Source organism: Phyllostomus discolor, chromosome 4 (genome assembly GCF_004126475.2).
Source record: "Phyllostomus discolor isolate MPI-MPIP mPhyDis1 chromosome 4, mPhyDis1.pri.v3, whole genome shotgun sequence".
In the NCBI taxonomy this organism is placed as follows: Eukaryota; Metazoa; Chordata; class Mammalia; order Chiroptera; family Phyllostomidae; genus Phyllostomus; species Phyllostomus discolor.
Window position 1 is genome coordinate 187,149,126 of NC_040906.2, and position 576,716 is coordinate 187,725,841.

General features: G+C 39.9%; 4 protein-coding genes, 4 long non-coding RNA genes and 2 other non-coding genes across 32 annotated transcripts in view; 3 read left to right on the top strand and 7 right to left on the bottom strand.

Annotated features, from left to right (window-relative positions):
* The first annotated feature begins 52,645 nt into the window (after nt 1–52,645).
* PDE7B (phosphodiesterase 7B) lies at nt 52,646–348,370 on the top strand. Of its 3 annotated transcripts, XM_028509574.2 has the most exons (13): nt 52,646–53,131; nt 151,455–151,512; nt 276,193–276,276; nt 308,740–308,891; nt 311,422–311,485; nt 312,885–312,980; nt 315,034–315,134; nt 316,499–316,630; nt 330,582–330,673; nt 334,076–334,220; nt 336,172–336,268; nt 340,689–340,769; nt 344,659–348,370. In XM_028509574.2, the coding sequence occupies exons 1-13, from the start codon at nt 53,111–53,113 to the stop codon at nt 344,898–344,900; spliced, it is 1,365 nt and encodes a 454-aa protein (XP_028365375.1). In that variant the 5' UTR covers nt 52,646–53,110; the 3' UTR covers nt 344,901–348,370. The 3 variants fall into 3 exon arrangements, with proteins under 3 accessions (XP_028365375.1, XP_028365373.1, XP_035880649.1); XM_028509572.2 differs by lacking the exons at nt 52,646–53,131; nt 151,455–151,512 and adding an exon at nt 215,749–216,704; XM_036024756.1 differs by lacking the exons at nt 52,646–53,131; nt 151,455–151,512 and adding an exon at nt 252,395–252,563.
* Nucleotides 260,417–276,195, bottom strand: LOC118500340. Its single transcript, XR_004902908.1, has 2 exons — nt 275,700–276,195; nt 260,417–266,823 (listed from the first exon to the last, which is right to left on the bottom strand). It is a non-coding gene; the product is annotated as an uncharacterized LOC118500340 (long non-coding RNA).
* A 29,186-nt stretch (nt 348,371–377,556) lies between the features above and the next one.
* Nucleotides 377,557–393,747, bottom strand: MTFR2 (mitochondrial fission regulator 2). 3 transcript variants are annotated; one of them, XM_036024759.1, is made up of 8 exons: nt 393,393–393,741; nt 392,525–392,642; nt 388,927–389,031; nt 388,360–388,472; nt 386,889–387,124; nt 384,978–385,332; nt 380,642–380,816; nt 377,557–378,670 (listed from the first exon to the last, which is right to left on the bottom strand). In XM_036024759.1, the coding sequence occupies exons 2-8, from the start codon at nt 392,585–392,587 to the stop codon at nt 378,665–378,667; spliced, it is 1,053 nt and encodes a 350-aa protein (XP_035880652.1). In that variant the 5' UTR covers nt 392,588–392,642; nt 393,393–393,741; the 3' UTR covers nt 377,557–378,664. The 3 variants fall into 3 exon arrangements, with proteins under 3 accessions (XP_035880652.1, XP_035880653.1, XP_035880650.1); XM_036024760.1 differs by having other exon boundaries at nt 378,435–378,669; nt 380,622–380,816; nt 393,393–393,747; XM_036024757.1 differs by having other exon boundaries at nt 378,435–378,670; nt 386,889–387,130.
* Nucleotides 388,027–388,162, top strand: LOC114495879. The gene has a single exon (XR_003684542.1). It is a non-coding gene; the product is annotated as a small nucleolar RNA SNORA48 (small nucleolar RNA).
* A 4,684-nt stretch (nt 393,748–398,431) lies between the features above and the next one.
* LOC118500342 lies at nt 398,432–401,525 on the bottom strand. Its single transcript, XR_004902910.1, has 2 exons — nt 398,675–401,525; nt 398,432–398,594 (listed from the first exon to the last, which is right to left on the bottom strand). It is a non-coding gene; the product is annotated as an uncharacterized LOC118500342 (long non-coding RNA).
* A 710-nt stretch (nt 401,526–402,235) lies between these two features.
* On the bottom strand, nt 402,236–429,854 carry BCLAF1 (BCL2 associated transcription factor 1). 9 transcript variants are annotated; one of them, XR_003684388.2, is made up of 14 exons: nt 429,617–429,757; nt 425,733–425,835; nt 423,888–424,000; nt 422,048–422,959; nt 420,176–420,841; nt 419,847–420,016; nt 417,449–417,554; nt 416,309–416,393; nt 413,629–413,804; nt 413,333–413,495; nt 412,294–412,474; nt 411,065–411,211; nt 404,948–405,160; nt 403,665–404,792 (listed from the first exon to the last, which is right to left on the bottom strand). XR_003684388.2 is itself a non-coding variant. In XM_028509154.2 (13 exons), exons 3-13 carry the CDS (start codon nt 423,989–423,991, stop codon nt 404,787–404,789), a joined length of 2,766 nt encoding a protein of 921 aa, XP_028364955.1. In that variant the 5' UTR covers nt 423,992–424,000; nt 425,733–425,835; nt 429,617–429,854; the 3' UTR covers nt 402,236–404,786. The 9 variants fall into 9 exon arrangements, 8 of the variants coding, with proteins under 8 accessions (XP_028364955.1, XP_035880657.1, XP_035880654.1 ...); XM_028509154.2 differs by lacking the exon at nt 413,333–413,495 and having other exon boundaries at nt 402,236–404,792; nt 429,617–429,854; XM_028509158.1 differs by lacking the exon at nt 413,333–413,495 and having other exon boundaries at nt 403,418–404,792; nt 420,176–420,322; nt 429,617–429,750.
* On the bottom strand, nt 407,378–407,511 carry LOC114495855. Its single transcript, XR_003684519.1, has one exon. It is a non-coding gene; the product is annotated as a small nucleolar RNA SNORA22 (small nucleolar RNA).
* Nucleotides 429,855–432,539: 2,685 nt separating the features above from the next.
* Nucleotides 432,540–450,937, bottom strand: LOC118500341. The gene is made up of 3 exons (XR_004902909.1): nt 450,506–450,937; nt 445,336–445,490; nt 432,540–433,212 (listed from the first exon to the last, which is right to left on the bottom strand). It is a non-coding gene; the product is annotated as an uncharacterized LOC118500341 (long non-coding RNA).
* A 7,983-nt stretch (nt 450,938–458,920) lies between these two features.
* MAP7 (microtubule associated protein 7) overlaps nt 458,921–576,716 on the bottom strand; it is a 159,532-nt gene continuing 41,736 nt past the window's right edge. For 4 of the 11 annotated variants that reach the window (XM_036024768.1, XM_036024774.1, XM_036024766.1 and 1 more), the window contains 18 exons: nt 516,501–516,602; nt 512,399–512,476; nt 496,936–497,099; nt 495,811–495,928; nt 495,040–495,126; nt 492,061–492,171; nt 486,151–486,264; nt 481,368–481,519; nt 474,981–475,096; nt 474,368–474,651; nt 472,091–472,373; nt 470,725–470,896; nt 470,383–470,484; nt 469,941–469,991; nt 469,773–469,830; nt 467,193–467,295; nt 461,859–462,082; nt 458,921–460,197 (listed from right to left, as the gene is read on the bottom strand). In XM_036024768.1, the coding sequence (XP_035880661.1) occupies nt 460,187–460,197; nt 461,859–462,082; nt 467,193–467,295; nt 469,773–469,830; nt 469,941–469,991; nt 470,383–470,484; nt 470,725–470,896; nt 472,091–472,373; nt 474,368–474,651; nt 474,981–475,096; nt 481,368–481,519; nt 486,151–486,264; nt 492,061–492,171; nt 495,040–495,126; nt 495,811–495,928; nt 496,936–497,099; nt 512,399–512,476; nt 516,501–516,602 (2,330 nt within the window). In that variant the 3' untranslated portion in view covers nt 458,921–460,186. Of the gene's footprint in view, nt 460,198–461,858; nt 462,083–467,192; nt 467,296–469,772; nt 469,831–469,940; nt 469,992–470,382; nt 470,485–470,724; nt 470,897–472,090; nt 472,374–474,367; nt 474,652–474,980; nt 475,097–481,367; nt 481,520–486,150; nt 486,265–492,060; nt 492,172–495,039; nt 495,127–495,810; nt 495,929–496,935; nt 497,100–512,398; nt 512,477–516,500; nt 516,603–553,750; nt 554,012–576,716 lie in introns of those variants that run through there. The other 7 variants (XM_028509293.2, XM_036024771.1, XM_036024770.1 and 4 more) reach the window with 6 other exon arrangements.
* LOC118500343 lies at nt 549,949–556,662 on the top strand. Its single transcript, XR_004902911.1, has 2 exons — nt 549,949–550,488; nt 556,382–556,662. It is a non-coding gene; the product is annotated as an uncharacterized LOC118500343 (long non-coding RNA).

A 576,716-nucleotide genomic window follows, 5' to 3' on the forward strand; every position in this document is an offset into this window, starting at 1 on the left:
TGACAGTTACAGAAAGTAGGAGTCATGGATGTGAGCCTTTTCACATTGATCTCTTATGTGGACACACTTCCCAGAAAATCACTTTGGCCAGCTTTGATCAGGAAACAATGCAGGGTCCTTGACTGCCAGGAATTTTGTCTCTTTTGTTCACTGTTGTGTGCCTGGTGCCTACAATACTGTTTCGAACCCAGTTGGTGTTCAAAACATATTTGTTAACTATGTGAATACATTATAATCATGTCTTCATGCATGGAGTTTTCCTAAAGATTTCAAAAGATATACTTACTTTTATAAATGTTAGGATTTTGATGGCTCTTTTTTTTTATTCCCACTAGATATAAACAAAAGTATTTTTGACCTCTCATTATTAAAAGTTTATAGAATACATGTTTAATCTCAATGTTATGTGGTGAAATCATTGTTTTTTAATGTTAGTGGAATTTGGAGAATCCAGGATTGCTTTTCATATAATTCTAGTTATTTCTACAGTAGCACAAACATTGCCATTTGCATGTGTGTTATATACAAACACATCTGTGAGGGAAGAAAATTATATCCAGAATGCGTTACTCATCTATAAAACTGGGCTAGCATTATCTATCCTGGTTCACTCAAAAGGCTGTGGTAAAATCAAGTGTAATTACATATTTTAAAACTCTTGAAAAATGTAAATGATCAAATGCTAGGCACTGCAGCATACATTTTTTTATATAATTTCACAGGGAGAAAGAGTGGCAAGTAATTAGTGTGTTTCATAAACCCCCTCATTTTCTTTATTTATTTAAATTTTATTTTTCAATTACAGTTTACATTCAATATTATTTTGTATTAGTTTCAAGTATACAAGTTAGTGAATCATATATTTTATACCCCCCTGATATTTCCAGTTTCCGACTGGTCCCGTACATCATTATTACAATGTTATTGACTATATTCACTATCCAGCACTTTACATCCCCATGACTGTTTTGCCAACTACCAATCTGTATTTCTCAGTCCCTTCACCCTTTGCACCTCGTCCCCCAATCCCCCTCCCCTCTGCAAATATCAGTCTGTTCTCTGTATCTATGAGTCTGTTTCTGTTTAGTTTATTTATATCGTTCTTTAGATTCCACATGTAAGTGAAATCATATGGTATTTGTCATTCTCTGCTTATTTCACTTAGCATAATACCTTCTACATCCATCAGCGCTGTCACAAATGGTAAGATTTCATGCTTTTTTATCAGCAAGTAATATTCCATTTTATATATGTACCACAGCATTTTTATTCACTCAGTTATTGATGGGCACTTGGGTTGCTTCCATAGCTTGGCTATTATAAATACCATTGCAGTGAACATAGGGGTACATGTATTCTTGTGACTAAGTATTTTGGGGTTTTTTGGCCATATACTCAGAAGTGGAATCACTCAGATGTAAGGCAGTTCCATTCTTATTTATCTGAGGGACCTTCATACTATTTCCCACAGTGGCTACACCAATCTGCATTCTCACCAACAGTGCACGAGGGTTCCCTTTTCTCCACATCCTCACCCAAACTTAGTTGTATGAGGTGATTATCTCATGGTGGTTTTAATTTGCAAGTCTCTGATGACTAGGGATGTTGAGCATTTTTTCTTATGTATTGGTCATCTGTATGTCCTCTTTGGAGAAGTGTCTGAGTCCTTTGAAAATCTCTTCATTTAAAAGATTAAGTGGATAAATTTAATCCTGGTGTTTTCAGCTTGCCTTTTGGTTCATTGTATGTTTTAAAAATTGACCTGTTTCAACTCCAGTTAAAGAAATAGAAGCTTAGTTATTTTTGACCACCCCAGTTTGAATCTTATCAAAAAACAGAGCTTACTCATAAAAGTCAGACCAATTCCACAGGTTGAAATAATGATATCCATAAGTCAGTTATGCCAATTTTGGAAGTACAGACTATGCACTGAAGCTTATGTATTCAAGGAGAATTATATATTTCACTAACAAATATGGATTTCTGGGCAATGCATTGTTATTACAGAGAAATTGAATTTATGATTAGCATACTTCTCCATTGTTAATAGGTTGTCTGGCTCATTAGGTCATATGCTGTAGTATTTGTTTCTATGTCTGGCTAGAAAAATGAACAAAATACTATAATTCTATTCCAGAAGACAGAAATTTAATTCAATCTATGGTAATTTTTTTCAAAATACACTCATATATATATATAGTTACTAAGATAACAAGTTTTAAAACTTAGTACTTTCTTATTTACATATAAGATTTATAGCTAGAAAGTTGAATTTTGGTTAGCTGTGCTTATCTCTGCTGAATTATAGTGACTAGAATCATAGTAAAATATTAGCTAGCATGTTTTTACATACTTATATATTCCCTTAAAATAACATTTTGAAGAACACCTATCATCTGCTAGCTAGTGCTCAGTTATTCATTAATGGAAAATTCTGTCTAACCCGAATTTTCGTATTTTCATTTTAAGGCAACAAAAATGTACTGCATAATAACTCAGGCTATGAAACTCCACCGAATATTTACATTAATATATCCTCATATTTCGGATGTAATAAAAACAGTGAATTCTAAAATCATGCCAGATGCTATAAACATTTGTTGAGCACGCGGAACAAGGACCGAGAGCCTCAGACGTCAGAAAGCACAACGACAGGAGAGGTTTGCTGGAGAAAGTCTGTCTTCTGTTTCTTTTTTCAACCAGAATCATGAGTATGGTAGGAAGACAAAGACTTTCTTTAGCTATCTGGTGATTTATTAGCTTTTTAAGTATTTCAAAACCATGTGGGACAATTTCCATGGTTTTAAAATGAATATAAATTAGTGAATATATGAAAATCTCTTTACATGCTTTGTTTTTTTCTTTCCGAGCATAATGCACAGCAGTTGAGTTTTTGGAATTGTTAAAGGTATATTATTCTTTTTAAAGCAGTATGAGAAAACATTGTGTATACCAAAATGGTTCTACTAAACCTTTTAAAAAATAGCATTACTTTTTTTTCTTAGGACTAATGAGCAAATAAAACTGGGCAAGGTTACAACTATTAGGTAAAAGTTCTGGTCTTGGAGGATTTGAAGACAAACGTGTTCCCAAAAGCACAGGGATTAGCACATCCCAATGCTTTCTTTCCAGATGAGAAGAATGAGATAAAGCTACATCCTAAAAACATAGGCATACAATGTGCCTCCTAAAAGGGTAGTGGGCATTTCAGGAAATAGTTTTTAAATAGTTTTTTTTATTATTTTGAAAAATCCACTTCCGTAAGTTAAATGTGTCTTTTTACTTGTTTATCAAACAGTCAGAGATTTAGGATTAATATTACCACAAATATTTAGCCAAGAATGCCAGATGCTGATATCAGGCCTATGACAGAAAATTTGGCATGTTTCCAATCAGATGCCTGTACTATATACCCAAAACAGAGCATGTAAAAAATACAGTGCTTCTCTGCTGGAGGATGTTAAATGCCCAAATGAGCATATTCAAGAATATGCAGTCCACACACTGATGTTAAACCACTGGACCAGGATGTCAGCATAACGGACATCTGTGAATGATGTATCCTCATCAAATGCCTCATTAAGGTTTTTTCCTAAATGCCAGAGAGACTGTAGTTGCACACGTGCAAACTCAGACACCCTTATGTACCAAATGGTAATAACAAACAATTCTGAGTTCTTATTCTGTGTAGGCTAAGTGATTTATACTCACTAGCTCATTTAATTCTCACAACCCCATAAATCTGGAATTATTTGTATGACCATTAAAAAAAAAAAGAATGTGGTGCACTAGATGTTACATTATATGCCTAAGGTTTCAAAGGCATTTTTGACTTCTGAGCCCATACTTCATTTTTTTTTTTACTTTTTTAATTGTTGTTCAAGTACAGTTGTCTCCATTTTTTCCCCACCACTCCCCTCAACCCCAGCCATCCCCACCTCCCACCCCTGATCCCGCCCCCCTTGGTTTTGTCCATCTGTCCTTCATAGATGTTCCTGAAAACCCTTCCCCCTTTTCCCACCGCCATCCCCTCTCACCTCCTCTCTGGTTACTGTCAGGTTGTTCTTAATTTCAGTGTTTCCGGTTATGTTTTGCTTGCTTGCTTGTTTTGTTGATTAGGTTCCACTTACAGGTGAGATCATATGATATTTGTCTTTTACCATCTGGCTTATTTCACTTAGCATAATGCTCTCCAGTTCCATCCATGCAGTCGCAAAGGGTGGCCCCTACTTTTACATCACTGTTAGAGAATAATCTCAGGTACACGCATGTTCTGAGGCAGAGAATAAAGTTTCCAACCAGATAATCCTAACGTTAAATCAGGCATACAGAGTGGGGCAAAAGTAGGTTACAGTTGTTCGTATGGAAGATAATGCAATAATTAACAACTAATAATACAAAAACAAACTCTGCGTTTTACGTACTTACAACTGTAAGCCAACCTGTGCCCCATCCTGTGTGTTACTCAGGGAGTGGCCCCTCCAGCAAGACGTCGTAAAGTGGATTGAGTGGCCTTAACACACGGAGCCTTTTGTCTTTCGCATAATCCTCCCTGCGCCTAGAGTTGGCATTTATTACATGGCTTCCTCAGTAAACAAAATCCAGAACTTCAAAGTGGGCTCTAGCAAGAGAACATCTAAGCAGGACCAGAAAGGCTGCCCACAGGATTCTTCCACCTCCACTGAGGTTGCTTTCTTCTTAAGGTTTTTGGCTGTTGGAAGCTGCCTCATCCACTGTAGTCTCAGGTTTTTACTTTACTTTTCACACCCTGTGTCCACAGTGACCTCAGATTATAACAACTATGATACCAATCACCATTTATGGAGCACTATTTGCATTATCTGCATTGTGCTGAGCATTTGACATGCATCGATTCATTTAATCTTAAATAAAAGTTGTCATTTTCATTGTTTCAAATAGAAAAAGAGTTCCATGAAAATTCATGAAGTTGCCCAAGGTGACTGAGCTAACTAGTGGTAGAACTGGGTACAAACAGCTATAATTTAACTCAATACCTGTGCCAGCTTTTTTCCTATTGTTTTTCAAGTACAGTTGTCTCCATTTTCACCCCACCATGGTCCCCTACCCCATCCATCCCCACCTCTCACCCTTGAACCCACACCCCCCCTCCGGTCTTGTCCATATGTCCTTTACACTTGAACTTTCTCTTCCCAGACTTCCCAAGGAATTCCACCCCAAAACAAATTTACTCAATATATTGATAATGTTCTATGTGCCAAGTAGTGTACTAGGATTTTAGGTGCTAAAAATATATCAATATCACTCTTTAAAGAAGTTTAGAGTTTGCCTGAGAAGAAGCACATACAACAAGTAATTTAAAATGTCACATGGTTTGACCGGATTAGGGCTGGTAGGGGAAGTAAAAGCAGGAAAACTATTTCAGGGCAGAGAGAACCAACCCATGATGCACTGGGCAAGGAAAGTGGAGGAGGCCGGGGGAGAGTGTGGTATCTCAGGTAAATCATAGGAAATGGATCTTAGGAAAAATGACATTTTCAAGAGACTATTTTTTAGTGTGTTCCACCGTTTATTCATGTTATCAAAAATAGTTGAGCTGTTCTTGCAAAACACAGACAAAATAGTACCTTCTAGACACACATACCACATTATCTTCTTATGGTTTAGCTGACTCCCAACTACCCAAAGGGTCCAAAAAAAAAACCAAAACTACCCAAAGGGTCCAAAAAAAAACAAAACAACTCTATCTGACCACATTTGCAGAAAATGACTTAAAAATATACTATAGAACAAAAGGAGGTATCATTGCTCTGTGTCCAAAGATTTCTTCTCCATTTCTTGTACTAGAATAACCAGCAATTGAACATGCTATGTGCCAAATCAAAACATAACTTCAACATGTCAGATCTCATTAGAGATTGTAAAATAGAAATTGGGTTTTCCAGCAATATTTTCTTTTAAGTAATGTTCAGAGCTGGATCACAGAATGAGAGGCAATAGTATAGTGAGCAAAGTCCACAGGCAAGCAGAGGCCAGACCATGCAGCACTGCGTAAATCATAGTAAGCATCTTCTGTAAAAACTGTCTGAAGAAAGTCACCATTTGGCAGCCTCTTGATGTGATGCACTTTTGTGCTGTTCCCACTAAAAATGTATAACCCGAATATAAAATGAGAAAACATCAGGCAAAACCAAATTAGAGGGTATTCTGTGCACTAAGTGAACCTGTATGGTTCAAAAGCATCAAGTCAGAGTCAAAAAAGACTAAAGAACTGTACCAGACTTGGGGAGATTAAAGACATAGAACAACTAAATGAAAATTGTGATTCGGGATTGGATCCTAGATCATATATAGTGATTATGTAAAAGAATGTGCTTGTTTTTAAGAAATAGCTGAAAGTATTTAAGGGCAAAGACTTATTATTTCTTTAAGTTATTCTAAAAGTAATCAGAAAAAGCATACATACACAGAGAAAATTACATATACACAGAAACCAAATATGATCAAATATTAATTTAGGGAGTCTGAATACTTTCAGTATAGAAGAATTCTTGGTATTACTTATATGGTATTTCTGTAAGTCTAAAATTATTTTAAGGTAATTTTAAAAAACAAAAATGGTAACTGGAAGATGTTTGGAAGCTCACACAATCAAAAAGCCTTTATTGAAGAGCATCAGGAAGAGAAATACCAAGGACACAGAGATATTTGAAATGGCACGTACAAGACAGAACGTTCTCATTCATTTCTCCCCGTCATAGAGAAGGCTCCTGTAACCACTTCCTGTCGCGCCCTTTGGATGTGTGTTCTTCACCGTCTAGGTTGGAAGGAAAATTACGACACAGCCCGTATCTATTTTCCTTCCTATCTGAGGCCTGCTGTCTCATTTCTAGTTTTCTGCCTGTAGATTTTTTTTTAATCTCTGGGTACTCTTTACACAAAGTGATTTCACTCCATCTTCTTCTCACAGGACTGAGTTGTCCTTGAAAGTTTCACAAGATAAATCAGAATGAAATCAAATAACTCTAATATCTAAGAAAGATGTGCAATAGAATTTACATTTCACATTGGGGCTAAAATTGAAATGGAATACATTATAGCCAAAATTATTGTAGAATAATCTTTAAATATCCCATGAGTAGGGGATTGTTGATTTGTATAGTCATTCTTACACACAATATTTTTGACAACCTCTGAGCTAAACAAAAGGAACAAAATAAAAATTTGCATGCAAATGACTGAGCATGTAAATGATTCTGCTCTTAAGATTCTCAAATCCTGAGTAGTCTAGGATAGGGCAGGGGGTGAGAGAAGAATTGTTAAGTGATTCTGCTTGCTGTAGAGTTTATTCCATTTGGTTTAATGTTAAACCTCTAAAAATATAATATATGTACATAGATTCATTTGTTGTCAGGTTTAAACAAAATAAAACAAATAAATTCTATTTTCAGCCACAACACAGGAACTGGTATCACAGTCAGCTTCCCATCATAAACAAGTATAAAATGGGGAAAAATATGAAATCTTTGTTTTTAGACATTGAACAAATACAGCACAAGACCAAAAAAATGAGCGGAGCCCTGCAAATTGTATCAGGTTTCTGCCGGATGCCACTTTGTAGACGGTGGCTCTGGGGGAGAGAGCCCAAACAGGGGACAGCCATCCCCCTGAGCTGAAGGGACAGAGGTCGGAATTCAGAGCCAGGGAGGTGGCTGGAATTGGTGTGGCAAGGTTTTGGAGGGAAGAGGGCTGTGCAGAGGAGCTGCAGACACCTGCAGAGGGATGTTTGGATCCTTGGCTGAAGAGTAAGCAGTTTACGTGCAGGTTGAAACTACCTGCAGTGGGACCAAGTATAGTACTAGGAAAGAACAGAAGAGCTGAGAATTGAACTCCCAGGACTAGACAGAAAAGGAAGGCACTTGTTTTCTGACCTGCAAAGTGAAAAAAATCTTATGAACAGTGCAAGTTCAGTAGAGACGCTAGGAAGGTCATACCTTAGGAGAAGAGCCGATCAAGTCCTACAGAATAGGTTACTCTTGACCTACCTCATATAAAGTCCTGAATAAATCAAGTTCTACTGCAAGCAAATTAGCTGCCTATGGGTGAAAAAACTCTAATAAGGAATATCATAAAGTCCTGATGGTCAACAGTAAAGCATTTATAATGTCTAGACTATAATTAAAAAAAATCATATACATGAGAAGAAGCAGGAAAATGTGACCCATAACCAGAATAAAAATTACTCATTCAAAACAGACCCCAAATTAGAAGAGCTGTCTTACAAGAACAATTATAGAAATACTCAAGGATTAAAGGAAAAAGATAAAAAATAATGAAAAATCTCAATAGAAAAATAAAAACTATAAAAAAGGAAATAGTAGAGATGAAAATACAATATCACAAATTAAAAACTCACTGAATGAATCTATAAGCAGACTAGATAGTGCAGAAGAAACTGTCAGTAAATTTGAACATAGAGCAATGGAAATTATCCAAATAGAAGTATAGGAAAAAAAGCAGATGGAAAAATAATAGTGAGTTTCAGTAATTTATGGCATAATTTCAAATAGATACATGAAGCTCTCCCCCTGTGCTGAAAAAATCCTAGGTTCACCTGTTCACCAAGCTAACCTGTCTCCTACCAGGCTGAATTTCTGACTTAGCAAAAAAGTTTATTTGCAGAAAGCTAAGCAAAGCTGGGAGAATTATGTAGCATTAATCCTTATCAGTAGTAGGACAGCTTTTATGTATGGTAAGATTCGTCTCGCCTGGTTGTGTGTGTTTGACACCCAGAAGCAGACTCAGAGCCGGCTTCCCGTGTTGCTCCTCTAGTCTGCAGTCAACATCCTGTGGTCCATGAGGGGCTGTTGGTGCTGTCGATCCTCATCACTGATGCTGCTCCCAGGGGCCTATAATGTCTGCTGAATGGCCTTGTCATTCTTAATCTATGATTGAATCAGTTCCTAGGACAATACACATAAACCAGAATGCTTCAGTAAAAGAGTTAGGGAAATAAATAAAACAAACACACAAAAAGCCAAAATTTTAAAAGAACAAATAAGAAAAAAGACAAAGAAAAACAAAAAAGTGAAAAACAAGATGAGAGCAAAAATACACACACATGCCTTGTGAAGCGCATGGTATCCCCTCAATCTGTTGTTACAGGATGTCTTTGAAGAGTTGAATTGAATTTTCTTGAACGAATACAACTCTATTATCTACACTGAAATGATTTAAATCTTTAAAACAGTACTTCCATTTTTGTAGTGTTTTCATTCAGAAAAAAATCTCTTAGTAACACAACTTTCTGCAAAGGATCAGGTTTCTTAATAATCTGGTGATTAAGAATATACTTAAATCATGGGTTTTTGTCTTCTAAATACACCCTGATTTTTGGTGGCTACAGCTGTGAGTTTTCAAAAATCCTTGATTCATCCCTGTAAATTAGTTTGGAATTTTTGTGTGTCCTGGAGCCACTCCATACAGTAAACATGGGTAATATTATTACAGAATGCCGCCTGACCAAACTTTATTGTGACTTTGCTATTGGCAATTTGAAAAACAGATTGAATTTTCTAGGTGAGAGTTTTCTTTTAGGAAATAGAACGGAGCATTTTTCAAAGGTTTTTTCCACTTTCAAATATCCGAAAGACCCTGAAGTGTGGTATTCTTTCTGTTTTGGTCTGCCATTCACTCTTACAACTTTGGTAGCATTGCATTCATTTATAGATTCACTCAGCTGTAATACTCACAGCTCCCATGTGGACACTCTCCGACAAACACTCACTGAGCGCTCACTGTGGTAAGTGTGGCGGCACAGCCGTGAGCAAGAACTGCAGCCCTGCCCCAGTGGAGTTTAGAGGGTCTCGTCACACAAGGAATTATACAAATGATTATGTAATTGCAAATATGATAAATGTCCTGAAGAAAAAGCAAAGTGTCTTACAGTATAAAATGACCCAGTTGGAGGTGGAAATGTCAATTAATCAAAGTCCCTTCTAATACCAGAAATTAGTTTAAATTTTATAGGTATCGCATTTCCATAATTTGAGACAGCTTTGTCATGCTTCAGTTAGTTTGGCTGTCATCCATCTGCTGGTGTTGAACAAGTGTTACATTGATTTGCTACTTTTGCCCAGTATGGAAGTGTTATAGTTTACATTGTTTGGATTATACTTACAACTTGATTTAAAATTTTATCTAGCATTTTTAGGTTTGTTTCTCCAATAATTAAATATTAAATTAATACATCTTTTCTGAATCAACAAATATCCACAGGTAAAACACATAATTACTAAAGTGTTAATTAGTTTTTGAAAGATAGTATTTATTTCATGACCTTATGAAAATTGTGTTTATTCATTTTTTGCTAATTTTTAAAATTTTAATTATAGTTGACTAAAATTTTAATTACAGTTCATTATAGTTGATATTGGATTAATTTCAGATGTATAGTAAGTGATTTGACATTTATATACCTTAAGAAGTGATCTGACCACAAGAAGTCTGTAACCATCCGTCACTAAGCATAGTTGTCACACTGTCATTGACTATATCCCCTATGCTGCACATTACATTCCCATACTTAATTTATAACTGGTAGTTTGTCCTTAATTCCATTTACATTTTTCTGTCCATCCTCTCCATCTCCCCTTGAGACCATCAGTTTGTTCTCTGTATGTATGAGTTTGTTTCTATGTTATTTTTTGCTTGTCTTGTCTTTTAGATTTCACATGTAAGTGAAATCATTTGGATTTTGTCTTTCTCTGACTTACTTAACTTAGCATAATATCCTCTAGGTCCATACATATTGTCACAAGTGGAAAGATTTCATTCTTTTTATGGTTGAGTAGTATTCCGTTATACAGCTATATTGATATCTCACGTCATCTTTATCAATTCCTTTATTGATGGACACCTAGGTTGTTTCCATATCTTGGCTATTGTAAATAATGCTTCAGTGAGCATGAGGTGCATATTTCTTTTTGAATGAGTGTTTTGTTTTCTTATAATAAATATTCAGAAGTGGAATTGCTGGTTTATTGTTGTGGTTCTGTTTTTAATTTTCTGAGGAACCTCCATACAGTTTCCCACAGAGGCTGCACCAGCTTCCAGCCCCACTGGCAGTGCACAAGGGCTCCCTGTGCTCCACGTCCTCGCCCGCACTTCCTCACTCCTCGCTGTCTTTTTGGCCGTCGCCATTCTGATGGGTTTAAGGTGCTATCTATCTTACTGTGGTTTGGATTTGCATTTCCCTGCTGACTAGTGATGCTGAGCATCTTTTCATGTGTCTGTTGGCCATCCTTATGTCTTATTTGGAGAAGTATCTATTCAGGTTCTCTGCCCACTGGGGGTTATGATTTTGGGGGGACATAAACATTTGGTACCTAATAGTCATGGAAATTTCAATTTGGTTTAGCTCCAAAATCAGGACATTGCTTTACTCAACAAGTGTGAACCAATCTCTGATTCTCAAGACGTGGTTTCTCATCAGCAACGCAGGCCATTAGATCAACAGAAATAATTTCATGTTTGAGGTGTTACCTAAAAATGATAAAAACGAGTATCAGGTAATCTAACATAAGCTTATTTCGTTAACAGAACTTATGAAAAGATATTTTAGTACCTGTTGTGCAATACACATATCCTAGGGATTATTAAAGGAGGTACATCGATGTGATAACAGTAAATCACAATGCTTCACTCACCATTCTGCCAGAAAAACAAGAAAGTGTAGCATTGTATAGAAAAAATTAGCATTTCAAAAATGATGTAGTGATTTGAAGCAATTGTATAGGTATAACAAAAGCAAGCCTTTTAAATGAGAAAATAAGTTTTGGTGTGAATTAGCCTCCTAATTACTTCAACTCTTACTTTAGCTACAGGGGCTGGCAGAGCTGACATAGGTTAGAGAACTGAAGAATCATAAGCCTCAAAAAGTTAGAATTCAGATGTCCAAACATAAAAGATAAAAACAAGCCTGAAAAATACTGTCCTCAGAGAAATTAGAACTACAAAGAGATGCTTTCCAAAGTTAAAATTTCTGTGGTGAAAAGAGCACCTCATTCTCATGAAAATGATAACTTCTTAGAATGGATACAAAAAAAAAGGAGCAACTGAGTACAGCTGGATCACCGCCTGGTTTTTAGTGCAAGAGTTCTGATGTTTTCTAACCATGAGGCCAGTTGTCCTTAGGTTTTACAGAGAAAGACTTCCCAGCCCTGGGGGACCCCTCACCCATTTGTATGTGTGCGCATTCTCTGTGTGGCTCTGTTCCGTATCTGGGCATTTCCCACGGAGCTCTGTCACTGTCCTGGGAAAGTGGGAACAAGAAAAGATGAAAGGGAAGAGAAGGAGAACACCGCCTGCCAAGTAGAGCATCAGTCAAGGCGCTGTGAAGTGGGTTGTACAGTGCGCACTGGCTCGGGACCAGATTAGCTGGGTGGGCCATTTAGGCATCAAAGGGACATAAATCATGAGGATAAAGGCATTGAAATTGAGTTTTAAAAATGAGATATTTGCTTGCTAATGAAATATCTTCTAACAGGTAAATGGTATGAAGATTTTTTTTTTTTAGTAAGACCTGTGATGAGTTGTTTCTATGACTTAGATGGCTAGTCTGGTGAAACTCTGGTGTCTGGCTTTTTGTTGTTGTTTTTTAAACAAAGCCGTGGTTAGGCAGAGCTGGAGGAATGGCAGCTGCAGAAAAGCCATTAGTGGTTTGATCCAGTATCAAGCAGCAGTTCTTGAATTAAAAAATAAAGTCCTATACTGTAATTATTAACCAAATTACAAGTTATAAGAATGTCATTATGTGTGAAAAAGTCTCATCTCCCCTGACAAAAAAAGTCATAAAAAGAAATGAAACTAATAAAGGACAGTCTTTAAAAATATTCGCTAGTACTGCTAGCGTGTCATTTAACACAATTTATTAGAATTTTATAATAGTTAGCCTGACCATAGGAAAGCTGCAAAGTTTCTAAGAGACTCTGTAGGAAAGGTCAGACTCATAAAGCAAGGCAGACACGAAACACCCTCGCCACACTCCCCAGCCCGTCACTTCTAGCTCTCTCCATCCCTGCGCCCTTCCTCCTTTGGTATTCCAGAAGTCCTGCCTTTGGCTAACAGACTCGTGAAAGATTGCATTGCTGATGCCCTTACATCCTTTGGCTGCCAGCCTTCTCTAATGTGTCTCTAGAGGTGGAACATTTGCAGTCTCCACCTCTGTGATTACTTTAAACATGGAAATTAGGTTAGTTGCCCATTCTGCAGGTTTCAGTTGCACCCTTACTATTGGGTAAGGCTCACATTTCCATCTCCAGTGGGTATGTGTAATGCTTTTTCCACGATTCAGAATATCTGCATGTGGAGTTTAAAGCTGCATGGTGGTGGAGCTGGAGTTCACGCCTAGGCAGCCTGCTCTGGAGTCCACTTGCTTGTTCTCAGGCTGCAGCGCTTCCCTCTGACGTGTGTGGATCAAGGGGCTGGAGAGTGGGAATGAAGCTAGAACGGGAGGTTAAAGTTGTATAGAGTCTTGAAAACTCAACCAAGGAATTAGAATCTTACCATGTAGGTAGTCAGAAATCAGAGATTAAAAAAAAGTAGTTTTTGAGGAAAATGATGGCAGAATGCAGAATTTAACATAAAGAGGGAGATATTAAAAGCTTAGATACTAATCTAGGGGTAACAGGATGAGAACTCAGCCTGGGAAGCAATATGGGAATCAGAAGGGACTGAGGGATGGGAGCTGTGGCCTGGCAGCTGACTGGAGTGGAAGGAAAACTGAGGACTCTGGGTTTTTGGATGGGTAATAAGGAGAACCAGCTCAAACAAACAAACAAACAAATAAGCAAACAGCAGCAAAATCCCCTTTGGTAACCAAGAAGTTATAATTAATAATTTAATGTAAGCCTAAATTTTATGCTCCTCGACTTCAACTTCCTCTCGTGTATTAAATTCAGCTTAAACGTTGCTGTTTTAATCCCTAGTAACTATTTACGCTTTAGACTAAATGATGCTGATGTTATTCTTCTCACCTCTCATTTCCCAAATACCTAGGCACATGTAACGTTACTAATGGGTGGAATTAGGGAGCTTGTATTCTCCGCCACCTCTCCGTAAGTGAAACCACAAAAAGGGATTCAGGAGATTTTTAAAAAAATGATTTTTTGAGTAAGAGCTCTCTTTTATTGAAGTCCTATTATGTACCTACCTCTGTGCCGAGCTTCTTATATATATTATCTGTGTAATGCCCACAACAACTCGATGAGTTAGACACCACTGTTACTCCATTTGCAAGGGAGAAAGCTGAGGCTTAGAGGAGTATATGACTTCCTCAAGGCCAAAGAGCCACAGATGGTGAGGCCAGTATGGTACCTCCTGTCTGTCTCCTGCAGGGCCCCCACTGTTAACCACTATTGATAATGAGATATGATCATTGATTATTAATTCATTTGGAAAACAATATAACTGAGAGGAGAAACAAGAAAAAATTAGACATTCTCTTTCATATAACGGTTTATTTATTGCTATAATTTACTGTCAGATAAGAATGTTGCTGTGGTTTAATTTGAGACTTGTATGTGAGGAAGATGATTGGCACATATTAATGCACTAGAATATGGATGTAACATACTTCCTGTGAAGGGGAATCATTTTTGATCATTTGATATGATTTAGAAAATCTTGAACCCCATCCAATAATTATTTTTTAAACTCAGGTGTGAACATAGAGTAGTTTCGAAGAGTATTCTCACGAACAGAATGGTCAGTGCTGTGACAACCCCAGAAAGAGGTCTGACTGTATACAACAATTATTATTTGCTCAAGTAAATGGAAAAGAGATTTAAAAACATGTCAATAAAAAATCAGAGTGTATAGAGGTCACTAATGTAAAGACACCATCTCAAAATATGGTGATTGCCTTGGTTAATGATTTTCATCCTATCATTAATCAATTCTTCATTTGAAAAACCCACACAAGGACACTGTTGGAAGAGTAGATATTCACATTTAATTTCTTCTAGAACGCCTTCCCTAGGTTCAGACACATCTTTTCAAATCTGGCATCCAAAGTTGCTGCGACTTTGGAATGGCATCAACAACAGGCCTATGAGGATTTTAAGTGGCAGTTAGTCTGCGGAGTAATTGGGAGCTGCAATGATTATGTAAATAAATGTCCCTCTGAGGGAAGAATGAGAGATTTGCCCTAAAACTGCAGCTGTGAAAAGCTAGTGATGAGTGGAAAAAAAGAGACTAGAAGACAGAGAGTGGGAATTAAGGTAGGAATAACAAAGGTGACACCGTGGTTGTCATGCTGTTTGGGGTGGACATTCAAGTTCTGGTGTACGTAACGAGCATCAATCTCGACCTGTAAAATAATGCGAGGATGCAATGTATTTCTGTTTTTCTTCCCAGTACCTTCTAGTATCTAGTATGAGCTCTCCTTCTCCCAAGACCGAGGCGTGGCCATGTGTCTGGTTGAGGAGAGCACCCCTGACACTGTACCTAGAAGTTCTGCAGGAGCTGGGGCGTATCGCTGGCCTCACTCTCACGGGGCAAGCAGCATTGCACCTCCTACCTCATTTATTGCACTTTTTATGTTTATACTTTGTTGTGTATTAGCACTTTTTGTAAGGTATTTTCAATAAGCAAACACACATTGAAGGAAATGGTTGATTCATGTGCAAGGTGGCGTCTATGGATTTCTTCTCACTGGTCCTCTTTGCATTTTTAGTGGAACAAACAGTGCAATTTTTATCCCTTCTGTTTTTAGAGCAGCAGCTGTAAAAGTAATTAATGGTTGAAGAAACTCTAGCACATCCCCTGCAGAAGGCCATTCTGCATTCAGCAGGAGCTGAGGAACCAGTGCCGCTGCCCTTACATGCTAAGGGACCTCAAGAAAACAGGCTCCTTTGTGATGGCTAACTCTGTATGTCAATTTGATTGGGCCATGGGTTGCCCTGATGTGTGGTCAGATATTATTCAGGGGTTTCTATGAGAGTGTTTTTGTGAGATTAACACTCAAGTGGTAGACTGAGCAAGGCAGTTTGCCCTGCCTAATGCAGATGGGCCTCATCCAATCAGCTGAAGGTCTGAATAGAACAAAAAGACTGTCCTCTAGTAAGAATGCCTACTGCCTGATGGCCTTCAGACTGGGCTATCAGTTTTTTTCCTGCCTTTGAACTTGAACTGAGACACTGGCTGATCTGCATCTCGAGCCTGACAGTCTTTGGGTGGGCATTGTACCATGAGCTCTCCGGAGTCTCCAGCTTGCTGACTCACTCTGCAGATCTTGGGACCTGCCCACCTGCATGATCACATAAGCCAATTCCTTATAATAAATCTCTTTATTTACTCTTTCTTTCTTTCTTTCTTTCTTTCTTTCTTTCTTTCTTTCTTTCACGATTTTATTTATTTATTTTTAGAGAGGGAAGGGAGGGAGAAAGAGAGAGAGAGAGAGAAACATCAATGTGTGGTTGCTGGGGGCCATGGCGTGCAACCCAGGCATGTGCGCTGGCTGGGAATCAAACCTGCAACACTTTGGTTTGCAGTCCATGCTCAATCCACTGAGCTACGCCAGCCAGGGCTTATATATTTTTTTTCTTAAAGACAATGAGGGTAAGAGAGAGCATGCTTGTAAATGCTGAAGGACCTCTGCGCCAATCTTGGAATCTCCTTTACACCCAGATTCATTTTGGCCACTGACACCCACAAAGAAAAACTGGAATCAACAGGTGTTTTTCTACTATTCCAAATGATGGCTCTGGAAGGAGACAAGGACGATCTCTGACTTTCTATGCATCGTTTGTAAAGAAATGACAGTCCCCATGAATATTATAAAAACGATGTATGTTTCCTCCTGATTATTTTTTCTCCTCCTTTCAATCTCCACTTTTGTCTTTTTGCCCCTCCACCTTCCTTCCCAGTACACTTGTGTGGAACACACCCTTGTGGTCAGGGAGTTTCAAGGTGACGAGGAAGCCTGTGATGTGTGCCATCCATGGAGTTACCGGGCCTGGGGCGCTGGCCAGGCTCTGCTGCCTGGGAGCCTCAGTAGACAACTGCTTGGCCTCAGGCCACTCGGTTTTCTGATGTATGGAATAAGGCTAACAATACCTGCCTGGTTTACCGCACAGTGTCCCTGCGAGATAACGAGTGTGAAAATGCTGTGTAGATGGTGACGTTCAATACAAATTAAGGAATGAAGGTGATGTGAATTTTGACATAACAAGACTGCACAAACAGTGGTGAACAAGAGGAGTCAGCCCAGGATTCCTTCATTTTTATCTCATTGATCCATCTAATAACACTGAGGGAACGACTCTGTTGCATTTCCCTTGGTGGACTGCGAGAACACACTTTTGCCAGATATGGAGGGGAGGATGAGCCTTCCGAACTCCCTCCCATGTCTGCCCTGGGGGTAAGCCAAGCTGTATCTCCAAAGGAGGTTACTGACGCAAGAAGAGCCAGGCTCACTTCAGTCTGCCTCAGCTTTTGCTGCTGCGGCTCCTCTGAAATGCTCAGCAAAGTGACATGAAGTTGTTATGGCCGTTGCCCCACCCTTGGGAGAATGCCCAGGGGATGTGGACCGCCCCCAGGCAGCCCACAGGAAGCTGGACCAAAAAGTGCAGAGTCACTGTGCACCCGAGCGCCAGCCTGCAGGTCTTTCCTCCACTGCATACATCTCCAGGGAGCTCTCTTATAGATGCCCACTGTGTGACATTTGAGACATTTGAGAAAATGTTTTGTTAGTCTTTTTGTCACCATTAGGGAGAAGGTAAGATGACATTTATCCAATTGGAATTGGATGAAATTGGTAGAAATTAGGAATGGAATATAGACCCAGGGCCTAAAATTATTCTGACTGTAGCCAAGTAAAAACATTAAAATATGAAAATAGTATTTAAGATATTTGTGGACAATATTTTAGGGTTTTGCCCCTCTCTCCTATGTAGATTCAAGTATGGGAAGAATTAAAGAGTTCTGTAAAAAGCTGTAAAGCAGGCTTCTGCCAAACTGGTAAATAACAGCATTCACTTCACAAAAATGTTTTAATTTTTGTCATGTCTCTAAAACATCGGTTCTCAGATTTCTTGGTCTCAAAACCTCTTTAAATTAATAAATTATTTAGGACCTCAAAGGGCTTTAGTTTATGAGAATTATATCAATAAATATTTACTGTATTAAAAATTAAACATGAGAAGTTTTAAAAATATTTACTTATTCATTCAAAGCTAACAAAAATAAACCCATTACCTGTCAACATCAGAGCAGTCTCATCACATCATGTAGCTGCTGAACACCTCAGCTGAGCACTCACGTGGGAATGAAAACGAGGAAGGCAAACAGCTTCCTAGTATTTGCTTTTTGACAACCACTGAAAACTTACACTCAGAATATTCTGATCTCCCTTAAAAAGTATCAGATCCATATAAGGAACTACAAAGTATTGTTTTGTTTTTAAAGTATATTTACATTGTTAAGACTGTGGGCAATGGAGTTTAAATCCTCATCCTGCTGCTTATTGAGTGAATGGTGTTGGACAAGTTATTTAAGCTTCCCAGATTCAGTCTTCTCATTTGTAAAATAAAAATGCTAAAAATACCTACCCCTTGGGGTTGCTGTAATGAACAAATGACTTTGTACATATGTTTTAATCACAATGCCTTACAGAAACAGAACTAATGGAATGTACATATATACATGTATGTAACATTTATATACATGTGTATACACACATGTGTGTATCAATAAAAAGAGAAAGGGAGACAGACAGAGAAGGGAGGGAGAGGGAGAAAGAAGTGAAAGATTTATTTTATTTTAAGGAATTGGTTCACACGATTATGGCAGCTGGAAAGGTTGAAATCAGTAGGGTGAGTCAGCAGGCTGGATACCCAAGGAAGAGCCCATGTGGCAGACCAAGTCCAAAGGCCATCTTATGGCTGGATTCAGTCTTACACAAGGGAGGTCGGTCTTTTGTTATAATGAGACCTTCAACTGATGGGATAGACACACCCACACTATGAAGGGAAATCTGCTTTACTCAAAGTTCCCAAGTTTAAATGTTAATGTCATCTAAAAACACCCTTACAGAAACATCCAGAGTAATGTTTGCTCACATACCTGGCCCCTATGTCCCAGTCAAGTTGGCATGAAATTAACCATTGCCTCATATAAAGTACCTTGAGTACTATCTGACATATGCAAACTCTCAACAAGTGTTAGTTATTATGGATTGTTAGTATTGTATTAAATTTGTTTGTTTTTAAATATTGCTTTATGACAAATCAAGTGATGTTGGGTTGACCAAGAAGTTCATTTAGTTTTTTTCCGTATGATGGCTCTAGCAGTGCTCAGTTGTCTGTTACTTTATTCAAAACAATTTTGTTAGATTGTATTGTGACAGCTGTCATGTCAGCATGCATTTTAAAAAACATCAAAATTGGTGGGCTTTTGTGCAGCCACTTTAATATTGAAGATGGGATAAAATGTGCAACATTTTCAGCATATTATGCTTATTATTTCAAGAAAGTTAACAATGCAACTGAAATGCAAAAAAAAGATTTGTGCAGTGTATGGAGAAGGTGCTGTAACTGACTGATCGAACAAGTCAAAAGTGGTTTGCAGTGTTTCTTGTTACTATTGGAATGCTTTGGCCAAACAATTCTTTGCTGTGGGCCTGTCTCATGCATTGGAAGATGTTTAGCAGCATCCCCGGCCTTTACCCACTGAGAGCCAATAGCAGGAGATAGCCGACATACTCAAAACATCCAAATCAATGAAGTTACTGGTGAAAATGAAAACTGTGTCTTTTATTTTATAGAAAAAAACTAAACAGACCTTTTGGCCCACCCCTACATAAAAATGTTATATTTGTAAAGATAAACTGAACCCATGCAAGTATATATATACATGACTTTATTATGAGAATATGCAGTAGGCCCTCAAATAATGTTTCGTTCAACACTGTTTCCTTATAAAGTTCATGAGATGCTATAGGAATTAACTATATTGTGTATATCAATTAGCCTATGGTAAAACTGGTTTCCTTATATGACATTTCACTTAAAGTCATAGAACCTATCAATGACACTGAGTGAGGGCTTACTATATGTATAAAGATATGTATGTATATATCTTTAAAGTTTTGGAAAAACTAATAAAGATTAACTTTGCTTCTCATACATAAAAATATTCATATTATGTCAGTATATAAGAAGTTTCAGGCAAATCAATGGAAAACTATATAGAGTCCCCCCAATAGATTTTAATATATATTGATAGGATATGATAAAAGTTGTCATCACAAATCATTGTACAAGTTGAGTAAATTACTCAATAAATACCATTAATAAAAGTTGTCTTAATCACTTTATATCATTACTGCAAATGCAAAGTAAATTCCAATAGGATTTCAGAATAAAATGTAAGAAAATGCACAAAATATACAAAGATAACCTGTAGATTTAGCTATAAAAATCTTTTGATAAATATTTAGCTTATCTCTGGGTAGAAAGGACTGTCTTAGCATTGGAGAATTTATAAAACATCACTATATTGGTTACATTAAAGTCATCAATGTTAAAAATAATTGAGAAAGAATATCCACACACATATAACATATAATGGTTAGTATATTTAAAATACAATGTGCTTGTACAAATTCATAAGAGCAATGTAAGACTCCAGTAGTAAAACATGATAAAGGTATCACACTGATCTCTCAGCATCCTTGGAGTCAGAAGGATGAAAGAGGTATAGGTTACTTGAGATAATGGAAACTTATGTGGGATTCCTGGAAATAGGAAGCTATGCAAAAGGAAAAATTTCAGTCAGCTGGATCTCCACCAATCACCTAAACCAGAATAGAGGGTTGACTTCAGGGCAATACTGAAAATTGTTTGGTTAGATGAGAAAGCTTCTTTGTTTACCCTGCATTTGTGCTTCATAAAAAACAAACATGATTAGATGGTTGTATAAGCCTGTATAAGAACAATGGCCTTGAAGGGTTAATTGGCAGTTTTTAAAGAGTGTTTAAAGAGGGAGCCAAATCTGCTGCTCCCCTTCCTCTGCCATTTTCCAGAAGAAGTATTCCACAGGGCAACTCTCGTCTCTGGTTCCCCAGACCAATGTAAAAGGTCTGGTTTGACTCATGGAGATTGGCTTGGGCAGCTGGGCAGAAGAACCAAGGCCCGAACCTGACCATTGCATAACAGCTTTCTGAGTGGTCTTGTGGAGGGCATACGCGGCCGGGAGTCAGGAAATCAGAGGTTTGCTTCAGGTTCAGTTCTGAGGGCGATGGGCAGGGCCCACATTGTTGGACTCCAGTGGGGCTTGTACACCCCCAGCCTTCAGATTTCTGGACTCCTTAAAAAAGCGAGGCCTGTGACTTCACCCGTCTTTTGGGTGAAATCTCTATCACTCACAAGCTTCAACTCTTCCATTTACTGCTCTGAATCTCAATTTTCTCATTTATAAAATGGAGAAACTACTTCCATCATGTCACTTACGTGAGGACTCAGTGAAATAACGTGTATAGCATAGTGCCATACACGTGGGTCATTGTGCCTGTCGGTAATAATCCCAGTGGGTGAACTCCTCTTCCCCTTCCCCTCGGAACTTCTCTCACCTTCTTGTTCCCTAACAAACCCATTTCGGACTACTTTTCAGAGAAGAAAAGATCATATAAACTCAGCCCGTGGATTATTGGTAAATAAGATGCAGTAAGTTCCTTCCCAAGAATATTGACATTTTAATGAGGAAAAGTGAAGAAGTATGGCTATAATGATCAAATTGAGGCGGCAAGGAGAAACCAACAGGAAATGTATCTGGATTTTAAAGAGAAGTCATCCAGGAATTCTTTGCATTATAGAATTGTTGATTCAAGCTTTTGATTTAAGCTTTCTAAAACTTAAATTGACAACAGTTTGAAATAAGTACGATATCAAGGTCGGTATCCATCAACTTTAGTGTGGTCTAGCTTTGTAGATCCCTTTTCAGAAGAGAAGATTTACTGTGTGTCTGTTGAGGGTAGTTTGATGAAATTCATACAACCTGGATGTTTGATGAGTTAAGGGAGAAAAGGAGGATGGGAAATATGAAAGAAATCCTTCACATAATTCACACTTGTGCTCAGAATTGTGAAAACAAACTTAAATTACTGGTATAAATAAGTACTTTTGCATAAAGTGGTTTAAAACGGTAATGTATGATATTTTTACTTATTACTCCTTATTTTAAAATTGTCCACACAAAGGTACACTTTGAGTTCCCTTAATCATCATCATGCTCCCCACTTATCGTAAATGCCCGCAGAAAGTCGCACATTTTCTTCCTGTTGAACTATTGCTCTACAAAGGGTAGTTATTTTCTTAGGTTTTGCTGTTTAAAGTTTCATTGCAATGTATGTGGCAAACTCTATTGTGTATGATGTTACATGACAACAACAATGCATAGTGCCTAAAAGCTATAATGATCAGCTATTCTGTGGTCAGTAAGAGGAAATTATATAACATTAGTTGCCAATATGCTGTTAAGGGAAAAGTCTTCACATTGCTCCATTCCACCCCCTGCCCCTGTCACTTGCCACTAATAGTAGGTTTTGAAAATAGGTTGAGGGTAAGTGGGCCCTGGAGTACTATTCTCTGTACCCCAAAACCATGTCCAACCCTTCCGCTTGGTTATTTCAAACCATTGGTGGGCAAGTTTTGGTGCATTTAACTCCCACACAACTTGACTCTGTTAGTTCTATCAGAAATGGTGTGTGTCTAGTATTCTCAATCTAGGCACTATCATCGTTATTTTATTTACATAAAATCTTCTCTAAAACAATAGTGTCACCAGAGACACAGGCCACCTTGGACTTTCTCATCACGTTTGTTCTGTTGGTGGTATTGTGCTGTATTTACTTTTTGGAGCATTTACTATTTAAAGGATGACAGTGGTGGTTGCTATTTCTATGTTCCTTTGAGCTTTACCCTTCACATCTGCTTCTCTTTCACAGATAAATGGCTTTCAAATAAAATCTCTATTAATCTGCGGAGTAGTGGGAGCCACTCCTCCAGGGAGGAAAAGGCCGGCTCTTCGTCAGCCAGTGCTGGCCGCATGCTTGCCTTGACCTTTGTCTGGCTTGTGTTGCCCATGATTATGGCTCTTGCTGGCAGCTCAGTGGCCCATGGGTCAGAAAAAAGAAAAGGAATTTCGAATTACAGGGAGAACTGGTGCTTAAAAAGGCAACAGTTTACTGATGTCTTTTTTTCTTTTTTCACTCTAAGATATTTTCATACAGTTTGTCCTTCATTTCGATCAAGTATAGTCTGTTGTACTTCTTAAGGAACTTCATTATGCAGTGAACCTTGATGAAATGATCCAGAAAGACACTACTGAAAAAAATATTGTGTATCCTCAGCTTCTTTTCACTGAACATATGATATGGTGGATACTTAGAATGCTAATTTTTTTAATGTGTTAAAATGTAAGGAATAACAGCTTGTGCTTAGTTAAAATGTATTAAGCATAATACCTTGTACCTTTTGTTCATATTAGTTAGTCATTTACATTCATTTTATATGCTGCTCTGTGCAGTGAATGAATCTCATTATGCATTTGATTCAGTGCTTGAAAGGCTTTAGGTACCTTGAAATGAAAGTTAATAGTGACTAAGTAATTATGCCATTCTTTTTATCACTACTTGATTTTTTAAAAACTGCTAGTAACTCTTTTTAGTTTAAAGAGTACTAAATTCAATGATTGGATTTAACATTTTCAGTGATAAAAAACTTTAAAACAGAAATTCTCTTATTGACATTCTTTGATTTAAATTCTTTATTACCTTCCCTCTCCTCAAACATCACGTTTTATCAGCACAGATGCACTTCCTGGTGTGTTCCTTCCCCCAGCACGCTTGACCCAGCCAGAGTCACACACCGGAGATAAACCCCAGCCCCTGGGAGCTATGACATTGCTCAGGAATGCAGATTTATAAGTAAGCAATTGAAGCAGGCTCTGGAGTCCTGCAAAGTGTGCAGCATTCAGACCAGGCAACATTCATCCATACCAGGACACATTTTCCATCCTTCCTCCCCCCCACCCCAGATACCTGCCTTCTCTCCAAATAGGCAATATGTTTGATTCTACCAAGTATATGTATATTACCTTTTCCTTTCTAGACATTTTAATAAAAGCAGGCAGAGAATAAACAATACATAAGAAATCAAAATTGCTCATTATATTCTGCCATTGATTGTGTGACTTTATAATAGAATTTCTATTTGGGCTCCTTTTGGCTGTGGATCCTGTGTTTCTCCTTTCCTTCTTCCTTCTAGGTTTTTTGATGACTATTTTCTCCAGCATGTTTTTTTCTGAGACTTTCACAGTATTTCTCAAAGTAGGGTCTTGATCAAAACTTGTGCATCAGAGCCACTTGTGTGCTTGTTCTAAATCTTCCTGGTTCCCACTCCCTCCCCACTGCCAACAGAATCACATTCTCTGGAAGAGAGACTTCCAAATGTGCATTTCACGTAAGTGCCCCGCCACTCCCCAGGGGCTTCTATGCCTGTGAAAGGGACAAAACCACGGAAGAAAGCAGACCTTCCTTACCAATTATGTACATTCTCTTGTGTGTGTGTTTCAATTCCTTCAAGTTCAAGAGGATTCGTGAGCTAGTACAAAAACAGTGTCGCAGGGTCCTGACCACCAAACCTGTGCCCAGACTCAGGCTGTACCGATGCCAGGAATGACGGACAGAGAAGTTCAGGCCTGTCCCTGGCCACGTCCCTAGAATCGTGTTGTGACATTAAAATGAACATACCTGAAATAACAAAGGCAAACAGAGCAACAATAACAGCAAAATAATTTCATACTTGGCTGAGTTTCTCTTTTTTATACCGATTTCCAAAAGTTTCAGGTCTTACAAGTACTCTAGGCTCTGTCTCATGGCTTCTTACCATGGAAGCTCTCCGACACCTTCTTCAGGCTCGTATTCATCTAGACGTGGAAAATGATTAAAGCATTGTCTCACGTGTATGATCTGTAACCTACAAATTTCAGTGGTCATCATTAGTATTCTTCAACACTACACTGAAGCAACACCTTCAGTAAAAGAGCATATGGTTATTTAATTAATTGATCAATAAGCTGGTTCCGTCTTCTGGAGCTCCCTGGGGACTCTAGCCCAGCCTCAACATCCTAGCGATTCTCAGTCTTCACAGCTTGAAGAGGGTTTCCCTGACCTTGTTCCACCCTCCTCACCCAAACCCGGAGGGCCACTGAAGAGAGAGGACCAAACATTGAATGACCTTGTGAGTGTTTTCAGTCTGACACTCTAACCTCCTTGAAATCATGAAAACACATTTTTTTCTTTGATTCATTTTATCTAAGTGTCTTGGACTGTTCCATAAATGGAATTGTTGATAGTTACTATGAACATGTTTTCTTTTAAACTGTCCTCTGATGTGTGTTATTTGGTGGCTTCAGAAAAAGCACTTTTTCCTATTATTAGCTTGGGGTGCTAAAACCTGAAGGTTGAATGGATGAGGCTGACTTTGAATGCCCTTACTAAAGCCACACCGTGTGAAAAAAAGTCTTACACTTTTAGAACGTTTCGTATTTGGCAGGGCCACAGAAAGGCTGTCACCACCCAGGGCTCGCTTTTGGAAGACACGGGCTTATATTTCCTTCCTGTCAATCCAAAGCAATAACCTTTCCAGATTTTCCAAAACGATATCCTAGGTTGGTTGAATAGGAGGAGGAGAAGGGTCAGGTTTATCTCTTCAGTTGGAAGTAAGCCTGTTTGGTATCTGACCTGATCAAAAATAATTTCTGAAGGGGACCTCTCTTTCCCATTTTTAAATTATTCCTTGTATTTTCCCCCTCAAACTGTCTTTAAACACGGCACTTTGCTGGCATCAAAGTGGGCTGCCAGTGTGGCGACCCCAGACCCTGAGCAGAATGATGGGCAGAAGACCCCAGAGGAACACAGGGAGCCCTTGATCTGAAAGAACTGGTGGAAGAATTGAGAGTTACAGGCAGAGCTCCTTCCTCCCCCAAAGGCTGGTCTGAGCTTGGTGATTAAGCCCTCCCAGAGCTCATCTGTAAGCACCATGCAGAATACCTGATCTTACTCAATGCATTAAAAATAAACAAACCAACGACTGCATGATAAATTTCATCTATTTTAAATCACAAATCTCTGACCAAGACGTAGGGCTCTATGCCTGGGTCAGACCTGGAGAGAAGGTTCTGGATCAACCAGTCAGCAACCTCCCACTGTTCAGGGTCTTCCAATATCTCTGTGAGTTTGACTAACAACTACAGGAAGTGACCACCAAAACTCCCTCCCACCCCGTACATTAACCGGATCAAGGCCAGTTTTGTGAAGCAGTTCATGACAGCCCGCAGCCTGGGCAGTCCGTGGAGACGCCGACACCTGAAGCCCGGGATGCAACTGAATGTGTGCTAAGACGCGGGCAGGGCTTTTCTGTCTCACCTATGAAAATACAGCCGAGACAACTTGGTCAGGAGTGCCGCCATTTGGGGTTAAGGAATCAAAGCTTTTCCTTAGTGAGAGGAAGGGCCAAGTGTTGAAGATAGGAGCCCACTCTTCTGGCTGGCGGGCCAGCCTTCTCAGGGCCATGCCCCTGCTGCACAACTGCTACGGATCTGCCTCAGGCTGTTTGGAGGAAGATCATCTCAGCAGAGGGTGATGAAAGAGGCCTTGAGCGGTTTCAAAGGTTCTAACAGGCAGCGTTGCTGAAGGTAAGACAAAGGAAATTGAAGAGCTAGATCTGTGGCCCCTGACCTTCTTCACGTGGACTTGCTCCTCCTATGCCAAGGACTAACCCATTGACATGGTGTCATGCAGTGGCTAAAAGTCACCTTTCTGAGGAGGTTGGGGACCTTCGGGCTATTTCTGCTATGTGTTACCGTTCCTCCCCTTTTAGTCTATTATTCCCAGGCTTACAGATCAGTGAACAGCTTTACTGTTTAAGAGTCTGGTTGAGGTGGGGGAAGGCAGGAATGTAACCTTGTGAGGGAGAAGGAAGAGCCATCAGCACCTTGAAGATCCCATGGGGATTGGCTGGAGCTGGACCACAGAATGAAGTGGGAAATGCAGAATGAAGTCCTGTCTGTCTGGTACACACCTGTTAGTCTGCAGAGGGAGCCAGGAAGTAGGCAGTGTGGCGGTGTGGGCTGTCCAAGGAGCCAGGTTTGCTGAGAAGACATGTTTAAGGGAGAACTATTGCTTCCCCAGAAACATCGACCAGAAATGGAAGCTGCAATGTCAATACAAAGTGGAACGAACCCACAGTAGCATTTGTGTGTGAGTGGAATCTTTGGAGAATCCGTAGAGAGGTCAGAATGAAAGAGGAGATGTTGGGAAGTTTGTTTGAGAGCTGGGAGTAAGAAAAGTTGTTCGAACGAATTGACAAAACAGAGATCCCTAAAAACAGCTGCCACCCATTTCAAGATTGACAAATAACTGTCCCAGAGGGGCAGTGTGTTTGAACCTGGCCATGACAAGAGCTGAAGAAAGTGTCCGTCCCAAAGTCAAATGTCTAAAGTAAATACAACTTTATAAAGAAAGTGTGAAGTATGTGGTGTGTGTGTTTGTTGCTTTGAAACTATTACTTATACAACTAGCACTGTTTGACTATTTAGAATTCAAAAGGAAATAGGTATATTGGTGTGTATTCTAAGTATTCCCTTCATCAACTGTACACATGACTAGTAACAGAATTATATTGTTTTGTAAAAGTTTGATACTCTACTTCTTGGAAGTCGGGTATTACCAGTTTGCTCATTGTCCCTTCTGGGAAATGTGGTCCCGTTGTCATTGATGAAAATAAGGGCAAAGTGTCTCTTCCATTGCTAACGGCCCAAGGGGGGGAATGTATTGTATGATTGACAAAAGATTAGAAGCAGTTCTTAAATGCTTGCTTGGGGGTTCAAATTAAAACTCAGAACATTGACCGTGTTGTTCTCATTTAAATATATTAACGTTAATGCCAACGTGACTGTGGGTATCCACACAGTGAGGCTCATCAAAAGAAAATATATGGACTCACATAAATGTTTTTTCTGTCACTATTTTGATTTTAAACAAGATTGGCAGAATCTAAACAAAAATAAAATGCTGTTTTTGACTTCAGCATTAATCCTTATCAGTAGAAGTACTTTTTCTAGAAACTCTGTAAAAGGCTCCTGCACTTGTCTCTTCATCACTCTCCCCACTACTTCCACCCAGTTCCTCCAGGGCACCTTTTCCTCTGAAAGCTGACCATTTGCTTCTGCACGGCGCCTGTGTGTTGGCCACAGAGACCACCAAGTTACAAGCTCCTACCCGGGCTCTTCTTTGGTGTAAGACCCACCCTCGTGGCAGAAGCTGTGGCATGTGATTTGGGAAGGTGTAGGTATCCATGCATGGAAATTTCTCTACAGTGAGAAAGATAGATATGGACACTCCAAGAAGAGTTCACACAGGGCCTGGCGGAGTGGTCCTGTTGGTGTCCCAGTCCTGGCTCTACCTGTTTCTCTGGGTCACTGCCTGTCCTGGGATTTGGTTATCCTTGGGTTGCCCAAGCTAATAAATGCCCACTTGTTCTAAGTGGATTTCCTGGGGATATTAGTTATTTAGTAAAGAATTCTAGACAGAGGACTTGTCAAAGTCCTAGGCATGGATATGGAAAGAATTCTTGAAGCAGATTCTTTCAGGAATTAGAAGTATTAATCCATAACCAGACGTATTCATTGCGTGAAGTACAGATGGGTTATGAGACAGTGGCCACAACTCACAAATGGTGGTTGTAGAAGATGTCAATTCTTTGACATGACTCCCTCTCTCTATAAGGTAGTATATAGTATTCTCTCTATTTGAATATGGATCTGACTCAGTGACTTTCTTCTAACAAAGAAAATATGGCAGAAGTAATATTACATGATTTCTGAAACTAGGTCTTCATATGGACAGTTTCCACCTCACTTTCTCTTCATGGATCCCTTCCTCTGGGACAGCAGTGTTCCACCGGTGTGCCACGAGAATTTTTAAAACATGCAGTACCTGGCTATTTAATCAGAGGCACTGACCTTCTTTCCCTCAGACTGTCAAATAAAAATATCACAACAACCAACACAACAGTAACTATCCAGTGTGAATGAATCAAAATTATATCTATTTTTGTCACATCAGCAAAAAAATAGATTTTTTGGTGTGCCACAGAATATTAGCACTCGGTTTCTGTGTGCCGTGAGATGAGAGGGGTGGGAAACCGCTGGTCTGGGGGAATCTAGCCTCCGTGTCGTGCAGACCCTCGGGCAGCCTTGGGAGAGGCCCCCAGGGAGAGGAACTGAGGCCTGCTGCCAACGGCCGGCACCAGCTTCCAGCCACAGAAGTGAGCCATCTTGGAAGTGGGACCTTCAGTCCCAGTTTAACCTTCAGATAACTGCAGTTCAGGTCAATATATTGACCGCAACCTTGTGGGAGACCCTGAGCTAGGACCACCCAGCCAAGCCACTCTTGAATTCCTGACCCACGGAGAGAATAGAATGTGTATTGTTATTTTAACCCACCACATACGTGGAAAACTTGTTACACAGTAATAGACAACTGAGACTATGTCCAAGGTTGTAGGGAATTATTCTGAGGAGTCTCGTAAATCAGCTTCAGTAGTAAGTGAAGGCAGGGGATCCCAAAAAAGTGTGAAAATAACTGGAGGTCATGATTTAGAAGTTTGGTTTCCTTGATTTAGAGTCACAGGTGGAAAACATAATTAGCAAAGAACAGGTGGTAATCGAATCACCTAGTACAAAGTCAGGGAGACAGAGCGATGTAGGTCAGAATGCAGGGCTTTCCGCTCAGACACATTTGGATTCAGATCTTGATTTTATTAATTTGAACTTACTACTTTTCCATTTTGGGGGGATTTTATTTCAGGGTAGTTTTAGGCTTATTAAAATGTAAAAATTACTGAAAGAGATCTGGTGTATCCTTAAATGTTAACATTTTAGCATTAGAAAACATAGCATAAGAACATAAATAAAATAAGAAAAAACACAAATGAGTCTTAATGCCATATCTATGAACAATTTTCTCATGAATTACTGGAATCTCAATTTGAGATTCGTTACATGACATTCATTTCATAAAAAGGTATTAGCTCAACTTACCCTGTTCTGTCTTTCTCTTTTCCCAAGTCCTACTCACTCCAGAGAATGGGTTCTCCCTTCCTGCCTGCTATGCCAAACGGTTTGTCCCCAATGCAAGGTAACGTGTCCAAGCTCAGTTCTCTCTCCAAAAGCTGCAGCCTTAAGCTAAGGAGCTAGTGTGAAGGGTCTCAGAATTTTAGCAGACAGACCTTCTAAAACGAATGATCCCCCTCCACCATGGCCCACACCAAGAAAATTTGAGAAATTGATCATGAATGTCTCAGAAAAAAAAAGATAATTCAAGAAATGTGCAGAATATAACAATATATCTTTTAAAGAAAACATTCTTTTGGTCTCATGCTATAATAAGGAATTTGTATTCAAAATGGGAACTTAAGGGCTATTCAGAACAGAAAAATGAATAAATCAGAGTTAAATCATGGATAAAGCCAGATACACACACACACAGAGATACTGACTGCTAACCCATCCCCTCATCTTGAATGTCAGCTTCTCGAGGGCAGAACTATGCATTATTCATTCCTTCATATCTAATATGGTGCCTAACACTGTATAAATGATATGTTGATTGATTCCAATATGGAAAAGAAGTTTCCACTCCTTCAACAATTTCCAACAATCGACTCAAAAGTTGAAGGTGCATTCTCTAAGGGATGTAGTTCAAAAGGGAAGCACATCTTCATAAATGGTCGTTTTGCACACTCACAAGTAAAGCTCAGCCGTCAGATGTACGGACAGACCTCTTTATGTGTGGAGCCCGATGTGAAGGCTGACCGACTGACTGTCTGCACATTTGGCTGCAAAATAGAATTTGGTCAGATCCCCGGCATTGCCGCTCTGAAGGCAGGTCAGTGTCTCTCTTTTTACTTTTTTAGAAAATGTTTTTAAAAATGAGGGGAAAGGAATGAGACGCAAACAACAGAGACACAAACATGGAGACATAATCACAGCCGTGGTCCAGATGCGGTTCCCCTAATGGTCCAGATGCGGTTCCCCTAATTTGTGACTGAGAAAGAGACCCCGCACTTCGCCAGGCACCCATTCCTGCGTGCACCACGCTCAGCTTGGTGTTTTCCTTTTAGGTTTGCAAGGTCTCTGCGCGCTTGCATCCACTAATGCTTCGTGGACAGTAGCATTAGGCAGTATTCGCAAGTGGTAGTTCTTCAATCAGTATAAGAATGAGTCATTATGACACATTTTTACCTGTCTGATGGGTGGGTGGATTCCGTAAAAAGTGCCAGAATGAAGGAGTTAAGCAGAGGGAGGACCCTGAAGGAATTAATGTAGCTGCGGGGGCAGTGGAGAAGGAGAGACACAAGGCCAGTCACTGCCACTGCAAATGCAAAACATTCTCTGTGGCAGTTTGATTTCCCTACATAGTAATTATGTGTCATATTGTGTACATGCTCTATAGCTTACTTCTCAAAACATATTTGTGGGCACATTTTCGCCAATGCTCCTTTCGTAAGACATGTTCCACATAAACAACCTGGAGCTGCCAGAAGTGAAACCCACCAAGTTCTGTTTGGTTTCTCTCTCTCTCTTTGCTAATGTAGGTAAGACAAGATAACTGAGCTAATATTTTTCCTACCTAGAATAGAATTATTTTGTAAGTTCTGCAGCTAGCCTGCAAGTAATTCACCTCGCTGTCTGTGGAGGTAAAAGCCAGGAGAACAGCTCTATTCTGTGTGTGTGTGGTTACCACTTTCTTGGCACCCAGTAAAAATATTTTTGACTCTCTCTTTGCTGACATGAGCGATAGAGCCCAGTCAAGAAAACCCTCTGAGTGAAAACAAACAAAAACTCCCCAGAACAAATTAGGGACAGGGGAACTTGGAAGCAGTGTAAGAGTTGTGAAACCATTGGAACATTAGGGTTGAGGATGCTCTTCTAAAGTTCTTTAGAATCTCTGAGAACATTCCTGGGGAAGTGCTTTATGTTTTCATGGGTAAGTTGTTCCATACCCAACAGCACAAAGAAGCACATGGAGACTGGAGACCGAACACATTTTTAGCAAAAGCTGGTCTGGTAGCAAAAGTCTAAAAATTGCATTTTCACTGCTCTGTCGGAATGTGCAAAAGTTTCTTGTCCTTATCTACTTTATGAAGTTAAAAATGATTTAAAGCGATTGATGCTTCTCTTTTCTCTAATGGAAAAGTGAGATTTTGCAGAGTGCTGGCATTTATCAGCTCGTAATTGTTTTGGAGCTTCGTTTCAGTTGAAGTATGCTGTTGTATCAAAGCTTACTTAATACACCTTTGTTCATGCTTTTAGCAAATCTTTATTAAGCTGTCACCAAAGTGGATAGCCATGGTTAACTGAAAGAGGCAGATCTAATATTTTTCATTGAGATATAATTGACTACTTTAAGGAGTACAACGTAATGATTTAATGTATGTATTTATTGCAAAATGATGACCACAATAAATTTAGTTAACATTACCACATGAGGTTACATGTTTTTGTGATGACAACCTTTAGGATCTACTTTCCTAGTAACTTTCAAAGATGCAACACAGTATTGTTAACTGTAGTTACTGTGCTGTACATTACACCCCCAGATTTAAATTTTGATCAAGTAACCATAGTGTGGAAACATAATGAAGCTACCCAGTTCTAACTCCACCATTGATCTGAATCTGAAAGAACAAACAGGATACATTTGATCATATCAGTTAGGTAACATCTAGGTTACCTAACATCTAGGTAACCTAGATGTTAGCCATCAAGGATCTGACGTAGGACTTAGGAAGATTACAAAGATTTTGAAGTAACAGAATGAAACAGTCAGACGTGGGAAAGAACATAGATCTCATCTTTCTGGCTTAGCTGCATTTTGACACATACGAGGTGAAATAGGAGGTGAAACTTTAAAGGAAAAGGAAAAGAATTTCAGCGATCAGGTTACATGAAGAGCAGGTTTCAGCCCAAGGAGCCCCAGCCAGGCTGGGCGAGAATGCCCTTAGATTTACTGGTACAGGGTCATTACCCCAAAGGGGACCTGTTAGAACAAGCCCATTTGTGCTACTGTACAGCATGACCTTTGGTGCTTTAACTGCCTTTCCCTCCTTGACAAGGCAAGAACCCCAAAGTAATGGGTGCGGGTGCACCCTATGGTTGGCCAGGCCTGCACTAGAGTCCTGCCCTGATGCTTGCCAGCCAGCCGTGTGTTTTGTGTGAGTTCATGGCCACTACACCTCTGGTGTCTGCTTCATAAAGTGGGCATGGTGGTGCTCACTTCACAGAATGGAGCGAGTTTACATAAAGTGCTTTGCAGCATAACAAGGATTTAATTCCTGCTAGCCAAGACCTCTTGCAGGGACATCAAGCCATTTCTCGTTAACCAACGTGAACCGGCTGCCATCATGGATTGGAAATCCCTCGGCAGCTGGTTAACATTAATTATGAGCTCTCTTAAAATTAGTACTATCAACATATAGTCAGGCAGTTACTACCCACTAATTCTTCCACAATTAAGTATTTCATAATGGTGGTCTGTTTACAGCAGTGCTTGGAAAACAAAAAGAACTTAAGATTTGTAAAGAAACTTTATGTTGTTTTGTTTTTTTCAGAAAAGGATGCTGAGTAATGTTCTAAGAAAAATGCAGGCATTTTTGAAAGTACCTATGTACAGGGAGTAGTGAAAGGGGGAAAGTCCGTCATTATTTTTAAACATTTTAAATCATGCTACAAGCCACAGCTAAGTTCTGTGGTGTTTTCACCGCTGAGTGACAGCCAGAGTCTGTCTTCTTACTTGGCCCACAGTAAGAGACCCCAGCACCTGCAGTCTCGGTGGTGTGGTGCGTGGAGCTCCCATCTGCTGGATTCATTCTCTCACTTAAAAGAGATTTCTGGTCTTAAAAATAAACTTACATAAATAACAGATCAAGTGTTTTGTAATTTGAAGTAACTCAGTGGAAATTTGGGAGGAACATAAATAAAACTGGAGAGCTCCTCATCTTCCCTGGCTGTTTTCCTCAGGCTATAAACATACTAAATCCATCCAAACCTGAAGTAACCTAATTATGACTTAGCATCCCCCTCAAGCTGCTCCTGCTCTCTCTCCTCGGCAGCCAAGGGTGTGTGGCCCCTCCGACTGTCCATCTCTTTCACTCCCATTAACCACTCAACCTTCTCTAATTCCTGCCACTCTCGCTCAGTGGATTGAGCTCGGGCTGCAAACCAAAGCATCGCAGGTTCGATTCCCAGTCAGGGCACATGCCTGGGTTGCAGGCCACGGCCCCCAGCAACTGCACATGGATGTTTCTCTCCCTTTCTCCCTCCCTTCCCTCTCTAAAAATAAATAAATAAAATCTTTTTAGAAAAGAATTGTTTAGACAAAAAAAAAACCCATTCATTTAATTCCTGCCACTCTCTTGAAATTGCTATCTACTTGGAGGTTACTGCATACCTGAGAGAGGGAAGCTTCCCACAGCTGCCGTAGTGTTCTGCCTTCTATGGGCTGATGTTAGAGGAACACGCTCTGCACGCCCAGCCAGTAGTCACACCATTACCATGCGCACCCCCCACCCGGCCCTGCGCTCAGAGGCAGGGAGCAGGGAGAGTTGGACTGAGCTCCAGGATGGGAGCAAGCATCGTCAGGACACAGGACACAGGACACAGGACACGTGCCAGGAAGTGACACAGGTACTGCTTGGAAGAAGACAGATCATATGTAATGAAAGCCTGTGTTCATTCTCTGAAAATTCGTTTGTATTTTGAATGACCTGAATCTCAAGTTATCTGAGTTTTTTAAAGTTACAATGAACATATTTGTTTAATTTCAATGAAGGAATTTTTTGCTTTAGAACGGTGCTTGGGTTTTCATTTGAAAAATTTACAAGGAAGAGCCCCTCTGTCTTTAGTCAATGTCCTAATTACACTAATTTTATTTGATTGATATATTAGGCTCCGAGGGAAAGGGAAAACAGGGTGGGAAGGCCACAATACAGGCCCTTATTCTCAGCTCCAGACAGCACAGGAAGTGCTCAATTAAATGGTACCACTTCCCTCAGCACACAGTGAAACACATGCATTATATTTAACATCTTTAAATTCATTTATAACAATGATTTTATGTGAAATTGTGAAGTAAATTTATTTCTTTTATGCGTCTTTTTCAGTATTGCAAAATAATGTATGTATGTGAAACATTAAGATTTAAGAATAAATCACGAAAAATTAAAGTTTCCTTTTGTTCCCCTTAGGTTTTCATGAGAAAACTTCCTGGAACAATTTCTTTCAGTTCCAGGAGGTAGACAACATCTTCTCACGCACAGCCAGGGAACAATGCTTTTAGTATTGGGCTGGGACTTTTTCTTGACAGGGCTGAGAGACATGTACGATTCCCCAGGTCCAGGGAGGACACAAACACAGCAATGCAGCATCTCAGACAAGGGAGAAAGTCTGGCCGCAGCTATGCCGGAGAATTCTCTCTTCCGAGGCGAGGTCTGCCTGAGAACAATGTCTGCCTTGTGCGAGCCCCGTCGGGAAGGGTGGCCGGGCCCTGACAATTAGTAGCTTGGCACGTAGCCTTCTGAGTTGGTGGCCCAGTGAGGGTCTGGAATGGATTTCCTCTCTACTTCTGCTCCCTAGGCTGGCCTGGGCCATCGCCTGGGTGGATATCACCCCGTCGGCTCCAGGAGGCACGTCCACTGCCCATTACCTGTGGCGAAGCAGCACACGACCCCGAGGCCGGGATGACCGCTGTGGTGAGGAGTGCCTCCCCTCTGTAGTGAGCACCTGTGAGTGCCATCCCGCCTCCAGGACCCGCGCAGCCCAGTGTGGCGGGATGACCCAGCCCTGCCTGTTCCCACTGTTCTCCGCCCTGACCTGTGTCTACGCATTGGGGGTGCATCCCTCGGCACTGTGATTGTCCGTCCCCTGCGTGGTCCTGTGTCCCCCACTGAGGTGAGTCGTGAGGATCTGTCATCAGCTAGAGCTCGGCTGCCAAACAGCCTGAAGCCTGTTCCCATCCAGGTGGAGGAGGGGGGACTTCAGGTTACCCTCAGGACAGAAAGGAAGCAAAGAGACAGAGACTCGGGGCAGAGTTCTTTTCCAGAACTGCTGTGCATTGAGATGAGTATTTTCTCTCTCAGAAGGACAGGGTTTTGAAAGGGTAGGATTCCTGACAAATATACCCCCTTCATACATATCAAAACATTCTTGGGGATTGTATTGTAAGAAATCATCCTGATTCTGTGATTTCCTCTCCTTCTGTGGCAATTCTGTGATCGAACTGGAACAAATAGCTGACAGGGCATCATTTCTCAAAATTCTGTCACCCTGACTTTCTCTAGTTGGATTCCAAGTAAGATGGGTGCTGATAAGCATCAGACCCAGGCATCTCTAGTGTCTGGGGAGACTTTTAGATGTCCAGCAAACTCTTAAAATCTTCTCAAAAAGGTTAATCAATTTTGATGACAAATGTAGCATGGAAAGATTATATGGGTCCAAATTAGCTTAATGATTATTATGCTTACAAAGATAATATTTTAGCACTAAATCTAATTTATACTAATGAGAGAAAATTACCATTAGCCTCAGTGTAGATTATTTTTCACTACTTTAACAGATGTTTGAAGTTCCTTAGTCATCTTTATAGTTTCTTGTACACTTAGAATGTTGTATTATCAGGGTCATTGACATCAGGACTCAGCTGCCCATCATAAAAGGGGGTAGAAATATATCTTCTTGTGCTCCTTTGTATTTGGACACAAAGAGTGCTCAATAAATAATTAATAATTTGGTAGGGACCAGTTAAAAGTGCCAAGAATTTGAAATAGCCTTACAGCCTGATTTGTTAGTGATTTAATCTTTATACCTTTGTGTTTAGAGAGGCAAAGATGTGCTATTTGGAGAAAGTAACACTTGAATTTGAATCGTATCTCCTATCCACATGAATTTGGACAGGTGAGTATTCTCTTTGGGGTGCTCTCTGCTGGTCTGTGAAAGGCATATAGTGACACTTTTTCACAGAGTCTTTGTGGGGTTTGACTGTGATCACATATGAAAATACCAGCCCAGCCCACATTCTGAGTGTGTGGTAAATGCCATTCCCTTCTTTTCATATTTATGTGGGCCAACTGACTTGCCCTCTACAGGTGTTAACAAATGAATTGTAGTAACCATTTAAACAATATATTCTTTCCCTTAAGCTGCAGGAGGAGGATAACATAAAGTTTTTTACCCACTCATGTATCCCTCAGCCTATCCAATCAACCTTTCAACAAATACTCTGTGAGTACCTAAATCTGCCAAACATGGTACAAAGCAATGGGTTTTGCAAAGAGATAGATGTAAGACATGACCCCTCCTCTGAGGAACTAATCCATCAATTCTCTTCTCTGCAGTCCATCTGCTTTCCAACCATGGAGAGAAGGGAGAAGTAGACCGAAGAGTTTTTGGGGTAGAAGGTGAAAGCAAAGGGAAAAAATGTGTTTTTATTACACTTTTTAAAAACTTATTGATATAAAAATAATTTGTTTTAAAATAATAATAATAGAGCAAATTAGGCTGTACTAGTACACCAGAGAAAAACTGTGGCGTTACCTTCTGCTTGTTAGAAGTCAAAGCAAAGCTAGGTTAACCTTTGGTTTGTGGAATGTACTCTGAAGTTTTCACTGAAGTGAATAATATTTTGCTGTTTGTCCCAGTCTATCTTTTTCTCCTGAGTGTTTCTTTGAATTGTTCTTGTTTGAGTTGACAGACATTTTCCAGGATATGATGACTGGATATCATCAAGTCATAAACTCTTCCTTTTCAAGACACGTTTCCCATCATCGCGGTGAGTAGCATTATGTTCTGTTACACTCACTGGGTGTGTGAATACTGAAGCCAGGATGTGCCCAGAGTGATGGTGTCTGCAGTTCCCTTTCTACATGTTTGATATCTTTTAAGAATACGTCTTTTCCCAGCTTAAAATTTCAGATCAGGAATGAAGCCTGTCTCTCTCTCAGGTGTATCTGATACTGACCTAGTCCTGAAAAAGAACTATTTGGACTTCTGTTTTTGCCTGACTTGGAAGGAAGGGGAAGGAGGTACTCATTAGGCTCGCCTCAGAATGTTGAAAGGAAAGTCATAAGCACTGTTTCCCAGAATTCCTTCCTGCTCTATTTACCATTTCTACAAAGTAGGAGGGAGCTTGGCTCTGACAGCTGTCTGCAGGGAGGAATATTTAGCTGTTCTCACCTGTAGTTATCTGTCACTGTTGGTAGCACGAGTTTTGAATATAGATATTTTCTTTAATGGGAAAAAAATTCTACATATCCTAAACTTAGCACGTGGAAAAGAAGGTCTGATAATTAAGGCTATCATTGGTGTTGAACCCTGATCTTGACTCTGGTATAGTCCCAACTGATGCCTAAAGAATATTCAGTCCCCAGCAGGTTGCCCTTCCTTCCTAGAAAGCCATTGGAGTCTTTGCAGCCACTGACTGCACTCTGGGAGCCGTGGGGGCTGAAGCATAGCCTTTATGCCCACAGCTGTGAACAGCCCCGTGACCCCTGTGGAGCACTCATAACCCTGCCATCTTCAGCTCTAGTCTCTTGGGTACCCATGCTCCAACACCTTGATGTCTTGCCATAGGGTCTTTGAACAAGGGCAGTTGTATCTGACTCCTGCCCTAACAGTCTGAGATTCACTTTCCCTTCTTAAGTTCAGAACAAGCAAATGGCCAAGATGAAAACATGTCAGAAATTAAACTTCAGGTGGCTTCTACTCTTAAGGAAGTTTAGGCATTAAAACAGAACATACAGTGTAAACTGTAATTGAAAAAAAATTAATGGAACATGCAAAACAACAGAGAAGCAATGCATTAGGTAGAACAGTTATTCTCATTTTTTGAATCATCAAAGATTATTTCTGTTTGTTAGCTTATGGGTACTACAAGTTTCATAGGTTTCATCTCCAAACAGACTGCATACTTGATTAAGTTTGATTTCCTAGTCAGGTTTCTCCTCATATTACATAGATAGATATCCTTTTACTATAGTAATAAATATGTCTTCCATTTTTATTTATTTAAGCACAAAAGTAACAATCCACCAGAGCCTTAAGCAGCTCAAGGTGGTGTGGAGGATTTTCTACTTACGTTAATAAGGTTCCAACCAAAAATGAACTTGGATGACTGTGTTGGGCTGTGATTTAACCTTTCAAAGATGTAAAAACTGCTCCAATGTTCCCATCCCTTTGCATCACTGTTCTTACTGACCCCTAGCTTCCTGGGATCCTCAAGTTGGGGACCCCTGGTTAGAGTTTGTCAAAAACACTTAGGCTTTTACTATCCCATTTCCTGAAGCAAATTCCCACAGGTTTCTACAGGTAGATAGATGCTCATGGAGCTCTCAGAAAGACACAAACGTGATTCCCTATGATCCTAACACAAGGTTATCTATTGTATGAAATGTGCTAAGGATCCTTACCATACATAGCCTGGGATGGAAAATGCAGGACATAAAGGGGTCAGGAAGAAAAAGACCTGAACTGAAAGATTGTGCAAAATTTAGCTTCTCCCCCATAGATTTTTTTCCCTCTTAAGTGCCATTCACAGAAATTTGGTATCCATGGAGACGACTGCAGTGCACGCTAAGGTTACATATTCTCTGCAGATACAGCAGGCTAGCTATCCAATCTGATGCTACATTCAGGAGTAGCAGAGGGAAGGCATTTGAAAATGTGTTAAATTATTAATTGAGTACCTATCAAGTGTAGGGAACCATAATTGCATAATGAAGTTACAAAATATACAACAAATGATGATAAATACGGAGCCATTTATTTCTGTGTAGGAATCTTGGCAACATTTAGCATTCTGGCTTTTCCTAAATCCATAATATTACCTATGAAAATATGAGAAAATGTTCCTGTCATGAATTTACATTTTATTCCCTGTTTTGGGAGAAGGCAAAATGCTGTCAAATATCAGATGAAATATTTGTGAGGCTTATTCTATAATTGAATGATAAACAAGAAAACAAGATTTCCTAAAATTGAATAAGATCATAACAGCCTGCCAGGCTGGTGACCAGAAAGGAGGCAAATCCGGGGAAAGGGAAATAACAGGGAGGCGAACGTTCCACAGCACAATGATTTAATCAGGGGTGAAAGAGCCATTGCTGCAAGAAGAAAAGAGAGCGTTCAGAGGAAGAGAGCGTAGGGAACAGCTGGAAACAAGAACCCATTCAAGGAAGCTGACGTAGGTTATGACCAGGAACAGGAAGTTCGTGGAGATTTCTGTGAGAGTCAGGGGAGAAGCACCCCTTGAGATAACAGGAATTCACTGGGCTGCAATTCTGCCTGCACTAGAGCAGATCCTAGCCAGACCAGCTACGGAGAACTTTGCTTTCTTAGCCATCGGTGGAATTGGGTGAGAGGGTTTTGTCACAGCCGCAGGGAATAGGCCTGGGTGTCTACAGAATGATGAAAATCGAAGAATGAAAAGCTTAACATTGTTTGAATTGGGCTCAGGGGGAATGATATATTCAGATCAGTTTGACAGCTTTATAAGAGACTAGAAAGTTACTGGCCCTTGCTGCTTATTCATTCGTCAGTCATGTGATATGGGTGTTCCTTGAACCGCCAGCAAACAGAGACAGTGGTCAAGGCAGCACTGATTGGAGATCACGCAGCACAGGACATGTGGGGTCGGCACGTGCAGGTGTGGGAGATGACAGGGACAGATACCACCCTGGAGAAACATGCATCTGTGCTTCCACTGTCTTGCTGACACATGTCCCCAGCCACTCTTTAATCTGAGAATCAGAAATATTTTCTTGTTGACATGTCTCCCTCAATGAATAAGGTAAAAGTGCCATCCTAGGCCCTTAAAATGCTGTACACAGGGTGGGGAAAAACTAAATTTACAGTTGTGAGTAAATGAAACAGTGTATTCTTGTATTGTATTTATTAATTATTGTATTATTTCCACATGAACTGTAAACCTACTTTTGCCCCACCCTATATATATACACCAACATGCCTGTATCTGTATATTTACATACTAAGCATTTAAAGTCATTTTCATATTACAAAATTAATTTTACATGTGATTTATTTAACATAATTTGATGTAACAGATTTTTAAAAAATGTATGCAATGGTTGCAGACCACAGAGCAGATCCATGCCCTATTCAGACGTCTCCACTGCCCCTCCTTTCAGATGAGTGTTCAGCGTCACCACAGTGGGACTGTCCGTCTGAAGAAGAAAGTCCTCGCATGTCCCTGGGGTCTTTAATAGAGGAATTCTGTAGTATATGTGGGATAGACTTAACCACGTCTAGGAGGCTCCGAAAACATTAGAAGTTGGTCATCTCCCCGTCATGATGCTCCGAGGCATTCACTTGTTCTACTCCTTAAGCGACTGGTTGAAGCCATTTAATGACGTTGAGACGAGAAACCTGATGTGAATGAATTGGCCTCTCCTTTAAGACAAGGATCTGCTTCTCAGGGTATGTCTGGTTTGGTACCATTAGGAGACCTACTTCTCACTCTACTGTGGGTACCCACACGATTCCAGTTTTGCATATTTTTCTGTTGTCATTCTGAGGTCCCCAAAATAAATGTAAAGGTGGAGTTTCATGCTGCTTGCAACCCTCCTTGGGACATAATTTCCTACCTGTAGCTCTTCTTTACTGCTAGGGGGAATGCGGATTCTACTGCACCTGCCCACCAAAATCTTTGCTTTCCTACAAAATAAGAGCCCCATGTCTGTATCATTCAGTGAAGTGTTCGTTTCTTTTTCCTAGGTTCACAGGGTCTGGGCTGTTAAACTGCTCCTGGCTTACTGGGTGAGCTCTTGTAAGGACTTCCTTTCAATCTCTTTGAATTATATCCTCTGTTTTCTATACAATTTCTCCATCCACTCTCACTTGTTCATCAGTTCAGTTATTAAACAGCTATGTACTGATGGCATATTGAATGTCAGGTTCTGTGCTCAGGGCTGGGCTCACATGGCACAACTAGTTAGACTTGACCGATGACCTCAGAAAGCTTACTACCTAGTGGGGGTTTGCTATGAGACATTTCAGAAAGGCATGTGTGTGCTATCCTAAAATACAGCTAAAGTGATTTTCTATTCACTAGAAGGCTCCTAAAGAGACATGTGAGTTGAGTTTTTGGGAGGGAATTAACTGCCCTCATGCAGCTTGCTGTTTTGGGGAATCCTGTCAAGTTCATAACCAAAATTTAATTTTTATTATGAACTTGAACTTTGGCAATGATAATTTTCTTAATGTTGATTACCTTTCTAAGAGCTCAAAAATTCAAACCTTTTTAAAAATGCACAAAATGTAAACCTATGGGATCTCTATTTTAAATGAACTCAGGGTAATTTCTATTTAAAGGAATTCTGATATAACATTACAAAGAAAGTAATTAACTATTCATTGATGCTTAAAAAATTAGGATTTAAATTTCTAGCTTGTGAAAAGTGAAACTTCTAGCAATATAAAAGTTTAACTGGTAAGAAAAACAAAATGTAAAATATGGGAAAATATATGTTAATACAAGGAAGAGAAACATAAGCAGTTTAACTAATACTCAGGAGGCTTTACCTCGTATATTCTGGAGAAGCAACCTTCCCCAAAGTCTTGGCTTTAGGACCTATGTTCTGGCATGTATTAGTTTGCTAGGGCTGCTGTAACAAAACACCACAGCCTCCTCTCAGTTCTGGAGGCTGGGAGTCCAAGATCAACATGTCAGCAGGGTTAGTTCTATTCTGAAGCCTCTCTTTTTGGCTCATAGATGGTTGTCTCCTCCCTTTGTTCACATTTTCTTCTTTCTGTATTTGTCTGTGTCCTACTCTTCTCTTTTTATGAGGACACTAGTCTTACTGGATTAGGGACCCATTCTCATGACTTCATTTTAACTTAATCACCTTTTGTAAAGGCCCCATCTCCAAATACAGTCACATTCTGACATACTGGGGGTTCAGGCTTCAATATATAGACTTGGGGACACAATTCAGCCCATAACATGTCTCTAGATTAAAAAAATTCTATTTTGAAACTAAATAGCTACAAGAGTCATGATGCAATCTTGTTTTTTTCCTTCTCCTATAAAAACTTTAGTGTGGATTAGTTTATCAGATAACTGCTTCCTAAAGATCTGTTGATAATGTGATAATAGCTCCTACCTTGGAGAGCAGATTGCAGAGGGATGGAAAATGGACCCAGAAAATGGGCGGAAGCAAGTGGAAGGAAATGCTGTAAAGGGGCTGCCTTGGCAAAGGTGTGCTCACAGGTAGCTGATGAAGTTGGGAGGGTGGGGTCTGCAGGAAGTGACTCCTGATGCCTTCAGGCTGAGAGGGTGTCCCAGTACCCCTGAAGAAGGGCTTAACCAAAGCTGCATTGTGACTTACAAATTTGCCCTCATGGTGAATGGCTGATAAACATTAAATGGTAGAGTTTAGAAGTTTATTGCCTCTTGCTTTCCTATTGTCCTTTCTGGTTGATATTTTTGCTTTGTTTCTGAGCTAAATTAGCACTTTCTCCAAAGATAGTCTGTGGATTTAGGAAACAGCTTTCATAAAAGAACAGTAGTGGTAGAAGGAAAGAGAAAATAATTTAAAATGCAAAGCATTTTAAATGCATAGAAGGAAAATTTGGAAGGCATTTCAACATTTTTTTCCAATCAAATTTTAAGTAATTCATTCTTAATGTATTTTGTTGCTGATGATATAACTTCTGGCTCATAGTAGGCTCAATTAGCAATTTTAAATATTACTTACTTTATGCTTACTAATAACTTTCCTGTACAGGAGTAAAAATTCCATTTGCAAAGGCGTGTGCTTTCATTGTATCTCGCTATTGAGGAAGGAGGGTTCAGATTGGCAGGTAGAGTCATAGTGAAACAGAAAGGAGAAACTGATATAAAAGCATAGCATCAATTGACAGAAACTTCAAGTGGACGAAGAGATTTGGAAGGGTGGCCTGCTCCAGGAGGGGTGGGTCCAGGACCAGGGTGAGGTGAGCAATAAGCTTGTGGGCTCCACTCCAGTAGAGAGGGGCACAGAGAGAGGGCGATGAGCTAGCTGCCCTGACCGCCCTGAGGGTGTTAGAGGTTATACCTGTCTTACCTTTAAAAAGTGTGAAAATTTCTCGGTTTTGAAACCCTGGCTGTTTTGCCTTTTTCAAAAGACGATTTCCTTGGGTTCTATGACACAACAGTCTTCTTTCCTTCTTCTGTGGAATACCACTTCCCCTCCATATTTGTATAGGCTTCTCTTCCTTTGCCTTGCCCTTAAATATCGGTGCCCCTTTTGGTGTTTCACCAGACCTTCTTCTCTTGTTTATATATCTGATAGAGATTTATTAATGTATAATAATGTCTATTATCTGTTTATTTATTATAATATGTGTTCTATGTTTTATATAGGCTAAAAATACCTTGCCATCTGTTCCTGGTCTTTTTATTTTATTTACTGTGTCTTTGATCACACAGAAGACTTCAATTTTGGTGTAAGATACTTTATCAACTTTCTCCGTGGCCTTTGCTTCCGTGTCCTCTTTTAGGAAGTTCTCTATTTTGGGATCACATATACTCAATCAGGTGCTTTTGAACAATTTTGTCATTCTGGTTTTTCATGTTTAAAGCTCTTACATCACTGCAGTTTGTTTGTTTGCTTTTTAAGATTTTATTTATTTATTTTTAGAGAGGGAGGGAGAAAGAGAGAGAAACATCAATGTGAGGTTGCTGGGGGTCATGGCCTGCAACCCAGGAATGTACCCTGGCTGGGAATCGAACCTGCGACACTTTGGTTCGCAGCCCACGCTCAATCCACTGAGCTACACCAGCCAGGGCTGCAGTTTTTATTTGTATATGGACTTTGGCATGAATCTAAGTTTAATTTGTTTGGATGTTGTATTCTGCGAACGGCTGGCCCCGCGTCGGCATCATTCACGAAGCTGTCCCTTTTTCTCCATTCATTCAATACATCAGCTTTATCGTATACTAAGTTTTGGTATATACATTGATTCACTTTTAAAATTTAGTCCATTCTATTGACTTATTTTTCTGTTTATTTATGCCTACAGCAACACCATAATGTTTTAGTTTTATAGCTACTTCCAAGCTATAAAAGATGTTCTGTTTCCCTCTCAGCAAATTTTACATTACTGGCTACATTGTACCTCTTGAAACATGATTTTCCTTAAGGTTCTGTGACACCATACTCACTTTTTCACTTCTTAGGTTGCCACTCTGTGTCCATATTTTATAAGCTTCTCTTCCTTTGCCTGGTCCTTAAATATTGGGGTTTCTTTTATTTTTTTTCCCCCAGACTGTCTGCTATTCTCATGCCAGGTACACTTCCTGACTTCCCGAGTGATCTCATAGCTCATCTGGCTCATTTCACCAGAATAGTGGTACTCACAACTGTTATCCTAGGTTTTTCTGCTCAGTTTCATAACAACACATCCATCTCCACTTTGATGTTAAATTCAAAACCGAACCCGTCATCTTCCCTGCCAGACTTAATTCGGTAAGTGGCGTGCATTTGTCATGCCTGAAAACTGTGTCTTCCTCGACCGTCCACTCTTTGTTATGACCTCACAGTAACCCTCTCGTTTTTGCCTTCGGTATACCATCAGCTCCCACTGACATGTCCTGAACAACTGCCCAGTCTGCCCAGACCTCTCTTTACATTGTCCCCACCTTACTCCAAGCCACCACACTTTTCCTGGTCTTTCTGACTCTAGACTTTCTTCATCTGGTTTCCACACAACTGCAAAGTAATATTTCAAAATACAAATTCGATCATGATCTTCATTATTAAAAACCTTTTAATGCATTTCCACTTCTCTTGGAACAAAGTCTCAATTTTTTAATATGATGAGAAGGCCCTGTATGGTCATCACTCTTTATCACTCCAGACCAGCTTGCTTTGTCCCTGGAACAACTGATGCTCGTTTTCACCTGTCTGTCTTCATAAGTGTTAGCATCTTGGCAGGCTACATTTTCGAGTGCCCTGTACTCCCCGTTTATTGGCATATCTCCTGCTCATCTTAGGTGCCCCTCCTTTTTATCAGAGTACCTCTTATTCTTAATGTCTCATCTCAGATGTAATTATCTTCAGAGGGGAGTCTTTATTAAGTTAAAAATCTGGTGTTGATTTCTCTCCTGTCTACTCCCAACTTGCCCTGAATTTTCTGTCACATTACTTGATCCATAGTATTGTAATCATATTTTAAATTGTTTCTATTCAGTGCCAGACCATGTTGCTAATAAAAATACACTACTGCTATTTTAATTTCCTACTCACAAACCTGTAATAATCCCTCATTCCTTAATAAGTAAAGTTCAAATTCCAGATTTATTTTTTTTTAATTTTACAGTAATCTACTATGTTGGGTTCATGATATAGTGTTCCTTTCCCATAGTCTTTACTCCCATTGCACTTAAACCACAGGTTAGTGCCTCCACATGTGTCTTCCTGGTTTAGGCTGACAAATGAAACCTCAGACTTCATGCAAAGTCCTCCCAAATTTCCCCTTGTGGAAATAGTCTTACCTTTCTTTGAATATCCATTGCCTGTTTTTCATCTTTAGAGATCTTGATGCATCTTTCCTCTTACTACTATCATAAGAACTTGGGTCTTATGCTTGAAACGAGTATATAACTTTTCAAGAAAGAGATCATATCTAATTGATCTCTGTCAACCCCAGGAATATGTTGAGCATATACTACTGGATTCTGCCAGTAATATATACTCAGTAAGTATTTCTTCAATAAATGTACTATCCGTAAGGTCACTGAAAAGTTTATCTTCCTAGAGATGCAGGAGAAAAGAATCATATTTCTATCCCATTAAGAGAGAAAATAGTTGAATAGTAAAGGAAATAAAATGACTTAAGAGTGGTCATTTCTGTGAGTCATGGGCTATTTAAGAAGAAGATTTGGGAAGAAAATGAAGAGTCTGAAATAAGGTGGTTCCTTTTAGATTATTTTTATAACTAATATATTACAGAAAATGTGGTCACTTCAAATGTTCTGTTTCAAAGAACACTCCAAAGAATGCATTAAATAATGGTGCCCCAGAAAACCAGTTAGTATTTTAAAGTCATCTTAGATGAAAATTACTGAGTTTTGTGGCAGTGATAGCATAGATATAGATGTAGATGTAGATAGATCCTTAAAGGTCTGTCAAGCTGCAAGTGGTGAGGTTTTATATCAGAGAGAGGAGAGCTGACAGTCACGTCCAGGAAACACTGACACTGTGTATTGAATTTGTTAAGACTTTTATAAATAACAGAAAGCCAACTTAAATGGCCACGCAATAGAGATAATTCATTGACTCATTTAACTGACTGTTCACTTGGGTTGCATAACAAAATGTCATAGTCTGGGTACTTAGACAGTAGAGATTATTTTCTCACACTTCTGGAGACAGGAAGTCCATGATCAAAGTTTCAGCAGACCAGGTGTCTGGTGAGAGCTCTCTTCCTGGCTTGCCACAGCCACCTTTTGGCTGTGTCCTCACCTGGCGGAGTGAGCTCTGGTGTCTCTTCTTCTTCTTGGAAGAGCACAAGACCTGTCGGGTTAGGGTACTATCTTTAAGACCTTGTTTCACCTGAATCACCTCATTACGGACCCCTACACCAACTACAATCCCATGGGGCACTGGGGCTTCAACATACGAATTGGGGAAACACAATTCGGTTCATAGCACTGACTACTGGAACTTGACTTCTGAGAGACTACCATCCTGGTTCTGCATCTGCCTCTGCGGCTACTCCTTTTTGGTCTTCTTTGCTGGATTATCCTGTATTTCTTAATATCTAAACATCGGAGGATTCCAGAGTTTAAACCTCACACTTATTCTCATTCTCCAAGTGATTTCATGCCTTCCCCATGGTTTTCAATGCCATTTCACCTGCCCTTGGTTCTCTGGAGTTGTATTCAAACTACCCAGGTGATATTTCTATTTGGATGTCTCATAAATATTGTAGCGGGAACATGCTGCCTGACATCTTTAATTCATGACGACTAAACTCGGATAGGTCTTTAGTGCTCTTGGCTGTCCTGTTATACTTCTCTGATAATCCCTGCTCTTTACTGTCCTGGATAACTATTTCACATCTTCTCTCTTCGTACCTCCACTACTTCTCCTATCCTCTCTTGTAGCCCCTACTCCTAATTTTTATTTCACTGAGAAATTAGAAGCCACAGAGAACTTTCACCATCCTGCACCACCATCACAACCCGCCTAACAGTATCTTTATCACTTATTCTACCTTCTCTTCTGTTTCCATGGGTGAATCATCCACGCTGCATTCTACAGCCAATCACTATGTACAGAGTCCGGCAGAAGTAAGGCCTGCTTAAGTATGTTTGGTAGGGTAATAATATGGGTGTAAAAAATTATAGTTTTAATTTAAACATTTCACCTAAAATGTTATATGGTGTGCATGAGTGTGAGATTATGTTACAGAATGAGATGCTTAGGATTTTGTAATAAACGATTTTGTAATTAAGGAGGGGCGTTATTTGTGCCAGACCCTGTAATGCTGCTCCATCACTGCTGTAACAAATTGACACAAACTCAATGGATCTTAGTTCATGGATCTGTAGATGAGCTAGGCTAGGTACTCTGCCTGGAGTCTCACAAGACTGAAAATAAGTTGTTGGCAGGGCTGTGTTCCTTTGTTGAGGCTTGGGGAAGAATCCATTTCCAAGTTCATTTAGGTTGTTAGCAGAATCCAATACCTTGCCCCTGTAGGACCAAGGTGCCTGTTTCTTTCCTGGCTGGGGGCAGCTGTTAGCTACTGGAGGCCTCTCTCAGGTCCTTGTGCATGGGCCCTGCATCTCAGAGAGACACCGTGTGTTGCATACTTCTGATATTCGGAATTTCTCCAACTTTTGCTGCTGCTGCATCTCTGTTCTGCTTCCCACTAGAGAAAGTTCTCTGCTTTTAAAGGCTCATATGATTAGATTGAGCACACTGAGATAATCCAGGACAATCTCACTCACTTAAGATACGTAACCTCAATTATATCTGCCAATTCCCTTTTGCCCTGCCATCTAATGAATTCATAGAGTTCACAGGTTCCCGAGATTTAGAGCATGGGCATCTCTGGAGGGTCATTCTGCCTATCGCACATCCCGTTTGTGCTCCAGCAATCTTCCCCTCTCCCGTCTGCACCACTAATTATTCCTCTAACCGTCAGAGCACAAAATGCTGCTGCTATTTCTCCCATGTTAACAATGCTCCCTCGACTCCACTCTCCTTCCCATTAGTGTCCCATTTTCCTCTCTCTGTGGGGGAAACACCTTGGAAGAATTGCCTGCACTACCTGTTCCCAATTCTCCTCCTTTCATGTAGTTGAGTTTTCACCCTTTTTTACTGTACCGAACCCGGTTTTGACAAGGGCATGAATGATTGTACATTCCAAAGTCAAGGGTCAATTATCAGTCTCCATCTGACTTCCATGTTACAAAGCTGATCATTGAACATTTTATTTGGCTTCCAATATATCACCCACTTTGGTTTTTTCTTACCTCTCGGAGGCTGTTTCTCAGTCACCTTCACTGGTTTTTCCTCATATTTGTGACAATTTAATCTTGGCCTGCCTGGGGCTTTCCAGCTGTTCTCATTCCTTTGATCATCTCATTCAGTCTCATGGCTTTAAATGCCATGGATATACAGTGACTTCCACATTTGTATCCACAGTCCAGAACTATCCCTCGAACTCCAGGCTTGTGTATTCAACTACCTACTAAACATCTCCCTGTAGATATTCTATAGGCATAGGTGACATGTCCACTGTCAAACTCTTTATCTTCCCCATAAAACCTGTTCTTCCCACTGTCTCTTGGTCCATGCCAGCTCCATTCCTCTGTTTGATGGAACCAAAAATGTTGGAAATGTTATTGGCTCCTCTTAGTAATCTCCCTCCCTTGTACCTAGCATCCAATCTATTTAACAAATCCTATTGTTTCTAACACTACAATAGAATCAGAAGCCAATCACTTCTAGCCACCTCCACCAAAACCATCCTTGTCAACACTACCATGATCTCTGGCTTGTTTAACTGCAGTATACCCTTTATTAGTCCCACTTCTTCCACTCTGACCTCCACACAGTGATCTTGTTAAAATGGGAGTCAGATCACCTCACTTCTCTGCTTTAAAACCCTACTCCTTTCAGAGTAAAAGTCCCACGTGTTCTGCCTCTCTAGACCCATTGCCATCTCCTGCTACTTACCAGCCACCCACCTCAGAACTTTGTACTTGATGTTCTCGATAATCAGCCTGTGAAGTTCTTCCCTACTTCCTTCCTCATCAGCTTCTAGTCCTGTTCCCACATCACCTTTGCAGTGAGACTTTCTCTAGATACTCAGTTTCAAACTGCAAACTCCAGTCTGACCCGTAACCCTTCCCTGTGTTTTTTGTCCACTATATATAATTATTAAATATTCTGTATAATTTTTAATTTATTCTTATGGCCTTACTCTCCTCAGAAGCATCATAATTTCACAAGGGCATGGGCATATGGTATATGTCTTTTTCATTGCTTTGTCTCCTGCACTTAGACCAGCACCTGGTACAGAGTAGGCAATCAGTAAGTGTTTGTTGCTGTTGAATGGAGGTCCAGATTCACCCATTATTTCACCTCAGGAGACTGGGTTCTTCTCACAATCTTCTGCGTAGCAATAAGTGGCAAGTCTATTCTAGCTGACTCAAGCCAGGACCCTGGGAATTACTTTTGATTCCTGTCTTTCTTGCAAACCTTGCACTGAAATCCTGCCCATTCTGTATGTATATACACACACCTCCGGAATCTGGCCCTCTTACCTTCGCCATTGCTTTCACTCAGGTTCAAGTCATTATTGCAATGGCCTCATTATTGGTCCCCCTGCTTCTACTCTTGCTGCCCTAGAGTCTATTTTCCACACTGAAGAGAAAGGAAATCCCTTTAGAATTTATGACAGACCATAGGCACTCCTTAGTTCAAAATACTCTGATGGATTTTTCATCTCAGAATAAAGTCTACAGCCTTTATGTGGCAGTTAAGATACTTCCTGATATTGTGCCAGATGTAGCTCCTTGAATCCATTTCTTCCCTTTGCTCATTCTCTTCCAGCTTCTTTATTTCTCTTATTGCTCCTTGAATATGCCAAACACTCGCCTGTCTTCGGCCTTTACGCCACTGCCTCCGTATGGAATTCAGAGACACACCCAACTTGCTTCTTCACTTCTTTCGGGCCCCGCTCCGAGTCCCTTTGTCAGAGGCTTCTCGCATCATCATATCCCAAGAAGCACGCGTGCGCGCGCACACACACACACACACACACACACACATACACACATGCTCTCTCACTCACTCTACTCTGTGCCCTCGTTTATTTTGAAGCCCTTATTACTGACCAACATTATATATTTACTTACTTTTATTGCCTGTCTTCCCCTTACTGAAAATATAAAGTACATGAAAGCAGATACTATCTGTTTTGTTCACTGCTATATCTTCACCATCAAAGATGAACTCCCACAACTATAGGTTTGCTTAACCCTAGCACATCAGATCTTAGAGAAATATAAATGCCTTCTTTCTCCAAGAATCAGTATTAATATTTGAAAAAGGACTCTGGCTTTTCTGAGTTTTGTGTCTACCCCTAAAATATTTTCTGTGTCTATGGCAATGGGAAAGTCCAATTGGCCAGTCTGGGTCACATGCCCCTTACAGTTCTACTGTGGGAGGTGGGGGTTATAAAGAAGGCTATGCAATCCATAGATCGAGGAAGGAAAGTTGCCAGAAGGGGAAAAAAAAGAGGTTCTGTTAGCAGAATGGGGGGAGAAAGGAGAGACTATGGGGGAGGCAGAAACAACAGATGGCCATCACTGAGCCTTTCCAGAGTGGGAAGGAAAAGACAGGGATAAGCTAGGGCCCCTGGTAGAGAAAGTATCCTTAAATAACTGTACCTTCACACCCTTTGGGAGAACATGCTGACACCCCAGGCATGCCTGTATGGCATTATTGTGCCCTGCTTCTTGAATGACTCCCTGTGGGGAGTGCAGGAGGGATCTCCCTAGCATGAATAATCCTGCCGCTTCACCACACAAGCTGGAGGGAAGATAGAAAGGCAGGGATCAGCAGCAGCATAAGCATGGTTCCTAGTTTTCACTGCATATAATATCGTTCATCAGTTCGCCTGTGCAGTGCTGCACCCATGGCTGTAAGGATTAGGCAACAACTCATTTTTAGGTAAAGGGAAAATGAATTAGTTCAAAAATAAGCAACAGTGTGAAGTGGGCATATGTACATCCTCTCACATTTGGGAAAAAAAGGTAAATCTTACTGCTATTGTTTGGCTCTGGGGGGGTATCTATGTTTTGGTTTTATTTTTGTGTTTTTGATACCCCTTATCACAAGGTATTTTAAATTTTTAAAATCTATTCCTGAGTATAGAAAATGTTTCTTGGGTTCTCCTGTGAGTGGGGTGCCCAGCTAACCACGGGCACACACACATTCTTCCCATAGTACAGTACTTTAAAATTAATAGCACATGCAGAGGAAAAACTAAACCCTTTGACGTCACTCTTGAAATGAGGAAACATAAACAGAAAAGGCTCCACTCCAGTGAGCTGCCAGAGTGGAAGCCGATTGGTCTCTGCTTTTCCTAGCCTGTGGCAACTGACAGCACCTCCCAGCGCTGCAGGCCGGCTGCCTGCTCCCCCAGCCAGTCGGTGGGTCTGGGCACTGCAGCAGGCTCGGCTGTGTCCCAGCACTTGCCTGGGAGAAAAGTGTGTGCTCACCCAGAGAGAATCTCTCTTTCTACCTTCCCTCTCGATCTCTCTCTGTGTGTTTCTTTTCTTTTCTTTCTTTCTTTTTTTTTTTTTTTTTTACTTAATTATATTCCTAATCCTGGATGAAGTTGCTGGATTCTGCAGCACAAGTCTTCATGAACAAACAGCACCGCTCAGAGATTTCACGGCATTCAAAGGTCACAGAACTGCCACTATGGTTAAATGTCTTGTTTAATGGTTGAGGTAGGTACAACAAATTTAAGCGGCAAGCTCATTTTTCTTTGAGAGGACAGAATCACAGAGAGATGGCAGGAGTTTTATTTAAAGTGAACCTGTACATATATATATATATATTTTTTTTTTTTTGGTCTGTGATTGTTACTACAGTAATCAGCTTTTGAATTTCCTTCCTTTTTCTAGCCGAACTGACTAAACATTATCACTTACCCTGAATTAACTGTTTCATTCCAAAGAGCCTAATGACAGACTCAGGCGTTTTCACTGTACTTGGAGTCCCCACTGAGGAGGGCTGCTTCCTTTTCTTTTCTTTCTTTTCTTTTTGTTTCTTTTTTCTTTATGGATGCAATATTTCTTTTCCAGTGTAAATCTTAGAGTTGGGCCATTTTTCTTTTTGGTGGGACAGGATTGGAAAATATTGGTAAAGAGATTAGTGGGGTTTGTGGAGCAGGAAAAAAGCAAATCAGTGTTTTTCTTGAGTTTGTCGTGTTGGTGGGTAGCAGACTTGAAGATGAAATTAGTAGGAAGAGAGGAAGAAGCTGGTAATGAGACTGAAGGTAGAAAAACCTATAGAAGGTGTGTCAGAAAAATGAATTCTTAAGGGAAATGCACTTTACCACCTTGTTGCATTTTAAAAAATGTTCTGGGAGTAGAAGTCAATAGTGGAGATGCAGGCACTGAGTTATATGATCAATGTTTCAGAGCTTATTATTTACAAAGGAAAATAAAAACTTTATTAGCACAGCAAATTTGTTGATTCTCTTTTTCTTTACAGTAGTTGAAATCAGAGTGAGATATTTAATGAGGGACTTAAGTGATTGAGCCTGGGGACTTTTTAATCATCTATAGATTCATGTACTGTAGCCAGACTAACTATTAAAACATTCGAGTAAATCTCTGTGTACCGGAAGGCAGGCATATGCATTCATATACAGTAAACACACTAAATGCTACAGAAAGCAGGGCAATGAAACATAGAGCTAATGTTGTTTTCAATGGCACATTATTATTATGTGTCAAGGGGGACCCCTGCTAAAAACATTCCTATCCAGAGTCAATTTTTGCAAAAGCAATTCAAGTAATAATATGGTTACCATGGATTTCCTTATCACCCTTCTCAAAGTTATGCAATAGCAAGTAAGACAGGATTATGTGAAACCATTACTCTGTTTCCAAAATTTGTCACTTGATTTTTTTTAAAGGCTCCTGTTTTCAACATTGAGAAACAGAAATTTTAAAAACTGGGTTATGTTAGCAGTCATACTAAGCAAGCTATCAAATGCACAGTGCATTTCAGAGGGTTAACAAAATTAACTGCATAAGACTGTAATGTACCAAATTAAGAACTGCAAAAATATTAGCTCTGAAATGCAGAGGATGTGCTGTGAATGGACAATTGCTTTTTTGCAGCGCCCAGTGAGAAAACAAGGACTTTGTGTGTTGCAAATGCCTAACTGCAGCTCCTCCATTTCCTCTGCTTTATCTTTTATTACTGGCTGGTGAAACAAAGACGGGTGTCAGTAGTCAAGTCTTGATTGACATTTTCTCTAATAAAATGAAGTTGCTTTTTGTCTCAAGTGGAAGCCCAGAGTTAACCAGTTACAATTCCAAAGGCTGTATCCTCTTGACAAGGATATTTACCTGACACTGTAAGCTGTCCCATTTCAGAGTGTACTGACTCAGTTGAACAGCATGAGACAAAAATCACCAGTGACTACAGGCCAGCCAATTGGCTGACAGAAACTCTTTTTTGAATTAAATTACTTAGGGCAAGGGTAGAAAATCCAAGCTGTATCAGGAACAGACATCAATTTGGGGAAAATAATTGCACCAGTATTTCTTTTGATGCCTTAAGTGGTGCTCAGCACAAAGCTACCCATTGTCAGTTCTCAATAAATACCTAGTTACAATGTTTGCTAAGATTTACTACCCCTCATATACTATAAGTTATTGCAATGATTTTCAAATATGGCATTTTCAACTGTCTTTGAAAAATGTGTTTAGGGTTAGTCCAGCCTAAAATATAATCTAGAAATCCACACATCAATGGTACAGAGGGGAGGGGCAATCACAGTGTTGACTCGTGTTATTTTCAGCCAAAAGACATCTTACTCAAAACAGATGCAAAAGTGCAACGACCAAGTTTTCTCAAAGTGGGCATGTACCATCTGAAAGATGCTTCTGCCCAGTAATTAATTTTCCAAAGTCTGACTTGTTCTTAGCCAGGCTCAAATCACAGGGGAAGTTGCTTGTTAACTCACAGAACATAGTGTTGGAAGAAATTTATTAAGTTGGTAAATTAATCCCAAACAAGACTGAAAAGGCTTTATTATATTAAAGATAACTCTCAAAATTAATCAGAATAGACTTCAGAACATCTAAATGTAGAAGCTAACAGGTATGCTAAGTCACAATGACTTTTGGGGAGGAACTTATTGGGAGACCCTCAGAACAGAAATTATTTTCTGCAGAATCTACCATCCTATGGATTTGGCTTGTGTATCCCAAGAGGTCTACAGACAAGTAGGAGTCTGTCTTCTAGGAGGCACATTGATCTGGGGAAGGAGGGATTTGGCTTTTGGAGATGTGATGAGACCCTCTCTCTCATGGATGAGACCCATGGTGGTGCCCCCGTTTCACCTAAGAACGCGCCTTGGAGAGCACTTCCATCATTCATATGGGAACAGCCTTGGGTCAGCACCAATCGCTTCTATGAGCTTCCCAGACGGCTTTCTCAACACGCCAGCTTTGATTCTTGAGATGTTGTCTGCTTGGTAGATTAGCCATCTTTACAGTGCTCCATATGGAAATTTGGGGGAGAGAAGGGAAAAATGGATGAGAAACCCAAACTGACTGACTTAATACCTACTATGCACCAAGCACTGTTAGAGATTTAAGTGTAGAGAGTGAGACGTGTCAAATTCTAGTGTATCATCAAGCCATTTGTGCTTTCCCCTGAGTTGTGTAGGTAACTGAATGGTTTCATGTTCACTGCATGGAGTGCTCTGGTGAGGGCAGCAGTCAGAGACCGGGGCGGGGCAAGGTAGGCCTTTTCATTCAGGCTCTCACTGGTGGGATGACTGAGCCACTTGCTTCCTCCTGACCTCAGTTTCATCATCCGTAGAAGAAGCTGGTTGTATTGGGTCATTTCCAACAATCCTCTTCAGATGAAACTTTTTATAGCATTCTTGGTTTCAACTTGGAGTTCTTTAAAAATTCCATGTATAAGTAAATGTGGAAGTGTCAAACTTTTATCCAAAGAACGTTACTGCATGCTTTCACCATGTCAAGGGCTGTGCCTATTGAGGTGAAATGAATTAAATAGAGAGGTAAACAATGATTTGCATCTTTAATAAATTCAGGTTGTACATATAAACAAATAGTGGAATCTGTACAGAGAAACAGAGGAACAAAAAAGAATTTGGGGGATGGTAGTGATGAAAAAAAAGTGAAACAGAAGGGATGACTTTATGCAAATTAAAATTCAAGAAAAATACATTTTCTATATGCACAGGTATTTATTTCTATTATGGTGATCTTTAATATCAGTAAAAACACTTAGTTTTCTGAAATAATGTACTTGTAATGGTGTCCTTAATAAATATAAGGGTAAAGAGAGAACGTTTTCTCGGTTGATTAAGACACTGTACAGACATGGTGAATTAAAACAGTGCACTTGAAACCATTAGGCATTGTAGAAGCAGGAGTCCTTCAAGAACTTTGACAGCAGCCCCATATGCAAGCAGCCATCAGGTACAAGCTAGCAAGGTTCACAGGCTGTGGTGGCCTTGAACGCTGATTCAATGTGGTGTCCTGGGAAATACCCTCAAAATCAGGAAACCTCACAAATGGCTCAGAACTTGCAGAGATGGTCTGTGTGAATTAAGGCAAACTTCTTAAACTTTGGAGCCCTCAGTTCCCTTATCTTTAATGTAAATACTGTTTGAATACTTCTAGGATGCCTTTCTCCTTTCCAGTTTTTGTGCTTTACATTGGCAAGACTGATGTTGACATACTACGTTAATTTGTTTTTATTCTGCCACCTCTCCCGTCCTTTATTTCCACTACTTTCCTTTATACTTTGCTTTTACTCACCTGTCCAAATTTATATCATTTCACCTCCAAAATACTCTCATTTCCAAACAAAACCAAAAGAAGGCCCTGGGTTTCGGACAATTGCCCCCAGGAGAAGTGTTGCTGCCCAGCACAGGTCACCTGTTCTTGCCCCATTTCTCTCCTGGGGGGCTGCCTGGCTCCTCCATGGTGGCGGCACTTCCTTCAGGCAGCAAAAGGACATCTCTGTGTTCATTGTTGCTGCAGACTTGAATGTTGTTACACAAGTGTCTTCTTCCTACGTGCCACTCACTGTCCTAGACTGTCTATATTATTTCACTTATCTCCTCAACTCCGATTCTGGTGTCTTTAGAGAATAACTGAAAATAGGATGATAAGTGAGTTGGAGGAATCGTGAGAAGAAAAAAAAAATTTGGTGCATTGGTCATCCATTGAATGTCTGCTCTGAGAACTTTTCCTGATGGTACAGAGTTGCCGCCTTGTCCTAGCAGTGGGATTTGATGCAATTCAGTTACTGGAATCCAGACACTGGTGGGACCCCGCACAGGCCAGAGCATTCCTGCTGGTATCTCCTCTGGGTGAGGCTTTATACGGAACAGTTCAAACGTGGAGAATAGAGAGCAGGGTTTGTAGTTTCCAGTAGACCTAAAAATGACACGACACAAAACACACAGAAATCAATTAAGCAATATGTGATTCTTAATATGCTCCTGCATAGATACCCCAATATTTGAAAATTTAAATCCTTTCATGGATGCTTTATACATTTATTAGCATCCATTAACATTATTTATGTAGTACAGATGTATGGAAATAATAGCCTCAGACAATATGCCAGTAAAGAAGGTTCCCCTTCCCTCCTTCCCTCCCTCTATTTATTTATTTTTTATTTTGGTGAGAAGATGAAAATATTAAGTTAGATAATGAGATTCTGATGGCATTTCATTTTATGAAATTTTGAGTAATGTTTTTGTTTTTTTTTTGGTTTTGTGTGTGTGTGTTTTTTTTTTAGTTTTTCCTTAGTGGTTGGTGAATTTGCATACATTTTCTAAGTTGAAACTCCTCCTCAAATTGTATTCTTATTAATACCTTTGTGTTTTACATTGTCATAACATATAAGAATACATGACATATCTTTTCTACATGATGAAAGTTATTCTTACCTGCCCACTGCTTCAGACACACAAAAAATAGGATTTGGTTGAAAAGAGGAGTGTCTACATGACTTAAATATACTGAAGGGTGAGCAGTGGAGTCCAGAGCTAGTCTGGGATGATGGGTATTTCCGTGGAACCAGGTATAGACATAGGAAGTTAACATATGCCTGAATGGGTCAAATTTGATATCTAAAGATACCAAATAGTTAATGTTTTACATTCTGTTTGACCCTAGGAAGATTTATTTTAAGAACATATCAAATTATGTTTACTTTCACATTGTTTGCAACATAAAAAATCAGAAACTACCTGAACCCAACAATAGGTGAATTGTTGAATACATTATTTTAAATCCATACAATAGAATCCCATGTAGTTATTTAAGAGAATCAGGTAGATCTGTATGCGCAAATCTGGAATGATATTCAAGATGTATTAAGTAAAAAGAAAAGCTACATTAAAATTTGTATACACATATTTGCATATACACATTCACATATACTGAGAAAATTTCTGAAAATTTAAATAAAAACAACAACTCTGGATGGAAAACTTTTAAGAATGGGATGGGAAAAGACTTCCTTTACATGTAGAACTTCAGAATTGTTCAACTTTTCTCCCCATGAAATTATTACATATACAATTGAAACATTACAGGTATTTATTTTGTGTGTGTGTGCTATTTAAAATGGAGAGAAACATTAGAACGTAGAAGAAGAAAGAGTTCTAGTTTGGTTTCAGATTGCTTCATGAGCTTCTTCCTCTGACACAGCGGGGGTGGGGGGGTCACAGCTTGACCTGGACGTAAGGATCCGGGAAGTGAGGAGACAGACAGCCCATGACTCCTTCTTGAGTAACTCCTCCAGGCCAGCCATCGCCCTGGGGGCCAGTCTTTTCACGCACAAAGTGACGGACTTAGTCAAGCTCAAAGTTCCTTCCACCTTTCATGTGTCTAAGGTAACTTGGAGCCTGTTTTATGCCCAACTAGTTGAGACCTTTTTCCATAAACTGAGTGTAGGTATCTTATTGGTTAGAACATTATAACTAAATTACTGTTTAAGCATTGGTCAGTTAGATTTAATTTTTACTTAATTAAATATGCAAAACTTAAAATTATCCAAATAGTGTTCAGGGAAACCACACCTCATAGATGGACTTTCAGGATTAAGATGTACTATGGTATCAGTTATTCACAAAACAGTAGGAAACACTATTTGTATCAAGATATGTAGTTGTGTGGAAATACAAGCAAGTAGTGCTTCATTTTGATATGATTTATTCAGTTCTTGGTTTTCCAGGAGGGGAAAAAAAGACTTTGATTTCCCCTTCTCATTATGCCACTTGCCAGCTGTGTCCAGTCAGATGAAAGACCTCAGTCATTCACAGAAGTGTAGCCGCGTTTTCATAAAAGGGGATGCTGCAGTGATACAGAGGTCTAAAGAATGCCTTGATTTAGGAAAGGTCATTCATTACATTAAACAAAAAAGTGTTTTCCATGTAATCGAAATGGAGTATAATTCTGTGTCTTTGAGACTAGTATTCTTGCTTTTTCAATTAAATGAAAACTGTGCAGTTTGGTTTTTAGTTTTATTTGGAAAACGTAAGTATTAGTCATTTTTTTTACTTATCTACTAAGTTTTACTTTCCATTTTTTTAGACTTTTATTACTGTGATTTGAGCAAAGAATCATTTTTAAGTTAAAAGAAAAGGGATAAACATAAAACGGAGGAACCTGTGTGATAGCCATTCTGAATGACCGGAACTAACATGTAGTTTTCTTTATTAATCTCTTTTAATTATTAGAAAATCACTAGTCATTTACAAATACTGCAGTGGCTTATAAATAAAGTAATTGAGAAATATTATCCTCTTTTTCATTAATACATCGCCCTCAGCCTCCCATGTGTGGGTTCGTGAGACAGAGACCGAGGGCGAGGTCCTTCTTCAACTTGAAGACTAGTGTATGTGCAAGCTTGTTACGTGATATTCACGTCAAAAAAAAAAAAGACGGTTCGAGAACATAGCCTATTTAAAATGCTTCCTGAATGTAAATCTTTTAAAAAGTAATAAATCAAATGCATTCTTGAATTAAATGTTGACAATACTATATAATTTTTTTAAATTCACGTATATATAAAATGGAGGAAAGCACAAGAAAACAGGAAAACATGAGGATCAAACACTCTTTTTTTAAAAAAAAGATTTTCTTTCTTTATTTTTAGACAGAGGGGAAGGGAGGGAGAGAGGGAGAGAAACATCAATGTGTGGCTGCTTCACGCACGTGCCACCTGCTGGGCACCTGGCCCTCAGCTCAGGCATGTGCCCTAGAGTGGGAGTCGAACCAGCGGCCCCTTGATTCTCAGGCAGGCAATCAATCCACTGAGCCACACCAGCCAGGGTCAAATGCTGTTCAAGAAATACTGAACTTGTAACCCCGAATTCAAATTCTGGATGTTTCTTACTGAGAGGAATACTTTCACCAAGTTATGTAGCATTTTTTACTTTCAAGTCTCTAAAATGTATGTTTAGTGAGGTATCTTTCTCAAGTTTCTAGGATTTACTTCCTGCACAGATGGACTGATTTTCAGACATAATTAAATACTTAATTTGCATAGTGCAAATGTCAAGTCACTTCATTCTCAGAACTTTCCCAACTGGAAAGGATAAGTTATGCCCATTTGAATGGCAAAGAAATTGAGGTTTATAGAAGTTAATAGAATTGGTATTCAACCCCAGATTTTTAACATTTTTGTGTTTTTATATGTTTAAAGTGCATTGTTTTTAGAATTCATATTTAAGTGCTCTAAACATGAGTTAGAAAAATATGTTTTAAATTTTTTATATAAAATATACGAAATACCAATTTCACAATGTTTAAGCCATCTGCTTGATACATATACACAGGAGGTTCCAATATAGAGAGGATCAACATTACTTTATTTTAAATGCATTTACAGTGGGTGAATCTGACCATTTAAACTTAAGTTTTGCTCTTAGAGGCAATACAGCGTAATGGTGAACAGTGTAGAATCTAGACTCTTCACTGTGGTTCACTAAACAGCTCTGTGCTCCTGAGCAAGTTGCTTAATCTTTCTGGGGCTCACTCTACTTATTTATAAGATGAAGGTGCTTATAGTGTCTGCGTCATCAGATTGTTGAGAAGATCAAATGAATTTTATCTGTGAAGTGCTTAGAGGTGTACATGAAGGATAGTGAGCGCCATGTGTGTACCAACTGTGCTATTTGCTTACAAGTTATAAAAATTATTTCATAGATTTGTAACTATTTTGTGTATGGGGTGCTGGTGGGTGCTTTAAACATTTAAGTGAAATACAGTTTTTAATTTATTTTAACTTTATATGTTATACTATAGCACACATACAGAAAAATATCCAACATACAAATGTACAGAATGGTTCACTTATTGCAAATGACTCTCTATGTAGCTGTTACCCAAGCCAAGAAAATAGACGATTTATGCATTATCGCCACCTCTGAAATCCCAGCATTCCTCCTCCATTCCTTCATTCACCATTACATCACTAGACTCATTAGGCTGTTGCGCGTGGCTATACAGAGATACCTGGTGCTCGCCGTTAATTGGTTCAGGACTTTGTGACAAGTGCCTTAACCAATGAGTCCTGAAGGATGAAGCATTTTTCTCCTGAGGGCGGTGTCTTGACTCACACAAGTTCTAGCCAGCGCGACCAGTCCAGAGCAAGCACCAGGTGCTGGAACATTTTTTCTCGTCAAGCGCTCTGAGCACAGGGTTTGAGAACTTCTGGAGGCAATGAGTTCCGAGGTATGACTGGATTTTGTTTATTTTTATTATTACTTACTGTTTGTTTAGATATATAACAATTTTATTTGGCCATTCTACTATGGAAAAACATTTGAATTGTGTCTAATTTTTAATATAATGAATAATGCTTACCTGAGTGTTCCTGTGTCTGTCTTTTGGTGCATCTGTAGGTATATTTCAGTTGAGGGTTTACTCTGGAATAAACTTCTGGGGCACAGGGAATGTTTATATTCAACTTTAGTAGAAAATTAAAAAATGCTCAAAGTGGTTAAAATAATTTACAATCCACCAATAGTATATGATAGTTCACTTCCTCACTAACCTTACATGTTAGCATTTCTGGTAGGTGTATAGTGATAGCTTATTGTGCTTTATACTAGGTCTTTGTTACTTTCTCTCACTAATAACTTCTAGCTTGCCTTGTCATCTTACATTTTTTGCTAGATATAGTACTAAGCGGTCAGTATTTTTTTTTTTTTTTTTTGCTATTCTAAGGGGTATCTGGTTTAAATCTCACTTGATCATGGTGTGTGCTCTTTTATTACTGGATTCAGTGTGCTAATATTTTGTTGAGAATTTTAACATCTATATTTATCAGGGCTATTGGCCTATAATTTTCTTTGTAGTGTCTTTATCTGGTTTTGAAATTAGGACAATGCTGGCCTTGTAAAATGAGTTTGGAAATCTTCCTCTTGAATTTTTTGGAATAGTTTAAAAAGGAGAGGTGTTAGCTCTTCTTTGAATGTTTGGTAAAATTCATCTGTGAAGCCATCCAGTCCAAAACTTTTGTCTGTTGGAAGTGTTTTGATTACTGCTTCAATTTCATTAGTTGTAGTCATCTGCTCAGATTTCCTGTTTCTTCTTGATTTGGTTTTGGGAGATTGCATGTTTATCAAAACTTATACATTTTTTCCAGATTTTCTAATTTGTTGGCATGTATTTTTCATAATATTGCCTCATAATCCTTTGTTTTCTGTGGTGTAAACTGTTACTTCTCCTCTTTCATTCTGATTTTATTTACTTGGATATTCTCTCTCTCTTTTTAATCCCCACCTGAGGATATGTTTATTGATTTTAGAGTTGGAGGAAGGGAAAGAGACAGAAAGAAAGAGAGAGAGGGAGAGAGAGAGAGAGACATTGATTCATTGCCTCCTGTATGTGCCCCAATCAGGGATTGAACCTGCAACCTAGGTAAACATGTATATGTGCCCTGACTGGGACTCAAACATGCAACCTTTTGCCATACAGAACAATGCTCACACCAGCTGAGCAAGCTGACCAGAGCTCTCTTTTTTCTTGATGAATCTGGTTAAAGGTTTCTCTTGGTTTCACTGATCTTTTGTATTGTTTTTTTTTTTATTTCATTTATATTATTTAATTCACTGCTCTGGTCTTTATTATTTCCCATCTTATACTTAATTTGAGCTCTTTGTTGTTCTCTTTATACTTCCTTTAAATGTAGAGTTAGATTGTTTATTTGAGATATTTTGTTTGTTTGTTTCTTGAGATAGGCCTATAATGCTATGAATTTCCCTGTTAGGACTGCTTATGCTATGTCCCATAGATTTTGAGTTGTTGTGTTCTAATTTTCATCTGTTTCAAGATATCTTTATCTTTTGATTTCTTTCTTGATGTCATTGTTAACCCATTCATTATTTAGTAACATGTTATTTAGCTTCACGTGTTTGTACATTTTTTTCTCATGACACCTGGTTACTTTTTTTTTTTTTTTTTAGTTTGGTTTTTTTTTAGAGAGGGGAAGGGAGGGAGGGAGAGAAATATCAATGTGTGGTTGGCTCTCGAACGCCCCCTACTGGGGACCTGGCTTACAACGCAGGCATTTGTTCTGACTGAGAATTGAACTGACAACCCTATGGTTCACAGGCCAGCACTCAGTCCACTGAGCCACACCATCCAGGGTGACACCTGGTTACTTTTGATGGAACAATGGACATTGTACATAAAAAATATGGAACTAACTTGAAGCTTAGTATGATATTGTCTTTCTGCAGACAGGATTTACATTTATATCTGCCATGTTACCAGTGGTAATAATAATACTGATTGTCTTAGTCTGATTTTGTCAACACAAAATATGAATATATGATGTGCTTAAAACAGTGCCTAGCACATAATAAGTACTATTTTAGTATCTTTTTTCCCTTTCATTGCATTCTTTAAGGAGTGTGGAAAGAGAGAAAGGGAAGAAAATATTGAGAATAACATAAATGGCATTAAAAGACTCCAGTATGCACCAAGGGTAAATTCTCATTTTTTTCACTGTGTCTTTTATATCTGAAATGAACTTAAAAATGGGAAGTGGTATTCATCAAAATCATGTGCTAAGTAGATAAAAATAAGTATATGTTTACCTTTCATATTTCATTATGACCATTATAACCATTATGTAAAATTTAAAAAACAATTACAATGTCACCAGTATAATTACTTATTTTATAATTATTAGCCAGTGGCACTTTGACAATATCATATTGGAGACTGCTAATACCTAAAGAGATCTTGAATCAAAAACTACTTGAAATAAGCAAATTTTCATTTGTACCTCACATTTCCAAACAAGGATACCTACCAAAATATATAATTTAATTAGTGATTCATAGCTTTTTTGCATGGAAGCCAATATTGTCTTATACAGTAGCTAATATATATTAACTACAATGAGCTATTAGCAACTTTCTTGATTATCCACATTACTTCACAGTTTATAGTTCCCTACAAGCACATCCAGTGTCCCTGAATGAAAATGGTAGTCTCTGTGTGCGGTAGACACTCAAAGATATTTCATTTTCAGTATAGTAGCTCTGCTCTGTGGCATGAGAAATGTCCTGTATTTATGTTGGTGTAAACAAAATACACCTGGTCATAAGCTGAGCTCTTCTATAGTCAAATTCTGGTCTAGTTATGTAAAAGCAGATTTTTGGTCTTCTGTATTTATCTTTGCCTCTGGCAGTTGTTGGATTTTTCTTGGGTTTTTTTGTTTTCCTAATACATTATTCAGGTTTTTTAGTGCTGGGGTACCTTTGGAGCACAGATGAACCTGAAGTGATAGCTAATAAATGGAAAATATCCTGTCTTTAACCTAGAGTCTGATTACTACTTAATTAGCAGTAATATAAAATGAGCAATATAAAAAAGCTTCAGTGCTCATTGGATTGAGTGCCGGCCTGTGAACCAAAGGGTTGCCGGTTCTATTCCCAGTCTAGAGCACAGGCCTGGATTGAGGGCCAGGTCCCCAGTAGGGGGCGCATGAGAGGAAACCACACCTCGATGTTTCTCTCCCTCTCTTTCTCCCTCCCTTGCCCTCTCTAAAAAGAAAAAATAAATAAAAGTTTTAAAAAGCTTCAACATATATTTTAGAGGAGAAATATTAAATAAGAAAAATGTATTTGATATATACTGTGCTACTGATTTTTTAAAAGATGTAGATTTTTAGTGTTCATATAGTGATCTGTTTTCAAATTAAAAATTAAAAAATTAAAATTTAAAAAGAATCAGTGTTCAATAATGTTCAAATATATTACTGAATGTATGCTAAAGCATATTAGCTTAAAAACATTATTAAGTGGTTTTATAAAATATTACTGTTTTCAATTGATAAAATACCTTATAGGTATTAAAAAATAAGGTTGGCTTAATATTTAAGACAAAACAATGTTTTATGTCTTACTCCAGGCATTTTTAAACTGAGAAAACATTTTAGCTTTAGGACATTATAGAGTAATAACAAAGAGTTTTTACAAACTGTTGAGTAACTAAATAGCAGTTATGCAGTTTTTAATTGCCACTTCCTCAAATTCTTACGAAATGGTACATGAGTTGTATTTGTTCTGTTTTTAACACAACAAATATTTAGTGTTTCCTCCTTTAAAAAATGCCCAAGGGAATCCACAAATGAATTTTAAAGCTGATTTAATATGCTGTATTTAAATTTTTAAAAATTTATAAACCTGGTAATTTTGCTCCACCTTTAATTCAGTCATGAAGTCTAAAGTAAGCAGGATGACTTCAATTATTTTCTTACCTTGAAATGGGCCTAAAATTATGTCATCTATCTCCAAAGAAATCTGACGTCATAGCCTGAGTTAGGGTTTCAGGCCAAGAGAAGTTTTTCGGTGTGGCCAAGATGAGTTTCAAATTCCACATAGCTGAGGGCTCTCTGAGTCTTTGACCTTGTCCTGGGCCGCTGTTCCACTGCCTGATGCCAGCGTGCCCGTACCAATCATTTGCCTCTGGTTGAGCCAGTGGTTAAATATTTTGATTTTCACCCCTTTTGGTGCTCATATTTGATCAAGACAATGGTCTGACAATTCAATATATGGAAACAGTTTAAAAAGAATGTTGCTGGTAGGCACTGTTGTTGACCCCCAGAACGGTGTGGCTTCTTTGGGTCTCTCCACACGCCCCAGGCAGTATCGCAGCTGTGCCCGGTATGTAACCCAAGTGAATTCTTACACAGGCTTAACTGAAATTTAATTTTGGGCCCAATGTTTTACATTGTTTCTTATTTAATGTAGCCTCAATACCTTAAGTATGCCGGCTCAATTTGTTCTTAGTAAGAAGGCCTCAGAAAAATAGTCAGATGATTCTGTTTTTCCTGCCTCACAAGATTGAATACATATGTGTATCCTCACAAATAGATATAGGGAGATAGGAGTAAATATAGATACAGATACATGAGTAGGTAGCTATAAATGTTAAGTCAAGCCAAGTCCTGAAGTGACCATTTTTTAGCCTCAAACAGTCAAGTAGTAGTAATTTCGTGTGGTTCAACCATGCACATGAGGTCTATCCAGAAGGTATCTGGCCATATCATATGAAAAATAGAGACATTTATTGAAGAAAGATACAAGATACAAGAAACACTGTACATAGGACAGTGATGCCTCAGTCCCCTTCAAAGTAGGCACCTTGGGGACCTCACACAGGTCTCCCAATTGCCTTCAGCTGCCCTGTCATATTTTCCTGAATCTCATTGGTGGTCTGAAATCTCTTCTCTTTCAACATGATTTTAGTTTTGGGAAAAGCCCGAAGTTGCAGGGCACCAAATCTGGGCTGTAGGAGGCACTGAGTGACCTGGGTGATTCGATGTTTCACCAGAAAACTCTGCACATAATGCCTGAGCAGGCACATTGTCATGATGAAGCTGCCAATCGCCTGTCACCCATAGCTGCAGCCTTCTGAATTGAATCATCTGAGTAGTTTCCATGGAGGGATGTTCAAACTTAATGCAAAATCTGTTGCAGATTCATTGTTCTACTCGCTCAGTCATTTTGAATGTGATGGCCACACAGTACACACGCTCACCCAGCGGTGTCTACCACCCCCACTGACTAGTACAGTGAAGCTGTCATGGTTCACACACACCCATTTCAGTCCACTCTCCTTGGCCACCAGGTTACATGGATGTCATTCTCGTTATAAACCATTCTCGTTATATTAACAATGGTTGGACTTTTTGTGGACGGCCCTTGTATACATATACGATATATGTACAAATACATATGTGGGAATATATAGGCAGGTAATAAATAAATCATAAAGCTACAGTGCTTTAGAAGGCACAGGTAAAGTGTTATTTAAAAGATGTCCTCATGCTGAGATCATCACTGGAGTCTGTCACCTCCAGAGAGATACAGATAAATGCTAGCTACATCTGGCTTTTTTTTTTTTTTTTTTTTACTCTGTGTGTGTGTGTACACTTAGGATTAGGTTTAGTCGTGTATTGTGTACATCTTGGTTGAATAAAATAAATTTGAGAAAGTTGATGAATTCCAGAGTTTTGGTTCTCATCCCTGCAGGTTATCACTGGTGTTATGGGGAAGACGGAGGAAGGATGATGTAGGAGAAGGGAGATGCAGGAAGAAGTCAGGGTTCCGTTTAGAACACATTAATTTTGGGAGGCAGGGTTCAGGGAGGACATCAGAACTGAACTTAGATTTATCAGCACATGTGCTATTTAAAGCTTTGGCACCAGATGAGATCACCTAGGAAGACGACATAAATAGGAAGAAGGTGGAGGGGAGGACTGAGCCTTCCACCAGCTTCCAGAGGTTGGGAGAGGAAGACAAGCCAGGAAATGATTCACATGCATATGCATCTGGTTTGTACCTGGTGCTGCCTATACGGCTGGAGTCTTGCCAGAGCTCATGCTCCAGAAGACTCCGTAGACGTGAAAGCCTTTTTATACATTCCTGGTGGTGAGGGGCTCAGGCTTCCGCTAGGATCCTGAGGACAGGGATTTTCCATGTGTACTTGAGGAGTAACACCGAGAAGGTGTGGTGTAAACATACAGCTCCACGTTTACTCTTTGATGTTTTTAGCACAATCATAGTTATTTGTGGCCCCTAATGAGCACTCAGTTGTTTTAAATTGTGCCATTGTTATGTATTTTCCTTAACTTGAAAATACGGGCATCTTCAATTGACACAGACACAATTTAGAAAAACTTTTGTTTTGGTACAAAGTCTAGAACTGGACAAGAGTTGTTCCATAGACACTGTATTATTGTGACAGTTTGTTTTACAGTCATTCCCAAAGCCTACATAACCCAGGATGTGAAACCCAAGAGGCAAGAATACATAGACCCTAAACAGCATAAGGAACCAGGTTTATGGAAATATTTGCTTCCACCTCTTAAGATACCAGGAACTGTCTTGGGCCTGGCAAAGCAAGGATAGAGAATTGCCTATTGGGTAGGATGACAGGGGGCAGAGAAAGGTGCTCTTGAGGTCATGGTCACTTGCATACAAGATAGTCAGTGATTGCAGAAAATGTAAGCATATGAATTGAGGAAAAGAATCCTGAGGAAAGATAGGAAACTAGAAATACAGTCAGCTTTCACATTCCCCTAGGCTGCAATCCCAGCAAAGCTACTACTGTTCTGCGGCTCGGTGACTACCTATTTTATATTGGCTATAATAATTCCCCTCAGTGTTACTGTAAGAAAAGGTTGGTCATACACATACATATGTACATATATACCTCGATATATGTGTGTGCAAAACACATGTTCATGTGTGGCAGTGTGGATGATGGAGAACGCTAAGTAACTTAACTATTGTTCATCATTAATGTTGTCTCATAGCCTCATGCCATCTCTTTGTTTTTTATTTTAGTTAACAATCCTTAGGAAAATGTGAATGGCTAGAATTTAATAATGCGGGGCAGTAATAACAGAAATGAAATTTGAAAGAGAACAACTAATTCAAACAATTCAGAATAAGTTCTATTCATAACATTGTGATTATGCCACTTCGTTAGCTCTTCATATTTTTCCCAAAGATGCCTCAGTGAGTTGTCAAAATGACCTAATTCCAGCTTTTTTAAGGGCTTAAGTGCTTGCACAGAAGAGTTCAGTTGCCATAAGTTTCATCGTGTGTAAATACGATCAATAGCATTGTTGCAAGTTACCATCAGAAAGTAGTTTAGAATTTTGTTACAAATTGTTATTATCTATTTTAGTGCTGCTCTGTAGGCTAAGTCAGAATGAATTCCTGTTTAAGATTTTGTAATTTTTTCAATGACTTCCCAACAATGACATCACTTAAGTTTTTTCTCATGCAGTATTGTCCATGTCATACAAACACTGATGACTTTTTAAGAATATTTCTGATGTCACATGAGAAATTGCCCAATGAAAATCATACAGAAAAAAATATGCCATACGACTCGTATGGCTTCTCTGATATATGCAATCTTTCAAGTCCATAGAATATTAAAACTGGTTAGAATGAGAGGTTTTCCTTGTGTTCTGCCTGATTAAAGCTCTTTGCTTCAGAATAACACAAGGAAGGAAACCCAGCTTTGCGGAGGCTGTCTAACAAAGCCTCACCAGGCAAATTCATTCGGCGTCTGAAGTGGGTCGGTGACATCAAGACTGCCGGAAATGGTGGAAACACATTAATTAAATCTATCACAGTAGATTCATGTGGAATTTCACTTTTCCACCCTCTTGATCGATTTTTTCATTAGTTAATACATAATAAATTGCATTCAGTATACACACGAACTTTGGAAAACAGAACTTGAATTAATACCATACATTTATACACTGTTATTAAGTGAATGTGTTATATTTCTCATTCTTCATATACAAATCTTTCATTTAAATTCCATTTTTTGAAAGCCTTATCACCATCATTTTACAATTATCTTAGACTTAGGGTTTTCTCAGTTTATATTTTATTCCATCAGTAGATAGAATTTGTGTAACAGAACGGGCTTTGTGTCTTAGTATTTTGTGTAGTGCATTTGTGTTTTGATCATCTGACTTCAACTAATTTTCTATAAAATTACTCTTGTACTAATGACTTAATTTTACAAGCAAGAAAGATATTTATCGCTGTGACAGGCATGTACACGATCGCTTCCTGAAAGGAAGGTATGTGGTTATGGAAGACAGGGAGACAGAGCCGAGAGCAAAACCGCTATGGTGATCTATCCGTACGTGGCAGCCATCGCTGCACTTCCTCCACCCTTCTCTACCGCCAATTTCTGACCCTCCCCTGTGTGAGGCATGCCTGACGCCCTAGACCACCCACAGACACAGAATGACAGGGCGGATGACACACCTGAGAATGGGGGTGAAGGTGCCTTCCCTGTACCTTCAAGTCCCCTTTGTGTCCAGGTTTTTAGACTCAGCATTCAAATCCAAGAATAATCTCATTTTTTTTTTCACTGAAATAATACAGTGTCCTGTGAGTATTTTTTTATTATGAAGGGTTTTTTTTCTCCCAAATTGTTTTTGAGGGATTCTTTAATGATTTTTAGTATGATATAATTCTTGGAATTTTCCCCCAAGTTCTAGAAAAGAATGAATGCTTTAAAACAATAATAGAATTTACTGAATATATGAACTAGGTATATGTGATTTATTTTGGTGAGCATTATTCTTGTCTTTTTTATTATTATAAAAGCAATATAAACATGTTTTTCACTATTGGAAAATATAAAAATGGTTATAACACTTGGGTTTGTATTCATAGCCATAAACAGTTTCCTTTTATTAAAGATTCACATTTTTAATTGCAAATATTTCAAATATATAGAAAACTAGAGAAAATATCTCAGACTTTGTGTACCCCATGCCTAGATAGCTATAAAATTGTTTATTCAACACACATTTGCAAACGGCTAAGCTAGACATTGTTCCAGGCACCTCAGCAGTGAGCAAAAGAGGTAACGGGGTGGGCGACAGTACGTTAGATGCACGTATAAAAGATGATGGTGATAATTGCTATGCACTAAGGGAAAGCAGAGAAGATGATTAGGGAACATTGTGGGGGCAGGCAGGAAATTTTAAACAAGGTGCTTGGGAGGCCTCCCCGAGCAGGTGACTCCCTGAAGGAGCTGATAGAGAGAACCATGCAGATACCTGGGACAATAATGTCCAAGGCCAAGGGCACAGCAAGTGCAAATGCCCAGAGGTGGGAGTGTGTCTGGTGGGCGGAGCCTCTCTTTTACCTCTTTTTTCTGCTCATTAGTTTTTCCTCTTAATCCCATGGCTTGCTTTTTCCTACCAACTTTTGGGTTACATTCACACTGAGTTTTAATTTTTTCCTTTCTGGTTTATATATTTCAAACTATAAATTTCCAACTATAAATTTCCCTCACAGTACCTTTTTATCGGAACATAATCTTTGAAACATGGTATATCATTGTGATTCACTTCTCAATATTTTGTAAATTCCATGCTTTTTATTCAGTAATTACTCAGAAGTAGTTATTTTAAATTTCTAAGTGTGGGAGGTGAAAAGGAGATTGTACTCTTTTCTTATTGATTTCTAAATTTGATGCATTGTGTTCAGGGAATGCTGCTTATGTAAAATGATTCTTAGATATTTTTAAGACCTGCTCTATAGCTTAATTTTTTCCTGATCTTAGGGAAATGCTTCAAGTTTTTACCCACTGGGTATGATGTTGTCTGTAGTTTTGTCATATATGGCCTTCATTATGTTGAGGTATGTTTCCCTTATTTCCACTTTGCTGAGTAATTTTTTTTCACAAGTGGGTGCTGGATTTTGTCAAAAGCTTTTTCTGCATCCATATGATTTTTATCTTTCATTTTGTTCATGGGGTGTATTACGTTAATTGATTGGCAGATATTGTACCAACCTTGCAAATATCCAGAATAAAGCCCACTTGATCATGGTATGTGATCTTTTTACTGTATTGCTGGATCCAATGTGCTGACATTTTATTGAAGATTCTAGCATTTGTGTTCATCAGGGATATTGGCTTATAATTTTCTTTCTTTGTGGTATCTTTTTCTGGTTTTGGAATTTGGATAATGCTGGCCTTGTAATATGACCTTGGGAGTTTTTCCTCCTCTTGAATTTTTTGGAATAGTTTGAGAAGGATAAGTGTTAATTCTTCTTTGAAATATGGTAAAATTCACCCATGAAGCCATCGGGTCCAGGATTTTGTTTGTTGCGATTCTTTTTTGACTACTACTTCAATTTTATTAGCTGTAATCAGTCTATTCAGGTTTTCTGATTCTTCCTGATTCAGTTTTAGAAGATTGTATGTTTCTAGGAATTCATCCATTCATGCAGATTGTTTAATAATTTTGCATATACTTGTTTGCAATATTTTCTTACAATCCCTTGTATTTCTGTGGAGTCAGTTGTTACTTTTCCATCTTCATTTCTGACTTTTTTTATTTTATTCTCTTCTTTTCTTGATGAGTAGGTTAAACATTTGTTAGTTTTGTTTATCTTTCCAAAGAATCAGCTCTTGGTTTCATTGATTTATTTGTATTTTTTGAGACTGTATTTTATTTATTTCTGCTCTGATTTTAATTATTTCTTTTCTTCTAGTCATGTTGGGCTTTGTTTGTTGTTCTTTTTCAAGTTCTTTTAAGTATAAGTTATATTGTTTATTTGAGATTATTCTTCTTGATTGAGATAGACCTGTAATGCTGTGAATTTTCCTCTCAGGACTGATTTCTCTGTATGTCATAGAGTTGGGGTTATTGTGTGCTTATTTTCATTTGTTTCAAGGTACCTTTTGATTTCTTCCTTAGTCTCATTATTAACCTAATTATTGTTTAGTAACATTTTATTTAGCTTCTATGTCTTTGTGCATTTTTCAGTTTTTCTTTTGTGATTGATTTCTAGTTACATGCCATTATGGTCAAAGAAGATATTTGATATCTTTTCAATCTTCTTAAATTTATTGAGACTTGATTTGTGCCATAACATGTGGTCTAGTCTAGAAAATGTCCTCTGTGCACTGAAAAAGAATATATTCTGATTCTTTGGGGTGAAATGCTCTGAAGATATCAATTAAATCTATCTGATCTAATGTGTCATTCAAGGCCCCTGTCTCCTTGTTTATTTTCTGTTTGGAAGATCTATACATTGATGTCAATGGGTGTTAAAATTTTCTAGTATGACTGCGTTACTACGGTTGATCTCTCCCTTTATGTCCATCAAGATTTGCTTTATATATTTCAGTGCTCCTATGTTGGGTACATCAATGTTTACAAGGGTTATATCTTCTTATTTGATTGTTCCCATTATCTTTATGTAGTGATCTTCTACATAAAGATAAAAGCTATAGTGTCTCAACTATAGCTTTTCTCTTAAAGTCTGTTTTGTCAGGTATAATAAGTATTGCTACCCCAGCTTTTTGTTGTTTCCATTTGCATGAAATATCTTTTTCTATCCCTTTACTTTTAGTCTGTGTGTATCTTTCATTCTGAGGTGTAAACAGCATGTATATGGGCTTTGTTTTCTCATCCATTCAGCTGCCCTGTGTCTTTTGATTGGAACATTTGAGCCATTTACATTTGTAGTGGAGCACCAGCACTTTGGGGGCGGGTGGGGGGTGCGGTCTGCTTGTGTCTCTAACAGACTCCTGTCTCTCCCTGGCATGCAGAGTCCCCACTGATTTCACAACCAGATATTATGTGGGCGCCTCTTCACAGCTCAGTTGCACTGGGCTAAGAGCCCAGCTTGGGGTTGAGACCCCACACCCCTCAGGAGGAATCTTTGCAGCTGAGATATCCCTCTGGAATTTCAGCCACCACTCTTGGGAGTGGGGCCAGCTCCTTTCGCATCTTCACCCTTCCTCCCAGTCTCAGTGTGGTTTCTTCTGTATGTCCTTGGTTATCAGACTTCGTTCAGCTAATCCTCTGTTGGTTATTCAGTTGATTTTCTGATATTTTAGTTGTAAATCCGGTTTGGTCCTGGGAGGAGGTGAGTGTAACCCACCTGCCCAGTCCACCACCTGACATCTGCCCAGTCCACCAGCACCTTGGATCTTCTATTCCATCATCTCCCTTTACTAGTTTTTTAACTATTGGATCAAAGACTGCAATTATATGTAAAAATCTCCTGCTGTAACTATGGATTTATGAATTTCTTTTTGTAATTCTGTCAGTTTTTGCTTGTATGCTTCTAGGTTTGCCTGGTAAATAAATGCAAGTTCAGAATCATTATCTTCCTGGTAATTGTTACAATTGTTGGTAATATTAAAATGACATTTTAATATTGAAAGCCACTATTCTAGGAGTTTTTTGGTTACTATTTACCTGACATATATATTTTTCATCCTCTTGCTCTCAGCATTCCTACAAGTACATATTTTGGTGTGTTTTTTTTAGATAGCATATAGCTGAATTTTATTTTTTAACTCAATCATTCAGTCTTGGTCATCTAGCTAAATTTATATATACGTTAAGATTTATTTATTCAGTTTTACCTTTGGTTTTCTATTAATCATGTCTGTTTGTAACTTATTCTTTCCTCTCCTTTCTACTTGGATGGATTTGAGTTTTCAGATTTGTTTTCTATCAGTTGGAGATTATATATTTCATTTTTTATGGTTGTGGTGATTACTCTTAAAATTTTAACATTCATACTAGAGTTAAACTATGAATAATTTTATATGTATTTAATATTTCTATCATGCCCCAGAATAATATAAGAAACCTAACTAAATCATATTATGTCCATCCTACAAACTATATTATTATTGTCTATATTTGAGTTCTACCTTATTTTTAACCCTGAACCATTTTTTTAATTTTTTATAGTAAATACTTATTTAAATTTACCTATAGCTTTCAGCATTACTCAGCATTTTTCTTATATCTCTCTCTTTTTTTTAGGTTCACATTCTTTCTTTGAGGGTCTGTAAGTGGTGAACACTTTCACTGTTTAGACTAAAAAACATCTTTTTAGCCCTCCTAAATGATGATTTAATAGGATACAGAATTCTCTGTTTTGTCTTTTTTCTCTCAACACTTTGAGGATAATACTCAGCTTTACTTCAGTCTCTATTACTGCTGATAAAATTTTTTTCTGAGAGTCTAGTTGCTTTTACTTTGTGGTATGCTATCCTTTTGCTGCTTTTAAGGTTTTTCTCAGGTTTCCTCTGCTAAGCACACTCCAAGACCAAATTAGAAATACAAAGGATTTCTGTGGGAAGCGGCCTGCGAAGGGTACAGTGCAAAAGGAGTGTGCGGGGAGAGCTTTCAGACCACAGTGCAGGTCTTATAATTAAAATACACTTGAAATTTCTTCCATAACCAGACATGTGGGTAGGTCTCCTTCATTCTTTTAAATGTATTTCTCCAATTTCTTATAGGTAGATATTTGTTTACAGGGTGCCACTATTGCAAAAAATGTAATAAACATTATTTCACCTATATTCCTAAATATGTAACATTTAAGTATATCTCTGGAATAAATTTCTAATATTAGAACTTATGTATCAAGATTTTTAGCACAGTTAAATTTTAAAATATATTACCTAATTCACCTAAAATTTTTTAAACATTTTTTTCTCACCCATAGCAAATGAGGGTATCTTTTCCCCTTATCCTTACCAGAATGTGTAAGAGCAATCATTTGATTACCTGATGATCTGGTGAGTGAAAAGTGATAGGTTGCTTAATTTGTTTTACTTTCATTATTAGTGAAGATAAATACTTTTATATCCCCTGGTCATTGATATTTACTGATACGACTTTTGCTATTTTTATTGGCCTGCTTATTTTTTAAATTTGATTAATAAGAGCTTTTTTTATGTTATGAACAGTAGCCCTTTGTCATATATCTTGAATATATTTTTGAAGTTTATATTTCTTATTTTGAATTTGTTTATTCTATTTTATTACCCATGTAAAATTTTATGTAACCAATTTTATCCATTTTTGACTTTGCGGTTTCTCATTTTCATATCATGCTTTAAAAAAGCCTTCTATAATTATTAATTATAGAAAAATTTAAGCAGTTATTGAATGCTTACTATGACCTGGGTATACCAAAGCATGAGGGAAAGGGACAGAGATGAATAAGAAGCCTTTTATTGCTTCAACACGTATCATATTAAATATAAAATATTTTGTTCTGTAGAAGGAATGAAGTAAATAGACCTTTCCCTCTACAAACAAACAAGGGAACAGATAACAATTCTCCAAACTTGTGTATCTTTTTTTAAAGAAAAACTTAAACCAGTCAAAACATCAACACATATAGTAAATAATAATATTTAGAACTGATCAGCACGAAAACCAGGCCTAGAACTCAAGGTCTGTTTACACGCTGATACTGGGAGACTGTCAAACAGTGCCACTTCTTTATGAGCTGAGGTAAATCCTGCATGGTCTACAAAATGAGGGTTTTTTTTAATGTACTTTTAAAATATTTAACTAAAACTCATCTCAGCAGCATTTTTTAAACAACTGCTATAATGACCAGGTTTTGCAAAATGTTAATTCAAGAGAATACTGTTTAAGACACAATCCCTCCCCTTAAATACCAATGGAGAGGCAAAATATGCATAAATGAAACAAGGAATGATGTGACAGCAGATCGTGTGGGACAGACCCTGTCTGTACACGTGCAGTGACAGCTTAGGGACAGAGCCCTCGGTGGTCCTGGAACAATCAATTATGTCTTCACACTAACTCAATGGAGAGATGCCTCGTGCTGTAACCTTGCAGGTCATATGGACATCTACTGACATGAAGGACTTTCGGAAAGTGGGAGAGATATAAATACAAATAATATTTTAGAAATAAGGACAAAATTAAAGAAGTAAGGACAACCCAAAAGTCTTGATTTTTTAATATTAATGTGGTTGTGCAGAACAGTGAGAAAGTCATGAAGGCAGACGCTTTAGACAAGTCACTTACCTTGGTTTTCACACACAGAGTGAAACTTCACCCCACAATTCACATACTAACGTTGCTGACACTCACCCTTCCTATACATGCCAGGCTTGACCCTCTTTGGCTTGAGTTGCCTGTTGCCAAAATCAGATTCAGAGGAAAGATAAAAAGGAGAAAACAATGAATTACAGATAATCCATCAAACAAAAATCTACTCAGGGAAGCCTCTGTTCTGGGCCACATAATTTAGAAGCAGAAATGTTGGTGTATAAGTTAAGGTCTGATGAGTTAATTCATCTAAGAAACACTTACTGGATGCATACTATGAGGTAAGCACCATATGTTCAGATGGATGGAGTTGAGTCATTTTTTTAACCAGTTAAGAAAGGAAAATCTCAGGCAAGAATGGGATAAATTGGGGTAATGAGTTGAATGTCAAACCAAGAAAAACACTGCAGACATACATGGTCTGGTTGCTAGGAAGAGGTTTCAGATTGGCAGTGGGAAAAAATGAAAGTAAAACAGGATTGAAGGCAGTGTTTGAGAGCACCATGATGAGTGTGAAGATGTAAGTTTGTCTTTATTCTTCTGTCCTGGAACTTAAGGAAAGGAATATGGAGCGGATCTTCCACTGGGCCCTCAAGGTGAGGAAGGCAGAGGGCGTTAAAGGCAAGACTCCTACAGAAAAGAAATCCTTCGGCAAAGGGATTTCAAAGATTTTAGCTGAATAATTTCCATTTGGGGCTGATGAAGAAGAGCAGGAGAGTTGCATTCAGGGAAAGGGGCAGGCGGTGAGAAGGCGGTTGTCTGGAAGCTTTCTCTGAATCTGCATAATGTGAGAGCTCAGCACATGAATAAATAAAACTATATAAATTGCTGATAGTTCCAATCTGAGAGATACTGAAAAATAAATTTTTTTTTATTAGGCAAGAGTCATCTCAGGGTAAATCTCGGACCTGGTTTGCTGTTTGTGTATTTTCCTCAATGTATTTCAGAGGCCCCAGAGGGGTAGTATGCATCTTTGCTTTCACTGCATTCAAGTTTTGGAACATGCAAGTGGCCTGTGCTGCTTTGTCAGGCTACATGGGAGGCATTATCTTCCAGAGAGTCTGTGTTGGAATCACAGTGTCATATAAAAGATAAAGTTAAGTTGAGTACTGGAGTCTGCATGCTAATATCCTGCAATATGTTTTTATGACAAATGCCTATTACAATGACCTGTAAATCTCCAGCAGCCACGGGCCTAAAACTGCAAGGGGTTATGAACTAATAAAGCCAAAGTTCGCTGTAAGTAAGACAACTTGTGCAGACAATGAAATCAAATCTGTTTGCAAGTCACTGTTTTCCTTCTCTTTCTCTGTATTATAAGGGATTCTACTTTAGAGGAACTCAAAATATTCTCCGAGAATGCAGTTGTAATAATTGCATTGTGTTCCTCTTGTTTAACATAGTTTAAAAAGTTTGAAAAATTGTTGAAAAACGAACTTAAGGAAGACTTGTCTAAACCTCTCCCATCCTCCCATGTGCTTTAATTTTAGATCAGGTTTAGAATAAGTGTACTCTTTGTTAATGTAGAGGTAAAATTGTTTTGCTATGTTTTTAATTATATGCTTTGGTACCATTCCTCAAGTCAAATTTAAATTTGCAAGTGATTAGATTTGGGCTGAGAAGGAAAGCCAGCAGGCGCAGCTGGCCTGATTTGTCTAGGGAAATTGCTCAAAAGCCTGTTAAGTGTAAGATTTGTGGCTAGTTCTGCTATTGAGTAGGCACAGCACACCAAGTTCTTGTTGATTAGCATGCAGTGTGACCACCTGGAAACGAATACTTCTGTTAAATTATCTTCTACTTCCTCGAGTTCCTCGGTACTAAAATGTTCTATGTATTTCATGTAAAACAAAAAAGTCTTCAACTGAGAAAAGATTATTTGAAACTGTATTTCCCTCTCTGTTTCTCTGGCTTCCCGGCCCCTTTTTTCATTTGTTAGTTTCCCTTCAATATCAAATCATGTTCCACACTGTGTCTTTCCATTTGAATATTCTCAGTTTCTCCCTTTTCATTCATCAGTCCTCTACCACTTTTCCTTAAGTATTTCCTCAATTTAAACCTTATTCAATAATAAATATACTTCACAGACTGAACAGATGGATTACAGGATTTTTTCCTTAAGATTTCCTTAGGCAGCAAGTTTCAATTCTCAAACAAAATAATAGTGATGATGATAATGATGATAAAAATGTTCAATTTTTGCATTGTCTGTGCAGGTTTTCAAAGCGGTTTTTGCATTGTGTGTACCACGCAACTTCAAGAGGGAGGCTTTTTACCACTGTTGATTTTTGTTTTGTAACTTAGATCTGCTCCATAGTGAGAATGAAGAGTACCCCGTAGCCCTATTTGAAACTCCAATGAGTGATGGAGACCCCGATATGGCACAAGATGCCCAGTACTTTAATTTCTAATCAGTATAAAGTTTTCTGATACTGAACTGAAATCCCTGTCTATGTTTCACTGTTAGCACAACAGATAACAAGTGCATCCTCCCTTTCACAGACAGATATTCAAACATTGGAAGACGAATCTCCCACAACTCATCCTCAGTGACTCCAGGCATTCCTCAAATGTCATGGAGTCCAGGCCCCTGCGCTCACGGTTTCCTTTAACCGATGCGCTCTCATCTGTCAAGTGTCCTCCTTAAATCTTGTCATTGATTTGTCTCCCAATGTAGGAATGAATTGGTCATACAAAGTTCATGACCATCATTAAAATATTAATATGCCCTAAAAATGTCACATTGTCCCCCAATAACCTGTTATACGCATGGCCTAAGAACATGGGTCACTGTTGACAAAAGAGACGGCTGCTTCCACTGCACAAACACCAGGCATCGTAACAGCTCTGCTGAAGGGTGGCACTCGGCCCTCACGAGGAGGCCTCGAAGGCTACCCAGCCTGCATATACGTGTGTTTTCTATCGTTCAAATAATGGTAATTCAGCAAAGCTAAGTGAGACAATGTCTCTTCATATGTATCTTTATTTAATAAGCTGTAATAATACGCCTAAGCCATCACATCATCAGAAAATCAAATTTCTCTGAATAGTGATTTCTAATTGTGTCTGCAAAATCCGATGGTGTTTACTGCTTGAAATATGAGCTTGTAATACACAATGCTTTAGTCAGTGGGGCAGTTATCAATGAGAACCGTCATCAAAGTGCCCACATGTGTCAGCCATTGAGCTCAGTTGAGTTCTTGGTCCTTGGTCCAAACTCCTTTAGGGCTTTAAATACGGGTCCAAATCAACAAGGAAAGTCCACATAGTCCCAAGTCACTAAATGTTCTCCACCAAAACCCAGAGCGGTTGCTTCAGGGCGTCACTGGCAGTGCTGAGGCCCCTCCCACGGGAGTCCTGCACCCTGATGTGCTCAGATCACCAATGGAGGGAGCTGGTTTCTCAGCAGGTTCTGCTTGGACTCATTAAGTCGAGTGGGCATGACTGGATTTTTCCATCGACAACATGGTTTGGGTTTTGGCTCTGCTTTGTATTTGGTAGGAACAAGTCATTTAATATACAGAATATTACTTTATTTTATAAACGTGTTAGGTAAAATAATACCTGGTCACAGTACATGTGAATAAATTCTCACCCATTTTGAATCTTAGTAGCTCACATTCCACCTCTTTGCAGAGCTCAGGTGCCAATGCTGTCCATGTGAAATAAACACAGGAGTATCTGTACATAGTTCATGGGTCCACACTAGCCTCCTAGTCTACTTAAACAATAGATGTAATAAATATATTCAAATTCACTATGGAAATTTGATCCTTCAAGTAACTACTTAGTGCGTATGTATTGACTTTTCATAATTTTCAGAATTTCTCTGATTCCATATCACACAAAAATTTCCCAGTTTCCCTGGGCCCTCATACCCAAATTGGATCCTTCTCATAACTTTCCTTAACCATGGCTCTTAGATTTCATGTCAAAATCTACACCCTGATCCTGGTACTTCCTAAGGTCATTAGCATCCTACACACCAAATTCAGAAGCCCTCGTTGGGGCTTATTCTCTTTTACTGACTGTGGTGTTTAATACGTTGACGGCCAGAAGTATTTCTGGAACCCTTTCTTCCCTGGTTCTTGGGGACACTATATTTCTAATCTTATTGATTAGTCAATAGATATTTATTGAACACTGAAATTCTGTTTATTCATCTCTTTCTCATTGTCTTCTTCCACTCTTCTTCTCATGATCCCTAAACTCAAATCCATCCTTTGTCTTTCACTGTCTTCCTCTGAGCTGTTTGCCTAAGAGTCAAATTAGTAAAATTATAGAAACTTTGAGTTACATAGCACCGTAATGACCAGTTATTCCAAGTAGTATTCTACAGATGGGTAAATTATACCCAGTTAATTATAGATCTTCCCTAACATCTTGCAGCCAGTCAGTGGCAGAGCCCACATCAGCTCTTGTAAAAGCCAGAGGGATTTCCATGCCACCTCTTTAATTTATAAAGAACCTAATTTAAGATCTTCTGAAGCCCCATACCCAACTCTCCTCTTGATTTCTAATTCAGTCATCATACATGTATTCTTCTCTACTTTAGAGCTTAGATGTTAGTCCTGTTTGACATCTTCTAGTTTCTCACTTCTCCCTCTCCTTGGACTCAAATATTCACAAGGTATAACAGAGAATCTGCCTTTTTTATTTTTTCCACTGCTACCACCTTAGCTCAGAGCTGAACCTGTGTACTGGTGAACACCTTTTTAAAGGTCTTCCAGGCTTTGGTCTCTTCGTCATCAGTTCATTCCACATTCCAATATTTAAAATATCACTTTCCCCACATCAGCCTGTCAGAAAACCAGTGCTTATATCCATTTATAAACAGTTCTCTTTAACTATTTATAAGTATTCAGAAAAGTAAAAAGGCCATGAGAGAGGCAACATCTGTGACAAATAGAAAATATATTATCTTGCTGTTAGGTATAAAGGACCTTGTTTCAAGAAATGAGGATTTGAAGGTGGTGGAGGGGGGAGGTCAGTTAGAGAATTAGTTAGCTGCTAGAAAGATTATTTGAAAAGAGAACAAGACAGAATTTTAATAATCCTATGTAATGACTAAAACTAAAAGACAGAATCTACATTCTGCCCACATCATGATACCAAATAATGGGTTTGGAGAGAACTTGTAAACTAGGAAAACAGAACTGAATCAAATCAGTTGTTGCTCATAACTGTTATGACAGCATACTCTCTCTGTTAATATATACAACGGACCTCTTGATTCACTGACATGAGGCCACATTTGATGATGTGTGAAAATTGAGCCCATAATGGAGAATGCTTGCTACTGTGGAGAGTTCTGTCACCTTCAAGTGAGCCACACAACTTGACCCAGTTTAGTTTACTACCTACCCTAACGTCACCCCTGGACAGTTTATGGAAATGGAGCTTTACTTCAATCAGGAAAGTCAACAACTCCAATGACATGACAACTGGCTCCTAGTGTCTGTTTTGAGCTAGCTTTTCTGAGAGTTTCAGAAGACATAGTAGTGAAAATAAACAGAATTCTTACTTTTATGGTATTGAGAATCTGAGGAATAAGCATTATACCAATAACCATGCAAATAACCATTTGCTTGCAACTTGGTGAAGTGCTCTGAAGAGAAGTATACATGTTATGATTGGCATGGTGACGTGGGAGAACAAACAGTAAGTAGGCCAAAAAGTCTGTCTTAATGAAGAGACACTTATTTAAGTAGGGATGCCAAAGATATGTAGGAGTTGATCAGCAGAAGCAGGTCGGGAGATGCGTTGCTGACAGAAGAACAGCACAGCCCTAACCTCAGAAGAGAAAGGAATGGCGAAGGTCCTAGGGTGGTGCTAGACAAGACTCGAGTGATGGCTTTCTAGATCATGTTATGTTCTCAAGATTGTAGTGTAAAAGAAATGGGAAGCAACTAAGGGATTTTAAGTGTATGTGTGACAAAGGCAACATGATCATAGTTTTATTTTAAAAATATTTTTCTGACTATAGGTGGAGAAAGAATTCATAGGAAGGTTCTTGTAGTCTACTCAGAAATTACAGCTATATTAGGTTACAAAGAAAGAAAGATGAAAAATAATTGACATATTTAATACATACTTAGAAGGGAGAATTAGCAGGGAATGAGGAATGTTTAAATGTGGAATATGACAAAGAAAAGATGTAAAGGATGACTCTGAGGTTTCTGACTGGACCAGCTGAGCGTATGGGTACCATTTACTTGATAGAGAATAATGGAAGAGAATGAGGGAGAGGAGGAAACGTAGAGAAAGGGAGGGTGAGAAGGAGACTGGAAGGAAGGAATGAAGGAAGGAAGGATTTACAGGGAAAATTGTTCCGTCTGGCGCATGTTTAGGAATTTAGGCTATCTCTGAGCTACTCGAGTGAAGTCAACATACAGTCAGTATGTTGATTACAGCTCTGAAAAGAAGAAAGGGCAACAGATACAAATTTGGAAATTACTATCATGACTATGACTTTTGAAGTAAAATAACATGAATGAGAAGACAATAAAATGAGAAGTGAAGAGAATTTAAAAACTCAACTTTGAGAAACACCAATTTTAAAAGTCAAGTGGAGAAAGCGGTGCCAACAAAGGTTGATAACAAGTGGCCGGAGAGAGAGAAAGAGGATGAGAAACCTCAGTGCATGGTATCCCAGAAGGTAAAGGATGGGAACATTTCCAGGAGGAGGAGATGGGTGGGACTTCTGGCTCAGGTGATGTAATGAGGTAGGTAAATTCTCTCTCCAAAACACAAGGTATGCAAATAGCTAATAAACACATGAAAAGACAATCAACATCATTAGTCACCAGAGAACTGAAATTGCAGTGAGGTTGCATTGCATACCTGCTGGAAATGACTGTATTCTGAAAATCTGACAATACCAAACATGGCTGGAGACACAGAGAAACAGAGAAAATGTCATACATTTCTTTTGGGAATATAAAATGTTACAGCCACAGTAGAAAAACAGTTTGGCAGTTTCTTAAAAAAGTAAATCATGTTTTCTTCCTATGCAACCCAGCAATTCCACTCCTTTGTGTCTATACAAGAAAAACTGAAGTGTATATTCATACAAGACTTGTATATAAATGTCCATATAAGCTTTATCCACAATAGCCAATAACTAGAAACAATTCAAATGTTTATTAACTAGTGAATGGATAAGCAAAATGTGGAATATCCATACAATAGAATACAATTCATCAATTGGATGAACCTCCAAAACATTTTGCTAAGTGAAATAAGCCAGACAAAAGACCACATATCGCATTATTCCATTTATATGAAATGCCTTTTAAAAGGCAAGTTTATGGAGACAGAGAGGAGATGAATGGTTGCTGAGGCTGGGGGTTGGGGTGGGGACTCACTGCAGAGTGGACCATGGGAAATTTAGAGATGATGGACATTTTCTAAACCTGAACTCTGGAGATAGATGGTTGCACACTGGATAAACTATCAGTGAACAGTTAGTGGGTGGATTTTATGCTATATAAATTATGCTTCAATAGAGCTTTTTTAAAAAGAGGACAGGGTACTCCTTCTTGAGTAGCCTACAGTGATGTAGTCCCTAAATCCCATGCCTTTCTTCCAGCCCAGTTAATTTAACCATTTGTTTAAATCTTTCTGTACTATGGTAGCAATATAGTGTACTTGTGTTTTAGCCCAACTTCAATTTGGAGCAGAACTTTCTTTCTGGAGTTTGCCTGAGAAAATAACTGGAATCTCTTCGCTCAGAAGTTTGATCGTCCGTAGGTCATGCCAGTCTGTAGATTCTCAAGGACACCTTTAAGTCCTATTAAGGAAATTGGTTCACTCTAGAGGAGTCCTGAGTTTTGGATATATGATCCATTAACAGAGGCCCCATGGCTACATCAGGGCATAGGTCTAACCTGATTCAGGCTTTGCCGAACTACTGCCAAATTCACCTGGGAGGACGCTGGCTCTGGGCCCCGGGCCCCCATCCAGCTTGCCGCGGCTGGAGAAGAGCTTGCTTCTTTTTCATACCTACCTCAGAATGTGAATAGGACAGTGACATGAGGGTACCAGTTATATTCTTTTAATACTTTGTACTGTATATAATTTGCAAGAATTTATAAACTTGCTCTGATAAAACAATTATGTTTTTAAAAATGGAGTTCTATTGTCAGAGATTTCTGAAGAAACAATGTTGGGATGTGGTAGACTAGTCAAGAGTTTCTTAAAAAGCTGTTCTTTCATCTCTGGTTTGTTAACACAGTAAGTTTACTGGGCTCTAGGCATTCCCTGTGGAGCTGTGGGTCTCTTGTGTGTTCACACAGGCCAAGGTAGCAGATCAGAGCACTGCTATTGATTGGCTTCACCGTGTTGAATGCAAATGACTCCTGTTCGGCGGGACTTGTCCTACTGGAGACGAAAACAAAACGAAGACAATATGCACAGCTCTGAAGGTGCAGCCCGACTCCACCAGCAATGTTGTGCTATGTTAGAGAAACTAGATTTCAAAGGATTATAATTTCAAGAGGAAACCCCAAGAGTAATTTTAAAAAATGATAGATGAAGAGAATCTGAAAGAGTAACACTCATTAAAATGAAAGTAAGTCTTTATGGAGATGAGTGTTTATCAAGTCTTAGGTCATTCATACCAAAGGAAGAAGGTGCCCGCCAGACCTTGAAATGGCCAGTTAGTTTTATCTCTTCTTATTGTGGGTTAAGAATTCTGTCTACATATCTTGCCAATAATGCTGGGGAAAACAAGGCAACCTTCAGAGAGTTATGAATGTTATGAATGCATTCTAATGGGGTCAGAGCAAAACAGGCAAACAATCCAAAAAACTTCCAATAGGAGGTCTTAACCAGAGAGGTCCATGCCAGTACTGTCAGGAGAGAACTTTTCAAAATGTTCATTCCAAGGGTTCTGCTGTCTGTCATTTTTATTCATTTAAGACTTCATGAAACTCATCCATATGAATTTTGAAAAATTCGGCCAAGTGGTATTGGTGATAATCTTGATTGAGGAAAGAAATGATTTTCTACCTTGTAATTTATAGATCTTCCATCTTACCCACTAGATTGCAAACTCCTTTGAAAGGGTCCTGCCGTCTTTATCTTGCCTTTTGCTATGCTTAGCACAGCGAGACTGTAAGCTCCAGAAGGAAAGTGTGCATGCTAGTTTTGTTCACTATCGTAAGTCTTCCTGCCCTCTATGCCCTCTCACTGCTGCTTTAGCCAGAGGAGGACATAGTCTATGGTTGGTGCCCAAGAAATAGAATTAAAAAAATGAAAGCTAGATATTTAATTATATGCATATGAATGTCAATTGATTTTCCTCTTTCTGTTGTTATTGTTTATTATCTAGCTAGTGTTCAGTGAACACACTGTGTTTTGAAGGTTAAACAAGTTATTTTAAGGGGCTTTTGAGTGGTATTTGTAGAAGTCATTCTCATTACCTTATATTCACATTCTCTTTGGGGGGCTCCTGTAAAATACTTCTTTGGTTTATACAAGACCTGGTGAGAACACCTCAATTGTACTGGTTGAGAGAAACATGGGAAATTACTACAGAGGTGACAAAACAAGCAGATGCCATTGTTACCATGATTTCAAGCACCGTCCAAAACAGCACTGTTAAAGGATCTTGCCTCACAGGACTAGCATAACACTTTATTTTTATAACTGATGCATCAAAAAAACTATTTGACCTATATGACTTCTAAGATCCTGTAATCCTAATTCTGTTACGAGGAGATTCTTCTTATATGTTCAAATAAGTACATGAAAGGAAATAAAAGCATTTCTGGTCATTGGCATAGTATCAGGTAAGAGAATATATTACATGACAGTCAATACTGATATAGTATCAGGTAAGAGAATATAATATCCCACTTCTTCCATGTTATTTGAATACCATTCACTGATAACAAAAAAAACCCCCAGGAATGATAAAATTGATTGGTATCAAACATGGGCTGTTATTATAGGCCATCACCCAAGCTGATATATAGAAGATATATTTGACTTGAAATGTTCAGCTGGCCACCTTTGTATGAGTTACAATGAGCTGTACATTTTTCAAAATCTTTATTAAAGATGCCTGTGCTTTAGGTACGATATATCTCTAAGTGGAATGTGTGCTTTGTCTCCAGCTTTACTACCGAACCTTGTTCCATAAAGTCTTTCCTATTCCCCCTCCACCTATGATCTTGCTTCTCTCAAATCCACATGAATTTATTCTGTAGCTCACTTATGCTCTACTTACCTTCTGTTTTCTTTTAGACTTTTTACCAAATTGCAAATTCCTGTAGGGATAGGTGTCACTCTTACCCATCTTGTGTCTCCTGCTATAACAAGCACATAAGAGGTGCATGATTATAGACTTTTTGAATTAATTATCTGTTATCCAGAATTTAATAATGATACTATCTTCTTAATCCCCAAAACAATAACACCACTGTCACTGAAGTAAAATGAAAACATTTAATTTCAAATACTGAAGTCTTTTAAAAATCGATGTTATAAGCTGATTTAAAATGGATCTTTCAAAGCATTTATTCTAGTTAAAAAACTGATTCATTTATATATTCATGCATAATTTATTCTACCTATTTCCAAAAATTAATTGAAGACACCATTAAGATTATGCAGTTATGGAAACTACTGAAATATCATTAATAAAATCAATCACCAAAAGTTTTATTCCCAAACTCACCTTGGTATTTTTTCAAATTAGTCTTTATTATATTTTTTCCATTATGATTTAGTTCCCTTATACCCTCCTCTCCCCCAGCAATCACCACACTGCACTCTTTGTCCATGAGTTCTTTTTCCTTTTTGTGCAATCCTTCACCCCCTAACTTCTCCCTCCCTTAGCTGTCATCTGCTCTCCATCTATGAATCTGTCTCTGTTCTGCTTGCTAGTTGGGTTTGTTTATTAGAATCCACATATCAGTAAAATCATCTGGTATCTGTCTTTCTCTGACCAACTTATTTCACTCAGCATAATGTTCTCCAAGTCCATCCATACTGTTGCACAGGGTAAGATTTTCTTCTTTTTTATGACTGAGTAGTATTCCACTGTGTAATGTCCCATAGTTGTTCATCCACTCATCTACTGATGCACATTTGGGCTGCTTCCATATCCTGGCAATTGTAAATAACGCTGCAATGAACACAGGGGGGCTTGTGTTCTTTCAAAGTATTTTTAAGTGTTTATAAGTCAAAAATATTATCTACACTAAATAGAGTTTGGGGAGGTTTATTTGTCACATATTTTAAGCTGGTTACTATCTTATCATATGATTCTATGTCAACTATAGTATTTTATATTATTTTTTAAATCCACATCATTAATTTATAGTTAAATGTTATGAACTATAGAGGGAATAAAATACATTATGCAGATGAAAAATACCTTAACTCCTGGCTCCAAATAAGTTTAAATACAGTTCAAATTCCAAGGACCTGGGGAACCAGTTGAACACTCCAAGGTCTCAGCAAGGCACAATGATGAGAATTATAGTCTCTTCCCGTTTTCCTTAAAAGTTGATTCAAGGTGAGGACCCCAAGGGAACAAGACAGTTCTATTCTAGGAGAGGAGTGTGAGGCACATGGAGGCACAGGGAGTGAGGAGACCCCAAGGACCCACCCCACCCACATTCCCTTTGTCCACAGTGCACTTACCTGTGATGCCAATGAGCTCAGACAAAGGTGTTGTGTGGCAGACCTTGAACTTCCCACCCAGCTATGTTAGAATGGGCAGTATGACTTAAACTTGTCATGGAAATTGAAAAATGAAACATTTGGAAACACCAGTAGATAATGGACCCCACTGAATGTGTGAACACGTTTATCCAGGTGGGCTCTCATAATTCCTGCCCTGTGAAAAATTTCAGTCAAGCTGGCGAAACTAACAATTGATGTTAGAGGGTTTTTTTTTAAGGAAATGTTCTCAGAGAAAGAATTATAGCTCAATTTTGAATATTGGATAATTTGATTTAATGTCTTTCTATTTGAGATAGGATTATAATAAAAATATATTACTGAATTCTTATTAAAATACATGTAAGCAGTCAAATCAGATAAAGCACACAAACCCTCCTTGTTCAATAAAGGGGATCATTTGGTGAAATGAAAATAAAGGAATTACGTAAATGTTTTTTGGACAGTTAGGCTCTTAGTCACATGAAGGTTGCCCTCAGCTTTTAGAAACCACACATGCAATAAAAAACTTTATATCTTACAGAAAGAAACTAATAAATGATTAGAAATCCCTTAATAATGATAATGAGCAGTATAAGCTGAGGACTTCGTGTCCAAAGTCTATGCTGTTTAATCAAGCCCTGGAAGATAAACTCATGTTTAATTCTAACACACAAGATGAAGTCACTGCCAACTGAGAGATGCTGTGACAGCCTGAAACAGGGAGAGAAAGACCTGCCTGTGGACGAGAGAGAGAGACCTGGCATCCTGTGACCTTCCTCTGATAGCTGCCAGCGCTGTTGGGCCTATGGGCAATTCAAGTAATTCATTTGAATTAGTACGGCCATTCTTGACCCAGAAATAAGTCTTTTATCCAATGTACCTCAAGTTCAGAGCTGGTCTGCCTGCAAGAGTTTTAACAAAGATCAGAATTAAATGTGGTTGTAGGCTCCTCCAGGGCTGTTATGGGAAAGAACAGATTGGGAATATTGGCTAGAAAGTGCTCATTGTGATTGGGAGGGAAAACAAAGCAGTATGAAAGCCCTGAAAGCCCTAGGACCAGGCAGGGCTTTCTACTTGTCTATAAAGGCTCCTGTTGCCTGCTGACAGAGCTTGCTGAGCCATGAGCTTCAGCACTCCTGGAGGGGCCAAGCTACAAGGGAAAAGGTAGAAAGCAAAAAGAATACAGGTGGGATTTAGGCAGAGAAGACAAAGCTGTTTATTTCGTTCTCCATTCAAGGAGCTGTTGCTCCACCACATTTGGTATCTCCCCCCAGGGCTCCTGAGCCTGCCCCATGTGCTCCTTCTAGAATCAGTTGCCCCTATCTTCTTATTTCCTTTGAAATAGATATCTTGAGAATGCCCCACCCCTTTCCATGCTTCTTTCCCTGCATCTGATATATTTCTCTGTGACTAGACTCAAAATTTAGTGGCACTGACAAGTTTAACAGTTGAACAAATGGAGGACAATTTCTAGGGGGGCTGGGCCTTGAATGTGCCGAGTGAAAGTTATGTGAGGAGGTGAGGAGAGGACAGCTCACCATTTCACAATGAGGAATGCATGCACGGTTGGGTGAAGAACACAGGTCGTGGGTAGATAAGAGCTGGAGGAAGAGCTAACACATGCGAGTCTTGGTTCATGCAAACCTGTTTGTAACATGAATAGATGTGCTCAGCCCTCTGGGTCATTGCCAGAAAAACTTCCATTGGACTCCAAGATAGCTACTCTAAGCCACTGCTCCCTAGGATTGGCCCAACCAGTGGCACTCTAAGTACTTTGTTTAGCCCTCCTAACTTTAGCACTCACATCCATAGCCCTAACCTCTTATTGTGTGTTTGTTTCTATCTCAAAAAGTCAATCTGCTTAAAATCTTCAGTGATGATCATTGCTCCCTTTTTTTTTTGCATGCCCACTATTTGCCTGGTAATGTGTTAAATGCTTTACAAATATCTACTATAATCCTTGCAACATATCTATTATGATCAAAGTGATTATAAAGTATATATTGCTATCCTCATTTTACAGATGAAGAAAAGAAGACATGGAGAGATGGCAGAATATGCTTGAGTGCAAAAATGGTGATGTAGCTGAGAATCAAACCAAAATAAGTCTGGCTCCAGAGTCAGTGCTCATTGCACCAGAGCTCATACTATTCATCAGTTTCTCAGCATGTTTCCCAACTCTCTCCCCGCCCCCCACACACACTGTGTTGCTGCCTACCAGCCAGCTCCCTCCTGCCTTCCACTTCATACTGTAGCAATAGGTAAATACTGATGGTATCCGCCACTCTCTCCCCTTTAGAACACATTCATGCTCCTTCCTCTGCTTGGAATACTGGTCTCTAATCTAGCTTAGTACCCCTTAGTTTTCTAGGTGTGGGTTCCCTTAAGGACTCCTCCTGGTACCCTCTCATGTATACAGCAGCCTGTGCCTCTCCCTTTGAGAACACTTGCAATAAAGCACTATTACAATAATCTTTTTAAGTGTGTTCTCACCTATGCAGTAAGCCTCATGAAGTAAGAAAAGTATCCTTCTTGCCTTCACATCTCCAAAACCCAGCACAGAGCTCGGCACAGGCAGAAACTCTGAGAGGACTTGTAGAATGAATGTATTTGAAATTTTAGAAGTGCTTTCCCTTAAGGGTGTGTGTGTAAGAGACTGTAGGAGAGACAGAGAGACAGAGAGAGAAAGGAATGGAAGAATTGCGAGTTTTAATCTTTCCAATTTGATTTTATGTTTTGCAAGAGGAGGGACAGTGCTTCTACTTTAACTACTGTTTTCTTTCAAAACGCCTTGCCTATCAAAGACATCAGAATGAATGGCCCTGTTTTCACGTCAGTGTTGAATAGATCCATGAAGGTGAACTATACAGAAGAGAAAGGCAGTGGTGGGGGGGGGGGGGAAGATGGCAACTGAAAAAATGAGCGTTTACTAAGTATGTGTATCTCACCTACTTGCTAAAGGACCCAAGATTCCCACCAAATTAAACCATAGAAAGCTAGGTAATTAAGAATAAATATTGAACTATTTACTTCAATTTGGGCACTTACTTTAGCAATGCCTCCTGGCAACTAAAACAAAATCAGAAACCATCCAGTACCATGGCTTATGTATTCATTTGCCTACAAACAATAGAAAACCTGGCTTGCACAAAGGGAATTTATTCCTCTCACGGAGGTCTGAAGTGGCTGCCAGCCTTGGTTCAATAGCTGAATTGTGTCAGGACCAGCATTCTGCAAGACTCTCGGTCTTCCCCTCACCTGTAGTGGTTGCAGGGTTTCTGCTGCTGTTACAGAGCTCACACCCAGGTTTAAGGCAGGAGGACGGGAGGGAGACCTAGCAAACTTTACCTTTGCTTGTATCAAGAAAAGCACAAGCCTTTAAGACTCCTTCTTAGCTTTTACTGGTTGGGAACTGTGTCAAATGGTCCCTTTTAGCAGGAAGAGAGTTTTAAAAGCTTGTGTTCTAATGTGACAGACACATTGTTAGCCAGGGCAAGATGGGCGTTTTTTTTTTTTCTACAAGGAAGAAAAAAAGCAATATTATTGGCTGGGCAGCTCACACTGGTTGCAGATGGCAGTTTTCATTGCCGACATATAGAAACTCCAGGAGAAATACATCATATACATCAATAATTACTCAATGAATTAATAAACACATATTTGGTCTCCTAACTGAACTATGCAATTCATAAAACATAGATCAATTGGGCCATTTTGAAGAGACAGAAAATAACTTTTTAACAACCTTGAAATTTAACCATATATCTTGACTAAAAATTCCTACAAAACATCATTTGTCATGGCCAGAAATATTGTATTTATTTATTTATTCTCCTGTTATTGGACAGTTAGGTTATCTCCATGATAAAGAGAGAATTACTATTATTATAAATATATTTGGGAGTATATTATTATTTCCTTAGGGGAAAATCATAGAAGTAAAATTCAAGTGACAAATGTTATAAACATTTTCAAGTTTTCTGCTACATATTGCCAAATCACCCTTTAGAAGAATTCTACAACCTACAGCTCACCAGTACTAAAGTAAATAAGAAGGCCATGTTTATGCATCCTTGCCAACATATAAAACCTGCTTTGTAACTGAATAAGTTAAAAACTGATATTTAATAGTTTTGCTTTGAAATACTTGTATGAGTAAACATAGTCTAAAATGGCTGATTAGACTGTGTGTGTCTTTCCGTTCATGTTTCCTTTCTATAATGCTTGCCCATCCTCCATTGGGATATTAATATTTTTATATTGATGTATAAAAGTTCTTTCTTCATTATAAATAGTCGTTCTTATTTATGAAATAAGAATATTCTTATGAGCAAGAATATCTGTGATCATATTTGGACTTTGAATGTTGTTTATAGTGACCTTAGATTTCCCCCTTTTCCATTTTAAGGAAAGGCCTGTTACAAATTTTAAAGAATTATTCCTGGGATGGGTAGTATATTTTTTAAATCATTTGCATGAAAACGACAAAGTTCTTCTGTCTGAAATAACTGCCCTCTGGGTCTCTGGAGCTTTGTTAACATCCTTTTCTTCTCAGAACCAGCCGTTCCTTACGTGACTTCTGTAACTTAATGCTGTGTACAATTCTGTGTTAACACACTTTTAAATCTCCACTTCTAGCTGCTTCCCTATTGACTTGGAGAATTTAATGTTGCCCACAAGCTGTCTAAAGTTATTCTAAGATTGTTCTTTTGTAGCTAACTGTTCCCTCATGTTTCCTGGATTGTATAAAAATATTTTATTTAGTGTTTAATAAGGGGAAAACCTCTGCCAGGTAGTTTGTTAGCAAAATGCTTCTCTAATTTTTTAAATTTAACTTCTGAAGGCATTGTAAGCATGTTCAATCTGAATGGATCTTTTAGGGACAAAAATATTGATTCAGCTATGTCCCTATGTATTAGGGACATCAGTAAACTTGAGGTTGGGTTTTTATGATGTTGCCCTCCATGTCTATATATTTGCCATCTTTGTTCTCAAACATCTTTGGTTGTTTCATGTTCTACAACATTAATTCTGGTCTTTATTCTTTCCCATGAGAATTAAGATATTTCAATAAAATTTGCAGTTTCTTTTCAATTCTACCCCATTTCACCTAGTTCTCTCTAATCCAGCTTATTGTCTTGGGTTTTCATCCTGATCTTCTTCAACCTTTTCTGTTTCCTCATATCTTTCTGCTCCTACTCCATGGAAGGCATCTCCACTTGTTACCTGTTTTGAGCCAAATTTTTTAATATTTTCCTTGAGTTGTAACAATAATTATTTTTATTATGTATCTTTAGGATAGTTAACCTTGTTCTGTAATTTTTTTCAAAGTCCTTTATATAGAATAGCCTTCTGTACTCAATATTTCCAACTGATAGGATATTTGATTGACCTTAGACCTTCTCACAGTTTTCAGCGTTGGTGATAGCGGCAGGTTTCTTCCTTAGCTCCATTTCCATATCTAAGTAGCATTCAACTCGAGTATTTTTATTAGATTGATGCAATATCCTCTATCCTCAATATCTGGTTCTTTGACACCATGAATCCGAATGCCCTTGGCCTTTCTAAAAGCTTTACTAAGTTTTTTATCTCCAAGACTTGTGGATGCCTTAGTTTGTACAGCACCAATGGCTACAGTGGGAAAAATAAGACCTTGGACATCCACTTACAGGACTGCTAGGAAATTGATCACCGCAGACATTTATCAAAGAAAATAAAGTGGCAATCACTGCTGGGGTCTTCAAACCAGGTGGCCACAGAGGAGATGACCTGCTTCCAGTGAAGAATTAATTCTTCTCTTTAGGAAGTAGCAGCATGAGGCAAAGCAGAAATGGGAAAAAAATCTACATTCATACAGAGCTTCTCCTACGAATTTAAATGTACAAGACTCACTAAATAATAAGTAATAATCCACACTCAGAGGCAAACTAACATATCTGTAAATTCTCCTGTGTATGTGAGATAGATGATGGCTGAAATTGTGGTTTATATAATATCTTTTATTTGGTGGGAAGACTAGTAATTATACATTTTAATCACGTGATTCTTTAAAGCTCAAATTTGAAAATGTTTTCAGTAGCTGAAAGTTCACAGCATGGCTCATAGTAGATGTTCAACAAGTCATTTTCAGCAAATGGGTGAATGAGTAGAGACCATGTCTTGGGAAGAACAAACCTGAAAGGGGTGGGGAGTTGAGCTGGGGCTGGGGCTGCTCCCTGCTTCTCGTCCCCAGCAGGCAGCTTCTCTGAGCTGTGGAACCAGGACCCGTGGAACTGAGAAGGCCACGGGTGAAAGGCTTATGCTCCAAACTGATATCCAGCAACACACCCGGGGAGCAGCTGTACCCAGCAGCATTTTACGAGCCTTCAATTTTCTCCACAACCCATTCGATTCCAGCAGACCGTGCTCAGTTTATTGTATTTCACCAGCTGGTAACTTCTGCAGCACACAAAACCCCACGCTGTCAAGGACAGTCAGTTCAGGGTTTGGGATTTATGTAATAAGGGATATGTGTGGAGAAGTATTGATTATTACTCATCAAATTGTCCTGAAATGAGCAGGACACTAGAAAGCAGACTGATGGGGTTTTAATCCTGTGTCCTGGACCCTGTCTGACCTTGGAAACGTTTCTGAGTCTCCCTGAGTTTCAGTTTTCATATATGAAAAATGGAGGAACCGAAGAACACCGGCTCTAAAGACACTGTGGCTCTAACATTGTTCCCTTTATTCTAAGGATATTTATTCTGAGAATGTGGCTCTCGGAGCCCTATAAGTGTTTGTTTGGATGTAAACAGGAAAATTGCTTATAATGCTGCTCTCCCTACTGTAGTTTGAGATTAAAAGGGCGCATTTTTTTCACTATGTTCAGTTTTCAAAAGACATGCTGGAGGAAGTCAGCCAATTTCTGCCCACACAACTTCCAAGTGACGTCAATGGAAGCAGAGCACACAGATCTCTAGGCAAGTTTTGGCTCATTATGTGAGGGCTTTTTTTTTTTCTCTTTTTAAAGAACAACTGCAAAAAATGATTTCTCTCAACTCAAATTACACAATTTGTTCTTCTTGGTGCCCTGAGTCAGCAGTAGACACACTGTGGAAAATAAAGCACTCTCTCCTTTTTCACACATCAAGTAAAGCAGGACACAGTGAGGTGAAGCAGGGGGTGTTTAAGATTCTGGAGCACTCGCTAAGCAATGTTGCTCCTGCCATGGCTGCCTCGTCATTTCAGCATACAAGGCTGATAAAGAATCATGTGGAGAGAAGAGAGAATTTCAGGGGACAATGGGAAGGGTTTACAGGAACAAATTTAAAGGACACATGGACAAAAACTAGGGGGAGGGTGGTAATGGGAGGAAGTGGGGAGGGTTGGGTGGGTGGGCTGGATTGGGAGTAAAAGGGAGAAAACTGTACTTAAACAAAGATTAAAATTAAAAAAAAATTTAATGATAAAAAAAGAATCATGTGATGGAAAACTGGGAAAACATACCTAATTATTTTTACTTTGATCTTAGATTTGATTTCCAGACTTGCTGTTGATGTTGTGTATTGTGGGTTTACGGCTTAACCCTCAGAAATATTTTAAAGGACTTCTCTGACACAAAAATATACTGTGTGTTTTGCTCTCAGCCCAGCTTCACATGGTAATTGTATTCTACTCAACGTAAATATGATTATAAGAGTAATAATAGGTAATATTCCGGTAGCTCTTAACATGTCAGTGTTCACAGAAATCCCGTAAGGCTGGTGTTACTCTCCTGGTTTTACTGATTAGCAAACAAGATCCGAGCTGTTAGGTAATCTGCCCAAGGTCACACAGCTGAGCAAGTGGCATTTTAATTCCAAACCAGGCAGTTTGGCTTCAAAATCTAACCACTATATTATCCAGACAATACATGTTTATTTTTTCATTCAAAAACCTCTAATGATACCGAACTATTCTAGACTCTGAGCATAGCTTGTTACTAACTAATGTGGAGGGAGGAGGTAGAAACTCAGTGAAAAGAAGGGGGTGGGGGATTCCCATTTCTGTTGCCCCTACACCCTGGACCAGACACTGTATCTGAGAACTCACATCTATTCAGTCTTTGCAAATGTGGTATGAGCAAAGCCGAGTCAGTGTTTGTGATTGGCCATGGATCACGTGGCTGGTAAAGGCCTGAATTCTACCCAAGTCTGTGTTTCCCCCACCTGCACTTTCTGGGCAAGAACATGCTGCCTCCCTGAGCATGCGCCAACAAAATGCCTACAGCACAGGACGTTAGCCAGACCAGGGGACACGAAAACCGGCCCCCATATTTGGGTAGGTCTCACAGTGTTTTTAGAGGAGATGATGACCAAAGGGAGTTTCTAGATTTGAGAACTTCTGTTACTATACTCTGCTTTAGTCTGTATGCCCGAAACAGTGTTGGGGGGTCCAAAGAGGTTCATGGACAGAAAAACCCAGAATTTGATTATTGGTGTATGCATGACCTAAAATAGCATCAAAACATAAAATTTCATTTTAAGGCACTCTTAAGTGAAGTCGAGGTTTTATGTATAAACTCTGGTATTTTTAGAGTGATTAAGAGAAAAATTTTTAATGAAAATGAAGCTTTTTTATGAGTATGTGTAGAAATGAAAATTGGCATCCTGTATATGATATCCTAGAAGGGCTATTCTATAAATATTAAAAAGGTGAAATATATGAGAAATATGTAAGAAAGTACTTTAAGTTTTTCAAAATGGAAGTGTAGTATAAATTGAAAGTTATTTTACTGTGTCCTTCTTTATTTGCATAGAACACTTCTCCTCAAAAATACTACCAATTAAAAGAGGCAGTTTGGGTTTAAATTGTCCTCCTTTCAGAGTTTGTTCACCTCACACCAAATGTCTTATTTATATTTAAATACCACAGGGAATGGGCAAGAAATTGTATGTTTAAACTGGCCTTTTTCAAGGCTGTTAAGGCCAGAATATTTGCTTTGCCAAATACCAAATTATTGCAAAGTGGAGCAAGCACCTGATCTTGTGGTGAGGCCGAATAAGTAAATGTCTCCGCCTGGAAATGGAAACAAATGCTCTCAGGACCCCAGAGCACCATCCGTTACCCGGGTGACAGCTGTTGGCCTGCTGGTGGCTCAGCTAGCTACATTCTACAAACCGAGGGGGCGGGTCTCACGGGGACTCTCACTCCCTACACACAGCCCACATCACTTTTGTACTTGCTGTTGCAAATCTCAGTACCTTCCAGGCCTCCACAAAAGTTCTCGAAAACCTAGAAACACTTATAGACCACAGATCACCTCAGTCAATACTTTCTCCATGTTGGAATGGACATTCTGATAAGAGAGAACATTTCTAATCACCTTCATCCAAAGAGTCTCCATAAACATTCTTCCCAACCATGTCATGATATTCTAATAATAATAATACATCAAACACTGTGATGTAAAGTAACTTTGACATGTGTAGGGATGTATTACTTTGAATCACAGCTTTGATGCATGCCTTAACTTCTCTGTCTTTCCTGGAAAGAGATCTGTGTGTACACCAAAGATCAGAGACCAGCCGTTCTCATCCATCCCGTGTAACCAAAGATATGACTCACTCCGGTTCATTGACCTTACAGAGTTCATTTATCTTCTGTGGATGCAAAACTTATTCGCTCTTCCTAAATCTGGGTGGCCACACTTTTTGCCTCCTGAAAGTCACTTTCAGAGCTGGTTCATGAGCACATGACCTGTGCAGTTGTCCAGGGCCCTGTCCTCCAAAGTGCCCACACTCAGTTTAATGCTCTGCTGTTGTTATCTTGAAATCCTTAATCCGTAAACGCCTTAATAAACAAGGTGCTTTACCCCTTCATTTTACACTAGGATCTGCAAACTATGTAGCCCATCCTGGCTACATGGTAATATTAATTATGCAACAAATGTAAAAAGTTGATTTAAAGTATAAGTACTAAAATTAAAAATTGACCTAAGTGCCACTAACACACTTGAAAGTTTTCTCCAAGTTAGATGTTTTAGTTAGTAAATATACTTGGGGTTTTTTCCTAAAAAATAATGCTAATTTTTACACTGATCTAATTCCCTAATATATTATGTGATACATGTACCCATGTATATGTCTATTTGTATATACAGTCTTTGAGAAATGAATACTTTATTAGTAGTTGACAAGTAAATACAGCAGGAGAGAAGTGAGAAAAGAAAAATCTTTTTAAATAGTTGTGACTAACCACTTAAAACATTCAACATTGTCTCCTTTCACCACTATACTCATTACATCGCCTCCTCTCTCAGAGAAGTCATAATCCTCCCTTATTTATTTTTGAATTATTGTTGTTTATAAAAATATTGCAGATGTGCAAAATGTCACCAGAGTTGATATTGAACATGGCCAGACAAACGGCTTGGAAGGCCGGGCCGGGGTGCCTTTGTAACAGCCAGTGAGCACAGCCGGTCTGACCATGTTTCCCTTTCTCTGTGTGGGTGCGAGGGCGTGGGGAGTGGGTCAACATGACGCTAAGTGCACTATGCAGAGACCAGCATGAATCCAGGCCTTTCTGTGCACAGAAAGGACTGATTGTGTGGCGAGCAGCTGGAATGCACGTCGGTCACTTTTTGGAGTGGTGGTAGCAGGCATCATTTTGCTGGATTGTTCGAGCAGTGGCAGAACAAGGGCAGAAGGCAAGGCTCCTTCTCAGGACTTCTGTTGCCCTGTAATTTTCCTCCTCTTCTTTGTTTAGATTTGGAAGAGGAATCCCATACATTCAGAATTCTTCAGCCCTGTTTTCTCAATTGGATGCTGTTGTTTCAAAGTGCACCCTCCCTTTCAGGTTGCCTGGAAATGGGCTGTTGAGAGAAGTGTGTTCAGAAAGACATGAGTTAGGGCCCCAGCAGAGCAGGCTGGTGCTGGAGACTCAGAGGACGTTTTAGGAAGGGTCTATGGGGAAGGCCTCAAGGGGCACAGTAGAAAGATTGTAACAAATAGCACTTTAGGGAACTTCTTGTATAGAATGGTAAGAGAAAAAGGAATAATGATTTTCAAGATATCTTAAAGTTTATCAAAGGACTTTTCAAAATTCTTTACAATATAGTAACCAAAATATTTAACTGTGGAACTATTTACAGATCTATTGGCTACAATTTTACAAACTTGGGGGGGAAAACCCACCTAACACCAAATCTTAGAGCTCCTGCTCATTCCTCTCCTCTACTGAGAAGACATATTATATATAAAACCTTACAAGAGGAGGAATGACTTCCCTATTTTGCTGTATCTGTTGGACTTTATTCTTCAGCTTAAAAGAGAGACCAGCTTCTGGATTATGTGTAATTTCTTTGCAAGTATATACTGGAATAAATGGCACGAACATGGTCCTCACACACAAATATTTTCAATAGCATGAATACTTACATTTCTTATTTTGACTTAGACTTAACTAGGGCTTTTAAAAAACTTGTAGTCTTTTTCCAGGATGTCATTTTGGAAGTGTGGTTAATGAGATTTCACTTGTGCATTTTAAACTTGGATGTTATACTTGGTAAAGTAATCCAGCTGAACTCAATCAATTGACTCTTAATTGCTCACCCCACCTGCTCTTTCGAGCTCATGCAAAGCTCTGGAATGACTCGGTAAAATAAGAGGAAAATAACCAAAGTAGCCTCCTTGTACTTGGTGAATTACAGACTCTCTCCATACCAGGAAATCTCAGCTGGAATCTCTGCTCAGTTGTAATTTAGCTCCTGCCTTTCTGCTTCTGCAGGATTCTTGGAGACCTTACCTGAACATGCATCATTTGGGAGGAAGTCAATAATTTAAGAGAAACTTGTGCAGAGATTTTAGGATTCTTCCTTTGTGGATTCTCCTCTTTGGAGCTGCTTTCTATTTTCAGCTCTTCATGCAGCCCTGAACTCTGGTTCCTGGTTCCTTAAGCCAATAAAAGTGCGCCTTTCCCCTGAGCCCTGTTCCCTGACACCCCAGAGAAACGTGGAGCTCCCCTTTCTTTCAAGGATTGTTCACCATCCATTTTCTGTTTGGGTTGGTTGCTAGATGGTGTGTTCAGTCAGGTGTTTGTTTAGGTTTTACCCAGCATGCAATCTGGAGCGTTTGTCCAATACAAGCTACTCTGCCATGCTCAGGCCTAGAGTCATGAATTACTATGATTAATAAGGCAGTATTAAAACATGCTGGTTAAGAATTGAACACACAAATACAACTGCATTTTTATGCGCCCAGAAAAATCAGTTAGACAATGTAAGTTGAATTTAGTTTATGTTTTTAATTTCATAGAAGGGTATAAAGCACTAAATCCTCCAAAATATGTGTAAGACTTTTATACAGATAATTATAAAAGTTACTGAATAGAAATTTTTTTGAACATTCTTTTTATTATCTTCATAAATATATATGTGTCATATTCTCAGACTCTATATGAAAAAAAATTATTGCTGCCCCCATAGGGGGAAAATGGGCAAGAGATTGAAAAGGCATGTCACAGCAAAGGAAATAGAAAATGGCCCATTAACCTTGGAAAAGATACTCAATCTCACTGGAAATTCGGGATATGCAAAATTAATGCCTAGGAGACATTATTTTATACTTACCAAATTGGCAAAACTTTAAGTCATATATCAACTCTCATAGAGAAACAAGAAAGACTGTCAACTGCTTATAGGAGTGTAAGTTGGTCCAACTTCCTTAGAAAATATTGAGTCATCATCTATTTCACATGCCAGCCATTCTACTCCTAGATATTTACCTGGAGAAACTTTTACACTCTGTGTATAGAAACATTCATGAACCAATCATTATTAACAGTAAAAACAAATAAACAAAACCTGACGCAAAGCAAATGTCTATCAACAGCAGAAAGGATGAATACATTATAACATTAGACAACCACACCACAGTAAAAATGAATAAAATAAAGCTCCATCTCTTCACATTGTGGAGGCTTGTAAATACAAGTTTGAAAGAAGGAAGAAAAAGTATCCCATTTGTTTCCATTTTCATTAAGTTCAAACCCAGGCAACATGAGGTAATGCATTATTTGGGGGTACCTATGTAGGTGAGTCAGGTGAAGAAAAAAAAGAAGAGAATGATTCTATGAATTTCAGAATGGGTGTTTCCTCTGGATGGGTGGAAGGGGGTGTGTGTGCGGAAAGAGACAAGGTGTCTCAAAGGTGCTGTGCTGTGCTGTTCTCTTTCCTATGCTGATGATGGATGGATGAGCACTCCATTTCCATTTTTTAAATTGCATACAAATATTTATACATTCTTCTCTGTGTATGATACTTCACAATAACATATGTTATTTTTACACATTCGTGTTTTGATTTTATCTGTATAGATTGTTTAAAAACTGCTCTCGAGAGTTATATGGAAGCGTCTGGGAAAAGGGCCCAGTGATAGGGTGGAGGCCAGAGACCAGGAGGTGCAGCATTGAAAGAGCAACAAAAGCAGCACTGGTGTCCACAGCGAACATGAAGATGTGGTCTTTGGGGTGGGTCTAGGCTGAATAGCCCGAATCGAGCCCTCTGGTACCCAGAGTGTATTGCTTTTCAGGTGTCTTGGGAAAAAGTGAGGATGCTTAAAATGGCCACTAAAAATGTGAATTTGAGATTTGGGAATGATGCCTGAGCTTGATGCATAGATATTACCAACATATAGTCAGACTGTGACTGCAGATGAGGCCACCAGGGAGGATGTGAAGCAGACACCCTGAAGGAGGCCTCCTGCACCATCCATTAGGAATCGAGCTTCTCATCTGCTGTTACCTCGTTCAGAGAGGATGTTGGGGCAGTCTTGGCAGCCACGGGTCCCACTCCTCTATTAACCAGTATCACAGTCACGACTTAAGAAGCATGGGCACCACCTGTGGATCCACCTGAATACTCACTAACTGGACTTTTACAGTTTAATTACATGACTTCCACACAGCGAAGGATGTTATTTCATGATATGAACATACTTTCTCGAAGAGTGACCCCATACTCTTAAAACATATCGGAGCGTTGCTTTGTGTAGTTAACCTACATCCTGGTGTCAGAAGCATGACCAAGAAAGAATTAAAAATAGGTTTTTAACTGATAGGTTATTTTATAATTACATGATAGTAATTATATAGTTGATAACACAAGGCTCTACCCCGTATATATAAATCTCTAAGGGGAGGAAAATATTTGCAATGTTAAAATAAAAGGAAAAAACAAAAACATTTGACTATGAAAAAGGATTCAGTAATTACAATGAACATTTCATTAAACATACTCTATGTACAAGAAGGCTGGTTAACTCTAATTAAGTCATAAGCTGTCCCTATGAGTAATTAACTGTGACAAGAAAATTCTAGGTGGCCCATTAAATCTCCACACCCACAGCTGTTCAGGGAAACATGTGAGCACACCTAGCCTGTGCCCTGATTTTCCCTGGGTGGTGAATGTTCTCCAGGGGCTGATTAGATGACCTTGTCTGCCGTAGGTCATGCATATCAAGAGTTGGTATTTTTTAAAAAATAAAATAGTTCATAAAAAATGTTATATCAATTTTATGTTGATATAGCCAAATACTTGGCTACTGGAAATTTTAAAATTTCCTATGTGGGCTCACATTGGTAATCTATGTAATATTTATGTTGAATGGTGTAAGTGGCCCTTGGATTTGTGGGCCAGAAGCACACCTGGGAATATTTTGAAAAGAAATTGGGGACCCAGAGCTACAGAATTTCCTTGCTAGAAGAGATTTCCAAAAGCGAATGATGGAAAAGTGCTTATATGTTCCCACATAACCCCACGTCCCACCACACACAATGATGCTAGCAGATACCCAATATCTAAAGCTGTGATTGGTGTAAGTGAAGAGCTGTTATAAAGGAGCTAGACATCACTGAAAGAATCTCTAGCTAGTATTTCTAATGTTCTATGAGTTTGTAACTGGGGTTTAAGAGAAAGAATATAAATGAAAAAAAAAAACAACCCTGAGAGAACAGGGAGGAGAGGTCATTGGCAGAGAATGGAAGGGAAATTAGAGGGCATTCTGGAAAAGAAAAATAAATGAGTGAAAGCGGAAAGGAAAACAACCATGGGCGTGTAGAATAGTTTCAAATGTGCTACTGATAACGATAATTAACACTTTTAAGTAGCTTTCAGTTTACAAAGATCTCTTCTAGGCATTGTTTCATTTTAGCATCATAGAAATATATTCATATCATTCCCGTTTTACAGATAAGGAAGCGAGGCCCAAATTTAAGAAATGTCCTCAAGATCACTGTTAAGTCATTCATGGGGCCAGAACTTGGGAGACCAATGGCCCAGTTTGCCCAGGACTGGGGTTTCCCAGCAGCACACAGGACCTGGGGTGCCAGAAGCAGGAACACCCTAGGCAAATCAGAACTGCTGGTCACCCTGCACTTGAATTCATATCTTCTGACTCTAAATCCCTTTCTCTTTGCATGAATAACTGTGATAAACATTTGCTGAATAGTTTCTATGTGCCTGGAACTATATAATAAGGCCCTTGCATGATTATCTTTTAAAACCGCAAAACAACCCTATGAGTTGTTCATTTTTATCTCCATATAGTCCAAATTTAAAGAAAAGTTGAAAGTCTTTTAGGTCATTAATAACTTACCCAAAGTTACACAGCTGACAAGGGTCTGGATTCCAACCGGCCATCCCAGTCCTGAGCCCATGCCGCCACCCGCCACCAAGTGGCCCCCTCTGAACTGCCCACTCACACAGCTGCTCATCACCATCGTTCCTGTGGGGTCTTCTGCCCCACTCATTTGTTCTTCAGTCATGCCAGCATGAAAATGCAGCATAACGGGAATCCGTGGGCTGTACCTCCAACCCAACTTCTACTGCAGCTGCTCTGCTTCACAAAACACTCTCCTGGCAGTATCCCAGCAGTCTCCCTTGAAATAACCTCTCTCACTGAAATCCTGTTCTGCCTTCTAGTAGGTATCTTGATTCAAGAAGAGTTCTTAGAAATTAAAAACAAAACTTAAAACGTTCCTTTTCTCATTTGGCATGTACCAGACAATCAACGGTTGCCAGACAACTTGTCTTTAAAATGAACAGCAATTGCATTTGCTTTAGTAAACTCCTAATCTGTTACAGTTTGCTTTTTTAAAAATGTGTTCCTTGAGAGAATATGAAGTCTGTCCAGAAGGTATCCAGCCATGCAATACGGAAAATAGATTTATTAAAGAAGATACAAGATGCAAGCAGTATTGTACATGGGACAATGACACCTCAGTCCCCTTCAAAGTAGGCATCTTGGGACCTCACACAGTTGTCCCAGTCTCCATTAGCTGCTCCATTGTATTTTCCTGAATCTCATCAACAGTCTGAAATCCCTTCCCTTTCAAAGGTGATTTTAGTTTTGGGAAAAGCCAGAAGTCAAAGGGCATCAAATGTGAGCTGAGTAGGGGGGTTGAGTCACCTGGGTGATTTGATGTTTCACCAAAAAACTCTGCATGAGACAAGATGCATCAGCAGTTGTGTTCTTGTGATGAAGTTGCCTATCACCAGTTGCCCATAGCTGTGGCCATCTGAATCATCAGAATAGTTTCTGCAGAGGAATGTTCAAAATTTGACACGGATTCATTGCTCCCCTCACTCAGTCATTTTGAATGCAATGGCCACACAGTACAAGTGCTCCTTCAACAGTGTCTACTGCCCCCACTTACTAGTACAGTGAAGTCATCATTGTTCACACATGCGCATTCCAGTCCACTCTCCTTGGCTGCCAGTTTATGTGGATTCCCCATTCTAGTTATCTTAACAATGGCTGCATTTTTTTCAACAGACCTCATATATTTACATATAACAAAACTTCAAGAATTTAAGGCATGAAAACAGATATGCAAGTTTACTTCATGATTCTATTCTCATTATGTGAGTAAAAGCTTGTCAACTTCCTATGACTGTAAACTCCTAGGTGACAATGATAGTGTCACTTTCTTTTCTCTGTAACCCACCCATTGTTGGCCCAGTGACTGACATAAAGAAGTTTTCCAGAAATGTAGAATTTAGTGGAATATAGTATTAGCAAGGGATCTTACTGGCCAGGGCTAAGGTCAGAGGATTTATTTGATTTTCTTATCGCCTCTGGGTTTAAGCATGTTGCTTCTTCTCGTATCTCAACTTTCCACAGTTACACATTCGAAGCAGTGTTGGTATATAGGTGCCACTTCAGAAGGGAAAACTGATGTTGGCTATTTGAATTATTTACCTTTTCGTTGAGGCATAATTTACATAACCTAAAATTCACCCTTTTGAATTTGTTGGGTTTTGAAAATGCATACAGCAGCTCATAGAACACAATCAGAATACAGAACACTTTTCATCACTCCAGAAACTTCCTATGCTCCTTTGTTGTCAATCCCACTACCCACTCGGAGCCCCTGGCACCGATGATAGGCTTTCTGTCCCTGTAGACCTGCTTTTCTGAGACACAGAATCATGCAGTCGGTAGCTTTTTGGATTGGCTTCTTTCAGTTTGTATAATGCTTTTAAGGTTCATCCCTCTTGTTGCATAAATCAGCAGTTGCTCCTTTTGTTGCTGATTATTATTCCACCTTTTAATTGTCCATTCCCTTATTCATGGGCATTTGGGATTTTGTCTGTTATGAAGAAAGCTGCTATAAACAGCATATAGATTTTGGTGTGAATGTATGTTTTCATTTCTCTTGGGTAAATACCTAGGAGTGACCATAGGGTAGGTGTGTTTACCTTTATAATAAATCATCAAACTATTTTTCAAAGTCATTATAGCACTTTGCATTCCTATCAACAACATCTGAGAATTCTTGGTGCTTCACATACTTGCCCAAACTTGGTATCATCAGTCTTTTTTATTTTAGCCATTCTTGTAGGTGTGTCTAGTGGGTGTATCTCATTGTGGGTTTAATTTCCATTTCCCTGGAAATGCCACAAATAGATCTTTTGTTCTGGTGTAATTTGTATTCTGTACGACGACCTTACTTGTTAGAGTTGGATGAGTGTGACAAATGCACCCCGCTTATGGAACCCACAGCAGACCAAGGTGTAGGCCATTGCCCATCTCCCACAAATCCCCCTGTGCCCTCTGTCCAGTCTCCTCCCACTGCAAACAGCTGCTGTTGTGATTTTTTCCACCATAGATTATTTTTCCTATTGTAGAATTTCATTCATATGGAATTACATGGAATGTACTTTTTTGAGACTGGCTTCTTTCCTCCAGCTTATGTGTTTCGAAGGTCATCCAAGTCAAGCACCTATGTATTGGGCAAATCCTTTTACTGCTGAGTAGTGTTCCACTGTATGGATAAGCCACAGTCTGTTTATTCATTCTCCTAATAGACGTTTTAGTCGTCCCCAGTTTTTTCTACTATGAATGAAGCTCCTATAAATATATTTGTTCATGCGCTGTTTTGTGAAGAAGTGTTTTTATTTCTCTTGAGTGAATAGCTAGGAATGGAATTGTCAGGTCACAGAGTACATATGTGATTACCTCTATAAGAAGTTACCAAGCTGTTTTCCAAAGTGGTTTGCCATTTTGCATTTCCACTTGCACACTATGAGTTCCAGTTGTTTCATATCCCTGCCAAAGGCTCCCAGTTTGGCCGTTCCAATAGGTGTGTGGTGATACCCCATCGTGTTTCTGTCTCCTGCGGTGATACGGTGTTTCCCTGCTGACTAATCATGTCATTATTGCCCGTTTGTATATCTTCCTTTGTGATGTGTCTGCTCTAGTCTTTTGCCCCTTTTTATTGGGTTATCCATTTATTACCGAACTGTAGTCAACTAATAGAGTTTTTAATATATTTTGCATACAATTCTTTTGTCAGATATATGTTTATCTCTGTGTGTAGCTTGGGGGAAATATAATAAATATATACTTAATATAATGCTACACTATATATTACACATATCTTCATTATGTATTTATAGTATATATTAATTTATAATACATTTTAATAAATGCATTTTATACAATACACATACATTTAATGAGCAAATGTTTTAATTTGATGAAGTCTAATTTATAAAAAAGTTTATATTTTTAGTTCTTTCTGCATTTTAACATTTTTTATTGTTGTTCAAGTACAGTTTTCTGCCTTCCCCCCAGGACTTCCCCCACCCCAGCCCTACCCACCTCCCTCCCCTGTTTCCACCCCCTTGTTATTGTCCATGTGTCTTTCATAATTGTTCCTGTAAACCCTTTGCCCTTTTCCCCATTATCCCCTCCTTTCTCCCCTTCTTCTTTCTGTATTTTGTGTAAGAAATCTTTTCCTACCCCAAGGATGCAAAAGTGTTTTATGTTCTCTTCCAGAAACTTTGCCGTTTTCACTTTCATATTTAGGTCTAAGGTGATTCTGTTGTGTGTCTGATACGATGATATTGCAGCACCATGATTACCACAGCTTTATAGTGAATCTCAAAATCACATGACTCTCCAGCACTGTTCTTTTTTAAGATTGTTTTGACTATTTTAGTCTCTGCATTTTCATATACATCTTAGAATTAACTAGTACATTTTTACAAAAGTCTGCAGGGATGTTTTTAACCTCTTTCTTGTTCTGCTTCATTTTTGGATAGTGTTTATTTTCCAGTTTTCAATGACACTTGTTATTTTCTTCTGTGTCAAATCTGTTGTTAAGCCGGACCCAACAGATTTTTAATTTTGGATATTGTGTTTTCTATTTCTATAAATTTCATTTGGTGGTTGCTTACAATTTCCAGTTTCCCATTGAGATGGGTTATCTGTTTACTCATTACGTTGATCTTGTTCTTTTGAATCCTTAAATGTGTTGTTAATAGCTATTTTATTCTTTTCTTTTTTTTAACATGGTAAACTTTTATGCTGCAGAGGCTTGCCCCTGGGCTCTTGATGCCTTCTGCTGAACAGGCTCCTGGAGATAGATTGTCTTCTTTCTGCTGAAGAGAGTTTTGGGCCCTGCATATAAAAGCTTACTGTTTATTTAAGTGGATAAAACTACTGTACCCAAATGAAAGGTTCGTTGTGCAAACCACCTCTTCAAAGCCAAAGCCTGCAAAGCTGAGTAAAATGTAGCTATTCAAAAGAGCAGGGTCAGGATATTAGCTTGTCTGCTAATTCTAACACCTGTGTCAGTTCGGGTCTCCCTCTTCTTCTCTGGTTGCAGGTTAAATTTTTTACTCCTTTGAACGTCTAGTAAAAAGTTTTGGTATGCTGGATATTGTGAATCCTAATAGGTTGAGAGTCAGGGTTGTCTTCTTTTCACAATGGTTAAATTTTGTTCTGGGAAAAAGTGAATTTACTTATGAACCCATTGATTCTTTCAAGGCTTGTTATTAAGATTTGTTAGGGCAGGTTTTGTGTAGTCCTCACTCTACATCCAGACTGGCCTTCCCCTATAGTGTTGGGGTGATTGTCAAATCTCAGTTGCATGCCCAGCCTGTCAGGAAGGCTTCTCCACTCTGGCCGGTCAGAGTTCCAATTACTCCCAGCTCTCTGCACTCTCATTTCTTCTTTCCATTCTCAGCTTCCTAGTCTCTCTGCTCTACTGTACCTTGTAGAGTCTTGCCCGGGGCACGAACAAGTTAGTATTTGAACAAGTGTCGAAGGGACCTTTATGCAGATTTCTGTAGTTTCTTCTCTGTGCAGTTTCCAGTTCTCTCTAGGAGGCTGCTCCAAAATTCTAGCCACTCCACCTGCCTCAAACTTGAACATCTGCCTCAGCTCAGCGAGATCACTGTGCACTGCTGTGGCCCCACCTCCCTGTGGCTGGGCAGAGATCTGGGGTAATCAGGCAGCTCTTCTCAAGTGATTTCTCTCTTTCAGAGTCCATGATACTGTGCTACGTGTCCTCCAATATCTGACAGCAGTTGTGGCAAATATTTTGCCATTTTTCAATGGTTTATGGCTGGATAAGGCCATCATTACCAGTTACTGCTGTGGCTGGAAATGGAAGCTACCCATATCATTTTTTTATCAATATGGAAAAAAGTACATTAAGCCTTAAGCTTCAGGAAATTTCTTTATCTTTCACATTTCTTGTCATCCCTTAAACTAGAATTCTAGTTTTATTTCCTTAATGCTAGTAACTTATGTGCTGCTATGAAGCAGAGTGGAAGTATCTGCGAAGGACCACATAGGTCTTACTAAAGTATTACATGTCCCTAAGATGCACTTCTATGTTCAGGTGTATTTTATAAGGGAACTTTGAATAATATTTCAAATTTCAATTTTATTTAAAGGAAATTTACTTTTTTATCATAATTCCTGTGTAGGATTTATAGAGTTGCCATATTGTATTTGTTTAAGATAGAAATACAGTATCTGTGTCATTTAAGGCATTCCATTTCTGCTTGGGCAGAGAGTGAGTACAGATTCCTATCATGTTTGAAATATAACATCTAACATCTTACAATGAATGAAACCTCCTGAATCAGATCATTTCTATAAGTCTGCTGGTATGTTTTAACATGGGGTTTGTTTGGCATTGTGTTTATTTCCTCTGTGGGAATTTGTTAAAGCTAACCACCTTGTGTGCTAGGTTTAAAAACTCCCCAAATTATTATTCTTAATAGAGTGACGCGTGAAAGCATCGAGACACACGTCATTTGTTCAGGTCAGCCGCATGTGGTGGTCATTCTCCTGGGTGAGTGTATGTTTAGCTTGTGGAAAGAATCACAAATAAAAGTAAAACAACTTCTCAAAAGAAAAGAACTCTTCTGGCTATAATATGAGAGGATAACAATCCAAGCCAGTCTTTCCACTTGTGCTACTGAACACGTCCCTTTTTGAAAGTCTCTTACTTCAGTTTCAATAGAAAATTAAGGGCAACAGATAATGAACACTTTGTTCATTTTGACCTAACAAGGAGCCGTTTAGGAGACTCACCTGAGGATCCAGTCTTCCAGATGTTACATCTGTAACTCTCTGCTTATTGTGACGTTCTGAATCTTACTAAGAAAAAGAAAGCAAAACAAATAAACATAAAAAACTGAAATATAACCACATAATAAAATGCCATTAAAACTTACATAATTTATGCATTTAAGTAATGATGTCCTTGCTGTGAGTTACTCTGTCACTACCTTCAACAATTTATAGATTTATTTTCTTCACAGCTTGACAACAGCACATATTACATAGGTGGTCTTTAGGCAAAACACACTGTATTGTTTTTCGTAATGTTTCAGTATGCGCTTTACAGTAGGAAGTAACTCCAGAAACAGAAGACCCAAATGACCTGGAACAAGTTATTTAACCTTTCCATGACTCATATTATATGTTAAATGGTTATGAGGATAGTACTGGCTTCACAAGAGAGTTATGAAAATTAAAAGGAGCTAATGAAGATCGGAATAGTGTCTGGCACACTGCATGCACTCGGTGAGCCTCACCTGCTGTCGTCATCATCGTTGTTATTACAGTTTGCAAAGCTCTTTAAAATTAGTTAGCTCATCCAGTCTTCACAACAAATCTTGAAAGTAAATGTTCTTATTCCAACTTTATAAAAAAGAAACCAAACTTAGGTATAGGTCTTGTAACTCTAAAAGCTGTATTTTTGTCTTAATTTTTTTAGTAACATTAAAACATTCAGCTTTTTAAAATGTTGATTATGAGAATTTGCTAACTTTGGCTTGGTCATCTGCTTAAATTAAATAATAATTTCATAAGAATACTTTTAGTTCATCCAAAAGTTTCATGGACGAAAGAGTTCAAGATTATGATGTCTTTCTACTAACAGAAAATGTGGCTGTATCTGTTTAATCCCTTATAACATAGTTTACAATTAGAATACTGACCTGTTTACTACAATAGATGAGAAACAGGTTTAAGCTATGGTACCTTGGCTGGCACATATAACGTCACTTCCCCTCCACATTCCCTTTTTCCTTCTAAAGCAATGTATTCTAATTTTTTATCTCTTAACCTTTTAGGAAGTTGTTTCTTTGATACCAGTGTTTGACCCTCAGGTACACACAATCCCCTCTACCAATGTGGACAAGTTGCTTTCAAACCGTTTGGAGATTGACCTCTTGAAGGACTAGTCAGTCTGTCTAGGACTATTTTTTTGTATTATCCATATAATAGACTCCTCAATTTTTTTTTAATATTCCCATAGCAAGCCCTCATTGGTCTAACCATAAGAAGGAGGTTCACCTAAATATCAGTAATTATAGTTAACTTATCAACCCGTAGGAAAATAATCACAGCACATGTTCTTCTGGAATCCGTTTAAGTACTGTTTTAGACTGAGTCTGTGATTTCGGTTACTTTCCACTTCTTCTAAGAGCTAAACACAACCTAGTAAAGGGAAGGCCTTTGAAGTGAGAGCTGGTTGACCATTTCCTGCAAACAGTATCCAATCCAGTTAAAAATGTCTTGGAACTGTCTCCAGCTTCATCAGCAAGTGCTGGGGGATGATGTCACTGTGGGATTTCTACCGAACTTTATGTTCTGATAAACAATGCGGTGCTGGTCGTTGCCACTGGCGAATTCTTTTCCTCTTGGGAGGAGGCGGCAAGGCTCTTTATTCATTTCCATGCTTTGTTTAAAGAGCAGCAGAAGGTAAGGCAGAAAAAGCTTGGGAATGGTCCAATGCCAAGGAGGACCACCTACTAAAACCAGTGAGTGCTGAGGACCACACTTTGGTTTAGTTCCACTCCTCTCTGAGTGCATCATAAGTAAATAAATAGGAGTTTCTTGGAAAATAAGCCAATTCCAACTAACCACCAGTTGTCTCCCATTTCAACCCCCACCCTAACCCTCTGTGGTAGAGTCCAGATGGCAAAGGTTATCTTGGAATTAATGCTCTTCTTGGATGAATGGATGTGTCTGGGAGGCTGGCAGGGTGACAGAGTGGTGGTGGAAGCTCCCCCAGTGGCGGCAGTAACAATGAAGGAACCCAACTGGCGGTTTTGCAAGCTCTACCCCTGAACGAAGGCCAAGAGAACATATTGCTTGTCACCAAGCTAGGAATAAAAATACACTAGAGATTTTACAGAAATGAGCCCCCAAAATCCCCTGGTTGTTAAGTTATTTTCATTACGCTATGTTCCCTTACATTAACATTTTCATAGCAGAACGCATCTCATCACCTGGGCACTCTGGGAGTTTTTATTTTTATTTTTTTTTCAAGGAAAACTACTTAAGTAACTCTTGTTTATAGAAAGCAATATTCATTTTCTTCAAGAATCAAGACTACATGCCAGTATAAATAAATAAATAAATAAATAAATAAATAAATAAATAAATAAAATATAGTTCACAATTGTATTCTAACGCCTTCAGAGAATGATAAATTAGGATCCAAAGCTGTACTTATGGGTGTGTTGTGAGGGTTTCAGAATTTGCAAGAATATTATCCCTGGCTGGCATAGCTCAGTGGATTGAGGGTGGGCTGGGAACCAAAGTGTCCCAGGTTCGATTCCCAGCCAGGGTACATTCCTGGGTTGCAGGCCATAACCCCCAGCAACCGCACATTGATGTTTCTCTCTCTCTCTCTCTCTCCCTCCCTCCCTCTCCCTCCCTCCCTTCCCTCCCTAGAAATAAATAAATAAAATCTTTAAAAAAAGTGTTTAAAAAAAAGAATATTATCAAACCCCAAATAACAATGACCAGAGTCTCTTTCTAACCTGTTCTCTGTAGCCCTTCCTGCTAAAAATTAATAATAATAATATCCTTCTTGTAATCCCATCCCAACCTCTATTTTCAGTACTTATTCCCTGTCCTGCATTTCTAAAAGCATCCCCAAGGCCATGAAAACAAAATTTACTGAGTCAGACTGAGCATAGTTAATGTAGAGCCCTCTCCTAATTCAACATCCATGAAATCAACATTAGCGTTAGAATCCACTTCATGAGGATTATTGTCACTATAGTTTACGTAAGTTATATTTTGAATCCAAATTTTTACTGATTAACATTGGTCATTCTATTTCTGTTGGTTTTCTCTTCTGCAACCTGCCACTCTCAAGATCTCCCAAAGCAGAAATCTGTTTCCTTACATACAACTCTGGATAGTGTGAGAGAAAACACAAGCCCACAGTGGTGTTTCACACGAGTCAGTAAGGTACTCCTTTGTCCCGAATGGCATAGGAACCAGGGAATCTTTCTGAGTTGCAAGGTTCAATAGTGAAACTCTATAGCTTTCTTGGCCCTTAAAAAACCAGGTCACAGCTGCCTGGCTTCCTAATTTGGTTTGATATACTGTGAATTCCTAAGGGGATCAGTCACTCTCGTATTCATATGTAAGTACAGGAACCATTCCAAAACAAAAATCAGTCAGAGTTCATCGGTACTTTTAAATGAGCTCTACCACCCCACTATGTAGATCATCTAGATTTGACTCTCAGTAATTATTTACCACGTTGGACAGGAAGTATATGGCATTTTTCATCTTTTGAGTTATATAACTTCATTTCTAAGATAATAGTCCCAGGGGATTTCTTTTTCCTCTTTAGGAATGTTTCTCAGCAGATGGCTATCTAATAAAACACTGAATGTGAAGCCAATCACATAGAAAATTAAAGGGAAAATTAATTACAAAATATCTTAACAGAGTCTTATGTCAAGTCTATGAAAGAGCATTATTATGTATTTCTCTTGTTATCTGCTAAGCTAATGAGGACATCATAAATCACCTTGCTTCATAAGATTTGATGAGGCAGAAAGATCTTCCCTGTTGGTCATCAAATTAATATGCGGTATGATTTTACACGTTGTTCCATCTCAGAACTTGGCTGTGTTCTACGGCTGTGGTTTCCCAGAGCCAACCACTTCAGGGGGTTTGGGTCCCTGCCAGTGGCTATGACACAGATGCTTTTAATAAAGAGATGCAACCACCTTCTGGAAAAGCTCCTTGCTTTACTAGAACTTTTAAGAGCTATCAATCCTGTTTTATTAGTGTTTATTTTTAAAAGAAAGAAAAGAAACGAGAAAAGGAAACAGTCTGTGTAGCCTGCTTTGTGTTCCTTCTGCTGTTGCACAAGTTACATTTCTCATGAAAAGGGTCTGTGCAATTCCACAACTGTATGCTGAGTGCCTACTGTGTGCCAAATTCTGTACTAGGCATGGGAGACACCAAGAAGATGTTTACCTGCTCTGGAGGACCTATGCAATATTACTTTATTAAAAAATGAATCACATAATTGAAAGTAATATGTAAGATATGTGGAAATATTTGTATATCATATTTGGCAGAATACTTAAAAGTATATAAAATCGAACCTAGGTGACTTTATAACAGATGAAATATATAATATGTGATAAGCAAAGGAAAAGTGATGGCTCATTCGGCAAGTTCTGTATGGAAAACTGACGCTTTAGGAGAAAAAAATGTAAGTTATACCAAGCTCAAATAGCACACCAAAAGAAAGTAGATTATTAGTTAATTTATTAAAAACCATATAAAGTAGAAGGAAATGTTATTGTATATAAGTAATGGTCCTAGGATAAGGAAGGAAGGTCTAGGTACATGTCATAGAGGAGAGAACAAATGTCAAATTTAACAGCATAAGAATATAGAAGTTATGTATAGAAATTCTGTAAAATTAAAACACAAGTGACAAACTTGATAAAAATACTTGAAAAACATGACAACAAATTAATATCCTTAATAATCAAAGAACCAATAGGAACTAACTAATATTACTAACCATATAGCAGAAAAATAGCAGGTGAGATGGTTAGAAATACTCAGTGAAAGTAATGCAAAGTGTGATGGATATGAACGCATGTTAAATACCATTAGTAATAAAAAATCTAATAAAAACAACAATAAATAAAATTTTACCAATCAAATTAACAAATATTTTATTATAATAATGATTAATGCTACAAAGGTACACAAGCAACCTTATTCAATATGGTTGATACTATAACAAATTTTCCAAAAACCCTTTGACAGTAAGCATTAAGAAAAAAGTTAAATGATACTATTTTTTGATCCAATCTTGACAATTCTAAAAAGCATCCAACTAGTAATATTATAAAATATTTATGTGAAAATATATTAATCACAGTGCGCTTGTTTTAAAAATTTGAAACAACTTGTCTTGTTATAAAGAAATAAACATACTGTAATCTATTCAAAACATAGAATTATATTTTAAAAATCATGCTTGTAGGAAATGCTCTTAAGATATTGATTGGTAAGTAAAAATATTAGATACTAAAATATTTTTAAATGCATGTTTTCATTCAACAATTAAAATTAATTAAACATTTAGTACATTATAGGCAGTGTTTTAAGGGTTTTATGCACTTTGTCTCTTTATTTTGATTTAATCTTCATTGTATTTTTTCCATTTCCATTAGCCCTCTTGTACCTCTCTTATACCTGCAATCACCCCTCTGTTGTCCATGAGTCCTTTTTTCTTGTTGCTCAATCCCTCGATCCCCTGACATCCCCCACCCTAGCTGTCATCTGCTCTCCATCTAGTGTCTGTCTCCATTTTCCTTGTTAGTTCAGTCTGTTCACTAGATTCCACAAATTCCATCATATGGTATTTGTCTTTCTTTGGCTGGCTTATTTCACTCAGCATAATGTTCTCCAGGTCCATCCATACTGTTGCAAAAGGTGAAATTTTCTTCTTTTATACAGCTAGGTGGTATTTCATTGTGTAAATGTCCCATAGTTGTTTCATCCACTCATCTAATGATGGACACTTGGACTACTTCCATATCTTGGCAATTGTAAATAATGCTGCAATGAACATAGGGGTGCTTATGTTCTTTTGAATTAGTGTTTTGACTTCCTTTGGATTTATTCCCATAAGATTTATTCCCATAAGCCAAGTCAAAAGGCAGATTCATTTTTAATTTTTGAGGTATCTCCATACTGCTTTCCATAGTGGCTGCACCAATCTGCATTCCCACCAACAGTGCAAAAGGGTTGCCTTTTCTTCACATCCTCGCCAGCACTTGTAGTGTGTTGATTTATTGATGATAGCCATTCTGACATGTGTGAGATGATGTCTCATTGTGGTTTTAATTTCCTTTTCTGATGATTTGTGACATTGAGCATCTTTTCATATGTCTATTGGCCATCTGTATGTCCTCCTTGGAGAAGTGTCTATTCACTTCCTTTGCCGATTTTTTAATTGGGTTGTTGGATTTTTGGGTATTGAGTTTTGTAAGTTCTTCATAAATTTTATATTAACCCCTTATCAGATGTATTGATGAATATGTTCTCCCATTCTATGGGTTGTTTTTTAATTTTGTTGATGATTTTCTTTGCTGTGCAAAAAATTTTAGTTTGGTGTAGTCCCATTTATTTATGTTTTCTTTTGTTTTTCTTGCCTGGGCAGATATATCCAATAAAAAATTGGTGCAAGCAATGTCTGAGATTTTACTGCCTATGTTTTCTTCTGGGATTTTTATGGTTTTGGGTCTAACATTTAAGTCTTTGCTCCATTTTAAAGTTACTCTTGTGTGTGTTGTAAGAAGGTGGTCTAGTTTCATTTTTCTGCACATGTCTGTCCAATTTTCCCAATACCATTTATTGAATAAACTGTCTTAACCCATTGTATGTGCTTGCTTCCTCTGTCAAAGAGGAATTGGCTATAAAGGTGTGGGTTTATTTCTGTGCTCTCTGTTCTGTTCCATTGATCTATGTGTCTGTTTTTATGCCAGTATCATACTGTTTTGATTACTATGGCCTTGTAGTATAGTTTGATATTAGGTAGCGTGATTCCTCCAATTTTGTTCTTCTTTCTCAGGATTGTTGTTGCTATGCAGGGTCTTTTGCAGTTCCATATAAATTTTTGAAATATTTGTTCTAGTTCTGTGAAATATGTTATTGGGATTTTGATGGGAGTTGTGTTGAATCTATAGGTTGCTTTCAGTAGTATGGACATTTTAATGATGTTAATTCTTCCTATTAATGAACACGGTATGTGCTTCCACTTACTTCTATCTTCTATTTCTTTCTTGGGTGTCTTATAATTTTCCAAGGTTTTTTAAATCTTTAGTTAGGTTTAGTCCTAGGTATTTTACTCTTTTTGAAGCAATTGTAAATGGGATTGTTTTCTTAACTCCCTTTCTTTTCGTTTGTTATTGACATATAAAAATGCAGTTGGTTTCTGGATACTAATTTTGTATCTGCTACTTTGCTGAATTCATTTATCAGTTCTAGTAGTTTCCTGGTGGAATCTTTAGGGTTGTCTATGTACAGTGTCACATCATCTGGAAATAATGACAGTTTTACTTCTCCCTTTCCAGTTTGGATGCCTTTTATTTCTTCTCATCTGATTGCTGTGGCTAGGATTTCCAGTACTATGTTGAATAAGAGATGTGAAAGCAGACATTCCTCTCTTGTTCCCAATCTTAAGGGGAATGCTTGTAGTTTTTGCCCATTGAGTATGATGCTAGCAGTGGGTTTGTCATATATGGCCTTTATTATGTGTAGGTATGTTCTCTCTATTCCCACTTTGCTGAGTGTTTTGATAATAAATGGGTACTGGATTTTATCAAATGCTTTTTCTGTGTCTATTGATAAAATCATGGTTTTTTATCCTTCATTTTGTTTATGTGGTGAATCATATTTATTGATTTAGACCCATAAGGTATAGGTCCATTCTAGAGGGATTGACCCATAAGGTATAGGTCTATTCTAGAGGGATTGACCTAGTTTGAGAGAAGGAATCATTGCTTCAAGTGACAGTGATTAAGCTAATTATTTTAAGCATTAGTAGGAGTTAACTGAAAATATAAGAGAAGAATATATCAGGAGGAGGGAATAGCATGTGCAAAAGCCTTCTAGTAGGAAGGTTGAATTGCATGCTGGGAGAACTGATGAAGCCACAATAGAGCTGGAGCAGACAGAAAGTAGGACAGAATGTGATGTGAGACAACCTTTAGAGCATTTCTGTGTGGTCCAAAGATGCTTTGTATGTGAGCAATATGAAAACCTGAGAAGTCAGGTGACTTGTCCAAAGTCACACTATATACTCGGGGTGATCTGAAATCAAACTGAAGTCTTCTGGTTGCAGGACCAGGAGTTGTTCCACCACATTATGTGTGCTTATAACAATGGTTTTCAAACATTTTGAGTGACAAAACCTTATGCAAAATTTCCAATAAATGAAAGAGATCAAAACATTGTAGTAATATAGATATAGTTTGTTAATTCAAAGTGTAACTTTTAATTATAAAGTCAATCAGTGAAAAGAATGAAGCTGCTTAAATAATAAAAATTTGAAGTCTGGGTGATTGATGGTATTTATAGTTTTATGTCAAACTCAACATACAATCTTCTTTCTGTATTTGTTTTTTCTATAATATGGGGAATGTCCAGTTCCAATTGAATAAGTAACTGCAAATGGTAACAGTTTTAATAGTCTAAATGACAATCTTAGGTTAGTTTCAATTAAATTGAAATGGAAACTGAAAGAATAATAGAAAATCTATCTAAAAATAAGTAAGTCATTAAAACTACCTAACAAATACTATATTTATTAATTGTTGACTTCAACTTAGAGAGTGTCAATGACAGACTCCTTGCTCAATTCAGATCTTCAGTGGACCCTGGTGAATGTTGTCTTAGCCTGTCTGGGTTTCTATAACAAAAATGCCATAACTGGGTAGCTTAAACAACAGAAATTTATATCTCAATTCTGGTAGCTAGAAAGTCCAAGATTGGACTCCCACAGATTTGAAATATGGTAAGAGCCCACTTCCTGGATCATGGCCACTATTTTCTTGCTGTATCCTCAAATGGCAGAAGGGCACACAAGAATTCTTGGGATCTCTTTAATAAGGGCACTAATCCCGTTCATGAAGGTGTCACCCTTGTGCACTACACACCCCCCAAAGTCTCACCTCTCATTACCATAAACTTTGTGGTGAAATTTCAACATACGAATTTTGGGGGTACACAAACAGTCAGTCTACAGAAAAGGTTATATATAACATTCTGAAAAGTTCAGTATGTTATTTTTAAAAACCTCAGATTATCCAGTAAGGTAAAAATATCTCACTCTCTGTCTCAGCTGAATATTTACATGAGTTTTCAACCAAATTTATTTTACTGATGACACTTTCTCTGTAGTTTTAGGCATAACTATGATGTGATCTTGCATTGCCAAATTGAGCTTGTTCTGTTTACAAAAAACAATCAGCAAAGTATGAAAACCAGTGAAACTAATTTTTTGAGAGATATCTTACTAGAAGAAAATTTTTAAAAATGAATTCTTACCAGCACCTTGTTGCAAAACACCTGAGGAACTTCAGTATGAAAAAATCAGTTCTGAAACTAACAATGAATATATTGAGCCCCCACAAAAAACCTTGCAATTTATAAGCAATGTTTTAATAACATTTACAATTAGAATGATCTTAAAGCATTGCTTTGAAAGATCTTCCTAGCAGTTTATGTTCTCATCTGACACATAAATAGCTATGCAGAAATAGCTTTTATGAAAGGGACTGGACTGGCATTTCTTTCTTTTACCATTACCATTTTCTTTTACCAAAAATGCAGGATATATCATCCTGCATTTTGTCGTAAAAATTTTGTATAAAAATTTATTATTTTACTTTTTTGCTATTTTGTTTGTTAGTATGTTGAAAAACAGTCTAACTACTCAAACTAAACATTTCACTGCATGACAAGTGTTTAATAAAATCTCATCGTATTTTTTCTCCACGAACCTACTGAATAAGGGAGGAAAATGAAAATCAGCAGAAGTGATAAAAAGTACACATAATCTTAGTCTTTAAATGAATCTATCACTTCTGTTGAATTTGTGTTCTTAGATTATTCTCTGTGTTATAACATCATGATTCAAATTTTTTTTTCCGTAGCAGTTTACTCATCTAACACTTGTTAGCACACAGTTTAATGAACTTTTTCTGGAGAAAAAAGTGTTTCTTCACACATACAGTATAATACTTTCTGTCATTACTCTAATTTTCCTGTAATATTTATGCTAATTTAGGCTGAATCTTATTTTTATGCTCACAATGTTTGTCTTAAAATAACATTGTAAGTTGGCAGAAAGTATAGAACTATGGGGGAAATTTTCACAGCCTGAAATACCATGAGGACTTGGGTAATTTTTATCACTGTTAAAAGTGAATCCTTTAACTAGCAACACTCAATGCAATTTCCAGGTGGCTCTCTGAGAGATTCTTCTACACATTGCTTTTATTTTGCTCACCCAAGGGTGGACAGTGGATGAGAGAATCCACTGATACCAATATATCAAGTTACTGTTTTATCTCTGTGTTCTTTCCAATCCTTTGTCATTTCCTTCCCACGTTTCTGACTTCAAAAAGGGATCTATTTCTAAGGTAGGTGTTCTTGTTCCATTATATTTTTAGAATCATAAATATAAAGGTTGATTCAAGAGTACTTAAAACTTACAATAGGATTATGAAAAATATAAATTAAGACAAAAAAAAGCACACCTGGTAGTTCATAAGAAGTTTATCCGTAATTACGCCATCCACATGTGACTGTTGAGCACTTGAAAAGTAGCTATTCCAAATTGAGATTTGCTGTGAGTGTACAATATGAAGTGGAGTTTGAAGATTTAGTCCAAAAAAGTAAAATACCTCATTATAATTTAATGCTGAAATAACATTTGAGATATTGTGGGTTAAATGAAATATATTAATAAATTAACTTCATTTTATTTTTTATTTTAGTTTTTGTTTTTTTCCTGTTTTTTTCCTTCTTATAAAGTGGCTATTAGAAACTTTAAAATTATGTATGTGGTTCACACTATACTTCTCATAGACAACCCTTGTTTCTGATACATAATTAATATTCACTTATCTATTCTCTGACACCAAGAGCATGTTTTGTACAAATTGGCTTGAATTTGCCTGGCGTTCGACTGAGTGAGGGACACAGAAGCTGGAGTGACATGCCTGCTGTGTTAATTTCCTGAGCACAGACACACATGGACCTACAGAATTGGAATTCTTCCCGTCAGGGACACACTCATGAGAAGGTCAAACACAAGGCCCAAGACAGCAGGAGTCACTCCATTCCTGACCTCTCAAGCAGCTTTACAGTGGTTGATGCTTAATCAAAATTGTTAAAAATCCATTTCATTATGCATGATATTTCTATTACATTTTTTAAGTACTTAAAATATTTTAATAAATTTTGGTACCATATTTTCATCAAATATTTGGTACCCTCCCAGAAAATACATCTGAAAGTCCACATGGTTCCACAAAACCTGTTTGAAAATGACTGCTTTTGAGACAATCTTCCAAAGAGAAGCATATTTCTATTTGCAACGAGCAAACTGTTAGTAAGATGATTTTTGAAATAGTGAATTGAATGTCAACATTGGGTATTTCTTAATAAACTAACAGAAGGTCCCCATAGGGCAGTGAAATATCACATAAAACACACAAAAATACAAACCCAGAGCAAGATTTTGTTATCATTCCATTGGATTATATTACAGCCAGATGGAAAAACTGGCCTCACTTAGACTTTTCTTGACTTCAGTGGTTTGTGTATGTCTATCCATTTTAAATAGAGTATAGTTTTGAAAAGTTCCTATCTTGATAGGTAGAATGAGGTTTTAATTCTAGACTCTTTCTCTAGGCTACAATCTGTGACACAGTGTGCTATTAGGGGTCACATTATATTTTTAAACAACTCCTTTCAGCACATTTATGAAGTGCAGTAAGCCCTGTGCTCCATATGATTGGTTATGTTTATTTATACTGATCTTGTGAGGAGATATTTTAGTTGGTAATATATTTTGACTATTTTTCTGAAGTGTGAAAGCTGGCAAGATGAGTAATATTTCATAGAATACTGGGAAATTTCCTTTTTGTTAAAGATGTATGAACTCTGCAGATTATTGAGTAAGCTCAGTGTATTATTCATATTCATTTTCTTAACTAAATTATTTTTCTTGAGTAAAGAATTATTCTTTTGAAACAAAATCAGAATATGTAGTCACTAATGGTTTATGCCTTAGAGAATAATATCCTTCTAGTCTGACTGACTTTATGGTATGAGGTCTGTCCAGAAGGTATCCAGCCATGTAATATGAAAAATAGAGACATTTATTGAAGAAGATACAAGATACAAGAAACACTATATGTAGGACAATGACACCTCAGTCCCTTTCAAAGTAGGCACCTTGGGACCTCAGACAGTTCTCCCAATTGCCTTCAGCTGCCCCATCATATTTTACTGAATCTCATTGATAGTCTGAAATCTCTTCGTCATCAAAGGTGATTTTAGTTTGGTGAAAAGCTGGAAGTTGCATGGTGCCAAATATGGGCAGTGGGAAGCTGAATCACCTCGGTGATTCGATGTTTCACCAAAACACTCTACATGAGATGCGATGCATGAGAGGGCATGTTGTCATGATGAAGCTGCCAATTACCTGTTGCAGCCTTCTGAATGATCTGAATAGTTCCTGCAGAAGAGTGTTCAACTTAATGCAAAATTCAATGCAGATTCATTGCTGTACTTGCTAAGTCATTTTGAATGCGACAGCCAAACAGTGCACGTGCTCACTCAACAGTGTCTACTGGCCCCACTGACTAGTACAGTGAAGTCATCATTGTTCACATGTGTGCATTCCAGTCCACTCTCCTTGGCAGCCAGGTTACATGGATGCCACATAAACCATTCTCATTACATTAACAATGACTGGACTTTTTCCAGACAGACCTCGTACCTGATTTATCTTGCTTGTGACTAAGTCTATAAAATGAAGCAAACAAGAATTTTTTAATAAATTCAAGTAATTTTTGAGTTTGAGAAATCATGAGTGGCAAGAAACCCGTCTAAGGCCATGGAGCTGGACCTGAGACTCAGGTTTCCTGTGTCCCTGGGACTTGGGGCAGTTTCAAGGTAATCCTTTGATCATTACTAGACTATGTTCAAAAGAAACCACAGAAGAAAAGAACATCAGTATCACAGGGAGTTTAGAAGCATCTAGACCAATTCTCTCATTCTCCCAGTAAGGAAACAGTCTCACAGAAGCTAAGGAATTTGCTCAAAATCAGAGCTGGTTGGAGAACCCAGATCTCCTCACTCTCAGTAAATGTGTCCTTGCCAGCATTTCCCAAGGTACCGTCGAAGGACACTAGCATCAGAATCACCAGGGCACTTCTTAAATGCTTAAGTTTCTGGGTCCTGTTCTTTTCCTCTCTCATTGTAGGGCCCAGGAGCACCTATTTTAGAAAACACATCACATAACTTTAATGCCAACAAGGGTATAAGAATCAATACATCTTATAGATCACATTTTTAAAGAAAAATGCAAAATTGTATCTTTATACACAAAAAGTACATAAAATAAGATATATTGACACAAGCAATTTGTAAAACTGATAACAAGAGAAATTAATTATAAGAGCCTTCTTGGAGGAGGGTAGGTGAGGCAGTGAAATGTGTGATGGCCTGCATTACTGAGGTTATATGATGTAGAAGTGTATCTTGGATGAATGCACAGAAGTGGACGTGAATAAGTCACATACACACGTGCAGAACATTGTATCAGTGGGATCTAGGAATTATTCTGGGAATTGAAGAAAAAAATAAGATCGCATGGAAAGGGATTCTCAGGAGATAAATGATGTATAACTGCCAAGTTTTCACGGTACTAGAAGCCTTGGAATTTTACAAGTGTTATTGGTAATGAGATGAAAAACAAAATAGCAAAAACAAATGCATGTTTGTTATTTCTGTTTGTCGGAGATATAATTCAACAATTAATTGTGTTATCTAGGTTGTGCTGAGGATCCAAAGAGGAGAAATAATGTCCATTCTTTAAAGAACCTAGACTCTAAATTGGAGTAATGAATCCTAACATAAAAATATTGTTTCTGAGACAGACCATGCAGACCATGGAAAGATGAAAAGTGTCATTAGATTTGGAGAGGGGTAAAAACACATATGGCCAACACAGCAGTGCAACACAAGGAGTGAAAATGACTAGCAGTGGTCTTCAAGCTGGATCTCAGTGTGCAGTGGAATTTATTCACACGCAATGATCTGGTCACCTAAAAAGGCTGCCGTCACTGCTTAAAATTGCCTTTGAGTATTAAATTTCAGCCCTTTTAAATGAAGTTGCCTCAAATAGAAAGTGTATGTTTTTCTTAATTTAATTTATTTTTCATATAATGATAAAATTTTATCTCTTTTGGGAGTAAGCAAAAAAAAAAATAGACTTTAGCTCAAAAACTAAAAGTGGAAAAAAACATAAAATTAACATTATAATAAATAAGCATTAAGAAACTTGGCAATGATCAGATCTTTGCCTGTCATAAACATTTTAAATTACTTGTGCTATCCTATTTTTTAGTTGTCTGTTTACTCATATATAATATTGGCCCCAAAATATATTAGTGTGGGCTGATACAGAGAAAGAAGTTACTGTCTTATAATTGCTAATCATAAGTTTCTTTTTAAAAATAAATCTAAATTTCAAAATGCCAACAGACCATGCATGTTATGTCTTTGTATTTATTACATGATAAGTAGGAGTCCAAGACTAAAACCAATCCCCCACATTAGATGCTGATCTTTTCCAATGATGCTTTTCGGTGCTAATAACAAACCATCAGTATGTGATGTACCTGGCTTACTTTACTCTCTTAATCCCAGAAGCCTTTGCTCTCTGGCAAGACAAAAACTCTGGTCCCAGAAGAGTGTCAGAGATTTTAGTGTTTGTTTGGCTGTTATTTTGAATCCAGCACTTTGGACACACAGCACTGTGGACACACACCACTGTTTGGCTACTCTTGAATCACTAGGTAGGCCTTTGTGAATGTTCCCTTTTGTATGTTAGTATCATATACCCTCTACACCTCCTTCCTTCCTACCTTCCTTCATTTAACAGCCATTTATTGCCAGTTGAGTATGAGACACTGTGTAAGGCACCAGGACTGAAAATAAATTAGGGGCCTTGTCTAATTTTTACCCTAGGAAATTATATCTTTGTGATTAAAGGTTCCATGAATGTCTATCCTGGGTGCTCCCACGGTATCCAGAATCTGCACTTGACAGAACTTGGAGGGTTGAAGAAGGCCTCCAAGCTTCTTGGTGGAGATGTGGGGGCCTGCAGGTGAGGTGGAATAGTGAGGGTTTGGAAAGGTAGTTCAATGAGCCTGGAGCAGTGTACAACCGAGGTGCAAGAACCAGGGAATGAAGGGCTTTGTGAGCCAGACTAAACATTTTGGGTTATTCTGAGGAGAAAGGTAGCCATTGAAGGCTTTGGAGCAGGGAAGTGACCGACTCAGATGGTAGAAGACTGTTCCAGTGGCTATATGACAGAGTGGAGGGGACGATCAGAGGAAAAGGGGATCTGTTAGCTTGACAAAAGTCCTCTAAGCACAGGATGAGACTGCCAAGGGAGCTGAGATGCTGGCAGTGGGGTAGGGAAAGGTAGATACATTTGAGAAGTAGAAGCAAAAAGACTTGACAATTCATTAGTTCGTTTGGGGGGCTGAGGGAGGTAAGTGTGAGAGGCAGCAAAATAAAGGAAAAATATGAAGTATCACACCTAGAATTCTTACTTAAGCAACTGAGCTACAAAATAAGAGAGAAATAAAAACTGTTATAAAATTATTCTCAAGAGATTCATCTACTAGATATTTTAGTAGTGTACATTTTACCAAAACTTCTTTGTAAATATATAATCTTCATTGTATTTTTCCATTGCATTTAGTCCCCTTATATCCCCCTACCCCAGCCATCACCACACTGTTGCCCATGTCCATGAGCCCTTTTTCCTTTTTGTTCAATCCCTCCACCCCCTAAACTACCCCCCATCACTAGCCGTCATCTGTTCACCATCTATGAGTCTGTCTCTGATTTGCTTGTTAGTTCAGTTTGTTCATTAGATTCCACATATGAGTGAAATCATATGGTATTTGTCCTTCTCTGACTGGCGTATTTCACTTAGCATAATGTTCTCCTGGTTCGTCCATACTTTTGCAAATAATAAAAATTTTCTTCTTTTTTTATAGTTGAGTAGAATTCCATTGTGTAAACATCCCATAGTTGTTTTATCCACTCATCTGCTGATGGACACACGGGCTTCTTCCATACCATGGTGATTATAAAAAATGCTGCAATGAACATAGGGGTGCTAATGTTCTTTCAAACAAGTGTTTTGGGTTCCTTTGGATATGTTTCCAGAAGTGGGACTGCTGGGTCAAACCACAGAACCATTTTCAATGTTTTGAGGTATCTCCCTATAACTTTCCACAGTGGCTGCCCCAGTCTGCATTCCCACCAACAGTTCAAAAGGGTACCCCTTTCTCCACATCCTAACCAGCACTTGTTGTTTATTGATTTATTACTGATAAACATTCTGACAGGTGTGAGATGTTACCTCATTGTGATTTTAATTTCCATTTCTCTAATGATTAGTGATGTTGAGCATCTTTTCATATGTCTGTTGGCCATCAGTATGCCCTCTTTGGAGAAGTATCTATTGAGGTCCTTTGCCCATTTTTTAATTGGGTTGTCTGGGGGGGGGTTGGTATTGACTTTTGTTAAGTATTTTATAAATTTTGAATATTAACGCCTTATCAGATGTATTGGCAAATATGTTCTCCCATTCTGTGGGTTGTCTTTTTATTTTGTTGATGATTTCTTTTGCTATGCAAAAACCTTTTGGTTTGATGATGTCCCATTTATTTTTTTCTTTTGTTTCCCTTGCCTGAAGAGTTAAATATTGCTACAAGCAATGTCCAAAATGTTGCTGCCTATGTTTTCTTCTGGAATTTTATGGTTTGGGGTTTCAATTTTAAGTCTTTGATCTATTTTGAATTTACTCTTGTGTGTGTTGTAAGAAGGTGGTCTAGTTTCATTTTTCTACACATGTCTGTCCAATTTTCCCAACACCATTTATTGAATAAATTATTTTTAGCCCATTGTATGTGTTTGCTTCCTCTGTCAAAGAGGAATTAACTACAAAGATGTGGGTTTACTTCTGGGCTTTCTATTGTGTTCCATTGGTCTATGTGTCTTTTTATGCCAATATCATACTGTTTTGATTACTGTGGCCTTATTTAGAGTATAGTTTGATATTAGGTAGCATGATTCTTCCAATTGTTCTTCTTTCTCAGGATCACTGTTGCTATGAGGTGTGTTTTGTGATTCCATATATGGTTTTGAAATTTTTGTTGTAGTTCTGTGAAATATGTCATTGGAACCTTGATAGGAATTGCACTGAATCTACAGATTGATTTGGGTAGTACGGGCATTTTAATGATGTTAATTCTTCTTATCCATGAACACGGTGTGTGCTTCCATTTATTTGTATCTCCTTCAATTTTTTTCAGAGTGCTGGTCTTTTATACCTTTGGTTAGGTTTATTCGTAGGTATTTTATTCTTTTTGAAGCAATTGTAAATGGAATTGTTTTCTTAATTTCCCTTTCTGTCAGTTTGCTATTGGCATATAAAAATGCAACTGGTGTCTGGATATTAATTTTGTATCCTGCTAATTTGCTGAATTCATTTATCAGTTCTAGTAGTTTTTTGATGGAATCTTTGGGGTTGTCTATGTACAGTATCATCCCATCTGCAAATACAGACAGTTTTGCTTCTTCCTTGCCAATTTGGATGCCTTGTATTTCTTCTTCTTGTCTGATTGCTGTGGCTAGGACTTGCTGTACTGTGTTGAATAAGAGGTGAAAGTGGACATCCTGTCTTGTTCTCGATCTTAAGGAGATTTGCTTATTGAGTATGATGTAGGCAGTGGGTTTGTCATATATGGCTTTTATTATATTTAGGCACATTTCCTCCATTCCCATTTTGCTGAGCGTTTTTGTCATAAATGGGTACTGGATTTTATTAAAAGCTTTTTCTGCATCTATTGTTATAATCATGTGGTTTTATATCCTTCATTTTGTTTATGTGGTGAATCATATTTATTGATTTGTGCATGCTGTACCGTCATTGCATTCCCAGAATAAATCTCACTTGATCATGGTGTATAATCTTTTTGATGCACTGCTGTATTTGGTTTGCTAATATATTGTTAGGGATTTTAGCATCCATATTTATCAGCGATATTGGCCTATAATTTTCTTTCCGTGTAGTGTCTTTATCTGGTTTTGGAATTATGATAATGCTGGCCTCATAAAATGAGTTAGGAGCCTTCCTTCTGCTTGAATTTTATGAAATAGTTTGCAGAGAGGAGTTAGTTCTTCTGGAAATGTTTGGTAAAATTCACCTGTGAAGCCATCCAGTCCAGGGCTGTGGTTTGTTGGGAGTTTTTTTTTTATTACTGCTTCAACTTCACTAGGTGTAAACCGTCTATTCAGATTCTCTCATCAGAAGGTGCCCTCTTAGTGCAGTAGGCAGTGAGTCAGTCTCATAATCAGATTCTCTCATTAGTTTTGGAAAATTGTATATTTCTAGTTCATCCATCTCGTCCAGGTTGTCTAGTTTGTTGACAGATAGTTGTTCATAATATTTTCTTATAATCCTTCATATTTCTTTTGTGTCAGTTGTTATTTGTCCTCTTTCATTTCTGGTTTTATCTGTGACCTCTTTCTCTTTTTATTAATGAATCTGGTTAAATGTCTGTCAATCTGGTTTATCTTTTCAGAGAACCAGCTCTTGGATTCATTGATTTTTTAATTGATTTTAATAGACTCTATTTTGTTTATTTCTGCCGGGATCTTTATTATTTCCTTCCTTCTGCTCACTGTGGGTCTTGTTTGTTGTTCTTTTTTCAAGTTCCTTTAAGTGTAACATTAGATTGTTTACTTGAGCTTTTCTTGTTTTTTGAGATAAACCTGAAAGGCTATGAATTTCCTTCTTAGGAATGCTTTCCTAGTGTCCACAGATTTTGGATTGTTGTGTCATTTTCAGTTGTTTCTGTGTAACTTTTGATTTCTTCCTCAACCTCATTGTTGACCCATTAGTTGTTTAATAACACGTTAATTAGCTCCCATGTTTCTGTGGGTTTTTTTTTTTCAGTGTTCTTCTTGTGATCGATTTCTAGTTTTATCACATTGTGGACAGAGAAGATGCTTGATATGATTTCAATGTTCTTAAATTTATTGAGACTTTTTTTGTTTCTGAATATGTGGTCTATCCTAGAAAACATTCCATATGCACTTGAAAAGTATGTATTTTCTGTTGTATATAAGGACTGCAGCCCCAACTATTCTTTTGTTTCCATTTGCATGAAATATCTTTTTCCATCCCTTTACTTTTAGTCTGTGTTCATCTTTCTCTCTGAGATGGGTATCTTGGAGGCTATATATATATATATATATGTCTTGTTTTCTTATACATTCAGCTACCCTCTGTCTTTTGGCTAGAGTATGTAAGCCAAATCATTTAGGTGATTATTGATAGATACGTATATAGTGCTATTTTATTGTTAGACTATTTTCTTCATTTTTTCCTTTCTTTTCTTTTTCCTTTTCTTCTTAAAGCAAGCCCTTTAATATTTGTTGCAGTACTAGTTTGTTGTTAACAAACTCCTGTAGCTTTTCTTGTCTGGTAAGTTCCTTATTTCTCCTTGCATTTTAAAATGATAGCCTTGCTGGTCAAAGTAGCCTTAGTTCTATGCCCTTGCTTTTCAGCACCTTGACTATTTCCCGCCACTCCCGTCTGGCCTAATATTTCTGATGTATAATCAGATAACAGTCTAATTGGTGTTCCCTTGTAGGTAACTACCTGTTTTTATCTTGAGACAGTTAGGATTCTCTCCTTATCTTTAAACTTTGTCATTTTAATTATGATGTGTCTTGGTGTAGGCCTCTTTGGGTCCAGCTTTTCTAGGACTTTCTGAGCTTCCTGGATTTCTGTGACTTTTTCCTTTACCAGATTAGGGAAGTTTTCAGTCATTGTTTCTTGAAATAGGTTCAATCCCTTGCTCACTCTCTTCTCCTTCTGGTATTCCCATAATGCGTGTGTTGTTACCCATCATGCTGTCCAAGATGTTTCTTAAGCTCTCCTCATTTTTGTTTTAATTCTTGTTTCTTTTTGTTGCTCTGCCTGATTATTTTTTCTACCTTGTCTTCCAAAACATTAATTTGATCCTCTGCCTCATCTAATCTACTGTTTATTCCTTCCAGTATATTATTTATCTCATATTGTATTCTTTATTTCTGACTGATACTTTTTTGTGATTTCTATGTTTTTCTTCATGCTGTTGAGTATCTTTATAATCATTACTCTAAACTCTCTATTTGATAAATTGCTTACTTCCATTTCATCTTATTCTTCTGGAAAATTCCCTTTTTCTTTCATTTGGGGTCTGTTTCTTTGTCTTCCTATTTTGGCTGCTTCTTTGTATTTTCCACCTCAGTTGTTAAACTAATCGGCCATTAAACTGATTAGTCATTTATCTAATCAGTCTGTAATCCACAGTTAGGTTTCAGCACCACAGGGTGGAGCAGAGTAATTCCTGCAGGCAGTGCTATTGCTTCTCCTCAGGCTGATGCCATTCAGAGTGGAATGCTCTGCCTGGGTGAGATGGCTCCTGCAGTATAGCAGTATAGGACTCAGCACATGGATCCTGGTAGCTATTCCCTCAGTTCTCTCCCCAGAGCTACTAACCCCAGACTCTCCTCAACCATTTCTAGTTCTCTGTGCCCTCCCTTTGCTGTCACCTATTGTAAGTGGCAATGAAATGCACAAAATGAAATTTTGTGCTTTGGCCTTCAAAAGGCTCTCTGCATCTCCAGCTGTCTCCCTCTGGCCAACAGAACCCCTGTAGCTCTTCACAGCTGGATATTATCTGGATGCCTTCTAGCTCTGGTGCTTAGGCTAGGGAACCCAGCTTGGAGTTTAGACCCCACATATTGCAGGGAGAGGCCCCCAACCACTGACATATCCCTCTGGCACTTCAGCTGCCACCCATGGGAGCCCAGCCAGCCCTCTCACATCTCCTCTGCACTCTCTACCAGTCACATTATGTTAAAATGCTTTCTTCTCTCTGTCTGTGGCTGTAAAGCTTCTCTCCAACTAGTGTTCAGTTAGTTATTCAAGATGATTTTTCTATAATTTGGTTGTAATTCCAGACTGGCCCTGGGTGAAGGTTAGTATAGATTCCACTACTCCTATGTCATCTTGAATGTCCAATTGTGTTGTTCTTTATTCATCCATTCACTTTTGCATTTCTTCCCTCATTTATTCAACAAATACTTATTATGCATCTATTATGTGTCAGGCAATGTTCAAGGTCCAGGAGACAAAATAATGAATAAGATAAATTCCCTGACATTAAGGAGCTTGTGCTTCAGAGAGGAATGTAGATAGGAAACAAGGTGTTCCTATTACAAACTGGGAAACTACTCCTAGCCTGGAGTGGTGAGACTAGAATTCAATAACTGAATAAGAGCAAAGCAATGGTGTTGGGGAGAAGCTTGCATGCCCTCACTGAATCACATGAGCCCATCTGCTATTTCAGGGACTCCTCAAATCATTGGTTTATTATAAAAGGATATAACTCAGGAACAGCAAGATGGAAGAGGTGTATAGGGTGAGATGTGAGAAAAGGGCACAGAGCGTCTATGCTCACTGCACCACTCTCCTGGAACCTCCATGTGTCCACCAACCCGGAAGCTCCATGACCAACACTTTAATATGCATTTACCTTATTATTCACCGTAAGATTTCTGAGGCTACTTGGAGTTATGTAGGTAACTGAAAGTTTGTGTTATATTTTATTTAATAAATAATAAAGCCACTTGGCTTTATTATTCTTATCATCAAGATATATTTGCTTTATGAGGAAGCATTTTTGCCAACTCTGCTAACCACATATTTGAAACATCAATTATTAATAGTTTGGCTGATATTTTATCTTCCTTAAAATATGCCTGACATTGAAATTTAAAGGTCACATTACTCTGTCATAGGGAGTAAAAGCCAATTGCATATCTAAAATTTTTCAATGAAACAAATATTAATAATTGACATAACTAACACATATGCCCAGTGCATGACTAACTTAAAGATACTCAAGGACAGATTTTGATTTTAGAACTTCATTTTGAACCAAATTCCATAATTTCACTCCTTTACTTATAAATTTCAGCCTGGTGATCTTAAAAGAATACCCTCTGACTGATTATCTGATGTGGGTGATAGCATACAAAGTACTGGTGACCTGTTTATAGAAGTGACATTGTGGATGTTATCCAACAGCAAGATCACTAGTTTTAAAAACAGAAGAAAATTACTCTTGGAGTTTAGATGAAGAAATTTTTCAATAACAAAAGGTTCTAAAAGAATGTTGGCAATAATAAGTGAAAAATATGAATAATGGCAGATGAAGATAGCAACTATTATTTCCTTGATTCCAAAGGTTTAATATCTTCATTTGTAATAAATAATAGATGCATAGTAGTGGTTAAATTTTTTCCTGGAATAATGTTAACAAAATGTTATGGGAAGTGTTATAAGATAATGCTCCTTAATAACTTCAAAATAAATAGATTTCATGATATATATTATCTATGATATACATATATGGCTTATATATGTACCTGTATATGTGGGGCTGATCTGTATATAAACATGCACTGCACATATGCACACAAAGGGAAATGTACACCTACCTCAAAATCTTTGTAGAATAAGGCAGAGTAATAACAAGATGTTTAAAAACAGATGGTTGTTAAATGTTTTCCATTACACTACACATGCATACACACACACATTTCTATACTATTCTGGAGGCTGAATGGGATTAGAAGTAGAGTAGATCTGGATTCAGGCCTTAAAGACCTCATGGTCTAATAGGCAGAGTAATGAAGATGTGAAGTAGAAAGTGGCTACAAGAACTATAGTAAATTCAGGAAAGAAAAAGCTTAACTTAAGCTAAAAAAATCAGGAAAGCTTCATAAAGAATCAATATTTTATCTGGGCCTTAAATAATAGGGATAATTTGAACATACAGAGAAGGGAATATAGACACTGAAGTTAAAAAACAGAGAAAAAAATAGATAACTACACAGATGCATACAAACATATCCTACTACTGAGCCAGGAACTTGACTGGCCACATCTCATCCTCAGGACAGCCCTGTGAAGTCGAGAGGTTTTATCACGTTTAAGAGAGGATGAAGCAACTTCAGAACTTTCCCTGGGGTCACATGGCTGGTAAATTCCCCCCACATTGAACTACAAAGCCTAAGCTTTCTGTCACCACTTCTTTACACTTCCTCAAAGATTTGTCCACACACACTTGTGGGACAAACAGGGCACAGCAAAGATTCACTTTTTAATTGGAGGGCAGGAATTACAACAACCAGAATGAAATGTAAAGCTTTTCTTTGTTTATCTGACTGAATGAGGGCCAGCGTGTAAGGGTATAGTAGTCATAGATACGGGGTACTGTGCTAAGAACCTTATGTGCATTCTCTCATAACAACTCCGTATTGTCTTGATTTTTATTAGATAAGGAAACAGAGACTTAGGTAGAAGAAACAAGCCAATTTCCAAGGTCAAAAAGCTAGAAAATGGTGGAGTTGGGGTTCAAACTCACTGTTATTAGATACCAGACAAGAGCCGGGACTATTAGCCACTAAAGTAAAGCACATCACTAACCACAGTGAGGTGATATACATCATGTGTGTGTGCGGATATGATCTATATGGATGTAGATGTATGTACGTATATGCACACACACATTTCATACTAAGTAGTAATATCCAGAAATGCTTGTGTTGACATGTCTGTGTTGAATAGAATTTAAATGATGATTGCATTCCTTGACATATGATATTTTCTTCACTTGGCCATGCATTTAAGAACACTGTGAGGCACTTGTTTTATGCCAAACATTCTGCTGGATACCATCATTCAAAGCTTAGATGCAGTCCCTATCCTTAAATAGCTTAGCTTTTGAAATTTAAGGCTGGTAAATTAATACAATTAATCTATATGCAATACTTTATTTTTAAGGTTGTTATTATTATGTTCAATTTCTTTCTTGGTTTTCTAAGAATACATAGAGATAATAGTTTTATATCATTAGGTTAAAAAACTCAATACAAACAAAAACTTGCTAGTTCACTGATTATCTGGTAATTAATGAGAATTATTAGTTGACGAACACGTGTCATATTGCAATGTCAGTGTCACAGACAGATTTACTAGGAAGCTAATAAAGCATGACCTTCAGGACTCCTCAGTTTCACTGACACTAATAAGAATTAAATCTCAAATCTATTTCTAAGAAAGCTGCAGGGGGTCTTGAGGAAATAGAGTGATTAGAACAAGAATTATAGACACCATGGACAACACACAGTACCTACTACCCTCAAGGAATCCCCCAGTGCCCCTTTATACAATTTTTGTTAATCATCTGAAACACTTCGCTGGTTGAATCCTTTAATCATATACTAATGAAACAGAGTATAGATATTGCCTCTATTTTCCTGGCATGGACTTTGACCAAGAAAATTTAAAACAAATTTTGTTTATCTCTTTCTTTGCTTAACATCAGTGGTATTTGACCATGGAAAGAGCTGCTGATTTCTTGCTTTCCAGGGAAAATTATCTTTCCAAACTGTAATACCTGGAGAAATCTTGGCCTTTGGGTTGGACTCAGTGCATAAATTCGCCATAGATTCACTGCACAACTTCAGATGCCAAGTTCTTATGAAAGTTAATGGCTATAAAACTGGTGATTTCAGCTAATTTAAATTTAAGTATAATTTTATTCTCTTGGATTTCTCTTTTACTTTGGGTTTTCACCATCTCAGATTTTTAACTTGACTGCCATAATGAATTAATTGGACATATTTTTGTCCCAAATCATTCATTCATTCTTTGTTTCAAGCAGTATTTATTAAGAGCCTGTGATGGGACGATGTTGATCTGGGTGCTGGGAACAGCAGTGAACCAGACAAGAAGGTTTCTACTTTCATGAAATGAGAGAGGCCAAGAGGAGGTGACTTTCAAATTTAGCTCTTGTCAAAATATGTCATGGTGTTCAGTAAGCTACACCAAAATAGAATATAACTACTAGCAAAATATACACTTGTTTTCATGGATTTTCATTTTCACTTGCAGCTTATGAAACCTGTCAGTCATTTCTCTAAAATATTGAATTTTCCAATTCTCACCCGGGGTCACTATTGACTGCCAGCAAAATTTACAGAAACCTCCTTTTTGAGGCCAAGTCCATGTCTCAGAGCTGGCCATATGGAGGTGGTCAATACAATCTGACCAGTAATAGTTTTTTGATTGTCTATGGGAACATCTGGATCTTTGACCTCACAAGTAGTAATACAACAACAAGCCCTCATCCCTGTGGAAAAGTGTTTGTTCTTTTGTGGCTCAGAGGCCCTGTGTTTGCATGTAAGGCTCGATGTTCTGGAAGTCATTTTCTCTAGCACTGGGGTTATTTAATTCCAAGGACTGGTTTGAATTTCTTTTAAAACTATAAGTGTATAGGATTACATTTAATTGTTGGTTTATGTACAGAAGCATTACTGCAGTGAGCTGGAAGGAGCGCATTATAAGTGCTCCTTTGTCCTAAGTAAATATTCATTCAGTTACAGGCTGGATGAGGTCCCACGAATCTTTGAATTGTGACATCTATATAATGATTTGGAGATATTACTGATATTATCTATTAAGCTTTTTCTCTCTAAAGGGTCACATAAAGTAGCTTGGATATTGCAGTGTAAATCGAGAAAACCAATGTCTAAAGCTTGGACACTTCGATCAGATGGTTGGAGTTTAGTAATTGTTGGCAACACACAGGTCAGACCAAAAAAAAAAAAAGCAGCTGCTCCAGGCACTCACAGTGTCTGTCTCCCAGGGACAGTGGGGGGACAGGCTGAGGCATTGCTGTATGGTATGTCAGGCTAAGGGGTGGATTCAAATTTCACTCTGACAGTGACAGTCGCCTAAAGGAACGTTTTTACCGAAGTACAGCATGCCCTCCCAATAGTTTCTGAGATCCCTTTTCAGGTGTTAGGGAAGGCCTTTTGTTCAGACCCCCAGTGCCTCCCGGGACTTCACTGGAACCCAGGGACTCCACTGCTAGTCACCCCTTTCAGTGTGTCCTCGGGCCTCACTCCATGCATGATTGGAAAAGCTATGTTCTGCAGAATATATTCTTGCTAGACGTAAGAAGTTAACAAGCCACTGCTACTCCTAAATGTCATATGGATTACACTGAATTCAAAGAAATCTATCTAATGGTCAACACCCTGTGTGAAGCAATAAACCCTGGAGAGTCTAGATGGTTGAACATTCTGATGGTATTCCCTAACATCTGATTGTCAAAACTATGAGTATCAGGGAAAATATGGGAAGTATCATTAATCCCTGAATCATAAGGTAGTGTGGCCTCACATAGCAGAATCCTTTTCCCATCTGAAGATACTGCCAGGTGTGGTGAGAAGCTACGTGAGTTAGCAAATGTGGCTGTTGCACGGTATTCCCCTTATGAAAGCTTCCTGAACACTTCTGGGATTTTCCTACCATCTTGAACAGATGGCCTGTGACCTGCAGTGACTTCGTTGAGATGCATGGTCTGTGGAATCCAGGCTCATGTCCAATCACTAAATGGAACCCCATAAAGCCATGAATGACCCGGTCCCTGCCAGCTTTCCCAACCTAGTATCTCTCCACTCCCCAGTTCTCGGATTATCTGAACCCCATCTCCTTCTAGTCATTCTTAACTTCCTTTCTCAGGTACATTTAGGCTTTTACATCTCCAGTTACCATACCCAGAACAAATACCTTAATCTCGTGTCTTCAGCTCCCATTGAGGACTTGCTAGTTCCTCTCTCCCATAGCCAATCAGCATACATTATCCAGAAACTCTTCCACACCCATCAAGGATATGGTCAGTATTTGTGACCAGCTATGAGAAACCTCTGTTTCCCAAGCCCATTTAGGTTCTCTCTCCTTCCTTAATGCCAAGCATAATTGTGCAGCAGGCGGGGTTAGACAGTCCCGGGGCTTCAGTTCGGTAACGAAATGGTCTATAGGAACCTCCTAGGGCAGGGGTGTCAAACTCATTTTCACTGGAGGTCACATCAGCCTTGCAGTTGCCTTCAAAGGGCCCAATGTGATTTTAGGGCTGTATAAATGTAACTACTCCTTAACTAGGGGCAAGGAGCTTGGCGCTGCTGTGGGGTAGCAACAAGGGACCCTGCCGGATAAAACAATGTAGAGGACTGGATTCGCCCTGTGGGCCTTGTGTTTGCCACCTGTGTCTAGGGTCTACATTTCCACTAGACAAAAGTCAGCTTAATCCTCCCTGATTAGTATTTACGACACACAAAGATGACTTGAGAATAATGTAATCAAAATAGAGATAGGTTCTGCTTAGTTTAATCAATAAATTCACACAAAGAGCTAATCGCAGATATGTCAGCACTTTTGCTGACATCTGCATTGAAGGTTTGCAGAATGAATACTTTGAATGAAATATTCAACAAAAGTGAGACTTTTTTTAGACCTTCAAGCCGTTCCCTTGCAGGAAGTGAACATACTTGCCTAGTAAAAACTGGTCCAGTTTTCAATCTGCTCTTTGCCTTCTCATTTACATTCATTCATTAAACAAATGTTTGTTGGGCACTTCCATCTAACAGGTACTGCAGACTTCTGTCCCTTGGGGCTTGAGGCTGCCCAGGGCAATGGCTCAACGTCTAGATTAAGGAGATAACGTGGAATAACCCTGGGTGCAGCTGAAAAAGTCATGGTTTTCATGGTTTCTCTTTTTCCAAATAATTGTATATTCTTAAAAATAATAACTAACTGAATACTTAGTGCTTTACATATTTTAGCCTTCATTTAATCCTCGTGATAAACCCATGATGTATGCAGTCGTATTATCTTCAGTTACAGATGAAGAAATAGAGGCAATAAATTATTGGGTAACTTGCCCAAGGTGAGAAATCTAGTAAATGCAAGAGTCTTGATTCAAACTCAAGGGCCCATGTTGGGATTACCATAAAACCCTGGAATGGAAACAGGGGCTTGTCAGTTATATCTGCAAATGGCTTAGTTGGCCACAGTGGTCTCCGAGATCCCTCCCAGATTAACAGTGTGTGTCTCTGGTGCTGGAGTTGCCCTGTCCAAGCTGCAAATCCTCATGCAGTCCCCCTTCCGTTTCCTGTATTCTTTTGGATCTGCACCTGGCATTAGACTCTGCTCTCTCTCTCCCTTTTAAAGGCTGGCTACTGCTCTACCCAACTCTGAGCTCATTGCCCGAACCTGCCCTGCCAACCTCTGCTCTTTAGACCTTTGGTTTTGCAGGTTGCCCTCCGAGAGACTGGTGCTCTCCAACATGAGAGGAGCAAAAATTTTCCCCTCATAAAATGCCGTGACTTACACAGTGGAGCTGTGTTTTCTATCTTGTACGTAGTTCTGCCAGATGGCCTCTCCTACTTCCACCTCCTTCCTTCCACAAAACAGCGCACACAGCAGGTCCCATTGTGGGTTTCAGAGTACACACGATGCTTTCATATATATTGCATTATGTCACTGGGGGAGTGAACATTGTTACTCCCTTTATTCTACAAGTGAATTCAAAAAGACAAGTAATAATGTGCCTGAGATCACACAGCTAGTGAGGGGTCGGAACCCAGATAGTCTAAGCTCTTTCCATTCTATGCACCATTCTTGTGTCTTTCTGTATTGCTTCCTGCTTTCGCTAACAAAAAGTGGCTATGGACTTCCTCTTTAAAAATTCACTCTGTGTAAGCTAAATGCTTATGGCTGAAGTTATTTGCTTTTACAGAAGTGTCTCTTTCTCTTTGAAAACTAGCTAGAGCTAATTATCAACACTTGGGGCTCTGAGAAGGTAAATAAGGAATGATTGTTTTGCAAAATTTTGACATATTTTTTTCTCTGTTTATGCCTGATAAAAGGGAGGGCTCAGAACCCATACCAGAATTATTCCCAAAGTGCTTTGGACCAACATGCCTACTCAGTTCCAATAACTGAGCACAGTGGGGAGATACCCCAGTTGTATTCCACACGCTCTTAGCCTCCGCAGGCACGGATTCTACTAAAATTGTGTTTTCCCAGAGGCTGTAGTCATTGTTTTGCACAATGAAAAATGTGATTTTCAATGTGTGAATGAAAGTCAAATTGTTGCATGAAGAGTTGCTTTATGAACTGGAAAATGCAACACAGGCCAGTGCCTCTGAACCTGTGGGACACCTGACCCCAGCATCTCCCTGAGGGGGTCCAACCAGAGCACATAGATAGTACTGTGGCCTTTCTAGTGCCCTCTACTGTCCAGGCCTGAAATGACAGAAAACCAAGCTCTGCATTCTGATTGTTTGCTTAGTAACTTAAAAAAAAAAATTCACACTTGGGCTGAAACCAGGTTTTCCAAGTTTTGGTTCATAATAAGTAGTTTTTAAACATTTAAAAATAGGGGTGTGTAACAAAATGCCGAGAGGCTCTCTGGAGATTGCTGCTGCTGGCACTTCCCTAATAGAAAGCATACGCCATTGAGCTAACATTTTGTTCTTTGACTGAAGAAGAAAACAAAGCTGTTAAAAGCTGGTAGGCTCATTTCCAGTAGCAATAGCATTAATATCTTTCAAGTCACTCCTAGCCCTCGCTAATTAGAGGTTTATGAGGGATGGCCCTTCCTGCAGGGTCACCTCAGGTTATTTAGCCCAAATTTGTGCTGCTGACTGTTGGCGACAATGGATTTGTTAAGAATTTCAGCTCGAGGTGATTATCTATTTTTTTTTCTTTTGCCGGTGTGTCTCTTATTTTGCCTGGCCGAGGTTGGGTTGGACAAAGAGGCCCCAATGCAAAGACAGTGCCAGGTTGTTGCCGGAGATCTACAGTGACAGGTTGTTGAAAACTTATTAGCCTGACGTTTTAACAGCCTGCAATGGGATGGAAATCTGCTCTTTCACTGGAAAATCTTAGAAAGGAAAACATGAGCTCGCGCCGAAATCAGCCCCGGTTCCAAATTTGCCATCCTCTTGCACCAGAATGCCCAGGGCCGCCACAGTGTTTGGAGATGGAGGCCTCGCTGTGCCACCCACACAGCAGACCGCCTCGGGCCACTGTAGATAGAGTAGGGAGCCCTGGAAACGCACCTTCCGGGAGCTTGGGGACATTGTGATGTGCTGAACACTGGGTGCTAATGGCTTCTGCAGGAGCCCAAGTCGGCCCCCATGAGGTTTCAACAGTGTGGTTAGGAGTGGTTCATTTGCTCGTAGCACTTCTATATAATAATCCAAGAATGAGGAATAAGAGAACACCTCAGGCTTGCTACCTATTCAAAGGTAGAAAAGGACAAAAAGACTGTGGCCAACAATGTCGATGAAAGCTATCAGGTACCACCACATTGTACTTACCTGTTACAATGCTAAAGGAATTCATTAAGCGTCTCCACTCTTCAAAAGCAAACCCAACCTCTCCAGCCCAGTCTGGTTTTTTTTTTTTTTTTTATTAATCACTACTAGCCTCTAGTTTCCTCCAGTCTCACCTGTGACTATGGCTTTGATTAAGCCCTGAGCTCCTGCAGCTTTGCTCCCAGACCCAGTGGCTACCTGAAGGATCCTAAACAGGCTTCTGAGCTTGCATAGGGAGCTGCCTCTACCTGGATGGGCCCCATCTTTTGCCAGGCAGCTCTTTCCTGTCCTTCAGACAGGCCTATGGTCCTCTCTCTAGAAGCCACCTCTGATAGCTGTAGGCAGCATCGGGCGCCCACCACTGGGAATGCCCATAGCATTCTACGTTCCAACCCCAGGCCAGGCTGTAAACTTCTTGAGACGGTGTCTAGCCCAAATCAATTTGATTTTGTGTCTGTACTCACAGTACAGTGCCTGCACCAAGTAGGTACTCAACAATGATGTAATTTTGAATGATTTTTTATTCATTCACTCATTTGACAGACATTAATGGAATTGCAAACTTCCAGGCCCTTTAGGGAGTTTGGTCTCTTAACAGAAGCTATCTTTTTATGATCTACAGTCCTAAACCATTTTCTCACTAGGCCTATCTTCTGGGGGTCTGGCTTTGATTAGTATCATGTAATTCTTTGTTGGGGACAATGTGGGATGGGAGGTGACTCAGATGTTTTAAAATGTCTTCTGAATACCACTGCAGCTCCATATTACATGGCTGCTTCTAATGGCAGTATTTACTGGTGTTCATATGTAAATCTCCAGAAGAAGAAATCTCTTCTCATCCTTCCCCAGATAATCTTAAATCTCAAGTGTATCCCCCAGAATTACAGTAAAGAATTATTTATTCATTTATTTAATTAACATTGCGAGTACCCATTATGCATTAGTAATTATGCTAGATACTTAGGAGTTCAAGGGTGTTCAAATGAAACAGCTACATCATCAGACAGGCATTTGTCTTGTTTACTGAAATCACTCTAGAGAAGTTCGAATGTGGCCAGTTCTCAGGACTGAAGTACTTAGAGGTGGAGTGCGGGTGGGCATGAAGGCAGCCTATGTTGAGTGAAGCCTTGCCCACTCCAGGTTGTCTCTGTTGCTCCTGGCGCAGATGAAAGGTACTTCATTTTCCACCAAATAATGACCATGGTTAGCACCTCTTCAGCTGAGCAAACTCCGTTTTTTTTTTCCAAAGTGAGTCTATATGTCAGGGGCTCTTTTTGTTTGGTTTTGCTTTAATGATCTTTCAAGCACAGCCATGGAGGTGTCGGGGGTTTTTCTGCATTTCTGCAGTAACATCCAGCATTTAGTCACTAGCAACAAGGGTGTCAAGAGGCAACTGTGCCAATAGCTTCTAGCCCTGGACGGCTGCCATGGGGGCGTATCCTTGACGTCAACAACTTCAGCGATGCCTCCTGCTCCTCCACTTCCCCGACTGCGGCCGCCACAGCCTCCGGCATCAGCCAGCTGTGCATTTTTTCTGAGAGTCATTCCTGGAGGCCCCTCCGTTAGCCTGCCCCTCAATGATTTTGTAAGCATCTAATTCCATGCATTAAATTCCTTTCAGCTTCAAAAGAAAAGTATGAGGGTAGGAAGGAAATAAAGAATCATGCTCTATTCCTTATTTGCGGATAACATTTGACATTACCTACTTGCAGAAAGCAGTTATTGCCTCAGCCGACACTGGGGGAAACCTCCAAGCAACAGGATTTCTGCCTGGGGTTTTGTTTGCTAATGCTTCTTCCCATCCAAATATACCAAGACACCTGCCCTAAAAAGATTAGCTGCTGGAGGCCTCCTGAGAGGCTAATACATGCAAGTGATAGCAAGTATTCAAAATAAAACCTATGGAAGCTTTTTTGAAGCAGAAAAAACGTTAACTGGTTTAAGAAAGCTGGAAGTACTGCCAACTGAACAATGTATGAACATCTCACTGTCCTGGATGCTTTAAATTCTTTCAAGTAGTACAGCTACTATTATTAATATCTGAATATTATTTTCCTTTAAGATATAATTTTTAAGAAAAAGAGGTTTGCTGAATATTTAGTGTTATCTTAAAAATTACCCTAATACCAATTTTTCATGATGAAAGCAATGAAAGCAATGAAATTTATGATGAAAGCAATGAAAAAACACAGTTCATTTAAGAGAAATTTATTTTATTGCATGTTTTGCTGGAACATATGACTTAGTTCATGGAAATTAAATATTTTAATGAAAATGCTAAGATAGAGGCAGTATTTTATAAAATTCATTTTGTTCTTCCTAAAAGGCAAATTTTAGATTTAATATAGAAAATTCTTCATAAATAAGAATTAGCAACCAATTGTAAAATGTTCTGACTTTTAAAATCAGAAGTATTTCTTCACTTTTAATCCTAAATAATAGAATGAAAATTAAAATAAAATTTTAACAGATGAGTTAGATTTATTTATTTGTGTTTTTGTGTTACAATCTTCTCTACAGTAATTTAAATCAGTACATTCTTGCTCTTCATGAGTTAAAAACTAACCTTACAATGATACTGTCATTCAAATAATATTACCTTGTATTACGAGTGAAGAAGCAAGTTTTGCAAAACTAAATAAATTGCCCATGGTAGTATAATAGGTAAGTGGAGGCAGCAACAGGATAGGATTTGAACCTGGATCAGTCTAATCCAAAGCCTATACTCTCATAGGTGGCAACTCATTCAAATAGCTCCTGGCTAATGAATGAGAGTAGGAGGTGTAAATAGACATTGTCTGCTTGGCCAAGGCAATGAGGAAGCCAACAGTAGCCAATATTTGGGAATCTGGGGGTAGTGGTCAAGCATTAGGTAAGCTGTCAGCTGTCGTTCTCTCACTCACTGGAGGAAAATATATGCTGTAGTGAGGGGTACTCTCTGTGCCTCAATTTTCCACTCTCTTAAAAGCATATATGAGAACATGAGATAGTAGATGTACAGCACTTACAACTGCTTTGCCCATAGTATAGGTGAAATAAATGTTAGCTAGTTCTACAAGTATTTATTGAGGGACTGGTATTTATAAGGCACCAGAGTTGCAATAATGAGGCACATTAGCAACACTGACAACTGAAGTGGTTTCTTCTTTATGGTCCAAGAGGGTGATAGGCATTATACACATGAGTTCATGTGCAGCATATCCTATTTGCTGTGGGAGGAGGGCATGATCCAGGAAGATCTGTCCCGGGCAGGGCTCTAGCCCCTTGGATGGGGATTTTGATAACTATGCCCTACTATTTGAGGACAGTGTTGGCTGGGAGAAACGGGCATAAACAAGGAGAGCTCGTCTCAGTATTTCAGGCACAGAAGACAAAACAAAGATGGTGATCCTATGGAGAGCTTAGAACCTGAGAATTAGGTAGAAGCCTGGTGATCAGAACCAGACTAAAGTCAGGGTCATTGCAACGGGGTGCTGGGATGGGGGTCTGCATGCCCAGGCAAAGCTGCAAGGGAGAAAGGCTGTGGCCCCTGAGAACCCAGCTGGGCATGAGACCTTCCCCTATGGCAGATCCTGCAGTTTTCTGAGACTCAGACTGCATGGCTTAACCCAATTAATCTAAACTGGGTTATCACCCTTGGTTGCACAGCAAGCCAACACCTGGCAGGCAAAGTCCCTTAAACACTAGTAACAACAAGAAAAAAAACACTGGAAAAAATAGGGTGTTTTTTCTTCCCAAATCATGGGATGATCAGCTTCCCTTCTGGGTATTGCTTTAAAATCTGTCACCATTACTAGGTACCTTTACAAAGCAGTGCAATTGAAGAACCAGTTAGAAATGCCTTGGGTATTTCGCAGATAGCCTGAGAAATGAACACAGGAAGGGGACTGCCTCAGGGTCGCCAGAAGGACCACCATGCCTGCCTTGCCTCTTGGTCATTAGTTTGCATGGTCAGAGAACCCTGGCAGACCATGACTGGTAAGGAATGTATGCTTCATAGGAGTTTCAGAAACTTCTCCTGGTTTTGTTTGTGTCCAGGAAAGAGAGCAAGACCCCCACAGCATCCCCCCGCAACCAGACCCATCTGCCTCTTGAGGGACATATATTAATAAGGTTGCCCTTGGGTTTGGGGTGGCTGTGGGAAGTTATGTAAACTCCACACAGATTTTGCTGCAAGTCCCTGTAACTGAAAGAAGGAAAGCGCCTCAGTCCTAGCACACGTGTGGGCTTTGTCATTAACAAGGGGTAAGAGAACACTCCAGAGTTACTTCCTTGTAGGACCCAGAATATGAATTGATAGAGCGTGCTAGTTAGCACTTTGTTTTGCCAAGAAGTTGAAAACATTTTAGAAATCTCTAATCTTTCACTTAAAAATAGCTATTAACTCTTTCAGATCATAAAAATACCACTTTAAGAAGCAGGTAATGCAGGCCAAAACACTGGCAAAACAAGGACCAACAGTCAAATCAGACTTCATGGCCATGAATCCTCACATCTGCTTACTGAGCTGACTTTGCGGTGTACAGTAGCACCCCATGTGACTTACAAAGAAATGAAGCATGCAGAGATTAAATGACATGATAAATATCGCCTGATACTTAGGTCAGCAGAGTAATGGGGAAAAGAGCTCACAATACTCTTCGTTCAGTGTTTAATACCTTCTTGCCACCTTTGCACTCACCCATTCTTCCTCTTCTGCAGTCCATTGTCTTCACTCACCCAAGCAGTGTGTGCCCCCTTTCCATGGCCCAGAGGCAATTCCCCATCTATTTGTGCACCATGCAGGTCATTCCAGAAAAATGGGTTGGTTTGAATGTAATTGAGTCATCCTTCACCTGCTCAACCTTCCCCTCTTTGTACCAGAGCATTTTTCTTAGTTATGGGTGAAGAGTGTGGAGTCTCACATCCAAAAATTGTTTTCTCCAGAAATTACTTTGCCTTATGATATATGAAGTGTAGGTATCGTTGACCCCTGACCAAGTAGGGATTAGGGGTGCTGATGCCCCACCCAGTTGAAAATCTGCATGTAACTTAAGTCTGAGCAAACATATCTGAGCAAACAAGTTATGAGCAGTGAAAAAGGAGAGTGGGCCAAGTAGCATGTCCTCAGGTTTCCTAGGTAATAAGTAGTAAAAATAAGTTCAGCCTGGTGCTCAGTGGCCTCTATAAGTCCAAGGGAGACAGATATGAGTGCCAAGAAGCAGTTTGCAAAGGGCCATTTTTATATTCAGAGTGTTGCTTGTGGGGGCAACTCTTTCTTGTTATGAAATGTTTCAAGCATAGACCACAGTTTGGAGAATAATTGAAGGAACGAACCATTTCAGGAGTTCTTCCCCTCTCCCACCCATCTGCAATTTTACTTTCTATGCTTTCAGTTACCCACCATCACCTGTGGTCTGAAAATATTAAATGGAAAATTCTAAAAATAAACTATAAGTTTTATTTTTTAATTATAGCTTATTGATTATGCTGTTAGAGTTGTCCCAATTTTTCCCCCTTTGCTACCCTCCTCCCAGCACCCCCACTCCCTCAGGCAATCCCCACAACATTGTACCTGTCTGCCAGTAGTGCATATAACTTCCTTGGCTACGCCATTTCCTACACTGTACTTTACATCCCCATGGCTATTTTGTAACTACCTATCTGTACTTCTTAATCCCCTCACCTCTTCACCCATTCCCCCACACCTCCCTCCCATCTGGAAACCATCAAAGTGCTCTCCATATCCATGATTCTGTCTCTGTTCTTGTTTGCTTAGTTGGTTTTTCAGATTCAATTTTTGATAGGTATGTATTTTGCCATTTTATTATTCATAGTTTTGCTCTTCTTTTTCTTAAATAAGTCTCTTTAACATCTCATATAATAAGGGTTTGGTGATGATGAACTCCTTTAGTTTTTTCTTGTCTGGAAAGCTCTTTATCTGCCCTTTGATTCTAAATAATAGCTTTTCTGGGTAGAACAATCTTGGCTGTAAGTCCCTGCTTTTTGTGACTTTTAATATTTCTTGCCAATCCTTTCTAGTCTGCAAAGTTGCTTTTGAGAAATCAGCTGACAGTCTTGTGGGAATTCCCCTGTAGGTAACTCACTTCTTTTCTCTTGCTGCTTTTAAGATTCCCTCTTTATCTTTAACCTTTGGCATATTAATTATGATGTGTCTTAGAGTGGGCCTATTATCATCCATCTTGTTTGGGACTCTGTGCTTCCTGGACTTGCATGTCTGTTTTCTTCACCAAATTAGGGAAGTTTTCTTTCTTTATTTTTCAAATAGATTTCTAATTTCTTGCTCTTTCTCATCTTCTTCTGGCACCACTATTGTGAAAATGTTGGATCTCTTGAAGTTGTCCCAGAGGCTGCTTACACTATCCCCATTTTCTTGAATTTTTTTCTTCTTGTTATTCCGATTGGTTGTTTTTTTTTTCTTCCTTGTGTTCCATGTTGTTGATTTGCTTCTCAGCTTCATCTACTCTTCTGTTGTTTCCCTAGAAATTGTTCTTTAATTCCATAAGAGTATCCTGTTTCTGACTGGATCTTTTCTATGCTGTTGAGGTCCTCACTAAGTTTCTTGGGCATCTTTAAACCAGTTGAACTCTGCATCTGAAAGGTTGCTTATCTCCAGGTCATTTAGCTTTTTTCTAGAGTTTTGATCTGTTCCTTCATTTGGGCCATGTTTCTTTGTCTCCTCGTTTTCACAGCCTCCCTGTATTTGTTTCTATGTATTAGGTAGAGCTGCTTTGACTCTGTGTCTTGGTAGCATGGCCTCATGTATTGGTGTCTTGTGAGGTTCAGTGGCACAGCCTTCCTTTTCACCCAAGCTGGGTACTCAAGGCGTGCTCTTCATGTGGACTCGCTCCTCTTGCAGTTGAGCCTTGGTTGCTGTTGGAAGATCAATGGGAGGGATTTACCCAGGCCAGTCAGCTGCAAGGACTGGCTGTGACCAGTTACCACCAACCTCTGCCCTCTGTAGAGGATTAGCTGTGCAGGGGCAGGGTGGTGGTGCTCCAGTCTGGTCTGTAGCTGTCCACTGGGTGTGCTGGCCATGGAGTTTCCTGGGTGGTGCAGGCCAAGGTCATTCCCCACCTGTGTTTTGCCCAGTGCCACCCTACTTGAATTATAAAGCAATCTGAGATGGCTGCTACTTGTGCTGGGCTTGGAGATTCCCAGGTGAAGCCAAGCTGTGAATCTAGGCTGATTGCTGCTAGTACTGGTCCTGAGGCTCACGGAGGCTGGCTGGTGGTTATTTGAGAGGATTTAGGAAGTTGTGAAGCATGAGCCAAGATCAGCCATTCATACGGAAAAGCAGTTTGTGTGGGCCTGTAAATTGGGTGGTGTGCAGTCTCTGGGAATCTCCAAGGCAGACCAAACAGTGTTAGCCAGGTTGATGGGGTCTCAGATATGGCACCAGCTTGCCAGCTCTGTGGCTTTGTGGGTGGAGTGTTTAGAAAAGGGACAATGGCTTCTGCTCACCTTGATGGAAGATATTTCAGTTTTTCCCAATATGCCACTGATGCCTTTTATGCTGCTGCCCAGGTGCTGGAGCTCAGGGGAGTGAGTCTGAGTAGGTGACTCTGTGTGTAAGTTCTTTAAGAGGAACTGCTTGAGCCTCCAGAAGTTTCTTCTACCCACTCAATCCCTGGTTTTTGTAGCTAGAGTCATGGGGACTTATCTTCCTGGAACCAGAACCCTGGGCAGGGGGGCCTGGTATGGGGCTAGGACTCCTCGCTCCTGAGATAGCCCTCCTGAATTTTTATCCACCATGCATGAGTGTGGGACCAGTCCTTTCCACATCTGTGCCCCTCCTACCAGTCTGGATGAATGTGGTTTCTTTAATTCTGTACTTGTCAGACTTCTATTCAACTGGATTTCTGATGGTTCTGAGTGGTGGTTGTGCTATATTTTAGATGTAATTTTGATGTGGTTGTGCAAAGAGGCAGGCCATGTCTGCCTCCACTGCCATCTTGACCAGAAGTCAAAATAACCATGAGTTTTAAATTGCCTGTCACTCTGAGTAAGCATAACGAAATTGTGTGCCCTCTCTCCAGGGATGTGAATCATTCCATGGTCCAACATGTTCATGCTTTATCCACTCCCCGCCACTCAGTTACTTAGTAGGCATCTTGATGATTAGAGGGCTGTTGTGGTGTCTCATACTTGTGTTCAACTAACCCTTATTTTACTTAATAATGGCCCCAAATTGCAAAAGCAATGATGCTGGCAATTTAGATATGCCAAAGAGAAGCCATAAAATGTTTTCCTTAAGTAAAAGGTGAAAATTTTCTACTTAAGGAAAGAAAAAAAATTGTATGAGGTTGCTAAAATGTACCGTAGGAATGAATCTTCTTTCTGTGAAACTGTGAAGAAGGAAAAAGAAATTAGTGCTAGTCTGCTGAGACAGAGACAGAGAGAGACCACATTCACATAACTTTCACTACAGTATATTATTTTAATTGTTCTACTTTATTAGTTATTGTTATTCTCCTACGGTGTCTAATTTATAAATTAAACTTCATTATAGGTAAGTATGTATAGAAAAAATATAATATACTCGTATATTGGGTTCAGTATTACCTATGGTTTCAGGTAGCCCGTGGGGGTCTTTAAAGGCAGCCCCATGCATAAGGGAAGACCACTCTGTAGGACAGTGGCTAAGCCCTGAGTGCCCATCAGCATTCATTACAGCATTCATTATATCTTCCTTCTCCCTTAATTTGATGTTCACTATTCATTGTCTGTTCTTATGTTGCTTCTGTAAATTAATTTATCCATAAAAATACATGCTATGTTTTAGATATGTTAATAAAATAAAAAATGAAGGTAGCTTTGTTGAACATTATATTTTATAGGGTTTAAATATTAGCTATGTTTTATATAATTTTAACATTATATATTCTATAAGATTTGAATATTAAACAATTTGAATATTTATATATGCCATGTGTGTACATATATATGTGTGTGTGTATATATATATATATATATATATATATATCTTTACAGTATTTGTAGTCCTAATTCATTCCTTTTAACCATCATGTAGTATTCCAAGGTATGAATGACATATTATTTATCTATTTTGTAGCTGGACATTAAAGTTGTATGTGAAAATTTTTTTGGTTATCAGTTTAGAAGACAATTTTCTATGTCATGGGGTATGCACATTTCAACTTAGATTGAAATCTAGTAATTAGTAAGTAGAAACCTAATAAAATTTTGCCAATTTTTCTCCAAAATGATTCTGTCATTTCATATTCTATCCTACAATATGTGAGAGTATTCACTGTTGTACATTTATTATAACACTTGTTATTTCCAAATGTCTAAGTTTTGCCACAGTGATGAGTTCAAAATAGGCCTCATTTTATCTTAATTTGCTGGTTCCTAATCATTACTATAAATGATTGAATATATTCTGTTTATTGACCATTCAGATTTCCTCTTGCACAAATTGCTTGTTCATATCCTTTATCTTTTTCTACTTGTTATTTTCTTATTTATTTGGAGGATTTAAAAAATATATCTATATACAAACCATTTGTCAATCATATAGATAAATGTGGTCTATTCTTACATAACTGATGTCTCTCTGAAGTTTGCCTTTATGTAGCCTACTAATACTTTTAATAAGCATGTTAAAACTAAGACATAGACAAGAAAGTTGTATTTCCGTGAGTTTCTGGGCTCAGGAGAAGCACCTATGAGTGCCACTTTTCTTTTGAAAAGAAAATGAGCGTCATTTTCTTTTTGTTTTCCACCCCAAGTTCTGAGAGTTAAGTATAAGGCCACCAACTTTGTGCGTGATCGTATCTGTGATGATTGCAGAGTAGGTGGTTTAGAATGATTTTGGAGCTATTCAAGGGTCAGTTTTGGGAAGGATTGCCCTCATATTATTAGGTCTAACAGACTGCATGTCTTCCCAGTGAAACAAGAACCATCAGACACCTAGCGCATCTCTGGCCTTGACTCTTCATGGGAGCGCATGAAATCGTTTCCAGGCTGGGGCATGAGGCATGTGGGAAAATCTTACCTCTCAGATTTTTTACTACCAGGGAAGTCTCTGCTCATGACCCGAGTGCCTAGACCCAGATAAGCCAGGAAGACACAAAGGTAGAATAATGTCATGGTAATGTCAGGTTGCTTGAACATGTTGCCTTTGAAATCCTGGTATGACATCTTCAAATAATGATGGTTTTTTATTTTTTTTTTCTTTCAGAGGTGTGGCGAATTCTTTGAAAGCCCCGAACAGGCTGCCAAATGTGTTCGCATGCTAGGTAAGAAGGCTTTTCATTTTAGATATATGAAGCATGTTGGTGTCATGGGACTTATTGTTGTTCTGTTGCCTTATTGACTATCTCCTGGTTCATATTGCAGAGGCTTATTGGTTTTTTCTAGGGTTAAAGATATCTATTCCACATTTATACATGGAACACTTGGTGAGAAAAGGTTTTGATTTGCGTAACTGTCAGTAAGTTATGAACCTTGCTTTTTAGTCTTTCCCAGTTTTTCTTGGATCATTAGCATAACATAAAATGGGTGCTTTGTGTTCAGGAGACTGTGATGAAAAAAGGAAAGAGAATTACACTGTAATTCTTAAACTAGGGATGATAAGAATTTAGATCACAACACAAAGTCCTTGCAATGCCTGGAAGAAGTACATATTCAAGCCAGTCTGAACAGCACAATTATCCACAATGCACTTGTAATAAAATTGCAGCACTGTACTGAGAAATTATTTGTACTTGTGGGACAATATGTCACTAATGCCTTCCACAAACTCTGTTAAGTTATACTATTCTCTTTAGAAATGAACTTCATATTATTTCCTCATTATGTAAGTTAGAAAACTAATACAGGAAATATACATGATGCACTAAACCTCAAAGTGAGAAACAGTCCAGATCAAGGTATGAAGGCTTCTGAACTATAAAATTTTAGGCCTAGCATTTAAATGTTATTGAAGCCACTAAATTATGTCCAATGCACTTTCAATTAATGATAGTAATAGAACAAAATAGTGGTGTGGATACATAGAAATAATCTTTAAGTTTAACTTTAACCAAAAATGTACCCACATCCATTCCAGCCTTGAGCCATGCTCATAAGCAGAGAACAAAATGATTCACTTTAGCGTCTTCTGTTTTCTCGGGCTACCTCTAAATGGAGGCAGTCATATGTTGAGCCGTGTCAGTGAAATGACTCTGAAGCGGACAGCAAGATGGCTAGAGGCAAGAGAAGGGTACCATATTTTCTTAGCTTTCTGATCTTTCTTATTTTCTTGTACTACTATTTTCAACCTCTCAGGTACAGTTCTTATATGTTTTAGTCTTAATTAACACATTGGCTGTAACATATTCATTGGAAAATGAGCATTAAATTGGAAGATCCTGAACAATGAGCATAGCATCCACACACCCATTTCAAATATGCAGGATTCTCTTCCCTTTAGTGTGAAATACCACAAACATGCTAATATTTCAGGGTATGAACTAGATTGGTAGATAAATGGATATATGGATAGATTATAGATAGATAGATAGATAGATAGATAGACAGACAGACAGACAGATAGAGAGAAAGAAAAGCAGAAAAATTCCTTTGTCTAGCCACACATCCCCACCTTGAATCTGGGACGCTGTCTCACAGCCACATGAGATCTATTCGTTAATTCATTCATTTAATGTTCACAATAGCAAAATAAGACTGGTGCTATTATTATCTTCATTTCCAGATCACAAAATTGAGGCAAATGATTGGATATTATGGGTACCTTAATATCACTAAAATATTACTTGATTATAGCTTCTACTCGATCTAGTAATTAAATCGATTTTTAACTCAGGATGATTTTTAAGCACATGAGCACATCATTTATTCTGCCTGAATTCTTCCTTTCCTTGCTCCAGTGTGAGTCGACTGATTAGTTTACGCTAGGACAAGGACAGCACTAAACTGTTTAGTGCTACCTTTACTAGACTTGACTTCACTTAAAGTAAGATCAGTCATCTTTTTCCCTCTTCTGTATTATATGGCAAGGGTTATATAGCTGTCAGAAGACATCTCTGGCCACCAAATGCATCCCCAGTGAATCTACAAGGTTCCACAACATTCCAAAATTGAACATACTGGTATATTTTATATAAATCAGTTTTGTACTACTGTTACTGTGATACTGGCTAAAATTCATTGAGCACTTAAATATGCAACAAATGAAGTCCATCCGAAGCATCTTATATAGTTAGATAATTTATTCCATGTAAATAAAGGCGTGACCTCTGTTGTAAAATATAGACATCCTGGAAAGTGGCAGTATATTATTAAGCTTGTAGATTTCATTAGTTGTTTTTTTCTTTTTGGGGATTTCTAATTTTTTAGTTTAAGGACATGGGGGAAGTTAAGATGAAATAGGAAGAACAACTGTACATTTTATCTTTAAAAATAAGTAAATATTTATCAGGTGTCAAAGATTATCTATGTGTAGTGAGTTTAAGTTAACTCATACAATGAAAATCGTGCCCTCACGAAGCTTACACCTAGGAGGCTTAGACTTTCTCCTACTTATCTCTTTTAGAAGATTGCCACACAATTTAATGGAATCATTTACAAAGTCCCTTTAAAGCTCAGAGGAAAGAGAATACCAAAATAAAATTAAGTATATCGACGCGCTTGGATCGACCTGCCGTTAGCAGGCGTCCGCCTAGAGCCCAAGGACTCCTGTTGCACAGCCACACGCGCTGTGCCAGACAACGAGAGCAGAAGTGAAGTTGAGTGGTTTCGTTCCTTGAAAGAAACAAGAGAAACTCAAGGTGTGAACTGTGACTCGTTAGAACTGAGACCACATCCTGAATGTCATCAACAAAGGGCATCTGTGTTAGAGCAACGAAAAAGCACCACTTCCCCAGTGTCTGAGGTGCTAGTTCGCTGCTCCCGGCGAGAGGAGCCTATGGTCATGCCTTTGTGACTTCCTGAAGGGTTTCTTGGGAAAAACTTTCTATCTCCAACAGCAGAGGACAGGGATTCTCTGGTATTTTTTAGTGATTATTAAGTTTTCTAAGTATTATTGCCGCTCATAAGTATGGTTTTCACTTTTGCAGGTAATGTTCTAATGTTGAATAAATCAAAATTCCCGAGCAGGAAAACCAAATATGTCCAGTCTGCATTTCCAAAACCTCACCTCTGGTTTATATGCCACCCTAGTAGTGAGATCCCTGTGGAGGCCAATCTGAGACACCCACAGTTTTAAGTCGTCAAGCTCTCGGGTCAGCCCCCCGCCCACACCTTTCGAGGTCCCCATCTCTGCCCACGTGCACTTCGGGTCTGGCTGTCTGCCTGGATCCCAGCTGTGCTCTGGTTTTGGCAGTTGACATGGAATAGGAGAGAAAGGTCACTAGCCGGAGCCATCTGCAGGTTTTTTCTCTCCCACAGCTGTGTACCCAGATATATCTGGAAAATAAGATTTTTATTCATGACTTCCATGAATAAGCCACCCTCACCGAAGTCATGCTTCTGGCTCATTATAGTAAATAAGACGTAAGTGTAAAGTTTACCTTGAGTTATTCTAAAGCTCTGAATTCAATACAGTTTTAAGTGGATGAAAATTACTGTCGTATGTGAGTCTTATGGGGAATCATCCTGGGCTCAGGGGAACAGTTTGTGTCGGATCTCAAGGTAAATAAAGATGGACTGCGGAGCCGGCTGCACTGAGTATCGGCTATTACTAAAAATTCCCTCAAAGAGGGTGAACGTGGACAATCAAGTTAAACACAAAATTGTAATAAACAATGCTTTTATCTTTCCATTGCCTTCAGGGCTTATGATCAAAACTTCCACTTCCCCAGGTCTCTCCTCTTTGTAAACTTAGCTATAAGATTTCTCTCAATCTCAACTTGACCTCAGAAGTGTGTATAACTCTGTCAAAGGGTATATACGTGTACAGCGAGGCTTGTCCCTTAACTAGGTGTAATGAACTCATGGGGGCGGGGGGGATAGAAATTATCTCTCATCGCACAATTAATGTATGAAGTCTGGCAAGCCGCTAACAGAATCCTACTTTTCAAGTATAATGAAACTGTTGGATACAAAGAGCCAAGAGTATAAAGAAATCACCTAAAATGATCAATATTGATTCACTTCTTAGTTAATTTGCCAACCTCCTCTATGAAACAATAAATCCTGAGACAAGAAACTTAACAAAAAATTTCCAGTTAGACTTGGTGCTTCTTATAACTCCTTTCTTCTCAGTCTTAGGGTGAAGTTCTTACAAGCAGTAAGCCTTAATTTGCCTAATTTATGACATTTTGCTGGCTCAGTTTCTTCATATTCTTTATCAAGATTCAATTTTTTTCCAAGTTGAAATTTTCAGTGGCCCTGCTTTTGTTTCATGTATAATTCCTTTCGTGCTAATTGGTATATCATTTGAATGTAAAGTACAAACTTTCCTACCTGCTGTGACTCAGAAGGGGTTGCTTATATTGTCAAGCTTCTGGCTGCAGTTTATATAAATCACTTAATAGGATTGCCAGTTTTCAAAGCAATAGAATACCAAAAATTTGATAATTTATTAGTGTCCAATATGAGCATAGCGAGACTTCTTTTCTACCTCTGAAAAATGAACTGTGTGCTCTTAGAAGTTACTTTGTCTTTTGGACTCCAATCTATAGTTTTTCTGCAAAATGGGAGTAAAAACACCTATCCTTCCTAACCCAGGGATTGTTATGGAGGCAGAGTGAGGTGTTGCCTGTTATAATACCTGACATATAGTTTATGCATCAATAAATTGATGAGTAAATAATAAACAATGAAAATAAACAAATTGATGATAAACAATAAAAACAATAAATTATTTATTGATTACATTAGTAGTGTTTTACAAAGCAACAGGAAAGCCAAAGCATTTTATAAATGTGAAGGCAATTTTTTAAAGAATTATATGCATTCTTCACAGTTGTGTAATGTCCCCAAGGCATTCATCCAACATGCATTCAACAGATATCCATTGAACACCCGCCATGTGCCAGGCACGCACACACATGCAAAGACCAGCAGGCACACATCCTGCCCTCAGAGGCTTTATCAGACAGAAGAGGTTGAAGCCCTGAACCCCCAAATCTGTAACACCGGCTTGAGAGTGACAAATCCTAACAGAGACATAAAGTGTGTGGGGACTTGTAAAGAGGCAGAGTGCACAGAGTGGTCTATGAAGGGCATGCAAGCACAGTGGTGGGTTTGGACGTGGGAAACGCTGAGAAAATGGCAGCATCCCAGGTGGACGCATGACTATCAAAAACCCAGACACAAGAAAGCTGGGAGTGGGCAGCAGCAGGAAGGTTATCAGGCCCTAATGATGATGAAAAGACATGTTGGAAGATAACTTGGGGCCTTTTCATAGACAGTGTGACTGTTATCACTGGCTCTAAAAAAAGAAGTATCAGAGAAAAGAAAGTTCTGGTCTCTTACTTAGTTAGAGAGTATGTTTTTAGTTCTAATGTATTGGAAAATATAAAACAATCTCCACTGGGCAGTACTAAATGCAGCTGTTCACCAGGTACTTATGAAGTTAGATAGTTTTTAACTCAATGTATATTTGAACCCAGGGACCTGAGTCCTAGGCTTAATGTTTTTGGAAAAAAAAAGTGTTAATTTTATCTTTTTTCTTTGATATCAATTATTATAGTATTTTATTTAAGAAGTGAAATAGTAATGTCAATTTTTATACTAGAGAAAATTGATATTTTTTCACTTTTTAGAACTCTGTCATCTAATAAAATTGGGAGCTTTAATATTAATATTTTGCTCTTATTGCTAGCATTGACTTGTGGCTTCTGTATGTGAACCATTTTGAAGTCTATAAATTTTTTCTTTAAAATTAATACAATGTGTTGTAAAGCAAAATAATATCTGGTATCAAAGTAGGCCACTGTGCATTATAGAAAGAACAGGACATTTAAAGACCTGGCGCCAGCTAAACTATGTGGCTACAGGCAAGCCACCTAAGGATGGTAGACTGTTTACTCTTCCCTAAAATAGAATAATAATAATAATATTATTATCTACTTATTAGGTTTATTAAGGATCTAATAACATGATAAATATTAAAACATCCTGTAAACTTTTAGAAGTACTAGAAATATAAGTATTATTTGTATTAACACTAATAACTTATTTGTTCTATCTCCTTCCATTTCATTTTATATTAGTAATATTTTTATATGCAAACTGACAAGTTTGGTGTATTTTGAAGATTAAAATATCTCAATTTGGATCAAGAGAATAGGTATTTTCAAGTGTACGTTTGCAATCTAGAAAAAAAGCATATTATCCTCATAGGTTACTAAAGATTATTGTAAGAACTATTTTATGTGTACTTGTCTTAAGGTTAAGGGCTATGTTTAAAGAAAAAAGTTTTTGAGTTGCTTAACTTTGACTTAACAAGATTAAATTACCACAGGAATTTTAATTAATTTTAACTTTACAAAGGACTTTATTCACATCATATGTCTCCATAATTCACTCTTCTTCAGTGCATGGCCGTGATGCGTGGGTCACCGGCCAGCAGTGATCACAGAACTCTGCGGATGGCTCGACGAAAACACGCGAGATAAAACATGCACAGAGACAGACTAGTTTCTGTGGAGAAGTAGGGACGAAATGGCCACCCCCTCTAGTGAGGAGCACACCAATTTACCATCCATACCTGCTTTTATTGGGCTCATTTTGCATAATAATTCAGGTAAAGTACAGTACTCATTAGGGGGAAGTAAGGAACCATAGAAAACAAGGAACTCTGCGGGTCTATTTTGAGTCGGGGTCAAAGAGCTGTAAGATTTTGAGGAACAAACTTCCTCCTTGGACCCTTCTCATTCAACTGAGAGCATTCTAAACAAAGAAGGTTTCACAGTAATTTACATGTTCTTTCTTAGGCCTGATCACGCAGGGAATCTGCCCTTTTCAGCCCAGAGCTGAACCACCCTGTCATTGTTTCAGGCTTAGTTTGGGAGGCCCACGATCAGTTGGGCCTCCCAAAGTGATCGTGCCTGTCTTAGGTCGTTCCCCCCTTGGGGAATCTTACCCGTCTTTGGCTAACCGACCAAGCTTTTTGGGGTTCAGTTATGAATAAAGCAGCAGAAGCAGCATTCCTGCCAGGGAGATAAGCTTTTGTCTCCTTGCTGGCTTACGGTTCCAAGGGCATTCCCTTAGCCTTAGCCTAGGCGGGGGTTTCAGCTCCTGATACCTACCAGTCAGGGCAGTTCCCAACGTGGCCATGGGTGATCTTTTCTACCTCTCAAAAGAGAGCAAATTAAAATCTAGTTATTCCCAAGGGAGGGCAGTGGGGACATTACCCCCATTATTTACCCAGGGCCCTACCTTGTTTTATACTTAAAATACTTTTTTGAGATTTTATTAATTTATTTGTAGAGACAGGGGAAGGGAAGGAGAAACAGAGGGAGAGAAACATCAGTGTGTGGTTGCCTCTCACACACGCCCCAGATGGGGATCAGGCCCGCAACCCAGCCATGGGCCCTGACCGGGAATCAAACTGGCAACCTTTTGCTTTGGGGGATGATGTCTGACCAACTGAGCCACACTGGCCAGGGTGGCCTTGTTCCAATTTTCATTGTACTTATCACCAAATGCATATTTTATATTTGTTTGTTCATTGCTGTGTCCCAGCCTCAACCCACCACGTATCTGTAGACACAGAATGTAAATACGACAAGGCAAGGACTTAGTTCTATTCACTGCTGAGTGTCTAGCATCTGAAACAGCGTCCAGGCCCCGGGGCCCTAACAGGAACTCAATATTTGCTGAATGTATACATGCTGACCTATTTTTGAGAGCAACACAATCACTGTAGGGCATGGCCCAGATGTGCCAAAGACTGGTTAGGATAGCATTTAAAACCATCTGCTAACTCAGCCAAGGGATAGGTTCGCTCCTATGGGAATTCTTTGGCAGTTTCCCAAGTGTATCACTCTAGGTTACAGGATGAGAAATATGTAATTCTCTACAAATAAGCTTTTAGAATCTATCCTCAGAATCAGGTGATTGACATATATTTTGGGGGCACTAATGTATCTCCAACCCTCCGAAAGTTGATATAATAATGAGCAAGATAGAGTCTTTATTGCCACAGAGTTTATTCTTCTGCACAGGGGACATTTTCCTGAGAAATCAGGAGGAGGCCCATTGTTTTGTCTTCTCTGTTTATAGAAATATACCAAAAATTATTTCACCCTGAGCTTTATGATTTGAAAGACCTTCTACATTATCTTGACTGCCTTTAAATTTTTTATTTGGAAGTAAATATTACTTTGCATAAGGAATATGTTTCCTAGTTTTATGGTCACTTTCATGGAATGTTGCAGCATTTCCACGGCAACAAAATGTCACACTTTTTTATAAAGATTTTATTTATTTATTTTTAGAGAGGGAAGGGAGGGAGAAAGAGAGAGAGAGAGAGAAACATCAATGTGCGGTTGCTGGGGGTTATGGCCTGCAACCCAGGCATGTGCCCTGACTGGGAATCTAACCTGCAACACTTTGGTTCGCAGCCCATGCTCAATCCACTGAGCTACGCCAGCCAGGGCAAAATGTCACACTTTTGAATGCAGCTGGGGTGCAGAGCTCAGATAAGAGTTAGTTGCAGAATAACAATACAAGCAAAAGCCAACTATCAGAACTGAAGTTGTCAAACCCAAAAGTGATAGAACATATCAGTCTTGTATTAGCTTCATTTTCTGTCTGAAGGCATCACCCTGTATATAATGCTACATTTCAGAAAATGTGTTCAGTCAGCAAAGAGTTACAGGTGTGTATTGTGTACCAGGGTAGGGATGCAAAGGCATCAGAGCTCTGCTTCCTGCCCACAAGGATCTCCCAGTCTAGAGGGGGATGAACTACTGCTCAGATAATGCCAATGCAGCATGATAAGCCATGATTAGGAGGGCCCAGAGTCTTATAGGAAGGGGACGAGTGGAGAGGTGTCAGGAAAGGCCTGTGCAAGTGGTGATAAGGAGCTGAGTGTCAAAGAGCGTCAGCAGACAGCCCTGTGAGCCTGGGGCAGGACAGCCGATTGGAAAAGGCTTTGACATTTTTAGGCAAGAGAAGCTGCAGGTACAGGAAGTTTATGTGACCGATTAAAGAACTGTAAATCATTATGTCTGGAGACTAGAATAAGAGGAAAGAAATGATAAGATAATCAGTATAGAGAGGAAGGTGAGTCAGATTATAAAGGGCCTCATAAGAGGACAAAGTACATTTAAGGATATGTAAGCAAAGGAGCTACAATGTGAGCCATGCATTTTAGACCAAATAGAGCATGCCCCAGAGGAGGACAAGGATGGAGAAAGAAAGACCAGTTAGGGCATGGCAGCAATTAGGTGAGAAATGATGAGCCCTGCCCAAAGTGAAACAGTGTTAGAAAAAAAAAAAAAAAAAAAAACTGAAGTCCTGAAATTCAGGGGATTTTGAGAGACACTGACAGAACTTTACAACAGAGCAAGTGTAGGAAATGTATGTAAATAGAGACTAGAAATGCTGTTTCCTCTCACACGCTCACCCTCAATGAATAGTACAAGAGAATCAGATTTGCAACTAGGAAAAATGATGAGTTACATTTTAAACACAAGAAAGTTGAAATTCCCAAGGAACTCTCAGATATTGCAGGGAGTCTGACGCTTGGAAAGGTGACCTGCAAATAGGTCATGGGGACGAGCTATTGGCAATTATATCACCCAGGGAAAGGTGAGGAATGGGATGGGGGTGCACCGTGGAACACTTGGAAATGTCACACTGAAAGGTTGGCACATTCAGGAAGGATCTGAAGATGCCTGAATGGGTGGGAGATTAAGAATGAGTGGACAGAGAAACAGAAGAAAAACAAGAGAGCATGGTTTCATTCTAGCCAACAGGAGAGAGTCTCAAAAGGAAGATCATGATGGAGATGTGAAATACCATAGAGGCCAGGGATATCAAGTCTAAAAGGCATTCTCTGGACCTAGCAACCTAAAAATGACATCAGCAAGCACACAACTAGTAGAAAGGTGAAGTGAGGAGGGCAACGTGGAGCCAAATAGTAGAGAACCAAGGAGGGGCATTTTATCAAGAAAGTTGTCTGAGCCCTGGCTGGCGTAGCTCAGTGGATTGAGCGCAGGCTGGGAACCAAAGTGTTGCAGGTTCAATTCCCAGCCAGGGTACATTCCTGGGTTGCAGGCCATAACCCCCAGCAACCGCACATTGATGTCTGTCTCTCTCTCTCTCTCTCTGTCTCTCTCTCTCTCTCTCTCTCTCTCCCCCTTCCCTCCCTAAAAATTAAATAAATAAATAAATAAGAAAGAAAGTTGTCTGAGAAAGGAAGGTGGGTAATTATATCAATGACTGGAAAACGTTCTTAACATAGGGAAGATTTGAGGATGATGCAGGTATGTTAATGATGCAGAAAAGAAAGAGAAAGTGGAGGAAGTGGTTGATCTTTCTGAAAACTAAGGAGGGAGTACTTGTGAGCCTTAGACCGCCTCTCACTGTGACTGAGAGAAGATGGTGACCATGGGCAAGGAAGAGGGAGGACAGAGACACATCCAAGTCCATGCGGGTGGGGGCGGGCAGAAACTGAGAGGTTCCCATCTCATTGCTTCCCTTCTTTGGAGAAGAAAACATGATATTTTCATGAGAGTGAGGAGTCATGGAGGCAAAAGTAAATAAGTAGGTAAAGGTTTGAAACTCATGTAGGAAATAAGAAAGGTAATGGGGTATTATTGTGAAGCAGTTCTGTAGTTAGAACCTATGAACTAAAATGTCAATGCCCATTTGTTCAAATGAGAATACTTAAAACACAAGCTTTGTTCTAAATGCACATTTCAGAGAATTAACTGCTCCCTGTTCATGGACATTCTTCCCTCCCCTTTTCTCCTTATCTACTTCTCCTTCTCCAGTTGTCCGTCGAGGTACCAGGATGTAGCTGCCTTCCTTGACCCTTCTTCAAAATCTCCTCTCTCTCAAACTATGAATGTTGAAGTATTTTTCCATTTGCCCATCTAACCTGCATTTTCCACTGGAGTAGGTCTCCATTTATTTATCTTTGTATCTTTAGCATGAAGTATTGGCCTATAACTCCAAAGGAACACACACACAAAAAAAACTCCTAATGCAAGTATAAGAAAAGCATAAGGTTATATATTTTGCCTGTAACCTTCCTTTCTGACCTCATGGTGTCTCCCAGGGGCTCTTTTCTGACCTGTCTTGATCTAAAAGGGGATGCCTCCACATCCACCTCCCAGTTGTCAAGGATACCAAAGATGCTAAGTCACTTCGGCTCTGAGAGTGCCAGTGTCCTCTGAGCTGGGCCCACCCCTCACCAATCACATCTGACCACCTCTTCCTCCTCAGCTGCTCCCCCTCTGGTTCATGTTCCCTTCTTACAAATTTAATCCAAAGACTTTTTGCTCTCAGGATGTGTCCACCTAGAAATCCTTGTATGCGTCACACTGTATTTTTTTATAACATTCCAGAGACTATGCCATTTCTGTTGTGACCACAAAGTAATATTGGGCTCTTTATTGGAAAAAATACAGATTGTAACTGTCTTTCATTATAAATTTGTGTCTTTTAACAGACACAGTTTTCCTGTAGGCTAGCTATTCAGGGTGACTTAAGAGGTCTCCATCTGTCAATCTCAAGCCTTGCCAACTATAAGTATATAATGTTTTCTAATGAGTATGGATTATAAACATTCACAAAATACAGACATTTTCAAAGGATGAGGCAAAGTTTTGTATATGATAAAAGATACACAAAAAGAATTTTAAAGTATTTAAAAATAAATATTTGTTCTCATTATATCAATTGCTGTCTGTGAACTATAATATTTTTTTCATATCTAAATGCAAAAACATATTTTATTAACTTGCCAGATCAGTTCAGAAGAGACAGCCAACTGGTTGGATAGAAAGCTTCATTTCTGGCTTGGGGTGGTGAACACACAATACAGCGTTCAGGTGTGTTGTAGAGTAGTACACAGAACCTGCACAACTCTGTTAACTAGTGTCACCCCAATAAATTCAGTAAGAAAGAAAAAATATATAAAAATAAATTTAAAAAAGAAAGTTCAGTTTCCATAACCCAAAATTTTCACATATGACTGATTAATTCAAATTTTCAACTTCTGTGAAGCAAGCTTGGATACTATAAAAATTACCAGTCTTTAAGGTAAGTTTTTAAGTAGGTTAAACATAAGAATAAGCAAATACAAAAACTTTGCTTTTGCCTACTTTAAGGTAGTCAACCACATATGAGTTTAATACATTGATTCACGGTCAATATTTTTTAACTTTAATGACTTGCAACTTTAGCTAGCCAACATTAGTGCAGTTTATCTTTACCTAAATTTTAAAGAAGACTACTTTTCCTAAATGTAAAAAAAAATACAGCCAGAAATACTAATAAAATACAGAATTTTATAAGCTTAGTGAACATCAGCATTTTCATTGTTCAGGTTTTAAATCTAAGAGATTTTACAATATGTAAACATGAAAAGAGTCACCACGCCAAGCTGCTTTCTTAAATTTATATTGCAATGTCAGGAAAATGCATTTCAATCTTTTATCTTCTTTTAGAAAATCAAATATTTGGAGAAAGTAATTAAGCATTTTGGAAGTACATGTTGAATTTAAAAATATATTTTCCACATTTCTCAGGGGAAGTTTAACATCTTATTCCTGAATTGCTACATTCTTTACAGAATGGGTTTGTTAATAACTAAGTCCACTTGGCAGTCTGAGTGAAAGATTTCTTATTCTGTCTGCTCTTTTGCTTTTTGTATAAGGGAGGTCTTCTTTCACAAATCATGTTTACAAGGTGGATGACTGATGAAATACCAAGATGACTCTGGGTGCAGAAAAATGAATGACCATGCTCCTGTTTAGGATCATTTAGCAGACAGACATTTGGAACTTGATTATCACAGAGTCTTAAGAAAATCTCTCAATATTTGAGAGTGCTTAGTCCTTCCGCATGTTGCTTTCATAAGATTTCATGGTGGAAAGAAGTTTTGAGGGTCAAGAAAGAGGAGACAGTAACTTCTCCCAGTCTAGGCTACCTGCCCTAACTGTGGAAGTTCAGGGTCAGGTTGCAGGCATGTGACCACACAAAGCTGTGTAAATTTTTAGGCCATTACAAAAATAAAGGATTTTTTCCTGTAGCAATTGTACTGTTGAAAATGGAGAAATATCCCATTGAAAAAACAGCAATGTGACTGCGCATGTCTATTTTCTTTAATTTTCTGTAGGGAAAGTTGCTTGGAAGATCAGTTTTAAAGGTTGCATCTTTAAAAAAACAAATTTTCAATTCGCGACTTAACATTAGTAAATGTAAACTAATAGGTGAATGTGTCCAAGCTTATATTTATCGACAGCCCAGTATCCTTCAACAACTGACATTGTGCTTTGCGTGTTTAGGGACAGATCTGATTCTCCTGCTATTAGACTAATTAGGTAGACATTTTTTTCTTACTTTTTTATTGAAATATAGCTTAGATTCTGATGTGTCCAATTTTTATGTGTACAGCTCAATGAATTCTTACAAAGTTAGCATATCAGTGTGAAACCACAGAGATCAATACAGACAGTTTCCCTCACACTGTTTCCCAGAGGTCACCTCCCAAAGATTCTGTCCTGGCTCACTGACTTACATTGCCATCCCCTAATTTGGAAATTTATATAAATGGAATCACAGAGTGTATTCTTTTTTCTGCCTCCCTTCTTCACCTCTCTGTGAGATTTACCCATGCTGCTGCATGTAACTATAACTTGTTGTTTATTCATTCCTTTCGCTGTAGAAGAGAGGTCAGCAAATCACAGCCTGTAGGCTACATCTCCTGTCTCCAGGTTTCATAAATAAAGCCGTATTAGAACATGTATATTATTAGAGTATATGTGCCAATTTGCATATATGTACTCAATGCCTGTTTCACGCCACACTGGCAGAGTCATGAGCTGTGACAGAGACAACACGATACCCCACACCGAGCACATCACAGAGGAGAGCTGCTGACCGTTGCCATAGACTACAGGGTGTCCCAGTGGCTGTGTGTGTGTGTCAACTTATTTATTGATTCTAGTGGTAATCAACATTTGGCTCTTTAGTTTTGAACTGTTACAAATCATACTGCTATGAACATTCTTGTACATCTTTTTGTGCACAAAATCACGTATTTTCTCTTGAGTATTTACACAGAATTGCAACTGATGGGTCACAGGGTGTGTGTATATGCACCTTCAGCTGACTCTGTCAAATCGTGTTCCAAAGGGGCTACATCAGTTTACCTTCTCCCCAGCTGTGTGTGTAAGTCCCATAAATCATTTCCCACAGTAATTATCTTTGAGTAAAAGTGAGAATGTGTAATTCATCCTTTAACTCAATACAAACAACATTCTGTATAATAGCCTCTAATGAAGACCATGATTATAATTTATGTTAACAAATCATTAGGTTGATAATGGCAGTAATAAAACAGGTGTGTAATATTTGTTGATCAACAATGAACATTAGTGAGTTGATGGAGTTTGTTGCATAATCCAAATTAATAGTTGTTCTTTGTTGAATACTTGGTAATAAATGTCTTATGAACGATCCAATCTTTGCTTCCCCGCCTTACAGTGGAGCTATGAATAAAACACTGGTCCACAAATTAAAGCTCTTTACTTTTGAGAGAATTAATTTCTGTTTTTCTTTTACTACAAAATATACAATTTACTAATTTTTAAAAAACTTTATTTGTTTATTTTTAGAGAGAGATGAAGGGAGGGAGAAAGAGAGGGAGAGAAACATCAATGTGTGGTTGCCTCTTGCACGTCCCATACTGGGGACCTGGCCTGCAACCCAGGCATGTGCCCTGACTGGGAATCAAACTGGCAACCCTTTGATTCACAGACTGCACTCAGTCCACTGAGCCACATTAGCCAGGGCACAATTTACTAATTTTTACATAGCTGAAGTTACATGTATACATTTATAATATGAAAATTATAGTTAAGACATCTAGTTCTAAAAATCAACAATCTAGTCCCTTACTCTAATATAACATGGCATAGGGATTCTAAGTTTAAGCCTCATGTGTTCTTTTTGTGAATTTTATTCATACTTGCTCTAGGAATGAAGCAGCAAAGTATTTTCATTTCCCTTTTTATCAGTTTCTTTCAGTATTGGGCATGTCCAGGTGGAGATAAAAAGGTCACCATTAGCCAATACCAAAATTAAATCTAGTGAGAAGATTATAATTTTCCAACCTCAAAAAGAGTTGTGGGCTCTTTGGAAGGAGAAATCATGAATGATTTTTATTTCCTTTTTTTTGCTTGTTTATATTTTTCAAGTGTCCAAGAAAGAGTAATTTTTCATAATAAGAGAGAATTTAGGTTGTTTTATGATATCTGAGGGTACAAAGGTTGTTTCTTATTGTTTGCTTGCATTACTAAAACCTACTCCTGACACGGGCCAAAACGTGGGTAACTTATTCGGGGGTGAAGTAGATACAGTTAAAGAAGTGGAGGAGCATTTGTAGTGCACACTGCACTTTGGGGTAATCGCTGCTCTGGTCACTACGTGTTGGGAATCAGGACTTGTACTGAATTTTCTGTCACAACATCACCTTCCCCCAAACACATGGACTTCCTGAGACTGGACATGCCCTTTGCAGAGCACACATGACCCCAGCAATCCTGGGTATAGAAAAAAGCGCAACCCATTGGCAAATACACTAGGAAATCACACAAATGCTATGACACAATATAAAACAAAACACTGAAAAACTTCCTTAGGTTTTCAAAACTGGTAACATGTAACACATGTGTGCAACCACAGACATACATGTGCACCCACGCAGGCATGCATGCATATGTACACACATAACAATGCATGTTTATAAGTTCAAGATCTCTATTGTGTTCTATTCTTCTTAACTAGGATCTAAAAAGCATAGAATTTTTGTCAATGGACTGAGGCATGTATGCAATTATTGTGCACAGCCAGTTAGTTTACTTTCAGTATTCAGAGAACAAAGAAGTAAACACATTTAATGGTTCTTAAAGTCTGTCTCAAATATAGGGAGATAGTGCTGATATAAATCTATATGAATAGCTAACTATGTGGATACTGTGCTTCTGCAAATATGTAAGTTTGTATATATGTGTATATATGTATATAATTTTTAGCAATAGAACAAAATGAACCTTGCTTGCGTCATCATATTTTTTCTGCAGGTTAAAGCTTTCCTCCCATGAGCATGTGTTACTTTTACAGTAGAAGAGTAAACATGAAAAAGAAAGGACCTTAGGGCAGTGCAGCTATACTCAGTATGACACCATAATGATAAACACATGTCCTTATAAATTTGTCCAGACTCGTGGAATGGGCAACACCATGAGTCAATACTAATACAAACTCAAATTTGGGTGATAACATTGAGTCAGTGTGGGTTCATCCACTGTAACAAATGTGCCTCTCCAGTGGGGGGTGTTGGGAACAAGCAGACAGAGCCTAGGTCCTGGCAGGGGGTATAAAGGAATTCTCTGTGCATTCTGCTCAATTTTGCTGTGAACCTAACACTGCTCTAAAAAAAAAAAAAAAAACCCGAAGTCAATTTGTTTAAAAATAAAAAAAGTCCTGCTGGTAACAACCACAGAAAATGAAAGGGAGGGAGAAAGAGATGAGGGAAAGGCTGAAGGCAGTGTGCCGTGTGGTCCTGTCAGTTCTGGAGGAGCTCCGAGAGGTTGTTCGGGGACAGGACCCGGTTGTAGAACTTTTCTGAGAACCAAGAGACAGACAAGCCTTTGTTCGGGCTCTATCATCTAGTTTATTGTTTTCTCACAGGAAAATTAAAATGTGCTGTGACCCTTTTAGCAATCCATCTGTTTTTCAAATAAAAATGTTTTTCCTGGGTCCATTTTTAAAGTAAACCACCCGCTGGAAGGAAATTCAGTGGCTTCCCCAAAATATCTAGCTTTTAAATTACACCCACTGCCGTTGTCATTGCAAAGAGCAGTGTTGAATCGTAGTGTTCTCCTAAGATTTCCAATCTGCAATTATAAATAAATAATAAGGGGGAAAATACTGTTTTATATGACATTTTGTGCATAGTCTGAGCCTGGTTAATCCAGAGCTCATATCACACAATATTCTACAGCTGCATTACTTAATGATGGTGGTTTGTCCAACAAAAAAAAGTGTTGGGTTCTAACAACTATACACACTCTTGTAGGCACCAGAATTCCTGCCCTAGTGAAGCTTAGATTCAAATCATTCGTGAGGGTGGGGAAATGGGTGGTAAACAATATAAATCATATACTACATTATTTTAAAAATGAGAATAGAAGAAATTCTGTGGAAGAAACAAGGCAGGAAGAGGTAAGGTAATGGCAGGAGCGGGGGAGGTGTTGCTGCAGAGTTTTACTAGAGCGGCCAGAGTTCTCCCCGAGAAGGTGAGCACGGAGTGTCCTAGGTGGAAAGGTCAGCACTTACCAAAGACCTGAGCAGAGGAAGCCTGGAGAACACAAGGAGTGGAGGGCCACAGTGTGACAGTGCCCGGGAGTGAGGGCCAGGACCTGGGACATCCTGGGAGCCAGATCCCACGAGTCATTGGGAGGACTCTGGATTTATTCTGCTGGAGATGAGGAGCCATCAGGAATTTTTGAGTACTGGTGTCCCATGATCTAACTTTCATTTCAAAATACTGGCTATATTATGTAGATATTAAAAGTTAACAAAGTAAGGAAAAAGTACTTGCAGTATGGCTTTGGAGAAGCGTTGCCATTGCTTTTAAAGGAGTACTAAAGGGACGTAACAAGAAGCAGACTTAGTGCCATATGTTACGTATGTATGTTCCACATAAATTATATGGTTAATGCTCACCCAACTGAAAAAGTTCAACTACAGGAAGTACAATTTCCAAGTGCTGGAGATTTAGAAAAGAAAGTTGATTGGCAAACTTATCTCTAGAAAACTTTCCCTCCTTAGGGAGTTCTTTCTTCACTTGATTCATCTTTACAGCAGCCTTTTTTTTTTTTTTTTTCATTTTTTTATGAAGGGGCTTATCTCTATTTCTGTGTTTCCCTCTTAGACTCTTTCCTAAATAGTAGCTTTGAATTGTAGTAAATGACCTACTAATTTCACTAAAAAACAAAGGAAGAAAAATCTGTCCTTTTTTTTATCTTTAAAAGTATTTGCAAATGTTAACAGAATTAAGCAGGACCAGAGAGTCTCTTTCTGGCACAGAGCAGGGACACTGGATTCTGTAAGCTTGTGTACCCCCACCCCCACCGTGCCATTGACCTAGCCTAGAATAGCTCCCCCTGGAGTTGCAGCATGGGCCCCTGGAGGACTGGGGTGCAGTACGTTTGGCTTTTCTGAAGCTCATTTGGTCTGATAGCCATGGACTGATCCTAATGCCCCCCTTTTTTCTGACTTAGAAAATGAGAATACCAGCATTTTCCTTCTCCCATCCTCCTTCATTTTACCTCAGAGGAAAACAATGTGAGAATTTCTTAAGAAAGACAACTCTACATAGAATTTAAAAGGTAACTCAGTGGAAAAGAGTCCCAAGACACAATATAGAATTATCCATTCAGTTTCACCAACAATTATGAGCATCTACTGTAATCCTAGAACTAGTCCATGGCACTAGAAATAGAAAAAAATAGTGATAACCCGTCCCTCAGGGTTCTCATTTCTAGCATTACACAGCCAGCCCCTTCAGCTCTATAAGCCAAAGGCTGTGGTGCCAGAGAACGGGACATGGCTGGTCCCTTCCCTACAGTAGCATTTCTTTTAAAAATGCGTGGATATTCACAGACACACACCAACCTGGGACCTGGCCATCCCCTCTGACTTGTTTCATGCTGATCAGGCTGGAAACACTGATAGGACCAGAAAACTCTGTAACAGGTAGATTCCACTGAGCCTCCGCGGGCCTGCTTTCATGTCCTGCCTCTTCCTTTAACCCCTATGGCACAGTCCCTCTCCATCTGCCGTGCTTCATCCCTCAACCGTCCCCAACAGCCCCCTAACGAACTCCTCCTCCAACGGCACTGCTTACGTGTTTGAAGACAAAAATTAGGCAGTATAGGTAAAGTACATGGGACTAAAAACAATTGTTTAGGCCAAGGTAAGGTGAGTGAGGAGTTTGTTCTCTTTTCATCTGGAAACCGTAGAAGCTGAGTGAACTAACTTGTACTTTAGTTTGCCTTTAGTGAAAGATCACTAATTGAACAAAATGGTCATCACCAAAATTTCAACATCCAAAACGCTGAGATAATGCTCCGATGGAGTCTTGAAACCTGTGACCTAAGATCCGACACAACTACCTGCCTCCTGTCAGGTGCCAAGAGAAGTCTGTTTTCTGTGTAAGCACAGAAAATATCCCTGGAATAAGTTTCCTGAATTACTTTTTAGGGTCTGTGTCCATATTTTTCTTTTTAAAAAAATCAGTGATGCTTAATTTTATATTAGACTGAATGGTTTGGCTTACCTGCATCCCCCAAACCGCATACTGACCTTGTAGGAAAGCTTGTGTGGATATGAAGACTGAGATAAAAGGGAGGCAGCAAGAGGTCGTGGGAGAAAGGACGAAACTGGTAACTAAATGGGAGCCAATGTCACTTGGCCCATAGAGACTGCAAATCCCCAAACTAAGGGGGTTGAGAAGGAGAAGTCAGTGACTTCTGGGGAAGTATTCTCTTCGGAAAGCTTGGCAGGGATACTGCGCTTTTGAAGAAAGGCCTACTTTTTGACCATACTGAAATGGATTTAAATTCATGTCGAAGCGAATGACTCATTATCTCAATGTACAATAGCTCCTTACTATATACATTATATATGTATGCATGCATGTGTGTATTTTTCCAGGAATACTTTGAATAGAAACTTCTATTTAATGGAGAACTCATCAGAGCTCATTGTCACTTAGTCATATTACAGAATCTTCCTTGGTTCATTAAAGAGCAAAAGGGTGTCACAAAGGAAGAGACACGTTTCCTAGTTTGTAAGCAAAGTGTGAAATGTTGCTGCCATGTAGGCAGAGCTTCCTGCCAAGAATTTACAGTAAGGTTGGACAGTCTTAAGTTTTTCTTTGACCTCAGAAACTTCAAGTCCAGGAACTGCCATCCAATAAAGTTGTTATTAAGCCTATATTATTTTACGCAGCTTTGCAGAGTTTAGAGTTTAGTAAGAGCTGCCTGTTACATCACTCCCAACCATTCTTAATGTCAGTACAATGGAAAAGATCCCCAAGGCTGTTCCCGTGAGAAAGGAAAGAAATGGGATGAGAAGGGAAGGAAAAGCAACCCAAATGGGGAAACTGTAAAAGTTGGTGAAGTATTAAAATACCATGAGATCATCAACAGTGGCCTAAGGGTATTTTACTACAGAAGATATATAATTGAATCAGCACAAAAAATGACCTATCTTGTACCAAAACTCCAGACATTTCTTGTTTCAGCAAATATTTATTGAGCATCTATGTCACTCTTTTCTGCCTAGGAGGAAATAACAGTGAATAAGATCTCTGAGCTCATGACCTTTGTATATTATTGGTAGCGACAAATAAAAATTAGATAATTTCAGGTGGTAATAAGGACTCTGCAGAACACAAAGCTGAATAAGGTGGATGCGAGTGACATGGCGGAAGGGGTGGTGTTCGTAGGTTGAGTGGTCTCTGAGAAGGCGTCCCAGGCAGAGAGAGAGCCACAGAGTAGCAGGAACAGCAACAAGGCCAGAGTGTGGAATGAGATGAACAAGAGTAAGAGTGGTAAGAAGGGGATGAATTCAAAGACACAAGGGGAAGGAGACACTACAGGGCTCTAATTTTGATTGAAGAATTCTGCAGTGGGGCCCAAGATTCTGTATGTCTAACAAGTTTCCACAGGATGCGGATACTGCTGACTCCTAAAATACATGTTAAATATTAAGTTTTTAATCCATGCTAAAAAGGACAGATTTTACTCTGAAGGTAGTATTTTGAACAGGGGGTGGCATGGCATAACTTTTATATTTTTAAGAGCTCACACTTACTTCTGTGCAAAAAAGATTATACAAGGGCAGTGGACATGAGCAATGACTTTAGTCCGGGCAGTGGATTAGTGGTTTGGGCCAGAAAGGCTGCAGTGGGATAGTGAGAAGTTTAAAACTGGGCAATGTTTCCAAGGTGAGGCTGAAAAAACTTCCCAATGAATTTGATTTAGTAACAGAAGAAAAGAGAGAATCGTGAATAGGTAGAATAAATGGCAGTTCCATCAACTGAGATGGGGAAGAGGGGGATATGGGGTCCAGAGTGACATGGCTTTGAAGCAGCAAATGTTAAAAATTGAATTGTATCTCCCCGAAATCCAAAGATGAAAATCCTAACCCCCCATATTTCAGAATGTGATCTTACTTGGAGATAAAGTCTCTGTAGAAGTAATCAAGTTAAAGTGAGATCATTAGAGTGGGCCTTAGTCCACTATGACTGGACTCGTTGAAAAAAAAGAAAAGAAATTTGGGCACACTGACACACACACACAGAGAATGCCCTGTGGGTATGAAGATGGCCTTCTGGGAAATAAGGGGGAAAATCTGAAACAGGTCCTTCCCTCCTAGCACTCAAACGAACCAACTCCACCAACCCATTGATTCGGGGCTTTTAGCCTCCTCGAAGTGTGAGACAATAAATCTGTCATGTAAGCCTCTCAATTTGTGGCATTTTGTTACAGCAGCCCTAGCAAACTAATAAATACAGTGGAGGAGGGGCTCTTTTAGACAGAGCCTCTTTTTGGAGTCAGCAAATGAGCTGGGGAAGGAGCCTTCCGGAAGGAGAAAACAGCGTGTGAGCCTGTGTAAAAACCCTGATATGGGACCAGGTGGTGTCAAAATCAAAATTTTATTTTGGACCTGGGAAAGCAGTGGCATTATTGAGTGAGAGTGTCAGAGTAAAAAGATACTGGATTAGAATTCAAAAGACATTGGTGTGAGTCCTAACCCTGCCAATTATTAGCCACCTGAGTTGAGCAAGACCCTTCAACTCTCTGAGCCTTAGTTCCCTCAACAGAAATGGAAATAAGTCTGTTTCTATATGGGGCCAGGTGGGTACTGGAAATATGGCGAAGCGGGGGGGACACTGTAAAGGATATGATTGTCTAACCACTATGTTGTACACTTGAATACAAAATAAGATGGGATGTAAACTAATCAAAATAAAAATTTAAAATAAAATAAAACAGAATCCAAATAAATAAATAAACAAACAGAAATAAGAATACCCATGGCACCTACCCTAACCAGGCTGCTGTGAGATCCAAATCAAGTGAAAATACAAGTGAAAGTTGTCTACAAAACACAGAACATCATGGGAGCATTAGTTGTGGTAGTGGTTTTGTTGCTTCAGCTGCTGCTGCTGCTGTTCCTGCCCTAATAGAGAGTGTGCTTGAATGCCGCAGTGAATGGACATAATCACACCCAGACCTGCAACTGCAGGACCATGAGCCTTGACATTGTCACAGGGATGCTTGAGAGTCTCTCTTGCCAACCATCAAGTCATCCATCTCATTTTCTGAAAACTAAAAAATACAAGTTCATGTGATTTTAATTACAACCATATTTTTATTTAAAGTGGGAAGCAATGGAACATCACAGTAGCATAAATCACAAGTAGCATAGTCTCACTTAGGTTATGTGAAAACAAGATGGAAATCTCTGAATTCAGTGTGTTTATCGATGTTTGTTAATCCGCCCCCAAAACAAAACAAAACAATCACGTTATGTTTCTCAGAAATGTTTGGATTGGAAATACGTCTTGCAGGAATTTTTATTTTAAAAATAATAAGTCCTGTGTCTAGGCTGTATAAATCAGTGCTCCATTAGTTGAGAGACAGCCCCTACCACTGTTGCATCCAATTGTGCGGCTCACTGCAGCAAACTGAGAGGCCTTCCTGAGCAGCTGTGGTGGGCTGCTTAGAAAGGAACCCCAGAGAGACAGACACCAGCATGGTGTTCTTGGCACAGTTAAGGTGGGTGGGAGTGTCCGTGGGGAGAGGAAGGTGCAGAAATTACCTTTAAAATAATCTTCCGCTCAACCCCCAACAGTCCTGGGGCTTATTTTAATCCATTGAGTACTGCCCTCCATTTTCCACAGTAAATATGTCTTATTGGAAGGTGTCCAGTTTAGTTGCCTCTTGGAAAACAATCAGCACTCTGAGGCAGCACCAGCTATTGGTGCAGCCCTGGCTGGTTGGGCCCCACTAGCAGGAAGATCATTTGGTCTGCATGTCCCAGGCGTCCTTGGCCCCTGTGCTGGGACCCAGAACTGCAAACTGGAGAGTGGCACTAATCAATTGACAAGACTAAGTCACCCTAACATCTTATTAATATAGAATTCAATTATGTTCTTTTCAGCTACTTAGAGCAAAGCTACTCACCTGCTATCCACTACCTATTAACTGAGTGTCTGTAACTAATAGTGGACAGTTACTGGACACTTTTAATTGGCAGACTGTGCTCTGTGATTTCCATTCATTATTTCATTGACCCTCAAAAGAACCCTACAACATTTTAAATGCTATCAATTTCATCCCATAAAATTTAACCAAGTATACATATATTTCATTTCATCCTTTTAATCTTCAATATGCTAGGCTGTTCTTATTTACATTGTATGGATGTCTGCTATGTTCCCTAAGGCACTGACTCTGAGATTACCAGGCAATCACAGCTGAGAATTTTAGTGGCTTATATTCATAGATGAAATGTGATTATATGTAGCAGGTTAAGATGAAAGGAAAGAAAGTAGACAATTTCTTCCCAAATGGCTCATGCTGAACAAACCAGGAAATAGTCAACACTGTGTATGTAATTCTCGGGCTCTATCCTACAGACTGGGTGACTGTGAAACGTGTCATTTCTTAACAGCATACCTGATAGAATAGATAAGCACTTAAATCCCATAAAGTGTATTCTGAATATGTCAGGAAAGTGTGACAGACACTTCTTGTACTCGAACAAAATCAAGGTTTATAGCTGTCTTTGCAATCACTGTTATCATACAAGGCTAGAGACCTGATGTAACCTTTTCGCATCTGAAGACTATAAATCACATCAATTCAATAAGCATATGTCAAGTTCTTGTTGTTTCCAAGATGTGGTTCTGGTGATTCTATGAATGCACCTGCAAACCTTCAAAGGTCCCTCTCCAGGGATTCTCCTGCAGATCACACACTCAGATGCCCACAGGAACCAGGCAGTTCATGTGTAAGAGGGAAGCTAACTGGATTCAATACAAAGTACAGTGGTGGCGCTGAGGGCGACTGGGGAGCAGGTGCCCCACTTAAAGCATGCAGCTGCTGTTCAGCTCCCGCCACACCTGCTGTGAGGAGATGCAGGCTCCATGCAGCCAACACCACAATTTTTCCAAGAAAATCAGGAAATCTCAGTTATCCAGGCAAATAGCTGCTTTGTAAATGTTGACAGCTGATGTAATTTTTTTCTTTAAAATGCAATGCAGCCATGTTCACTGGGCCATGGTTTTGCAGCCTCAGTGGGAAAGAGGGGTGTGCCAGAATGTCCCTACCCCTTTCCTCTCAGCAGCTTGTCCTCTCTCACCCAGAGGGACGTCACAAGCAGCACCTCCCTTCTACAGGGGAGGATATGAACTCTGGGGGATATGAAAATTATGTCCTTCAAAGAAAAGCTTGCATGCTCAAATTCAGCCCCTTTCCACCTGCCTTTGGACAGAGCCATGTGTAATGTAACACCATTGCAGATGAGAATACGTGCACGTTTGAATTTCTACAAGGAAGGAGAGCCTGACAGTGTTTGCATGCCTCACAGCCCATCAAGGGGCCTGTCACTGAGACAGCAGTGTCAGCAGAGTGAGAAGAGGTCTCTAACTTCAGTGTGTCGGGTCTGAAGGAACAGCAAGACTTCCAAACTAAAAGAGCTTCAGAGATTTGGGGTAGATTTTAAACGAGATGCAGACCTAAAATTTATAGATTTAAGAGCTATGAGAAGAGAGAGAACAATTAAAGCACAAGAACAGATATAATTCCCAATGTGCTTACCAAATATGGCACCATGATCAAGATCAAGAGGGTTAAGAAATGGACCTGCATTAGACCTACCCAACAGTGGTGAGATAATACAGTGAGCTACAGAGGATGTTTCCAACCAGGCCAAAGAATGAATTACAACAGAAAGAAGGATTTGGTAACTCTGGCAATTCTTATATAGGTTACAGAAAAAGCACAGCTGAAGGAAGCCAGAAATGGTGGTGTTCCAGTAGCCAGACCTGAGCAGGTAGCAGAGAAATCGATTTATAGTGGGCCCCTGAAAACAGACTTTTTGTTAGATCCTAGATAATCAACCTGATTAAAAATGAGTTTGGCATACTGGTAGAAGGAAGGGAATGACTTAATCCCTTAGACTGACTTGTGTTAAGAAGGATTAAACTTAAAATGAATTCCTCCTGAACTTGATTCCTCAGTGAGTATTCTCCACAGTTCACCTGTTGCTTTTCTGGGCCACGTGGGGGAGAAGAAGGAGCGGAGGGAGCTAGGAGGGTCCTCTCGTCGTCACAGTAGGCTCTCACGTCTTCACGGCCCTCAGGAGCCAATTTCACTGTTTCCCCAGTGACCGCTTCTGGGAGTTTGTTCCACACCTGTCACGGGGGAGGCGCTGCAGTGAAAGCCACCTGTTAGCAGGACCGGGGTGAGGGGAGCAAGAGCAGCAGAACTCAAAGATGCAGGAACACTTTTCTTTCTTTTTGGGGAGGGTCTCTAGAAATCATTTTTTAAACATGTTTCTGTCTCATTCTATGAAAAAGCATCTACAGCATTTACATAGTGAAACATGGACCATCCTGTCTTTTCCATAACAGCAAATGCCAAGAATGTTTGAGAGGTCCTATATGATTTCTTTATCTGGAGTTCCCTCTAGGGTTATTTTCTCTGAGATATATATATATATATATTTGTTTGTTTATGCTTTGGCAGTCAAATTCCTTATGACCCCCAGTAGTCTATGACATCCAAAGTATATGGTAATGACTTTAGAGATTTCAGCCTTGATATTCCATTGGTTTGTCCTTGCTGGTTCGCCCAGACTATTTCAGGTCCTGAAATCATATACTTTCTACCCACCCATTACCTAGAGGTCCCCACATATAAGCACTAGAGAAACAATGGACTTTTCTTAGCATTGGCTCTCTATTTTCCACATATGGAGAAAGAAAATCCACCCTCTGAAATCTGTGTATTCCAAGAGAGATTAAGGCCAACTTGTCACAACTACCAATATTATAATTAACATAGTGATCTGACACTTGGTGGAGCAGAAAAGCAGGCTCCTTATACGAAGAAGTCAACAGTCTACATCATTTGGACCAAAAAGATAGACCCATCTGCTTTCTGGCTAATTCAGTGACAATAGCCGACCCACTGGAGCAAATGAAGAGTCTGGATTATGGGAGAGGGACTTCTGAGAAGCTCATAGGTTCAGGGATGTCATTGGGATTGTAGGTCTGGGGATCCAGCCCTGATCATGTGAAGACAGATGGACACACCACCCCACTCCAAAGAAGTGGGCTTGAAGGAACTTGATGTGGGGTCAGGATCCTTTTGCCATCAGCTGGAATTCAGATTGGGCACCATCTCCACCCAAAAACTTGAACAGGATCAGAAATCCAAAGACCAGCAGCAACATTGTCCAATAGGCTGGCTTCTCTTGTCATTAAGGACACTGCCTCCATTCACCCAGACCCTAAAGTTATGATCTTCCTTGTCTTACCAAAAAGAAGGTAGCAGCAGAGTAGCTACCAGGCCCTAGTCAAAGGTGTAAATGGGTCTTCTAACCTGACAGACTTAGCTCTCATTTGGGCCTAGGTAAGAACAGAGACCAATTGATAATCGCTGAGAGATGCTGAGGCCAGGAACAATGACATAGGATGAGGTAGGAAAGGCAGGAGACAAAGGGAGGTGGTGAGTAGTATAGAAAACGCTGGCCAGCTCAGATAAACATCTCCCAAGTGCTTCCATTTTGAAGTGGGATCGCGTGAGACTAGCGTAAAAGTGCACTTTAAATGATTGAGAACAATGTCAAGGCTCATTAGTTCAGAAGGTCTGTGGAGTGTTCACGCATAATCAGTCTGTTGTCCCTTGTTCCTACCTGGGCTAAATCAGACAAACCTGTCATGTACTTTTGGCCCCTACCTGCCTTCCTTTTCTAGACCCATCTCAGATCGTGGCACCCATTTGTTTAGGACTCTTGGTCCCAAACTGGCTTAAGCACAAAGTGGGGAGGGGTGTTTATAAGGACCCAGGGGTGCTTTGTAGAACTTGGGTTTCGTAAACATCTTGCCCAGACTTGGGAAGAAACTGGTAGTAGGAACTAGAGAGTCTGTGTCTGCTTCTCTGAACACCTGCTTCATTTTTTCTCTCCGTAGACAGGGTTTTTCTGACTCCGAGGTTCATATATTTCTCTCTGTCCCTCTCTCTCCCTCACTTTCCCTGTCTCTCTCACTGCCCCTCTTTCTGTCTCTCCCTCACTCCCTGTCTGTCATTTTCTTCTCTCTGACTCAACTTACAAATACAGAGACAGACTCTCATTAGCCCAACTTGGAGCCTGCACACAGCTCTTGTCCAATCAGAAGCCTCTAGTTGGTGCTTCTTGGATTACACCCTTAATCAGAGGAATCCAGTCTTAGAGACCTGTGCTTTTCAATGTGCATACGAATCACATGACCACCTTGTTTAAATTCTGATTAAGTCTGAAATGGGGCCTGAGATTCTGCAATTTTAACAGGCCCCCAATGACAGTGCCGCTGCTAGTCTGTGAATCACGTGTAAAAAGTTATAGAAGATGGTCTGGGGTGATTCCCAACACAGTTAGGCCATTATCTTTTTTTCTGTGCAAAATACAGCACATACCTCTTCATGCCCTTCTTCTGGCATCTGGATGCTCATCACCCCTTATGTCCTCTGGATACTTTTTCTCCCACTCCCCTAACAACGAACCTTATTAAAACTCCTCACCCCTAAGTGTTTGTTCTCAGCTCGTTTTCAGAAAGCAAAGCGACCTGATGAGCAAATCCACATCATCCGTGGTAGTTTAATTGACAAGTACTTATTAACTCCAAAAAATTTATGAAATATTTATGTATTTGCCTTTTCTCTAAGAAAATATGATATATTTTTAAAGGAATGAATATCTAATGGAGGAATTTCAATCACTTGTGGCAAGTAAATAAAGAAAAATTTTAAGACAGGACAGGCACAATGCTACCCATTGTCTTAAAATATTAGCGATAAGAGTGTGCACGCCTCAGCTGGAGGCTACATAGCCGCAGGGCCGACCGCATGCCGGGCCGTTGCTGGCTCAGCAATACCTGTGGTGGTCTGAACTGGCTTCGGAACAGTTGGTGGCGGCCAGAGACCTGGCTACCTCCCAGCTAAAATTATCCAGCTAATTCATGCGGGATCTGTCTTCTACATTCAGAATTACATTTCAGTGTGCCTAGTACCAGATGAGCGTTTTCATTAAGGAGAACTACCTGCGTTACATAAACATCCCACCAGCAGAAGAGTAAGGAGGGGCAACGCTGTGCTGGGAACTCTGAGTCAGGGCCGGCTTTAGGGAGTGTCCTCACCAATCACTGAATGTTTCTTAACCTCTTCAAGCTTTTTTAAGAATCCAAGCTTAGTAAGTGGCTCGTGGCACTAAAGTTTTCTAGCTAGACACTGCTTTCTATTTTTTTGCCCTCATATCTGATTATTTGAATGAAAATACTTCTCAAATACCCTATGGGCATTTCTCTAAGACTTCCCAAGCAAGACATTCTCTGAAGACTGTGTAACATTTTATTGATTCCTAAAGATAAAACTGTTCTGATCTTTTCTATTAATCCATTGCAGAATTCTGCAGGAGCTTTTACTTCTTGCACCCAGGGGCCCGAAAATCTTGGAAGATGTTAGTTGCTGCCAGCAAGTCTCTATGTTTATTCAGATTTCTCCCTTTCCCATAAGTGTGTGCCCGCACACCAGGCCAGGAACATTTGCTCCCACTAATAGTAACCTCTTGCAAAATAGACTTTCTCAATATACGACACACTCCGAAGGAATAAGGGATGAAGCAATAAGCTTGGTGTAATTTTCTTCAGACGCAAAGGCTCCTACAGTGTGTTTTTGGCAGTTCGTTTCTCCACCTATCAGACCAGCTGGAATGGGTGAGAGAGGCACATTTTGAGTAAAAATACAACTGCAGGAACGTTTTTTATCAGCCAGGGTTGTTGATAAAGCAGTCAGCTTGAGGTAAGGAGTGACGCACATTGGAACCCCTGCAGAAAACATCAAAGTTATTCATCGGAGGACCTGAGAGTGAACTGCAGTCTCTGAATCTTTTTTAAAAAGGGGAGCGGGCTCAGGGGGCCAATGTCATTTAGATGCTAACACACCTTTGGGAATGATGGCTCCTGGCTACTGCTAACTTGGAACCTCTCAGACCATATATTTATTCACCTTTCAAAGTATTTTTAGCTAATCTGAGAGAGACATTTTCAGCTCAAGCAGTTAATCTCCCTAATTACAGAAATTGATTGACAAATGCTTATATTAATTTGCCAATTAAAGGGGTCAGTTGGGTAACCCACCAGTGGAGTCTCACATGGCGTGTAGTGGTTTTCATACAGACCCAACCCAGGGCTATTCCAGGCCAAAACAAAATTGACTTTTCATGCAGAGAATAAGATTTTGACTGGGATTTCATATGATAAAAATGAAAAGACTGAAGATGATTTCTTATTGTGGGAGTTACAAGCCCGGTCCTGGAATCAGGCATGAACTTGAACTCTGATAACAAAAGCTCTTTACTCGACACATTCTGGGTTCCTCAGCTGTGGTGGTGGAGCATCGCTGGCTGGGTGCTCTGAACTCATGTGTGTGACACCCACAGAGTCTGCCCTGGCAGGGAGCCCAGAGCCTCCAAGGCTGGTGCGGCCCATCTCTGATCCCACCTGCCCAGCTCCCCCCAGTCTTCATTCGTCATAAGGAAAAGAGAAGAGAAACAAACAAACGAAATGCAAAGATTACATGGGAGGAGCTTTGGAGAACTTTCTAGAGCCATTGCCATCCCCTTAAAAGTAACAAAATGAAAATAAAGCCTTATATAAGTCAACTGGGCGCCACCTCCCTTTCTCCTACCCTTCTTCCACCAGGCCAACCCTGTCCAACCATCAGACGGGACACTTTGATTATTTGCATTCCTCTCTTTGTGACTGTTCTCAAAAGGAAAGCAAGTATCGTGTTACTGTGTTTCCCACAAAAAAAAAAAAACCCACCAGGGAAAGAACAAACTCTCCAAATAGCTCACTTTCCTCTTTTCAGCCATACTTGTCCTGTAGTGTCACCGGCCCTCATCGGTGAGCTGAGCCGCGCTGTTGGGAGCCCCGGAGCTCCTTGGGCTGCAGCTTATGTGGTTGGATAGGGTGAGATGACTGGCAGCCTTCAGACCATCCCAGAAGTGGTACCTGTCTGGGAGTCCAAAGTTTCCTACCATTATTTCTAGGTAGATGGAGAAACGAAAATGGGTGGAAACGGGCTGGGAAGGCACAGGAAGATTAGGCCAAAGATTATCTTTCTCATCTTAAAAGGGAATAGTTTCTTTGGACACAAACTTCACTTTGGCACAGTTGCTGCATCAAAATCAACACTAAAGCTGCTGTGGACAACTTTAGTTCATCTAAGTATATTTCTTGCACATGGACAAAAGCTAAGACAGATAAACCTAGCTTGGAGTACACAAAAGTATTTCTGTCTCCTGGAAGGATTTGGAATATAGGAAAAATAGAACCAGTTACCTTCTAGCTAGCTCAAGCCTGGTGTGCTTTCAAGCATGTTATATTCACAGACACCGGAACCTTTCTTGGTGCACTCACAAGTTTATGGCTTAGGCAAGCACTAGCTTTGAGAGTCTGAGCAGGGTGGCAGCATGCAAGGGCCACTGAGCCCTGGAGAACAGTGTTTCCATCTCCAGATCTCGTATAGCAGGGTGTTTGTATGACTCGTTGCTTAGGCACCCAGAGGATGCTCGCAACTCTCCTCCCGTCCCACTGCTAATAAAACCCCTGGGATCCAATTATAACAGTTACCACTCTAGTGGAGATCTCAGCCCTGTGTTTTGTAGAAGGTACCCACGATGCTCACCAGAGACTCTAGAATCAAAGCTCTGTTGAGCAGCTACTCATATTCACTGGAGCGTTCATATCATTCAATCTGTAAAGAACACAAACCTAGCCTTTTGAAATCTGTGCAGCTAAGTGTGGTTGATGGCCTTGTGAGCTGCCTTAACTTGTTTACCAAACTATCCTTGCAATGGAGGAATTTCAGTAACCGAGGTAATGACATTTTCCTTTTAGTCCTGTCCTTTGAGTGTATTGTGTGAAAATGTCTCAACACCCAAAAATGTTCTTCCCTAAGCTTGCAAGATGGTGGACACCACAGCTTATTAAAATTCTTTATTTAAAGGAAAGCATTTAGAAATGTGTAATAGCCACCTAGTTAAGCAAGTTGTTTATAAACTGGATGCTAAGGAACAGGAATAGGCTAGTGGTTAGAAAGTTAAAAAAATGGCCATGTGTTGTGCGTTGATACCCTAACTTGATGGCTCACTGCAAGACGACACAGGGACTCTGTTCACATTTTGATGCTAAATATGTCCTGGGCAGCTCTATTTGTTAGACCTGGAGAAGACAGGAATGAGAAAAGAGAACTTGACAATCACAATTCTTTACCTGCTTTCTTTTTCTCAGTCTCTTTTGTGTGATGAAACAATATTAGTACCACATTCCGTAAGAAGCTTCTTTCTGAGAGGGATATTATAGAAACAAATTCTGATTGTTGATATTCCAGTAAATTATTTATGTTATATATTATTTGTACAAGTTTAAATTACTAGGATAATCTCTTGTTTCCTCCCAAAGTTTCAATCTGTCCTAGAGCAAGAATCTGATGAGGTTAATCACACTGTTTTAGGGAGAAGAGACTAAAATGTTCCCATTATGCAACTGGCTCCACCTTAGGTACAGTCTTGTCACGTGTGGAGTGGAAGGAGTGAGAAGAGGAAACATGACTATTGTCAGTACATTTACCTCCAAGTACCCTTGACCTCTCCTTAGGACAGGGCAATGACAATCCTGTAAACTTTCTGCCCGAGGTTATTAAAGGAGGGTGTGTGTAGACCTTATATCTTTGTAGTAGTATATTTATCCAGAATAAATTCACAAGTAACTGAAATTTCCCCCATAGAACACAGTGATCCTTAACCTTGTAACAGATCTATAATGGATGAGCATCTAGAGGAACAGACAATAATGAGTAGAATTTAAACAACTCAGGATCATAGGGTCAGCTCAGATGGAAGTTGGTCAGAATTGTAGAGAGTGCTCTGAGCTGACAGCAAGAATAATGTGGTGCCAGTTTACAGGAATTTGGGACATGACCCTCCTGCAGCCTCTGTTGAGTGTGAGCGCTCCTCTGCTCCCAGGCCTCTGACTTGTGAGAGAGCGGTGTGGCTCCTGGATTTAATTAACAGGGGACTCCCTGCCTGGTACAGCTAATATTAGACTCAAACTCTGCATGTGGGTGCGCTCTGTCCGTGACTGTGGGGAATGGAATGGACGGGAACCTGCTTTCCTTGATCGCCCTTCTGATAGTGGTAGTTGAATTAACTTGCATAAGGCAGAGCCTACTTACTACTAGAGATGTTCATCTGCTCCAAAAATAGAGTGTTTGTGGTCACACGGATGAGAACTAGTAGCCTGGTTGTAAAATCCACTCCCACTTCTCTCTCCCAAAGAAGAAAGAATAAGACACTTTTACTAAACAGGGTAAATTTTTCCAAAAGTATACCTTATCTTTCTACTTTGATTCACTAATAAATAAGTAGGTAAACATTTGCTAAGGGAACAAATAATAAAGATATATATATATATATATATATACACACACATATATATGTATATATATGTGTGTGTATATATGAAGATATTTATTATGTAAATGATAAAAGAGAAGGAAATACTATATACCAAAACTGCCTATTTTCATAGTAATAGCATTTCTTGCTTTACTAAGATAGTGATTTTTTCGCAGAAAATTCCAATTTTGTCTTAGAATCTTAAAAAGTAAAAATTACAAATCATAAAGCAAGTAGATCTTAAAGATATTTTTATATTTTAAAATTCAAATAATCTGTTGACTAAGTCATAGCAATTTTACTGAACATTCAAAATTATATTCCTGCCCCCCCTTTCTTTAACTGTACGTATGTCATCTCAGTCTGTCTGGGCAGCCATAACAAAATACCAGGGACTGGGCGGCTCAGACAACAGAGGTTTATTTTCTCATTGTTCTGGACACTGGGAGTCAGAGATCACAGTGCCAGCACGGTCAGGTTCTGGTGAGAGCCGGCTGCAGACAGTTCTCCTGCTTGTAGAAGGCCACCTTCTTCTGTGCCCCCTTCCGGCTGTGAAGGAGAGGAGGAAAGCAAGCTCTGTGGTGACTGTCCTAAGAAGGACAGTCATCCCATCATGGAGACCCCAACCTCAGGACCACATCTAACCCAATTACCTCCCAAAGGCCCCGTCTCGAAACACCGTCACACTGGGGTTAGAGCTGCAGCATGTGAATTGGATTGGGGACTGAAAACAATCCGTCCGGAAGGCGTACCCATCACATTTGTGAATTACGCAAAGTCTCGAGGGATGCTATTTTCCTGTGACATTATGTCCAGTCTCAGCACTAGAGATTGTGGGGGATAATGAAAAGAGGAACTAGAGAAAAGAAACTAACGGGCCAAAGTCTTGGAAACCCTGTTATCAGAGGTACTGAAGTTAAAGGCACCAGAGCTCTTTGAAATTAAGAAGAAAGAACTAAGAGAGGACACAACCCACAAATATCTTTTTCAGATATTTAAAGACTTGCATTTTGAAGAAGGACTTAACTTTTTTGTAGTTCTAGAGTGAGAAATAAATGGACATTAGAAGGAGGTGTATTTGGGGAAAATATAAGGTAGAACCTCCTAATAAGACTTGCCTCCACACTATAGAGTAGTAACGTCTTTACCACTGAACTCATTCAGACCAAAAATCCTCCTCCAGAGTGGCCTAATGAAAAGGTTCGAAACAGGCAAAAATTGGGACCCGATCTGTCCATACTCCATTCTGAGTCTAAGATCTATGTTTAGAGAGCTCACTCTCGAATGATAATTAGTCTTTGAACTATTCATGAGAGAAAGAATATAAGGATAAAAGTAATATCAATACAATATGTTTTGTGTTAAATGAAGGGCAGGAAGGAGATGCAAAGTATATTGTTCTTTCTTAAGGATGCTCTTAGGACATTCAAAGGAAATATAATCTCCTGATTAAGTGAATAAAAAGAAATATAAACCTAAGAATTTGTTAACAATTAGGAAAATCTCATCTCAAGCGAATCATGAAAAAAAGAGTTTTGTTGTTATTGTTGCTTTGTTTACTTTAAGTGTATGCACTTTTCCTATTTTATGAATTGTGTATTTTTTATGGAAAGGACAGGCTGATGGATGTTATTGGCATTATGAATAGTATTAAGCTTGCTGCAAGAAAAATTAATCTCAGTTCATCTAAAACAAGATTGATCTGTCTTGCCAGTTATCTGGCATTACTAAGGAAATTTACCCCTTATATAGCCTTGCCTACTTTTTATATAGTCAGAGTTCTAGAATAAAGTGCTCTCTTTTTTTTTATATTAGAAATATGTAAGAATTTACTTTCTTCTAATAAAGAGACATGTTTCAAATTAATTTGTTCTCCCTTCTGGAAAATTCAGTCCTGTTTAATTAAACCAACTAAAAATCCAACCAATATAATAGATCTCAATTAGAAAAACTTGGTAAAATGCATGTGTGCATGTGTTCCAATGATGAACTAAACTTGCTAGAACCGGAGATAATAAAGGCAGGACAGTGCCTATTTTATCCATCACCACATTCCTTCTTGCCCTCCTTGCCGTTCCTTCAGTGCCTGACATCAGGAGGTCCTCAATCAAAATTGATCAAATTAATGAAAAATCACTTTTGGAGATCTAATGATTCAACTGATAAGATATATGAAAACATATCAATTAACTTCATACTGGAGAGTTGCTTCAGTTACAGTGGTCCATGTTGGATTTCAAGAGCTGTCTGCCCGCTTGCCGCATCCTCCAGGGCCTCTGGTTCCTCCCTACTCCCCTCTTCTTGTTTGCTGCTTTGTTGTTGCATGAGCAACAGATGTTTAAGGAGATGTGAAACTTAAATTAGACTTCAATGTTGGTTATGCCTCTTCTAAAAAGTCCAGTTAGAAAAAAGTAAATAACTCAGTAAGGTTTTAGATTTGGGAAGAGATTTATACTAATAGATCCCATTAATAGAAAGTTTGCTTCAATGAAACCCTTGTGGGTCAGGGGAAAAAAGGTTGTCCAAAGCAAAAGTATGGAAAATATGGGTTATACAGGGAATGCATTGTTGTAGACTATGGTCACAGTTAGAGAAAAAATTGAAACAAAATAATGTATATTTGGATGTCTTGAGGTGAGAGACATGTACAGTTTCATTATACAAAGGTTGAGAATCCAATCAGAAAAACGCACTTACCTGGGAATTAGTAACCATAGATGTCCATCAGGGCACTTGGCATCCTTTAGCATCCCGGACCGCAGGTAGCTCATCAATAAAACAGAAGATGAGGCTTAGTCACAGAATGTAAGTCTAATGCAATGGTTCTCAAAGTGTTTTCCTTCTGCATCACTTGAGAAGCTGTTAGAAATGAAAATTCTTTGACCCAAGGCAGGTCCTACTAAATCAGAAACTCTGGAATTATGGCCCAGTAATCTGTTTTGACAATGTTCCTCGTGGTTCTGACACACTCAGCTCTGAGAACCGTAAGCTTTGGGTTCTCCTGGAATCCCATGGTGAGGGCTTCAGAAGCCTGTTCCTCTCTTCTCCCAACAGTTCTGGGACAAGGCCTCCCACAACCTGGTGGCAGCATCCAGCTGGCCAGGAGTTGAGGTCAAACATGAAGAAATTAAGGGGTTTTCTTCTCTTCTCCGGTCAATTTTTTTTCTTCTCTTCTCTGATCAATGCCCCACATTCCAACTCCCTACACTCTCCTCCATTGATGAAAGCAATTTGCCCCCAGTGACTACTTACTTCCTGCTTGCTGACACCTGAACTTCCTTCAGCCAGGAGAAAAGCCTTTGTATCCACAGTTGGATTAATATTGTCATGTTAATACATTAACAATAATAATAATATCATGCATTGTAATAATTAAACAACTCTTGGTTGAGGTCATATTTTCTGTGAATATTTTTTGGTCATGCATAACACACAGTTTCTAAGTGCGGTAACAGACAACAGAACACTAGCTAAAGGCAGAAAGGGCCGGGTTCTGGTGCTGGGGGTGATCAGGGAGCTGTGTGAGAAAGGGGGCTGTGAACTTTCAAGACCACCACCGTGCCTTGAGTCGCCTTCAACACACATATTCATTGAGGAGATACTCGTGAAGATAGAGTTTTTCCCCTTTCACTATGAAATCAAACTGTTCTGTCTCCTGTGATTCTTGAAGATTTATTTTGGTTTTGGTTTTGTTGTTTAACCCACAAAAGAGCTTCCTTGTCAGATAATGTGTTAATCCAAGTGTCACTACCGTGCATGGCGTATGCATCTTCCTCACCACAGTGGTAAGTCAACGCAAAGATCGGCGGAGGCTGCTCCGCATTTCCTTCCCACGTACATCAGACTAAAAATTTTCACGATAGCTGTCTCATAGAACGACTCCACCTCACGGGACTCTGTTTTTGGTGACAGTTCTGATTCATTTTGGCTTTCAAATATGTGCCATTCATTTTCCTATTTCAAATTGTTTTTAGTTTAAAATCTCTTCGAGTTCAAATTAAGCCTGCATTGCACAATAAACATTTAATGACATTTGTAATGATCTAGATTTTCTCTTTTCTAGCTTGGAAATATTAGAATAAACAAATCAGCTTTCCTTTTTACATAATTGTTCCTTGTAGCTAAATTTTGTGGACGGTTTACTATCAGGATAAATAATAACACATTAAAGGAAAATATGATGCAAAATATGAACTACATTTCTACTTACATTTTCATCTGCAGATATTAAAATATTATTTCCCAGTGTTTGGACCATGGAAAGAACACACTTAAAACACTTCGAAGTAACTGTGTTACACAAGTGGGAATAGTCTCTTCTTTGAAGTGAGAAACGTTAAAACTCACAAAGTGCTTTCAAATACACAATCTCTTGAGATGCTCCCAACAGCCCTGTGAAGTCAGCCTGAGGTTATTGCCGTGTATTTACTTGGCTGGGAAAAAGGTGTCTAGGAACATTCAGTGATTTGCCCAATGTCACGCAGTGAGTTATGAAACTGTTTCTGGATCCAGATGCTCCCATCGCCCGTGCTCAGTTATCTCTTCCCTCAGCCTCATGAGCTGAGCTTCTCCTGGCTCCCTCTCCCTCCAAACTGGTCATCCTGTGCTACATTGGGCCAGGTCACCTTTCAGTAGCCGGCACCAAAGGAAAGGAGAGAGCTCTCTGATACGTGGACTGTTGGTTGGAGGGAGGTAGACGCTACCCTGCATCTGACTGTAAAAGTAGACATACAAGGTCTGTCTTAGTCAACAGCTCAGCCCCACACAGTAGAGCTGCAAGTACCACTGTGTCTCGTTTCAGAGGAGTGTGTCATCTTGGGCCTGAGCTCAGTGGTTTTCAATCCTGGCTAACCCATAGAATCCTGATTTTTTAAAACTCAGGTGCTTTAGCTTCACTCCCTGTGAATCTAAGGTGGGACTCAAGAATTGATGATCTTGAAAGGTCCCCAGGTGGCTAACTCTTGGCCAGGACTGAGATCCACGGATATGGCTGAAATGGAAGCAAGACTGTTATAAACTGGCACAGAAGCAGCCTTTTTTTTCCTGCTCAAACCGGGTAAAAAGAGCTGTTGACAGTCCCCACCATTTCTATGTGGAGGCCTTGTATAATTTCCAAACAAGCCAAAAAGTTGTGTCTACCAGGGAATTCCTGTGGGCTATTATTAAAGGGCTTATGGTTAACTGATGGGCTGAATTAATGGTGAGCATTAAGGCAGATTAAACCTCAAAATGTGGGCAGATTAACAAAGTGACCAATGTGAAGGGACAGATTTCAGGCCTAACTTTGAGTTTCCTATCTCTAGCAAGACAAGCACCAGTGGTAATAAAAAGGATGCTTTCTTCCCTTTCCCAGTCAAGTGTGCATGGACCAAGCCTTGTAAAAACTTGGGTCGACCCAGATAGACACAGGGGCAGTGCTATAATTAACTTGAGTAAGCAAAGTAACAAACAGCAGGCTGAAAAACAGCGTCCAGAAATCTAAGAAGGACCTAGGGTCTGTCCTTAAACTACCCCTTCCCTCAACAATCTCCTGCACAAGGAAAGTCCTAGAAATTACATCAATAGCTAAAGATTCCTCTCCTGGTTTCGGATTTGATTGTGTGTGTGTGTGTGTGTGTGTGTTGTGTGTGTGTGACTAGCATTAAGGAAACACTTCAGAATTAATAAATTTGGTGAAGTGGAGGAGTTAGTAATATATAATGGATTTTGTGTAAAAGTGAGATGGTGGTGCCGTATAAAGTTACACTAGAGAAAAAATTAGACAGTGCTCCTTAACAGGGTTGAATATTCAATTCGCATCTGAAGTTTCTATTTCAACAAAGGTATATTAAGCCCATCTTACCTGGAGTGAGGGGATATCTCATTATTAATTAGCCTTTTGTAGCTACACATGTGTAGAGTCAGAAAACCATTAAGTCACTCTAAGCCAATTGAAATGTCTCCACAATTTATAAAAATCATGGGTATAAATAAACCCACAATACACCAAAAACAGGCAATTGGATGCAACTTTTTGAGGTCGTGAACTTGCCTTTATTATATTAGAAGGGTAAAGAATCTCTTTTATTCCATTTTATTCAACAAGTACTGCTTTCGAATCTCTAATGAGTTTGGCATTGTGAGTAAAAAATAACATAGTGTCTCTTCATAACCACAAGACACACACTAAAGGAGTAGAGAATGTCACTCGATATGGTAGAGTTATATAAAACACTGTATAATAAAGTATTCATTAAATATAGCTACTACTAAAAAAATTAAAATAAAGAAAATGTGAACTAGAAACAAGAAGTATTGTCAACAGTTGGAAGGGTATAAAACAAAGTTGGTCAGAGCCAGGGGGTTCAGTTTCACTCTTTACTTATTCTAAAAAATGTGCATAAAGCACCACTTCATCAGTAGTAAATGGTGGCCGTCTGTTGCCCTCAAATCAGGTCTAGCTTCCTCACCCCAGAGCCAGAGATCATTCAGAATTAGACACCCATGCATCCCCATTTTCCGTGCTCCCACCCTCCACCCCAGCTCTGTATTCCGTAGTTAGTCAGACCAAGTCCCTTCCCACTGTTCCGCAGCCTTTCCGCCCCGACCCTGATCACACTGGTCCTTCAGGCCTCCCAGTCCCCTGGCTGCCCTGTTGCACGTCCAGAATGCTAACCCTTTTCCCTGCCGCCCCCTCCCTCCCTCCCGTACACACCCACGTCTACTCAGTTCCTACTTTCCTTCAAAATGCAGCCAAACACATGAAACTTTCTCTGACAAATCCAGGCAAAGGAAGCAGTTGGTATCAACAGAAATGTGTATTAAAGATTCTAAAGATTTTTTTCAAGGTTCGCTTCTGAAAGAGATACAAATAGGTTTTTGATTATTTGTTTGTTGTTGGGTTTTTTGGGTTGGGTTTTGTTTTGTTTTGTTTTTTGTCAGAACTAATCCCTAACTCTTGCTTAATCAGCCATAAAAGATATTGCTAATGAGTGAATTCACGGGTGACTATGGAAAACGAAAGCTATGTGTACAAATGGAAATTCAATGTTTTCTGAGGAACATAGAAAATTATTCCTGGCTATTAGAAAAAGATAGCCACAGTGCAGTTCTTAAAGGTAACTAACATGCCTATAATCTCTGTTATGTACAAAACAAGTACCTTCTCTTCCCATTAGCTGATTGGCCTGAGATAGATAATTTCATCAGCCTAGGGACACCAGTTTTAAAGCCATGGCCACGTATAATGAATGTAAAAGCTTTTCACTATGAACCAGTTTTAGTGAGTTATAAAGAAATAGTCTAGTTAACATAATTGTCAGGGGTATGATTGAGAATACAAAAAAGTAAAAATTAGTGAAAAGGCAATTAAAGTAAACCTAAAAGTATGTTTTGTTTAAGAGCCTATTATATAGGAATTTTTAAAATTTACTTGTTAATAATTAACACGTAATTTCTCAGCTTGCTTTAAATAAAGAGATACATGCATATACAGAGAGAGATTTTTTTAAATGTTCCTCCAAGTTAAATAAATCTGATTTAAAGTTCAGCCTTAACTGAGAAAAGTATCTACTTGATGGGATAAATGCTTAGATACAGAACCTTTCCAAGAGGACATAGATTATATGAAAATCTAAATAAATAAGTTGAAAATAATAGCATAGAATTTTCCAGTTTCAAAACCATGACTTTACATTTTGGCATAATTATTGGCTCATTTAAAACAAACATTTTTCAACTGGTTTTTCTCAACTTATTTATTCAGATAAATCAAGCAATGCTACTTGCTCTTATTGAGGTCATAAATATTTTTGAGCAAAAAATGATCTGAGCTCAGGCGCCCCTTGATTTATCAAATGGCCCAGCAAACAGCTACTTTACTATTTATACTTTCTTTATATTGTGTATTATGTAGACTCCCCAAAACCAAGAGAGAAAGTCATATCATATTAGTTTTCTACCACTACAAAGGGCAGGGAAATGATAGAGACAAAAGTGCAGATTTTTATCAATATAGGACAAGGAGGAGTGTTTTGAAACTTTGTCAATTTAACCCATTTAAACAATCTAGCTTTGTTGCTGAAAGGAGAAGAGTCCTCTCCTCTCTTTAACTCATTCTCTGTCCCATTGTGGAATGTTAAGCAGCAGAAATATACCCATTTGACCTGAAATGTAGCCTTTATCTTGGCCTGGTTGTTTTGATCCAATACGGGAGAAAAAACCCCATCTACTTACCCTACCTAATTCTCTCCCTGCACAGCACTTGGGTGAGTAAATCTGAAGGGCCCAGGGCAGAGCACAGTAAATATATTGTTTGGTGTTTTCTCTCTCTGTGAAGTAACAATCCCCACTTAGGACACAAGGGTGTTATGAGGATTTGTTACATTAAATTCCAATTACAGTTCTTTGGAAATAAGAGACTGTGGCCAACTCTTAAGGCCAATAAACACTCGGGCCTTCACCCACTCCTCTGAGCTGGCACTCTAACCGCCCAGTCCAGAAGGAAGCCGAAGTCATCGTGCCTTCAAGCGCATGCGTTTATTTCTGAGCTCGTCCGTGTTGTTGCTTACTGACCACGTGAAACTTTCACTAAGATAAGAAAGTCATTCGTGTGGTAAAGATAACATGAAGAAATTTGTTCTTCCTCTGTAATTCCACTGCTAAGAATCTATCCTAAGAAAGTAATCTAAAATACAGAAAAAAGCTTCTCTGTACAGAGCTGTTTCTGCAGCGTTATTTATGAGAACTAAAAATCTTAATAACAATCTACATGTCTAAGAATAAAGAGATGAACTTAATTATCATAAAAGCATCTTTGAAATATCATGCAGCCATTAAACATTATGTTTGCAAAGCTTTCATGACAAGAACTGTTTTACTTACAATATTAAGTGAGAGAAGCAAAATGATATAAATGGTATATCAACTATTATATATGCACCATACAGAGTGTATGCAACATATGCATCGGAATAAGACTAGAAGGGTAAGAGTAAAGGTTAACAATAGTGAGTGGATAGGGAATTATATGGATTATTTCCTTTTTAATACTGTCTTTTTATTCCCCACTTACTATGGGGGGCATTTATCATATTTTACAGAAAAAAGAACAAATGCAAACCCCTGGAAATGGAGTCAGAAAACTTATTTTCTGGGCTGCTTTAGTATTGTAAGTTGTGTGACATTAGGCAAGTCTCTAATCTATGCTTTATTTATGGACTATGGCAATTTTACTTCATAAGACTGTGCTAGAGTTAAATGATATCATATATTTAAAATCACTTTTTAATAGGAACATCCCATGTAATTATGTACCAATATTATTCAGAGGTGGAGGAAGAGGACTTTTCATAGCTTTTCCAGGTCAGCCTACATAGTGAAGACAGTTTTGCCTTTATTCCTCCTGCCGTCAGTTGGCATTCTGACCAATAGGAAGGAATCTGTGTAGACTGTGGAAAACCTGGTTCCTGCAGGCTAAGTAAACAAATATAGAATGCAAATTCTTTATCTTACTAAACAGTGTGTGATGTGTTTTGTACATTATGTTTCAATCTTGCCTTAAAATTAACAGCCATTGATTTTTTAAAATTGTAAATGACACTAAGATATTACAATTCTCATTCCTTTTCTATCACTGACCCGAACAGTAAAAGAAAGGGAGGAAGGGAGGAGGAAGTAGAAAGGACTCAGAAATATGGCTCTCAAATGTACTGCAAGGCAGGTTGGGAAATATAATTTTCCTGTGTGCTGAGGAAGAGGAAACAGAAGGGTGAACCTATCACTGTTTTTTCTACCACAGATTCCTAAGTGAAGAGTGGAGTAATGACTTCTCAGACCAAGAAGAATCAGGTGATTTGGCTGACAAGTCGCCTGTGATTCAGTCTAGTTTGAGAAGGGTGTAGATGATGCACGTCCTGAGAGACAGTTCTGTGGACTTTCAGAAACCACCCGATGATATTTTTTTAAAAAGCGCCGGGGTCATAAGCTATAAAAACTTTGTTTGCCTTATGATATCAACACTTCAACAGTTTAGGCCAGAGTTTAGGGATTTTTAACCCACAGGGGCATGGCTAGGCTTTGTAGCAACCCCATTCCTAGATGCTGGCATTCTTTCAATTCAGTCTAGCTTTTTTCTTATCTCCTAGAAGAAACATTTTAGGCTTAGCAGATACTTTGACAAAGTTAATAAGATTTGGTGGCAGTTTCTAGTTTGTAAGCCAAATCAAAGAGAGCAAAAAGCTGTTAGAGTAAAATAAGGTCATAAACACGGGGATGAGAATTAGATTCCATAACTCGGATCACAGAAACAGGAGGTCAGGGTCAGGACTGGCAGAAAGCCATCACAGTCCTGGCTCCAGGGCTGAAACAAGGTCAGGCTCCAGAGAAACACGTCTGAGAGGGGAGACCTAATGGCCCGGTGAGCTCCCGCAAGGCAGATGCATTCTCCAGAATTCTAATCCGTGCCATGTTCTGAACAGCCCACCTTCCAATCAGATGTTAACATTACCAAGACACTTAACCTTGGAGATTTATGACCTAATCACAAGCTGGGGCTTGTGTACTTGTTTTGTTTTACTTTCTCAGATGGTTGATGGAGACAAAGATTCATCCTAATAATGATTTTTCATTTCTAACAGCCCCTCCCCCCAAAAGATCACACAACCAAAAGGTTTTTATTTTCCTTTCTTTTCTTTACAGTAGAACTGTGTACAGAATTTTCCCTAGAGTGTCAGGCTGCTTTGGTATCCAGATGGCAATACTCAGTGGCTCCCAGTATTTAGTCACCTCCCTTCTCGAGTGAATATTGAATATGGAGCATCTTGCTTTTAGAGTAAGACTGACTCTGGATGGTGGCAACTTGATGACAGGGCGTCAGTTAGGTCCTCATGATCCAGGGCAGCTGGGCTGGGAATCACAGGATGTGCGGGCATGTGTCAGCAGAGTCTTACTTTAAAAAAAAAAAAAGAAAAGAAAAAAAAGAGCATAGGTTTTATTGGATTGGGGTAATTAACACTACTTCTTGGAAAATGACGATTTATGACAATTTAGAATATAGTTATGTGTCTCCCTTCAATGAGACTTTAGGGTCTTTGTTTTGTGTATGTCTCTCTCATGATGTGGCCGATCCAGTTCCAAGCCAATGACACATTTGTGACAATTTGATAAAGAAAAAGGAAACCAGAAAAAAAAATTTGACAATTATTTTGACTTCAGTTTCACCAATCTTTACTTAAAAATTGCCACTTCCTCGTGATTTACATTTCATTTCTAGAACTTATTTATTTTATAACTGGAAGCTTGTCTATGGGAGTTGACGGGTGTTAACTATACTTATTAAGGTAACCATTTGCACAATATATACATATAGCAAATTGTTATGTTGTATACCTTCAACTTAGATGATGTTATATGTCAATTATATCTCAATAAAATTAGAAAATAAAGCAAATATTCCACTTTCCATGTCTCTCTTAAATCCCCTCCTGCCACAGGCTGCTCACTTCCTTTCCAGCCCACAGGTTCCTTCCCACCTCCTGATTGCTCAGGAGTGACCACTGTCAGCAAAATGAGGCCTCTGGGCCTCACTTATTCCTAGAACTCTCTTTGCTTTTTCTTCTTGGTTCTGGTCACGGCCTTCACAGTTCAAGCCTTAACGCCTACTCATTATCAGCAATGTCTAGATAAGGGGAGAAATCAAGATTCTTTCAGAGATCAACGTGCAGGCTGAGCCTAGAGTGATGGGTCCTGGCTGGTTCAAGTAACTGCTTGCTTTATTCTAACTTACACAGCTCCTTAATATGCCTACCCATACATAGTTGTGATGGGGAAAGTCAGGGAGTGAGGAATGTGTGTTTAATGTGTTCCATTTTCTTATACTTTCGGGAGCCTCCTTTCAACAATACCATGGTTTTCAGCAATTGATCAATAAAGCTGGAAATTGAGGAGACAGAGTGCAAAAGTCCATATAGAGAAAGATGTAGTTAAGATACGATAAAGATATGTCTTCTTCTTAAAGAGAATACTCTGACAATAACATATGAAATGAAACTATTTTTTTTTCACTTTAATAGCTACTAACGTCTGTATTCTAGCATGGACTTTTTCCCAACATCAGCTTTCACTGTGGAGAGTAAAATTAGCCCCATTCTACAGTTAGAAAAGTGGAGACATAAAACATCCAATACAGCAAAAGAGCCAGATGAAAGCCAATGACTTACAGATGTAGAAGATTTTTCAAAGAAGCAGCACAAATCATATTATCTTTGATGTAACATGTGTTGAACTGACACCAATGCTTGCCTTTGAGACCCACAATAGTCAGAGGGGAAAAATATTTTTCATCTTTTTTAGTTTAAAATTCCTCTTTGTATGTAGTCACTCTTCTTATAACAGACCAACATATTTTTTATGAATAACAAATTTGCTAAATAAATTATACAATAAATTATAAGTTAAAATTTCCTCATAATAAATCCTAAAAATTTTCTTCCTCTTTTTATCAGTTCTTTTCTGGGATGGAAACACAGTGATAGTGACAATGGCCATGGCTGAGGTCTTTCTCTTTCTTCCCAAATCCAGGAGACTGAAGTAGTTGTTGAATTGGGCAAGTCAGAGCTGTCCTTATCTAGCAAGTCACACTTACTGTGTGTCAGGCACAAGGGATTCTGCCTTCAAGTGGCTTTCAGGTCAGAGGGGGTAGATAAGAAAAGTGTGTTCCTCGCAGTGAATGGGGACAGTCCCAGGAGCACACAGAGAGCCATCAGACTTGGCCTGGGACACAAGATGTGGTTTACGGAAGAGCTGAGACCCAAACAGTTATCTAGAACAGGTGGAGAAATTAGCCTGGCGAAGGAGCATGGGTAATATTCCAGAGAGAAGGAACAGGATGTGAGAAGACCTGGAGGTGAGACAGCTTGCAACATGTTAGAAGAACCCAACAGTGTCCAGCGTGACAGAGTGATGGGGAGTGAGGATAACTTACCTGCTGGGATCTTCCTTCTGTCTTTTGTTACATTAAAGCAATGGACACTGAGCAGTGTGCTAGGTTGAATGGCTAAGACTAGGTCTCACAACTAACACACCATACAAACTTGTGCATAAACAGAAAGACTTTGGATATGGACAAAGATTTGGAATATTTTCCTTAAATAATAGGTTTTCTCTTGAGTTCTTCCTATTGTTAACTGTATTTAAATTCAACTACTATAGGACTGGTGTGAAATTTAACCAACTCATTTATTTCATTCATGTCTGATCCAAACTCACTCTTTAAGAGTTCAAAGAAATTTTTTAAGCTCTAACATTTGCATTCTATCTGAATTATTTACCCTTGTTCTATTAGTTTTTATAAAAATATTTAGTGAGATTATTTTCCTTGTTATGGAAGAACTACACAGTCATTTGAGGAAACTTGGAAATACATAGGAAGGCTATGTAGAAGAATATAAAATCACCCACAATACCACCAATTCTGATAACCATTGTCAATACAGGTATTAACTTATATAGAGTAATCATTATATTTTTTCTGATCTTTTCTATAAAAGCATTTCATAATAAATCTTTAACAGTTTGTGTGCACATCTTTTCATGTACTCATATACATGTGATATATATTGTATTCATTTTTAATTAATTTTAATTACATAATTTATTATTATATTCTTAGTTTGGGAGTTTTTATAAGACTCTACCTGGCTTAACTGGACCTAGTGTAACTTTTAGCCCTGCTGAAAATAATTTGCAGGCCTGTGTTCATTAGTTTTAAAACACTGCTGTGAAATGACAAAGGTGGCAAATATTATTATCGCTCTCTTGCAGAGGGGGCACCCAAGGCAGACAGCACTTGCATAACCCAAGCAGGGCTAGAAATAAATCGAGGTTATGAAATTAAAAATTGGTGATTTCTTTTTCTATTCAAAGGCCTCATCTCTTTGCAGTGATAATGCATAAAACATGCCAGCCCTCTGTTATTTGCCATGAGTTGAGAACCAAATCTGACCTTGGGGAGTCTGCATGCATGTCAATGGAAAGTTAAACCAGCTGCATATGAAGAGCTGCTGCCAGAATCTTGCCTGGAAGCTTAACCACTATTTTAGAGCTATAAGGAACTCTAAAAGATTAAGTTGAATATGGATGTTGAAGTTAAGATACACATAAATGAGTGCATGTGCAAACACACAGACCCACACACAGAATTTTAAGACCAAAAGTAGCACCAGAGCCAATTCCACAATATTTTTATTAGTAACCCTTACTCGGGCACAATTTCACTTGAAGCTGATGGGATTCTTTTCCCTGAGTCAAGCCTGCAGAATCAAGCCTGCTGGGAGCCAGCAAACCACAACAGAAGTTGTCAGATCTTTGGTACCTCAGGATACACACACTGGTCCCTGCAGGGGTCAGGGATTTTTCTTTTCTTTTCTTTTCTTTTTTTTTTTTGGCTTGTGCAGGAAGTGTGAGCTATCAAAAAATAAAAAAGAAGGGAGCGTTTTCTGATTCAAGGTGACAGACCAGACCATTGCCTCAATGGTTTCTTCTTTTTAAAGATAGAAATAGAATTACACTTTCACTATACCTGATTTTCACCTTCTGTTGAAAAAAGTTGGAGACCCCCCAGAAATTTTCTCAAGTGCCTTCCCTCTTGAAAAACAGTAACAAAATTGAAACTGAGTGAAAGGTATGTAGGATGCTGGCCACACCATACATGAAGTGAGCAAGAGAATGAGGGGGAATTGTCCCCTATGCAACAGTGACAAAAGCTGAGTCCGTGGCATGCGGATTGCCCCTACTCTTCTTGTGACCATACATTCCTGATTCCCAGATTCCTTCCATTCTGGGTACAGTACTCGAAAAAAAATTTGACGAGGTTTTTGGCATTTTCATCTTTTCTGGGAATACTTCTAAATGACCTGGGGGAAATTTTCTAAACCAAAGAACAGTTTTGGCAGCAAAAACAAGCCTCAGTATGTATTATGATGGAAACAAAGTAATTTAGCATTTTATTCATGCAAGGATCTGCAAGAACATCTATGTTAAGCAGAATAAAATGCATTTGATATCTCTATCCCTTGCTATGTGAAAAAGATCATTTATACAATATTATTTTAACTCTATAAAAGAAATACATGACTGATAATTTCCTAATAAATAAGAAGGAATTAATTTGATTATTAATGTCAGTGTTGCAGTCTACTGTTGTAGAATTAAGTTCTCAATTGTCCTATATTTGTTCTATTTATATTTCTGCTTTTTCTAATACTATGTAGAAAAGTAGAGAACAAACTCACTGGGCTTTTATTTTCTCATCCGTGCAATGAGGAAAGGAGGTCCTATTTCAAAGGTCTGCTGAGAAGATTAGATGATGTGAGTAAAATGAACTGGTGGCTGCATATTGTTGGATTCTTCCTGATTCATTCCTTTCTACCTTGTTATTTTCTGTGACATTTGAAATAAGTGTGTGAGGACTTCAGTGAATTAATTGTATAAAGTCCAGCTAATAAGGGCACAAAGCCAGATATGTCTAAATGAGTGACCAGTTATGAATGCTAACTACATACCTGGCACATAATAAATGCTCTATAAATATTAGCTGCTGTTATACCACACACTTCATTTTATCCTCACAATAACTATAAAGAATGTTTACATTCGTTCTCTTTTTGTTGGTGGTGAAACTGAGTTTGGGGAGGTGAAGTAACTTGCCCAATGTCACACACCAGGACAAGGACAGAGCAGGATTCCAACCGACATAGCTCCACAGCTCCTGGTCTCACCACTGCACCACGTCACAGCCCCCGAAGTACTGGGCAGACAAGCCTTGGGGGAATTCAGTCCTCTAGAACACAACTGGGAAACCAGAAGTAAGCTGAGAGGACCTCTGAAAATAAAAGACCAAGTAGCTGGCATTCTCATTTGTGCAGCCTGAGAGAAATTCCCCATAGCTAACTCTAAACCTACAAGAACTTCCAGGACATTGAACCAGCTTGGTTGTATGGTCCACAGCCTCTAGATGACTCGAAGCAGTAGAAGTGAAGGCTGGGACAGGTTGCTACAGCCAATTGCCTCAAAAACAATAAAAATGCCTTCTGAAAACCAGCATGACGCTGCCCCAAAACTTTTAAAAGCCTGTGTTCCCTGGAACCATTTAGCATAGGAGTACATAACCTGAAAACACCCAAATATTCCTTGAAGTATAATTGATATTCATCATAAAGTCGTTTAAATTGTGAAGTTGTTTAAACAGCCATGTATCACACATTTCATAACTTCACACAAATGTTACTTTTTTTAAACTCAGGGGCTTATATAGGAAGTATCGTTGAAAGAGAAAAATAGCTTAAATACTATTCCTCTGTTGATAGTATTAGCTAGTGGGTTATGACAAAATTAATTTTTTTATTAATAATCCTAAAAGCTTAATCACATAAACGTTAATCTTTGGCTTTGATGGACTTTGTTCTGCCATATATAAAATTTTGATGAGGTCATCAATGTTGTAACAAAAGCAAGTCTAACATCAGGCAGTATTCAAACAGCTGCCTAGTATCAGAAATGGGTTCTTTCCTGGTTTAGAGAGAAGTTGGCAAATTTGAATTTACCACAGAAATTTTAACAAAAGGTGTGATCAGGAAGAAAATGAACATATTTTCTGGAAGCACACAAACTCCTGAGTATTCTTATCTTACGCTGTTTGACTAAATATGTTATATTTCAATATACCATTACAACAGTTTTATAGCCCTAGGAAATTAGGGACTATGATGGTGGTGGGAAACTTTTGACTATGAAATAGTGACTTAGGATTTTAAGAGGCATAGCTGTCATCTGACTTTTATCTGTAGCTTTTCATGTATCTTGGAACAAATCATTTGATCCCCAGAAGAATCCCAATCTCAGTGTGATTGGCAGGACAGAATATATTCAACCCCGTGCTGATGATTACTGAATCCAACATAATGCAGGAAAACACACCCCATAATCCTTGGGAAGTCCATAAATGAAAGCCAGATGCACCACATCTGATTTTCGTTTTGCCTATTTCTTTCTCCAGAGTGTTACTCTGACACATTTCCAATTGGTCTCAGACTTAATTATACATCCTAATTTCATGGTAGCTCCATGGAGATTAAATCAATACATGATCACTCTGTGACTATATTCTTCACTTGAAGACTGCTTGTCCTTCTACATGGCCGTGGGTAGACACGGAAATATCATATAGTGGATTTAGCGCTTGAGTATGATGACCAAACTGATTCAAAGCAATCAGCTCCACAGCAACACAAAAACTAATAAACCAAACCCAGTCAAGAAAAAGGAGGGCAACACTTGGCATGTATCTAGACCATAACACTGTTTAAGGCCCAGTGAAAGCCTTTTGAAAACTCTAAGCAAAGAACATGGCACCTCCTCACCATAAGTAATCTCAAGCTAAACAATGCCAAATCTTAAATTACCTTAAAGAAGTCCAACATAGTTTTGGTATTTCTTGAAATTTATTTCAATACTTTAAAATGTACATATTAAAAAAATGCTCATTTGTTTTAATATAAAATAAAAAAATTGTAACTCTGCCTTTTTCAGCTCTTAAATATAGACTTAGCTTATGTATTAAGCTAAGTTTTTGTGGCCAAGTCTTCAGTTGTATATGCCTGTGCCCCACCCCCGAACCCCCATAGGCCCGGGAATATCACATGGCCACCCACCCAGCTTAGCCTCTATTTTTATAAAATGTGGTCTCTGCTTGCAACCACTTCATGGAGTCAGTATGGACATTACTAAGTGGATTCTTTAAAATACAAAACTGAAAATAAATCCTACAGAAAGGTAAAATACTGTTCTTAAAACTGACCTAGTTCTGATGTTATTAAATTTCTCTGGGAATAAATGGTTCAATGAAGAAAGATGAATAAAGTTAAGGACATTCCAGGACTATTTAACCATTGTTCTTCTAGTAAATTACAGGGTGACTTACAAGAATTGCATTGTTTCATATGATAAATTTCATAGGAAATTAATTTCCAGGAAACACACTTTTAAAATTTTACAACAAGTGAATAAAATATAAGTGATAAAGAAGTTGAACAGCTAAGGTGGCCAACAAAAGAAAAGAAAAAACCATCAACTTGTATAAGCAGACTTGTTAGAGCTGACACCAATCCTATTACTCATCCAGCAGAAATGCACAAAATATATACCACCAAATACACTTCTTATCATTTTCTCTAACATACACCATGGTTTGAAATAATTTATCTAAGAATTTGCATTCATTTGCCAATAATTGCTCTGTTTTTCCTTGCTTTATTAACCATAATCAATTAGCATGTGTGGTCAACAGTCATTAACAGCTTTACCTCATTAAGCTGATATAACTAAAGTTAAAACTAGGAATTTGACATTTTTGACAGTCTACATAATCTTATCAAGGCTAAATATTTTATTTTTTTCTACTAGCCTTTTATATATGTATTTATGCTTATAAATATATGGATAAATTCAGCTACTTTGTATATTGAAATATCTATGATAATATAATATAGCCTATAGATATACTGAAAAATAAATTGTGGTCCTTGATTCCCTATCTTACCTTTTCTCTGAGGCAGGAAACTACTGATCAGACTCAATCTGCTCTTTTCACAGAAAAAAGTGTCATGTGGAATTTTTCTTTGCCCATACCAAACTTTTGTAATCAATCCCATCTACTTTATTAGACTCTAAATAAGTAAGCACCCATATTAAAAGCAAGAAACTCCAAGAAAATTGTTCCTATCAAATGACCATTTTTCAGTTCACCTCTTGTCTCTGCTGTCCCTGATCATTCCAGGCATAATTACTTATTCCATAATATAGTTTTTTCTAAAAAATATTTGTACCTACCTTCATTTTACCATTGCACTCAAACAACAGTATTTTGGTCTGCCTCTCCCTCTGGGACTTTCTGATTTCTTCATCCTTATCAGCTCTTGCTCTACTCAGTTCCCTAAGTGATGATTTGGGACACATGCAATTGAACTGAGCCAGACACAACATTCGTTTTCTTTTGTTTAAATACCTCTATATGCCAATAATTCTCAAATTACTGTCCAAAGACTGGCTTTTCCCCATCCTATATTCAGACTACCTACTTGACATCTACTTGGATATCAGAAAGGCATCCGAAACTTCAATGTCCAAATGAATGCTTGGTTAGCACCACATCTAAATACATAATTGGGATGCTAGAACCCAGCTTCTCTCTTTTTTTCACATGCCAATCCATGGGTGTGTTCTAGAGATCCTACCTCCAAAATATTTTCTAAGACTGTTTTTTTTTTTTTCCTTCAGTCTCACTGCGACTGCCCCAGCCAAGTCATCATTATTTTCTTGAATTTTATTAGCCTGCTAGCTAATTTCTGCTTCTGTTCTTGCTCCCATACAACCCCTTCCCTGCAGAGCTACCGGCGTGATCTTATGAAAACTACATTAGGTCATGTCACTCTTCTGAAGACCTTCTACTGGCTTACTATCACACTTGGAACGCATCCAAAATCGTCTCTGGTCCACACAGGAGCCCAACATTGTCCGCCCAGAATCTCATCTCATGCCACACTCTTTCTTGTTCACTGAATCCATCACTCTGCTCCTGCATTTCTCAGACACATCAAACTAGTTCTTGCTTTAGGGCCTTTCCCTCTCTTGTTCCTTCTGCCTAAAATCCTCTTCCCCGATCTCTGCCCAGCTGGCTTCTTTCATCATTAATTTTCAGTTTGAACGTTGCTTAGTTCAAGAGGCCTCTCCTGACCATCTAATTAAAATAGCCCCGTGGCCACAATTGTATTAATTATTTACTTACTTTTGTTTATTTTAGCACTTAGAACTGCTGAGTATTTTCCTGTCGATGTGCTTGTGTGCTTACTCATATGTTTGCGTCGTGGCTCTCCTCACTGGAATGTAAATTCTGCCTTGTTCAAAATTTTGCCTCATGCCTAGACCAGTGCCTGGCTCACAGAAGATGCTTACCACGTGTTGTTTTGTGCTGCTAAATCCATTGTCCTGCCTTGGCTGTTGACAAGCGCAAGGAGAATAAAGTCCTGTGTCTCTGAGTCTACCCAAAAAAGATTTGTCATCTAGAGTCAAGAGATCTCATCTCTCTTTCATGCTCAGGCATCTGCTACTGTTTCTGCAAAGACCAGTTATTAATGTGTAGTAACTTTTGTCCCCAGCAGTTCCATCCTTTGGGTCCTGTTGTTGATTTTCCTCATCTTGGCACCTAAAGGGGCAGAGTGATCCCTTTTGCCCCATTGCCTTGACCATGTGCAGTGATACCCTCAGTGCAGGAGGTGGAAGCCACCGCTCTTCAGGTATCACAGGGGGTGACCTGCCTGCCCTGCCCCAGCAATGTGGTGGGGGCTGCCTACAAAAAGGTGACCCTTCCCTCAGAGTTGGCCCAGGGCCTTGGGTGGGTGCGCGTGACTGAGCTCCTCCTGGGATCCGATTTACTTGCCCTGTGAGGAAGCACTGGCAGAGAGCGTGAGAGAAACTGCAAGGCACTATTTCTACTAAGTTTCTAATAACCAAGTTCTTAGAGATGGAAACCAGAGAGAGGACAAAAAGGAGAGAGAGAGAGACAGGGTGGTAACATAAACAAATGAGCTCACTCACCCATTTCACCCCTCTGCCAAGGGACCCTGAAACTTTTTGATCCAACCGGCTACTTGCCAGTCCAGTGCCACGCTGGCTTAGCTTCCCTCAGGCCACTATAAGGCTCCTGCGTCTTTTTTCCTAATGGATCTGCTTCTACATGCCTATGACACCACTCGAGGGGTGCATGGTCATTCGCTCATTGCCTGGCTCGATGAATAATCTGCTCTAAGCAATGGTGTAGTAGTCATGACACTCTTGGTCCAGGCTCATCTCCCAGTGCCAAAGATACCAGCATGAGCAGGGTCTTGCCAGGTCTGACAAACTCAGGGGCATTTTACAACTCCCAACCTGGAATCTTGCCTGTTTGTACTAAGCAGAGTCCTAGAGAGAGGAGTCAATGCCTAGAACCATTGTGTCTAAGCCCTTAATATAAGATGGTGGCCACCAAATCTCCTGAGTTGTACCCCAGTCCCACACCTCACCAACGTCACCAGTGCCCCTTCTCCACTCTTCAACAGAGGGGCTCAGACCGGCTCCATAAGAATGGCTTCCAGCTGCCCCTTGAGCAGAACACCTTTCCTTCCCCATCCCGGTCCCCTGTTGGTGGAGAAGAAAGCCATTCTCTCCCGTGGCCCCACTTCAGCTTCTATAGTCCCTTTCCATACAGCAATCAGCTCACAGGCTCACAAGAAACCTCTGAGTTCTTTCACTATAGGAACCATCCCATGGCCCAAAAACAGAAGACTTTTGGAAGTTGCTTTGCTTTTTTTAGGTTATGGGGATATTATTCAGAAAATTGTTGTTTTAATGCCCTAAAGGATGTTTCTAAACCTGAAGAGGTACAGGAGTTTCCCAGAGTATTTTATTTACCAGCCAGGAGCAGGCTTCCTGCAATGTCCTAAGGGACTGCCTTGCAGGTGACACACATTTGCTAATTCAGGAACGACACCCCTTGATGGAATGGGAAGAAAGAATGGCATTTGGAAAAAATTCTCATATAGGAATAACTGTGCTACAATGTGTTGCTAGAGATTTAGGGAGAAACTAGTGGAATATTCAATGTTTACAGCTACCTATTTAGATCAAACTAGAAAAAAAACACTTTTTTTCTAGAATTGGATCTGAGGAATCTTCCAGTTGATCTGAAACTCATTAGAAATTAGAACTCAAGGAACAGAGCGGGCAGTGGGCCGGTACTGAGGTAGAGGCCCGTGGATGGCCTGCAGGGTCTTGGAATAGCCTTGAGGATCACTGTTGGTGAAAATCTGTACTTTTCTTTTCTCTTTAGTTTTTTTTTTTAACTTTGTCTACCTTTTTTCTTGTCTCCTTGACCATTCCACACTAAACCCACACCCCTTTTTTTTTCACTGTTACATCTTTCATCAGTTCCCCTCCATACGTCACTTCCTGGTTCTGCTGATGGCACCCAGGGCTATAGGGGTTATCGGTGCCAGCTCCGTGGAGAAGAGAGCGATGATTCGGATGAGATGATAGCCCCTGGCTGTTACTGAATGCCTATTCTGTGCTGGCCTTTTTCTGAATACTTTCCATGAATGCTCTCGTTTAATCCTCTTGTTTGTCCCAAGCACTTAGTCAAGTTTTTCTAACACCCTGGTTCTATTGGAGAATACACGTTGTTTTGTTTTGGGGTTTTTTTGTGTTTTTATTTGTTTGTTTTGCTTCTGAAAACCATGTCTCCAAAACTTCTGAAGGGACCTCCCTCCCCGAAGAAATGCCCACGTGAAGAAAACAGATGCTAGGGAGGCACACTTGGCCAATAGGTGAGAGGTAGGAAATATGCAACAGCTGGGTGAATCCCAAGTGAGACCTCAGGTGGGCTTCCATCACCAACCTCTTACTCGCACATTTGTACTCTTGGGGGGAAATGTGACTTTACCAACTATGGTAATGGGGGGAAAGTTCTAACCCTTCCGTAATTTGAACAAAACCAGTATATGGTTTAGGTCAAAAGGAGGACTTGATTTTGCAATGCCAACTATCCCTTCTGCGGTTTCCCAAAAATGCTGTGGCCGTCCCACACGGAGCCCGCTCCATATTTTACCGCAGAAAGAAGAGTGCCACTTCAGCATTCGATGCAACCTAGACCATGTTGGGGGGTGCTCTAAGAAAGCTGTCAAAGAAACAAGTACCTGTATTCTCATGACCTAATACTATAAAAATGAAATATAGAATTTACATGCACAATGAACTTAAAGACGAATGCTAAATGAAACAAGGCACCAATTACGTGTCTAATATGTGTGGAGGAACAAATGGAATAATTAGACTTAATTGGATTTAGTCAGGCAGAGATTTAGAGTAGTTACTGTTATTTCGAATAAGTGAATGAATTCATTAGTAAGTTCTCACTGGGGACAGGAATTGGGGAATACCACAAGTGGTTGGTTGAGCTGCTGTCAGAATGATTCTCCCAGGGTTTGTACTTTCCTTTCCTTAAGGATGTTTCTGAAGAGCAAAGCCCTTCTATCCCTTTGTAACACCTTTATTTAAAAAGGTGCTAAATAAAGACGATGTGAAATGTATATGTTTACATTTCTCTAGTAGAAGGACTGTGAATATAAATGACCAGGTAACCAAATTTACCTTGAGGAGGTAAAACCAAAGAAAGGAAATAGAGGCAGAAAGCAGAAGATATCCAGGCCCTGGAGATGTGGCTGTCCTCAGCTTCATCTCTGAACTGCTACCCCAGGACAGAAGTCAGCTGGGGGCCAGATTTCAATTTCCCACATGTACTGTCAATGCAAACAGTGACCCAAGTTATTTACTTAACACTCAGAAACACTCAAGACTCTTTTCTTTATTTCCATTTCTGGCCAGGCTGTTTAGAAAACACAGATGCAGCTGGCATTGTGATATTGTAATCAGCCTTGCCGAATGGTTCCAAAAGGAAAATATCTGTCCAATGTCTTGAATAAATCTTGTGGACTCCATTCACCAATTCCATGTCATCATTCTCTGGTTCTTCAGGCCCAAAAATTTAGGTCAAAGCCAGCAGATTGCTGCTGCAAGTCTGTTTAAATAACGTAGAAACTACTGTGATGATCTGCCATCGTCACCCTGAATAGCTCTACTCACAAGTGATGCTATGGGTCAGTTAAGTCACTTTTCATAAGGAATAGAATTATTTTAGGAATGTAGAGTCCAATTGGAAGAAGTCAACCCACTACTGAAGGGATACCAGACATTCATCTATTTTTTTTACAAAATGTCTATGTTCTATGTTCTTTCTCTATGGTCATGTGGGGAGAGCAAGACTCTCTTCAGCACTTCCTAGGTGAAGGTTGTGGCAAAGATCTGAAGTCCAATCACGGTAGCAACAGTCATGACCACAGTGGCAGCGAATCTGACCTGAAGAATAGCTATAAAAATAGGTGCTGTGGGTTCATAATTATTCTTTCTTTCCTTTTGATTTGTCCTGCATAAATATTTATGACATGGCCAGGTATAGTTACAATCTGTGAATCAAGCAAAGTTGCTCCTGCTTTTTACAACAGCCTAACCACACAGGTAGAACAGCATGTAAGAGGGTGTGCTCTAGAACCAGGTGTGCCATTATTCTTCTAACAACACTCTGTATCAGAAACATGGGGGGAGGGCTTTGGCGGGAATCCGTGTGCTGCACTGTACTGAAAGTGTCTTGTATATTGTTTACACACTAGTATCTATTAAATGGCCTCCCCTTTACTTTTCATCCTTGATTCTCTTGTCATCACAGAGGAAAATGGTCTCTAAAATTATCTAAAGTAATAACCATGAGTTATATTAGTTTTGAATCTAATAGTTCCCAGATTTCTTATCTTTATCTTTTTAGTTACTCCAGAGGATGACAAGAAATATAGGTGTCTGTAACCAGAGCAAAGCACTTAGCCTTAGAAAGAACCAGGAAACACAACAGGGGAAAAAAACTCAGCAATCTGTGTTTCCAATTACCAGCAGATGCTTCCATTTATTCTAAGTGTTCCTATTTAGTTAACTGTACAAATTTTTAATCATATAAATATGGTACTGTTCTAGCCTCATGCTCTTGATTACACTTGTCTTCCAGTTGATGGCACATGCCTCTTGCTTCTGACAGCACTTTCCCCCAAATACTGTGGAGCTGCGTGGATCCCAGGGAATACCTGACAGCAGCTCATGGCAGAGTTTATTTTATCTATCGTTTGTGTTTTGTTTTGTGTTTCGCTGAGGTGGCGACATTGCAGTACACTTCTCTGAGTCAGCAGCCTCATGGCTAGAGCATCGTGAGGGCCTATATTCTTTTTTCCATCTTTGGTTTGCTCAGTCATCTGGCCACCATCCCTCCATGCCTGGAATAGTACAGTGGGAAAGCTCATACCAGGCTCCATCCAAAACCTTTTTTACATAGAGCCGCAGTAAATCAAGTGAAGGAGCAGGTCTTGGTGAGAGCATCCCCGACGATGGAGATCAAAGGCTCAGAGCCCTGCCTGTATTCCAGTCATTCTGACAATAGCAAAAGGAGCACCACAAAATGCCAGAAAGATGGAGGAATGGAAAAATTGGCTTAAGTAAATTTTGTTTGACATTTGGTGAGATAAGACTTTCAAAGATAGACATTTGGTTTTGAAGTGAAGACTCTATCCTATACATGTATATTATTTATCACAGTGGCTTATATTTGATACTCAACCTTATCTTGAAGTTAATGCACAAGGGAAGAGAAACGGATGAAACAAAATTCAAAAACTAGCCATGGTTCAAATGACACAGCCCATGCTCTTACCTTATGATTTTGATTGATTATTTCCAGTGGAGAGTATTGGACCCGAACCAATGTTGACTGTCCTAATATTTGTACCCATAAAGAATAGGACTTCTGGAGCATTTTATTTCATAAATAACTGATGTCGAAGGGCAGAAAATATCTGCCACATGGCAGTCCTCTCGCTTCACTACTCAGAGCATGGTCCGTCACCAGCAGCCTCGTCAGGCCCAGGGAGCTTGATAGAAATGCAGAGTCTCAGGTCCCCACCCAGATCTGCCTGACCGGACCCTGCGGATCTCCAGGTGGTTTGTATGCCCGCTAACATTCGAGAAGCATCGTTCTAGAATAGCATCTGAGAGACACCTTTAGGCATAGATATGTAATTTGCCATCACCAGAAGGTCATAAGTGAAAGAAAGAAGGGAAAATAAAGAATATTTTGAAGAGGCAGTAGGATATACTCCCTACACATGTACCAGTTAAAATTTCCCTCTTCCAACTTGAATTTGAAATCCATAAACATAAACAAAATGAATGCCAAGGGGAACAAAAGATCCTTTTAGAAGGCTTCACTCCTTACCATCTTCCCACTTTTCTTTTATGTTGTTTGTATTGATAATCTTTCTATCTAAATTAGTTGTCGAGTTCGTGTTCATTGTAGTGAGAGGAAAGCAGCATCACTCAGGCATGTCCCAGCGCTTGTTGAGGATGCCTGGGTAATCTCCCCTCCAGCCTCCATGAGAGCTTCCGGAATTCATACATCCCACTTGTAAAAACAGTAGAAACATACTTCAGACCTTGTTTAAACCACTTTTTAAACATTATAATTGGTTTTACACACTATACTTCTTTTTCTTTTTTTTAAGATTTTATTTATCCATTTTTAGAGAGGGAAGGGAGGGAGAAAGAGAGAGAGAGAGAAACATCATTGTGCGGTTGCTGGGGGTCATGGCCTGCAACCCAGGCATGTGCCCTGGCTGGGAATCGAACCTGCGACACTTTGGTTCTGTACTTCTTTTTCAAACACATCAAGTAAAGGGAAATCACCTAGGAGCACTCAAACTTGTAAGAATGTTTGAGGAATACAGATCCTCCAAAGCAAAAAAAGTGAGGCCCACGTAAGTTTGTCTAAGGAATTAGTCCAGTGGGAAGCCTGAAGATACACACGTGTTCTCTACCACAGCATGGGACACAGCGCTGTTTGGCTCCTGAACACCAAACGTAACCCGTTAGTCACTGTGGACAGAGGTTGAAATTCCCAATCAAGACAACTTACCCAGTATTAAGCAAAGCACTAAATAACCCATGGCAAAGATCAGCAAACTCACTCCCCAGATACAATTCACAGGCTGTTTCCACACCTCCAAAACACAGCTACGATGAATGTTTATCCTATTGAACCACTTCTTTAGCACATACTTTGTTCTTATTTATCTATTTTCATTCACACTTTAATGATTTTTTCTACTTTACCTACCCCAACTTTGTACGATCAAATCTCTCATTATCTGTCCCACTGGGCCACTCTTCAATACTCTCTCACTCCCTAATACCCTTGTCGCTGATTTTTTCTACTCGTGTATCTTTATGAGGACCACAGATTTTAAAGGTTCAGGGGTCTGACTTTTCAGCTTTCTAATAGATCCTAGGAAAGTATAGCCAAAATTTAAGTTTAGATAAGTTGTTGATTATGATTTCTTATAGCTTAGAAGTAGTCATTTAAAAGTTTTAAAGCACATTACGGTTTTACAAATAACTCACATTTTAATTTTATTTTATTCTTACAAGATCCCAGCGTGATGGATAAGGTAGTTATTGCCACCATGCCCATTAGTAGACAAGTCGCCAAGTTTGAGGCAAAGCTCAGTGGTGAGTTCATAGTTCTTGTAACCTTAAAATAAGTAGCTTTCAGGGGCTACTTTGGAGATTTCATTGTTGTAGCTATTTTTTCTGAAGCTGACACACCCGCATAGGAGATTATGAAAAGTGTGGTCTACCACCACTCAGTCTTACACATTCAGGAGTAAGTTATGAAATCTTAGAAAAGTTTTTGCCGAAGAATGCCACCATCACACAGCAAAAGCATTAGGAGTTCGGTAATGGAGGGAATAGAGGTTAGGGGAAGGGCAGGTTGGTGGGTTGGCTGATTTTGTTTTGTTTCACCATGCAACAGTATCTCCTTTTATGTGTGGGTTTTCCCCAGCAGGAAGAAGGGGCACAGGGGAGAAAATTCACCCATCCATTCTTCCAGCTGTTTTTTCCTTAACCCCTGTCTTATCAGACTTGTTGTTGCAGGTGAACTGTCAGAGACAGTAAACTTAGCATTAGTCAAGATATGTGAGAGCCAGGATAGAGGTCTCATGCCAACCAAAACCCTGATCTCTGTCTCTCTTTAAATGCACAAAGAAAAGTAAAACAAGAAGTGGTAACTCACAATGAAAACCAGATTATAGGTGGGGGAAGCCAGGCAGGTCCCAGTGCCTGAAAAAGCACCCAGGGGCTGACCCAAGATGCTCTTCTCCCTTTGCTGCTGGTCTCGCTGTTCATACATATTTACAGAGTGAATAAGAGGATGATTGGTTACACTTGAGACACCTGTAGTAAAATCAAACTATGAATCTGTCAGAACAGCCCCTTCTTCTTCCCCCACCTCATCTTCCCTGGTCTTGCCCCACCCCCTCTGCTCCCTTACCACACGACAGTGGAGACATGTGCTGCCTTGTATGGTCAGCCTGAGGACCAAGTGCTTTCTCTACTTGCTGGCATTCTTCCCTGAGACTAGTTAAGGTGAAAGTTATTACATTTCTATTTCTCCTGAAGGACACTGTAAATCGTTGGAGCTTCTTCTACTTAGACCACATTAAACAAAGTTGAAAGGCCTGTTTTTCCTTTCTTCCTCATTTTGCATTTCATTTGCATTGCATTTGTGAAGCTAGAGTGGTCATGAGTGTGTGTGTGTGTGTGTGTGAGTGTGTGCGTGTTTACACATCCATATTTGAATTGATGGAGAGGAAAGGCCAGGACAAAATAAATAAAATCCCTTGATAGTTTCAAATTTTTCTTTAAAGAAAGAGAGGGGGTGGGAGTTAATAAGAGTATAAAGTACTTTCAAAATATTTGTGAGACTTTCATTAAAATGAAGTTTTGTAAGAATCTATTGATAGGCTCAAAGTAATAGGAAATTGAAATGAGTATATGTTTTTAAGGTTATATTTTTTAAGTATACATTCTCTAGAATGATTGGAAGTATTTAGTGTTTTAAGTACTTTATTTTTAAGTCACATATGATAAGGTTTTATCATAACAAAAATTACAAATAACACAGCAAAATTACATATAACAGAACAAATTTTACCATATGCTAATTGATATAAACAAGAGTTTATGGGGATCTTAGGGAATCTCATAATCTCATCAACGTTGAACGTGACATTGGGCTAATGACATTATTTAAGGAAGTACTGTATGTATGTCTTTGACTATTTTTTCTTGACCATTTACTGCATATTGTGGTTATCAGTTCTTTCCTTTATGGCTGCAAACACACAGCAAAGTATTTTTGATTCAATGAGGTATCCATTGGAACAAACTGTTTTGACTTTGTTAGTTCTCATTACGTTTCTTTCACACAAGAACTAATCTATTTCCTTTTAATGGGATGTTAGGTTGACTCACAATGCCTGGGGGAAAATGAGGTTACTTTGAAAGTCTGTATTAAAATGTCCTATCTGTAGCACATTAATTGTGGATATTATGATTTGTGAGAACCGTTACATGCCACATAGATGAGTCCTCTTTGCTCCTGACCTCTCTGGGTACAGAACCTCCTCCCCAGCCCCAGTGGCTCAGACTTCGGGCTACAGATAGATACTTCCCCAAGGTGAATGATGCCCAGTGAGTAAGGTTAAAAATCATAGGCTTACAGGCATGCTCTTCTAAAGTAACTCTCTGAAAGACAAAAGAGCTCACAGGCTGTGAGATGCTAGCTGCAAAATGTAATAAAATTGCCTTTTAGAGAATTTGTGTGGTTCAGTGATTTTAGTCCAACAAATGCTAGCATCTTGTCAGCTTGTCCCAATCTCCTGAGCCTGCAGTTGAGCCAAAAATCTCCTGAGCCAAGCTTTCTCGCAAGATTTCCTGTACTTCCTGTTTCTATGTGAGCCAGAAATACCATGAGAATGACCTTTCTTGTGGTATTTTTGCACTTCTACCCTTGGATAAAGAGAATCCCATATTGAGGAGATTTTTTTTAATTGTACAACATTTTCAGTTTTCAAACCTTCAAATTAAGTAACTTCCTCCTTGGGAATGAAACTTTGAAATGGTGTTTCCTTGGCCCTAACTCATCTCCAGTAGGAAGTATGCACATTCAGAGATCCAACAGTTTGCAACTTCTCTAAGATATTTTTTACAAGGAAACATGTAAAACAATATAGAGACTACGGTGGAAACATATGCTTGGATTTTTAAAAAAATGTACACTTGAAGCAATGAGCAATGATGAGTTGTATGCTTAATATGTTAGTATATGTGACATATTATATCATATATTTGTTTTCTTTGTTCTTAACCCCTTTGTTCCAAGGGTCAGGATATCCTGATGCTAAGTACTATTGCAAAAAAAAAAAAGAAAGAAAAGAAACTGAACAAAAATAAAAATAGTCAAACACTTAGGAAACTCTTCAGTTGTTATGTCAAGGAAGTTTGTGACTGAGGAGTGAGTTTAAGACATTATTCAGGAAATATGCTAATAGAGTACAACAGCCTACATGTGCCTATTAAATAAAACAGTCTGGATTCTAGAGAGGCGTAATGCTCCCTCTCTGATAGAAAGGTAAGATAAGGACTGGACAGGTTGTCCAAAGTGGTAGGAGTACCAGACAGATGCTTAACTCCTTGCGTCTCTTCACAAAGAGGGACATTTTGAAAGGCACACCTTTCCCATAAGTGGATCAGTGATTGTTCTCTAATTGGGTAATATGAATATCCAGTTGTGATAGGAAGACCTGTCTGATTAATATTTTAATAAATAAATTCATAAGCAGTAGTGTCTTCAAGGTCACCACTGTTGTAATCTATTATTGTTTTACACCCTCACAGGACATCAGCCCTTCTTTGTCTGTTAGTAGGTTTGCTGGTGTACTTTTCCATCTGGAGAAAAAAGAAAAGCCACTTAATTCTGTGTGGAAAACTAGACTTATTAACCCTAGTTTTAGAGGTATAATAATGACAACAAAATTACAGTAGCCTTTTCTGGTTTCGACTTTTAAAAACCGAGTCGAGGGTAGTGAATATAAAATACACCCTACAATGGCCTTCCTCCTCCCCCCCAAGTCTCCTGCTCCCTCCTCTAAAGAAACATCAAATGGTTGTATGACAAACCAACCCCGACAGAAATATAGAGCAGGAACGACAGATTGTACATCAGCAAAATACCATCAGCAAAATAAACTGCCAAGCAAAATAAAGCACTTTGCAATGCAGAGAAAGACGGGATTGTTGCGATGGCCCCCAAGAAAACAGGAGCTGTCCGCGTGAATGTTCAAGTTCGAATTGTTCCCACAAACCCAATTTGCTGGCAAAAGTGCCAAATACAATACTACCCCACTTTCATTTATGTCCAGGGCTTTTCACACAAGCTCCAGGAGGCATCCCCTTTATTGTATGGAGTCTGACTCCCAAGGTCAGAGCCTCCAGCTCTGAGCGGAGGGACCCAAGACGCGTGACCCATGATTGTCCCCAACTGAACCACTCTCAGTGGGGACACAGCAGTTAGTGACCCAAATATTGAGTCCACATGCTCTGTCTCTGGAAAGTGAGTCTTCAACACTCTCTTTTCTTTTCACTGCCACTTATGCCCCCTATGAATATCCTTTAAAATTGTCATTATTACTTTCTTCTATAATGGGTCTTTAACAATTCTAACTATGCATTCAGAAGATGCCACCTTACGGCACGTTTGCATGAGAATCTTGATGCTTCCCTAGTTTCCTTCTTTTGGAGTTAGCTTTGGAATGTGATTCAATGTTATTTCCCTTCCAACTGAGGGCAGCTGAGGTTACAAACGGATTTGACTAATAGGCCAAAACCCAGTTAGCCTTGCTGAGAACCAAATGACAGCAAAGGGGGAGGGGTGTGGAGAAGGGCGGCCTGTGAACTGTGGCGCAGAGGATCAACCCAAGAGCCTTCTGAAAAACCTCATCCCTGCAGACCGTAGTGGACGGGCAGGTGGCCCCCAGCCAGACCTTCCAGAGAGAAGCAGCTGCAAATTGGTTCTGCGGGTGCTCAGTTTTGTGAGAGCTCCTTGAAGTTTGCAGGGCTGGAGCCAGGGAAGCTTCGCTGCTTCCTGCACCCGCGGGGGTGACTCCTTACCTGACACCCCACATAACTGGCCTCTGGGGGACCCCTCTGAGAAGCTGGGAAAGGATAACCCACTTCTTTGCCTGAAGTCCTTAACGCTAAACAAGCCACTCAGCAAACTTTGACAAGCACCAAAAGAGAATTGAGAACAAATAAATCAGAAGAAGAGGAAAAGCAAATGCTAAAACCTTGATGGCTTTTTCCCCTGCTGTCGTTCCAGCTGTAGCCTGGGATTAATTAAATGCTGTGAAGTCAGTGCCGGGGAGAGAAGGGGAAAAAAAATGCATTCTATCTCTAAGGAAGGAGTACAATATCAGTTCTCACCAGTGAGAAACCTTGGGAAGTGAATCGCTGTCGCCGTCAGTGTTTGTGGAGGGACTGGAGGGACAGGGTGGCTGTGCCAGGCTGGCGGAGGCTTGCCTTTCCAAAGCTGGAGAGGATTTCACGGGGGTTCTCCTTCCCGTGCCTGGGAAGAATTTCCCCTCTGGTAGCTGCAGCCGCCGCGGCAGCAGCCCTACCTCCTGTTCGGGGGAACAGGGCAGAATGCCTGTGCTCGAGCGCTATTTCCACTCGGCAGAGCTAGGCAGAAGGTGGACAGCCCCAGAAGGTGCGCTGCCCTCCTCCCTGGGCAGCCGGCCGGGGTGCCAGCAGGGGCCGCTGCCCTGGGACTTGCCCGAGATGATCAGGATGGTCAAGCTGGTTTGGAAATCCAAAAGTGAGCTGCAGGCGACCAAACAGAGAGGCATTCTGGAGAATGAAGATGCTCTCCACAGCTTCCCAGGTAACTGTGAGATGTGAAAGGTAGCAGAGCGGGATCTGATTACTTTCAGTCCCTTCCTTGGAGAGCCCAAGTCTTAAAAATGGGAAAAGGCAGGCAGACAGACTGTACGGCAGAGGGTTCGAGGGCTGTGACTAATGAATGTTTGCTCTATTATAGAAATGCATCTTAAAGTTGAGTGATGTGGTAGGAGGAGCGTTGATAGCCTGAAGATTAAGGAACCTGGGCCCTAGGCTCAGCTCACCACTTGCTTGCCCCATGGCTAAAACAAGTGAAATTTCCTGAGCTTCAGTCCCTGAAAGGTGGGGCTGGAATTAGATGCTCTTTAATGTCCATTTTTGCCTCTGCAATTTCACAAATTGACAAGTCAGAGTTATCTTCAAAAAAGTATTCTTCTTGGGTTGCTTTTTGTAAAGCTTTATGTAAAGTAAAATATATTTTCCAATGTTTAACTATAAAACTGCAGCATGTATGAGTGATTCCAGGACTGAGTTTGGCCTGGAAGCTTTTTATGTCATGAGAAAGTTGGTAAACTTCCTTGCCTCAGTTTCCCCTTTCCACAAATGGCAGTAACACAAATTCCCTCTTGGATGCTAGGAAAAACTGTCACTCACAAACGTGAAAGTGATTCACTGGGGCTTTGTCATGGTCTAAGGATGTGCTGTGTTTGGGACAGTTGTGGAGGACTTTGCTGTGTTTCTAATGGTGGGCGCTGCAACCGCAAAGCTACCTGGGAGCCCTGTGAAGGATCCCAAGGGGCTATGGCCACGCTATAAACCAAGAATGTACGCAGGGTGCCATCTCCTTCGGGAATATGTTGGCAGACATTTGGAAAGTGGTGGTTCACTTTAGAAGAACGAATAGGAGGATGTGTTTATGCCTTCAAAGTCTTGGCTAGCCCTGACATACCATTGCTTGGGAAAGATGGGCAACTAGATGAAAAAGACAGACTGAAAATTACCTCTCTCTTTCTCATGGAAAGAGACTAGGAAATCAAAACTTGGCAAATTTTGTTTGTGATCATTTACAAAGAAATTTTTTTTAAGTGGTCTAATAATCTAAAAAATAATATTGTTTAAAAAATAATGCTCTGGGGGGAAAAAGATTTTGAAGGAAGAAAAACATGAGAGAGTTAGTCATTAGCAAACAAGGAGCACTTAGGGAAGAGAAGGAAACCAATAGGACTGAGGTCCATGTGGCAACAAGGAGATGGGTGCCCAGAGAAATGGGTCTTGGTCACAAGGAATTAGGTAATGCTAAAGGAATTCCAAATTTCATGTGAGTAGTACACGAAACATGGAAAAGCCCACCTGGGCAGGAAAGTTAACTATAACACTTGAACTATTACCACTCTTGGTTTGTTTCACTATGGTAAATGATTAAGATGCAAATTTTAAATTACATCTTTGATGAAACTATCGAACTTGGCGGTGGGGCTAGGTGTATATTATTATTTTGTTGTATACTAGTGGGTGTCTACTTCCTGAAAAAGCAATACGACAGAGTACTCCTGTAACTTTTTATCACCTAAAGGTACATTTTTCTGGATGTTAAAAAAATTGAGCTAGTTGAGTCTCAATATGCCCTGCACTCACTTTAAATGTAATATGTCTCAGTGACCATGCTGGCTTCTGGGAAGGCTCCATTTCAGCACCTCCCCAGAGAATGCCTGCTTGCCTCCTCTTCCTCCCCTGCCTTCCCACACTCCAGGCTCACACTCCCTATCATGAACATAAAGCCTTATCATCCATATTAGCAGCATGGGGCCATATGATAAAGCCCTCAAAGACAAGTGGCTTCACCTTCCAATGTTGTCTCCTACGTCCTGTCATCTTGTTCCTGATGCTGCGTTCTCTCCTCCCAGCAGATACCCTTCAGCTGAGCCATTGTCACCACGGTAGCCCGCCAGTGAGGGACACAGGGACACTTGTAAGATAGTCCCACAAATCTGGCATTTTTCATTTTTAGAAAGTGATGGTTTAAGCTGTTTTTCATTCTTGTGTAGAGGTTTATGGTAGAAAGCACCTCAAAAAAAAAAAACAACACACCAAACCAAATGGTAACTCAACCTCTCTCTCTCTCTCTCTCTCTCTCTCTCTCCCTCTCTTTCTCTCTCTCTCTTTCACACACACACACCCCCCTGACCCTTACTTCAGAACTCTCAGACAACTTTTCCCCCAACAATACTAAACAACTTGCTCTTCCTCAAATGCATCATGTGGTACCCTGCCTCTGAGACTTGCCTTGTGCCTGGGATGTCTTTCTTCGACTCAGCCAACTGAAAATGTTCTGTTCAAACCACAAAGTCCAGTTCACACAGTTCGAGCATGCTTTTCTTTGTAGTGACTTTCCTTTCTCCACTCCTGCTCCCTCTTTCCCCCACAGTCACTTATTCCCTTTTCTTTACTATCTTTACCTGTGGGAACTTAACATGTTACATTTATAACACACAGTATTTTTGCCATTTTAGTAACCAAAAACAGGAAAGTTAAACCATGCAGCATTCTATGCATATTTTGACTGCTATCTGTAATGGATAAATAGGTCGACATTTTAAAAATCCATGAAATTACAGAAATTCTGAATAGAATCAACAATGTATAAAGGACTTTAGAGACATGTCTCTGTTTCTTAATAATATGGACTTAACCTTAAATTTTTTCACCTTTCTTTAGTGAAGGGCATTGTTATTTTTGCTCAAACTTCCTAGGCAAGACTGGAACGTAGTTTCTCCCAAATGAAACAGGAGAGTATTCTGAGGTTTTGCTTAGGTAATAAAGGGGGGAGAGTAAAAGGATTTGCAGGAAAATAAATATGTAAATACGTGTTTGTGAGAGATTTTAAGATGTAATACACTGAACTGTGAGTGACAGGAAGTGGAAGGGAGCCATGTCCCCTGAAGAGAGTGAGAAAGTGCTAGAGAGGAGGTGGCCAATGTGAACTGTCCTACCATCTTCATATGGGCGTTTACTGGAGACTGTTGCTTGACAATTCAAAGCACAAGGTTGGAGGAGGACACCGTGTGACAGGAGGAAGAGAGGCTCACCATTTTCACATGTCAGGGGCAGGCATCTTGGTGTGCCCTCAGAGCCGGGCTTTGGCTGAGACACTCTTCACTCTGGAGAGAGACTTTGGAGGTTGTCAGTTGGCATGCCCAAAGTCGGAGCATCCATTGGGCTCACTGAATCGTGCCTGATTACTTCATTTCATTAATAGCCACATCATTTTCCCTTTATGAAGAAAATGAACGATTATGTCTAATTATCTAATTAACACTAGATCCAGTGAGCAGTTCAGAGAGATGGAACAACTCGTCCAGGGTCACACACCGGCACTGTGACAGAACTGGATTCGGATCTCAATTTCCCCATATCTAGTCCACAAAACTAACACAATGAGGGCACGTTCTAGGTTCTATACTTAAGCCAAGATCTGGCTTTATTGATTATATGTAGAAGGGCAAACATGGGAACTCATAAATCTTGGCCAAACCAGAAAAAGAATATTACCATGCAAAATAAGTCAAAAGGATTGTACTTCCTCTAGATTTTTCTACTTATTTTGCAGGCTTTAGTTTTAGATCCATGCTTCAAGGTCTGGGAAGGTCCAGAGAAAGATCCCCATTTACTATCGATAGAAAGTAAGCCGCAGGAGTGTCCAACCTGTGGCCCGTGGGCTGCATGCAGCCCAGGATGCCTGTGGATGTAGCCCAACACAAAATTGTACGTTTGCTTAAAACATTATGAAATTTTTTTGTCATTACATGTTGCATTGTATTTAAAGTGTGGCCCAAGACAACTCTGCTTCTTCTTCCAGTGTGGTGCAGAAATGCCAAAGGGTTGGACACCCCTGAAAAGTTTAGAGCATAGTGGTGAGAGCTTGCCCAGAAATTGGAGAGTGGAAAGAGGGAAGATGGATGGGAAATAAATACATGGTTTCTCAAATGCTCTGAGTGCAAATATTATTCTAATTGTGATTCTAGTCAGCAATCTGTGTGAGACTAGACATCCCCTAACAGACTTGTTCTTAGTTGAAAAAATAATTTGATTTTGGAATTCAACCAAATAACTGTAAACTCTGCAGCTATGGGACCTACCTTTCATTTTGGTGTCCCTGGTTTAAATTTTGCATTGCATTTTACTTATTTATTAAGCTTGTTCCCATTTCAATAGCCTTTGATTTCGGAGAAATATAAAAATACACATCTCCCTCAAACAAATAATTTATTTTCCCCATAGCTATTTTACTTGTCCTGCCTTTCAAAAATACAAATATCAGAAATTTGCTTTATACTCAGCCCTTAAAATCAAACAACTTCAGATAAGAGACTCACCAAAAGTGCACTCTGATTCCAGCACTATACAATTCAATTTGACATTTAAAGAACTATGTTAAAATATCTCAAGTATCAAGCATAGTATAAATTAAACATGTTGAAGACAGAACACTTATCATTATAATTCAAAGAGCACTTATTGGATGCTTAGTGTATACAAGGGATTCGGAGATGAATCAAAGGCTTACTAAGAGAAGAACAATTATGAAATTTATGAATAAGAATTCCATCTACAACCTCAGCGTGAAAACAAATGCTTGTTAGTTTAAACCTCTATGGCAACTAAAAGTACTTGCTATACTGGTAAAATACAAAAACACTTGGAAAAATTCAAACACACTTTCAAATACTCATCTATATTAATGATTTCATTCAAAGCAGGACAAATGCTATGCTTAAAGAATCAGTCTTAACAGCAGGTAAGCTGGCATTAATTCATAACATTTGTCTAAAACTACTTCTTATAGATGTTAGCCTGCATTCAATCTGTAGCTATACTGGATAATAATCATTAATGATTTTGTCATTCCTTAAAGTATGAACATAAAATTCAGTCAAAACTGTAACACATCATCTCCCCTTGAACCAAACCTGTTCCTTTACCTGACTTTCTTGTCTCCATAAATGACATCATGCCTGCAAAAGCCCAGTCCACAACTGTTCTATCATAGAACCAATAACAACTGGTTCTAAATACATAAGACTGGTTAAGAGTATCAGAGTGTTGTTGCAGTGTTGAGATTTTTTTTAATTTAACATTTTTTTATTGTTGTTCAGTTACAGTTGTCCCCATTTTTCCCTTCATTGCTTTCACCTGCCCCATCCAGCCCCAACTTCCAAAGACAACGCCCTTCCTATTGTCCTTGTCCATGGGTCCTTTGTATATGTCCCCTTCTTTCCCCATTAGCCCCCTCCCCCTACCCTCTGGTCCCTGTCATTTTGTTCTTTATTTCCATGTCTCTGCTTCTTTATTGCTCATTTGTTTGTTTTGTGGATTAGGTTCCTTTTATAGATGAGATCATTTTTCTTTACTGCCTGGCTTATTTCACTTAACATAATGCTCTTCAGTTCTATCTCTGCTGTCGCAAAGGGTAGGAGCTCCTTCTTTCTTTCTGCTGCATAGTATTCCATTGTGTAAATGTACCACAGTGTTTTGATCCACTCATTTACTAATGGACACTTAGGTTGCTTCCAGCATTTGACTATTGTAAATAATGCTGCTATGAACATTAGTGTATACAGGTTCTTTTGAATTGTTGTTTTGGGATTCTTAGGGTATAATCCCAGCAGTGGAATTGCCAGGTCAAAAGGCACTGCCATTTTTAGTTTTCTGAGGAAATTCCATACTGTTTTCCACAGTGGCTGCGCCAGTCTGCATTCTCACCAACAGTGTACTGGGGTTCCCTTTTCTCCACATCCTCGCCAGCACTTGTTATTTGTTGATTCGTTTATGATGGCCATTCTTACCAGCGTGAAATGATATCTAATTGTGGGTTTAATTTGCATCTCTCTGATGGCTAGTGATATTGGGCATCCTTTCGTATGTCTCTGGGCCCTGTGTACGTCCTCCTTGGAGAAGTGTCTGTTCAGGTCCTTTGCCCATTTTCTAATTGGATTGTTTGTCTTCCTGATGTGGAGTCATGTGAGTCTTTTATATATTTTGGAGATCAAACCCTTGTCTGAGGTATCATCAGCAAATATGATTTCCCATATGATTGGTTCCATTTTATTTTGCTGATGTTTTCTTTAGCCATACAGAAGCTTTTTAATTTGATATAGTCCCATTTGTTTATTCTTTCCTTTATATTCCTTGCCCTAGGGGACATATTGGTGAAAATATTGCTGCATGGGATATTGCTGAAATTTTCCTGCCTATGTTCTCCTCTAGGAATTGTATGGTGTCATGATTTATATTTAATCCATCTTGAGTATATTTTTGTATATGGTGTAGGTTGGTGGTCTAGTCCCCCTTTGTCAAATATTAATTGACCAAAGAGACTTAGGTTTATTTCTGGGCTCTGTTCTATTCCATTGATCTATGCATCTGTTCTTATGCCAGTACCAGACTATTTTGATTTGTGACAGTGATGAGATTTTAAAATTTTTGTTTTATTTATTTATTTACTTACTTATTTATTATTGTTGTTCAGTTTTAAATCCTGCCTCTCTATTACTGAACTGTGTGAACCTGAGCAAATCACTTCATCTCTCTCTGCCTCAGTTTCCTCTTGTGTGAAAAGGAGATAACAATAACACCTTCACAAAAGGTGAGGATTAAATGAGATCATGCAAAAAATAAGTGCTAGAAAAGAGCCTCAGCCCTACTACCCTCCCAGTAAATGTTAACTGTCATAGCTGTTGATATCAGAGCTGTGTTTTCGTAGCTTATCTCACACTTGTGCCTTCTCTCTATTCAATTACCTGGCCCTTGGTCAAACCTCATGGTGTTTTGTCTATAATTTTGCAGTACCCTCCAACTACAGTACGCTCTCTACCCCTCTTCTTTCTACTCTGTGATTCATATCGATAACATCAAAAGAAAAATCAAGACATCTCACCCCTCTTCAAAATCCTTCAGTGATTGTTCATTGTATGCAAAGAAAATCTAAGTTCTCGTATCCTGCATTCAAAGCCCTCCCCTCTTGGGATGGAACAAGCTCATTTTCCTGCCTTATTTGTCACTCCTGCCCTCTACGCACTTCGCATCCCACCCAGACAGGACGAGCACCCCACAGCTTCCTGCTTGCTATCTGCTCATTGTTCCCAGCGCCTAGCTTCACTTCCCCCCACGTCCCCAACTTCTGTTATGCCTAAGACCCCAATCCTATGCCCTTCCCTGCACAGAGCCTTCCTGAGATTACAGAGGAAAAGTATGTCTTTCTCTTCCGAGGGCTCACCGAACTTTCTTTGTACTTATTTCACTGGCAAATCACTTGAGTATAATTAATGTACATTTTCTTCCTTCCCTCCTGTATGTATTTTCAGCTTTTTGAGAATCTGGAGAACATTCTATTCTCTTCGTGTTCTCCCTAGACTCTTTTCACATGACAGCTACTCAACGCACTTCGATAAGTGAAAAAGGGAAATTATCAAAAAGAATAAAGTAGCTTACAAGTTATCATTAAATGCATGAATGGAATTTTTTCTAGGCACAAGTTACTCAAGAAATATGAGTCCTAGTTCTTCCTTTTAATGGAATCATTTTTAAACTTACATTATGCCAGAACATCAGGATTAGTCATTATAGCTTTTAAAATAGAAGAAAAAATACACAAGAGTGAATTTCAGAACTATTAAAAATATTTAAAGTGTGTGCAAAACTAATATGAGACAGTTCTCTCTTCAAATAAAATATTGCAATTTACTAATAATTATAAAAATTTAAAGCAAATCAAATATAAATTATGCCTTCTTTTATATATTTTAAAATAATTGCTCTGTCCATGCATCTTGAGATATTTTCTATCAACCAAAATTTCAAAAGTTGCTTCTTTTACAGATAACAGTCTGTATATTTCTCAATGTAATTTCAAAAATAGAATGCGGAAGGTGTGTGTTTACCCAGTCTTACAAGTGAGCTTTTGAGGGGATGGAGCTGAATGGAGGATGTTATTCCCATGTCCTTTGCTCTTTGCCTGGAAACAGTTTCTTTTTCCTTTTTTTTTTTTTAATAAGACTGGTTTAACTGGACAGCAAAGCACTGACTTTTGCATCTGATTAATTTCTAAAAGGAGAACATTAGAATTTTTATTGTAAAAAGACCAGAAGCTCCAAGTTATTTTTAACTCGTAGAAGCAACTGCAAGTATGTGCTCTTTTCTACTCTCTGATTATCCTCACTCTTTAATTATCAATACACGTCATAGTACGTCGTAGGCACTTACACTATGTCAAAATAGGGAGCAAAGCTCAAAGGACTAGTGATTCATACAGTGCTCTGGACTAGATGACACAGAGCATAGACCTAATATTTTTCTTTTTTTTATTTATCTCTCTCTGCATTACCATATATTTCTTTTTAAAATCAAATTCAATTTCTAAAATGCCAAGAGACCACCCCAGGAGATCAGTTTTATACCTTTACATTTGTCTTAAATTTCCTCAAATTACAAAATGATCAGATCCCCTTTCTTGGAGTACTTCTTTTCACATAAAAAAACATGACATGATGTTTTATAGATTATACATCAAGCCCCTGTTCTGAATGTTTTATTATTTCCCCAGCTCTCTCACACAAGCCTTGAAGGAGTACTAAAAAAGAGCCTGAAGATCATGGTTCTCATTAGTAAGCACAAGATAAACCTTAAAAACTAGCCTTGTGTGCAATTAGAAGGCATAGGTGACAAAGCAGGGATTTGTTGTGTATAGCCTTAAAAGTAAGTCCAAAAAATGAAGCATAATGCAGAAAAATAAAGCCCCTAGAGAGCAAAAGACAGCTTTCAAAAGAGATTGAGTAGCAGTTATGTGTACTTGGTAGTAGAAATTGAAATGTAAAAAAAGCCAGAAAATCAAGGTGAGACATATGAGAACGAATGTAAACTTTAATAAAGATATCGATAAGGAAATTAAATAACTAAGGCTAATGAATCACATATAATGCAATAATTAGAACCTTTCCCTTGAATTCTCAGGTGTTCCCCAAACTTCTGTCCAAGATTCTCTTTTTTGCTTCCATCTCCATCTCTTTTTGGATGGCACCCAAATATCTCACATAAATCTATAGACTTGAAGAGAACTTCTGAAAACTCAAAGACATTCATTGAAAGGGTCTGTAACAAAAAATTGTTCAAAAAAGTAGATAGAATTTGCTGAGGAAAGTGATTCAGAGAAAGAAGAGAAAGGGACAGGTAGAGAGCTGAGTGTACAGCAGCAAGGGGAAAAGGAGGTGAGGTCACTACAAAGAACCCTAATTCAAGTGTAAGAAGTGCAATCAAAAACACATACAGAAATGCAGACCAGACAGTCACTGTTGAAAACATTTGTAACAGATCACAAATTTCCATACTCAAATGTACAATAAAATGTAGCCTGTTTCTCTTCTTCAACTAATCAAACCTTCCTCTTGAGCCATCCTAACAGGAGGATAAGAAAATTTATATTTACTGATTAACAAGTTGGTGGTCAGTATCTTCCAGGTTAAATTTCTTCTTTTGGATACTTTTCTACCCTTGCTTCTCTTCTCTCCAAGGTGGTATCTGGGTGAATGTGTGTCTTGGGCTCCATACATGTTTTTTCCACACGCAACACAAGGGCCAACCACAGACAAGGAAGCAAAGTCATGTTCATCTGGCCATTAGGTTCTGCCTTGTACTCTCTTCCCCATAACCCCCTAGGGTGTCAGGAGCAGCTGAGTAGATGGACTTACCCCGTGCCATATCCTTCTTCCCAGAAGAAGAAAGCTTCAATGTAGAAGGAGCAGAAAACTACATCTGTAGGCCTAACTCTCTATGTTAATGGCATCTAATAAAAAATGTAGAGTTTCTTTATCTTTCCACAAAGACCAGTTCTCAAATTTATTGTTCTGTTGCAAACTCACACACAAAAACCAAGAAACAAACCAAACAAGCAAAAAACCCTCTTACTATGCAGATTAAATGATGAATATTAACTCTCTCTCTCATCCTCTTTTCATTCTTGCTATAGCATTCCTAATCGTCCACAATGGATGCCTCTGGTGGGTAGAAGGGGAAGATATGCACAGAATACAAAAGTAAAAAGCACATGGATATAATTCAAAAAATTATCTCCGTTACACACTGGTTGAGCTACCAGGTGCTGGGCCCTGTACTTGAGCATTGCATACTCAATAATATTTTAGTTACATTGCTATACATATGCCGAGTCCAATTATTCTACCCTCTCTGTTACTTCTCCCTCTTTCTCTTAAAATATACACATGCATTTCAGCAACCATGTCAGAACTTGGACGCTGAAAAGTATGACAGAGTGACTGTGTGAAACAGGATGTGGACAAGTCACACCTTTCTGGCCAGTTTCCCATTGAAAGCTGAGGTTTTACGTCTAATGCAAATTGGAATTGTCATAATCATGCAGTGTATTGTACTGTGATCAGGTCCAATACATTTTTGTTGCCTGAATGTGCTAATTAGAATTCTTTGAGCATTCTTATGCCCCTTCATCTCTGACCCCTCAGGAGAAGATGGGGCGGTAGACATTGGGAGAAACAAGGACACCAGCATTGTTCACAAGGGTCACTATTTTCTGCTGGTGTTTTCCCAGGAATCATTATTGCCCCTTCCATGGTAGCTGATACCCAGAGACTGCTGCCTCCCTCCCTGTCCTTCTCTCCATAACTCAATTGAAGTTTAGGTCCACCTGTCTTTTACTCTCATTGTCTTCTTTAAATATTAGTTGGATTCCACACCAGTTTCCTTGGAGCAGCCCCTAATTCTATAGAACAAAAGAAAGATTTTTCTTGTCAATTAAATTGGCATATAAAATAAGAATTGTGAATTCACCAGATTTACAAACTCTAAAGCAAATTATTCTACCCTCTTTAGTCCTGATTATCCTATTGTTTGTTCTGGTGAATAGTTGTACTGTAGAATATAAATAGACAAAATTAGACTACTGCAAATTTTGTTTGGAAAACAAAATTTTAAGTGTCTCAAACACTCCAAAATTAATTCGAAACACTCTAGGAAGTCATAAATGGGAAATGATGTTTTAATGTTACATTTAAATATTTGGCATCTTCTGTGACACAATATATATTAATTGAATAGGAATTTATTCCCAACTTAGAAATATAAGAAATTTAGACCTATATCAACTGGTTATTTATTCAAGATATTAAAAAATGGAAATAAATACCATAATTTAAATTGTTCGGTTTCTCTTCCAAAACAATTCAATTGAATAATTATCTTTTGAGTGTCTATTCAGAGCATAGCATTACGCCATGTGCCTGGGAGGAAAACAGAAGGAAAAGAGGTTATGAGCTGTTGGAAGAGACTTCCTGATATCAAGGCGGAATGAATGGCATCTGTTTTAAGATACAATAGAAATAATGCTCAATGGGAACATTGAGGAAGGACCCTGACTGCTTCTTCAGCTAAGCTTATGCAATAATTATCATGTGCCAGACACTGTCTGGTTCCTTAGAAAATAAAAATTTATAAACCAAGAAAGTTGAGGCAGATGAATAGAGATAGGTAAGTAGATAGATAGAGTCACCAAGCTAGGTAGCTGACGTGTTACACTAGAGGTGTGTACGCAAAGTCTCTGCCAAAGGGCAAGGGAGTGGCTAATTCTGTCTGCATGGTGGGTGTTTAAGGAGTCGTCAGAGAGCAGGGGATGTTTGACATACATTTCAAGGTATGTTGCATTTCTCCAGATGAAAAAGAGATGGAGGACACAGTAAGAATAAGAAACTGTGGGGCAATATTCAAGAAATCCGAGGGAATGCCAGGTCACAGGATAGGGAGTATGTTGGGAGGAAGGCTAGAGTTGAGACCAGAAAGGGAGGCTGGGGCCAGATTACACTAGGGCCTCGTGTACCTTTGCAAGGAGTGTATCCTCCAAGCAATGGGAAGGCTTCAGTAATTCCACTGGGAAGTGACTTGATAAATTTTACATTGTAGAAAGTTCATTCTCTAGCAACAGTGGCTGGTAGAGTGTGGGACTTGGGGTGAAGGTGCTAATGGATTTGTAACCATCAGTACGGTGTTTATTGGTCATATTTAGTAGATACTATGAATTTTGAGATGATGAATATTTTTCCTTTAACTTACAAGCCAACTTTTCCCAAGTGCATAGCATTATTTTACACAGAACCAAGAGAAATAATACACACAAATCATCAAGCCAGAGCACTTTACCACTCGACACCACTCTGTCCTGAAGGATTTATACTCTGGATGTTCTTGCATCCAGAACTCCCATTCCAGCCGAGCTCATCTCTTCCCCAGATTCAAGACCCGACACAATTTATCCTCTGTCTCAGAGCAGTCTCTCTTTGCCAAGTCATATTTTTTCCTGTCTTCAAGTTGCCATGTTTATTTAACCAAACAATTCTTTCAAGGCTAGGCCACAGGATGGATGAGAAAATGTATAAGAAAAACACAATATTTTATATAGTTTATAATATAATAAGTTAGATAAAACCACACACTCAGATACGAACCAAGTGTCACAGATACCCCATGGGGGCTGGGCGTTAACTCACCCCTCTCTAGAGTGACCAAGGAAGGCTTTTTGTGAACTGGTCGTTACAGCTACATGTTTAAGACGGTTAAGATCTCATCAAGATGTGACAAGGTACACTTCTTGGTGAAGGAATTAACGTGAATATAGGGACCAAGCCAGAAAAACACAAGAAATGATTGAGAAATGGAAATTAGTCAAGTTAGCTTATTATGATGTTTGGCATTAAGAACAGTGGGAAACAGAGAGAAAGACATTAATGGGACCAGGTTGCACGTGGACAAGAAATCTTAACTTTTGTTAAACCACTGAAAAACTTTAAGTGGAGAAGTAGAGGTCTTTGCATTTTATAATGAAAAGTTGATCATCTCATGGAACCACTCCATTTTTTAGATGAGAAAACTGAGGACCCCCCTCCCCCAGAGAGATTACACAACATCCTTGGTGCCAGTCTGAAGGCCCTGGATGCCCAGCCATGCTGCCGACCATGGTCAAGCCCTTCATCTCCACAACTCCAGAAATTCCTCTCTACACGATGACCTCTCTACATCTAATTTTCTGTCTTTTCACTCCCAAACACCAGCATCTCTGATTGTGTTCTATGAATGTGTGATGTCCGTCTCACACAAGTAAGAATTATAATGTGTACCCACAAATGCATATGCGTGTATGTATACACTTATTTCTCTTATTTTCAGACTTAGATTAGGACTTGCTCTGGGCAAATCCCAAATCTGCTCTTTGTGAATTTCCCTTTCTAGAGTGCATGCAATGCACAGAAGTGAGAATTTAAACAAGATTATGAGGTTAAAGGAAGTCGAGCACCAGGCAAATGGAGAGCATAGCTGCTGGTCGCTGTGGCCATCGTAAATGAAACGTTACTGTGATCCTGTTCAATAGCTCTGTTTCTATCTGCATTGCTGCGGGGAGGTAGAGTTTCAGGGGAGTTGGCCAGGCAGAGCCAGTGCCTGTGACTGTTAGAAGCTTGGGTCTTAGTACTTTTGCCCATAAACCATTAAGGATTAATTAACCTCTCAATCCTTCAGGCTCTTTTTGCAAACAGGGCCAAGCTCAGAAAGCAAGTTGAAGATTTAGCAACAGTTAGGCAAAATTTTATAAAGCTCATCCGCACCCACTTTTTTTTCAATATTTTGCTTCTATAAGGTTTTCGTGTCCCCAAAGGAAAAGTGTAACCTGGGTGGTTATTTTTCCTCCAAAACTATTTCTCAGAAGCCTTCTTGGCTGCCTACACGATGCCATTCACAGCCTGCCTGCTCCTTACCACCCAAATAAGGTAACAGTTAGAAATACAATCGAAGTGGCTTCTTCGTTTTAATGAACAATAGACCTTGTTCCATTAAAAATAACACCCTACCCTGAACCATTACAGAAACATTTTTTGATGTTTAAAAAGAAATGTCAGCAACTGTGAGGGGGGATAGGGTTGGACAGAGCTTTCTGATGTTGTTCTTAATTATTTTTACTTCATGTTCCCTGTACCTCTGGCTCGAGCTGAGGCAGAAACAGTGAAATGCCATAAAATAACCCTCCCTCAAAGTATATTTGGCCTGACAGGAAACAGGAAATACCAGAAAAGATCACAAGAAAAGCTGTAATCATAAGATTTCTAGCCTAATTCTTTTGACGTCAGCAGTTTAGATAAGTCAGATAAGCAATCACAAGCATCCGCGAGCGCCAGGCTGCCAATCCAAATACCCCCCAGTGCATCTTCAACCCTTTTGAACTCTCACATTGTTATTTCACCCCTGCCCTCCTCTCTTCCCCCAAGAAGCATATCCTGAAATTGTGAATTATGGATTTCATGTCAACATTAAGGTATTCAAAGACATTACACAGAGCTTCTAAATTGGTCCAATAGCCAATCCAGCTTGCTTGCTGCATTATAAACCATGGACAAAACTGACAGTTAATAAGACAAAGAAAACTAACTCTGGTTTGTCTCCAAAGGAGTTTGCTCCCTAAAATTTATTCCAGTCTTGACAACTAAACTATAGCCATGACATGTCTTTGATAATATGCAAAAAGATACATTAACATAGCAAAGTATGCCTCAGTCTTCAGTAAATCCAATCACCATTATTATCTCCTTTGCTTGGCCACCACAGCCATTGCCCACCACAATTGAATATTTATGGGTTGATTAAATATCAGTGACATGGGGAATACACTGCCCTCTGGGAAGCTCCGTGATTTCGGAGCCAGGGCGGTGGAACTCCACCATCGATGATAAGCAAAGGCACTTGTATGGGCTGTTCAGAGGATGAGGTAAAAGTTTAAATCAAGAATTATATTAATATTATATTACATGTAAATTTAAAATTTTCGTAAAAGTTGAGGATGAAAACTTTAAACAATATCTACCTATTTCCAAAAAGCTTTGTAAGCTTATAAAGTTACAATAAAACATACATACTCAAAGACAAAACCATGCCGCATTTTAGCCCTATCACTGGGGAGACTTCTCTTTAATTCCTTATTGCGTTTAAAAGATGGGCTTTGGAGCCGGACTGCTTTGCCTCTTTCCTAAACAATTTGGACCTCAGCTTTCCCACCTGCAAAATGAAAATAGCTTAGAAATTGTGTCATGATGCTGCTGTGAGGACTACGTCAGATAATCCACATAAAGAACCTAACATACTGCTGGTATGTAGTAAGCACCCTCTAGAGCACTTTTAAGTGCTGGTGATTATTATCCCACCTCTTTTTCACTTTTAATAACTGCCCAGAAATATTGTTGCCTTTTTAGCTTATCCTTGAACAGCAGGAAATACTTACTCAATTCACATTCACTCTTCCAAGGTCTGTGGCTCTGAATCATAAATAAAGCAAGAAGAAAAGTCATAAATAGAATTTTGGCTTAATAATATTAATTATTTTGCAATTCCGGTGGTACAATTTTGAAAGTATTCTTTCGTCAAACTTTCACTCATTATCCGTCAGTGTGTGCAGTGAGAGCCTGGTAGCTCTAATCATACCATTGGCGAAATGTTCTGACTGGTTTGGGTGGATAAGGAGTTTACATTTGGGTTGGGTCAAAATTCATGTAAAAGTATGTTGCGTTTGTCAGTATTCGGTTGTTAGCTAAAACCTTATGTAAAATAAGCTAAAATATAACACCCTTGTGTTCTCATTTTTGAATAGTCAATCATTTATGGTATGGATGGTCCATTAATGTCAAAAACCTATGTAATTACAAAGTGTTTTATTTGAATCTAGTCTCTAGATTACCATTTTGTTGGGGCAGTATCTGCTCCAGCCATTAATGCAAAAAGCCAATTCACAGCACATTGCCATTAGAATTCCAGCCACAGCTTTTTAGGAATCGAGACTGATCACTCTTGACAAGCAGGAGAACTTTCCAAAGCACCACAGAGAGAGAAACTTTTCAGAGAACCAGGGGTTTTGTAAGGAGACCAACAGAATAGTTTATTTCTTAATGAAACTGGCAGGGGTCGATGTCTCCTAGTTTTGTTTGGGGAAAACCATTAGGTTTCCTCGTGAGATTTCAGAGTCTGGATGATCTTCAATAGTAGACAAAGGACACCCTGAGAACATATAACATCTGCTCGTGCCAAAATCTCCAAAGAAATCCTGAAAATACTCGGAACAACCACTGTGTTTGTTGAACAAAGACTGTCTATTCCACCCCTTAGCTCCATCAGTCTTCCGAGGTCCATCTCCCGGGAACTCACCAGAAAGGTAGAAATAGTGATCAAAAGGAAATAAGAAAGAGAAAATCTGGTTAATTGATTTTACAGGAATAGGACTAGTAAAAATTATCCCACTGTGGGATGCACTGGTCATTGACAGCCCTAGCACATGGTATTCGAACGTTTTAAGCAATGGTAGATTCAGGAAGCTTACATAGGTCGATTCGTATCAACTCCAGTGTTGACTGGTATCCTCTCGTGCTGTTAAACATGGATTTGGGAAAGATGAAAGGGAGGGCCACGGGAGGGTTGGTTTTCATAGGTGGTGTTTTACAGAATTCAGGGAAAAACAACTATACCGTGTTTATTTACTTGTGCTACTGGACTACAGAAATTCCAACGAGGGCACTGATGTGAAAAGAAAAAAAAAGTAATTTATATAAGAAATAGCCTAATATAATGTAAGGCTTTTTGGGTCTGCTATGAAAATATCAGAAATAGGATTGGGAAGTCAGCAACCTAGAAAACACATAATCCACTTTTCAGATGCATGAATTATGAATGAGCCGCTCTGAGCAGGTGTTCAACTGGGCAGCGCTGACACATGAAGTCGACCTGTGCTCCGGGCCAAGGGTGGCCTAGTAGCAACTTTCCAGAGTGGGAATAAGTGGCTAATTTCTTAGGCTGGGACAGGTGGAAGAATAATGCAGACTCCATCCCTGGCTCTGAGCTCTCCATAGCCCCTCATTGCCATTATACAAAATTAATCAAATCCCCGGACATAGAACCAAAAGACACATTCCAACTTGCTATGCAGATGTAAACTTTCCTCTCTCTGCACCAGCCAAAGTGCGAGCCGCGGAAATCGGAGCTGTGGTGGAGCCACGCCAGGAGGGCACAGTCACTTGAAACAGAGCCCACGTTTGATTTAAGCTCAGAATGACAACTTTGGCAAGGGTGGGTGGTGGCTTTCCTGCATTTGAGCAGGAAAAGCCTAGATGTTGGGCATAAATTTCAAAGTTTTAATTATGCAGACTCCAAGAACATAGTGGCTGTTTGAATCCTATCTGAAAGTTCACTTGATTAATCTCCCCAAACTCATGCCGTTCAGGTTTCATAATTATTTCACATTTAAGTCTTTAGCTCTCACTTCCTCACAGTTGAAATAAACTGCTTCCATAAGTAAAAGGCTAATAATCCTACTTTTTAATTAAGAAGATAGTGATGATGACTTTAGGAACAGTGAACATCACTCTATGAAAAGTCCTTGCCATAAATTGATCATTCCCCCTTCCACCAGAACTCAGACCTCTGCCAGGCTTGGAGACAGATACGAATCACACCCCCTCCTCTTGAGAATTTACAACCCAGTTTGGAATCAAGAAATCAAGCATGAAACATTAAGTAACAATTCAAGCCCTTGTGTTCTGATGTAGAATATTAGTCTGAGAAATTAGGATACAACGGAATCAAAATGGGTAATTATTTTAAATCTGGTTGATAAAAGTGAGTGCCTGATTTATCCTTCCTTCCTTCTTCCTTAGCCGAACTTCATTTTGCAGAGCTTTTCTTCTGAATAAGTGTTATTTCCACATGTGGCTCCTAATCCCAGACCTTCACCCTGTCCCTGACTTTGAAGAAGAAGGGGACCAATTCTTCTTGCTTCCATTCCATTTATGTCATTTTTCCTCTCCCAATGTTTTCTTCCCCAACTCGGTTTCCTCTGCCCTCTTTTCTTAGCTACCCACTTCAAGAAAACTTACTATGTCAAAAATCACTTTTATAAATAGCCAATAGTATAGATACTGGGTTTGCCAAAGAAGCATACAAACAAGAGCTTAAAATTATTTTATTAACAGAATAAAAAATGTAATAAATTAGAGAAAAAGTATAAGTTACAGGAAAATCTAAGTTGTGACCATAGAAATAAGTTTATTGTAAGGAGCTTTCACATTCACATTCCCCCCTTTTAATTCTCACAACCATCCAGTGAGAGAAACAGACACAGCATTATTACTCCACCTCCCAGATGGGAAACCAGGGCTTGGGTTGCATAAAAGACTTGTCCCAGATAACATAGCTAATAAACAATGAAATGAGAAGAAGGCTTTGAATTTGGAAATAACTGAAAACGTCCATTGACAAATAGATGGATCTACGAGTACACATCTATGTACATATACATGAAAACATTCAGCCTTGTAAAAGCCTGCCATTCGCAACAGCAGGGGTGACACCGAAGGACATTATACTAAATGAAACAAGCATGACACAAAAAGAGAAATGCTGCATGATCTCACATATGCAGAATTCAAAATAGGCAAGTTCATAAAAGCGGAGAGTGGGATGGTGATTGCCTGGGGCTAGGGGAAGACGGAAATGGATTGATGTTGGTCAGGGTACAGAGTGGCAGTTCTGTAGATCTGGTGCACAGTATGGCGATGATAGTTAGAGATACTGTACAGTGTACTTGTAATTTGCTAAGAGGATAGATAGTAAATCTCCCTAACACACACACACACACACAATGATAACTGTGTAGACGTCATGAATGTGTTCATTAATTTGATTGTGGTAATCACTCTATAGGGTATACAGATATCAAAACATCATGTACACATTAAATACATACAATTGTTATATGTCAGTGAAATCTTCATAAAGATTTTTAAATAATGATAAGAATAAACAAGAAGGCCTTGCACAATACCTGCCACTGAGAATGTGCTCGGCAAACTCCAGGTGTCAGCACTACGTGATGGCTGAGACTGTAATCCTGGCTTCTGACTTCAGGTCTAGGTTTCTTATCCATTCATGCACATCCTTTGATACACTGCACTTCTTTATATATATTTTTAAAAAGTCTTTCGCATTGTTTTGGTTGCTCTTTCAGGGCAAAACCCGGCAGGAGGATTGTCATACCATTTCCCAGAGCACTAGCCTGTTCTGGTGGCTGCTGTGTGGTCACTGCGCAATAATGATTTCTTAAATGCATGAATGGAAGTGAAAGAGACAAATGCTTGAAGTTGACTGCCACCCTCTGTTTTATTTTACTCAAATTCAGTTATTATCTGGTAGCATAACAAGCAGCTTTATTTCCAAATGAATCAATACTGGTATTAAAAGCATTCTTTATGGAGGAGACTAATAAAAGATTTTAAGAAATTCTGCCCCAATTCAAGGATAGTTGTTTGGGGTAGAGGCACCTGAGAACTAGTCTGGGATCAGGAATTCTTGGGCAATTAACTTAACCTTCAATGACTCATCTTTCTCTCTCCCTCTCCCATGTAAAAACAAAGGGCAGCATTACTTGCCAAATCTAAAAGTCAAAAAGATGTTGTAACAATTGGGACAACGGGATCTCTCAGTGCTTTCAATTACTCGACACTACCCCACACAGGTCTTGTGAGAGGTGTTCAAACTTCAACCACCCATAGGGTAAAATACACCAAACCCATTCCTCAAGTATTATATGAGTCTCTAATCCCATGCTGGGCATTGCATCAGGCCCAGGGGGTACAAAGATAACTAAGACTAAGATGCTGCAGTGCAGTGATTGAGAATGCAAGTAACACACCCAGCAAGTAACACAACCCTGGTCTGCTGCTTTACTGCATGTGTGATTCTCAGTAAATTAACCTCTCACACCTCAGTCTTCTCGTTTGTAAGTTAACACACGGTTCTAATACATTGTCAGATTGCAAACGTAGGACACTTAGCATTACTGTTTCAGCCCTAAAAAAACTCATAGTCTCGTGACAAGACAAAAAAATGGAAACAATAAAATACTGTGTGGTACCTGCTAGGACAGAGCAGGGTCACGGTCTGGAGAGCACGGTGGAGAGGATGCCTACCTCATCTGCAGGTGAACAGTGGGTGTGGACTGAACCGTGTTCTAATGCTTCTCATGCAATCCCTCATCATCCTCACGGGGGAAACCCTCTTATCCTATTTTCTGTGTAGGAAAATTAAGGTACTTAAAGGTTACAATAGTTGTCTAGGATCACACAGGTACTGGGACAGAATTTGAACTCACATTTGGGGAGCTCCAGAACCCACACTATTAACTAGGATAACCCACAACCTCTTTCCATGGAGGTTTTTCAGAAGATCAGAGAGTTGCCAAGTAAACAAAATGGAAGAAGAACATTTCAGGCCTGAGGCCAGAAGCTCTGGGGTCCTAAAGTTTCCCTTGCCCCCTACCACCACATCTTCTCCACTTCTAGTGCCCAGCTAGTCTGTGGCCCAACCTACAAATCCAAATCCTTCTCTAGAGTAGATCTGAAGTTCTTCCCAAGGCACCAGATTGAACTGAATGGCCCCAAGATTGTCCTAGGAATGCACTGGAGTATATTAGTTGACTCTAGGCCATCGTGAATTCTTGTGGCACAGGTAGGATGGGGGTGCGGGAAGCAGGAAGCAGGGAGAGCAGAAACCAATCACAGCGACCTGAGTCTGGATTAGATTTTCTCTGACCACTCTAGATTATCAAGACCTTAGTATGAATTTACACCCTTAAAACTGAGGCACATTGAGAGACAATATGTAACAGTTAAAAGAACCTATAATCAAATATTTGTTATAATCTTGGGCAGGTTTGCAGTAAAATGACACTAATATGAATAACACTGCCTGGAATAGCAAAGTTCTATATAGGGCAATATACATGAAAATGAATTTCAGGTAGAAATTCATGGGGAAATAATGCAAACAAGGACTTGCAAATCTGTAGCCAGTGGCCTGGAAGAGCAAGCAGAGGTTGAGTTTACAGCATATGATTAACCTAGATATGTGGAGAACCTGGCTCAGTAGCTGATGAATCTCATAGATACCACTTTAAAAACATCATTGGATAGTTTGAGATTAAAAACAAACCAGAAATCCCTCGCAAAATCAAAGGAACTCTATACGCCCATTAATATCCTCCCCATCCATATCCTCCTGCCTGCTTCTCCCCCCACCCTGGGGAACCAGGGCCTCCTTATTGCATACCTAGCCTGCTGCGGTCATTCCCTGAGTTCCCTGCTTCCACCACGACCTAGAGACGGAGCCACCCCGAACACAAGTTACTCTTTCCAAAGCATAGCTCTGCTTACGCCATTCTCCTCAAATGAGTGGCTCCCCACTAATCTGGTGTCCGAGGCAAACCATGAGCCGGCCCCACTTCTCCCTTTCCATTTCTCTGCCTCGCTTGCCCTGGGTGCCCGCAGAACATGGCAGCCCTTGTTTCACTTACTCACTGGCACTTCCTGTCTCTGGACATTTACTCTCGTCTCACCTGGACATTTGTGCCTGGCCTCCAACCCTCTAGTTGCCAAATTCCCTCATCCCTCAATAAGCACCCCAGTCACTACCCTTACCTAGCCTTTCCTAATATCTCAGTAACACCCCACAACTGTACCCTACAGCATCCTTTTCATCTTCTAGCTTGTGCTCTAGTTATTATTATATGTTTCATATCTCCTTGGATACATAATAAATTTCCCTCTAGTACATACCCATTTGCCCATGGCAGGGTAGACATTCATTCAAGTTCACTTAGTAATGTTGAATGAAGAATAAAATTTTTAATACAATGTGTGGAGTAGCATCTGGTTTAGGATTCTGTTAACATATGATAAAGCTATCAAAATATTCCCAGTTTCTTAATTGTACATCTTTCACTCTGGTATTCATTTTTGTGTGAAACAGAAGACTATTAGTAGCTAAAATTTTTCTGAGAGTGCAGCTGTATTAACATTCCAGCTGTAAAGAAAAAGCACAAACAGGTCAAACAAATGTTTGAAAAGAAGAAAAACAAACCAAATTGCTCAAAATTATTTTCTGTCTGTGCATGAGGAGCCAAAAATCACCAAACAGCAGGCAAATAAAAACTTCAGCTTTCTATCACGTTAATGTAAAAGCTCCTCACCTGCCTCCCTGTCGGTGGCAAGCTCATTGAGTACTAGGCTAGGGACAAGGGACTCCGAAGAGGGAAACCACCACAGACCACCCTTTCCCTTGAACATGGGGCCCTAATGGAGACCATTCTCCTCTTGTAGCTCTGGGCTCCACAAGTCAAGTTCCGTTTCCTTCCCTTGCCTGGACTGACCCCTTTCTCAGCTACCTCACATAGTTATTCCCACCTTCACATCTGGAACCTTCACCAAAAACTTTAGAATGGAGGTGGAATGATCAGCTCCATTCGTTTCCCTTCCTTCTTAAAGGGAGTCAGCCTCGTGGCCCCTAGAGCATTGTTTTTATTGTCTTGAGTCTATCCTGCTGCCTCTGATAGGTTAGGCCCCCCAGTGCACGCTCCTGTTGCCTCTTTTGCACTCCTTCATGACACTTGTGATTATCCGCTTAATTTCCACCTTCCCCCCAAACACTGTAAGCCCCTTAGGAGCAGAAACAGTATTTGTCACTGCTTTATGCCTGGCACATATCAATAGATATGTTGTGAATAAATGGATAAACAAATGCAAGAAACAGAATCCAAGGATTTGTAGGCTTATGAGGGTGGCATGTGTTGTGTGCAACCTGTAGCCCAAGTACTACAGAACATATATGTGCCTAAAAGCCAGTGGAGGAGACACCCACTTGGACTTACCTGAATACAGGGGACTTTGACAACACCTACCTGAGAATGCTGCTAAAACCTGGACTTGCAGGGTTTTCTTACTTTATGTTGGAGATGTTATGTAATCATGTTCATAACCATTCCCTGCCCTGGCTGGTGTGGCTCTGTGGATCGAGTGCCGACCTGTGAACCAAAGGGTCACCAGTTCAGTTCCCAGTAGGGGCATGTGCCTGGGTTGCAGGCCACATCCCCAGTGTGGGGCACATGAGAGGCAACCACACATTGATGTTTCTCTCCCTCTTTTTCTCCCTTCTACTCCCACTCTCTAAAAATGAAATCTTTTTTAAAATAAACATTTTCTCTATACAATTATTCACAAATAAGCCTATCAAATTAAATATTTGCTTCACAATATCACCTTTGAGGCTAAGTCATCTTTTTACTCTTGTATGAGAAGTCATGTTCATGCTTATGAGTGTCGTGCTAATTTAAAAAGAGACGTTGGGCTTCGCTTGACAATTCCTTAAGTCCATTGCTTCTACTATAGTTAACGGTACTCAGGTGGGATTGCTCCTTGAACTCCAGCTGAGGAAGCCTTGCAGGGTTCTGTTCAGATTCTTCCCACCCCTCCTACATACCCTGTGGCCAGAGTGCTGCCTTCCAAAAGGACCAGACCAAACCCAAACAGCACACAAGGAAGGCGGGTTGCACAGTTGTAGTCAGTAATGTTACGAAATGGTAAAATTCAGTGTATCTGATTAGGAATGGTGGTTATGAGATGTTTTATGTAAACATTGTGTCCCGGATTTTTAAAAATGTCTGATTAGACATAAATTTCAGAAAGATCAGTTTTCTAGCATAGCAGCTGTCATTGAACAGTTCATTCAGATTTTAAGCACTAAGTTATACTTTTTACTTTATCAGTTCTCAATAACAGCATTTTCCCCAATGATTGTCAGAGATCTAACCAGTGGTTTACGACCAGGTCATCAATTTCAACACCGCCACAGGACTCCTCAAAGCTTCTCACGTTCCAATGGTTCCCGTATACTTTTGTTTGTTTGTTTTTGGTTTTGTTTTGTTTTGTTTACATTTTGTCCAGGCATGTCCACCTGTGGCTTATTTTCAGTCGGTCCTAGGTGCAATCCAGAAGGCAGTACCCTCAAGGCAATGCAGTGAATCATCCCTGGCCCCACTGCACCACCGTGTGCGCGCTGTGGCCACGAGGCAGGGAAACTGGCCTCACCCAGGAAGACACAGTGAGCCCTGAGAGCAAGGGTGCACCCCACCCCAGATTCCTTGTGGGCCATTTGGGTTTGGTTTGGTGCTTCCAGAAGGCAACAGTATGGTCAGAGCATGGTGGGATGATTCAGAGCTAAATCCTGAACAGAAATGAAAATTCGTTTCTGCTCATTTACAAAACCATTGTTTTCTTATCAGAGCATCCATAAATTAAGAGAAATGCAAAACCCTTACAGAATGTGACTTTTTGGACAAATTAATGGAGTAGGCATGGCCTGGGTAACAGACAAAGAGCTGCTCAGCTCTGTCATTATGCAGATGCAAACCAGTTATGGGAACAGATATCTGAAGTAAAAGGGAGGAGTTTTTTTTAAAGGGTCAGTTATGCAGTATATTCCATTTCATAAAGTACCAGGATATATATAATTTTAAAAAGAAACAAGTGTTAGACAACATCATTTAGCAGCTAAGCAGAAGAGAGGGAGAAATAGAGCACAGCTCCACAGACAGAGAAATATGAATTTTAGTTGCGTCTTTGTCAATGACTCCTTGAGTATTTCTCTGAACAACCACTTCTTATCTCTGTGGGAATTCCTCCCTACAATGGAAATACGTAATTTGTCTTTCGTCCTCATTCATATAAACACTCTAGATAAGATGAAATATGCATATAAAAAAATTCAGCTTCAAATATCTTCTCAGTAACTAAATAATCTACTCAGACTAAATAATCCCAATTTTAAGTACAACTGTCTTAAGTTTATTTCTCTTTCTCAACTCAACCATCTACATGTGTTTCCTCCTGTCAGCTTTCCCCACCACCTGCACTAGACTGCATGCTCTGTGAAGGACCGCACACCCAAAGCTCAGCATAAATATTTTTGATTGAAGTGAATGAAAACAGTATTTAGTATGAAGTGGAAAGTAAACAGTATTTAAATTATAAAAACTAAACTATATAGGACATTCTAATTGAGACTTGAATAGCAAGAGGTAAGAACTATGCACGAACCATAACTAAAATTAAGGTGTTTTACTTTTCTGTTTGGCTGTGTTTTATTTTCCATTTCAACTATTGTCAATGTGACTTTGACCAGTATTTCATGTTGATATAGATGTGGCTTCACATCTAAGCAAGGAAGGTGTTTTTCAAGTTGCTGGAAGTGAGCCGCCCAGCATTTCCCACACATTGGACCCTGTTTTTCCAACACCTTGTGGATCACTAATTGGAATTTGCAGAACTACCGCCAAATTACAAGCATTCCTCTGAAATGAGTATGACACACTTCCCTTTCAGTCAATGAAAAGAGAAGGTCAGGAAGAGGAAAAGCAGCAAACAATGATCTTCCAATTAATGTAGAAGGAACTGAATTTCTGGTTCTTGATTTTCTTCAGGAGAAGACAAAGTGGAAATGCAATCTAAAAGAATTTGTTCTTTTATGTTTTAATCCTAAACACAGTTCAATAGCGAGCTGCCCACATCGCAATGATCTGCATAGCAAAGGAAAAGCAATTTTGAAATCCCATGAAAATGTCCTCTTTATGAAACTTCAAAGGCAGAGGAGCTGGAAGCAGTAGGTAGGCGGGGACAGATCATGAGAGAGGAAATGTTGCCTGCGTGCAGCGAGTCGATCTTTAAACCACTTGAAAGACTGCGTGTGACTGCGTTCGCGCGTGTAAACATGGACGTGTGAGGTCATGCTGGATCGCCCTGGCCGAGGAGTTAGAAAATAATTATCAGGGAACATGTCCTCAGGCAGAAAGTCATGAGTTTTGTCCCTCAAACTTAGCCTTTGAAATAGTACAGTTTCAAATTGTCTTAGAAATGCAAGACTGGTAGTTTGAAAAGCATTTGATTATATAAATATGTAGAGTTTTGAAGGCATTCAAGAATGCAATTAGTAATAAGTAATAGACTATTTGAAATGTTTTAAATTACTGTCTAGCCAATTAAAATAAACTGAGTCTTTTCAATGAGTCATTTCCAGCATTTTTGAAAATTTAGTTCTATGATATATAATTATAAAATATTAAAAAATGATCTTAAAATTTTTTTGCTTTTTTTGTTTTTGTTACTTTGTTAAAGTCACAATATCTCCATCAGAAGTAACTCAGAGGTGACTTGCCTTATGAAAATATCACAAAACTAAATGTTAAAAAAGTATATTCAACATGATATGCTTAAAGATTCAGTTCAACAGGGAGCCTATGTCTCTCTCTCTCTCTTTCTCTCTCTCTCTTCTGTTGCCATTAAACAATGAGTGTTATTCAAACAGCAAATCTGAGCTAAAGTGATCACCAAAAAATCCCAACATTTAAAGAATATTAAACTGATAAATATCAAAAATTTAAAATCCCCCACTGTTCAACTCTTTCTCAGCATAGCTAGTAAGTCGCAGAGAATTGAGCTAAGCAGCTGAATATACTGCATTGTATTTTAAGGAATCAAAGCATAAAAAAAAGCAGAAGCAATATTTAAAACCAGTTTTAAGAAATTGCTACTCAAGCTCAAAAAATAGTTGATAATATATTTTGATGTAACATCAAGAAAAATTTAATTGGAAGTGAAATGAGTCTTTAAATTCAATTTAGCAGGAGAAAAAGCCTATGATATTTCAGTACCTTTGGATTAGGATCAATAGATTAAGGCAAATTTTTATAACTTCACAATGGTACCCAAGTAGAATATTTATTAAGTTCGATGAATACCTACTCAATTTGCCTTAAGCCCTATATTTTTCACAATTTATATGATAATGTGGCTCTCAAAACATTAATATTGGCACACTCAGGCCTCATAAATGACAATATTGTTCAAAGAAAATAATCTGTGTACTCTAATTTACTTTTTTATTTTAAAAAGTCAGTAATTGATTCAGACAGTATCATTTTAAACATTCATATATGCCATAATTAATTTAATTTAAAAAACACTACTTATATATAGTTTAAAATTTAAAAAGAAAACGTCCACTCTCATCAGTTAGAATGGCACTCCTTGGCTATTTTTTTCTAATTTGCAACACATTGACATCTTATTATCAACAATCTAAAGTACTATAATGGATTGATTTTTCCTACATGATCATATTACTTGAATACCTACAATTCAAATCAAAAAGCTAAAGTCAGTAGAAAATAAGTTATTTGGGCTTACATAGAAATCAAACCCAAACTCTTGCCCAAAATGAACAATTGAAATTCCCATTGAGGTTTGCAAAAGTCTCCACAACCCCCTCCCTCAAACACACTGCTTTTCATGGGGCTCAGCACTTCGCAGCCGAGCCAGAATGAGGAGTGCTGAGATCCCTGTGGTCAGCTATTTCCCAAGTATTTCAAACCCACGCCTGGGCCGAGAAGCTCCAGGAATCTCATCAGAAGCCTTGACCCCAGGAGGTTTCTAGTTAGATTTCCAAACCAGAGAGGTTTGGAAAAGATCACGTTGAACCTTCGACCCACTCATGACTTGCCCATCAGTATTTCGGTTTTAGGCATTCACCTAAGAGTACTGACTCCTTCCACTATGGCTCCATAGTTAATGTGCCGTTTGCCCTGTAAGGAACTTGGCTGGAGACAGTCAATATGGTTCAATTTAACAGCCTAATAAATATATTGAAAATAACCAGTGAAAACAAAATTACAGAGACTGTCTTGTAGCTGAGCTGCCGTGGTCTCGGCAGCCAGCGTTCACCTCAGCTTTGCTCTGGGTCTGGAACCACTGAAGCACCAGAGAGGCTGGACACGAGGAAAAGCAAAATATATAAAAGTTGAATGCCAGAATATTGGGAATTTTATTTTCCAAGTGCTAAAGAAGAGAAGAAAGAGATTGTTCATTCCCACTATAATTACAAAAACACCAAAAAATGATACTTCTCTGGACTTCAGTGTTTTCATTTAAAAAGTGTGTTCAGAGTACATCATCTAATATCTTAAGAATTAAATGAGATGAACCTATGACATTACCTTATAAGGTGCACAGCACAATTGAAACTATATAGATGTTAGCTTCTTTCTCTGGTTCCCATTGGCATTTTTCATCAAGTTGGTCATTGAACAAATATTTATTGAACAGCTATTATATGGCAAGCATTTTAATCAGTAGTGAATTTACCTTGGTACATATTACAAATGTAGTTCGTGCCCTCAGAGAGGCTACAATCTAATGGGAAAAATAGAAAATATGTAAGCAGGGAAGGAAGGAGGGTAGAAGAAAGTCAGGGAGGGATGTAGACATACAGAAACTGTCACCAGTGCTAAGAAGGAACCCAACAAATTTCATTGACAGGAAGGAGTGGGAGAGGAGGCACCCAACTAGAGAGATGCTTCAATTTTGTTTCTTCATTTTTCTATTGTTCTTAGGAAAGAAAAAATATCTTCTGGTAACTTTATTTTACCTTATTCAGTTTCGTCATAAGTTTCACCATGCCATGTGACCCTCGTAAGACAGTATTTCAGACCAAGGCTGTACCACTGGAGACTGTTCTGAACATCGATAGTCTGGCTCACTTTTATCTTGTCATTATATTTCCTTTTCCGGGAAAGGTCACAGGAGAGGTTTTGACAGAGTGATGCTGTTGATATTTAGAATCCTGACTCTCTTGATCCTTTTTAATTGAGCTGTACACCAGCATGTATGATGGAAACTGTCCTGGTTGCCATGGTGGATAATGTCTTGACAACAGACAGGGGTCAGGTGTCCATTTTGGATCTTTCAGGCTTGTCAGCAGCTCTTGAAAAAGCTGGTCATGTGGTTTTTGTTGGCTCACCTGTACCTCTGGTAGGAACAGCTAAGAGCCACTCAGCGCGCCCTTCTCTTTTTGGAGAAGCCCCAGCGCGTCGTGTTGCTTGTGGCCGGTCTGCTCTGAGAACACGGTTGGTCTTTGCGTCGTTTGGCCCACTCTGCTGGTTAAAGTGTGTTGATGGAATATCTGAGGTGGCAATGTCAACAGGGGTGGCTGCACTTAAATCTGCCTTCTGTTTCACAGGCCAGGTCACGGTTGCCCCGTTTCCGTACCACAGGGTCACACAACCAGGGCCGCAACCGAGGCCTCCATCTGAGTGACATGAAGGCGAGTCCTCTGTGTGCCAGGCACTGAGCTATGTTTGGGGCAACAGGTATTCAAGACTCCCACCTTTTTCTGTAGAAAATGTGACGGGTTAAAATGAAATTTTTCTTTCCTGAGTAACAAAAGTCAGGGCAACTCTATTAATTTGCTAGGGCTGCCGTAACCAAGTACCTCAGACTGGGTGGCTTAAGCCACAGGAGTTTATTTTCTCACAGTTCTGGAGGTGGAAAGTCCAAGATCAAGGTGTTGGCAGAGTTGGGTTTTTTCCTGAGGCCTCTCTCCTTGGTGTACAGATAACCATCTTCTCCCTGTGGCTTCTCATGGTCTTCCTTCTGTGCCTATCTATGTCCGAATTTTCTCTTCCTATAAGGACAGCAGTCATGTTGGATAAGGGCCCACAGTAATGGCCCCACTTTAACTAATTACCTTGTTAAAGACCCTGTCCCCAAACACAGCCACACACTTAGTGGGGGTTAGGACTCTAACATATGAGTGTAGGGGTTGGGTGGGACACAATTTAGCCTGTGGAGCACCTTGATAGTCACATATAGTGTAAATCTGGAACCATATCACCAAAGTGGATCAGAAAATAAGTGGTCATGGATGATGGTAATTTGTATGTTTGAGAATCTCAGCATACTTTATAAAACTTGTTATGAGGGTAAAATGAAAACACCAAAAAAATGAAATTTCACCAAAGTCCCATATCTGAATCAAATGGAAACTTTTATTCCCACAGCTACTTTTTAGGAACAAAATCAAATTCCTTGTTGGAGAATTCATTCCCACCCCGTTCCTATGGCAAAAAGGAATTTGGGAGAACTAGATTTTTCTCCTTTACATAAGAGCATTCAGTTGTTAACTGGGATAAAGGAAAAGTTCTGAAGCAACTTCACAAGATCAAAGACTGGTCGACAGTTTTGTTAATGAATAAAATGTTTTCAAGCCACAGTCTTACTCTGTGTCTTTAACTCTTTCGCTCCTGAGTATTTCTCTTTAGCCATAACAGTATATTTTAAACTCTTTTAAACCTGAATTTTTCAAAACTTTAAAGGAGAGAAGGAATCAGAAAAGTTTCTTGGTGTTCTGAGACAGTTGTAATATCACATAAATTATTACTAATGTACTAAGAGTACAAAGAGTCAGAAAGCTTTAAGGGAATAGATATAAACAAAGAAAGAGAAAAAGAAAAAGGGGAGAAATGGAGAATTCAACCCAGGAGAGAAAGGAAGAAACTGTCTAGGCGGACTGTGACCAGCAGCTACAGGGAGGAGGTCTCCAAGCAGAATGGACAAGAGAAGAACAGTCCGACACCTGTTGTGCTGAACAATATTAGTGTGTTTTACCATTATTTTGGATTAAAAGAATACTAAGCAAATTTTTTAAAATGGTATGCAATAAAGGAAACATAAACACAGTACCCAGTGTGGCTCAGCTGTGAAATAGTAAAACTATAATCATGGATGCTATTGAACCTGAATTGGAATAATAGGGAATGGAGAGTGTGGTGGTGAGGGAAGGGACAAAAGGAGGATGTATAAGAGTGCGAATTCCTCATCATCTCTCAATGTCTAAGACTGAAAGTTAAGTTATAGCAATATAAATATATTATTTAAAATATGGAGGAAAAATACTATAATAAAAAATATGACGCTGTTGAAAATAACTACCAGTGGGGTATATGGGGCTGGGGTGGTGCTTTTGGGTATTGTGAGCTACATAGTATTAGCTGACATTTTAAACTTATATGCCACTACTTATACAAAAGTTAAAATTAATTTAAAATATTAGCTTACTTAATCTAATTACTTAATCTACTTAGCCCACATGAAATGTGTATCTCCATGTGTATTTTTAAATGAAAGAGTATTTTAATGAACATTAATCTTAAAGGATTTTTAGAAATCTTTCAAAAAGCAGAATTTTATAAGTGTAAATATGGTTATTGTACTGTATAATATTCCTACAATTATGCTTGTGAAACCTGTTTCATCAATCCTGGATTTTTTTATTTTTCAAACATCTGGCATACTTTCTTTTGTTGTCTATTGAAAGGCTGAGCTACTTGATAATGCACACAAATGTGTTTGGAGGTCTAGTCTGTTTTCCATGATTATTTGAAATCCTATGGAGTCATCCATTGCTAATTCAAACCTGGCCGGACTTCCTGATTCTAATCTCATTCCAGGGTGAACTGAGGTTAGCCATTGGATAGAATGTTCAGTTCAGTTGAATGTGAGCCCACTGCCAAGCTCCATGCGAGCTGAGTGCTCCAGGGTGCCAGGTGATAAATCGAGGAAAGAGAGATCACATGAGAATGATGTTTTTGCACAGGCACATGGTCCTCTTCTACAAGAATACTGAGCAGAGTTGTAAGTCAGGTACAAAGAGAGTATGGCTTTGCATTTTAAAAGGCAGCCTTCAAAAGACTAACTCATCTGGGGAGAAAAAAATCTGTGCCAGTGACAGCTGAGTATAAGTTACTAGTCTTTGGATAGGTGTTTGATGAATAACTGTATTCTTGGAGTGCCTTTCCAACAGTTAGCTAAGCATTCATCCTTCACAACACAGCTGACTTGAGAAAAATGGATGAGTGCCCACCTTCCACTGTAATGATCAGACATTGCCCCTTTCCCACCTTCTCCTGCAAGATCCATTCTAGTCCATGCCCAGTTGAGCCCCTGAAAAACTTCAATGTTATAGTAACTGTGGATATCTGGACACCCTAGGTCCAGATGAGTGATGATACCACTAGAGTATTTCCGAATGCCAAGGCTGACAAAACACTTTAAATGCCCTGGAAAAAAAAAAAAAAAGAAGAAGTACTGGTATCTAAAGAAAACAAAAGAAAAAGAATTTCTTTGGATTCTTTTGTTAGCAAAAGATATACACAACTTTGTATACAGTCTCCAAAGATTCTTCTTTTGAGCAGTGTAGACTATATCGTAAGAGGTAGCTGAACTTATTTTTAAAAAGTACATATACACTTTAGCCCTGGATAGTGTGGCTCAAGGGAATGAGCACCAGTCTGCAAACTGAAAGGTCACTGGTTTGATTCCCGGTGAGGGCACATGCCTGGGTTACTGGCCAGGTCCCCAGCTGGAGACATGTGAGAGGCAGCCGACCGACTGCCTCTCCCCCATCTTTCTCCCTCCCTCACTGCTCTCTCTAAAACTAACTAAATAACTTAACATCTTTTAAAAAATGAAAATGAAAAGTACATATACACTTTAAACTAAGTAATGTTGAAAGATATCCACTGTACACTCTCATAAAAGGGCCTTATAATTTTTTTAAAAAATCTATACATGTTTATTGCAAATTTAAAAAACAAACAGAAAAGCACCAAGTAAAAAGTAGCCCAAAGCTTGTCACCCAGGGAAAACCTATTTTGTTAATACCCTTCCAGACATCTCTGTATGGCTACACATGCAATACTATGTACCTGGGATACGCCCTTTGCAGTGGTGTCCAACATAGAGACCTGTGTGCTCCTAATAAGTAGATAAACTTTCATCAGGCATAGCAGTACTCTGGCTTTTTCTCCGTTTTTAAAACCGTTACTATATCTGTTCAGTATGTTTGTGTTACACACTAAGACTGGATCTTAAAGTGCTGTCCAATACAATAGTCACTAACCATGTGTGACTATTTAAATTTAAATTAATGAAAATAGAAAAAAATAAACATTCATTCCCAAGTTTCACCAAGCACATTTCAGGACTCGGTAGCTGCATATGGCTGGTGGCTACCCTGTTGGACGGGACAGAGTAGTTTCATCACCGCAGGAAGTTCTGCTGGACTTTCTGTGTGGGAAGAAGATGTTCTTCAGACACAGACCACTTAAGGGCTGGGGTTTTTATTTATACACCTGAATTTTCCAAACACTTTGACTTTTGACTCTTGCCAGAATAATTTAGGGTTCAATCCCAACTTTAGAAGCCAGAAGTCACATCTCAGAGACCAGCCATTTGGCTAAAGGCAAAGAGAAAGATTTTTCCACTACTTCCCATGATTTCTCAAAGATTATGGCTCCCAGCTATTCTGGTGACACTCTTCATAACACTCTGTTCCACTGCGACATCATGGCTCTTGGTTACTCAGAATGAGTGTGAGATTTTGAGGGTAGGTGCCCCCTGGTAGATTGGGTTCCATCCTACTCAGCGTGGGAAAAAATCACTCCAAATATCAGACTAAAAATAAAACAAGGACAATTAATGAGCAGTAGGGTCTGGGAACTGGATTCAAACCAAGCACCCACCTGCAGTTCCTCTAGATCATATGCTATAATGATGAGAAAGAGAATGGGAAAAAAATGTGTTCAATATCATGTTCTCAAGCTGAGCAAATAACCCCTCCCCCTTTTTTGGTCCTTGTGTCTCTAGAGAACATAACACAAAATTAAATTCCAGGCTTGTTCCAATAAGTTGAGATCAACTTTCTAGTTTTCAGAATTTATGCTCAGTCTGAATAAACACCTAAAGTTACGTGCTCTGCAATCTCACACAGAACACCTCCCCCAGCTCACCCCTTAAATCTCTGGAGACTGAAAGTTTGGCAGTCAAAACAAACATTCTCACAGAAGATTTCTTATCTTTCCTCTTTCCACTTATATTTTAACTTCTTAAAAATGGCCTTCAGGGTTTCCTTTCAACATGTCTTCCCCCAGTCCTAGCAGGAGTATAGAAATATGAGAAGAAAATAACAGCATGAAAAGAAATTTCCAGTTTCTACAAGCTCCCAAAGTGGGTCAGTTTGGCGTCTGTAGGAAGCCTTGTGGCCATTTGATATGAACTGTCTTATCTATGCTTATGAGTCTTTTTTTTTTTCCAGTGGATAGCCATATGATGAGAAATTCTTTCTCAATCCTAAGGAACAGCCTTTGGAAGGGCTATTGTCTTTACTTATTAATTTATTCATTCCTTTGCTTAGAAAACATTTATTGAGGCACTTCTACATACTAAGGAAAGAGCCAAGTGTTATTTTTACAAACATTAATAACAAATGGCCCCTGTCCTTAAGAAGCTCTTTGGAGAAGAAGAAGCAAGATGTGATGAATGCTGGGACGAAGAGCTACACAGAGGAGAGGTACCCACGGCAAAATGCGTGAGAGAGATGTGGTCTGAGAAAACTTCCTCCAGGGGGTGATACCAGAACTGAGTCTTAAAAGAGAGCTGCAGATCAGCCACCCAGGAAGCTGGGTAGGAATATTCCAGAACAAGGGAAGGGGAGAATGAATGGCACAGTGTCTGCAGAAGGACAAGTCAGTTGGTGAGGTTGGTGCAGTAAATCAGGCAGGCAATGAAGCCTGGAGGATTACTCAGGCTCAGAAGATGAGAGGCCCTCTCATTCCGAGGTGATATAAAGCCACTGAAGGATTTTAAGCATGGCAGTGACAAGAGAAGTTCATAATTTCAGAGAGATTAGTGTGGCATATTTGCAGAGGATGGGCTAAAGGGGGACATACATGAGAAGAGAGAGACGCCAAATGGATGGTGACTGCAGTCCCTCTGATGAGAAACTACTGACTAGTCTAAGGGAGTACTGAAGATCTGGAAAGTACTCCATGAGATGAACCAATAAGTATTAGGGAGTAATATTTTGAGGATCTAATAACCAGTTGGATAAGTGGGAGGGAACCTGAATGGTTTAAAAGACAATTTAGTAATGAAAAATAAACTAGCCTTTTAAGATTTGTTTTCAGAAAGGGCTGGTTATTATCAGAACGTGTATCCTGACCTCTGAAATATGAACTATATGAGACAATCCGAAGACAGGAAAAGAAAGAAGAGCACCTGTGGGCCGGCTTATGGCCCTCACAGCTGATTCCCATGACCCTAGAAAACCTGGCCTCTCAGATTAGTGTTCTATTTTCTAGATTTCAACGACTTCTCTAGAAAACAAACCAGCAAAAAAATCTAAAACATCACTTGCTATGTGGAATATTTAGAATTTTGGCATCAACCTAATAAGACCCTTCTCGTCATTTAGTCAACAATGTTTACTGAGATTTATTCTGTGCTAAGTATTGCATGTACAAGAAGAGAGAGGCCCTCTATTCAGATTGCACTTTATACCATTTTTATTTGCATATTTATGTACTTTCTATTGTTCGTTTGTATCTAGTTATTATCCCCATAAATTAGAGCAATGGTCCTCAAACTGTTTTGTGAATAAGCATCATGCCGAGAGTTTGTTAAGCTAGTATCCTGGGCCTTCATCCCACAGATAGTGATTCTGTGGGTCAGTTAGGGTAGGATCCATGAATTTACATTCCCAGCAATAGTACAGTTGCTGCTAATATTTCTGGTCTGAGAGCCAGATGCTGAGAACTACTAGTGTACAGCTTTGTGTGAAAGTAGTGTTGATCTGTGAAGCAATGTAAGGTTCTTTCCTCTGGTCCTAAAGCACCCATAACACGGAATTGACGTCAATGGGAATTACGCAGGTAACAAAGGTATCACACTGAGGCCTTAAGTGTTTATGACCGAGCCTCCGCTACCCAGCTCTCGCCTCCTGTTTTCCTGCTGCATTTCCCATTGGGCATTGCTGTTGCTATTGGTCTGTGTGTTGCTGCAGTTACAGCTCTTGATGAGGTCAAACAGTCCCAGAGGGAAAGACTTGAGAAACGGGAGCAAACTTTCTTTTGTCTGAACTTCCTTTACACTACCTGAACTGAAAAGTCAAAGATGAATAAGCTGATCGCCTCATCACCTTGAGAAGGTGGAGAGATTTGCCAAATGTTACCAGGCACCAGAAAGGCTGTGGTGGTCAGCTCAGGGCCAGTCATGCAGTTAGCCTGGACCACAAAAAAGATAAATGGGTAAGAACCTCTCTCTCATAGGTAATTTAATGGTGTGCCAGTCACGTCAGCTATAAATTTGTTTTCCTGTGAACGATTATAGATTGTGGGTTCTTTCTAGGTGAAGTTCAGTCCCTTCTGTCTATTTATAATATACTATTCAGGAGTTGTTTCTGTCTTTGCCTTCAGGTGTACATTTTTAGTCTCCCATTCAGGAAAACCAAGTAGGAAACTAGTGAAAAATTCAGGTGCTGAGTGAAGAGAGCAACAGGAGTGAAAAGAAGGGACAGATTTAAAGAACAGCATAAAGCAAATGGTAAAAGGCTTGGCTTCCTCGACAGGGAGGAGAACAGGTAGTTGGAAAAACTCCTGGGTTTGTAACTCTTTTGACCATAGAAGGATGGCATGGATTACATAAATCTGGTTAGGAAAAATGTTGAGTTTTGTTTTGCACATCCAGGTGATCATAGGGCAGCAAAGTGAGGGTTTTGAAATAGTTGGAAATCCCTGACTGGAGTCCAGATGGAGAAGAGTGGCTCGGAGGATCGCACCGGGACACCCTCCTTAGCCGTGAAAACCGAAGTGCTGTCCATGAGGAGCTCACTGAGAGAGGGTCCGTGAAGGAACAGTCAGAAGTTTAAGGACTGAACCCTAATAGTCCTTCCAGAAGGGTTCCAAACAAGTTCTTCTTGGACTTGATACTTTTGTGTATGATTTCAGTTAATCATTTGGTTAAAAGGCAAATAGTATCACCGGAACACGGCGTGGGGGCACCATGAAAGACATGCCCTGTGTGCCTGAGGGTGGTGCACAGATCCATATGCTGCTGGACAGAAAATATGACTTCACTTGCATGGCATAGAAGTTGAACTTGGGGCATTTTTAGTTCTCTCAGAAAGGCCTAAGAAAATAGCCTGAAATGTCAAGCTAACTACTGTTAAAACGTCTGTGACTTTTCTCCCTTTTTTCCATATCATTCATGCCATGTGATACTGGCGTGGGATCCTTTCCAGCCACATTTGAAAAGCCTCCCCTGAAGTCGCAAACCCAATGGTTTGGAAGAGAGATTTCAAATAACTCAAAATATACAGTGTAAACAAACTGGCCTTTTAGTATGAAGTGTACTAAATTAAAGAAACCAGATGCTTTGGTTGGCTTGGAACAGCTGGATTATGATTGGCTCTCCTTCACTAACCATTTTCTTTGGAGCCTCCTCACCTCCTTCTCCTTTCTTCCTCCTTCCCCTTTTCCTGTCTCTCACTCTCTGCTCCCCCCTCCCTCCAGCTCTATCTGATTTTTATTTTCAGACAGCCATAAGCTCATCAGATACGGGACACATAGCTCCCAAATATCAAGTGGTTTCTGAAAATAGAGTTGTTAATTTAAATTGTTTGCCTGTACTCACAAAAATGTGCTTACTGGAAACCTGGTGTGAGAGCCTGAATCACACCTTCAATCATAGTTCTTCATGTGAAGGACTTTTCTATGCAATAATTTTATTTGACTTAAAAACTAAATATGAAAGTATTCCTCTTTCAAAACTACTAACTGGGAAGTTTTATAGGGTCTTAGGAAATTACTCACATCTATACATGCCCACATTGTTTATTCATATAAAATCACGAAGCCTCACAACCATCTGCAAAAGAGGTCCAAACCCCAATATCCAAATTCTTTAAAAGTTAGATGAAACCTCAGTGAAATGGAGTGGTTTTCCCTAACACAGAAGCATTTACTGGCCAAATCTGTGCTATCTCAAATCAGTCAATACTGTAAGAAACCATTTAGTTAATATGGATTGAAATCTACTTGCATCTGAAGTATCTAGACAATTGTACCACAAATGTATTTCACCTTGAACTCTAGAGATAGGCTGTCAAAAAAGAATGGAAAGAAGGAAAGGGGAAAAAAAGAACAGGGAAGAGAAACTTCACACAGGCTGAAAGCATTAAAGACAGATCAATACTTCATCGATAAATAGACCATGTATTTGGGGGCAATTTCATGTTTCTGTGATTTAAGATAAGTACCAGTAGACTCTGAGAGAAAGGTTAATTATGGCTTAGTTAATAAACATTTTGTAAGTATAAGGTGTGCTATAGGGATTAGGTGTAAAAAGTAATTGCCAGACACTACCTCACAACTGTGAAGTAATATTGTATTTCAACCGGATAAGGGAAACTCGCTGTAGGCTGAGCCATCTAAAATACACAAGTACTTGTGTTCTCCCTTTAGGGAGAAGTTTTTGTTGTGCTTCAATAAATAAATCACAGCTTAGCAGTGGCACTGGTCCCAAGTAAGTGTGTGGGGGAGGGGGATTTTTTTTTTCATTTCATGGAGATGGAAAAACACTTCACAAATCCTCCACAACTTCTTTTTTCTACAAAACACTCATCACCACCACCCTTTCTCCTCATCCGCCTCCCTCTCCCGGGTCTCAGCTCCGGGCCCAGGCTGGCCCCGTGGCTCAATTCCGGCACTCACAGTAAAGCCGGGTGGGCCGGGCAGGGCACATCCTGGAGATGAACGTTCCAGTGTTTTTCCCACCCCAGTTGAGTCCAACAATAAATCTTCTCCTAACGTGTACTCTTACACAGACACATTTTAGAGCAGTAACTGATGCACCAAAGATACAAGACTTTTTTCGTTAGATAGTCTTTTGTTTCACAGGCTGTCTTAGCTTCCCGGTTCTGAAACAGGAAACGAAAAAGAGGGTTAGCACTCTTTTATGCCGCCTCACTCACTGCTCAGAAGCAGGAGAGAAAAAAGGAGTTCTTCTTTTCAGAAACTCCTGTGTAGAAACTACACATACAGAATGGGTCAGGAAATCGTTTTTTGTGCATGTGTCTTGACTTTGAATACTTAGGCCAAAAGTGCTGTCCTGGTACCGGATTGTTTTGAAATTTATGGGGATTTGTAAAAAGCAAAGACAAAAGCTTCTGAGCTGGTAGCCCAGTTTGTCTTGCTTTTGTAATGCACTGGCAGGCTGGGTGTTCAAAGAAACAGTTCCCTGCCTGGCTGACTTTTGGCTGATTGGATCAGTTAACATCTCTAGGCAGGTATGGAAATCTTGACGTTCATCAGTAGGATGCTGGCTATCCCGGGGATGCAGCGGTTGAAGCAAAATAGTGGAAAGAAAAGTCAATATTAAAAAGTAAAAGGAATTTATGAAGCTCTCAGCTCACCCTTTTCCGAGAACAGCTCCACTTGTGTTACTGGGAAGTAAATGTTAGGTGTTGGATTTACTGTGTGTCCTTTCCCCACTTTAATCCCTGGCTCCGCAGCCCTCCACCTCACTGGGCGACGCTGAGATGACAGGGGATGATTGAGCTGTAGAGGCCACGCTGGGGACTCGGTACTATTTCATATTTCACGCCACCTTCAGGTGATTATTAAGCTCTCAGCTTTGTGAGTTTTTTGGATTACTCGTCCTCAGAATGTTTGCCTAGCGTACCCTTACGGTTTTGCTCTATCAGCCAAGTTTTACACTCTTCTGTCCAGCTGTGCTTGCTTCTTTCTTCCATGGGTATTTTTCACGTTTGTCCAGCAGATAGTTATTCTGCATCATGTACTAATAGGCCCCACTGAAATACATCTTTCTCAAACGAGAAATTTTCCCATTATTTTGTTTACTATGTTTGGCTTGTGAATCTGGGTGACTGGAGTTATAACTCCCATGCTTGGGGAATATTCTAGTACATTGCACTAGTCTGAATACTAGTCTGTACCTTTCTTTGGCGTCTATTCTTATGTTAGTATTCCTTTCCAGCTTTCATATGATACTGCTAATGCTTTCAGTATTCTCATTCATTTCTTAAAGGCTTTTAAATATTCCCATATGCTACCTGCTTTTTTTCCTTCACTCTCCTTCTTTTATTCCATATTGGTCCCATATGGAAACTTTTCAAAAAGGCATGTATTAAAATATTGGTATACACGGGAATCCAGTTTCTCTTTTTCCCCAACCAGCACATCACAGTCATTTCCAAAACCTCGACACCAGTCGGACTCTGAGTGTGCCTTCCAGCCTAGGGTGAATTTTCATTGCATCTCCTTCGACAAAGGATTAAAGATGCTGATATTTTACTCAGAATTAAAACCCGTAAAGAGGAAAGTCCTGGTATTAGAGACACTCAACAACAGCTTGAGAATGTCAGCAACTAAAGCTGTGAGCAAACAGCGCCAAGGTGGATGGAGCAGCTGCTTGGGAAGAACACTGAGAAGCCAGCTGTTATTCCCATTGGCACGGGAATGTGCCAATCACCACCCAAACTGCAGGAAGCCTGGGCCAGATTCTGGGGGAAAGAGTGCCTTCCCATGCCAACTAGAAAAGGGCCTCTTGTTTCTATGTGTCCAAACTATGTCCACAGTTCCTTATGTACTTTTCTCTCTTTAACCACCCCTTCTCCCTTCATAGGTTGGAATGGGAAAGAAAGGATATAGAGGAGGGAAACCTATTTCTCTCTCCTTTTGCATTGTTCTAGCAAATAATTTTATAGTTTACATGTGGGTTATATCATGGCTGGGCATCTTCTGTTGATTAATGATGCAGACATAAACAAATGCAAGTGAATTTCAGAGGGTGACTAATGCACCATCCCATATGGGTCTGTCTACTTTCTCAAGCTCCTTAACTGGGAACCAGAAATTTTGCTTTCCAAAAAGCAGTACTTCAAAATTTCCCTAAGAGAAATTTTTACCTCCAAGCAGAGAGAGAAAATACATTTTCCTCTAAGTTTGTTTACCACAAAGTAGGAAGAGCAGAACACATTTCCCCCCAGAATTTATTCTGACTTGGACTTTAAGTCAACTCTGGAAAAGTGAGGCCTGGCTAAGCGTCACTCTGGCTGAATGTAAACAGCTTTTTTCAGATCCTCACACGTCAACTTCGACAATTTGAAAGCAGTCATTTCATGTCCCTCCTTTTCAATGTCTATAGCATGCAACGCTTCCTAGTTAAACACCATGGTCTTTGCCAAAAGGGAGTATAAAAGAATCCTGCTGATGTATACCTACTCCTAGCTGGAGGGCAATTTGCTTTCATATGCTTGTTTAGGGGTTATAATGCAATGTAGATATGTAGCAAGCACAGTGATGTTTTATATGTGAAATTGGTAAATCTTTTGCTCTTAGAACTATCCCAGAAATTTAAGTAAATAAATAAGTAAAAATGATTAGTCTTTCCATGGTTTCAACAAGTCAGTCCTGGTGGGAGAAAGTCTTTTCTCTAAATTGCATAAGGAAGAGTAGACAGTCGGTGGCAACTCTTTGGGGCAAGCCAGAACACTGCCACTGTACCAGTGCCCACGAGGCAATGGAGGTCTGATTTCTTTTACCACCAAGCAAGGAGGCTGCTAAGGAGCATTCCTGAAAATCGGACAGGATAGAGATGGGAGCAGATGGAGAGAAATGTGGTAAAGACTCAGTGCAGGAAAGGAAGACCTGAGTTTCTAACATGTTATAGCACTGGCTGCACGTGTGCCATATATGTTATAACATGTTGTCATACTGATGGGGAGAGAGAGAAAAGGCTATCCCATAGTACGGGGGTGAAGCAGTGTGATCCTGTACAGAGAAACATGACAGGCAACTTCTGTTGGTAGGAGGAGAGAAAACCAGAAATTGGTTCAAAACTTCACAAACGCTAATTGAGGCTAGGCTGGGTGTCCACAACTCAGGGAGAGTACCAGCCCTGTGAGGAGAAAAGGCAGCACAGTGCAAGACAACGTTATCAAAAATGTCTTAAGGCAAAGTGGGATTAAAAGCCGAGTGAACAAAAGTCCACATATTCTATGATTCTGTTTATATGAAATGTCCAGATAAGGAGATCTCTGGGGACAGGATGCAGTTTAGTGGCGGCATAGGGCCCAGGAGCACAGGAATGGCGGCCTAGAAGGGTTATAACTAAAGGGCACTGGGTTTCTTTCTGAGGTGATGAAAACGTCCTCAAGTTGACTGTGGTGATGGTCGCACATGTCTATGAATATGCTAAAAACTAGTGAATTATGCATTTTAAATGGGTATATTGTGTGGTAAAGCTGTTATTTAAAAACTGTAAGATAACCAGAAATCCCTTTGGTAAAAGAAAAGCCAAGTAAATGGAAGGAGCAATAAATATTTCAAGAAGGGGTTCTGCTTCCACAGGCCCCCCACTCCCCAGCCTCTACCCCTTTTCCCCCTACCCACAGGACACGCAGAGGGAGCTGTGACATATTCTTACTAACCTAGAAACAGTGAGACAGAAGAAAAACTCTTCAGAAAACACAGGTGCCTCATTCTCCACCACATTTGAAGCCCACTTAAATGGGAGGCTTGATGAATCCCAATTTAGTCCTAGGAGAATGGCAAGTTTGTGAATTATTGTTCAGCTTCTTTTCCAGACAAAAGGGCTTTACTTAACAACAAATGAACTCTTGGATAGAAAGAGGAGACATTCAAGCTGTCTGAGTCCCTCTCATAAATAACAAAAAAGATTGGCACCAGGTAGGTCTTACCAGAGACTACGGCATTTACAAAGTTCTTCTATTTGAATTTATTTCAAGCAGTCAATAAATAAATGGTTCCATGCTATTAAAAATGGAGAAAGGGGAAGACTACAAACATGTGCTTCTACCTCCTGCAATTTGGTCCATTTCCCCAGCTCCCGCCGCAGAGAAAGATGCAATTGTTCACTTGATGACCCTGGTACTCGGCATATTTTCTTTGGGACCATTTTTTGAATATTATTTTTGTATAAAGCCAAGTAAATGAATGGGGAAGTTGAAAAACATAATCAGAATGTTATATTGACACCGTTGTAGATTTTCCGAATGCCGAAAAACAAGAAATGAATGGAAATGAGTTTGCCAAAGTGAACATTTTATGCATCTTTATATAGGGCATATTCCCAAGTAGAAAAAAAAATGTACTTGGATAAAATAAAATAGCAAAGTATTTCTTGACCATTTTAGATTTATGACATATATTTGTCACATTTACATAGAACTCTTACACTCAAAGACTTATATTCTAAACATTTACTTCTTTGTGTGTGCCTTTTTCTCTTTTCCTTATTTTCTATCTCTGGCGCTCAGAAGGCTCTGTTAGCTGTTGGGTAGGAGGTACAGGTAGGTATTCTGCCCAACCACTGGCATAGAATCCCCCCGGAACCATTCATCTCTGCAAACTCTCTGTCTTAGTGGTACACACAGTGATTGTTAGCGACGGTGCAGGCTCTCTGAGATGCTGTAAGACACCAAATGAGATTTTTAAACTAGCCCAAAGAGTCCTATAATAACGTTAAACTTGAACAACTCAGAAATGACTGTGCATTTATATCACCAAAGATGATATCTTCCCATTGGCAGGTAATGTGGGTCTCTTCCTACAGTTGTGAGAAAGTCGGAACACATGTGGGGCATCAAGGTCTGGAGAAAAAAGCTATGATGCCAACCATAGAAAAGACCCAGAAATAAATTTCCAGTAAAGTTGGTGATAATTTATCACTAAAAGTATGCAACAAACCTAAAGGTCCTTGTTCAGGAATTTGGAGACTTGCGCTTCCAGTTTAAGGGGTTACAAGGATAAGAGGTGGCTTCACAGATGCCACATCATAAAACAGGCCTTGTATTTTTCTTCAGAATTAGAACTGTGAGTTCTACATACTAAATAATAGAAAATGTGCCTGTATCTTATTATGCTCTTAGTCTTGTCAGTGAAGAGTTTTCAAGGGTACTACAGTGTATTATTTTTGTTATAATTTTGCTTTGATATGTGAGTACAAATTGTTGGTGACAAACATCTTCCTCAGCTCTGATTGCCCACTCAAAGAAAGAAAATGTGCCAATGACCCTTCTAAGTTTGAGCCAGCCCTGTACAGAGTACTCTGATTTTTCCTCAATGACCAAGTTTCTCACTGAGCCCAGAGTCTGTATCTCTCCTTCCTTTGCTCCCCGCCACCCTGCCCCCCCCTTGCCACACACACAGTCCTCTCTCCCCAACAAATGACTCCTCCATCTATTTCTCCACTTGCTGCTCTGGCCCTTCTTTCTTGCTGATTTATGAATTCACACTTCATAATTTTTACTACCTTTTCCTTTTTGAAATGTTTTACAAGTTGATTTGTTCTACAAAGCTTCTTCTATCTCACCAGAGCAGTAATAAGCCACTCTCCTAACAGAAGTGTCCAAATCCCAACAAGACACAGAGATGCCCAAAGATGATGCATGATACAAATGTTTGCTTTCTGTACTCTCTGCTTTTACCTCCTGTCTCCTCTCTACTTTGAACGATTGTGGTTCAGGGTGTGTCCTTTCACAGATGTGCTCAGTTTCAAAATTCCCATTATCCCACTGATACCCATCAGTGGTTCTCAACAATTCTGCCCACTGAAATCACTGAGAATATTTGTAAAAATACCTAAGCCCAGACTCACTCCAGATATATTAAATCAGAATATCTGATTGAAAACAACTGATCTTTGATAGTTGTAAAAGAGAGTGGAATATTAGTCTAATTTCATTTTCCTCCCAAACCTGGGGTGAAGAGGGAAAATCCAGACCGGTCTGGAAATACAGTGGAAAAAATAAGAGAAAATGTCACGCTGAATCATGACTGGAAGGTTAAAGGTGAGCAAGAGCTTATCTTTTTCCAGGACATCACCATGTCAGTCCAGAGAAATAAAACCATTTGCTTTAAATGATTGTCCCCTTCCTATACTCCAAATTTCCATGGCCCACACTCCACCCTGCCCAGCCCCTTCTGAAGAGTCTGTTGATTCTGTGACCTCCAACATATGCTGAGCTATGTTTGAGGATTGTTTTCAGGGAGTATCATCTTAATCCTATTGATCAGTTTCCCAACCAATGTGCTATGAATGGGTTTTCAGTGCGTTGGGACACTGGTCCTCTCAACCCCCAGGGTGGCCAGGCAGGCCTGGGACAACCGAGATCCCAGTCCAAAATACTCTGGCCGGGAGCAACCAGATATATTTAGCCCAACGGGAATCAAATGTTATTTTTCTATGTGTGTTATGAAGTGAAAAAGCAGCGAACTCCTGGAAAAATACAGGTGGTAGAATCTTGAGTGTTTAAAATGATAAGCAATACAAAGCATAAAGTTTGTACTAACTATAAAAGAAATTACAGAGTACACATAAATCCATCAGTTACAATAATACGTAGCAAAGTAAAGCAGTAAGTAGCATACTAGATGTGAAAAAGTAAGCAACTTGTACTAAAAGAAATTGTCCCCCTGATATCACCTGGTCGCATAAAAGTTATTGTCATTATGTTATATTGCACAATGATAGTAATACTTCATATAATAATACATGAGTGTAATAGACTTATAATTGGTACTCAGTGAACACTGAGAAGGAAGATTATTGTTTGTTTATTAGGTCCAAAAGAATCATTTCGATACAGTTGGATGGGTTTTCCAGTCCCAGTTCTCAGACTGAAGCCACGTAATTGGGTTTGGACACAAAGAACTCCTTTGCTGGGTTTAATTATTACAAGAGGAAAGTGGTATAGGAAAGTGCAATTCACTGAAAAGGGAATTCTGGACTGGGTAGACTTTAATTTCAAAAAGTGAGATATTTCTGTTGATGACAAAATAGATTCTTAAAGGCTGTAAGACTTCATAAAAACAGAAAACTCAAAAAGATAAGTTTCTTATAAGGTGTACTCATTCCGTTAATTCAGGCATTGTCTTCTCAGTAATGGCTAAGACATATTCTTGGACTTTTGGGTTTGTAGATGGGAAACACAGAAATTGCACTATATTATATTAAGATCACAAAATATCTCAGTCATCAAGGATAGAGAGGTTTACCTACAGAAGCCAATGAAAGTGCACAGAAAGTTCTGTGTCAGGTTCAAATATTTTAAAAATATTAATAGCATACACAAAAGACAGAGGAGCATTTATCTAACCAAAGGCAAACACAAGTGTGTGAGGCAAACCAGTAATAAAGAGAATTTTTAATGGATTTATTAAAATGTTCTTTAAAGAACAGGGATGGGAAAGGACCAGGCCATGGTCTAGGAAAGCAGCAAAACGTTAAGAGCAGCAGAAGACTAAGAGAAAGCAGCAAGTGTTGACTACCCATTTTTTGTCTTTCTTCTCGTCAACAAGAATGCATTCGAAAGAAGAGTTACTATGGCTTTGTTTTTAAAAAGGTTCAGGGTGAAGCATTAGAATGGAAGCTAAAGAAAGTGAGAAACCAACAGGCAAAATAAAAACAAGGGCAATTTTGCAAAAATTCAAGATTCTGGGTCTAGTGAGTTATAATCCCAACTATTTGCAGATGTATTTGCTAAACTCCTGGCAATAATCCTGGTAGGATCATGGAGAACAGGAATATCAGAAAACTAGAAAAAGGCAAAAGTTGTCTGAATTTTATTTGGTTTAAAAAAAACATCAGACGACCTCTGTTGATAAAGTAGCTCCTCTTTAGTTCGGTCACCAAGTTTAGTTACGATGGCTGTGCAAACAAGCATGGGAGGAGTGTGCTCCGGGCGCAGCCAAGTTCCGATTGGGAAAACCAGTGTATGGTCCAGTGGGCCCCATCATGAGTCAGGTCCAGTCACAGAAGTGCAGGTTTCAGGTACTGTGTCTACTGTAACCAACGCATCTTGAGTTTCATACTTTGTTTCCTAAATAGTCCTCTTCAATGTCAATATTCTGCAAGCTCTTTCCTCCAAGCACGTATCCTGCAAAAATCAGTTTAATTGATATTACAGATGAAATTAAATACTCCAAAATGCACCTCTCCCCAAAATACATGTCTTTGTATCATATATACTCATTAACTTGATGTTGACTTGGAGACTAAAGTAGCCATATGGCTGTGTGCCATGATCCATTTTCTGTCTTCTCTGTGAAGCCAGGAGAATACTTAGTGTGGCTCAGCGCCCTTTCCTAGAGAGGGCCGCACACTCAGGCCCTAAGGGAGTGGCTATCCTGCAGGGTGATAAAACCACCTGTCTGCTGTGAGGTGAGGGGGCTGCACAGTAACAGGCCTTGGTGACTGACCAGGACACAAGACAGGACCTGGGTTACGGGAAAAAAACACTCGCCCTACATTCTCTCTCTCATTCTCCCTACACTCTCTCTGCTCCAGCGGGCTGGCCCCCCTGCTGTTTCTAGAACATACCCACATGTTCTTGTGGCCATGTGCTTGCTGTTCCCTGAGCCTGAAATGCCCCTCCCAGATGGTCTCAGGGCACCTCCCACATTTCACTCCCATCTGTTCCATGTCACCTTAGATCCATCTTTAAATAAATAGACCCTCCTCTATTTAAACTGCAGTCCCACGCCCATCCAGGCCACCCAGCCCTCCCTGGCTCCTTCCCTGCTTTATTTCAGCCCGCAGCACCCACATTGTGTCATCGCGTCCCTCTAGGCAATTTACTTGTTGATTTTCTCTATCATCTCTCTCCCCCCACCAGAACCTGAGCCTCACCAGAGCAGTCACATCTTGTCTGTTTTGTTCACCACTATATTCCCAGGACCAAGAACAGGGCCTGGCACATAGTAGGTATTCAAACACATCTCTAAGTAATAAGTGGATAAATATCCAGTCGGTCTGTAGCCCAAAAATGAAACTCAAACCAGAACTGTAGACTTAGTCGAATACGAAAAGAGCGTAAGGAGTGATGGTACCAGAGGCGGGAAGGCAGAGGGCCTCTCAGCTCCCCCCCCACCCCCGCCCCGGTGTAAGATTTTAACCCATGCATTGCACGTACACGCACACTCTTCCTCACCCACTCACACAAATTCTCCATGTAGTGCAGTGTATATTCCATCATTTTCCCTAAACACTCACCTTAGAAAATACTTGAAAACTGTGTTTTGTGGACAACTGTGTTTGGGAAAGGCTGGATGATCTCACCTCCTTGGATGTTCACAGTGAACATTAATATATTAAGGATCTGAAAAATGCCACATGTATCAGTCAGGGTCCTCCAAATGAACAGCTGACTAACACAGAGATTTTGGCACAAAGAATGGTGCTAGAGGAACAGAATCTTAAGGATGAGTTTTCTGAATAAGTTTCAGATTTTCCAGAATTGACTCTCTAATCTGATTAGATTTAAGGATGCTAATTACTCCATTTCCCATAGTCAAGAGAGGGCCGGTAGCCTACGGTATGATGTGGCAATAGAGATACACAAAATATCAACACTGGGTCCTCCTGATCAAACACATGTAAGAAGCATGTATGTGTTTGAACACTTCAGTCAAACTAACAAGTATAACGAGTTCAGTCGATGGTTCCTGATGTTACTGACGAAAGTGGGGAAAGAACAGGATGAGCTAAGGGATTCTCGTTTCTACCTCAAGTGCTGCGCAAATGACCTGGAAGCCTCTCCATGTGCCCTGAGAGAGATTCACTTTCTAGAGCTGCAGAGCAGAAATTCTTGAAAACCAAGCCCAGATTCTCATCCTGCTAGTGGCTGAATTACAATACATGGCAAGATGTCTACTGTGAAAGGGAAGGCACCAAACGGAAGGAACGGGATCCTGAAAACCGGAATGAGTACATGTAGGAAGTCCCTTTTAGAGCTTGGAACACCAGAACCCACAATTCTGTTGAGCCTTCATTGCCAGTAGAAGCAGCCTCTTCATCTATTACAAGAAAATACCATAGACTGGGGGTGTTTTAAACATCAGAAATGTGTTTTCTCACTGCTCTAGAGGTTAGAAGTCCAAGGTCAAGGTATCAACACATTTGGTTTCTTCTGAGGCCTCTCTCCTTGGCTTGCAGATGGCCACCTTCTTGCTGTGTCTTCATGTGGTCTTTCCTGGATGCTTGTGCACCTCTGGCATCAATTCATGTGTCCAAATTTTCTCTTCTTATAAAAACACCAGCCACACTGGATTAGGACCCATGCCAGCAGCCTCATTTTACTTAATCAGCTCTTTAGAGGAACTATCTCTAAACAGAGTCACATTCGGAAGTGCTGAGGATCAGGGCTTCAACATATGAATTTGGGCAGGGGATGGGGGTTGGAAAAATACAGTTTAGCTGATAACTTGCAATTTTTTTAAGTTTAATTTTGTTAAACCTCTATGTTTCCCAGGAACTTTAGACTGCAATACCCTTAATTCACATGTCTAATAGCATATCAATAAATAATGTTCCTCTCTTTGAATACACTTCAACACTAACCTAGATTTATGTGGCAATATCAATGTTATTTATATAATATATAAGGATAATACAATGTAGAATTTATATAATATATAATATATTTAACACTTATATAGCAATATCAGTAAGGATATTCTTGATAATAAAACTTTATTACAAAGTGATTGTCAAAGCACTTTTATCCATGTGATTTCTTTGGTTCCTACTTTCTGTGAGGTATGCAGGGCAGATATCATTACTCCTACTTAGCAAAACAGACGATTGAATAAAGCCCAGAATGGAGGTAGGAAATGGCTTCTCGGGCTATTGATTTCTTCACTTGGTGAAGCAGTTTTGTTTTGCCTTGTTTTCCCATTACCATTTAGTCCCCTTATACCCTCTTTGGCCATCCCCACCCCGTGATCACCACACTGCTGTCCATGTCCATGAGTCCCTTTTCCTATTTGCTCAATCCCTCCACCCCCTAGCTTCCTCCACCCTCTATATAACAACTACCCTCCCTTACCAATATGCTGTGGCTCTCGCTTCAGATCCAGACATATTATAACTGAGATTGTACCATATAAGCTAAGAGCACAGGCTGTGGAGCCAGCCCCTCTTGTTTCAAATCTGCCTTCATGCTCACCTGCCACGCCTTCTTGAAAAAGTAATGCAACACCCCTGTCTCTCAGGTATGATATTGACAGCAGTACTTCTGTCCAAGGGACTTAATGAGAGGACTGAGTTAATTCATGAAAAGTGCTTCCAACAATACCTAGCACATGCTAAAAGTTTAATAAATCTTAGCTATTACAGTAGAAATGAATAGATTGACATAATATAATCAATTCAACCATTTCCCTACTGAGTCCAGTTTTTGCCATCTGTTTCCCTTCTGAAAAACAAACAAAAAAACAAACAACACTTAGAGCTTAAAAGAATCCCAAGTACCACGTTGGCACAAACTCCTGGAATGAGGAGCTCCCAAATACCTCCTGGCCCTGAGCAGGCTCCAGCCTTGAGTCTGGTGGCCTGATGCTCCTTCTGAGGTCAGCAGACTTGGTGTGGAAGTCTCCTGAGAACAGGCTATATCTCGTGGGACTTGGAGTATTTCCTGCCCGTGATCAGCAACATATTTTTTTGCAGTATTTTGGCAGGTTTGTCCTTGTTCCCAGCCAGAATCAGGAAGTTCAGAAGCACATGAAAACAAACAATACATTAAAACACTTCTCTCAGATTATTCAAAGTTCAAAAAACACAAAAATTATTCAGCAATTTTGGGACTTTTTTATCTTATTAATTATACTTGTGCTCATTGATGAGACCATCCATTTTTTTCCAGACAAAAACTTTTCTTGGGCAATAATTTCCACTAGACTTTTTTCCTTGGAGTATTACTGTATTTAAGTACAGGAAGTGATTAGACAGGACATCACTACATTTTGCAAAAGTGTGTGGATATTTTCATGTCCTAGACTGCTGTATTCTCTCTGCAATTTTTAAATTATGTTTTATTATGAATATCATTCTTAGAGATTACTGTTGACCTTAAGATCAGCATACTTTTTTTTCCTAAAAACCCCTTCCCTTCATTTCAATGACCATAGTTGAATCAATGGGAAGCTGACAGTATAAAGCACTGCTTTTCAAAAATGTGCTTGTCTCTTAAGAGCCTTCTAAATATCAGCTCCTTCCCAGTTCCCCAGCTCTACATGATGTCCACAGGACTCTGCTTCTACTTCCCACTACAGTTGCTTGACTAAATCCAAAAGACTTTTTTCAGTTATTGCCCTTACCCTTTCAGGAAGCTCTGCATGAAAACCCTTCCCTCTCTCTTGAATTACTCTCTTCCACGACACAGGGAGATTCTGAGTTTCCTCCCACTTCCGTGGCTGCCCTTTCTCCTTCACAGACCCCTCTCCTCCAGCAAGACATTGAATGTTTCAGTAGTTCAGGGAAGGAGGTCAGGCCCTTATGCACGTCTCCGTTTCCTCCGCAACTGCATACATGCTCATAGTTTGATTTCATTTACAAATTTGTATCTCCATCTCAGGCAGTCCCTCTGAGTCCCAGATCCATTTGTCCAACTGCCTACAGGACATTTGTGCTTTGAAATCTCATTAACACTTAAACTCAGTGTGGGCCAAGTTGAGTGCATGCACTTCTCCCCAAAATCTGGTTCTTCTAGGCTTTCCTTTTCTATAATTAGCATAATCAATTATCCAGTTATGCAAGCCAGAAATCTGGAAATTATCTTTGATACTTCCTCTCCCTCAGCCCTCATACGCAGTTCCTCACCACAGGTTAATTCTACCTACTAAGTATGTCTAAAATCTATTCACTTCTTTACCAGTACCAGCTCCCTTCCCAAGCTACCACCTTTTCTCGCCTAGACTATCAGAATGATCTCCTAACGTGGCCCCCTCCAATGCATTCGCCATAGCACACCCAAAGTTTTTTTTCAATATGGAAATCTGATATCATCTTCCCCTTAAAATCATCTGGTGGCTTCCAAATTCACATGGAATAAAGTCAAATTTTTCGGCCTGTCCTACAATCTTGATATCTCCCCAACTTCATTATACTCCATGGTCCACTTTGTTCTCTTTTATGATGCACTTGGTCTTATTGTGGTGCCTCATATATGCCACCCTCCTCCCACAGGGCCTTCAGCCTTGAACTTCTGCCTGGATTGCTGTACTCAGGGTGACCATGAAATGTATGATCCAACCAGAATACTTCTGAGTATGAAAGGACACTATTGCTAATTAAAGCAGCAAGAAAACAGGCAGAAATCAAGGCTTTTCAGGGCAAATTGGGGCATATATTCACTTCGGATTAACTCCTGTTCATTCACCAGACCTAAAATGAAATGCCACTTCCTCAGTAAAACAACCTCTCTGGCAAAGTGAAGTCCATTATAAGTTTGTGTCTATTATAAGTTTATTAACACAATATACATCTCTTTTGTTCCACTATCCAAAGTTGCACCTTGACAGGTATGCATACAGTTGTTCTGTACTGTTCCCTCTGGTGGCCTGTAAGCTCCATGAGGCTAAAACTTGTCCAAAGATTTCACACCATTGTATTGCCTACTAAAAATATCATGTTATCATCAATATTATTTATACTACATGCCATTTATCAGATGAAGGACGTAAAATAATGTCTCTTTGAGATTTCCCTTTTTCTTGATTGTCACAGCTAACCATCCAGTCATGCAAGACAGAAATCTAAGAATTATCCCTGACACCTTCCTCTTCCTCAGCCCCACTGCTCAATGCCTCCCCATTTTCTCTGTAGCCTCCTGTCTCTCCTCTCCCTGCTCCTCCCCTCCCTTCTCTCTTTTCACCTTCCTTTTCTCTCTTTCTCCTCCCCTTCCTCTCCCACCGAATATATTATTTTTCAAAAAAACTAACACGCTCATCAGATACAAAGGACATCTCTTCCTAATAGAAAGTGGTTTCCAAAAAGAGCCTCATTAAATCACCTGACCATACCTACGGAAATTTACTTACTGGATACCTGATGTGAGAGCCTAAATCTCACCTTCAACCACGGTTCTAAAATGTGAATTTATATTAAATTTGTAAATTGAACATTAAAAGATTCTTTTTGAAATTTCACTAAATGAAACATTTTATTTTTTAAATCTATTTTATTGAGGTGACATCAGTTACTAAAATTACATAGGTTTCAGGTGTGCAATACTAAGAGAAACACTTTAAGGGATTGCTAGGAAGCCATCTGAGATCCAGAGATCTCCAAGCTACTCACCCAAATAAAATCATAAAGCCCCACAACGCTTCAGAGAGAGAGAGAGCCAAACACAAATGCCTCAGTATCGTTAAAACTTAGACTCCTTCCAGCTTGTACTGTATTTGCTCATTTCTATGATGCTCTTCTAGATCATTAACTCTCTGAGTGTCAACACATCTTATGGACTTTTTATTTCCCTTTTCCCCATCTACTTTCCAACACTTTGTATAATGTTTTCCATGAGCGTTATTTAAATGAACTGGATTAATGTAGGCTCTACTCTGAGCCTGCCCTAGACTTGGCCCCTGTGCTGACCCACTTACCTAAAAGTTGTACTGACCTGCAAGATACGTATATCTTAGTGGAGTCTAGACTAGACCAGAAGTGGTGGGCTAACCCGCACCATCAGGACCTCATTCATTCCTGAGTCACGGTCCACTGCACCCCTGTTCACTGGACTTGTAATGCTGCTGTGAAGAAGCCCTTGGATATACAGTCAGCTTTCCTCAGGACATAGTTGTGGTACTCACTTTCACTAAGCCAGGGTTTCCCAGCAGAGAGAGGAGTGTGGGCTGATGGAGGAAATGATGAATGACAACATGGGTGATCCCTCCCCGTCACTGCTGCGGAGCATGGAGACAGTGGCCCAGGGCAGCAATGGTTTGGAGAGCAGGGGCTCCCGCGGCCACCTGGCTTCTCATCCCACTTTAGTCACTGACAAGCTCTGTGTGCTCCTCGGTACAATGGGGAGGATCCACACACCTGCCTCGGGCAGATTTTTGTGGGGACTAAACCAGCTTAAACGTATACAGTCCGTATACAGTCCGTCAAACAGCTCCTGACTTAGAACCCTCCTAAATAGCGACAACTATCACAGGGGAGGGAGGTTGAAGAGAAGCAGGAATCTCAGAGGAACAGTAACAAAATGTGAATAACAGTGACTATTTTTTTGAGTGCCTACAATGTACCAGCATTATATGTTTCAGTATGTGTGTGTGATGCATTTATAAAAAAACAACAGACTTTGCTTTGGTGAAATTCTGGTGAAAAAAAGCACTGTCCCAGAAATAAGTGAAGAGCGCACAAGCTTACAGGGCTGTTCGCATTACTTGAGGCAGACCCAGACCGCATGTTCCCTGAAATGACTCCCCAGAGTGTTCCCCTTCTTCTCTGTCTTATTGTTCCCCTTCTTCTCCGTCTTTGTAAAAGGACATGTTCTTTGTGTTAAGGTGACAGCTTCCTGGAATTCTCTTTAGGCATTCCTGCTGCTTCTTGTTCAATATCTTCTTCTTATTGGACTCCTGTCTTCATGGGGGTTAAAACTTTTTTTTCTCATTTTCCCTCTGTGAAACCACCAGTCTGAAGACTGTCTTGTCTGAGTTAAAACTTTCTTTACCTGCTTTAAAAAATAACAGCACTGCTATCTAATACTCACTTTTACAGCATTCAAGTCCCAAAATGCACATTTGTTACGAGTATTTAATAATTCTAAGCTGCAGCTGCAACGTAGTACAGTCTTGTTTAGAGACTCGACTCTGACTTGATGAAATTTCCTTTTTCTCTAACTGTAATAGAAGGATCAAGGATTTTACCAAAAAGAGAAAGAAATAACTGTATTTCACACGCACGGAAAACTTTGTTTTGTCTCGCTTGCCAAGAGCGTGGTTTCTGGACAACTGACTCCTGGTCTCTCCTCCTCCAGGCAGAGCTCTCTCAGGGACAGCCCGGGAATACACAATCAGCGCAAAAGATCAATAGGCAGGAAGCCTCCTACTCAGCCAGCTCAGCACACAGCCCCTAGTGACCAGACAGGCCCAGACTCACTCAAGAAAGTACAGCAGGTCTGAACCTCCAGATGAGCAATTTGGTTCTAATCAGCCCTCCTGGATCTCATGTGAGCTCACAGTGCCCGAAACAGTCATCTGCGCCTGAGTTATCACAACAGGCTGCCCTTACTATCCCATAAATCTAAGGAGTGATTCAATTGCATAAACTTCCTCCTCTTTGTTAGACTAGATAAACATCTCCGGAGAAATAATTCACTTTGCTAATTGAGAGTAGTCATCTGCAGTGTTCAAAGCTGCCGGCTGAGGCAGTGCATGCAGCATGGGGAAAGTTCTTGTCTGGGATCTGAGGATCTGGGTTCTCTCTGCCTCCGTTTCGCAAGTTTGCTGCAGTGACATAAGTTAGTGATGCCTAAGAAGTTCAAAGGGATACCTTTCGTGAGAGCCTCTTCTCTCCCACAATACATCCTGGGGCTGCCCCAGGATTGCGTCTTTCTCACTGGACCACGGTCTCTTCCTCCTCCGGACACCTCCACTATGAATGTCTGTGCCGTGTTCTCTGCAGCCTTTACCCTCACCCTCTTCATTCGTCTCAGATGCAATAGGAGCATGGAAACTACTGCTCCGTCCCTTCCCTCTCCCCCTTGCCCACCCAGAAGTGACCTTGGCACTGCGATTGGGACCAAGGTCTGGCTCTTGTCATGTGGCCCATGTTTCAGCCACTGTAAGTTGTCATCGCCATCAGAACCTCCACACTCTTTGCCAGTTACATAAGAGGCCGCATAATGTCTGCTCCCTAGCACAAGCTTTTATTAAACAGAGACAGCCCGAGAGGCCAAGTGGGCAAGAGGTCCATTCCGGAACCATGTCCCCCGGGAGGGTGAGTGGCTTTCTCCAGGTCTTGGCTCCTTGGAGTCAAAATGCTCAGCTCTCTGCCCGTGTTTGCAGCCTTAAATACTCAAGGACGACATGTTGTGTTTGCAGCCTCAAGGGGCAAACGAGGAGCAGCCCTTTCAAAATAAGAATTCCCCTGCCGTTTGTTTCATTTTGGAACACAATAAGAACAGACTAGGGACACGACTGAGCTGTCAACGCTCCCTACCCCGCTTCCACAGCACCTTTCATTTGCCAGAAAGAAAGTTGCTGAAGTTAAACAAGGGCCTAATGAATAGTCAAAATAATTGTTTAGCTTGGATATAAGGCCTTAGGTAAACAGATGATTACCCGAGGCCACGGCCAGTAAAAGCAGTTCAGCAGGACGCCACTTGCTCTGTTCTTCGGACATCAGCCAGGGGCCTCTGCTCCTCCAGGGACTGTTGTTTCTGAATTATTTCTCTCTTCCCGCAAGCATCTTGAAGCAATTTAGTATCAGACGCAAGGAGAAGGAACAAGATCTTTCTATATTATAAATATATGCTTAAAACAGAAATTACCGTATTAAAGCTTCAATTAGATAGAATGCTCGACATATGCAATGTTTGGTCTCTTGGGAAGTTTCTCAGATGCATTGTTAGCCCACTGACAATTGTCCTGCCTCCTGCTTTACTATTTTTTCACACGATTTAATCCTTTTCTAAAACAGCTATCTACTACATCTGAAGGCTATTATTAGGTCTATGAGCAATTTGCTTCAAGACTGTAATTGTAGTTATGACAGAATGAGCACTGAAGGGAAACTCTCGGGGATGGGTTTTGTAGCTGTTGCTGCTGTTTGTTTGTTTGTTTGTTTGTTTTGCCTTGCTTGTTAATTTAGATATTTTTGCTATCCACTTGCTTCATTGTTATTTGTCTCTTTTTCCCAAAATTGAGGTTGCGTCAGGAAAACTCTACTTAATTAAGAGCTTGAATAAATGAGTTGCCAGGTAGCTTCAGTTTTGCTGAATAATAGTTTTAATAATTGCCTTCCATTTCTTATTTGAAAATAATAGATGCCTTGCTGATCCAGAAAAGATCTGGTTGTCTTATTCTAAAGCCCATTTCCACTGGACTTCTATTTAAATGAACAGTATCTATATGATTGAATCTCATATTCATCAAGGGGGTAGATTCTCCTAACATTCAGTTTCCAGGAATCATGATGAATATATATTCGGTTTATTGGCACATAGCAACCAAAGGATACATTTGGCTAATAAAAAGTTAACACTAAACTAGTTGTATAAGTTTTTTTATCCTGATAATATAGGAGAATGGGTAAGAACATGGAGTTTGGAGCCAATACTGAGTTTGAGCTCAAACCCCATACTTACTAGCTCTGCGATCTCAGACAAATTATCAAATTTCCACTGGCTTCAGTTTCCTCATCTGTAAAACAGTCCAGTAATGAAACCTCCTTCACTGGGTGGCTGGGTAGGCAATGGGAGAAAACGCTTGTGAAATGCTGGGCACAATGTAAATGTCCAATCAAAGTTAACTAGCATGTTGTTTTCATGCACCTTATAACCTCCTCTCAACAACCCCTCAGAGTGGGCAAAACTGCTATAATTATGCTAATCTAAATGTTAGAAAACTGGGCCTCCAAATGGTGTATTAATTTCCCCAGGGTCACCCAAGACGGTAAAATACTGGCCCCCTCAGTAACAGGAGTCCCTGATTCCCAGCTTATCACTCTCGTTCTCTCCATTCTGCTGCGTGGTGCCGTCCCCTCTCCGTTTCTCTAAATCAGAAGTCTTCCGTGATGATGGGCTTCCTCTGCCTTAGACTCTCAGATGGACAAATGGAATAAATTCTGGCAGAGGCTTTAAGCCCTGCATTGATATTATACAGAAATTTTCTGGGACTGTAGTGCCCTCCGGGCTACAAAACCAGGAGGAACTCCTTGGTAATGCTGAGAAAAAAAATGATTCCCAGTTGGTGAGCCTGAAAGCCCTTGGAGAAGCCCGAAAGGATGACACAACAGGTCAGCAAATCCACAAGTCCAGCAGGCTTTGTAAACCGAATTACCATGGTCTCATCTACACACAGTTTTTCAAGTGTATGTCTAGCTTACTGTCATTTATAAAATATAAATTCACTTAAGGGCAGTGCTGAATTTATTGTAGCATTTTAACATGCTTCTCATTGCCTATGGAAAGTTCATCTTCTATCACGTGTGGTCTGTGATTTTTGTTTTCATTTTAAAAACCATCTGTGCATGCTTTATAAGGTTAGAAACCAATGGTATTGAGGAGAGAGCTCTTCCTATGAAGTTTAACAACCTAGATTTAAGGACTAGCTCTGCTAATTATAAGTTTAAAGCACCATAAACTCAGGCCATCCGTTAAAGGCAGTAGACCATCTACCGAATGCCTTTAAAGGACCTGAGCCCTGAGCTGGGGCTAGGAGGGCGACCAGCCGTCTTCACTGCTATTTCTTCTCTGAGCCTCTATTTTCTCATCTATCCAGTAAGGAGAATAATAGTGACTCTCTTCACAAGGCTATTGGGAGGATCTAATGAGACAAACAAGAAAATAAATATATTGTGAGGTTTGTGCTTTGTAAACTCTTTAGAGATTTATACACAGAGGGTACTCAGAACAACTGTTGACGAGAGGTCACCCATCGGCTCCTCCCAGGGGCCTTCCTCAGTTGACTGTCCACCCCCAGAAACCTCCCGAATGCTGACAGCATTCCCCTCTTTGATGTCAGAAATATACCATTCCATCTCTTCCCTCGTCCTCCCACTTTACTATAGTCCATAAACTATAACGTTCTTTAATATCAGTAAGTCACTGCAATATCTGATGCACTAAATAAGGCACGGATATAAAATTCAAAGTCGAGAATAGCCCAAGGGCTCAGTGCTTGCGGTTTATAAGCCCAAGTCCCCACGAGGCCCGTCTACGAGAGATATTTCCAACACTGTTGATTGCAGGGGTGCCCGCTGACGGGGCTCTCTCCCAGGCTCTGGTTAACTCAGGAGTCAGGAAGAAGACTTGTTCCTTCTCCCCTCTCTCTGACTCAGGCCCCAGGGTCACCCCGTGTCTAGAGTGGACCCATTACTCATGGAAGAGACATTTCCTGATTCAGTTGTTCCAGAAATGCATTAGTGCTTATGTATTTTTACCTCTCTTCTGATTTCATGTTGTATGTACTGACTGGGAATTTGGTCTTTCTATTTGTTTTTGTCCACAGAGGACATTCACTTAGAAATTGCTAAGTACCAGGCAACACACAAAGCACTCTGGAGAAATGCAGAGCATGTAATATGCGTGATTCCTGCGCTGCAGGAGTGTGGGAGGAAGGAAATGCAGCATTTATTGTCAGCCATCAAAGGTTATTTTATATTCTCCAACCAATGACACCTTGAGGCGAGGCAACTGAGGCTCAGAACCTGCCATCCAAGGTCTACATTACTCTAAATTCCGGGCTCCCTCAACCGTACTTCATTACCTCCCTTAATCTGGAAGGCAGGCCACACTCCAAAGAGGAACATGAACACAGACATTAAAATAACCTACAAATAAGTATTAGAATCTCTGCCAACTATGTCCAGGGGAGGCTAAGTGTCTGCAGCACCTGGAGCTGGGCTGGCCTTCCTCTGCACAGAGTCTGAAGCAGACCAGTGGTACAACCTGGGGAACAAAGAAAGTGGACACCAGTCAGAAAACAATCGTGCTAGATCTAAGAGAAACGGCGCTGTGGGTGATTAAACTCCTAATAAGAATAAAAACTATAATCCCAGCACACTGTTCATCCTTCCAGATTTAGATGTTTCATCTTTATGGCCCTTAGGAGTATAAAAAGGCTATGGAAACTTTGTAATTACTAAAATTTTCACAGACGCATCTTTCAGGCAAATATAATAGAGAATGCTGCTTCATTTCTTCGAGCTTGGCCAAGTTCATTACGCTCCTATGTGGCACTTTCTTGAGGAAGGTGAATGGAAATCATTTTCCCCTGGTATTTGGTGTTGGTTCCAGCGACGTCAGTGGGAAGGAGGATTCGCGGAGGGAAAGTGAATGCTCTTGGCGACGTTTGCAAACATTTGTCTGGATCTTCTGTTTTCTAGGAGATGCACGACTGAGAGGTCAGACGGGGGTTCCTGCAGAGCGCCGCGGCTCCTACCCATTCCTTGACTTCCGCCTACTCAACAGTGAGTAATCAAGTGTACCTGGGAAGGAACAAACGTTTTCTTTAAAAAAAAAAGTCTCACTTCCCTCTGAACTTCAAAACCCTCCGAGGTCTGCCTTCCTTCCTCCATCTCTCCCCTCCCAAGTGGAACTTAACCCTTTGTCTTGAGATTTCCTCACTAGTGAGGTCATTGTGGCCCTGCCCTCTCAGAGATTGGGGGGTGGGGGGGTCAGATGAGATCATGTCAGTTTTAAAACCATAAATCTTCAAACTGAAGCCCTATACAAGGAAAGTCTTGTTTTCATTATCCAGCACATGCTCTTCACCTCTAGCCGTTAGCCTAGAAAAATTCTATTTTATTTTAAAACCCCACAGAGAAACCTATTCAAGAGCTGCCCTTAGTAACCTACCCATTACTGAATTCTCCCTTCTTTGTCTAACTTAAATCCCTGATGTCCGTTCTTGCATTCCTGGTACAAACTCTTCACCACAGACGGTCCTTTCAGTCTGAGCTTGCTGCTTCCCCCATTACTGGACTATCACTACTTCGAAAGTTCATTGATTTCCATCTTTCCCCTTCATGTATCAATCCTCATTTGGAGTTTTGTTGAACCTCTGGTTCATAATTCTCTTAATCTCAAATTCCTTTGGAAATCCAAACCAGCAACCAGTCAGCCCTCCAGATTTCATATCTCCTATCATAATCCTGCTTCACTTTGGACTTGGGGGTGGGGGTAGAAAGTGGGTAAATCTCACAATTTGCTCCAAGGTTCTCCGTATTTGGTTCTCATATCACTTCCAATCTGTAAGTTTCAAAGCGCTGGGCCGCACCCACAGAGTATTACTTTCCTTTGGCATAAACAAGTTCAAGCTAAAGAGGTAATTTGATTTACTTCAACCCCTGGAAATTACTAGGAGAAATTAGAACTGGCTGTTTCTGATCCTTAGATCCTCTTGAAAGGCCAACAGGAGACGGACACGTTTGTGTCTCCAGCTCGTTCACTTCCCACATCAGTGCGCAGTATCTGTTTCCTCAGCCCTTTCAGGGACGCAGAGCCTGGGAGTAACTCTTTCCCTGCTAGAGGACCTGCAAAGCCCAGACCTGGGTCACTGACCAATGCAGTGTTGAATCCAGCCTGTGGGGAGCACAAACAGTTCCTTCTTCCTTCTTCTCTGACCCCAAATGGGTCGTACCTGCTACGTGCGCAAGTTACCCCCTTGAGAGTCTCCCAGGGGAGTCCAACCTGTGGCCCTGGGGCCGCATGCAGCCCAGGATGGCTGTGAATGTGGCCCAATACCAAATTGTAAATTTACTTAAAACATTATGAGATTTTTTTGTGTGTGATTACATGTCACAATGTATTTAATGTGTGGCCCAAGACAACTCTTCTTCCAGTGTGGCCCAGAGATGCCAATAGGCTAGATAGCCCTGCTCTACTGTATGAATTTGTAGGCTCTAGGAGTATGGTTTCACCAAGGAGGGTGGGAATGACTAAGGGGTCCTGTTCACTGCCTTCTATAGACCCGAATTCTCAATGGCATCACACAGTGAATGTCAGGGAGAGAAAATAACCAAAAAGCCTCTTTCTATAGATGAGATATTATATCATGTTTTGTAATGTAAGGTGTAAACAAATTAGGAAAATAGGAGATGTTTCTTTTTACAATTCCAAGGTCCCAAATGATAAAAGTCTTTTTTATTTATCTATTTTAGTGTTCATGAGCAATTGCTAATTGTGTTTACGTTTGTCAATGGGATTATGGAATATTTCACTTCTACGTCATAGGTTTCTATAACTTTGGGGTTTTTTTTACATTAGCTTAATTTTGTAGGCTGAAAAGTGATAGAAAATGTAAACAGAAACTCAATGCGGATATTTCACGGTTATTCATCATGTAAGACATCATGTAATACACGCAGATGCCATCTGGGCACCTCTCTGCCATAGATTGTTCTCAAAGTGCCTGGTTAGAGCCTGAACTCAGCCCCAGCCTCCTTGCCCGCCCAGGGGGCGCTGTGCCTGCCCCCCACATCCACCACACCTGTTGCTCATGCCCCTGAACCCACTGAGGGACAGTGTTGTCTTCCCATCCTGAAATCCCCTTTCTCCTCTGCTCAGTGCTCCACCCTGAGTAGCTCTTTCACTCAAGTCTCTTTACCCACAGTATATGCAAAGGAATATTAATTTTCTTTTATTGCATTTTGCTTTATAAATGGTCTCAATTTTTTCTCCCTCAGTGTATAAAAAACATTCCTAAAGAGACTTCAAGATCCTAAAGGACCTTCTCTTTAGAGTAACTAAGTTCCCAGTAACTATTGTTAACTTACCAATTATATGAAAGGGTCCCCTCAAAAAGATTATATTAAATAATTATGAATGTCAATCACCCTTCATGTGTAGCTGGACAGCTCAGATAAGACTGAAGCCCTCTGAGATTCTTCCTCTCTGTGGTATTATCCATTTTATTGGCTAATGCCCCAAATACTGTGTTAGTGAGACTAGAACCAGCAACATTACTGCAGTCACCCTCCACAATTTCCTAACTTAGCCTGCAGCTGAACAGCTCATCACTGGGCAGCAGAAGGTATGTGGGTATCTGTGTCCTATACAGTCATGTAAGGAGATGAGAATATATGTCATATCCCCCACCACCTAGTGTACACCTCATTTAATTCTCATTCATGTTCTCGTTGTGGCTCGCCTGAGTGGTCAGCATGTGCTTCCTGCCTAAAGAGAAACATTCCATACAGAACTTTATAAAAATTTAAAAATAAATCCCTGAGGAACATTTTCTCCTAAAATCTTTCTTTATTAACAAAACGTGATTCCAATCCTACACTAGTACCAAACTCTTTAAAGTGAGTTTTTAAATATAATTTACCATAATTTTCAGTCATTTTTTCCCCAAATATAGGCAGAGACCCAAGACTTCATTCTCCTCAGGTGCTTTCAGTTTTGCTAGCATTTGTGGGCCTTATTTTCTAAACCATTTGTGAGAAAAACGGAACCACCACAGCCTCCATTCCCTGTGCCTGTCTCCCTGCAGCCCGCCTTCTGACATGCTCGGCTGCCATCCCCTGTCCGCAGTGTCCCTGGGTGCTCACCCTCTGTCGTCCCCCTCAGCACATCCCTTGAACACTTGGAATGTGCGCAGTGAAAATGTATGTTCAATAGTGAGGTGCATTGCACATTTCCATGGGTCCCAAGAGCCGCGGCCCCACCTTGTCACAGCAGATCAGGAGACATCAGAATTAATATCTAAAATGACTTTCCTTCTATCAGAACAAAGTTTCTAAATATTAAAACAGACAGCTAGGTCCAGGGGGAGCAAATGGCAGCTCATGCACCAAACCTGCGCCCCCACCCCTACCTGTTCTGTGAATAAGATTTCTCACTGCAGTGTTATTTACAATAGCAAAGATGTGGAAGCAACCCAAGTGCTCACCAGCAGATGAGCAGATAAAAAACTGATACATTTACACAGTGGAATACTACTTGGCCATTAAAAGAAGGAGAAGAAGGAAATCTTACCTTTCATGTCAGCATGGATGAATCTGGAGACAGTTAGGCTAAGTGAAATAAGCCAGTCAGAGAAAGACAGGTACCATATGACTTCACTCATGTAGACTCTAATGAACAAAATAAGCTAATAAGCATAATAGAAACAGACTCATAGATACATAGAACAGACTGACAGCTGTCAGAGGGGAAGGGACTGGAGGGCTGGGTAAAAAAGGTGAAAGGATTAAGCAAAAACAAATGAATGAACACAGATAGCAATGTGGTGATTGCCAGAGGAAAAGAGGAGCAGGGTGCGGGGAGGCTAGAAGAGGGTAAAGGGGGATAAATGGTAATGGAAGGAGACTGGACTTCGGGTGATGAATGCACGATGCAATATACAGATGATATGAAAGCTGTATGGTTTTATTAACCGATGTCACCCCAATAAACTCAACAAAAAAATTTTCAAAAACCTGGGGAAGAAAGATTCTCTTGGAACACCACCTTGCCCATTCATTTGCAGAGTATCCACAGCTCCTTTCGCCCTGCAGTGGCAGAGTAGTTACAACGAAGACCGCATGGCTGACAAAGCCCAACTTACTTATTCTGTGGCCCTGTACAGCAAAAAGCTGCCAACCCCTAACTTGGATTTTTAAGAAGAACTAAAAAGTTTTATAACATGTCCATAGGCACATTCAGTCCAATCTACTTCCTTTCGTTAACATCATTTTCTTTTTTTTTTCAATCCTAGTACCATCACTTTACTTTCAGGAATGAACTCACAATGACTAAATTTAAATGAGAAAGAAGTGTAAACAGAAAGGACACCTATCTTGCTGCTCCAGATTTTAGGTTCCACGATTATAATTTCTAATTGCACAATTTTTTTTCGGGAAGAGGTGTCCCTTTCCCTATATTTTTGAGACTTAGTACCACCATGCCCGTGTACTTATTGTCTGCATAACAGGGTACAATGTGTACCTGGTTTGCTTGGCATAGTCCTCGTGTGCACCCATGTCCAGGCATACTTATTAATAAAGCCACCTCACTCCCAAAATATCCTGGCTTGAACAATAAATTAGAAGGCCAATGGATAACATCGTCTTTTTTCCTCAAAAGAGTATTTCCAGAAAATACCTCGCAAATATCACCTGCATTCTAGAAATGAAGGTGAGAATCTTCCTAATAAGAGATCCATCCAAACCCTCCATTTGTCTATTGTTAACAGGCAAGATAAAGTTACTTGTTAACAGCCAGTTGCATTTCCTGTTTATATTTCAAACAATTTAGAATAGGGCATGTATATAAATTTTCAGAAGCTTCTGTAGATAAGTAGCAGGAAACTGTGGCTTCAGCACCGTTGTGTGGGACACAGGAACCATAGACCTTTAAAGAAGACACTTACCACTACACCTAAGCATGGAGGGGCAGGACAGAGGGAGAGAAAAGGGGTGACGGGTGACAATTCTTTTTATTCCACCTGAGCGAACTGGAGGCAGGCAGGAGAAACGGAAGTACAGTGGCTCTGGTAAACCAGTGCCAACTCCCTACTGATGTATTTCATTCACTCACTCTGTTGGGGGAAAGCGGTGACAGCAGAGGAGAACATGTAGAGAAGAGTGTCCAGAGAGACATGTGGCCACAGAGGTGAATGTGGCAAAAGCAATTTCAATTCTCTGCAGAACAGGTGCCTACAGCGGCCCCTGCTACATCCTTGTCTCCTGGTTTGATATAATCAGTCGCCTGAGTAGATAATGACTAGGTGGAGATGTTCCCTTGGCAACCATTTCAGGCCAACACAATGTGATTTCCACACTCGCTCAGCTAGGGGAGTGACATACAAAGCCGATAGTCCCAGTGACTGTGGGGCCAGAGGAAAAAAGTCAGCTTCAGCTAGAGGTTTCAGAGTCCCAGTGTCCGCTGCCACAGAGAGCCAGAAGCTCCAGACCAGCCCGGCTTTGCAGCAGTAGGTTAATTAGCTATTTGACTTTTCCTGTGGGTTAATTTGCTAATCTTGATTTTTATAGTTCCAGTCCTCCAGATCTGCCTGTCCCGGCAGGGCCACTTAGCAACACAAGCATGAGGTAATTTTAGTGTACCCACACAAATATTTTCCTTTGCTCATTATTTCTGAAACAGAACTAATATTTACAAACACACATGCACATATTTGAGTCTCTGGGTCACTTCTCCTTCATAAAAGGTATAAGTGACCCAGAGACTCAAATGCTTTGGAAAAGGCTGCCACTTAAAACATATTACACTCTGCAGAAATATAAAATACATTTGCAGAAAGACTGTCAATGAAAAACCACCCAGTACGTTACCATCTCATGTGACGTGAGAGTCCCATCTTAAAGATGAAATGGCAACTTGCTTACAAACTTTGTTTTCTAAGAAAGAATTCTATGCAGATGGCGATGGCCTTTCAGTAACCTTCTTAAAGATAACTTTTCACATGACCTATGGGAACCACACAAAACGTAAAGCACCCAAATCAAAATGCTATAAGATGAGACATTGTTTAAGGATACAAACTTGCAACTAGTAGAAAAATCATTTCTGGAGACCTAGTGCACTGCTTAGTGATTACAGTCAATGATACCATATTATGAACTTCAAAGGTGCTAAGAGGTCTTGATTGTTCTTACCGCAAAAATGAAGTGATAATTATATGACCTGAGAGAGGTGTTAGCTGATGCTACAGTGGTAATCATACTGCAGTATATAAATGTGTATATAAATGTATCAACTCAACATGCCCTATACCTGAAATTTACACAATGTTTTATATCAGCTATGTCTCAATAAAAAGGAAAAGAGAAGGTAAAATAAAAACATTCTTTCAAAACATAGTACAGGGTGATTTGAAAGAACTTGTCCTGAGGTGATCGCATCCCACCTCCCTCAACAGCCCTGGCCCCCAGTTCTGTGCGCCCCAAGCAGGCAAGGCAGGTGCCAGTTGGGACTGACACTTCTCAGGAGTGCCAAGTTAGTGCCCCACCATTTCAAAGTTCAATATTTGCCTTCCTCTAAAAGAAAGGCCGAGCGTTGGTTGTGGCTGTGGTGCCTTCTGGCTCGCCTGGACCGTGTTCCATGATGTGCACTCAGGGCTTCTGGCTGCAAGCTCCCTAGCGCTTCCGATGGGGAAGTGCCAGACCAGTAGGAGGGTTAGCCACCAAAACGCCACTGCATTGCAGAAGACAGATGGACGGGTCCTTACGGTTTCACTCATTCCTTGTCATACTACTCATCAGTGACCATCCGTTGAGCACAGCCTGGGGTAGGCAGTGTTCCAGGAGGTACAAAGATGAATGAGACTTGGCCACAGCCTTTGAGGAATTTACAGAGACCTAAGCAACTATATTTTAATGTGATGTGATACATCTAATAATATGTGCATGTATAACAAGAGTATACAGAATATGAGAAACACAAATATGTATACAGGATTCAGAGTGGGAAGTCATTAACTTTGGGAGCATTGAGGAAGGGAATAATCAATTTTGATTTGGAAATTAGGAGAGGCCTTCTGGAGGCACAAAATATGAGTAGTTTCTGAAACAACGACAAAGTGAAAGACAGCTGCATGCTAGAGCCAACTTCTAGGGCCATTCGAAAACATGCTTCAAGACCTAAGGAGCCAGGAAAGAGCTGTCCATAAGTCTATTCAACTGCATGTAAATCTGCTGGAAGATGAGGTTTTCAAGTTAGGCCAGAGAAGTCAGGAGAGGTCATTCCATATATCCAATGTACTTAACTGTCTGGGGAAGATGATATGCACACACATACACACAAAAGTTTTAACCTTCTAAAGCTAGAGCTGAAAACAACCATTGTCTTCTGTTAACCTGGCTGACATCATTCAACAGATTTATTTTTTTTATCTGAGTGATAAAAAATAAAAAATTGAATCAGGGAGTCCAGTATTTCCTCTGGGTTATCAATCACTCATTCAACAAACGGAACACCTACTCCATTCCAAGCAGGCCATGAGGAGGCCAAGGGCCCCTGAGCCACATCAATAACCACTGAACTGAGATAACTTTTCATAGGATGGCTAGCTCCTCTCTCAAACAGCAGTGTTACTGCCATCTTCCAGAGACACCAAATGCAAATATCTGAACAATTTCTAAGTCAACAAAGATTAGGAGTAGCAAGGCGGTACCTACTATGTGCTGTCCCTGGGCTGAGGATTCTGAGTGCTCAAAAGGAAACTTTCAGATATTCCTCTAGCCTCAAAAACCTAACAACCTCATTACCTCGATAAACATACCCTAAACTGGGAACCATACAAGAGCATAAATCGTCTAGTTCTAACATAAGTGACACCAACAGTGAATCAGAGACCAGAGAAGGCACAGAGGACTGAGGTAGCCTGAGCAGAGGAGGGCTTGATGGTCTCTTGCTGAACTCTGAAAGACAAGGCAGGGTGTTGACTGGTTAGCAAAGTGACAAATGGGAAACAAAGTAAAGTAGGTTGACTGGAGAGAAAATGAAAGTCTTGGAGGGCACAGATAAAGAGTTCGAATTTGATTCATCAAACAAAAAAGATCACTAGAGAATTCTGAGAAAAAGATGGTCAGAATAAAATAGTGTTTAAGAACATTAACAGACACCCAGATGTAGGAAGGACAGACTCAATAAATCAAGAGAAATGTAAGACTATGGGGGCAGTAGAAATAGAGGTGTAAATCCAGAGATAGTGTGGGAAAGAAGAAATAAAACTCAGTGATACTGGAAGTTCCAAGGGTTGGTCTGGCAATCCAAAAAACTCGAGATGAGGCCAATGATGGGAAAGGCTGAAGATTGAATTGGGAGAAGGCTGGTGAGCTCAGTGGCAACAATGTGTTTGCAGTGGGTGGAGTCAAGGGAAAATATCCAAGAGACAGCTGGAAATAGGGGACTGCAGTGCAAGCAAGACAGGCCTGATTCCACAGTTTAACTTGGGAATGACAGTCATCCATGAGCCATGGCCAGAGCAGGTATCCCAAAATCAACTACTTTGTTCAAGGGCCCCTTTACTTTTACTTTATAATGAGCTTGATTTAGCAAAGCACAAAACTACTGATGACAAAGCCCACAAGAATTAAATTTCACCAGAAATTTATTTTCCTCTGTGAGAAGCTATTCAGATACCACCCTGACTCCCCACCACCACCACCACCGACATGGGTTCTATCTGGTACAAACATAGCTGTTTGCGTTGTGGCCCAGTGGGTTTGCTAACTCCCTGAGTGCAGCACAGGTAAGTGGCAGTTTTCCATCACAGCACTTCCTTGAGTAAAACCCTAATCCAATAGTTTTTCTAGTGGCTTCATTTCATATTGACTTCTTTGGATTTCTGGAGACCATAAAATGTAGAGAGAAGCAGGAGTAAATGCTCTTTTGACTAAAGTTACCCTATGAGTCACTAAGTTAGAAGAACTTGTTTGTTAAATAAAATTAAAGTAGCATCGTACCAAAAGCACACACAGCCTATCTCTTAACGACTTCATTAGGAAACAAAGTGAGGGGTTATGTCCTCTTGTTGCCATCCTACCTTCAAAGTTTCAGAAGGTCTAAAAGACTCTCATATATATGTTTATATTTTATATACTATATTTATATTATATATAAAATATGTGTTATATATTTTATCTGTTAAATGTTAAATACATATATAAATAAAATAGAGAAAAGACGGTTCCCTCCTTAGAACCTTTTGTGTGTTTCCAAACTGAGATCTCAGGGTGAACACGGAAGATCAAGACCTTGTTTTCTCTCTAACTAAGAAACCAAATTGCTTTGGGGCTCCTCAGTGGTTGATTACTTATAAGTAACCTTAGGAGTAGAACAGATGCCTGCAGAAAGTGGCAGCAATTAGGGAGGAAGGTCCCAAGGGGAAGGTGGCCCGTGTCACTGCACCTGACAACGGCCACCACAACAGTACAAAGATGGGAGATGCTTAATCCCGGGTACAAGATGCAGGAGCCCAGGTGTGGTTTCCTCTTAGGCAATGCTCCCCAAGGCTGTCAGTTCCTGAAGGTCTGGGAGCTTCTGTGAACGCTGGAAATAACAGAGGACGTTGCCACCCAACCACTCGCTCCTTCTCTGCCTCGTCTACTGTGGCGGCCCCACCCCGCACTCTGTGCACAATGAACTCCTGCTGCCCAATCACTCCCTAGAACATGGTCAACAGAGAAAGCTGACAGAAAGATGATGAGCTTTGAAGTCAGTCTGGGGTTGCACGAGCTTGGGAAAGGCATGCAAACCATTCATGTCCAAACATGTGGAAGGAGAATGTAACACCAGCATTGCTGGGTCGAGGTGGTGAGAAGTAAATGAGATCAATGTGTCCAGCAGCCTGTCTTGTGCACAGTAGGTCTTCAGTAAATGTAGTGGAACTTCAGAGGCACCTTCTTCCTCTGCTGAGTACATCCTCCCAAGCCACCTCTTCTCTTAGGAAGCCCTGGCCCCACATTAGACCTTTGTGAAGCCTTCCTCCACCCTCCCAGGGGACTACTTCCTGCTACATTCTCTCCTCTGTGCTCCCACCCCAACTCCAAGAAAGCATCCATCACAGTGTAACTGCAAACTCACTGAACCCGAGCCTCTGGAGAGCTACTTTTTCAGTGTCCTGAGGCAAACTGATGCAGCAAGCCAGGCTCTGGACTTCCCATGAGTATTTGGGAAGCATGAGTACTTGGAAATCACTCATATAGGTCAGTGATGCCATATACATATCATGTCACACAGTAATAATAATAGCTAGTATGTGTGGGCCTCTTGGGTTCTAGACTCTGCTTCATGTGCTTTGCACAGATCCACTCCTTTAATCCCCACAAGATCCCTGTGAAGTAGTTACTGCTATTTAAACTGAGGCCCAAAGAGAAATACCCCCCAAAACTTGTTAACCAGAATTCAAACCCCAAAATTACAATGTTAGAGCATAAGCTGTTCCCCATAATAAACTATCATTCTTTGTCATACATGAAGTTAAAGTGCAAAGTCAATACATGTATGCAGTATATTCTTTTTGTGTGACACATATATGACAATTACATACATTAAATATTTTTCTAACATTATAGTAGTCATTTTCCTTTTATAGTACATTTGGTCAATTTCCTTTCAGATATAAAAATGGTTCAATATCATTGAACAAATAGTTCTATGATTAATTAGAAAATATGTAATTATACAGCTATGTAAATGCTAGATTTTATGACTTTTCAAAGACTTCTCCTGCTCCAGAAGAAGGTGCCAAATGACAAATTGCTCACTTCATCACCGGCCTTGTGTTCTTTGACAAGAAAGAGAAGGGTGTGGTGGTGACAACCCAGGACACTTGTCAGCTGTCTCTGAAAAAGGAGGAAATGGCATCGCTATTGTGACAAATTAAAGTCAGATTTGGGGTTGCCACTGGTTGCTTTAATTTTCTTCAGCGGGAGTCGGTTATTTCCTGTCGTGCAAACTGTGCTTCACTGAAAGACAGTTTCTCAAAATGTTTATAATACCGGGTGGGACAAAAGTAGGCTTACAGTGGTCAGTATGAAAAACACAAGAGTTTTTTTAATTATTATATTATTTTCCATACAAACAACAGTAAACCTACTTTTGCCCCACCCTGTATATTAAGTAAAAAGAAGCAGAACATAAAATTGTATATCTTAAGAAGGATCTCAACTATATTTTTAAAAATATACCAGGGATACTTTAACAGGGATTTTTTTTCTAGATGATTATTTCCTTCTTTCTATTTTTCTGTTTTCTTCTTACAATCACACAAAAATAAGATGATATTAAAAAGGAAAAACTCAGTGTTGACTAGAAATAGAATCTTTTTTTTTCCTAAAGAAAGTAATTTCAAGATGCAGAAAATGAAGTTGCAGTCATGGTGAAAAAACCCACTACTTACTCGGCCAACTTGGGAAAGCGTTTGGAAACTGTGAAGCTGAGTGCTTATCAAAGCCCTGTACGGGACTTCACAATGATGGCTTGTCATTGAAAGATGAAATTTATTCCAAAGAGCATGAAATCAAAGTTGCAATTCACAATCAAACAACACTTTACATGGCAAAGCTTTGAAATGAAGGCCCTCCAAGAGATCTTTCGGCCCCATTTCTCAATCTTACAAGGGAAAAAAAAGAAACAAACAAACTAAAAACAAGCAAACAAAAAACCCGAGAGGCCAAGTGACTCTCTTCAAGGTTTTGAAAGAAGTGAGATCCAGGATTCAGGTCTTTTGACATTTTGTTCTTCGACTTAAGGACATGGCCTTCCTTATTTAAACTGCACCTTAACTCTAGGAAGCAAATTTAGCACTTGCAGTGAGAGGAAATCTAAGACAAGGACCCCCGGGGCCGGGCCTGGAGCACTGCGGCCTGGACTTGGATTCTGGCAGCAGAGGCCTCCCAGGCCTGGGCTCCAGGTTCTCGGGCTGGAGAAGGATGGAAGAGAATGAGGATGAGGATTCTCACAGGGTTGTTGTGAGAGGGAGTGAGTAAGTGTGTGGGAGGTGCTAGCACAGGACCTGTCACAGTGTAAGTTCTCAATGAACGTGGACTTCTATTATTACTGTCACCTGCATCCCTGTCTCCCTGTGACGGTACATAGAAGTGCCGTGAGAAGAGTGTATCGTACATAACAGTACAGCGCACTTGACTTATACTGAGGAAGACAGTGTTTCATTACCCCTCTTCAGCCTCCCGTTCTTTTATTAGTCGTTCTTTCAACATGGTGCTTATTGATCTCTGCCTCAGACATAGCTCTTTCTGAAGTATGGTTATAAATAAAATGGGAAGGAAACACAATAGCTAGGAACGTGGGATGAAGGAAGGTGTCTCTGCAAGACATTTAAGCAAGCTGCAGTTATGGTGAGAACGATCTAATTGATATAGCGCAATGGACTATGTGGCAGAGAAAGTCATACCTGAGAGTAACGTGTCCTGAACAGGTGGGGAGGAGACCGGCCTTCACCGTGGAGGCAGCTCTTCTGATAGAACAGGTGCAAAGGGAAGAATGACCGCAGAGTAGGGAGTTTTGTAGGTTTTGTAACAGCAAAGTGGGGACTTTCCCATCCAGTGACTTCTGGGCTCTCCATGAAGCAGGAAGCAAGTGCGGAGTAGTGAAGGAGGGGCTCTGCAGCACCCTCTGAGCTTGCTGCTCACGCATTCGTGACCCGGAGAGCCAGTCCTGTGCTCCACCTGGCCCCCAGCCCTCTGCATCAGACATCTCACAGCTGTGGCACCACTGAAAGGGACATCCCAGCAATGACATGGTGGCCTGGCCCCACCTTTGTCAGCTGAGTCTACGCCATTGCTTTCTCTTTTTCTCACAGTGTGGTCCATTATGAATAAGCCCGTCACTGCATGCCCTCCCCCCACAGTCCCCCTCTCCCCAGCAACACAAGAGACACTGATAGCCTCATGTCAAAGACTCCTCGCTCGCGCTTACTTGTGCTTCGTGGGTAATGTAATCTATATGGAATGCCCAGCCATAAACACAAGTTTTACTTCTGTCTCTGGTGTTTCTGCCCTGCACATTCACCCCACTACCACCCACAGGGGCCAATCAATCACGCAAAGACAGCTGTGGCTATGGCTGGTTTATGTCCAGGCTTGGGCTGGGGCATGTTCCCTCCTTGCTCTCCTGCCCCCAATGGTTCTGGATGCTATGGCAATGTGAAGATTTCTAGCATCTTTTCTCCCAAGAGTTGTCAGAATTCAGTCAAGTGCAATGTACTTGTACAATGAAGTGAGTACTACTCACTTCAGCATACACTACAAGTCCCAGTATCCCCTTTCCCTCTCCCACCCACCATTTTTAACAATCCTTGCCCCGTGGGGAAAGAAAATCCCCTATCTCCTCTCTTCTTTTCCCAGTCTTTTATTTTGCACCTTCCCATATTCCATTTATTTTATATTTTGGAGACAATACTTAGTAAATACCAGAAGCTAAAAATCTACCCCCCCAAAAAAAAATCTCCCTGGAAAATCTTGAATAAATTCCCCCTTTTTTAGGGAGAAAAAGTAAACTAGATTAAATGATTTACATTTATTGAACAACTACTGTGCGCCAGCAGCTGTGGAAGGTAAAGGATGAACAAAACGTTTCAAGAAAGCCTGGTGCACAACTCAGATAAACACCCGGTGATCTGATGACACCAGATAAACTGATGGGCGCTGAGGAGGCTCCAATGGAGAGAATACAGGACAGTCTAACAAGGAACCTTGTGCAGTGGTTGGCATTGAAGTTCAACCATGATTGGGGTTTACTTTGTAAGTGAAGATTTTTTTTTAAGTGCACTCAAAATCAAAACCAGACGTGAAGAAACGCAGGGTTCGTTCAAAGGGTGAGCTTGTTGGGATCCCAGAGTAAATGGGTAGTGTTGAGAGGTGGGATTTGTGTCATTGGAGAGAAGGTAATGAGAACTGATGTAAAACTAGGCTGAGATTTTACTGAACGATGCGGATTGGCTGGAATCAGGCCAGGGTCTGTCCTGATTGCCAATGTCATTTAGTCTGTAAAAAATCAAGTGGAGAATCACTGAAGGCTAGTAGGTAAAGAACAACACATTTTTTTCTCCCTTCTATCACGCATAGCAAGTGGTTTTTCCCTAAATATTAAAACAAACTGCAAAGAAATGGCCAGTTATTCCCGGATGTACAATGAAAATGCATTCTGTATCACTTCAACACCTTTAGTCCAAGCTTTTATACCTAAGATCAAGACTTCTCCATCAACATACTTTATAAAAACAACATATCCTAGTCTCAGTGTTCAGTTCTTGTCCACATGTGTTACACAGAGAGTCAAAGATTTCAATCTAATATCAATATATGACCTATAACGGTAGCTCTAAAATTAGCTGATATTTATTGAAAATGTTTTATGTGCTAAACACTTTATACTTGTAACATACTGATTCCTCTCAACAGTGTGGTAGGTTCTGTTCATTATTCTTACCCCCATGGACACAAGACATGTCTGAGGCACCAAGAGGATGGGGAAAGCCCCCTGGGACACAGTCGGATTGCAAAGCCACACGGTGGTTCACAGAGCATCCTCGATACCCTTCTGCCGGAAGACATCCTGCCCCGCTCCTGCAGCTTATGCATTCTTCCCAGGAAGGCCTCTGGGCACACTAAGGCTGCTGAGATACTCTTTTTCATCCATTTATTCACTCAATAGATACTTATTGAGCACCTACTATATGCAAGGCACTGTCCCAATCATTTAGCTCCAGCAGTGGAAAGGAAACAAATAAGTGAAATTCCTTCATCTGGAAGATCTCTTCCCTTAGTGTTTTCTGCGGCACATTTATCCCTTAGATCATGACAATAATTATTCTTTAAGGGGTAATATTAGGTCTACAAAGTGTCAACATTATTCTTGATTCCACTGCCAAAGTATCTCAATACTCATGTAAACATAATTTTTGTAGGAAAATAGATTATAACAACTCAGAGAGAGATGTCTCAAAAGATAATATATTGAAAGACAAGCATGTTCCAGGTATACAAGCATTCTCTTAATTGGGAATTGCCAAATATGGATGACCTGTTTTGAAAAAATTATAATAAACCAGAAACTCCTAACCCAAAAGCTATTTGGGGCATACCTTAGTTTTTCTTCAGCAACTCATGATTTCTCAGAACCTTAGAATGCTTCAGAATCATTCATTTTAAATGGTAATTATTTACTGGAACTTCAAAAGAAGAGTTTAACTTTTTTATTTTTTAAATTTCCATTTGCTGAACCTATAAAGGTCGGTGATGCCCCCCAATACTTTGAAAATAATCTAAAGCAATGGGTTTTTCTTTTAGTTGCTTGAAAATGACTAATGGAGTAATAAAACTGATGAATTTCATCTAACATTAATAGCTAGATAAGTAAAAAACACCCACTTCATGGAAATTAATGTCATGTCTCCTTACTCCTGTGACAGGACGTTCTCTTGAAGTATTTTCGAACTCCCTGTTTAACAGCTCTCACCCTTTGGTATTATTTTTAACCAACTTTAATGAGGAAGATTAAGAGAAGAAACACTTATACTCCTTTCAATGATCATTAAGAAGCTCTGGCAACCATTTTCCAATGACATCAATGGCATGAATAATACAAAAGGGTGACTCAAGGTGATTTAAGGACAATTTAAGTTACATATGAAAAATGAAAACTTGGGCTGAAGTATTAGAAAATTCTCAAATTCCACTCCTTAAACTGTGGAGTGGAATTTTAAATGGGGCTGAGAAATATGTGCAAAGCATCAACAAAATATGATGCTGTTAGGAAAGCTACACAGAGAAAAGAATGTCAAAATCCCTGTACAGAAGGACAGCATCGTGTGAACAAACCCTGATGCCAAGCGCAGGCCTTCGGATTGGCATGGAGTGCGCTGTGTCCCCATCTATTTCCTCCTTGGGTCTAATGTAAATCAGTGTTGCTTGTAGTCTCAGTTTATGCTAACGAACTATAAGCTCCACAAGCAGAGGGACTTCCTTTTGCTCACTGCTATATCCTAGCGCCCAGGGCAGTGATTTTCACGTCCTAGGGACTTGACAGTGCTTGCTAAATGAATTATCTAAGGTGTTTGTTCAAAAAGACGTGTCACTGCAGAGGGCACGTTTTACATTTTCTGAAGTTAGACTGTTCATAGCATACTGACGACAGGGGCTGCAGAGCTTGCCCTGCTTACCAAAAGCTTCCACATTAGAGTTCACTAAGGGACGTCTTCCTGAGGATGATCAGTGACGTGGGACAGGTACCTTATCACATGTATTCCATGCTACTTTTAAATTATCTGTATTTATGATCAAGAGTAATTGAAATCAATATTTAGGACCTGTTTTAGGAAAAGGAGGATGTGTTGTAAGGAACAAAGAAAATTGAAGCATGAGACTGGACCATCCTTTGCCCTTAAACTGTGTTTTCCAAGCCTGAAACTTTTGTTGGTATATAGCATCATTTCCCAGAATGTGATATGCACAGTAAAGGGGACACAAGATGATCTGGTTCTTACAGGAGCAGCCTTTTTGCTTTCACTTCGTGTTGCACACTTACTTCAGTGTGTACTAGGGGAAATGTAACTAACACATCAAATCTGTCTTTTTATTCATATCAAATTTACATAAGATGTATTTTAATAAAAATTGATTTATTTTATTTTTAAAAAGACACGAAGTAAATAGTGGTGTGCACAGATGTGCTGAGCACCATAATAACTGCATGCGAATGACTGAAATTGGAGAAAGTCTGAACTTGGTCCTGCTTGAGCCGTGAGGCAAATGCCATGCTCTCATTCCCGTGCTGCAGACTGGAGTCTGTACTTCACCACCCTCACCAGCGAGTTTCTGCCTAGGGAAATGGCTTTTAACCCTCTCAGGCTCAATGCTTCCTTTTACAGCACATGTTTTTAATGTCCTCCTTTGCTACCTTGAAAGGAAATCCACGGCCTATTTTTTTCACATAGGCTCAAAAAATTATTATAGGTTTCTAGCTGTATTATAAAGCAGAACTACAAGAAAAGCTATATGTGACTTAAATAGGTAACTGCTTGGGCATGACCACCCTGGAAGGCATAATGATGTAGTCAGTCATACACTGCAGCTGCATGCAGAATCACTGTGAATGCTGCAGCAACTAATGCAGACAGACACAGGGCCGTAGTGTTAGTGACACAAGCCGGTGTCGTGAGCAGTCTTGCCACCAGTGATTTCCGAAGGTGGAGGACAACTCCTGATAAAGTTGGCTCCACTGCCACTGCCCCCCACCTGCCTGCCAAAATTACATCCCTCCCTTCATTTGCACAGGAGTTGCGTTCCTGAAGAAAAGAGTATTAAAATGGTGCAAAAGAATACAGTGTGTTTACATGTAAAACCAGGAAACAGGGTTAGGTTCCAGGTTTGTGTAAACAGGGTTTTCACCGATATGAATGCCTGAACATCACTGAAAAGTTGAAGGAGATACAGACAACTGTTAGACATGTAGAATTGTCCCAAACACTTCGGGACATCTAGCATCTCTGACTTTCTTCCACTGAATTCCATTCAGGCCCTTTCCATCATTGTGACAACATTTGATCTCATAAATCCAACAGCACTCTCAGCCTTGTCTGTTTCTTAAGTCCCTCATTACTAATGCGTCGTTATTAACCCGCTGTGGGCTCTGTGCTTATCAGTGGCAGCTCTGGGTTCTAAAGAATCTTAAAGAGAAAAGACTATTCACTCTAGGGCTTCTAAAGCTATGATAATAATATTCTATTTGATTACTATTATAGAAGTTGTATTGCTTACAGCTTGTTAACTGTGAAGTTTCTCTGTTGGGTTCAAATTGGTAGTAATAATAATAGTAGTTGTAGTTGTAGTCGTCGTAGTAGTAGTAGTAATAATAATAATAATAATGAAAGAATCCTTACAGTAAATTTAAGAACATGTTATTGCTTATAAGAAAAATATTTCAGAGTTGAGCTTCCTGAAAGAATCCGAAGTTTGATATCACTAGAAATCTGGTGACTGAAAATCAGATACTTTTTGAATTACCTAAGCCTCCCAAGGCTGCACATTTTGACAGCATAGCTTTAGAGGCAGATTCTTGGCCCTAAATTTCAGTGGGTTTTGACCAAATCATGCTGACAAATTTGCAACTGCAGTACTTATTAGGGTATACAAGAAAAAGAAAGAAAATTCATGCACCTTTCCAGGGTAAGGGACCTTAAACTTGGGAACTTCTGAACTTCATGCCCTGTTGAAGTTCACTTTGACACTTTGAAGAATAGTTCTGGAGACTCTCCAAAGAGAACACTCCTCACTGTTCATTCTTACACAGTGCGAAATCTGTCAGCCCAACCGGGTCATCAAGGGGGCAGACTGTGATTTGTCGTTACCGAGAGGGATATTCTCCAAGACACTGAAGAAGCTGGCCCGATTTTGCTTTTCACCAAGAGCTGGGGCCTGGCATTTTGAGAGTCGGATTTCTATTCTTTTGGAAAGCTGGCTTAGCATGTATGCTCAAGTCGAATATGCCCTGCACAGGTTACCAGAGTGACGATGTGACATCTGTCCCCTTAATCCGTATCACAAAGCTGATTATTGAAAATAACTAACAGAGCTTTATTTTCAAAAATGAAAAGTTGGAAACACCTGTCTCAGCTCCAGAGAGAACCTGATTTGTTTAAATTAGTAATTCTAGTGTGTACAACAAAGAATATCACTACCAGGGATTTAAAAAAGGTAAATAAGGCAAACTAGCAGTTTAGTGGGTAAGAAAGACAAATAAATGTGACAGTTCTGATATGCATGAATAGCTGCTTTGTTGAATGTAAGCTGGGATAGGGGTGTGATTGGAGCCCAGCACAGAGTACCAGCCACCACTGGGAGATGCACGAAACACTGGGGGGAGTGGCAGCACTATCATGGTGCCCTAGCTGCTCTTGAGAATCCAAACCCCATGAGGGCACTGCTTGGTTACCCAGCCACATAGCTGTCTGCTGGAAGGGCAGTGGAAGTCCCAAGAAAGTTTAGACATCCCACCCCCAACCCCGGACAGCTATTTTCAGCTATGACTGCCATCGAGGAACAGGAGTGAGCTCCCTTCTTGACAGAGGACTCTGAGGGAAGAGGCTGTGTCTCCATTATCTTTGTGTTCCAAGCATTGCCCAGTGCCTGGACCAAAGTAAACCCTTAGTTAATATTTCGAAAAGGAAAGAAATGGAAGAAGGAGGAAAGAAAAGAGAAGAGAAAAGGGATAAGCTACTGAAATAATAGAGGACAATTATCTTTGGTTGTTCACAAGTCCTTAGCTGAATTGATTCTATAGCCACCAAGTCTCTGCCTTCCTTCTTCTCTGCCACTTGCTTCAGACACAGCAACTAAACTCTTCATTCTGAGAAATTCAGTGCTAGCGAGCTAGGATAAAGAAGGCAAGAGAAAGCTCAACTCAAACACTTTACACACCCTTAGTGTCTATGCTACGTGCTTCCCCTCCCTTTCATTGGCATCTCCACGGCTCCTACTAGAGCAGGCCTCTCCACAGCATTAGCAGGTCATGTGTGCATTCGTATTATTTCCAGTGCGGGCCTCCATAAGCTTGTTTTTACTGATCTATGCTCTCCATAGTCCTAAGAATAGGAACAGATTCCCAACTGGCCGCTCTACCCCTGACGTAGCTAGGCTTCACCTCATCTGGAAGGACATGTAGAACCCGGTTCATTACCAGAAAAACAACCTCACTGGTGGCAAATCTCAAACCCACGTGGGATTCAGAGGGTGGCACAAAAAATTTCTTACACTTCTTTTCAGATTGGTTTTCATTGGTACAGAGATCACCTCTGATGGATGCTTGTATGTCCTTTCTCTTTGGATTTCCCTTCTACATTCCTTTCTCCTACCTCGCTCTCACCCCCTCCACTCTGCCACATCCTCTGCAGACACACCAGGCACCATCAAGGGCAAAAGGCAAAGTGAATCACCACATTTTTGAGTGTAGAGCCCACCAGACAAATGATCTTCCTCTTGCTCACATTTTCCACTTTGCATGATAATTTCTAGGCATCTTTGTACTAAAATATCCCTTACCCATCAGAGCCGAAGTAGAATGAAAAGTAGTAAAAACAGTCAAGAGCCCATTTCACCACCTTCCTCTAGATGGCTGAGGGCAGAAACGCTGCCTTAAAACTTCTGTGTATTCAAGCACACAGAGAGCAGACATCTAACGTGGCTGAGCACCTTGCACAGAGTAGGTACTCAATGAGCATTTCCAGGTGGGGCCTTCCTGGTATTTACCACACTGCTTAGATCTAAGCACCAAGAGAGAGTCGGAAAGAACAAATAGCCATCAGGCCAAAGGGCTTCAGTTTCATTCCTTTAGAGCTACCAAATAATATTTCATATTTATTAGATAACCACCCCTGATTAGAATGTCATTTAACCTTATAAAAATAATTAGAAGTTCTATTTACAGAAGAGAGAGAGAAAAAAGAAGGAAAAGAATGTGGGCCAGACAGCAGGATTATGTGCTCAGGCCGCATCTCAATCAGCAGTCACCCTTCAGGTAAAACCTTATGTGACTTGCAATCTTGGCTTCAAAATGGTTAAACACAAGGCCTGTGTGCATCCTGTAGCAGTTTTATTTTGAGCAGCCTGTTTGCCCAAGTACCTCCCACTCTTTTCCTTCCCCAGAAACTTCTGCTCTGCTCTGTGTACACAACAAAAATGTTTGTCTTTTCCAGAGCTTGAGGTACTAACCAACGTCTGCGACTGTCTCTGTGCAATAACATAATAATCAAATCACATTAAGTCAGTGTCAGTAATACATGTGGTTTCAATTCTAAAACCCACAAGCGATTTATTATTCACCTCCTAATATTCCATGTGTACGTTTAGTAAGAGAAACAGGAAAGTTACATACATGGAATCACTTCCAAATTTTACTATAAAGTTATTTCACTGGACTCTGTTCTAGTTAAATCTTTACTTTGTTGATTTTTAAAATACTCTATTAATCAATGATATTAAAATTTCTTTTTATTGTTTTAGGTATACCATACTTTTTTAAAGGAAAGGAATCTGAGATTCCTTACTTACTGATTTATCACTGTAGCCCAGGGAAAATGCGGTTCAAAATTCTCTTTTGAACTTCCCACCTGTCCCCTACTCTTTGTCCTTTCCTGTAAAGAGCAGGATGTCATGAACAGAGCATCATCTTCAAGATCAGATAGACCTGGGTCCTATACCCTGCTCTGCTACTTACTGGTTGTGTAATTTTGGGTAAATTACTAAACCTTTCCAATTCATTTCTTCATCTGTAAAATGCACCTATTAATACCAACTTCCTAAATTCTACTTTTATGACAATTAAATGGGATGACAAATGTAGACATACATAGTAGGTCCTCGATATTTCTTAGTTCCATCACCCTAGTTCCAAGCCCTATTCTTGCTATAGATGGAATAAGTAGATGGAGAGGCCACTTATTTTTGTTCTAGATTAAGTAGGTCAGTTACCTCTTTAGGAGCAGTTCAAGTACCCATTCAGGTGGACAGTGCAGTAGTCATTAAAACAATTCTTTCCTCTCTGTGATCTAACTTAACATGGAAATATATAGCTTTCCATGGCCTGTTAATGATATGAGTTTTAATGGGGGCTTGTTCCTTAGGAGTGGCCTCTACCAAGAATTGTAGATATGATTACAGCTAAGGCGCCACTATAACCCACAGAGAAACATAGGCCATAAGAGACAAACCTTAATGTATGATTAAACATCTCAAGTTCTCTGATGAACTTGGGTGGAAGTAGTGTACTCCAACCGCTTGTTCCAATCCATAAAATCAGAGGATTCACTCAGGTGAAATATAATTCAAGCAGCCTTTGTAACCTACACAGAGAAAGGCATTCACTTACAATGTACTTCCTTTCCAAAAACTAGAACATAAAGGATGCTTTCTGAATGTTTTTGGAGATACATGTTTTTACCCATGACTCTTCCAAGGGATACACTTTGTATTAATCTATCCCATGCTAAAGATACACTTATAATCACTTTAGAAAATCCATCAGATTTAGAAAAGACATGAGAATTCAAACTATTCTCCCTAGGGGCTCATGCTCTTCTTATCTATTGTATTAGATGAATGAATCTTCCCCTGTTCTGGACAATTCATTCAATTCAAAAATTCCATGGTAGTTCCCACCAGGAGGAAAGTAATGTGCTGCGGTTGGCAGGAAAAATAAAAAGCCTATATCTCATTCAGTAATCACCTCATACCTTCACTCCTGAATTCAATAAACATCTTTTAAAACAGGCACTATACTTGTATAAAAGTGGTCCTACTCCAACACGGTATACAATAGTGTGCTGCGTAGTAGGAGAGCTGGGAACACCAGCTACTGTGGTACTGATCACGAAGTGTTAGAAGGACTCCCAGAAGGATCTGACTGGGAGGTGAGGAGGAAATACTTGAGGTGAGCTATTGAAGGGTGGATGGCATTTCAACAGGTAGAGACAATATCCGATTGAAAAGGAATGTGGGAATCAGTACAGAAGAAGAAAAACATGCAGGACGCGGGGAGAAAAACCAGCAAGAACAGAGACTTATTCATCTGCAAGGGAACTGGTAGGAGAAAAAATAATGGAAAAATAAGTTGGCATCACATTGTGGAGGGCCATGAATATCAGAATTAATAATATAAATGGAACTAAGTAGACATTGGGGAGCCATTGAGGAATTTGGAGCAGAGGGCTGACATGATGGAAGTTGTGTTTGAGGAATAAATCTGTCAATGATAGGTGAGAGAGAGTGGAGGGGACAACTGGAGGCAATCAAAGGGTTAGTCCATTATCCTGGGGTGGGGGAGTGCGGAACTGGGAGACGGAGTGAAAGGGGATCGTGTATATTACAACACACATCTGGAATTTTGTAGTGAACTATAGCAATCCACACATATCTCCAGATAAAAGACCACACTTATTTTAAATATATGCTGAGAACTAGGGAGTTAATGCAGCAGTTTTTAACCTCTGGAGACTTAGAATCAACTGAAGGTTTGGTCATCTCAATTTGCTCACCACAAACCATTGCCCTCAAAACTCGGGATTTGCTAAACATTTCAAACTCTGAAAAGCGGAGGGTTCAATAAAACCACACTGTGCCTGGCATACATTTCTTCTTTAGGACTGAGGAAATTTGATCTGCTTCTCACTAATTCATTTAAATTTCATTCAAACTGGGATTTTGAAAAACCTCTCTGTTGCCCAGGAAAGTCTTAAGAGCTTATTTTTAAAGCCTTTTCCCCTCCTTACAAAGAGGAAATAGTTTTTCAACCATCCCCGAACACCAGAATTTAGAGATTCATAATCCATGGGTAGGAATAGGTTTTATATCAGGCAAAACAATAGGCTAAAAACAGCACGTTTTCCAAAAAGCAGTGCTTTGGGTGGTCGAGGACAAAGATTTTGACCCTCTTCGCCTCTGGGGCGCGTTTCCCAGCGCTGATGCAGCAGGTGCGCACGCAGTGAGCTAGGAAGGAGTCCGTTCTGTTCTATGACTCATATCAGCCATGCTGGTTTTCTCTCCGCTGTCAAGAACATAAAAGAGAAATGTCAGCTGAAGAACTACCTATGTTAAAAAGTAGAACTAGAGAAACAACTTACCCTGCCTTAAAGACTTGCCTTTTCAGCCTCGTCCTCCCACTCCATGGCAGTGTTGAAGCAAAACTCCGCTTCCAGTGACAGCCATCAAGAAGTCATGAGTATTTACATAGAAGAGCTAATGACATGGGGAGTTAACACATCTTTATTCAATGCCTGAATTTAGAGAACTTAACTTCTTAGCTCCTTTTAACTCATCACAAGTCTGGTTTGCAAATATTTTCTCTTCAGTAGGTTGCCTTTTCATTTTATTGATAGTTGCCTTTGCTCTGGAGAAGCGTTTTAGTTTGATATAGTCTTACTTGTTTTTATGTTTGTCTCTGTTGCTTTTGTTTTTGGTGTCAGATTCAGAAAATCATCCCTAAGATCTGTATAAAGGAACTTACCACCTATGTTTTTGTCTAAGAGTTTTTATGGTTTCAGGTTTTATGTTTAAGTCTTTAATCCATTTTGAATTAAGTTGTGTGTGTGGTGTAAGATAGTGGTCCAGTTTTATTCTTTTTCATGTGTCTGTCCAGGGTTCTACACCACTTATTGAAGAGGCTGTCCTTCCTCCATTGTATATTCTTGGCTCCTTTTTCATAAGTTAATTGATCATATATGTGTGGGTTTATTTCTAGGCTCTTTATTCTATGTCTGTTTTTATGCCAATACTACACTATTTTAATTACTATAGCTTTGGGATATAGTTTGAAATCAGGGAATATAATGTCTCCATCTTTGTTCTCACTTCTCAAGGGCACTTTGGCTATGTAGGATCTTTTGTGGATCCATACAAATTTTAGGATTGTTTGTTCTATTTCTATGAAAAATCCCATCAGAATTTTGATAGAGATTGCATTGAATCTGTAGATCGCTTTAGGTAGTATAGACATTTTAACAATATTATTTCTTCCAGTCCATGAACACAGACTGTATTTCCACACAGGTTTTTCACCTCCTTGATTAAATGTATTCCTAGGTATTTTATTCTTTTTAATGCAATTGTAAATGAGATTTTTTTTACTTCTCTTGCTGATACTTCATTATTATCATATAGAAATGCAACAGACTTTTGTGTATTGATTTTGTATCCTGCAATTTTATTTAATTTATTAGTTCTAACAGTTTTGTGATAGAGTCGATAGGATTTTCTATATTTAATATCACTTATTGCCTTGATTGGTGCAGCTCTGTTGGTTGGGAATCATCCTGCTAGGTAAAGGTCGCTGGTTCAATTCCCATTCAGGGCATATGCCTGGGTTGCAGATTCAGTCCTGGGTGGTAATGTGTGTGATGGGCAACTGATTAATGTTTCTCTCTGTCTCTCTGTCTCTCTCTTCCTCCTTCTTTTCCCCTCTCTCTAAAAATAAATAAATAAAATCTTTTTTAAAAAGAAAGAAACTTGGTCAAGCCAAAAAAAAAGAAAAAGTAAATAACATCGTGTATCAATATCATAATACCATTCCTATATTTTAAATGGCTTTTTAGCAGCTGGTTAATTTTATGAATAAAAGGAGACTTTAATGCCAAGAGAGATTTAACTGTGTGAAAGGTGAGCTCTGAGCACTGGAATCATTACACCTAAAATCAAACTAATTAATTTTTATCATCTTTTTAAAGATTGCATCTTTAAAACTAGAATTTCATCCTGATTTCTCCAGGATTCATCATTCTTGAACTTAGAACTGGAGCACACACATAGGAAAGTTATTTAATTCTGCCATCATGCATTTAACACCTCTAACTTGCAGGATATTGTGGAAATTCAAAGAAAACTAGCAGGAATCTGGCCTCCAAGAACTTACAGCCTAATAGGAGAGTCAGACGTGTAAATAAGAGTGAATTTGCAATCACACAGGCACAGCTGAGTGTTATCAGGGCTGGGAGGGTCAGTCATAGCAAACAGTGGTGGCAGGAGGACCTGTGCCCTGGAACTCCATTTGGGAGTTTGAGAAAATGATTTCAAAACTACTGTATAAGTTTAACCATCTCGTACTTTATAAATTGGCTTATTATTTTAAAATGACATTTGGTTATCATATTTCTGTAAACTAATTGAGAGAATTTATTCAAATTAAATCAACTATTTCATGTGAAGTTCTCATTATGTATAAAAGTAGGCACTAGACATAGGGGTTACAAAGTGGGATGAGATGGTTTCTGACCTCAGGGAGTAACAAGTTACTTATACCAACACCTATAGCACAAGACATGAAAAATTTTGTGAAAATAAACAAAGCATATGAATAACCATGAACCCAAACAAGGAATTTTATAATTATCATATAATTATTATAACACACAATAATGTATTATAATAATTATTAATGCAATAATTATCAGGGTAGGGCATTTATTAATAACATATTATTTTAAAGATTCAGTTGCATTAATGCTCTGAATGTATTCACATTGGGTTTATACAGTTGGGTCATCATGTTTATTTGAGGTAAATTCTGCTCCCTTAAATATAGAGGTTTTCTTTATTCTTGGTATCACCTGAGCTAGTTCTGTGCCAATCACTAACGATTCAAATTCTGGAAACAATGGCTACAGACCTTGCTGAAGGAGCCAGATACACAGTTGACAGAAATTGCCTCATCATATACAAGTGCTTACAGCTTTTTTTATCCCAGGTATTTATTCTACATTTAAGGTTTCTCCTGGTGCCAGAGTTTATTAGCCCTTGTAAAGAGAATATGTCATAAAGAAGGTTCTCAAAATGAAAATAATTTTTATTAGCATTTTTTGCATTTAAGCCAACCCCAACTTGTGAATTTTTAAGTTACCATACTGGTCATGCCAATATAAACTTTATAACCTTAAAATTAGTGTCTAAATAGCACAGAAATGTGTTAATATGCACATATTTGTGAAAATCATAAAAGAACAAGTAAGCAGAAGAATTTTACTGTTAGGGTCAATGCACACATAGATTAGGCAACAAAACATTCTGAAGCACCATTTTGTAACTATTCCAAATGAGAATTCGGAGATCCACAGCCCATAGGACAATAAAATCCAAATAAAAAGCACCATTAGGATAATTTTGAATGCCTTTAAATATGATTTTTAATTATATAAAGTCATTAAATAAACTCAGTATTTTATTATTAGTCACATTGTTACGACTAAATTTTCACAAGCTGAATTTAGGTGAGCTATCTATAAAATTTAGCTTAGCTAATCATTTAAATTTGCATTCAGAAATATATATTATGATATATCTAATTATAAACGTAAATATACTAGCTATTCACTAAAAGTTCTTTGGAAACAAATGTGTCAGATCTTATTCAGTAATTTTATAACACATTGTAACACTTCAAAAAGCAGTGTTTATGACTATGATTCACAGATTGCTTCTTATATGGATTTTTTCTCCCAAATGTGCCTTCACCTTCTTATCAGCTAGTTTTTCATTTTTTCATATAGCACATAGTACACCCTAAATTACAGTTGATAAAAAAGTTATTAATGTTGCTTTAAATAAATTTGGTTTTGCATTATAGAATGTTCTTCCCCTATAGAGCGCTACCTTGAGGAATTTTTTTCATTTTTTATATATGTCCACAAATAGGAAAATTAAGCCCTGTTTTATCATACATGGCTATCAAGCATCACTTAAGAATTACTTTCTGTCTATTAAAGAATACCCAGATAGAGCCCTGGCTGGCATAGCTCAGTGTATTGAGCACAGGCTGCAAACCAAAGTGTCGCAGGTTCTATTCCCAGTCAGGACACATGCCTGGGTTGCAGGCCATGGCCGCCAGCAACCACACATTGATGTTTCTCTCTCTTTCCTCCTCCTTTCCCTCTCTAAAAATAAATAAATAAAATCTTAAAAAAAAAAGAATACCCAGATAGATGTGCTATATAGCATTGCCATGGTCTGCTTTAGTAGCTTAGGAAATATTGGTATAAATAATATAATATATGCTACGTTTTTAAAATTATATTTCATTGATTATGTTATAGTTGTCCTGATTTTTCTCCCTTTGCCTCCTTCCACCCAGTACCCTCCACTCCCCCAGGCAATTCCTCTCCATTTTTCATGTTCATGGGTCATGCGTATAACTTCTTTGGCTACATCATTTCCTACACTGTACTTTACATCCCAATGGCTACTCTGTAACTTCTTATTTGTACTTCTTAATCCCCTTGCCTCTTCACCCATTCTCCCATACCCCCCTCCCATCTGGCAACCATCGAAACACTCTCTGTATCCATGATTCCGTCCCTGTTCTTCTTGTTTGCTTAATTTGTTTTTTTGATTCAACTGTTGATAGATTTGTATTTTTTGGTATTTTATTGTTCATAGTTTGGATCTTCTTCTTTTTTGTAAGTCCCCTTAACATTGCATGTAATAATGGTTTGGTGATGATGAACTCCTTTAGTTTTTTCATGTCTGGGAAGCTCTTCATCTGCCCTTTGATTCTAAATGATAGCTTTGCTGGGTAGAGCAATCTTGGCTGTAGGTTCCCTACTTTTTGTGACTTGGAATATTTCTTGCCAATCCCTTCTAGCCTGCAAAGTTGATTTTGAGAAATCAGCTGATAGTATTATGGGAGCTCTCCTGTAGGTAACTCACGTCTTCTCGCTGCTTTTAAGATTCTCTCTTTATCTTTAACCTTCGGCATTTTAATTATGATGTGCCTTGGAATGGGCCTCTTTGCATCCATCTTGTTTGGGACTCTCTGTGCTTCCTGGACTTGCATGTCTATTTCCTTCACCAAATCAAGGAAGTTTTTTTTTCATTTTTTTTTTCAAATAGATTTCCAATTTCTTGCTCTTTCTCTTCTCTTTCTGGTACCCTTATGAAGCAAATGTTGGAATGCTTAAAGTTGTCCCAGAGGCTGCTTATATTATCCTCATTTTGGGGGGATTATTTTTTATTCTTGTTGCTCTGAGTGGTTGTTTTTTGCTTCTTTATGTTCCATATCATTGATTTGATTCTCAGCTTCATCCACTCAACTGTTGTTTTTCTGTAAACTGTTCTTTATTTCAATTAGTGTATCCTTCATTTCTGACTAGATTTTTTTATGCTGTCAAGGTCCTTATTAAGTTTCTTTGTAACCAGTGTTTTGCATTTTTATAAACCAGTGTTTTGAACTCTGCTTCTGATAGATGGCTTATCTTCATTTCCTTAAGCTCCTCTTCTATAGTTTTGATCTGTTCTTTCCTTGGGGCCATGTTTCTTTGTCTCCTCGTTTTGGCAGCCTCCCTGTGTTTATTTCTATGTATTAGGTATAGTTGATTTGATTCTGTTTCTTAACAGTGTGGCCTAATGTAGTAGGTGTCCCATAAGGTCCAGTGGCACAGCATCCCCTATCACCCAAGCTGGGTACTTGAGGTGCACCCTTCGTGTGGGCTGAGTGATCCTCCTCTTGTAGTTGAGACTTGGTTGCTGTTGACAGATCTATAGGAGGGATTTACCCAGGCCAGTCAGCTGTAAGAACTGGCTGTGACCACTTACCACTATCCTCCACCCTCCATGGAGTATCAGCTGTGCAGGGGCAGGGTGGTGGTGCTCCGCCATGGTCTATAGCTGCCCCCTGGGTGCTCAGGCTCTGGGATTTCCTAAATGGTGCAGGAAAAGGCCAGCTTCCACCTGTGTTTTGCCCAGGGCCACCCTGCCTCAGCTATAAAGCAATCTGAGATGGCTGCTACTTTTTATTCTTTCTAATGAATATGTCATCTGGAGGGGAAGATATTTCAATGCAATAAAATTTCTTGTTGCTTTTTAAACTCTTACTTAATAATTTTAATGCCCATTGATGATTCTGATTTGAATCAGTTATTATTATGAAATTTGAAAAATGGTAATTTTCTAAGTCTATGAATTTCATTTACGTAACTGGTTGGTACTCTCTGAAAGAAAGAACTTTCCTTTCTCATTATTTACTTACTTACTTGCTTGCTTACTAACATTATGGACTTGTGGACTCTTTCAGTCAATGGTTTATAATCCATGCTTCCATTTGGATGTTCCAATTTTCCCATATTTCCTCAGAAGAACCCATTCAAGTTGTCTCCTCTATCACTTTTAAATGAGATCTCATCATTATTTGAGCTCTCCCTTATTTCCTGGCATAACAAGAAGTCACAGTTCATCTTGCTCTTTGTCTGCCCCAGCCCCAGATTCAGCTGTTTTTCTAAGACGGTGGTTTCATTTAGTGAGAAATTGTATTTTAAAAAACAAAATCTGAGTGCTAGATATGCTTATCTACTAGGGCGCTGTTACTTCTAGGCATACAACAAAATGTGTTCTTTTAAATGCATAGTTCAATGAATTTTGACAGATTTATATGCCAATGATCAATGCTCAGTCTTCACTGTACTTGACCTATTAGTAGCACTTGAGACAGAGGGCCACATGTTCCTCCTCACAACATTGTCTTCACTAGGCTTCCAAGTAATGATACTCTCTGGGTTGTTCTCCATTCCCCTGGGTACTCCTCAGTCTCTTGATCTTTCCTACTCTTTCCACACCCTTTACAGCTGAAGCACTGCCGAATTCAGACTTGGGCGCTTTTCTCGTCTGTGTCTGCACTCATTCCCTAGCTAATCTCATCTGACAACTCCTAAATTTGTGTTTCTAACCCAGTCTTCTTCCCCAGGCTCTGGATTTTACAGCCACTTATTTCTACTTGACAGCTTTACCACATTTTCCAATAGACTTCTAAATTCACCATATGCAAAACTGAAATCCATTCCACACCTGCTCCACCTGCAGCCTTTCCTGTCTCTGGTGATGGCAGCTCCATTATCCCGGTCACTCAGGCCAAAAAACTTGGAGGCACCCAGAATGTATTCAGGATCCCCTTCCTACCCCCTTCACAACTCCCCCATAGTGTGAGCAGCCATAACCTCTCACCTGGATTATTTCAGTGGCCTCATAACAGGTCTTACTACATCAAAACTTGCTCTCAACACAGAAGCCAAGATGACCCATTTTAAAAGTGTGTGTGATCATATCACCCTTTTGCTCAAAACTTTGCAGTTGTTCCACGTTTTACTCAGAGCACAGCCCAGGCTCTTCCAGTGGCCTACAGGGCCCTGTATAATTCTCATGCCCCTGCCTTTGCTCTAAGACCTCATCCCTTACTCCCCCATTTTCCTCCCATCCCCATCCCCATGGACTCCTGCCGCCCCTCCCTCCTTCGTGCCAGTTCACTGGGGATGCTTCCCACTGTAGAGTTAATGGTGCTGGTCCCTGTGTGTGGAAGACCCCTTCCCAGATGCCTGCTTGGCCAGCTCCCTCATCTACTTCAAGTTTTGATTAATTATACCCTTTAATTAGGCCCCCCATAACTACCCTAACTCAGAACTTCTGATCCCTCATTCCCTGCTTTCCTTTTTTTTTACCCATTGCACTTACCACCTTCTAACACATTTTTATAAATTACTTCTTCTTTACATTTATTCTTATTGTCTCTCCATGCTAGAATGTTAACTTCACGAGGACAAGGATTTTTGTTTTGCTCACTGGGGGATCTAGAACTGAAGGATCTCATCAAGTATCTAGAACAGTGCCTGTCCCTTAGTAACATTCAAGATATATTTTTAAATAACTGAATCGATCCCTTTATCCTGCACTTTTGACTTGATACACTGATACAAAGGAGTGAGAACCCACTAGTAGAACTGAGTCCATGTATGCCGTTTTTAATACGGATATGTGCCTGGGCACCCAGCTTCCATTATACTCCTCTTATTTCCACATGGACTTGTCTGTCTCTTTCCATACAGGAAATCTAGATTCATTTTTTAAAAAGTAAATCCGGCAGCATGTCAAGAGAACAGGAGGTTTTGTCTGCCCTGAATTATGCCTCTGCATGCATAACGCAACCTAAGTAAAGAACTGATGTTGGTCACACACTCACTGGCAGGGGGGACTGCCTGCCACATGGCTGAGGAGGCCCCCGACCACTGTTTCCTCTGCCTCTGGCATCCACTCTGACTTTGAGTTCAGAGGACAAGGGGAGATGGGGAGAGGCAGGAGAGACACCAATATTTCTTTATATATAAATAGTACGCTTTCCTACTAGACTGTTCAATTGACTCCAGATCCAAAATTGGCAGCAGATGTCATTTACGTGGCCCTACAGTGATTCACAGAATTTCAGCTGAGACAAGACATCCCTTGACAGGCATTCAAATAATGTGCTTGGGGTATTTCGGGACAGCCTCCACGATGTCAACAGTCAAGTTATGAAAGGTACCTGTGACATGAGTATCAAAATACCTCCACTGACAGGGTCAGACTTTTTTGGCCACTAGCAAAGGAGAATATACTCCATTAGAAAGTAAACACCCTGTCTGCTTCACGTCAGGGGAATGTGGGTCACTTTTAGGCTGAGATTATGGGTTCCTTTGCCACTGATGTTCTCGGAACATTAGGTAATATTCCCTCATGCCTAAGCTAGTGTATTCTCAGCTCTTCTAATTCAGGTGAAGGATTTGCTCAGACTAGAGGGAGTGTAGGATGAGAAGCTGATCTAAATTTTGGACCATTGGTTCCCATAGAGCAGAAAAAAGCTTAATTGTTCCTTCAAGTGCCTGCAGAAGCATGTGGATTTCACTTACTAAATATATCAGCACCCTTAAAAGAAAATGTAGTTTTAATTCATATACTTTGTCTTCCAAAATTACATTAAAAAATATCTCAATATTTTAATAAATATAGTGTAGAAGAAATACTATGTTTTGTTCTAGAAGAATTTCAAATGTAGAATTAAATAGACTATATTTAAGAATGCATTGAGAGCATCTTTAAAATTTCTCTTATACTACATTGTATTTTTACATAATGGAGAAAATAGAGATTTTTACATTTGTAATTTCTGGATTTGATTCTTTTCCACAGATACAGCAAACTCAGGGGAATTTGGCACCAAGAAAAAGGTGAAAAGACTGCTAAGCTTTCAGAGATACTTCCATGCATCGAGGCTGCCTCGTGGAATTATACCACAAGCCTCTCTCCACCTGCTGGATGAAGACTATCTTGGACAAGCAAGGGTAAGCCAGCTGCCCCTCTGCACCTCCCGGAGGCCAGTGGCCAAGAGCATGTGCTTCCACTGGTAGTAGGATTGAGTCCTACTTCTGATCCTGAGATGCTCTGTGACTCTGGCTAGTTACTCAACATGTCTGGACCTTTTCCACAAGTACAAAATGCAGTTATTAGAACTACATACCTCATAGGGGTGATGCAGAGTTTAAACGAGATAAAGCATGTTTACATGCTTAATATATTCATACCTAGCTATTTTCATTTTTATGTACCAAACATATTTGCAGAACAGTATGAAGAGTAAAATTTTTGACTGATTGATTAATAATGAGAAAATAACTGAATTTTTAACCCACTGAATTATCTCATTGTAATAGCTACAGTAAAATTAATGCAGTAATTATCCACCTTTCCATTTAAAGCTAGCAATGTGATGCATTATCCTTTTTATAATTTTTAATTCATTTAAGTAATTTTTACTAAGTTTACAGTGATGTTTGCAATTCGTTGGTCTAAGAGGGTAGAAATTAATGTGCAGTGATCTAAAAATATTAATTCACAGGCTATCTCTAAACCAAATTGCCAAAGGAATTTAAATTTCAGAATTAAATTGCAACTTCCATTCACGATGGCAGCGTAGGCAGACATGGCCTGCCTCTTTGCACAACCACATTAAAATTACAATGGAAATATAGAACAACCATCACACAGAACCATTGAGTTGAATGGAAGTCTGACAATTTACGGATTTAAGAAACCACATCCATCCAGACTCGTAGGAGGGGTGCAGACGTGGAACAGGCTTGTCCCTCAATCATGTGTGGTGGATAAAAATTCAGGAGAGATAGCTCAGGAGTGAGAAGTCCCAGCCCAGCACCAGGTACCCCAGCCCAGGGTTCCAGGGCCAAGAAGGAAAGTCCCCACAACTTCTGGCTGCAAAAACCAATGGGGATTAAGTCAGTGGAAGAAACTTCTGGAGCCCCACGCAGTTCCCCTTAAAGAACCCACTCATGGACTCACCTACTCAGACCACCCCTTCTGAGCTCCAGCACCTGGGTAGTAGCTTGAAAGGCATCAGTGGCATACTGGGAAAAACTGAAGTATTTGGCATCAAGGCGAGCAGAGGCCATTGCCCCTTTTCTAAATCCTCCCCCCATAGAGCCACAGAGCTGGCAAGCTGGTGCCATATCTGAGATCCCATCAACCTGGCTAACACTGTTTAGTCTGCCTGGGAGATTCCCAGAGACTGCACACCATCCAATTTATGGGCCCATCCAACCTGCTTTACCATATGAACGGCTGGTCTTGGCTCATGCTTCACAACTTCCCAAATCCTCTCAAATGACTAACAGCCAGCCTCAATGAGCCTCAGGAGCAGCACTAGCAGCAATCAGCCTAGATTCACAGCTCGCATTCTCCTCCATCACAGGTTGCTTTATGGCTCAGGCAGGACGGCCCTGGGCAAAACACAGGCTGAGGCTGACCTTGGCCTGCACCATCCAGGAAACTCCAGGGCCAGTGCACCTAGTGGATAGCTACAGACCACATTAGAGCACCTCCACCCTGCCCCTGCTCAGCTGATCCTCCATGGAGGGTGGAGGATGGTGGTCAGTGGTCACAGCCAGTCCTTGCAGCTGACTGGCCTGGGTAAATCCTTCCCATAGATATGTCAACAGTAGCCAAGGCTCAACTACAAGAGGAAGGTGTACTCAAGCCCACCCAGAAGGCAACCCCAAGTACCCAGCTTAGGTGATGGGGGAGGCTGTGCCACTGGACCTTACAGGACACCTACTACATTAGGCTACTGCCAAGATATGAAATCAAAGCAGTTCTACCTAATACATAGAAACAAACACAGGGAGGCTGCCAAAATGAGGAGACAAAAAAACATGGCCCAAATGAAAGAACAGATCAAAACTCCAGAAAAAGAGCTAAACAACATGGAGATAAGCCATCTGTTGGGGGCAGAGTTCACCTTTAGTCCCACATTGACCCAAATAATGTACTCAGCAATCATTTTGACTTCATTTAATTAAAATTTGTTGTAAACCTGCCTTAAGTGAACAATAGTTTATGACGTAGAGACTTTACTAAACTATAATTTTAACAGATATCTAACATGTGTGTTCTTATGTACAAGCACTGTTCTAAGCACTTGTATTGCATACATTTATGTTTACATACACTCTATTACCTTATGTAATCCTCACAACAACCCTCTGAAGTATTAATATCACCCACATTTTTCAAATCAGGAGACTGAGTTACAGAGAGGTTAAGGAACTTGCCCAAAGTACCACAGCCAGTAAGGGGTGTGGTTGACATCAGACCAGGCAGTCTGATCCCTGAGTCTGTCCCTTCAACACTATTTTTATTAGTCAGCAGAGTAAGACTTCTTTTACTACACACCAGTTGTACATAGATAATGGAATGCTACTGTATTTTCAGCTTTTTAATTGTTTAATTCACTCTGTCTCAAAGTGAATGTCGGAGTCTCTGATATGATTCATTTGAGCAGTTTTTTGTTTGCCTTTCCAGCATATGCTCTCCAAAGTGGGAACGTGGGATTTTGACATTTTCTTGTTTGATCGCTTGACAAATGGTAAGTCACCCAAAAGAATTCACACTAAAATATGCACCATGAAAAGGGATTAATTTCATGAAAACAACATTTATTTTTAAACATTGTCATTCCTCTTTCCTTCTTTCCCCACTTTCATTAGTCTACAGCCATGCAAGAAGGATCAGGGCAACGGAAAATTAGTTGACATGAAAAATAAAGACAGAATTCAGCCTTAAAATCCTAAGGCCGTTTCCTTCTGGCCTTGGTGATCCCAAAGGAACTTGAAAACCACAGATTAGATTCTGTCCTTGCAGAGTAATTTGGCCACATACAAAAGGAGGAAGTTCATTGTCAGTCAATGAAAATTAGAAACACAAAAGTTCATCTGATTAGTCCTGACTCTTGCAGGGCAGGTGTGTGTGCACTTTTATTAAGTGAGTCAAATGTGCCCTGTTGTGGGTATTGATCAGATATGTTTGGCATCATCAGCAGAAAACAATTGCTGAGGATGAAGTATAAAAGCTTAGGCTGCAGCTGAAAGGAAAGAAGATATTCTCATTAGTTGCACTTTTAAATTTTTTTGTTCAATGATATTTGTTCAAAAGGGAGTATAATCATGATTCTCACAGAAATATAAAATGAGCATATGTCAAAGATTTATTTAACTCAATTAATTAGAGATTCAGTAAGATGCTACAACTCTTTCAAAGGAGAATACAAAGAACCCCACACATATCAGCAGTAAGAAACACTTACATGAATATATAAATAGCTGTAAAGCTGGGAGAAGGAAATCAATTGTATTTCCATCTGAGTAATTTTGGTTGCGTGCATTTGGACAAGAGTCACTTGAAATACTATCAGTTAGCTACAACTTCGTTGTGAAATAGCTCAGACAATGAAAGCTGCAGAAACAGAATCAGGCACCCTGGGAGGTATGCTTAGGCAACACTTTGTCTTTCGGTTAATACATACAGTTTTCTTGGTCGATTCTGCAGTCTTTCATAAACTCTGTAATGCTTTTAAAATTTGAAATCATTTTCCTTTAATAAACAGTATTCCTTCAATGTTTACATGTTACTGTAGCTTCAATTTTGCTGTCTACCAGCTTGAGTTATAAAATCTCATGGTCAAGCTAATCTTGGTTGATACTAAAATAAGCAAATTCCTTATAATTTCTTATAACTCTTAGTGTTGCTAATAACTCATTGCCTCTGGTGTAGGGAGAAGATCTGAACTAATTTTACTCGTACAATAAGAGAAAACTTGGGATCAGATCATAGTAATATCTTTTATACTTTAATAATTTCAAATTTAAAGGAGAAAATAAATGATCCTACCAGAGACCTTTCATTACAGAAACTTTTGATCCTATTGTCAATCTTGATAATTTTATGGTCCTAAAAACGAGTCACAATTGGCGACTGTCTCCCACCAGGAAACAGCCTGGTAACACTGCTCTGCCACCTCTTCAACATCCATGGACTCATTCAGCATTTCAAGTTAGACATGGTGACCTTACACAGGTTTTTAGGTAAGTCTTTTTCATTATTGCAGTTCACCTTCCTACCTCCTTTCCCCTAAGTAATGGCAGTCCATAATATTCTTTAATATAAACTGGCAGGAGTCAGAGCATGGTAGAGGAAGACTTCGTATTAATCTTAAATTATCTCATCCTAATTTTAATCTACAGTTTACCCATTTAAATCACTGACAGGTCATTTCTTAATTAGTTGTGCTTGCAGTAGATAAAGACTATACAAAGAAAATCGACAAGAGCATGTAGTCAGAGAAGTTACTGATCTATTCACATATCAACAAAATTCCAGTAAGATATGTATGCCTCAAATAATCCTAATACAGACATGAATTGCTGCATATCTTCAATAGATTTTTTAAATAATAAAAACTACCATTTATGTAGCACCCACTATAGGCTGGATGCTGTTGGTATGTCATTTCTAATCATTTCAACAATCCTGCAAGTTGGGCATTATAACCACCATTTGGTCCACAGTGAAGAAGGAGTACAAAGAGATTCCGTATCTTGCTCACAGTCAGCAACCTACAATTGTCAGAGCCCAGGTGTCCCTGATTTGGAAGACCACCCTCTTTCCACTTATCGCCACCATCACTCTATGAAAAGCAGCCCGGTTCTCATCTGACTTTGTGTACATTCTTACTCATCTGCCAGTGAATGAACTATCCAGGGCGCGTTTTTAATCACATGACTTTCTGTTGTCACTTAGCGTGTTTCTGGCATCTTTGACTTACCCCATGGCTGTGTGTTGAATTCAGAAGCTAGCTTGATGCCATCCAGAGTAGAATGATAGTGACAATGACAACAGCAACAGTAGCAACAACCAGGCTTTTCGGTGCTGGGAACTCTTCTAAGGACTTGCATACGTTAACACATTCAATCCTTACTGTAGCCCTTTGAGATCGGAGCTATTGTTACCCTCATTTTATAGAAAAGGAAACTGAGGATCCTTGGGGTTAACTAACTTGATTGATACAAATAATAACTGAAGAAGCCAGAATTCAAATTGTAAAATAAACCTGCTGAATAAAGGGTATACAAAGCACGATAGCAATTTTTGAAACCAGCCACAACATGGCTCAGTTTCAGAAACACAAATAACCTCAAGCTAATTGAATTTAGATTGCTTGAGCAAAGTAATGGCCGTGACTAAGGCCAACAGTGCTGATTTGCCTAAAGAAGAAGAATGCAGATACTTTGGAAATGTGCATGCACCCAGAACACATGTGAAAAATGCAAAAATTTGATGACAAAAATAACACCAGAATCCAGAGCCAGACACACAGCCTATGCTGACAAAATATGGCCAGACTTGCAAATCTGGACATTCTATACACACTGATTATATTGCATTCTAAGCATCACCTTGGTTATTAGCTGAAGCAAGCTAGTGGCTTCTGTAAATACCAAACCAAAATTGCCTTGCTTATGTCTCTACTTCTTTCCAAGAGCACTCTGGGCCTTAGATTAGAAGGGCATGAAAGATGGTAACTTAATCTGAATTAGATGGAAATACAGCCACGGAGTCCTCAGTTGGATCAACATAGTAAACTGAAATCTGCCTGAAGGAGCCCCAGATTTGCTCTGGCTGGTGGACCCATCTTGGGGCATCAGGAGTCTGATGCTACCTACTAGCACTGCTTAAAAGGAAGCTTCTTTTATGGCACAGTATTCATACATGGTAGCAAACTTAAATAATTAAACTATAGTGTGAAATAAAGTTGTCCTTTTCCTACATATTTATTTTGCCTATGAATGAAAGCCTTCATGAATGCCAGAAAGGGGTGATTTATGAAGGTGGTGAGGATTCCCAAGGGTCTCACAAATCCCTTTAACCTTTTTCCCATCTGCCCTCCCCCTCCTCTCCACTAAAAACAGCTCAGTAGAACTGCCAAGCTACTGAGCCATGTTCATTTTTAAAGAATCCCCAGGGTGCGCATTTTGGAGACACTAATATTTTTAAGCAGAAGGGACCCTCAGTAAATCGGAGATCATGCGACCTTCCTGTTTGGGTTTTAGCCGATTGAGTTATCTGTTTGCCTCCTAGTCATGGTTCAAGAAGATTACCACAGCCAAAACCCGTATCACAATGCCGTCCATGCTGCCGATGTCACCCAGGCCATGCACTGCTACCTGAAGGAGCCAAAGGTAAGTCCAGACCCAGCTGCTGCCTCAGCTACCTGGAAATGGGAAGTCAACTACCTGCTGAGTCCCAAACCTCCCCGCATATCAGAATAGGCGTTATGGGTCGTTCACAATGTGAACACAGTGCTTTATGTTGAAGTTCCAGCATCAGCTCTGAAAACTGCAACACCCATGAAAGAGGATGCAAATTTTCTGAGGCTCCTTTTCATAATTTGTATGAAAGCCTACATTAGGACAAAAATAACCCTCCCCATGACAGTCTACATCTTAGATATATTCAACAGTCCCAGGAGCTAGCGATTTTGTCTTGAATCTTTGCTATACTAGCACCAGCACTGAAATTTTTGGGGAAGATTCTCTCACCTCATGGTTTTTGATTGACAAATCTTAAGGCTCAAGCTCCATTTTCTCCTAAAGCAACTGGACATCCTGATTCAGGCCCAAGAAAACTTGTGAACGTCGACAACTTCTTAGCAAGCATGCTCTGATGTGATAAACCAATCCCCAGTTAAAAACATGGTAACAGTTCTCATTACTGACAACCGAGGCATTTCTTAGCCATATAACATATAGGGTGAGTTTTTCTTAAGGTTTTTGAAAACAGCATTCCAGTCCAAGACCGTTTAGTTCAATTAGCTTAACACCAACCACTGACTATCGAGACGGCAGACAAGCATTCCCAAGACAAAACTGGGTAAATGCCTCATCCATTTAAAATAGCCCAGAGACATTCAAGGTTTTGGGGTTTTGTTTTTATCTCTAGGTAGCCTGAAAGTTGCATATTTAAAGTTAGTACTGGATTCCCATTCCCTTGCCTGTTTTCCTAGCTAACCAAAAAAAAAGATTCTCACACATCCCCCCACCATTTACTACACATTGAAGAAACATGCAAATTTTGCAACTCAACCCACTCTCGACTTCATAATCAAAGAAGTGACAATGATATGGTGGATGGTTGAGATACACATATGATTTTTTAATGTGTCCATCACTTTGGTCTTAACCTTTTACTCCATTTATAGCTTTCTCTAGGAACAAGACTGATTTCAGGCTCTGCCTTCTCCCTACCCGCCAACAGGCAACAACACAACAGCAACCACAACAGCAAACAGTGCCAGTAGGAAAGGGAGGGTAGCAGAATGGTCGACCCAGTTTGATTTGCTCAATTACTTTTCACACGGTCCTTTCTTTTTTCTTGAGATTGCACGTGACTGTTGCCTCAGGGACTGCTTCAGAGGGTAAACGTCTGGGAGATGAAAGGCCTGGACAATATTGTGATACTCCATTTGATTTGGTGTAGGCAAAACAAATGCTAACTTATTTGTGAAAACACAGTCCTTAACGCCCCAGTTTGACTCTTTCAACAGCTGGCCAGCTTCCTCACACCTCTGGACAAAATGCTGGGACTGCTGGCCGCAGCGGCACACGACGTTGACCACCCAGGGGTGAACCAGCCATTTTTGATCAAAACTAACCACCACCTTGCCAACCTGTATCAGGTAAGGGAACTCCACCTTGAGCCTGGCATGGGACAGCCAGCTGCCTTACACCCGGTCCTGGAGCCTGAATCTCACTCAGTCTTGGGGACCGCTTCATTCAGGGTCAGCCTCAATGATGACCACAGCCAAAGAGCACGGGTTTGAAATAGGTCCAGGGCGACCCCCAAGAAAGATTGAATTGGTTTACAAGGATATCCAAGGAATTTCATGTGCTCTGAAAAAGGTTTGAAATTGTTTGAAGTCAAGTAGCATCTCTGAGACTACTCTCTGGTGGTCTGAGAGTTTCTGTCTCCCTGGAAATGATCTCACATGTAATGGCCTGTTGAAGCCGGTCCCTGTTGGACTTCTACAAATGATAGTACTCAGGCACAGTCCTAATTTAGGCTTACGTCTCTAGGGCCATTTCTGAACCTTATGGGTCTCTGAGTCACAGGTCACAGGTATGTTATCAAAGACAGTAGACATTATTGTTTGAAAAGATAGTCCAGCAGCATGAATAGACTGGCCAGGAGAACTTTCCCCCAGGATATGGTTTCAGATATTAAACTCTATATCATAAATGAGTTACTCCCAGAACTTTCAACAGGATTCTTTGGAGACCTTTGGTTGTCATTCACAAAATCTTTACATACAAGGAAATTATTGACCTCAATTTTAGTAGAGCTTTTGAGAAAATTCAGTGCTGAAAGGTTTTTTGACAAATCCCCATAAAGCAGCTGTGTTACACAAGATGCTGCAGCTTAAAGATGCATTTACTTCCAATAAAGCACAATTAGAACATTTTCAAAAGCCTTTCTCCATCAGTTGATTAGCTTTTGGCATAGGTGGAAACTGGTGTTCCAGGGTTTATGGCTGCACCTGGTATGTATTTCAGCACTGGGCCCCCCAGGCTGTCGGCCAGCACCCAGAGCTGGGATAGTTACGGCCATGCAGTGGGGACAGAATGACAGAACTAAGAAAGCTTTTGGGGGAGTGGGCTAAAAAGGAAAAACTGAAAAGCAAACTTGCTAATCCATCTCAGAGGCAAAATTTATTGCTTGGGGAAAACAGAGACATGTGACCAGGGGAAAGCAAATTGAGTGACTGCACCCAGAGCCCCCAAGGAAATCCTCTACTCCTCTCAACTCTGACTTTTTCAAAAGTCTGTTATTATATAAAGGAAATCAATCAACACAATTGGCTACTTAATTTACTCCCAAATAATGTAAGGGCTTACATAATTCTAATTTCTCATCATCGAATAAATCACATCCGTGGAGTTTCAGAGTATCTACTGCTGCTGGGTGATGTGCACATAAAAATGAGGGTCATGCAGCTGTCCTGTGACATGTAGTATGTATAAAACACACAATAAACTCACACTGAGACAGAAGTCAGAAAGAAATATGCCAGATGTTACAGACATAAATAATGAAATTAAGCACTCACTGCCAATTAACAAAAATTGATTCTCAAAAGCACGATACTCCCATTTATCTTCTTTAGATACTAAGTGTTCTCAAAAATTAATTCTTTACTCAAACTTTTCAAGTACAAATATTCTTTAACAATTTTTGCTTTAATCTGTATGTTTAAAATAAATATTCCAACAGAAACAAATTCTACAGCCTTTTCAATGCAACATATAATTTTGTATATTTTTAATCAGCAACTACTTATTGCATCTATTGGATGATATACTAGGATCTAGAAGTACAAACTAGAATAAAATATCATTTCTACCTTCAGACATTTGTTCAAACTCAGATGTGCAAAATCCAGGATAACTTCATCCCAGTTTAAAAAAGGTTTAAGGAGCCAGCTAAAGATATGCATATAGCTAAAACATTTTAAAGGAGAGTTTGTGGTTTTTCTTTATTTTTATTATTGACACTATTACAGATGTCCCCATTCCTCCCTCCCCCTGTCCCCACCTCCCCACCAGCCCCAGCCCCAGCCCCCTCTGGCCATCCCCACACTGTGGTCTGTGTACACCGGTTATACACATGTGCTCTTTGGAGAATCCCTTCCCTTTCTTGCTTTTTTTAAAATTTTTGACACTATTACAGATGTCCCCCTTCTCCCCCACCATTTTCCCCCTTTGTGTATCCAAAGATATTACTATAATAAAGCGAGCCATTAATTTTTCTAGCAGTGAATGTATCAGCATCTGATCTGCATGGCTACTTTGAGAGGGAAGAAAAAGACCCTTTGATAATGACTGGAGAGAATCTAGGATACAGGACGCAAACACCACATTTACGATACTGTCTTTGCCAGTGCCCTCCTCGACTGGTCTTAGATCTCTCCCAGGCTGGAGATCCATGTCTTTCTGTTCCAGAAACAATGCTGAAGGCAAACCAATATCACACAGTGTCATCAAGTTACTTCCAAAACCCTAGAACTGGCTAGGATGAAAAATGAAACTTTTATCAGGCAAATGAGATTTCAATTCTGCCCCCAAATTTATTCTGCCTTTACTATTTGGCTATATACTGCTATTGGCTTTCTGAAGGAACTCCCAAAAGGTAAATTCCCTGTAAAATTTAGTTTAACAAATTATGTAACTAACCTTTATTCAACATTCACTATGATTCAAATGCTGTGCTAAATGCTTTTAATGTATTTTATTATTTAATCTTTACAATAGCTCAGTTAGGTGGGTATGATTATTGTGCCTATTTGCAGAAAGAAGAAAATTGATACTTAGGAAGTTGAAGTGTCTTTTTGAAAACTAAACAGCTAATTAGTGGCAAAGCTGGGATTGAAAGTCAAGTCTCTTGTCTCCAGAGCTGCAGGACCCAAGCACTGTACATACTGCCTCTAAAACTCATATTAACCACCTACTGTATGCAGGAGACTAAGAGTGCCCTGCCAGGTCATCCTGTTGCTTTGAGGGAGACAAGAGGACTAGGGACAAGTTACTGCAAGCAGGAGAGACTTTGCTCAGCACTCCACAGTGGAGCTGGTGTACAAACAAACGTGGTGGGAAGACAGTAAGTGATTCTGCAAATGGTTTCTGAAAGGAAAAAACTCGTGGAGGAAGAATGGAGTAGACTAGGCCGTGAAGTGTGAGTAACATTTTGAGTAACATTTTGGAGAGCACTAGAGGCGGCACAAGATGGTGTGCTTTGGGATTAAACCCACAGGTCCATAGTAGCTGAAAGTGGGCTGTCCCTGTGAACTTCAGCTGGGCGGAGTCCTGCCGCGAGCAAACCTCGCTCTCGGGTCCGTGTCTCTGACATAGTGGATGTTATGATTAAGTGTACATTCTGTCTTTAGTGGAAACTGTGGATTAGCTGTAGGACCTGTGTCAGAAAATCCCCACTCTGCAGATGAGGCTGTAGATGAGGACCTGGCATAACTCCTCGGGTTTTCAATTTCAAGGGGAAAATCCACGGTACGTAGCATATGAGCTGAACAAAACCATTAACAACACATGATGTTTTTAAAATTTTTGGAAATGCAGCCTTTTAGCCCACCAAGGGCCTGTTGGATGAGACATAAATGAGCTTTCAGTAAATTCAGTGCTGGTTTTGAGTATGTGCCTACACGCATCTTTGTAGAGGGAGGATCCATCACTTAGACTCATATTTTAAAATGAGTTATAACATAGTTCAGAAAATATTAAGAACCGTGATAATGAGTGAAAATATATACACATTATATATATTATGAATATATATACACAAAAATTATACAGGAACACGCACACACATTTGGGTAACGAGAACAAAATAGAGAAGATGTGCCGGGAATCACGTGGCTTTGAAAACAACTGTGCGTGACTGCTACAATCCAGACTTACTATGAATGAGATGAAATGGAAGAGGGCTTCCTCTCCCTCCTTTGGCTGGCTGTGTTCTTTTAGTTTGGATAAATAAGCTCATTGTGTAATGCCCAGCCTGTGCTTCTGCCCTGATATAAAGAGAGAGCCAGGGCAGCTGGAGTGAAGGCCGGGTCAGGGGGCTCTCTCCCCTCGTTGGCTGTCTGAGCCGGACTTACTAGCTGAACTGCCAACCCAAGCTCAACATGAAGGTGATCAAGGCACTTCCACCTGGCACGTCTCTCATCAGACCAGAAACAACCCAGGTGTCCGTGGCGGACTGAGAGGGAAAAGAGCATGTGAAGGACAGAAGCCCACATTTACCTTCTGTCCCTCTATCCTCTAACCCACCCCCCACATGGGCTCAGCAGCAGGGCAGGGTAAGCATCACATCAGATACCACACTGGTTGTTACAATTGCAAAAGAAATAATTTTCAGTTCAGTTTAAAATTTAATTCCTTTTGATAGAGTCCAACTATATTTAACCAGCAGCAGAGCAACTTAATGAATAAAATAATTAATGGCTCTATAAGACATTACATTTATTACATTTTATACCATCTTGCAGAAGTTTATAATCTCTTTTTTTAGCCACTTATCACAAACACTTAGAGGAAGGACAGTATTTTTAATCACTTTTTATTCTAATGACTCAGAACCATAAATATGAAGTTGACAGAACCCGGAGAAATGTTCTTTCCACATGGTCCTATGACCTCTACTCAAGCAAACAACTGCAGAGATTGTACACAACCTCATGGTTTCTGCAGTGGGAAAGCTGTTAGGGGCAAGTAGCGTGAAAGTTGTAAAAAGGAGGCTCAAATTTGACTTTCTTCTTTTTAAAGTGTCTGCTATTGATGGTGAGGTGGCTGGTATGTGGCATGTCCGTGGCCCTCATCTGAACGCAGCCCTGCCCCTCGGGCAGCGATGGATGCCCAGGCTCCTTATTCTCGGAGCAGTGACGTGGGCAGGTGTAGATCAGACAAAAGAGAGGTGTCCTCAAACAGGCAGCAAACGTGGCAGTGCTGTCGTTTCTTCAAAGGTCAAGGTCTTGTTTAGGACTTAAGGAGCTTGACTTCATCTGAGACCTCCTGGGCTGGGACTCCTGCAGCATAGCCAGAGAGACCACTTGGCTTGCTAGGGAAGAACTCAGCCCCTGCAGTATCTCCTAGGGTCTTGCTTCTCTCTTTTGTGAGCAATTAAAAATGAAAACACAGATCACGTTCTTGGTGTTTTTCTTCCTGTATCCTCTGGTTTAAAAGACTAATTAACTCTGACTCCGGTTGTACACCGGACTCAGTTTATCAAATATCACCCTGAGTATTTTAATCAAAGAAAGTGTCCACTATGGGGGAGAAGGGAACCAACAGTTTAAAGCTGCCTCGTATGACAGCAAATCTGCTCTGCCAGATTTTCTTTGACAAATAGACTCTTGATTTAATTTGAAACCCTGTGTTGATAGTTTATTGAATGCCAGATGTGTTGTTATTTAGAACAAAAGTGTTGTTTTGTTCTTAGGGTGGATAATACTTCATAATTCAGACACAAAGGAAAATAAAGGTTTTGCTGTAGGAGTTTTAAGGATTTCATTTTTTCCAAATTAAAATGCTAATAGGGATTTTTGGACACACAGGTAGATATATACTCTTTCAACTTCAAGATAAAGATTTTTTTAAACTGAAGGTCTGAAGAGGTGACAACCCTAGAACAAATGTCATCAGGATAACGGGAAATTGCTGAGCCGATGCTCTTAAAGGGAAACAGATGTGGTACCCAGAGTGGGATTCCAAAACAGTGCTGGATGTCAATGGATAGTAAAACGTATCATCTCAACCTGTGTTTGGATATCCATGGGCATTTCTGATGATTTTCTTCTTTATTTCATATCTGCCTTTTACTGATATTGTTCTTTGAGCTACTGTGAAAGCCAGATGGGCCTGGAGCAGCAAAGCCGCCCCCCTGTGAGTGGGGCTCAGTTAACACTGGCCGTTCCCTATGAGACGCCAGTAGGTCCCAGCCTGGGTGCAGGGGCCCAACATCTTTCTTGCCTTGTCTACATTCAGGCTGGCCCAGCTCCTACCTTTCCTCTGCAGAAACTCAAATCTGACCCATAGATGCCTGCTCAAAAACCCATTGTCCTCAGGATTAAGTCCAAATGTCTTAACACTGTACAAGTCCTGCTATGATCTGAGCCTGCTACACTTCCCAGTTTCACTTCCCATCATTACTCAGTGAGGCATCTCTGCATCATCCAGTCTGAACTACTTTCTGAGTCCCAAATCAATCACTCATTCCTTTATTCATTCAACAAATGCTCATTGAGTGCTTAATACATGCCAGGTGCTGGAAATGAAGGAGATGAACAAAACAAGTAAAAATCCCCATTTTCTACCAGGGGAAACAGAAAGTAATTAAGTAAAATGTGTAATATATTAGAAAGTGATCCTTTTCAATGATTAAAAATCAGGAAGGAAGATATAATGTCCCTCTTGCTTACAGGCCTTCAACACATGTCTGTTTTAATGAAATCTATTCCCTCTACATTGCCTGAACTCTCTGACATCTCAAACTCACCCTTTTCATCTCGTCTTGGACATATCTTTGTCCTAAAAGTCTTCTTTTTCTTTAAATGATCATTACATTCTTGCTACCCTACACCATGAAGAATGAGAAGTGTTAATTGAAAAATGCCTTGTAATGACTTACTTTTTATCTTGTAATTGACAAATTCTACCTGATGCATGTTGGTACTAGAGTCATTGACCTGATCCTGTCTGTGGTTGAGTAGAAGAGAGCTTTTTGCTGTAATTATTTCCCAACAAAAGATCCCACGTCTGGCTTCTGTCGGCTATTAACCAGAACTTTAGCAGGATTCTTTTGCTGTTAGCTGTTACTTAAACTTTTGCAGCTACTGAACCTTTAGGTTTCAGAAATTAATTATTCAGTATCCACTCAAGAAATATTTACTTATTAAGTGGCACTGTGCCACATGCTGGGGCACAAAGATGAATAAGATATGCTCTGTGTTCTCAGTGGCAGTCATGCATGGCAGCTGTTTTCAGATGAGGCGTGTGTGCCCGTGGGGCTACACCGAGACTTTCCCAGGGGCACATGGGAGTGCATAGTGCTAACGAATCCGTTTTCAGGTCCTTAAACTGACCTGCCTCCCAAGTGCTTGCAGGGCAGTCAAGCCAGGTCTGCTTTTCCACCCCTCTTTCACAGTCACCCTGTTCCCACTTCACAAAACAATAACAGAGCTCATACCCGCCACATGTATTGCATATCACTCCAATTGTGGTAGGCCAATGTTGTGGACTACCTCAGTGTGAGAAAATACTGAAGGAACAGCAGAAAATATTAAAGGAAGTCTCCTGTAACTGAGGAACTATAACTTTTCCAGACGTCTCATAAATACATGTGTGTCCAATAAATTTTTATCGTTAAGCAAATTATTTTTTTCAAATCTGTAATACACATGTATTTTGATCAGTTGCTAATAACCATTGCATTGTAAACTCAAGCTTGAAAACATTTACTACTTAGAAAATGATGTTAGGAAAATTTGTTAAGTTAAAATTTCAATGTATATACTTATTTTTGTTGTAAAGAAATGGGAAAGGGTGACAATAAAAGAATTGTACGCACATAAAATATGTTAAATAAAATTCTATGGAGAAATAGAATGGAAATTTAAGTTCTAGAGAGAAAAGAATCAATTTTAAATTTCTGACTTAAAATATAAACTTTTCATGTTTTTCCAATGGGTAGTAAATGGGCATTAAATGCCATCAGATACATGTAACACATCAAAGAGTGTTGTGATGACTTTATATTAAAATACGATATTCACAAATGCGCCAGACATCACATCTTTTGTTGCCATTGAAATCTGTGATTTTACATATCAATTCTAAAAGTACGGAGAGAGCATAGTTTTTCAAAACTGTTTTCGAGACTAAGTGAACACACCTGTGGAGATGACTGACACAACAGCAAAGCCAGCGAACAAAGTTATTACACAGTGTTTGAGGGGCCCGAGAAGAGGCTTGAGTTGGGGGTATGGAGCTAGAAGAGGAAGCTGTCAGTTCTGTCTGGAGCCTCAGGAAAGGCTTTCCTACCAGCAGTTAATGGTTTATCTCAGAAAAAAGAAGTGTGTGCACATGTGTGCGCGTGTGTGTTCTGAGTGAGCTTGCACTCACACCTCTGTTTTTGACTTTAAGGTTATTTCTCCTCACTCTTTTTTGAAATTATAAATTATTATCATTCTTATAAAAAAACTAAGTGCGCCCTGGCTGGCGTAGCTCAGTGGATTGAGCGCCGGCTGGGAACTAAAGTGTCCCAGGTTCAATTCCCAGCCAGGGTACATTCCTGGGTTGCAGGCCAGAACCCCCAGCAACCGCACATTGATGTGTCTCTCTCTTTCTCTCTCTCTCTCTCTCTCTCTCTCTCTCTCTCCCTTCCTTTCCTCTCTAAAAATAAATAAATAAAATCTTAAAAAAAAAAAAACTAAGTGCTATTACAGATCAAGACATTAAGTTTTTCTCATTAACTTTTTCAGAATGATATGGAAGACAAAATAACTTTAAATAACCGACCCAGTGTGTTAGTGACTTAAACAGGGAGGGAAATTTATTTCTATCCTTCATAAAACAGGTTTGGAGGTTGGTAGTCCAGAGGAGGCATGGCAGCCTCACAAAATTAAGGATGAGGGACCAGGGATCCTTCGAGTTCTGCCACCTGTCATCTCTAGAGTGTGACACTTGTCTTCATTGCCCAAGACAGCTGCTGGTGCTCTAGCCATTCCTGCTGAGTTCCAAACAGTGGGGCCCTACGGGGGGTTGGGGGGGGGTTGGGGGGAAGCGCCGGTGGGGGGCTCTCCCAGATGAGTCAGGTCCTTTTCAACAATCTCCCTGGAAATCCCACACAACATTTCTACTTTCATCTAATGGCTCAGAATTTAGCCAAAGGATTGCACCTAATTTGTAAAGGAGGCTGGGAAATGTTCTCTTTATACTAGACAGCCATGAGACCATCAAAAAATGAGGTTCTGTGAATAAGTAGGAACAGAAAATGGATTTAGGGGATGAACACACAGGATGCTTGATCTTAAACCTGAGACTTTCAAAATGATTAATCGGCTCAGTCTTTCCCTTTATGTTACATTTTCCCTCTAAACCATGATCACTACCACGCTTGTGTGACTGTTCCGTTTTCCTTTTCTTGTTGTTACTACTTTGGTTATTTCATGTCCATGTGCCTAATCGGTATCGCAACATGGCCAGCACTGAAGTCCTCTAACCCCGCTCCATCCGCAGCCTTCCCATCACAGGCGGTGGTCCTGCCACCCTGCCACTTGCTCAGTCCAGACACTTTGAAGTCTTACAGATCCAGAAACCAACCACTCTCACCACCGCCACCGCCCTGTCCAAGCCTCTGTCACCTCGTGCCTGGTTGGCTGCTGTCAGCCCCAAACAGCCTTCTACGCCTGCTTCAACCTTTACCCCTACCAAAGTCTGTTTTCAATGTAGAAGCAAAGTTGACCTTATTTAAACTCTAAGTCGTGTGATTTCATTCTTCTCAAACTCCTGCAGTGGTTCCTTATCTCTCTCAGAATAAAAATCAAAATCGTTAAAATGGCCAGAAGGCCATATATGACCTGGTCTCTCACTGACTCTCTAACTTCCTGTCCTAATACTTCCCCTCTCACTCTGTACATTGACCTCAGGGCTGTTGCCCAACACCCCGCCCCGCCCAACCCCCACCCCAGGGCCTTGACTCCAGCTGTCTCCTCTGAAACACTCTTCCCCAGACAGCATCATAGCTAGCTCCCTCCTGCCTTCAAGTCATTTCAAATCATACCTCTTCCCCCAACTACCTTACCAAAGTCTCTCCAATTCCCCCTATTCTGCTCTTCTTTTCCTTTGGTCTGTGCATTTACTGTCTTCCGAGATGCTATACAACTTTTCCCCAGAATTAAAGTATTTATTATGCTTATTGTTTATTATCTGCCTCTCCCCATCCCTGCCACCACCAGTTCCTTGTCTGTTTTTGCTCACTGATGTATTTCAAGCACATGTTACGGTGCCTGGAACATACACAATATGTTTATTGAATGAAATCAAGTCATTTGTTCAGCAACTTAATTTGCAACTTAAAAGAAAGAAAGAAGGTGTTTTCTCTGTGCAAGACCTCAAGTTCAGTGGACACAAAGGAACAAGGCAGGCTTCCTACTCACATGTAGCTTATGATTTAGTAAGAAGAAAGGGAAGTACATAAACACCTCTTATACACATCAGTGGGACTGAGTCCGGCAGGGATCGGGCCTTGAGCCGCGCCAAAAGAAAGCTACAGAACTCGGAGGACAGCAAGTTTGGCTCTGACTGGAATGATTTCCAGATGGCTTTATGGATGGCATATTTGAAGTGGACTTTGAAAAACAGGTGGTAGTTTAACAAGTAAACATAGAGAAAGAGATTTTTTTAAGATTAAAAAAAAAAACCCACCTTGGGAGGCCAGAACTGGCCAAAGGCCATTCACATTGATTCACATTTATCAATAATAAATTATAGTCTTATTAATATGGTGTCACTTATCTGGACTGTAAGAGCTACATAGGAAAAGAAAGGTAAAGGTCTTGAATTTTTTTCAAATATATGGGAACAGAATGGTAGTTGGGACAATTTTCAGAGAGCCCTGAATGCTGAGCTCAGGAGCTGGGCTTCACTTATCTGATAGAGGACTGCTGTGGCTCTTGGAGCAGAAACTACTGTGGCGCTTGGAGCAGAAATGCAGAAGAGCCAATGGTGTGGCAGGGTGGAGTTGGGAGAACTCCTCCAGGGCAGCAGCTTTGCCTTACTAGCCTGTGGATCCTCCATGCCCGCTGTAGCACCTGGTGTAACATTAGCACTCAGAATATATTAGTTTATATTTCAACCATTGATTAGGGAGATGGTAGGAAATCCTGTCAAATCAACAAGTCACATTCTGGCAGCTTTAGGGAGGATGGATTGAAGGAAGGAGCATTAAGGAGGACGATAAAGCACTGCAATCAGATCATGGCAGTGAAAGGAAGGGATGGGTATAAGTGATGTCATGGTGGAGGAACCAACAAGCCTCAGAGACTGATTGGAGGTGAGGGCTGAGAGGGGCTGTGGGATGACTTCTCCCCCAACACGGCCTAAAGCTACTCAACTCATTACCTTCAGACCACAGGGTTTTCGCAATGAAACCAAATTTGGAGGGAAAGATTCCAGGGAGTGTGCGGAAGCTAACATCTGATGAGAGCAATCCACCATAGATAGGCTTTTAAAGCAGCAACTATACATAATCTTTGGAAGAATGAACGTCACTATAAGCATTATCAGTGTGTAAATTTCAGGCTTCTGAAGGCTCCAATGTGGCTGCACAGGGGAAATTCTTGGGAGGCAGCAAGGGCCGTGTGCAAAGCTTCAGTCCCGACAACTGGCAGACCTGGGTTTAAGTCCTCCCTCAGCCACTCACTAGCCATGTGACCTCCCAGAGAAACCTGAAACTTTATTACCTGTGAGTTAATGATAAAAATAGTGGAGAGTTATATAAAGATTAAATGAGACCATGTAAACTGGGTGCTTCGTAAATGTTAGTTCCTTCTCCCCATGCGACCCTTTCTTGTTCTCTAGAATCCAGTGAGGTACCCCTACTTCCAACCCAGTTCCAGCCAAAACAAGCTTTTATTTATAGAGACTGCTCCCAGAGAGGCTGTGTTTATAATCGTGTCTTCTATTGTCGTTCATTCTGTGCCAGCTTCCGGGCCCACTCAATTTCATGCCATTTCCCTGGTATTCATCTCCAAATATGGCTCTACCAGCAAATTTCCCAAGTATCCTTTTATTCTGTCTTTGGGAAGATGATTAATGAAGATCTTAAATCAGGCTGGCATAAATAACAATGCTTAAAGCAATCTTCCAGACACTTTTGTTCCACTCATCAGAGAGATGGTGTCATTTATCATTACGGCTTGTTACCATTTTCCAGCCCCTTGAAAAACTCACATGAAGACACTCATTTCCATATCTACTTGAATTAGCCTTGCAAGTGAACACTCATGAGTTACGAATTAAATGTCACCACAAGATAGAACATCTGTTACATCACACTGACCTACCACTCTCTGCTCTCATAAATCTTTATGGTCAAAACAAATTAGTCTAGGATGTTACTTCTAATAAACATTCTCTTTTGTTGTGTGTGGCTCATGCCCAAAAAGAGGTAATAGACCAGTTGATAAAAATAGCAAAATCTCATCACTGGTTCCAACACAGTCGGGTGATAAGTAACACATAATGACTCCTTGGCAAGGAGAGAAATGAATAGCAGTAAAACAGCCTATACAGAGGGTCACTATAAGTATCTTGCCTCGTGAAACTCAATTCTACAAAGTCCTAGACAGAAATTGCTGTCTGGGTTTAGAACCAAAAATAGTGGTAGTGTTCTTGAACCTCATTGTTCCCTGGTAGATCCTTGATTGTGTTACTCACAGAGGTTCTCGTTTCTCGTTTCCTGAAGAAGTGGAGCATTATGTGGCGGCTCAGCTTAGATGGGGTGCATAATGAGGGAATATTTTTCAGTCTTTCTCCAGGCTCTATGTAGTTTCCACATTGTTCTCTTTGCCTCTTTCCCCTCACCTTTTCATTTCATTGTGGCCCAATAACAATAAACTTTGCCATCTTCACCATTTTCAGTGTACATTTACGTTGCTGTGCAATCACCACCGCCATCCCTCTCTAGGACCCTTTTTATCTTGCAGGACAGCAGCTCTGTGCCCATTAAATAATAACCCCTGCAGCCCCGGCAATCGCCATCCTTTCTGTCTCCGTGAATCTGACTACTCTAGGTGCTCATGTAAGCAGAATTGTGTATTCTCGCCTCACTTTTAATGAATGCTATCTTCCTGTATTTTTCCTAAGTTTATAACCCCTCTTGAAACAAAATAGAGGAGTAATACACAAATAAGAAAATAGAGCAAAACATTTTCCAGGGCGTTGGAAGCATTCCATTCTACATGTATCAAGTCAGAGCTAAGGCCATGATGTTTGCTAATTAGAAAAAACACTGGATTGTAGGAACTAATCATTATCTAAATAGCTAATGTTCAGATTAGCAGCATATTTAAGATAACAGTAAGGTCAAAGCAGAGACTGAACATAGTAGAGGTTCCTACAAGGAAAGAAATATCAAGATAATTGAACAAGGAAGCAATTGTAGATTCAAACTGAGACCCACTGGGCTAAATGCCAATGTGCCAGGTCACAAAGGTTACCAGCAGAGCTGCCGCCATGGCAGTGGCTCTCAAACTTCAGTGTACATAAAAATTAATCAGCACAAACCCACCAAATCAAAACTGTATTTATGGACTGGGACTCAGAAGTCTGAGGGCATCACCAGCTGCCCAGGGGTTTACAGAGAAAGTTTCTTATGAGTGTTGGAAAACAACGGTCAGTGCCATAGATCAGACTAGAGGCTGTGAGGCCTGCCTCTGCTTGCTCGACTAGTATAATCTTGGCTTCTTTGATGCACATAGCCCCATGGTATCCATTAGTGCCTATTTGTATCTGCTTCTCTTTCTTCCTTCTACATTGATTGTTGCCTGACCAAGCTATTAAAAACAGGGGTCAAGCCCCAACCAGAGTGGCTCAGTTGGTTGGGCATAGTCCCATAAAACAAAGGGTCACCGGTTCGATTCCCAGTCAGGGCACATGCCTTGGTTGCAGGTTTGGTCTCTGGTCAGGGCATATACAGGAGGCAACCAATTGAAGTTTCTCACTCACATCGATGTTTCTTTCCCTCTCTTTCTCCTGCCCTTCCTCTCTCTTTGAAAATAAATAAACACAATTTTTTTAAACACGCACACAAAAAGGCTGAGGCAGGAGTGAATGACATTAGAAGTAGATCCTCATTCAGTCCTCCACTGTAGGGTCAGCAAGGGCCGCTCTCCCTTCATCATTGCGGCCTTGAAAAATGGGCCCTGTGGTGGTTTTATTTTGTGTTTCTTTTCCAGTCTGCCTGTTTGTCATCAAAGAGAGGAAATACTGGCCTTAGTGAAGCTGTGTTCAGCATGAAAGATCAGTATCTAGCTTCTCTCTCACTTACTTTCATTTTCTTTCTAGAACATGTCAGTGCTGGAGAATCACCACTGGCGCTCTACAATCGGCATGCTCCGGGAATCAAGGCTTCTCGCTCACTTGCCAAAGGAAATGACGTAAGTAGTGTAGAGATGAAACATACTGATGTCCGCACATTAGAGATAAGCCGCCTTCTCTAGGGCACGCTTGAGACCCCCCGGGTTAATGGTAGTGAGCCAGCTCGCTGCGCTTCCTGCCTATGCTCCGTATTGTCTATCAGAGGAGAGTCGGTGTCAGTTACTGCAACCCAGAAACCAGACTCTCTCTGCGAGTTTTGAAAGGGCCTTGGATCGTCTATGACCTAACGTCAGGAAAAAGAGAATAAACAGTTCTCCGCTTTCACACTCTTCAGCATCAACGCCCTGCTTTGCCAAATTCCTGTCTTTTATGTTAACAAAATTGTCCTCCTGTGTAGACCCAAATAATAAACATTTATCAAAAAGGAACACAGGAGTTCTCAAGCTCGTTTTAAGACTAGTTCAATGAAGTTTGTATCATAATTGCCAGTCTCAGTGGAGATAGAAGTTGGGAAGTTTTTTCTAAAATGTCTTTTGTTAAGTAACTGAATTGGCCCCAGCGATTTTTTCACCATTAATTTACCCATGTCTCTTGTATTTTAAACAGAATGGGAAATACTGGTTTCCTGATCTGCTGTTTGTTAGCCCAGGGATTTAGGCAGAATCCTACTAAATCCAAGGCCATTGCCTCATTGTCCACAGAGCCCCAAGTTAGCAGCTGTACCATCTACCAAGGCCAACACAAATTCTGATCTGTTTAATTAAAATGCACAGAACCCACGGTAGCTAGAAGAGAAGAAAATAAATAGATCTCTGTACCCTTCTTTCTGAAGAACACATATGTCAAGGTCACTGACCAAGTTACGTCTCTCCATAGAACAGGCACTATGCTCTGGGCCCTTCATTTCTTCCTGGCCCTCTGACACTATCCCATGCTCTTTCCTAGCACCCAGAGGACTGTTAAATTTGCAGGAAGAACTTCATTCAGTTCCAATCACTTTTTCCTCTCAGGAACTAAAAACCAATCCCCATACATGGAATAAAAACTCATGCCTTTCACTAAAACAATAAATTGCAAAGATAAAAAGAAATGCAAGAAGAACTACAAACTAGAACAAGAAGTCATGTAAGGAGAAGAAAAGAGGAGGTTGGTGGCAGGGTCAGCTAAAGAACAAAAGGAGAAGGGAAGGAAGGAGAATGAGGACGGGGGGTGGGGGAGGAAAAACAGAGGACTTGTCCCTATAACAGCTGCATTAATTCTACTTGTTGCTCAGTTAGTATTTGTTTCCTGATATAGTCCTGCTCATCCCTATGGATTCCATATAAAAGTACTGTATTTTTCATGTCTTTGTGGGTTACAGTGTTATAAACTGCTTTTGCTAATAGAATAATTGTTATGCAATAATAATATGTGAAAGGACTATAATGAAGGTTATCATCATCATAATCATGATTATTCCTTCTATCCTCATGTAAATGCTATAAAATAATTTTTCTGATTTTAAAAGTAAAGGTTAAGCCTTGGCCAGGTAGCTCATTTGGTTAGAGCATCATCCTGATACGCCAAGATTGCAAGTTCAATCTCTGGTCAGGTAACATACAAGAAGCAACCAATGAATGCCTAAGTAAGTGGAACTATGAATCAGTGCTTCTCTCTTTCTCTTTCTCTCTCTCCATCTCTCTGTTTCTCCCTCCTCATCTCTCTCTCTCTCAAACCAATAAATTTAAAAAAAAATTAAGTAAAGGTTTAAAATGGTTAACTATATAAACTAAGGAAAATTCAGAAAAGAATTAGCTTAACTATAAATTTTAAAAATTATAGATTAGGCTATACTAAATATTAAGACTTCCTTTTATCAAAAGACATTATTAAAAAAGCAGAAAGACAAGCCACATTATGGAAAAATATGTTTGCAACACATAATTAGCAAAGAACCACTATTGAAAAATATATATGTAAACCCCTTAAAATCAGTAAGCAAAAGAGAGACAACCCAAGAGAATAATAGGTAAAGACTAGAATAGACACTTCACAAAAGACAATATATCATTGACCAATAAATGCATGAAATATGTCCAACCTCATCAGTAATCAAGATAATTTATATTAAAACCAAAAAGAGTTGCATGGCAGACTCTTCAAATTGACAAAAAGATGTAGAGAGTAAGAATATAAAGCAATGACAATCTTACTCTATTACTACAATTGTTTGAGAGAAACTTTTTTTGCATGTGTACGACTGGAGGTATGTAAGGGTGTTTACTGTGGCATTTTTTTCTTCGTAGTTAAGAATTAGAAACAACTCAAGTGACCGTCAAAAGTAAAATGGATAAAAACCTTGTAGAATATTACTACATTGGAATACAATATAAGAAACAATGGAAATGGATGAATGATTGCTCACCCATCAACACGGATGACTTTCAAAAGCATAATGTTAAGCTAAAGAACCAAGTCACAAGTTACTGCGTAACTTGAAGTTCAAAAGCAGTTAAAATTAAACCATATTATTTAGATATGTGTGTATAGGTGGTAAATTTATTAAAAGTAGCAAGGAAATGATTAAAACAGAGATTAAGAGAGTGATTGCTTCAGCAGTTGGGAGAAGAAGGCTGTGACAGGAGACACAGTGGGGACCATTGGGCTGTAGGTGTCGCTCTTGACCTGGGGGACAGATACAAAATGTTCACTTTATCGTGATTCACTAAACTGTCTATGTATGTTGTCTGCATGCTACTTAAATATTTTCATTTTTAAAGGTGAACTTTAGAAACAGTTATGAATCTTTCCTTTCACTGATTATTTTTATATGTGAAGTAAAGCTCTAATCTCTTTTATTTTCTCCAAATATCCCTTTTCTCTATACCATTTTTTTACTGATATATTGCCTTTTTTGCCGTTTTGTAATGGTGCTCAAATCAAACACTCTGCGCTTTAAGTCCCAGTACCTCTTTCCAGCCTGGTTTTTTTTTTTTCCATTGATGGGTCTTTCTGTCCCACAGTATCACTCACTACTGTGGTCTTCACTATCATTCCTGTTACTATGCTCTTTCCCTTTCCCATACACATCTTAATGTTTGTGCCGGTTTGAGCACTATGAAAGCACAACCCAAACTCCTGTGCTCATCTTCTTTTGTCCTCCTTAAAGCATACATTTCTAGTTGGCTTTCAGTTGTTCCACCCATAGGAACCGTGGGAATGTGTAAACTACTACATCTTTGCTTACCTGAGGGTTTGATCCTCCTCTACAGTTCTCGGTGTACCTTCTGTCCGAGGGCAGAAGTGGCGGTGGGGTGGGGGAAGAATCACTCTTGTGCTGTGAGGGCCTGGGACTCTGTGTAATCAACAGTATCAAAGGCAGAAACAAGATGACAAGCCACCCGACGATGGCAGAATCACTCACTCTCCTCAGAGGGATTTGCTTTGTGTGTGTGTTTTCTCTTTCATTCTGGCGGATGCAGAGAGGATATTGAACAGCAGCTGGGCTCCTTGATCTTGGCAACAGACATCAACAGACAGAATGAATTTTTGACCCAATTGAAAACTCACCTGCAAAATAAAGACTTAAGACTGGAGGATGAACAGGACAGGCACTTTGTGCTACAGGTAAACAACGGCAACAAAGCCGCTCTCCGTGCTGGGCGAAAACACACGGGGACGTGATCGATCATTTTAGCGCTTTTGAGGAGTTATCTCCCGTGGTATAAGTCAGAGCGGTGACCTACTTTATTAAAAGCTTTGAGACACATGACATTTTTAAGTGGTTTCCAAGCAAGAAAAATCTGGGTTTGGGGTCAATAAGTTGATAACATCGCATTTTTCTTTTGTTGGTAACTGCTTCACCACAAAGTAGCCCCACTGGGCAGACGCGTGTGGTAAAATCTAGTGTATTTTGTGCCTTGATGTAAAATTGAAACCTGTGCAATTCTAAAAGGCTGTTTCTATGGCACAACAGTATATTATGTTAACTATGGTGCAGATAAAAAATTAAGAAGCAGTGCCTTCCTTTACCTAAAACATATTTAATCAAACCCTGCTTTATTTCTTTTCGCTACCTAAACTTAAATTTTCCTCTGAGGCTCAAACATGTTCACCTAGTCTTAGCATTTTTAGGCACCAATAAACAAATTGTTTTAACTGCCTGATTTGAATCATATCAAGCCCAACCCTTTCTGCGTCATTCCATGGTAAGAAGCCATTTGCGGCATGAAAACAAGAGGAGTGGACCCCAGGAGTAGAACTCTGACTTGGTATACAAAGCAGAGCCTTCTTCTTGATCCTCCATTTTCTCTTGTCTTCCTTTTGGCACAAACGACTGAATGGATGGACCCTAGGCTCATCTAAATAGACCAACTTTAACCAGGGGACAGAGCTGCATGGCCAACTGAACTGGGCCGTCTTTTCCTCTCCATGCCTCCATGCTGCCCTCTAGCCGTCCAAAGTGCCACCTGCTTCCCAGGAAATGCTCCCCTCCCAGCTGCAGCCCTGTGTAGCCCTCCTTCTTTCTTCCCAAATCAGTCTTCTCTTCCCTGACCGCCACAAAGATCAACCTGGTGTCTGATTTTAGAGACTCGGGCCAAGTAATGAGTAGCTGAAAGATTTGCCCTAAACACTTCATTTCAAAAGGAGAGCTTGCTGGCACAAATGAATGCCCAAAGCGCAGAATTTAGAGGGGACTTCTGCCCCTTACCCATTCCAGCATGTATTGGTGCCCCCATTAACCAGGAAATAAAGAAACAACCAAATTAGCAACTTCATATGACACAGGCTCTCCCAGACCCCAGCACTGTTAGTGATTCTGTGATCCCAGGGAAACCAGGTCAGAACAAAGAGACTGTGCTGGTGGGCAGGGCACAGCAGCGCAGAAGCCCACGTGGGCAGCAGTCTCCCTGCAGCTAGTGGTAAAGGGCAGAATCTACTTCTCTGGGAATTCAAGCTAACCCTCCTAGGATCAAGATGACAGAGAAAGCAGGCATCCCAGACCCAGACGAGTGTGAGGCAAGCCAGGAGGCCTTGCTTTGGCTCTGCAAACAAAACACTCCTCGATTTGATAGGACCCAGCTCCCTGGCTGGCAGTCACAGCCTGCTTACACACGGAGACACAGGCACGTAAAGGCAAACACACATAATTTAAGCAATGTATGTAGTTGGTCATTTCGGCCACTGTGAGAGTGAGGTCTAGATGATCTCACTTGAGCCTGGCTGGGGTCCCTGCGGCCTCCCTGCCTGTAAGAGGTGGGGCAGCCAAAGGAACCAGGCCATGGCTTTGCTTGGCTGGCCCATCTCAAGTCTCCTCCAGAAAGCTCCGTGTCCTTGGACGGTGGCTCTTCTCTCCTTCTCACTGCTATAAAATGGGAGTTCTGAATGAAGGGTTTGTGCGGCGCTGAAGAAGTGCTGTTTCCTGAAGAGACATATCAGTGGGGCCCTGTGTGAATACAGGCCTGGTACCAGGAGGCACACTGGTGGGAGGAGGAGGGGAAGTCCCTTGGGCTTGGGGTACATTTGCTGCTGAAGATTTCACCCTGTGACAGTCTCTCCCTGCCCTGTTACTTTTCAGATTGCCTTGAAGTGTGCTGACATTTGCAATCCTTGCAGAGTCTGGGAGATGAGCAAGCAGTGGAGTGAGAAGGTCTGTGAAGAGTTCTACAGGCAAGGTCAGTTGTGACCGGCAGAGGCATCTGCGCTGCCCCGCCTCCTCTCGGGCATTTATCCTAACAAAACAGGAAATGGCTAATCTATTATGGCACTTGTTCTTTCATCGGCTCTTACTGTCCTAACCTTTCTCTTTGACTCTCTTGCAAACCATCCATCCCTTCTTTGGAAATAATTTTAAAACAAATAGCATTGACTTATTATGGAAACAGGTAGTAATGAGGTGCAATAAAAGTGAGTGAATACGGGATATATGTATATATTTTTTTAATGGTTTTCCTCTGTGGATATAAAAACTTGAGGAACAGTTTGATTTTTACCCTGGCCTTCATTTTAATGAGCTGACCACAGCCTACAGGCCAAATGCCATTTGTGGTCAATGTTTTCCACTCTGACAGAAGGACTTAACTCCTTTTGTGTTTCTTCCCCTCGCTCTCTTAAATAAAGCTAATAATGACATAGAACACAGCTGACCAAGAATTGAGTTCATCCTTTCAAATAGACAAGGGAAAAGTCAAACGGCCCCCAGGTAGGGTGTAACTTTTAAGAGATTAACCTCATTCAGGAAAAAGGCGATGGCTGTGAGCGGGATCTTGACGTTGGGTGGGATATCGGCCTTCAAACACAGCCTTGTTTCTCCAGGCCCGGTGTCAGAGCTCAGGATGTTTGTTCAGGCGCAACTGGGCCCTGATGCTAGCGGCGGGATCAGGTTTGAGAGGCTGAAGACAAATAAAGCCTGAAGTGTCCCACATACCAGCTCTGTGGGGAGGTCAAGTAGCAACAGTGAGCCATTTGGAGAAGCCTCCATCTGAAGATGTGTCGGTGACATTGTAATGGTCCCAAAGGCAGAAGACAAAGCAGAGTGGATTGGGTTCATGTGGGGACAAAAGGCTTTGCTCACCATCTCTTCCGCTCAGAGGAAAAAGCACTCGTGTGGCTCCCACAACTCTGTGGGGCTTCACTTCAACTGGGTGTAAGTGGTTACAAATCAGAAGATCGGTTCCAGTTGCCCACGACATAAAGTATCCGCTGAGAGGAAAACAGAGGAAAATAGGATGAAATTGGAGTAGAGAGGTTTCAGGCTAGATAAGATAAATACTTTCTTTACTATGTGATACAGAAAATATTGAAAAAACACAGTGAGAGAAGGGCTAGGTTCTTCATCCTTGGAAATCAAACAAGGCGGAGGGAAAATTCTACTCAGTCCCTCTTGGTTTTGACTCAGTCACGTGCTCCTGTTGGCATTGATTGTAGCTTAACCCTTTCAATCTTATCTTGCACCCTTATTTGGACCGTGAGCACCTTGACATTCAGGTCACATGGTCAGATTATAATGTCCATACAGTTGGTGAATCAAAGTTGCTAACTAAGTGGAGTAAATGGGATCAACCAAGAAAAATAATCGGTAAGATCTCTTTGCAAAAAAAGGGTTGTTGTCCTAAGAATATATGCATATATAGCATCATAACATGGAACAACCTGGAACATTTGTAATTCTGATCACTAACAGTGAGTTTCCAGGCCTTGTGCCCTGGCATGTCTCCTGGCAGAGAAAGAAGACTAGAGTGAGGGTGTTGGGTCCCTATTTTTTTTTTTAAGATTTTATTTATTTTTATTTTTAGAGAGGGAAGAGAAGGAGAAAGAGAGAGAGAGAGAAACATCAATGTGCGGTTGCTGGGGGTAATGGCCTGCAACCCAGGCATGTACCCTGACTGGGAATCGAACCTGCAACACTTTGGTTCGCAGCCCGTGCTCAATCCACTAAGCTATGCCAGCCAGGGCGGGTCCTTGTTTTTTAATTGTATTACGGTCTAGTAGAAGTTCAGCCTGTTTAAGAGGAGAAGACTAAACTCTCCAGCCATCCAAACTGCATGTCCTCCATATTGAGTGAATATTTTAAAAATTCTATATGCAGGACTTTTATCATTTTGATTAATCTTATTCTGGCTTTCAGTTTAGAATTTGAGCCTCCACACACTGCTAACAGCCCAAAGTTTCTTTAGTGATTTGTGATGTTGAGCAACGGAAACCCCCTAGGAACAAGGTTGAGGACAAAGGGAGAAAGAAAATGAGATCCCATAATTAGGAAAACAGTGTTAAACTTTGAGGATTGAATGGGGATTAGGATTCTACCCTTCCTCTTGATGGTTTAAGGAAGTAGGATGTCTGTCCTGTTGTAACTACAGATTGGTATCTTCTCAGTCAACCAAGATCCCAGAAGTTTTTATTGAACATCTGCTTCCAGCCTTGTCTAATCCTCAGTAAAACTGTGATTGTCCCCATATACCAAGCCCCACTGGGGATGTCACGAATGATACAGAGAAGTATATTTAATCTTTCTTAACCTCAAAATAGCAAGCAGTAAAGTTCCTAGAGGAAAGAAATTATGTAATTTTCCTCTTGATTCTCTACATTGATTCACAAGGTATCTAAAATATATAGTGCTCTATAAATTTGTGTTGAATAAATAAATGAATGAATGATCTAACTGGAAGACCCCTGATGGTTGAGGTCAGGAGAAGACCTAGTGCTGAGGAAGCTGGAACCTGAGCTGGGTATTGGAGGGTGAGCAGTATACTCTACTTTCCAGTGAGATAGTCACAAGGCAAAAGTTAGTTAAATTTAAATTAATTAAAACTACATAAATTTAAAAAATTGGTTCCTCAGTATTTTTAATTATATTTCAAGAGGCTACTGCAGTGCCCAGTGCAGACAGCATTTCCATCATGGCAGACAATCCCACTGGACAGCACTGGTCTACACAGAGAGGAGTGTAGACAGACAAAGGCACTGAGGTGGGACCGTATCCCCGCCTCCCAGACCAGCGTGTACCAAAGAGGGTGAGAGGGCGTGTGGACATACACCAGGCAATAGACTGTGGCACTTTCTCATAGAAATTGCATTTAGGGCAACATGCGTAATTGAAGTAGAAGAAATAAGGAAGAAAGAAAACTAGCTAAGGAGCAAAAATAAAGAATAAGTTATCAAGAAACCAAATTAGATTAGGCAGAGCGAAAATAAGGAAGGAAACATATTCCAGGAGAGGAATAAATGGGATTTGATGCCTCGGTGTGGAGGGGAAGGAAAGGGAAAAAATCAAAGACAATTCCTCTGAAGTGTCCAGATCGATGGAAAAAAACACAATTAATAAAAGCATGAAGGTGAGGAGTAGAACTGGCTTTAGGGGAATTCATTTTAGTATTAAACAGTGTCATGCCCTGTCCTCAGAAGGCTATTGTTATCTGGCTTCCCTGAAGTCCTCAAGTGAGGCCAGAATGATTTCCTCACATCATTCTTGAGAATCACCCGAGCACAAGATGCCATGGGGGGCATGGCTTCAGTCTTAGAGAAAATGGTGGACATGCGACATCTCTAAGGTTCTGCATCAGGAGCTAAGTGCAGACACTGGGGAGCCTGACATTCTAGGTTGGGACCCAGGCTCCCCTCTGTACTAACTTCCTTTCTGTTCATCTCAATTTCCGTATCTGTAAAATGGGAATTATAATGAGGCTGTTATGAGGATTTAAATAACTAATAAACTACATAGATAAAAATAATTAAATTAATTACATAAGTAAAATGTTTAGAACAGTGCCTGGCACACAGTGAGCATGATATAAATGTTATATTTTTATCTCCTCTAGTTTAGAGAAATCCATTCACAACTGTAAACCCTGCTAATGTCTCTGAGGACCAGATTATCTCCTAAATAACCAGACTGTTTTTCCCAAAGTAATTTTTCACCCTCAGGAAGAATCAGTAAAAGTATTTTGATAAAGTTTTGTTTGGTGCCTTTCTCCTTTGGTTTTCTAGCTGATATGGGTATTAAAAAATATACACCATTCTGACCTTTATACTTTTTAAACCTTCAGTTACGTCAGGTAAAATTCTAAGGAGACAGAATGAAAGATATCAGACGTTTATTTCTGATTAGTTCTGTAGCTGCCGACCAGGTAGCTTTGGATGAGATCTCCTGGTCCCTCCCTTCATTTCCTACCTGCTTATTATTTCCGGTTGTTCAGGTGAAACCAGACAAGGGTCAGGAAGAGTGAAAGGGGGGGAAGAAGCATAAAATCTGTGTTTTTAACCTATAACTTAAAGCCAGAACTTGCATTTTATGTTAGGAAATTGCCCATTAGTTGTGCCCTTGTTTTTATAAAGCATGTTCAAAAGTTTATTTTAGCCCCAGAGCACAGCTATTTACAATGAGCCTATTATAAATGGCCATTGACACTCTGATATTTTAAATTTTCACAGAAGCTGCCAGAACAAGGCAGAGCAAGTCAAACCTAAAAGCTTCTAAGGATAACGAGGCAGAGAACAATTCCCAGAACAACTTCTTCCAACTACGCGGTTAAAACTATCAACACTCATTTTCATGAGTTCTAGATTATCAACGTGTGTCTTCTTCTTCCTTCTTAGGTGACCTTGAAAAGAAATTCCAACTGGAAGTCAGTCCTCTTTGTAATCAACAGAAAGATTCAATAGCTAGTATACAAATCGGTGAGTTGAATTCAATTTTAACTTTAAAGGAATGTTTCGGCACCTCTGCCAAGAGTCAGAAAGAAAAAGAGATCCACACACAGCTTCTGGAAGACCCAAACTGGAGATTTAGTCAATGCCCCTCTGAAAGACTGAACCCAAATGAGCGCTCTAATCGTGACTAATCTGCTAGGTAATTACCAACAGAGGAGTTATGAAAAATAGGGTGAAGGTTTCGTTATAGACTCTTAACTAACCTTTATTAACATTGTCTTTCAGAATTAAATCAAAATCACATAGAGTAGAAGAAAAATAATAAGAAACAACTATTTGCTGCTGAAGAGCAGATTAGTTCCCATTCTCTTTAGGACTTAGGGGGCGGGCAGTCAGCAGAATCGGCCTTTAAAACCCTTCCAATTTGGATGACTACGCCTCCTCCCCAATATTCAATCTCAATAGCCCAGCCAGCCATGCTATTCCCTGCGGCCTGGGATCCATGCTCCTCTGCTCTCCTTCAAAACTTGCCTTCAGTCTCACTCTCTTATGACCGCACACTAAAGTGTCAAGTGCACTAAAGGGTGATGTCAATGAATCTAAAATAATTTTTACTTTAATAAGTTATATAGCAAATCAAACTGGAAATTGTAAGCATTTTAGTGGGGGAAATATTTTTGACCCAGTAAGAATGTCTATCACTCCTTAAACACTCTATCGATTCCATCTACATATAAAGCACGTCTTTCTTCTCCTTGTAGTTCCCTCCAGTTAAAACCACTCAGAACTTGACTCTTTTACTTATAAGCTATGGTCCTGACATGTACCAGTTTATGTTTTTCACCAGTTTCCACAGAGCTCAAACAACTTAATGCATTCAGAGTGTTACAGACCTCCACAGGGTTCAACGTTTAATGTCTTGGCATTGACAGGGAAGGGGGCACCCAAAAAGATAAGCTTAAAATTAAGAAAACCAGAACAAGTCAAAATGATATGCTTACTGTCACTGAGGGTCAAATCTAATCCACAGTCCCACAAAGTATGATGAAATCATCCTAAGAAGCAGGGACCAAATTCATCTAGTTACAAAAATTAAAATGGAATCCACAAACTTTTTATAAAATGGGTATGTTGCAATTAGGAGATGATTGGTTGTCTTTTTACTTTTCCAAATCGCCCTTAATATTGTTCTGTTGTTTTTACGCTTAAAGTGAATCCTCTACCTGAAAAAGAGAAAGGGGATTTATGTTTTTAAAAATTGAACCCAGGAAGAATCCAGGGCAGATGAAGCTACAGAACGCTGGGAGAGGGGCAGCATTCACTGAAGCGCGGCCTCACCTCACTGGGTCCAGCCCCTCCTGTCGGCCACTTTAGTTACGGAGGGCCTGCAAGTGTGATAGATATAAAAGGAAGAGACCCTGACCAAAAAAGCCTAATTCCTGGGCGCACTTGATTAAGCTCTGGCTAGAAAGAAATTTGCCAGGCACCTGTTAAAGATATCCTGAGCCGCCAAAGAAAAACATTCACATTGTTAAGCACACGACCTGAATTTTCACAACGAACCTGATTTCAGAGATTCTATCCTGTTGTCATGAGAACACACTTATTTTGTCAGATCATATGTCCTGATTTTCAGCTCAGGAAGGGTGGTTACCATAGATACCTGCTTTTAAGATGGGATAGGGACTGACTAGGAAAATCTCATGGATGCTACACCAGCACACCAGTCACAAAGAGGAAAAAAATGATTAGAAAACAACCCTCAGCACATAAATCTTCGTCTCAGCTCCACATCTCCCAGCTGTGTGGGGTCAGGCTGGGAGGAGGTGTGGTGCACGGGGCTAGATCAGGCCGAGCAGGAGAAACCCAAACAGATAAACAGAGTGCAACGGGGGCTGCGGGGTTTGCCTCCCAGACAAAGATTTTTCCAGTGGGTCCTAAGTAATACTGCAATTTCCTCTGTCTTGATTCCCCTGGGACTGAAAATGTCCCCTCTCTTTTCCCTGTCCCAGTCCACAGTGGGAATTTCCTGAGTGCCATCTCAGATGTAGACCAGATTGTCTCATGAAGTAATTCATATTCCCCCGAGTGGAACGGGGACTTCATCTCTCCCCGCCCTACCCCAACCCGTGGCTCCTCTCTTTCCCTCAAACTCTATATTTTAAAAAGATGTACAAGACATGAATCTCTGATTGGTGAAGTCTACAGGGAGATGAGGAGAAAGCGGCTTTCCTTCCATCCTTGTTTACTCTGAGGCTACCCGTCTCTCCCTTCCCCCATTCCCACCCCTCAGGAGGGTGACGTCCTGGCAAAGTCACTACAGCTTTCGAGTAGCAGAGGAGTGTCCGAACCTGATCGTGCAGATTTAGAACGAAAGCCTTCCTTCATTTGAAAAACTGCTTCTAGTGTCTGTTCAGACTTTAAAATGGCTTTTCCATCTACTATAAGAGGTCCTTATTTATGACAAGGAGACATGCAGAGGTGTTATTCCAAAGTGACTTCAGAAAGAAAATGAGTTGACTTTTAAGTACTGGATTTTAAAATGTTGGATTCGTAACTTTTTTATATTTAAGGTAAACTTGATAAATATTTATATCTTCAACTTTGTAGTTTTGCATACTATCTTTTAGATACCTAATATCTAATCTCTCTTAAGATGAAAGATATTAGAAACTAGATATGGAGATTATGAAGGAGGTAAAGATAATTCAAGAATAGGAAGCAAGAAAATTCAAAAATGAAATCCTTACTTGCCAACTCCCTGTATAACCTTATCAAATTACAGACATAAAGTCGCTGGCTTAACTTTCCCCCTCAGGTTAGGGTTATCTAACATGATCTCATAACATTTAAATTATATTTCACATAAGATGACATAATGCAGAAAAGAACAGTAACATTCTGCATTGCGGCATCCTCTTCCCATAGCTGTAGCATCCTCAAAGGCCAAGTACCTACTGTCTGTCCAAAGAAAAGATAATGAAATGAAGCCTTATAACTCACATGCCTGCACACACACGGAGTGAGCCGATGGAAGACTGTAATGCTGAAAAACACTTGCCTCTTCTCTCCACCACTACATTTCAAGGAAATACAATAAAACCTAAATATGTCTAAGTTTGTGATAAGCCTAACAATTCAGCCTAGACTGCAAGTTATCTTTGCTTTAATAAATCATGTTTAATATGAAATATACATTAAGGGTGAAATATCATTTGAAAGCAAAAAGTCTAAAATAAATTAAGAGAACAGACACACAAACATAGAAGTCTAATATCAAATCATCTTACCTCACTGATAAAGCAAGACTTTTATGCAGGTAAAAACCTACTTTGAAGATGAAGGAACTTTTATTTGCTTACACTTAGTTGTTTAACATATTTGAAAGTCAGACAAAATTATGAAATGATAATTCTGAAAAAATATTCTATAGGCTAAATGTACGAATATTCTAGGTCTAAATCAATGACATGCCCCTTCCAGATATGATTTGCCCTTTCCTGTCCTTCCCCACCCATCCTCCTTAGTTCCAGCACAGATGCTCTTCTACTCGTTTGTTTATATGTATTTATCCCTCTGCAAGGAATAACAGCCAATATTCATTGAGTGTTTACCAAATACCAGGAGCTTCCTAAGCATTTCACACGTGTTAAGTCATTTCATTGCCATAACAACCCAGTGGGTTTAGTACCCTTCTTAGTTCATTTCGGCAAATGAGAAAACTGAGACACAGAGAAGTCAGGGGTCAAGCCCAAGGTGACACATTTTATGCTCCTCAGCTGAGGGTAAGGACCACATCTTGTTTTCCTTTCCATGCCTGGGCCAAGGACATAGTGGGCTCCCACCGTGCTTGTGAGAAAGGAAGAAGCAGGTTTCACTGCCCTCATGGTGACACATTTGGTCTGGCCTATTTCAGGTTTCATGACCTACATTGTGGAGCCACTCTTCCAGGAATGGGCCCGCTTCACCGGAAACAGCAGCCTGTCTGAGAACATGCTAAGCCATCTTGCGTACAACAAAGCCCACTGGAAAATGCTGCTGCTCAAGCAAACCAGAAGCAGTGCTGGTGGCAGTGGCAGAAGCAGCGGCAGCCCGGACCACGCAGACCGCGGAGCTGAGAGTGAGGAGCAGACGGTGACTGAAGGCGTGGCCCCGTAGTGCCCACCAGGCCTGTCCCCGGCTCTGTACACTGAGAGAGTGAGAACCGCCTTGAGCAGAGGCCTCCTGAGAGGGCAGAAGCTCCGAGTGGTTCTTGCTCATCAACCCAGCCACTCTCTTGGTTTCATCCCGGGGCTCTTCAGAATGCCACCTTCCTCCTATTCACCTGCCCCCTCTCCTTTCTCCAAGTGTACAGAAGCCATTCTTCACCTCAACATTAGCTGCCGAGATGAACGACTCCATCCAGTAATACGGAAGCTAAATCCAAGCACAGGCCTACCCCTCAAGAAGGAGACTGAAGAGAAAGAAAGAGGTGCTTCTGCCATGTCTCCTACGGGCCGTGGGTCACACTGTGACAGGCAGCAGTTCCTAAGTCCAGCGCATTTTAGCATTTGCCATCTGACTGCCGATCTGCATGACAAAAACACCAGCATATTTGGAACTCCAAGGATACTGGTCTTAAGTGAGAGCACAAAAGGGAACGTGAGAGAAAGGACCTTCTATTTTAATAATAATTATTATTATAAATAATAATAAATCTTTTTAACTTTTATATGTTATGCACTAGCCAAGGGATCTAAAACTTGGGACTGTGATTACTCGGTGTACCCAAACTTGAACGGGGGTTCATTGTTTTGTTACTGACTTTACACCACTTTGGGTCAAAGATTTGGCATCTTCTCAATTTAAGAAATCACATTTCCTATCCGATCTGAGGGGAAGGTGCTGTACAGTTCATTCCTTTGCACCATTAACCAATCTATCTGTCTTTTATCAATAACTCAGTTTCAATGACCTTTGTATTCACACATATACACTTTCTGTAAATACCAAGCGCTACTGATTCCCATGCCAAAATACATGAGTATTATGGGATTGCTACCTGTATAAACAATGGCACTGTGAACAGAATCCTGTTAGTTTTAATACAAGAGAATGCATATGTAAATATGGTATAGAGTTTATTAATATACTGTTGTTTGCAGATAAAGGCCTTAACTTTAAACATCTTTCATCTTCTGAAAGCTGCCCAACATAAATCCTCAGAGATGTCTTTCTGAACTGCTTCCCCACGTCCATCTCTATGCTTTCCAGCTAAGGTCCCCAACCAAAACTGAACCAAGTCTTTGAGGGAATACTTTGGGAACTTCACGTGCATTCCACTTGAGACCATAGTGTTTCATCTATGGCACTGAGCGTCGTTTCCTCAGAGTAACGAGACCCTTCAACAAGCCTGAAGTCACTTTTCAACGCAGCGATGTTGCACATTCTGTTTCAACAAGCCAGCTAATAAGCTTGTATTTATGTGACTCTTGTCATGGACCATGGCAGTGTGTCAACCACAGAAGGTCTCACAAGCCTTCTATGACCCTGTCATCCAACCATCAGGGAACTCCCTGCTCCCCGTCCACACTTCCGTCTGTTACGACTACAGTACCAAAGCACTTTGGTTTTATGGTTGGCGTGCACTTCTTTGGTGTTAATAGTAACTGGATTTTTCTTTTTCTTTAATTTCATGTGAACAACTACCCGCCTGTTTAGCTAAATTTAACATTATTTAAGTAAAGAAAATATTTTCGTTTTCTGATGGAGTTTACCTTCCTGGCAGGTCATTATGCTTACTCATGACTATAGCTAGCAGAATCGCCTAGGTATTGTGTTGCCGTTTGTTTCTGCAGACACCGCCATCAATTAGTTTGCCACAGCACTCTTCTCCAGCCGGCTTAACTTTGCGCATTGAACCTTCTCTTTAGAAGTTCTGGCATAGCTAATGTTAGATGAAAATTGGCAATGCCCCTTTCTTTTAACCTTCAACAGCACAGTAGTGGAAGGTGATGGGATGCTCGTTTCTGCCACTGCCAAGCTGTTTCGCAAGCTGATGAAATGACAGCTGACTCACTTCCTAAGTGCAACTTTTTTTTCCTCCTAACATAGAAATGAAATGTTAGAAACTTTGACTGGATTGTAATAAGTTCCTGTAGAGAGAATGAGGCTTGCAGAGCTAAGGATTAAGGGACATTTTGGAACATGGGTTATAGGTTCATTAAATATGGAGAGGTTGTCAGATGGTACTAACGAAAGTATGAAACCTTCATGAAATGGATGGATAAGTTGACATTGTTGGTAGGGGTAAGAAGGGAAGTTGTGAAAACTTAACACTAACTTTATTTTTTTCTATAATAACCATGAACTGTCAGATCACCTTTCATTGCTTTAATACTCTGAAGCTCTCAGCTTGGTAGGGCCCCAAAAGAGATTATGTTGAATGTATTCCTGCTTCCAAACCTCACTCATCTTGGCTTGGAGATGCAGAAAGGGCTTTTGAGTAGTCTATTTTTAATGTACATGAGATCAAATCAAGGAAAGCAAATACTGGGGGCGATATAGTAGAGACAAGAAAGAAAATGCTATTTTAGCTCTACCATGACTTTAGGAAATAGACTTTGTTTAAATTATATTTATATTATAACTTAAATAAATAATATTGGGGGTGTTTTTAGTAGTTCCAAGTTTATAGTGCAAAAGTGTTTAAGTTACAGTTAGGCCTTAAAGAAGAACTCACAGAGAAAACTACCAAATATTCTATCCAATGGTTAAGCCTATGAAGCAGCTACTAGTGCAATGAAAATATGAAGCAAATGAGACATGATGCATAAACTAGATGTATTTGTGGCCTCTGTTCAACCATCTGGAGACTTTTTGAGTTCCCTATTTCTGGGCAAAAAGAGAGAGAGAGAGAGAAGGAGGAAGGGAAGAGAGAGAGAGAATGTGAAAATGTTTTTTCTTGCCTACTAGTGGCTCTCTTGCAATATTTTAATAGAAGGAGACCAGTTCCTAGTTGAAAAACCCAGCTGGTAGATCATCCATGGACTTTGTCTTCACATTCTTCTTCTCCCAGTCCATGGACCATCAATAGCTGACTTACTGAGTTTAATTCTTTCAGAGCTTGAGAAGAAAGGAATCCAAGGGCTATTTTTAGTAAGCAAGGTAAAGTTAAAATCAAATTGGAGAAAGAGAATATATAACACTGCCAGACCTGATAGGCAAAGCCTGCTTTTCCTTTTAACAGCATCCGTGAGTAGTCAGAAACTACCCATAACTCCCTGCGAGGCCGAGTAGAATCCCACTCTGTTTCTGCCCGCTTCAGACTTCCTGCGAAAGGACCTGGAGTGCATCCCACAACACTGTCTCCGTATAGCGCTTCCTACAAGACAGGCTTGTTTTGTCACCTTTTCTTATGTAGAACCGGATCTGCTCATTGATTTGAAAATTGGTTATGAGCTTGTATCTCACTGTGTTTCCTATGCTTTGTTCTTTTAAGAAAACCCTTAAAATTGTGTTGTTTTGTGTACACATGTGAGGTTTGGAAAAAAAAAAAAAACACCTTGTGAGTTTCTGCTCAAAATGTGGCCTAAATATCCATTGGCATGTCTAGATAAACAATTAAAATAAAGGCAATTTCTTTAAAATATAATATTGTGAAAATGTCCTGATTCTCACCACATAGCATGTTATCAGCCATCCAGTTGGATTCAACAAGAAGCAGATGAAACTTTCCGAAAACAGAGCACAGGTGCAGGCAGGAGCCATGTGGCTCCTCCCACCAGGTGCTGCGGGAATGGACATGTCCCTAACGGCACCGCTTTCCAGTTTATCCCAAGTTAGGGGAAGGGGGCCACCATTCAGTTCTACCTTCCCACAATACTTTTCTAATGCACATTTATAAAACTCATGTATGAAAGAGAATGAGGTCCAACGTTTTAGGCTGTGAAAACAGAACAGACTCAATTTGAGAATTACATGTTCAAAATATGGTACAATGTTTTAGGTTGTGAAAACAAAACAGACTCACTTCAAGAATTACATGTTCAAAATATGGCCTTGCATATCAGGATGGGAAGCCACCAAGAACAATAGAACAGTTCAAACAAGACAACTGAATGGCCTAAATTTATCTAGAAATAGAGGAGAAAAAACAAAATACCCACCTTGTTTCCCAGAAATACCCTTGTCTCTTTATAACCCCATATCCATTGCATTAAGATTGGTATTCAGAATTTCACCAATTTCTTAATGCCTGTTATGTCTGAAGGCAACAACCCTTTTCCTTTATGCACATTCTGTATCACAGAGTCAAAATCAAAAGTAAGATCCCAGTGCTATTCAAGTAAAGGTCAAACATGACTTTCAAATGTACCAGGGAACTTAGCTGAAATATTTTCAAACAGGCCATATCTATTTGAGCAGTAAGAATATGCAATAAACATTGGTTGAGGATCAACTTTGTGCCAGAGATTGTGCTACATACTTGGAATATAAAAAGACCTGGCCCTGTCCCCCCAGTGGAGGGGGGAGGGCATGCGAGAGGCAACCACACACTGATGTTTCTCTCCCTCTCTTCCTCTCCCTTCCTTCCCTGCTCTAAAAATGAATAAAATCTTTTTAAAAATAAAAATAAAAAAGGTAAAAATTAAAAGGCCTGGCCCCTCCAGCAGCATTCGGACTTATTCAGAGACTAGTGTGACCAGTCAACACTTCTTACAAGGTTCATAGAACATCTCCAAGGGCTCACTCGGAAGCTCTCCTGCAGGACAACCTAACGGGACACAGGTAAGCTTTGGAGATGAAGTGGATCTCCATCTTGACTCCATCTTAACTTATTCTGTGACTTCGGGCATGTTACCCTCTACAAAATTATTTCCAGACAATAATATCTGTATCATATTGTTGTGGCAAACAATAGAGACTGTGTACAAGAAGCACCAAGCACTTTGGTACATGGTAGGCTTTTAAGAGATGCAAGTCCTATCCTTTCCAGTTACAAGAAGCTTAGCAAATAGCTATGGATGGGAACGTGGAGAATATCTGGGGGGAAATGCAGTAAAGAAATGCTGGCAATTTTACATTAGGAAACCAAATTCATTTTTACATTTTTTCAACAGATTGGTTAATTTACACACTTATTTCTTGCCAAGGCCAGGTAAAAGAATTAGCCTGTCATATCATCAAATGAAAGCTTTCCCTCAGCTACAGCCTGCTTTTCTGTTTAGTCCTCTATATTCTAGTAAAAGATAGTGTGTCTTTTGCTTGCAGTTTTGTTAGGAATTTCTGGGAAGGAAACAGTGCCTTAAAAAAAAAATGAAAATCGTTTCTTCCCTTTGCATCTATGCCACCGAAGCCCCAGTTCTGGCTCTAGTTCTGGCTCTTGATGATGACTCTGGTCCTCGGTGTCAGGCCTGGCAACTTGTCTGGGCTTCCACAGGCGCCACGCGAGCAGGCTGGACTGGTGCCTCCAGGATGCACGTGGCTCACGCCACAAGTTTCAAGCATGTTCCCAGCTACTGCTTCCTGTCTGTCCTCGGCCAGGACTGAACACGGAGGCACTTCTTCACATCATGTTGGAGAAGACGGAAGACTCAGTCCCGCCTCCATGGGCCTGCAATGGGCAAACATTTGAGTAATGACTAAACAAGGAGCTATGAAACAGTCCATGATGGGCTTTCTCTCTTTCTTTTTTTATGTTCAGTTAAGCCAGAGAGATTATTGGAAAAGCTTTGTCTTAGCTGATATAGTTTGAAGATAGATGATTGCCTTGTCTTAATCATCTAAGCAACGATGTGTCTTTGATTCACTTGCCTGAAATGCTTAAATTCTAGTATTTCAAGGGCTTGATTTATTCTTCAGTAATTCTTTCCCTTTTAAGGAAGCAATGTGCTAGAGTTTTAAAAATGTGGGCTTTGAAGTCAGATTGAGCAGAACTCAAAGCACTGTTATCACTTGCTGCTTAACCCTGGGCAGTGAATTTAATCTTTCTGAGCCTCCATATATAAAATGAGAATGACACCTACTTCCTGGAGTGGTTATGTGGTCAACATTCGAGCACATACATAAAACATAGAGCACATGCATAAAATATACATGTTTCAAGCAGAAAGGAGGTACTCAACAAATGTAAATGCCTATATATTTTAAAGAAAAAAACCTAAAACTGGGAGTTGAGACATGTCTTTTGCTATCTCTGAGTTGTATAATTCCTGTGCAAAAGGAAAAACAAGCCATTAATAGACATTAAGCATGGTTATACCTACAGGCAGCCAGCTTGACCATAAAACAACCCTTATATGAAGAAAATGAACAAAATATTATAAACATTTATTATAGAAGAAGACAGTGTTCCTGTGGAACTAAAGATACATGGATGAAACCAGAGAAAATAAGGAACCATCTCTCTCTTTTTTTTAAAGTAAATACTCCTCAGCCAGAGTGAAACAACTTGTTTAACCTAAGCCTTTCCTAGAGTTCAGGATAATACAACCCTGGCTACAGAGAAGGCTTACTTAATAAATAAAACTTGATGATCGTGGATCATACGTTCCACTCGTATCCTACAAACCCCATCCACAGAAGTTTCCAGTGGCCCTTCCTCTCGTAACCCTCCTGTCTGCTGATGGCAGAGGCAGAGAAGTGCGGGGTAGTCCCTGTAAATAGATGACCTTAGACTCTATTTCAGTCTTCGAAACTAACATTTTCAGAAGTGCTTAAACATGTTTGTGCCAAAAGATATTTAAGTATTCCCTGAAAAAAAATGGCTCCCTACCCAAAGAGCTTGAGAAACTATAGATCGAGCCACAGTTTTTCTCCTGCACGCATCTCAGAACCTGTATGTGCTCAGGGACAGCACCAACAAGATGGTGCAGGCGACACGGTTTGTCTGGATCCAATTGTGGGTTTTTGTCACAAAGGCTTCCCCGACCATGCCAGCCCAGAATGATTTCCCCTTTCCCATTCATTGTATTATCTCCCTATTTATCATTTGCATTAGTTACTATTAGTGTTGTCAGTGATCGTTACTGTGTTCTACCCCATGTGAGATGTATGTAACAACTGTGGTTAATTTGCCTGAGTTTGTGGCTTGATTTTACCACTTACTAGGTATCTGACCTTGGGCAAGTTTCCAAACATATTGTGCCTCAGTTTCCTTATTGGTAAAATGATGATAAAAAGATCACCTATTCCATAGAGTTGCTGAAAAGTAAGAGAGTCTGTGCATGTAAAGAACTTTGGTTGGTGCCTGACACCAAGAAGTCATTCAGTAAATGTTGGCAAAAGCCATCTTCTCCTCGCCTGCGCGTGCATAGCCATCTCAGCCTGATCTGTAAGCTCCTTGATAGCAAAAAGAACCATCGTTTTAGATATAGTCTCCAAAGTGTAACACAGAGGGCGCTAAATAAATACTGAAATGAAAGAATATATTTTTGCTTGATAAATTGAAAATCATATCAGAATAATATGTTAGCATTTAAATCCAAACAAGTAAGCTCCAATTGTAACAATAAAAGTCCCAAGAATTTGAATGCAGATTTTTTTTTCAAGGTCACTAATTTCTCTCTGGTGGCCTTCTGTTGTTTCCAGGAACATGGTTTAGGAAGACTGAAGGTTTTCTCCTCCCAGCTTATTGGCCTGTTCTGCTGAGTGGTGAGGACAAAGATAATTCCCTCAAGGACTTGATGTCCAAAGACCTCTAGGTTTTCCACCCAACTGGAAAGGAAGCTTACAGAAGGACATTAAATGCTTTCTTTTACAGGGCAAATAAAAATCCCATTTTAGTACACAATCCAAGAAAAGGCAGAAATTCCAATCCTCATCTTTAAAAAGAAACATGGTCATAGCAGATGAGCCTCCTATTTTATTCCATTCATAAGAACCTGGGATTCCATTTACAAGAGCCGCTCCCGCTCTTCTTCCCAGGAAGCAACTGTGTGTGTATTTTTAAAGCTGTTTGCAAAGTAAGCCCAAAGGACCAAACTGCAAAGCCAGTTGATGGTGGTGGGGGGTTATTTATATTTTCCTGTTTCATAACATAACAAACACTGTTATGTTTTTGTCTGGCCCTTTCTAGCAGGGGAGTCAGACTTTACGTGTCACTGGACTTTCAGCCCCATTTGCAGAAAAGTAACTGATAAGTGAAAACAGAATACTGATAGTGTCATATACGAGCCAGAGTGAAAAAGATATTCTATAACTGCAGGCAAATTTTGAAGTGTCGACCTGACTGATGTGTTCAGTCGATCGCTGCACAGACAGTGAGGTCTGGGGACACCAGTGCCAACCTCGGAGCAGAACAAGGTGAGAGGGACTTTCAGCGGCGCAGGTGGACCATTGCATAACGGCCCTGTACCTGGGCCCCATTCTCTGGGCGTCTGGGGACATACGAGTGCCATGGGAAAGTGCGGTGGGACTGAGGGGGGAGGGAGAAAACCTGCACTGAACAGCTAAAATGACTACCGCATGTTAATAAAGTTTTATTGAGGTCAGCAAACAAACCGTGGAGCAAGCAGTTACTGGGCATGGTTGTTTCTGCTTTGTCACGTGCAAAGCTAAGTATGTTAGGGACTCAAATTTTCCCATGCACAGTTGGGAAAGGCTCTGACCAATGTCAAGCATGTCATTACACTGTCCATATAAAACAAATCACTTGTAGAGAGTGATCTCTCAAGCTGAACTTCATTTCAGAAGCAGTAACACTACAGCCTATTTTGCAAATTAGTGGTGAGGATTAGAGCTAATAATGTGTGCAGAGTGCTTTGCAGTGTTTTGCACATTATTGACACTTAGTAAATAGTTGGTCTGATTGACCAGAATCAATGGTGATATTGTCTATGTTCCATTTGCTGAAAGAGATTATTCAATTCTTCCTCTAACTCCCATGAGACTGTCCATGGAGATAGGAGGCAAGGAAGAGAAATGACAGGGAGAGTAATGATTTTCCTTAATGTGCAGGGGAAATAAGCATTTAAGGGAGAATAACCAAGATAAAACCAAATCACCACCCCCTTGTGTATCAGTTTCCAAAGGCTGCTGTAACAAATTACAGACTGGGTGGCTGTAAACAACAAAAATTGATTCTCCTACAGTTCAGAGGTCAAAAGCCAGACACCAGTGTGTCAGCAGGACCACACTCCCTCTGAAGGCTCTCAGGAAAAACCCTTTCTGGCCACTTCCAGCCTCTGGCAGTTGCCAGTCATCTTTGAGGTTCCTTGGGTTGTGGCAGCACAACTCCCATCTCTACCTATGTCTTCACATGGCCTCTTCCCTGTGTCTCTGTCTCTGTTTTCTCTTCTTACCAATAAACCAGCCGTGGGATTAGGGTCTACCCTAATCCAGTCCAATCTCATTTTAACGAATAACCTCTGCACAGGCCTTATTTTCAAATAAGGTCACATTCTGAAGTTCTGGGTGGACATGAATGTTGGGGTGGGAGGCACACATTATTCACTCTTCATTTATCCACCCCACACTTCACCTCCCATCCTCCCCACCATGCACACGACCACACCCTCCGCCCTCACATCTTTCAGATTTCTCTGAGTGAGGCTATTGGGATGGATTGCTTTGGGTGTGAGATACGGTTGATTGTGCATATGTGGAGGTGAAGCCTCAAGAAGTCTCATAGGAGGGAGGATTAAAAGCACTTCATTGTTTCTTTCTTCTATATTCTTTCCTTACTAATTCAGATCTACCTCAGAGAAAAAGAATCTTCAGAACCCCATTGGCCTCAGCCATCTGGAGATGACGGGAATCTTTTTCCACATTGCAACTTCCTCACTATCTCATCCTCGTTACTGTTCCAGATGTTTCAACCCATTCATTCATTATTTCAAAAGCAAAGCAGTTGGATATGAGGACAGGTCCCAGAAGTTTGGCCAGGGCAGTGGGTAGCTTCAGAAGCGTGGAGAACAAAGTTATTGTAGATAAGGAACAAAAAGGACCTGGTGGCAGACGAGCTATCTACTTCATTGCCAAAGTCACATCATGCAGGACGATGGCCGAGCTGGGGCGAGAGGCCTGGAGCCCCTCCAGTCACCGGAGTAGAGAATGTGGGAGGTCAAATGATGACACAGACAAGGAGGTGGTGGTGCTCATGGCGAGAACCCCGAGAAGAAGAGTTCTAGCATTTTTGATCCTTCGGTGAGGGTGGAGGACTGAGGGTGAATGACAGTAAGACCTCAGGGGATACTGACCCCATTTCCTAACATTGGCATGAAGCACAGTTGGTAATAAGCAGCGCCAGCTGAGAGGCTGCCAGAAAGTAGAGTCCATAAGGGACAGTGTTTGATTGAAGCATCAAGGAGAAAGCAACGTCTGGTGTAGAAAGAAGAGACGTAAAGTGTGTTTATCCTGGTCTGGGAGCGTCAGAGCATGTAATAGAGGGTCAGAAGGCAGGACTCTGGCAACAGAAGGTTGAATCAGAATCACATGGGAGAAGGCAAATGAATGAAGCATTATTCTCAGGTGCTGAATCAGGTGAGGGAGGTAGGGATGACTAACTTGACCATTAGGTTACCCAGAGAATTAGTCCCAACATTCCCTCTGTGGCTGGAAGGAGACAGGAATTTACAGAATCCTCCCAGATCCATTTCCAAGCCTTAGGGGATACCGGGGAAGTTCTGGGCTCTTGGAAGATGTGACCTGTGGTCTGGATTGATTGTGATGGTTCCAGGGAGACACCAGTCACGTGCAACTGTTACTGAACCGCAGGTGGGTCCTGCTGTCCATCGCCACCATCCAGGCAAAACTCTGGAGGCAAAGGTTTGGTGATAAAGGAAAAGAGTCTTTATTCAAAAGCTACACAATTTTGAGGTAACAGAGTTCCAGTCACAGTTACTTAGCCTATCAATGAAGTCTAAACTCTTTAATTTTGTAGTTACAGCTTTAATCACTTAAGCCTATCAATTAAAGCTAAACTCTTTAACTCAGAGTTCCCCTATCAGCTCCCCAACCCCCATAGTCTTTAATTATCTTATTTCTATAGAATTAGTTTACAAACTAGAACAATGTAAGATACAAAAGCTATACAATTCGGGAAGAATGGTAAGCTTCCGCCTCAGAGCCCGACCCCTCTAGAACACCCAAAGAAAAATAACCCTGCCGCCCTCTGCCAGGCCAGCCCGACCCTAGGCCGTGCCTGGAGCTCCTTCTCCCATCAAAAATACCGTCCTTTGGGAAACTCAGACAGCTGCAGCATAATCATCCAGGCATCCTTGAGGGAGACAGATCCAGAGCCAGTCTCTGCCCTTTCATTTTAACTCTTCCGGCCCATAATTCTGTGCACTCTGGAGACATTAAGCTGCTCAGCCCCTCCTGTCCTAGGCTGTGTACCATTGCCTCAGGCAACCTCCTCCCAAGGCCTCTCCCTTCTCCTCCCCAGTGATCTGATCAGATCTCCCTGTATCACAGCTGGCACACAGGTACCCAGAGAGTGGTTACAGCACTGAACCCGAAGAGCCTGGGTTGGGAGGTGGTACTGGGTACGGGCTCTTTAAGGGAGCAGTAATGACCAGGAGATATGGGCATACAACAGGCTCTGCTTTTCCCTTTGGGACTCTCAGCCCAGTAATAGCACTGTTATAGATTCTGTGTACAGTCTGGGGCAGTAATAGGTCTTCAGCGAACACTTCTCAAATCTCCTTTGTATTGTGTCCCCAGAGGTCAGCTGAGAGCCCAAGCAGATTACTGTGGCAGAAAGGGTCATCAGACCTGCCAGTTTTCTGGATGAAATGAAGAGGCATAATAAATTTGGAAAATGGAAAGGAATCTATCCCTGATCAAACCAAATAGGCCACTCTTTAAAGATGGAGAACACCATGTAGCAGCAAAGACCAAAAATGGGCACTAAAAGGTAAATTACTTTTTGAAGATTTTTTTTTATTTTTAGAAAGAGGGGAAGAGAGGGGAAAAAGAGAGGTAGAGAAACATCAATGTGTAGCTGCCTCTCACATGCCCCCACTGGGGACCTGGCCCACAACCCAGGCATGTGCCCTGGCTGGGAATCTAACCAGCAACCCTTTGTTTCACAGCCCATGCTCAATCCACTGAGCTACACCAGCCAGGGCAAGATCAATTATTTTTTATCATTACTTCCAATTATACATTGGAAATGAATGTAATTCCTTTGTAAGGTATAAATTAAGCAACAGCAAGATTTTAATCTCAGTTCAGAGTCCTGTGCCCGGACACACTTAGTTCAAGGAGAAAATGAGGCCAAGAAAACAGCTAGAAAAAGAGGCCTCACTTGAGCCCTCTACATGAGATCGGAGTTGGCTCTCAGAAAGCCAGAGGACATGCAGTAAAGAGGTCAGGTAAAACAGCGCCCCGCTGCACAGCTATTTCTTATGAACACTTCATCTAAGAAAGAGACCGTTCTTAGAATTTGAGAACTTGCTAGAAAAATATCTCTTTTTCCCTGAAAGTGACCATGCTGTCCAGAAGCCTCCAAGCCCCCTGGGATTTTTATTTAGAACTGCAGAGAGTCTGGTAAAGATTTCTGAATGCAACCACTTCTGCCCTGACATTGCATGCAGAGGCCCTTCTACTTCTAGAATCACAAGATGTATCATCCAATATTCTCTTGAAATAAAAGGGGTATGTGGTAACCCTGCTGCCAAACAACAAGAGCCCCAGTCCCAACCAGAGCATAATTTGCAAATTGAGACCCAAGTCATCATCATGATATGGAAACACAATGCATTGAAGTTACACTAGTCCATTGGATTAGTCCGAGTGGGATTTGGAAGAAAAATAGATTTTGGCTTTGTTTAGATGGTTACTAAAGCTTCTCAAAGACTTTTAACCACAAGCATTCAACATTTGAGATGTTACTCTTCCCCCACCCCCACGCCCCCGCCGCCACTCCCAACTCTAATATGCTTAACCAGCAGCTGTCTATCAAGCCAATGATTTCCATGGAGAGGCAGCGGAGAGGAGTGGTTACAGCCACACTGCCTGAATTGGAATTCTGGCTCAGTGACTTACTAGCTGCTTATCCCTTGGCTGGTTTCTTAATCTCTTTATGACACTGTTACATCAATGGAGTAATAGCAGTATTGCTCATGGGGGGATGTTATGAGGATCAAATGAATTAGAACAATGCTAATCACATACTAAGAGCTTGAAAAGTTTTTAAATATTTAAATGGTCATATGAACAGAAAACATAAAAGCATGCTCTCCTGAACTCACCTCGCTCAGAGCTGAAGGAAGGAGGGTCACCGTATGCATATTTTCAGTCGGATTTCAGCCTGGGCCCATGTGTGCTCAGAAATGTCTTTGCTTCCATGGCAGGCGTTGCAAGATTACTTACTGTCTTAACTTTGGAGTTGCTGGTCCCGAGACACGGTCTTCTCTGGGACTGTCTGATTCATCTCTTCCAGTCCAGAATATATCACAATGTCTAAATAGTAGGTCTTCCAAAAATGATTGTTCAAATAAATGGAACCTCAGACAAAATAGTTCAAGAAACCTGAAGTTAAGGCTATCAAAAGGGGACAGAGCGCAAAGAACGGGACCATTCAACAGTGACAGACCAAGGGATGGGCAGAGTGGCCTGTAAACCAATGTCTGGGAACAGGAAAGTAACCCCAACACCTCTTTCAAGTATCTCCTCCTCAGTCATGCGGCCTCAATCATAACGTGTCCACGCTGGCAAAGCACGCCAGTAACTAAGCTGCTTAGAGCGGAGCCACAAAAGTTACTAGAAATAAATAGGGCAAACTTCCCATGTCTTGGTGAGATGCGAGCAAACGCACAATATTTGGGAAAATCCCCAACACAACACGGAAGGCGGTGAAGACGCCTTGGCAACCTCTCTGCTGCCAGCGGCCTCCTTCCTCCCCTGCAGCTCCAAGTCCAGCCCCCGGTCTCTTCTCGGGTCTCACCTCGTTCTCCTCTCTGCTTTTTATTCTCCATCTCCTAGCATGTTAAATGCCTATTATTTTCATCTAAAGAATTCTGACATCTCAGCACTGCAATTATTTATGTTCCCGTGATGGGAAAAACAGGCCGAGGGAGACGGTCAGAGGACTGCACAGTTTGTGGAAGGGAGAATGAGAAACAATTACTCCCTAAACCGGGTTCAATGGGATTCAAGGCCCAGGTCATCTGCAGTCTTAATAGGTCAAATAATTTTTTAAATGTTTGCCTAGGGAATCATAGTATCTTACCAAAACAAAAACAGATATAATTTGTTTTATATCAGAAATAGCAGAAAACTTCCCTTTCCCTCACACAGGAAACTGAGATATTTTCTCTTTTTGTGTACATTTTCAGATAGTTGGCACAGCCTAATCAAGGCTGAAAAAAACCCTAGAATCTCATTATATAAAACCCTCCACCTAAAGAGCCTGCATTTCTGTCTGTACTTCTCATGAACGCCATTCTGTAACTTAACTTCCACCTTAAATCGCCCCGGAAATCTCATCTTCCCATGTTCGGGTGACACTTCTATGCTTACCTGCAACTTTTGTCATGTGGGGCCACTGTTTCTTCCTTTGAGCACTCTTATTTACATCATAGTCTCCTAATTTTTCCCCTGTATCTCTAGCCATTCCCTTCTAGGTGACCATGCTGGTTTGTCTGGGACTGTCCCAGTTGCACCACTAAAAGTGCCACATCCCAAGAAGGCCCTCCTCCAGAGTAAGCTGGGATGATGGCCACCCACATCTTAAGTCTCCCCTGAAGGTTCTGTGTCTTCCACCCACTACTCACTGTCAGTGTCCCAAAGGCTCCATCCTTGGCCCTGTGACCCTTTCACCCTACAAAGTGTCCTTGGTGACCTCATCCAATGTGAGACTTCAAAAACTATTGAGGTATTTGTATGATGGTTATCAAACCTATGTCTTCTCCAAAGCCAAACTACCAATATGGCTTAATGTATCAAAACAGAACACACTTTCTCCACAAAATCAACTTCTGATTTTCTATCTTAGTAAATAACCAATGACATCCATCCACCTAGTCAACCAAACAAAAATAAATCTGGAAACTCTCCCTAATTCCCCCTCCTCTCTCACCCCTATTGATTCTACCTTCTAGATACTCACTCCACCCATTTCCACTTCTCATATCCAGCTTTTCAGATGGGAAAGCTTCATAATTCCCATCTGAAATACTACAATACAATTCACTCTGCCAACCTAGAAGTCTTTCTAGATTGTTAACCTAATTAACATTTTTGTATCATTTAATAGATCCCCCTGTGGATTTTCAGTGTGAAATTCAACTCCTTCATTTAGACTACTAAGGTCCTCATTATCTGAACCCTTCCAACCCCTATGACCTTCTCTCATTCACTATCCCACCCTCCCCCCGCCACCTCTTCCCCCATTCTTGGGTCTGATCCTTCCAAACACCTGCAGGTCTCTGAAGCCCACATGCTATTTCCCACCCGTGAGCCTTCCCTCGTGCAGGCCCCTCCACTAGGAATTCTCATTCCCAATGCACCCTGCCCAGACTTCTCTAATTCACATAACAACACCTTCTGTGTGATCTGGCTGTACTGCATTGGACAACCGTACCACCTTCTCATAGCACCTATTACTCAGCATTCTCACCACTGGTTTTGTGTATATCTTCTGAATGGGCTTTCAGCAACTTGAGAATATAATCCCTGTGTTATTTGTTGCTGAAAACCTCACACTTAAAACAACACGTTTCTTGAATGAAATAAGTGAATAAATGAACAAATGATTTAATACCTGAAAACCAGATAGGATAGCTGTGAATGGTTTCATGAGTTTTATTTCTTAAAGTTGATGTTTCTACATGTTCCCACATTTTAGAAACTAGAGAAGTTTCTGAGAAGTGAGAATAAAAACAAGACTCCCATGATTAAGGTTTGTGAGGGGACTTCCTTTAAAATACCTATGAATTTATAAATGTGTTATGAGAAGGATTTTTACCAAAAACTGTGTAATAAATAAGTAAAGCAATCATTGTAAGACTGTCTTTCAGCCTTGTTTTCTGAGCAAGTGAGCACACACCAAAAAGTGTTCTGTAGACAAAGAGGAATAAGAACAATCCTTGGCCTCCAGGAGCTCAGCACCTAGTTGGGAGACAAGACATGCAAGACGGCATTTGATCTGGGCCCCACAGAAAAGAGACTTCTTGCCGTGGTCTGTGTCAGAAAAGACTTCACAAAGGATGAGGGTCTTGGAATTGACCGTGAGGGAGAAGCTAAATGAGACTGACAATGAGAAAGAATTAGAAATATGCACAAAAGTGTGGAAAATGGCCTTACCATAAGTAAGGGCCAGATTTGCCATCCTGTTCAGCTGACAGGCCATCAGCCAGATGAAGCTAAAAATAAGAATAAGCAGGACTTTAGGGTCAGCCAAAAGGTCACAGCAGTCTCAACTGTGCTATACCTTGAATGTCCAGCGATGGTCAAAGGACAAAAATCCCCCTGGAGTGGTCAGGTGATGAGGAAAATGGTGCTGATGAAGTCACTGGTCACTGGCCCTACTGATAGATAGACAGCAAGATTATCTTTGTTATTGTAGTCATGTAAGAACTGACAGGGAAACTCAAACACTGGCCTTCTAAGAGATCCCCTTGACTGGGAAGTCTGAGACACAGGACATGACGGAGCCAGGTTAGAATCGGAGAGTCCAGAACAGAGACCAGAAAGACAGAGGACAGGACAGCAGGCAAGAAAAAATAGCCAAGCAGAAAACATTCAAATTCTCTGTGAGGAAAGTTTCTATTAATGAATACATTCTTATAAAAGAAATAATGCATTACCACATAATCAAGAAAAGCAGACCTAGTTAGTAATGAGATTACAGATATTGTACCAGGATGGATACAGAGCTGAGCTCTCTGGATAGAAATGACTGCTTCACTGCCATGGCCGGGGCAGGGTTGGGGCGGAGGGGCTAGCAGATGGCTAATCCCCGGGGCAGGACTAGCTCACAGGGTAGCCAGTGAATGGAAAAGGCCTGAGAGGCATGAAAGCAAAGCCACAGAGACAGGGATGAGACTGGAAAGCTCAGGCGGGTGCCCTAAGTTCAATGATGCAGAAAGTTTCATCCAAAGCGTGAATGAGTAAGTTCATATTTCTTCATATGTTTGCTTTCACATATATTATTTCATTGGAGACTCAGAGTGACCCTGTCACGTACAATAATAAGAATTATTGTCCCTATCTTATAACCAAGGACAGTGGGACTCGACATTAATAAATTATTTGCCCTAAGTGCCACAGACAGTAAAATATGGAGCTGGCTCTAGACCTCTGATTTTGAGTTCAGTGCTCTTTCTCCCATAACAGGGGCCTCTCTGACTTGAGCCTGACCCTTGAAAAGGAGAAAACAGGAACCATTAAGGGGACAGGAGGCCTTGAAAGGCTTGGACTCAGTGCCCACATGAGAAGATGTGGTCAGGAAGGCCTTGCAATCAACAGAGAGCCTGCAAGAAGACCAGCAACCTCAGGCACCAGGTGTCCCTTGGGTGACAGGGAATGGAAAGGTCACTAACTCATCCTGGTTGGCCCAGATGTCTCCTCATATTACAATGGAAAGTCCCTGGTCCTGGGAGCCTGCTCATTCTCAGAGGGACCTCGATGGTTGGCAGCCTGTGGAAGAGCAGAGACTCTGGCATCAGAAGGCCTGGCGTTCAGACTGGGCTCCAGTCACTTAACGGCCTGCTTGGCCTTGGGGCGTCATTCAACTTGCTGTGTTGCAGGGTGGAAATGGAGTTGGGCATTTGTACCTGCCTCTTCTGTTCAGCTCAGCCTTTTGAAATTGCCCCCCTTTTTGTTAATCAAAAAAGGCCACATATTATTGTGGTTCCACCTAATACTTCATAGTGCAATTAGTAGGACAAAGGAGATGTGGCTGTGAGAATGCTTCACAAACAGTAGAGAGCTTATAAATATAAATTATTATTAGTAGTAGTATTATAAAAGGACCCTTTATTGTCAACAGCAAAGTGGACACAAGCCTGGTGTGACAAAAGCCCTCACTCAGTTCTGTAATATTATTTAAACTTCCAGGAAAACCAGTAGTCTTTTAAGTTTTCTCATGTAAAACTTTCTCCTGCCCAAGATTAATGGTCATTCTGATGTTCATCAAATAATCAAAAAGCAAACCAACAAAGCTAAAGGGTTTGGACATCTAGTTCTCTCTTAAAACCAGAACACATTTCTAAAATTGCATTTTAGATATGTATTACAGTGGAAATAAATAAGTGCATTCACGAAGACTCGTGAAACCAGAAGCAAACCACAGAAATGACCATGCTTAGGTCACTGAGAAATATAAGAAACGGCACCCACATATGAGCTTTGTGCCACCCAGAAATATCCGTGTAACTCACTGAGGAGGAAGTGTGCTGCTTCAAGCTCATACACCTCTCAGAGGTGAGCACAAAGGAGACCGAGCTCCGGTCCTTAGAAGAGAAGGGGAACGGAAGGTGTGGGAAATGAAAGCTCTGCAGAAAGGGCCCACTCTGCCCTCCCCCGCCGGCCAGACATGAGCTCAGACAGGGAGAGTGATCCAGAGCCGCTGAAATAGGCCCCTTGGGCTAAAGGCAGCCCTGTGAACCTTCTCGACTTCATGGAATGTGCACGGGGTATCTGTAACAAGTACGCAGTTTCCAGAAAATCTGACTGCTTCGAACACCAGCACTGACTTTGCAAAAAGGACATAAACAATACCACCAAGCGAAGCCCGGGGCTCTGAGAGAGCCGGGTTGCCAGCCGCACCATAATGAGAACGCAGGGAGCTCAGCCACAGTGTCCACGTGGGAAAAGGGCTGACCACACGCTTGCCGTTGGTCCCTGCTATTTACATTGTATTTATAGGACTTGGGACCATGTGTTAATTTGCAAATAGTGCTTTTGCTTCCTTTGTAATCCTGAAAATTGGTATCCCCCTTAGGAAAAATTTTTCTCAAGTCCTGACGGCAGCAAACAGTTTCACACACAGGCAGCATTCAACCAACTTTGGGACTTATTACCGCTGCCAAAACCCTTTCAGAACATGGAAAGTGAGGTCTAGAGCCAGGCCAATTAGTCAGTTGGTGGGGACACCTGCTCCTCCCTTCCCACCACTTGCGTGCGGGTGGCAGTTCACTGGCAAGTTCTCTGCAACTGGAACTTAGCGACGGACAGTGCGGAGAACTAGGCAGACAACTGCAATCTACCCAGGCCCGACTGCGCATGTGCTTGTGCTCACTCGTCTGGAACTGTCGGTACTGCTGGGATCTCACTAAGACACAGAGAAGGGCGCCAGCCCTGAGAGAGGAAACAGCATAAGCCCAAGCAAGTCTCAAATGTTGGCGGCTCATCAGTGCAACTTAGAAGGGGAAAAAGAGGAGAATTCATCAGAAATGTCAGTCCTAACTGCAATCCAGTAACCTGAGATGCTACCCAAACCCAAAGGACCCGCCAGGTCACAGAGCCTGCCCCAAAATCCAGTAATGTGAGATGATGATGATGATGATGGTGATGATGATGATGATGATGATGGTGATGATGTTGATAGTGAGAACTGCTCACATTTATTAAGCACTTATCCAGGTGTGGTTTCAAGAGCTTTGTATGAGTTAATTCACAACAACTCTAGGAAGTGAGGCCTGTGATTTCTTTCAGTTTCCCCGTGAGCAAACTGAGAGCCAACATGTTAAATCACTGCCCGGGGTCAGCGAAAGCAGGCCAGTTGGCTCTAGATCCGAACGGTGTTGGACAGCCCTTCACATGCTCAGTGAAGAGTCCCCTCTGCCTGCACACCACCAAAGCAGGCAGCTCATGACATCACCAGCCAGCTCTGGTCATTGAGTTCATCAGTGTGAATGTGTAACATTGCACATGACCGTTTTATCAGCAGTATCACTTCAGGACTTTAATACACAAATGTGCATGGAGACAGTCATTTATAGTGTGCATGGTCGTCATTTGTACAGGAAATAACGTGAATTTCAATCGGGAGATAGTTAACTAAGTACATGACGTACGCTATAGCGCCCCGTGGCTGTCGTCCATAAAGTTGGCTCCTCGGCTCTGTGCTGCCTGCAGCTCTGTAGACACGTGGCTTAGCAGGCGGATGGCTCCTTGTGGGAAGTAAATCGGGCCCTTTCTCTAAGTGGAAGCAGCCACAGGGCAAGACACTTGCACAAACCAGGCACTGCGTGCACGGCTCTGGAGCCTCCCAGTGAATTGCCACACAGCCGTAAGGAAAAAGGCACACACAGATGCACAGAGAGAGCATGCTTCCACCCTCCATTGGGGCAATGGTGGGGCCTGATGACCATGGCCGCGTCCGAGGAGGGGGTGGGGAGAGGCGCTTTTCATTTGTAAGTCTTTTGGTCATGTTTGCATCTGTACATGTGCGTGTGAACCAAGCATTACTTCAAAATAACAAAGTTTAAAAATAAACGAATATAAAATATTCATTTTTGATCAACAAACAACAGGTAAGAGAAAACAAACTAAATGTTCAACAATTTAGGGAATAAGTACATGAGAGGATTCATCTTCCATGAAATATGACATAATTATTAAAACTTGAGGGTGTGGAAGTCCTATAACAGAAAGGAAGAATGTGCAGATGACGATGATGAAAGAGCAAAATGGCACACTGTACGTGCAGTGTGATGGCAATCACGACGTGAAGAAAAATGTCTTAGCTGGAAGGAGCATTGCTCCCCATGGTGGGGATGGGAACCTGCCTTTGTTGGGAAGATGGTTCAACAAGCCCTTTGGGGAAGAAGCTGAGGCCTTGGAACTTCTCCTCCAAAACCCCAGGGAAAGTGTCGGTGATTTTACTTTGCTCCCCAACAACACTTGAAAGTGAAGGGATTCTTCTCCCGAAGACACCGGGAGAAGCAGAAGGCAGCCAACCCCAGGCTACCCTGCTAAGTACAGGAGGGGAAAGAAGGGCTGAAATAAACTACGATGAACTGCTGAGCAGTCACGTCAGCAAGGGACTCCCCCATGTTTTTATTTTCTAATTTAGATAATATGACTTTATCACCTCTAAGCTTTAAAAAAATCAGTGTTAAGATGTCTAGAGTGTTAAGAAAAAGAGTGATGAGAAGCCACTCAGCCCTAAAAGGCAGTTGGAAGTCTTGCAGAAGAGACTGATGGGAAGCTCGGTGATGGACCCCCGTCTTTCCCAGGTCACCAGAGCTTTAGGCAGTTCCTGCCCTTGTGTTCAGAAGGGAGTCAGAGTTGAGGGGGGTGAGGGACTGTTGGCAAGCAGGAGAGGGAAGGAGCACCCTAGAGGCAAAAACAACTGGTATTTCTCTACATTTGTAACAACACCCTACCCTAAGAATGCATCTCAGAGAGATAACCGATGCTGATAGAGGAAATAAGGTTGATTACAGCAGAAACTGTCAGACAGACAAACAGATGGGTCCTAGAGCGAACGAAACTTAAACCGTGTCTAAAGGCAAAAATGACACAATTGAAGCTGTCCTCCTGCCGGCACATCGTGAGAAGGCAGGGCTCTTTGGAAAAGGCCACAGTGCTGGGAGAACAGGAGGCGGCAGGAAAAAAGAAAGACCAAATACGAGATGGACTGACTCCACAGAAGAAGCCGTAGGCGGGAGTCTGCAGAGCTGAGCAGGGCTGCTGCGGACGGGACACCGCGGACATCACTCACTTAAGGGGGTGGCCGGGAGTCCGAGCCAGCTCAGCAGCATGTAACACACACACACACACACACACACACACACACACAGAAAACGACAGGATTCCCCCATCATATCTGTTCCTGAGAGTACATAACTACGCAGTCTTGAGGCTGGTTCACCAAGAACACACTGTATGGTCACATTTGACATCTAAGTAGGTGGATAACTAAGAGCTGATAATATTTTAGAGACCCTGTTTTGAATCCTCTTAGTGCTGGTGTTCTCTTCAGCCCACAGGACAGGGGATTGGCAGTTGACAAGGGAGCCCCAACCCTGCTTCTGGAGCATTTTTCTAGATAAAAATATTCTAAGCTCATGTTTCTTTTTCATCGTATTGAATACAAGTACACTCATGATAGTAAGTGATGAACTGCGGTATCATTAGTATCATTACTACAAATAAATGCATCAACCAATTGAAAGTGAATATTCCAAATGACACGGAACCTAAAGTCAAAACCGGGTCACAGGGCCATCAGGCGGCAGCCTGTCGGGGAGGCCCAGGGCCCCACGGCATAGCTGAGTCCGACAGGGGCAGCGCTCAGGGCTACATGGCTCTTCCTGACCCAGAGCCTCCATCTGTGTCCCTCTGCCTCCCCCACTGTGGGCCTGGCGCTTCCATCTGGGGTATCACGTCAGATCAGCCCCTCTCCTCATGAAGAGAACCACTACCCCTGCCATCAATCTCCTCTCCCGAATTCAAAGCACCTGGCTCTGTGACCGCCTCCTTCTAAGATGGCACATTCCGACTCCCTTGCTGCCTTCCTCAGACTTCTCTGACTGGACCACAGGGCGGAAACGATCTCCCAGCATCTTCTAACTGTACCATGTACAATATCTCCCCTGTGAGCAGATATCACACCTATTACCTGTAACTTAAATTTACACATCTCTTAGTGTGTGCTTGTTTATTGATTTATTTTGGAAAACGGATTTATTTAGGAGTCTTCATCTCATCCCAGGTGTATTCCCTTATAGCGTATTCCCTTACAGTTGGAATTTTTGTGATAATATGAGTAAATTTCCCTTTAAATTTTTCAGAACCAAAAATCTTAACATCTTTATTTAAGTACAGCATCTCGAATATTCTAGGACTAGGTCAAAGGGAAAAGAGCTACATGTATCTAACTCTTACGTATTTTCAAAAAGCGAACTGCACACGTCTGCAGAGAGCGGGAGGCCTCTGAGAAACGCGATGACCCCAAAGCTAGAGTGGTTTTTGATCCTCAGAATAGATTGACTGAGTGCTGTGTCAACCTACAGCCTTAAACTCTTATCTTTAAGTTATATCTTAAAGATAACTCTTTTGGCTAAACTTTCGATAATTTAAAGTTAATCTAAGGAAAAGTCATCATTGGGGTGAGATTTGAAGTCTTTTATTATATCCCAAGGACCTAGCATGACATCTGGAACACAGTAGGCACTTTAGGGTCAGACTCTATTCTAGATGCCAGGGATGCACCCGTGAACAGAGCAGACACAATTCCCTTCCTTCACACAGCTTGCATCTGCACAAACACTCGTAGGCATGTGTTCGGTGCCAGTGTATATCAATGAATTAATAAAAGCAAAAACGCAGAACTTCAAGCTCGCATCCTGACCTTCCACCCAGAACAAACCAGTGTGATTCTGACCTGAGAGGAGTGACTGTGAAACAGAAATGTGTCTTGTTTCGTTGCCCTGAAGGGATCACTGATGTGCAATGAATTAACTGAGCAAGAGAAAATATTTCAGGTCTTTAAATAAAATAAAGAATGGAGATGTCCTCTTGGACTTGTCTACTTAACAAATTAGGGTCAACACACTTAGCCATTTGCTCTGCTACAACAACAGATTGAGTGATATGGCCTTTAAAAATACGCATCTCAGCCCTGGCTGGTGTAGCTCAGTGGATTGAGCATGGGCCTGAGAACCAGAGGGTCACCAGTTCAATTCCCAGTCAGGGCACATGCCTGGGTTGCAGGCTGTGGTCCCAGTGGGGGGCACGTGAGAGGTAACCACACATTGATGTTTCTCTCCCTCTCATTCTCCTTCCCTTCCTCTCTCTCTAAAAATAAATAAATTTAAAAACTTATTTTTAAAAAATTCATGTTTCAGCAGTCTCTGCTGGAGTTGCCCACCCACTACACCCCTGAGGATGTATATTTCCCTCCACCACAATGTATCCTACCCCTACATTAAAACATCTAAAAAAATAAAATATAAAAATATGTATTTTAGCCTCTAAATAGTGTCATTTTTTTCTTCCAGTCTTCATTTTATAGAGAAGTAAATTGCAGCTTGAATATGTTAAATGACTTGGCTAATATTACGCACTAAATTAGAATCACAGCAGTGACAAGCTCTCCAGTCTCCAGTGCCCGGTCTGGGCTCTTTCTCTTCACCATGACTTCCCCTGTCACTCTGGACAATTTAACAGAATGCACAAGAGTCCATTTTCATATGCTTTTCTAAAACTCTGCATCTGAAATCAAGTTGGAATTCTTACAAAATAAAACTCAAAACTACGAAACGAATGCTCAGCACAGCATATGCTAGGGAAAATGCTCAAAGAGTGGTAGAATTCAGCAAAATACTGTTTCTGTTCACTTCAAACTGACTATCCCAGCGTCAGCAATTTGTGAAGTCAGGGGTTCCTAGCAGCGGACGTACACCATGAAAGGAAAAGGAATTAACACCTGTGCTGTTTTGCTTTCATCTACTTTTTTAATGATGAAATTTGGTCATAATAGTTCGAGTAGGAAATAACAAATGGGTATAATAGCCCCATATGTCTTTAAAAATATATAGGAAAACACGTATTTATGATACAAGAATTCAGTAGTTTTGGTCAAAGCCGACCTGCTTTTGACCTAGACAAGAATATTTTTATCTGTATCCAAAATTTTACTCTCCCATCTGTTAAAACTTTTTAAATCTTGGCTCCAAACACCTAACCAGGCAATATCAATCATAAAACATATTGATGATTTAAAGTTCTATGACTGATTTACCAGAAATTCTATACTTCAGTGAGTACTGTCCTTCCCAGAGTCGTCCTGGGTAGTGCACCCGAGGTAGCCGTTGCTCAGACTATTTTTGGAACCAGAAACGCCTTTGGAGCCGTATTACGATCCTGGCAAGGAAGCCACGTGAACTGCTTACAAGTCACACTTCATTTGTGACCCATCGTGATATCACCCAGCTTGATCATCCCCTCATTCATCAGGCTTGGCACTTATTTGGCTATTTCTAGAAGTCCAATTTATCTTCAAAGGAGAGATCGTTACTCTTGAAGTCCTTTTCCACGTGCTGGAACCCAGAGCGAGCAGAAAGGAGGGAAAATCCAGACAAGGCGGAGACCTGCTCACTGGGGCCCATAGTGTGGTCAGGGGTTTGAACTGCAGTGGAAGACCTCACCACTCCCCAGAGAGCTTAGGCAGGCGGTCACAGTCAGCCTAACAGACCTGGCCAAGGAGGCCTGGCCCTGGGGAGGTCTCTGTCCCCAAACACAGGCCTCAACAGCCCTGGTTTAAATCCCAGCTCTTCTAGCTATATACATTTGGGCGATTAACTCGCATTATTTTTTATGCTTTTGGAAAAAGTCTGTTACTAAACAATAAATGTAGTTTTAACTGCATGGATTTATATCGAGTCTGTTTTCTATCACATTTGTCAGCAAAGAACACAGACGTTAACAGCCACACACGCATGCTCTGAAGTCAGACGATGTGGGTTCAATTTCAGCTCTTTCACTTGGAAGCAACTGACCTTAGACAAGGTACTGGAGTTCTGTGAGCTCCATTGTGCTCATCTGTAAAATGGAGATGAAAATCTCTCTCTTGGATGGTTGTGATTAAATGAGATAGCCTATAGAGTCAACCCTCCATGTCCACGGATTTCAAATCCTCAAACTCAACCAATGGCAGATCAAAAAAATGCAGAGAAAACAAATCCCAGAAAGTTCCTAAAACCACAGGTTTACTTGTCACGTGCCCAGGACATGTAGGCATACCCTGCTGTGGTATCAGCTACCTATAGTCAATCACAGTCTAAAAATATTAGCAGAAAATTCCAGAAATAAATGGTTCTTCAGTTTTAAATTGTTACCTATTCCAATATGCCAAGGAGAAGCCATAAATTGCTTCCTTTAAGTGAAAAAGTGAAAGTTGCTGAGCTAAGGTATTTTATCACCTCACACCATCACAAGAAGGGTAAGTACAGCGTATAGCACAGTAAGATATTGTGAGAGAGAGACGACATTCACATAACTTCATTACACTATTTGCTAAAATTGTCCCATTTTATTATTAGTTATTGCTTAATCTCTTACCTAATTTGTAAATTAAACTGCATCGTAGGTATGCATGCACAGCAAAATACATGGTATATGCAGAATTTGGTACTATCTGTGGTTTCAGACATCCACTGTGGGTCTTACAGACAAGGGGGGTGGGGCTAATGTACTTAGTTTAGCACCATTCTTAACACATCAAAGTGCTCACGAGGTCTATGATTGCTGTTTGCATATAGGACGAAATAAGTTTCTACCCTCATGCTGTTCAAAACAGCCCAATAGCCTGGGGAGAGACAGACAGGAAGGCAATTGCGCCTGCGATAAACGCAGCAGCAGAGAAGTGCCCTGTTCCACGGGAAGCAAAGTGGGAAATGGTCATACGTCCTGGAGGGATTGGGCAGGGAGGGAGGATCAGAAAGGGCTTCTGAAGAAAAAGCTCTTTTAACCCTGCCCTGAAGGAAGAGTAGGAGTTGCTGTGTGGTGGCAACAGCACGTGCCGAGGTACAGAGCTGGGCCACCATGGCACATTGGGGGCCAGAAATTGTATGTTGCCTTTGGAAGTCGACGAGGTTTTAGTGGCGTCCTTCGGAAAGAGCTGGCTTATCAGTCAAGAACTCGGATTCTGGAACCCAGAGTTTGAATCCTGGCTTAGGTACCTAACCTCTCTCCCTCAGTTTCCTCATCAGGAAAAAAAAGGAGCATGACTTAACAAACTAATGTTTGTAAAGTGCCTAGAGCAGAGGCTAGCACTAATTAAATGCTCAATGAATTTAGCTATTAATAACTATCATCATCATTGACCATGGGCAGCAGGACCACAAAGAAGACATTGTGTGGTGTCCAGGGAAGAGGGTTGGTAAAAACATAGGCCTCCTCGCTAGCAGCTGTTGAGGTCAAGGCTAAAAACCCAGCCATGAGGGGTGAACTCAAGGGTCTTTAGTGACGGTAACCAGGCAGATATCTAGTGAAAGCCAGAACATCGTGGACCAGAGAGCACTGTCCCACTCCGGGGACCCTTCTGGGGCACAGCAGGTGGCCCCTCTACTATCTCTCTCTGAATGACTTGCAACAGGGCTTATCTCAGCTACGGGAAGATGTTGGGCTAGTGTAAAAAGAAGAAAAATGAAGGGACAATGACCTTTTAAACAACTGCAACACCTTTAAAAACAGATATTTACATGTAGGGGTTACGGTACACCTAACAAAAAAACCCCCACTTTACTTAGCAATCTTCACTGGGATAGACGCAAACACTGTGGTCCTGTTATTCACTGCGAGACTGTGCTTTTCCCTGCTAGTGAAATAAATGGCCGCATTCAAACTGCAGAATTCATGGGAGCCTCACTGCAATCTTTAAGTTTAGCGATTAAGCAACACTATCTGTTGCTTTTATCTTTGAATTTTATGAAATATTTAGTATTTGTTGGGAAAAGGATTGAACTAGTCTGACATGAGTAATCTGAGATCTGTCAAGGATAGGGCCATTTATAATCCATAATGTCATTAGAAACTAGGCTTCTTTTGCAAGTCATACTAAATCTAACTCCATTTTGTCTGTAACTTCTAAAAACTTGGTATCCAAAAGTGATAGATCAACAGGTTAGCCATTTTTATCAGCCTAGGCTCTCTCTAATGCTATACTGCTCCCTTGTGGCCAATATGGAAAACTGCAGCCTGGAGGTTTTTCTTTTGGTTTGGTTTTGGTTTTGGTATTTTGGATTTTTTTTCCCCCTCTTTCAGTTGCCTGTTACTTTACAAGGCTTTACATACATACCCTTGTGTACTGCCTTAAATACTTTCTGGAAGTAAGCAAAGCCTACACAAGTAAAACATACTATGGGCAGTGTTACCTAAGGTTAAAAAGAAGAGTTTGATCCCTGGCTGGCATGGCTCACTGGATTGAGTGCGGGTTTACAAGCAGAAGGGTTGCCAGTTCGATTCCCTATCAGGGCACATACCTAGGTTGTGAACCAGGTCCCCAGTAGGGGGAGCATGAGAGGCAACCGCACACTGATGTCCTCTCCTTCTCTCTCTCCCCTCCCCTCTGTCTAAAAATAAATATTCTTTTAAAAATAAGAGTTTGAAAATCCTGGGTTCAAATCCCAGCTCTTCCACTTACAGCTGTGAGAACTTCAGAGAGTTACTTAGGCTTCCCATACCCCGTACCTCATCTATAGAATGAAGATAACAGTAGCACTTTGGGTTATGAGGACTAAGTGAGACAATGTGTGGAAAGGACTGAGAACAGGAGCTGACACATAATAAGTGCCATTAAAAATGAGAGGCTGGGGTGGGGGAGTGGTGAGGGGAAAATGGAGACAACTGTACTTGCACAACAATTTTCTTAAATGTGAAAAAAAAAATGAGAGCTAAAAGGTAAGTTACAGCCCATTCCCAAGTACTACAGCAGAAGTTCTCAGCTGCCCACAGACCGCGGCCGGGACCGCAGCGGGGAACATCTGGTGCAAGCAAAGACATAGAAATGACCACCAAAGTGCCCTAGGATGACGTCTCCTTCCCCAGCTCGTAAGCCACAGAATATTAATGCTGTACGTGGGACCTCGCGGCACACTCCATTTGGTCTCCCCATTTTACTGTTGAAGAGCTTGGGCCCAGAGAAGTCACTCTGTTCTTCAGGCACATTTCCAGAACTTCTTCCCTTCATCCCCAAAGCCGCCAAGATGTGATAACTGTTTAATGCTTCCAAGCCCTTGTGAGCATAAGCCATGTCAATGAAGAAAAAGGTCAAGGCTGTGACCCACCAACCATAGGTCACCCACACAGAAACCTGGGGGGCGGGGGGGTCACACTGGAGGGGGCAGATGTTTGGAGATATAAATGCTTTCCTACCTTTCCCTACTCCCAGTTTTTTTAATGCAATTTTTTTCAAGAAAATAAGTATAAAAACTAGCCTGGGCAATGACAGGAAAATGAGTACTAAGAATTCTGAGCTACTCCAGCTAACTGGAATGTAAGGTGGGCCAGGCCCTGCCACGTTTTGGGTACCCGTGTCCTTTGTCATGAAATGGGCTATGATGCTACACCCGACCTGCCTTTGGAACTGACAAATCTCTATGAATGTAACAGGGTGCAGCCAAGAGGAGGGCCCCAAATAGGGCTTTGAAATGGGGACAAGAACTCAAGGTGTCCAGGAAATATCAGAAACCCCCCACCCCCTGCCCCAGGTGTGGGTTGGGGAAATGGACACATGGAGCAGGGCCATTGACAGCTGTTTTGCATAGCAACAGCTTTGCAGCTAACTTCTGGTGTGGTCATTTAACATATCTATGACCTTTAACTGGCTACATAGATACATTAAATAACTGTGGCCTACTCTGAGCCAGGAGAGTGACGGTAACTACCTCACCAAGACGGAACTGGGGGCAAGTCCCCTGAGTTACAGTGCCTACGTGGGAGCTTGGAGATGATTGGCTCCACACCATGGGGCCACGCCTTCCCAGACTCAGGATGGCAGCCCAGTAAAGCTGGAAGCACTCATAGAGTGCTGGCAAGTGTAGCCAATTGTGGGCGGAGTCGGAAATGGGGCTGCAGAGGAAGATTGGCGCGGGGATTTAAATGGAGACGTAGCAGCCATTGGAGGGAGAACCACGCAGCTTTGCCAGAGTGGGGACCCCCACCACCCAGCTTTAGCAGAGACCCCAGCGACACAGCTGATGGTACCAGGAACCGAGGGAGGCCTACCAGCTAAGACGGATTACTGGGAAGAACTGGGGGCTGCCTGAGCCACAGACTTCTATTTCTTTTCCTGAGATACGGTACCCCAGACTGGGCAAAAGGGGAAGGAAGGACTGTGTGTGTTTGTGGGTGTTTTAAGGGACTTTGGGATTTTGATGAAGACATTAGGTCACTACTTTAAGTCTGTAGAGCATTAGATAAACATTTCCTTTCCTTTTCACGAATCTCTGGCATTGAGAGATGTCTTTCCTATAAGGCGGCGGACATAACGAACCTGGGGAGTTCCTTTCGATAATAGTCTATCGCCCAAGGCCCCTCTTTTGTTCTGTAACATGAACACTGCTCAGGGCCGAAGAAGGCCGCCTTGTTCAAGACCATGCCCCCTTCCCCAGTGTTGGGTGGATGTGAAGGAATGAGAGTCAGCACCTTTGGAGCACTGGGGGACAATCCCAGCTTTAGAGCTCCCTGTGGGACCCACTGGGGCCCTTGTGGAGTGGGTGCCACAGCCCACCCTCTCCCTCACTCAGTCCTGCTTCACTCCCTCCTGGGAATTATCCCGCTTTTATCCTGTGGGAAAACCCAGCAGACTTCCTGCACATTAATCTCCATCTCAGCACCTGCTTCCCAGAAGGCCCCACCAGCAACAGCTCTTTTCCGGTAGAAAAGTCTCACACCTCACTCTTCCTGACCTGTTTTTGGTGTGTTTGTTGGTTGGTTGGTTTTTATTAAAACAAATCTAATGGCATACTTAACCTCTGCAACCTAAGCAGAGTCTGAGCTTAATATCCAGCAAAATCTAGCTCAAATTCTTTCTCCATTGTTACTGTATAAATGGCTGCTTCCTCCCCAACCTGATTTCCATTTGGATTTCATAATTGAAGCACTATGTATTCTCTCGGTAAAGCAAGGCCTTTGGATCCCCACTCCCCGTAGCAGTCCCAGGCCCTCCCCGGAAGTCACAGCTCTGTTGCTGCTTTGACAACCACTGCGGGTCTCGACCAGTCAAGTCTCTGAACAGCCTTCATTTCCCACAGTCTATTTTATTAACCACTTGTTTTTCATTTTCCGAATATAAAGTGGTACTAGAGTGCTTTGTCAAATGCCTTTGCTCAAACCCCTTAGTTTATGAGGATTAGCAACAGCCCATGGGGAAGGAGAATGTAACAAAGTTTAAGGTACCCAATGAAGAGGCAGGAGAGGAGCACTTCTAGGCAAGTGGGAGAATTAATGTTTTAAGGTCGGGAAAATCAGCTACTGTTTCTATAACCTGCAAGAGGAGAAACCATTTCAGCATTCATAGTATAGTTAGATAGGTTTAAAGAGCAATCAAATATGACTTTATAAATAATGAGGTATTGGCTAATTTGCATACAGGTTTACAGTGAAGGCCTCCCTGAATCCCTAATGCTGAGGAACTCGGCAGCAAACATGCATCACCCAAGTTTGGGCCATTCAGAAATTTCAAGGCCTGTGCTCCCGTGTCCAGGTCATACTTCTCAACAGAGGGGAGCCCGTGGTCAGCTCAGTGCTGTTGGCATCACGGTGTTAAAATGGGCTTTTGCACGAGCAGGAAATTCATTCAGAAGTAGAACAGAAAAGGCTCCTTCTCCCATAAAAAGTCAACCTGAGCACTGTCAGGAAACACACTTTACTTGGCAGAGGGCGGTATCTTCAAAAATATCTGCTGGGTGTTGGGAAGGGTTGTTCATTATACATTTTTTATTTTTTAAATTTTTTAATAATTATTTTATTGTTGTTTAATTACAGTTGTCTGTTTTCTCCCAACCACTTCCCGCCCCACCCCAGCCAAACCCACCTCCCTCCCTTGCTTCCACCCCCTCACCCCGCCACATTTTTGTCCATGTGTCCCTCATAGTAGTTCCTGAAAACCCTTCCCATCATTATTCCCTCCCACCTCCCCTCTGGTTAGTCAAATTGTTCTTAATTTCTGTATCTCTGGTTATATTTTGCTTTTTTCTTTTGTTGATTATGTTCCAGTTAAAGGTGAGATCATGTGGTATTTGTCTTTCACTGCCTGGCTCACTTCATTTAGCGTAATGCTCTCCAGCTGCATCCATGCTGTCGCAAATGGTAGGAGCTATTTCTTTCTCTCTGCTGTGTGGAATTTCATTGTGTAAATGTACCACAGTTTTTTGATCCATTCATTTACTGATGGGCATTTAGGTTGCTTATTATACATTTTTGAATAGGCAAACTATAAAACTGAAAATGCAAGCTACCTTGGGAGATAAAAAAAGCAGTTATTTTGGGGGGAAAGCTCTAATTACAAGGACAATGGAAGAGGACAAAAGGCAGAGTGGGGACATGTATAGGAGGGACAGAACAGTCACAAAGGACACAGAAGGAAGAGCAGGCGGGCATCAGAGCTACACTGCTGTACCTGCTGTATCATTACCACTGCTTTTGGCTGCAATTAACAGAAAACCCACAAGGCACATTTTTCTTGTTACTCTTTCTCATGTCACAAAAAATTGAAGATAGCTCTTGCTGGTGTTGTTTCAACAGCTCAGCGATATCAGGGTTCACATCTCTGTAATCTGAAGCCTGTTCCTTATGGTCGTAAGATAGCTGCTGCCTGGCCACCTCTAGCTAGAAGGAGGCCAGGGAGAAAGGGGCTGCAGAGGGAGAGCTAAGCCATCAACTCCCTGCCACAGCCACAAGACCACCATGGGAAGGCCGGGCTTTTCTGAAGGGAGAGCTTGGCAAGAGGATGGGTGCTGGGGCCATTTGAATGGAACCGCGGCCCCAGCTGGTGCACAGGCTGGAGGGGCCAGGGACACATGTAAATTTCCACATCACACTAGTAAATGGGCAGAAAGACCAAATAGCTACTCCAAACTTAGATTTTATTTGTATTACCCAAGACACTACCTACAGAACTCTCAAAAAAAAAAAAAAGTTCAGACTGCCCTGGCTGGTGTGGCTCATTCACTTGAGTGCCAACCTGAAAACCAATGGTCAATGGTTCAGTTCCTGGTTGGGGCACATGCCCGGGTTGCAGGCCAGATCAGGCCCCTGGTGGGGGACGTGTGAGAGCAACTAACTGCACACTGATGTTTCTCTCCCTCTCTTTCTCCCTCTGTCTAAAATAAATAAAATCTTAAAAAAAAAAAAGTTCAGACTTTATAAATGAAGTAATAAGAAGGAAAAAGTGCATTTGAATTGCTATAAAATACAATCAAATTACAAAACATGTATTTTTACACTTTATTTACAAAGAAACAGTGTAATTGTAATAAGGAACAAAGGAAATAAAATAGCAGGCATACATATTTACACAGCAAGTATAGGCAAAACTTAGGAAGGAGATCCTTTAAATACTAGTATTTATCAAATCAGCTTCTAAGAATAATTTTTATCACCTTCAGAAAGAATTTTTAGGACTCAAGCTATGACTGTCTTAATGAAAAAATTATATTCTTTCAACATCTCCAAGGTCTTGCAGGCTCAGTAAACCAGATCACTACCCATTTTTAAAAGAAATGAAGGCTCTTAAATTAGGATATCATAACTGCTTTAAGAAACTGTTTTTAAAAAACTCATACTATCATTTGCTGAGTAGTACCATATAAACTTAGCTTACATTAATTTCTTAATCCATTAAAATGGTTTCTGTTACCTTATGGTGAGACTCCACTGCTAACGATGAGAAACACAGTCATTTACTATTTAGCTCTCGGGAAATCATTCAAAGTGTGAATTCGGCCATTAATAACATTAACATACATGACAAAAATTAAAATACCTATCTATCCCCAGCAACCAGTTAACTGCTACATCCTCCAAAACCAGAGATGGATATTTTTAACAGTCAAGATTTTTCACCCCTGGCCAGGGAGGCTCAGTGGGCTGGAGGGTTGTCCTACACACAGAAAGGCGGCGGGTTTGATTCCAGGTCAGAGCACACACCCAGCTTCCGAGTTTGTGGTGCCCAGTTGGGGTGTGTATGAGGAGCAATTGACTGATGTCTCTCTCCCACGTCCATTGTTTTTCTGCCTCTTTCTCCCCCTCTCTAAAATCAATAAGCGTGTCCTAGGGTGAGAATAAATATATACATATGTTTTTTTATAAGAGTCAGGACTTTTCTAAGCTCTGCACCAATACACCCTGGTGTACAGGCTTCACTGAGTTCACCAGCAGAAGAGGGGCGCGTCGTGAGACCCACGCCGGCACATCTCTGGGACCCTCCCTGGAGAGTGTGGACACAGCTGGTGCCGTCCACACCTTGGGCACAACACCTTCTGCGTTTGCCAGTTCTTCCTTTAGTTCACTGTCCTTCCAGCCGTAAAAATGTGATGTCAAAACTGAAATAAAGCAAATATTTAACACAGAAATTATTCTAATGTAAGAAAAAATGGAAACACAAGCACCAAATGATCCCTTGAGGTTTAATTCATTCAACAATAAAATTTAAGAGTGGGCTATATGTCAGGCACTGTGCCTGAAAGTAGACAAAAAAAAAGACATTCTTTCTCTAAAATGCTTGTCGTTGACTGGAGAGAAGACGCTAAGAGCAGGGAACAGCACGAGACAACTCTGTAAATACCTCACCGTCCCACTACCACTGGGGATAGTACATTCAGGATATTCAGTTACCCAGGTGAATTTCTGAGGTAATGAAAGATTTCAAACATCCTATAATTTTAATAAACCAAGTTCTAGTCACTGTTCTGCCAATCAGATGTGGGGGTAAGAGCAGATTACTTAAGCACGGTCAGGTAACACTGGCCAGGAGGTTTTCTGTGTATTTATTTTAGGGTATTGCTGTGAAGATCAAATGAGTAAAATAGCACTCTGCAAGTCCTAAGTATCTACACAACTGTTAAGCATTTATGCTTAGGCACCTTTGCCTTTTCATCATAATAGTTCTAAACTATATACTTTTGTCTTCTTAGAGTTAAGGTCATACATTTCTGAGGCAACATGATAAACATCAGATATGGTACGCACCCACACCAGTTGCTTGGAGACGACTCACGCTAGAACGTGGGCAGGACAATTTCCCCCACTCTGCTGTGCTCTGAGCTGCTACCTGCCCCTTAGTCTTCCACCCCCTCCCCTACTGATGGCTACCTCTCCTGAATGCAATCGCCCCACTTCAGACTCTTCCCTCTCCCACAGTCCCCTCGCTCCCATCTCAGCTCCATTAGGAGATGGGAAAAACGCTCCCGAATTAGAATTATGCCTAAATTTTAAAAAGAGACTTCAGGTAAGGAGCTATCTTAAGGATCAAGTCTTTGAAATATAGTGGATGTCCTTTTAAGCAGGCATTGTCACGGAAGGTAATTATGATCCAATATGCGTTTTTAAAAGGGCAGTTACCATCCTGATCCAAAGTCTGTATCTGCCTGAAAAACGATGGAGCATTCACAGGTATGGTCAGCGTGAAGCTACCGCACCACCTGGTGCTGGTCCCCTGCAAGTTCCAGAGACCCAGTGAGTGGTGCTGACAGTGACATCCGCAAATGCCTGTCCTGGGTGAGCCATTATAAACTCATGCACAGTATTTTCCAAGCCAAGTGTTTTATTTCAAAAAACTTCATAGAAGGCTAAAAGCTAAAATGAGCACAGAAAAGTTAATAAATGTAAATGTATACATTAATATACATAAATGTATAGCTCATTCTGCATAAATAATTACTTTAAGAAAGCTTTCAGGCAAAGATATATCATAAATACTGAGTTGGCCAAAAAGTTCATTCCATTTTTTTCTGTAAAACAAAAGACACATTTTTCATTTTCACCAATAACTTTATTGATTTGGATATTTTGAGTATGCTGTCTATCTCCCACAAGGTATAAAGTTGATTGTTCCCAATTAATGTCTCGATTTTATCACTATCAACTTCAACTGGTCTACCTTACCGTGGACCACTGTCCAGCGAGAAGTGTCCAGCATGAAACTTCACAAACCACTTTGGATACGTTCGATCAGTCACAGCACCTTCTCTGTACACCGCACAAATCTCTTTGTGTTTCAGTTACATTTTTACCTTTTTGAAATAATAAAGCATTAAATGCCAAAAATGTTGCTTATTTTCTCCCATCTTCAATATTAAAATGGCCACACAAAAATTCACCAATTTTGATGTTGTTTTTTTAAAGTGATATGACAGCTGTCACAATACAATCTAACAAAATTGTTTCAAATGAAGTTAAAGACAACTAAGAGCTACTAGAGCCAGCTTACAGAAAAAGCCGAATGAACTTTTTGGCCAACCCAATAATATACTTTAGAAAAACTAAAAAATTATCTTTACATTATTAGAGCTCACCCTTGATGTTTCTGGACTTGAAAATGGAGAAGGCTCCCAAGATCTGTTTTCTTTGTCAAAGGAATCATCTTCTTGGAATGCAAATTTCTGCTTGAGTGCCTGGGATATTACAGCCACTGGGTCCCACTGTGAACTGTGTCTCTTCCTCTTATGAATGGGTCTGCCTCCAGGTGACCTATATTTTTTAATTATATAAGTTAAAATTTTGTGTAATTTAAGCTCCTTGTTAACAAACATAGCAGAAATAGAAGCATAATGTATCACAATCTAATTAGTCTTCGAGATGGAATTTTTTGCCATGAGTGAAACGGGAGTCAGAAGACCAAGAAACCAGGCAGGCTCTACCACAACCTTATTGTGACCTAGGATTTATCAACTATCTCTGTGCTGAAGATCTTTATTTTAAATCACCTATTTCTGCAGTGGAATTTTCTTTTTAATATTTAAGAACTTTTAAAAGGAGTATAGAGTTTATTAAAAAAACTATTAGGCTAATTGTTCACTCAATCTTCACTTAATCCCTACTATTACCCCAGTTTCCATTTTACACTTTGAGGGTAGAACAGGATCCTGCGCCCCTGGAACATTCTGGTGGCAGGTGACCGATGCACCAGTAAGCAAGTGCAGTAAATGCCACGAATAAAATAAAATAGGGTACTGTGACAATGACCAGGACGAAAGCACTGTAGATAGGATGAGCAGGAAAAGCCTCTCTAATGACATGACATCCTCTTTAAGGAAATGACCAGGGGTCAGTTTAGTGTGAACATCGGTGCATGCATCAGGAAGGAGCTTGGCATGTGTGAGAAAACAAATGCAAAACCAGAAATTGTTGGCGTGCAGTTAGTGTGGGAAGCAAGACGTGAGGTCAGAGAGAGAAGGGCTAAATCCTGGAGGGTCTTACAGGCCACAGCAAAGTGTCTGTATTTTATCCTAGGCATATGGAAAATCACCAGAGGTTTTAAACAGGGAATGGCATGATCTGACTTCAATTTTTAAAGGATCACTCTGGTTACTATACAGAGAGAAGGAGGTAAGAATGAAAACAGAGGGACCAGTGAGGAGGCCACTGTATCAGTCCAGACTAGATGAGATCACCGGTGGCTTAGAAGGGGGGTGGCGGTTGGATCACGAGGGCACACAAATTCGAGTTACACGCTGATGAAAAAAATATGGGACAAAAAGGAAGAGAAAAAACAAGGGATTCCTAGATGTTCGGACTGAGCAACTGGGTGATGGTGCTGACATTTACTGATACGCAAAAGACTCTGGGGAGAACAGGTTTTCGAGGTGAGGGAAGGGAGCAGATAGGAAGAGAGAGCTCTGCTCTGGACATGTGAAGCCTGAGAGACCTGTGAGACAGACAAGGAAGATGTCATGGAGGCGCCCTGCCATGAAGGCGTGGGGCTCAGAGGAGAGCTCAGGGACAGAAAAGTAAATGTGACTCACCTGCACACAGCCGGTGTGCAAAGCTACAGGACCAGATGGATGACCAAAGAAAATGAACAGTGTGGATGGAGAAGAGAAGGGGGCTGAGGTCTGAGCCTTAGACACGCCAACATTTAGAGACCAAGCTCAGAGGCAGAGTAAGCAAGGGAGTAAGGAGTGAATGGTAAGATAAGGGGAAAACCGAGTCCGATTCCCTTGAAGCCGAGTAAAGAGTGTTGTAAGGTGGAGGGAACCACCAACTGTATTAAATGCCGCCAAGAGGGCAAGAGGCGCAGTAAGACCTGACCACTGAAGGTGGCGACAAGGAGTCACTGGTGGCCTGAACAAAAGCAGCTTTCCCTGGAGCGATGGGAACAGACACCATGTTACAGTGGTTGGAGGAAGGCAGTGAGAAATAGAAACACACTACAGATGGTACCAAGAACTTGTACCAGAAAGGGGAACAGGAAAAGTAATAACAGGGTACATGTATTTCGAAGACAGAAATGCTCAGGGCAGGAGAAGAATAAATTAAAGAAGAAAAACTCGGTAACGCAGAAGACGGAAGGAATCTCAAGTGAAACCCTTGAGAAGAGAAGGGGAACCGGCGACCACAAGGAGAGCCCGGCATGAACAAGCACACTTCCCCACAGAAACGGGCTGGAAGGCAGGGAACACGGGCAGCACGTCTGTCAAGGTCCAGACGTGGGAAGTCTCCTCCGATTTCGCAGTAATGTGTCCTACTTACAAGGTTAGTAGTGGAAACCTGAGAGGAAGGGGCTGGAAGGTAGTCTCCTGGCCTCCCATGGTTTCCCCAGTGATGTTCACAGTCGCCGTCTCACGCCGACTGGGCCCAGGGACACCGGCAGGTGATCTGGTTGGCATCAAGCATGTACACGCAGACAGGAGAGCTTTTCTCTGTACTAGCTGTCTCATACAAGGATCAAGTCATAACCTCGTTCAGAATGAAATGACTTCTCTGCCCTAACACTGTGATATAGAAAATACATTCATTTTTTTCATCAGACACCTCACTGAGGGATTTCCAGGTGAGCACGCCAGACCTCTGTGAAATCCCACCAAAAGGAGAGCAGACACAAAAGTCATGTATACCCCAAAAGATAAAAGATTACCAGGTGAGAGAGTAAATAAGAATTGCAATGAAGTGTTAAATGCTGGAAGGCTGCTGGAAATGAAGAGTGGGGGGTGAGCTGCCATCCCAAAAGGATTAACAGTCTACAAACTGAATGGTAAGCTGCTTCCTTGTTCTCTTTCCCTGCTCAGCTCTCAACCACCTGGCTTGCACTCCCTGTGTACTTCCCATCTCTCCCGACCAAGAAGGAGACTGAAGAACCTTCTAGAAAGACACTCTAGCCCAAAAGAAAGGACAAACAGCTACCGAAACATGGGGTCTGGCCAACAAAACGGCCAGGCCCTCCGCTCATTCACTGAATTATGACGCCCCCCAGTTGACAGTCCGCCTCACACAAAGTACCTTCAGTTAGCTTTTCGTCGTCTCTCTGTTCACTATGGATGTAGAGCCAACAATCACCAGATACTTAAGGCTCCAAAACTAGAGCAAGAAACCAAAATTGACAAGTGGAAAAATGGAACTCAGGAACAGAGATGATTCAAGAGCAAAGACCTTACAACTTACAACCATAGTTAGTATCTTCAGTGGAGTAAGACAAACAAAAGGAGGAAGACACAGAAAAGAAAGGAGCACTGACAGAAAAGGAAATGGCTCGTACAAATTAAAAATATGACAGCAGGTAAAAGTCCAATAGAAGAGCTGAAAGGTCAATTAAAGAATTTTTCTTAAGAAGTATGATAAAAAAGTAAAGGAAAGGAAAATAGTAAAGGAAAAGATATGAAGCAGAATAATTCTGCCATCAAATTTCTAATGGAGTCCCAAGAAAAGAATGGGAGAATATTAGCAGAGAAATAGCTATAAGAGATTTCCAAAAATGAGGAATCTAACATGCTAGACTGAGTCCACAGGTGCCCAGTGTAATGAATAAGAAAGGACATTCCAGGGCACGTTATCGTGAAAGTTCAGAATACCAGGACTAAAGAGAATATCTTAAATGCCTCAGGAATAAAAAAGCAGATCTCATACCAGGATTCAGAATGGCATTAACTTCTCAACAGAACTGGGAGCAAGTAATCAATGGAATGATATCTTCAAATTTCTGAGAAAATGATTTGTCTGCCAATTATACCAATTAAGTGTGAGAATCAAATAACAACACTTGCAGATTGCAAGATCTTAAAATAATTTACCTGGTCTATTCTTTCTCAGGAAGCTACAGAAAAATATGACACCCACAAAATGGGTGCCACCACACAGGAAAGAGGGTGAGAGAACGCCCAGGATGCCAGTGAAGGGAGCCCTCAGAAAGACAGCAGTGCGGCAGCTAGAGAGCAGCAGGTGCTGCGAGAGGACAGACAGAGGGCTCCGGAAGGGGAATCTAAACAAAAAGAAAGGACCTCAGAGAGGCAATTAACTCCAATAAAAGATAAAATCTTTCAATAAAATATAATCATATATAAGCATATAAAATGGCTTACCTGTAAATGTATACTGTTGTAAGAATGCACATTAAGGACTGTGATTTAACACTATCGGGAAGATACAGTAAGTATACGTGTACCTGTGTGTGAGAGGGTAGACTGTCTTGTGAGCATGTATTCCTAATCTTTAAATAGCAGGAAGCAAATATAATTAAAATATCAATAAATAGCAAAAGAAGTATGTTGTTTCAAAAATACGGAGATAATATACTAGAAGAAGAGTCAAAAACTGAAAATGATTCTCTGGGAAGGGCATTTGGGAAGAGAAAATGGGTATATGTTTACTTTGACGAATATAAAATTTTGGTTCATTTCTCAGATTATGACAACATACCGTTCAATAGCACGAAGTTTGATCTTATTCATATCTTTAAGGACATCCAACATGTTTGGAACATCTTTGTTTTTCTGGGGTTTGGAATGACGACTGTAGCCGGCCTTACTAGCACCTGGGTGCTGTTTTTTCATTTCAGTTGCTGAATTAGCTGAGTCACAAGTTGTAGGATATCCTGGCTGCACAGGAGAACGTGGAGGCTGGAGAGGAGAAAACTGAGGAGGCAGTGGGGGTGGAGGAGGAGGAGCGGGAAGCACTGAACTTGAAAATGGATCTGGTTGGACACTCAGGTGAGCAGTCCCCGATGACGGCACTTGTCCCAAACCACCAGGCCCGTCAGTAGAGGCAAAGGAGCCTAAAAACAGAGTAGTCTGTTGAAAAACCATGCAAAAGTCTCCTTAACACTAATTAAAACCAAATCAGAAACAATTTCTGTAATGCTACTAAAATAATGTGGCCAGGAAAGAGAAGCAATCCCATCTGCTTAGTAATTTTAATGAGTCAATAGGAAATTTACTTTTAATCCAGTTAGGATTCTCTGTGTAAGCCCTTAAAAGTGGGAAGGAGGAGAAACATTTTAAAGAGAAAATAAAAAGTGCTTTTTCAGTAATTCACATGCAATCTAACTTTCATCCTCTATTTGAAAGAGCTAAAACACGATCAATAACTTGTAGTTAGAAACACTCAAAATGCTACACTCTACGAGAGCATCGTAGTAACATCTAAGCAAGTATTTTTTAGGCAACAGCCTAAAGATGAGTGGAGAGGGCAGCAGTCCCCCCTTATCCATGGTTTCCCATTCCATGCTTTCACTTACCCGCAGTCAGCCCCAGACCAAAAATATAAAATGGAAATTCCAGAAATAAACAGTTCGTAAGTTTTAAATTGCATGCCTTTGAGAGAAGCAAGATGAAATCCCAAGTTGTCCCACCCCACCCCACCCAGGACAAGAACCATCACCCCACCCATCAGCATTTAGGGGCTGTCTGGGTGATCGGACTGACCGTAGCAGCGTCACAGTGATTGTGTTCAAGTAACCCTTCATTTACTTAATAATGGCCCCAAGGTGAAACAGTAATGATGCTGGCAATTTAGCTAGGGCAAAGAGGAGCTATGAAGTGCTTTCTTTAAGTGAAAAGGTACATCTGTATAGGAGAAGCATCGTATCTATGGGTCAGTGCTATCCGTGGTTGCAGGCACCCACGGGGGGCGTTGGACCGCATTCCCCACGGCAGGGACTACTGCAGCTAACTGTTTCACGACAGATTTGCTCCTAAAAGGCTGTGTGTCACAAGGCTGCTAAAAAAATGTGTATTTGTATCTCATTTTTATTATTACACATTATATATCTATATATTATTTATATATTTGTGTATTATATATTTATAGTATATAATTTACATATATTGTGTTTATATGAACTATGTGTGTGTGTACACATACATTATGTGTGTATATCTATAGGTTAAAGCAAGTTATGTCTCTAAAAATTTAGGAAGGGATCTGGAGAGCATTATTCACCCAACTTGGTGGAAGAACAGGAACAATAACTTCAAACTACAAATATATGAAACCTCAAACCTATGCTTTTCTTTCAAATTAATGCATTCTTCCTCTTAAATTTCCACTACTTTTCTGAGGAGTTAGAAAAGTTTACTTAGGAAACAAGCTTTTCAGACAAAACTACAATTGTCTGCACTGTATTTAGCTCTTCTTTAAACATAAATTACCTCCCTCAATACTGTGTTTAAATAAACATCAGACCTAAAAATTTTATATATCCAACATCTTTTTATATTTCATGTCATTCACACGACACATAAACAGCAAGCATCATTATTCAGAACTGCACTGACTTAAATACTAGGCAGGTATCATCTAACTGAAACAAAAATCCAATGTGTTACTTACCAGAATTTGTACTGTTTTTCGGTTGCTGCATTTCCACAATTGCAGCAATCTGAGAGCGAAGAAAAGTTAGTTCGTTTTCAAGGGCGGCTATTTTTTTAATCGCAGCTTCACTTACAGGCTGAGAATTTTCCATTGGTTTGTTATGTCTTGGAGCAGGTGACAGTGGATCCCAAACTAATTGCAAAGGATGGAAAAATTCACTTTTCTCTTCTTCCTCATTTTTCCATATTCCATTTCTGTGGGTGAAAAGGAGGGGAGAAATGGGGAGAGGGAGAGAGTGAGGGAGATGGAAAAGGAGAGAGGGAAAAAGAGGCAGAGGGAGAGAGAAAAGAAAAAGAAGAGGAGGAGGGGCGAGGAGGGAGAGGAGGAGGAAGAAGGGAGGGGGAAATTTTCCAAGAGAAATCAATTATTTCAGTCAAAGAGGAATAAAGACACCAAAACAAAATCCAGAGCAGCTCTCTTTACCCTGTGATTTACCCCTGGACCTGCTGAGGACAAGCACAGCATCTTATGTAACTTCGTATTCTCAATGTGTAGGACAGAATGCAGCCTTTAACAACAGGTGACCGATAAGTACTCAGTAAATGAAGGAGCAGCCTTTCATTCAGATTGTAAAGTAAAAATAATTATCTTGTAACTGCTCTGCCTACTCACTTTTTTAAACACACTGCAAGTTTATTTATTTAGACATAAATTTGGTTTACTTAGAAATTCTACATATTCTGAATATACACTACTGAAAGGCCTTATATTCATCATAATGTTAAGGGTAAATTTATGGTGTTTTAACTTTTTGAAAATTGATAAACCAGTTTGACATGTAAAAAAATTTAGCTATCATATTTGATTAATTAACGCTGATTGAGCTTATAGCCTGTATCTGAAATATACTAACACATAAGTTAGTACCCCCTAGGAGAAATACATTCGAATTTTGAAATATGTTTAATATCATTGCCTGTAAGAACTATATACGTTTTGAATAGATACATAAAGTAAAACAAATCTAGTATGAATCTAGTATCTACTATAGGAAATAGCTTTCTCAGAAATATAAACAGAGTGGTTCTGATAGCATTTTAGTATCATTCCTTCCCAGGCCTGTGTTAGGTTCAAATGCTCATTAAGAAAAACCGGCTGTCCCTGATCTGGGTAGAGTGGCACCTGGCGTGGTGGTGCTTGTCTCATATCAGCCAGGGACAAAGTAACTCCTTGTTTATCCCAGGTTGGCTTTTGCTCTGTGCCCATGCCTGGTTCATGCCTTGGACACGTGGAAAAAGAAAAGAGAAAAGAAAGAAAAACTGGCTAAAAGTGAGGAACAGGCAGTTATCTTATTAGGAAAATATTAGTGGGACACAGCGCAGTACAGAGACAACACAAAAGGCTCAATGTGTCTGAACAAACTTTGGCACATCCAAGAATTCCGATTATAGCCCAGACCCAACTTTCCAAGATAAATATATAAAATTACCGAAATCTAAGATAACTGGCTTCTTCATCATTCGCCACACACAAAATATCAGCGAAAGATGGAACTACGGATCCACAGTTGCCAGAGTCTACAGAGTTCAAGAGTGGGATCAGCTGAAGGAAAAAAGGAAACAGAAAGTCAGAGCTCTGCAGGGAGTGGGGAACACACATGCTAGGGAAGCTAAGTAAGTTAAAAACCCAAGAGGGAAAAAGGAAAGGGATCTTCAATAGAAAGCCATGCACCCATTAGCAAGAAACAATACTGAAGACAATATTATTCTAAAGTCTAAATGTGTGCCAACATTCTGTCCCCCAGTTGAAGTCATCTATCATAAATCACAGACTAGGAGAAGAATAAAAAGTTACTCAGGCATTGCTTTGCATCTGCCCATCTTTGAATATAATTACTTAAAGAAGTAAATACAAAAACATACGTGAAACAAACTGTTTCCAGGGATAAGGTTTTCTGCAGGAAATATTTCTTCGTGTGTTCTACCCTCTACCCCTAGGAGCACCTATGGGACACTCCCATACACAGTGACTAAACAGTGCATGGTGACCGGCTCACCTCAAAGTCAGGCCTGCGGCAAGGTTCCAAAGGAAGAATTCTCCCAATAACACGAACGATACTCCGAGCCGATCCATAGCCTTTATTTCCCCAAATCTGCAAAACCTATTTAAACATAAAGCATTGTTTTAAAAAGTACTCTATTAACCATGTTTATATATCTATTTTAAAATACAGATGTAAAAGATGCAATTACACTTATTGTTTAAAAGAAGATATAGAAAGTATACGCAAAGTCTGTTTTAAAAAGAATGTATCTTATACCTATAGCAGATCTCAATTCAGACATTTCACGTAAGTAAAGGTGATACCTGGCTAGTGGCTACCACACCGAACAGTGCAGCCTACAGTATATAGAACCCAGACCTGTCAACACTGGAACCTCGGCCAGGCTGAGCAATCATAAATACAGCGTCCCTGCTGCTCAGCTGAGCACCCTTGCCAAGAGCCGCGGGCCCAGAGGCTCCACTGCAGTGAGAGCTCTGTGCTGCACATAAACAGTCACCCTGTTCTTGGTTTACCTTCATCTCTTGCTGTGTAATTCCATGCTGACAAACCCCTGCCCTTCCAACACTCTCATTCCCTCATTGCCATTGGCCATCTTCATCATTTTCACGATTGCACCTCCTTCTTCTATTCCTGGTCTAGGACTCTCCTTTTAACATTACTAACTTTACTAACTTTGGTTTGGCCTACAAACCAAAGGGTTGCTGGTTCGATTCCCAGTCAGGGCACATGCCTGGGTTGTGGGCCAGGTACCCAGTAGGGGGTGCACGAGAGGTAACCACACATTGATGTTTCTCTCCTTCTCTTTCTCCCTCCTTTCCCCTCTCTCTAAAAACAAATAAATAAAATCTTTTTTAAAAAAAGAAATTCATTTCTGCTGCCCTTTCAAGTTGATGGTCTCTCCCAGTTCCTTTTCACGAGCTTTTCAAAATATTGCTGGTGCCACCTCCCTCCCTCAGACAAATATCAAACTACTATAATATGGCTGCCACTCTCCTACAGAAATCCATGGGTTCAAATCCCAGAACACAGATAACTCCAAATTTGAATCAAGTATTTTCTTTCCTACATTCTAGAACCATGCATCCCATTATCTGCAGGATACCTGTACTTCTATATTCTAACAGTAACCCTGGCTCACCTTATTTTGCTATTCAAGCTAGCTCCTCAAAACAAAAACCAATCAGACCTGCCAGAAAATCAAACTGTATGGAAGCCAACAACCAAGGATTTAAAGAAGAAATACTGATCCAGACAGGTAAGAGGGGCAGAGACAGGGAAAAGGAGCAGAAAGGATGCAGTATGGCAGCCAGGCTGTGGTGAGCAGATGGGGCGGTCCCACATTCAAGTGTGGTGGATAAAAATCGGGAGCAACACCTGGGAGCCAGTGATCCCAGCCCCAAGCAAGAGCGCACAACCCATGTTCCCAGCACCAGGAAAATAAAGCCTCATAACTTCTGGCTGTAAAAACCAGTGGGCATTGGGGCAGCAGAAGAAACTGTGGGTCTCTCAGGAGAGTCTGTTTGAAGGACCCCCAAGGTTAAGCAAATCCACCCACTCTGGGATTTGGCACCAGGGCAGCAGGTGAAGAGTACCAGTCACATACTGCAAGTGGGGAAAGTGACTAGAAACCCAGCAAGAGCAGAGCAAGCAGCATTGTTCCCTCTCTGACCCCTCCCCCACATACAGTGTTAAAAAGTGGCAAAGAGTGTTCTCCTACCCTGGCAAATACCTCAGGCTCCTACCCTTACAATGTGACAGATGTGCCAAGACAGGAAGTCAAAGCAGCTCTACCTAATACACACAAACACAGGGAGGTTGCCAAATTGAGGAGACAAAGAATCATGGCCCAAATGAAAGAACAGATCAAAACGCTTGAAAAAGGCCCTGGCTGGTATGACTCAGTGGACTGAGTGACAGCCTGCAGACTAAAGGGTCGCAGGTTCAATTCCCAGTCAGGGCACATGCCTGGATTGCAGGCCAGGTCCCCAGTGGGGGACGCATGGGGGGCAGCCACACATTGTTGTTTCTCTCCCTCTTTCTCCTTCCCTTCTCTCTCTAGAGATAGATAAATAAAATCTTAAAAAAAAAAAAAAAAAAAAAAAAAAAAAACCCTCCGGAAAATGAACTAAGCAAAATGGAGATAGCCAACCTGTCAGATGCAGAGTTCAAAAACTGGTAATAAGGATGTCAGAGAACTCACTGAGTATGGTAAATGCATAAGGAAAGAAATGAAGGCTAGACTAAGTGAAATAAAGAAAAATCCACAGGAAACCAACAGTGAAGGGAAGGAAATCGGGGTTAAAATCAAATATTTGGAATATAAGGAAGAAATAAACGGCCAACCAGTAAGAATGAAAACATGTAAATTCAAAAAGACAAGGAGAGAATGAGACTCTAGGACATCTTCAAAAGTTCCAACATCCAAATCATAGGGATGCCAGAAGGAAAAGAGGTAAAGCAAAAAATTGAGAATTTATTTTAACAAATAATGAAGGAGAACTTCCCCAATCTGGAGAAGGAAATAGACTTCTAGGAAGTCCAGGATGCCCAGAGAGTCCCAAAGAAGTTAGACCCAAAGAGGAACACACAAAGGCACATCATAATTACATTACCCAAGATTAAAGACAAAGAGAAAATCCTAAAAGTGGCTAGAGAAAAAAGGAGAGTTACCTACAAAGGAGTTTTCATAAGACTGTCATCTGATTCCTCAAAAGAAACTTTGCAGGCAAGAAGGGGCTGGCAAGAAATATTGAAAGTGATGAAAAGCAAGGACCTACATCCAAGATTACTCTATCTGGCAAAGCTATCATTTAGAATGGAAGGGCAGATAAGGTACTTCCCAGGCAAGGTAAAGTTAAAGGAGTTCATCACCACCAAGCCCTTATTATACAAAATGTTAAAGGGACTTATCTAAGAAAAAGAAAATCAAAACTATGAACAGTAAAATGACAATAAACTCACAACCATCAACACATGAATCTTAAAAAAAAAACAAAAAGAAAAAGAAACTAAGCAAACAACTAGAACAGGAATCACAGAAATGGAGATCCTGTGGAGGGTTATCAGCAGGAAGGGGGCAGGGGAAAATTGGGGAAAATTGGGGAATGAGAAGCATAAATGGTAGGTACAAAATGGACAGCAGGAAGTTAAGAATAGTATAGGAAATGGAGAAGCCAAAGAACTTATATGTACGACCCATGGACATGAACTAAGAGGGTGGGGGATGCTGGAGGGAAGTATTGGGAGAAGGGGTGACAAAGGCAGAAAAATTGGGACAACTGTAATACCATAATCAATAAAGTATACTTAAAAATGTATACCCATGCAATAAATTTAACTATATGAAGGTCACATCTACATTTTGTTTGTATCTTTTGAAGGCATTTGACCCATTCTGTAAATACATTCCTAGTAATCTTATCCCTTTTCAAAGTCAAACTATCAAAGCTAAACTATTGAAAACTCACCTTGGTAGTACCCAAAGAGAAATAACAATTTCACCTTAAATGTTTATATATAAGGCATTTTCAAAATGAGACCCAGGAATAAATACAACCCATTCATTCAAATCCACCAAGAAAATATTTACCTGGTCCATGGGAACACCGAAATATTCCAGCATCTCTCTTAAGATATTCAATATGGGAAACATTGATGAAGCAAACACAGAAGTGAATTTCAAGGAAACATTATCCGTTTCTTGATACCTTCAGGAAAAAAAATTTGGAGAACAGTACTCTTAACAAATAAATAACTGCCGCATAAATTGTATTAAATAAACTAGAAGTTCCATCATTACGCATTACACCATCAACTAATCTCTTCTGGCCAGCACTATTTTGACGGAGGTCAAAGAGAATAACGGGGAGTGGGGAAGGTCTCGTAAAGGAAAGTTCAATTTATCAGTTAAATTGCATTTTAAGTTCATAGGATGTTTGATTATAATACATAGTAATCAACAGTAGGTGGACACAGCAGAGAAGCTCCCTCTGGTCCTGAAAGCCTTGGACGGGCTCCGGGGAGAGACGAGTTCAGCGCACCCTTGAAAGCCGGCAGGAGCCCTGACAGCGTGGCTCCGTTGGTGGGGAGCGGGGGCGAAGCAACAAGTCACGGGTCTGATTCCTGGTCGGGGCAAATGCCTGGGTTGCGACCCTCTGGGGTGCCTTCCCGAGGCAACCACATTGATGTTTCTCTCCCTCTTTCTCCCTCCCTTCCCCTCTCTCAAATGTCGAAAGAAAGTTAGGAAGGGGAGGGAGGGAGGGAGGAAAGAAGGAAGTATGGACCAACTCAAGGCTTTAACAAAATAAACAGTAGCTCTTCCTCACCACCCACCCCTCCTTACTCACCTTAAGGATCATGAACCTCAGATCCGTGACTTAACTCAGTCAGCCAACTAGCATGTAACTGGCCGATACTGGCGCCCGGTCCTATCCCTCGCTTTGGCCCAGCATAGTCACCTTGCTCACTTCCTCCGAAGCCAAGCGTCCGGGCAACACTGCCTCGGAATCCTCAGGTGGCGAAGCGCAACTTGCGCTGGTCCGGTTTCAGGAACGATCAGATCCGTGTCCGCCCGCGCGCCACGGTTGGAAGGACACAGGTGGTAACGGACCCGGGCCTGGGCCCTGGAGCTACTGGCACAGCCAGGGTAACGCCACCCGAGGCGTGGCCGCCTCTTCTCCGGTGCAGCACAACCTGTCGCGCTCCTCCAGGAGACTGTGGCTTCCTACTTCCGCGACCCTGGACGAAAATCAAACTCCGCGGGCCTTGACCTGTGCTGGATCTCATTGGACAAGGCTGAAGATAGCTGCTTGTGATTGGTTGCGTGAAAACGTCAGTTTATTTCCTGTTATTTGGACAGACTTTGGGGATTTTCCTTCTCCTTTAAGAGGCGCGAAGCAGCCAATAGAAACCAATAGACAGCTGGTGGGCGGGGCCGACAGTACGGGAACGGAGGCGCACGCGTGTGACGCGGCTTCAAGTATCAGAGTGTGGGCTATACGGTGTCTATAGTCGGGGCTTATAGAGCGATTATGGGCCCCTGAACCGGGCCCCTGAACCAGGCCCAATCCGGAGCTCCTGCCCCACACAGATATTCACAGAAAATATAAACCGTCCCTACCCCCAGACCTGAAGCGGGGCCCCCCTCTCAGGCCCGCTGGCCGTGAAGAGTCGCCATTTATTGTTTGATCATCGATGAGTGAACATGTGTTTATCCGGCTAGCAGAAGCTAAGCACTATTCTCAGGGATCTGCAGCTTTACGGTACTTAGAATGTACATTCACGAAATGCTTGTGTTATCCAATTTACCAAATATGGGACTGATACTGACCTGGCCTAGCCGCAGGTGGCAAAGTGATCACTAAGTCATGACAGGTGATATTCCAATTTTCAATTCTTATTGATACATTAGAGTAACATGACAACTTAAGATCAACTGTGCCTGCGGCTGACCTACATAAATTTTTTCTATGTCCCATAACATTTCTTCATTAAACTAATACTGAATGTCTACTGTGTCTCAAGTTTCATTCTAAACGCCAGGAAAAGCCATAAGGGGCAAGGCAGGGAAGGTGGTTGCCCTGATGGAGCTTACCTTCCAGTAGAGACCTCAGGCTTTCTCTGAGCACCGAATGTAAGTAAATAGCCTCTCTCTCCACTCCTTCCTTATTTTTGTTTATAGCACTTGTCATCATGTATGGTAAATACATGGTGGGGCAAAAGTAGGTTTGCAGTTGTATTCGAAAGTTTATGCTAATATTATTTATTATACTATTTTCCATACAAATAACTTTAAACCTATTTTTGCCCCATCCTGTGTTTATGCTTCCCGTGCAGCCTAATGAGACTGTAAACTCCAGAACAAGAATTTTGTTTTGAACCATGCTGTTTTATCTCCAGTGATTTAGAAGAGCACCTGGGGTGTGTGTGTGTGCGTATATATATATATATACATATATATAATAGGCATTTAAACAATTTGTTGTATTTTATTGGATATGGAATGAGAGAAAAACAATCACCAATAATGATTTGGAGCTAAGCAACTGGCAGAACAATAGTGATTATAATGATAGGCCCAGGAGTCTAGACTAAGATGAAAGTAGGGGCAGGAAAAGGGTGTTGGACGATATACAACTTTAAGGCAAATGGATCGGCAATCTTACATGGAATTAGTGAATCACCATATTCTCAATATTCCTTGTCCTTTTTTTTTTTTGCCCTCATGAGTAAATAATGATTGCTTTTTTAAAAGATTTTATTTATTTATTTTTAGACAGATGGAAAGGGAGGGAGAAAGGGAGAGAAAATCAATTTGTGGTTGCCTCTCATGCGCCCCCTACTGGGGGTCTGGCCTGCAACCTAGGAATGTGCCCTGACTGGGAATCAAACTAGTGACCCTTTGGTTCTCAGGCCCACACTCAATCCACTGAGCCACACCAGCCAGGGCAAGTAAATAATGATCTTAAAACCTTCTCCCATTCCAGTCTGATATCAAACAGTACATAATAGCTACCAGAACAAAAAGGGATGTGCTCATCCCTTGAGAACATACCAGAAATCAGTACTAAAGCCTCCTTCAGGCTGCAATGTTAACAGAACTCAATATTCAGTTCTGAGTTAGATTGTAAGGTGGATCCAGGTCAAATGCTAGACACCCATGAATGCTTTGTTGACAACTTTCCCTTAAAATTAATTTTTCAGAGATCCTCCATTTTGTTTATTAAAGCATTCGTGCATACTACTCCTTGATAATCTTCTGAGATTTGACATTTTCTATTGCTCATTTTTCTGTGAAATTATTTCTCTTAACTTTGGGAATGATGCAGGATTCATAAAAGCTTCTCTGACTTTACATAGCTACCTTTTATTTGGCTTTTGTGTTCAGAAATATGCTGGCTTACTTTCTAATATCTTTCTAGCTGTATTCCCTTCTACCAGGTTATCTAGGCCCCCTCCTTTGTTTATTATCTGTCTCCTGCTTATTTTATTCCACTTTTAGTACTTTCTCTTCAGTGTGGGGCCAGTCTCTATCTGAAAGGAAGTCTTAAGACAAGACTTCCTTTTGTCTTCCTGTTGGCAGGCCCATTTGGAGATTTCCCTGGGGTAAACTAGTTTCTCCATTCCTTAATGTGGGTACGTTGCACTATTAGGAAAAAACCTCGAGGTTCAGCTGGCTGATGTGCTATTCTCCTCATCAATCAGACATTACCTGAATTTTTCCTTCTACTCACAAAGAAGTCAATACCAGGCAGGTTGGTGGTTAGCCCCCGTTTGCTGATACTTGGGAGTTCACAAGAAAAGTCTGTCACCTAATTGCAAATGCCATCCATAGTTATTTGGTTTGGGTATGTAGGTGTAATTTTTCAGAACCACTAATACACTATCATCATCATACTATGTTCTGGGTGCCCAAGACCAAGAATTTTTAATTCACCTATACATCCACTGCCAGGTACTTTTTCAGTGAATTAATAGAGAGACGCTGAGGGCTGACTTGGATAAAGATGAGAAAAATATTCAATCTTGCAAACTGCCCAGGACTCTATTAGCCTTGTGACATAAGCCTAAATTTTAGATAAACTCAAATTACTGTAATCTTATATAATGCAACAGAATACAATATAGCATACTATCAAAGTATGCAATAGCCTCTCCAACCTTAACCGTGAGTCTCATAAAAGGGTGTATTTCAAAAAGAAAAATACTGGGAGCCTTTTTCCTTGTTCTACCTATGCTTAAAGCCACTCAGGGTGGTAATAACACAGTAAATTTAGACGGACCAGTGCTTGTAAGATTACACACCTCTTAAAGGGTCATTAAAACTTTACAATTATTTATTCAAAAGTTTTAGAGACTAATTAAGACCAGGATTTTCTTTGTTATTAAAAAACAGGTTTCAAATTAAATTCTCCTGAAAATTTCCTCCACTTCTATTAACAATAAAAATGATACAGCCCTACTACCTATGAATCTATTGGGCTGGCCAAAAAGTTCGTTTGCTTTTTTCTGTAAGATGGCTCTAGTAATGCTTAGTTGTCTTTTAACTTCATTTGAAACAATTCTGTTAATTGTATTGTGACAGCTGTCATATCAGCATGCATTTTTTAAGAAAAATTCATCAAAATTGGTATTTTGGAAATTGGTACTGGAATTTTTGTGTGGTCATTTTAATATTAAGATGAAAGAAAATACATATTTCGGCATTTTATGCTTTATTCTTTCAAGAAAGGTTAGAAATACAACTGAGATGCAAAGGAAGATTTGTGCAGTGTATGGAGAAGGTGCTGTAACTGATCAAATGTGTCAAAGTGGCTGCAAAGTTTCACGCTGGAGATTTCTCACTGTATGATGCTCTACTGTCAGGTAGACCAGTTGAAGTTGATAGTGATCCAATTAACATTAATTGAGAACAATCAACATTATAATACACAGGAGATAGCCAACATACTCAAAACATTCAGATCAATAGTTATTGGTGAAAATGAAAAGCGTGTGTCTTTTACTTTACAGAAAAAACTAAACGGACTTTTGGGCCAACCCAATAAATTGCTATTTATTTACAGTGATATAATATGAAGATTACAAAACATAAGTTAAATGTAGTCTTAAAGCAAAAATTTTTATTTCAACCTTTACATAACTTCTATAAAAAACAAGCCTAAGTTATGCTTAGTGTCTGAATCTTAAAATCTTATGTGTTTATTACGGCCACTCATTTTTTTTTAAGATTTTATTTTTAGAGAAAGGAAGAGAAGAAACACTGATCAGTTGCTTCTAGCATGTGCCCTGACCAGGGACCAAACCTGCAACCCAGGCATGCATCCTGACTGGAAATTGAACCGGCAACCTTTTGCTTTGCAAGCCCAACCAGCTGAGCCACAGTGGTCAGGGATACTCGCTATACTCTTATCTAGACCTCACTAAAAGCAAAAAGGATAACTTGTTCTTTTTGTGTTCCCATTACTTTTAAATGTGTGACTTCATAGATTCTGTCATCTGTTTTGATACAATCTTATCTTCATAAGTAGGACTGCTTTGACTCTTAATCACTTAAAGAACTGGTTAGAACCTGGAACACAGGAAAAATAGTTAAAGGATGTCCTGCCCATCTTCTGGGCCATCCAAACGGTCCATCAGTACTCCTGATGTTTCCATGTAATCCTTTTCATTTTTAGCAATAACTCATACTTTTCTTAACAAGAATTCAAAAATTCCACTTCATAAAAATCCATTTTGATTTGTCTTACAAAGGACACTATATAAGACTAAAAATGCTGCACCCTGGCTTGTGTAGCTCAGTGGATTGAGCGTGGGCTGCGAACCAAAGTGCCACAGGTTTGATTCCCAGTCAGGGTACATGCCTGGGTTGCAGGTCATGACCCCCAGCAACAGCAAATTGATGTTTCTCTCCCCCGCCTTCACTCTCTAAAAATAAATAAAATCTTTAAAAAAAAAATGCTGCATTACTGCTACATTTTCCCAATGTTGTGATATGAAATTATCACTGACAATCTCAGTTGGTAACATCCAATTTAATAAACCACACATGTTAAGCTGTAGCTCTTAATCATGCATACGTGATGCAGAGAACTAGCAGAATGTTAAGCTTCAAGTAGTGCAGCATTCCTGACAGGGAGCTACTTAGATTCTCCATACTTCTGTAATCAGAAAACTTGTTAAATACCTAGCTGTCTAATATTAACTCGCTGAGTTATAAAATCTGTGTACCTATTTCTACGGCTCCAGTTCTGTCCTGTAAATATGGCTTATGTTAAAATGTTAGACGGTGTTATCAAAGGCTCTTCCCTGGTCCTGCGACTTGAGTTTGTCTCTATTTCCTCTGTGAAGGAAAAGCCCTTTAAGTACTTGAGGACCATCAAAGAACCATCTTAGTCATCCGTTTTCTACAGTAAACATACCGTATTTACTTGACACTATTTCCCCCCTCCAGCTCCAGGTTCCCTTCATTTTCATTTTCTCTTAAAAACATAGTACTCTGGGGGTGGGGGTTGGGCTGGGTGAAGATGCACAAAAGGGGACAAAGTGGGGACAACTGTAACAGCATAAACAACAAAATAAAAAATTTAAAGTAAATCTTATTCTGGGAAAAAAAAACAAAACAAAACATGGTACAATACACGTGGGCTTCCAGAGTTCTCAATTTCTTGACCTGGATAGTAGTTATGCAGAATTTGGCTTCAGAATTACAAATGCATACTAAAGTGCACACACGTTTTATGTTAAAAAACAAAACATCCAAAACAACACACAAAAGGTGACTTGAGCAATGTATAAAAAGGTTAACAATCTAACTCTTCTGGTTCCTTACCATCTAAACTCTCCTGTTCAGCACACTTTCTGAAGAGATTTTATTTAATTTTAGAGAGGGGGAGGGAGAAAGAGAGGGAAACATCAATGTCTGGTGCCATTCAAGTGCCCCCAACTGGAAACCTGGTCTGCAACCCAGGCATGTGCCCTGACTGGGAATCTAAATGGCAACACTTTGGTTCACAGGCCAACACTCAATCCACTGAGCCACACCAGCCAGGGCTGTTTAGTACACTTTTAAGGCAGCTTAGATTGTGAGCAATATATAGAAAGATTAATAGTCTAACTCTTCTAATCATTACAATCTGACCACTTTTCTGTTCAGCACATATTTAAGGCATCTTAGATTGAATTAGGTTTCAACAGCAGGCATAAAATAAATTGGCTTATACTAACCAAATTTCTATATGCAGTCATCAGCTTTCATCTATACACTTAAAAGAGCACTTATTACACTTGTGCTATGTACACCATACACAATGCTAAATGCTAAGCATTTATTCTGGCAGACAACACGGTAAAGCAGAATGAGTTCCTAGCCTAAAAGAATATGCTGCATTCAATGAGGACAAGAGTAGTTTATAATTTTTTGCTAGGGTATCGGATATTATGGTAGATAAGTGAACAATGGGTAGGATAAGGCAAAGCAAAATGCATCTCATAGGGAATTCCTTTAGTTCATTTTAACTAAGGTTTACACACTGAGATGACATCAAATGGTTTTTAGCTTAAAATGATACTAATTTTATAATTGAAAAACCCACAGAAAGCAATTAAAGACTGAAAAATTTAAGGGTCAAAAAGTCCAAGTTACGAAGCTACTGCAGTAACTGGCGTGATGTGGGGCATGAAAAGGAAGAAACACTTTAATTGTGGTAAGATGAATATCGTCACCAAATTTATGCATAATTGTATACTGATATTAAACAGATAAATTCTGTGTTTTATCATAAGTTCCTTTCTATGCAGATGTTAGTGATGATATTCAACTTTCAAAAAAATTCAAAACGTATTTAACATTCCCCCCATGGCAGTCTTCTAGTTATCCTGGAAGTCTGTCTTCCAGTTATCCTCGAAGGTTCTAGTTTTCCCCTTCTAGTACAAATAAAGACAAAAATTATGACCTTCTATAGTCAAGGACTAGCTAATTTACCAAGTCCTGGTGGGTGAGAATGGTATTTTTTTCTGTGGCTCCTTACATTCCATGGAATTTGCAATTACAGTACCAAAAAGTTATTGCCAAATAGTTCATGCTGTAGATGCATTAAATCCACGCGTAGGTGAATTGAAAATTCACTGAACAGTACACTGTACGGTGTACTATTATATGCTTTTATTAAAGGGAAGGCTCATTATAGTTGACTCAGGAAGCTGGGCAAAGCCAAGAGATTAGGAAAAATCATTCCTGAGGGAAAAGCATTAAAACCCACCATTTGCCCAACCAACCCTTTTCTATTTGCAAGAATTAAAATTATCTTCTGCATTTTAAGAGTGCTGTAAACCAGCTCACTGTTGTAAACACCTAAAATATCTTAAGGAGAAATTCTATGTACAGATGATTATAATTAAGACATGTTATTTACGGGTTTTTCTTTTTCCTAGTAGTGGTGGTGAAACACCCCCCCAATGCCCATTTTCTTTAACCACTGGGATCCATTTTTAACGGCTAGCATATAAGAAAACAGTAACAGAAAAAGGGCACAATTAAATGTACAACTTTGGCTTCATTCACATAACCGATGCACATTAATCATTAATGCAATGTTTCTGAAAAATAGGGAGCCCAGCTCATAAATCAACACAATCTCCAAGGCCCTCGAGTCAGACAATGGAATACAACTAATTTCCATTATTTCTGGATTCTAAGAAACAGTAATAACACATCTTGTTCACTTCAAACTTCAATAACCTAAGATTTCTAAATTTTAGTATGTACCTCAACAATTAGACCCTTGACATTCACATTCAAAAATATTTGAAAACCCAATGTATGTAAGATTAGAATTCTGTTAAGGGATATATCAGTATCTACTAAAGAGACTATACAATCCCATGACAATGAAGTTTATTTCTTTATCTGCCTAATTAAATTGCATACTTAACATTAAAGTCACCCAGCAAAATTCACCCTTGTCACTGTGGCTTTTGGTTGGAGTATTGGCATGTAAACCTAAGGGTTGTGGGGTTGACACCCGGACAGGGTACATGCCTAGGTTGCAGGTTCAGTCCCTGGTTGGTGCAAGTGTACAAGGCAACAAATCAATGTTTTTCACATTGATGTTTCTCTCCCTCTTTCTCCCCCCACTTCCCCTCTCTGTACAAAGTCAATGAGCATATCCTTGGATGAGGATAAATAAAATCACCCAGTGAAATCAAACACACCTACAGAGTTCTTACTTCCCTAACAAAGTTTTAAAAGGATAATTTGCCATTTGTATTAAAATCTTTTTTGTCTTAGCATACAAATTTCTGCGAAAATGTTTCAAGTTGACAGAATGGGCCATTTTCATTTCAAATAACTTGTAAGAGGGGCTTGGTATGAATTATACCAAATCTTAAAAGTAAATAAGGACTAACTTCAGAAAAGCTTTGTAATTATTGACTAATATACTTTTAGATAGAGTAGTAATGCTAATTCTCCATCATAATATTATGGCTAAGTTCCTGTATTAATACAGGAATAGGAAGGCTAGACTAGAAATCCAGAATTCCTGCATTCTCTAATAATGGCTTGGAATAATCCCCTGTACAATTTCCTGTTTTCCCAAGGGAAACAAGAAAAACAGTATAGAGGGGTCTGAGGAGTTTTATAAAGTACTTTTGACACACCCCACCACCAAAAGGTTATATACCATACCAGCTATTTTCCTACGAGAGGGACTGGTATTCTAATATCTAGAAACTGGCCAAAAATATCAGTTGTATAGAGCAGACACAGGCATAATCTCAAAATCAGATAAACAAACAGCTATGACCACTTACGACATTTTTATTGGCATATGACAATTTACAAGGGTCCCTGTTGCATTATACATCACACTAAGAATTGTTGAGCCATCTACATTCATTATTACTGGGTAATTTTTGTCTCAAATTATAACTTAATTCCCAACACTTCATTTTAACTGTGACAAAAGGAATAGTAATTCCTTAAAGTAGGCTGAAATTGGAAAAACATATTTTGCTTTTTATATTAAAATTCTAAGATGTTGAAAGGTATACACACCTAAAGACTGAGTCATGGCCTTCTTAAACAGCTATCTGCTTTGGAAATAAATACCCTTTGGTTCATTTTTATTTTCCTTCTCTAGGCAAGAGAAATCTGTTAATGCAGGTATCAAGAGTTATTATTTTCTGGCACTTGTAAACAAGTATCTTTTACAAGAGAAACCATTTGATTTTTATAATATGTCATGAAGTATAAAATTAAATTGTGGTTAAAAAAAATACATACAGACTACTTTTTATATGCTTGGTTCTGAAAAAGATAACATCCACAATCATCCTTCCTACTATATTCTGGTAGCATATTCTTTCCTCAATTTTGTTTAAAGAATAAAGTTACTGTATCCTACATATACTGTGTTAAAGCAATGCATTTGCAATTGAAATAAAACCTGTTGGTAGGACTCAGGTAGCTTTATTCCCACTGCCCATTAAATAATTTCTCAGGGAATTCCTTTTTTTCCTATTAAGTCAAAAAGAACCACCACACTTCATAGTCATGCATACAGATTCAGTATGTAACAAAATAACTGTTAAAAGCTAAATTTATTTGTATAAAATAAAATGGTTGTGAAAATTCTCCTGTACTGGAGATCAAATCCATATTGCTTTAGCGTGTAATTAATCTGACTGGAAGAATATTAGTTATGTCCTGATCAATCCTACATACATACTTGCTTTGACAGTATTTCCTCTGCTCTAACAATTTCAGAAAAGACCAAATTAACAGGAGAAATCATGCAACACTAAAGATCTTAGGGACATCATCACATATTGAGGTTTATTTTTCATCCTACCGCTCCCCCAAATAGCTCTCAGCAAATTCAAATTCCCCTGGCTGCAATCAAGGTGCTAGAAAGATTGCAAATCATCAAAAGACAATGAAGGGCCATACACTTAAGATCTTTAAAAGATTACACTAGCAGAATAAGCATTATCACCTTTTAATGCAAACATGTACAACTTAATTGCTGAATAAAATTTGATTACTTTTATATATGCTCATAAAGCAGGCATACTTAACATTGAGATTTACTATTTCGGATTTTCATTCCTTTAAGAGCAATCAGCATAAGCATAAAGGTAATTAACATTTTCAAGATTATCTACCTAAAAAGTAGAACCCTAGGGAAGAAAAAAAGAAAAGGCCATTTTACAAACTGCAATTGAAATAGAAAAAAAAAAAGTAAAAACCAAGGTAGATTAATTCTGCAACAAACTTCCTGTCAAAACTTTTTATTGACATTTGAAAAAACAAGTTATGTAAAATACTACTAATGAACAGTATGTTGTTCATCTATTTTTTCTTACGGTTAGACAACAAACTTGTATTTCAGCTGTCCAAAAGCTTAAATAAATATGTAAGATATAAAATCTGGTACATCTTTTTAACATATCAAGTTATTCTGCAGGATAATCCTCTTCCATACGAGCATGGATAACAGGTTTTGTTGTGAAAAATAAAATATTTGGTAGGAATGGGGTTTTTATTTGCAGTATTATTACAAACTAGTTTCCTCTCTCAAATAATAGCTGCTAAGACCATGACTCAAACTTTTAAATAAAAATAGAAAGAGAAGGATGAATTTTGAATCCAAATGGTAAAGGCTCCTAAGAGTGATTTTTATGGGCCACCCCTGCTTGCATTAGTTTAAAAAAAAAAAAACAAAAACAAAAACAAAAAAACCCTCATAAATTGCAATCTTACTAGCTTGCATTCTTAAACATTTCCTGAAGGGTTAAACTAGCTTAGTTTACCAAAGTAACAACGTTTTCAGTGGTACACTTCAAAAATTAGTCACCCTACAATGTAGTGTGTTTGAATTAAGGAAAATGTTAAAACAAATGGTTACAGTTAAAATAATTAGTGCAGTCTCTATAAACAACTTCTGTCCAGAAATTTGTATGTAGAGCTAACGTTTACTTCAGCATAAACATTAACAAACAGGGAGGGAAGAGAATCAGAACTTTCACAGAGTTGTACTTGACCATATCTTATAGACAAAGCAGAATTACAATGCATGTAACAAAAACAGTAAAAGTATTCTTAAAAGTTGATAGTTACAAATAGGGTACGTAACAATTTTCTACTTTATTTCAGTACAATTTTCAACATACAATCTACTATTTTTCCAAGATCTTTGAAGACTTAAAACAAAGTTTCTATAGACTACTTGCAAACAGTAAAATTTAAGTAAAATGCTTACATTCTTTATTTGAAAACAAAAATCAGGTAAAAAAAAAAAAAAACAATGGGTGCAAGTTCTGCTCTCTGTTGCAATCTCACTTCGGATTTACTATTCCTAAAAAGAGAAAGAGAGAAGACAAAGATTAACAAAGGTGTAGAGTATGAAAATGATCCATAATAATCATTGTTCCTAAAAATTAAATAATTCATTGACTGGCCCTGCAAACCCCCCAAAATGTTAAGCATCTCTAACAACTTGAAAATTTCTACCTTTTCTTCTTTGCGCCTGTCCTTCTTTTCTTCATTATTTTCCATGGTCTCTTCTTCATCTTCAACAATCCCGTCCCCTTGGTATTTGTCATGAGTCCATTTTGGACTGCTACCTGATTTTTTGAAGTTAAAGCGCCCTCTGCCACGTTGAAAAGTACCACGACCTCTTCCTCTTTTGGCCCAATAATCCACACCATCATCTCTGTCGTCATGCTACAGAAAGGTTAAAAACAATTGTCACTGAAATGTCTTTCTTGAAGGAAAATGACTATACCCCCAAACCAATAAGTCATGGTATTAATTTTCTGAAGCCTTAGTACACGAGACTGATAGTGTCCTAAAACACAGTAAAACAAAACCAGTAAAACTCAACTTTTCAAAAAAATATATTCTACTGTCAAAGCAAATAATTACATTTTACTGCTTAGTAACCCAAGCATGAAGAGCTGCTCAGATAATTTTTTGGAGAATCTCAACTGCTAAATTACCACTGATTATCAGATTTTTACATTTTCCTTCCCATTATTTCAACCTAGGCTCACTTGTTACAAATTATACTGCATGTAAATGTAAAATAACCAATATTTTTCCAAAAAAATTTACCTTAGAGATGTGACAAGTCGTAAAAACATCACAATGTAATCAACATTAAATAAAAGAGGGTATGAATGATACTTTAGATGTAGAAACAGATTTTAAAATCCTACTGATACATAAATCTCAATCAATGTATATATTACATATCAATCTTCTGGGCTAGGTAATCTCACATCCCAATTCATGATGGCATGGTCCCCAGAGAAATATTGCAAACTTATTCTTTCTTCACCAATCTGAAGTACTACAGCTATTACATTCCAACCATAATTTTTCATTAACTGTATCCAAATTAAGATGTTTCCCAAATTACAAATTATTGTATTAATCAAAACAATCTGCAAAATCAAAAAGTACTTGACTTTGTGGACAAGCAGATGAGTATTACACCCAAAAATACAAAACAAATAGCCAAAGTTCTCCTGTAATATAATTTCATTAACTGCTGCTTCCCACTTACCCAAATGGGAACTAAGGCAAAATGATTTCCCTGTATGAAACAGGAATAAATGCAAACAATGTTGCATAATCTATGGAGTACTGGTATTGGTCAAACGCCCAAAAGTCGCTAAAACTTTTTTCAAATATTACATGAGCACCTTTTCCAAAACAGAACGTGCCTTTGTGCATACTCATGTAATACAGATCACTCTCCTGCCTGCATGACTTAAAAAGCAGTTACACATATAAAAGAACACTTACCAATTTCTAAGAATCTATCTTGACCAAACCAATGAAACATCACTAGCTAGAGGTACGCATGACTCCATAAAGAAAATTTAGTAGCTATCAAAAGTTTAAATTTCAATGTCATAAAGTTAACTGTAAACTGAAAATAAACTTTTAAAATAGTCTGCCACTCAAAATAATACCCACACGATCACTTAATTTAGGCTCCCTTTTGTTATCAGCACAACCAACTCGAGTTTTTGTTTTCTTTGTGGTATTTTACACAGTATTCCATGAATTTGTGGGAAGAAGCACATGGGTTTTCTAGTGAGAGGCACAGGTTTGTATCTTAACAGAAACTGTCTGGCTATTTCCTCATTTTACATAAGAGAGCCCCGAGGAAACCTAGATGGTCTGTAAAAAGTGCCCAGCCCAGTGTGTGTGACAGGAAAGGACTCAATAAACTGCAAAAGTAATGCTTTATATACTGTTTACCAAGGGAAGGCACTGTTCTGAGCACTTTCCATGTATTTATTTACTCATTTAATCCTCACAACCACACCCTGCAAAATACTGTTATTAATCCCCCTTTAGATAATGAAAACAAAAACAAAACAAAAAAACACCACACAGAGAAATTGAGTCACTTGTCCAAGGCCATAGCAGTAGTCCTTTCCACTACCTCTTATTCCACATCACCCACCAAATACACTTCCCAGGAATCCTGGTGGTGGTAAAAAATTACCATACAAGGCAGCTAGAAGTAGAAAACAGAAAAAAGCTAGTGGCAAAGCTAGACCTGAGAGTTAAAACTACTACTTTTGAATTTATGATCATGTGAAACTGGGTTAAAAAAAAATGGCTGCAACATTACGCTGTGTACTTCGGAGGTTATCCTGGCAGCTAAGTGACATTTTGATGTTAAGCATACTAACTTAATCCTCAAGTTCTAACACCCACAATTTAATATTACAATTTCTAAAAATTAATTACTTCAGAAATAATAAAGGACAGAGAAGTTAGGTATATATAATAGTCAAAAATATTATAAAACCATGCCATAATTAGAGAACCAAGATCTTCTATATCCCCTTATCTCTTCTCTATAGAATGATCAAGCTTCAAATTGTTAAATTATATTAAAACTCCAATCTTTCTTTTTAATAATGTGCTGACTTTCTGAATACATTTAAAAGGACAAATAGTCCTTTCAATGCAGAGAAAAAAGACAGACATTGCTCTAGCACAGAGTCAAAGCCAAGGGAACTATAAAGCACACCTGCCAATCCTTTTTTAAAAAAAGATTTTTAAAATTTATTTTTAGGGGGGGGAGGGAGGGAGGAACAGAGGCAGAGAAACATCAATTTGTGGTTGCCTCTCATGCACCCCCTACTGGGGACCTTGCCTTGCAACCTAGGCATGTGCCCTGACTGGGAAATGAACCAGCGACCCTTCAGTTTGCAGGCCTGCACTCAATCCACTGAGCCACACCAGCCAGGGCTAAAACTCCCATCTTGAACCCCCTTTCCCATTAGTGGTTTTCTCTTTCTCAGAATACAACATCAACTCAGCACTGAGAACCTGCCCACTTCTACCACTTGCTTCAACTTCATATATTCACCCCTCCAGAGAATTTCAGGTTCTAAGACTATTATCTCTCCTGGAATACTTATTATTGAAAACACTGCAAAATCTGCATAAATCTAAATTTTAAGATGGGAAATCTCAGAAGAGTGCAACAAATATTATTATTACTCTGTACTGGAAGGATGATTATGTTGCTTGCAAAACCCAGGCTCTGGAGCCCATACATGAGTTCAAATTCTGACTCTGCTTCTTCTAGCCATACAACTTTTAACTTTGGTGAAGCCACTCAATCTCTGTATACCTCAGTGTTTTTCATTTGTAAAAGTGCAATAATGGCCCCACCTCAAGAGGCTTTTATAATGGGGCACAGCATAGTACATATTCTCATCAACATTATTAGCCTTGTTTCATTAACATGGACAAACCTTCCAGGCTGGTAAATTATTCTGAAAAGGACCTAGGGGAATGATTATAGTTTTCAACCTCATTTCCTCCAAGTTATACTTTTGTTTATAATTCTGTTCTCAAAGCTAGCTGCCTAACTCAATTATCTTTACTGTAAAATCTTTTAAATTTAAATATCCATGTAAAAGCCAATTATTTCACTGGTTCATTAATTAAGAAACAAAACATTAATTTTGGCAATTAATTTTAAGAAATAAGTGTATTAATATGCTATTTTTACTTCTAGTGAGCATCACTGTGACAAATGCACATTGTATGCTTAATACAGAAAGGAAAAATTTTAACTATAACACAGAACAGCAACATATAAAATGTTACCACCACTTGTGACTAAATTCTTAAAATAATACTCTTCTTGATTGGTAAAACTGCTATCTAATTACAGGCCAACCTATAATGATTGTGTCCCAATTTAAGGTAAAAATATGATACCAGGTTATGAAATAATGCCAGAGATAAATGAAGGTCTGGCCTAAATTAAGTATTTGTAAAATATTACAAGTATTTTTAAAAATCTACTAGCCTCTCATTTCCCTTTTAATTTTTTGACCCTTCACATCTGATCTACTCTTTGGCATTTTTACCATTATTCACTCCTCACCACATCTTTGCAAAGTCAGTTTAACAACCCCTTCTCTTTTGAGTGATCTTATAATGGCTTTACCTATGACCTGTAAAAAGATGGCACCTATATTTCTCTCTCTCTCTCTAGAACATTTATTACCATGTGTGCATTGTACATCTCTACCTGATTTCTCCTGGCTATTTCAAGAACAGAACTTAATATCCTCAATACGCATCATCCCCTTACATCCCCTGGATCTTAGAGAATTTCTTCTCACTACCAACACCCAACCAGTGGATCCCTGAGTTAAGTCCTCATAAATATTACTCTCTCAACTTGTCTCAAATCTAGCCCCTTTGCTCAGACAGTATCACTCAGATGTATCTGTTCCCACAACCATGATTCTTCTAAAAACTGCTTTACATTCACACTTCCACAACCTGCCTCCTGCTCTTCCTAAATTTTCCCAAACTTGTAACAATGATCTAACCATCTGAGTTCTCTGTATCAGGATATTTCTGCAATTCTGCTACCTACAGTATACCTGCCTATCTTTTAAGCTCAAGATTTAAGCCAAGGTCCTCTACAAAGTTTCTCCAAACTCTTCCCTTTGCAATAACCCACCATTTCCTTGTTTGGAGAAAATCCACAATACGAATTTTGAATGCTTGTTTCTCCATTACTAGTCTCTAATCCCAAAATTAGAATTATATTTGGCTACCCATTCTTCACATCTAGCATAAATAGTAGGTTAATACATAATTTCTTAAATAAAAAATGAGACAGATCTTTTAAATTGCTTTATACTGTAACTGAATAAAAGGCCTTTCACTTTCCAAACTAAACTGAAGCAATTCAAGCATCGATTTCTCCTCATAGGAGCGTATATTGAGTGAATATTATCATAACGCACTGTATGAAAATTTAACTTTTTTGGACTCTTGGTGGTTAAAAGTACACACAAAAAGAGGCAAATGGGAACAAATTTCAAAAATAAGTATAACGCCCATTCTCCAAACAAAATAATCAATCTACTTCAGAATATAGCTCTATCCTCTAACTTAGATGTGCCACGGAAATTCATGCTCATTTAGGTACAGAGTGCAGCAAAAGTAGGTTTATAGTTGATCCCATGGAAAATACAAAAATAAATACTAATACAAGAATAAACTGTTCCACATAAACCTACACACAACTATAAACCTATAAACTATAAACCTATGTTTGCCCCTCCCTGTATATATTCATAAAAGCCAAATGAAAGATACAATTTTGTAAATCCAGTACTATATTCCTACTCGCTGCAACAACACAATTAGGTCTTAACTAGTCTCTGAAACATGACTTTCCTGAGAAGCTATGACAAAAATGAATACAGTGGTACCTTGGTACTTGTCATTAATTCAAAACTCATGACGAGTGCTGAAACAGACAAGTACCAAACTATAAAGCATTTTCTCTTGCAGGGCAGTATCATGACTCATATAAGTTCCAGCAAGTGTGATGAGTCCCGAGCAAACCACCAAGTGCTGTAACATTTTGTTCTTATGAAAATGTGACAAGTACAGGGTTTGACAGGTTCTGAAACCGTCAAGTACCAAGGTACAGTATACTTCTGGCAACAGTTTTAGTGTTTCCTGAAGTCTGCATCTATAATGCAGGACAGACCCTTTTCCTCCATGCTGAACTGCAGAAGATTTCCATCGCTACCTAGTGAATCATTCAGGACCCAACTTCTCTGGTTTCATCCCTTAGAAAATTACTCCAAGAGAGAAAAACATCACAAGGAAACATCAAATTAGTGTATCTAGCAACTTCTCCATGTCACTTTTCATCCTTCTTTTATTCTAGTCAAAGTTAATAGCCTCCCTGAAATCCTTAATTACATGTAGAATTCTCCTTGTCCTTCATTTAAACAATTGCCTGTGATGATGGTAAGTAAATCTCAATGAGAAGTTTTGCAAGTGTCACTGTCATATAGACAGATAAAACATATTAATGTTCTTCACTGAATGTGGCTATCAAATCAGGTATATTTTTAGATAACCCTGGTCAGCCCATAGGTGATGTCAATAAAGGGACCCACATTTTCAAAACTTCAAATCATCTGGGTAATGAATTTTTTAAAAGGCTGCCCACATTATAGTGAAATCTTATCATAGTAGTGGATATCTGCACCCAGTATGCTTTGAAAATTAATGCAAACCAAATAAACACAGATTTCTAACACCCACCAAGAAGTACTTCTTGCTCTTTGGGGTATATTCTGGATCCCATTCCTCTTCCTTCGGTCTCTTTTGAAAAGTAGTATTTGAGTTGTTTGGACCAGTATTTGTCCCAGCAAAAACTCCTCTGGCTCTTCCTCTGCCTCTAATTCGAAACTGATTAACATTAACAAAGTTGTTTAGTAATGCAATCAAAGGCATTTAAGTTGCATGCAAACTGTAATTGTACTGCAGTAACAAAAAACATATGCCCTAATTTTCTTCCTAAATCCCAACTTATAGCCACTGAGGGTGAAAAAGGGTGGCCATTTTATAGCACAGGCAAAAAAAACCTGCCTTTTGAAAGTGAGATTAAGAAGAAATGCACAAAAACTAAGTGTTAGAATACTACACTTTCATGGCCTGAACTAGTGTTTTAAAATAATCTAGTTAGTTCTTTTCCCTCTGACTAGCCAAAAGAGTTGTCTACTTCAATTATCATAGGAGCCAAGTATTCAAGTACACCCATCACCATATAAGCAAATCTCTTCTGTTTCCCAAATGATCTAATCAATGAACTCTATAATAACCAACTGGAACTCAAGGTAGAAATGTGAATCTAAAAAAGAGTCAGGAAGAAAATGAGCCACTATGAACTCATTAAATTAGTAATTAAAACAAACTTATTAAAGCATGAGGGTAATATATATGCTATGCAGAATAGAAAGTTATGATTTCTATGATTAATACACATTTAAACAAGAACTTGAAGAGAACAGAGAAAAATAAAAATGTTCTAATACAGAGATGAACATACAGATTTTTAAAAATATTTTTAGATAATCTTTCCAAACTAAGTGATTTAAAAAATGGATCTCAATCAGTAACTTCCCTTGACTCTTGGATATTTAAGAACTATGTACAGTAATTGATTCCAAAGTTAAGAAATGTAGAAATGTATCTAGTTTATATAGATGCTTCTAGATCTCAAAATGCATTTCATTTATTCTTTTTTAATTAGGCACCCTTTTTTTTTTACCTCTATGTACAAAAAAAGCATCATCCCAGCTCCAGCCCTTCCTCCCTCCCCCTAAGTGGCATTTCTTAATGGAGAAGATACTTCAAATACCATTTCATCTTTCAAGACTAATTCTAACTGCAGGAATAACGAATCACAGAGACTATCTAAATCACATCACTTAACTTTCCTTACATACAGTAAGTCCTAGCAAATGATCAAAGATGATTTTAAAACTTACAAAGGTTCCTCGTGGTCGGCTAACTCCCGCAAAGCCTGAGTATTCTTTCAGTTCATGGTGAGTTTTAAATTCTTCTTCTCGTTCTTTCTTACTTTCCTTTTCTTCTCGAGAACTGGGAGAAGAAGGTGATGCTGAAGAGGATGAAGATCGAGAATGATCTTGCTCTCTACTTTTATGTTTACTGAAAAATAAAGAAAGAAAACAAGAAAAACATATGTGCTATCTTTAAAAAGATAAAGGCCTTGTTGAATCTTATAGTAAGAGGGATATTTTTCAAGTCAAAAAACTATCCCCTATTAAAATGATTATATAACTAAGATGATTGGGTGTTAAACTTTGACAGTCTATTTCCATTCGCCTTCAATATTTGGTTTACATCACTACTGAAAAAACATACTATGGCTTGCCAGTTAGAAACTAGCAGTCTGGAAACTTCAAGTACAAGGTTCAGTTCTTCAATATTTTTAACTTATTTTTTTGTTATTTTATGGAAAGAAAAAGAAAAGTAGGAAGAAGAAAGAATGTTCTTAAACGTCAAGTTTCAAAATGAATGAAGTTTGTATACCATGGGTGAGAACAGTTGGTATGGTTTGGGCCATAACTCCATTATAGAAATAAAAAAACATGACGTTACAAATACCAGTCATAAATAAAAAACACAAGTAAAATCCATTTACCTAATACCAAAAAAACCCCCAAAACAAAAACCAAACAAACAAAAAAAAAAAACACCCCCAAAAACAATTACCTATGATACTTAACATTCCTATTATTATTTGACTCTATGGTGATCGATTTTACATGATTCTAATGCAACACCCGAAAAGGTCATACCTGCGATAACTCTTACCACTGCTAACAGTATCCATGGAAACATTACTTTGAAAGACTAATACACATTGGTATTTCATAAAAACTAGTCCTTCCTCCCCCCATCTCTCCCATGTTAAACCACTAGAAATCAGTTTAAAATTCTTGTACTCTGGGTGTTATGAGTTGAAAAAGTGCGGAATCAAGCATAACGAACCAAAGTTCTTACACAAACTGTTTCTAGAAATGCACTGCATTGAAGTCCAACCTCCTGATGTAGCCTGGATAATAGGACACATTAATTTGTCATTTTTTTTTTCAGTGTTAGCTTGCTATTCCAAAGTTTTTGTCCTCATCCACCATAAGCCGTGTAAAAGACAAATACATTTTTGCTGTAAAACAAATAATTTTAATTGTTTAAATTTAAACATTCGATTACACAGTCAAAATTGAAAGCAATTAAGCTGACAATTATTAAAGGCTAATTAGAAGCTAAAACCTAATTCAAACAGTTTTAACAATTACCTGTCATCTTTGTAAGATTTGAATTCCTTGTAATCTTTTGGAGTTTTTTCTTGCTTTCTTGACCCACTGGATTCCCTGGAGCCCTTGGAATCCCCACGTTCTTTACTTCTTTCTTTTCTCCGACGATCAATGTCATGCCGAAGATCAGCAGAATCACACCTTAATTTTTTGTCTCCCTATAAAAGACAGATGTAAAATAAATTTCAGGGGAGATATAGAAAAAAAAATACATGTATATATATAGAGAGCGAGTGAGCCAAATTTTATACCAGTTTCTAAAATGACATTTTAAGATCAGAAAAAAACGGATCATAAACTACTTCTATACTTAATTTTTGTAAAAATAAAATAAAATGTACTTGATTGTTTTTACTAAACATCTGTGTACACAAGTGCAGCAAGACTGGAAAAGTTATTAAAATCTCGTTATCTTAAAAACATCCTACATTTTTCTTCAAAGCAATCCATAAACTTTTGTATAGTAAAATGATAATTATTTTTCGGCTCAGCAATCCTCATCAATTATCACCCCTCACCATTACAAATAGCATTTTTAAAAGATAGTTAAACAATGATAAAGGTTATAATCTATACGTGTGGTATAGCCATCTGCCTATAAATTTAAAGTATCCTAAAGTAATGGTTCTAATTATTTAAATCTCATTATCATCAAGCTCTTTCCAAAAAAGTTGACCAACCCAATAAAAACCACTTAAAGTAAGATTTCTGTAATTTCCATAACATGCAACTGGAATAATAATTAATGAAACCAATTGAAGTTGAACAAGGGTAGAAACAAAGCCAAAAAGACATTATTCCCAATCCTGTACTCAGTATTTTAGGCCATATACTGCCCTTTCTCAATTCAGGTATTGTAACGGACATTAGTTTAACTGGGTCACAATTCACCTCCTTCTTGTTCCATTGCTTTTTCAAATACTATATAATTTAGGAAGATGGAAAGAGGAATCTAGGAATGAAGAAAAATTACACATCAGTAAGATGCTAATAATGTGGACATCCTTGCTAATAGTCAGCAATAAATAGTACTGGGAAGTCTAGCTATGATATTCATAAGCATTCATAAACCAGAAAGTATAAATATATCTCCAAATGAAAACTACTCACCTATGTGCTCCCAGGCTAACCAAGAAAATTTAATCAAGAGCAGAAATCTGCCTATTCACCTAGGTATTACCAACCCCACAAGTAACAAGCTAAGGAAAGTGAAAGTAGTGTATATAAACTCCAAGCTATATGTATACTACACATTAACACATATGTTAATTATTCATTCAGACAGAAAGATGAAAGATGAAAAGCAATGTCATATTCTCCTATCCATCCATTAGTAACCACTATTTTCTCTTCCAGATCAAAATCTAATCTGAGTAATTAGAGAAGCAAAATACTCAGTGTCAGGGCACAAGTATAGACTAAATTGTTTGCAAGACAAAACTGACACTGAATCCTAGGTATTGAAAGTGAAAGTCCAAATTAGTATTTACTTCTCAGAATGCAAGATCAACGCGCTCCATGCAAAGAAACCATTTTTCCCCTAAGCTCTAAATTCCTATCTAGTAAGTTATATTTAAAAATTTGTACACAAATGTTAATAAAAGCTTCTAGTAAAAGTACCAACGTTTTCATAATAATCCCACTGTTCAACAACTCTCCAAACAGAGGTATTCTCATTTTTCTAATTGGAAAACCAACATCCAAGAAGCTAAATGTTTTCCAAGTATCAGAGACAGTTTTACGGTGACAGCCAAAATTGGAACAAAGCAGTACTTCCAAGCCACATAAGTTTCTCATTACAACAGTTGATCTCTTTCTACTTTTCCTTACATACTTCTAACTAAACTTTTATGGCCTGTCACATGAATGCCCCACCTAGAAAATGCCAATTTTGAATTATCAGAGTATATCAAAGCCCCCCAACAATGACTGAACTCCATTCTCACAGAGCCCCCTGAAGCCAGTCATTCACAACAGGCTTCTCTAGTTTAAATATTCACCCCCCCAAATCCACAAATATTCTAACAGTGACACAACTTTTGTTCCAAACATTCACTTGTAAATCAGTTCACAGAATGTTCATTTCTTAGTCCAGATCAAAAATGCCCAGTAGCATTAGGATTACTTCTGTGAAGAACCTAGAAATGTTAATTTAAGCACACATAAATCAAGAAATATTTATTCTGGCTTATTCATTACCCTTCAAAACTTCACTGAAACCCTAATATAATCTGTATCACTGCTTTTATAATTTTCCTTCACCTACCTATTCATTCTTTACTCTTTTAAGTAATGTTTTCCTTTCATTAGCATTTTAAAAAAATTACCCTTGATTTAGGGAGCATTTGAGGTCCTGCTCTCTGGCATCTGGCAACAGTTTGGCTCAAATAAAGTCGTAAGAATTCTCCAAAATAAAAACAAAACAAAACAAAAAAACACCTCTTGATTTAACCTAGTACACAGTATAGTGTCAGCTTAATTTCTTCTAGAAAGGAACAATATGTGTGTATGCATATGTGAGTATATATGCATGTATATATAGTATGTTTACAAGTTAAAAATAGAAGATATGTGTGAACATTTTGCCTAGACAAACTATGCTTCATACATTATCACTGACAAAGCTGAACTTAACTTGAAAAAAGTTTCTCTTTAAACATACCTTTTGAATTTCTTCTTTAAAAACTCTCTCTTCCCCTGCTAAACGGGTATGCTTCCTCAGGGCACTCGGAGAGATGTCAATTCTCCTTAATGTAAAATAAAGTCTATTTGTAGTCACATTAATTTAATGGTTCCAATTATAATTTTTCATTTCTGTAAAGAAAATCCTAGACCGTATTTCTCTACTGATCGACTAATTTAATATAGTAAATTACTAGTCTAATTACTGATAATTAAGAAATAAAACTACTGCCACCAAAAATGAATTAAAATATTTCAACCAGATTTCTACATATAAAGCCTGACCTTTTTAGAACATCAAACTTATTTTAATCAAAAAAGAAAAATCTGTTTTAAACTTTAAGTGTCAACTATTATACAATTATAATACAAATATACTTAATATCCCCAATGAAAACATGAATAGGATCATTTATTCCTAAGTCTCCAATATTTTTAATATTCAGTGGATCTTTAGTTCTATTCTGTGCCTCTCCTTGCCTTTTTAAGCTACTGTCAATTGCAACTTCCCATTGCTTTTTCAGTAGTCACCACCAAAACCACACCTACTATGTAGTAAGTACTCAGTTATGTATTTTATAATCAATAATACTAATCGTCACCACTACCCTGCAAAATAGGCACTGCTATCTTACTTTGTAGGTAGAAAAAAAACTAATGTTTAAAGATTAAATAACTTGTTCATCAAAATGCAATGAAATGTCATGCAAAGCCGAAATTAGAAAATACTTCTACTTGTCTAACTTTGACATTCATGCTCTTTTCATAAAAACATGTCTACCTCTCCACCAAGCTTTTTATTTTACAAACATATTGGAATTAAACTAATTTCAAGGGTTTACTCTAAGCATCCAATCCCTTACCAAAAAACAAATGTGGTAGCTATTTTCACTCCATACAGAGGAGTGGCAAGAGTATTTTAAATTCTAACAACCAGTTTAAATTAAAAGAAAAAATAAAACAAAACAATACATGACAAACATTTATTCAAGGTATAAATCAAGAATAAAACCAAAGTTCATTTGCATAGAAATGATAGCATAGTTCCAATGTAATTTGTTTAAACATTGTCTTCCTATCAAAGTAGCATTTTGGTATGCCCATTCAATAGTACACATACCTGTGTATCTCTGGGCTCTTTTGCCGGGTACTATGTTCTTCAGTGGCTTTCTGATAGGAAGTGAACCTCTCGTTTAGGGACATTGCAGGTGATTTGAAGTATTGCTCTGTTGATTTAGGAGAAATACTGCCCAATTAGTTACATAGGAATTTTCATTTGTGACAGAAGGGCATGTAGCAGGTGAAAAGAAAATAAAAATACTCAAGAAACCTAGCAGAAGAGAATCAAGTGTTACAAAGAGCTCCTCCTACCCTGCCCCTTTTATATATAACTCTTGTACCTCAACAGAAAACTGATGCCAAGTTTCTCACAGGTCCCTCTGTGAATACTACACACAATGCAAAAACAATAAATAGATTAAACTGAAGAGTCTCTAATCCATTTCGATAATGCACTACTTCCTCAAACAGAACAAAACGATATGTGAATATCCTTATACACCTTGCCAATATGAACAAATGAATTTACTTCAAGTAATCATTTGCAAAAAACAAAAATACTGAAGTAATTACATAGCTGATTTTAGTAAACTAATACAATTATTTCATCAAAACTATACTGACAACAAAAACAATTTAAGAAAAAATCGAATACTGCTATTTCCATTAGAAAATGTTTTTTCAATCAACTTTTCATTAATTACTCCAAAAATCTGGCATCTTGGCAAACCCGACAGCACATCTGATATTAATGCCTTGTCTTTCTTTTAACAATTTTAAAATTAGTGATATCAATGCTGATTAATTTTTAAACTAGTTCAAGATATGCTGTAAATGTAAAATACAAAGACGTATAAAGTCATGAAATGTTACATTACGAAGCAAGCTATCTGCTTAACAGGTCAACATACATCTTTGTCAACTTACCGCCCAATATCCAGCACATGTCTCATAACCAATCATTAAAACTTGAAACGGCCACTACAAGGGTAGTGCCTCAATCATAATTCCATGAAACCCAGGAATTTGAGCTAGCAACTCAGTTTTTATGCCATTTTTGCCAGGAAGACAGAAGATTCAACTTTGCCTGTATCTTTCAACAGCTATTTTACTTTGAAACATGGATTTTGCCATTTCAAAACATATTCCAGGACCTAGTTACAATGAAAAAGAAAACATCACTGGGCATTTTCAGCTCTAAATTAAGAAAGAGCTGTTCAGATCGGTTGCACAATACCAATAATAAAACATAACTACAGTTCTTTAAAAAAATGAAAATGAAAAAGAAAAAATTGTATCAAAACCTGATCTCAAAATTTAGCCATACATTTTAAAATGTGGAGACAGGTCAAAGAAAAAAGGTGAAAAAAGAAAAATGTTAATGTTTTGTGTTTTATGTACCACAGTAATATGGTCATAAACAGGTTCACAAACCTAGTTATAGCCAAATAACAAAACTCTTGTTACCACATTTAAGTAATTAGTCAAAAAAGAAATTATTCACTGTTTTGAAATATCAAGTGCATAGAGAATTGCTAGTCATGAGTTTCGACTATTATAATGAGTTGTTCTCATGTCAAAAGACAAACTTGATTTAAAAAATGGCTTTTAAGACCAACAGTCATGGAGATTCCTGAGTTTAAGAACCTACTTACTTCATAGTATGCTGCCTTTTAAACACAAAAACAAAAACATAATTGCCCAAAAACTCGTACCCTAAACCTTTGAAAATAATTAGTAATTTGTAACTAGAATGACATCCTGACGGACACATCATACTTCATTTGACATAAACACCCTTTATCATCTTTAGTAAAGAAATCTCATATCATTATCCTAATCAGTCATTATTCACATAATCACTACTAATCTAATATTCTATTTAGTTTCTTGTTTCCCCTTTAAAAATCTTACCAATTTTCTCTGGTTTATTTACCATGTAAACAGCTAAGTATTATATGACAAAGTAACACAAAAACAAGATAGGAAATTAATATTGTTTTTCCACAGGTTTCAGGTTTTAGAAGTTGAGAAAAATTCTTAGTAATATTCAGTAACAATACTGCTTGACCGTTGTAAATCTATGCCAAGAGTAGATTATAAGTCATACATACATATGGTGCAATGAAAGAAAATCTGTAAGCATTCAGTTCTTCAAATAGAATATAATGGCACATTTCAAAAGGACTTTTAGCATTAAATAAATCTACATCACGTTTTACTATGCTGTAAATTTTTAGGGTATGTTTTAAGCATTTCAGTCATTTTTTATAAATACCTTCCTGCTAGCAAGACTGGTATCTCTTGAACACTCAAAGGAGTGTTCACGAAACACTCCTTTTTCCAAATTTTTAACAATGTCTGTATACCTGCTATCACTGGAGTAGATTGATTATTAAGCATAGCTGTTCATCTTCTTTTACTTGCAGGAGAAATTTAATACACAGTACTAAACATACCTTTAACATGATGAACCAAGGATACAATGTGCTGAATAAATGACTCTGAAGTGCTTTTGCTGGCCTGTGGCAACTTAATGTGGTCAAAGATGGATCGGAATTCTTGCTCCTTCTTGACAGAATGGACAAGTGTACTAGCAAGTAGCCTGTCTTTAGTCAAGGAAGCAGGTCTGGAACATATTGGTACAAACACACACAAACAAAATATACCATTGGTTTCAGTATGAAAATGGGAAATGTTCAGAAAATAAAATAATTAACTGGAATATTAACTAACCACCCACAAATTTAAAAGCCATTTTATTTACTGGGCTTCAATGTGAAATTACCTGTTAGAATCATCAAGAGGAACAGGGGCCATTTTGAGTTTGACTTCAGGACGATGAGAATCACTGGCTATCATTTTGATCCTAAGTGGGCTCTCCTCTCTGAAGGTAGACTTTTCTCGTGCATCCAGATTCTTGTGTAGAGGGGGACTGTAATCAAAGAGGTCTTTGAGCTTTTCAGACTTTACCTGCTCAGGTGACTGAGTTTCTTTCTTTACTGTTATTCTCTCAGAATTTTTGTCGTCTTCCTTGTGCTTATCTTTTGTAGTGCTAGGCCTCTCCACTACATATCCAGTCTCTTTAAGTTTATAATTTTTTTCTTCTCTAAATCCATCACTTTCTCTATTGCCTTTCAGTGAAACTTTGGACTTGTACTTGGTTCCTTCCTCCTCAGTATTCCGGTGAGATGCAGTAGTAAAATTTTTACCCTGATCTGCAAGGACTGACTTCCTGAACTGTCTATAATCCTCTGTCTCCTCTGTGTCATCCCCTTCTGAATCATTAAACTTTTGTTTTCCAGACTCTTTATCACTGAAGTAATCTAGAGCTTCCTGATCTTCCCATTCTCCCTCTGCCCTCCCTTTCTCTGATCCTTTCTCCTTTGGAGCCTCTTTTTCCCTGGTATTACCCCTATCAAGCAGGAATACTCTAGACTCTTCATCTGTGAACCTGTGAATAAGCAAAGAAGAGGATGGTAACTCTGGATTGCATTCACTGTGGATAATTTGCATACTTAAATGTGCTGACCAATACCACAGGACCAGTAATGAGAGGAAAAAAAACCCTACTGAAAGTGTGTTCAGATTCCACTTTTTAAATAGCTCTTATGTACTGAGTTTTTAAGTAAGTTTATGTAACAGACTTTCTGAAGTTTAAAAAAGCAAAGCCATTCTCGGAAATCTGTTCTAGTTCGTCATAGCTCAATTCTGCACTAACAAACCCAAATTTCCAGAGATTCCGTAACGTACAACATAGCCTAAGTTTAATTTCTGAGGCTAAAAATCACTGTTAAATAATATACTTATCTATTAGAATTCTACTTATGATTATACGCAAAATTTCAGATTATTTTACTTATTTGCTAATACAAGGAAAGTTCACAAAATTGGACTTTAATGCAGTTGATAATACTAAATACTCTGGATCATAACATAGTTCATATCTACTTTTCAGTAGAAAATAATGATTTCTGGAATTAAGTACAAACTATATATCAAGTACAATAAGAAAATTAATTCTAGATTGCACAGCCCTGTATACCATAAATAGCGTGCTTGATTTTCTTATTTTTAAGTTGATCACACATTAGGAAAGTTTTCATTGAGTTTAGCAACATTTGAAATTAGAATTTAAACAAAGTATGTTTAAAACATCACTAGGTCAATAAGAGATACCATTATCTTCTCTATGGTCAGGCAGATTTATTAAAATATTGCAGGACTGTTTATAATACCACACAAGAACATAAAATAGAATTGCATTATTTATGTAGGTCACATTATAATGCTGAAGAGAACAAAATAAGCTTTCAAAGCTCCAATATTACAAAATTAAACCTCTAAAAATATTTTATTTCTGCATGTCAGCTACCACTTATGCTTTACCCTACTCAATTCTTCCTTGTTTATATTCTTAACTGAATTTACTGAAAATAGAAAAAAATTAAAAGAAGGAATATAAATTAATTTCTATTAAAGCACTAATTCCAAAGTTAGGAAGATATGAGTGAAACCAACTTGAAATTAACTTATAAAGGAAGTTGAGCAAAAAGAGCTAAAGACACATCATAATGCAATTTTAAGTCTTATAAGAAATACAAATAGAATTCAAAGAACTATTAATATTTTAATCAAAATTCTCCCCTTTAGTTCTCACCTTTTTAAGAATTTTCCTGTCTTTGCAGATTCCTGATCTCCACCATCAGGATAAAATGAGGAACGTCCCCTAGCCTCATCTCTTGGAGCATTCTGTGGTGTGATTGTCTTTGCAGGGCTTCTTCGTGAAGGGATGTGATGAATTGGACTATTCTGAGAAGGACTATAGCGACTAGATCCATTTCCAACGGAACCAGACCCAGACCTTTCAGGACTATGCTGAATGGAATGTGAATGCTGAGAGGGGGTATTTTTTGCAGAGTGAACTGTACTGAGCATGGGTGCATCAGAGCAAGATGAACTCTGACTAGGTGGTGTAGCAATTGGTGAAGGACTGTGGGGTGATCTGGGACTATTATCATAAGCTGAAAGGCCAGGCCAAATATCACCAGATGTGGCTGATGATTTATTAAACTCATCAATAGATTCTGATGGGTCATGTTCAAATGTATCTTTCGGTTCCTCCTGTGATTTATTTTTCAAAGGACTCTCTTCTTGGGGCTCCCCTTCGGATTTTTTGGTTTGTTTTTCCTGAGACCCTCGTCTTTTAGAGACAGGAGATTTGCTATATGGGGATGAAGAACGAGAAGAGGATGATCTTGGAGACCTAGAGGATCTATATGACCGACGAGATCTGCTTCGGGATCTTTGTGAGGAAACGGATCTTCTTTTTGGACTCCTGGAACGTGAACGACCTCGTCTAGGACTTCTTGAGTGTCTTCTATTCCAGACAGGTCTATAGCCACCTCGATGATATCTACCTCCTCCACCTTGATAATACCCTCTACCCCTTCCTCTGTACCCATAAGGTCGTCTCATTCCTCTATTATTTCTGTAATCTCGCCGATAATCTCTAGAATAAATACGATCTCTACTACGAGATCTTGAATACGTCCTGGAACGAGACCTAGAACTAAAAATGAAATAAATATCAATGCAATAAAAACAAACTATTCCATCCTACTATTCTAAACACTCTTAAGTTTAAACTATAACAAGTATATCAATTGTCAAAGCTAAAAATGTATATTAAAAAGCAACTCGTATACAAGTTTAGTGTTTTCAATGAAAGAAGTCTCATTTCTAAGATAAATATTGAGAGAATAAATTAAAAGCCTTAGAAATGAAGGCACAGAAAATGGGGGAAAAACATATCCAACAGAACATGACGACAAATTATAGTACATCTATTCAAGCACTTAAAGTAATAGTATAAAAGAATTTTTTATAGTAAAGAATACTCATCAGTGAAATACCAGTGAACAAATGCACACATAATACACAATTAGGCTTAAAAAAAATAATCCAGGAAAAATCATAATCTAGTACTAATTCTTAATAAAGTATGCTTACTTTTATTTTCAACTTATGGTTTCTATTCTCTACACTAAGTATTACTATTTAAAGACAACCAGGGTCAATAATTTTTAACAAAAGAATAAACTTAGAGAGACCCCGAGTCAGAAATAGTAAGAAAACTATAAATATGTAGATTGCTTACTGCAACATAATTGTTACCTTATCTAGTTCATCTCTTAACATGTAGTAAAATACAAGAAATCCACCATTTAGTGCACACAGTACATTAAGAATCTGAGAATCTAGAGTCAGACTAGCTGGATCCTAATCTAAGGTAAGGATGCCTTACCTTTTACTAGTTTACAACCTGGACAATTCTCAATTTCTCTAACTCTAAAATGAGGGTAACAACAGATGAATTTGACAGGGTTCTTTGAGAATAAAGTGTTAATGAATTTAACAATGTACCATTATAGTAAGCACTCCATAAGTATTAGCTGATATGATTATCATTATTAAGACTTAAAAGCCCGATAATTCACCTGTATCTCTTCTTTCTAGAGTGTGACCTTGATCTTGACCGAGAACTAGACTGTGATCTAGACTTTGATCTTGAAGAATGTGATCTAGAATTGGAGCGACCCATTTTTTCCTCCTAGTAAAACGAGACCAAAAAAGGTTAAAAATCACAACATAACTAAACAAGTTTCACAATGTAACTTATTTTCAGATACAAATTAAATTTTACAAGATACGTTTCTCAAAAAATATTATTCATCATCATTCTTTTTAAGTGAAGACTAAGCCAGACAATTATTCCTAACTAAAAACTGTACTTTCACCTGCATGAAAGATATTATATATACTGAAGACACAAAAGAAAATTTCTATGGACTGCCCCTATGTGTCTCAATCCAAAAAAGGCAGCAGCTGCAGAAGTTAGAAAGAGCAACCAGACTGCAGCAATGTTAGATGTTATTCCACACCCAATACAAATGCCTACCTCTCCTACAAAAAAGATAAACAACAACAAAGTACTATAGATAAGGAATCTGAAACAAAGAAAATACAAGTGGCTTAATACTAAAGAAAAATAAATCTATCAGACTGTCATCACAATGCTTCATGGGTTTGAAATAGGTCTAAATTGACTACTTCATACATACAATACTGCTTGGAATGGTGAATAGTCTTCTAGCATAATAAAGGCCACTAAATCTCTGAACAGCTGAGGTCATGGCTCTGCTCTCAACAGTCATGACTGTGGACTAAAAATGGACTTATCAGTGCCTAGCCTACCCTATAGCTTTCTGGTAAGAACATGAAACTAGAGAGATGGCCACAAGAAAGAGATTGGAGCTGTAAGAAAGACAATTGGGTACCAGTGTTCTAATTTTTCTAAACACCAATTAGAATCTAATGTAATTAGTATCTAATTAGACCTCAGAAATCAGTAACAGTACTACTTGATTTATAAATCTACTCTTCACAAAATTTGTTTACATATATCTCCCAAGTTTATTTCTGCTATAATTTCTGAATTTCCACTAGCTCATTACTGAAAATTAGTAATTGTTTCTATAAAAGTGACTCACCAAACTTCTAACAGCATGCAACTGCCATATATTTAAACCATTTCTCCTACAACTAAGTATTTTTCAAGGTACTTATTTCGCCTGCCTTGACTTCCCTCAGTATTATGAAATAGTATTTAAAAGTACTCAGATTAGATGAGATGAATTATAGATAAAAGTAATGACAATGTCTGCATTCTTCTTCATTAAAAAACATACATGACAAATCAAGGTTTCTGATAAATACTTATTTCAGAATAAAACATAACTATCCTCAAGTAGACAAACAGCAGCTTTCTCTTCTCTCACTCTTTATTCTAAGAAATACAGACAATTATGTACCTCAGAATTGTAGTAAGAACTAAATGAGTTGACAAATGCAACACACTTAATAAAACATTTAGCACATAGTAAGTGATCAACTGTAACTACATTAACACCAGTATAATGGGGGGGGGGAGCCCTAAGCTATGAAACTCCTATATAAGTATAAATAAGGGAAGATGAGTTAAATAAGCAACATTATTTTGTCTTGCTTTACTTTTAAATAGCTTTGTGTGCTGAGTCTTTAAATAGATGTGTTTATAGAAATAGGAGCAGACACAACTTAGAAGCAAGAGAGATAAAGAGAATCTTTTTCCTAAAACTAACTTTTAAAATCTTGCTTACTTCATATAAGCTCCCAAAAACAAAAACAAAAAAACTTCAGACCACATCACTTTCTTAATTATTCAGCCTGAATCCTGAGTTTAGTAATCAGTCACACTTTTCAAATAAGTCCAAGTGAAAACAAGAAAAATGAATACTATGTACCTTGGGTTTTATGCAGGATCAAGCAGTCAAGTGAAGTCTTTGTGATACTGTAAAATTCTTCCTGAAGAGAATGGTCTCAGAGAGTAAATCTAAATCCAAATTCCTGGCAAAAATAAAAAACATGAGTTTGATTTATGGTAAATTAAACACACACTGTTTATAATGCCTTATACCCAATACTGCAACAAACACTTAATAAAGGCACTGAATGATTTCAAGGGGAAACTGAATTAGGAAATAAACTTTAACCATAAAGCTTAAAGAATTTTTTTGTTCTAATCAGAATACAATAGTGTATTATTAAACTGACAGCACCTTTACTTCTTAAATACCTAAATTCTAATTTTAGCAATGTGGCTTTAGAAAACTTAAGCTATGCTGTCATTCTATCAGAAAATTCTGAAGTGGCTAACATAATGCCATCTTGTCAGATATATGTAATTAGTATTCTTAATGCTGTAATTTATAGTTTATCTAAAATGAGTTAATTTTAATGCTCTATTTACCTTATTCTCTCAGGCACTTCCTTTCATACAGTTCAGTTTCACCTAAAACTGATTTTTTACAATTCATACAACAAACATCACAGTAACTCTTAAGTTTTGTGCCTAAAAGTATTTTGACACATGTATGGCAGACATTTCAGTAACAGAATAGCCAGTAAATTAAACAAGTATCAACTGGAAGCCAATACTCTTCCCAAATTTACTATCATTCAAATAAACTTAAGTTTTGCACAAAATATTAAGCAGTTATCAATACTGAAATGGTTAGCCTTGTAACATTCAGTTATTATCAATTATATGCAAAGGATAGACCAAAAAAACACTGAAGGAGCAAAAACTAAACTAAGAAATGTAAGACTGTTAACATGCCTATACTCAAGGAATTCACAAATGGGCTTAAATGGGAAAAAATACACATAGATATGCAATCTTATAAAGTAATTAACCCAATTAAAAAATGCAATAAAGGAGTATGTATAAAGGACCCATGGAAAAGCCAAAGGGGGGGGGGGGGGAGTGGGGGCAGGAAAAGGCAGACAACAGTACTTGAATAAATTTTTAAATAAAAACCGCAATAAAATTAGGACTACAAAGCAGAAGAAATGGTAAGATTAAACTGGTAAACCAAGAACAATGTCCCCTAAATACCCATGCCCTTACTGCCAGGGGAGGGGAGATTAAGAGGTGAGGTTCAAGCTAGGAAGGAGGAATAAGAGCCTAGTGATTGAGGGAAACATGCTAAAGTAAAAAGTAGCGAAAGCAAAAGGTCACAGATCAGAAACGATTTCTAAAATGAGTGTATATTTATAGTTTTAAAAATATTAACTCCCCCAAGTGAGCTAAAAAACTAACCTTCTAAACTGGTATGTTATGAAACTTTATTGTGACCTAGAAGTCCAATACTACTGAGATTTACTGCTAGAAGTGATACAAGTTTCATTTTAGTTAACAAATCCAAAAGGCTAATTTTAATTTCTATATATTCAGACAAGAACTGCCAAATCTCTCATGATTTTTTGAAGTTCCAAGAAAACACTAGAAATAGCAAAGTGAGGGGGAGAGGGTCTGTAGGCTGTTACACTAGGAGATACATATTCTCATGCACAATATATAAAAATATTCAAGTATCCATACTAAGAACTCAATGATCATATGTAAACTATGACACACAATGTACTTAACATTTAATATAAAATATAAATATTTTATATTTTATATTAAAATATCTAATATAGTCAGTAACAGACTACAATCAATGCAGCCATTAAAAAAAAAAAAAAAAAGCAATTCTATATACAAAGCACAGTGCTATGTATTATGGAGACATGACTATGTAAGAGATCCCTGGCCTCCAAAGACCAACTAGGGAGGAAAAGAAAGAAATCAAATCAGAGAAAACTAAATATCTAAATACCAACCATGTGCCAAGAACTGTGCTGACTTTAAAATCGTGTGATTTTATTCTCATAATCTCACATGCTACCTATAAAACCCATCTTTTGAATGCTGAGAAATCCAAGCTTTCAGAATTCCTTTGCATTTATAAGATGCCTATTGCAAGCCATGCACTATTATTCCAGGGCTAGAAATAGAGCATTTTAAGAGAGACATGTTGGATGTCTTGATTCCCTACCTATTTCTTTGTTAATAAATCACTGTAAATGACAGAGTTCAGCTAGTGTTCAACTAATGATTTTGCAAGTAGTTTCTGTAAACTCCCAATCCAAAACTCTTTGTAGAACTGAAAAACTTTCTCCCATTTCTACAAGTCTTCTCAAGAAAAATCTAGTACGACTAACCCACATCAGTCAGTCAATAAATTCAACTAGAACTGAGCCTACCAATTGGTAAGTTTTTTCAGGTCTTTCTCCAAGTCCTAAAATACTGTTCTTCCCGATCAAGAATATTTCTAGCTAAATCTCCTTGGCCACCATTTTAATTATCTGAATTAAGGGGAATTCCAATCTTTACTACAATGTAACACTCAAAGCATGGCAACCTTAAAACAAGATGCTACAAGCCATCAGTAGACAGACTTTAAATTGGTCCACCCTGAGTTACTTTACACACAATCCTTCCCTTCAAATTATTTATCCTGAATTGGGTAGGATAAGATAAATACACAAATAAACTTTTACCAGTTTTTCAAAGGTTCCTGTATAAACAGTAGCTGAACTGATTCCAACTAGACTCTAACTGGAAAGAGAATTCACAAAAGGAATAAAGAATTGTTTTGCTTTTTAATTCCCCCAAATATCTGCAAGGTGCTGCTGCAAAAACTGATGTCTCAAGTAGCTAATCTCTTTACATCAGTTTTGGTCATGCTCGTATTCAGCTTTGGTCTCTCTTTTTTTTATTTTTTCAATGCTAAAACGCTGTAAAAAAAGTTTGATATACAAAAGTAGTTGCCAGTACTGCTGCTTGATTCTGATAAGATAAATCTTAAAGGCAAATAAAGCCAACTTAGGGACTTTGACGAAAATGTGGGCAAAATCCCTAATCTCAACGCAGCCACCAATCATGGCCACAACATTTCTGACACGATATAATGGGCTGAATCGCTTGCTGAAAGGACATGGCTTCGCCTGTACTACTGGAGAACTGCCCTTCCGGCCCCGTCGTCGTAGGACCACTCAGATAACCAGCTAAGGCCCGCTGCCCATTCTAGGAAGCTGTAACTAGGTAGGCACCAACTGTAACTAGTGCACGGTTCCTCCAACACACAGTGGGTTGCTATTGGGTTGCCAAGGGGACCCGAGAAGACTAACCCCAGGGAAAATTTTCCCGCAACACCAAGGACCCGAGGTGGATTCGGAATTCAGTTACGAGAGACAGTACAGCAGAATAACAAAAATGAGGTGTAAGCGGACGGGTACGGTGAAGACGGGGATAAGGATTTTAAAGACACGAAAAACACTGGCGATCGCGGCCAATGAAGAGAACCCGGGAGCATTTCTCACAGCCCCGGGAGCTATACGCGAGGAACCGAGAAAGGAGGAAGCGCGCGTGCGCGGGCCAAGCGTTCAGCCGGGCGCGCGCAGGGGTCTAGGCCGAGGAAATGGGGGAAGGGTTGACGAGGATGATATGCGCACGCGCACGAAAAGGCCGCGCGGTCTCTAGGTCTCCACCAGGTTCGCAGCCACCACACCCGGACCGTTCTCGCTGCTGACTCCCCCTGCCGCAAACTTTTGGCCCTAGTGCCTCAGAAACCTGAGCGGAGCTGACGGAGAAACGCATAAATAACGGCACAACGTCTCCTGGGTTCTCGGGTCGCCGCCAACCCGCCACCACCCACAAAAGGCTCAATAATATTCATTTGCCCTTAGTATTCACTACCATTGAGTGAATTCACTACCCTGAATGCAGCGCGAGGCCTACCTGACACCCCAAAGGACGGTTCCCGGGACTTATCTTCGTTGTAACTACACAGCGGCCATTTCCCGACTCAAGAACGGGAGGAAAACCATAGAGGTATCTTCGACGCGCTAGCTCATTTTCGTCACTTCCGATTCGGGGCGTGGCCTCTGGTGCCACTAAATAACCGGGCAAGCCCCGCCCACCCTCCCGCCCTAAACCCGCTCCCTCGCCGCTGTTTGGATGTTTCCTGAGGCTTTCTGGGAAGTCTCGTTGCTGGTCTCGCGCGAAGTCCTGGCGGCCTCGCCCTTTGGCCTTTAGCTGCTGCCTAGGCGCGAACGGATACTGGGGCGGAGTGATTTGCTAAGAACGTTTACTCTTTTGAACTCATGGTGGCATTCGCTGACTTTGAGGGAGCCATTTGAACCTATCTCTCGCCCCCATTTTTTTGCTTGTCTAAATCATTCCTTTTGTGAGGCCGACTCCAACCAAGCCAAAACCAAAAACACAGTCTCACTTAGGAAAAGACCGGGAGGCCAGAAGAGGTTCCGTTAGCACAGCTCGTCTCCCTACGCCAAGAAGCACTGAATTCTTTCTTGGACGCCTAACTGTAAACTAGGGAATTACACTTTGGCTCTGATAAATAACGCGCCGAACGCACTTCGATACTATAAAAATGGCCACGAGCAAGACCCTTTCCCGAGTGGCCTCTGACCGATTCTGCTACCCCCTAGCGGAGCTTTGGCCGCAGAACTTCCAAGGGGCTTAGGCGGTCCTGGCGGTTTTTGTCACGGTCGCTTGTTTCCTGGCGACGTTGTCGAAGTTTTTCCGCCTTGGCACCTCGAAACATGGGCACAGGCTGAAAAATAAAGCAGAACCTTAACGATCGTGTGTGCCGGCCGGGAAATGACAAACCATGATGTACCAAAAATAGGAGATTGTACCTTGGCAAGCCACGTGTGAATGGATAGACTATCAAAAGCCATAGCACATTTTCTATTAATATATCTCTGAGCTGCCCTTTCTTCCTTAGGGCCTACAGCCGTTATTGCTTTGATGTTTAGGGACGTAAACTACTTGAAGGATTTCAAGGTTGTAATTAGCAACCAGTCTTCTGTCAGGTAAATCCATTATCTGGCCTCCGTTGCAAGTTTAACTCGGTGCTTAGGACGCTCTCCTCGCAAATCCAATTTACCGACTCAACCAGAGAAAGTACCTCGTTTTCCTGGCATGAATTACAGGTTTTCTCCTACTGCACAGGCCGCCCGTCCCCCCCCCCCCCCCCCCCACACCACCACCATCAGATTACGAGAGCAGTGATCTTGTGCTCTGTTGACAAGTCCCAAGCATTCAGTAGGTGGTCAGTGAATAGTGAATGGATGAACTGTATTTTTAAAAATAAAAACTAGTCATTGGTGGCTCATTATGACTCTACTATTCTGCATGTATATGGGCGGAGGGGAGGGGGGACCCCTTAGAGCTACAAAGCGTATCTTTTTTTTTTTTTTTTTGGTAAATACACCAGAATCTGACTCCAGTGATTTGCAGCCTAGGATATTATCTTGAAAACATTTCTCTGCAATTCTATTGCAAACGTATTAAAAATAAAGCCACCCTTCGAAGGCAGTTTAACAGTAATTTTAAATAACCTGAGGTAGTAACAAATTTCTCTGGAACTGGGTCCATTGATATATAATTGATTATACCAACTTCTAAAACTGGAGGGTCTTGAATTTACATCATGTTTTATGCATGTTCACTGAGTTGTCATATTTTACTTTAACCCGAAATTCCACCATTACAACTCCATTATTCTTTATAATAAAATTTGTGTTTCCTGTTGAAAATACAAATAACATTTAAAAAAACATAGAGGAAAAATGAAGAGCCCATTTAACCAAATAGAAAACTATCCCCAAAAGAAATGTAAATTGTAAACAAATGACCACCCTTACTAATAAAATACACACAAATAGAATCCTGAAAAAATATTTTATATTCAATAAATTGGTAAACCAGTTTTAATTTATACATCATAGATAATTTACGGTAAATATGTTTATAAAGCCCTTTTCTTTGAGGTTTTTGTTTGTTTCATTTTGGTTTGTTTAAGATAATTGAAAGAGAGAACCAAGAGAAGACTGGATATCTGAAAGGAACAAAAACAAGATGAGAATGAAAACAGAGTTGGAAGGCTAGACCACTCCAGCAAAACCCCTCATTCTGCTGCTTTTGTTTGTTTTATTTGTCTTTGTAGGCTGAACAACACCTGAACTGTTTTCCTACTTGGGGAAATGGAAACGGAGTGGGGGTTTGGAGTATCCCTGGTCCCATTCCCTAAGAATAGTGACATCGGGAGCCCAACACTTGTAGTGACAAACAGGCCACTGAGGAGCTAGGGCCAACAGAGATTCCCAAACTAGACAGTTTGGGGGAGGGAGTTGGCTGTAGTTGGCTCACTTTTAAAATCAGCAATGACAGTGTTTGGGATTATCAACAGATGGATTGTACCTGAACAACTCATTGCGTATACCACAAAACTGCTTACATGAGAGAAGGCTGAGCAGTTTCCAGATCTGGGCCACAATGGCATGCTGCATAAGGGCATGCAAAAGGATATACACAAAATAAAAATCTCTCGGCAGGGGGGTTGGTGTTCAGGGCAGTATATTTACTAGTGCTGTGAGAAAACAGAAGATATGAGGGGCAGGTAGCAAAATGGGCAGGTATCGTCAACTCACTGCTTCAAGGCAACTATTTACTATGGTGTACCTGTTCTAGTCTAGATAGCTAAGGGTAGATTTACAGTGTACATTAACTGAAAATTGAATGTTTAAAGGATTAAAAATGAGGCATTAAGGGTATATCCAATAGAATGAGATAAACTGAACGGGAAAGAAAGCAGAATTAGATACTCTAATTTCTCTGAGAGGCTGGCTCAGTTATAAACAAATAAATTTACCCTCATTGAATGCATATGCCTTCCAACTTTCCAGAATACATTTGATATGTGTTCATGTCAAAAGGTGATCAAATTTTGAAGAGTAGAGAAATCAGCCAGATGAATCATGATGCCATAGTTTAATATGCTTTTGAGCACATTTTTCATCAATATAGAAAATATAGAAAATCATAGTGCACTATGATCTAGCACAAATATAGGAGAGAGGTATGAGAACTATACAAATTATCTAAAGTCACACAGAGTTAAGTCAGGGCCTGCTGCGTGCCGCCTGACACAGACCTTGGCTGACTGGAGATAAAGGCAGACCACAAAGGGCCTCCGGACAAAGAAAATTCCTGCAAAGTTTGATTCATAGCTACTCCCTCATCTCTTATTGTTTACCCACATCATGGAAAAACACAAGGCCACAAAATATACCTTGTAAAGGTTAAAGTTAATCCCAACTTTTTCCCCATTCTTTACCCCACACCAGCAATTTTCCATAGAAACTACAGATAAAAGCTCAGCCTCTAGAGATGGTTGATGTCTCTTCCTTCTCCCATGAGAAGAGTCGCTACTCTGTCCACGGAGTGGCTTTTCTTGCTTGTCCTCTCTGCTGAATAAAGCCAGTTTTTCCACTTTAACCTCTTATCTGGTTCGAGTCTTGAATTCTTTCCTGTGAGAAATGAAGAACTCTCTAGGCTTGGGGCTTGAGTCCCCACTAGGGCCTCACCCCTCCAGCATCAGTGCCAGTAAGGAGGAAAAAAAAATCTTGTTCAGTAATGGATGAACCACTATTAGTATTTGTCACAAACACCAACAATTAAATTTAAAAAACAAACTAAGCAAACAAGTAGAACAGAAACAGAATAGATATGGAGGTCATTTGGAAGGTTATCAGTTGGGAGGGGAAAGAGGAAGAATAGGGGAAAAGGTTCAGGGATTCCGAAGCATAATTGGTAGGTACAGAATAGACAGAGGGATGCTAAGAACGGTATAGGAAATGGAGTAGCTAAGGAGCTCTCATATGCATGACCCATGGACATGAACTAAGGCGGGTATTGCCAGAGGGAATGGGAGTATTTGGTGGAGGGGGACAAAGGGGAAAAATTGGGAGAACTGTAATATCATAATCAATACAATATATTTTGAAAAGGGCAAAGGTCTGGGGTGGGGGAAGTAGAAGATGGCAAAGGAGGAATAAATGGTAGTGGGGAGAGACTTTGCATGGTGAATGATGCACTGTGCAGATGATGTGTTACAGAATTGTACACTTGAAACCTGCATGTTTTATTAACCAATGTCACCCCAATAAATTCAATAAATTTAAAAAATTAAAATAAAAAATAAAAAGGCAAAGGCTTTATGGTTGCTCAGCTACTACTTTTTCAGGAACACAATCACTAAACTTTAGAGTAAAAATATATGCATAGGTTTGGTCCTAGTGAATTGCAAATAAATAAAATATAATAATAACAAAGCTTTTTTGAAAAACTTGTCTCTTTTATATTTTATTTCTTTTAAGGTTTTGTTTATTTATCTTTAGAGAGAGGGGAAGGGAGGGAGAACAAGAGGGAGAAAAACATCAGTGTGTGGTGGCCCCTCACACACCTACTACTGGGCACCTGGCTGAAACCCAAGCATGTGCCCTGACTGGGAATCAAATCTGTGACCCTTTGGTTCACAGGCTGATGTGGCTCAGTCCACTAAGCCACATCAGCCAAGGTTGTCTCTTTTATTTTATCTATTAGTTAATCCAAGTGAGAATTGTAAAAGAAAAAAAAAGAAAATCTTAAAAAAAACTTCATTTTAAAATTATATGAATTAAAAAATAAAAATAAAATAAGAATTATATTGATATAGAAATAAATGATACTAAACCTCAAAACATACTGTATTTTTATTTGGATGGCCACATTATAGCTGACTTTAAATAATTTTCTTCCTTTGCTTTTTTATGTTCTAAAATTTCTAAAATAAGCATTACTTCTATGATACTAAAGAACTTTTAAAAAATTAGACTATTTAATTTTATTTGAATTGTATAAGATGATGAGAAGCTAAGAACTAAGGGAAGATGTTTGTTGTATGTGGTTCTTAAAAACCAGGTGTCAAAACTATAATTTAACAAAGAAAAATCAGATATCTATTACTAAATCACATTCTTGAGACACCTAAATCCAGAGTACTGTAGGGGGATATTTTCTTCCAGACAGAATCTCTGAGTTTGTTTCTTTCTTAATTCTTTTTCCTCGTGCCCTGTAGCCTCCTTTTTGCTTCATGAATCTCCTCTTGAGGAATAAAGGGGAGTACTGTCATTCAGTGAGGAAAATGCATGTTATATTATTTGCTTCCACTTAAAAGGAACTCATATGGTGAATTCCAACCAATCACGACAGGTCTACATAAATATGGCCTGACCATATTTATGGTCAGTTCTTTCAAAATTTATTTTTTCAAAATTAATTTTGTTATATTGGGATCTGGGTGGGCAAATTAAAAATTAATACCACTGGCTCATTCTTTAAAATTCAGTTTTAGAAATGATTGTAGATTCATAGACTAGATATTGTTGGGGTTTTTTTAGTGTTTGTGTCATTATTTGTGTGTCCATGACAAAAAAGAGAAAAGCTCAACATTATACTATAACTAGATTAATATCCGCCGACACAAACTCATCCAGTAGCTTTGGCCAGACAGTTTCATCCACCATCACACATTCCAGGGAGGTATTTCCGGCAATGGCATGTGAGGTGACCTGTTGTCTCCACCACGGTACACTCACTGTTTGCAGGCAAATTCATTAACATGCTTCAAATTGTTCAGGAGCAGGAACCACACAAATGTTTACCATTATTGGTCATTTACAATTTATTCTTAGGGATCCAGCTGGCAACCATCTGGTGCATAAAAGTAAAAATTAAAGGAAAGTGATAAAATAAAAGTCACTGGAAAAATGTAATTTAGCCTCCATATGTCCTTGATACATATTAAGTACATTTAATTAGCTGTTAGTGGAATAAGATGGATGATCTACAATAGGAGGTACATATATGGAATTTAACACAAAGGTAAGATGAAATTTTACTCAAAGTGTATGTTGAAGGACAAAATGAAGAATGTGGTAACTATAGTAATTAACTAGCAGTGCACTACATAGTATAGACTAGGCTGTAATAACAAACGACTCTAAAATGTGCAATGGCTTGAGTGCAGTAGAAACCTTTTGTCTCTCAACAGCTCAAGGTTATTATATTATGTTGGCAAATATGTTCTCAAGCAGAGGTTCAGGGCCCTGAGCTATCGTGTGGTACCCCGTCTCATAGGACCCATGGATGGAATTCAAGTATACTTGTCAGTATGCTTGTATGGGACTGTCAGTATACTTGTATGGGAAAAAGTACATTACTGTTAACTTTGAGCCAAAATTTATCATTTCATGTTCATTCTAAATATAGGCAAAAAACCAGAAGTATTAATAGTACTTGTAACTGTAGCAAATGGAAACCACAGATATTTTTCTTATCATGTTATTGTTGCAGATCTTTCAAAGAATAATTTATTCTCAGCACTCTTTCAAAATTACAGTAGTTATTAGTCCTCCCTCTTGATCTTCTTGATCTTGTATTTTAACACTAAAAATCAAAACAAAACAAAAACAGCACAATGTGGTAGGCAGCCCTATAGATGTCCCCCCATGATCCCAGATTCCCGGTGTTCATGCCTTTGAGCAATCCTCTTCCAATGAATAAAATACAGAAAAAGTGATTTGCTGTCATTTACAAGATTAGGTTATAAAATTTGGTGGTTTCTGTGCCCTCTCTTGGAGCATTTGCTCTGGGAGAAATGATGCTGCCATGACATAAGGCAAAATTTTGGAAAGGTCAATAAGACAAAAAACTAAAGCCTGCCCACAGCCCTCTCCCCAATCAAGTTTTCAAGTGATTGTATCCTGAGACGTCGCTTGGATGTTAGCCCTGTGAAAGACACTGAGCTAGAAGCACCCAGCTGAGCTTCTGCTGCCCCACAGAAGCCATGTGATAGATAATAAACGTTTTAAGCTGCTAAGTTTTGGGGTAATTTGGTATATAGCAATAGATGATTAATATACATTGATCATTATCACATCACTAATTGTCTAAATACTTCGATACTTGTTTTCAATATAATTGACTTTCTTTCTAATTTTAGCATTTTATTGTATACATTTAAAAACATTCTGAGATGGGATCCAAAGGCTTCTTCAGTGTGCCAACCCATGGTACAAAAAAAATTATATATGGCCTAACTGTTGCCAAGTGCTAGTTGGCAAAAGGGGAAAATAACATGAAGGAAGTATACCCGTCATTTATATCCTTGGCCCAGAAAAAACAGACATTATTTCTGATCACATTTTATTTGTGTGAACCACTTACACGGCCATGACTCAATGCAATGGGGGCTGGGAAATGTAGTTCCTTGGTGGATTATATTTTAATGGCTATTGTCAGAGCAAATGCCCAAACTATTAAGAAAAGCAATGAAACTACCAGCAAGAATAGAATCTTAAAGTTCATTTGGAAAATAAACACAAAGAATCAAATGAAAGAAGCAGATGGCGATGATAGAAGTGATTTTTATTCCAAGTAATAAGACATGTGTAGATCTGAAGGTGTGGGAAACTAATTTGGGGCTAGCATCTAGATCAGAAAATCAGAAATCAAATATTTCTTTGGTCTTTCTTAAGAATGAATTTTGTGAGGTTATGAACACACAATCTTAATATTTTTAGAGTGGTTTCACAAAGAATGTTAAGAACAAAGAATGGGATAGGATCATTGGCATTTAGTTATTTATTCATTCAATAAACATTTGCTGAAGGCCTACTGTGTAACAAGGACTATATTAAATATTGGGAAAATGCAATTGCCAAAAGTAAAACAAGACCCCTGGTTTTAGAGAGCTTATGATGAGGGAAGCAGCCCAGCCAAGTAAATCTATAGAGTGTTCTCTGCTAAGCACAGTGACATACATAATCACAATGTGCTGAAGCAACATTCTAAATCACAATTACTTTTTTAATTTAAGCATGCCTTGGGCTAAAATGATGAAATTAAATTCGAATGTCAGGCTCTAGATGTTAAATAGGGTAAGATTCCTATGGGGACCCTTTATCTGACCTTCCCCAGGATCCCTTAATCCAACGAGTAAAGCTGTCTCTCAGTGTTTACAGAAAGCTTTCAGAAAAGAGTTCAGGCCTCTGCTGATGGGGAAATGACAAGAAAGAATTCTTGGAAGTCCACCATGTTGTCCCATACATGTAGTGTCATGTGAAAAAATTAGTTATCCTATGTTTACTCCAACATTTACAAGCCGCCCAATGACAGATGACTCCTGGAGAAAAATCAGGACATGGGAAAGCTGGGCTGTCAATAGCTTGTCAGATCTTTGAGAAGATTAGGCAAACTCTCTTTCCTTGCTCTTTCCTTGAACTCTGGCAGCCCTGTGCTCCGGTACATGGCTTGGTGAGCAGGTGAACAGAGTGTCGTCTGGATCTCAGTCCCGTTGGATCCCTGGGTGGCACACTGAGTCATCAGCAGAGGCCACGTTGGAGGTTCCTTGGCAAAGTAGCACCTCTACCCACTGCACTCTTCCTTGCAAACACCTGTCAGTGTGCTCCCTTCCCCAGGCAACTTGAAGTTTCCAGCATGTCTGTCTCCCTACTTAGCTGACAGGATTATGCAAGAATCATGTTCAGTTTCACAATGTTGAATATTCATTTTTCATTCAACAACTATTTATTAATATATTGTCCTTGGGTGACAGAATAAAGTAGTATACATTTATGACAAATAAATGATAGGAAATGAATGGGCTCATTGAACACAAGCAACATAACTTCTAAACGTCTATATTTCACTCCTTGTCATTGCATTTATCAGAAAGAATAAGAGAATGAACAAATGATTATCACAATTTTATTTGAGAACATTTAATTTTTAAAAGTTCTTCTTCAAAATGATCTGACTCTTTGAAAGATATTAACCTTGGCATTCTTCCCAGTGATAGTATTTGCCTCTGTAAAAGGTAATCCATACCCTCCCTTCAGTCAACAGTTTAAAATGTGTGGTCAACACACTAGTGAGTTCCATTCAGTTATGCAACATTTTGAATGCAACTCATTACCGATGTAGTGTTATGAACTAAGATACTCCTTCCTCTTCTTTCTAACAGAGAATAGAAGGGTGTCACCATTCATCCCAGGTGATTTTAATAAAGCAAATGGTCCTGGGACCAGAAGCAGCAGCTCTACCTGAGGACTCCAGAAATGCAGATTCTCAGGCTCCACCACAGAACTGCTGAATCAAAAATCCATGAGGAGGCCCTACAAGTCCTGGTTTAGCAAACCTTTCAGATTGATTGTAATGTGCACTCAAGTTTGAGAACTACTGTAATAGACCCATTTCCAGTTGATTAGATGGTCCTTATAAATAAGCTCAGGGGCAAAAATCAAATTTTCTTTAACACAATAGGATAAAAGTCATAGGAGGAATATGATGGGTCTGGACAAGGGGAAAAGAAAAATACAGAGGCGATTGTATAGGTCCCTAGGTAACTTGAGGACAGGAGGATGGATCAGCTGCACCCCTCACTAGTGGACAGGTTGAGCGGAAATCTGAGTACTTGCCAGCCCCCTCACCCAACATCTGCATGGGACCACAGCTCTTTCCTCTTCCCTTTTGAGCCAGTGAAGCATAGATGGAAGGGAAACTCTCAGCATCCAGTTTTAGAGTTAATGGCATGAGAAGAAATCTATTCTAGAATGTATTTTCAGTAAGAACAGGCAGAAGGAGGGTGTGGGAACACCAGATAGCAGAGCTTGAGAAGAGTTATGAGCAAGGGGTGAGACAAGGGGTGGGGTGGCAATGTTTGAGAATAAACTGAGACTTTTTAAACAAACAGAGAAACCCTCAAAGCTCTGAGGGATTTTGCCTACCCATGTAAAGTCTCAAATCCTTGTTCATTCTAAATACACAGCTTTAGGAATGATTTTACAGTAAAAACAAACTGCTTGGAATGACATTACAGTTCATTCTGGGAAGATGGGTACTCCATCTGGGAAGACAGCTCCACTTTCTGATCACAGGGAGGGCTCTCTCATTTATGTTCACACTTCAAACTGAAAATTCATCAACCAACTAACCCAGAGGGCAGGCAGAGAGTTGCCCCGACTTGTCCTTGTCACCATCAATGTCTCTTTGTTCTCTGTGAAGAAAATGGAATAAAAGGAGAACTACCCCATGCCCTTGCCCAGCTGACTACTCACTAGTTCTGCTGTCACAGGGCCCATGCCACAGAGAACACTGTTCTCTAGAATCCAGTGACAGCCCAGTGTGGAAAGGGGAATGCCTGGTCTTTGTACTTCTTTTGTAAGGTCAGACTTTCTTAGAATGAGAAAGAAGTGAAGGATACTGAAAATTCCCAAAGAGATAATACACACAGGCTAATTTTAGTTTTGATGTTGCCTTAAACCAGCTATGGCCTATAGGCCAAATCTAGCCTATAGTCTGTTTTTGTAAATAAGTATTATTGCAACACCTCAAGGCTCATTCATTTGTGTATCATCTACATCTGCTTGCATCCTACAACAAGAGATTAAATAGTTGCAATAAAGAGTGTACGACCCACAATACCCTAAAATATTTACAACCTGGCCTTTCATGGAAAACATTCACTGGCTCTGCGTTAGACTCAACTCTGACTCTTGGGATTTGGAAGTCACCACAGGCCCTCCTCTCTCAGGACCACAGGGTCATGCACGACAAGGATGCATAGATACATATACTGCTGCTGCCCACTAGAAGACCCCTACATTTTCACCTGAGTAGGCTACCTACCTGTCCCTGCCTATCTTGCTTTTTCCTTGTTTCTCTTCAAGGAAAAACTACATTCAGTGATCACATTGCAACACAATGCTGATCTCTCGTGCTTTGCCTCCTTCTAACAATGGCTCTGCCTTCTGATTGGCACCTCCTTCTCCTTCACTTGGTGGTTTCTTACTGCTTGTACTAAGTGCTCATCTTGGTCGCCATCTCCAGATGGCTCACCCATTTCCCTCACCCCCAGCCACTGACAACCACAATATTTTAAAAAACAGTGGCCTGTGGCACCCACTGCCTTCCCACCCCCATCTTTGAAATCAAGTCTTGTGGATCGGCCTACTTCACGTACCAACACACAAAACCTCATGCTAGGGTGCCCATACAAATACACATTCACACGTAGTCACTTTCTTTTTACTTCAAGACCAGCCTATTTAGTCTGTGTGAGTCTGTAACATTACTTCATATCTTTTAGGACTTGAATTCTTCCTAGCTGGAAAATGTTAGAGGCTCTAAAACCTGGTATGTTCTGAAAATACTGTACGGTAGCCATCTGTGTTCTTTATTATCGACATGTGAGCCAGCAGGATACAGTTGAGTAGGTTTCATAACTACTGTGTTTGTCACATAATTGGGTTGGTAAAAAAGTCCACATAGTTTTTCCAGTAAGATAAAAAGACACATTTTTCATTTTTACCAATGACTTTATTGATTTGGATATTTGAGTGTGTCGGCTATCTCCTGCTTTGGCTTCTACTGGGTAGAGGCCAGGGGCGCTGCTAAATATCTTCCAGTGCATAAGGCAGCCCCACAGCAAAGAATTATTTGGCCAAAATGTCAGTAGTACCAAGAAACTTCACAAACCACTTTCGACACGTTCAATCAGTCACAGCACCTTCTCCATACACTGCACATATTTTTTTTTGCAGTTTAGTTCCATTTTTACCTTTCTTGAAATAATAATGCATAGTAGGCCAAAAATGTTGCATCTTCTCTTCCATCTTCAATATTAAAATGGCTACACAAAAATTCACTAATTTTGATCAGTTTTTTTTAAATGCACACTGATATGACAGCCGTCACAATACAATCTAACAAAATTGTTTCAAATGAAGTTCCAGACAACTAAGCACTATTAGAGCTATTGCAAGGAAAAAAATTAAATGAACTTTCCAACCAACCCAATACATGTTGATGTTCAAACTATGTAGTAGATAATTGAACTATTTGACAATTTTTAAGAATGCATGCCTTTTTAGGATGACTTTTTAAAAAAATTTTAAGTAAGTGTCTTTTCTTTTTTTTTAAGATTTTATTTATTTATTTTTAGAGAAAGAAGGGAGGGAGAAATAGAGAGAGAGAGAGAAACACCAATGTGTGGTTGCTGGGGGCCATGGCCTGCAACCCAGGCATGTACCCTTACTGGGAATCAAACCTATGATGCTTTGGTTCGCAGCCCGCACTCAATCCGCTGAGCTACACCAGCCAGGGCTTAGGATGACTTTTTATAGGCAACATGGAAAGAGGCTCATGTGGAAAATTCCAGATTATTGTCTTCCTAGAGGGATCTGGGAGAGCTATTTCTATAATTCGTTTTTTTGCAAGAATCCTACAGCTCTCCACTGAATCTGTGAAAATACTTTATACTTTGCTAAAATTTAATGTAACAGAGATTCTGCAGAGGCCATTTTTGCCTCTTGTCAAATTCTTGATGAGAAAAAGTTATTAAGTAATGGCAGATTCGTTCATCTTTTCTACATCAAGACCTATACCACAAAAAGAAAACCTATACCATACTGGTTACATGAGAAAATGTCCTTTTGCCTAGAAATGCATGAAAAAAAATAAGAATATAGGAGTAGGATATTTGCATCTCTTTCTCAAGTGGACAGAGCACTATCTTATAGAAATATAATGCAAGGCAAAGACGTAATTTTAAATACACTAGTAGCTACATTCTAAAAGTAAAAACAACTGAGTAAAATTAATTTAAATAATATTCTTATTTAACTCAGGAAATTAAAAATATTTTAATTATAGCATATAATCAATATTGAAAAATTAACATTGAAATATTTAACATTCTTTTTTTCATAGTAGGTCTTTGAAACCCAGTGTATATTTTATACTTACCACACTTCGCAATTTGGATGCTACATTTTTACCAGAAATAATTGGTCTGTATTTAGGTGTCATAAAATTAACATCTTGAAGAAGTAGATTTACATAAAGTTGTTCCATGAATACTTAAATTTTTTCCAGTAACTGACTTGACTGTCTTTTTTATAAATTTATATTTAAATTAAATTAAATTAGAAATCCAGTTCCTAAATCACACTGGTTATATTTTAAGTGCTCAGTAGCCTTGAGTGGTTTAGTATAACGTTAGAGATCAAGAAAATGGTAACTAAATGTAACAATTGTAAAATGTTGAGAGTTGCTGAATCTGGGATACAGACATACAAAAGTCCTTTGTACAATTCTTTCAACTTTACTGTAACTTAGAACTTATTTCAAAAGTTATCAAGGAAAAACCCCCAAAATTCTATCCACTATACAAATGATTAATTCTTTCAAAAAACAAAGTGAATACTTTCTTTTTAAAAATATATTTTATTAATTATGCTATTACAGTTGTCCCATTTCCCTCCTTCACTCCCCTCCACTCTGTACACCCTCTCCCACCCACTTCCCCCCCTTTAGTTCATGTCCATGTGTCATACTTATAAGTTCCTTAGCTTCTACATTTCTCATACTATTCTTACCCTCCCCCTATCTATTTTCCACCTACAATCTATGCTACTTATTCTCTGTACCTTTTCCCCCTCTCTCCTCCTCCCACTCCCCTGTTGCTAACCCTCCATGTGATCTCCATTTCTGTGGTTCTGTTCCTGTTCTACTTGTTTGCTTAGTTTCTTTTGGTTTTGCTTTAGGTGTAGTTGTTCATAATTGTGAGTTTGCTGTCCTTTTACTATACATTTTTTTAAATCTTCTTTTCTTAAATAAGTCCCTTCAACATTTCATAAAATAATGGCTTGGTGATGATGAACTCCTTTAACTTGACCTTATCTGAGAAGCACTTTATCTGCCCTTTCATTCTAAATGAAAGCTTTGTTGGATAAAGTAATCTGGGATATAGGTCCTTGTCTTTCATGACTCGGAATACTTCTTTCCAGCCCCTTCTTGACTGTAAGATCTCTTTTGAGAAATCAGCTGACAGTCTGATGGGAACTCCTTTGTAGGTGACTGTCCCCTTATCTGTTGCTGCTTCTAGGATTCTCTCCTTCATTTTCACCTTGGCTAATGTAATTATGATGTGCTTTGGTGTGTTTCTTCTTGGGTCCAACTTCTTTGGGACTCTCTGAGTTTCCTGAACTTCCTGGAAGTCTATTTCCTTTCCCAGAATAGGGAAGTTCTCCTTTATTATTTGTTCAAATACGTGTTCAATCTGTTGCTCCTCCTCTTCCCCTTTTGGTGCCCCTATAATTTGGATGATGGAACGTTTAAAGATGTCCTGGAGGTTCCTAAGCTTCTCCTCATTTTTTTGAATTCTTATTTCTCCATTCTTTCCTGTTTGGTGGTTTCTTTCTTCCTTCTGGTCCACTCTATTGTTTTGAGTCCCAGATTCCTTCCCATCACTATTGGTTCCCTGTGCATTTTCCTTCATTTCTTTTATGGTAACCTGCATTTGTTCATCAAATTTGCAACTAAAATCAACCAATTCTGTGAGCTTCCTGATCACCAGTGTTTTTGAACTGTCCATCTGATAGATTGGCTATCTCTTGGTCACTTAAAAGGATGAGTCCTGAAGCCCTGATTTGTTCTTCTGTTTGAGCCATCTCTCTCTCTCTTTTTTTTTGGTCTGGTCGCTCCTGTTACAATGAAGGGGCGGAGCCTTAGGTGTTCACCAGGGCTGGGCACCCCAGTCCCTAGATTGTGACGTTGTATGTGGGGGCGGGGGGAACAATGGCGGTAGCTCCCTTCTCCGTGGAACCTCAGTCCCTTCCCTGGGATCCTGGGTTGCGTGCTCTGCCCTGCTCCACAATCACCACCTCACTGGGTCTGCCAGCTGCGATCTTGTGTGCCCCAGATGCCTTACGCGCCCTTGGATGCCTTATGCGCCCTACTCTCTCTGCTCTCCGCACTGCGACACGCGCCATGACCCACGCCTGGCTGCTGGTCTCCGCCCCTCCTACCAGTCTGGATGAATGGGTCTACTTCAACTTCTTGGCTGTCCAACTTCCATTCAGATAAATTCTCTATCGGTTCTGGGTGTTATTCTGCCTCTAAATTGTTGTTGTTGTTCCAATCTTGGTTGTGCGTGGAGGTCAGGTGCATCCACCTATGCATCCATCTTGGCCGGAAGTCCTAAAGTGAATATTTTCTACCAGGATTTTCAAACTAAATTGTAAGGGCTATTTTACAAATAGAATTTTGTAAGCAGTTCTATTCTTTTTAGTCTAAATTTTATAGTAATTGCTTTTTAGAGTTTTAATTTTTTTAAATTTCTTACATTTTTTAAAAGATTTTGTTTATTTATTTTTAGAAAGGGAAGGGAGGGAGACAGAGAGAGAGAGAGAGAGAAACATCAATGTGCGGTTGCTGGGGGTTATGGCCTGCAACCCAGGCATGTATCCTGGCTGGGAATCGAACCTGGGACACTTTGGTTCCCAGCCCACGCTCAATCCACTGAGCTACGCCAGCCAGGGCTTGTGGATGGCTTTTTGTTATGGTAGCCCAAGTAGACTAAGACAGTGTGTAGCAACACGCTTCATCTGTTTACTCATTTTAAGGTGTGAGTCCACTCATTTCAAATGGATCCTATTGTCATTAGTCCAAAGCTAATGCCCTTCCGAGTATTTCTATTTTTATTGAATATGTGGATTGAGTACACTCTGAGTACTATAGGCCAGTGAGACCAAACCAGGGACACTTACATTATTCTGCCATAGTAAGGATGATTTTTTTCCTGGGAAGGCTGCAAGTTAAACACAAGAATGAGGATAAACCAGGCCAACTTCTCTGCACAACTCAAATTGGAAGGCTGGAGACCTTTTAGGCTGAAATCTTAGTGGCTCGCTGCCTCCACCTCCTGGAGATTAGGAGACATAACAGAGCTGTTAGGTATTTTTTGCTTTGTAATTCCTTTATCCCTAAACTTATTACTAAACATTAATATTGCAGGGACACAGACAACCAAAATCCTACAATTTCAAAATCTTATAACTGGAAAATGTAAAAAATTCCACAATTATTTTAATGTCTTTTTTTTATATCCAGGAAAACAGATAACTTGCATCTAGAGTCTCTTCCTGCTCATGTGACTTGCCCCATTTAAAAGAGGTATTTTGTGATCATTACTCCATTCCATTTTTAACCAAGGATCAAGTCAAAAGGCACCTTCTTTCTCATACATTCAGAGGATTCTTATTTTCATAGATCTTTTGGGTACAAGTCTTGTGTTTTCCAGATACTTTAAAAATAATGTATTATCCATTCATGATAGAAATTTTAGTAGAATAGTACTAGGAGAGAACTTCCTTTAGATTATAAAGTCTGTTTACCAAAAAAATAAAACTAAATATATATATATATAGCAAACACCATTGCTAAGTATAAAATATTAAAAGCTTTTGTTTTGAGTCCAGTAACAAACAGAGGAGGCCTCCTCTCACTACTTCTATTCAACATTGTACTAGAGGTCCTAGACAATGTATATGGCAAGAAAAAGGACAGCAACTATTGGAAAGAAATAAATAAAACTCATTTTTCACAGATTATCTGATTATGTCCATAGAAAAAAATTAAAGTTACAGATAAATTATTAAATAGTAAGAGAGTTTAGCAAGATTCTTGATATAAGATACATTTTTGAAAATCAGTTGGATATCTATTTAGTAGCAAATAGTGATTAGAAAATAAAATCTTAAAAAGATTAAATCATTTATAATAATATCAAGAAATAGCCCTGGCTGGCGTAGCTCAGTGGATTGAGTGCGGGCTGTGAACCAAAGTGTTGCAGGTTCAATTCCCAGTCAGGGCACATGCCTGGGTTGCAGGCCACGGCCCCAGCAACCGCACATTGATGTTTCTCTTTCTCTCTTTCTCCCTCCCTTCCCTCTCTAGAAATAAATAAAATAATAAAAAAAGAAATATCAAATACTTAACAATAACTCTAAAGAAAATGTGCAGGACCTCTAGTTCTAAATCCTAAAATATGATTGAAATGATCAAAGAACATTTTAATGAATAAAGTGACATCCCACTTTTGTGAATCAGAAGACTCACTATTTAAAATGGACCAATTCCCCTTAAATGTATCTTTAGATTCAATGCAAACCCCAACAAAATCCCCCCAGATTTTTAAAATGAATTTGAATCTAAGGTTGCTATGGAAATGCAGAAGGAAAGGTCCAAGGCCCACCTGATGAAGAATAAAGGACTTGCTCCACCTGAAAACTGTCCCCAGGGGATTTTGGCTCAAGGTAGACAAACTGATTATGGGATGCAATAAAGAATCAAAAAGCAGACCAAGAAATAAAGTGGACTTTTGATTTATGACAAAAGTTGGTATTGCAGAGGAGTTGCTACAGGATAGCTTTTCAACAGGTAGTACTGGGGCACTACCCAGAAGAAAAAATATTAAATTGAATGAATAACAAAAATGAATTCCCAGTGTAAGACTGTTATGGAGTGAATGTTTTTGTCCCCCTCCAAAGTCATATGTTATATCCCTACCCCAAAATGTGATGGGATTTGGAGGTGGGGCCTCTGGGAGGTATTTAGGGGTAGGTGAGGTCATGCAGATGGAGCCTCGATGAGGGAATTAGTGTCTAGAGCTCCCGTTCTACCTCTGCTGGGAGGACACAGTGAGAAGATGGCCATTTGTAAAACAGGAAGAGGGCTTGTGCCAGACATCTGAGTGCCAGTACCTTGATCTTGGACTTCCCAGCTTCTAAAATTGTGAGAAATAAATACCTGTTGTTTAAGCTACCTAGTCTAGTCATTTTGTTATGGCAGCCTGAGCTGACTACAACAAAGACCTACTTGAGAAAGGTTAAACAAGAAAGATCTTCAAGGAAAATATTAGATATCCTCATGACCTCAGGGTTGGCAAAGTTTTAAAAATAGGACAGTCACAGAAAGGAACGACCATAAAGGTCAACTATATTAAAATTAAGAACTTTGCTTCATCAAAGACACCATTAAGTGAGTGCAAGCCAAAAACTGGGAGAAGATATCGAATATCCATAAGCAACGAAAAATTGTATGCAGTCTACATTAAGAACTCATACCCATCGCAGGTTCAATTCCCAGTCAGGGCACATGCCTGGGTTGCAGGCCACAGCTCCCAGCAACCGCACATTGATGTTTCTCTCTCTCTCTCTTTCTCCCTCCCTTCCCTCTCTAAAAATAAATAAATACAATCTTTAAAAAAAAAACAAGGAAAACAGACATATTAGCAAAAAAAGAACTCATACCAATTAATAAGAAAAAGATTAAAAAATAGGCAGGAGAATTGTATATCCAAATGGCCAGTAAAAACTGAAAAAATGCTCAACGTCATTAGTAACCTAGGAAATACAATGAGATTCCACTCTATACCCACTAGAATGGCTAAAATTAAAAAGTCTAACAAGGTCAATTTGGAGTGAGAATATGAAACAGCAGGAGCTTTCATTACTGTTGGTACATTTATCTCAGAAAACACCTCAGCTGTCAACTAAATTTGAATATTTGCATTCCTCCGGATACATAAAGTATGTGTGAGTGTACTTCAAGACAGGTGTTCAACAGACTATACAGCAGCAGTACTTTTAATTAGAAACAACACACGTGTCCATCAAGAGCAGGAATAATACATGCCTTGTGGTATATTTATATAGTGGAATACAAAAATAAAGAAATTTGAAATCTTTAAAAATGTAATGTTGATCAAAAGAAATCAGACACAAAAGAATACATACTGTACAATCCATTCATATTTGCTGTAAAAAGAGAGCAAAACCCACAGCATAGTGTTTATGTGTGCTTAGGATGAAAGTATAAAGAGAGCAAAAAAAAGTGAAAAAGTGATTGTATTTCAATAAGAACAGCATTACTTCTGTGTAGGAAGGAATTTGTGCCTTAAAAAGGGCTTGCAGAGGCTTCTTGGGGTTCTAGTAATATCCTCTCCAACCTGGGAGATATTTACAGAGGTGTTAGATTTAAAATAAATCCTTCAACTGTAATTTGTATTTTACCTGAGTTTCTGCATGTCACACAATACAAAAAGGTTAAAACTACATTTTCTTTTAAACTCTTAGGCAACACAATCAGATAAATTCACTTTGTCTAAGCGAATGGTCCTTGCAAAAATACTCCTACAAATTCAGACATTGCATTTCCATCTTCAGTCTTCCTTCTATTGTTGTAGTAACTGTAATAGTAGTAGCAATAACAAGAGTAGCTAATATTTATGTCAAGCACTGTGGTAAACGCTTTCCACATCTTATTTCATCTAGTCATTCTTTACCCTCGGAGCTGGTACTATTATTATACCCACTGTACAAATGGAAATGGAGGAACAGAGAAGTTGCCAGACAGCCTGTAAACGGCACAGTCAGAATTCAAACAAGGGTCAGAGCACCAGACCCTGCACTCTTCATCACAAGACGGCAGCCTCAGCCCTCCCGTTGCCCCAACATCCAACAGGAAGCTTATCTCTGCCAGTTTGATTCTAGTCTTCCTCTGTCTCTCTCCCTCTCTCTCTTTCTAAGATTGTACTGACTCATTCCTAGAAAGAGGACAAGGGAGGGATAAAGAGAGGGAAAGAAACATCACTGTGTGGTTGCTTCTCACATGCCCCACATGCCCCCACTGGAGACCTGGCCCACAACCCAGGCATGTGCCCTGACTGGGAACCGAATCAGCAACGATTTGGTCCACAGGCCTGCACTCAATCCACTGAGCCACGCCAGCCAAGGCAAGAAGTCTTTTAGATTTGCAGCATTAACGGTAGAGAGGTCATGCTGCTGAGCTGTTTTTGCCCCATTTGGATCTCAGTTACTGGTCCCAGATGGAGTGATAACTGCCAGTGAGAATTAAAAGCAAGAGGCTTTTCATATCCTAATAAGATCATCCCCTGGCCAGCATCATCTTGAGTGAGAAACAGCTTGGGTTTTCCCTTGAGGTGAAATGCACTGTAGCTTAATTATTCTATAACGAGGCTCATTTTCTTTGTGGATTTTTAAAAACTGCGTTTGCAGTGAATTTTGAAAATGTTTAGCATCCTGCTAGATGTCATGAAGCAGGAGGAGCCTTTTCTCTCTGAAATGAGACTTAATATTTACCTTAATTAAAATATTGTTTTTAGTCCTGGCTGGTATAGCTTGGTGGATTGAGCACAGGTCTGGGAACCAAGGGATTGCCAGTTTGATTCTCAGATGGGGCACATGCCCGGGTTGCAGGCCAGGTTCCCAGTGGGGGACACATTGATATTTCTCTTCCTCTCCTTCTCCCTCCCTTCCCTTCTCTCTAAAAATAAATAAATAAAATCTTAAAAACAAAACAAAAAGAACAAAAAAGAATTCCTTAACTAAGATGATACAAAATAAAGATTAAACAAAAAAGAAAAATATTTATTTTTAAAAAATATTGTTTTTAGTTAGCCTGAAGAAAGTCTTAACAAGATATTCATTTGTGAGAAGGTATAAAAATGGAGGAATAAATAGTAGGTAAATGGTACAATGCCATAGACTACAATCAATAAATATCTACTACATTATAAAAAGTTTAATAAAATTTGAGGTAGAATTTTGAAAAAGGAGGAGGAGGGTGGGGAAGAAAGAAAAGAGAAAGATGACGACATGGTTGTAGGACACAGATTCTTCACTCGAAATACCCCTTAGAAAGCAGCGCACATGTCAAATGACAAGCCGCCTCGCAGAACTGACAAAAAATATTCGAGGCCATATCAGACTGGCGTTGGTACTCTGGGGTCCTGCTGATGACTGGAACAAAGTTGTGCTTATTTACAAAGTTCATGGGTCCTCTGAAAAATACAGATCTGGTCTTTCAAAAACATATGTGTTTACATAACACAAGATTTGAAACAGCCAGTATTACCTGATGTCACTGTGGCGGCTTGGTTGTTTTTCATGTAGCCTGTAAGCTTGAATAACACCTTTACCTACTTACATTCTTTTTTCCCCTTGTTCAGCTTTTTGTTGTTCATTTCCTGAGAGGATAAATCCTCCTGTGGAAGGAGCCATGCATACAGTGCTAAATAAAGATTAGATGCTGTGTTCAGAAAGTGCCCAGTGTTAAAATGAAGGTTAGAAAGGATTTCTTTGCTGGCTGTTTCCTTTAATCCAATTTTCTGTGGCTTTGAATAGGATTAGGGCTCAGGGAGGGGTAAAAGGAGGTACAGGATAGAGGAGAAGGCCGGCCAGGAGGCAGTGTGTGCCAGTATTTTCCAGATTTGCTCTGCGGGCCTTTGGTGAGGACCCTTTCAAGCTTATGAGCTACAATGTTAAAATATTATGTCGGTGAACTTTCTAGTGCAAGTGAAGTTACTCTCCCTGATGGAAGCTTTGCTTCACTCCTATTTTGTGCCAAGTACTGTATTGTATTAGAAGAAAATCTTGTCAATTGGTTTTCTTTAAACATACCTAGTGTTAGAATATAGAAGAAACATGTTCACATTTTAATCACCACACTTCTAGTACTTCTGATGTCTAAGTTGGACAGCTGAGTGACAGCGTGAAGTAGTACAAAAAGAATGACATTGAGAGTCAGACACACCTGGGTTCCAATCCTGCCTCTGGCTTTTATCAACGGTGAGACTTGGGCAGGCTCCTTAGTTTTTGTCTGAGCCTGTTTTCTCCATCTGCAAAGCAGTAAATGGCTCTACAACTGCCTACATTCTTGCAAGAATGTTGCCAGCATTGAATGAGAAATGCAAATGACAGCTCAAGAGCCTGACTTGTGGAAGGCACAGCACTCACCATACAGAAGCTACGATTATCTTTATTTTCCTATTCAATGAGATATTTATATATAGGTGAGAACTAAGCTTTGAGTTCCCCTCCCTTCCCAATTTTAAGGGAATTTATCCTACTGGCAAGATGACAAAGGGGTAGGCACTACAAAGATTCATAAAAGTCTTCTTTGTAGACTTAAGATAACGGGGGGGGGGGGGGGGGGAGGAAAGAGAAACCAGAAAGAAAAATAAAGATAGGAATTAGTTTGCATTGGTTTTCTTTATTCTTTTTCCTTTTTTCAAGACAATTCATTTTGACTTTGTTTATTAGGTTTGCCTTTGAATACTAATGTTCTTAGCCATTAATTTTTCTATCAAGACTTTTTCATATATTGAGAGTATTGATACTTTGAGGGATAGCAGAGTTTATTTTTTTTAACTCCCCCCCGCCAATACCTAGCTTAAGAAACAAGGAAGAAAAGAGTGCCAAATGGCCAAATTAGAAACCTATTTGAGATAAAACATGAGGCAGCATTGGGTTGCACATGAGATCCCAAAGTTTTATCTCAAGGTGATTTCTGATTTTCAAGAATCCTTGCTGTTTGCAGGGGATGGAATATGTCTCAATTTGAAACGGCAGCATAAGTGCTTTAATTAAGCTGTGCTCAGAATGGGCGAGGAGTATCTGATTAGACGCCTGGGAATGAGTGGTGTCCACTTGACCCAGGGGTGGTTTCTTGCCCTGAGAGAATAGCTTCTCTGACTCCAGTGGCGGTCACCACACAAGTTTTTTTTTTCTCCCCAAGAATGTTTGCAAATGAAGAAGCATTCTACTGAGTCTGTATCTCATTACAAAATCCATCTAGTCATTTCCTAATGAACAAGGGCAAGTGAGAAAGAGAGAACAAAAAGGAAAAGGAATGAATCTGCTCAGAGGGGTTGAAGCTTTGCGCAGTGTCTGTCTCTCCTCCAGGTCTCTCTCTCAAAGATCTTACTCACAATCATATCCCCTGGGTGAGATAAATTCCAGATAAATTGAGCAGCTATGTCTCCATGGGAACAGCATGGAGAGAACAAAATGGGGAATAAAGTTAATATTTATAGACCACGGCTGTTGATTTTATGTGCTGGCTTTATTCATGAAGTTATCTCAGGGCTGTCTGTGTTGAGTATGGGAAGGTACGTCTCAGGGGTGCCTCAGTTCCCAAATCTATTTTTTCATTCCATTTCTAACCCATCCCTAAAAAGTCAAGCACAAATAGTGACTAGCAGTAGAGTTTATCTACGGAACTCTCTTCGGGCTGTGTTTGGTAGACAGGTCACATTCAAATCCCAGCTCTGGCACCAACCTCAGTTTCTTCATCTCTGGTATAAGAATAACGACACTTACCTGCACTGGCTGCTGGGAGGATTCAAAATAATGCAAAGTCCCTGAGTCTGATGCAAAGTGGGCCCTTAACACTTGGCTGCTATTGGCTGCTATTATTCACATTATTGTTGACCCTTTGCATACCTAAATGGTTCTTGTCACAGAACTTGTATCTAGAATCGGAAGAAAACACTTTATAATTAAACATGGGGATTCTTCAGCCCTAAGAAGCATAAATAACGACTGTTTTCAAGGTCTTATAGTCTTGACGTATGTTTTTAAAAATATCTTGTCACGTTGCCTGTGGCAGCTGCATTTTACTGTTATTTCTAGGCTGTCAGGCCAGTTTCATCAGCCCTGAAAACCAACAGCACAGAGGATACACACCCCGAATACAAACGCCTCTGCCAGCAAAGCCTATTTGTTTTGTCATGGCAACCCTTGTCACTTCAAGCTGCAGAGTGAGTGATGATGTCATTATCAAGACAGGGCCAGGATGCAGGCTGAGAACCCGGTCTGAGCTGCAGGATTAGAGAATTATGGCTCAGAGTCAAACGATCATGATACAAAGAGAAGCCATCAGCACAAGGCACTTAGGGTTTACACAAACACACACAGACTTTGACAAGGAAAGAACTGGGCTTGCAAATTTGACAGTAAGGGTAATACCTATGTGTGTGTGATTTCAAGAGACAATGCATGAAACCCCTTCAGTTTGCAGGCAGATCTACACTCCTGTTCGGTGAAACTATAGATAACTGTCTTAGTCTGATAATTCTTTTAAGTCTTGGGATTAAAGTACAGCATGGTCGGGTCAGAGATCTGCTGCCTAGAGATGGGACAAACTGGGGGTACATAGGAAACAGAGGGCGCGCAGGAGAGTCTGACAGCTAGAACAAGGAAGGAGCCTCTGGCAGGCTGGTGATAGACTCTGTAACCAGAGACACTTTGAAGAGTGAAGGGGTGCTATTAGCATTCACCCCTGGACTGCAGGCATAAATGGGAACTGTCCCTGGCAAACTGTCCCCAGGTTGTGTGGTCATTGCACATAAATCACGGGCACGACCTGGTGTCCTCCTGAGAGAGCAGCTGTGATGATTTAGCACTGGAAGTGCGGCCGTACAGCAACACACCCCTGAGAGGGAGATGCTGGCCACCTACACGCAGGTCCTGAGAAAACTGCAGGGCAGAGGGAGTTCTCCCTTTATTTCCTTCAAGGTGCTTTGGCTGGCTACTAATCAACTTGACATAAGACAGAACAGGAGAAAAAAATGTATTTAATTTTACATGTCATATAGGAGCTACTAGGAAAACGAGACTCAAAGAAGTAATTAAAGCAGGCAGTTTTATACCTTTTAAACAAAGAAACAATTATTCATGAAGAATTGATGAAGGGGTTTGGGCTGTAAGAGTCAACTGGAACACTCCTCCCACTATGCCAAATAAACGATCATCTTCAGAAACGAAATCTGGAAATGTGCCCAATAGAATCTTAGTGCTGAGAAAAGGCTTGGCAGATCTCTAGTGCCATTGTGCCTTTTTACAACTCGTGTGGCAGAGCCGTAGTTAGCTTGAGCTGTGCACGGGGCAGGCCTGAACTCACAGCCTGTGCCTGTCCTTTAGCAGCTGTTCTGGGCAAGGTGCTCAGCCCCCGAGTCTTGTGGCTTTGTTGGAAGGATGGTGTCATATATAAACTGGTTTGGCACTGTCTCCACACAGAGTAAGGCCTCAATGGATGGTAGCCATTGCTTGCTGGGAGACTGGCTTGAGATCATAGTGCTGGTTTATGGCACGGCTGTGACAGGAATCCTTAAACTAGGTCATCATTATCATTCTATTTTATGTGCTAATGGTAGGCAGAAGGGACAAGGGAGTATTCCAAACTTGTGTACATATATTTTTTAACTTCTACTTTGGAGTAATTTCATATTCTAGAAAAATTACAGGAGTAACACAAAGAACTTGAATCTGCTCTTCAAGCAGATTCCCAGTAGTTAACTTTTTACATTTGCCTCATCATTTGTTCTTTTTCTCGGTCTACACACACACACGCACACGTGCACAGTTAATTTCTTTTTTGGCGGGGGGGGTGGGTATTGGCTTCCTCTTTAGTTCTCATCACACTGAGGGGCCCTCTATCACAGAGAAGGCACTTAAATGGGAGGGTCCCTGGATTCAGACCAGCCATGTCCTCCCTCCCACCCCCAGCTCTGGGTGGACAGTTAATTTCTTATATGTATATTATATATACATATTTCCCCTTGAAGTTACTTGAGGATTAGACATGTGCCCTAGTACACTTGAATTCTACAGTGTGTACTTCCTAACAAGAGCACTATCCCACCTAATGAAAGCAGAACTATGGAAATTGAGAAATTAACAATGATACATTACCACCAATTAATTCAGGACCCCCTGCACCATTTTTTTTTTTTTTTGCCTATTGATCCAATAGTTTTTTCATGGACAAAGAAGCCAATCCAGGAGTATATGTTGCATTTAGTCTTCTTTTTAGTCTCTTTTGATATGGAGATGTTTTAGTCTTTTCTTACTTTTATGGTCAACATTTTTGAAGAGTATAACCTGTTACTTTGTAAAATGCTCTTTATTTTGGGATTGCCTGACGTTTTATCACCATTAAATTCAGGTTATGCATTTTTGGCCTTTGAAGTAGGCAGAGCTAAGAAATGCTTGTATGTGTGTGTGTGTATAAATGTATTTCTATATCTATAGAAATCTATATTTATCTGTCTATCTATTAGAAGCTATTCATATCAATACTTCCAAATCTAGTTCAACACCTCTGGTCTTATTGTAGTCTTTTATCTTTCCATATTTGTAACTATTCTTTTTTTTAAGACTTTATTTTATTTTTAGACAGAGCAGAAGGGAGAAAGAGGGAGAAAAACACCAATGTATGGTTTCCTCTTGTGCACCCCCCACTGGGAACCTGGCCCACAACCCAGGCATGTGCCTTGAATGGAAATCAAACTGGTGACCCTTAGGTTCCCAGGCTGGTGCTCAATCCACTGAGCCACACCAGCCAAGGCACTCTTCTTTTTATTTTCATTGTTGACTCTGCAGATATTCCTATTTACCCCTGTTTGCCCACCTCCACCCAGCCCTTGCCCCTGCCTTCCCTCTGGCCATCACCACACTGTTGCCCATGTCCATGGGTCATGCATATATGTCCTTTGGCTAATCCCTTCTCTTTCTTTCATCCAGTTCCCCTCTTTCCTCTTGTAACTATTCTTTTTGAGAATGAGAAACCTCATTCTAATTATCACCTTTCCTGACCCTCAAATCCAACAAGGGCCTCCAAATTGTTGCCTTCCCAATCCATCTTTTCTCTGACATCTTTTGGTAAGACAACTCAAGTTAGAAAGAAGAGAGAATTGTTAGATACATTCTGAACATGATTTGCTTAACTCTCAGCATCTGTTTCAGAAACTCCTTGCTGCCCCAGTCAGCCTTCCTACAGCATTGCTGAGGGCTGGCCGGTGTTAACAGTAACTTCCAGAGCAACATTTATAATCATCCCTGTGGCCAACAAGGTAATTCTAAATTCTGTCAAAGGATATCAGGAAGTGCCTCCTGATACATAAAAAATAAAGTAACTGTAATTATTTTTTGGAAAGAACATTTTGGGAGAAGTGGAGGAAGGAGTGATTATAAATTTAAATAGTAATATGGTAACACTAAAAAATGATTAGAAAACCTAAACTTGTAATACTGTTCTAGAGAAATGAGTTAATATCAGTTTGGCTTGCTAGGTATAATACCTAGAATGGACAACTCATTTTTGTAAGTGTTACTTAAGGCCAATGTTGAAAAATAACAGTGAAATTCCCACCTCTGGAGCAATGTCTTGATGGCCTTGACAGAGGCCCTGAAACTAAAGACAAAAAAATTTAACATTTGTTAAACAATTACTATGTGATAGAAACTTAAAATTTACTCACGTTTAATTCAACCTTTGTAATGACTGTGACAACCCAATGAGATGAGCAAATTACCAAGCCTCAGAGGGTTCACAGGCGTCAGACCTGGCATTCAAACCTAGGGCCTCACCATTCCTCCTTGCTTCCAGCATTAGCCCTGTCTTCTAACCCTCTCCTCTGAGTCTTCTGCAAGGTATGAGAGATCCAGTAATTCAGAAGTGAATGTCAGCCCTAATATTTTATCTGTGTGCATTTTAAACAATTTAAATTTTTTTCTTTTGAACTTTACCAATCTTGGCACCAATTACAAAACTTACTTTTAACCTCTAAAATTGTAATCAAGTCTACCAATATAAAAATTCAAGTAATAGTCATCAAGGAAATAGTTACTAACACAGTATTTTATTTTGAAAAGATTTCAAACTGCCCCTTCTGTTCCCATTAGGCTCTTTTCTCATCCTCTTTTCTAGAGTGCCCCTCCCCCCACCCAATGACGTGCTGAAGGAAGTGAGAGGACAACCTAGAGCATTTCTGAGAGGCTTCCGTGTGTGATGAGTGAGAACAGCATGGGGCTGGGGCACGATGTGTCCTGGCAGTAAGGCCATTTTAAAAAGCCATTTCTCCCTGGCTGGTGTAGCTCAGTGGATTGAGTGCGGGCTGGGAACCAAAGTGTCCCAGGTTCGATTCCCAGCCAGGGTACATTCCTGGATTGCAGGCCAGAACCCCCAGCAACCACACATTGATGTCTCTCTCTCTCTCTCCCCCTTCCCTCTCTAAAAATAAATAAATAAAATCTTTAAAAAAATAAAAAAATTGATGTTTCTCTTTAAAAAAAAAGTCACTTTTTCTAACCTGATCCAATAGCTATTTCATCATGCCTTTTAATGTTCAATGCACAATATAGAGGCAGGCCAATAATCAAATACTTTCCATCCATTCTTTTTAAAATGCAAAAGATAGATTTATCAATGCCTTTTAAAAACACAATTTCCTTCAAAATGCTTTAATATAAAATGTGTGTGCCTGTGTAATCGAACTTTAATCCCACCCTGGGAGTAGACCGGATAGCATTCAACATAAGGGATGTTAGTAATTTATCATTGATGAGAGAAGCTTGAAAGCTAAGTGGTTGCCTAGAAAGATGTTTAGAGGCAAAAATGCATGAAATGAAGTGTAAGATGCGGCAGATCCTGCAAGTTCACGACTTTTGATTAGTTCCTCAAGTCCAGAGCTCTGTTTGCCCTTGTGCCACCTTCCCCTAAACCCCACACATTTAAGACGGTTGCTGATCCAGTTAGGTTACCTAATCCTCCTCTAGAATATCACTGCTTCCGCTTCACTGTGAAGCATTCGGTCCCAGTGTTTGCGTGATCATGAGCGGAGAAGAATTTTCCTCAAGCTTTCCACAGTCTTGTTTACTAATATTTGTTCATGTGAAAGAACTCTCTTTTCCTTTTATTGTAATATACCACCAGGTAGTGAGGTTATGAAAGGGACATATATACAGCCTTACCTCCAGTAACAGCTGGTGACTATCTACCAGATAAATCTGTGATTGGTGACTAAATTTGCCTAGATAGTATGCAATGTGGTGGAAGGGAACCAAAAGTCTATCTACCCTCATTCCATGGGGAGGGTCATATTGGACCCCTGAGCACTGTTCTTAAGGTACTGGCTACTGAAGGCCTCTTAACTAACCTTCAAAAGCTGGACAGAAAGCAATTCAGCCACTCAAGTCAAGGTCATCCTTTTGGCAGTGTTATTCTTAAAACAGAGCTAACAATTTTATACCACTTTTAGTTAAAACTTGATTAGTCAGAAGGCTTTCAGTTTGCTGATTGCTCAAGTTTAAAAATATACATAAAAAAAAAACCCAAGCCAAAATAGAACTGTTGCTCTAATTTAAAATAAATCTATTCTAGCTACCTATTCAGAGAAAACTGGGAAAATGTCACTGAGGTCAAATGAAGGGCATTTTGAAAACTCAAGAATCAACCTGAGTCAAATTGTAACATGTGAGAAACCTGAAAGTAAAACTGTGTCAAACACATTCGGTTTATCATGCTAGGTTGATTTAAACAAATAAAACAACTTTGTTGAACAGACTGCTTTAATACATGTGTACATGACAACTGGGTATAGGGAAAACCCCCAAGTTAACGTTTTTAACAAATTACAGCTATTACTAAAGACGGTACGCTTGGATTTTAAGGAAATAGTCCAATGAATGAATAGACTCTCATTCAATCTAGTAGATTAACCAATCTTTCTTTTAATAAAAACCAATACACTACAGTGGTCGAAGTTTACCTTTTTTTATACTCCACATAAAAACATGTGTTCCCTCTCCTTCAATATTTAGTTATTTATAGCTTCTAAAATGGTAAAATAAAATGGAATTTAGATTAGTAAGTGAAAGTGCAAGTTTGTACAGCTAAGCTCAGCAGCGAAGGTGAAGAACAGCGAAAGGTGAGAGCTGATGGATGCCGCGCACAGCAAGGACACTCAGGAGGGGTGTGCCCAGCAGTCAACGCTCCATGTTCTCGTTGCTCTTAAACGAGCAAAACCAAGTGTTTTTTTATTTAAAGAAATATCAACTCTTTCTATCCCCCTCCCCCCATAGCTTGTGATCAGGTAAGGCAAAGATGAGTCCCATCATCACTGGGGACAGCAGCAATACACAGACTTTGGAAAGAACCCTGAATAATCAGTAACATTCTCTTATGGTAACACAAGGAATGAACCTAATAAATCAAATCTGCACTGTTGTCACGTTATTCTAATTTATTTGATTAGTTTATCTGGAAAAACTTTATAAATACATTACTTTAGAGGACAGTAAATTATTTTCTTGCTCTGAAAAAATAATGTTTTTTTTTTCTTCACATTTAAAAACTGTTTAGTATGCTTTTGGAAAAAGAAATGCAAGAATGTGACAGCTGGGTTTGCAGAATGTACAGGCTGCATTTACAAGAAACTGGTAACCTGCCTATAATTTGCCTCTACAAATAGATCTCTTTGCAATATTATTTAAACAAACAGGCTTAATTTAAACACCTCTCCTATTCATTCTACTTGTCGAGCAAGGAGGTACTTATTTTTCAAGTATTGTAAAAGGTAAATTTTTTGTGCCAATTTTACCTGTTAGCTTTTAAAGACCGAAACATCTATGTGAATAGTCATACCAAGTTGGCCCATTTCTCTTACAGCCAAATGCTCTCATCTTTCAGAGAATGAAAAAAAAATATTGATTTGCTAAAAGGAGCTCACTGGGAAAAGCCATTTCAAAGTACTGAAGAACAAGAAGCATTTCTTTTTTTCTACTGGCAAAAATTATTAGAAGAGCGATCCAGTCTGTGGTCTTCAGCTGGTTTTAATAAAGTCATTTCAAAATGATGGTCAAGAAATCTTTAGAAAATGGGAGGATGGGGGATGCTCCTTTACAGCACGGGAGGGATCCCATTAATTGTAGAAGTTCTCATTAAATTTCTGCTTTGGTGCTTCAGTAGAGATGCTCATATAACTTCTGTATTAGGAGACAGAAAAGACAACACATTCATATATTTATCTAACATCTTATCTATACAATGTAATATTAGAAATGTAATATTTTACATTTCTAAAACTTTACCATGCGTTTAAGAATAGGCAATTTTATCAGGATCCATGATCATATATTTAAGCGAATTCTACCACTAATAGGAAAATACATGTTCTTTTCTTTATTTCAAGTTAGGCTATCCCATTTACTTCTCTAAACTGCATACAGAGATTGTACTTTTCTTTGAGATTAGGGACTTACATACATCTTTGTATCCTCCGTATCTGAAGCTTCAGTCTCCAAACATATGTTGGAGGTCAAATAAATGTCAATAAATAATCATGATCCCCAAAAAACCCTTATACCACTTAAGATCACAGACACTGGACTACCTTCCTGGAGAAGGTCTGGAAGGGTGGGCACAGAGAGAATGGAATGACGGAGAAATTAACAGGCGATTTAAAGACTGGCAAGTGAAGTAGAAAGTCATCTTGGGTGCCCCTGCCCTCTCTGTTAATCTGCAGCATGACAGAGTAGGAAGTTGCACCAGGAGTATTTCTACCAGCATGCAAGAGGCTTAAGAATCGGAATGTCAGACCTGGGATGGACCTTACAGCTTCCTTTTACAGTCTAGAAAAGTGGATCACTAAAAAGTTACACTCCCAAGGTCAGTACACTAGAGAAGCCAAAAATATTTATGTGGGTAGGTGGTTCAGCATTGGCTTTTTCAATGGCTTTAAAGTGGAAAATATTTGGAACAAGTTCACAGATGGAATGTAAAAGAAAAAAAAATCTGATTACAAATAAGTCTTTAGTGACTCCATTTAAACATGCTGAATTTGGCCAGCTTGGTTCATAATAGTGTAATAAAGAGATGCTGGTCAGTACTCAAAAGTGATTTGGTGGGATGAGAACGTGACAGAATTCAGAGATTGGAAGAAAGATGGACCTGGGGCTATCCTACTTGTCCTTGACATTGATGGGACCGAGCTATTGAGTTGCTATGACCACTAAGTGGGTAACTTTTGATGTACTCCTTATTTCTTTGGGTCCTGTAAAGCTACTGTTCTTTTTGTACTCAACAATGGATGGAAGACCCTTGGACTCAGTGTGCTCTTAGTTCAAAATATGGTCCCATCATTTAAATTGTAACTATCTTAATGCATATAAAAAGGGCAATAATATATTGTTTAGGTTACTTAATCCAAACAAGAGAAAAATGATGGGAGCACATTATGTCAGTCTTCAGACATCTGAACAGCTGAGAAAAGTGGAATAAAAACCAAACACCTTTTCTCCAGTGGGCAGAACTAGCCCGAGGGCCCCTAAGTTATGGCGAGACATTAAGTGCTTGTCTTTATCTGAAGAATGCTGGGCAATGAGTGCTGCTCCATGAGGAGGGGCCCACGGACACTCAAAGGGTGATGCAGACTGAATTTCCACACTGAGTGGGAGAAGGTGGGGGGCCCTAGTTGTCCAATCCAACTCAAAATCCAATTTCCATGACCCCTGCACATTTATGTCCATGAGGCTTATTTGGTCCATTGAAGGACAAGGTATACCACAGCCACATTGAAGAAGGGTCATTCTCTCTTGGGTGTCACATGTATCTGATGATTTCTGAAGGGAAATTGAGGCAAGCTTACCTGCTGTCTGTTGTGTTTGAACACCATCTACCTGAGGCAACGGCCCAAGCGTCCCTTCATCTTCAAAGGCCAAAATTGGTTTCAAAGGAATTTCTGGGTTCTCACTGTTGGTAACATCTAATCTGGATGCTTTAGATCCAATGGGTAAGTTTATGATTTCTTCAAAATTTTCATCCTGAAGAGATATTCCATTTTCATTTGGTTGTTTTTCCAAATTGGGAGTACTAGGAAATTAAAAAAAAATCAGAATTAAAATGAATTAGTATTAAAATGGGAAAATAGATTTTTAGTACAACCAAAAACAGTTTTATAATAAATAGTTTTATAACTTTACTATCAAAATGTTAGACTAAACACATCACTACTAACAAAAATGGTGGATTCTGACATATTTGTATTTTAAATTCTTTTTTTTTTTAAGATTTTATTTTTAGACAGAGGGGAAGGGAGGAAGAAGGGAAGGGAAACATCAGTGTGTGGTTGTCTCTCACACACCCCCTACTGGGGACCTGGCCCAGCACCCAGGCATATATATGCCCTGACTGGAAATCGAACCAGTGACCCTTCGGTTCACAGGCCAGCGCTCAATTCACTGAACCACACCAGCCAGGGCTAAATTCTTTTTTTATTTATTAATTTTAAAGACATAAAAAGAGAGAGAGAGAGAGACATCAATTTGTTGTTCCACTTATTTATGCGTTCACTGGTTGATTCTTTTTTTTTTTAAGATTTTATTTATTTATTTTTAGAGAGGGAAGGGAGGGAGGGAGGGGGAGAGAGAGAGATAGAGAGAGAGAGAGAGAGAGAGAGAAACATCAATGTGCGGTTGCTGGGGGTTATGGCCTGCAACCCAGGAATGTACCCTGGCTGGGAATCGAACCTGGGACACTTTGGTTCCCAGCCCGCACTGAATCCACTGAGCTACGCCAGCCAGGGCTGGTTGATTCTTATATGGGCCCTTACTGGGGATCAAACCCTCAACCTTGGCATATCGGGACAACACCCTAACCTAACTGAGCTACCTGGCCAGAGCTATATTTTAAATTCTTATTTTAAAAAATCTGTTCTTTTTAATATAAAATTTATTAAATGGAATAATTTATCTATCAGAATAGATCATCATCATCATCATCATCATCATCATGAACAGTTCTACATTCATTCAGCAATTTCTGTTGTAGGCATTTCCACATTCTTTTGCCTGACAAAGAAGAGCCATTATTAGGATCTTCAAAGATGAGAGGATTATGGTTTAGGGGAAAAGGGGATGATTTGCACAAAATCACACAACTACAATAGACACTCCAAACTGTAAGCATGATCTGTCAGTCTCTGGCCCTGTGCTTTTCTCATTATGCATTCTGTACACTCCCCGGCTATACAAATTATAGCCCTTCCTGGCTATCTATGGCTTCCTAAAACACATGAATAATTTTATAGGTAAATTGCTCAAGACCAACCTTCTCATCTTAGCCAGCCCACTTTGATTCTCACTAATTAATTCGTGTTTAATATTTTGGATTTACTTTGAGGTATCTTGAACTGGCCGTCAAGTCCTTAATTTTCTACCTATAGTTTCTCTTAGATTTTTCACCCTCTTCACTAGCTCCATAACCAAATTGACAGTCCTGTAAGTTATATGCTTAATTTAAACTTTACAATGCAGTAAAACCATGCCTGTGGAACAAATGAATGCTATGCAGATTAATTTTACTGTTCCCTTCATCTGATTGCAGCAGGCAACATATATTTGCAAGCTTCGTACTTGTTCCATGCTCAACTCATGTATCAAAAATGAGCATATCTGACAAAATTCTAGGCTTAAAATGTCCAAATGGAAAAATGAAAAAGACTAAAATATTAAAGCAAAAATTGTGAAGGCTTTAACTTCTAATACATACTGATCATAAATGGAACACTGAGTTATAGAAAGAGCCCTATGGAAGGAGACCGGCCAGAGACCAGTCCGGCCTCAGTGTCAGCAACGCCAGAGCTGGACTTGAGCAAGTCATTCGTCTTTTTCCACCTCCCTCCCAAATGCTAAAATAAAGCTAATGTACATCCAATCTCCCCATTGCTATTTTTGGAAGAGTCTTTGGAGGAGTCTTTGTTTTTTTCCCTATTAGGGAAATGCTTGCTTTCCCTAATCAATGAGAAGTACTGATTTTGTGAACACATTCTAAAGCATTTCTGATTTGAAGAGAGGGTGGGGCAAAAGTAGATTTATAGTTGTTCATATGAAAAACAATACAATAATTAGTAGATACTAATACAAGAATAAACTGTTTTGTATACTCAAAACTGTAAACCCACTTTTCCCCATTCTGTATTTGGGTGCATTTTAAAGTATCAAACTTTTTTTCCCTAGAAAAAAATAAAGACACTTGTCCTAAGTACCTCAAAAGGTATTGTGAGGTATATTGAAAAAATTATTTATAAGGTGCTATGAAAAAAAACAATAAAAATATTATACAGACTCAGAGTATGGTGCTTTTCTGCTGTTGCACCAAGGAAGGGAGAGGAGGCTTGGCATCATAAAGTAGTCTGCATGAACACGCACAGGCACGTACACACATCACATGCATGCACACACACTTAACGCCTGCCTTTCCAAGTGCTGGGGCTGCCACACCCACCCTCCTGTTCTTTCCCAACACCGATGGGCTTTCTGTAACCAGGGAAACAGTTCTGGTTCTCATCCCAGAGGAATTTTAAGATGTTTTGGCAAAACATGAAGAAGAGGAATGCATTTGCAAAGTTCTCATTCCTTCTCCATCTCAACTGCCATCCCCTTGCAGGCTGCATGTGCTAACAAGCTAGTAGTGGCAATGCCAGCCCCAGACTTGAGTCACAGCTGACTTCACCTCCCCCTCCCACTCCTACCTGGCCACCCCACCCATTCTTACTTGTCTGCTACTAGAGGAATAATTGTGCCATATGCTTTAGGTAACCAATTTTCAAATGTTCAGAGGACACTGTGAGCAGCAGAAACAATAAAACTGAAATTGAAATCACTGGGGCTATGGATCTGTGTATATTCTCAGAATAAGAGCACCAGCTTTTGAATTCCCTTTCTTTGTCTGTACTCTGGAGGTTGAAGCTGGATGCAAAACTCTTGAAGCCTGTGTACTTCACCTGATCAGTCCAAAACATATCCACAAAAGGGTGTTGGGGCAGCGGCAAGAATCTGACAGTACATACTGCTGCTTATTGTAGCCAGGACCTTATTTTTTCTTAATGGTTATTATCATGTTATAACAAGTAATTTAAAAAGTGACACACATCTTTCTGTTTGAATGATGGGGGCTTGGCATTGTCATTTTTCCATCAGGTAAAAAAAAAAAACTAAGCACAATAATAAACTTGTAAGATTTGGAGGAAAAGCACTAAGTCAAACACCAAAATCATTACAAATCCCTTATTTGAGAGGAGAGACATTCTATTGAAGACACTGACGGCTAGGCTAAGAAGAAGCATAAAATGCCCTCTGGGGTATTAGGAAGGTAAGATAGTAGTCTGTATACCCATGAGTGTTTTTTTAGCTTCTAAAGATTCTCAGCTGAGGGGGTAAAAGAATCTAGAGAATAATCTGAGAAATTTAAAGTAATTTCCTGCCCCACCCTTTGTGTTCACACATTTATCCTTTGTTTCTGGTTCCAAAGCAAGTTTCCTGCCTATGAAAAAAATATTCTCCTCCATCAATGGGCACTTCCCTCTGAAAACTCTCAAGAATCAAAACGGGCTTCTGGAGTAAGAATCATCCTTGCTCAGGACGATTTCTGGGTTTCTGTGAAATCGGGCCAGAATTTTGGTAACTCCAATCTTCAATTCTACATATTAGTGGGGAGCCTGTTGCACAAGAAAAATGGTCTTCAGGCTTTAAAAGGATTGCACAGCAACAGCTGCCAGCTAAAGAAACCGCAGAGGCCAGCCGCGCCACTCAGGGCCTGGAGGTCAGGAGTGAGGTTCAGGGAGTTTCTCCGCACCAGGAACTGCTGCTCGCCTGAGCTGCTAAAAAGGAACATTGGGGGGACATTGCCACGTCTCTGGGGATGGGCATGGCCGATGTAACCCAGGTCACAGCATTCATTTATTTGTCTTGAAGAGAAAGCAAACCAATGTATTAGGTACAAGAGACATTAGGAAAAGCAACACTTCTCCCAAATGTGTTCATCCGAAGGAGTGGAGTTCTCCAGTGAAAACAAGCCCTGCCACAGTGCTTGCAGCATTTGTCATGGTGGATTTCCACAGAGTATCGACTACTTCACAGTCTTTGGGAGGGACCCTGCGAATCTCCAATTTTGATTTAGGTCGTGGAGGGCAAGCTGGTGGTATCTATAACTGTACACTGGTTGCACAGTAGGGCATTTAATAAATATGTTGATTGAATATAAAGATCATACTGCACTGAGGCGAAAAACAATGACTTTGGTAAGTAATTTCAAGTTAACTTGAAATTGGGAATAAAAAAGAACATCGATGAATGTTATTTATTTGTAATTTTAAAGTCTTTAACAGGATTTCTGATGCAAAACTGTTTAAAAACTTGAGTCCCCACCGAATCAAAGAAAAAGTGCACTCACGAAGAGGAGACTGTCTTAGGGAGGGGCGTTACAGGCAGTGGAAGCAGTTCCTTCTTAGATGGAAGAGTATGAGTGGCAGAAAGCCTGAGGAAATCAGTGCTACAACTAGTCTAATAATAACCTAGAAGGCATGCAGGATGAAAAACTTAAGTATGCAAATAAAGTGCATTCAGAGAAATTCACGTCATAACCCCTTGAGGGTAACAGGTCATTAAATGTAGGCAGGGTAAAAGCCAAGAGTTTAAAGAACTCTACGATGAACCATTCTTAAAAGATGAGAGCTTTCAGTCACAATGGAGGTAGCAGATCTTGGAGTCACTGTAAACTGTTTCCTGGTGACACTGATTCTTTATGTTTTGATGGTGAAAAAAGGGACAATATGTACGAGATACAACATAAAAATATTTTCCTACAGTCTCACGGACCTCAGTGCACTCACTGTGTGTCTTTTGGACACTGCACTTTAGGAGGATAAAGATAAATAATATCTAACATTTGTACGGTACAACGCAGTTTTCAGACCTCCTTCGTAGGCGCTATTTCACTGGGCTCCCCAATACCTGGTGAGGTGGGGAAGATATCTCCATGTGCAGATGAGAAAACTATGTCTTACTTAAGTAGGTTAATAATCCTGGAGTCTCTGGTCTTCTCAGCAACAAGACTAGGACCCCAGCCTGGGATCAGTGGGGTAAAAACGGTAGTGTCTGCTCTGATGCGTGTCAGTTAAAAAGGCCCCAGTTACGTCACTCACCTGTCCACAGTCACTTTTGATTGGTGTGAGGTAACCGCAAGTGGGCTGGCTCCCGGTTCTCCGTCTCCTGGAGAGCTTGTCATGCACGGCAGTGCAGATACCGCTGGACGTGGCAAAGAAGACGGAACAAAGGGTTATTACTACTCCACTGTCAAACCCAAACCCCAGAAGCTAGAATGCCTGATTTATGTCCTGGCTCTGCTAGTTATCAGCTGTGTGACCTTGGGCAAGCGACAAGTTCTCCGTGCCTCAGTTTCCTCATGGGTAGTACCTACCTCATAGGCTACTGTGAGAATTAAATGTATTAACACATGCAAGGTACTTAGAATGGTGTCTGGCATATGGTAAGGGTGGAAACCAATGTTATTATTTTTGCTTGCACTAAACTGGCTTTGGATAAAAGGTGTATGATACTGAAAGCAAAGCAACTGATGGAGAGAGAAGTGAGCTGACTTGATCAGGCTGCTGCCAAACATCTTTACTGAAGGATTTGTAACAAATAACCATGGAATACCTTCAATGAGAAAACACACTTTTTAAAAGTCAGCTTAGTTCTTGTCACACTTAGAATGTAAGGGAATTCATGAATTATACCTAACTGTGCCACTCTGACATTCAATGCTCAATGTCAGAGTCCAGCTTGAGCCAACACATGGATGACCGACTCTAAAATTTGGGGGAAGGTTACTTAAGTCTTGTAAACCTTCATATAAGTCAGAGTTGCAGAGAAATTTGTGGCAGTTTATGGATTTAGTTTGATGTGAGAGGATAACTGAAATAATTCCAACAAAGTGTTATTTCAACAGCCTGGCACAAATCCAGTGAAACGGCCAGAGGCACAAAGAGTCTGACAACTGAAGCAAAGAAGTGATTGGTAACTTGAAAGCCACCAAAACTCACAAAACTGGCAATAGGCAACTTCTGAGAAGACCTGATGGGTCTGTGAGCTTCCCTGCCTGCCTGCCTGCCTGCTCTAGAATTCTCCTAGGAGCACTGTTAACACCATTCAGCTCTCAACCACATGTGGGCTGAAAACAGGAGATACACTTGTCAGCTAGATAACCTCAGGCCTTTGTTTAGCGCTACTAATTTTTTATGACAACTTGCAAGTTTAACCTTCCCTCTTGCCTTTGTTCTTTCTCGGATTGAGGTACAAAGAATATTAAAATAATTGATAGGGGAATGGCAGGAAGGGGAAAGACAAACACATAACAAGAAGCCAGGTCATGCTCACATTACAGCATCAACCCCTCAGATAATCCAGAGCAGGATACAATTTACATCCTGATATACTCATTCCGATGACTCACTGGGTTCTATGCCTGCTTACAGCCTATCTAGTACAACATTCCGGGAGACACCTGCTAAAAATGCAACGGGGTTAATATGCACCCACTAGGGCAACTCTCCAAACAAATACAATTAGGGCATTTTTAACAGAGCATGAAACCCACTATGAAGCAATCATGACACAGAGAAACTAGAATGTTTTCTGTTAAAATAAAACCAAATCCTACAATACAAATATTTTACATTTGAAAACCCCCAGAACTGGCAGAGAAAATTTTTCACATAAATCATTTCACTTAATTTTTACTCTAATCTTTAAAAATAAACAGAAGAAAACCCTGAGGTATCTCTGGTCCTTTTTTCCCCCCATTATGATATTGCAGGTGAGGAAAGAGGAAGCCCTCCACGAGGAGCTACCTACCACCACCTGTATGTACAGTCATGAAGACTGCGTGGGATCGTGGAAGGAACAGAAGGAAGCTGGTGACTTGGACTGCAGCTGAGCCTGTCACTCGATGAGAGTGCCCCTCAGAGGCTGGCACCTGCCTGTCTGGGCCACACTGAATCCTAGCACCTACAACAGGGTCTGGCCCATAGCAGGTCTCCGAAAATGCTTGTTGACTTCCACACAAAGCATCTTCTACCTCACAAGACTGCAGTGGAAGTTAAACAAGATGTGTGCCTGACACAAAAGGGGAACTAAGTAAATATTAACTGAATCTGAGCTTAAAATACTAAGATTATCTTTATTTAAACTGAATCTGGTTTAAAACCACCAAAAAATCATCTTGGTCTAGAGCATATGAACAACTTTCTAATGAAATTTCAACAGATTTTTAATTTTAACTCTATTCTGAAGTCAGAACTAAAAGAAATAGTATTTAAATGTTTTTTTTGGAGAACTGCCATAAGTACCAGTTTTCAAATATATATATTTAAATGAAATTTAATTTTGTTAATACAGAGAAATTTTTAATTACATGTGTACACATATGTGTATAATATTTATCTCTCTATAGCCATATATATACACATATGGATACATATAAGACTAAAATGATTTCAGATATTAAGCACCCTATTTGTATATAAACAAATGTGAGACATCATCTTCCAGAAATGCTAGATTAAGTTTTCCACAGGGGAAAATTTGTGGACTAGATGACGCACACCTAAGTTTTATAAGTTAATGATATCTTTTTGTTTTTTGAATCAATCACTGAATATCTTGACCTCTAGAAAGTCAATTAAAAATTTCTGAATTTGAACTGAGTTCTTTGAAATAAATACCTGTTCCGCCAGCGAGAGCTCCCTTGGCTATATCTCCATTTCTCTGATCTACAGTTTTCTACCAAGAGAAAAGAAGTAAAAATACTTTTTAATGTTAAAGTTACAAGTGAAGTAAAGAAAAAAGAAATAAAAGCCATTAAGAGTCTCTAAAAATGGCCATCTTGGTACCTTATCTGTAGCTTCTGTTCTTCTGGTTCTTTTCATAATCTCCTCAAGTCGCTGTAAGGAAGAATTGAATAAACAGATCAGACATAGAAAGCAAGCTAGCCTGGCACATTTCACTTACTAAGCAAACAGTAGGTCATCAAAACACCTCTGTTATTGTGGGAAAATACAATACCTACTGCTTTGTTTTAATTGGAAGTATTCCAAAAAGTTAGAACTGCCTTAAACTGCATGAGTAGGAAGTAACTTTTTGGTGAAGGTTGATATATAAATAGCGATTTCTTTGGAGAAAATTACTAATATTGAGAGCTACTGCAGTTTATCCAGAATGGGCAGAACACGTTTGTTTTCTGATGGCAATGAGCTAGTCTCTGAGTCTTTCGATGGCTTCCAGTCTAGAATGAGAACAGTTAGTGTCCCAGGCTTCCGGGTTACATGCCACTACCTTCTTTCTCTCCAGGCGCTCCTGCTCTTCTCTCTGGAAATGCTTCTCCCGTTCCTGTCGGACTCTCTCTGCTTCTTCTCGAGCACGAGCTTCTTCTTCTTTCTAAAAACAAGAAGTCAGCATGTGCTTCTTACAAACAATCTGGCTTGGCCTGCTGCCCCAATCTCTCCCGGCGACGTGGAGGCAAGACGCATGGAGGATGTGCCGAAAATGAGAGCACACACGAGACTCAGCAAATCTACCAATCCACTGCCATTTTCCTCTGCTCAGGAGAGAGGACTCCTACCCATCTGAGCAAGGGGCTGCCCTGAGTTGCATCTGCCGGGTGCCCAGGGTCCCCACCTGTTTCTGCAGACGCTCCATCTCCTCCCGCTCACGCTGCGCCCGCTCCTCTGCCTGCCTCCGCAGCTGCTCTTCCCTCTCCCGGGCCTGCTCAGCTTCTAGCCGGCGGGACTCTTCCTCCCGGCGAGCTCGCTCTTCCGCCACCTTTTGAGCCAATTCTTCTCTCTTTTGTCTGGAGGAAGAGAAGAACAAAACAACGCTACATGGGGAGTTCCTCGGAGAGAGGCTCGGCTGTGTGGTTGTTGCCAGGACAGTTTGTTCAGAGGTCTGGCGGGGAGGTCTGCACTGGATACATCCCATGGCCTTCAGGGACACGCTGGGAAACCACCTTCCACTCTTCCTCCTTCTCTTCCCAGGCTCCTGCTGCCTTGTGGCAAAATGTAACTGTTCTGTTTATATTTGGGGAAGAGCTTGTTTTGTAAAAGAATCTGCAATTTAACTATCTTTAAAGGCGGAGACTCATCTCAGCTCTCCGACCACTCGCCATCCCCCAGATTTTATAACGTCTTGCCACAGGACTGGAGGAAGATGGCCTAGGTGTTGATCCCTGTTGGGACCAAACTCCAGGATGGCAGTCCGCCTTCCTCCAGGTGCAATTCTGCTTCATTGAAGAACACTTATACTGACATTAGCTTTATTAGTCCCAGAAAGACCAGCTAAGCAAACTGTGCTGGTAATACAGTCTGGCAGGCAGTCAGGGTGTTGAGCTATCTCACCCAGCTACCCACTGAGAGGACTTCTCCATGGAAGGAAGAAGACATAAACTTTTATTATTCAGCTTTAAAAGGATAATTAGAAGAATAATGAGGAAACATGGAAACTAGCAATATGTTAAGTAAAAAAACATACCCAACCTATACAATTGTAGCTTTATTGTAGTTATAATCATGTAAATATATGTGCGTGTGTATATATTTATGTATGCATATATAACTGCACACTATTCACAGAAACTAGAAAGGAATATTCAAAATATATAAAATTACTGAAAACTGGTAAGATTATGGATATAGAAGATGGTTTGACTTTGGGGAGTGGGTGCACAGTGTAATACACAGATCTTGTATCACAGATATATACACCTGAAACTTATATGATCCTATTAACAAATGTCACCTCAATACATTTAATTAAAAAAATAAAATAAAGCTTTTCCCATTAATGTTGTTGTATTGTCATTATAATAAGAAAATGTGATGTAAAAAAAAAACTACTTAGTGGTCCCAGGAACACCATCAGAGTAACTGGGAAACAATCAGTCCATTAACCTTTCTCACCGCTACCACCTCTTCTCTCTCAGACTGAAGACTGAATTCAAGGTAGCAAGGTATCCCTGTGATACCACTTAGCAATGTCACTTCTTTACCTTTCTAGCTCTTCCCTCTCCCTCTTCTCCCTCTCCTCCTTCTCTCTCTGCTCTCGGGCCAGCCGCCTCTTCTCAGCCAGCAGCCTTGTGGCTTCTTCTGGGTCGGTGGTGCCTGCCGAAGTCTTAGGAGAAGCACTGGCCGTCACAGTGGGTGACGGCACTGAGACCGGCACTGGAGTTGAGACTGGGGTCGAGGCTGGGGTCGCGACTGGGGCCAACACTGGGGCTGGGGCCGTGGCTGAGGCTGGAGTGGGGGCTGGGACTGGAGCCGGGGCCAGAGCAGCTGTACAAACAGGTAAAAGGGAAAAAACAATTGGAAACAAAGCCCGAAGAACAAAACAAAAACTAGCATTCCCCACACCCCAGGCCTAGAATTCATCCTTATAAAAGAAAAGGGGATGTTTATTACGGAGTGTTCTCACAGTTTCACTCTATTCTACGTGTAACCAAGCAACAGATAACAAAAAGCTGCATGTGTAAGTGAGACATCCAACAAAGCTGACACTTTTCACCGAGTCTTATTTTTATACAAGTTAAGTCAGTTAACAACATACGTCGAATGTGTGCTAGGCACAGAGCCTCACGTTCGGTTCTGCGTGAAGTGGGACCCTGAGCGAAAAGAAGGTGAGATCTTCCATTTGCCTTTGATTAGATTCTAAAAACCCTTCTCTTTAGTGACTGTGTTTTACTGAAGGACTACAGCTGACCATCCTCAGCGTCCATGCCATGAGCCCAGATGCAGGCTGGGAAGATGACACCAACTGTCCCTTTTGTCTACCCCCAGCCGGTCCAGGTCTGAGATGGGAGGAGCCGAGGGCCATTTCAGGAGCTGGCACTTGTACATCTTAGACATTCCAGGTCTCCACTGAGTCCTGATGCCAAGATAGAGGATGGAAACAGAAGTTTTCTGACCTTACTCAGATTCAGGAAAATGACCTAGGGAGCTGGCACAGCAGGGAGTGCCACACAGAGGCACCGAGGTCAAGTACGATCTCTGGTGCCTGACCATCCCAGATCCTCCTGTCAAGATTTACGTTTCTCCTTCTGCTCCCACAGACTATTCTGTATGCTCAGGCTGCTCTTTGGCCTGTCCCCTCTTCTCTGCATGCGAATGGACATCAGACTCCTCCATTTTCTAACCACCCCATTTGTCTTGAGCTGTCAAGTCTCTCTTTGCCTCTACCTTTTGTCTTCAAATGAAGTCTGAAGGAGAAAACTTCTGAATAAAGACAATTTTCAACAAGAAATTCTGAATTCCTAGTTCCAAGTAATTTCAGGCTTCTAAATAGCATCTGGTTATCTGGGAAGAGATGGGATCCACTGGGCCTTCTGGAAAAAATTCTGACCTCTATCGAAGCTAAGCTAGTGGTCCTTAAACTCCAGTATGTACAGGATTAGGGTCATAACTGGCCAGTCTGTGTTTTATCTGGCCATCCTGCACGGCAGTCAGTTGGAGAGCTTAGTATCTTTTAGAGTCCTTGGACCCACCATGGATTCTGATTCAGTGGGTTTGAGGTAGGGCCGGACTTCTGAAGTTTGAAGCATCATAGGCTATGGTGGTTTGAAAATGTTTGCACAAATTCTTTGATGATCCTTCCTTTTCATAGTGGAGACTAACCCCCTCCACTGGAGTGTGAACTGAATCTAGGGACTTGCTTCCAAAGAACGGAATATGACAGAAATTGGGACTTGTGTGGCTTCTGAGACCAGGCACGAAAGTACTGTGGATTCCTCGTGATTCTCTCTCTTAGATCACTCACCCTAGGGGAAGCTGACAGTGCAAGCAGACAGGTTATGAGGACATCAAGCAACCCTATGGAGGGGTTCACATGTCATGAAACTGAGGCCACCTTCCAACAGTCGTGTGTGTGTGAGCTGCCATCCAACAACCCAGCTATGGTGCTGCCGAATTCCCGACCCAAGGTGTTGTGTGATGGAATAACTGTTTGTTGCTGTTTTAAGCTGCAAACTTATAGGACAACTGTAACACAGCAATAAATAATACAAGTGACTTTGATGCAGGTGGTCTGAACACCACATTTTGTGAAAATAGTAAAGGAATCAGAAACGACACTGAATAAATATACTATGGCTCCAACGGTCAGTTTTTGGATGTACAATTCTACTCTCTTTATATGTAAGAAAACTATACTGAAGAAAATTTCCCAACATTAGCCTCAGAATAAAATTTCTAAGTCCCCAATAAGGGGGAAAAAGGGGCGAGAGGAAAAGGGAGAGACCGTAACAACCCACATCCCGTCACAAGTCAGTTCTTACCAGAAGCAGCCTCTAGCCCACCGGGTGTCCCTTCTTCAACTGTGGCTTCTTCTACCTTCACGAGAGGTGACTTGCCCTTTAGTGAGGGCTCACTGGCTACTTTCTGAGGTTCCTTCTCAGGGTCTTTCCTCTCAGCTTCCACTCTGGCTTCTTTCTTGACAGGGCGGATGTTGCCGGGGGACAGGGGCCGGACCTGGGCAGGGGGAGCTTTGACAGACCCGGGAGGCAGGGAGGACGCTGGTCTGGGTGTGCCAGGCAAATGAGGGAGGGACTTGGATGGGAGCCTGGGAAGCAAAGGGACAGCACAAAGAGAAGGGGACTTGTCAGCACAGGCTGGCCAGAGCCTTCCTCCAGCCCCTTATCATGCAACAGTCCCAGAACACCAATATGGAAAAGAAATTAGGGTATTTAGTCTTTTACACTTGTCTTTTATGTGGCACATGCAGAAATATTCACTTTAGAGACCCACTCCATTTCTCTCTTTTTCTTTACGGAAAAACGTCATTCCCCAGGTCAAACCAGACCGTGCAGGGGATACAGCTCCCATTCAGAGGGCAGAGGCTGCTACTTCCCCTGCATGGAACGCCCAGCCAGCCCCGCGCGTTCCACGTACCACAGTCGGGAGGAAGCTGGGGATCTGGCTTTGGGGTGAGATGGAGAGGACGTCCTTCGGAGGCCGGATGTGAGATGGAAGGGTGTGTTCTCTCTCTCCCTTTCTCTTTTATAGGCCTAAGTTCAGAGAAACACGATAATTAGATTTTTTTCCCATGTGTTGGACAACCCCATTCAGGTATTCAACAGTGGAGCTGTAATCTGTCTAATTACTTTCTAGATATTTTCTAACCTTTCTTATATAACTCCATTCTAGCCCAACAAAAGGCCTGTGTTAGCTTTCAGCCAGACATTATACTAAATTAACACACTGTGACACTCTTAAGAAGGTTCTGGATGTGTGATTTGGAGTTACATTTATTAAAAAAATTCACTTACACTTTTAGAAAACAACTATAGTTGGTGACTAAAATTACCAGGAGCAAAATCTCTCACAATCTGGTTTAGTCCATACAAATGTCAAAGTAAAAGTCAATTCCAGTTTATTCCCCCAATTTGTAATTAAAACACACTTTTATATCTTTAAATTCCTTAGCACTTTTCTGGAATATACTGTAGCTCAATCTCTTTCTTTCTTTTCTTTCCTTCTTTCCTTCTTTCTTTCTTTCCTTCTTTCTTTCTTTCTTTCTTTCTTTCTTATTTACATGCCAGCTATATCAGACTTTAATTCATTTTTTTCTTTATATCAGTGTTATACAAACAAGTTGTTCCTCACCTAGTGTCCTGCTCTTGAAGGAAAAGTCAGTTTCAAGGTGAAGAATTTTAGCTATTTTAGTCTCCTTCACCAGGGATACAATTATAATTTGCAGGCAAGCCCTCCTCTGACTGCCAGTTGGGAATTCACCGGAGAGATGTGACAACTTTCCTGAATTGAAATGGGCAAAGGGAAACCCAGAGAAGTGTTCTAATGATCTAGAGTCAAGCAAGACAGAAAAGTGCACAGGACACAGAAGATTCATCTCAAGCATCAGAAACTCACCCACAGTGTTCTGGGATGAGAACGGACACTTGCTGGAGGGGCCTGAGTGAGCAGCACCCGGCAGTCGTCCACTCCCTGGGACCCTCTCAGGAAAGCAGGCTTTGAGTGCCCAAGGAAAGGGACAGAATATTATCTAGTCTCAGGGCCAATAAGTTCACAGTGCACCTTCTCTTGTTTCCTTTTCTGGCCTGGTTCAAGTATCAGCTCCCCTCTTCCTTCCCTTTTGTTCCCTTCACTGTCCCTTCTCATTGTTTCTCTCCATTTTCCTTAGTAGCATCCTAGTCGATGGACTGGGCTATGGGGGTGGGGGTACATCTAAGTGCCTAGTAATACTCAATGTATTCCAGAAGGTAAAAAAAGTGGGGCAAGAAAGAGCTTCATAAGCTGCACAGCAGCTCTACATCCCTGGAGGCTGCACAACCACTTTTGCTCCAATCTCTGGTCTCAGAGAGTGGGGAGTGGGGCCTTGGACCAACTGCAGTCCTCAGGTAACAGAAGCAGCAGCCACCATTTGGGACCCTCCTGGCAGGTGGGCAGGTGGTAATTATGCCTCTGGTGGGTCAGTCCCTGGAGAGAAAGGCTCAGGGAGGCTGGAATTAAGCACCTCAAGTAGCTTTTTCCCTTTTTAATCAAGACATTTTTTATTTGGCTGAAGTCGAGGAGTGATCTGAATGGGAAAAGAAAGAAGGGTGATTTGTGATGTGTAGGGTTTGGTGTTGAATTTCACCATCTGTGCCTTGATAAGACAGATAGCACGGAATGAACCTACATATACAGGTGTACAGTACTCAGTCTTCTTTTTTTTAAATTCTCAACCGAGGACGTTCTTTTCATTGCTTTCAGAGAAAGAGAAAGCGGGAGACAGATAGATAAAAACATCGATGTGAGAGAGAAACATCGATTGGCTGCCTTCTTGTATGCACTCTGACCGGGGATCAAACCTGCAACATGGGTACGTGCCCCGACCAGGAATTGAACCCATGACTCTTTGGCCTATGAGATGACACTCCAACCAACTGAGCCACATCAGCCAGGGCTCTTCTTCTTTTTTTTTTTTTTTTAAGTGGTACTTAACCAATGTTTTCTTTTCTAAAACTTACCTTTTAAATCATCTTAAAGAGGTAGAGGGAGCAGGAGAAAAACAGTTTGGAAAAATGCTCAATACTTGAGATAATAGCCTTCCAGGCAGATAGATTTTTTTTTTATCCTTTCATTGGTCTTGTACCCAATCACTTATTTGGGTACCAGATATGTAAAGATGCTCTTGATTCTCATCCTGATCTGACAAAAGAGCCAGCAGTCTATACAATAATCTTCCTTGTTAACGCTCTCCACAAGGCTAAGGTGAAAAACCCCTGCGGTAAGCTGCTAATGTCAATTGTCTGGACAACCTACCAGCAAGGCAAAGACTTTAATTTTACAATTAAAGTTAAGTATAGAATACAGATAACTCCCAAGAGAGACAACACAGACAGACACTATCCAGTAGAATCTTTTGTGATGATAGAAATGTTCTAAATCTACAGTGTCCAATATGGTAGCCAGTAGCTACATTTGGCTATATGAATTTAGAGATAAATTAATTAAAAATTACATAAATTAAATATTAATTCAGTCTCACAAAACATAATTTGAGTGCTCAATAGTAGCCATTTGAATTTAGGTCTAAGAATTAAGATAAAATTGAAAACAAAATTAAGAAAATAATTTATTTATAATAGAATCAAAAAGAACAAAATACTTAAGAATAAATTTAACCAAGGAAGCAGAAGACTTGTTTACTGAAAACTAGAAGACACTGCTGGAAGAAATTAAGGAAGACACAAATAAATGGGACGACATCCTGTGTTCACAGATTGGAAGGCTTATTAATGGCAAGATGTCAGTTCTACCCAAAGCAATCTACAGGTTCAAAGCAATCCCTTTCAGAATTCAAAGTTGTTGTTATTGTTTCCAGAAATAGAAAAATCCATCTTAAGTTCATATGGAACCTCAAAGGACCCTGACTAGCCAAAACAATTTTGAAAAAGAACAAAGTTAGAAATCTTACACTTCTAATCTCAAAGTGTATTATAAAGCTAAAGTAATCAAAACCATGGTATACCCCAATACCTTAAATTTAAAAAAGTAACAGTGTGGCGCTGGTGTACAGACAGATATATAGACCAGTGGGATAGAGAGCGAGCCCAGAAATAAAGCATTGTGACTGTGGTCAGAGCATCCTTGACAGGAGCGCCAAGACCACTCAGTGGGGAAAAGACAGTCTCTCCAACAACCGGTGCTGGGGAAAGTGGATATCCACAAGCGAATGAATCTAGCGGGACCCTTACCTTATACTATACACAGAAATTAACTCAAAAATAGATCGAAGACCTAAATGTAAGACTTAAAACCACACAATTCCTAGAAGGAAACACGGGAAGCCTCAGGATACTGGCAGTGGTAATGAATTGGATGTGGCACCAGAAACACAGGCAGCAAAAACAAAAACAGACGAATGGGACCACGTCAAACTTAAAAGCTCCTGTGGAGCAAAGGAAACCACCAACAGAGTAAGAAGGGAACCTGCAGAATGGGAAAAAAAATGATCTGCCAATCATATATCTAATACGGGTTAACATTCAGAATACAGAAACAACTTCTACAACTCAACAATAACAAAAAATTAAAATAAAATTAAAGGTTAAGATTAAAAAATGGGCAAAGGATTTGAATATTTTTCCAGAGATGATATACAAATGCCCAGAAAACATATGAAAAGATGTTCAATATCACTTTATTAGAGAAACACAAGTAAGAACCACAATGAGACATTACCTCACACCCACTAAGGGTGGCTACTATTAAAAAAATAGCAGAAAATAACAAGTGCTGGTAAAGATGTGGAAAAACTGGGATCCTCATGTACTGTTGGTGGGACTATAAGTAAAATGGTACAGTCGCTATAGAAAAGAGCATGACCACTCCTCAAAAAAATAAAAGATAGAATTACATAAGATCCAGCAGCCTCACTTCTGGGAACATATCCAAAAGAATTAAAAGCAGGATCTTAAAGAGATATTTGCATACCAATATTTACAGTGCTATTCACAACAACCAAGAGAGAAGCAACTCAAATGTCCATCAACAGATGAATGGATTAACAAAAATGTGGTGTGTTCATACACATATATGTATATTCGTATGAGTACGGGTACACATGTATACATACAGACCCTCTCCACAGGAATATTATTAGCCTTGAAGAATGAAAATCCTGTCACAATCCTGGCACAACATGGAAAAAACCTTGATGACATTATGCTAAGTGAAATAAGCCAGTTCTAAAAAGACACATTCTTTGTGATTCCATTTATATCTCATTTAGGTGCCCAAAGCAGATTCACAGACACGGAAAGTAAACTGGGGGCTGCCCGTGGCTAGAGGAAGAGGAAATGGGGAGTCCTTCAACAGGTATAGTTTCAGTTTTGTGAGATCTAAACAGTTTGAAGATTGGCTGCACAACAGTGTGAATATATTTAACACTACCGAACTGTACGCTTTAAAAATGCTTAAGATAGTAAATTTTGATAAATGTCTTTTTTTTACCACAATTAAAATTTTTTAAAATTACAGTGAATTTAAAATTATTTTGTCAGTTTCATTAGCCACTTTTCAAGAGCTCAATAGCCATGTGTGGCCAGTTGCTCAACTAGGTTCTGAAGTGCAGCTCTAGGGCAATAGGACTTCTGGAGTCACTTTCTAGCAGTATGTACGTGCCTAAATAGTTGGTTGTAAAGAGGCGAAAAGAGCCCTGACCATTGTGGCTCAGTTGGTTGGATGTTCCCCTGCAAAGCTAAAGGTCACCAGTTTGATTCCTGGTCAGGCCACATGGGTTGTGGGTTCTGTCCCTGATTATAGCACCTATGAGAGGCAACTGATAGATGTTTCTCTCCCTTTTTTCTCCCCAACTTCCTCTTTCTCTAAAAATAAATAATAAAGTCTTTTAAAAAGAGGTGAAAAGAAGGCCAATAGATCAAATATGAAAAGAGGAAGGAATCACCTCCCCCACCCCTATCAAGTGAGAAAGCAGAGGTTCTGGATCATGTCATGAAATCCCTCTCCTTTAATTGCTTGGCCAAGGGTAAGCTCTCCTCCTTCCCCCCTGGAGTGTTCACTTTTGTTTTTATTGACAGTAAGACAGTTTTCTTTTGGTAAATGCTTTACCTTCCCCAATAAGTTCATTTATGTTTGAGGCTAAAGCTGTTCTACTGAACTGTTGTTTTTTGTTCATAGCTAGGACCAATATGCTAATGACAAAAAACCTCCCAGACATCAAAGGTTCTTTACTTTTGGAGTGAAGGGCTGGAGGTCGGCCTTAATCAGGAATCAAGTGCTGATTCCTGAAAGCCTGAAGGGCTTGAAGGAAAACTGCCCGTAGACAAAGGCTTCAAATTCTTACAATCCTCCAAATACCCTCAAGGATCTAAGTAAAACCCTTTTAAGTGGCCATCAGATTTATAAATCTGAATTGCTGTTGGAACTTAAAAATTTAAAACATTGTCCCAGCCTTTCATTAAATGGGTCATGCTATTGCCATGGGAGAGAGGCAGTGGGATCCTCTGGTTGACTGGCGAATCCATTAAGACTAATGCAAAATGTCTAAAGACCATAGAACAATGTCTACATCATTCAAGAGATAGCAAATAACCCACAGTTCAAATAGAAGAAAGATTCTTGGAGACATACAGGTTATCTCACTGCATTGACAGCATGGTGAAAATTAACATTGACTCAGTCACCTCGTCAGTAATAAATAACAAGTACAAATTGCATTCTTTCTTTACTTACAAAATCTGCGTTTATAATACAGCCCAATAGAATAGCCTTCTTATAGCCTTATAGAATAGAATTCTTATAGCTTTATAAGAATTATTTAGTGAGTTACTAATGTTTGTAAAATACTTTGTCACTATAGTTTAAGATCTGGGCCTTGACAGGGATTAGCTAAGCAGATAAAAATTCTTTATGTTGTTTTTGCTGAACCACATTTAGAGTTCAGTCAGCTTCTGGACATCGTTGGAATAAAAGGCAGAGGTAGCAGTCCAGGCCCACTTCCCCTTCCAAGATTTTCTACTTTCAGAAACAGAAGCATGCTGGCATTGCACTTATTTGTATGGAGCAGGGTAATTCACTTACTCATACAGGATTGAACAAAGAACAGTTTTCAGTTCCAAATTCAAATTTTTAGGGGGAATAAAATCTTCAGGTGGAGAGGAAGTGTAGGGACACTACCACCCAGCTAACCAGACAGATGGGATGGTGCACATCACCATCTCCCAATCCTGCACCCACACTGCACCTCAGGGTGGTGTCCGCCCTGCACAAGAAATAGCACAGACACGCCTGGCTGCTCCCACCACTACTCACCACTGTGCCATGGAGAGTCCTCCTTCGCGCAGAGCCATCGGGCGGTGTTACAAAGAATTTTGTTCGATCCACCGGATTTCTAGAGTGTGCAGCTTTGTACGACATGATGTTGATGGGGCTGCAAGATGCTGAACGAGGACAAATGGGGATAACTAGGGTGCAGGTGATTGTTTTACACACAAGAGTGCCAGAGGAGCAGTTGAAGGAAAGCCAAGAGCAGGTTCAGGAAAAGGAGCAAAGCAGAGATAGAGAGAAAAGTAGGGAGAAGATGTTATTACCTAAAGGTGTCCAGAACCCTCATACTCAGCTCTCCTCACTGCCCTGTCAGTTTGTGGTGTGTCCAAGAGGAAGGTGAGTCCAAATGAAAAATCCAGAATATATAAGCGCTTTGGTTATTTAAACACTGATTAAAGATATCGATGTAATCCAATAATTATGGAAATCAATGGTCTTACATGACTATAAACTGATGGTTCTGGTAAAATGCTACACTAGTAGTAGATTATTTTTATATAAGGACTGCTTTCTAATCAGATTTTTTCCTAATTAGCTTTAAGATTGAACGAAAGGTGGAAAGACAGGAAGCAAGCAGGCAAGCAACTATTTTAGGAGTCAGGTTCAACAGCAAGTGGTAAAAAAGCAACTGAATTTTTAAAATGTTAGATGACCAAGTCTTAACAAGTGTTAAGACTTGTTACAAGGATAACTAATGATTTCTAGCAGAAAATTCTGTAAACATTTAACTAGTTAAAAGCAAATCAAATGCATGCTTCTGGGTTTTCTCAAAAGCCAAAGCATTTGAAGGTTCCTAACAAGCCGCAATAGAACATATGGGGAAATAGGATATCATCGTTTAAAATAGTGAATAAAACATAAATATGTTAGAATTGCCAAAAATAAAGTGGATAACTTTATAGCTTTTATAATTTTACTCAAGATGGAACACTTTTTGAAGTACCACAAAGTTTCTGACCATTCACCTTCAAAGGAACCCTGTCATTAGTCAAGTGATTCAGAGCAACAATGGTTGCAAGACGTTCATACATTAAACACTGCACAGATATCTCAGTGTGGGCGCTAAGGCTCCAAGGCGCATTTTCAGATCTCATCCAGAAATCTTGTTTTCAAAAAAAAAAAAAAGGACAATTAAACATGACCATTGAGGAGAGTCCTATGTATTTGGACCACTGTAAAATTGTTTTATCCAACCCTAGCCATAGTAGCAACCCTTTAAAGAGATCACTACATCAGATGACTGACTATAAGAGTATTAATACATTTAAAACTCAAAAGTTTACTAGACAAATTTGGGATAACCTTAATTTCAGAATTAAAAAATACTTATTTTGGTTTAATCTATAGATGGGAAGTGGATCAGATTATATCTTTATTCACATGCTGTCTTTCATCAAATGCCTGGCAGTACCTTCTGGTTAGCCATGGTTAAGGCAGTAAATAGGCAGGAAATTGCATTCTCTTTTCCCATCATAACAGAACTCTATTTCTTCAGGATAAACAAAAACATTTACATTCCCTCAGTTCTCCTTAAGAGACTATGCGTGTCTTGCTTGGGAGTTCACATAAAGCTTTGTTTCAGATCTTAATGACGAAGGAAGACTCCTTCGTACTGTGAGAAAGGAGGACTTTCGGTCATTTGACTTGCTGTGGTCACAGGAAATAATTTGAGAATCACCGTTTTTCCCGTGCCACAGTGAAACATTTACAGACAAGGAAAGAGTTCATTAATGAGAAACTCTTCCAAGCCAATCAAATACACTTAGAGAATAAAATCCCGGCACAGGGCACTTCTGCGGGATTAATGACCAGGAGAGGCACACGTGCCCAGGGCGCAACCAGAGGCCGTTAACCTTGCTGGAGGATCAAGACACTCTGGACAACAGCCCTGCTCTGAGGCCATGGGTCTGACACTGAGAGAGGAATAAAGCACTCTTCTTCTCTAGTGAAAACCAGACATTTCAGGGGTATCTATGGAGCATTTCCAGGACCACCCTGGATGTAAGCCAATCTCATCATGCCTCTGGTTCATTCTTTATTAAGGTGCTGGGGCAACATTCATCAAAGGATGAAAATATCTTAAACCTATCAGTGTAGTCTATACTAAGATCCTCAAATTTAATTGTTCGAGGAACATTGCCTGGCTAAAATGAACATTATAAATTCCTTCTAAGGGTATTATATTTCATTGTTGTTCTGAATAGCAACTACTTGAAAAAACCTGAAACCTTTAAATAAATTCTTCTCATATTCTTGTCCTTCTGAAGAAATAGTAAGAGCAATATATAGTTATCTTTTTCCCTCCCAGAGTGCCCTCTTTATCCCAAAGTAGTTCTATTAAACATAAAAATTCTCTTATGGAAATGTCTTTGAGAAAGTCTTCCACAATATCTATGTGTATTTCCTCTGTAACTTGGTAGCAAGTACACCTTAATTAAATCATTCAAGATTTTTTATATGAAATGATGGGTGCAGAGAAGACACTGCAGTTCAAGTGGCTGGAGTATAGCACAGAGAACAGACACATTACCAAATAGAATAATAATAGTAATAGTGTTTATTGAGTGCCTACACGTGCAGGTACCATCCTAAGTGTTCTACATGTATTAACTCAATTAACCCTGAGCTCTAAAAATCACATGTATTTTAAATGTATTTTTAAAAATGGGCATGGAAAAGTCAACTCCAAAGCAGTAGCCATGGATGAGACTCTGATTTTCAATTCTCAACTGGTCTTATTGCTTGTTCTGAAAGTTTGCAATCACTGAACATCTTAGGGATGACTGTTCTGATCTGCTATTGTAACTCTGGCTCTGGATGTAGGTCATCCTCTTGCCAATGGCAATCGGGTATAAGATGAACTCAAGGGACAACACTAAAATGGGAAGACAAGAAAGAAAAATCATAAGAGAAGATGGAAAGAGTGTTTTTGACGAGATAAATGTAAGAGATGTTTATATATAATTTCAAGTGGATAACTTTAAAAACCAACAGTTTTGGTTCATTAAACATAAGCTGTATCAATGCAACTTAACAGGTAACAATGATCTCAGGAATGCATGAACAAAACAGGCAACTCAAGGAAAGGCTGTGCACTGCTTCACACTTAAGTAAATTACAGAAACGCATCACTGTATGACAAGGAGAATGGAAGAGTTGCAAAGTAAAGAAGAGCCAGTTGGGGAGCGAAGAGCACCTGATTGAGCACAACAATGAAGAAGGAAGGTGGGAAGATGAGCAGGTAGAATGGGTGGAAAATGAGGAGATGGTGTTGGAAAAGACTAGAGGGAGAGTGAAAGAAGTGACATAAGTTAGTGATGACAGAAACAGCAAAGAGACAACTTTCTAGCTGTGAGGCAGTCTTTTAGTATGAAAACATACAATATGGAGATTCATAAGCATGACAGCCACCAACTATTATTTAGGTCCTATGAAACAGAACAGAAAAGCAGTTTTAAAGGTTCTTCAATTAGCTGGACATAAAGAAAGACTTCCACTACTTGTATAAAACTGCAGTTAATAGGTATAAAAAATAAACTATTTTGAACTAGGCTGTACTCTTTCCTTCTGAAAAATCTCAGATGCAGTACGACAGCTGACAAGATTACTTTACAGAAAATACAGAACACTGTGGTCCAGCTAGTTGAATGCGCAGCTGTACACAGAGCGTCACACAAGGTGCCGAGGATAGAGGGTGAGCTTGTTTAAGGTCCCATCCACTGATTTTCCACGTGGCTCTGGTGTAAGTCACTTTTTGCCACTGGGCTCCTCAGCAGGTGGTGGGGGTGCCTATGTGTGCTTTCTTGATTATGTCCCGGGGTGCTGTGAGAATTAGTGTTGACATCAGCTCACTGGGCACCGTATATGAAAGACATCATAAACCCAAGAATTATTATTTGTAAAGAAGGCTAATGAACATGAAGAGGCTTGCAGAGGCAAAGCGTTTTTTAAAGGGAGCTTTGTGAAGAGGCTATGCAATTTCTCAAGCGCCAAAGACGAGGGCTGGTAGACTGGTTATATAGCTGTCCCAGTTGTACCCAAAAATACTGGGAAAACCCAAATTAGCTCACATGAGGTGTTGCCAAAAGCCTGATATGTATCTTTCTTTCCAGCCAGATACATTACATTGGCTCATTCAGGCACGTTTTGCATTTCAAAAGAGTAGATAAGCTATAACTAATTATAATAACCAGTAAAAGCACATTTCGCATACTGAATTTTCAAATTATGTAACAAATAAGAACACTATAGCTGGCCTTCTCCACCAGTCTCAGAATTTGGGAAGGATAATCTTCCTAGGTTACATGCGTATAAAAGACTGGTACAGGAGGGGAAAGTTGCTGCATTATGAAACTCTATGCTTAAATCGGCTTGTGCTTTTGTTTCACCCCCAAGTCCACATATTGTTGCATTAAATTATTTCTGCCTCCGATCATCAGCTTAGCTGCAGGGGCAGAAAGAAAGATAGGGAAGGGATAGGTTTTTCTGGAACTCTCATGAACACACAGAAGTATCAGAAGCCCATGATCACAGGGAGGGGCATCTTTTGTCTGCCTGGCATCTGGTGTCCAGATAAGATGTTCAGAGGAGACAATGCCAGGGCCATGAAACCAACACCAACAGACATTTCCAAAGCCAGTCCACCCAGAGGAGAGAGAGGCACACGCTGGGAAAAACGGAGATGTGATGAGATGAATACTGGAGGCTCAGAGAGGCTTCAAAAGGAGGGCTTTACCTCACCAGCAAAGTTTCACCTTGACGGTTTTACCTGTATCTCCAGACAAGGCAGCTGTACTTTTACTTCTGGCCAGGAACGAATGTGTGGGCGTCAACAGTCTGTTAACAACGCTGCTCTCCCATGGGCTGAGCTGCAGGCGGCGAGCTAAACGTCACCACATAAGCAAGATGTTAGAAGCATTCTTTCCAGGAGCAAGAGGGTGCAGAGTATCACACCTATCGCTTCCACATGCCGTCCCTTCGAGACAGACCAGGCTCTCCAGCGAGGACAGCTGGTGAAGAGTCAGGGCGATGGGAACCCTGCCCAAATGAGCAGCTATTCTATGGCATTGCCTTTCTTCAAATGTTAAGTTTGGGGCAGGCTCTATATTAGTTTTATGGAGGCAGATTTTGCTAACACTCTCCTTTAGCAGTCAACAGGTAATGAAACAGAAATGTTATTTCCACTACAGGTTGGGCATGTATTGCTGACTGCAGTCATACTTATCTGCCATCTGCTAAAGGGCTTCCTGAGTACCCCAAATAATCAACTCCAGCAAAGGCTATGGCAGCTTAACGCAAGACTGGATTTATAAGGAAATGAAGATAGAAAGGGTCTCCATTACATTTTGATAGATCTCCACGAATTGTTAGTTGGGCAATTAGGGGGAAATTACAACAGATACAAAAAAAAAAAAAAATGGAAGAGGACTTGTGCACAGTTCTGTGTAGAATTTCCTTTTGACTTTTCCTTTCAGCAAGCCAGGTTCTTTCAGGTCCCTGTTTGGCAACAACATATACTTTTGGGGGGAGGATGAAGATAAAGTTGAAGCATGATTAAATTAAACAGAAAAACCAAAATCCAATATAAATATAAATTGGAGATTACTAGTTGGTATGAGAAGAATCTGGAAAGTAAATTTAAACTAATACAATAATTAGTTTAAATTATACTGGGTCTCAAATTATACTGGGGCTTGGCAAGTCCATGGTTGGGATGTGCATGCCAGTTATTAACTCCTTTGTGTCAGCTGCCAGTGATGGCCCACGAAAATGTGCAAGCTACTTTCCAAAGACACCAGGGACAAAGTTTGCAAATATCATTAAAGTAAAGTGATAATGTATCCTTATTTTAGAACACATTTCCAAGTCACTGATAAAAGATTTAAAAACTGTCTAAACCTAAAAAACTAACAAACTAACAAACAAAAACTGTCTAAACCTGACAGGCCATTCTGTTCCTCCCCATAAACACCAGGAACAAGTTTGTTTGCCTCTGGAGCAACTGTTCTCATAACAATCTTTTACATGCCATATTTTAAATGAATGACATTTATATTCTAGGAAAGTATCTTTGGTTAATTATAGTCATCCAATGTTAAATGTTGTTATAGAAAATATTTGCTCCTATTTGGAAGAGGTACTAGCTTTCAATAAGAACCTTAATTATCTGACTTGATTGTAAAAGAGTGGCTATTTTGGTCAAGGCTCTGGTGCATTCAAGAATGAGTGAATTGTTTATTAGATTTTTCTGGTTATTAGCAGAGCCTTCACGGTTAAATTAAATCTTATCTGACAGTAAGACACTCATAAAAAGATCTGTTATAAAAACTAATGTAATTGTTACACACATAGTATAACGTACATTGGGGAAAGCGCTGATTAGCAACTGGAGGATGGCAGTGTGTGTGTGTGTGTGTGTGTGTGTGTGTGTGTTGTATATTAACAGCAAAAATAGTGTACATAATCTAAAGTTACAATACATTTCCAGAAGAAGATCAGCGGGGAAAGTGATTAACATTAAATGGAAATCTTCAACAGAATTACATTTATAGTAGATAAGAAAGGGAAGAAGAGATGAGTCCCTCCTTTTTTAGATAAAACAAGCTCTGTAGGGTGACTGGCTTAGAACTATAGAGATGGTCTATCATTGAAAAGACATATCTTCCCCCTGCCTTTACTAAGAAGTTCAGTTACTTTATTTGTGTGTCTTTAAGGCATCAACCAAAGAATTTGCCTCTGATGAAGATCATTAAAAACTCTCTTTGACTTGTGTTTAAAACATATCCAAAGAGACTTGTTTTAAAGCTCTGACCTGTGAATGAAAGATTTGCTAAGAGAGCCGTGTTTCACTCCTACCACTTTCATAACTATCCCCCGAGCAGGAGAGAGACAGATCTCTTCCTTAGGTAACTTTTCAGTACAGGTTAGGGCAGGAGAGTGTTTTGTTACTTTATTTTTTAATTTAACTATTTTTATTTTATTTATTTTATTATTGTATTATTTTTTATATATCCCCCGCCCCCACCTAAAGGGTCCTGATTTTAAGACAGTCATCTCCGGAAGGAAGAGATATTAATTCTCACGAAACAAGTCTATAGTATCAATCCTGTTTAAGCACTTAAAAATGAGATATTGTCGCTTCCTGTAACAGACAATCTAGACCAGGGGCGGCAGACAAACGAGCTAGATATTCGCACTGCCTTGTTCCCCAGGAGCAGGACACAGCTGGCTCCAGATGACAGAGAAACAGGCAAGTGTTGCCGGGTCCTGATTTTTCGTTAGACACAGAAAACCTGAACAGTACACGAAATCTTCCATTTTTTAAAACGATGGCAATTAGTTCAAACTAAAAATAAGCACAAAAGCCCCTGCTCAGGTCAAGCAGAACATGCCTGTGGGCAGCGCTCAGTTTGAGGTCTACCACACCTTGTCCTCTGCCCTGGATTCTAGGAAAAAATGTACAGACTGATTTTAAGCAAAGAATAGGTGACTTCATTCTTACTTTTTTCAAACTCCTTATTATTTGTCCTTGAGAAAAAAGCTGGTTAAGCAGGTGGCTTAAATCAATAAGAAATACACATTGTTAATGCAAAAAATGTCCAGGGGCAACATCCTCCCTATTGCAGCAATTGCAGAAATCTTCGGAGGTCAGAGGTGTGCTGTTAACTCTGGTTATTTTACCAGCCTCTGCGAAACTATATTCGGGTGTGATAATCAAATTATTTAAAAACTGGTAGGACATGGGTACGCAGCTAATGGATGCCACCCATTAGCTCTGGGGGGCCTGGGGAAGCACAGCTTGGGGAAGTGGGTATTTACCAACTGGTATGGAAATAGTTCTGTCTTTTTTTAAAAGATTTTATTTATTTATTTCTAGAGAGGGAAGGGAGGGAGAAAGAGAGAGAGAGAGAGAGAGAGAGAGAGAGAGAGAGAGAGAGAGAGAGAAACATCAATGTGTGGTTGCTGGGGGCCGTGGCCTGCAACCCAGGCATGTGCCCTGACTGGGAATCGAACCTGCGACACTTCGGTTCGCAGCCCATGCTCAGTCCACTGAGCTACGCCAGCCAGGGCTTAGTTCTGTATTTTTAATAACCAGTAGACCAGTCCAGCCGAATGTCAACCTTGAAAGTGTCACAGTGTCAATTTAATATCAGCCCTGACACCTGTGCTGTGAGGCTGAGCACTCAAACAATCTAGCAAAGGTATATTGTCTTTAACAGACTTGACTGTAAAAGCCTCTACTTTAGCAATTTATTTATTTATATATTTTTAAAAGATTTTATTTATTTAGTTTTAGAGACAGGGTAAATGAGGAAGAAAGAGAGGGAGAGAAACAGCAATGTGTAGTTTCCTCTTGCACACCCCTTACTGGGGACCTAGCCTGCAACCCAGGCATGTGTCCTGACTGGGAATCGAACCTGTGACCCTTTGGTTCATAGGCCCACACTCAATCCACTGAGCTACACCAGCCAGGGCTACTTTAGTAATTTAATAAAAATGCTTTTTAATTTGATGACAAAGCACAGCCAACTTTTAAAAATAGCAGAAAAGAAAGTTAACTAAACTACACAAATTTCTAAATTAGAGAAGTTCAAATTCAGAACAATTTCAATTCTCCTTAAAAGACTTAGCTTTCTCACTGTCCTCCTGAGGGGTTTGCTAAACTTAAAAGAAAAATTGCTTCACAGACCTATAGGAACCCCTGGAAGAACCAAATCTTCCTTCCTAGGTCAACCTTGCATATTAGACCCAGAAACTTTTGAGAAACGGGAAGAAAAGCAGAACCCCTCCCCCAATTTTGTGCTCTCCCTCCTATCCTATTGTCAGCTTAGTATTCAATTTTATAGGCCTGTACCATCATGATTCAAGGGGCAGTTTCCTGGCCCCAGCTACTGGCTACTGAGCTTCCCTGGACCCTTAATGTTACCCAAAGGAAGAAGGCCCACAGTCAGGGTTGACCTAAGGAAGAGCATCTGCAAGGCTGAAACCTGAAGATGCAGCGCAGCAACACGCATTAGGAGCTACTGATCTCTGTCCTGGTCCCTCTTCTCTACCCATCAGCCTGTAGGATACCAGTTCAGGCTCTTCACTTCTTAGGGAATCTTACCCCCATTAGAGTAGATGAGCCATCCAACAAATTTTCTGCAGTTCTAAGATCCCACTTCTTAAGAATATTCAGATACTATCACAAAGCATCTTATTTCTAGTTCACATAGCATCATCTTTCCAAAGAAGTGCAGACAGGATATTGTCTGGCTTACTGCCCACCTGCCTCCGTACCTTACCCCAATGTCAGCTGTGGGACTACAGGAGGCAGTATGCAACGTTTAACTTAAAAGTGCTGTACGATCCCAATTGCAGCTTGTCTAGATCCAGGTTCACAAAAGTGTGAAATTCAAGTGCTCGGTGAGTGACCAGTTCCAAAGAAAAGGTGAATAGACAACCACAAGAACAGCATTCATGTGCTGTATTTTACGTTACATTAAGGGAATGAGTTTGAAAAGGAAGGCTATTTGTGAGAGGAATTTTGATTCATAAAATGTTTCTCTAACATATAAAAGGCTTCTAATTTCTAACATGTCTAATAGTGACTTAGGCAAATTAGGTTAAAAAAAGGAATGGTGTAAGTTAAAAGGCAAGAATAGGAAGTCGTTCAAACATTTACTGCAGTAAGAGGTTAGTTATAAAACAACATCAGCACATACAATATTGTACATGATGACACCATAATTTTTATACAATATAAAATATATAAATACATATACACACATACAGAACATGCACACATTACATTCTTTTTCAAGATTATAAACACCGAACATTTCCCAATCAGTTTCTTAATAAAGTACTTAAAGTAACCACAATTTGTTACTTTTAAAGAGTATGTAATTTTATATTGCACAATAATTTGTTTTTTTAAGTTTAAAGTCATTTTAGTTACGTAAAACAAGCAGTGTATCTTAAAAGCTTGGTTTTCATACCATGATATATAAATATAGAAAATAAAACTTTAAGAAATAATAACATTCATGTACTGTAAATCCATGGGATGACTAAAACTCAAAATTTAAATGTTAATTGGAGTACTACTATTATTAAAAATTTCAGAAGGCTTCACTGATGATATTCTTGAAGTTAGGCCAAATTCCTTAAGAGTAAATGAATAGAAACCAAAAGAACCAGTCACACACACAAGAAAAGCAGCAAGAAAATTTTGGTTAAATGGAAAATAAATTAGCAAAAAAGAAATCTAACAACATGAATCAATTAAAAAGTACTTTTTAGAAAGTCAAAGCCTGGATTTCCCAATGTACAGATGAAAAGTCAAAGACAATATGATTGAAGTAAAATAAATGTTCATAACACAGATTATTTGCATGTTGGTGGATAAGTGGGTGATTTCTGGAGCTGTAACTCAGTTACTAAAGAGTTGAGAGAAGCACCGCTTTCATCACTGCTAAGTGCAATCATTCAGCCAAGTTCTAAAATGAGAAATGTTCTTGTCGCAAGGCAAATGCTGCTCAGCCATTTATTGCTTTTTTACTCTGAAGTTTTTTTCTTCCTATTTAAGAAACGTAGGGAAAGCAACTTCAGATGCTTATTTTTATCTGCAAACATTCAGAAAAAAAAGCATTAAGTAAATAACAGAACACTTTTTTTGGTTTCCTTTTGACTGTACCTCTATCTGGAGAATTTAGTAAAGTTGCAGATGAAGAGGAGAGCCGCTTGCTAATGACCGGATCAACATGTTTCGAAAGATTCATGGTGGAAACTGACCTCCTGTCTGGATCTAAAACAAATGGAGATAATGCTAATTGACAGCCAGCATGCAGGATTGCAATTTCCTAGTTCGCTGATGGGAGGAAAAACTAGGATTGGATGCTTTCAGCTCTATCACTAGATCTTTCATAATAGCACAGTTTTCTCAGTGGACATTTTAAAGGTAACTTAAAGGCTAGAAATAAAATTCATTTTTCTCAGGATACAATAAACATTGAGCTCACCCCTTTGTCAGCCAGAAAAATTCAAGCATATTATTATATTACGACAAATGAATGAAGGCCAGTGGAGGCCAACTCAAACAATGGAGGTGGACTGTGAAGCAAAGAGGGGTCCATAAACCCAAGAGCCTTGGTAATTTCCCAAAGCAAGACCAGCGGGGTAGAAATAGCACTGTGTAAAATAGAATGCAAGCGGCAGAAGACAAAGAACTCCAGGTTCAGTGCATTTGCCGATACCAGGGCTTGCAAGAATCATTTTATCCAGGGCATGCAAGTTCAGTACAGAACAACAGACTAACAAGGAAGAAAGAACAGGAAACACTGTAGGTGTGGAAAGATGGCCACTATAGCATTCCTTTTCTAAACGTCTACTAGTAACCACATTTGTAAGCCTGTGACATAGGGTCTACTTTGGTTTACAAATGTAGAGATCGCCCACAAACTTGCCTGACAAAACTGACAGTAACATAAAGAAAAGCAGAATTCTTTCTCTTTAAGCTTACTAACAGTATTGTTCATCATGCAGTTGAGTAATTTTAGAGCAATTCTTAAAGTTCAAGCCAGAAGAGAAATGGCAGGCATTTAAAAGGCAAAAGTCAGTTCTGTTAGTTTGCTGTCTGTACAGTGGAACCAAGTTGTAGCAATCCTCATTAGCATAAATCATATTCCCTGAATAAGACTGTGTACAATAAAAGTCTAAAAATCTCATATTTATGTGGGAGGCAGGCAGATGGTCTGCCCTATAATAGCTGGAGATAATGGGGTTTTGTCGTATTTTGTTTTATTTTCTATTGTTCATTTCTTCTTACGCTAAAAACAAACCAAAATATTCCTTGTGGGAGAAAGGCTTTCAAAACCTAGTTGCCATTGGTCTAACTACCCTCGGTGGTAAAAATTTTATAGTAAGCTCCCCACAGAATAATTGTGGTCATTAGTTACAGCAAACAGGGGAGAAGCAGGTCTTTCACCAGCATCAGATAGATATTTCTGTTTCCAACTGTGACTCATTTTATGGTTAAAGCACTTAATTATTTAAAAACAACCCAAACATTTCTGTGGCTCAAAATACTTATACTTAAATGATGAGCCCTTAGGGCATTCCTAACATAAAGAAAAATTAAGGGTAAAATATCAAAAGGAACACCTTAATCATGAAGTGTGAGGTTCAAGGGCACAAGGAAGGATAGTGAAAGTCATTTCCAGGTGATTTTATAGCAATGCATTTTCTGATATTGCTTTATATGTTAAGCTCTAAACAGAGGAAAATTGTGTCTACATGCAGGCCTATCCTGCATGGTTAAAATTATGGAGGTATAACATATATTTATTATATTACTTTATATGTAACATGGCAATTTTTTATCACTTCTTATTCTCACTGAACAAAACACAAATTTATGAAAGGATTTTTGAAGAATTGGCTTAAACATTATAAAGTTTTGCAAACCAGTGCTAGGTGATGTGCGATATTTAATCTGGATTTCTACATTAAAATCCAGATTTTTCATTTCTAGTATCTGTTTGTTGGTCAGTAAACACTGACTGAGCACCCACCACGAGTGAGGCACTTTGTGCAGTAAGGGGTATTCAAAATGAGTAAGATCTGGTCACTGCTCTCAAGATCATAGCAGATCATTTTGACGATTGAAAATTTTGGCGTATTCCCCTTATTTCCAAACTTCTCTGTTCTAGTATAGCAGCATTTTTCTCTAATTCACAGCCCTTATAAAAATAAATATGACCTTCTAAATGGATTTTATCCAACATTTTACATTCTCTTGCTCTGAGTGGCAATACTAAAGGTCATATGTTGAACTCTGAGTGTGAAAGAGAATTAAAGGTAAGTTACTTTATTTCCCCTCAAACACATTTGACAATCTGTTACAGATCATCGGAGTATACGTCTGCCATCTATGTGTAAAACAAAGCCAAGTAAAAGAAAAATCAGCCAGGTTATAAAAAGATATACCATGACAACTTTCCTGCGTGGAACACATGTGTACAAGTGTCCCCAGAGTGAAATATCTGTAAACGGCCCTAATGATCACAGGTCTGACGTGTGCCCCACCAAATATCACTGGTGGTGAAGAACCAGGAAAAAAAAAAAAAACGCTTTCAGTTTTGGTTCACCATCGTAGAAAAGTGAATTGTGGCAATATGATTTTGGATTGTTTAAAATGAAGGGGTTATAGAACTACCCTGAAAGCTAGGAAGATAGAGAATTAAGCTATCATTACCACGAATGATAGGAAGATAGAGAATAGAGAAAACAAACATAAAATGAATAACATTTAGATTAAAAGCACAAGTGGCAACGCCAGTGTGGAATGGGGTTGGGGAGGAGAAACCAAACTGGATATACTTTGATCCCAGGTCATTTATTAGATTAAAAAATTTTTTAAAGTTTTATCTCAAATGATCATTTAAGAAAAAAGTAAACATATCCCATGTAATTATTTCACTAGCTTTAAGTCACCTGAGTTTGTACTCACACTTAAGAAATACTGTGCTTTATCCCAGATCTAGGTCTATGCAATAGGACATCAAGCAAGCATTATGGCTAGGGTGGTGATGGTCCAGCTAGTGACGAACTCTGGCCCTAGGTCTGAGGTGCTAGCTACAGGTGAGGCAATCAGCAACCACAGGGAGGTCTGTACCAGATGTTCTAGCACCACCCAAAGCTGTGCAGTGGTGGTCCAGGCCTGCTAAATCGAGAAAGGTGAATGATGACTCAACAAAACCACCTGGGGACAGAATGTAAGACAATGATTTTTCAAAGCAAAGTAAAAAAAAAAATTATTTGACTCACACAAATGAATAAGAAGTGACACACTATATAAAAATTCAAGGTATATTGAATTTACAGTACAAAAAATAAAGTCTTTCACTAATTCCAAATTTCAGTATTTTTATGTCTATTTAAGAACAAGGGGATAGCTTAGGCATCTACTACTATTTGTAGCTTCAAAACCTGCACTTTCTCTTACAGGACATTAGTGTTTGCGTACACTTTAGGGTCAGAATATATAAGCTCCTAGCATTGATTGTGATCTGTCATTTTCACTACGATTCTTTTAGAGTGAAAGACAAAACTGGTGAGCCAGTTTCATAATTCTGAAACCCTACGTAAACGAATTAAAACAGGGTTGAGTTGGAACTAGCATGTGTACTGGGAGGCATTGCATAGATTTTCCTCTCTTCAAGGACTTTGGAACAAATGAGGAAAGCAGTGTATGTCAAGGGAGAGAACCTTCTTACCTCCATCACCCTCTTATCCTCAAACAGTAGAAGCATCATTTAATTGTAGTTTAATTATTTCAGCAAGATTTTTGTTTTGCAAAATATAGACTTAGAAAAAAGAAGCAACTGCGCTTTTGCTGTCCAGCAAAGAAAAACAGAGACCATGAAGGTGGCCGCTGCCTGTTCACCTGTGCTGTGGATGCCGGGGCTCCCGTGGAGAGGACCTCCCCACGACCACCGGTTCTGCCTCTGCCTGGGCTTCTGGCTCCTTTCCATCGTGCGACGTACGACGGCTTCATGGCGCTCCTGAAAGGGAATAGGGCAGGGGCTCCTGATGATTAGAATTAACCTGGTTGTTTGAGGCTTCTTTAACTTAGGGCAGAGTGGAGTAGGAGGGAGCACTTGACCTCAGTACTCCTAATCTATTTCCTAATGTGGTCCAGGGGTGTCCAACCCTCGGCCTGCAGGTCGCATGTGGCACCAGATGGCTGAGAATGCGGCCCAAAACAAAATCATAAACTTACTTAAGACCTTTTTTCTGCTCATCAGTTTTCGTTAGGGTTGTGTATTTAATGTGTGGTCTAAAACAATTCTTCTTTCAGTGTGGCCCAGAGACGCCAAAAGGTTGGACACCCCTGGTTATTTTAAGGTGAGAATATATCACCTGGGACAGTTACTGAAATCACTAGGAACCAGCTGAAAAAGCCTGTTGCATACAGCAGGTGCCCAAATACATGATTCTCATTATTACTACTGGGAACGTGATGCTCTCACAGCAGTGCAGGCCTCAGCTGACACAGGTGCTAAACTCATGGGGTCCCCTACCTAAACAATGGAATTTAGAATCTGAGGGTGTGGGTAATCCTGACTCCACAACTTCCTGGGTTGTATGACCTTGAAACTTACCCATTCAGAGTTTAAGTTTCCATTTTTGCCAAGATTCAAGGGTTGAATAGGGTTAATAAGGCAATCCAATGTGTGAAAACGTTTGTTGATTGTAATGCCCTACAGAAATCCAGTGACTTGGAGTGGTCTTGGTACGTCACTATACTTTAACTGAACACAGGTAAGTCATAGGTCTAGACCAGAGAAAATGGGTATTTAAAGTTTCTGTGGCAATAAGAACAATCACATCATCCTGTACGTGGCTTCCGCACCCCGACCTCCCTCCACCCTGTGACCATCTGTCCAGCTGCTTACTCTGAAACAATTTTTCGGTGCGTCTCAGAGCCTAAGTGGAGAGTTTCACAGCAAGCCCGCTGTGTGTCTGCTACCGACAAGCCTCCCACCCCCCTCCCAGAGCGGCGCCTTACTTTGTCTTCCTCTAGTCTCTGCCTCCGCTTCTCCTCCACAGCAGCCCTCCTCCGCTCTTCCTTCAGCCGCTGCTCTTCCAACTTCTTCCTCCTCTCTTCCAGGTGCTTTTCGTAGTGCTGTCTGGCTCGCTCTTCTTTTTCTAACCAGAGTATTTCTCTCGCAGCTTTAGGGAGAAAGATGAGGCGAATCAAACACAGGCAGGCTCAAAACTTGACCAGTTAGGGCTGTGTAAGTGGCATGCATCAAACACACTTGGGTTCTTTGGTGTTGTAGTGACCAAGTCTGGCCTTGGCTTTCCTCAAATATTCAGGGAAGAAAGTTACTTCTGTTCATTTTTAGCATTATTTAATATGCTAACAATGAGGTTGAAGAAGATGCACTGAATTCTGCTCTTTGGGAACCCCCCACCCCAGTCCTCTAGTTTGATATATATTACTGCAGAAGACGGCATACATCACATGCTCTGTTGTCAATTCTGATATTGATGTGATGCCCTAAAAACCAAGAGCACTATCTGTCTCTCTCTTTGTAAAAAACAGTGATGTCCTTTAGATAGAAAATGTGACTACATTTGTTTCAACACAGCATTGGTTCTTTGACAGAATTAAAATGCTGGGAAGAAAATCCCCAAGACGGAGAGCTGGTAAAAGGTGTGCTGAATGCCTCACTGGCAGAGCACATCGAGTCAGGTGAGCCATGCGAGGGGCCAAGTAAGCAGATGCTTTTGTGTCTGAAGAACTCAGACCTGGTTGGATAAGATAGTACCACAAATTGAATGGGAATACACAGTCCAGAAAATAGCGTTTGGTGATGAAATGTTTCTTTTCTTCTTTACACATACATGTTCCTTCCTTCTTTTAGGGGAAAATGTATAAAACTAATTTTTTAATATGGTGCTTCCTTGAGCCATGAAAATGAAACATTTCTTTAAGACAAGTTGTTAACACTGTAGGCCAAAGTGTCCCAACAAAGTCTGGAGCAGAAACTTTGAGGACACTACACTGCATACAAATTAAAATGTTACATTTTAAGAGGAAAAAGTAGAAATTCAGAACATTTCAGTTTCCTCTAAATATTTAATATCAAACATTCTGCATTTCTGCCACCATTAAGTCTTTCCAAAGCTGTTCAGTTCAGGAGACAAATCTCCTGCAAGGGATTTGGGATTTGACTTTACTTTCATGTGCGGAAAAGGACAAAGACACATTCAAGACGAGTCTGTCCTGTGACATCACTGAGGGGGCGAGCAGAGGGAGCTGGGGGCTGGCACGGGAGATGCCTGGGTTCTCCCAGCAACTCTGCCACGACGGGTGGGTGAGGCCTCGCACACAATCATTTGGATTTACTGTTTTCTCTTGCCTAAGAGATGAAAAAAATCAATCTTTAAGATTCCTTCCAATTTCGAGAGCCACTGGTTCTAAAGAAATTATCAGGCTCAAGTTAAAAGTTGGCTTTAATAAAAGCACATACTATATGTACTCACTAAATATTTATTGAAAGAGTGAATAGTAAAAGCCACTATAAGGACACATGTTGAAATCGGTAACAGAGGGAGAACATAATTCTAACCCTTTCTTAAGATACACTTACTGTGACCACACACATTCATGCATGTAGGACCACATGGGTTTTCTATGTGGAACTGTCTTGTGGGCAGGCTTTTAATAATACTACATATTTTAATTCATTTACAAAGGTGGATGTACAGTGACAGATTCTGTCAAAACTTAAAAAGCACAAAATATAAGAAGGTGAATGAAGGTCTTCCTAAAATGGAAGACCCCCTTACATTCGACTTCTATCCTTTTTACAAATGTAAGTAGAAGCAGGACTGCAGGCATGCAGTAGTACAGCACACTCACTGCTCTGCGTGTGTTTTCACCGAATACACACCTTAGACATCTTTCCATACCAACCCACGATATAAGAATCCAACAACCTTTTTACTGACTAGCCAATAGTCTGCTGACAACATGCATTACTCTAGATAACTGAATGCTTATGATGGATTATCTAAATTGTTTCCAGTATTTTAATTATTCAGACCTTGAGTGTCACAAATGTCTGTGTACATGTGTGAGCTTATCTCTGGAGAAGTAGAATTGCTGAGTCACAGGGAATATACATTTAAAATTTACTATTTCCGTACTGTCCCCTGTAGAGGTCACACCAATTTATACTCTTATGAACACTATGTGAAGGTCACGGGCAGAAAAAAGAAATCTGTGGATACACAAAATAATACATCTGTTTTTCACACTTAGCTCTCCAACTACATAGTTTTTTTACTTTTGTACCCCATTTTGAGGAAAAATTTCACATTCTTTGAGGACACTTATATATTTAACATAGTCTTTTCCTGTAGTTCCAGAAGTCAATGAAATAAAATATAAAGATGTTTATGAAATATTAAATATATTTTAAAAACTGGTAAGGTAAACTTCATAAAATAGGAGTTAATTCACAGATTAATTTTCCCTCAATAATGTTTTTCATCAGACTATGTTCTTGCTCATGAATATTTATGACTATTTCCTCATTAAATTTAAATTCTCCCGATGTCTAAAGTCCTACCTAAACTTGCCCTTGATATCCTTTGTTGGCCTTACTTTGGACTGCTGTCCATAATAGCCTTTCATTCTCATAGCAGACCTGTCTCCTCACTACACCTTCCACATAAACCGTGTTTCTCCCACATCATTGCTGCTGCCGTTGTAAGTTACTCGGATGCTCCATGCCTCACTTCTCTTCAGGAAAGCTGTAGGTAAATACAGGACCTTCCTCACTGATTTACTGTGAAGATTAAAAGAATGATTTCACTTAACACAGTTAGAGTAGTTTTTTGCACTTAGTAAACTTTCACTGTTAGTTATGACTGCCATCTTTGCCACTGTCGTCATTATCCTGATTTCAGTTCAGAAAACTCAATGTGGTTCTTCAGGTTGTGTGATCTCAACAGGGCCAGACGTTACTCCAATTATAATTACCTTTACCCCAAGTAATCTTTTAAAGGAAGAAAAAACTCTTTTCGAGTGCCACTTCCATTCTTCTACCAGGAAGTCAAGATCCTATTGCAGAGCCTTCTTTAAACAATTGTCTTTTCTTAAAACCATTATGCAGAGAATAGGCAAACAATGGTGAAGTAAGCAAACAACGCTTTCATATTATTGCACAGTATGCTGCTGAGTGCGAGGGTTATTACCAAGCACAGATCATGCAAACTTTTTTAGATCGAAGGTTAACACGTATTTCAACATTTTAATAAGAATTGAAAGTTAATTTATTCTAAGAGGTTTAGTTACTTAAAATATTTCCTAAGGATGATAGATAATGCAAAAGCCTTAAATTATTAAAACATGAGACTTTTCAACACAGGAGAAAAATCAACAACTGTTACAGACTGAACTGTGCCCACCCCCTGACCTCCATTATTATGCTGAGGTATGTTGAGGCCCTACTACTCAATATGGCCGCATTTGGAGACAGGGCCAGTAGAAGGTGATCATGGTTAAATGCAGTCATAAGGGTAGGGCCCTAATTCAATAGGATTAGAGTCTTTAGAAGAAGAGACACCAGAGAGCTGTCTCCCCACCTCTCTTCATGCTCAGATGCGCATGTGAGAACAAAGCCGCCTTCTGCAAGCCAGGAAGAGAAGCTGCATCAGAAAGTGAACTCTGCCGGAAACTTGATCTCGAACTCCCTAATCTCCAGAACTGTGAGAAAATAAATTTCTGTTGTTTAAGCAATCCAGTCTATGGTATTTGTTATGGCAGCATGAGCAGACAACTCATTCAGTACTGAAATCATTAACAATCACTCATTTCATAGAGGCAGTTCTAGAAAGTATAATAGCATGTCCAAAAAAAGGGACTGTGATGAATATTATTAACCTTTACTCGTGTGAAATTAAAATTTTACCCTGGACTCTGGGCCCATAGTATAAAATGAAATGAAAACCCACTGTAGCCCCTAAAATACTGGACATTAACAAGTCAGTCCCATCCCTGAGCTGCTGTCACCAGGATTATATTTTAATGACACTGTGACAGTGTGTCAGTTCCATACAAAGGGGAGCTCCACTATCCATCTGGATTCCATTTAGAAACACACAGTGACTCTTGTACTAAAAAGAACTAACAATGAAAAGCAGGGAACTGTAGTGGATAGAGCACAGGTTTGGCTTCCCAGGAACCTGAGTCCACACCCAGTCCTGCCACTGAACAAGTAGTGACTTCTGGGGTTCTACTCCCTCAAATAGCTATGGCGCCATCTCCCTGACAGAGTTGCTAGGCGGGCTCACAGTAACATACAAAGCACTTAGCACAGGGCCACGTGTAATAATAGTAGGGACTCGGTACACGTAGCTAATTACAGTGAGTCAATCTTTTTGATGATCATACAAATTCCTGCCCTACTGCTGCAGAGAAAATTTACTCAATAGGAAGAACTCAGGTAGTACTGAGAACCCAGATGGGGCACTCATAGGCTGGGTGGACGCCCCATCCAATCACGTTCGACAATCCTCTGCCCATTCTGGTCCTTCTGCACAGGCTTACATCTGTGTAGGTGGATTGCAAATTTCATGACCACAGGAAGGAACAAAAACGTGGCACTCAGAGAACAGAGTGATATTATCACAACCTTTGAAACATACACAGGTATTGTAAGATATGGAAGGGTATGAATAAGTTACTGGTAACACTGGGTATCAAAATAGCCAGTAACTTCATGAAGAGGCAGAAAATGGAAGTGATAATATCTCAGTTAGGTACTGATTCTGGCAATTATTCTGCAACCTTGGGAAAATTATGTAACCTCTCTGACTTCTAAATCAGAGAGTTTGTCCAAAATGATCTCCAAGCTCTTTCCAGTTAACTCCCATGACTCAGTTCTTTGTTTTTACCTTTGGTAACATGTGTGGGATTATAATTAGGTTTCTTTTTGACTTGATTTTATTTAAAAATTTTAAACTTCGTGTTGTATATCAATAATGATTGATTACATTCAAATAAATTTCATTTTAATGTCGCTATAAAAACACTGATGATATTGTTAAATAATAATTCTAAGGAAAAGAAAAATCTAATGAGTAAACCTAGCTTACTAAACCTACGGAAGGGGCCTTGAGATAGAAAAATAAGAAGAGCCTCTATGTAGGAAATACTGATTAACTTCATTTACTAGTCAAGAAATGGGAATGAAAGGTAATCACTAACAGTACAGAAAATTACAGCACCATCTTCATATTAATGAGGAGAATCATGGAAATACAGTGCTTGTTTCAAACCAACCCCTACTCTGCACACCATCAAGCCTAAACCTCTCATAAAAAAGGAAAATATAAAGTTTAAAACAGTTAAAAGTAATAAAATCAAGCCTATTAGTCAAGATGGAAAATCTTAGACCAGGCCCAAAACAAAAACGTGATTAAAAAAAAATAAACCTAAAACAAAGTGTCAAATAATGCATAAAACAATGACCAAATAGTTACCAGGCAGATAAAAACAATACTGAAATAAACAGGGGAATATTACTAACAGACAAAAAGGAATTGATTCAATGAGGGAGGAAAAAAACAACAACCCCAAAGCGGTTAAATAGCTGTTCCAGGATCACATGATTAAAAGAAGTAATTGCAATTTTAATGCAGCTCAGGTTCCAAAGCCTGTACCTCAGGTACTACGCAACACTTCCTCCATAGCCACACCTGCATGCCTAGAATAGCCACTTGAATTTCCCAGTCAGATCCATCACATAACCTCACTGATTATCTGCACATTCGTTCCTATGTGAAACCAGAGCCTGCTGTGTTTTCTATGTTCTGATATCAGGTTCATTACCTCCAAATGGTCTACAAAGTTAGACCTCAGGGTCCTCCTCAATTTCCCCCTCATAAAATCAGTATCTCAATAAAGCATTTAAAAAAAATTCTCCCTCATGGATGCTCCAACCTAACTCAACACATCTAAACAATTGACTGTACCATTCTCCATCAGAACTGCCTCAAAAATTGTGTATCTTCTCTCAGTCTTCTCCCCTGGAGGCTAATGGGACTGAGGAGCAGGGGCAGGGGTTTATACCTAAGGAAGACCTTCCTCATACAAGGGGCCAAAGGATGTTGGGAAAAGTAAGCATAGCTCAGAAGCAGCAGGCTTCCCCAGTCCCAGGCATCTAAGCCCGTATCTGTGGAATTCCATGACCTTTCATGCTCATCTTCTCACCAGCATCATCACGGTGAGATGACTTCACCTCTCACTTCGTGCCAACACCCATGTGATTTACCTATAGTTATCTCCCTCGTCGCTCTATGAGGTAGACACTGCTCTTAAACATTTTATTATGAGAAGTCTGGGACACAGAGAGGTGAAGTAACCTGCATGATGTCTCACAATAAGCCCGTGGTGGAACTGGAATCCAAGCTCAGGACCGTCTGACTCTGGAACCAAACAATGGGCCATTATACTAAAAGGTATGATTGGAAACACCTCCCTGTGACTTAAGTTCCTCTCTAGATCGGGAGAAGTTGGTCATCCATTGTGAAGACCTTGACTTTCCAGTGTCACTCTTAGTTTTTATCATCATCTGTTTATAAAACCCTTTACTTTTCAGGTTTTAAGATCTTGTCCTCTTCAGCTTTAAAGGCAAAGTACATTTGAAAGGAATAATGGCTGCTTAGTCACAATGATTCATGTGATGTTAAAGCTTCAGCCTCTGAGTTACCTAATTCCATCCGTAACAAGCATTTATTCTTCCCAGTCCTGAGCCTGACTCATGATATAGCTGCTTTGGTATGTGCTGACGTCCAGGTCCCTCCCGCTGCCAGGTATCCGGATCCCTTAGATGCTCAGAACCCGCCTGACAGACCTGGGGGCTTCTGTGTGCGATACTCATTAAGAGACAACTTTAGGAGACCAGATGTGTGGCCATGATTGACCACTCATCTGCCAAAGTTTTGTGCACTAGAGATTTGGATTACAAAGACTGCTTCCCCAAGCCCTTTTCTTTGGTGGGTAATTCTGTCGAAACCAATGGCTGTCCTAATCAGATAGTGTGAAGTATGAAATTAGGGGCAGTTTTATTTATGACTGTAATCAGTTGGAGGTACAGCATTCCTGGCTATTTACTAATTAACCCTAACTTCCCTATCAACATTTTTGAGATAAACATGCTAAGCAAGATTGAAATGACCATTTATTGCTTGACTATACTCTAATTACTAATAGTGCTGTCCCTGAGTTGACATTAGGGTGAAAAAAGGAAAAATAAAAAAAGCTATGACTGAAGGGAAGGAAATATGATGAAATTATCAGAGAAAACAACCTCAACTATAATTGAATTGATGTACATTTGAAGGTCAAAATCCTTTGTAGATTACTTATTGTTGTTTCTAATATATTATATTATGATAGATCACTTTTACAGCTTTGTACTTAGGTACAAAATCCAGTATGAATGAATTGAATGACAGATTTTATTAACTCAAAATTTTCTTCATGAAATATATGAGTCAATCATCCAATTCTCTGAGAACATTTCATAACTTTACAGATTCCCAAAAAGCCCAGTGGGGAATGTGATGCTATTCACATCAATACTTCAAACTTAATTTGTAGCATCTTCAAAAAAGGGAAACCCAGAAGACTATTTGTCTGGTAAACGTGCCTTAGTCTCTTGAGTTTTGTCAACATACTATAGGGCTATTAATTTTATTACATACATGAAGAATAAGCAGTTTTAAGGTGCAACTATTTGATAGATTATCTTTTTATCTTTTTTCATCTGAGAAAAATGCTTAAGGATAAGAATTCAAGACTTGTTTGACTAAACAACTATAAGGGCAGCTATTACCTGATAATTTGGTAATGTCTTCACTAATCTGCAGCATACCTGATGCATTCATCTCTACTTACATTCAAATGTATAGACTTACTATTCATTTAACATTCAACAGACAATTGTTAGACACTATGTGTCAGGTACTATTCTAGGTGTTGGGCTACAGAAATTAAAATAATGACACAGTCCTTTCTCTTATGGAGCTTTCATTTCAATGGGGGCAGAAAGACATATGAAATACGTACATGCTTGGATGGATGTTGGCAGCGATATGGAGAAACATGGAGAGGCTAGTTGGAAGTTTGAGTAAGGTGGTCAGGGAAGGCCTCACTGAAAAGATGGCATTTAAACCACATGTGAAGGAGAGAGGGAGTGAGCTACAAAAGCAGGTGTCTCAGGAGAAACATTCCAGGTGGGACACAGAGCCGTGCAACTTCTAGGAGGCTGATCTTTTCACTTCAGTATCCCTCTACCTGGCTCAATAGTGATCACACATTAAACATTAGTTGAATGAATAAGTAAACTAAAATAGCATAAAATTGCTTTTTAAAAAAAGGTAGTGGTGATTAGTTTTCATTTAAGCTATCTAGAATAGAAAGGTAATACCTTTACACAAATTCTGCAATACATGCTCTGATCCTTACAAAGGGTTTTGGAGAAAAGCTGGTAGCCAGGATCTATTCAAAGTTCATACAGATAATTACATACTCAGTGGACTCCAAGGCTAACTGATCAATGCCACAAAGTTTTCTCAAAGAGATGTCAGAAACTGCTCTGACACTGGCATTTTACTCTCTTGTTCTGTGTCAGAAGAAGAGGGCTCTCAGCACTCCCGTGTCTCACTTGGGTGAGTAGGTGGTCTAACCCTTCCTTCCCATGGGGGCTGGATACGTGCCCAGCTCTGGACCTTCAGAAAGTCACCACAGGCACACAGAGCGCAGGGATCGCTTGTACTCAACAGCACCACCACTTGTTGAGGAATTTTAACAGGAATCTGGATGACCCTGGATAAATGAAAAACGTGCCTAAGCAGCTGATATAGCAGAAAGAAAAGAGGATCTATTAACTACCCCATTCTTCTACATTCTTTCAGTTCCTTCCCTAAGCTAAATGATGACAATGTGTTTTATTTTTTAAAATTATTTTATTGTTGTTCAATTACAGTTGTCTGCATTTTCTTGACAATGTGTTTTAAAAATGAAGTTAATGACATTCTATTAAATAAACGTCAGTTGCATTAGCAACTATGGCAAGTCCACACAATAAAAAGTACAACCCACCATGTTAATTGGCTACTAAATGTGCTAATACATAGTGAAGTGTTTAGAATACTGCTTGGCTCATAGTTATAGTTTAATAGACAATTATTATTACTGTTTACTAATAATACTTAGGCAATGTTAATATTATTACTTAAAAACTTGAGTAAGATCAGTAAAACTCAGGAAAATCAACAAATATTTATTACACATGTTTATACTTAGCACTGTGTCCTGTATTGGTATACAAAGAATTAGAAAACAATGGTCATACCTTTTAAAAACTTAAAATATACACAACCAGGCAGCTATATAAAATCCAACTAGAACACGTTCAGTAGAGTATTAAATAGCACTACAATGTGAGCTAAAATATGATAGTTACACAAGATATAAGACATAGCAAGAAAAATGATAGAATTTCCAAAAGGGAAAAGATAATAAAGACTAAGAAGGCTTCAAAAAGAAAGACTGGCACTAACTGTGACAGCACTGGAGTAACGAAGTACATCAATGAGATCATTTGGGTGCCTGAGATATAAACTCATTATGGCCTGGAGCACAAGGAGCGAATTTATAGTCATGGGTCTGAGATTTGGGTGGGCAACTGAGGTCTGCTAGTCCTATGATTAAATGGATTTAGGATGAAGAAATTAAAGAAGACATCAACAAATGGAAGCATGTACTGTGATCATGGATTGGAAAAAATTAACATCATCAGAATGTCCACACTACCAAAAGCAATTTATAGATTCAATGCAATCCCTATTAAAATACCAATGACATGTTTCACAAATATAGAATAAACATTTCAAAAATTTATATGGAACCATAAATGACCCTAAATAGCTTACAGCAATACTTGAGAAAGAAGATTAAATTAGGAGAGATCATAATACCTGACATCAAACTACACTACAAGGTCACTGTAATCAAAACAGTCCGGTACTGGCAGAAGAACAGACACATAGATCAATGGAACAGAATAGAGAGCCCAGAAATGAAACCAAGTCTCTATGCTCAATTAATATTCAACAAAGGTGGCAGAAGCATAAAATGGAGTTTAAATAGCCTCTTCAACAAATGGTGTTGGGAGATCTGGACAGCTACAAGCAAAAAAAAAAAAAAAAAAAAGAAACTTGACCACTAACTTACACCATATACAAAAATAAACTACAGATGGATAAAGATTTAAATATAAATCATGATACCATAAAAATTCTAGAGGAGAAGATAGGGAGGAAAATCTCAGATATTCCACACAGTAATATTTTAACCAATATGTCCCCTAGAGCAAGGGACATAAAGGAAAGAATAAACAAATGGGATTTCATCAAAATAAAAAGCTTCCGCATGGCTAAAGAAAATATCAGCAAAATGAAAAGGGAACCAACAGTATGGGAAAATATATTTGCAAATGCTACCTTCTATAAGAGTCTGACCTCCAAAATATATAAAGAACTCACACAACTTCACTCCAGGAAGACAAACAACCCAATTAAAAAATGAGCAAAGGACTGAAACAGACAGTTCTCCAAGGAGGACATACAGAGGGCCTAGAGACATACGAAGGATGCTCAGCATCACTAGCCATCAGAGTGATGCAAACCAAAACCAAAATGAGATACCGCTTCACATTGATCAGAATGGCCATCATAAATCAACAAACAAGTGCTGGCAAGGTTATGGAGAAAAGAGAACCCTAGTGCACTGTTGGTAGGAATGCAGACTGGTATAGTCACTATAGAAAACTGTATGGAATTTCCTCAGAAAACTAAAAATGGAAGTGTCTTTTGACCTGGCAATTCCACTGCTGGGATTATACCTTAAGAATCCCAAAACAACAACCCAAAAGAACCTATGCACCCCAATGTTCAGAGCAACACAATTTATAGTAGACAAGTGCTAAAAGCAACCTAGGTGCCCATCAGTAAGTGAGTGGATCAAAAAACTGTGGTACATTTACACAATGAAATTCTATGCAGCAGAAAGAAAGAAGGAGCTCCTCCCCTTTGTGACAGCATTGATGGAACTGGAAACCATTATGCTAAGTGAAATAAGCCATGTGGTGGAAGACATACCATATGATCTCACCTATAAGTGGAAACTAATCAACAAAACAAGCAAGTAAAATATAACCAGAAACACTGAAATTAAGAACAAACTGACAGTAACCAGAGGGGAGTTGGGAGGGGATAATGGAGGGAAAAGGCAAACGGTCGTCAGGGAACATGTATAAAGGACACATGGACAAAGCCAAAGGTGGGTAGGATCGAGGGTGGGAGGTGGGGATGGCTGGGTTGGGGGGAGTGGTAGGGGGAAAATGGAGACAACTGCACTTGAACAACAATTAAAAAAAAAAGAGTGTGGCAACTTCCACTTACATACTGGGCTAGAGAGAGCTGAAGCCCCAGCTGGAGGACTAGGCTGACTCCAGACTGACAACTGGTAACTACAAGTGGCACAACAAACCAGGGTGGAGACCAGTCAGTGCACAGCATTGGGGTAGAAAGGAAAAGAGACAGCTTTATTCTGCAAAAGATCCAATCTAATACTAGTAGTCAGAAAGAAACCAGCCCCTCTGGCAGCACCAGAAGTATCAAAAATAGCTGAAAGGAATAATTTCTTGGGGTCAGAAAAATACTGGTGCAATTGATCGGGACACAGAAATTACCCAGAGGAGTAAGTTTTGGAGTGAAAGTGATGCACAATTTAGGTGTAGGGCAATTGAGTTTTAGATAACGGAATGCACCTACTGCTTTATGACTAGCTGGAAATGTGAAACCTGTATCATCAGAAAAGGAGAGCTGAAACCACGAGAACAAATAAGATGTTTCCCCCCAGGATAAAACAAAATTAAAGTTTAGAAGAGAGATGACAAGTCAAGAGAGAGAAGGAGGTTGAAGAAAAGGCCCGAACAGAATCAGATGAAATGGAGTGGTTGAGGAAATTCCTTCATGCATAACACTTTTAAGGCAGAAAAATAATGCCTGCAGAGTCCATACACTTGACCAGAGAGAAAAATCCCAAACATGAAGAATTATGCCTGATTTTACGTGATAAGTTCAAACAAAATGTAGCAAGAGCAGGTCACATGACATAATCCTACCATAAGAGCATTAAATCATGACTTAGAGGTTTAACCCCTAGAAAGCTATTAATAGTACACCCATTTTTGTCCAGTACAAACATGATATGCCATTAAAAATAAAAACAAGATCTTTATTCTACTTTGCTTTTTAACAAAATGTGGATAAAAAAATACCTTTCAATGTTAATTTCAACCTACATCCAACAGTGAGTAATCAGTCTCACTGGCCAATCACTTTAAATGTTGCTTTGTTGGAATTTCTGGAATGCATTCCATTTTTTTTTTAAACTTGGAAACCTTTAAAGTTTGAAAGCTTTGTAATACTGATGTTACCTACTATTTTTTGTTTGTTTTCAAAAAAGCACATTCCAAAGATCTGATATTAAGTGGTAGACAATCTACCCCCCTTAAAAAATTTTAACTGCTACTGTAGTTTCTGCAAAGCAGTTCATAGGTAGTTTGCCACGTGTGCCTTTTGATTTTCTTTCAGTATGAAAGATTTTTTGGAAACCACCCTTCAGTATTCTAGGCTACAGATGAAATCAGATGCTAGATTTTAGATGACTCTTTACAAATGTATGCATGTGTACTTGCAGGAATGTTTATTTGCACAATTTGAAGATTCCAAGGAGTCTCTCTAGACTCAGTTTCTATTATGATTTCTACTAAATGGGAAAGAATAAGCAATAAGACACTTACAAAACTTAAAAATACAATGTAATTAATGCAAGGGAAACTTAGAATTGATGTATTATGATTTTCAATAACAGTAAAAGAGATCAGAATTAAGGAAAACGATGGTATTTAACATGGCGGGGGTAAGAAGAAAGAGAAACACTGTATGTTATTTACTGGTTCACCAAAAAAGTACAATTGGCCCTGGCTGGCGTAGCTCAGTGGATTGAGCACGGGCTGTGAACCAAAGTGTCGCAGGTCCGATTCCCAGTCAGGGCACATGCCTGGGTTGCAGGCCATGACCCCCTGCAACCGCACATTGATGTTTCTCTCTCTCTCTCTATCTCCCTCCCCTCCCTCTCTAAAAATAAATAAAAATAAAATCTTTAAAACAAACAAACAAACAAAAAAGTACAATTGGGATCCTTTGACTCATATAGTAATCTGAGGGGCATGTTGGGTCTGTCACCAAGTGCCTTCTTCCCACCTGTGCTTGCATCGCTGCCCTCCAGCCCCTGCCTCTTCTATCTGCCTGGATGACTCTCCTTCATCCTCTAGTTGGAAGGTCAGGTGGCACCTGACATCCCCAGGCTGGGTTAGGTGCTCCTGTGGGTTCTCAACGCCCCTTGTGCCCACCTCTTCAACTCCACCCTGTATAATAACTGTTTTGTGTTCATCTGCCTCCTTACTGGACTGCAGTTAGCCCTTGAGTGCTGGGGCTCCCCCTAATTCACCCTTTTCACACAATACCTAGCAAATACAATTTCTGAATATGTAAGTCATCGAGTCATGTTCTGTATCATTGATAGGAATTGAAATATGGAACTGCATCTTAAGAAAAAAAATCTAACCACTCAACAAACAAAGCTAGGCAAATTGTAGGGAGAATTTGCAGGCTCAGAGCTATGAGTCTTATAACTTTACAGCATAAGAAATGAAATAATTTTTTTGTCCAGCATATTTACTCTTTCCACAAAAGAATTAATAATGCTTGGCTTTGGAAGACAAGGAAACCAAATGGAAAGCTATGAGTTAATTCTGTAAAAGCTAATTCACAATGGGAATTAAGTCATAAAGGAGTAGGCTGATGCTATGGAGCTACCCTACTTGAGCAGACATGAATCCGCCTTGCAATTTGAAGGAGGAATTTAATGGTGTAGAACTGTCCAACAGGGATAGGGTGGAAGGGGAAGATGGAGGACACAAATGCTAACAGTCGGCTGGATCCAAAACCAGAGGGCAAATACCAACCAACCCAGTGCAGAAGTCAGTTTGTTCTTTTTGTTCATCTGCAATCTCTTCGCTTCAATAACTCTGCCTTTTCCTTTCTTTCTCAGCTTTGGACCAGTTGTCAAACCAACCTCGACTCTGGACCAGTGGGCAGAGTCCACGGACAGCCCTGCTCTCCAGGAGCCTACCAGCTGTAGGAAACCTGTCAGGGGCAGGGAACTTCAAGACCGGGTGGAAAGGCTAGGCACAGAGAAACGGGGGAGCTTGTTCACTTTCAGCAAATCGCTGAAATTTGTGTTGAAAAAACCTTGGTAGCAAAAGAAATGACTTCATATGATCATTACAGCAAGGCAGAGAAAGAGGCCTGAGTTAAAATAATGTAAATAATACCAACACACTTTCGAAAACCATATTCCAGAGAATTTCACTAATTTGGGTTTGTGAATAAGAATTTTATATAAAGATGGGACATAGGGGCTGGATTCCCCAACTAAAACATGAACTCTTACAAAATGCAGCTGAACTTCAGAAAATTTGTGAATCATCCACTGGAAAGATTTAGGTAACCTAAGTCAGCCCTAGTCTTAAAATACCTAGACACTCTAGAAACACAGATATACTGACCAGGCACTTCATCTTTCAAGGTGCATGAAAAGAGAGTATCCAGTTTTAGCAACTTGGTATGAATGGGATGCAAAGTAAAGCAGGAGTTGGCACCAGCATCCTTACTCAATGTTCTGGAAGACAATGACTGCTGAATGCTCTGATCTCGGCTTCCTGGTAAGCTGGTCCTGTGACCCAGCTCTCTAGGTGATTATATGGCAAATACTCAGTTGCTAACCTTTCACAAGGGCCTTAGGTGACAAAGGAAACATCAGACACCTCAGCGCCAGGTCTTGTGCTTTTCCTGGCAGCAAAATGGTAGCATCTGTCTATAAATTCAACAAGCAGCAGTATTTTAATACCATCTAACATGGAAAGCAGTAAGTGCCCTAGCAGTGTATAGCCTCATAACTGTTCACATAAAAGAGAACCATATGCTCACTGTGCTTGTATATCTTTTAAGTTGTAAAAGGTAAGCTGAGCCCTCACACCTCTCATTATATGCATTCCCTCCAGTGCCACAGGAAACTGTGATCATAATATACGAAGAAGTGCAAATGACCTTAGTCCTGGGTCAGACTTTCCTGTCACTTAAAATTTAGTCCTATGTTTATATTGAATTCTAAATTCTGTTTCGCAATTCATTTGCAAAACCCATTATAGTGATGTCCATTTGCTCAATGTTCAGTGTCCATATTCCTGGAGGGGAAAGCACCATTTCAACAACAGTGTTCTTCCTTAAAGAGCAAATGAGGGGGACAGAAATACCTAGCTGCTTTTCCCGTTCCTCCCGCCGCTCCCGGGCCAGGCGCTGCCGGTCATCGACCCGCAGCACAGGTGGAGGGTCTGAAATGAGATAAAAACATGGGAGAAAGAGCATATTTTTAATTTTTATTATTATTTTAGCTTATTTTTAAAATTTATTTTTATTGGACCTTTTCCCCAGTACCATTTGTCCCCCTTATGCCCCACACCCCCAATCCCCACACTGCTGTCCATGCCCATGAGTCGTTTTTCTTTTTTTGCTCGATCCCTCCGCCCTCTCACTTCCTCCAGAGCTGTCAGCCTTGCTCTCTATAAGCATATTTTTTAAGAAACTAATGATATATAAAGATAAGTATTTTTGTCCAGTAAATTTGATAAATAACATACTGCTATGTCTTACAATTAGTACGTGTGACTATGACTATACTTTCAGTGATACACAAGTAATAATGACGATGATGATGACATCACACTCAAAACTCAGGTTTATTTTTGCTGCTACTAAGTTGACACTACCATTTTAAGATCTCGTGTTAAAAATAGAAACCTACCGAAATAAGACTTTAGAGGCAACATGGTAGGGGCTCATCAACAAATGTAAAGATCCTGTGTCTCAAATGCCTCTTAGACTTCACAGAATTTATACATTTAAGGGAAATAAAAACCATATAAAAGCCCATTAGAAGCCTGCATAAGCCTGGCATTGTGAGGAGTAGGTGATGATAATTTATGCTTTTCCTTTGCCTTAAGGTATGGTTTTTAAATAATTGATAATATAAACCCCTCATTAGCTCAACTCATTATGATTATCAGATTTACTAATCATATATGAGGTCTTAATTTTTTTTATGTAGGAAAATATGCCCATGGCCCCAAAAGGTTCTATTCTGACCATAGCAAATGGTCATGCAGACTCCCCTCAGGTGCTCATCAGGAACCACACACAGGGGGATTTGCTGTCATTGGTGTTTGGGAAAAGAAAATGAGAGCCATAGCAAAACAGTATTTTGAAGAAGAATAATCTGGGAACAGAAGCCGAAATGAAGTAGCAGTAAAGACTTCTAATAATTACTTATTGCTTTAAAAAGTCCCTAAATAATGAGGTTTAATCACTCATAAAAATTTTATTCAATTGTAAAACTTGAAAATCAACTTTATTTATAAAAGCCTTTAACATATTACAGAGAGTCTATAAAGAAGAGTTTAATTACTCCTAATTACATTAACAAATTTTGATAACAGAATACGAGGTAATGAGGTAATACCCAATCACACAATGTAACGCCTATCTCTTAGATGCATGGTTGGAAAAGAGTGCAAGGATAGGCACAGCTTCCCTCTGATTTCTAGGCTACCATTTCCTATGAGAATTATGCTCTCCGGATCCTGTCTGGCAACACAATAAGAAACAGGCTGTATACAGAGCTATACAAATATGTCAATTAATCACTATATATTAGGCCAATGCTTAAAAGTGCAATAATTCCCACTGGCTTTTAATATCAGTATTGAAATGATAATCACTATTCATTTGGAGGAGGTAAAGCATCAATACAACATTATGAAAGTGTAAAATGCATAGTAATTATAATATGTGAGATGATTTGGGTTGGTTTGGAATCTAGAAGTAGAAAATATTGAGTTGTAGGGTGAGAAAGTTATTCAGTTTAAATTGTTTCCATCCTTCCAATTATATCAATAAAAAAGTCACTTTGGTGGTAGAATGTCATAACACCTGTGACAGATGGGAGATGGTGGTGAGTGGGGGTGGGGAAGAGCAGAGCCTTGGGTTTTATCTACTGCTGGCTTCCCAATGCCTAAGACTGTATTTTGCACATAGGAGAATACTCAGTAATTATTGTTGAATGATGAATGAATGAATGAGCAAACAACCTTAGTTAATTTTCAGAGCCTTTACACCTCCATTAATATGCACCAATGGGGCAAACTAAGCAACCTTATATTTGATAAATTTTTAAAAATATAAATGCTAGCAATTACTATTTTAATGTATCTCTCCTATTTAATGTATTGAGGCAACCAATGTTGTTCTACCACATCAATGTTTCTATTTCTTTCTCTCTCCCTCTCTCTTTCACCCCCTTCCTCTCTTTCTAAAATCAATAAACATATGCTTATGTACTAAATAAGCATATGTGAGGACTAAAATAACAAGAGCATTTTATGTACCTTTGCTTATCTCTATTTAGAAGAAAGCAGACATAAGAATGCTCAAAATACACAATCTTAAATGAAACGTCTCCTCATTTAACTTGAGTTTAGCAACTTAGATCAAATAGCTCTGTAAAGAGATGGTCAATTGAGGTGGAGAGTTTTTGGCCTCTGTGCTCTATGCAGCTGTGTCTTATCACACTGGAAATTCTGTGTTCAAGTATCATTCATATGTTAGTTTATTCCACCATAATGTCCACTAGAGCATAGGGATTATGCCTTTTAGTAATATACCCCTAGTGCCTGTATAGTGCTAACACCAGATAAATGAGTTGTCAGGATATAGAAATATCAGTTGCACAGTCAAGAATGGTAAAAACTTGTATTAAAATTTCAGCATTTCAGAATGGTATGAAAATTTATTAGAACTGACCGAATGGTAGAAAAGTCATTAGAAGTGATTGTTGATAGGGAAAACAAGGAGAGAGTACAAACCATTTAGCTATGTTCAGTTCTCATGGTAAAACAAATGGGGTTTTCATGCTAAAGAACTTCTATTTCCACAAGGATGCTCACTTGAGAGTAAGAACAAAAGCCCTCCAGACAGGGCCCTGTGAGGATAGGGGTCCCATTGTTTTGCTCACACACTACCTCTCACAGTCCCAGGCATAGAACAACTACTTGATAAATACTATTAGATGGTGGCTGAGTGGTGGGCGGATAGATGAATGGATAAACGAACGAAAAGGCAAACCAACGAAATGGGGAAAACTCGGCCTGCTAATTAAAACTGCGCTGAAACTACGCATTTCCCACTAATGGTTGCTCATGCAATATTTGCAATAGTACTACTTATTCTTCTTTCTTCTAAGTGACTGGCCTGATTTAGGTCTTATTTAAAGCATCTTATTTAAGACCTTTTCCATATGAGAAAAAGCTCCACAAATGTACGTATAATGGGGAATGTTTCCTGTGAGCCTAGATGCAATTATTTCTACTTTCATTCTCACTGATTCCCTGTTCTTGAGTGACTTTGGCCTTGGATGTAGCACAAAGTAGACTTCCAAGACACTCACAGAGTATTCAATTTGCCTTTACCTTCCTTTCATTGTCTCTCATCATCATACACTATATTAGTTTCTCCCAAGGACCACACAATGGTTGTTGGGTACCTGGAAGCAACTGCACTGTCTATCCAATGGTTTGTATTATATTAAACAGACTGTTTGCATCTTTGTATTACCAAGTGGAACAGACCATGAATCACAGTCCATTAAATAAAATTACTGTGTAGGTGTACAACCATTGCAGGGCATGGAGAACAAAAACATAATTCCATACCAGCTTTGCTGTGTGTAAAGATTTCCTTAAATGGTTTTTGAAAAAGTCACAGGTGATATGCAATAATGCTTGGGCATACAGGTGACATGACACAATGTTTTGTTCTTGTAGGCATTATTGCGTATCTCTTGTGACTTCTTCAAAAACCATTTAAGGAAATCTTTATCCACACAGCAAAACCGGTATGGGATTAAGTAGAGAAAAAAAAAAACCCTCATTGATCCTGAAAACAGTATGGTGATTACCAGCAGGAAAGGGAGGTAGAAGAGGGTAAAAAAAAATATGTCATATGTAGCATTTGAAACTAGATAGTAAAATTACTACCTCTTATACACTGCTTGGCAGTAAAACAATGCATCCACATATATCGTCTCACTGACGGGCAAAATGATTCTGAGAGGTAAACAGGGCATGTCTTTGACCCTTCATTTTAAAAAGAGAAAATCTTTGAGAGGTTGTCTGATTTAAGCTCACAGGAGTCACTGTAAGCACGTGTTCTGGTGGCGGAACTGGAACTGTGCTCTCCTGAATTCCAGTGCCTTCGAGGGGGATGGCCTCCCTTCCCACAGCCCCCGCCGTGCCTGCCTCGTACCTGGCTTATTTCCTGAGTGGTTGCTATTTTGTCCTGAAACCGCAGTGTGGGGCCGGCTGGAGGCAGCAGTTTTCTTCTCTTGCACTTTGTAGCTGTCGGGCGCTACAAGACAAAAGAGAAAAGACATCTTTAGTTGCTTAAAATTTATTCAGAAACTTTCACCTATTCAACATTCACTGCTCACCTTTGTACCAGGTACTAGGCTAGACTTAGGAAAGGAAAACAATGACAGTTACGTCGCCTGCCCTTCAGGCACATGTTGTTCGTTGGGAAGGACCCAACCAAAAAGCATCAGCCTCAGCTTAAGTGGCCAGTCTTGTGGCAGTGGGGTGTTCAAGGGTCTCTGAAGCCGCTCACCCTGCTGTCCCAGTTTACACGTGGACATCCATGTGGAAACGTGATTGGAATCTAAGACCTCTGATCTTAGTTCTTACAAAGTTCATGGGTTAGTAAGCAAAAAATTCCAAGAATATAACCAAGTAGGTCACCAAATGGGAACCATAAGATATAACTTACTAGGATTTTGAAAAAGCTTCTGACAAAAGTTCAAAAACAAAGATTCATAAGACTGAGGGAAATGTATTCTAGGAAAGGAAGGAAGGCCAGAAAAACCAGGCAGTTACAGGAATTTCTATACCAGTTCTCTGGTTATAGAAATTATAGGGTCAAGGCAATTTTTCTTTACATATATCACTTAACCACACTTTTGAAGGATGTTTGTCCCTCTAATAGATAGAAATCATGCCAAAAAACAAGCCCCTGGAGTTCCCTGACTCCTACCCTCTGCCTTAAACCCAGCTCCGCCTGTCTTCCCCACCCATGACACCATGACAGAATTTGACTGCAGTCGTCCCGCTGAGCCGGCCCAAAGCCCTGACGTCATCCTTGCCTTCTTTCCATCAGTGCGTTCTTTCAGCTCTGCCTTAAAAATATCTTAACACCTGTACCTCCACCTTTCCGGTCATCTCTTCTCTGTGTGACTGCAATACTCCCTTGACGAGTCTACCTGATCCTACCACTGATCTCCTTCAGTCTTTTCATCTCAGCGGCGGGAGTGGTCCCATTAAAACACAAGCCACATGATTCCTCTGCTTCAGACCCTCTAACATTTCCCACCCCCCTCAGAGTAAATCACACGGTCTCCACCGCAGCCTAGAAAGTGCTATCCGGTTTAGGCTAAGGTTGTAACACCTTCCCTCTGATCCGCCCTATTCATACTGACTCATTCAGTCCATCTCAGAACCTTTGCAAATGCCTGAAATGTTCTTCCAGTTATCCACATCACTCCTCTGGGGCTCTGTTCAAAAGTGACATTAGAGAGTCCCCTGGACCTGTTTAAAATGGTGTTCCCATCAGTCACTGCTCTCTTCTCCTTACCCTGTTGTTTATAACCCTCACCTTCACCATTAGGCTGAGGGAGTTGGATACTGTTTAGAGAACAGGAATCATATGCTCCAGGTTTTTGAACCTGAAAGGGCATGATAACAATTACTCTTCAAGAAGACTAAATTTAAAAATGTCATTCAAGAGACACACACACACACACACACAAAAGACTAAATTTACTAAATTTATCTTTGACCTCTGAAAGGGGAATATACTGAATTTTAATGGCTCTCTCTCAAAAACATATATTATTAGCTGGCATGGAAAATCAGACTAAATAGTTAAAAGTATTTTATACAAATTTAATATCGTTCAGTTTTAAACAATTTATTTTCTTCACACACTGCAACAAACATTGATTGGTTTAAGTTTCATCTGCCTGAGCTTTCTTTGCTTTCCTTGCAGGGAAAGGTCTGTAAAGAAAGACACAGTGAGAGAATGGGCAAATCACTAATAAATTAAATAGCAGCAGGTCTCAAATCAATGTTTTTTGATAGGATTTTTGCCACTTGAGGAAATTTAACCAGGCAGTTCACCACTGGACAAAGGCTATATTCAGTGTGTGCTTAACGGTGGGGAGTGGGGACAAATCGAGGAGGGGGGAGCAGGAGAGGCCCTGGCACTGATCGAAAATGGAAATCAGAAAGTGTGATGGGTTCCGTGATGCTCCAACACACACTCCCATCCCATTTGCCAAAAACAACTTGCTCGTTGTCACCACACAGCAGGTAAAAGCCCATCCTACTTTGTCTTGGCTACAGTCTCACAACTTTAGACGTAGCCGCTAAAGATCAAAAATTGACTTGTACTTGGAACCTTTGCCCTTATTCTGCAAGTCTATCTTCTTGAAGCTGCTCATAAACAAGTTAATAATTAAGGAAGATAAAAAGAAAGGAGCACCACCCAGATCTGGAGTGCTTTCATCACACTTTTCTTTTTATTATGCAGCCACCTCCAGCACTCAGCATGTAGTATTACTTAGCAAGCTGTTTAGGGATCTCCTACCTAATTGTTTTTAGTTAACTGAAGGATAATTAGGCCCACTTGTTTAGAATATATTTCAAATGCATTCATTTCTTTCTTGCTTTGATATATTTGATATAATTTAATCTTTCTCTGGTAATCAAGCATCTGCAGTGCCCCCAGATGCTGATAGCAAATATCATCCTGAGTGTCATGTAACAGTGACCATGAAAGAGACTAAAAAGACCACAACACATGTTTAGCACAAGTGACTTTACTGAATAATCCCCAATAAAAGTTTTTTGTTGTTGTTGAAATTTGCTTTATTGTCTTGAAATTCAAATGTAAAAAAAATAAATTTCAATTAAACTAGAGGTCTGGCTACTTGAATTCCAATTTACATCTGACGTTTAGTGGATCCCTCTAATGGAACATCTGTATCTATCTCCTTGGTTTATTACCATCTGGATCTCAGGAACTCATTTCTGTCTCAGGAGACCTTCTGAGTCCTACTCAAGGCAAATTTAAAACCTATCTTAAAATTTTTTTATGTTCATCTTAAACTGATAGGTTAAATTTAGTAAAATACAGGTAATTAACAAATTGTCAGGCTGTTTAGTCCAAGATCACATACTGCTAATTCCTAACCATTTGGTTGGACGTTTATCTAGTTTTCAGGCTATCTTTCTACTTTTATCAGTTTTGCTTTCTCTTCTACTATTGTAAGACTCCTTATTTCCCCCCAAACCCCTTGGATTAACACTCTATGTTGGTAAGAGGGAAGACACAGACCCAAACAGATCTGGGTTCAAATGGGAGCCCTGTTACTGAATGACCTTTAGAAAGTTTTTGACTCCGCTGAGTAGGGAGTAAGGGGGTGATGCTCCTAACTCACGGGGCTGTTGGGAGGATTAACTGAGAAGATGTACGCTAAGAATCTACCACAGGGCTTGGCATGCAGCGGGAGTTTAACAGTCATTCAGTTGCTTTCATGTTTGTTCTTCCGTCAGGTCCTGCGCCACCCACACCCGCAGCTCAGGTTGGTGGGGGTGCATGTGCTTTCAAGTCAGCCGACCTGGCTCTGCCACTTATAAACAATGAGTCCTCAGAGTCTCTGTCACTCATCTGCTCAGTCCTAACCCCGTCTGCAGAGCGGGAAAACACTTGCAGTCAGAGTTGTGAAAGTTAAATCAGACTGCCAGACGTACTGCAAGACTGTAAGGCTCCATTAATGGTAGAATGTATTTTCGTCTCTCTCCCGATTTATTCCCTACACAAGTGTGTGAGACACGGGGTTCCTATTTCCTTGGGGTTTTGCTCACCTAGCACAAACAGGGAGGGCAAAACCTGTGCCAACTTGGTGGCAGTGGTCCCAGGGAGCAAGGTGACCAATGTGGCTGGGACGTTTGGCTCAGCTGCTGGTTTCAGAGGTTTTCAGTTCAGCCATGGTCACACCTCCCAGGGATCCTCAAGTAGGCTGGACTTACTGGTAGGGTTTTTAGGGTACACCCTGGTTTGGCAAGAGGTGACTGGCCGTCTTTCTGAGGCTTAGCAAAATGAAAGTGTTCTGAGATTTAATGCCCTTCAAGTTAACATCACATTAAGTATCTGTCCAGAAGGTATCCAGCCATGTCATATGAAAACTAGAGACATTTACTGAAGAAGATACAAGACACAAGAAACAATGTATATAGTACATTGACACCTCAGTCCCCTTCAAAGTAGGCACATTGGGACCTCACATAGTTCTCCCAATTGCCATCAGCTGCCCCACCACATTTTCCTAAATCTCATTGATGGTCTGAAATCTCTCCCCTTTCAAAGATGATCCCAGTTTTGGAAAAAGCCAGAAGTCACAGGGTACCCAATCTGGGCTGTAGGGTGGCTGAGTCACCTGGGTGATTTGATGTTTCACCAAAAAACTCTGCACCAGACATGATGCATGAGCAGGAGCATTGTCATGATGAAGCTGCCAATCACCAGCTGTGCCTTCTGAATCATCCAAATAGTTTCCACAGAGGAATGTTCAAGCTTAATGCAAAATTTGATGCAGATTCATTGCTCTACTATCTTAGTCATTTTGAATGCGACAGCCACACAGTACACAGGCTCACTCAATGGCATCAACCACCCCCACTGACTAGCACAGTGAAGTCATCATTGTTCACACATTCCAGACCACTGTCCTTGGCTGCCAGGTCACATCGATGTTGCACAAACCTTTTTCATTACATTATCAATAGCTGGACTCTTTCTGGACAAACCTTGTATATAAGCCTTAAAAAAAAAACTCTCAGTCATAACAATGAGATAATAAAACCTTGTGAGAGATATTCTTTCTTCTTTCCCCTCCCTTCTTCCCTTTTTCTCTTTTTTTAAAAACAAAGTGCAGGGACTTCTCTGGCTTAGAAACAAATGAAAACAGGAATGTACTCATTGTGAGATCTCCAAAATTTATGAGTGGGTCAAAAAACTATGGTACATTTACCCAGTGGAATACTACGCAGCAGAAAGAAAGAAAGAGCTCCCACCCTTCGAGACAGCATGGATGGAACTGGAGGGCATTATGCTAAGTGAAAGAGGGGAGGGCGGAGGGAAATAATGGGGGAAGGAAGGGGAAGGGTCATCAAAGAACATCTATAAAGGACCCATGGACAAAACCAGAGTGGGGTAGGACTGAGGGTGGGAGGTGGGGGTGGGTAGGGCAGGGGAAAGTGGTGATAGGAAAATGGTAACATTAATAAAAACTGATTTAAAAAAGCTCCAACATTTAAATATCTGGACATCCTAGGTAACTAGCAGATAGGATCATATATACCATTTTAAAATTTGCCATTTAAAAAATATGACTTTCCAGTATTTGAATCTCTTTCCTTCATTTTTTAAAAAAGAAAACGGAGCCACAAACTATGATGCTTAATAAGCTTTGCCTGCCTTATAAAATCTTTATTGATCTTTCTGCTAGCTTGAAAGCTTCATTCCATTAGCCAGCCACATGCGAGTGCTGGAGTAAAGACAAGAGGAAGGGTACGGAGAAGCACCCTTGTGGTCTGGGCTCTCTCCCTCTCTGAATCACTCTGAAACAAAACACAGTCAGGGCTTTCATCTAGTAAACATTCCCCACTCCAGTGAGTGCCACAAATGTACCTCTGTGTTCCGCAGCCCCTCCAACTCGCTGCATTTCTTGTAATGTCTTCCTATAAAAGCCCTGGGGTTCTCACTACTTAGTTTCTATTTTTGGCAGTACAGTCTGGTTCATGAGTCTTTTTTTGATTGATCAAAATAACTCATCCAACACATGCTTAATTTAGTGAAGCTTATTATTCTAATACGACATTTGTGACTACAACCTTAGACAGCATCCTAAGTTTAAATCGCACTGACTGATATGTGGTCTTGACATGCACAAAGGTAACACATCTGTCACCAATTTCACCAAAATGAGGAATGTGGATCAAGAAACAGCAAAAGTATGGGCTCTTCTCTGCTGTACTGTTCAACTGGACTTTGTGCGCACGCTGTGCCCAGGATAACTACAGCCCTGGGAGAGCAAACGAGAAGATAGAACTAGATTTTGAACCACATGTAACTGCCAATTTTTGTAGTAAAAAATGGTTGAATATCGCAACTTCATATGTTGCAACCTCATAGTTTCAATTACTTATGGAGAAGAGTTGTAGTAGGTCCGAGAGTGTTATCTTTAGAAATGCTTGATTTTGCTACAATAAATCTCAGCCACAAGCATGACCAACTGCTAAGTTCTGAATCTTCCTAGTGAATCAAAGAAGCTGGGGTGGTCTTGGGAGACCCCCAGCACCTTAACAGGTAGCATATTTGAAAATCTGGCTGCAGAATACTGTTACGACAATTGAAGAATGTTACTGGTTTAAACTCATAACATAAGAAAACCATGGAGTAACTTTCAGGTAATTCAGGGTATTTCACCTTAAAGTTTGTACTTTATAATCCTTTTGTTCATTTGCTTGACATTCAAATTTTATTCTGATTAGCTGCCAGGAGTATTGTATCATATCAATCAGAGACAGTAAATATTGTATCCCAAGTGTTTTATGAAATCTGCATTAGAACAAGGAGGGCATAATGCAATCTCATAACTCCTAATGACTTTTCTCATTACTCCACAGGATGGAGAGCTTCCCCTTAGTTGAAAGTCTCCATCGTTGTGTGCGAAGCTGTGCTGTGATGATGAGAGCCCGTGGGAGTTAGCACCAGACAGACCCTGGTTTAATTTCCTGCTTTACCTCAGTTTTCTCCCCTCTCTCGTTTATTCAGACTGCATCCTATTTGGAGGGACACCTTGTGCTCAGTACCAAGAATATAATATTAAGGAAATAATTCTTCTACCACTCCTTGCTCCTTTCCTAAGTCCAGGTTACTTCCTCAAGCTGTGTTTTGGAGCTTTTGATTCCCCCAGTTAATTCTCTTCCCTTCAGTAAAGTTATCTCCTACTGCGGCCTGAAGCACTATCTCTATGTCAGCCCTTTCAAACCTGCATTTATAAATATGCTCTCTCAACAGTCTTCTGCCTGTATGGAATATAGCAACGTATTTCTGCTATTGCTTGAACTATGTCAAAAGCTGAACTAACTGTCCTCACAAAATCAGCAAATCCCTGATGTCAGCTTCTGTTACTATCAGTGGACCGTCCATTTCCCAGGCTCAGAAATGTTAAGTGAGTTTTTAAAATAAGAATTTACAGATATCCCATGGGCCAGACCCTTTGCTATGCACTAAGGACACAAAGACCATAGGAGACAGCACCTACTTGCATGATGCGTGTCATCCCTTGGAGGAGACGGCGTGCGAATACATGAAATTGCAACAATAGACCAATTCAGTTTTAAAAAGTCAATACACTACACAGGATTAACCAAAGAAATGATATAGATAGTGTTACGGGTATTCAGAGATGGGAGAAGCCGCTATAGGGGGCAGTAGTGAAGCAAAAGTTCACTGGATAAAGATTTTGAAGAATGGAGAGAATCAGTACTATTATGTAAGTAAGAGTAAAGCAGAGAATATTCCTGGCTGGGGTACAGTATAAGCAAAACTACGAGGCATCATATATATATATATAATAGGGGCTGTCCTTGTCAGAACAGTGGGTTAAGATGGCAGGCAGCTGCACTTGAAAATCAAATGAGACCAGGCTGAGGTCAAAACCCCCTTGAATTCCAAGGGCTTAAACGTCATCATGACAGCGATGAAAGTCACTGAGGATGTCAGACAGAACCTCTAGCTGTGAAGTACTTTAACTTCAGTGGATTCTGGATAAATGCAAAGTGAAGCCCACAAGCCTCTAGAAAGTATAAAAAATGGTTATCATCTGAAACAACAGGAGGAAATCAGACTAACACCAGACATCTTAAGAACTCTGCTTCCTGTGTAATTAAATAATGATTCAGATTTCTTCCCTTACGCTTAACGTATAGCAAGAGATAACTATTTGACCATTAAGGTAGAAAAAGTGGCACAAGTGAATATGGCAAAACCTATGCCTGTAGCCAAAGCAGCACGGAGCAGGGGAGGAGTACGGTCAGTGTGGCCATCCTAGGGGGACCCAGGGGCAGCTAGGTAGCACCACACAGGTACCCCTCTGTAGGCACTCAGGGTCTCCTGCTTCAAATCCCACAGGAAATGGAGGCCCAGCCATGAACTCTAGGGAGCAAGAGCAGTGGGTAGAATGAGGAAATATGGGATGGACAAAATGTGTCTGCTTGGGAAACAGGTGGGTGGTTTTGAGGGTCATTTTGCAGACAGGTCAAGGAAATAAAAGGGGGGTAGATATAGGCTGACTGGTGTCTTTAATGTTTTGTAGACTGCCCCAGGATGGGAAGTAGCCACTCGACTGTGCAAACTTACAGGCTGCGCCATGGCAATGCACAGAGCTACAGATGCTGAAAAGTAATCCGAGTCTTATTTGCCTGTCTGCACCAGAATAGACCCATTTTGTGGTATGGTAAAAAATCTAGCCACACTTAGTCTGACACAGCAGTAAGAACAATCAACTATTTATTCAACACTCTATGACTCATTCTTGTTGCAAAAACAAATGCAATTAAATAAGAACATTTGATAATAACATATATGAGTCATATATCACCTCTTCCTTATTCATTCTCCTGACAAACAACTGAGTGAAGATCTACGTTTTCTTTGCATTTTATGCATTTCTTTGTGCATTCTTTGCACAAAGACCAAAAAGTTACAACTTGATGGCAACAGAAGCTTGCATTAGAGGCTTCTGAGACCACGTGGAGGTTTTAGAATTTGGAGCACTCAGCAACAACGAACAGGGGCTGAAAGTTAAAGAAATTTGTCCAACACCCGAGATATTACAAACTGAACACAAAGGATTCAATTTTATGGACACAACCCAATATTGAGTACACTTATGTGATAAATGGAACAGAAGCCACCAGAAACATCACTCTTCATCCTTAAAGTGGACACTAAAGCAGGAAGAATGCAATGGAAACACATAGGTATTCACTAATAATGTACAATCCATCCATTTCCAAAAAGCAGTTGAGGCAGTTGTCCTGAATTCTTAAAGTCTATGCATGAGATGGCAAAAATACTGATCTAACCATTACTTTTTCTTAAAAAAAAAACAAAAACAAAAAAACCAAACAAACCCAATTTTTGTTTGCTAAATTACACATGATAAGGTATAAATATTACTTAAATAACAGCAAAAGATACTTCTATCAAAAGTATAAAATGTATTAAAAGTATAAAAATGAATAAAGGAAACCTTTAAAAAGGAGTAGGGGGCCTGAAGGGGGAGTTCTCATACACTACGGCTCTGCATCAACCACGCAGCCCTGAACCCACACGGGGACAAGCACCAATCACGTACCCTAACAGAGAGAGACGCACACTGCATTCCCAGCAGGAAGTGTCTCTGCATTACTACCCCGTCGGTAGGAAGGTTTTCTCCTTGCCCAGCAACAAGCCCAACCAATGGGAACCTTTGCAACTCAGCTACAGGGAAGCCATGACCACCCTGAACAGTCTCTTCCCTTCCATAAACTTTCATTTGAACCACCCCTCCCAACCTCCTCCTTTTTCTTTATAATCTAACTTTTCACTTTTGTTTGTTAGACTTCCTCGTGGTGTATTTTGCCATAGCATGCTTATCCTGAATTGCAATTCTCTGTTATTCCCCGATAAACCCATTTTGCTGGTAAAAAAAAAGGGGAGGCTGTTTTATTTTTAAGGTTGACACAAGAAACCAGAATATTTTTAAGGGCTCAGGTGTGGTCTACTTATTTGCCTCCAAAGAGCTGATGTTTAATCACAGCCATCATGTTCTGAGCTTAAAGAAGCACAGATGGTGTCCAAGTAAACGGAGCTAGGGACATTTAGCTCGGCTACGGGGCCGAGTACGGGTCTGCGATATGGTCTACTTGGCCAGAGAAAGATGCGGGCAGGGACCATGCTCTCGCCCTTACAACCCCCCTGTCCTTAGTGTCCAGCCCACTACCTGGCACATATATGACACTGAATAAATGCTTGCAGAAGAAAATGAGAGCACCCTGAGCCATCTGGGACAAAAACCCAGAAAGAAAAAGTATGCATGACAAAACAACAAATAAAAAGTATACATTTACTAACTTTTGGATAGATGCTAAGATGGTAGAGAACTGGTGACCAAAATAATTGACAAATTGTGGTCACATTTACTCCATGTCAGAAAACAAAGGAAATGATGTAATTCCAAGATGGCTTTGACATTATATTGGGCAAGACTCAAAATCAAAGGATTGTCTTTGCAGCCACATAATAATAGAAAGTCAGCCCAGTCTGACTTACAGTAAGTACGTCGCTCAGGAATGGGAGGGGCAAACTCCCAGTGCAAGGGCACATCACTGAGGCAGCATGCTGGGGAAAAGCACGGGAGCACCCCAGCCTCTGCTGGACATCGGCACACCGCTTTGAGAGGTCTGTAAACCCCAACCCTTCCCCAAAGCAATGTGAGAGATTTGTTTTGATAATCTGTTAAAAAGCCAAAGAAACACCCATCCTTACTGAAATAAAGAAAAGCGTATTTCAGAAAACCACATGTTCCATATATTGTGTGGCCCATTGGGAACCACTTGTTAAGCGGATGCATTTAGGAGTAAACATCACACACTTTAAATTCAACCAAAAGGGCTTTTATCTGAAAACAAACAAAAAATAAATAAGACAAACACACACCTCCCTTTAGCCAGATGGCAACACTATAAATAGAACAGAAAATGCTGTGTTTTCCACCTGCATTAATATAAACCAGATTAAAAGGCACGCCTTTCTGCCCCTGCGGGTGACACACTTCTCAGGCGATTTATCATAGTCACAATGCTGGCGGCGACACAAATGGTCTCCACCCCTAATATGAATAATGTTTATGAGTAAGCAAAGTACAGGGCAAAGCACAGAAACGAGGGGAAAAGCCTAACCGCATCAGAAGTTCTCCAGTTACACTGAGCAGTGGTCAACTACAGAGATGTGGTTCATTGTCGTGGTTTCAACAGCTGGATAGGGAGTTTATCAGATTAGACCCAAATCAATTAAATTCAATATGTAATTAAAAGCAACTCTTTAAATCACTTCGGAAAGAAAAATAATTAGAATTCAACTTTATTATATTTGGCTTAATTAAAGAAACCAGCTGAAAGATGTTTTTACTTTTAACAAGATATTTTACTTGAAAGAAAACTGAAATGGCTAGTGCTAGTGTTTTACAAAATGACTATGATAGGCCACAAAGTAGAAAACGTTTGCACTTAAATGCAAAATAAAATTATCAAGGTAGACTATGTATAATTCTTAGAAAGAGCCCCAAAAGGCAGTGGAGTCAGTTTTAAATATCAGTTTTGCAAAGAAATGTGACCATCACTTTAATTCTACATTAGTTGACTGAATGAGTTTAATCTGTGAAATACACACACATATACATGGCTGCAGAAAACCAATCATCAATCATTTCTCCTCTACAGAAAATATAGCAAAAACACTCAACTTTAAATTTTCTTAGGTAAACTGAAAAACTCAACAGGAATGAGTGCCATAAATAGTGAAAGGTCATGTTTATTCCAATTCACTTCAGGGAACCACTGCATGTTTGACTCTGAGGTGGTTTAAAATCACAGGCCACCCCAGTCTCACCATGCTGTCCTGTGCCGCGGTCACTTCCACATCTGTGACCTTGTTCACTTTTCCTCTCCCAACCAGCCTCATAGTCACTCCAGCTAATCAAATCTAATCCATCTTTTTTCCTTTGTTATTTTTTTTAAATAGCCTTAAATTGGTAGTCGCAAAATAGTTATGGGGATGTAAAGTACAGCACAGGGAATACAACCAATAAGATTGTATTCACTGTGTGCTGTGCCAGGTGGGTCCTTGAAATACTGGGGGGAACACTTTGTAAAGTATATGATTGCCTAACCATTACGCTGCACACCTGAAGCCAATACAAAAATAATGCTGAATGTAAAGGGGAATTAAAATTTTTTTTTAAAAAATTTAAAGATAGATTTTATGTTTCAGAGCAGTTTTAGGTTCACAGCAACACTGAGCGGCAAGTCCAGAGCTGCCAGGTACCCTCACCTCCACTGGGGCCCAGCCTCCCCCACGATCAACATCCCACAGAGAGTGGTCCATTTGTTTCAATCAGTGAACCTACGCTGACACACCATTAGAGCTCCTTCTTGGCATTCTGGGTTTGGACAAATGCATAATATCATGCATCCACCGTTGCCGTATCAGAGTGCAGTCCATTTTTCATAGCCCAGCTCAAGCCTCTTGCTCCCGACAACACGGCGAGCTATTATTCCTCCCTCCATTTCTTTCTCTGACATTCACTGCACTCTGAGTCTGCCTCACACGGCTTAGCGTTTTGACTTCATTCTCTTATATTATTATCAGAATGTGTATGTTTCAGAAAGTTTTAAACACTGATGATATCATAAGAGGTAAGGCAAAAAAAAATGCTTTATACTTGAAGGGAAAAAAAAAAACAACTGGGGAAATGCTTGATGCAGCATGTCTCTCCTGGAAATTCCTGCTGTCAATTTGCCTGGGGAAGGCTCTGCATTGTTTCATGCCGGTTACCCAAGAAGCTGCTATTCTCTGGCCACAAGGCACAGTTCTGGCCAATAAGTTGAAACTGAGGTTTTTCGGTGGGGGTTGCAGGAATGCTTCCTTAAAGGGAAGCAGGCTCAGGTGGCATGAACCTGTTGGCTCCTCAGTCTTCCTTTTCTTCCTGCCACGAACATGGATGTGATGTTCAAGGTCGAGCACGGGCTGTGTATAACCAGGATGCTGTCATGAGGGAAAAAGCTAAGGGAAACACAGAGACCTGGCTCTGACAGTTTTGAGCTGCTGAATAAATACTAGCAACTGTTCACTCCATGTTTCCCGTAGGTAAAGAAAAGGAAAACTCCTAATTTTTAAAAGTGACTGGTTTTTTGGGGGGTGGGGGTGGGGGAGGGAGGTTCTATACCTACAATTAACAGCAATCCCCCAACTGATAAGAGTTCCCACTGACTACAAAATGAAGTCCAAGCACCTCAGCCTTCCACAATTTGGCCCCACCCCACCCTTCTAGCTTCCACTTCGCCGGTTCCTCAGCACTCAGCTCTTCAGCCCAGCCAGACTTCACTGCGGGCTGGAGGTGAGGCTCTACACGGGATTTGGAGGTGGGTGAGATTCAGAGAAGGCAGATGACAGCACGTTAAGTGGGGGGGGGGGGGGGGGGGGGGTAGTAAAAGGTGACAAGGGATAGTGCATAAACTAGAAAGGAAATACCAGCACACACACAACTAGGTGGTGGTGAGGTAGTGCAAACATGTCGTATGTTGTGTCTTAGATAAAGGTTTTCACTCAGGGCATTCAAAAGCGGGCTGGATGCACTGAGGGCTTCCGTACATGCTTCCTATTTCAGCAGCTCCCTCATTGGGTACATGATGAATCTGACACATGCTAATCGCTTTCAGAAGTCGGAAAGCAAAAGAGGTGCTGGTTCATCACATTAAAGCAGGTCAGCATTTAGTTTTGAAAATAGCAGGAGGAGCCAAGTCAGGAGGAAAAAAGAAAAAGAATAAAACGCACCAGATCAGGGTTTGAATAACATTATTTGTGACAGAAATCAGTTCCATAGGAATTCAAACAACTGAGACGCCAGTGCATTTTGGAAAACAACACTCAGGGTTCCCAGAGCAGGGCCGGTCACCTGGAAAGGCTCTCAGTAGTCCCCGAGCCACAGTTCTCCTGCTCTCCAGCCAGCTGGTGCCCCGAGGCCCTGTCCACCACTGCTTGTAACTGCAAAGAAGGAATCACGGGGTGGCTGCAGAAGGACTAAAATAACCTCTCTGTTAGCTAATTCTATGAAGGCATCATTAGAGTAGGTGTTAATTGTATAGTTGCCTATAAAAGAAATGAAAATAAAAATTTTGATTTAGCTTAATTTTATTACAAAAAGACATTAGGTGTTTATACTATAGAGAAACTGCAAAGATACAAATTTGAAAAACCCATAATCCCATCACCCAGATAACCTATTTATTCTTTTTATCTTAAAAAAGAAATGTCTATCATATTGTTAGGGAATTCAAATAGTACATAAAGTTGTAAGGTAAAAAGAAAACGTTCCTATGTACATATATTCTTTCTGTTTATTCAAAACATCATGCTGCTTACTCTTCTGTCCCTTACTCTCTCATCTGGTAATCCTACTTAGCCTACTTTTTTTCAGGTTCCTTCTTTAATTACACTGCATTTCATCATTTCCAATACATGCCCGCAGTAATCAGATAGCCCCTATCTCACCTTCTCTGTAACTTTAAGTTCTCTGAATCTTCATCGATGTGTGAGAAGGGACCCTGGCTCTGACTGAGCATGATTCACCTTTCTGTATCTGCACCAGCATCTCACCCCCTCGCCCCAGAGTTGGTGTATTAATCTCTTGCAGTTGAGGCCTCTCTGTTTCTGTCAGTCTGAACTCCAGTGAGGAGGCAACCTCTTCTAGGGAAGAGGATTATAAAACAAACTCAAGAAGGCTTTACTTTCCTGGGAGATAGGGTCATGTGAACAAAAGCAGGAATGGGATCCTCAAGGAGCTGCAATGTTAGAACTGAATCAGAAGCTCAAAAACTAGGTTTGTTCCACGTGGATACATTTACCGCTTCTTCCCCTCTCCGTTTTGCAAGCCAAACCTGTATTGGTTCAAGCTGTGGCTTCTGCCAGCTCTGCTGGGAGATGCTGTGGGCCGGGCTGGGAATGAATTGCTTCTCTGGCAGTTTCTCTGCACAGGAAATGGGTCAGCACAGCGAAAGGGGAGAACACTCTGTGACGCTTCAAAGCCGGACTAGTAGGCTGTGAAGCCACAGAGTGAGACGAAGAGAAGAATGCCGAAGCTGGTGGTGACAAACTGGGGAAGAAGGCTGATGACACCCCCACAGATGGGCAGCGTTGACTCCCATCTTAGGGGCTCTGCACGGACACTGTGCCGGGCTCACACTGCCAGTGACTTTCAGGGCAGGCAGTCTGTGGCCTGAAAATGCAGTCGGATCTATGAAACAATCAAGACCATCACCTTGGAGTGCAAAGAAATGCAACCAAGCCAGGACTTGGGTATGCTCAGAGTGACCACCAGAGACTCAGTATCAGGCTGGGAAAAGGGATTTAAATCACAAAGCATTCTTCCAGTCCATAGGGAAAATGAAAAGTGAGATTTAAAACATGTTCTCTTCTTTTTTCACTACCTTTCTACTAGACATGGCATTTTATTTATTCCATCTCTTTCACTTGCCACACTCCAAATGGTCCCAAATAGAGGATCTCAAATTTTGGAACCTATCGAATATCTAAATGTAGTAACAAGGGAAAACAAAACAAACAAAAGGAAAGATCCCAGTCTGAAAAACAAGAAAGCAGTTTTGCAGAGTTCTGCCAACTCTCAAAAGCACAAAGACGACAGTGTGGCAGGCGCCACAGCCTGGCAAGCAGTATCAGGCCAGACGGAAAGGCTCTTCACAAAAGCTCGGAGCTCTAATGGCTATTGGGTTTACAGACTGCCGCTGATGTGCTTATTTTCCAACACGTATACTTGTTTGAAGTACGCCACATCTATTTCAAACCAGAGAAGCCAATTACAAGTTCTAAATCTGCCTAAGAAGCTATAGCTCCTTCGGGCTTACAAAGAGCTAAACCGAAACTAAGCTGATCATCTGACTCCTTTCTTGTAAGTGCTTCTGGAATGCATTTGGGTGACCCTTTCTTACTTGACAACCTCCATTTGGGAGTTGGTAGGGAGAGTGGTAAGAAACGTCAGAAGGAGGGTGAGGGCGATGGAGAAGGCAAACCTGTACAGACAGCTCCTCTGGGAATAAGGGAACAAAGTCAACAATTACTAGGAAGAGGCGGGGAGGAACCCAGCTGCTGTTAGTCAGATTGCTCTCCTTCTCTCCCAGGGAGCACTGCGCTGGTCACTGGCCTGGCCTGCCTCCCCACCCTGTGCTTCATCCAAGAACCTGTTCCTAGACAACCAGTTCTGTTTTCAAAACCCCAGTCAAGTCATTGTCAGAAAGAACAACATTGAAGGAACCGGGTTTTCTAATGAAATGTGAGTGAGTCTCACTGCAGTCTTTGAGGGGCCCCTCACACCCGCTACCCTTCCTACACATACCAGAGAAGTCGACGGATGGATGGCACAGCAAGATGGTTTCTTTTCAGTTTAGAAATGAAACCCAAGCCCATGACTTCTTCTGACTTTGTGTTGCTTTTGTTGTTATACCTCCTTTGTGTTATAGCAGTGAGGAACTTAAGAAAATTTTCATAAGAGTGTGAACTTTCTAGAAATAGTGAGGTAGGGGGAGGTGGGGATGCTGAGCTTGATCTCCATGTAGACAAAGAAGAAGAAACATGAGGGCTCAGTGAGGACGGGGTAGGGAGAAGGATGTAGGGGTGGGAGAATCGGCTTTCAAAGCAGGATGCGAGCAGTTTGAGGGTACAGCATGGTATCATTAGGATAAACATTTAAAAAGAGTTGAATGAGCCCTGGCCAGGTGGCTCAGTTGGTTGGAGCACATCCTGTACACCAAAAAAGGTTGTGGGTTTGATTCCCTGTCCAGGCACATACCTAGGCTGCAGGTTCGATACCCAGTCGGGGCACATATGGGAGGCAACCAATTGATGTTTCTCTCTCTCTCTCTCTCTCTCTCTCAAATCAATCAACATATCCTTGGGTGAGGATTTTTAAAAAAAGTGTTGAATGAATAATTCTGAACATTTTATTTCATAGAGATTTTACAATAACATTACTACATGATAGGTTATATAGGCTTTTGTGAGTTATCAGTTGCATATGTAACATTTTTATGATGTGAATATGTTTTGCATCTTTCAAACAGCCAATTTAGAAATGATCTTCTAGAACACAACCCATGTATCACTGAGAATTGCCGTTTCTTTAAAATGCTACAAGAGCCTGGCAACCATGTATAAGGTAAATTAAGGGTCATTGGTGATCATATTTTAGAGAGAGTTGAGAATGGAAGTTCATTTAATAAATAAGTGTAATTAGTCATTTAGACTTTAAAAATAAATTGTCTTAGAAAAAGTCATTCATATATTCCTCAATTTAGTACTTCTGGATATGCTGTTTAATTTTCTTTAGGCCAGATTTTCTGGTAGGCAGGCTGAACTTAACTTTGTAAACAGATTTCAGTAGCAAAAGTACGGTAACTTCCGATGTGTGGCAAAACTCCACTTTTCATATGTCTGAAAGATGACATTTGTCATCATCTCACAACGGTGTGGACAAGCATCTACTCCGTCTCAAAGCAGAAACGGGGACGATGAAAGGACGGCTGATGCTCATCTCATTAGTGAGAGCTGCGTTCTACACCAGGAAAATCTGCCTTCTCTTTGTACAGCTCATTCCAGATTGAGTAGTCATAGAAAATCACATCAAAGTAGTATATGGCACTAACCTTCTGAATGATAAAATTAATGTTGGACCACACACAAAAAAATGATTATCTAGGTCTTTGCATCAAATAACCAATTATACATAATTTTTGTTGTATTAGTATCTACACTTTATAATGCATCAGCCTCAGCGATCTGAGCATTAGTGACATGCAGGTGTAATTCCACTATAGAGAGGTAGAAATAAATGCAAATGACATCAGTATGTTTCATCTTCATCATCAAGGCTGAGTTTTAAATCCTCCACCTGTGCTTGTACTGTGCTGGGCTACAGTGTTAGGTTAGGCAATTTCAACAGGGGAACATCTGAGACCTCTTGGATACCTGAAATTTTACCTGATGTCTGGTAGAGTAATAGCTCTACAACAAAGATAAATGTTTTGCAGTGACATATACTGCTCACAGCAGACATAATACAGGGAGTGCACTCTATTTTCTTCAGCTGCAGCAAAGAACTGCCTCTTTGCCCCTTTACTGCCTCCCTCCGCTGACCGCCTACCAAAGCTGTCTCGTCTATGTTGGAGGTGCTGCTGCTTCCCATCAGGGTGAGACTTCCATGACGAGGGCACCATCGGCCCCCTCACACTCCTGGGTAATTGAACTGGAGAAAGTCTGGAGCCCACTCTCAAGAGGCCCGCACACATGTGAACACGGGTTCCAACTTTCAAACAGCCCATTTGCAAATGGCTGAGTATCTCAACACTCACCCAGTGCAGACAGAGGGAAAGTTACTGCCTGCCTCCATCCCAGAGCCGTTGCTCCCCTTCACAGAGATGCCCAGAAGTCAGGGAGATTTGTTCTAAGAATTTAGTTAGCTGACTTATCACCGTGTTGCATAATTCTTCCCTGGGAGTCTAGCCAGCACCATCGCTGTGGACACATCCCTAAAACTCAATGCTACTCACAGCAATCAACCTACCCTGGGGTTGTAAAAAATACTGATATCAATCTGACTTACATCAGTTTGAGGTCAGTTGGCTAAGGCTGCATATAAGGATGACAGTTTCATCTACACTTTTAGGGATACAGACAACTCAGTCACTTCAAAGGGACCTACGACAAAGCATCTGCTTGACCACACGTGTTAGTTTCCATTAATCTGGTAATTATTCGAAACCAGCTTTAAAAGATAGTTGATTTTCACTTGTAAAAAAAAGAAATCTAAGCCCTTTTAGAAAACTCAACTTTAACAAAAAGTTGAGGCTAAATATACAAGCTAGAAAAGCTATGCTAATACTATGAAATGCTCAAAATGTTGATTACAAGTCTTTATATTTGGGTTTTAGATTATTATAAACCTTTTCAGATTATTTAAAACCACGCTCCAAATGCTAATCGGATCAGTCCAGTTTAGCATGTGCTACTTCTGCTCATTCAGTTCTGGCTCAGCAGGCTTTGAGTCTCCTCCCCCCTATCCAGTACCAGACTAACTCATTCCGGAAGGAGAAGACATAACTCTATGACACAAAAACACCACTGAAAGCACTCACAACTGACACTGCAAAATGGGAGAAACACAGACTGCTCATCATAAATCCCAGAGTTTAAGAAGGAAACAAGGCAGCAGAACCACTGCATAGGAAAACAAAAGCATTAACTGTGAGAGCCATTCATCAAGCCCCACGTAATACAAGTAACGAGCCCAGTGCTAGAGGCTTTGCATGTATCACCTCCCATCCCTACGGTCCCCTGGCAAGGTAGGATACTAGCAACCCCATGCTCACTGTAAACACAGAGGCAGAGAATAAGAAGTGGTCAAAACAAGATATTAATCTAGCTTGGTCTGATTCCAGAATTTGGGTGGTTTCCATTCACCATGCTGACCTTGGAGCAAAGGGTTAGACAAACTCACCTGCTTGGCTACTTGGAGAACTGAGACCTGGTCCAGGGGCCCAGGAGGAGACCAGCGGCTTTTTTCTTTTGTTAGTTTTTTATCTGATGGGAAAAAGCAACTAGAGGTCTAGGGCCTCGGATGGCTTGTCCTGACCCTAAGAAAAATTTCTGCATCTGCCTTGTGAAAGTTCAACCATGCATGTCCAAATACACTTAAAGTCACAGTAGTTTTACTGTCTCACAATGTTCCATAATACTAGTAAATTCATAAGAGAGTCACAGTCAGTTTTAAAGAGAAATGGAGAGGCCTCTAAGTCTACAGAAAGAGAAGCAGGGCCTTCAGTGAAATTAGAGAAAATCCACAGGGGATGGAAACTGTGTCTTTCTCTTTTTCTTACATCTCCCCCTCCCCATCTTAATTAAAAGGTATAAATGGCAGAGAACAATAAGCAATTCGCATTGTAATCTGATAGTAGATACAAGATAAATGTTTCAAGCACTTTCTCTGCCAAAATTCAGGCTATAGAGTATAGCTGATATACACATCTCAGTCTTAAATTGTACTAATTTGTATTTCATCAAAGCCAGGCATTAATCTTATTTTCAACTGCACTGTTGATAAGTTAATACCCAAAACTGTACAGCAGGTCCTCAAATATCATCCTTTCATCATAACACTGATAAGATGCTCTAGGAACTAAAGTCTAGTTTATGCCAATAAGACTATGGTGAAATTAATTTCCTTATAGTTGTTTTGCTTTGGTCACAGAACCTACTGATGTTAAGTGAAGACTTAATGTCAGGATGCATAAAACCTTCAGGATGCACCCAGAAGCCTCAGGTCTGTGCCCTTATTTTCTAGAAACAAAAGTAACATGAGTCCACAACCATTCCTCCTTTAAAAAAAAAATCCTCACCCAAGGATATTTTTTATTAATTTGAGAGAGTGGGGGAGAGAGAGGAAGAGAGAGAAAAACATCGATGTGAGAGAGAAACATGGATCATTTGCTTCCTCTATGCACCCCGCCCAGGACTGAACCCATGACTGTTTGGTGTACAGGACAGTGCTCCAACCAACTGAGCCAGTCACTCAGCCAACGCCACTCCTCCTTTTATTATTATTTTTGAAATCTCTTTTCAAAATAAAACACAACTGCTTTCAGACTCTGTATTTCATTTCCTTCTAAATTTACTGGGCTGTCATAGACACTGATATTTTGTAGTTTAGGATTAAGCTAGGATTACATTAATAGCTAAGTAGACATAAGTAACTTTTTTTCTTAAAACAGTGTAGGCTTGGAAAAAAAAGGAAATCTTGGCACATCACGTAATAAAATGGCAAGTTTGAGAGTCAGGAGCTGATGATGTACAGGCATAAGAAGAGCAGCTGGCCTAGCAGTCCGCTTCCCACCTGGTGCTACTCCTGCTATCAAGCGTAATCTTGAACTGATGGCCAGTCTAATATTGCCAGACTCAGTCTGGACTTCGGTTGCTGCAATGAGCTGTCGGGCTGGCTGGGCAGGTTCTCTTGGCTGGCTAGATCAGGAGCTGGGAGGCCAAAGCATGATCCCTTTGCTGCCTGGTCAGTGTGTGACCACGGACAAGTACAATGAATAATGGGTGAGAGGTGTGAGCTGGGTGGTTACACTACATGTAATTACTCAGCAAAATATTTATGAGCAGGCACCTTTCCAGGCATACCACCACGAAGATAATGGTACTGAGGTTAAAGTTACACAAGGGAATAGGTAAATAAAATAGAATGTGGTAAGTACTGTGATGGAGGTATGTACAAGATCCTAGGCAAGTACAGAGAAAGGTAAGGGAGGCTTCCTGGAGGAGGAGACAACTGAGCTGACCCTAAAGTGTGAGTAGCCATGGAGCAGGGAAGTAGCACTTCTGGCCAAGGAGAAGGCCTGATAACAAAAACAGAAAGGAATTTATTTGCATATCATCTGCCCTTTTGGGCAGATGATATGCATTGACCTTTAATCACGCCAACTAGAAAATCTGTCAACTTTTTAATTTTTATAAAGGAATGACTGTAGGTCTTCTTTATGCCCTACAATATACGCAGTGCATGTATTATAGAAATACTGCTACACAGTTTTAGAATAAGAAAACTTTAAGCTTTACAGTAAAGAATTAAAGATCAAAGAATTATTACAATCATGAATTTATATTGAAGGACACAAAATTGCCAAAGGTAAGAGGAAAGCCCAGTACTAAGATAAATTTATTGCCCTGACTGGTGTGGCTCAGTGGATTGGGCATTCTCCCCCAAACCAAAAGGTTGCTGGCTGGACTCCCAGTCAGGGCACATGCCTGGGTTGTGGGCCAGGTGCCCAGTTGTGGGCATGTGAGAAGCAACTTGTCAATGTTTCTCTCCCTCTCTTTCTCCTCTCTAGAAATAAAATCTTAAAAAAAAAACCCCAAAACAGATAAAATTATTTTATCTTAAAAAATTAAAGTCTTATTTTAATAACCCTTTTGCATTTGGATTTTCAAGCACAAGTTTCCAATTTATTTTAATATTTCTTCTACTGAATAGCATCAAAAACATTTATTTGCCACCCTACGTACCTATGATGCTGTGCTTATTGCAAAAAAAGAAATGTTGATTCCAGGAAGTCATAATATAAAACAGAAAATACTAATAAAATTAAGTAATTAGAACTACAGTTCAATGTTTTTCTCATAGAATTAATGGTGTTCCCAAAATTGTTTCCTTAGTAGGGTGTAATTGTTTTATCTTTTTGGTCATTTCCCAAACTTGACTGTCTCAGTATATGGGAACAGAAAGCTATTTCTACTACTCCCCTCACCTCCTACCTCCTTTTTTTACATCATTAATATCCTTGCAATTCTCAGAAAAGTGATTGGCTCTCTACCCTGAAAAACTGTGTATGCAATTTCAGAATGTTTCAGTGTCCCCAGGGACCCATGGTCAAGAAGCTCCCCTTTCCACCCCCTGCCGCAGCAAAAGATGTTTTAAATGTAGTTACAAGCGCCAAACTATAAAGTGAACCTTCCCCATTTCTTGCCATGGATTTTTTTCAATCCAAATAAATCTTTAAACATGTGATACTTAAATAGATCTTACAGAACAACCTTTTGAAGCACTTCTGTTTAAAGCCGTAGCTCTCATACGAGGGTTTGTATGAAAATTACAAATGGGTCTTTACCACAGAGATGGCTGGGTTCCACCCTGACCTGCTGAACTGCAATCTTTCAGGCATAAAGCTTAGCTGTGTATTTTTTAAATATATTTGATTGATTATGCTATTACAATTGTCCCATTCCCCCCCTTCACTGCCCTCCACCCTGCACAACCCTCCCACCCACATTCCCCTCTTTAGTTCATGTCCATGGGTCGTACATATAAGTTCTTTGGCTTCTACATTTCCTATACTATTCTTACCCTCCCTCTTCCTATTTTCTACCTACCATCTATGCTACTTATTCTGTGTATCCCCTCTCTTTCCCTCCCACTCCCCTGTTGATAACCCTCCATGTGATCTCCATTTCTGTGGTTCTGTTCCTGTTCTAGTTGTTTGCTTAGTTTGCTTTTGTTTTTGTTTTAGGTGTGGTTATTAATGATTATGAGTTTGCTGTCATTTCACTGTACATGTTTATCTTCTTTTTCTTAGATAAGTCCCTTCAACATTTCATAAAATAAGGGCTTGATGATGATGAACTCCTTTAACTTGACCTTATCTGAGAAGCACTTCATCTGCCCTTCCATTCTAAATGAAAGCTTTGCTGGATAGAGTAAGGTCCTTGCCTTTCATGAGTTGGAATACTTCTTTCCAGCCCCTTCTTGTCTGTAAGGTCTCTTTTGAGAAATCAGCTGATAGTCTGATGGGAACTCTTTTTGTAGGTAACTGCCAACTTTTCTCTTGCTTATTCTAGGATTCTCTCCTTAATTTTAACCTTGGGTAATGTAATTATAATGTGCCTTGGTGTGTCTGTCCTTGGGTTCAGCTTCTTTGGGACTCTTTGAGCTTCCTGGAAGTTTATTTCCTTTGCTAGATCAGGGAAGTTTTCCTTTATTATTTGTTCAAATAAATTTTCTATTTGTTGCTCTTCCTCTTCCCCTTCTGGTACCCCTATAAATTGGATGTTGGAACATTTAAAGATGTCCTGGAGGTTCCTAAGCCTCTTCTCACTTTTTTGAACTTTTTTCTTCATTCTTCTCTGGTTGGATACTTCTTTCTTCCTTCTGGTCCACACCATTGATGTGAGTCCTAGTTTCCCTCCCATCACTATTGGTTTCCTGTACATTTTCCTTCATTTCGCTTAGCGTAGCCTTCATTTTTTCATCTAATTTGTGACCGAATTCAACCAATTCTGTGAGCATCCTGATCACCAGTGCTTTGAACTGTGCATCTGATAGGTTGGCTATCTCTTTGTCACTTAGTTGCATTTTTTTCTGGAGTTTTGATCTGTTCTTTCGTTTGGGCCATTTTTTTTTCTTGTCACACCTGTTAAGTATGAGGTGTGGAACCTTAGGTGTTTACCATGGTGTGGCAACTCACGTTGCTGTGCTGTGACGCTGTATGTGGGCAAGGGGTCCAGAGGGAACAATGGTGGTTGCTCTGCTCTCTGACGAATTTCAGTCACTTCCCTTGCTTCCTAAAAGCAAACTGGGCCCTTCTGGTGCTGATTCCCGTGTGGGTGGGTTTGTGTACGGTCTAGGATCCTGTGGGTCTCTCCAAGGAACTCTCCTGTGAGGCTGGGAGTGTCTCCCAGCACCTCAACCCCCACAGGTGTTTTCAATCGGTGGTTTGAGGCCTTATTTCCTGAGCTGGAATCCTGTGTTGCACAGTCCATCCTGCTCCCCAGTACTTTATCTGCGTGTGAATGTGGCACCACCTGGTCCGCAATTCATCACCTTGCCGAGTCTGCCAGCTGCTGCATTGCCGGCCAGCTGTAAGCTTGCACACCCCGCTCCACAATCCACCGCCTTACTGGGTCCTTACCCGCCCCAGTCCTCCAGCTGCCGCCTTGCCGCTAGTCTTCTCCGCTCCTCCTACCTGTCAGGATGAATGTGTCTTCTTTAACTCCTTGGTTATTGGACTTCCACACAGTTCAATTTTCTGTCAGTTCCGGTTGTTTTTTGTTTTCAAATTGTTGTCCTTCTTTTGGTTGTGCGAGGAGGCACAGTGTGTCTACCTACGCCTGCATCTTGGCCGGAAGTCCTTAGCTGTGTATTTTTAAATAGCACCCTATAGGAGTTTGATGTACACTCTTGGTTTAGAACCAGTGGATTACAGTACTTAAAATAGGATTTGTCTACCACAGGCTTAAGTGATTTTTCACACTTTTCATTCCTTAGCAAAAAAGGCAAGTCTGGATTGCCTGGAGTAATAGTTTAGGAGGAATCCAAGGGCTTCAGTCTTTCACCAGCCCAGCAGCCTTCGAACTAGGGTAGGCATGCTTCTAAGGGTACCTGTAGTCTTCCCCCAAAAGGATTCTAACCTTTTTTGCTGCTTTGGACTCCTTACTCAGAGGCCAGGCTGGATTTTGTCAGAATAGAATTTTTTTAAAAAATAATATTATTCTTTTTTAAAAAATATTTTATTTATTTATTTTTAGAGAGGGAAAGGAGGGAGATAGAGAGTGAGAGAGAAACATCAATGTGCGGTTGCTGGGGGTTATGGCCTGCAACCCAGGCATGTACCCTGGCTGGGAATCGAACCTGGGACACTTTGGTTCCCAGCCCGCGCTCAATCCACTGAGCTACGCCAGCCAGGGCTAGAGTAGAATTTGTTTAAATGCATAAATTAAAATACATAGCATCACAAAAAACACAACCATATTTCAGTTATATTTACAAGGTTATCAAGATGTTAAAATGTTATGCTATACAAATATATGTGCTTATTTATTAACACACTAAATAACAAAATCTAGGGGCATGCCTAATAACTGCCAAGGTTTCAATGCAGTGATTGGTTTAAACAACCCTTTGACAGATCTGAAGCAACTGTAATGTGATGTAAGAGTATTTGACTTCTACTGATGCCAATACTACTCTAGGTTTGTTGCTCACATTTCTAATTAAAGGACACATTAGATTTCTAGGAGAGGTTACTGGAGATAAAGATGCAATCAATTATTTTCCTCATCCCAATTCACAAACTCTGGGTAAAGAACCCTTGTTAAGGGAGTACATGTACTTGGAAGGTTTAAAGGAGATCGATCTCCAGATTCCTTCCTGAAACCCTCTCTACTTCACTTTTCACATTCCCCTTCTCCTGCTATTGTAAGACGGGCACACCACTTATGCATCCTGAGTATTATGTGGCGCATGGTTCAGGGCATACAATCTCTGAAGTGCCACCAGCGTGATGAGAAAACGCACGGCTCCTGAGGAGGGTTCCCTTGAGAGCAGGCAAGAAATAATATGGGAGCAGAGCCTCATTTTATGGACATGAAGGGGATCAGGATATGTGGCTCCCAATTGGGCCACTTTTGGTGTATTATTCTGAGCTGAAGGCTCATGAGCAGGGCATACATTTCCCTTTGTGATGGTGACAAATTTCCATTTGTAACGGTGTTCTCCTTTCCCATGCCAGGAAGGGGAGAATGACAATTATGACCAGAGACAACTTCGAGTCTGCATTACAAACCTTGTTTAGTAACCCTTATCCATCATTATTAGTTTTTGTCACATATTTGTCTTCCCACAATTTACCTACATTTTCCGTGTGTAGTCACTTCTCCACAAATTATCAACTTTGTTAAAATGGTAGATAAGTCCCTGGGTTTAACAGCCTTTTTGAGTTTTCACTTCTTTTCTGTGAAGCTCCCAGGCATGTAAAAATATTAACATCAATAAAGAAACATACACCTTTTCTCCTGTCAACCTGTCTCTTTAAAGTTTAATTTTTAGGACCCAGTTAATAGGGTACAGGAAAACTTTTTCTACCCCTACACAAATAAAAAGGCTGCTTTGTCCATCTGTCTGTATTAATGTGTCATTGTCATAGAGCACAGACTAATATACTTATTTGCATTAAAAATAAAATTAATCTTCTGTCACAAACTCACAAGTATGATATGGCTGACTGCTAAATCATTCAATGTTTTGGGGGAAATGAAATGAATGAGTTAACTCTGTAGCATCAAAGTTTTAAGACAAAAGTATTTAAAGCATGTAAACACTATGCAATTTTCTAAAATCATATCCTGGAAAATGACTTAAACTACAGAAACGTGACTTGGGCTGGCGAACACACAATACAGTATGTAGATGGACTACTGTGGAACTGTGCACCTGAAGCCTGATTAGTTTTGCTAACCAGTGTCACCCAAATAAATTCAATGAAAAGGAATAGGAACTTTAAAATATCAATAGTGTGTGGTATTAAAAAGAAACAAAATGACTTAAATGATTTTAAACTAAAAGAAGTTATATTTTAATTTCTAAGCCTATAAAGGGGTAGATCGTTTTAAAAATTTCTTCTAGTATTCACACAGTTAAAAATGTCTAAAGGCTGACCACTGTTTCTCAGACTCCACGCCTTAGAGCATGGCCCATGAGCCTCCTTCACTCACCAGAAACCCGAGTGTTGGTTAAAAGTGCAGATTTGTATGCCCCGCCTCAGACCTATAGAATTTGAATCTGTAGGGGTGGGGCCTGGGAGTCATCATCTTAAACAAGTGTCATGGTTGAATCAGATGTACACCACAGTTGAGAACCACTGTACTTTATGTTACTGAAAACTCATTACTGCTTTGTGGTGGAATATACCAGAAACAACACAATAAAGAGGTTGAATTATTTTCTCAGACTCATTTATCCTTTGCCTTCCTGGATGGTCGTTTGTTATAAGCTAAATTATGCAAACTCAACCCAGGGCACTGATACCTATTCCAAATGTATGTGGCAGAGCCAGTGCCCGTGACAACCACGTCCTTACGCAGCACTTAATAGGTGTCAGTGATATAGGACAATGGTGTTTTCTTTAACTGCTCTTTAACAACTCGATACTATTTTTGGATAAGCTGTAAACAGACCCAACATAGAACCAAAATGTAAGTATTCCCTTTTATACAGGCAAGACCCTACCATGTGATCTGAAAATAGACTTACACGTGGCCCTACCACCTAGTTATTGTCACAAGGATGGGTTAATGTGCAAGATGGGGGGCATTCCACGGTGCTTTTTAAAGATTTCTAAAACATTTCCTAGGCTAAAATAATACTAATCATGCTGCTTAGAGCTTTAATATGGGGATATTAGTGAATAAAAATTCAGCAAATGACCTATTTTAAAATTACTGTTGGGAAAGTTTGGCCCTTCCTTCTGGAAGCAAGATGTGCTGATGAACTGATTAAGCATGCATCTTCATGAGGTCTCTCCGTTTTCCCAGAATCACACCAACTCCACCCTAAGGCCAACTGTTAGTCAAGTCATGTGATCCCACTAGTAACTGACAACATCGAATGCATGCCTGAAACTTGCCACAGAACGCAAGATCTTGTACTTACTGTTATTTAATAGCCAGCACACGCTCAGTGGCAAGCAGCTATATACATGGAGAATATACAGTTGACTAATTCTTGTGGATACATTCTAAAATCTACCCCTGTATTAAGTCAAACTATCTGCTGTGTAATGATCCATACTGTCTTCTGTTAAACCTCCCTTAAAGGTCAGTCCCTGACTTTAGCATATTAGACGTGAATTTGTATTATATGCATTGGGTGCTCAACCTGTTTTGAGTATTTTAATGCTTATTTGTACACTGAACAATAGCCATGACTAAAACAATTTAAAAAAAAAAACCTTAAGTACTCACACCATCATCAGCTTACTCTAAACTAAAACACACACTGTAACACTTAACACTTGACTGTAACATTTAAGGCAAGATAAAGCCTGGCTGAATAAGTATATTTAATTTTAAAAAATACTTAAATAATTAGTGCTTTAAGGCAGTTAAAAATTATTGTTCTTTGAAATCAATTTATCCTGAAAGTTATCACTCAAACCTTTTTTAGAACAATAACCTTCATACATCACTATGCTAAAATACAATATAAAAGAAAATTAAAAAGCAAGGAAGTCCAAGCAATGAGAAATAAGAAGCTGTGTCAAGACTTCTGAAAGAATAGCAGATTCTGGGAGTTATATAACCTAATGCTCTGGTGTCTGTGCTGGTGATAAGGCTTGAGGCAGGCCACCCCAAAATGCCCCACATTAGTGTACTGATTATTTTGAATTAAAGTCACTAAAGGAACAACTAGTGCAAGAACACACTGACCCTGTTTGGCCTGTCTGAAAGCATGAGACACATTTCCCATGTGAAAGGTACAGCCTCTGCTCCAGGAAGCAGAGAGGCATCCTTATCACTAGAGAGTGAATCTCGGGGCTGAGAAGGCTGTGTAAACAAACTTTCAGTTTCTTCACTGATTTGTACCCAAGCCCAAGTTTCTTTGTCTTGTCAGTTCTTTATAAATTTGTTTCTTTGTCCAAAAGGTACATAAACAGCCTGCTCTAGTCATTTCTTAGGTCCCACATCTATGAGACCTCCGTATGTACAAAATTAAATGTGTCCTTTTTTTCTTCTGTTAATCTGCCTTGTGTCAATTTAATTATTAGACCAGCTTATAAAAACATAGAAGGGGAAAGTTTTCCTTCCCTGCACTGGAAAATATATATGAGCTTAGCTGCAATACGATCCATTTGACAACACTATTATTTAAACCTTTGCAGGATGAGAATCAAGCCTTTTAAAAGGCTGTGATTGTTAAAGAACAATGAATTCTCATTCTACCAAATGGAGTGATAGCAATGCCTGACAGATACAACATACATACAGAAGAGAAGGAACAAAATGAACCTTTTAGTCAGTGGCTGAGAAAGAAAAACACAACTATTAATATTTCATGACTTTAAAGAGGCTACATGGAATGTTAGAGCAACTAAAAGAACCCTCCTCCATCCATCCTTCTAACCCCCCACTGTACTGAGTGCTTCTGTCCAGTGTGCCAGATCCTGGGGGCAGAGCGGAGGCTGGAGGCCAGCACAGGCCTGCCCGCACAGAACTTACAGGCTACAGGACATGAGCACCCACTAACTGATCACACTGATGACGGTCCCTTTATAAAGGGGCACGAGGGCTCTGAAAGGAAAGAACACAGTGCTATGGAGAAATATAACAAAAGAACCTGAATAAATGCTGTTTAAAACTCAGTGGGGCTTCTGTTAATAAGCCTTTTTGTCCTTCTCACCACAATTCCAGACACAACTCTAGGAAGAAAAACAGTATAACTAAAACAACTTAGAATCCAATATTTATTTCGAAGGAGATTTCTTCGTGTAATTTGTTTTTAAATAATAATTTCACTCCCACCACATCATAAATCCTGATTTTGTAATGGAATGTAATACCCACCATGGAATACTTTACCTGTCTTACTAAAATACTACAAATTTAATACTTCAGTGTAAAATCAGTATATCAAGTATTATATTCTTATTTTTAAGAAGGGCTTTTTCGGATATACCACTTTTTTTTTCAAAGTGGCTAAATTTTCTCGGAAGAGGAGAAGCTAAGTAGCATAAATCAATATTCTGTTTTCTGAAGGTCACTACAAAACTAACAATAAACTGCAAATGCATGGGGTAAAAACCTTTCTATTTCTCTCATGGGTGTAATTTCAAATCATTCTGATGACAGCTATTGGCTGTAAAACCTGTGCACAACATTCAGCCAATTTCAACAAAGCTTAATAATTAATGAACATCCTTTGTCATTAATTTATAATAAATCAAAGCTGCTTCAAAGTTTGCAAGTACATTGTTTAAGATTCTACCTAAACGTAAACTAGCTGATGGCGAATTCTAGCCTAGAACTCCTTGATTTCAATGTGTCATCATGTGCCTTCTGTAAAATTCAGTCAATGTTCAAGCAGTTGAGTGCAAGGGTCTGGAAGTGAGTGGTCAGGCTACCTAATTACATTCCATAATTAGTGAGAGGCTCTCCCTGCAACTAGAGTAGATGTTGAAATGGACTTCTTTTCATTAGCCACAAACAGGAGAAAATTGTTATGATTATAATTATTTTAGCCATCAGAACCCTTACCTTCTCTTTCCTGTAGAATAAAACCTGGTGAATTAATTTGGTTTTCTTCTTAATGTGAAAAATTTTTACCAAATTCAGTAAAATAATAAACTTTTCTCTTAAAAAAGGCAACTGAATGAAGAAACAGCTTCAGAGTGTTCTGCCTAAACCATTTATTATTGGTACTTCTATCAGTGAAGAGAGACCACTTAATTTTATTTTATTTTACCCCCACTCTAGGACACACTTCTTCATTTTAGAGAGAGAGGAACAGATAGAGAGACTGAAGGAGAGAAACATCAACACGAGAGAGAAACACCTATTGGTTGCCTCTCATACACACCCTGACTGGGCTCGAACCCGCAACCTAGACACATGCCCTGACCCAGAATCACACCCGCGATCTTTCAGTTTACAAGATGGTTCTTCAACCAGCTGAGCCACACCAGCCAGGGCAGACCACTTAATTTTAACAATAAACATGCACTGAGGGAAGCCTTGCTCCATTAACCCTTATCTTCCATTAGTTGTCTCTCTGTGTTTCCGGGTCACTTTTCCACAATCTGTCATTCCCTGAAGCCCTAATCCCCTTTCCTTCATTAAAATTCACTTCTTTTCTGTGAACTTTTGGCACATAAAAATTAATAAAAATCGTGTGCCTTTCCCCTTGTTCATCTGTCCTTTGTTAATTTACTGCAGTTCACGGGCTACCAGGGACTGAACCTAAGAGAGTAATGGGAAAGTTTTTCTCCCCAACAACCACTTGTAACTGTAAAAAATCAAAGGCGACGACAGTCAATGGGGAGAAAGTCTTCCATGAATTCTTAACCAGTAAAAATGAAAGTACTAAAAGTAAGGCAGTACCATGAATAATTGCTCATAAGTCAGTGAAATGATTAGATTATAAATATGCAGGTTAATGCTGAAAGGGAGCACATGAAAACTGCTAAAGCCACATTGGAGTGACAGGATTATGGGTGATTGTCCTTTCCTGTTTCTGCTAAACTTCCGGTAATGCTACCTTACACTTTGATCATTTCAAGTGTGAAATAATTAAGAAGCATGTTTACAAAAAGAAAATGGATTTCTCTCTCCAATTCTTCACCCCCCCACCCCCTGAAAAACCCATTTACATACCACAGAAAACAAAACATCTAGAAACAAGTCTAGCCAGCTGTTTTTCACCGGCAAAGATGGTCTGATTTCTCCCATGTAGAAGGGTCCTCTGCCACACCCCCACCTCTCAGTGCCATGGCTTGATAATTTCTCGGGTTGTGACTTACAGGACCTGGCCCCACCCAACGTCATGGAACCACTGAGCTCATCCTCTGCTCTGAAGTAGCTGTTTTAACACACACCATACCAAAGCAAAGTCCAAGAGCTATCTCAGAATTAAAAAAAAAATGACTGCTTTAATCCCGCAGCACAGTGAATAGTCCCTGAAGAGCACTGGCCTCCCCGGGACCCGACTAAAGCACACCGTTTCCATTTCACACACTCTAAGGTGCGTGCCACTCCTAGGTTCCGTAACACGACTGCAGTCCCTCAGCCGCTGTTGGTTACAGCTGGTATGACATCTATGGAACGTCTAAGACACTAGCCCCGTCTTATTCCTAATACTTACTGAACACCTTTAAAATATTTAGTAAAATACATAAATATTGAAGAATAATTTAAGAATGTTTTTAAAGTATGCACATATTTGATAACTAAGAGAAGTCTCATGTATGTATAGACATATTCATGTATGTAAACAGCTTTTACTTAGTTCTTGATGTTTTCATCTAGTTTGAATCCAACTAAAATCCCCGAATGACATACTTGCTTTTTAATCCAAGATTTTATTCATTTTTAGAGAGAGGGGAAGGGTGGGAGAAGGAGAGGGAGGGAAACATTGATGTGCAACGGAAACATCTCTCTGTTGCCTCTCATGCCCCAAACCAGGCATCTGGCCTGCAACCTAGATGTGCCCTGATCAGGAATCGAACTGGCGAACTTTTGGTTTCCAGGATGACGCCCAACCCACTGAGCCACACTAGTCAGGGCCACACTTGTTTTATTTTTTACCTTGGCCATGAGTGTTGACTAGTATCGATAGTCCTGAATTACAAAAACATCATACTTAAATGTTTCCATATTTAAATTGTGTATTTTGACGATCAGAAGTAAAATACAAAATTCAAATATTGAAAGCAAGAAGTCTTAATAAAATGTTATATAAAAATGTTAAACTTTGACTCAGTACTTTCTGTAACTGTTGTGTTACAAAAAAAACCATGAAAACTTTGCCTTGTTAATATTAGATCAAGTAAGTGGAAAGTTTAAATATTAACTTTTACCTTCTTTTTCCTTCATCACATGTTACTTGCTATTCAGGCAATGTTATTTTATTCTGTGATAAGATACTAAGAAAAATTTATATAACCTAAGAGACTGTGATTTAGAAATGGGTTATAGCATTATCTTTTTAACTAGAATAGGTCTTGCAGAATAGTGTCTTTTAATTAAGAATGATTCTCATGTATTAAAAACTTAACCTAAGTTTTGAAATTGGCCTATAGTTCAGTTGCAAATTATTTAATCATGTCACCTTGAGGTTCTAATAAGAAAAAGAAAGTATAATGTCAAGATAGTATCCTGACACTTGCAGTTTTTTCTAACACTAAAATTCAGTTCAGACAATATTCACTGGACACTGAGTGAATGACTCAGTGAAATGCTATGAAAAAGGATTGGTGGCTTTTAATGCATGATTTGCATCTTAAACTACAAATGGTAAATACCAGAAACTGAAATGAACATTTTTAGGTTTTGTGACAATATGTGTTACTAAAACCCTTCTTACTTCCCCCTAATCTTTCATTTTATTTCTAGAACATATTCAGCAGATTTTTATCTATGAGCTTGGGCAACTCTGGCTGTACAGCACAGAAGAGTCAGCAGCAATGCACATTTCCTAGAAAGAGAATTTCTAACTTCTGAGCCCTGGCTGGCATAGCTCAGTGGATTGAGCGTGGGCTGCGAACCAAAGCATTGCAGGTTTGATTCCCAGTCAGGGCACATGCTTGGGTTGCAGGCCATGGCCCCCAGCAACCACACATTGATATTTCTCTCTCTCTCTCTCCCTTTCTCCCTCCCTTCCCTCTCTAAAAAAATAAATAAATAGAGAATTTCTAACTTCTGTCTTCGATACGCCCCTGCCGGTGTTCTTTCCTTGCAAGTATTTGTGTTTTGTAGTAAGAGGAGTCATTCCACTTAATATGGGATCCTTTGAGCTCTCAGGAGATTTACATAAATGAAGGATGGTATTTAAAAACTTTAATTGCATTGATTCTTATCTCAAAGACCACCTAATCTAAATACCATCTGGCTCAGAAAACTAGAGGTATGGAAAATCAGAGAAGCATTTTCTCTGGAGAAATTTCTACCAGGTATTTCTATGGAGTAATAGAGGCCAATAAATATATTTTAAAAGTTTGATCCCACATCAATTAAAAGGCAAATCATATACCCGATGATATTTACAAATAATTAATAACCACAAATATGATGGTCATCTATTGAACACCTGTTAGGTTCCAGACTGTATCAGATGTGTTCATCACTTTGTCTCATTCATTTACTCTTCACAGGAAGCCTGCATGTGAGCAACATTCTCCAACTGCCCCCCGCCCCACCATACAGAGATGAAAGCCAAGGCTCAAAAAAGTGAAGGAATTTACCCAAGGTAAATGGCTAACTCATGAATAAAATCCACATTGATTTCACTTTAAAATCTAGTATGTTAATTACCATGCTACAGTACTTTACAAAATATTTTTTCTAAATATGGGATTAAAAATGTACCTTCATCCTTTTGCTATATTTTGTTTCCCCATTAACAATATTTTGACAAATATGGAATGTATATAAAGTCATAAAGCTTTTAAATTATCATTTAAGGAAAGAGCTTGCACTATCTTTTAGTGTGAAGTAAGACTATAATTTGCTATATGGATTAAAAGTCATTGACTTGTGTATAAACTCACCACCACCGTCGCCTGATTTGGCAGGTACGACCGCTGCCATTTCAGAGGGGAGGGGATGGAGTTCAGAGAGGTTCAAGGCTTCGCGTGTGGCCACAGTATTAGAGCTGAGTGCTGAAATCTGCTTTTTTGTTTTCCTGATAAATGTATAGATTCTAAGCATGTCTGAGAATGGGTAGTGTTTTGTGGGTGCTTTAACAAAATGTTTAGCTTCTGGAAAAATATGCCAACATAAAACTCCTGGTAAAGGGGCTTCTGTCTGGTGGGCTGTGTGGTTCTCCCAGAGGGCATGCAGAGGGCTGCTCCCCCCGGGGCAGAGCTGGACCTCATCCCGGGCCTGCAGAGGACAGATCTTACTTGGCCTGGGATCTGGCACTTTATCACAAAATTACTTTTTTCTGGAGTCTTTAATGTAACTCTTGTTCACCAAGGAAATAAACTTTCTGGTTTTCTGTTCTGCTAAGCACATGGTTAATCATCTATAACAGGAGATAGTAATGTTTCCTGCTGACTTTTTCTTTTTCCCAAAGTTGGAACAAACCACTAGTGCTCTGTCAACCATAACAAAAAAATCAGCATGTTCTATCTAGTGCAGTGAGTGTCTTGATTTTCATATAAAACCATATCCTGTTTCTGTTATTTTGTGTTTTATAAAGAGAGTAGGTGTGGCCTTTCCTACTTTGTTGTCCTGCTGATGACGAGGGATTGATTCATTAATTTGACAAGTTGATGAGGTGCCTACTGGCTGCAGGGCACTACTATAGGCGCTTGGGACACAGCTGTGAACACAAGAGCCAGCACTCCTTGGCCTCGTCAAGTGTACATTCTAGTGTGGGACACAGATAATGAACACTACTGCATCACCTAAGTAAGGACAGAAAGCAGTATTTCTCAGGGGACGGGAAGGGCGAAGGTGACTCTCAAACCTTACTAGAGTTATTCCAGAGCAGGCGGATGGTGGCAAGAAGGTCTGCTCCCACAGCTGCGTGAACGAGCAGCGGCCACCACGTGAAGTGCCTGGAGCACACCCCCTCTCGCATCCCCACCCCCCAGAGGTACAGTTTTTACACTGAAGTTTTAGTTTATGGAGGCAATAAGCTTTTATGTTTCCTACTTTCCCCAGGTTTACTACATATCAAATTAAAAGATGGAATTTGGAGAAGTCAGTCATAATCTAGCATCTTTAAAAAATTAGTATTTTTAAACCACTTGTCTAAGATTTTTTGGCCAATAGCCTGGATCTATAAAAAAAAATTTCCCCCTCTACTGGACATTGATCCAATTTTCTTACTGAGTGACCTATATTTTAGTCCACTTGAGCAATTTTATTTTATCACATTTAAATAAAACTTTATGAACCCAGTATTTGTTATGCATCAACTCTGTTTTATGCTAACACTTGAGTATTATATGTAAATATGCTTTCTGCGGAGAAAGATATATCTCCATAAAATAGACTCATTAAGTACAAAATGAATTTGAGAGTGAGTTAACTGAACAAATACACAGAATAATAACACTGATATTTTCCTGGAAAACTAGGCATTAGAGGAGGCATTGTATCTCTTCTCTAATGTATATACAACCGTGGAAGTTAGAGATTAATCCCACTGCACAATGATGAGACTGACCCACTTATAATAAGTTGTCTAAAGTCACAGAGTAGTGTCAGAGCTAAAAGGCAGACTCAGATCCAGTTCCAAAGATTTTCCAACATGCCGCCTGACTCTGTGTTTCATAATCACACCAAATGCAAAGTGCTTATTCACACCCATATCCATCTCCCAATGGCTGGTTACTGCACACTGACATTATGTATAACACACATTTCATTCCTAGATCAGATCTCTTTTATTATAAAATTTGAAAATATTATCTATGAAAATGAAGATATGTAAGATTTTAAAAGGGCAAGTTAAAGCATAAACGGCCCACGGGCATGGACAAGAGGGCGAGGACTGACTACGGTGGGGAGGGGAGAGCGAGAGGACCAGTGGTGGAGAGTGGGGGGGAGAACTGGGGCAACTATAACAGAACAATAAAAAAATTTTTAATTAAAAAATAAAAATAAAAGGGCAAGCAATTTATTAAAGAAAATGTCTTTTTTAGTCTTAAAGGATAACTAGAAATAAAACATAAAAACAGAAAAGGCAATTAAGAATACCTCTCCGAACGGAAGTACAAGAGACCCCAGCGACCGCAGGTGTCTCTGTAAAGCACACGTGTGATCGCCGTCACGTGCCATGAAAGTGAAACATTCTGGTGAGCAAAGTTGTATGAGAAAAATGCAGGCAACTTTTCTGATTAAAATAAACAAACTAAAACCAAAGCTAAATACAAAGCCAACAGGTAGGCAAGAGAAATAGTACCTTTCTTTTTAATGAGCAAAAAAAGCACTCCCCACATCGACCCCTCTAAATAGCAAAGCAAACATTTTTCAAAATCTTCCTGATCTGATCCCAATACCAATATTAGAAGCATTAAGAAATCATCAATGAGTTATGTACTAAAATTTTCCTTGGAGAGTAGATAATTGTGTGAGTAGCTTGCTACTCCCTCAATCCATTACTTCCTTTCTTTAAGGAGACCCTAGAAGTTTTTAAGAATTTTCTTTCTTTTCCTTTTCCTTTTTTTTTTTTTGCCAAGAGGGAACATGGAAAACAAAGAATAACAATGGTTTGCCTTTAATTTTCATAGAGGTTCCAAGACAATAAAGACAAAAGTAGAAATCCATCATCTATAGAATCTAACAGTGTTATATTTAATCAAAATTCCCACTCCTTTTTCTACGAACATTAACACCAACAAGATTTTCTTTCCCTCAAACAAAAGGATCTATTAAAAAATTTCCAACTTTGTACTTTCACCTGTTGAAAGTGTTAATTTGTCAAAGCTGGCTGGAGTGCCCAATTCCTGTATTTCCTTATTAAGAGTTTCAGTACCCTTCTGAGCCCAAGAACTTACGGTCCAGCTTATTAGTGTCTTCCATCCTAAAATCCTCCTTTCTTGAACATGCTGCCACATATCTGCATGTCCCCCTCCTGCTTGGGTCTCAGCCGGGCGAAGACCAGAGACTCAGGGAAGGGGCCGTTCAACACCCTGTCTTCCCTCTCACACGGCGTGAGCTGCACTCAGGAGACGGGTGAAGGGTGATGGGACACACAACTCTACAGTCGTTTTTTAAACAGTAATCTTGTTCACTGAACCAAGTAAAAATGGAGAAAGGCTTCTGTTCAAAAGAGTCAGTGAAGCTCACATGGGTGTGGGCTGGGAGCAGGGGAGGCCTTTCCTGGTTAAGAAATGGTTGCTACACATCAGCTCGATCTCAGAGACTCAAACTCAGCTGGGGCCCCAGACAGGATGTGCATTAAGCCTAGATTAAAAACCTAATTGCTTACCAAAATCATCTAAATGGTGTTTGCTCTGTTCCCAGACTCTTCTGCCTTTTGGTTTCCTGACGTATTAAAAATGACATTTAAAACCCTGAAGATTATGGCTGATTTTGTTCCCATACCAAAAGCATCTGAAAAAAGGCGATCATTGAGAGTTAGTCAAGCAGAGAGGCCTCTGTTCTTTATCTCCCTTCATTGAGAACAGACATGGAGCTGTAGGAAAAAAATGCACGGAATGAAGTTTCTCTGCCCTTCAAAAGGCCCAAAAGATTGACTTGCTTTATTTAGCAAGGGTTGAAAAACTCTGAAGGTCTTCAAAGAGGAGATGAAAAATCAATGAATATAAACATTTAACTTTCAGAAATTATTTCTAGATAAAGTAACCGTAGGTCCTCAGAATTTATCTTTTTTCAGCCCATGATAAATTGCACTGTAAACTTTGAATTAGACATTTCTTTCCCAGCTTTACCCTAGGCTTGCCTTTAAAAGGACGTTTTGTCTAGGGGCAGCCAGAGAGAGGAAACAAAAGAAGGATAATGTCAAGTCCTCACTGTGTCCTCCTGGAACTTAAAAACATGTGGCATGGGGGCCAGAGTACTCTGATTAAAACCAATTAACTTAATGAGTTTGGGTGAGCAGTGGGCCCACTTTGGAAAAGAAAATCCGATATTTAGAAAAAAATGAATCCTTTCCAGCCTCTGTGAGTAGCAGGACTTCACTGAATGAGTACAGAAACTGGCCACACAGAATAGCTAAGATTGTAGAAAGGTCCAGTACCCACTGGACTTGGCAATGAACCTTTTTAATGCCTTTGGAACTACAGACTACCTAATAGGAGACAGTGAAATGCCGGCTGTAGTCCAGCACCATCCCAGCACCTCCAGGGGCCCAGCATCTCACCTGCCTGAGTACCATCACTCCCCGTAACTCGATGCTTTCATTTTCCAAGGTAGCCTGCGTAAATATTGACAATATTTCCAGTGCAGGCTTCCAACCTTGGTACTGTTGACATTTTGGGTGGGATGATTCCTCACTGAGAGTGGCATCGGAGGGAGAGGAGGCTTTGCTGTGCATTGTAGGAAGTGTACCAGCATCTCTGGTCTTACCCGCCAGATCTAAAGGCTCCACACATTCCTCCCCAGAATTGAGTCCATCATAAAATGTCTTCAGACCTTACCAAATGTCCCCTAGGAGGCAAGATTAATCCTGGTTAAGAAAACAAATCACAGCTCTCGTGTCCCCAAGTCCATGGTGGCACTTTCCCCTCCAGGCAGGAGTAGAGTGGGGGAAACAGACACAGACATACAGAACGCAAGCGCTTTCCCTGTCGCACTGTTCCATTGTTCGGTGTGGTCGTCGTTTTTGCCAGGAGACCTTCCTGTTGCTGAGAGGGATGCGGGACTGACTCCACAGGAAAGGCTGGTCAAAGCTGGGATGTACTCAGACACTGCCTGAAGGTCTGAGGATGTGGAAGGATTCCCCTGTTGTGCCCAGTCAAAGCAACCGAACCCATGAGACTGCACGGACACTAACATGAGGAACATGTTGGCTATTAATTTCAGGAATTCTTAAGGCATATTATTAAAATATTAACTTATTTCCTTAATTCCACACCCATATATTCAGTTTGGGCACCCAAATCTTGGGACTGATACTTTAAATGATCTGACAACTTGTTTAAACAGAACAAAGACAGGGACCATGAATCTATCTAGAAAATGAAAAGTAACTCATCTTAGCAAATTAAAAGAGGAAAAAGAACTTTCACTCCCTCCTTCAGAATCTCTATATTCTTCAGACACAAATGTAACTAGCTCAGTTTTCTACTTTCCAGTTCACTGGAAATCAGAAGCACCTAGCTTTGAGGGGACAGAAAGTTGTTATGAGAGTCTCCTAACTGGTCTACAGCCTTCCAAACCTTGACCTCCCAAAATGGGGAGGTCAACACAGCTATGAGATTCATGTTTGTAGCATGCAAATCTGATCCTGTAGCTTTTCCAAATACCTCGGTTTTCCTTGGGATACGCTCCAGCCCTCCTGTAGCAAGAACCACCTGCTTCTTCCTTGTGACCTCACGGTGGCTTTTCTCACCACGTCAGCGACACTGCCGGTTGCTTGTCTACTTGGCACTCTCCTGTCTAGCCTTACAGACGGGCAGCCTTTGGCTGCATTTCCCCAAACTCATTTCTCCTCCCACCATCAGTACTGGACGAGCTGCGCTTGAAGAACCATCTCTCTTCACCTGGCTGACTTCCATAAGCCTTGGTATCTCTACTTCCCATCGAGTCCTCGGGAAGCCCCACAGTGCCCGCCGATGCTGTTGCGCCCAGCCCTCCCTGCCGTGATCGCCAGTGTGCACGGCTGAGATTTATAGATGGAAAAGAGAAGGGCTAACGGAGGAAAACGCTGCCTTCTGAAGTGCAAATTCCTCCTCCCACGCCATCGGAAATGATACAAATAACATAATTAAACATATTGATCGCCTGTTATGTGTCAGACATTATTCTAAGGGCCTATATATGAACTGGTCTAGTCTCACAATGAATCCATTATCGTGCCAATTTTACAGATGAGAAAACTCAGATACACAGAGTAGAATAACTTGGTGAGTTCAGTTAAGTGGCAGACTCTATCTGCCCTTGAACTTCCGAGCGCCCAGGAGGCACCAGAGCAGAGTCGCCGGCCGCCGAGAAATGACTGGTACTGCGAGGACAGGAGACAGGCAGGGAAAGACAGGAGGTGACATTGTGTGGAGACAGTGCACCACTCTTCCCTTAGGAACAACAGCGTGTCACTAACTGGGGGTGCATTCATCAGAACAGCAGCTGAACGCTAACAAGAGAGGATCGAGAAGAAAGGGCTTTGTCTGTGAGGAGCGGCTCAGGGAGAGGCCTGTGTTCCGGCGCACGGAGCGGTGGGTACCATCAGTGACGTGTCACCTGACACTGGGTCTGCACAGCAACCGTCTTAGAAAGCGGTGCATTGCCAACACTGCACATGGTTGTTGTTTTCTCAGGGAGAGGGTCTCGGTGCATCGGTCCAATTTTGGTTTCATTTTCAACACAGCAGAACCACATCAATGTAGGATACTGGTAGCTCTTACAAAGGAGAGTTTATAATTCATATTTGAGGACATGGAGTCACTCTTAAAATATTATAAGTTTTAAGAAGTAATAAATACAGAAATCCTGAGAAATTAAGGGTAAGGACTTTGAAAGTCTACATTACATAATGACCTCTAACAAATGTAAACTGTGGCATGTACTTTATAAGGGGACTTGGTGAATTATCACCTTGACTACAGAGCAGTTTTAGCAGAACTCTGAGGACTCTACCTCTTTCGGTTGTTTTATGCCCATTCATTCTGCTGACTTCACTCCAATCCGAGTTCCCTGCATCATCGTTAAAACCACAGAGCACCTTGTCTTGACATCGGAACTCGTGCACGGGGCCCACACCCCTTAGCATTTTCTCTCATTCAATTTGCTCATTTGTCACCCTGCTTCTTCCTTGTTTTTACTTTCTTTCCTGTTGTTCCCTCCTAACTTCCGGCTACTGACAGGGAAACAAGTTCCTCTAAAATAGGAATCTTTAAACTGCAGCAAGAATTCTATGAGACTGTGAGATATCTGGTAGTGTTTCGGCTTCTTGCTTTTTTTTTTAACAAACTTTATTCCACAGAAAATTGTGTGATCCAGCATCGTTTAGCACTCCTCAGAAAACCGAGGGGGAGGGGTGTGTGTATGTATTAACAAATGTGTAACTGAATAAATACATAAATACATAGATGAGGAGCTAGTTGTTCTCCAAGTAACTGAAAGAACATGGACAGGCTGAGTCCTTAGTCCAGAACAGTTATTACACTCATTGTGTATTCTCATTATTTATAGGGATTTAAAATGTTTCCCTGCAGACTTCCAAATATCGCACACAAAAAGAATCACGAACACTGGATTTGATAACCGCAGTTTGCACAGCGGTGCAGTGGGAAGTGCTGGCGTTCGGTGGAACTTAGCATTCACCGGACACAAAATGCTGGGACTGGGGCTACTGCTGGTTTAAGAGGCAGGTGTTGAGAAATAGATTTCTCTTATGTTTTATTTATAATTACAGAAAAGTAAAAGCAGAAGTTCGTTTTATAAAGGAACTTGTTTTCTGCTGAAAATTTTAACAACCAGAAAACAGACAGATTTGGCATACAGAATGAATTAAAAGACCTGATTCACTCGGCTCTGCACCTGCTGCAAACTGGTTTTTGTCACGGTGGGTCTCACGTGGCAACATCTGACTTCTAATCCCCAGTGTATCACATTCTCCAGACCCCCTTCTGGATCTTTCTTCTTGACTTTTCCATTTCTTCTGTGTTAAAAAAAAGCTGGGAGCGCCGCTTTCGAAGGTATTTGTTTATATGCCACCTTCACAATGCGCCCAAACACTCTCTTTTACTTACCTCTCTGATAATTTACCTTAACCCATTCTCTGTTTCCTTGGCTAGTCCCTTGAGGCCACAATCTTTAAGATGCCGGAAAGGGAAGATGCTGCTTTTCCCGCCCCGTGTTATAGCACCTTGGACAGTGACAAAAGCTACAAGTGCTGATTATTCACGAGAAACTCAGTTAAAAATGCACTCCACAGACGATTGTTTTCTTTAGGAGACTAAGTACAACCTGCTCGTCCATGTCTCCAAATCCACACTTACGTTACCCTGGAATTTTCGTATTGACCTCAAATTGCAGAAACAAATTTCCTCCGTGTCTGAACTTCACAGGAAGGGCCCGAGCTACACATTTTACCAAATGATAAGAGATCCTTTTATTTTACCTCGATACCTTTTCACTATGCCCCTAATCGAACCTTCTCAATTTTCTCACAATACTCTTTGCACGTCACCAGCTACCGCCAGCTTTCCTGTGGCTCTTGTTGTGAGGCACACTCGTTTAGGGGTAATTACAGTAAAGTTATTAACATTTTTTATGTAGGAAGCAACATTTCTTACTAAACTTTTCGGCAAAGTCAAGTTGTCTAGGCTGGATTACTGGGGCTGAACCTGCTAGAAAGGGTTACTCGCCTCTTTCAAGGGCAAGAATTTCTGTGAAAATATTCTCTATGCGCATTTTTTTTTTTTTACTTCTTAGAGGTTTATTAAATGTTCACTTCCACCTGGGAAACTCGTAACCAAAGATTATTTGAACTCTCCACCTTTTGTTGTCCATTCCTGCAAGTCAATGACAATGCATTTCAGACGGGAAGGATTAATGGGAGAGCGTGACAGCTGGAGTCCTGAGTTAGATCAGAAATTAAAATAAGGAACTTGACCTGGTTTCAGAAGGGAGATTTGTTAATGTCTTCAGACCAAACCAACATCATCTTTCAGGTATTTACCTTCAGCTAAAATGCTTAGGTTATTACACAGAACCAAAACACATTATCTATGTATGTAAGAAACTCTTGTACAAAACATCTTACATCTTTGACCTACAAACCGCGTGGTTTCCCTGTCTCTATATCCCAGCCTACGGAAATTCACTCTTTTCTCTCCCACTGACGAGCCCTAGACATTGCAATGTTCTCAGTGAGTAGCAACCAGTAATGCCATAATGAAGTCAGGGAATGAAGGGAAATAAAAACATCAAGTGTAATATATCCAAAGTCCAAATCCTTATAACCTAATTTACAAGCGTGACCAGACTATGGGATTTACGGCAGTGTGGCGTAACACTGGGAAACGAGAGCATTCGAGTGCTGTAGGGTTTTCTGCTGTGAAGCAGAGCAGGCCTTGGCGGCCTACCCGACAGACTGGGCAAACAGCCTGGACTCAAACCAGCACCACCGCTTTGTTTCTGCCTTTAGCCTCCGAACTGGCTTCACCACCGCCCTCCAGCCCGATGATCGCCACTGCCCTGCTCAGTCACCCACCACGTCTCCCAGGTCCCTGCAGAATCACGGCCTCTGCGAAGTGTTTCCGCCTACCGGGAGATTTCCTGCCCACCTCTCCCCCACTTATCCCATGTTTTACAGACGGGAAGCATCGGCTATTTCTTTAATCTGTCTCACAATTTCCTCTCCTTTCCCTCCATTCTTCCTTTCCATTCTTTTATTTCTGCTCTTCTTTCCATGTGAAATGTCTCTTTAATCATCTCTCTCAAGTCTTCCAAATACTTCAAGGACCAAGGCAAATATTCCCCATCCTCCACAAAGTCTATCTTGATTCTCCCAAACAGAAGTGCTTGTCCTCTTCCCACGCCACAAACACACCAGCTCTACTTCTCTAATGGCATCGTCCTTGGGAGGGAGAGTTATCACACTCCCTGGCTGGCATAGCTCAGTGGATTGAGCTCAGGCTGCGAACCAAAGTGTTGCAGGTTCGATTCCCAATCAGGGTACACGCCTGGGTTGCAGGCCATGACACCCAGCAACCACACATTGATGTTTCTCTCTCTCTCTCTATCTCCCTCTTTTCCCTCTCTAAAAATAAATAAATAAAATCTTAAAAAAAAAAAAAAAGAGTTATCACACTCATCTGTCTAGCTCCTGAAAGGCTATGGAAACGGCTGAAGCTCAGGAAACAATGAAGTGAAATGACCTCGCTTCTAGTATATGGGGTAATTTTTAATGGTATTGAGGTATACATTTCAAAAGATTATAAATTAGACAATAAGTATTAAGTGTAGAAAACAGAAAATATAAGCACAAAATATTTATAAGCTACAATCTCAAAGTTGAGACATAACCACTATAAATATTTGAGTATCTCATCTCATAAAGTTTTCCAAATTATATGTCTCTCTATATAATACAAAAAAATGATCTTCATGTAATACTATTTTGGAATCTAATTTATATTCTGAATACCTTATCAAGTCAAGAAGTATGTTTCTAAAACACATGTATTAACTGCCACACTAAATTGTACAGAAACACCATGATTTATGTAGGAGATTCCCAAACTTAAGGTTTGCCATTTTTCAATATTATAAACAAGGCTGCCTACAGAGTTGCATAAATCTTATCAATATCTGAGGATAAATTCCTAGACTAGATTGCTAAATCTTTGGTTAGAGACATTTAAACATGTTTTTTTAATTTATAAATGATATATATCACCAAAGAGAGCCTTTTGCATTGCTCATTAATAGTGGTGACTCATCATTTGTTCCCCTTTATTTACCAAGCGCCTTCTGTGCGACAGGCAATGTTCTTCAAGACCCTTCCATCCAGTGGATGCAGACAGATAATGTGTGAGAGAACACACTAATAAAGTTAATGTTATGAAGAAAATACTGGGCGGGTGGGGTAGCAGATGTTAGGCAGGGGGGTCAGGGAAGGCCTCTCTGAATAAAACAGCCGTGCAGGTTAAGGAGGACCCGGTCACTCCAAAGACCAAAGGAAGAGTGTTTCAGACACAGACTGAGGAGACAGCAGATGCAAAGATCCTAAGGCCAGAGAAGCAATGAGTGTGAAGGGACTTCAAGGAACTGCTGCCCATAGTAAAGACTTCACACTAAAACCAATGGGAAGCCACTGGAAAGTGAAAAGTTTTAAGCAGCGAAGTGCCAGGATCTGATCTATAACTTTAAAAGTTCACTGTGGCTGCTGGGCGGAGACTGGCTAGGGACTGAGGTCTACATGGAGGAACCAACTGTTGAAGCAGAGCCCAGTTCAGACACTAATTATTACAATGTGGGGGCAGCAGATGTGGTTGGACCAGGAATGGACGTGCAGATGGACACAAGCAGATGGATGTAAAGTACTTTGGAGGCAGAGCCAATAGGGCTTTTTGATGGATTGGATGTGGGGCAACAGAGGGGCTAGAGTCAAACATGACACCTAGGCATTTGGTTGTACATTTGAGACAGAGCTGACTGAATACCAAACAGGTTTGAGGAAAAGACTATGTTTAGAACATAAGCAATTTAATCAGGGTTTCCCAAACTTACTTGACCGAGGACTCTTGTTTGCTTATTAATCTGGGGTAGTTCTGGTGTACAAGGTTTGCCAGGAACAGGTCCAACCATTGATAAGATAACGAGAACAGTTTGTGTGACATTGATGTAACCTGGCAGCCAAGGAGAGTGGACTGGAGTGCACATGTGTGAACCATGATGACTTCACTGTACTAGTCAGCTGGGGCAATAGACACTGATGAGTAAGCATGTGCGCTGTGTGGCCACCACATTCAAAATGACCGAGCAAGTAGAGCAATGAATCTGTATCAAATTTTGCATTAAGCTTCAACATTCCTCCTTGGAAACTCACAAGGCTTTCAGAGATGATGCAATGAGTGCAGTGCAAATAAAAGTGTGGCACAAACACTTCAAAGATGGTCGAGAATCTCTTGAAAGTGATCCCTGTTCTGGAAGGCGGAACACATGAAGATGTTGCACCTGTGTGGGCTGCGATCAACAGAGATCAGTGACCAACAGTGTGAGAACTAGAAGCTGATCTAGGGATTCCAAAAACTACTGTCTGAGATTTTGATGCAGGATCTTAGCATGAAATGTGGCAAAAGTTGTTCCACGGCTTCTGCTACCAGAGCAGAAGGAACATGGTGCTGCAGTTGCTAATGACTTGATTCAAACTACTACCAATGAATGAGATTTCCTCAAGAACATCATAACTGGAGATGAATTGTGGGTCTATAGCTATGATCCAGAAATGAAGGCCCAGTCATCTCAATGGAGGTTACCTGGTTCTCCTTGCCCGAAGAAGGCATGGAAAAGTCAAGGCAAGGTCAAGACCATGTTAACTGTGTTTTTTGATGGGGAAGGTGTTGTTCATCACTGGTATGCCCCTCCAAGCCAAACAATTAATAAGGAGTACTACCTCAATGTTCTTCATCAGTTGAGAGGTGCAATACAACAAAAATGGCTACAGCTACAGGCAACTGGTGATTGGCAGCTTCATCACAACACGCCTGCTCATGCATCACGTCTTGTGCAGAGGTTTTTGGCAAAACATCAAATCACCCAGGTAATTCAGCCCCACTACAGCCCAGATTTGGCACCCTGTGACTTCTGGGTTTTCCAAAAACTAAGACTACCTATGAAAGGAAAGAGATTTAAGACTGTTGATGAGGTTCAGGAAAATATGATGGGGCTGTTGATGGCAATCCCAACAAAGGATTCTGCAGTGTTTTGAACAGTGGAAGAGATGCTGGGAGAACTGTGTGAGGTCCCAAGATTCTTAACTTGAAGGGGACTGAGCTGTCATTATGCTACATACAATGGTTCTTGTATCTTCTTCAATAAATATCTCTATTTTTCATAGTACATGGATGGATACTTTCTGGACAGACCTCGCACACTTTACAAATGTCATTACAGTATGTTTACAAATGATATTATTGCAGGCTTCTCTATTAAAAAATTACTTAAATGGTATAGTTTTACCATGACATTGCTCATAAAATGGACATAAATGTAGCAGTGAATTCTCTTTGTAGATCAAATGTAGTGGGATAAACATATTGATTGGAAATTTAGGGGAAATCAAATTTAGAAGTCACCTGATTGCCTTAATAGAAGGTAACTAAATTTGATGAGTTAATGCTCAGTCCCACTGACTTTTTCTTCTTTAAAATATGAATCCATAATGCACTTTTACAGATGGCAAAAATAGATATGAAACTCCATTAGTAGGCTCCACAAGTCTGCTGCGGATGAACATTTTTTCCTCTTCCAATAACCCTGTGCAACACCAAGTACATCTAATGGACCAATTAGAGTGACAAACCATCACAGCCTGCTCACCGCTTCAGCTACACAGAACAAGGACAACTCACCACAAATGAAAATCCTCTCTCTAAATCCCGGGTGTAGGGAAAACTGGGAGCGCTCTGCTCGGTGAACCAAAGTCAGCGGGAAATCAAAAATGCAAAAGTCTAAGAGGTGTCTATTTGAAAAAAAAATCTGTGAGGAGTGGAGAGAAAAGGGAAAACCTTACATTCCAGTCCTTCATAAAGTTCTAGAGTATGAGGTAGGCAAAGTCACGAACAGCAGCAAGGAAGCTCCCTCCTGAGCAATCACCAGACCTGGACAGAGGTCACCAGAAGATGAGGTGGCCTCCCCAAAACAGAAGGTGTGCTAGGGTGACAGCCAGGGGCCTCCTTCACAGCCCTTTATCTCTCTCATAAATCATGTGAATGTACCTACTGTGCTTTTTACAAACAATCCTCTGTACGTAATTTTGCTAACAGCAACCATATGGGAAGCATCTGCAGCTTTTCTCAATTCTAACTTTCATAGGCAGAAGAAGCACTGACAAAAATAATCCCCCAGCCTGTCCGAGCCCCCGCGGACTGACCTAGTTAAGATGCAGCGGGCTGAGTGCGTCTGAGCCGGCTTAACCCTGCCCAGCTTAGAGGCTGCAGGGTGCCCAGATCCCAGGCCAGAGGGTTCGCGGGGTCTTTACAGTTCATGAGTTTATGGTTGATGGGTCACACGTGGGTCTTGGAAACCATTTTGGTGTGGGTCTGACTGAACTACCTACCACCATCTCCGACTGAACTCTAAAATAGGGAGACTTCTGAAACCACCATTCTCAAACAACAACAAAGATTTAAATGAACAAACAACAAAAATCCGTAACAATATTTAACTGCAAATGCTAAAATGGGAAAAGTATCTGTAACACATGTGACCAAAAAAGGTAGGTAACCTTTATATATAAAAAGAAAAAATGAACGCCCCAATAGAAAATGGCAAAAAAGCTAACATGTAATTCACAAAAGAAAGGAACAGGCTATCAAGCATATAAGAAATCTTTAACATCACCAGTAATCATAGAAATGAAATTTACAACAACAAACTAGGCCCTGGTGGGGCACATCACTTGGTTACAGCATTGTCCCGATACACAAAGGTTGTGGTTTTGATTCCCACTCAGATTACTGTTTCTTTCTCTCTCTCTCCCATTCCCCAATATCTTTTTTAAAAAAATCAATAAAATAAAATAACAAACCATCATTTATCTGACCATAAAATTTACAGAAATCTCAAATAATAGGATATGAATCTTAACTGTTTTAGAAGAATGTTTCAAAAATGCTTCTGACCCTAAGTAAAAAGAAAACAGGTTGTAAAACCACAATATGCAATAATACAAGTTTGTAAATACACACACGGAGAGTTTACAAAGGCCAGAATATATACCAAATGTTAACATAGCTATGTGTAGATGGTGGGATCACGAATGATCTAAAGATAACTTTAATCCTTTTCTGCATTTTATAAACGTCTCAATACTTGTTACTTTTCTATCAGAAAAATGCACATTACATTTAAAATACTTAGGCAGTAACTTGCCCTGGTTGGGTAGCTTGTTTGTTTGGAGTGTTGTCCTGTACACCAAAAGGTTGTGGGTTTGACCCCTGGTCAGGGCACACACTGAGGCTGCAGGTTCAATTCCCGGTTGGGGTGCATTCAAAAGGGAAACAATTGATGTTTCTCTCTCTCCACCCCCCTCTCTTCCTCTTCCTCCTTTAGTCTCTCTCTAAAACCAATAAACATATCCTCGGGTGAGGATTTAAAAAATAAAGTAAAATACTTAGGCAGTAACTAGTAAGAGATGCCTGGAGACTATTTCTGTTCATCGTCTGTGCTCCTGCTGTCAGTGACGGCAGAACAGGTGTTTGTGGTTGGACCACTAGTGTGGGCACTCACTTCTTATGCTAATCTGGAAGCTGTAAGTCCTGTTAAGAGGCATACTTATTCTGGGAAAAAGGCCTCTCAAAAAAAAAAAAAAAAAAAGCAAAAAACCCACAACTCTCAAAACAGTCAAGCCTTAAGAGAAACGGGCAGCTTACACATTATTTACTTTCATGTTATGTTCAAATTAGAAAAGTACAGCTTATTTCACAGAAGGCCAATTTCTGTACCTGATTTCATCTTCAATATCCCTTTTAAAAGTTTCATGTAGTTTCTAGATAATACTCCTGAACAAGCTTTTCCAGTTTCGAGAAAAAACATATGCTAAGTATTAACTTCTCTCACATTTTTATTCACTTTTTATTTTTATTTTTTAAAAGATTATATATATATATTTAAGAGAGAGTGGAAGGGAGAAAGAGAGGTAGAGAAACATCAATATGTGAGAGAAATACCGATGGACTGCCTCTTGTCCCACAGCCCAGGCCTGTGCCCTGACCGGGAATCAAACCAGCAATCACTTGGTTCACCGGCCAGTGCTCAATCCACTGAGCCACACCAGCCAGGGCTTTATTCCCTTTTTAAAGTCTGAAGATGGTGGTGACACTACTTTGGCTGTCTTTTGAGATAGATTTTCTTTCCTTTTCTTTTTGTATCATTAAGTGCATGAAAGCAAATGTGAAATCTACATTTGTTTTATAAACAGGATGTGTTCCTCTCAAAATTATCACTAACATAAAATCCTACTTTGCTTATAAGGTAGAAAATAGTATCTCTTGCTGCCAACCAACAAATATTTATTGATTCTTGCCATGCATCTGCCATACTATAAGCACTTAAGTTCTTACATGCTGTGAGAAATACCTAGTATTACATTACAGAAGACATATGCAACATATAGTTAGGAATTTTTACATTTTTTTTTAAAGATTTTATTTATTTATTTTTAGAGAGGGAAGGGAGGGAGGGAGGGAGAGAGAGACAGGGAGAGGCATCAATACGCGGTTGCTGGGGGTTATGGCCTGCAACCCAGGAATGTACCCTGGCTGGGAATCAAACCTGGGACACTTTGGTTCCCAGCCCGCGCTCAATCCACTGAGCTATGCCAGCCAGGGTTAGGAATTTTTACATTTTAGGCATGGACTGTGCCAATCCCCACCAAGACCATGCTCACCCTCACCACGGCTCTCTTTTTGCAATTTTCTTTGGATTTCTCTTTTTAATAGGAACAAGTGTCCAGTAGCTTCTGATGTCCCTGGTCAACATCAGAAGTGGTTCCAAAGGCCATTTCCCTACTTTTTGTATTTGCCACGAGACTTCAGAATCTATCTCCCCACTTGTGGGGGGGGGGTGGATAAAATCAATGCCTGTTGGGTAGACGGGGAAGGAACTGCATAAATTTGCATACGCCCTGAAAAGCAACTCAAGCATCCTCAACTAGAAGAAGGTAAATCTATATAAGTCGCTATTAACCAGAAAGTGCCTGATCAACGCCTGTCCTTTTATCCCCAACACTGACTCCGGCCTTTTCTTTTCTGTTCTTGCCTAAGGAAGATGAGGTATACCTATACACGCCTCATTTTACCTCTTCATGCTAATTCATTTTATTTATTACTCTGCAGAATTCCTGGGTCAGGACGGTGCTCCGTCACATCTGACTCCTTAGGCTGAGGGCCTAGGCGCTCTCGCAGACCCACCCTCACAGCACCCTCCTGTTTTCTGCAGCCGGTAGGTAGATGTAAACGCTGGGTGGTGACCAACTTCAAAAAGTGCCAGCACGCTGGGAACGCAAAGGCAGACTACCAGTGCTGAGGGCATCCCGGCAGAACTCTCTGAGCTCCATGTGGTTTTAGGTTCGGGAGGAAAAGAATAAGAAATGGGTAGTGGTGTGCATGGCGGGGAAGCATCATGGGGAGAGGCAGGAAAAAGGAGAAACGCTGAAGCAGACGGCCATGAGGACTGCAGGGCTGTCGAGGGTGCTGTGGGTATCAAGAGAAGGAAGCTGATCTGTGATCGAAACCACGCGGGGATATTTAGTCAACCCTGAAATCTCAGGTGTGGAACATTTATTTCAGAATAACATGAGTTAAAACTAAATAAGTACTACCCTCAACTAAATGGGTGTATTCTTAACAAAAAGCCAGGTAAAGTGAAGTTCCCTCTGCCAACTGGGCTTTCTGATCTGAAGATGTTAAATCTGGTCTCCATACCCTGGTTGTGAAAACCGCGTCAGAGTTGCCAAGGCAACAACACAGTCCTTTAAAAAAAAATGAGAACAGCAACTTCAGGACACCACAACCCAACCCGTGGAAGCGTCATTTACACCCCAGAGGCCCCCAAGGCGCTTCTGAACCAGAGAGGCCTCCAGAGACATCCAGTTCCACTCCCACAGACAACTCGCCTCGTATGTAAGCTGGCATGAGAAAGGCTTTGGGGTCTAGCGAGGAGTGAAACCTGTCTCTATATCTAAATGCAAAGTCACAAGCAGTAAAGTGCAGGAGCCACTGAGCCTTCAACAACTCCATGCTATAATTATTAGTCCTATAGTTATGAAGTTCTGCTTTCAAAACAGCAGTGGCACAAGCAACCTGAGGAGCCGGGCAGAGAAAATAATTCAGAAGATTCAAGAACATCCCACTGAAAAGCCACCAGGAAGCTGTTAGGTAGCCAGATAAAATTCTAATAATGTAATTTAGGTACGTGAAATGAAAGATCCACAGGAAAGCTTGGATTATTCTTGTACCGTTTGCTTTAATAATACAGCCTGACAAAATGATGTCATTAAGATACCCCATGACCTCAATTAATTGAACTTTATCCTTGTGTATTGTAAAGAGCAAATACAGCCACTTCGGGGAATGGGACAGCCGACGGCACGCTTGCACACCATTCTCACACCTCCTTGTCCTGCCTTCAGGTCTTCAGGGCCTACGCTTCTCAATGATTCCCCCGCATCCAACCCACCAAAGGATCGGATGAGGTTTTTTTTTTTAACCGTTAATGAGTTGATTCCATTTCAACGTTATCAAGCATGGCATGGATTCTTCTTTCAGACACTAGTATTTTACTTTATGAGTAGCTACACAAAATATTCATCCCTCAGATAGGCGATTTCCAGTCTCGGCGAACAACATGACCTTTTGGGGTCTGAGCCTGAATGTGTCCTTTCTAGGACAAATGGAAAGCAGAAACTATGTATGTGCCGGCTCTTTCCCCATATGCCTACCTGTGCTGCTTGGAAGGTAAGCCGGCCTTGGTGACAGGCACATTCCCATCATCACTGCTTTTCAGGGGCTGGAGTCCCGTCCTCTCCAGCTGAGGCCTCCCAGACAGACAGCCCAGTGCCCGCGGACCCTCCCTGTCCATCCCGTAGGCACTCACCTCAGCCTACCCCTAAGCATCCCTCCTCCTCCCTCCCCATAACCACTCCTCCTTCCGATGCATATGTCATGTTGCACAGACTTCTGGCATTACTGTAGTTAAGGCTTAGTGATGTTTTTGTACCTTTCTTCTTTTCTGAAGTCCTAGAATCCGACTCCACCCTCCTGTGCCATTTTTGCCATTAATAATGATGTTTCTGAAAGTGAAAGTAGTAACTATAAATTCTCAGACTACTGCATGTATTTTTCCAGGCCGCATTTTTTAAATAAAAAGGCTTAAAATTATAGTGTGCCTAAAATTTCAGCAGATTTCTTCATTGCACTTTGTGTAAGCTGAACAACATGAAATTGTCATTTTATGAAAAGAATGGTCAAATATGGCAATTTCATCTAGTTCAACTTAATACCTGACCCAATTTATGCCAATAATTTCATGCGCCAAGAGGAGCTGTTTGTGCAAGACAGATTACAACCAGCAAGCCTCTTGTTTCTAGGATGAGGCTGTTTATGACTAGTGACCTAGATTTCACACCCGGTGGTGCCTGAACCGAGGCTATGAAATGGCATCACTCAGTTCGTCATGACAACTGCTTCTGACCGTGGGCAGCCATTACTCACACAACAGCACAGATGAAGAAAAACAAGCTGGTGAGCAAGCTGTGTCCTCCTGGTACGAGGCTCCCTCACCACTCACCAACAAGCAAGGAGCAAAGCTCAAGAATAAAACAAATAATAAAAGCCAAGCTTTAATCTCTCTCTTCTCTCTTTATTTTCAAAATCATTTTTATAATATGAATGTACCATGCTTTTAGTGGGTTATATTAATGGAAATCCTAGATCTGAATACTGAAATGAACCAAAAGGCAGATGCATTAAACTGATGCTCCTGTAATCTTCCCCACGTGATTGGCTGGCTCTCTTTGGCTTCACATTCTGATCGGAAAGAATGGCTTTTTAATGGGAAAAATGGCAGAATACTCGTAAGTGCATTCATTTTATACCATAAAGAATCACCACTGAGAGCTTCTACATTATTTATCACCTATATTCTCAACATGTAACCAAGTTGCTAGGAAAACTGGAAAATAACAAAAACAAAAACCATCTTCTCTGTCCTGCTCCCTACCCATGAGCTTGGATGGCACAGAGATGGTCAAGATAGATAAACAAAGAACTGCAGTGCAAGACACTGTGAGATTTATGTACTGTGGGCAGTCAAAGTAACACAACAGCAATCATTTCCTTTAGTCTTTGGAAGCAGTAATACGGAACACAGTATCTCTAAGGAATCACACCTAATGTCTTTACACAGATTTTAGGCATTCTTGAACTTGAAAATTATAGTCATCCATCTTATCTTAAACTCTTGGAACAAAGCACTGCCCCATCCAATCTTCTGATGAATGAAGAAAAATGGGAAAGTTTCTCTCAAATAAGCATGGTTTGCTGCAAGTTAGCATGTAAGATTTAAAAATACATACAATCTTTGCTCTACTAGTTCCCTTTCTTTGAGAAATTGGGAAAGAGCATTTACACTTCTCTGTTGTCGGCATTTTTCATTTGGAAAATGGAGGACTCGTTCTGATTACTCAGTTATGCCAGCAGGATTGTAAAGAGATAAGATAAAAAATGGATTTAGCTCATTTCCAAATTACAGTATCATGGGCATTATCTCCATACTAGAAGTATATAATGCAGCAAAATTTAATGAGAACAAAATGATACACCTTAACCTTGCTAGTTTTGAACCCAAGGAACTTTTCTGAAAATCAAGAGATAAAGAGGAAACGTCACCAAATGTTTTCACTCCAGATATTCTCAGGTAAGAGCAAAGGCGGCGGCTTCCAGTAGCAAATCCACTACCTGACATCCATGCACTGGGAAGGAAGAAACGCCACTAAACAAAGTACAGTGTGCATACATTTCCATAATTTGTCAGGTAAAATTCACGGGTCTTAAGTTCCAGAATCAACAATTCTCTTAAAGATTGGAAAAAGTCTTTTGAATAAAATCATACGAGGCTGAGCACTCTTACATTCAACAGTGCTCAGGAGCATCCTGAATGTGAGCTCTGTCTTCAACTTTTAAAAATAAGTATTTAAATAAGGGAGGCCAAAGAACTCTCTGTCAGTAACACCTTCACCCTTAAAAGTCACCATTTGACAACAATTATCTCAATAAAGTTTTGCAAAGTCATTTCTGTGCAACAGATTCCAAATCTATACTGACAGAATCATATCTTTCTCATCAGGATGCCATTACTGTTCAAAACTTTGAGATACAGGAGATGCGTGCCTTGCTGTAGAAGCATGCTGGTCCCCGTGCTTCCTGTACATCCAAGAATGGCATCGGACTCCATCCAGCAGCATCCGACAGCACTTTACGGTGAGGCAGCACACACTGAGACCGGGCTGTCCTGCCACAAGGCTATTATTCAACCTTGGAGCCTCAGATTCCTTATCTATAAAATGGGGACAGTACAACCTACCTACTTCTCGGGTTATATAACTAATGAAAATCTTCACTGTTCTTAATATCTAACCATTTTTTAATTTGAAAGATCTAAAACCACTTCCTTTTTTAAAGTTGGATCATATGACATTGCGGACAACACTGCCTGTGCTTGCACTGCAGGTGACCAGTGCCTGCTGGGCGGAACCGGCCTGCTGGGACAGGTGCCTCCTGTCTCCCAGCCCACCTTGAAGTCGATTATTGCTCCAGAAACAGAAGAGGAACAGGAGGACTTGCCTCAGGAAAGGCTGCATTCCCAGGGTGTGATATGCAGTTAGTGAAGTTAGAATTCTGACAGATCTAGTAACCGATCTGGTGGCAGTTGTAGTATTTCTTTACTGTAAAAATTGACTTGATACGCTCAGTTGTTTTACCAGGCACACTGTACTTCTATTGTCCTTGGGGTAAGACACATGGTTTTCCGGGAAGAAATCTCTAACTAAGTGAGGCAGAAATATTTGCACAGGAAAACCCACTGCTAAAAATATCCTACAGTTGTACAACAGTGTGACTGGACTTAATGCCACCTAACTATACAAAACGGTTAAGATGGGGAATTTTATGTGTATTTTACCACAATTTAAAGAATCCTTAAAGACTATCCTCTCTATCCGCTCCCCAGGAGTCTCACGGATACTGAGGGGCTACAACTAATTCAAAGGGCCCCTTTATCACTGAGTCATGGTTACGTGAGACACAAGTTGCAGCAACAGGAGACAAACTAGGAAAAAAAGTGGTCAGTCCAGAGGTAAGACGTTTGTCTCTTTGAGAGTGGTCCTGTGAAACAAATCGTGAGGTGACTGACAGGTTCATGCTGCCAACTCATTTCCTGCGAGCCCCTGGATTCCGTAGTACAGAATCCAGTCCTCTCCAGATCAAGATCCCACTGGAGTCCCAAGACGGTGATGCAAGATCCACCCCCCCCCCCCACACACAGTCACCACACACACACACGAGCGGAGAGAAAGTATAACAGCCAACTTCATAAAGCTAAGGTCACCTCTGAAGCCTCACATACGGCAGCTTCAACCAGATCAAAATCAAAGCCAACAGCCCAGCACGGGCTCGGTTCCGGCCTCTACCTGGCACTGGCTCTCTTTTCCTTTAACGCTGTCGATCATCCTCCGAACATGTAGAAAATGAAATTTAAGACACAGAAAAGATTGGAGAAAGACATCACTGAGATCTACTCTCTCACTTACTCCAGAAAAGTAGTTTCTAAACTGCCTGTGGCAACAGCTTTCTCTAAGAGCAGTCGGCGGACTCTGAATCCCCTCAGAAAAAACACGTACCCTATCGACTGGGCACAGAGTTTCAATTCGGCCCCCAGCTCACCTAAACCCAGGCATGAGCTCCCCGCCTCCGGAACCTGGGTTTAAATACACAGGCTTATTCTCATGACCAGTGGCAGTAAGTTAGAAGAGTTTAAGATGTTTCTTATGCTACAAGCTATACAGGACATACCTTACGTCCCCAAACCACGTGTCATACACAGACCTCTTTTGTCTCATGAACATACTGGACCCATCTTTCTCCATCCCAGAGGTGGGGCCAAAGGGAAATTCATGGCAGAGTTGGCTTTTGTCTCCTTAAAGAGGAGATGTCCGTGATGGGTTCCATGACTCAGGCCTTGGCAAGGTGAGGCACACACTCCTAGGAGAAGGTCTTAATCACCTGTGGCTGGTGGGGAAGCCGAGTTGTTGCAGTAACTGCCCTCGTATGTGCTCTTCATTCCATTGTGTCATGCAGTTAATAAACGGGTGGGATGGGTTTTATGTCCCAACCACATGGAGTGAACACACCATAAACAAGGGGGAAACGTGTAAATGTTTGTCAAATGTTTCTCGCAGTCTCTTTTTCTTTTTGCCTGAGAGGACAGTTCCTTAAGACCTTATCAATGTTCATGTATGAGTAGGGCACGTAACTGGAATTTAGAAAATAGTTTCCCGACAGAAACAATGTTGTCCATGTTAACCCAGCTCCCAGGCTGACGCACCAAAGCCCACCTGACCCACAATCTAATCTATAATCTAGAGCTGAGTATTGCCTTCAGTGATGCCACACGGTGATATTCCCATGGGCCACGGTGTCAAGTTGAACTGCCAGGAACACAGCCGCTGTGGTATGAGGACAGAGCTTTCCCCAACACCAAAGCCACAGTGATGGCTGTCAGAACCTAGAGGGGAAGGTGGGAGGGCCTGGCTTCTGAAAGAAGGAATAGTGGAACCTCAGGGCCTAAACTTTGTGGCCTAGTAACCTCTAGAAACCTCTCTCGGGGTCAGCCCCTTTCTGGCCTTATCACAAATCCCTGGACGTCAGCTTCATCATCTCTAAAATATGATAATAATAGCTACCATGTATTGAGTGCCTAAAATTTCCACTAATAATACCCATCTCCATGCAAATTTAGTAAGTGCTGCTCATAACCTCATTTTACAATTCAGGAAGCAGGTCACAGAACAACACCAGCTGTCCCACAGTTAAGCAATGAGCCCCAATTTAAATCTGGATCTGGCTGTTTCTCACTAGTTCCAAAGCTCGAGTGATTCCCATCAAATCAGTAATTATTAGGGAGGATTAGATGGAAAAATTAGAACATGTAGACCAAATTCTGGCGCATGAAGGAGTTAAATGTTTTCTTTTTCTCCCCTTTTCTTGGGGATTGGCTGGAGTGATTCACTCTGCACTGGTACCTGTGGTTTTTCTTCCTGGCTTCTTCCCTGCCTTCGTACTGTGGATGGAGTGCTTGGCAGAAGGACCCGGCGAGGTGGCACAGTGACACAGATCACAAGTTTTTCTCCTATATCCTTTCTTCTCTTCTTACTCTTCACTGAGATCACACAGGGTGAGGGGTTTTATCCTTTTCTTAGGTCACGTGGCCTTTTGAGAACCTATTGAAAGCTGCAGACTTTCTCAGGAAAGATACACATGAGGACAGGCACAGGAACTTGGAATTCCCAGGTCCTTGTACAAGTCCTGTGGACCCAGCAGTTTTCGGCGTCCCTCTTAAGATATTTGACGACAAAGAAAGATTTCTATATTCAGATTCTTATAAAGTTAAATCTACCTGTCTTTCAGCGAAACACCTGGAAGTGCGGACTCCGTCATCAGCCTGGTGGTGGGATGGACAGAGCTAACAGGGCCTGCGTGTGGGGCACTGGGCATAGCAGAGGACACCAGGGACTCTGGGACCTGCCGGGTGTGGGGCAGGGGGATGGGGAGGAGGAGCTGTTCTGGGATTTGTGCTCTTTTCTTTCCCACTGATTTTGGTCAAGATAGTATTGTATCCACTGGTGCTAGAATGAAATGAAACCCAGAAGGCTCCGAGTGTCTCAGGGTGCTCACGGATGTCTGCATCTACAGGAGAGGGCTGGTCTGTGCAGAGGAAGTGGATTGAGAAGGCTTGGAAGCTGGAGGGAGAAGGAAGACAGAGTCTCGGATGTCAGTTAGGAGGGAACGAATTGGTGATGGAGGAGACGCAAAATGTGTGAGCGAGCGATCCCACAAACCACCCGGTCACTTGGCTTGGGTGGCTGTACCTACAAGGTACATATGTATGTGTGAGGAATAAATGCCTTTGGAACCCAGAGCTGTTTACATGCAACTATGCATGCCCGTGCGCTGCATGTGAGTGTATGAATGTGCCAAAGTGTGAGCTCTAACTTGACCGAAGAGCCTCATTTACTACATATGGTGATGAAAATGCATTCAAATAAACAAAAATAAGAGGTGTTTGAAATCACCTAGAATATCAAAGGTAACATTTTAATCAGCTTAGGGAAAGTTTATTTTGCAACTTCTGCCAAATGTATATATTAATCTTTTCAGTCATTTACTTGCGCAGCACAGCTGAAGAACTTCGCTAAGTTGGTTGTAATGATGTAGGAAGGAATTTCTCAATTACATCCTCCCAGGTGCAAAAAATAAAACACAAACCTGACATTTAGTACATGTTTCAAAATGTAATGTGCACTTCAGCACACTCATAAATATATTCTGAGAAAAAATAGAATATTCATTTGCATACCAGCCTGAAATGCTTTCCCACCTGCATTCTATGCACACCCCAATCACAGTGTGCATCTGAGGCCAGGGCACCTGAGCAGCTGTGGCCAGCCGTTCCAATAACAGCGCCCCGGTGAGCCACGCTTCTGGTCTAGGCTCCTTTGCAATCTCACTTTGCCGCTCCTCACACTGGGAGCTGGGTCTCTCTCCCTACTCCTTGAATCTGCACTGGCTTTGTGACATGTTCTGACCATGTTCTGGACATGACAGAAGTGACTTTGTGTGACTTTCAAAGTCAGACCAGAAGAAGCCTGGCCAATTCTGTTTTCACTCTCCTGGATAGCTTTCTTGGGATCACTTAATAGGTCTCCCGAGAGGCCACAAGGAGGACACCCCAGGTACCCCAGTGGAGCGCCACCATGAACTAACTGTCAGGCAAGTGAGTGAAGCCTTCACGGACCTTTGTGCCCAGCTGACACTCTAGATCAAGGGAGCCCATGAGTGAGCCAGGCAAAACCGGCCAAAGCATCACCACACTAGCCCACACAGGGCCATCAGATGATGAGGATCCTGGCCGGCAGGATCCACGTGTTATAGCCGTGAGAGACAAATTCACAGAGACTACACAAGTCCTGTGGAGAAAAAGGGACGGCATGGCTGCTCTCTAAGTGAGACAGAGGGCCCCGGCCCCTGCCTGGACAGGCTTTTATTGCTCTTCTGGGTACATTATATTGAGGATGATCCTTATTTACTATACACAGGTTCGCTGCAGGTGATTACCTTTTACAGATAACAAAGGAAAGAATGTTGCTAATTACTTAGAAAAGAAGGATGTTGCAGACCAAGGGAAAAGTGGTTGAACTGGTTACACTCCATACTTTCGAAGTTTAGCACACACTTTAGGAAGTTACAGTAAGCACTTGCTGCCTCAGTTCAGGGTGAGGGAGTTTTAGCAAAAGCCAGTCTCATAGCAGCCTAGGTACAATGCAAGCCCGAT

Bases quoted from the DNA above. Each gene is read 5' to 3' on its own strand.
- PDE7B (XM_028509572.2), top strand. From the start codon at position 216,467: ATGCCTGTGCTCGAGCGCTATTTCCACTCGGCAGAGCTAGGCAGAAGG. The intron at 334,221-336,171 runs GTAAACAACGGC...GTTACTTTTCAG, and splicing joins ACAGGCACTTTGTGCTACAG to ATTGCCTTGAAGTGTGCTGA. The intron at 336,269-340,688 runs GTCAGTTGTGAC...CTTCCTTCTTAG, and splicing joins TGAAGAGTTCTACAGGCAAG to GTGACCTTGAAAAGAAATTC.
- MTFR2 (XM_036024760.1), bottom strand. From the start codon at position 392,587: ATGTTTCCCATATTGAATATCTTAAGAGAGATGCTGGAATATTTCGGT. The intron at 389,032-392,524 runs GTAAATATTTTC...ATGTTTAAATAG, and splicing joins TCGGTGTTCCCATGGACCAG to GTTTTGCAGATTTGGGGAAA. The intron at 380,817-384,977 runs GTATGTTGTCAT...TAAAAAATATAG, and splicing joins AAACTTCGTGCTATTGAACG to GTCACCTGGAGGCAGACCCA.
- BCLAF1 (XM_028509154.2), bottom strand. From the start codon at position 423,991: ATGGGTCGCTCCAATTCTAGATCACATTCTTCAAGATCAAAGTCTAGA. The intron at 422,960-423,887 runs GTGAATTATCGG...TTTCATTTTTAG, and splicing joins TCTAGAAAGAAGAGATACAG to TTCTAGGTCTCGTTCCAGGA. The intron at 416,394-417,448 runs GTATGTGTACTA...TTTTACATTAAG, and splicing joins AAGAGCCCAGAGATACACAG to GAGAATTGACATCTCTCCGA.